Source organism: Canis lupus, chromosome X (genome assembly GCF_003254725.2).
Source record: "Canis lupus dingo isolate Sandy chromosome X, ASM325472v2, whole genome shotgun sequence".
Lineage (NCBI taxonomy): Eukaryota > Metazoa > Chordata > Mammalia > Carnivora > Canidae > Canis > Canis lupus.
This window is the reverse complement of record NC_064281.1, coordinates 3,650,621-4,157,500: the sequence shown is the minus strand read 5'-3', so window position 1 is coordinate 4,157,500 and position 506,880 is coordinate 3,650,621. Positions and strand designations below refer to the sequence as shown.

Sequence of the window (506,880 nt, the reverse complement as noted above, 5' to 3'; positions counted from 1 at the left end):
TGTGCCCTCACAGATTTGGCTTCCCCTAAAGGTTACACTCTAATGGTCTTCAGATGGCTGTGGCAGTAGCAAAGCACACTGTTTATTTGTTCCCTCCAGGAGGAGAAAAGGGGAACATTGAGTCATTTCGTCAGTCTGATGACTCAAGTTAAGACACAAAGCCCTCTGAGCCTGGATTATGGCTGTGGGCCCAGGGATATATACAGGTTGGCTTTTCAGATGAATCCAGTCACCGTTGAGTCTGATGGGCTACTTGCGGGAGTGAGGAAGCTCTGAACAACTGGGGTTCTGATCAGAAGCAGGAAGGGGAGAGCGGATATGGACCAGGCAATTTCCATCTCCTGCTCTCCCCCACGAAGGATACATAGCAGTCATGGTCACTCTAGTCCTTGTCCTCAGTAGGCAGCCCAGTGCCATATTGCTTGTTTGCAGCAGAGTTTGGAACTTCATTTATACCTGATTGCATTGGATTGACCACCATACCTCTCATGAACAGTGACAGATGCGGCTGGTGAGGTAGCAACGGCAGTGGAGGCCCTGCCAGTATGTCAGATCAAAACCCAAAGATGGCCAGATGCCATCCTGCCCTGGTGCAGCCAACTGCAGCTGGTCCGTGCTTCCCTGTAGGGGATTTAAGAGGCAGTTCACTGTAGGTACTCGCCATGCTGCAACCCCAGGAAGCAAGAGGGAAACTGAGAACAAAGAAGAGGGTGGAGAAGTCACAGGATAAATGAGAGATGTGAATTCCAGCATTTTTCAGTGCTCATCTGCAGCTTCTAACTCCACAAGTCAGATCACTTTACAGATGCTTAAGCAGCCCCTATTGTCTACCCAAGACGCTGCATTGAAAAGGATCAATGTGGTTTCTACCCTGTTTACAACTCACAGCCCATGGCTCTTCCATTCACTATTCCTTTAACCTAGTCCTCCACCTATTGCTCACATAATGCCAACTTTTCAGCACCCCCAAAAGAGGTATAAAGATTACATGTAAGTACATAGCTGTTCCAGTCCAGTTATGCCAAAGCCACTGCGACACATCATCCGGAACGTATGCAGACTTTGATCCTATCAAACAAATTTTAGAAGAAGACCAATACTTGCTTTAACTTTGTGGAACATACATTTTGTTACTTACCAGTCTGGAGACTGTTAACTCCCCACCTGAAAACATAGTCAACTGAGAATAACAACCATATAAAAAGCTATTGTTCTCTAACATTGATAAGAAGAAAAGCAAATTTTCTTTCTTTTTTTTTTTAATTTTTATTTATTTATGATAGTCACAGAGAGAGAAGGAGAGAGAGGCAGAGACATAGGCAGAGGGAGAAGCAGGCTCCATGCACCGGGAGCCTGATGTGGGATTCGATCCCGGGTCTCCAGGATCACACCCTGGGCCAAAGGCAGGCGCCAAACCGCTGCGCCACCCAGGGATCCCGAAAAGCAAATTTTCAGGAGAAACACCAACATGGTTTTTCTAAATCCACACTGCAAATAGGAAAGAACTGGAAAGATTTTCTGTGCTGTGTAAAAACCGCATGTGTAAAAATTGAATGCCCCCATGTTTCTCCCTACCACCCTTATAGTCCACGCTCCCATCCAATTTCCCTCTTCTAGTCCCACCCCCACCAATGACACATAGCCAGCTGACTGCTGGTTACTTCCACCCTGACTCACAAGTCCTGTGTGGGCAGTACCATGTTTCTTGCTTGGAGTAGAGTAGGAACTCAGTGGGGTCACACCACTAATTTTGTAAGAGCAAGGAAAAAACAGATGGAAGGGTGGTTGACAGCTTCATGTATTTTGGGTAACACTGTCTTAGTAATAGGCAGAAGAGGAGTTGAGATCTGAGCTTTAGGTGCCATACACCACCACACACATTCATAGGCACTGATAGATCCAGTTCCCCACCCTACTATTTTGTACCTGGAAGGCACCTGCTATCCTGGAGTTTCCCACTACTTTTTAGTGTGTCTTTTTCATTCATCGTTATTCAGATGTCCCCTCAACCTCACAACAGTATGGAACTGTCCCAAAAAATATGTTGAAACGGGCCAAATGTTGTCTCCCTTTCCCCAAAGTTTATATGTTGAAGTTCTATACCCCCAAGAACTCAGAATGGGTCTGTATTTCGAGGCAGGATCTTTAAACTGGTGATCAAGGTACCATGAAGCCATTAGGGAGGGGTCTAATGCAATTGTAAGAAGAGAAGATTAGGACACAGACCCATGCACAGAGGGGATGACCATGTGAGGACGCAAGGAGAAGACAGCATCTACACTCCAAGGAAAGAGGCCTCAGGAGAAACCAACCCTGCCCACACCTGGATCTTGGACTTCCAGCCTCCAGGACTATGACAAATAACTGTCTGCTATTGAAGCCGCCCAGTCTGTGGTACTTTGTTATGGCAGCCTGAAGAGACTAATACAGATACTTAAGAATTGTTTCAATCATGGCAAGTCTTTAAGTGTAAATGTCACTTCTTGCTTATTCCATTTGGTGGCTGGCAGCCGCTGAGTGCCACTTGTGTCCTGTGACCATAGAACTAAGCCCTGTTAACTACCTTGTTGCCACTTTTGTCCAGCAAAGTGTATTTCTCTAGTGCCCTTCTTCCTTTCTTCTTGGCCTGACCCATAATTTTCCTCTTGCATCTCTGCATAGACGACCTGTTCTAGCATCCCTTGTCCTGACTTAAAATTGGTAAATGGAAACCTCTCATTGTTGTGACTGGTCCAAGCAATTCGACAAGAGGATAAAACGGCCAGATTTTTTTTTTTTTTTAACAATTATGTATGGTACCTTGCCAAAAATTTGAATCTTCTTGTCTCTGTTGAGGTATCTTTGCTGAGTAACACACATTTATGGATTTCACCTTAGATAAAAAGTGAGCTATCTACCTTTCTCCTTCAAAAATATATATAGAATCCTGCCACTCTGCAAATGAAGCGTAAAAAAGTTCTCTTAGGATAGGCTTGGAGAAATCAGCAAAAATATTAGGTGACACTCACATATATATATATGGTTCTTCTTGCAACAAAGGTTTATTCACTTGAAGGCAGGCAGCATTTGAGAGGACTTTTGAGGTTGTCATTGTTAGATGTTGGCTCATGGCTACAGTTGCATCCAGGGAAGCAAGGCCAGGTGGGAGACCTTCTAGGAACCAAGGATGTGAGTGCAGGGCTGGAATGGGAGGATGAGCTGAAGCAAGTATGCTGGGGATGGGTCTCACATGAGGGTCTGTGCACGCTAAACACAGCATCCCACACTGATGTATGGTTGGGGCAACATGGATATCTCCATGGTTTCCATGTCAGGCACACTCGGGTTTCCCAACCTGCTATTAGTGATGTTTGACAGGATCATTCTTTGTTGCAGAGTGGGGCTAGGGGACTATCTTAGCATGTTAGAATGCTGGACAGTATCCGTAGACTCTCCCGACCAGATGCCAGTTGCACACGTGCCCAGTTGTAGAGACCAGAAATGTCCCTTGACATTTCCAAATGTCCCCCAAATGGGAGAGGGAGATTACATCATCCACAGTGAAAAAAATCACTGAGGTTTATGGAAGGAATGGGTGCCATACAGGATCTCAGCCCCGTGGGCAAGACAGAGGAAAGTGAATCTGTGCTGTGTCCAATTCCCAAAACGTCATGGTGGAGCTGGATTTCTGACACACTATTTTAGAAGGATTCGAGGCCAAGCTTTGAGGAAGGGACTAAATGATCAATCAACGATGTGCAAGTGAAACGAAGGATGTGGAGATGATCCTTCTGCCGCCTGTTTGTTACTCCAGGACCCTGGCAGGTCAGAGAAGGGATGCTGTGGCCTCAGATCATGGGGCCACTTTCCAGCAAGACTTACCACCTTTTCGTGTAAACAGGAGACACCAAGCCTACTGATTTTTCCCTTTTATTATGCTGTCATGATGGATGCTGGGGCCAAGATGGCCTGGGCAGCCCGGGGGCCCTTGTAAGGTGTAGCTGGACATAAAAAATAACTCACTTATAGTCCAGAGAGGTCATATAATGTAGATCCCCAATTTAGTATAAGAATAAGCAGTCTGTCCTCTAAGACCCTAAAGACTTATGGTGGAGACCGGCAGACACTAATGTAGAAATCCAGCAGAAACACCTGCTCAATGAGTTGTACCGTGGTCTACCCTCCCTTTCACATTTGACTAAATGATGGGCCCCCATCATGCCAACCGATGTCTGATCATGTAAAACAATTAAGCAAAAGCATCTACTTGCTTACCTAGGAAAATCTGAAGTTTTTATAGTGCAAAGTGTTAAACGAATTTTCATGGTTGACATAGTATATTTATCACTTTATGCCTAGTGGTCTTTCAATGATGAATTGACGTAAGTGCCGTGCCCTGGAGGATTAGCACAGATTACCTTTTTAAATAAGGGGAAGGCTGAAGTGACAACCTTGTCTCTCTTGGGGTTTAAAGATGCAGTTGTCTCTCTGCATAGGGCATTTTGAAATTCGAAGACCTCTGAACATTTAGGGTGAATCCCAACTGCAAGCCATCCATTCACCAAGGGGTTAAGGATCAGGAAAGTCAGGCCCAGATGCATGAAGTGATGTGTCCCTGGTTTCGAGCAGGGAGTTTTCAGTCCATCCTCATGACAGTAACCCTTTGCTGCCTTCCACCATCACCTGTCTTCCCTCTGAATTTTATACATCAAACTCAGAGTCTGGAAGAACCCTGGTGTACCTCTACGATCACTGAACAGTGTGTGAAAAATGTGGAGAGAAGCCTTGCTTAGAAAAGACTTCAGGTGTAAAGGGAATTTGGGGAAATGCAAGTTCCGGTGAATGGCATTAGCGTACAGAGCAGACCAAGAGAAGGCTAGTCGCTACCTGGCCGCATGCATAGACCTGTGAGCCCTGAATACACCCGCAAAGAAGAGGACAAGCTCCCCCAGCCTAATTGTGGTTGATAAGAAAGAAAACAAGGGGGGCAGTTATAGTAGCTGAGCAGCAAGCAGTGCCTTCCTCCTTTGAGTAGACTCTGAAGGGACCATCCCAGCCAATACCACCGTAGCACACGAACTGGAATCATACGGCCATGCAAGGGAGCCCTTTATACCTGGGCAAATTTGCTCTGTTCTGTTCAGTTGCTTCTGAAGGCATTGCTCAGATTCCAGTGCTACCCAGTAGTGAAGGACCACGATACCGTCCTGTGAGTCACAGTAGAGTAGAACAGAACATTGTCATTATTTAATCATTCTCACACAGCTGGAGCAGATAGTGTGTGTCACAGAAGTAGGCTACCATTCAATACTGTTTTGAAACATTGGAAGAGCAGTCAGTGTAATCTACAATATTATCAAACTACAAAAAAAAAAAAAAAAAAGACCTCAGTAAATGTAAGGAAAAAAAAAACAACCCTTTTAAACCCTACATCCAGTACTGATTAAAACCCTGCAGGAAAGTGGGAGTAGAGAGGAAGTTCCTTCGCCTGATAAAGGGCATCTTCTAAAAAGCTAAAGTCAACATCATGGTAAATGGTCGAGCTGAATACTTCTCCCTTAAGTTCAGGAACAAAATACGAGTGCCTGGTTTCACCTCTTCTCGTCAACATCATACTACAGTGCATTAAAAAATTGAAATAAATAAAAGAAACCTAGCCAGAAAGGAAGACGTAAAACTGTGTGCATAGAGACAGGAGCAAAAATCCGATGGAATATACAAATAGTTACTAGAACTATTGAGGTCTTTAGACAGAAAATCAACCACGTGTATTCATTATGAACAATTAAAAACTAAATAAAAATCGATACGGTGTACAGTGCATCAAAACGTGAAGTACTCAGGGAATGTAGCAGGAACTGGGGAGTTAATCCAGTCCTTGTTATTGTTTTTTGGCTGGAAGTGGAAGTTCTTGTATTGCTCCTATTGAATCCCCTGGAAACAATAGCAATGAATAACCTCACGTAAAAGAGAAGTAAATGAAGTAGCAGACATCTCAGGTGTCTCACAAACATTAGGGAGAGCTCCAGAATAATCGTGCCCTGTATCACCTTTGCACTCAGGACTTCCCGAGGTAAGGATACAGCATCTGTCGACTTTGAGGCATGCCGTCCAAGTCTAATTCAGCCCAGATCCGTAAAATGGTAGAGGGGATTTTTCCTTTATCGCACGACCAACAAGTTAGATAGAAGACCGTACCAGAGTTGAAGAGACTGTGCCCACAATCTAGTTTGTTGATGACGTGGGTGACGTGGATTTCGAATGATGATAAACCAAAGGATGCAAAGACCGAGAAGAACATGATTTTGCAGGTGCCTGAGAAGACCCGTTAGGCGGAGGATCCTGCAACCCTTAATGCTGCAATTAATTTTACATAACATCAGCCATATAACACTGCCCTGAATATTAGGGAGCAGCCTGTTTCCAGGACTCTGCAGGTATGGAAAAGGGAAGCATTACAGTGCGTGCGACGTTCCAGTGAACGTGTCTGAAATGATACCCAGCAGTTGCCGGTTCTGCCCTCAGTGCCAGTCTGCACACCTGCTTCTACAGCTGTATTCCTGACAATCTGAACATAGAATGCATGTCCATGACAATAAATCAAAGAGGCATTGTTGAACGGGTGGCGGGGAGCCCCACCCTTAAGAGGTGAGATGCGTACCTTTTCAAGCAAATCTGCAACCAAAACATGTGTACGTCAGGCATTGCCAGCACAACGCGTTCACCAGTGGTCCGGGACGGTTATACTGAACCCACCTTCCCCGGCGCTGTCGAGTAAGCGGGATGGTAGGCAGTAAGGAGGTACATAGGGCTTAAGGACATTGGCGGGGTGGCGGTGCGGGGATGCTCTATTTGTTTCCTGTCCTTGCAACTTTCAAGTCTATAAAAGAAACCCTTCTACCTAATTCTATGTCTAGTCTGCTAAACGATTAGATCCCGGTCCAGGTGGCCCATTGGCTTGACTCCTCTTCCTAACGACGTCATAACCAATAACAGCAAAAGTAACATTTCATGCAGCTGCCATTGAAATAAGAGGCAGTGCATTAGTTTGTTGATAAAGGGGCACTTGCCTGAGCACAGTACCATTTGTAGAGAGAAATGATGAACGAGTGGCAGTGGCGGAAGTCGTAGGCTCTCGGAGCCTCATCAAGCACCGCTGTGCGCTCGTGAACTTTGTAGAGACGTGGAAGGTCAGGAGGGGAGCCAGGAAGGCCCAGCCTGGGCAACCTCAGCGGACACATCATGTGGGATGGTTGTGTGGCTTCTCAAAACCCATCAGGCTTCTGCTCTAGGTGGCTGTAGGCCCCTTTTCCCCTGGCCAGTCCAGGCTGGTGGTTCTGACTGCACATCCCATTGCTAACACACAGGGATGTGTGAGCTCTCCAGCCGTGGGCTGGGTTGTAGGCACCTGGCTTTGCCCAGTCCCCTTGCTACCTTGGCTGGCACCTGGGGAGGGATGAAGGTGAAATCACGTGTCCTGGTCAGCAGAAGGGCCCAGAGGAGCAGCAGCATGTCTCTGTTTACCTTTCATCAGAGCATGTCCCTAATACCATTGAGGTTAAGGAACTATTCCCAGGTGAGAACGAGCATTTTCACCTGGAAGGTGGCAGGCAGCATGAAGGTGGCACCTTAGGCCGTCAGAGCGGTCCTGCTGCCCGTCCGTGCATTTACACTGGCCTTGCAGATTGCTCCCGTGAGCCTGACACCACACACGGCAGGCACTCTTCCCCTTCCAGTTTCCATGACAATGGGGGGCTTCTAGGCAGAGGGACACGGGGGAGACCGGGAGGTGCTGAGTGCGGCAATGACGTAGGTGCGCTTCTGCGGGGACTCCCTGAAGGCTTTAGCTGAATGCAAACAATGCGTGCGTCACTGTGTTCGCACTTTGCAAACCACGCTGATGAGCCATCAGGCTCCTTTCATGTCGAGCTGGGCAAGCTTGTGCCCCACCTCAGCTAGGCATCCCAAGGCACTGGATCCCAGCTCTGACGTCCAGCCAAGTCTGAGAAGTTGTTGACCCATCTTCCAGCTTCCCACACGTACTCTCTGTCCCTCTGCCCATCCCTCTCTCTCTGGCTTTCCACTCACTTTTGGATATTCTTTGTTTTGTTTCTTGTACCTAAGGATGATTCCTGTATTACTAAATACTTAAATCCGCCCCAGCATCATTCAAGACTTTTTCATATTATATTGGAATCCATTATCCTAATAAGCATAACAGCACCCTTTCCCCAGAAAGTGACCAGCTGGACCCATCATCTTTCCTGTAAACAGAGGGAAAAGAGATGTGGTCTCTTGTAAATCAGCATTAATCTTCTCTTGTGTGTTTTTTTTTTTTAAGATTTATTTATTTATTTGAGAGAGAGAGAGAGCACAACCAATGGAGGAGGGGGGTGAGCAGTCGAAGAGAGACAAGCGGACCCTGTGCTGAGCGTGGAGCCCTATGGAGGGCTCGATCTTGTGACCCTGAGACCATGACCTGAGCCGAAACTGAGACAACCAATGGAGCCCCAGGGCACCCCGTCATTTTTGCCTTTTTAAAATAAATACCATTTCTCAAGGTAGGAAACGACCACACTCCTGTTAGAGTCTGTGGTTAGAAGCCCCATCACTGGGGCAGAAACAAATGCACGTGGCTTACTTTGTAAAAGGTGGCTTTTTGTTTTCTTTGGTCATTCAGTGGCGCTTGGTTTACCCCAAAGTCCTCAGATACTGAACATGGGTCTGTTCGGTCTCTCGGCATTATCTTCAATTTGTATCGCCTAAAAAGATTTTTAGCCTCGATGCCTCGAAAGTGTGGTCTTGCTGGGACATTTGGGATTATGACTCTAATACAATAATGTAATTTTTCTTATTTATGCTTATAGACATTTAAAAAGTGATGATCAGGAGGTAGAAACGAATGTTCCACTGCTTTTCCTTTGGGGGAAAAGAAATGGGTGGGTTTGCACCCTGACAGCTAATCAGGTCTCGGTGTGCATGAGGCAGGCCGTGTATCAAACAGATCATCCATGACATCCAGTTTTAGGAAGAACGCCAAGAAATCTCAGCTGCCAGGAGAAAATAAAGACTTGCTTTTCGTGCCTTTGCACCACAGGCAAGGCCAAGTCTGTTCTTACTTCCTGCGGTCCCATCAGCAAAGGCTGTTTTAACGGCGGGCCACCTGAAAGGAGCGCTGCAATTAGGAATGTGGAACTGCTGCCGCGCTCTCTCTCTGTGACTATCATAAATAAATAAATAAAAAAAAAAAAAAAAAAAAGGAATGTGGAACTGACGTGCTGTCTGCCCAGCCGCGCTGGCCCCACTGCACCCGGGTGTGCAGGCCTTGGAGGAACGGGGTTTCCAGATCTCCCAGGGAGCCTCAGCTGCAGGCTATATGATAGGCCCGTGTTACTCTCGTCACAGCCTTCGAAGCAAGCGCCTTGGGTTACTAATTGTCGCTTGACCCTTCCTGAAACAGAGTGAACAGGGCTCTTTACGTGCGCCGCCTGTGCTGGGTGCGTTCTGTTACTTTATACCCCAGCTACAATGCTCTCCTGGATCGTCACAGAATAACAGTGCATTCCAAATAATATCAAACGAAATCGTCTGATATTGGACTTTTTTTTTTTTTTTTAAGATTTTGTTTGTGAGAGACTGAGCACACAAGCCAGAGGAAGGGCACAGGGAAAGGGAGAAGGAGCTCTCCACTGAGCAGCGAGCCCGACAACATGGGGCTCCATCCCAGGACCCCGGCATCATGACCTGAGCCGAAGGCAGACGCTCAACCGACTGAGCTGCCCTGGTGCCCTGCAATGAATTGGGGAATAATGGATAATCGACACTTAGTATGATGTGAATTCAGGGTGTACAAGGGGATGAGGTGATATATATTGCAAAATGATGACCAGTTCATGCACTCACATAATTCCCATTGTGTGTGTGTGCGTGCGTGTGTGATGAAAATATTTAAGATAAAAAAAAATAGAGAATATTTAAGATCTACTCTCAGGCAGCCCGGGTGGCTCAGCGGTTGAGCGTCTGCCTTCAGCTCGGGGCGTGATCCTGGAGACCCAGGATCGAGTCCCAGGTTGGGCTCCCTGCATGGAGCCTGCTTCTCCCTCTGCCTGGGTCTCTGCCTCTCTCTCTCTCTCTCTCTGTGTGTGTCTCTCACGAATACATAAATAAAACCTGTTAAAAAAAGTAAGCTCTACTGTCTTAGCAACGTTCACGTACACAGCAGTACCAAAGTCGCCATACTGTGTATTACATCCCTTGGACCATCCATCTTAATGTTTGACAGTGTGTTCCCTTCGGCCAACATCTCCCCATTTCGGCCTACCCCCCAGCCCCTGGCAACCACCCTGCTATTCTATGTTTCTGCGAGTTGAGCTTTTTTAAGATTCCACATATGAGCGAGTTCTTCCAGGATTTGTCTTTTTCTGGCTGACTTACTTCGCTTAGCATAATGCCCTCGAGGTCCATGCATGTTGTCACAAAAGGCAGTATTTCCTTCCTTCTAGTGGCTGAGTAATATCATGCGTGTGCTAGTGCGTATCACATCTTTATCCGCTCATTTGTAGACACGCGGGTTGTTTCCATATCTCGACTGCAGTGAACATCAGATGGCAGCCATGTCTTGTCTTCAATATCCTGTTTTCATTTCCTGTAGAAATACACCCAGAAGTGCGATTGCTGGATCGTATGCTGGTGCTGTTTTTAACTGTTTGAGGACCCTCCACGCGGTTCTCCAGAGCAGCTGCTCCGGTTTGCATCCCCACCAACGGTGCACACGAGGGTTCCTTTTCATCCACATCCTGTCCAGCACTTGTTATCTCTTGCTTTTTTGACGATGGCAGTTGTTAGAGGCATGAAGCGGTATCTCATGACGGTTTTGATTCGTGTTTCCCTGATGAGCAGTGATGTTGAGCATCTTCTCGTGTGTCCGTTGGCCACCTGCATGTCTTTGCAATCCCGTCTCTTTTCCTGTCCACACCCACCAAAGGTCTCTGCTAGTGGCGGGCTTGCGAGGTACGTGAGCATCCTCAAGGCGGGAAGCTCTAGATTCTGGTATGTTCTTCCCTTGAGATTCAATACCGTAGAGCCGTGAGCTTCACATGGATGTCAGTTCCCAATATGGAACACTATTTAACTTTTCCCTCCTGAGTACAAGGAGGGAAGAGGTGAGTTAGATACATCTCGTGAGAACAGTAGATGAAGGTTATACGGAGGTAGATTTTAATTTAATATTAGAAGACACATTAAAAATTGATATCAATTATCTGTGGAATGTTACAATTTGTTGAATCTTGGCTTTGCTTCCCGGGACATACTCTAACCTTCCTGGTCCTGCAGATTGGGTTAAATGCCTTTCTTTTGTGTTCCATACTATGTCTAGAATGTTCTAGATAAGATATCTGTATTTTGGCTGTCTTCCACGCTAGGTTGTCAGACTTTTAAGGGCAGGTGTCTTACTCATCTTTGTATTTCTAGCATCGAACAAGTTTCCGATACGGCAGAGTTACTGGAGAAAAGAAGCCCTTGACTTTAAATAGGAAATGTGCCTTTCAGAAGCAGTTTTACTGGTTGAGAGGTGGTATTTGATGAATATAAAAATCCTCCTAAATTTTAAGATTGTCTGAGTGCGCTCCCCACCAAAGATTCTTATGCTAACCTGTCATTACTAAATGGGATGCTTTGAACTAACACCCAGTAGATTTGAAAAGATTCACTCTTGCTTTCCAATTTCCAAATTCCTGGTTCCTGTTGTAGCCAGAAATTCATGAAATGGCTAGTTGTGGGTATGGATTAGAGCTTAAATATCCTGGAAGAGACCACAGCCAGCACGACGTTTTAAGCAGCTTAGCCTGCTGGCAACGCACCATAAAACTGAGGAAATAAGTTATTCCCATGGAAAAAAATTCTCCAAATCACTGTTACCAAATTATCACCTTTTCTGTAAAACCAACACATGCTTGCTACCCTAATTATTTTCCTCTTATTTCATTTCTGGTTGTTGGCCTATTCCCTTGAAATTCATATCAGATGGACTGGATCCCACATCCCAGGAGTAGAATTTTTATTTTTTATATTCTTTTAAAAAATATTTTATTTTTTTATTTATTTTAGAGAGAGCACGAGTGAGAGAAAGAGGGAGAGTGAGAGGCATACCCACCCCCCCCCACACACACACACATGCACACAGGACCCCAGGATCATGACCCAAATGGAAGGCAGGTGCTCAACAGTCTGAGCCACCCACGCGCCTCTCCTGGAGTAGAATTTTTTAAAAAATCACTCCATTTTGTAGTTTGGAAATCACCCCTAATCTCAGCCGTCATTTTACAAGACCACTGAGTGAATACCTGTGTGATCCGCTAAGTCAGTGCTCATGAACCAAAGGAAGCTTTTGACATCATCAGCTCAGATAATTTACTGTCATAGTTTTCCTTTCCTGTGCCTGCATACATCCTGAAAACTAATCAAGAATACGTCTTATGAATTCTACTTTTATTTTAATCTTTAAGGACTTAATGGCACTAATCATCTAATTTATGCCCTCTTGGTATTTCAGTCTTGATTTACAAAAACGGAGAAATTAGGAGTGAACGCTATTCACACAGCAAGGATCTCTCTCTCTCCTTCCCCTCCTCCTCCTCCTCATCTCTCTTTCTCTCTCTTCCTCTCTCTCGGAGGCATTTCTGATGCACAAATGACCTTTCCCTGTGTTGCTGGATGGAGAACACTTCCAACATAAAATGATTTCTTCTAGATCAACAGAGGACATTATGTTGAAGACACTTCAGGAGCAGGTCTCCTTCTGTGGGAGAACCTCTATGTCCAGGGGCAACCCACTGGCAGGGGACGAGTCCACAAGAAAGCTTCATCGTGTGACGGAGCATTTGCTGCAACAATTTTGCACGCTTTCTCTGTACTCACCCCTGCAGTGTGCCCCTCCAGGTCAACAGTCCCCTCCACAGAAGGAACTCCTCCTTTCTTTGTAACTCCTTCCCACCACCCAGGTCCTCTTGCTGGGATCGGCAGCTTGTCTACCTGAGACTCCGCAAGACGGCATGCCTGTCTTCTGATGTTCAGAAGCAAGTCTGCGCCAAGAGCCCTGGCGATTCTCATGGAGCGAAGTGGATCTCTGTAAAGACAGAGCTATCAGGAACATGTGTCCAGGGGCTAAAGATATGAGGTTTTAGAAGAGAAATACTTGTCAGTTTCCAAAGATAAAATCTCCAGAGCTTGCTAATAATATTTATGGAGCAGCTAACTGCCAGAAGCTCAAAGCTTTTTTCTCATATAATCACATAACGGCTGGCATCAAAACATTACTCTGAAATGGCTAAGGGGTGTCTATTATCCCGTTTTCCCACAAAGGAAACCAAGATAAAAGGTTTAAGTGGTTTTGCCCAGAGGGACAGAGAAGAATTAGAGGTAGTATCGGAAATAGAGGAGAATTGCTCGATTTATACTCTAGCCTGGGTTATATCATACAATTTTGTGAAATAAATAAATGCTTTAATTTGTATATTTTATTGCATAAATCACACATACACTTCTATTCCCCAGCTGGTAGAGTATGCTTGATATTTCAACCTTCCTTGCCAAAACCTGAACGAAAATACCTGTATTCTAGTCCTAGCGTTAACCTTCCTATAGGCCACAGATTCACGTGTCAAACCACAGCAATCACGTCTTTCCTATGGATATCCTTCCCAGAAGGTAGGTCCCTACGCCCTTTCTTTTGAAATCTTGAGTTTAGTTTCTGAGCCATTGGAGGAGTAGACAGGATTAGAGAGAGCTTGCTCTGAGGAGTGAAGCCACAGATAGACACTAAGGAGGGAAAGCCAGTGAGCAAATACAGCAGGACAGGTAGGGGCTGTGGCCTGCTCACTGCCCCGTACCCCCTGGACTTCTCCTCCCTCATGCATTCCCGGTCTTGACATGATAGAAAGTGCCCTGCTGACAGGGAGGGTGATGATGTCCGTGAGTGAAAGCATTCATTACTGGAGAAAAGAATGGCTGAGAGACTGTGCTTTCACTTGTAATAGTTAAATAAAGGAAGGAAGGAGGGAGGGATAGAAGGAACGATGGAAAGAAGGAAGGGTGGCAGATGGAAGGGAGGAAGGAAGAGGGAGGGAGCCACGCAAAAAAACAAGTTGCTAGGCACTTTTTGTCCTAGCAAAAATTAAAATTTGTTAAAATTTGACCTTGGAACATGCAAGGCTCAAAATTCCTTAAGCTTCAATTCTACGCATCTAGAACGTCTTCTTTTCTTTAAAAAATAAATAAAAACCAACCAAACAAAAAAAGACACAACCACCTTGAATATTGTTCTTACCCACCCCAAATAAATGTAAAGGCAATATAGTATTGTCACCGTACAACACCTATTGCACATTTCCCGTGCCAGACACGACGGCCAAAAAGCTCTTTCTCATTGACCATCCTCCATCAATATTTTGGATCCCTGAAACAAAATCTAGAAACCAAGCAGGTTACTCCCTAATTGATGCTCATGATTTCATCAAGAGAAAATTCTGTGGTTTCACACACCGTGAAATCAGAGGGAAGTAAAGACTTTGGAAGAAAACCAGGCAGTATGTCTCACTCTTGTGACGATGTCCTCAGTGTCTTACCTACATTTGGTGTGGTCTCCAGTGGCCTTCTTATAAACAAGAGCGAGAAATGCATCCAATGCCTGTGCAATCATGTTAATTAAATACCATGTTAACAACCAAACCCAAAGGGCTTTTTGACTAGGCCATGATCAACATAATAAGAAATTGCTAATGATGAGTCTTCAAAACCAGGCTTGAAAGAACTGATCATGGTTCGGTTGCTAAGGTTTGGCACTGGCTTTTTTGACATCGGTCAAATCTGACTCTCGATCCTGTATAATGATAGTACCCACTCTCTTGGATTGGAGTTTGCTTTATTGAATGAAACAAAGGGTTGGTTAGCAGTCCGTCATCCTACTGCTATGAGAGGGTGCCAGGGAAGAGAGGGTGGTCACACTGCTGCACGGCAGTAGGCTTCATATTTGATTGCACATCACTCAATCATGGAGAGATTTAGAAAACCCCTCATGGCCAAGTCCCACCACACAGCATCAGGTCAGGGTCTTGATTTGTGGGATCCAGCCTGAGTATCATTAAGGAAGGTGATTCTCCGCATAGGGCGTCTGGGTTTGCAATATTGATGCGAAGTCTCCGCTTTTAGTTTCTATCAGCACCTTATGGATGAAGACTTGAGGCCGTGCACATCGAAGTACATGAGCTAGCAGCTATCTTTTTCTCAGATGGTATGGGACTCTATACATTGTTGACAGAGCAGCGGGTCCCATTTAAGAAGTGCAATGTGACTGGACATAAGGATTTGCCCTTTCATTCAAACCTCATGGTGGAGAATCCACAATGGGAGTCTGTGGCTTGGCAGCAACAACCACAGCATAGCACACAAGCAAGATGGTGGAGTCTTGGCGATCAAACCCTAGGAAGAGTAGAGGAAGAAATGGAGAAGGTTGGTGATTAGAGATGGGAGACTTGTGTGGGATGACTGTCCTGGACATGAAAAGGCTGCCACATGAACCAGAGTTGAATTCATCGCCTCCCATTCTGCAGTACAAGCATCTTGAATAGTTTTCTGCTTGCTCTAAAAATGCCAATGTGTCCTCACCAGATTGTCTTCAGTGATTGTTCCAGGGGACAGATTGCTGGAAACGATTCATATTTGCCTTTTCCCTTGCTTGTGTGTGTGGACCCAAGGGAGGGCGTTTGGGAAGGACAAAATTGAATATTATCTTTTTCATTATCCCTGGTACTGGACCCTCCATACGAAGACATGTTAAAATTTGACCTTGGAACATGCAGGGGTCAAAATTCCTTAAGCTTCAATTCTACGCATCTAGAACGTCTTCTTTTCTTTAAAAAATAAATAAAAACCAACCAAACAAAACACACAACCACCTTGGATATTGTTCTTACCCACCCCAAATAAATGTTAAAAAAAAAAAGATTAAATCTGGTCATGTGTCATTCCCCTCCAAAGTCAGTAATGTCACCATACCAGTGACATTCCTAACAGCAAGGTTAATTCTGTGCTCACTTTGGTTCTTCATCACACAGTAACTTGCTAGGATCATTCACCTTTTTTTTTTCTTTTAGAGTCATTGCATACAGTCTTTCCATCTGTCTGTAACTCTGGTTTGGTTTTCTACAGGGAGAATAAAAATGTTCCTTCAACATCTTAAGTATCTACCCATCCTGGATTGCATTCCCTCCCTTGCTTTTCTCAGATTCTCAAACTCATCTCATGTCCTTCATGACTTATGATCATGACACTGTATTCTTTTGAGTCACCGCAAGAATGTTCCAGATCCCCTTTCACTAACAGAAGTCCGCCCACTGCCAGCTCAATCCCAGAGACACTTGATACCCAACATTTACATAATATTTGTATTTCTGCCTGTGTCAGGTATTGGTTGAATAGTCTACGTATTATCCTTGGCTTTGAATTTTCCTGAAGGTTTTTCACGGGTGATACAGGTTCTTATTTTTCTTTATTAGAGCAGATGTAATTGTATAAAAGCCTCTATCCCTATTTTCAAAAACTCCTATTTCTACTTCTACCTCTCAACAACTTCATGAACCCATACATTAAAAAAAAATGTGAACAGTTAAATAATGATTTTTTTTCTTGACCTGATTGGTGTTAGGCTACATTGCAAACCCCCCAACAAATTTCAAGTAGTATTATTCTTTTTTAATTATTCATGCTCTCTGCCCCCATGTGTTATCCTTGGTATTTGGTGACTGCAATGCCACATTATTTGGTCAAAAACCTTTGAATATGGGACTTTTCCTTACGCATAATTTTTTGAACCATTTTAAGACATGGGTTTATTTTATTTCATTTCGAAGAGTGGATTATGATGAAGACAGAACCACATTTCAATGATGCTTTTATTTATGTCCCTTTTAGTTACTTTGAGCATAGGATTTGCAAGGACGGCATTACAAATAAAGCAGTTAGGTAAGCATTTTTCCACTTCCAGTGAAAAATCAGAGATTGAAAATTGCTTTTAATGCAGCAGCCTGAGATGTAGAGAAAGAATACGCTGTGCCATTAGAGTTGCCACCTGGTATTGATCACAGGCGAGGGGCCACCTATTCCTGAGGGTTTCCCGCCTTGCACGGATCGTATAGGTGTGTGAGTGTTATCTGCAGGAAACGTAACTTATTTCAGCATCAGATAAGACAGGATACACTTGGTTTGGACATGACTCACTACCTCCACATTGTATTCAAAAGAGAGTGCTTTTATTCTTTCTCATTTCTTCAGTTAGCATAAAAACTTCATCATACATAATACAGCCCTTGTGTACCTATTAGACTTTGGCATTTAGATGGTCTTCTTGGGGCTTCAAAGAATGAGATAATCATTAATTAATGCTAAAAATCCCCCCAAATCCTTTTATGTTGGGTATTTCCATAATGACCTTCATTTAATCCAGGAGGGAGATTAACGAACTAATCCTGAAGTCTGTGTCAAAGTCAGTCACAAAGCTGGCATCAGGCGTTGGACCTCCGTGTCTGCTTCCATGCCAAATGACTCGCCTGCGAGGGAAGCATGAGGCACAATGTAAGCTAAGCCACCACTTGCCATGCTCCTGCGACTGCATCTGCTGAAAGTCCTGGGCGATGGGCGGCAAAGGCAGTATCTTCAGGGACGCCTCGTTGTGAAGATAACTAAGTAAGAAGGAGGTGGCCAAGTAGTGACCTTCACAGCCCTGGGTATTGGCCCCAGCAGTGGCTTGAGTGGCAAAAGCTGAGCCAGCTTAGTAGCGTGTGTCTGCACTGTTGCATTTTCCATGCAATAGCTCATTTAACCCTCACAGTGATACTGTGGGGAAACTGAGCCATGCCGTTATATAACACAGCTGAGATGTGAACCTCAAGTTCTAGAGTCTTCAGTCTTGATGCTGTCTCCACTTTTCTGCTGGACTCTTCCTCGAGGTGACCCCTGCCAAGGTTAGCATTATCTTTCTCCAGTTGAAGGCATTACCTCTCCTTGCAGCCTGCTCTGATGTTTCACACCTGTATCACCATCTCGCGGGCATTAGACAGGAATTCCTGAGTGAGAGAGCACTCAGGATGTACTCTTGCCCTCCTCAGACCCTCCCTAGCTTCAGATGAAACCCACACTCCATCTTGAACAAGGCATTCAAACCCATCTGAGCCATGATTGAAATTTGACTCAGCATTCTCAGATTTAATGCCTGGTGTCGCTCCTCGTGAGATCAGTGACCCAGCCTTCCAGGAACATCACTAGTTTCAAGGTTGCCTAACTCAACAACAACAAAAAAAGTGAACAATTCAATTTAAAAAAAAAACAGGCAAAGGCCTTGAATAGACATTTATCCAAAGAAAATATACAAATGGCTAACAAGCACATGAAAAGATGCTCAACGTCTTTCAGTGAAATGCAAATCAAAACCACCAGTTCTCATTGGTGGGGGGTGGCTGTTAAAAAAAAAAACAAATGAGACAACAAACAAACACACTGAACCAGAAAGTAACGAGTGCTGGTGAGGATGCCGAGAAATTGGATCCCTTGTACACTGCTGGTGGGAATGTCTAATGGAATTAGAAAATAATTGGACAGCTCCTCAAAACATGAAAATATAACTGCCATATGATCCAGCAATTCCGCTTCTGGGTTTGTCCCCAAAAGAACTGAAAGCAAAGTCTCAAAGAGATAGTTACATGCTCATGTTCACAGCAGAGTTATTCATGACAACCCAAAGGTGGAAGCAACCCAAGTGTCCCATTAATGGATGGATGAATAAGCAAAAGGTGATGCATACACACAATAGAATACTATTCAGCCTTCAAAAGGAAGGACATTCTGACACTTGCGACAACGTCGATGAACATTGAAGACATTACGCTAAGTGAAATAAGCTAGTCCAAAAAAAAAAAAAAAATCACTGTCATTAAATGAGATAGTCAAATTTCTACAGCTAGAAAGCAGAAGGGTTGTTTCAGGGACTAGGGGAGGGGGAATGGGGAGTTGTTGTTTGATGGGTATAGAGCTTAGTTTTGTGGGATATGAAAAGTTCTGGAGATGGGTGGTGGTGATGGTTGCAGAGTGTGAACATACTTAATACTTCTGCTATTTTACCACGATTAAAAAGTAAGATTACCTCACTTCTCTGCCTCTGCCCATTCTGACCTAGTTTCTTCCCTCGTTGGTCTTCCTTTTAAAATCCAACCAACTCCTAAAGGTCTAGTTCAAATGTTACCGCCTCTGTGAAATACTCGTTTTTGCAAACAGTTGAATTGAACGCTGCTTTCTCTCGGTGGCCACCACAGTTTACTTACCTTTTGATCACAGCACTTGATGCAAAAGCTTGTGTATTATTACTTAGCGCTGGTCCACGCAGGTCACCCTGATTTCCCCCTGCCGCCCCAGGAAGACTGTAAAGTTCCCGGGGATTAGAGTCTTGATGTTTTCCACTTTGTAGCTTGCACAGTGACATACATAGTAAGTACTCAAATTGAATAATTTGACAGCTCCTCTCCTTTTTTTTCCCCCTCTTTTTGCCAGAACTTCAGGGAAGATACTGGAATTGTCTGCAGTGCTTACTCGATTTTGCATTCTCTCAGTGCTTGGCCACAGATGGTCTTTTGTTGAGCAATTTAAATTTTGCAGAAGGACCTCAAAGTGGCACGAAGCTCTTTGAATGAGTCGAGATAAGTTCCTTTCTGCAGAAGGAACTTAATGACCTCTTAATACGACTTCCGTGCCCTAATCTTTAAATAACATTTCTAGCAATAATTCCATTTTCCACATACATAGCAGGAGATCTGCATATCATCCAAATATAAAATCACTGTTTTTCAAATATTATTAAGTTTCTCTTCACTGCACAGTAATGGTTCTGTCAGGAGAACGGATATAAATGTATGGTCTATTAAAGAAAATAAAAGGCAAACTGTTATTTATGATCTTTCTGTGATGATAAGTTGTAGATGTTTTATAGGCAATTGTGAAAAATGAGTAAAGTGTTAGGGATGGACAAATAATTTCATATCAGTCTTTGTTTATTAATTACTGTGATGTCAAAAAGCAGTCTTCTCATTCTGCCTGGCTCCTACTTGATAGATCCGGCTCACAGTAAATATTTATCGTGCTATTGTCCTGGTATTTGAACAAGTGATTTTCAGAATTATTGAACAGTCTCCTTTTCTCTTACTTTTTTCACCACTTGTGTTATTATTTTTTTTTAAAGAAATTGGTTCAGTTCTTCAAATCATGAATCTTCAGATCATGAATCTCTTGCGTTTCCCTCCTGCTGTTTCCTGATATTTTAAGCTGCATTTACTCATTTTCAAATGGATCCAAGCAAGATCCTTGTGCGCACACCTGCCATACCCAGGCTCATCTTCAAATACCGTCTTTCAATTCACGATCTCTTTATTCCCCTAGCGTTGTGTAGGCCTGGCTTCAAGGCAAGACGCGAGTTGTTGGTTTAGATGGCTCTCAGACATGTTCTGTTTGTGAACTCCTCAACTGTCTGTCCTCCGCTCTTTCCTCTTCCTTGGAGCACATGGCGAGTTTGCTTGCAGCTCAGCCCATCTGCACCTTGCTTGCTGGTGCAATTGGACTCTGTCCAAGGCTAACATTCTCTTTACTTCTCAGGACATCAATGAGTCCTGCCACCATTTCTCAGTGAAACTGAGTTCCCTTCACATCACTCTTTAGCCAAGATGGGGTTGGGGGGAGGCGAGGGTAGCATAAGAAAGAAACTCTTGTCTTTCAACACAAAATATGTAATTGGAAATACTGGCATTTGAGGCTGACTGGAACACCTGTCGAACACCTGTCACTTTTTAAAACCGTAATTTTCTTCTTGTGCTTAACTTTCTCAGGAATCACGGTGATTGTTCTAAGCTTTGAAGAAGTAACGTGTGTGAAGTCAGGGTCATTACAGATATTCCATTTGTTTATATTCTTTTTCTTTGCTCCCCTCCAAAAATTGATAATATTTGATGTTGAAAATATTAATCTTTGTAGAGTGACTATAATCTAATATCAAAATCAGGGCAAGTAGAGAGTGAAAGTCATCTTTCATAATTAGCAGGACAGCAGGGGTCAACCAGTATGCTTCCTGGCAAACCAGTGCAGAGAGTGTGAATACCCTAACTCAGCTCCCTGGAGACCAATTTCTAGCGAGTCTGACTGAAGGAGTGGAAAAAGCCATAACACGTTATGGAGAGAAGAAGCCATAAATCCTGACTGTAATGACTTTATCTCTGTGGGCATGCCCACAGGCTCCTCGCAAATAAAACTTTTGCTTAGCTCTCCCCATCCTACAAAGCTAATTGAGTCCAATTTCAACCAGGAGGAACAATGCAAGAATCAACACAAGAATAAATATAGCATTCATTCATTCATTCATTCTTACCCAAAATGCCATTCCATCCTTATCTTCTACGAGTTCCCATGAAGACAACCAGAAAGACCAGCCAGCAAATACAGTATGCAGTGACAAGGCCCATGGTGGAGGTATGCCCAGCGGGCCTCGCCTTGCTTTATGCCCGTGTTTGTGGGAATTTGTCAGAGCAGGGCCAGGATGCTGATCCCGGGTTGGTGAAAGCTTCCCCAGGAGATCTGTGCTCTGGTGAACACCGAGATGGGCCAGATGCAAACAGGCAGAAACTTCAGGGGGACCCAGCAGGGATGTCTGCCCAAACGGAGTGAAGAACACGGAGATGGAGACACAGGGCAAGCAGGAGGCCGTCGTACTACCAAAGTCAGAAACCTACAGTCTTCCACAAAGCCTTTTCTAAGTGACGGGGATACAGAGCACAGGATTAAAAAAACTATTTACAGCAACACGACTCCTTCCATGTGGGAGAACCCCTCCAGTGTGCACAAATCATTGTGACTAGTTATGCTTTCAAGGAGCCTTCAGGAATCTAATATATATACACACAGACGTGTACATATATACGTAATATTTGGATAGACTTAAAGCAGCTGCCAATCTAGTAGCACATCTCATCATCCCATATTTCATTATGGCAGATTGTCTAATCTTTATGTTTTCCTCATCAGAACAGGGAGACAGTCCCACCCGTAATGCCTGCATCCTAGGGCTCGTTGAGAATTAATGGAGTTTGGGACATACACGCTCAGCAAACAAAACAAGGAATAGCTCCCTATTACTTGCAGTTAACAAAGAGAATAGCCATGAATGCAGGGGAAATACGAGAAATGACTGCTCAGTCATCTTTGGTCTTAGGATTGTTGTTAAATGGCAATGCTCAAAAGCCACAGAGAGGGAGTATCATGTATCATTATTATAGTTTTCCACTACTGAATGGGTGGAAGGGTAGATGGAACGTCGGCAACTACTGTTTTTAGGGTGTCTTCAGCACACTGCACACTGCTTTGAGACACAAATGGGTCCCTGAGTTCCTGCGGTCTGCATAGCGTCGACCTATGTGAGAAGAGACACATGCAAAGAAAATAATGTTATTTTTCATTACTCCAGTCATTCACTCTCATTATAAAAAGCTAGGACATCATGCAGAACAGTAAACCACCAAAAACTCGACCATCTGGACATAATCACTATTAGCAGTGTGGATATTTTTGAAGTCTTCCTGAAGTCGCCTGCCTCCCTGTAAATCCTCTCATCCTTGCCTACACCCCATCCCACTTTTAAAAAATCCTACAGACATGTGCCCATTGCCTGGGGCAGAGAAGTATAAAAGAATGGCATGGAGAGAGAGAAAGAAAAAAAAAAACCCTCTTCCTTTGCTCTGCAGATCCCTGAAAGCACTAGGGACCTGGACCCCTAAGGGCATAAAAACTGTATTTCAGATCATGGCATGTGAAAATTGAAAAAAAAATAAGAGAATTTCTTGGTCAAATAAAGAGTCTGTTATGTTGTCTTCTAGTTTTTTTTTTAATCATTTTCCTGTAAATGTTCTTTTTTTATGTTAAATATTGAATCCTTGCAAAAGCACATATAACCAATGATTAAGCACCAGGGAATAAGAACACATGAGCCAACTGCATCCACCACTGCAGAGCACAGAAGGTTTCTGGCAGATCCATCGCCCTGATGTACCCCGTCCTGGATTCCACCCTGCTCCCTCTGCTACCCACTAGGAACGGGCTCCCCAGATTTTGGTTTTTAATCGTTCCCTGGCCTTTCTGTATAGTTTTACCAACTGTGGAAATAATATCGTGCCAGAATGTTGAACAAGTGTGGTACATACAGTTTGGTCTCCAAATATCCTTTTTAATTTTTATTTTTTATTAAAGTTTTTATTTACTCATGAGAGACACAGAGAGAGAGGTAGAGACACAGGCAGAGGGAGAAGCAGGCTCCCTGCAGGGAGCCCGATGCAGGACTTGATCCCGGGACCCCGGGGTCATGCCCTGAGCCTAAGGCAGATGCTCAACCACTGAGCCACCCAGATGCCCCCAGATACCCTTTTTAAATGCTTGCAGATGCTCATCATATGCACAACATGGAATAACTTCCTGTGACTTTTGTTGAATGGGATTAAAAGGTGAGAATCGATGTAAAGTAAATTCTGATCTTCACCCACACGTGTTGCTCAAATATCGGCGGATAAAATGAAAGGATATCTGGGAATTGCCTCAATATCACCAGGTGTAAGGGTTGGGAGGATGCACAGAGATGTGGTCATATTAGCGGAGGCCAGCAGTTGAGAATTGTTGAAGCTGAGTGATCCATTACTACATGGCATTCATTGCTATTATTGCTCTACACTTTATATGTTTCAACTTTTTTCATTTAAAGAGGCTAAAATAAAAACCCACGTTTCTTAAAATTGGCATATGAGATGCTTAAGTGTCTGACTCTTGATTTCAGCTCAGGTCATGATCTCAGGGTTGTGAGATCGAGCCCTGTTGGGGCTCAGCGCTGGGCGTGGAGCCTGCTTAAGATTCTCTCTCTCTCTCTCTCTCTCTCTCTCTCTCTCAAAATAAATAAATAAAATAATGAAATAAATTCAGCATGTGTGTAATAAACTTTCTCTATACACTCATTATCATTGCTTACCCACTAATAACTGCTTATTAATGTGGTTATTCCCATATTCCTACATGACCAGCATAAATAGCATTTTGAGTGCAAGTGGGTTTTTTATTGTTGTTTTAAATTTTATTTATTTATTTGACAGAGAAACAGAACACAAGCAGGGGAAGTAGAGAGGGAGAGGGAGAAGCAGGATAATAAATAATTATTAGCCTGTCCCACTAACTCACGAATGCCAGACTCTACCACCTACAGAGTTCATTCTTCCCCATGTTCTAAGGACCCCATCCCTTCATATATTTTATTTCCTTGAGCTACCTTAGAAAGCATCTATCCCAGTCCAGTGTTTTATAGATGTGAAAACTGTAGTCAAGAAACACTAAACACTTTTGCCTTTTCTCAAATCAGAGTCAATAAAAGACAAGAAAAAAAAAAAAAAAAGAAGCCAAGGGTAACACCCAAGTCTTCACACTACATTTTTCCATTCATTTATTCATCACCAAAGGATTTGTGAAGTACTGTCTACGTGTGAGGCAAAATAAACAATGCAGACCAGAGTCCAGGCCCTCACGCAAACACACAAGTGGCAGCATGGTGCCCGACCACGGGAGTCAGCAGTTCCACTCCTAGTTGCATGTTCAAGAGAAAGGAACCATGTACACAAAAGAAAATTGTGCGTGGACGTTCATGGCAGCATGATTCGCAACAGCCAAAGGGCGGAAGGCAACTCAGATGTCTTTCAGTCCGTGAATGGATAAATAAACTGTGGTCTGACCATATAATGGAATGTTATTCAGCCCTGCAAAGAAAGGACGTACTGACACATGCTACAACATGGATGAACATTGAAAGCATCCTACTGAGCAAAAGAAGCCAGTCTCAGAAGAGCACAAACTGTATGACTGTATTTCTTTGAAATGTCCAGAGTAGGTAGGTGCACAAAGAGAGAAAGTACATTCCCGGCTGTCTAGGGCTGCAGGTGTATATGCATTGGGGATAGGAGATGATCGCTTCAGGGTGCAGGGTTTCTTTGTAGGGTGATGGAAACATTCTAAAATCGACTGTGGTGATGGTTGCACAACTCTGTGAACACACGAAAAGCCATTAAATTGTACAGTATGTGAAAGGTATCTCCACAAAGTTCTTAATTCCAAAAAAAAAAAAAATACACAGGCCATGAGTGTGCCACACAGAAAAAAATTAAAAGGGAAAGGTATTTAAGAAGTGCCAGTGGGGTTAAGTTTTAGTAGAGTGCCTTACACAACATTCTCTGAATTCCTATAAATAAGTAAATCTTAAAGGATTTTTTTGACTCACAGCCAACTAATGACATGCCCAGAGGTACCCACTGCCCTCCTGCCACATTAATTAAATTGTATCACCACGGGCTTAAAAAACATCCAAATGATTTCTGGCCCCAGGAAACTCAGGGTTTGACCAAGAGAATGCTGCCTATAAACCCACGGGAGGATCCTGCCTCAGGGATAAGAATTCTATCTGAAGACTAATTGGGTTTCACACAATGTGCTCACCCAGGGGCTTTGCTTTGCAGGCATAATCTTGGATGAAAATTGGGTGGTTTAATAGCCACAGGCCCACTGAATCCACCGAGTCAAGAAATCAGTGCCTTTCTGGCCATTGTATCCTCTCTACCTACGTGTCATCACTTCTGGCCCTTGTAGGGCAAGAGTTTTTAAAAATAAGTACACTTGGTATCTTTCCAAGTTCTATTCCTGAAGAGTGCTGTGAGGTTTGTCAAGAGTTCAGCAAGTTTTCCCAAGAATGGCCAATTGGGAGGCATCCTCTTGCCCCGTAAATATTCTTAGAGTGCCCACCTTCCTGAAGCCACGATGCAGCCGCCATCTACAGGGTGGCCTTGGCGGGTGTGCCCACTGGCGCTTGGCTATTGTATCCAGACTGCACCTGCTGCCTCCAGCCCCAGACAGCCCAGGTGCCTACTCTCACCAGCGACAGATCCATGACAGCAACAATCCCGAGGGGATTACAACTACCTCTTGAGTCCCTAGGGGACACACAGACTTGACCCTGTACATTTATAAGATCTAATAAATTGTACCCTCCAGAAGGGATGCCCTTGAAAGCGTTATAAAGGCATAACTTGACCACGAAGTGGAAAAGTCAGGAAGTTGCCGAGGGCTCTGGTCTGACCTTTCCTTGCACTTTTTTGCTATTTCTGTGGTTACATTTGGCTCTGAATTTAGAGTCCTCTCTTGGGCTTCCGAGGAAACGTGCATCCTGGACGGCCGCCAGCCCTAGCGGGTGATAAAGACTAGCAAATGTGAAATATAGATTTAGAGGTGTCAGAAGAAAATAAATTGGGTTCACATCATATTTTCTTCTGAATCTGAATGTCCCGAAAGTAGGATTTCATTTCCAGTCTCAGACCTGAGGCAGAGATGGCCTGTTGAGCCCCTATGAATCAGAAAGTTTGGACACAGCCTTCTCCAGCTGCAAAGCCCCCCGTCTCATCTGTTCTCCAACCAAAATAAAATTAAGGTTTGGAAAGCCTGCTCTGGGCAGTAACTACTTATGCAGGAAAGTTAGAAAACTGGAAATCACCAACAAAGAGCATAAAATGTGTGACTGTCACGCAGGTAAGATGTGATGGATTCGGACAAAACAGAAAAGAGAAGGCCCAGGAGGCATGCATTAAAAGAGTCCGCAAAGAAAAATGCAAAATCCACTATACTTGGAAGCAGCAGATGAAGGAGAGTAGATGAGAAATATCACAGCCTGAAGAAGAATGGACACCTCTGTTTTCCTAAAGAACGTCAGCGTCATGAAGGAGCGTTATCAAGTTAGGAAGGAGATGCCATAAGGAAACCAGCTACGGGTGATGGAAATTAGAGATACAGCATTTCATGTTCTAACTAGTGTTGACCATGTGAATCTCTTACCATCCCTGGGCTCTCCTTCCAAGAGGAAAGAGCGTGGATACCTACTTGTCAGGGTTGCTGGATTGTTAAGTTTCATAGGTGACACGAACTAAGAGAAACCACTTAATAACATAAATTGGGTATCGCGACCCACGGAAAATGTTCTAGATGGGGCTCAGTGCACTATTCCTACAGGCCAGATGCAGCACGCCTCCGATGTCTGTAAAGAAAGTTTCACTGGAACACCACCATGCCCGTTCAATATGCATTGTCCACAGGTGTGTTCCTGCTACAGCTGCAGAATCGATTAGTTAAAATTGAAGCCATATGTCCGCCAAAGCTGAAGATATTTGCTATCTGACCCCTGACAGCAGAAGCTCGCTGACCCCTAGTCTAGAACATCAGTTGATCATCCACTTGGAAATAGAAATAAGCTTCCATTTATTGGTCATCTGTTACGTCTGCTCATAGATGATTTCATGGACTCTTACAAGCTAGGTGCTGTTATCTCCACTTTATTTTTGAGGAGAAGGAAGCGTGTCATTTCTGCAAAGTTACATAATGAAAACGAGCAGAGCCAGAATTCTGATTTCAAAGTCAAGTGTACGTCATTTCTCATCATCATCATTTTATTCTTTTTTTTTTTTTTTTTAGAAAGCACGTGCACAAGCACAGTGGGGAGAGGTAGAGGGAGAGAATCTTAAGCAGCTCCATGCCCAGCACATCATGGGTTTGATCCCATGATGGAGATCATAACCTGAGCTGAAATCCAGAGCTGGACGCTTAACCAACCAAACCACCCAAGCGCCCAACTGGCATTTTAAATTTTTTTTTAAATGAAGGATATAATGCCAGGAGAGAAAAATAAAAATAATGAATTGAATAGAGATCATAACCTGAGCTGAAATCCAGAGCTGGACACTTAACCAACCAAGCCACCCAAGCACCCAACTGGCATTTTAAATTTTTTTTTAAATGAAGGATACAATGCCAGGAGAGAAAAATAAAAATAATGAATTGAATAGAGATTGTTCAGCCAATTGATATAAGGTGAAGCACCAGCAAAGAGAAGGAGCCACCCTTTGCTGGTGGTTTTATTCAGAATTGCAGAAATCCCAGGCAAGGCTCCGCTTTCCTCAAGGACCCAAGACGGGCCCACAAGAGAGGATTTTGGTGCTTTAGTCTCTGCTCATCTTTTCAGTCGCACTTCCTATCCCACCCAACCCTGTACCTTAAAGTGAAGTAACTCACAATGAGAGGGAGCTCTGCTCTCAACTCACACCCTAACCTCACAGGTAGACACATATGCGCATGTGCTTGTGCTTGTGCTTTCTTCCTCCTGAGAATACAAGGCAGGGGTCTGCATTCTGAACCCTTCAGGAGTCCTTCTCCAGCCCCAGATGGAACGCCTCTGGGCTCTCGGTGCATTCCATTTGCCATCCTTGACCATCCCAAAAAGACCTGTCTGTTCGCCCATCTATCCCAATGCCCTGGGGGCATGTTGTGGTTCAGGGCCGTGTCTTTTCTTAGCACGAGGTGCCCAGCTCAGTCTCTAGTAGTGAAGCAAAAATCACTTATTTGAATCAACCTTTGCAAGTGTCCCATCAAAGAACAGATAATTCTAGAAAGAGGACTCAATAGAAAGTTCATTTGCAATTGCCAATCTGTCTCTCCCATCCAAAGTGTGCTCTGTTTGGTGCAACTCTTCCCCCAGTCGTCTGTTCACTGTCGCCAACGCTTCCGTCAGAACAAGAGGCAAGCTTTCCAAGTTCCAGAGGGGTGGGGGTGGGGGTCTCTTCTCAGGAGATGAGGGGATATAGCAAGGAGGAGGAAGAGGGAGAGCTCACCTTATTGTAAGTGAGTAGGACTTCAGGGAGAGCTTGTCCTACTGAAGTTATGGGCTTAGAAAATCGGGATTGGTCTCCCTCCAAAAAAGGGCGGGCTGTCACGTGGGCGTAATGGCATGTCTCAGGCCGTCTCAGGCTCTTGAGTGCTGAGTATGAAGAACGTGAGGGTAGAAATCTCCTTTGCTCGTTACTAAATCCTCCTTTACAGAGACCTCAGATAGAAAGCCTCTGTCGACAGGTTGGCAGTTATCGTGGCTGGGCTGATGCTTCCTTATTCATATCCGAGCAAGCCTTTACTTCCCTTGTTTGGCTTTTCTCTGTTCTGAGCTGCTGCCGTCGATGTCAGGCGTGGGCTTGTGGCATTACCTAAAATTTCACAAGTCCCACACCTTTTTGACAATATGCTTCTCCAGTACATACCTGGCCACTGTACTTCTCCCAAGGAAAAGCTTTTTCTCTCAGACTCCCATACATGGAGCTGGTTACATTTTGGCTCTAATTATCCAGTTGACCACACAAAACCACTTACGTTTCAGTCTGTCTAAGAATTCTTTCTTGCCTGTCCTGCAGGCAAGTATCTTCTTTGTGACTGTGAAAATCAGCTGCTTAGATAACCTGTCATGGACCATTATTCTCACCACGTATTTGATTTTTTAAAAAATCATTTAAGGGGCACCTGGGTGGCTCAGTCGGTTAAGCATCTGCCTTCAGCTTGGGTCATGATCTCAGGGTCCTGGGATCGAGCCCCGAATCGAGCTCCCCACTGAGCAAGGAGCCTCTGCCTCTGCCCCTCACTCCTCCCTCTCTCTCACAAATAAATAAAATCTTTTAAAAACCATTTAAAATAGAAAAGACAGTGACTGACAAAAATATTCTGTTGATACCATCTTCTGGGAAGAGAGTAATTTGAGACTGTGATCAACATAAAGGACAAAAATATGAAAATAGAAAGGTGTTCATCACTGAGGAACATATCTCTACATGCCCTGGATTTACCTAATTGTCACATTTATGCTAATGACATACATTATCTTTTATTTTTACTCGGAGGTAAAACAAGTTTGAGTAGCTGCCAAGTTGTTAAGCTTGAGGGTGATGCTGTATGTTTCTAAGGACATAGGTGCTGTTCCATTGTGTATACGTGTCTACTGACCTGACGCTCAAGTTCAAAACAAAGGCAGTGGAGAGAACATGAGACTTGATCTCAGGAAAATTAGCTCTACTGCTCACTAGCTGAGAACTTGTGCATCTCTCTTGGCATCCTGGCCTCAATTCCTCAATCTGGGACATAAGGGAGCTGGAGTTAGATCCTAAGAGTGCTTCCCATTCCAAAATTCCCTGGCGTTATTTATCCACAGGAAGACATAAAAGAATGCCAAAAATAGGAAGCAAGATACAACCAGGCTGAGTCTATTCATTGCCAAGCAGCTATCTCTGAGTTTGTGAAGATGTGGAAGAGGACAGTAAAGAAATTGTTCCAGGAGACTTGAAACAAAGAAAATCCAGAGTCCTTCCAAGAACCTGGGAAAGCTGCATTCATTAGGACACATGCACTTTTTTACATGCATAAAGAATCAATCTGAAGTACACTTGATACGTGGATTCATAAGTGAGTGAAAAAGCTTATTTGAAAATTGAGGGAAAAAACAGCCACATTGAATGATGTTATCATCTGAAAATTCTCAGGGTCGTATATACAAATAAATGTGATCAAATTTGTATTGCTCTCTCCGCCCCAAAGACTGTTATATCTTTTTATGAAATGAGTAGAGCATAACATCATTTCTCTAATTTGGCCAATTTGACTCAACAACCAACCAACATGTGCTAGATGAATCAACTGTCGTGGAATCAGCAGTCTTGAAGGAGATATGGACCAAAAAGTAAAATATTAAAAACATAAGGGGCCCATATGTGATTGTATGGCTATTTCAAGGGAGATAATTAGTGTATTTTATTTGTTTTATAGTTCACAATTTTAGAAATAAGCAGAAATAACCCAAGTTCTCATTCATAATGTTATAGATATCTCTGCTTTCCTGACCAAAGCAATGGGACACAACAAACAGAAGGGAAATGTTAAACTTCATCTCTGATGAAATGAAGGACCACATAAGTGTTGAACCACCACCATATAACGAAAACCTGCTAGTGTGAGTAAAATTTGGACAGTGTGAGGAGGAAGGAGATGCCGAAGAAGGAGGAACACCTCCAATATGTTCTTCAGGATGTGGCAAAGCCCAAAAGGCAAAACGTTGTTTGGAAAAATGCAAATTGGGGATGCTGTTGGATGATGCCGAGAAGAAGCAGGGTAAGCAGGATGAGTCAAGGAGATATGCAGTCATAGCACCTTTGCAAGTGTGGCTACAAGCATGGCATGATGGAACAGATTTTAAAGATGGTAGCAATTCTGCTGATCTGGCTGAACAAAATGGGTGAGAGTTTTCACTCCCCCCGCCCCCCAAAAAAAATATTGTGAATTTTGAGGTGGAGAGGCCCCCTAGTAACTGGGAGCAAGGGTGTATTATAATGCAAAGTAGTGATGGGCAAAAGTGCTTGGAGACAACAAAAGCAGGCATAGAGTGTCCAAGGTACATATAATCTATACTTTCATAAATAGAAGACGAAAGCACAACAGGAAAAAATTACAATTTGGAAAACATTTGACAAGAAATGGCAAGGAGGGTCACATAACCAGGGAGGAATCTAAAACCTTTCTGTGGATTTATAAGAGTTTATGGGGATTTCTCAGTTTCAGAAGGAGGTGTGGCTTTCTTTGAGAGACAGTACTTAAGATACTAATCAAAAAGAAGTGGTTCATTTACACGTGGAGCAAGAACAGAACAGACAGGCAATTTTCAAAAAGAACAACATGACAGCCGGCACCTGGGTGGCTCAGTTGGTTGGGCGTCTGCCTTCAGCTCAGGTCATGTCATGATCCTGGGGCCGTGAGTGGGGCTCCCTGGTCCATGGAATCCTGTTTGTCCCTCTCCCTCTGCCTGACACTCCCCCTGCCTGTGCTCTCTCTCAAATAAATAAATAAAATCTTAAAAAAGAGAGAGAAAAAAGAAAAACATGACAGTCCAATGGCAAATAATCCTAATGGGAACAAGAAGGCTGATGTTTTAACAGAAATTGTGATGACACGAAGAAGCCCTCTAAATGAACTCAGAACAAGAACATGGTCCAACTATGAGAGAATGGGCACAGAAGCAATCAAGGAATATAAAGTCTTTGCAGAAATCTTTAAGTATCAAGAAGTCTTAAGCCCAGGGGTTCCTGGCTGGCTCAGTCAGTAGAGTATGTGACTCTTGATCTTGGGACATGAGTTCCAGCCCTATGTTGGTTATAGAGTATTTATTTATTTTTTAAATTAAAAAAAGAAGTCTTAAGTTCAGAATGAGTCAAGGCATCTAAAACTATGAAAGATATCACAAGAGTTTTGAGTTCACACTGTTAACTAGAACATAGAAGATCTTACTCTGTGTTCTATAGGATCAGCTAGCTAGACAAAATATGTGAAGCCTTCACGGGTACTTCTCTAGATTGACTGAAAATTATCCTCTAAATCTTTCTCTCACAGGATCCAGGTAGTTAACATTCTCATTTTTTTTTAAGTAGGTTATATGCCCAGCATGGAGCCCAGTGCAGGGCTCAAACTCATGATCCTGAGATCAAGACCTGAGCTGAGATCAAGAGTCTGAGGCTTATTAGAAATGACAAATACCCACCATTTGCTTCAACGTGGATGGAACTGGAGGGTATTATGCTGAGTGAAATGAGTCAATCAGAGAAGGACAAACAGTGTATGTATGTTCTCATTCATTTGGGGAATATAAATAATAGTGAAAGGGAATAGAAGGGAAGGGAGAAGAAATGGGTAGGAAATATCAGAAAGGGAGACAGAACATAAAGACTCCTAACTCTGGGAAATGAACTAGGGGTGGTGGAAGGGGAGGAGGGCGGGGGGTGGGGGTGAATGGGTGACGGGCACTGAGGGGGCACTTGACGGGATGAGCACTGGGTGTTATTCTGTATGTTGGCAAATTGAACACCAATAAAAAATAAATTTATTATTTAAAAAAAAGGAGTCTGAGGCTTAACCAGCTGAGCCACCTAGAAGCCCCTCTCACTAATTCGTTATGACTATCGCTATCCCTTCCACCTACTGATGTTCCTCTCACTGTCATTCCCCCTACCGAAGCCAAGCTATAGTTTAAACAGTCATTCCTGATTGCCATTTTAATAGTCCTGGAGAGAAGGATATATATTATTTTGTCCTTTAAGGTCTTAGCTAATCATCAATAAGTGGTAATATATAGGCTATAATAAACTTGGGAAATTAAAAAAAAAAGTCTCCATCCTGTGGCATCTAACTACCTCTTCTTTACTTTGGAGCACTTCACATCTGTCCACCTTCTGCAGACATTTGTCTCTTTATGCAAAGTTCACATTGTCCTTAATCCTTTATGAACTGCAGATGGAAGGGCTTAAGAAACAAATAGCAATTTTTTTACCGACTTCTTCCCTTATAAAGACTACTAATTCCCAAGATAGGACAATAGGTGGGAACTAGCTCTGCTCAGGTAACTGCTTATACTCAAGTAATGGACATTTTGGAGGAACCCTCCCAGCTTCCTGACAAGCTTAGTAGTTGCTCTGTGCAACACCAAAGTTTCCTTGGATCCTTGCTTCTAAAATTATGTGATCGCTGTGGTCTTTCCACAACTACCTAGCATAACAAAATAGACTAAACTTTAAATATTTCCTCCCACAATTCTTTTTCATTTTTCTTTTTTTCTATTTTCCATAATTGGCTTTCATAACTGTTTCACATCCTCTCTGTTCTCTGATTTTTGACTACCACTCTCCCAAAACAAACAAAACCAAGCAAGCAGTTATTAGCAGAAAAGCCCAGAATGGGATGATTTTGTCTGGCCAAATTGGCCAAAAGATAAAGAGCATACCAGAAATTATAGTCTCTCACAATATCAAGGGGTTCCACGGAAAGAACTCTAAATTATGGATGTTCCATCATCCAAGTAATTATGCAAACCATTGACTACTTCTTTCATAGGAAGAATAGCTCTTAGACTTTAATTTTGCTTCTTCTGCTCTGTCGTTGAGAATAACCTGCAGACAGGTAATTGTGAAACTAACATTTAGAAGGACATTAAAATCCCAAGACCCGGAAGAGGTTAGAAGGGGAAACCAATTTTGGAAGAAAGATTTTCTAGCCTGGATAAGCTGCTTCTCAAATTCATGAAAGAGCTTACAAATTGTCTGGACTAATTATCATTGGCAATGTTGAAAAGTCATTTATAAGACAGCAGCAATTTCCATCCAGAAAACTGAAAGTGACCAAATGTTTTGATTTTTCAAAGAACAAGGAGATGAATTACACAAATGTGTGAGCAAACAAGGTGGGGTGTTTGACAATGTCAAATGCCGAGAAGAGGTCAAGCAGGAGGTAGCTGAGAAGAGGACGCTGGACTTGATGATTGGATCTCGCTTGAGATCACCAAGAAAGCAGTTTAGCTCTGAGAGAACATGAACTTAATGTCATCCCTGAGGATAATTTGGAAATGGATTATTTTAGAGGCTGGCTGGTGAACACTTAAATTAGAAAATGGAGGTCGCTATGAGTCAGGGTGGGCTCATTATGAACAAAACATGCCTGATTAGAATCATTTCACTGGACTGATAAATACAAGAAATGTAGTAGACCTGAAGGATCGTATCTTCATTTGAGCAAAAATTTGATGAAGTTTTTTAATCGTAGCTTTGAGGACTGGGTGATGATATAATCAAGATCAGGTTAAAATTATGGAAATTAATGATTAAGGGATATTCACGTGGGGGGTTGTTTCTCATAGTCTCTCCGTCGCTTGCTCATTGGTCGTCTCCCGTGGACCATTTTAATTAATAGCTTGGATGAAGAAAAAGATATCCTGCTGACCAGGGTTACAAAGTAGTAGAAGCTGGGATGATTAGCTAATGGATTGAGTGACACACTTGAGACCAAACTAAGCCAGGGCTATGGCTGGGCTGGATTGATTGAATGAATCTAACAAGATGGAGACTGATATCACCCAAGTACTTGGTCAAATACGCCAGCCTCTCAAGTACCAATGAGGAGAGAAATGCCTCAACAACTAAATAAAAAAAAAAAAATACGCATTTTAATTGACTCTCAGGCCAATGCGTGTGTTCAGTTAATCCATCTAACAACAACAGAAACTTACCCAACTGCACACACTTACAGAATAAATAAAATGTTGGGGGTGCCTGGGTGCCTTAGTCAGTTAAGCATCCAACTCTTGATTTTGGCTCAGGTCATGATCTCAGGGTTGTGAGATTGAGCCCCAGGTTGACTTCTGTGCTGGGCATGAATCCTGCTTCTGATTTTCTCTCTCTCTCTCTCTCTCTCTCCCTCCTTCTCACCCACCCTGTCCATACCCCCTGCTTTCTCTCTCCCTCAAAAAGAAAAGGAAAGAAAGAAATGTTGAACACAATGAAAGTAACTCCAGTTTGGACCTCACTGTAGATGATTGCATTTGTTAGAATAATACAGAGCCTGGTAACTACTTAAAAATAGCCTTTGGTATTTATATAGGCACATCCCCAATCAACAACAAATTTGATAAACCATGTAACTTTTGGCCTGGAAAATTTCATTTATGGGTTGTGAGTGTCACTGGAAACTTTACTGAACTGATCACCCACAGAGTTGTGAAGTTCTGTCCTGAGGGCCCAAATAATATATTTCCAGAGAAAGCCAGATATGGTGGTGAAGGACCAAAAGATAGGCACATGGATGGATGGAAGAAAGGAAAGAAAGAAAGGCATGAGGGCCTCGTGGAGATAGGGAATGGGATAAGAATGGAAGAGGAATAGGGTGGAGTGACAGACATGTACTTGAACCTTTATTGATGATTCATATACTTGGGTGATTTCCCTGTATACTTGTATCCAGACTTCTGAGTACAGCTGGTGATGACTAGCATACCATAGCTATGATACCGTGTCTCAAACAGAACCTTCCTCATTGCACATTCCCTTTGTGACATTTCATACAATGATAAGTAACCATGTGAGTACTCCTTTCTCTGCCCCACTAGACACTAAGGTAGGTCCATGGGAACATACACTGTGTTGGTCTCTGTCATCACTGTATTTTTAATGCTTAGTATATAGCCATATGTAAGCATGTGCTAAGCACTCTATAAACGTATTTGAATTAATTTTTGAACATTGCTTAGCAATTCAATAACTTTCCTCTAAGGTGGAAATCTTTTAAACAGAATGTGTATAATGAAAAGAAAAATGCCTTTCGTGTTAGCATGTGAATGTTGCCGGCGACAAAGGAAAAATGCATTCTCTCATAATACATGGAATGTCAATGAAATTTGAACAATTGGTTCATAAAGCAGATTATTAGTAAATCTCTTCAGGCTGGTATCATATAAGTCACATTTTCTCTTTATAATGCCTTAAGTTAGAAATCAAGAACAAAGAGATAAATAGAAATCAAGAACAAAGAGATAAATAGGTTAGTATAGATAAATAGAAACAAGGAAATATTTAAAATTTTAAAGTACACATTTTAAAAAACTCATGGGTCGAAAAAGAGATCATAATAGAATGGAAGATATAAAGAGTGATAATACTATATACTTTACAAAGGGGAGATACTATAGAGCAGTATCTTAAGGGAAAATTTAAATCTTGAGTGTTGCTTTAGAAGAGAAAGTAAGATGGACATAAATGAGTTGAACATCTACATTTGGGTGTTAGGAAAAGAACAACAGATTAACCTTCTCTGAAGTCAAAAGAATAAAATAGTAAGACTGAAAAACCTCTGGCAAGATTGATTAGCAGTCACAGAAAAAGATCTGAGAGAGAGATAAATATACTATCAGAATAAAAAATATAGAGAGATACTGCTGAGATCAAGAACATAATAACACGATAGCATTAACGACTTTACACCAATAAATTAAAAAATGTAAATTTTCAAAATCCTAGAAAGATAGAATTGACTCAAAAAGAAACATAAAATTTAAAAGCTGAAGGAAAGGCCTATACCCACATGGTTTTTATATATTGATTCTAGCAAACAATCAGCAAATAATTCCAAACCAATACAACTCTCCCAGAGACCAGAAAAATAAGAAACTGATCTCAACTTAATCTATTACACTACCTAACTTTAATAACCAAGTTATCCAAGGAGAATAAATGTTAAGTCTAAGAATGAACATCTTAAAATAATAATAAAATAATCTAGTAGTATGTGAAGAATAATAATCACATCATGGGAAAATTGGGGTGGTCTTAGAAATACAAAGCTGGATTAACATTAGAAAGATCATTCTATTGAGGCACTTGGGTGGCTCAATGGTTGAGCATCTGCCTTTGGCTCAGGGTGTGATCCTGGGGTCCTGGAATCGAGTCCCACATCAAGCTCCCTGCTTTTCCCTTAGCCTATGTCTCTGCCTGTCTCTCTCTGTGTCTCATGAATAAATAAAATCTTTTAAAAAATAAGAAAGAAAGATCATTCTATTAATCGCTAGAGAAAAACCTATATGATCATTTTAATAGGTTAAGAAAAAGCATTTGATAAAGTCCGAATTTATTACTCACTTTTTTTTTTTTTTTTAAGAGATCCTTACCAATTAGGGCTAGAGTGCAACTTTCCTACTCTGACAAATATCTATTTAGAACAAACTAAGGGGCACCTGGGTGGCTCAGTCAGTTGACCATACGACTCATGATTTTGGTTCAGGTCATGATCTTGGGGTCATGAGATTGAGCCCCATGTCTGGCTCCACCCTCAGTGGGGAGTCTCCTTCTCCCTCTCCCTCTGTTCCTCCCTCTGCTCGCTTGCTCTCTCTCCAGTAAATAAATAAATAAATAAATAAATAAATAAATAAATAAATAAATAAAATCTTCTTAAAAAATAAAACAATACTGAGTTGAAATATATTTAATGGTGAAAAGGTAAAAGTATTTTCGTTTAAGATCAGGAATAAGAATGCTCTTTATTACCACCTCCATTCAGCTTTCTATTGGAGGTACTAAAGAATAAGAAGAAAAGAAAATAAAATCTATGAAGGTTACAAAGGAAGGAGCTGTTTGTTATCCTTCAGAGCTTATTCATTGTCTACCTAGAAAACCTCGGGCCTCAAAGAATACTGAGATACAATTGTTCAAAACAATGAGGTTTTATCACAGTTGCTGGATACCAAATAAATATTCCCAAACACTTGTATACTGATATACTGGCCCTAATTAGAACATACCTTTTTAGAAAATATCTTTCACAAAGGCACACAAACATAAGGAACCAGGAATGAATAGACTACAATTGGTGAAAAGACTTTATGAGGATCTTCCACACATAATATTGAAAAATAATAAAGGAGATAAAAATTAATGAGGCATTAAACATAACAGTGATACCAATGTTAGAGAGTGCCTTTCACCTTGAAACCATTGATCAGGACCAGCCAAAACTGCTGGGATCTTTGCTTAGTCCTAGCATGTCTGTAACTCCTGATTTGCAGCAGAGAACAGGAAATGCCCTAATCTGTGTCTGAAAAGGGTTATCAAAGCATGAGATCCCATGCTGTGTTTCATCTTTCAATAAGATGGTTGTTAGAACAAATACATTTTATTTTATTTTATTTTATTTTTTTAAAGATTGTATTCATTTATTTGAGAGAAAGATAGCACGTAGAACCAGGGGGTAAGGAGGGGCAGGGGCAGAGGGAGAAGCAAAAGAGTATCTCACCCGTGATTACTTTGGTGACCTTTTGTTTTTTATTAATGAAAAACACGTATTGTATTCCACTCGTTACATATGCCTTTGGTGCCTATAAAGTGACCAGCATAGGCCTCTATTTGTCCAACCTGGTAGCAGCTTACTTTTCATTTTTACTTTTTATCTCCAGAGATTTTGGGGGAACAAATATACCAAGGATTTAGAACCCTATAATTTGCAATTTCACTCTATTCCCTTCAACAATATGTCTAGGAAAGGCTGGAGAGAGTGTCTTTTTGGCTAAGTGTTTTCTGGATGTATGCGTGGGAGGGGTGGTAACCAACTTTGATTCAAGAACTAAGCAAAATAAAAGAAGGTACTTCCTAAAGATCCTGCATTGTATCTATTTTGTAATATTTTAATCACACTATGTTGATTTGTCCTATCAAATGCCTGCTGGTTTAGCTGCAAGGAGATGTAATTTGGAAGATAACTTATATATAATGTATTGTCAGATAACATGACATAAATTATTACAGTACTATATTTTATACCTTACAACGTTAAATAACAGTGAATAGTCAATGATACAATGTTAATCCAGAAATAAATCACAGCCATGAGTCCTGAGGTGTTATTTTTTGTCTAATGATGCTTATCCTCCACCCGTTTCTTGATATGTGATAACAGAAGTGTCTGCTTTGAGCTTCTCCAGATCTTTAACAACCAATCCTATTTAGCAGTTGTTTTGAGGTCCAAGCTTGGACATCTAAAGTTCAGAGGTCGTGAGGTCAGTGAATGGACTTGGTCATGGAAAGTGGATGCAGTTTTATCAAGACACAGGAAACGTAGATTGTGGAGTATACTTAACATTTTCTGCTCTATCAGGAGTCCTACCTTTTTGCTTATGGTGAAAGTTAAGACTGGTCATCCCAATCTATGAAAAGATGCCTTAGCTAAGATGGCCCAGAATTCATTCTTGACAGGCTTTTTTTTTCTTTATTCATTTTGTTATATCTTCTTTGTTTTTTTCTTTTGTTGTTGTTGTTATTAGTTGTTTTTAGTCTGAGAGGATCACTGTCATTCATTTTTTTTTATGTAACCTTTTTTTAAACATTATTACCAACATCTGACCTAAATTGAGTCAATTATTGCTGCTTTTTCATCCCCTAGTGGTGATTTAAATCTCGACAATGGTACAAATCCATTAAAAATCAATTAAGACTTAAACTACTGGCTACTTTTAAAAATTCTCAAATGTTAATGACACAAGGAAAAAAAATCCATGTTTCTATTTTTGAATTCATGTTCTTCTCTCTCTTCTTTTAGAACTTTACATGGTATTACCCACTGAAGAGGGAATTCAACATAAAAACTATCTTGGCCTCCATCAAAGAGATCACTGAAGCACCGAAAGGCCTCCAGGATGTCGCATCTTATGATATACAGAGGGCTACAGTGTATTCTGCAGAGTTGGGTTCGAGAAAAGAAGATAAATGGAAGTTATAGGGAATTTCAGGAAACTGAAAGTTTCTTGAACCCATGGCCATCAACCCATTGAATGAATGCTGCATGTCCTTGAAGCACTGTTGACTTGCCACTTGCTGCATGAGGACTCACCAGGGAAGCACCACTTCATGACAGCCTGCAACTCTGGCCCCCAAACGTCAGTGTCCAGGGGTATGGGGCTGGACCACGTAAAGGATGCATTTTGTAGAAAGGGAGGTTACGAGGTCCTGGCATCCAAACAGGTTCCCAGAAGTACCTTGACATCTCCCTACCAAATGCATGGTCACCCTATTGCAATAGTAGGGTGCTCACATTCATATTCTCACTATGGATCCCATGCTTTTTTTTCATTGTGTTGACTTCCTTTGCCATGGTGGAGGTTTTCATGGTCTGAAAGGATAGGAGCCTCAGCATTTTAGCATCAGTTGGTAGAGACTCTTCCTCCTTGCCTTCTGTCTATCAAATCACTGGAGCAGCATCAATGGAAAGCCTCAAGCAAAGGTCTCAGGTAGCAATCCCTGGGATGTTCTGGCTCTGGTGTTCCTGAAAGTTTGCAACTAGGTTTATATCCCTTGGCTTAACGATGGAAGGGTCCAAAATCGTAAATTCAAAGTACAATAGAAGAAAATAATAATTTATCCAGTGACTGCAATAAACACAGTCTGATGTCTTAAATTTATTCCATTGACTATTCTTCAAACCAGAAGAGATGTGTGTCAACATAGAAATGGTCTTTATTATGGGGAGCAAATGCCATGGGGACTGTTGATTCTCCGTCACTGAAGCCAGTTTCTTATTTGTGGGACAAGGATGTCTTGCAAAAAGCTCTCTCCTGTAAGCTAATGGCAACTAATACCTTTGTATCTACATCTAGTAGTCTTGATATCATAGTTTTTCCTGTCTTAGATGAGGGGCCTCCTGTAGTCCCCACAATGGGATCCAGTTCTTTCTGCACATTCGTGGAGCGACTTGGAGAACAGAAAGCTGGTTTGCTGAAGGACCACTGGGTAGAGAGGTAAGAAACTCCTCATTTGTTTAAATGCAAGCTTAACTTCCCAATGCAAATATAGAAAAGCATGTGGGAAGATTTCTTTTACAGAACACATTTCTGTTGCCTAGGATATGAATCCTTAATGTCTTTCTAAGTAGTGATTGGAATTTACAAACAGAATCTTCCCTGTTTTGCATGACTCCATGTGAGCTAATGTTTGAAATGCCTTTGGAGTCACTAGTTATTTTGTTTGTATTCCATGCTCAGAAAATCAGAGGGGAGGGTTTTAACCTTGATATTTTGGCTCCTAGAATGGTAGGTACATGAGAAGCTCTAATTTTCATCCAAGGGATATAAGGTGGGTTGCAATCTCTAAATACAGTAGTAGGATGCCCTTTGTTGCTATATTGTTCTTTTAATGGGACCTGCATTCAGAATTCTCTAAGGAAGTAGCTGAGAGAATGATGTTTAACCTTACTTCAAAAGGGCTATTCTCAAGTCTCCTTGAGTATATTCATGCCCAGAATTATATCAGGAGCTGCTGTGCACCACTTCAGGGACACCATTGACCTATGAAAATGTATCCATCAGCCCATGTCATTAACTTGGACAACCATCTAGTCAGTGGTATGATCTTGACCCTTGTAGGGGCCAAATCTAGGAATTTCTCTGATATCTATTGATCCCATTCATCCTAAAAGTTTTTCTCTCTTTTCTATAGTCTAACTTTATGGGTGAAAGTTTGGCTTGTTAAGTTAGTGTCTGAATTAGATCCTGAAAACCTTGAGTTTGGAGCCACATGGGGAGCACTGGTTATTCCTTTATTTAAAAAGATGAATAGTGGATGCCTGAGTGGCTCAGTGGTGGAGCGTCTGCCTTTGGCTCAGGTCATGATCCTGGGGTCCTGGGATCGAGTCCCGCATCAGGCTCCCAACAGAGAGCCTGCCTCTCCCTCTGCCTGTGTCTCTGCCTCTCTCTGTGTCTCTCACAAATGAACAAATAAAATCTTTAAAAAAAAAAAAAAGATGAATAGTTATTCTCTTGGGAAATTTCATTTTAGAAGATGATTGCCAAGAGTTCCCACAGATATGTCCAAATAGAAGTCCAGCCTATTCTGCATGCCATCATATCCCACCCCAGGTACATTCTTTCTATCCTGAAGTTTGCTGGAACCCAGTGTCCATCCGTGTACTGGCCCTGTTCCCATCAATAAGAGTCCCTAAAGTTATTTTTTTTCTGCCAAAAGGAAATACATATTTCAAGAGTCCCTTTGCACATAGCTTCATGCATTCTACAATATTACATGACACAGAGTAATTAAAACTTCTAGTTTTAAATAATGGCATACCTTCCAAAATGGTGTGATTTTACAAAATCTGCTAAATGATTCATGAATGGCAGCTCTTTTGCTATATCGTGTGAAGTCAAAACTCTATTGCTAAGAACTACAGGTCTTTAGAAGAAAACTTGTATTTTTTTCATTCAGATTTGCTAAGACAGAGGAAAGTACTCTGTGTTTAGAAGCATGATTACACCTCCAATGGCCTCAGATACAGTAGATTGTGCCCCATAGTGAGTGGTAGTATGGTTTACAGACTAATTAGGTTCTGCAGAGAGATCAGTTTCAGAGAACAGGTGAGATCTGCCATTATTCCTAGCATGGTCCTCCCGTGGGGACATTTCTTCACACCCACTTGGTTGCTCACTAAAAGAGAATCTTGATACACCTGCCAAGGGACAATGACCCGTGTGGGCTCGGAATGGATCACCAGGCTGTCCTGCTGTCTGCAGACAGTAAGGTGCTGTGCCTATGCCCGTTTTAGGAGCAAAAGTCTTTAGGGGAAATTTATGTGAGCAGCAAGGTTTATGATCGTGTATCTCACCCTTTGCATACTTTTGGAGCCATTCACACCCGCCCTGCTCACAAGGACTACACAGCCTTCTCCTCACAGAGGTTTTCGGGACAAAGCTCTCTGTTGTTTAAGAAAGACAGTCAGTATATTTGGAGCGTTGCTGGTCAGTAAATCCTAGAAGTGAGTCAACTACACTGGCCAGTGCTGATGTGTGAGCAAGATTTTGGTGGTGATGAAGGATAGTCTATTGGACATACAAGACACAGAAGAAATGGAATCTGATCACTGTTTACCCTCCACACCTTAGAGAGAGCCCCATATTAAGCCAGGCAACCCCAGCCTCATGGGTGGATGGGTAAATCAAACCACTTTCCACAGAGGATGGGTTGGCATCACCATATAGGTCTAAAGCTCATAGACTCTAAGCTACGGTCACGAGATTCATACCTGCCTCCCTCCAAATGCCAAGCCATGTCCCAGATCTGGAGTTCTGTTGCTCAAGGCACAGAGTAGTCAGTTCCCCTCAAATGTGTGAGGGTCTTCATGGTAAGATTTCTTCACACACTGCCACCAGTCAGTCCAACCACATGAGACATCCAGGTAAAACTCATGCTTCCAGTATCAGTATCAGTATCATGCTTCTCTCTAGAGAAGCTTCTCTCTTTTTTGGTCTCCTAGAAAAACCACATTTCAGAAGGGATTATTGAATCAATGTCCATATCCTTGATTTTGGAGTTAAATAAGAACTCGGGTCTTGGCTTTTTGTGGGGACAGACTTGGATAGCCCCCGCTGATCCCTTTAGCAATACATAACTAATGTACTCTTCGACCTACTAGATGGATAACCCAGGGACGATTTGCTTTCCTCTCTATTCAACCCTCATCTTTAAAAACTGAGTGTATAATGGCTACCTCATGGACTATGAATGATCCCTTCCAGAAAGTCTGGAATACCCCAAATACCGGAGGCTGCAGCTTTTTCAAGTATAAAGTGAGAATTCTATAATCTGATTTTCCCGGGAGACTCAGAATAAGGACCCTATTTCTGAGAGTTTTCATGCCACTTATCCTGAAACTAGAGCTTTTTCTTGGCTCTGTGTAAAGCAACCCATATCTCAGAGGCCCCCGTCTAGAAAGCAGAGTTTATTCATGCACGGACGTTGGAACACACTCATAATTGCAATGATCTCAGGCCAAGGGAAACATCTTCCCAAGCACCTGGAGTCCCCTCAAGCCAGGGGAAGCAGGTGCTCTCTGTAAGTGTGAGAGTCCTGGGGAGTAAAGTTCTCCTGGCCTGCAATTGGACTGGGATGGTTCTTACCCTTGACTGTACCCTTGACTGCACATCAGCATGACATGGGCAGAGTTTTCGTGACATTCTCACCTTGAACCTGCATCCTACCTTAGCACTAGCATTTCTGGGGTGGCCCCCTGGCAGTGGTATTTGTAAAAGCTCCCTGGGTGATTCCACCGACACTGTGGACTAGGACTTCCCACGCCCCCGCCCAGGAGATGAAGTCTGCTTGTATGGTCATCACAACTACATCTCCTGAACTCTGGGTCCTCAGCCCCCAGGCTCTTGGCCCAGAGCCTCTCACTGCTCTTCTCCTTCTGGGACATCTGTTCTACAATGAACAAACACTTCCACTTTTTCAACCTTTCTCCCACTGCCTGGATCTTCCCTGGGGCCGCCACTGCCCTGCAGTGCTCTCCCACGGACAGCCATCCATCTGTACCCTGAGAGGTTCAGGGGAGTAGCACTTATCGAATACTTGGTCTTCTCCCTTCAGCATCTGCTCCTTCCTTCCTCTCCCACCACCTCCAGAGGCATGCCCTGCATTTATCTTCTTGCCGTACTAACACCCGCCTGAACTCCCCACTGTGCACATTCCTCTCTGTGATTTACACTATAGCATATAGCATTCCCATCAGATGAATCTTCCTCCCCTTGGGCAAGCTTTCCCGCTTGTCTTTCATGGCCTCAGACATCCCATGTCTCCTTTATCTTCTTAAACCTCTAGCTAATCCTCCCCTTGTATCTATCCATTTTCAGCCCACATTTTAGGCAGCTTCGTCCGGTCCTTCAAAGACATCATTAAGTGGCCCTCACGCAAAGCATTCTTATAGCACCTCATACTGTGGTGAGACCCATCACAGAGCATTCAGATTGCCTATTTACCGCAGTTCTCCCCACCTGAATTGATCGGGTTCTCTAGAGAAACAGAACAAATAGGATATCCATAGGTATAGATATAGCTATATAGATATAGGTATATAATACCTATCCATCCATAGATCTATCTAGCTAGAGAGAGAGCCAGGGATAGATCTGTCTTGATAGAAAGACAGGCAGATGCATAGGTGTATCCAATATATCTCTATCTCAATATAATTCCATTGGATCTACCTATTTAACTATCATCTATCTAGAGAGATGTGGCTCTGTCTCTATAGAGCTATATTTTTATTTCTATCTGTCTGTCTAGTTCTCTCTCTCAAATTATTTTAAGGAATTGGCTCATATGATTGTAGGGGCTGGCAAGCCCAAAATCTGCAGGGCAGACCAGAAGGCTGGAAATTCAGCAGGGATTCTGAGTTGCAGTCTTGAGACAGAATTGCTTCTTCTTTGGGAAACTTCAGTCTTTGCTCCTAAGCCCCTCAAATGATTAAATAAGACCCACCTCCAGGCCCCATCCACTCCCCATCCATCAGCATTATGGAGGAAATCTCCTTTTCTTCAAGTCTGTTGACTTAAATGTAATCACATCTAAAACATAACTTCAGAGCAACATCTAGGCTAACGTTTAGCTGAAAACTGGGCACTGTAGCCTAGTCAAAATATATTTACGTCGCACCACCTGTCTCAAATATGAAGCAGAGTGTGGTAGCTGGCCCTGTGGATGTAATTATTTTGTGTATAACTCCTGTATAACAATAATAGTAGCAATGATCAGGAAAGTTATTGAGTTCATACTGTGTAGGTAAACTATACACAGACTAGTCTATGTGCATACCCTATGTGTTTGTTCTTAGCTTTTGCTCACAGTATAGTATTTGAACTTCACCACTGTCTTTGAGGCGAGTAGTTCTGCTTTATCCGAGGTGACTGAACTCAAAAAACCTTGATTTGTAAACCAAATGGATATCATCAATGAGAGGCAAGCTTGGGATTTAAATCTAGGTCTCCCGGCTTCTAGCCTTACCCCCCAAATCCTAGCATCTTCCTCTCTTCCCCTTGCTTCTATTGTTATTAGGTTATAATCATGTGCTCAGATGTGAGAGAAATGTATCTTTTCTGTCTCTTGAACTGTTTCTGTAAATGAGTATTTATGAACAATCTTTCTCCTCTCAAGTGTGTAAAAAAAATTCCAAGGGTCGCATTAAGCCTGTTATAACCCGGAGCCTCTCTCTTGACCCCCAGCTGCCTCTTGTTTTAAAACAATACTTGGAAGAAAATAAATTGTTAGCTCTCATGGCAGAGCCTTTATGCCAGGCTTTAGGGGATCATTACCATAATATTATGCATCAGGAAGCAATTTTCCAAATGACACTTCAGTGACCCCAAAGAGCCTTAAATCAAAGAAGAGAGCCTTGGATTGTGACTATTTAGTGCAAAAATAGCCATCGACTTCTGTTTTTTAAAATAATCAAGCAGATATCACACAGAGGACAAAGTTATTTAGCTTTTGGTTCTGTGGACTATTGTCTGGGTTCAAGTGGACATCATCATTTTGTTGGTGAAGGCGCCAAATTTGGATGGTATTAGGAGGGGGGGAAAAACAAATAAACCCAAGCTTAGAAATGTGTCATCCTTTCGCATGACAATTGGAGATTCTTGACTGAAATATTCATAAGACTAGATTATAAATGTCTTGGGAGAAGGGACCATATGTTATTCAATGTTTTATCCCTGCCTGCCTGATCAGTGCCTCATTCCAAACACAAAGGAGCCCAAGACCCACTTCTTGGACTGAGTTATTGAACTTCCTCAAAGTAGAGAATCAGGCCTCAGTAACGACTTGGTTTTCCTCTTTATTCAATAGTTTTGTTCTCCCAAATGCACAGAGAATGGACCTTCCTCCTGCAGTTTCCAATATATTTTCCAGAAAATAAGATGTATGCTAATGTCATTTCAATTGAAAGAGCTTTTGACTAGGAGTATTATGGTCATTTGAGAATAATCACTTGCTGTTTGTATTATGCAAAAGACTTTGTCTAAAACACTCTGTAAATAAAGCCCAGAAAGTGCCTATAATCTAGATGTAGGTCCACCATTCACTTCCTAGAATACAGTTCTTGATAAAGTACCAGAAGAGGCACGCTAATATCAACCACTTATTTCTGTGCGGTTAGAACAGTTGTGTTTTTTTTTGTAGGAAAATGGGGCAGATGAAGAACCTAGCAAAGAGTCTCCAAACATTCAGTTCCTCCTTCTCATAGAGTCAAATTTTCAGGAGACTGAAGTGATGGTTGTCAAGCCTGTTTTTCCTTAGAACATAGGACAGGAAGGGATTAAAACCAAGAACCCAAATGACTACCCTGGAGGAACATTAGTGCACATAGTACAAAGAACTTATGGCCATCCTCCTTGTCCCTGTGCGGTGGGAATACCTGGCTAGAAATGTGTTAATAAACACTCAGGATTTCAAGAAAATGCCAATCAGAAACTAACTCCATAAAAAGGAAGAGTTCTGCGCACACATTAGCTGGGGAAAGAGAAGAAAGTACCAAGAGAAGATCCCTACCAGCCTCGATGGGCCATGGCCCCCTTTACACGTCGCTCAAGCATTGCCCAGCGGGCATGTGGGAACATAAGGTGTATCCTTTGTAACCCACTGTGTTGCAGTAAGTCACAGTTCTCATCAGAGTAGGCCGTCAGTTGCATCATCAAAAAAGTCCTTTTACCTTCTTCCAAGAGTTCCAAATCAAACATCTTCTGCATGGATTGCTATGTCTTGAGAATCTGATTATCAGCGGTAATTCAACTTGTTACAAGAAAACAGAGGATAGAGGAGCTCCACGGATGAAGCAAGGAGACGTATTGATGATTCCATTCCATCAGCACTGAGGAAAGTAGCCCAGGGTAGGAACTAATGATGGTGCTGGGAGGATCCACTTGTCAGTTTAATCCTGAGGGCCTCGTGTGGGTTTGGGTGTCAAAACACAAAACAAATACCAACAGAAACCAAATCCAGACTTAAGAGAGTTGTATTCCAAAAGATTTCTGCAAGGGGGGAAAGCTACTAGGGGCATGGGATCTCTGGAGTTTGGGAGGATGCTCTGTCTATAAGATCAGCAAGAACAGTTAGGCAAAAGAGGATTGTCTTTTTATGGAGAGAACCAATCCTGACAGTCATGACCTATAAGTCTAGAAGGAACCAGGCATGGAGAAGTGGGATGAAAGGTGGCATAACCCAATGGTAGTGGTTTACCAGCGCTTGTTTTCCCCTGAGCCAGCCTGTTCTATATGGAGGGGCTGTCCTTGCTCAGGCTGAGGCTGCCAAACAAAAACTAGCTCAGTAAAAAACTCCAGGGCCTTTGAGCGAAGGAGAACAGCTGAGGCAAAGTTTGGTCAACAGGCATTTTGTTCCGGTGGATCAGTGGGGATGAGCTGTCCATTGTATCGTTCACAAGGCCAAGAATGGGAATCTGGAGGGGGGGTGGTGTCTGACCTTCTCCTAGGTAAACCAGCGGGCCTCCATGAGCCTTATCTAACCCACGTGAGGAAGGGTGGTTCTTTGCAGTCTGCAGCTTTCCAGAACAGAGGCAGTGGGGTAACTGCTTAGCCTTCCCCCTTTTGCAGGATCCCAAGGTTCAGGTAGAGTTCACCATTGTCCTGGGTCGGTCCTTCAGATGAATCTTGATGGGAACACCAGTACTAATGGTCCGTGCCCTGGCTGCTCAGGCTCCATGCACTCAGCATAGAAAGAAGCAAGCTTGGCATGTGCAGAGGGAATGTCTTGAGGATTCCCATTTCATGAGATGTCCCCGATGCCGCTGTTATGTTACTACGACTGGTCTTGGCTGTGTTGCTGAGGAAATCCTCAGGCGCGCTGCAGTTTCCGGGAAGCAGTGCTGGAGGCCTCTTCCTTGACCCTTTGGAACAAAGCAATCGTTTTCTCAAGAGATTAAAAAAGCCCATTTCCTCCTGGAGGAAAATGTTGGAGGGTAGGGGGTTGGCCTGGATACACTGATGGCTGTATCCCCTGGCAAAAAATGTTTGCAACAAGGAAGCAGTCCATTTGATCCAATGATACTTTAAGTCCATGCATTCAGGAAGTGATGGATAGAGAGAGACACAGGATTTGGGTCAGAAGAACTTGGCTCAGTCCCATTTGGGCTCTTTGTTAGCTGTGGAGAGACCATTTGCTCACCCCTTCTTCCATATGCCCAGGCATGCCCATTTCCAGTCTTTCTCATCATTAGGTGCGCCCAGGTGCCCAGGTCCTCCCAAGCAGAAGTGAATGTGCTAGGCATAACTATGGAACTCTGTCACAGGATATCCCTCCTCCCACCCCCCCACCCTTGCACTTCTTTCCAGCTGACTGCAGCGCTGATGCCCAGAGGGATGCTGCGAGAGGAGGGCTGAAGATGGTAGAAGCGTGACAGCTTGGATCCCTGAATGACCGTGTGGACCAGAGGCTTCCACCGTACCGCAGCACAAGCTCTCCTCTGAAGCGCTACCTCTGGTAAGTGATATTTCTCCCCAGAATCTCATCTGACAGAGATGATAGCAGTGCCAATATCTTCTGTTCTTGTGAGAATAAATTAAACCACACATGTAAAAAGCTCTGGAGCTATAAATTGTAGCGCAGACATCTATTGTTAGAATTCCCATTGATGTGAGAAATCATGGTTTATTGGTCATAGCTGAAGCTCTAGATTTATTCACACAGAGTGGGATTAGGCTTGTAGTTTTTAGAAAATGTGGAAGGAGACCAATGATCACCATATAAAGCTGATTTTCAAAACTCTGAATATTGGCTTTGTATAAAACTGAGAAACATTAAATCTAAAACCAAAACAATCCTTTGCAACAGACATGGAACGATTGAAAGAAATTTTCCCACTAGTTGAATTTCATGGCATTAAAGTTTTCAGTTTTGAGGGACTGTAATTATTTAGACATTTGCTCAGGGACACATTTAACAAAATAAGAATTTTCCAAAGTGACTATGTTATGTCGAAGAAGAGATCATGTGTCAGAAATAATAGAATCTAATCTAAACACAGGACCTTCTGGAATTGTCTTCTATTTTATAGCAGAGATTTTATTGAAAACTAGACACACTTATGAGACATTAATACCATCCGTTGTGCATGCCTGGAATTTATTGTGTGTGAATGCTCTGGTTGAATCATACATAGGGGTATGGCATTGTCATCAAGCACATTATATGGAATTAGTGAGAACATGTGTGTTATTTTATTTGATTTAAAAAAAGATTTCTCAGAGTCACACCCTACCAAATCAAAACACTGGTCCAACAAAATGTAATCTAACATCTCTACCAGTGGTTAAAACTACACCTCATAGGATAGGGAATGGATTTTGTGAGCTCGACAGTGGGAGTGTTATGGGTTCTCAATACGTGTGAAATTATAATAATTGTTTCTACTTGCCCTCTCTTTCAGAATCATTAATTGATTTTCCTTATTGTATTCGAATTAGAGTACATTTAAAAATGTTTTATTAATTGCCAGCATACTCCAGGCTCCTTGGCAGTAGCTTTCCACTCTGTAGAAGCTTGTTGCTTGTTTTTGTATTATTTATGAAGGGTATGTTTATTCTTTCTTAGCATAAAGAATACTTCTTCCAAGTGCTGGATTGCTCTCAGGAATAATGATGATGTGTTGATACAGAGAAGTGGAGCAATGTTTAGGCTCCTGCATCTGTCCTTGCGTCTTCCACTCACTAACTGAATTGACTTGGAAACTTGATGTAAATCCCGTGTGTCACTTTTCTCGTTTATAAAATGAGAATGGGAACCACAGCGTCTCCTTCATAGGGTTGCTGTGAAGATTTAGGAGATTCACAGAATCACTCTTGGCCCCTTGTCAATGTTCAATACTTGTGAGTTATTTTGATGGTTAAGCCTTGGTTCTTAGCTGGTTTGTTTATTCATGAAACGATTACTTAGCACTTCCCATGTGCTAGAGACAGTGCTGGTTTCTTGCAAATATAGAGATAATGACAAGGGAGCTTCAGTGAGCTTCACACGTGAAGGGGAGACACCATAACCTCCGCTCGATATTGTGGTTATGGCTGAAGTAAATTCGAGAAGTGCTAGTATCAAAGTAAGGAGTTCACAGTTAAGGTTGAGAAAGATAAGGCTTCACAGAGGAGTTGCTTTTGTTTTTTTGAGGGGGGGGATTTTCTTTTCTAATTGTATGATTTCCCTGCCATGCAAGTTTAACACCATAGTTGCATTGTACATCTATTTATGTACTGCATGAATATTTGTGCTTTATACATAGGAACACTAAGATTTCTTGCTCCCCTAAGATTCGATCTTTGTCCCTTAGGGGTTCTGTTGTCTCCATTGGCAGTGCATGGTATAGCAAGAAATAGCACCATTGATTGGGCAGAGGAGATTTGCAAAAGACAAGTAAGAGTGTATTCCCATGATCATACTGGCTGAAGCATCTTACATATTCCTGAATGACACAATCCACACACTTCCCTATATCAACATCTACATACAGTTGTGTTTACATCTACATATCCCTTGTGTATGCCGATGCTGGTTAGGTGTGTGCTTAGGTTATTATACTTTAAAACATACCTACTTCTAATTAGCAAGGGGAATTTCCATTATTCTTAACGTATCCTTTTTAGTGATTTTTCACAAAATTCAGAGTAGAGAAAAGAGCGTATAATCCTCCAAATATTATTTTATATCAATGCTTACTGAGTGGACAAATCTTGTAGTTCATAGGTCACAAAGCTGGAGAGGCAACATGTAAAAAAAAAAAACTCATTAAAATCTGTTTTCCCATCATTTTTGTAGGATATATGGCCATAGTAGAAAAGTATTAATGAGAAACAAAAAAGTCAACTGTGATCCTACCACCATGGAAGCATCATTGTAAATGTCTGAATACACAAGTGTTCTGGCGGTAAGAAATATACACAGAGGGCAGCCCTGGTGGCTCAGCGGTTTAGCGCCTCCTTCAGGCCAGGGCGTGATCCTGGAGACCTGGGATCGAGTCCCACATCCGGCTCCCTGCATGGAGCCTGCTTCTCCTTCTGCCTGTGTCTCTGCCTCTCTCTCTCTGTGTGTCTCTCATGAATAAATAAATAAAATCTTTTTTTAAAAAAAGACATATACACAGAGCTAAGTGTCAAAAAAGAGGATGAAGATCTCCAAGACAGTAAGAGATACCCAGCTGTGTAGTCTAGAATTTAATCTTATTCAAAAAAAGGGATCTGGTCTTTGCCCATTAGCTTCTGGAAGTGACTCCTGAGCCCTTGGAATGTCCTGCCTGAGAAGGGTATCTTTTTTTTACCCCTGGGGCTCTGGGTCACTTGGTTGTGTAACACTGTGATTTAGGGTAGGGGTGCTGACCATGCTAGAAAACCTAATGGAATGACAGAGGGTAGAGGCTTTGGGGTATACAGTATCAGCTTGTCTTCCTGAGTGGCTGGAGACTAAGGTCAGCCACATGGTTAGCCTATTGTTTTTACATGATGGAGCCCCCATAAAAACTCTGGACACCAAGTCTCAGGCAAGCATTCCTACTTGGCAATACCCCTGTGTGTAGTCACACATCAGTGCTGGGAATGTAATACTGCCCATGTGTCTTCAGGGAGAGGATACTTGGAAGCTCTGCATTTGCAGTTTTCCCTTTGCATCTCTACCTGCCTTCTCCCTTTGCTGATTTCCATGTGTACCCTTTCCCTGTGGTAAACCATAACTGTGAGGAAAACAACTTTCTGTGCTATCTGTGAGTCCTTCTATAGAATTACTGAACCTGAAGGTGGTCTGGGGAAACCTCCCAGAGCTTGCTATTAGCATCAGAAGTGATAACCATCTTGAGGACTGCTCCCTCTGCCTTGGTGGTTGGCTAACTTCTGCATGGGCTTGTAGTCAAATGGAACAGGAGGCCACAGGATGGGGTCAAAGTCAGGAGGTGAGATGTGGTGAGCAGGATATAATGCATGGGTCCAGCCAAGAAGCCAGAGACCATTCCTGGGAGTTTCCTAGCATAAGTACTGTTATTCAGGGCTGGAACTTATTTCCTCTCCATGGCATGGTGCATGGATGGGTAACTCTTTAAAAGGCTGGATGAAGGGGAGTAAAGACCGCCATGTGGTGCTAGTGAATGCTAGGAACAGCACACTCAGTACAACAGAGAAGATGTCATTGTGGGCATCATAGTCAGTGGGAGCTTCCTGGAGGAGGTGGGCTTTAGCTTGGAGGATGAATGATATTTGGCAAAGTCATTTGGAGAGTCGGCTGCAGGAGTGAACGTCCCAGGCACTGATGTTTAGGAAATGCTTATAGTACAGGGCATAGACCTTTCTTTGTTGGGGGATGGGTGGGATTGGACCCATGTAGTAGAGTGACAAAGTCAAATTTGAAAAGTTTGTGGGTGATCTTGAACCTCTGGGTAAAGAATCTGGGTTCTCTTATACCTGTTTTATTACTTACTGCCTTTAACTATGGCCTTGGGAAAATTAGCTTCTTCATTTGAAAAAACAGTCTGTTAATATTTAATTTAGAGAACTCTTGTGAAATGTAAGTAGGAAATATATATAAAATATTTATTACTTTCCCTCACACTGTGGAGATGCTCAAAATATGGGTTTCCTTTTATCCCAACCAAGAATAGCCTGCAGGTTTAAGCAGGAGAGTTCTATGAGAGATATGGTATGTAAGATTTTTTTTTTTCTTCTGGAAGAAAACAACAAAGATGAAATTGAATTAGAAATAAATTGAAAACAGAGAAAAGGAATAAATAAATAAATAAATAAATAAATAAATAAATAAATAAATCTTTAGATATTCTGGAAATTGATACTTAAAAAAAAAAAAATCCCCTGGTCACACAACACAAGAAATGATGAACAGTAGAGAAACTCAACAGATGCTGTCTTTACCAAGTGACCCTGGTTAACATCATTAGTGATGAGTCATATGGAAATCATGGACTTCTGATAGGACATGATGAGAAGGGCATCTCACCTCTGAGGACTTCTTTCCCAGAACACGTATGTGCAGTTTAATCATTAGAAAGCATCAGACAAACCCAGGTTGAAGGATATTCTTAAAAAAATCTCTAATCATCAAGGTCATAAAAAGCACGGAAATTCTCAGAAATTGTCATGGTGCAGAGGAGACTAGGAGGCTAAATGCAGTGTAGTATCCTGGATGCGATCCTGGAACAGAGAAATCTCGTTTTTGGAAAAACTGGAGAAATCCTCATAAAGTCTATAAATATAGTTAATAGTAGTGTCCCAAGTTGGCTGCATAGTTTGGGCAAGCAGGCCATGGTCATGTAATATGTTAACATTAGGAGAAGCTAGGTAGAGTGTGTGAGAAATCTCCATGCTATCTTTATAACTTTTCTGTAAATCCAAAATATTTCCAAAATAAAAAACAAGATAAAAAGTGTTAAGTAAAGGAAAATTACTCCTGATTTGCTGTAGGCTGTACAAAGCAATTTACTGCCAAGTAAAGCACTCTAATCAAGAGCTCCAGTATCTGAAGGCAGGAGAAGATGGACATGGCAGGTCAAGAAGAAAGAGAATTTGCCCTTCCTCTGCCTTTTCATTCCATTCAAACCCCCAGTGATTGGATGAGGCCCACACACATTGCTGAATGTGGATCTTCTTTACTCAGGATACTGATTCAAATGCTCATTTCTTGCAGAAACATCCTCAAAGACACACCAAGAAGCAACATTTTATCAGCTATCTGAGCATCCCTTAGACTGGTTAATTTGACATAGAACTGTCACATCAGTGTCTAAGAGAAACTAAATGATTTCTAAATAGCCACTTAAAGGGGAGCAGCACTCTTTGGTTTTGTGGAGCATGGAGTTTGATAGGGCATATGGGTTTAATGCCGTGTGGCCTGGCTTCAATGAGGGGGATGAAGATCATTAAAGGAGGAAAGAGACAAGAGAGGAGAATAGGAGATGGAAATTTTTAACAGGCATACAAGGTGACAAAGATCTGGAGGATAAAAAGCTGTGAAATGTGTGAAGTCGGTCCTCCTTTGTCTCACTTATGATATCTTTAATAAAAGTCTACAAAGTAAATTCAAAAAAATTCTTTAGGTGGCTGGATTTCCCATGGAGATTGGTGAGGGAGACAAATTTCTAAATGCCATTTGTATTGTGGGTTGGTAAGGGGGGTACATTCTGGGTTGTTGATAAAGTGCAGTTATCTAGAATGAATGGTCCTTGGTTTATACCTTCCTGTTATATCATGGCATCATGGGTTGACTTCACGTGACACAGCTCTTGACTTCTATGCAGTGAAGAGGGTTGACCTAGGAAACACCAATTTTACCTGCCTCCATCACTACCACAAAATTGGCTAGTGTGCCTATGTTCTTAAATTGTGATTTTTGTCTTGCCTCCTAGCAGGGCATGATGCCACTTAGTTGGTTCAATTTTTGTACCGTCAGGTTCCAGACCTACTAGATTCTAGCACCCTGGAACATCTCTTTCTTTGCTGTTTGCTTCACTTCAGGGACATTTCATTCTGTTGTCATTACACAATCTACAATCTGGGATAAAAAAATGAGTATACCCAGAAACATTGCGCAAGTTGGCCATATGATGTGCAAAGTATGGAAAATTCTCATGGGTGTGAAAATATTATTCTTTCCCTCAGCACTGTAAGCCTTCAAATTCAGGCATGGTTCAGGCAGCATTGGTTCACCTGAGAGCTTGTAGGAAATGTAGAATCTCAGGTCCCTTCCCCACCAAGATCTGTGGAATCAGAATCTATAATTTTAACAAGACCCCTAGTGGATTTGTGTGCACATTAATGTTTGAGAAGCTCTGCTCCACCGTATGAAATGTGAAAGCTCAGCTGCCCCTACCAGTGAAGGGAGAAGGAAGCAAAGGAGACCAGAGTTGGTACTTGAGAGCCTGACCCTGGAGTTGAAAAAGCAGATTTCTAACCCCTACTTTCTTTATTTTCTAAGAGCCTCAGAAGAGTTTCATCCTAAGACCAAGATGTCAGTTTAACATAAGGACCTTTATTCAAACAGTGATTGAGAAAGGCGATCCTTTCCTCCCCTTTTCTAAAGCCTGCAAATATCTGTCAGAACCAAAGGATCATTTTTTTTTTTTTAGGTGAGTTCTCTCCTGAATATAAAAATAGTCCATTTGTGTGCTAGGAGAAAGGGCTTTGCTCTGTCGGGGGCCTCCTCATTTGTTTTATCTGCAGTCTCCAGTCATGGAGGTATGGGGGGCTACAAATCGTGTTTGACACTCAATTTTCCTCCTGTTCTTTTTCCTTTCAAAAGGCTGGATGTGAAAGTTAGTGGGTTTAAAAAAAAAAAAAAAAAACGTATTGTTGGAAAGCCCGGAGGTGAATGTTGTGGAAAGAGGCTCAATGTGTGTAAAGGACAAATAGAATTGTCTGCATCTCAGCATTGCTCTGTAACTTCAACCATGGTCAAATTAAGAATGATATGGCCCACAATATTCATTCCGTTTAAATGACCTAATATTTTTTAAAGCCCATTTTATGTGGTTACTGCTTGAATTGATAGCCTCAGTGATAAGATATGATAACAATACATGTTCATGTCACTCCCCATCTGTAGCCACTCTACTCTTAAATGTGCCATCTGTGTTTGTTGACTTTGGGCCAAGATTCTACATGCACCTCTTAATATATGTCCTCTTTGCCAAATATCAGATCAGTGCATGTTCATTCTAAACCTAGGAAGTGTCTATGAGCATAAAGAATGCGATGATGTTCTACAATGATCCTACCACTGGAATGACTGATGTTTACATTTTATAGCACAACCTTCCATATTGCCTTCATTATAGCAAGACCTGGAGAATATCCTTCCACAACACAGGATCCTTAAATAAAATGTCTTTATGAATTTAAAATATATATATATATATATTTGTTCACATCTTTCTGTACAAATTCATAGTGTTCTTTGATATCATTGTTACTGACCAGACATGACTTTGTCAATATTACAGCCTTTGTCTCATCTAACTGACATTATTGGGCACTTAACGTATTGTCAGTGTATCTTCATAGATTTTATTTTTTTAAATTTTCATCTTTGTTAATATAGTCTTCTCATGTTCTTTTGACCATTCAGATTTCCTCCTTACATTTTCCCCCCTGACTTTTTAATTAATGTTTCCTAGTTTTTATAGTTTGAAAACAGGTAAAATACAGATACATTCCATTTGAAAGCCCATAAAGAAAAAATGCTAAAATATTTGTTTATAAAGACCCCCCAAAATGAGAAAAGTACAGAAGTATAAATGTAAATTGGAAAACCTATCTCCTCATTTCCAGTTTTCTTGCAAGCTCTTCCTCTGAATTCCCTCTTGATGGGGTAATGACCTCTTGGCTCTATGTTGTACCAGACTTTTTAGTAAGCACATACAATGTAGTATCATCACCTCTAGTATGTTTTTCAAATGATGTGGAATCATCCCAAATATTCTGCTACACGTACATATTAGATATCCTCTCTTCAGTGCACGCAGATGGGGCTACACTATGGTAATCACATTTACATGCCCCTGGACATTGAAGCCCTTGGACACATATGCACACCTGTGTGCATCTCAGTGTTGGAAGCACCCAAACAGCTCTTGGGAAGTGCCGGGAGTCTTCCACAATCTATCACTTTGTGTGCTCAGAGGAGGTGACCAGCTGAATACAGGCAGGGAAGTTGTGTGTCTGGGACATATTTCTGCTGTGAAGAACAGAAGCCCCCTTTCTGACCTAGATCCAAAAGGCAGCATTGCCATCTGCTTTCCTCTTTTGATGGAGCATGTCCGGCTTTGAGTGGGCACTGTATGCACCATCTCTTCTGAATTCTAGAGGCAGTGACAATTCTGTGGATGGGAGCTACTTTGCCAAGACTCTTCAGATCACCTAATTTCACATTCCTAGAAAGGTGAGAAGGTAGCACCAGCAGAACTGGCATGGGGCCATAGTCAATGGTGGTAAAAAAACAATGGAGATGAGTTTCAGAAGACTCACTAAAGAATCACTGTGAAAGGATCACTCCAGTTAGAGAAGCAAAATCCAGAATTCTCTGTGGCCACCCTTTGCCCAAGACGTGGTAGGTTCCACATCTCCGTTAAAGCAACATAATCAACAGAGAGAAGTAAAACTTTCTGGAGAGTACCGTTAGCTTTGGACTCCTTTCTTCTTCTTCTTCTTTTCCTCACCTGTGTTCATTTTGAATTGTGCAGCCATAGCCTTAGGTCATAAAACCTTGAATGGCAGAGAATGGATGTGTTTAACTGTTTTATTGAGGGAGAATAAAATATTCATGTTTGCCTCAAGTGTCAGTGTGTTTGATGCTTTGTGAAGTGTTGAAAATGTGGTACCATTTAAGAGAGCTTAAGACTCCTGTGGAAAGGCAGTTTATCTTTACTAGTAAAGTGCCAACATCCTACGTTGGAGTCCTAGATCTTGTGAGTGGAGATAACAAGTACCCATTGAATATTTCTGGCACTAATAAAAACATGGTTTTCCAGAGTGCCGAGGTTTTATTCCCCACCCATCTCTCTGAATACCTAATATTCAGAGCATATTCAAAGCAGGTGGGAGCCTGACATGGGACATGGGAATATTGCCTGCTTTCTCAGCTCCTTACACTGGATAAAGTCTTGGCGTAAAATTTTCATTCGATCCCAAGTCTGCGAACAACAACAACGAAAACCCAAATAACAAAAATCTGGGATAATAAATGAAACAGTTTTGCCTAAGGCTGAAATATATCTTTGAGTCACAGCTCCCTGGGTAGAAAGACTTTCTGCTGAGATGAAAGAAACTTTTAAAATATTTTAGATATTAAAGTAATTGCTGAAATGATAATTGGCAAAGGAAGAAATGTTCTATTATTCTATTAAATATTTTAGAAGTGCTAGTGATTAAGACTCTGGAGATGTGTAGGTGGTAGCACAATTTTGAAATATATATATGAAAGCCTTGAAATGTATGTGCAGTAAAAAGCCACTCATAGCGCCCAGCATATGGTAAGAGTTAAATTATTCAATAAATAGTACATAAGAGTAGATAGTAAGCCACCTTGTAGGGACTTTTTGGTACACAGAGATAAATGTGAACACGTAATTACTGAAGGATGTGGATGAGGTGTTTATGTGTATTACAGTCAAGCCTTGAACAATGTGGGGGTTCAGGGGGCCAACCCCCCACACAGTTGAAAATCCACATATAACTTTCACTCCCCCCAAAACTTAACTACTTAGCCTACCATTGACCAGAGGCCTTACCGACCACATAAACAATTAACCCATAGTGTATATATGCATTATATACTATATTCCTACAATAACTAGAGAAAAGAAAATGTGATCAAGAAGAGCATAAGGAAGAAAAAAAAATCATAAGAAAGAGAAAATAGGTTTATAGGACTGTACCTTATTTTTTGGGGAAAAAACAACACACGTAACCCGTGCCATTTAAATGTGTGCTGGTCATGGGTCAGCTGTAGTTTTCTTTGGCTGCTAGGACACAGTGCTACAAACTGGTGGCTTACCATGACAGAAATGTATTCTCTCTTAGGTCAGGAAACCAAAGTCCAAAAGCCAACGTGTCAGCAGGGATATGTTCCCTCTGGAGAGCCTAACAAATAACTCTTACTTGCCTCTTCTAGCTTCCAGTGGCACCATTCTTGGCTCAGCATCACTTGTTTCTCTGCCTCCCTCTCCCCATGGCCTTTCCCCCTGTGCATCTCTATATCCTCTCTCCTTATAAGGATTTGGGGCCCACCTTAAATTCAGGATGATGAAACTAATTACATCTGCAAAGACCTTCCTTCCCAGTAAGGTCACATTCTGAGATTCTGAGTAGACATCAGTTTTTAGGGAACACTATTCATCCTTTGGGTATCTGGGGTGGGGGGGATAAGAATATGCCATCCCAAAATATGCCACTCTAGCCTAAGGTTATTTCGAGTTGAAGGCAATTAAGAAGCACGAAATGCAGAAAGAGCTCTGTGCCCTCCCACTATCTGCCCCAAAGCAGGGCATGCATTTGCCTTCATGAAGAAAGTATTTCCCTTCCTCTCCCCTATACCAGGAGGAAAACAGCCCTTATCATAGGAGATCACCATACAAATCTTAACTAAAATAATCCTTATCTTTCATTAGTTCCTCCCGAATATTTACCCTCCCACAATTTACTACCCCTTGAAGCCCAAACACCTTTGCCTTTTCTTGTCACTTATATACAGTTCATGGTGCTTTGTTAAAATGGCATGTAAGCTCCTTAGTCTAACTCCTTCTTTAGGTTCTTCTTTAAAAAACAAAACAAAACTTTAAAAAAAAAATTATTTGACAGAGAGTACATACAAGCAGGGGTATCAGCAGAGGCAGACAGAGAAGCCTGACATGGGACTGGATCCCAGGACCTGGGGATCATGACCTGAACTGAAGTCAGATGCTTAACTGACTGAGTCACCCAGGTGCCTGTCTTTAGGCTCTTTTGTATGAAGGACTTCATATGCACAAATAAAAACTTTATACTGTTAATCTGTCTTTTATCAATTTAATTCACAGGCCTCATTACTATAACCTAAGAGGGAGGAGGAAAATTTTTTTCTCCCCTGCATATCCAAGGAAGCTGAACTGTCTCATCAATTTCTCCCTAAAAATATAAACACAGAACACAGTGTCTGGAATGTGAATATTCTATATTACTTTTCACCCCAAACCCTAACAGATCACGCCAAAGACATGCATCCCACTCTTGTAGCTCAGCCCAGAGGAGATCTTGAGTAGGAACTAAAGCAACTTGCATAGTTTTTTGTTTTTTTCCCCTTCAATCCCACACTTAGACTTGGATAGTTCCCAATAATGGGAAAGAAAGACCTTCTTTTGTGGAGAGGAGAATTGACCTCAGAGTCTACAACAGTCAGGTCAACAGCTTCTTCACTGGAGGCTGGTACAGACAGCTTTGGGTGGATTGGGCATTGGTGACAGTGACAAATAGGCTTCCTTACCAGGGCAGCCAAGTGAGAGAGAGAGAATCCAAAAGAGTGGGACCTCTTGCCACCCCAACTTTGAGGAAGGGGGAATTGAGGGAGGAATGCTTTCTCTGGAAGAACGCCCCCCACAACCAAAAAGGAAATTATTCCTCTGTGGTATGACACTGAATGTCAGACTCTAGAGAAAAAAAGTTAACAAAATGATTGATCATTTCAGATAGACTTCTTCAAGTTTGCTCACTCAGGACTAGCAGACCACTTTGTCCAACCCCCACTACCCACAAGATAATTCTCTGATGGGTCCTAGATTGAGAATTTGCTATTTTAAGGTTTTAGTAAACTAGAGCCTGTGGTTATCCTCAGCTTTTGGCTGATAAATAACAATTTCTTCTATCTTGCCTGTAATTCAGTTATTGTAAATATGGCACTTTGGTCCGCTAATTCCCACCAACACCCATAATTGCCTTAATAACTCTGTCCTTGTAGCATGAAAACAGCCACAGACAATATGTAAGCCAATGGGTGAGGCTGAGTGCCAATAAAACTTTATTTACAAAACCAGCCAGAAGGCCAGATTTGACCCATGGGCCATAAGGGTGTCAATCACCACTATAAACCATGAATCAAGCTGAGCCCTGGAGAGGACTGAAAAGGCCTTTTATCATAGAGGGAAGGAGAGGCTAAAGGTTAGAGGCCTAAGATTCCAGCTCGGTGTTGTCACATTATTCCAGAATGGCTTTTATCTCTTGATTGCAGTGAACACAACCACGCAGAAGCAAGAGCTAATCCAACGTCAGTGATCCCAAATGTAGAGATAACAGTGTGCAAATCTTTGCGTTTTGAAAAGATCTTCATGTGGCTCCTCTAACAGCTATCTAGAATTCTTGAGTTCTTTTCATGAAATAGGATCTCCAACTTCTAACAATAAATGTATCTCCAAGTATCGGGAAATTGATATTACAATATAAGGTTATTTCCTCTAATGCTGTGGCTTCTGTGACACCTCTAAGGAAACCTTTCACAGTCACACATTTCCCCCCACGCTTTGGCAAGACTGTCAATAAGGATAAAAATGTATCTTGTCTCCGCAACAGAAGGAAGATGGCGGCCAAGTAGGAGGACCCTAGGCTCCTCTCATCCCATGAACACAACTAAGTAGCTATCAAATCATCCTAAATACCCCTAGGAGTCAACCTGAGGACTAACAGAACAAACTCCACAACTAAAGGGGGAGAAGAAGCGCCATCAAAGAAGCCATGAGCTTTGCGGGGGGGGGGGGGGGGGCGGGGGGGGAGTCTCCTTTGGGAAATCTTGCCACCTCAACATTTCATAAGGAGGAAAAGCTATAAAATCTTGTGCAGCTACATCCATGATAAATCGTGTTCAACCCAGAGAGAATAAATACAAATGAGGCACATTTTTTCTCACTTCCACACTTTAAATGGACTGACTTATAATAACACTGTAAGAAGATAATTTTTTTAATAGATTTGAGTCTATGGAGGGTAAAAAAAAAAGATTTCTCAAAATAAGTGCTCTATCTTGCTATTTGTAGTCGTATCCAACTGCTGAAGGATTTTTAAAAGCCTGCCCAACTTATAACTGCCAGGTGCAAAGTACAGAACAGGTTACTGAAAACCTTTTTCTTAAATTATATTTTGCCATGCACCCATTAGTGATATGAAATACCCATGATTTGTATATCGCTATCTGGACCTATATAAAAGCAAATAGAAGTTTTCTTAAAGTTCAACAGCATAATAAATTAATGATGAATTAGAAAAAAAATCTGTGTCATCTTGGGAGAAAAGAAATTGGATTCCCTCCATTTCCCTAAGTGTAAAAGATTTCACCAGATTTCTCAGAGTGAGAGATGGAACCTAGAGATAAAAAGTCACGGTCCACATAAATCAAAAGAACCAAAAAGCTGAGAGCAAGTTTGCAAAAAAAGATAATTTTAAGCATACATTATAATTGGTCTGCCACAGTACTTACCCATTATCTGCTTTTTTTTTTTTTTTTTTTTTTAAGTTATTACCAATTTTCTGGGACATAATGGATAATTGTGCTTAGGAATTTGAAAGTAAAATGTGACATTTACATAAAGGTTTCCTGCTCCCCTTTGCTCTTCTTAGTTTTGGCGAGGATTGGTCTTGCAAAAAAAGAAAGAAAGAAAGAAAAAATTGCTTTGTGAAGGTGCTTCTTAAATTGACATAATTCGTGTGACCTTTGACCTGAAACAGTAGCTTGCTCCGCTTTATAAGGTCTGATCTGTGCTTTAATCCCTCCCTGGGAACAAATGCTTGACTCTGCAAGGATGAAAGCACAGCGGTTACCAAGGACGGCGGAGGAGATATACACTTTCAGGAAGGTGGCAGAAAAGGGAAAAAAAAAAATCTGTGTATGTCCACCTGCACAGACCAGGAACTGCAGAAGCACATGCCTCCCCTGTGTAACCTTGGAGGAGAGGCCCTCCTGGCAAGTGCCGCCCATCATCCATCAGCCGCTGGATTGCAAGGGATGAGGGAGCCCAGGTAAGCATGCCTTGACCTGTCCGGTATGAAATCATCCGCCTGCCTGGAAGGCTCCAGTCTGTGACCACAAAACTGAGTTAATAAGCAGGAGCCACGCTGAGGCGCCAAGACAGGCCCGGTTCCAGAAGTTTTAGGTACTTGTGTGTGGCGTGCCCGTAAACACATGCACACACATACATTTATTTATAAACGTATATTTAATTAAAGAAGAGGCTGCTCGCATAAGGTGTTCACAGAGGTAAGTGATGAGCTAAGTTTTACTAATTTAAAAGCTTTGGGGGCATGAACCTGCAGAAGAGTTGAGTATGTGAAGCTAGCATTTTAAACATTAAACATGTTTTTTTATACAGCAAGAAATTTTGAGCCTACTCACCACAGCGGAGGCTCCAGGAAGGGTAGGAGAGGACTGTAGAGGAGAATGATTTATCCTGTTTATCTCGGGGTGAGTCCTCGGGGTACAGGCTGGGTCCTGTCCACTGCACCACAGGTCCTCGAAATCTTTTGCCTCCAGCAGAGCTTCTTTGCATTTCAAGGTCCCCACGCAGAAGAGCTGCCTCTCCTAAATTTTCTGATTTACAGTGACTTGCTCAGTAGCAATTAGGAACAGAAACAGAAATAGCAAAAGCCATTACTTTATCGGCTCTATACACTTCCATCCTGTGGCGTATAACAAATCTACCTAATTATGCCCTTTGCGTGAGACATTTTTGCTTTTAAATAGAACACGAGCTCAAGCATGCACGTCCTCAGTTTTTCTCTCTGCTCCTTTCAGGAGCAGGCTTCTCAAGATAGTGGTCCACACTTGCTGTCTGCATGTACTAACTCTCATTCCCTCCAGGGCCGATTTTGGCCTTGCTTCTGGCCCTTTCATCCCCACCCCCCGAACAGTTGTCACGAAGACTCCAAAAATTCCATATCATTGATTGCAATACACTCCCCCCCCTTTTTTTAAGCTTTGTTTTTATGGGATTTCTTACCAACATGGCCTCTTGGCCATTTCCCCCATGGCACATCACTGTCCTCTCTCATTCTTCCTTAACTTTCCCTGTAACCTTTCCTGGGCTCATCCTCCTCTGCCAGATGGTCATGTGTTAGAGGTGAGCAGGTCTTTTGTCCTGAGCCCTCTCTTGCTCTACCTCTGCCAAGTGTCCTCCCAAGCTATCTTACTCAATCCCACACCTTCCTGGAGAAACGCCTGTTAATGATTCATGTGGGAGAGTAACAAGATGGAACCGTTAACAAAGTGTTTACACCAGACGCTCAATGTACCCAGTCCTCATTACATCCCTAGGAGGTAGATCTTAATATTCTTATTCCCCTTCAACAGATAAGAAAACCAAGGCATATAAAGATTAAGGAACTTGCCCAAGGTCAACATCTCGGGTGTAGCAGAGATAGGATTTAATCCAATCCCTCTGTGCTCTTAAACTTTACACTCGTTACATAATCTCCTGAGTTCCGGATCTGTTTATGCACCTGCCTCTTTGTGTGTTTTCAAGCTCAACACACCTGAAACTAAATAAATAACGTTGGAAACTTGGTCCTTGTTAGGCAATCCATGTGCCTTTGGACGGCACCACCATCTGTCAGAAACCCCAGAGTCATTGCAGTCGTTCCACAGGCATTGGAATCAATACGCATTGACACCTAAGCTTGGCAGGAGGAGACACTGAACCAATCCACAGGTTGTGACTTGCTGCAATAGCACCACAGACCGTCTGAGGAGCTACTATTGAGTTTAGAGCGTGACTCCCATCCTTCAGGTCACAAGACGGCACTGGAGCTGAATGTTGCCGTGAAGTTTCGGGAGAAAAAAAAGACCGTGAAAAACAAGGCCAAGCAAAGTCTAGAGCTGAGACCTTGTCCCAATGGAAAGTTTGAAAGAATAGCCCCCCAATCTCCCACTTTCCACTTCTCCTGGTCAGGTGGACCCACTGTCCTTGCCTCTGTCTCGTTTAGAGTCACAGGTGTCCTGTGGTCGTCGTTGCTCTGTGGCAGACTTGACGTATCTTTTCATCTCTCCATGCCATTTGAACCACCTTTGCTAGCTCCTCTGTACACCCCCGGACAATGGCAAAATTCCCTTTTTAACATTGGGCTGGGGTAGAAGGAAATGGTCAGTAACCAAGCATTCTGGACCACGCAGCTCCATCATGAAAGGATACATAGTGACATCATAGAAAGGAAGGTTGGTGTAGGGCATAAGACAGGAAGATCTGAAGACCGGTGCGGTTTGGCCAAGTGTGATTTTTTTTTTTTTTATGTACACCAGTACAAAATACAGTTGCTAGATAAAATATAAGGCACCCATTTAAATGTGAATTTCACATAAATATGGAACATACACCGAAAAAAATTATGTGTTGTTTATCTGACATTCAAATTTAACTGAGTATCCCGTGGTGGTTTTATTTGCCAAGTATGGCAACCTTAGTACAAAGTAATCTGTGTCATATGTGGGCTTCCAGTACCTGATTGTCTGTGCAGTACATGATTGATCCCAGTGGTCAGGAATAAATATGTAATGATAATGTTTCTCTAGGACCATGCTTTTCAAACTGGGGTGCACATATCCCTAGGGTACGAAGGAGTGATGTAGAATTTACAAAGTTCTAGGACAACTATTGTTCAGTTCTTTGAGATGTCCAATATGGGAAGTGGCAAGTAATTTATAGCGCATTTCTGGGGGAGGTATCAATTTTATTGACTGGGAAGTTATTTTTAACACATCTTTTTTGGATGTGCCCGTTTTTGGTAATTTGTAGTTTTAATTTTATGACGCACCCAATATTGGGATATTTGTATCGGATGGAGTGACAAATTTAGTTGAATTAAACAATAATAATAAATGTGAGATACCAAAGAGAATTTTCAAGTCATTATTACACATCCTAAGAATCTCTGCATGTTACAGTCCGGGCACTTAAGTTGGAAAGAGTGAAGAGGATGGTTCCAGCCCAGAGATATCCACAAAGTGAGATGAACAGAGTTGATTTCATATAGATCAGGGGCCCTCTAGGGTTCTAAGCCCTTGGTCCCAGCTACAAGTGTCAGCCCTCACAATTGGTGCTTTATCTGAGTAGGAACATGGGACCATTTTTTTTCCTTCAAGGAGAGGAAGTTGCTTCCCAGTGTCCTCAATGTCATTTACTAAAACACCCTATAAAAAGACAAGGGAGATCTCACTAATTGTTATCATCCCACTGACCACAGTAATTTTTAGTGACTTTCAGAGTTAGAAGCACTACAAAGAATCATTTTCCTAATATCCATTAGTGATTGTTGCTAAGACCATTGGGTGGTGGTGGGAAGGTGGTGGCGGGGAAACAAACCCAGTATGGTACCAAGTTACTAAAAGAAATAGAATGATTTTAGTGATGTTGGTGAGATTTTGTTCAACCTGCCCTAGACAAGACAAACCAACGAGCAGACTTTCCTATCTCCTCAATCAATGGTAAAATGAAGTTATTCTATACGAAGCACAGAAATGCTGTTGGAATAATTCAGAGTTCATTCTTGGTAGCAACAAATGGATGATAAAATGGGTTTTGTTAAAGTATAGAGAGCACTTAAGGAAGGGCAGATATAGATATCTTGCATTTGCAATAATTGTTTGTGGACTAAAGAACAGGATGGCATTAATTAAACTGAATTAGTGCTGAGCTGCCTCCTTGTTCCCTTTCAAAGCCTTTGTGTTACATTCCGTTTTCTTGGAATTAGAATCATTTTTTTTTTTTAAAGGAGAACAGTGTCTTCCAAGAAAAGATCTCGCTTTTCAGACCTGTAATTTAAGTTTTGCTTTTCCCATTTGACTGTGCCCATAATTCTTGCTTCCTTTGTGTTTTCTATTGTGTGTTTATTCAGTGATATCTTTAGACACTAATTCCATAGCACACTACTGTCTGTTAGCAGAAGGCTGAGAGGCAGACACAGACACAGGTGCAGAGTTTCTTTGAAGGATTCGTCTGGCCAGGCTCTTCAAAGAGCATTTCCTTTGTCATAAAACATAACATGATCTTGGTAAAGAGCGTGGTGTACCAGGACAGATCCAACCAGAAACTTCTGTATGTGGGAATCCACTGATCTGGCTCCCGCGTCCTTGCTCCCTGACGCCGATATCTTTGGCTCACAGATCAAACCCTGTCACCCGACCTGTTCACAGACACACGACTGAATGGGGTGCCACAATTACCTGTTGCTTAAACAGGATTTGAAGAGGAGAGACACAAATGAAGAACTTTAATACTTGGCTTGTGGCAGATCAACATGGGAGAGAAAGAGAAAAAAATCCAGAGTTCAGAAAGATAAGAAAAGTGAATCAGCCGGTTACCAGCATATTTTCAACTAAGCGTTTGAGTCACATTATTTAGATATTGGATCTCAAAGACTGAGTTGATTTCTTTTTATGAAAAAAATAATTTTTAATTGAAATCATAAGCAGAAATGTGTCCCTTTAAAGCAGAATATAAAGGAAATTAAAGTAGAAGGTACAAGAGGCTTTTTCCTTTGTTTGTTTACTCATTTTGTTTTATCAAGACAAGTTGTGCATCATGTTTGTACTTGGGCATCATAATATTTACCAGTTGGTCTCAAGTGCCAATGTATCACACAGCTCCTCCTTCCTGGAACATTCCGGTACCTGAGAAGTACATAACCAAATCTGTCCCCAGGGCAAATGCTTATAATGCCCAAATGCTTACAGAGAAGAACAGATCTGTTAGAACATATTTAATAGCTATAGTTTATATTGACATGATACTTTTGTGTTGTTTTTTTTTTTTTTTTGAAGAAAAATGCAAGTAGCTCCAAAAGGCCAATAATTCAGACAGTGGTCTCTGGGAACTCCAGAGACTATTGCTATTCCTCTTATGCAGCTGCCCTCAACTATTTCAACTCTTTGTACTTGTATTCAGCATTCACTCAACAAACGATTGTCACACAATTCCCTGGCTTGGGGATTGCAGTCATCAACAAAAGATAGAAATCTATGCCACTGTGAGACTAATGTGAGAGATGGTCATAGGGACGATGATAAATACATAAATAAAAGCAGTGTGTGGGATGGAGATGACATTTCAAAGAGCACAAATAAACGGGGAGCACAAATAAACTATTAAGCATCAGGGCTCTGGTTGAAATGTTAGAAGGGATTCCTGAGATGGGGAATTTGCAGGTGCCCAAAGGAAGTGAAAGAATAAATCACAAGGCTGCTGGGGTGAGAGCAGCTCTGGAAGAAACAGAAGCAGGTGGAAAGGCTCTATGGAGGTAGAGCGAGTTTGGAGGCCAAAGAAAGAGAAAGGAAGTTGAAACACAAAAAAGAGTGTGTCTGTGGCAGAGTACACATCCAGGAAGTCATGAGGGATGAGATGGTGCATGGCATGGAGAGGCGCCATAATAAGGCCAGTGACTTTGAGCTTGAGTAGATACGGAGCCGGATGATGTGGAAGGTGTTTGCCGAGATGGCTGGTGTTGTGTCCTAACACTTTAGTCGACCAAAGTGATGGTGGGGGCGGTTGACACAGAGGAAGCAGCAGGGAGACCATACAAGAGATGCTTGCAGCAACCCAAGGGCGAGATAACAATGTCAGAACATTGGTGAGAAGTCATGCGATTCTGGATGTCTCTTGGTGGATTTCTCAGCAGACCAGATGAGGGCTGAAGGAGAAAGTGGGGGCCTGAGGGTAGCAGGCACATTTGTGGCTGGGCAGTTATAAGACCCGAACAGTGTGGACCTTAGCAGAAGGCTGTAGGAGTGGCTGGTTTGAGGGTGACAACAAGATCTTGGTTTTGGATGTGCATTGACTTAGCTATCAGAGCTCTAAGTGAAGATGTCATACAGCGATGATCGTATATTTCTGGAATTGAGGGGAAAGGTTTTCAAATTTGGGAGTCATCATTGTACAAGTGGTATTTAAAACCATGAGCCTCAATGAGTTGCGTAGGAGTAAATGTAGAGAGAGGGAGACAGGAGGCACAAGGATTGAGTGCTGGGCACTCTTCCCAAGAGAGATAGGAGGTAAGAGAGACAGGAAGAACCAAGAAAGCAGACACAGAAGGACCATCCAGAAATCCAGGAGGGAAAAGAGAGAGAGGACAAAAAAAAAAAGTCCTTCTAGGGGTGTGAGAAATAACCAAGGCCTCACAGCATGGCGGTTTTGAGTAGTGATGCTGATGGAGTGACTGGGGAGCATCCAGGACAAAATGGTAGAAAAGAAGCTGGAAACATGATTGTAGACCATTCTTTCAAGGAATTGTGTGATTAGGAATGCAGAACCATGTGGTCTTAGCACCAGGTTGGGAGAAAGCTCAAGCGGGGGTTTGCTCCTGTTGTTGAAGATGAGACAAATGATAAGCCCATTTGTTTGCTGATGAGAATGGGGAATGGGTTGTGTAGGGAGAATGGGCTACTGCAGGAGGCAGAGGGGACTTTGTTGGAGCAGAGGCAGGGAGAACTGCTGGGAACCCATGCCCAGCCTCTTCCTAAATGTTCCACTTCCCTCAGCTGACTAGTAAGCCATATTGTGATCTCAGAGTGTGGGTGGGGATGGAGATGGAGATTTAAGGAGCCAGTAAGAAAGACTCACTGAGGAGATCAGGAAATGACAGAGGTATAGAGAAATGTAGCATGCTTACCTGCCTGCATGGAAGACTTCTTGGGATTTCCAGTCTCCATTTAGATGAAGCATCCAGCATGATCTGGATTCGTTTTTGCTAGCCACATCCAGCTGGGTATGTTCAAAGATGGAGTAGGTGAATAGTGGGCTCCTCTGACAGGAGCTCAAGAAAGTGAGGAGGAGGAGGAGGAGGTGAGAGAATTAAGGGAACGTACAAAGGATGTTATTATGTTTGACCACAAAATTAGGGTATAAAACAGGGAAAATGAGGTTCAAGAAAGCCGTGAGGAATCATTAAAAATAGTAGGATCAATGGATGGAAGGTTCTGTGTGGATGCATAATTGTAAGCTTTGGGGAAGAGGGAGGCTGTAGGAAAAATAGGACAAAGCAGTCTAGGGTGGGATAACTGACATTTGTAAAGAGGCACTTTTGATATGTGCAAGATAAAGGGTATGGCCAGAGGAGGGAACGGCCGAGATTTGTATAGGACAGGACCACTGGGGGATCCACCGAGAATCCCAGAGTTGATATGAAGTTGCATTTAAGCTGAAAATATTTCAGATGCAGATAGATGCAGAAAGAAGGTCCATTTTTATGAGCCTTTTCTTCTAAATTTTCTTTTGGATTTGAAGGTTCTTCCCTTGTAATTCTATGCAGCAGAATTAATGAAGGCACCAAGTGAAAACCAAACGGGTAGCAATGCAAGAGAATTCAAGAGAAGCATCAATTGGCTTCTGAATTTCAATGAGAAATGTATCCTCGCATTACAATTTTCTACTTCCATTGGCAGGAGAGGGTGCAGGGGAAGAAGGAGACTTTCTGAAGGTCAGGATGGCATCGGTCATGTACGTTTCAGCATTTCAAAGAAAAGCTCAAGATAAAAGATTTGCACTTCCAGCTGCAATGAATTTCATCTTCCATACTCTAGGACTCTGCATGTCCATTGACTTGGAGGGAATCAGAATTGGTTTCTGTGACACTGGCTTACAAATGCCAATGTCACTGGAGGCTCGTTGCTTTTACTGCAGATGAAGGGATCACAATATTCCTAGTACTGTTTTATCTTAGCTATTGAGATTTCCTGATTCAGGATGAGTTTATGGACTGCCTCTCTGCAAAGAGCTGTGTGAGGGACCGTGGTTAATCAAAGACAAGTCAAGAGCGGAGTGATAAGGGCTGGTATCTCTGGCATCATCCACAGTTAATGGCTTTTTTTTTTTTTTTTGGTTCATTAAAAAGCAAGAAAAGGTTATGGGGGGAAGGTTTAGATCTGATGCTGCTTAGAGGTGAATGACTCAAATGTTATCCAGAGGGCTGTGGTTTTATCTTTAGTGACAATTCCTTGTGAATGCATGTGATGACCATCCAGCAGGATTTCCACTTGGCTTCTGTCTCTTTTCCACCATGGCAGCCAAACTACCCATTGCCTCCCTGTTCTGGGCCTTCCCTTGCTTGCTGTGATTTCAGCCATACATACACTGGTCACAAAGCCAAGGGTTTCCTAGATTTCTTAACACCATCTTTTAGGAGCCAGATCAAGTTCTATTTTGTAATAATCCACATCGAACCACTCATGTAAGTGATAGTTACAGAGGTGATACACACCCAAGTCTGAACCAACAACATGTTAGTTTCGAAGGAATACAGATAAGTTGGAAATCCACAGGCTTGTTTCACTGATACCATCCCTACTTTATTTTTAGAGAATTTCTTCTCAATGATTTCTGTTGTTTTTTAAATTGTTTTGTTTTGGTGGCTATTTGTTTACTAGAGTTTTCAAATCTGCTAATTTGTCTGCAAGATGAAGGAAGTGTTTAATTCAAAATCAAAGTCACAGGGCACCTGCGCAGCTCTGTTGGTTAAACATCTTATTCTTGATCTCAGCTCAGGTCTTGAGTTCAAGCCCCATGTTGGACTCCATGCTGGACATGGAGTCTACTTACAAAACATTTTTAAAAAGGTAAAAATGAAATCAAAGTGCTATAAATAGAAGAAGAAAAAACAAACTGGCATTTTTGTTGGCACCCCACCTTACATGTTTTCAAGATATTTTAATGCATGTTTTCCATAAACATAAAAAGAACAAAATGTTTTAAAAAATGCTTTGTGGGTCCCGAATACCTTTTCTTTCATTTTTCTGGCAAAACTCTATACAGACATAGAAATAATACTTTTGTTAATTCCAACCTTGTTTTACAATTTTTTTCACTGAGCATCAAATGAAGGCAATGAATATTATGAATGCTTGCCGTTGAGGCAAAAATCAAACATTACGGTTTCTTCAAAGTAGGCAAGCTTTTGAATAAAAGATGTCAAAATCAAATAATAATGGCAGTTGCATTATGAACAAAGTAATGTATTTGCAGGGTTGATTCAGCAGCCCCCAAGAGGTATCAGTAGACAAAGCTTTGTCCGTTTTTCTGCTGTGCCGTCTGTATTATGTAACTGTTGGTCTTATGGTCACATGATGGCTGCTGCACTTCCAGGCATCACATCTGCATTCCAAGTAGTAAAAAGGGGGCAAAAGAGCAAAGGGTGAAGAACTAAGGGAAACCTACTGAGTCTGAACCTCTTAGTAAGCTTAATAAGCTGAAGAATCAAACCAGTATTTCTTAAATGCTTGTTTTTGATTATATTTTACACCTTGTTTTATAGATTGGTTATTTTGACTAGACTTGTAAAGAAATATGGGAATATGAGAAGAGGAGAAAAGGAAAGAGGAGGAGTGAAACCAAGAAGGTGCATGGCCATATTGGTGACGGAGTGGAAATGTGTATGCATGCGTGTTGTCAACTTAACTGGATCATAGAGTCCCCAGATATTTGGCTGAACATTATTTCTGGGTGCATCTGTGAGGGTGTTGCCGGATGAGATTAGCCTTTGACGCAGGACACTGAGTAAAGCAAATGACCCTTCCCAATGTGGGTAGGCTTCACTCAATCTGTTGATGGTCTGAATCGAACAAGAGTGGAGGACAGGAGAATTTGCCCTTTTTTGTTGGCCTGGTTGAGCTGGGACATGGGTCTTCACCTGCTCTCAGATTGCAAATGATACCTTTGGCTCTCCTGGTTCTCAGGTCTCTAGACTTGTGCTGAATTATACCACCAGATGTCCTGGGTGCCCAGCCTGCAGGAGGCAGATCATGGGTTTCCTCAGCCTGAATAATCATGAATGCATTCTTGCTAGTAAATTTTTCTTATATGTATGTATCCAGGAGGTCTGGAAACCTAGAGGGTCGATAATGTATCAGGAGATCTGGAAACCTAGAGGGTCGACATGTACCCAGGAGATCTGGAAACCTAGAGGGTCGACATGTACCCAGGAGATCTGGAAACCTAAAGGGTCGACATGTATCCAGGAGATCTGGAAACCTAGAGGGTCGACATGTACCCAGGAGATCTGGAAACCTAGAGGGTCGATAATGTATCCAGGATATCGGGAAACCTAGAGGGTTGACATGTATCCAGGAGACACAAAAGCAAAGTAGACAATGGAGGATATATATAAAGGATGCATATAAATATGAAGAACAGTATATGTAGGAAGGATACATATGTAGCTATAAAGGATACATATGAATATACATGTATATACAGGAGATGTATGTATAGATACATACTTCTATGTCCTATTGGTCCTGTTTCTCGGGCAGATATCCCGGCAGGATCTAGCAGTGTTTGTGGTTGTACAGGAAGCCTGGGAGAAGCGTCCGTTTGGTGATTTGGAGGCACGAGTATAGAGGCGGACACAGCAGAGCTTTGGTTTCACGTTACCGTGGGCTGGAATTCTCGCACTGTCGGCCTCTTGCTGGAGACCTAAGCTAGAAAAGTCTTTAAGGCAAATCCAGTGTCTCCTTTTTGGGTAAAATGACAGTAATGATCACCACCCCCGAAATGAGGAATGTCACATAAAATCACACATTAAAAGCTAAGGCCGTCATCATTTCACAAAGGGATGAGATTGTGGACAAAGTATCAGAGTCAGAGTTATCCAGGGGAGGAGATCTTGAATGTTTTCCATTGGAAGAGGCCCATTTAGTTAAACCCTTGATTGACGGTCTCTTTGGCTGTGAGGTAGGACTAGCAAAATGTACAGGAGACGGTCGGTCTGTGCCCTCAGGGGTCTTGAAAGGTGTTCAGTGGGGAAGACTGGAAGGCACGTGGACAAGAGGATGGGAGACAGGATCTCATCAGGGGTCAGATGTGTGGTCCAGATCATTATAATTTCTTATACTTACGTATGAGACCATCCGTCTGGTCCCATGCCTTCTGATCCCATGTCTCCACTCCATTTCTATTTCTGTCCGTTCTCTAAAGCTCACACATGTGTGACCCAGGTCACAGAAGCATCTGATCGGGGTACACCAAGGTGGAAGAAGGACACATGTTCATTAAGCGATTCAAAAGAACTTACGCCTGAGTTTTTCTGCAACCGTGAAACAGACTATATCTCACTGAGGAGACCTCCATGCTCATGACTTTAAATTGCCAAAAAATGGCAGCAAAAGTGTGTAATTATTCTGGGTTTTTTTCCCTACCCTCTAATGACTGAAGACAAAGCATGTATTTATGAGTTGGACACGTGTAGGCAGATTTTTAGAAAAACGTCTATGGGAAAATGAGGAGCCATTGAAACAAGCCCTTCAGAGCAGACCATTAGGAACGGCACTCGAGAAACATAAAGGCTGATTCTTGGTGGTGCCCGAAAGTAGTCGAAGGACGTTCATGTCCACGAAACGTCTGTGAACAAAGCCCTGCTGGGAGCTTACTCACGGAAGAGGTCGGCGTTACACAGTAATGGGACTCAGGAAATGAGCTTCTGCGTGTGGAGTTGTACGTTTGCAGTCTTTGAGTGTATGATTACATTTTATTACAACGAGGGGAAAAAATCAGAGGTAAAGTGTGAACAAGTTGAGGGAGGCTGTTTGCCTCTTCGCATCCAGGTGAGATCCCAGCGGAGAACCAAGGCCTGCTCCCTGTAGGCATTCAACTGTGTGGACCTGTGAGCATCCTTATAACGTGGGCGTGACATGGACACACCTGCGTGGTGTCTCCGAAAACCAGTCTTGTTCCAGGGCGGGAAGAGGGCACGCATTCCCAGGGGTTCCTGCCCCCCTTTTGTCAGGACTTGGTAGGCCTTGTGGATGTGAAAGGTAGTACGCGCGTTAAATCTACATCGTCTGTAATTAGGAGACTTGTGCTTATTGAAATGGTGACCAGTGTTCCTTCTGGATCATGGCAGGTGACTTCAACAGATTCCAAGATGCACCAAAACACACGGGAGTGTGCTCAAAATAAAACCTGCACGACGCTCACGGGGCTGCAGGGACACAATTGAGCGTCTCTGTCAAAACACGGCATTCTCCGCCTACCATGTCCCAAAAAGGAAATGAGGCATTTCCCTGTGCGAACCCATTTTATCACCATCTGGGGTTTTAGGGCCGCAGCTCTGTATGCGGGTGAGAGGTTAATCAGTAAAGCAGGTAGACGGAAGGCACTTGTCCCTCTTTCTTTTCAGCCTGCTTTGGTGTACTTACCCTACACTGTCCTGTGCTCTGGGTGTATTGTTATTTTTGTCCTTATTTACAGCTACACTTGACCCTTGAACAAAGTGGGCATTAGGGGCATGGATCCCCCCAACAATCAGAGCTCCGCATGTAACTTTAGACACCCCCCAAAAAAACTTGACACTAATAGCCTACTGTTAACGAGAAACCTTACTGAAACTATGTATTAGACGCCGTATGTATTCTTACAGTAAAGTGAGCCAGACAACGCACAGTGTGATTAAATTATATGAAAAATGCCTTTACAGGACCAGACTGTATTGTTGAAACAAATCTGCATGTAAGCGGACCCACCCAGTTCAAGCCCGTGTTGGTCAAGGGTCAATTATCCACACACGACGCCGGAGGGAAAATGTCGGAAAATATTTTAAACCCCTTCAGCTGTATAACCTCTCTGTATTATTTGGATATCAGTGTCAGGATATAAAACTAATGCCGTGAGGAATATAGTGAGGCTGCCAGGTGACAGAATTTGCAATGAGGCTCAACCATTGCTTTTTGAAATATTTTTTCTTTAGGGACGCCTGGTGGCTCAGTGATTGAGCGTCTGCCATCTGCTCAGGGTGTGATCCGGGGTCCTGGGATCGAGTCCCGCATCAGGATCCCCGCAGAGAGGCTGCTTCTCCCTCTGCCTGTGTCTCTGCCTCTCTCTCTCTCTGTCTCATGAATAAATAAGTAAAATCTTAAAAAAAAAAAGAATTTTTTTAAACATTACAGTGCCGTGCTGCACATATGGAATCTGTTCATTTGCGAAAGGATCCCAAACTTGGGATAATTTAGTGGTATGCAGGTACACAGGGAAACCCAATTATTTTGTAGACCAGCTATTTTCAAAAAAATTTTCTGATAGAGGATTGGACTGTCTCAGATGGAAAAGAATGCTCTTTGGAAATCAGAAAATAAATGTTTTGTGCAAGGGAATTGTTAACCTAATTGTCTCAATAAGCTATTGATCCATCTGTAGAAAGATGACTATTAACTAGCCTAGTCATGGAAAAATTTGGACTGTGAAGTTCTTTTCTTTCTTTCTTTTTTTTTTTTTTTTTGAAGTTCCTTTCCTAAAAACAAAACAAAACGAAAAAAAAAAGACTCTTGGAAATTTTAAATGCTTTAAACTGTTTCCTTTATGAAAATTTCTATGATTTTTGACAGTGCTTTTTTTTTTAATGACTTGGTAAGCTTTGTAGATCTAAAATGTAATACATATTAAACGTGTGGTATCTGAATCCCATAAATGCTATGTCCTCAATTCGAATAATGTACGTAACAGCATACAGTTATTCTGGGGTAAAAGGAGTGACTCTAATAATGTAAGCAATACATAAATCTATTGATCACTTTGGTGCAGTAATTCCATTTCTAGAGATTCACCTTGAAGAGATTATTTGGCCTGTGAAGCATACAAGCCTCAAGATACTGCCCGAAGTCCCTTACAAGAAAACAAATGTAGGAAACAATTTATATGCCCAACCATACTTGATGGGCAAAATGAATTTTATAAATCCGTGCTGTCAATTATGATATAGAAATGATTTATTGACATGGAAAGATGTTATGATATTAAGAGGAAAAGGGAGTGTTTGAAATAGAATTTGAAAACTCTATTTGCAAATGTATGCAGAAGAAAATGATTTGGAATGATTTATATAAAACTATAGATGGTTATTTCATGGTGGTTTTGATTTCATTTCCATATGATCAGTGATGTCGAGCACCTTTTCATGTGTCTGTTGGCCATCTGTTGTCATCTTTGGAAAAATGTCTATTCAGGCCCATTTTTAAATCAGGGTGTTTTTTGTTCTCCTCGGTTGTATGAGTTCTGTGCAGATTTTGGATGTTAACTCCCTTATGAGATATAGGATCTGCAAATATTTTCTCCCATGCCGAGTGTTGCCTTTCTATTTTGTTGACTGCTTCTTTTGCTTTGCAGAAGCCTTTTAGTTGGATGCAGTCCCTTGTTAATTTTTGCTTTTGTTGCCTGTACTTTTGCTGTCATACCCAGGAAATCGCTGGGAAGACCAAGGTCAAGGGCACATCGCTCTGTGTTTTCTTCAAGGAGTTTATAGTTTCAGGTCTTCAGGTTCTAATCCACCTTGACTTCATTTTTGTGAGTGTTGGGTGGAGTCCAGTTTCATCCGTGCTCATTGTGTTGCAGCAAACAGATCTCCCTCAACTTACAGTGGGGTTACACCCCAATGAAACCCCTCATAAATTGATAATATTGTTTCGTTGAAAATGCATTTAATACACCTACCCTGCGGGACATCACAGACCTGCCTTAAACGTGCTCAGAACAGTTGTATTAGCCTACAGTCGGGCAAAATCATCTCACATGCAGGCTGTTTTATACTAGAGAGTTGAGTATCTTGTGTAATTTATTGACTGCAGAAAGTGACTAACAGATCGTTCCGGGGGAACAGACTGGTTGTGATCGTATTGGCCGTTGACCCTCATGATCGCATGGCTCACCACTGCTGCCCAGCATCATGGGAGGATTGTACCGCATATCCATAGCCCGGAAGAAAGATCACAAGTCAAAATCTGGGCTATGGTTTCTCCTGGGTGCGTACCGCTTTTGCACCATGGTAAACGGGGAACATCGTTAAGTCAAAGGACCATCTCTTCGTAAGCCAGGGACCATCTCGTAAGCCAGGGACCATCTCTATAAAGGTCTCAAATCAACACGTTGTGGTGTTAAACTTATGCAATGTCTTATGTCAGTCGTATGTCAATTACATCTCAATAAGCCTGGAAAAACATAAATTCTGTGCCAAATACCAAAAAATTCTGGTGTGTCAGGGAAGCGGAGACACAGGAAGGGTTTGGACCACCTGCAGCCTTGCCTAGAGCTTTGCATCTTCCCTGTGGCCGGCGCCCCTGGGAGCATTGGTTTGAGCTCTCATCTGAACTTCACCCACTTCCTGCACGTGACGATCTAAGTCTTTGGGAACAGGCTGTCTGGTGTGTTCCCCATCTGGAATGGACTGGTGTTGTCGTACCCCACTCTTCCCTCGATTTACACTGTCAGAGCCTCTTCCCCAGCAATTTCCAGTCCTTTCTCAGCCTTCAAGGCGAGCCTCGGTTTCCCATTTCAGCCAGGTCCAACGGGTCAACTTCCCAGGTGCTTCGGACAGTGTGTCTGAACTCTGCCGGGAGCTAGCACTGAGGACAGCCGTCCTCCCTCGGGGTCTCTGCCTGGAAGACATTTAGAATTCACTGTGTCTCTAAACCCAAAGCAATTTTCCATGCAGCCCTGGGTCGGGGGGTGGTTCCTAATCACGTCTTTATCTCGTTTCCTTGTCTTCATATAGTGTCTGACTTCCACGCCTCACCGTCCTTAGAAGCTGTGCTTGAAATTTTTCACGAAGTTACGGGCCAGTTGTGCATGCTGATACCAGCCAGTGTTACGGTAGCAAGCTGAGAGGGCCACCCAGCAGCAGAGTGAGCATCCTTGCACTTTCTGGATTTGCCTTTGCAGTGGTAAACAGCAGGCGTTTGCAAACTGGCTGATCTTTACGGAAGGCGCCTCTCACCCCCAGAGCCATTGCGTGGTGGAAATGTCTCGTGAGGAGCTCTTTGAACAGCGTCCTGGGGAATGGTGCCAGCAAGAGATATGGAAAGGTTATGATTAGCAGCTGTCAGCGATAGAATGCATTAAGGTGGAGAGCACAAAGACTGCTTCGTAAGGATGCTTGGGAAGAAAAGGGCCAATATCATCAGAGGAAACCATTGCCGGTTCAGTCCAATCAGAGGGAAAAACTATCAGTTCAATGCAATCAGATGGAGAATCGCCAATACAATCGATGAAAACGGTTTCAAATTACCCACTGAATCTGAGACTTTGAGTCTAAGTCAATCAAAAATAACTAACATTACTGTGCGTTGGTCTTGAAGGAAATTCATGGACCTCATTCCCTCATCCTAACCCCAAAAATCGTCATGGCCGTGTGCTGGTTTGTGTTACGGTCTCTGAGCGGATTGCGGCACCAGGGCCTTGGATAATCTTTGCCATTGCTGTTCATCCTCCCGAGTTGACCATCGGGCAGACCACAAGTTACACAAGGCGTCAGAGATTCTGGTGGCAGCAGACACCAGGGCTGGGACTCCCACACACGTTTTCTCACTTTGAACCCATTAGTCTTTGCAGGAGAGTCTGTTATAGCGTCCAGGTTATCACGGTGAGGACCGATAGACTTGGCCCCCGCCTGAGCGTCGACTACAACTTTGAGGAGAACGTGGGCAGCTCCTGGAAGGATGCTGTAATGGACACCACAGAGGATGTGGGGTGAGGACAGGGGTGGGAGGGGTCATCTAGGGAGTGTGGGACGTGTGCTGGCCACGTGAATCCCAGAGTAGGGAGTGGAGCGGGCGGGCATCAGGACTCAGAAGGGCAACAGACCCACGCAGTAAGGAGGTGACTGAACCTTCCGCAGTTTTGGCTGAAGCGCCCCTGGCTTCCTGGCGGGTTTCCCAGTAGGAAGCTGCAGCTGGACAGGGAGTCAGGAAGAAGAGGACAGCCACGGGCCGCCTTCCTTCCAGGCACCTTGTGCTCTCTGAGCCCTTCACCAAAGGCTACTGCTTCTGGCCTACAGCCTGTCTACACCGCCTCTACCAGTGTGGTGTCAGCCGTGACGCCTTCCCTTCGCCCACCTGTGCCTCGGGGCTCAGGCAGCACAAGTCCTACTGGGCCTCGGTTCCTGCAGGCTGCGCACAGCTCCCCGTGCCAGGGTTCTCAACCTCAGCACCGTTGAGCATTTGAGGATGGATCATTCCTCCACATCTGTTCAAAGTTGTTCTGAGCATTGTAGGATGTTTAGCCTGGCCTCTACACACCCCCGCCACCCACATACCCTCAGATTTGGCAACCAGATATGTCTCCATGCATCATCTCCAACCTCCCCCTGGGGGCCACACTAGCTCCCTGCTGAGCACCACTGCTCTACACCCACACTGTTATAAATAGGCCCCTTGCAAGGAGATCCTTCTCTAATGACTCTGTGTGTATTGAGATCCTGACGGATTCAATGAGGAAACAGTCAAGAACGTGAGATCGTTTATTCTTTGAGGAAGCAAAAGGATGAGAATAAAAGCTTTATATCTGTATGGCTGAAAAAGAAAGAAGGAATGTTTTTCAAAAGAATCTAAAATGACATTACTTAGCTCTAGGAAGATGAGGCTCATTTGCTAAAGCCTTTCGTTTTTTAGAGACTTAACAGCACTAAAGGATGTGTCATCTCATGTAGAAACACTTTTAACAATTAAAATCAAGGAAAGATAAGTATAGGGCAGTGACTCTGAACCACCGGCAATTTGGCATCGTAGGGGCCCCTTGGTGATGTCTCGGGGTGCTTTTGGTTGTCACAAGTGGAAGGAGAGCAGGGTGCCACTGGCATCTGGGGAGGAGACCAGGGATGCTGTTCAACATCCTGCACTGCACAGGACGCCCAACCCCAGAGAGTCATCGGGCCCCAGATGTCGGCCATGCCCCGGTTGAAAAGCCCTGGTCTAAGGAAGGAGAATGGACCTGGAGATGTAAAGACTGATACCCAGTATTACCTGCCTCACTAAAGATGTGTAATTTAAGGCATCTAATTTAACTCTAGACACTTCAGTTGACCAACTAGGAAAGCCAAATGGTCAGAAGAGAGTATCTCCCAGCACGTGTCCAGCTCTTGCTTTCCAAGATACCAGCTATCTTTTCCTACCCATGTTTAAGATTCTATAACCTAATATTGGTTATATTAGGTGTGCAATACACACATTGCACACCCACCCTCCCTGCCAAGGGCAGCATCTCTGTGGTGATATGGTTACTCTTTATAGTCAGGATAAGCTCATTTGTGGAGAGTGACACCTCAGATCTAGCGGTGTTGAAGTTGTAATCCTGGCATCTGGAAGATGAAGTTGCATCCTGTAATCTGGAAGATTGAGTGGAGGGTCATTGTTACTGAGCGTGTTGCTCAACAGGTTCATCAATTCAATGGTGAAGGGCCCACGTGAAAGGGAATCTACTTTTGGTCTTGGGCTTCTAGACATTTCGTTGCTCATGCTAAGGTCAACATGGATTTTAATATCTTCATTTTCTCACATAAGCCCTCAACAACAGTTTGAGGCGGAACCACGCGTTGGGACTTACAACACTTAATCTGGAAGGGGTACGTGCATTTGACATGACCACAGTGAGTGTTAGCATGGGAGGGTAGGGGTGGTTGGCATCCCCAAGGCTCGCCAACCAACCTAGGCCATTGCGTGTAATACTGCTTGACATCGTTATCATCTTCCTCTCTATCATCGCCCTACTTTGAGTTTCTACTCCATCCTAAGACCATGCCGAGTGTTCTAAATCTATTGTCTGATTTTCATGCTCAACAGCAGTCTTACTGGGTATGTGCGTGTTACGATGACTTTACAAAGGTCAGCGGGGCTGGCAGTCCAACCAGAACTGGCCCATCTCCTCTTGTCCTTGCAAAGGGAGTGGCCCATATCTCACTGGAGGGCCAACAGATGTTTTTACATATGTTTGTGGGCTGGACAGGCGTCACACAAGAGGTGGGTCCTCAGGCAGCCCTTGAACGGGCAGGATTTGACCAAGTGAAGATGAAGGGGTTAGAAGGCACTCTCTCTTGGGCAGATGTGGGCAGATTCCAGAGGCCCTGGAATCTCAAGTTAAGGGGCTTTGATTCTTTGATTCTTAGATCATTTAGAAAGCCCAGGGGCTAAAACCAGCCTGTCCCGTTTCCAGCATTCTTGTCCATGAGCTAAGAATGGTTCTTATACACATTTAAATGCTGGTGGGAAAAAAAATCAAAAGAATATTTCATGACACATAAAAATATGAAATTACAATGTTGGTGTCCATAAATAAAGTTTTATTGGCACTCCGCCACCCCCAGTCTTCTAGGTATGCTCCATGGCTTGCTTTCATGCTACGAAGGCAGAGCTAGATTGCAGTGACATAGACCATATGGCCCCCAAAGCCAAAAATAATCCTTATCTGGCCCTTTACAGGAAACATTTGCCGACTCCTGCTTTAGCTATTTAAAAAACAGCCAGCTTTTCGTTTCATAAGCAGGAAGATGACCCCTTTATCACATTTGTTAATTAAATGTAGCCATTCAGGCAATAATGGTGGTTGTTTGAGGCAAGGCCAGAAAACCAATAAGTGGGTTTGGCTCTTCCATGTGTCTGGAACCTTACATTGTGGAAAAAGCAAACGAACTTGTTCAATCTTGACATGTATTTTGGTAGGGTGAGTCGGACGACGGTTGTTACTTCTGGATTCATGTAGCTGCTTCCCAGAGGGCACGCTTCCCTAATGTGTAGCCAAAGATACTCAGAATGCATGGGATCCCTCAACAGTTGTGGGCTCCTGTGACCCACAGGTCGCCTTATGCTCTTCCCTTTTGGGCTCTTGGGTTCTTCCCTCTTGGGCTCATTTGTCTTCTGGATCCAGGCCCCCCTACAGGTGGACATAATAGGAGAAGGTTTCCCAAAATCACCTACCAAATATGCTTAATAATGATATTAACTAACAAAGAGCAAGCACCTGCTGTTCATAGAGTGCTTTTCCACATGTACAGTTTACATATCTCATCTTCTGTATAAACTTACTTCGATAAAACTTGCAATCCCCCAAGTTGATATGTGATCCCACTTTACAGTGGAGGAAACTGAGGCATGGGTGGTTAAATGATGATCATGATCATCATGGGTTAAATGAGCCCATGATCATGGGCTCCAGTGCACTCCATGGTACAGTTGAGAGTCTGTTACACCTAGACCCTCTAGAGGACAGTGAATGTTGAATCCTGCACATCCCATGTCATGGTTGCTACTGGCTGTGCAGGGTGGTAGATCTTCTGATTCATGTTAAATAATAGAGGGATGCTGCAGCCTGCCCCAGTATAGATCAGACCATACACCACCCAGATGCACATCTATATTTTAAGAATCATCTGTGCATTCAAGAAATCAAATCATGCTAAATTGTGTGATGCAGGAACCAAAAGTCTCCATGGCGACCTGTGGTGGTTTTCCAATTCAAAAGATGTTCGTCTTACTTGGCAGCTAAATGATATCCTCTCTCTGAGATGCATGGTTTCCCCTCCTCCCGCCTTGTCTACTCTACTGCAGAAGGTCCAAGAGTGGAATGAGGATGAGGGCAAGGGCTGGGCCCGTGTTCTGGATGTTCGCTGCCTTCCGTGTGTGGACCAGCAACCACAATAGATCTATAACATCCACACACACTTTGTGTGAACCTGGTGAAATTCGGGATTTAAACCTGGCTTTAGAAACCAGCTCATAAAATGTTGAGCAGCAGTTTCCAAATCCAATGGACTTTAATTGTAGTTTTCAGAAATCCACAAAGAACAGCATCTGTTGGCCGTCCTCTGTCCTGCCAAGCCTACCATCCCTAGGACTCTGTCAAAACACAGGCCAGAGTAGCTTGGAGCTAGAAAAGTCTACATGTCTAAGTACCAGGGTCACATAAAAATTTAACGCCAAGTCCTAGACCCTCAAGGCATCTCCATGAAGCAGAAAATAAAGTACCAACTGCATTGGACCACAGGAGGAAAGAAGTGGCATAGAGTGAAGGGAGCCCTCAGCTACATCACACTTTGGGGACAACGCCAACTGACCACATTCAAGGGTGTGAAATCATACATCCCACCTCACACGGTGGCTCTGATAACGTGATCCCTGAATCAGAGCTCGGGCATCAGCAAGCGCTCGGGCTTGGTGTGTAGACACGTTCACAGCGTTTGATCTGCCCTGTGTCAGCATGAAGATGCACAGGTGAAAACGTCTAGTGTTCAGACAAAGGAAACACTTGTTTTTCCGATGAAACATGGTTAATTACGGAACTTATCACAGCACTGTCTTACTGCATCACATGTTCGCATCAACCAGTTCTGCTTCAAGATAAAAGACCCACCTGAGACTCTGAAAAAATGCAGGAGTGTCCTCTTTGCTTGATTACTGACCGCTGGAGAGCCGGAAATAAGAGTGTAAGTCAGCGGTAACAACTCAGTGCGTGAAAACCTGTCCAGTAATCTGCCTCTAAAGAAAAACAAACAACAACAACAACAACAAAAACAAGCCTCAATTTACAATACAATCAGGCATAGAGTTCTAAACTTGTGTGTTTTTGTGGTGGGTAGAGGCAGTTTCACACATCCAGTCCTGAGTGTTCCTATATATGTCCTATAACAAGGGCCCCGTGCCTAGCATTATCCTGGCAAGGCAGTTACATGAGTTTAGTAATTGGGCGATTTTATTCACTCCGTGGGGACCCTTGGTGGGTATTGTTTCATGTTAGATTTCTGTGTCAAGGCAGCAGGGAATTCTGGAATTTAAAAATGAGTTTTAAATTGGCCAGTCCCTGGCTTTACTTCTCTAGAGAAATCCCATATACCTAATATATAAAATCTGCAGTGAGATACAATATTTGGTCCTTGTGAGGAATTAACCGCTTTACATTTTCATTTTGTCTTCTCTGCAAATATGGAACACTTTTTTTTTTTTCACCACGAGCAGGGCCCAAATCCTTAAGACCGACAAAATTCCTACTCTGGAATTCCTCCACTGTTCCAACCCATGCATCCATCCATTGTCAGAACTCGCTTTTCTGGTGGCCAGCACCGAAACAAGAAACTACCTGGCAAATGCCCTAGCGGTGTCAGCGATGTCCTGGAAGCCACACACATGTCCTTTTCCAGGACAATCTTTGGAAAATGAGCTTCTGAAAGCTTCTGAAAGTCCTTTGTTGTTGTTGTTTTTTGTTTTTGTTTTGTTTTGTTTTAATGCTAGGTCAAGTGTTCTTGCGTGAGTAGATTTAGAAACAAACAAACCAAGCACAGTCATGCTTTGTAGGATGGAATGGCCCATGATTTGGTTTGGGGAAGGCTTGGCTCTGCCAAGAGAGCAAAAACCCCACACGGTCCTTGGCTTCACGGTCCTATTCGCGTAACTTTATCAGCCTGGGAACCAGCTGGGAGATCTACTTTACACGAATGGTCACAAGCCGTTCTGGTGATGAAATGGTTTTTTTCGTCCGCTTGTTTTCAGGAAATGAAACTCCTCTTCAAATTGTATACATAAAACCCTGTTCTACAAATCCTGCTCCGAGGACAACTGAGGCTGGTAAACTTTGCAAGTCTTAACTACAGAAATGTTCCCAAAGTAATAGCTGCAAGTTTCGGAAGTTCTTGTTATAAGATACTGGATTAGAACAGTGCCTATGCCCTACCTGTTGTAAGATACTGCGTTAGAGCGGTGTCTATGGCCTACTTATTGTTATTATAAATGAAGTTAGCCAAAATCCCCCCAATATTCCAAGTATATGACAAAGGGACTGAGGTTAGTTCCAAAGCATTTACATCTGTGTTCTAAGTTTAGTGTCTGCATAGAATCGTGTTAATAGGAATGATCATCAGAACCTATGTGGACACTGCCTTGTGGTGATTAAGTAACTATTCTGATGCTTATCTCCCTGAGTGCCTTCTTTTTACTTCTCCTGCACTTGGAGAAGGGATTGTCGTAGTTCTTTGTGACTAACGAGGTCAGGCTTTGTCATTGACGATCCAGGAACAAGATTCTTGGTATTTCGAAAAAAAAAACTGCTAAAAACAAATACTCAGTATCACACTGGCGACCCTGGACTCAGAAAACGAAAGATGGATGAACTTGATGGTCATTTCTACAACGCCCCCTTTTCCAAGGACATTTACCTTGGTGTTACGGGCTGGGTTGTGTCCGCCTCCCCCAAATTCACACATTGAAGCCCTAACCCCCCATGGAGCTGTATTTGGAGATGGAGCCTGATAGAGGCGATTAAAGTAAAATGAAGTCATTAAGGTGACCCTACTCCCAACACGACTGGTATCCTTATGAGAAAAGAGCACGAGGACACAGACACACACAGCGAGATGACCATGCAAGGACATGGGGAGACCATGGCGTCTGTACGCCAAGGAAAGAGGCCTCAGGAGGAGCCAGCCTCAGCCCTGCCTGGATCTCAGACTCCCAGCCTCCAGACTACGAGAGAACAAATGTCTGTTGTTGAAGCTTCTCAGTATGGTACACCACTATGGCAGTCCTACTTGACTAATCCAGTTGGTTTCCCCCATCTGAAAATCCCTATCTTTTCTTACTCAAAAGTCAGCTTTAAAGACTTGTTTTGGAAACCTGAACCAGTTAATCAAACCTGACTTGAATTATATTTTGTGCCTCCTCAGCCAGTATCTGAATTGAGTACAACTTCCTCCCTATGGCTTAAATCTTTTTATTCTCTACCCCCTCTCTTTACAGCTAGAAGGCAAGACATCTGCTGCTTTTGTATTTCCTTAGAAAGCAGTTCATTCCAATAACGTATTGGGAATACTAAAGCTGCTCTTGGTTGGGCTACCGGATTTGGCAAATAGAAATACAGAATGCCCAGTTTAGTTGGAGATTTAAATAAACAGCCTATCTTTTGTAGTTCAAGTATATCTCTGCAATATCTGGGGCAGACTTCTAGTTAAAGAGCATCCATGGTTCATCTGAAATTCAAATTTAGCCGAACGCACTATATTTCATCTGGCAACCCTACTTGTTGGGAGTTTTGATTTGATGGAAACAGTAGAAAAGTTTAATCAGCGACTGTACAAAATGCTACAGACAATCTTGAGAAGCTCAGAGAGGTCACCCATTCTGCTCTTAAGAAGCATTTGTCTGTGTGATCTGCGCACGTTTACAAGGAAGTGGACTCTGTCAGTTCATCAGCTGAGTGCCTCGGGCTACGGGTGCTCTGGGGAGTATGGGAAAGAGGTCACTGCAAAATGTACACAAACACAGAGGGCTTCGTGGAGGAGGTGGTCCTTCAGCTGGACCTTGCAGAGAGGGTTGCAGCTCTCCGGGAAGAGAAAGGTGACGACATATAGGCCGTCCAGATCTTTTCCAGGCTACAGAGCAGAGAATGGCAGTTAGGAATTGGGGAGAACAGCTACCAAGTGATAGTGATAAGTCAGCTACGAAGTAAGCACCTGGCATAGAGTTTGGGAAGAGAAGGGAAGGGAGAAACGCATGAAGGAGGCTTTGGGTGCTTACGATGAAGTGTGGGTTTTGCCTGAATGATGAAAGTTGAGAGACAAAGGAAATTAGCCAAGGAAGTGTGGTTGATGCTCATTATCCATTGAAGACATGTTCTATGAAGTCACGGTGAACATCATATCAGCAAATAATGAACACGGTTTCAAGCGGAAGCCCAGGGGTAGGTTCCTGGGAGGTTCTGCTCACCACATTTTCATTGCCCGAGCAATACGTTACCTTGTTTTATGTGAATTGCTGATTAAAGAAAGACACCTTATGGAATCTGTACTCGACTCATTCACTTGAACTCAGGGCCAACAGCAATGTAACTCATGCCTGAAAAGGAAAGTTTATCTAACTCATGTATTTTTCTTTGTAAGGCGCATTGAACAAACCTCTTGAGCTTAGGCACGCCAAACAATGCTGTAGCACGACACTCGGGGGCCATTTTAAACAGTGAAATCGCCAAAAAGAAAAAAAAAATCACAAAAGTGCATAAAACGTGGCTCTGAGCATACTGCGGAAAGAACCCTTTTCTCGTGACTTGAGAACCGAAAGAAGACAGTGTTGCCTTGTTGGGTTCTGTTAGGAAGGTGCGTGTCCGCTGACTCAAGTTTTTTGCTGCTCCGCACATCTCTCTACATGAGTGTGAAAGCCCCACAGGTATTGATGACAAAGTTATAAATAAATATTAGCAAGTAGGAGAGTTTGAAAATGCAGACCTACAAACAATGGGGTCAACTGTGTGTGGTTTTAGACATGAGTTATGGGAGGTAAGGAAGGAGGTGGAAGTCTCCTGAAGCATGGTGATCATGGCACATATGAACCTAGTCAAGGTCGTGTATGAACGTAGTCAGTAGGCGCATTTCTGCTTTGTGTGTTTCTTCATACATTATGCATCGCTGGTCTACCCCAGTTGGGTACTAGGTCAACAACCAGGCGGAAGAAGCCTGTAGAATCTAGCACAAGGTGACCATACCACTGATTCAGACACCATGCTTTCTCTTCTCTTCCGTCTCCTGCCTCAGTTACCCCGACCTCAATGTTGGCTACACTTCCTGATGACAGTCACCTGTGGTTCATAGCCAGCCTTCCTATGCTGCTGAGAAATGACCTCTCAACTCAGTAAATCATGTCTCAGAGCTCCCTGTCCACATGTCTCCAGGGTCACCTGTTTGTTCACACCGTCATGCAGATGGTTCCTTCCTTCCTTCTTTCTGTCCTTCCTCTAGTAGGTTTTTGCACCCATACGTTAGGCCGGTCCTCACTTTATCTCTCAGGACTAAGGAGGTCTCTGCAGATGGGGAAAGAGCTGAGCAATGAGTCTTGAGGAAAGTCCAGAAGTGATGTCAAGTACTCTATTAAGTCAATAAAGGTAAAACAAATCAGAAAGGTGAAAGGAGAGGGGGGGGGGAGGTATGATTAATTTCTTTATTCATCCATCCACCCAACAAATATTTATTGAGCATGTCAGGAAACAAACACATCACGTGCCTGCCAGAAGAGAGTTTCGGACATAACGATCAATTAAATCCAACTCAATAGAAAAGTAAAGGAAAACGTTAATCCAGAAAGTCAGAGAAAGAGAGCCTGAGAACAACACAAATATACAAGAACTAAGAACATGCTTATATCATGAAGCGAGGGGTAAAACTCAGCGTGCAGGATCTTGGCCTCCAAAGATATAGCATAATGAGTAGGACTCACATTTATATTTGGCAGCATCTTGGTCTTTTCATTATATGGAGACTACATCTTGTGTAATGATTCACAGTGTGTGTCCTGGGTAATCAGCTCAGTGAGTCATACCTAATTTCTTCTTGTATTTCCAAAACTCCTTTCTGAGACGGTGGCCAAGCCAGCCCTTTCCCTCGCCAGAGTAAGATATGAGCTCCCAAACCCATCTTTTGTCTGGGGTATGTTACACGGCATTCCTCTGCTGGAGGTTCGGGCTCTCGTTGGCGGTACTCTGGCTGGGAGATGGCCGGGCATCTTGAAATGGTGTTTGGAAGCCTCCTTTTTGGAAGGTCCTTTCTGCTGCACTTTCAGCCAAAACATGAGATTTCAGTGTCCTTGTCACGTTCAGGCACTGGCAGCTCTCCCAAAGTCATTAATGAGGACGCCAGATATTGTCAACCATGATACGTCTTGTTGTGGGTTCTGTGCCTGTGAAATGAATTTCCTCTTGATAATAAAATGTTCACCCACATGTGGTAAATTGCCTTTTCTGGGGCCATTTAAATCAGATTTAATGCAGTCTTCCTTCCCACATGGAACTGAAGAAAGACGGTCAGTGGTTGTCACACAGCAGTCCACATTAGCAGCATGGTTGCTTCGAGAAATTATTCCTTCAGAAACGAATTCTAACATTTCATACTAGCTGACTACATGCTCTTCACTTCCAAACTTTTGTCAAATAACGATGATCAGTATTTTGGAATGACTGTGCTGTCTCTCCAAAGGAGCATATTTGGGGATTAAGTGTCACCATAGGTGTTGTGTGCCACAGAACAGACTATAAGAAACATCTTCAATCCCGAATGTTCTTACAGTTTGAGCAAAAAGACCAAGTTCGGGCGCCGACCTCCATCTTTTTTGACCCTTGAGAACCTGTGGCCATAAAATCCTACGGCCTCTTCCCCAAAAGACAAGCCTGTTCCTTTTCTACCATACTGCAATGCCCAAATCTGACAGGAAGTTGCAAAATGACAAACTCTGGCTCGTTGTCAAGCCATCAGAAGTCTTCATCAGGGCAGACGCTGAGTGAAGGTGAGGACGTGGATTTCAAATAGATGATTCTGGAGATGTGTCTTAATACACCATTATTGTCAGATGTCTACAGCTCAGACACTGGCGTCCTTTCTAACATGTCTGTTCATTATTACCTTCCCTATTCATTGTTTGAGATTGGTTTTATTTGTACTTCTGCGTTTTAAAAATCGTTATTATTGAAGTATAGTTGACGTACAATGCTACAGTAGTTTCAGGGGCATGACGTAATGATGGGACACATGTCTATAGATCACTCAACGCTCACCCTTAAGTGCGGTCACCATCTGTTACCGTACAATATTACAGTATTATTGACCATATTCCCTGTGCTTGTACTTTTCACTCCCGTGTCTTACTTATTCTACACCTGTAAGTTTGTACCTCTTACTTCTTTACTTATTTTACGCATCCTCCCACCCACCTTCCCTCCGGCAACCACCGGTTTGCTCTTTATATTTAACAGCCTGTTTCTGTTTTTTTGATTGTTTGTTCATTTGATTTTTAGATTTTACATGCAAGTGAGATCATGTGGTATTTGTCTTTCTCTGTCTGACTTTTACTGGGCATAATATCTTCTAGGTCCATCTATGTTGCCACACATGGCAAGACCTTGTTCTTTTTATGGATGAGTCATATTCCATTGTGTGTGTGTGTGTGTGTATCACATCTTCCTTACCTTTTTGTCTATCTTGCATACTTGGACTGCTTCCGTATCTTGGCTGTTGTAAATAATGCTGCGATAAACGTACGGGTGCACGTGTATTTTCAAATTAGAGTTTCTGTTTGCTTTCAGTAAATACTCCAGTAGCATGATTGCTGGATTATGCAGTAATTTTATTGTTAAGGTTTTAAGGAAACCCCATACTGTTTTCCACAGGGGCTGCACCACTTTGTACTCCTAACGATGCACTCCCAACAATGCACCACTTTGCACTGCCAAAAAGGAAAGTTCCTTTTCCCCCACATCTTGTCTAATACTGGTCCATGACCATTAAGTTTGATGGTGTGATCTACTCTTCCCTGGGGTCCTTGAACTTGACTGCACATTGGAATCACCTGGGCAACTGAAAAAGTATCAATGCCTGGATCCTACTCACAGAGATTTGAGGTTGTGACTGGGGCCATGGGATTTTACAAACTTCCCAGGACATTATTATGTGTGCTCAGGGCCATGGACTCCCAACTTTCTTAAGACCATCTTTTATATTTCTTGCTTCGCCATGAAGGCACCAAGACTTTTCTGCCGTTAAAATAACAACCAGGAATGTTTCTTTCAAGAAAACAATCCAAACTGTCTTTAAGACGTCCACTTGGCAATACGTTTTATATTTGGAGGTGCTTTCGTTTTTGTCTCTTGTCACTTTAAAGCAGGTAAGATCCTCCTCAGAGGAGGATCAGCCTTGATGCAGAAAATGTCCACTTCTCGTGTCAACAGTTTCATTTTCTACAAAGTAAGGTTGTGTCCTTGGATAAGACACTTGGATATTGTCAGGCAGTACTTTACCTAAATGATATGGTTCTAGATGCAGTCTTTTGGTGACTTTCAAAGAGATCTAGGGATTTCCTATTCCTTCTTCAACTCTTTGTGTCTTGGATTTATTAATTCCCATGCCCTTGCATTACAGTTGCTGACACCCTAGAAAAAAGACTTTTCAAAGAGCTAAGAAACTAGAATCTCACCCAACCAAAAATAAAAGTAAGAGATAAACCATACTCACAAGATATCTGTTGATGACAAGAGTTCCTTGGATCATGAGTACCTATTATAGCCCAGAGGAAAATGGTTTATATCTGTACTTTCATCATGCCTTTGAAAGTCCCTTTGAAAGAAAATTAGCATTTTCTTGTAACCATTACTTTCAAAATAAACAGTTCGTGTGTTATCAAGGCAGGGGAACTTCAGTTATTAGCCTCGTGAAAAATTTTGTATCGATTAATAAAGGACCTGCCTCTTTTATGTATAGACTTAGTTCTAGAACAACTGAACAGTGGGGGTTTAAAATGAAATACCCTTTAAATTTATTCTGAGAAATGATTTAGCTGAATGCAGATTATATCAGAAGAATGAGCTCCTATTTGCATAGATATTTTACAGTTAGATGTTGGTGGCCAGGGACCTGCGATAGCAATATCGCATGGACCATATTTCTGTCTCTCTGCTTCCTGGGAAGCCAAGATACACTAGACTTTGTTTTTTCCTTTGTTTTTGTTTGAAGGTTTTTTTTTTTTTTTTTTTTTTTTTTTAGTAATCTCTATACCCAGCGTGGGGCTTGAACTCAAAATCCTAAGATCAAGAGTCACATGCTCTTCCAAACAAGCCAGCTAGGTCCCCCTGTTTTTGTTTTTGTTGTTTTTCCACAACAGAAAACCATTTGGAACTTTAAATCCTGGAAAGATTTAAATGACCATTTATACATCATCAAAACTCATTCCATACGATTCTAGAAAGAACCGTGATAGCAAGCATCAAGACAAGTGTAAACATATATTTTTATTGAATTCCATTTGTTCTGTTTCTGAATATTACCTTATCCATAGTATATCTGGTACACAGTTGTGTGTCTTTTGTGTTTTTCCACAACGTACGATGCTCTTATTAAGCTGGAACTGGCAACCTGTGGCCGTAAAGGACCAGGTCGTAGATATTTTTGGTTTTACAGCAGTTGAGACCATTCTATCTGTCTTAACTACTTGCTACTGACGTAACATGAAAATACGGACAGTTTGTAAACTGAAGGGGATCAGAATATGCCACTCCAAAACATGACACTTTGGCAGATGCATTATCTTGAGCTAAAATGCAATCGAGAAACAGCAGACACAAAAAGTTCGCTGCCCCCACCCGCCCACAATCTGCCCCAAATCAGAGTATCAGTTTCTTGTGAGACAAGGAACCACCCTCCTTTCTTTTCCTTTTACCAGGACAGAGGGAGTGACTGTCAGCATTGCAGAGGGGGGATTAATGCCTAGATGAGGTTACACAAACAGCCCTTACTAAAATAACCCCGTTCTTCAGTTAGTGTCCTTCATGCATTTCCTACTCATTGTGTGCAACCTGTTCCCCTTTGTTAAAATGATATAAAGCCCCCAAGTCTAACAGCTTGTTTTCAGTTTTCATTCTTTTTCTGTGAACCTCTGTTATATCAATAGCTTTTGCTATTGATCTGTCTTTTATCAGTGAAATTGCAGACCACAGGCACTGAACCTAAGAGGATAGAGGAAAGATTACTCCTCTCCTAGAAAACAAACAGGCAGGGACATATTCCAATAACATTTAGGTAGTGGGCTGGATTTGGCCTCTGGGCTGATACAAACATTGACCTCCTGGGTAATCTCTTTTCAAGTTTATATTGAGTAGGAGGAGAGGAAGCCTGCTGAGTGACTTAATTTATCATGATGACACCCCTCTAAAGATACCCTTGATGGTAGTTCTGCTCTAGAAGGCACTTAGCACATCAAGGTTTTTGCACCTGCCTCAAACTGTTCCTCAGAAAATCTAAAACTTTGTGCTGCTAGAGTAGACATTTTTGACCTACTTCCTTCTTATGCATTGTCCCCAAAATCTTCATTGTGCATCTTCCCAAGAAGATGTGGGTTCCATGATGAGAGGGGCAGTGGGTGTTTTGTTTGCCATTGTATTCCTGTCGCTGAGATAGGAACTAGTATAAAGGGATGGCTCAGCTGGTTAAATGTCTGCCTTGGGCTCAGGTCAACCTCAGGGTCCTGGGATCGGCTCCCTGCTCAGTGGGGGTCTGCTTCTCTCTCTGCCCTTCCCCACTACGTGTGATCTGTCTCTGTCAAATAAATAAATAAAACCTTAAAAAGGAAGAGCTTCAAATATTCTTACAGAAGACCTTCAAATATTCATTGACTCTGGGTTTTGTATTTACTAAGTTCAACCACATGAAATTGCCATGTGTGTTGGCTGAAAATGGTGGCATAGCATCAATTTCTTGGGGTTCAACCTAAAATCAAAGACCAGTATGAAATTCAAAGGTGACCACAGACCATTGCAGTTCCTAATAAAGATAATGAGGAGTGGTTAGAACGATGCTCTCCAAAGTCTTATGACCACACACCCCCATGGCTCAAGCAATAAAGTCCAAATGTGTGCATCTATCTTTTGTAAGTGATAGCCACATCAGACCATTATGTAATGTCTCGTGGCACAATATACATTCCCAAGAAGATTCCGCTTTCCCAATAGCGGATGCAGATTGCTCTTCAGTAGCCTTCTTGAAAACTCAGAATTTCATTTAAGTGGGAACGAGCATTTTGCCAGCTTTGTTAGAGAGCCGTTGCTTTTAATTGGAGACTGTGCTGACGAGAGTCAGGTGCTGCTGGGTCAGCTTCACCACTTTCCATAGTTTGCTTGATTGAGGTCAGTCGCGGTGTCCTGGTAGGAGCCTTTCAATTGCTCATCCACTTCCTGGGGGCTACTTTAGCGAGAACTAGATGCATCATCCCTTGTACGTGGCAAATGGCTGCAATTTGCTGAAAATAAAAATGAGTGGAAATGAGCAAGCCATCCCTGCCTCTGCCGTAGAAACCCACCTGTAACATCTTGCAGAAGGACCGCATGTGGCAGGAAGCATCAATCAAGATTTGAACTTTTACTAAACCCCACCTTGAGTTGATTCACTAAACATAAAATAGAAATCTGAGCCTTTTCTTCCCATTCGCCAAGGGATATCTTTGCAATCACCCGGAGCTGGGTACATCCAGTATAAGAGCCACTAGATCACAGAGTATTTATAATGCAGGTGATGGCGGAAGCATTCCAAACACAGTCTTGAGGAAGCAAGGTGTGAGGACAGAACGAAACACACTCCGATCTACTTAGGAGATGCCTCTCCAAGTTTCTTGATGAGCAGAATTGAGGTTCTTATCATACTTTAACCACTTCAACATGCAAGCCATCCATTATAGAGAATTGCATCTTAAGTTAGGGGGTGTTTGTGATAGGAAGTTGGGCCTGCTTCCATAAGCTCGAAGGGAGCGCACGGGCTTTGGATTGTTGACCACATAGGTTTGCATGTTGGGTGGACTCAGTTGTCAAGAAAAAGTTTGCAGCTGGCAGGCTAGCCAACTGCGAGCAGACGGTGTCTGTGGCACTTTCAAACCCAGACACGATGCAAAGTCTCAGTCTCCGATCATAGGTTCTGGTTGGTTAGTTCATTAACTTTTTCTCTTGCTAAGATGTAAGATTCTGGAGAGGACAGATCACAGCTGTATGTAAGACAACTTAGCCCTGCCCAGGGCCTGGTGGTTAATTTATATCTGTTCAACGAACAGACACATGAATGAAAGCCTATAGTAATTTTGGCAGAACCGACATTGCAGTTCCAGTCCTCTGACAGTAGGTGAAGTCCCATGCAATTTTCCCATTTTCTCTGGATGCTCCTTATTTAGAAGAGACTTCTGTTTTAAAATTACTTCTTAAGGGTTCATGTTCACATAAAAATCTCTCTTTTTTAGGATTTTATTCATTTGGGAGAGATTGAGCACACAAGCAGGGGGAGCAGCAGAGGGAGAGGGAGAAGCAGGCCCCTCTCAGAGCAGGGAGCCCAATGCAGGGCTGGATCCCAGGACCCCGAGATCATGACCTGAGCCGAAGGCAGATGCTTAACCGACTGAGCCACCAAGGTGTCCCTAAAAATGTCTTATTTAAGTTATATAGACTAGCCGCATGCTCTATACTGGACTTGGGATAAGACATATAACAAGCTGGCTGGTCAGTGGAAAGCAAACAAGAAATAATCATAAGGTTTAAAGGGAAGCCATTTGGACGATCTGAAATTTGGGCCTGGACAATATGTTAATCGATGGAGATATTAATACAAAACCACCTTGAGGATTCTCTTCCTATTTACATTGAGTTCTAATCTATCTACTTCTGACGGGACAACAGAGACCCAGAGACATGAAATGTCTTGCCCCAGATGACACAATGTGAAGTAGAGTTAACCAGGACCCAGACAGTTGCTCTTGCACTGAACTGTGACATACGTGTGTGCGTGTACTGCTTGCATCTTCTGTCCCATATTCAGCTGCAGAATACAGGCTGAATGCCCGAGAGACAAACCTCAATGACACAATTCAGTGCCATCCTGTCAAACCACGACCATGCTTTCTTGCTAGCAGCATCTAGAGTTGGCACAGTGAAGTGGCTCATAGGGGTCTCTCCCCAAACACTGCAAATGCAGCGTTCCCTTTGAGCTGCATCCTCTCCTCACACCACTTTCTTCAGTACACACACAACGGTGACCTTGAGACTTGCATGGTCCTGCACCATGAGGAACGGATTAGACCATCTCCGACCCTGAGGGTGTGACAATGCCCTCAAGTTTTCATTTAGAAAAGTCCTTTTCCATTGAGTTGGATATTCCAGAGACAGTTTGCACCGTGAAAGGGACTGTAGAAAATCATTTTCAGGATCCTCGTACCATTCATTATCATCGATCTAGCCTCACAAGACGCCCTGACAAGAGAAAAAGATGTGATTGAACAAATCTGAACTCCGAATGGTAACTATGGACATTTGTACATAGTCACGAGTGATGATAGGCAAGAAATCTCTCGATCTTCAATGGGAGACCGGAGGATTTTATGAAGCTGCCCTGCACGGGATGGAAAACACCTTTTGTCTGTACCCAACCAGCTGTTGCCACTGTTGGAAGTGGATCTGCATTGCTATGTGTGATAGCCGATGCAAATTATATCTGATGGGATCTTAATTAAAAGCTGGGAAGTTCATCCTGCTAAAGGGTTTGCAACATACAGCGTCAACACAACTCATGAAGAGTGAGTGAATGTTCTCTCTCAGATGCCTTCGATGGTACTGCAGTGGCAGGAATTTCTTGTTCTTCGTGATAGTTGAAGATGGGTGGAATCACAGAGAAAGGTAATTTATTCTATCATTTGATTTTTTTTTATTTTTTTTTTTATGACAGTCACACACACAGAGAGAGAGAGAGAGAGAGGCAGAGACACAGGCAGAGGGAGAAGCAGGATCCATGCACCAGGAGCCCGACGTGGGACTCTATCCCGGGTCTCCAGGATCATGCCCTGGGCCAAAGGTAGGCACCAAACCGCTGCGCCACCCAGGGATCCCTATTCTATCATTTAAACAACACTAGTTGACACGACTTTTTTATTTAAACTTGAACTATGCATAGCAGATACCTGGGCAAGGACAGTGCCGCCATTGATCAGAATAATAATTAAAAATCACCTGTGCTTACACTTTGTGAGGGTGGGGAAGACATTGTAGGTTGTCAAACAGACCATGCCAGTAGCTGGAAGACTGACACTCTAAGCCAGTTGCTGAAAATACCCTTTTCACAGTGGTCAGCTAACCTCCAAAATTAGAGGGAAATAGAGTTAAAATTAAATTAGAGAAAAATGACAAACTGGAGACGGTTGTGTTATCTCCTTTGCATTAACCTGAATTATTCACCCCCACCACGCACTCCCGGTGCCCTCAGCCAATTTCTCTGCCATCGATAGTCAAGCCGCTTCATCAGCATCACTTGGGAAATGGGGGATGTGTCTCTGAGCCCAAGCTTAGGAATATGGCAGGTCGAGCTTGAGAACCCTTAGTTTAACAAGCTTCTAACATCCAAGAGATTCGGATGCACCCTGAAGACTCAGCTGAGTAATTACCTAACAAGCTCAGTCACTGCTTTGCAGCCACTGGGAAGTGTTGTCTATTAAAGACTTTGTGAGCTCCCTGATAAATGCCTGTGGATATTGCTTATTGAACTGGCCAAATCAATGACACTCATCTGCTTGCTGCTGTGTTCTTATTCCCATTCCACTTCAAACCCTACTGTGGGGTGCTTGTAGGGAAATTTAATCCTTCCTCAGTGACACCACAGGAAAGCTTTTTATGCTGTGGTCCCTCCTCCACCCTCACGCTGTTTAATCTCCTGCCATATTGAAATCCCCCAAGTGTAGGAGATGTGGTCCAGAGACAAGGTTTGGTGCTGTAGGCTTTCCAAATTTTTAAGATTGCTTCATATTCTTTCTTATGTCAGAGCTAATAATTTAGACTGTTGTCCTGTGAAAAGAGTACCCAGATAGACAAGAGTTCAAATAAGTATACGGTTTTGTTAGGACTTAACTTTAGGGCTCTGCCTCCTTAATAGTAATACAGTTTGAAAGGTGGACTGATTAGAATGATCCCAGATTCCAGAACAAACTAGAAACTTAGATACGATGGCCTTTGAGAAGATAGCAAACCTATCTGTAGCTAATAAGCCTGCTTATAGAGTGGTTAGGTGAGAAACGAAGGTTTGTTGACCGACTCAGTGCTTAGTCCATATCCTACAAGTGAGGCATCCTATTCTACAGAGGCTGGAAGGTGGAAAACGACACTTCCCAGATGCCCTTGCAGCTAGGTTTCAGGATGTGATTTAGGTTCACCCGTGTCACATGCATTCTCTTAATACTTGCTTCAGGAACCGAGGCAGATGCGGAGAAAAGGCCACATCTGGCAGGTGTAGTGGGTTTCTGAGGTAGGCCCCCAACTGTGGTGTAACCAGCATTTCCCCAGAGGGCTATTTTAGTCCTGTGAGTCTAGGGGTCCTTCCTGGAGGCCCATCCAGTGATTTGTAAACACGCGTTCCGTTGTTTTCTGGACAAAATAGCAAGAACAGTGCTTGTCATCTGCAACTGAACCCCAACAATTATTCAAAATCAAAAGCTTATGAATGCGTGCTCAAGGGTAAGGGGATGGAGGGTGCTAGGCCACGACTGAAGAAAATCATTTCTTGCCACATTTCAGCATGGAAACAACCATTGAAATTGGCGGTGCTCGCACACTAGTTAAATTGAAGCTAATTCCTGGGAAGTTTGAGAAAAACTTAACCATACTTCAATGAAAATTAAAGAGAAAAACATCTCTCCCAAGTCTTTGAGTTAAAATAAGCCTGAAAAGAGGGTATTCTTGGATTTTGACACATAAAAATTTAGTGTTGAAATCAAATTTCAGTATCCAAATAACTGTCATTGCTCAGAGGAAGGAATACTATAGACTCTTCTGGAGAGAAATATGATAATTGCTTTAGTCTCCCAAAGGGACTTTAGTTAATGCTCCCAGCATACTTATTTAATCCAGATGAGGTGGGATAGTTGGGAATTTAGCCATGTGCAAGGCAATATAGCTGCTCAGAAGAAAGGATGCACTTCTTTTTTCATACGGAATATTTGATTGACATCTAGATGGATCAAATTCACCAGAATGGTGCAACTTCACGCCTCATTTGGTACATGTAAACACAGCCTATAGTTTCCCACTTAGAGCTCACTCCTGGGCAACTGGATTCTACGCCGTGTAGTAATTTGACTGACATCTCTACCGATAACACAATTGTCTCCAGACAGCCGCTCATCTTCTCAAAATATTTACATCTCTATTGGTGGTCTGCTTTCTCCATTGTTGCTCTGAAACAATTTATGGGGAATTTAACAAACAATAATCAGTGAACCCTATTAATAAAATCAGACGGGGTTCTTGATTTCTGTTTGTTGAATGACGTTTATTGCCAGATACACATGAATTAGTTAATACAAAGGCTTTCACATAAAACGGATAAGATGTTTGTAAAACCTGTAATAGAATGAGACCAAAGAAGGGGGGGCGGGCGCAAGATCTGATGCACAGTGAGCACTCACGATTCAATAAATGCTCAGCTTGGGGAGAAGGGTGGAAATCTGAACCATAGCATTGAGTTGAATCCTGCTAGAGGTGTTTAAACTTTAATCTTTCTGATTAGTGTTTTGCTTAATGGAAGAACGGCTGCATATTCTTAGGTTATGTCAAGATATAATGCAATTTGATGTAATGGCACTGTACAAGAATAAATTGGTTGCTCCATCAATCTGAATGACAACTAGTTTTTGTAGTGCCAGTTAAAAGCAGGTAATTACCTATTGCCCATGGGTGTTGACAGATACCTAATACAGAGTGAATGTAATATATGGTTGAGTTTTCTGCTCCTAGCACACTTTTAACATACATAGGATATGACATTATGTAATTGCAAATTCATTATTTGATCTTAGTACTGATTCATTTAATAGGTTTACCTTGTAAAAAAAAAAGTCTATGAGCTATTTGAACATTGAATCAAAATGGAATCCTATTCTTGAATTGGGGGTGAACTCCTCATTGTTTGAGGATGAATGCATAGTTTTAGGCCTCCAGAGTGTCAACATTTAATGAAACAAATGTTTATCAATGGCAATCTAGTAAGCCAGAAGATTACTTTCTTAAAAAATATCAGAGATCCCTGGGTGGCTCAGCAGTTTAGAGCCTGCCTTCGGCCCAGGGTGTGATCCTGGAGTCCCGGCATCGAGCCCCACATCGGGCTTCCTGCATGGAGCCTGCTTCTCTCTCTGCCTGTGTCTCTGCCTCTCTCTCTCTCTCTCTCTCTGTCTCTTGTGAATAAAAAAAAAAAAAACTTAAAAATATTTTAAAAAATCTATATCTATGAATCTATGTATGTATGTATCTATTATTGACAGTTGTCTTTATTTCACAGTATCCTGTATCCAAAGAGGAACATAGCTTCCTTACTACATACATACTTCTTTACATAGTTTCTTTATTTGAAAAATTAGGAAACCTCAAAATGGGCTGTTAGGACTACCTCAAATAAAAAGCTTCTGCACAGTGAAGGAAACAGTCAGTGGAACTAAAAGGCAACCTACGGAATGGGAGAAGATATTTGCAAATGACACATCATATAAACAGTAGTATCCAAAGTATATAAAGAACTGATACAACTTAACTCCCCAAAACCAAATAATACGCTTAAAAATGGGCAGAAGACATGAACTGATACTTCTCCCAAGAAGACATCCAGGTGGCTGAAAGACACCTGAAAAGATGCTCATCATCACTTTGCCATCAGGGAAATGCAAATCAAAACCATATCTGTATCTTTGGGGTAAATACCTAGTAGTGCAGTTGCTAGGCCTTAGGCTAGCTCTATTTTTAACTTCTTGAGGCATCTCCATACTGTTCTCCAGAGTGGCACTGGGTGTTATATGCAAATGATGAATTATTGAAAATTATATCTGAAACTAATGATGGACTATATGTTGGTAGATTTAATTTAAAAGAAAAAAATAAAAATATCAAGATAAAAATCATAAAAGTAAAAAGAAAAAAAACCCCACAATGTGGCATCACCTCACACCTGTCAGAATGGCTAAAATCAAGAACACAAGAAACAACAGGTGTTGGTGAAGATGCAGAGAAAGCAGAACCCTCTTGTGCTGTTGGTAGGAATGCCACCTGTTGCAGTCACTCTGAAAAACATTAGGGACGTTCCTCAAATAGTTTTTTTTATTTATTTTTATTTATTTTTAATTTTTTTATTTATTTATGATAGTCACCCAGAGAGAGAGAGAGAGAGAGGCAGAGACATAGGCAGAGGGAGAAGCAGGCTCCATGCACTGGGAGCCCGATGTGGGATTCGATCGCGGGTCTCCAGGATCGCGCCCTGGGCCAAAGGCAGGCGCCAAACTGCTGCACCACCCAGGGATCCCCCTCAAATAGTTAAAATTAGAACTATCCTATGATCCAGCAATTGCACTGTTAGGTATTAATCAAAAAGATAGAAAAATACAGATTTGAAGGGGCACATGTGCTCCAATAGCATGTCAATAGCAGCATTATCAATGATAGCCAAACTATGGAAAGGACCCAAATATCCATCGACTGGCGAATGGATAAAGAAGATGTGGCATAGATATACAAGAGAATATTACTCAGTCATCAAAAGAATGAAATCTTACCATCTGCAATAGTGTGGATGGAGCTGGAGTGTATTATGCTAAGTGAAATAAGTTAGAGAAAGACAAATACCATATGATTTCACCCATATATGGAATTTAAGAAACAAAACAAATAAGAAGGGGGAGAAAGTAGAGAGGCAAACCAAGAAACAGACTCTTTTTTATTTTATTTTATTTTATTTTATTTTATTTATTCATGAGAGACACACAGAGAGAGGCAGAGACACAGACAGAGGGAGAAGCGGGCTCCCCACTCCAGACTCGATCCCAGGACCCTGGGATCATGACTTGAGCCAAAGGTAGACGCTCAACCACTGAGCCCCCCAGGTGCCCCTAGAAACAGACTGTTAATCTGAAAGAACACACTGATGGTCACCTGAGGGGAGCTGGGTGGGAGGATGGCTGAAATAGGTGACGGGGATTAAGGAGTGCACTTGTTGTGATGAGCACTGGGTGATTAAAATAAAGACTTTTTTTAAAATGGTGAAAGCTCAGGTAAGAGGAAGAAGATAACATGGCTAAAGCTGTTTAAAAATCAAAGTCTGGAATGGATCCAAGGTCTCCTAGAGTATCATTCAGAGTACCTCTACACGAAAAGGTTGATGACCAAAGTCGGACAGCATTGGGCGTCCTCCTCAAGCCCCATGTGTGGGTTCCTTTGTACTTCAGGGATCTTAAATATTGGCTTTCGCGCAAACTTGGGAGCTCTATTCCCAGCAGATGCAATCAAGCCTGCTTTGATGAACAAACCTCAGGAAGTCGTTCAATTCATTGATTGAGTTGAGTTGACTTTTAATCTAGGCATATGTCCCAGGGCCTGGGGACTTCTGCAGGGTACTTAGGACTGCCGGGTCTTGCTCTGAATTCATATAACCTGATTTAGCTGGCATGCCAAGTAGACTGCTCTCTGTGATGTTTGGCAGGTGGTTCCAAATGGAATTCGCTCCAAGCCCTGGTGTAAACGGTGCAGTAGGACTTAGCCTTTGTCTTCCTGTTTGTCAGAAACATCACCGAAGCTTGTGTGAGGGGGGAATGTGAGCATATTGATTTTGTGCATGCTGATCCTCAGCTGTCTGCATTTTTACGGGTTGAATTGTATCCCCGCTGCCTCCCCCCACCAGTTCTATGTTGAAGTCCTAATCCCTAGAACTTCAGAGTGTCACCTTATTGGGACACAGAGGTAATCAGCCTAAAAGAAGACCACTAGCGTAGACTCTAACCCAATGGGACTGGCGTCCTTATAAAAAGGAGAAATTTGGGCACATTCATGGAGAAAGGGAAGACTATGTGAAGGCAGAGGAAGACGATGGCCCTCTCTAAGCCAAGGGGAGGGGCATGGAACAGATCCCTCCCTGACAGCCCTCCGATACCTTGATGCTGACACCTTGATTTCAGACTTCTAGCCCCCAGAACAGTGACACAATAGACTTATGTTGCTTTGAGCCAGCACATTTGTAGTTCTTTGTTACGGCAGCTGTAGGTTCCTAATCCACGCCTGCGTGGTCATGTTAGCAAGAGGGTTACAAAATCGTTGACATTCATGAATGACAAGGGCAGAGCTGGCTGCAGGGGCCCACACCCATGCTGGTGTGTGGGACTTTCCTGGTGGTGGACACTGCAAGTCCCGCATGAGGGAAGCCTCTTATTCCAGAGCAAACAAGGACCATTGGTCACTCTCAGTGGACACCTGACATCCAGTAGATCGTCCCTCCGGTGTTCACCAGGCCGTCTCTCTGAGTTAGTTTCTTAGCTCTCAAGAATATCCTGTCAAAATGAAGAGTGGCAGACGCGGCCTTGGGAGGAATATGGCTCAGTGATTAGGACAGGTCTTGTGAGTGCCCGACATCCTTCAGGGCTCACTCAAAAAGTGCTGATGAAAAGACTTCCTGTTGCAAAATACATTCCCAATAGCCCTGCAATAATCTAAAATTCCACAGCCCTTTTGACTTGCAATAGATTTTTCAGTCTCGGAGACTGTTTTAGGTCAGATTTCCTGGAAACGGAGCCTGAGCTGAGGAGTCACGGGCAAGTGATTTATTGATGGAGGGCTCTGAGGGGGAACGTCCCAGGAGGTGAGGGAAGCGGAAGAGGCAGGGAAAGAACACAGAGCGGGGTCTCACTGCAGCTGAGGTTGTCTGCACTTGCTCCCGTGGGTGGCTCTGGAGCACAAGTGGTGCTGTGGATCTGCCCCACCTTGTCCCAAGGGGTGGGGCCCCTCGCACATCGCGGTGGCTCTGCAACACAGCAGCAGTATTGAGACACCCCCCGTATCGATACGCAGGGCTGCATCCCCTCCCCTTGAATATTGGCAACGCTGTGATCGCTTCGACCAACAGCGTATGGTGAGGTTGACATTAGGTGACTTTTTAAACATTTTGATTGGTGGTCAAATACACATAACCTGAAATTTAACCATTTTTAAGTGTGCAGTGGCATCACGTACCTTCACAGTTTTGTGCAACCGTCACCACCATGCACGGCCGAAGCACTCTTCATCTTGCAGACCTGAAACTTTGTCCCCATCAAACAGCAACTCCTTGTGCCCCCTTTCCCCTTTGTCCCTGGCAACCACCGTTCTGCTTTTTGTGTCTGTGACTTTGACAATTCGAGCTACCTCATATAAGTTGAATAATCATGCAGTATTGGTCTCTTTTTCATACCTGGCTGACCTTGAGTGTCATCCGCGTTGTAGCAGACAACAGAATGTCCTTCCTTTTCAAGGCTGAGTAACATTCCGTCGTAGCATATGTGGCATTTTAGTGGATGCTTGGCTTGCTTCCAGCTTTTGTCCATTGCGGGTAATGCTGCTCTGAACATGGATGTACAGATGTCCCTGAAGATCCTTCCCGTATTTGAGCCCATACTCAGAAGTGGAATTGCTGGATCACATGGTAGTTTCAGTCTTCATTTTTGGTGGAACAGCCATATTGTTTTCCGTAACAGCTGCAACATTTTACATTCCCCCCCGCTAAGAGTGCCCAGGGGTTCCTTTTTCTCTATATCCTCACCAATATTTGCTATTTTCTGTTTGTTTGTTTTGAAGATTTATTTATTTATTTGAGAGAGAGAGAGAGAGAGACAGGGAGTGCCTGCAGAGGGAGAGCGAAAGTGAGAGGAGCAGACTCCTCGCTGAGCATGGACGGGGGGTCTGCTTCATGGAGCTCAAGGTGGGTTATTTATTGATTTTTTTTTTTTTTTTTTTTTTTTTTAGAGAAAGGGACTGTGCATGAGTGGGGAGAGGAATAGAGGGAGTGAAACTCAAGCAGACTCCATGCTGAGCTTGATCTCATGACCCTGAGATCATGACCTGAGCCAAAATTAATAGATGCCCAAAAGACAGAGCCACTCAGGTACTCCACTTTATTCTTTATAATTGCCTTCTTGATGTGTGAGGTGGTATCTCATTGCAAGTTTGATGTACATCTGCCTGATGTCAGTGACATTGAGCTTCCGTTTACATTTTTGTGGGATCCTATGTCAGATCATAAAAGGTCAACCTCCCTCTGGTTTGCTGATACACTCATTCTTAGAGCCCTGATTCACCACATATGAGTCCAGCTACCCTGAGGCCGTATGCTGGGAGGAAGCCCAAGTTTCATGCAGAGGCCACAGGTAGGTGCTCCCGTCAAGAGTCCCATCTGATGGGATGTCTGTGTGGCTCAGCAATTAAACGCCTCCATTCCACCCAGGGTGTGATCCTGGAGTCCCGGGATCGAGTCCTACATTGGGCTCCCTGCATGGAGCCTCCTTCTCCCACTGCCTGTGTCTCTGCCTCTTTCTCTGTGTCTCTCACGAATAAATAAATAGAATCTTAAAAAAAAAAAAAAAAAAAAAAAAGAGTCCCATCTGAGCCCAGCCTGGGAATTTTCCTACTCCAGGCTCCAGTCCAGTGAATGAAGAAGGCTCCAGGGAATTCCAATTACCAGTTATTCAGTTCATTTGAAGTCACTTGGGTCTTGCAGCTGAGACTCCAATCATCATGGAACAGGGCAAGCCATGCCACTCTGCTGAGTCCAAATTCCTGACCTACACAGATCATGACCTTAATGATCATTGGTGGAGGGTTCTTTTTGTCCCTAAATCTGGTGTTGGCTCCTCTATGCAGCAATACATAATTGAAACATGCTCATATCAGTCATTGGAACCATTTCTGAGGAGAACTGTTACCTCCCATTTATTTCCCATTTGGCTGAGACCAGTTGGTATAGCTCCAAACTCATAGCAGCCAATATTCTTCTCAGTTGGGGAGTAGGTACCCCAAAGGGTCAAGTGGCAAAGAGTAAACCCGGATGAGCCACCAACAGTATCTGCTATCCACCTACTAGTATGTACTAACACCATTAGTGATTCATCTTCCCTGGGTTAGACATTAATATTTTGCCAGGCAATTAGCAGTACCACGTTGAAAATAGATTGGAAAAGTGAGTAAGGACTAAGGCAAAAGCAAAACAGGGAATGGTAAGAGATGGGCCAAGCCCATCATGGCCCTATTTCACAGTTCTTCCCAGGACTAGGCTGCTCATTGAAAAACATACAAGGACAGCTAAATCAGTAGTTAGAAAATCACTAGAGAAGACAATTTTTTTGCAGCTGACATAGGCTTTTGCAGAGATGTTCTTAAGAAATAAAGATGCCAGAAGAAATGAAGCAGGCTTCCTATTTAGAGCAAGGTGATAGGAACAGAAACACTTTCTAGCTGCCTAGGAAGACACTTGAGTAGAGAAACACAAAGCAAACTCTAAAACAAATGCTAAATGCTAATCTGAATCTTTGCACCAAGGTTTAGGCGATGTGATGGAAAAATTGTCATGAGAAGTCCTTACCTGTTTGTAGAACCTCAGAATGTGATAGGACAGTCAGCCCGTTCATATTCTGACCATAAACTTTCCACTGAAAGCCTATGCTGTATTGCTAATCTTCTTGAACCATTAGACCTGGTCAATAAAATCTTAATCATGAATATGGAACACAGAGTGCTCTTCATCAGGCCACTCAGCTTTGAGATCTTGATAAATGCCACTGCTTCTGAGAGCTCTTTCCTGACCATCCATCCAAACTCTCCTCCCAGGGCCATTGCATGACGTTATCGATGTCCCGCTTAATGTTTAGCACTTAATGCTGTCTGTTGCTTCTCTTACACATTAATTTGTTTGTTACCTACCTCTACCTTCTCCACAAACACCACCTCCACCTAACCAACACCGCTTCTCCTTTAGTTTAAAAACAAAACAAAGGATGGGACGCCTGGGTGGTTCAGTGGTTGAGCCTCTGCCTTTAGTTCAGGTCGTGACCGCAGGGTCCTGGGATCGAGTCCCACATTGGGCTCCCTGCATGGGGCCTGCTTCTCCCTCTGCCTGTGTCTGTGCCTCTCTCTCTCTCTCTCTCTCATGAATAAATAAATAAAATCTTTAAAAAATAAATTTAAAAAACAGCAAAGGATGACAAGGGCATTGTTTTCCTTGATCACTGCTAAATCTACAATGCTGGAGCTCAAAGAAGGCAGTGGGTAAATAAGTGTTTGTTATTGAACCAGGAAACGGTGGGCATCCTGCAGTGTTGACAATGCCTTTGAAGGGTAGGGGTGGTGTGTTTTCTGGGGAAACTTTGGTCCATTGACTTTGATCTCATTTGCAGAGGATTTTTAAGGCTCTCAGCAATCAGAAAAGGTAGACCCTGGTGGGAACGTTGGGTACAGGAGAGATTCTCAGAATATTGCCAGTGCCTTCTCCAGAGCAACGAAAAGTATCTGGAAACACTGTGACTGTGGCTACTACACTCCTTCCCGTGCCTGGAATCCACGGCTATCTTCTAACGTGACCTCAGACCCACCCACTGGGGCCCAGTGCGCTTCTTTTAATTATGCAGTTTAAGTTTCATTGATGGAACAAGTTATGTGACGTTTCTCTTCCTGTTCCTTTCACTCCACCATAATGTGACTTCCGTGTAGCTGAGCCTCTCATCCATCTAGTCAACTTCTCTGCCCCCTTCCCAAGTCCCAGAATGGCGACTACTGCAGAGAAGGCTGTCACATATATTTATAAAAAGAATTGAATGGATCTGTGATATGCCTTTCTCCGACTGAGACTTCCTGGTCTTCATCTTCTTTGTAATGGTCCGGGTGAGATGCCAAGAGAGGCAAGAGTAGTGCAAGCAGCACTTTGTGAGAGTCACGAGAAGGCACCAACCTCCAAAGATAAATCACAAAATGACACCCCTTTCGTGCAACACTGCAGGTCAACATGGGCTCTATTTCCTCCTGCCCGCCACCCTTGTCAGCCAGCGCTCTTTGAGCTCTTACAGGGCAAACCGCTTCCCCAACTCTATAAGAAGCCCTGGAGCTAAATAAATATCTGTAGGTTGAATGAATTTTCTTTCTTTGGTATTTAAAATACACTTTTCCAAGGGCACCATCCTTATAGCGCACATTGGATTAAAAACAACAACTCTTAGGAATATTTGAATTTAGTTTCTATTTCTTAATCTTAAAAATGTTGTTAACCATGGGCTATTTCACATTCTGTGGTGCAGTGCAGCTAGCACAAAAAAGCAAGAACATAAATGATAATGAAAACAAACTTTTCTTCCCATTACTTTTGGTAGTTGTTTTGAAAGCAGATTTCATATGTGACTTCTATTATACTTCTAAACCTCCCTAATAAGAGAAATATATGTGTTTAGGGATCTAAGTCAACTTAGTGTGCTTGGATGTGTATCTGTGTACTTGTGGGGTTTGTGTAAATTTCTTCCATTCTCTGCATGTCTGCCATGATAGACATAGATGAGGGAATGCCCAATCAAATGGCAATTAATCCCTTTGCCTAGAAAAAAAGTTACCCTCTTATTTAAAATTCAGTGACCCATTCACATATTTTTAAAAGGAAACGTGCCTTTCCGAAAGTGGAAACTCTGGGAAAAGTTGCGAATGATGAGAGCATTTAGTGGTGAATACTCATTCTGTTCCCCAAATGGACCCGTTTACCAAGAGACTGAAAGTGTGGTAGTGTTTCTTGGCTTCTCTTCTTCCATGTGTCTTATGGGAAAAATCGTCCTGTGCTCTGTGCAACATTTGCAAGTCTCTGAATGAGACTGCATTTCTACACATAGGGTGGAAAGTATTTCTAATGCAGAAGTTGAAGATTTAGCTTGTAGATGCTTGTTTGGGCAGAGCTGTGCTTGGGGGAAAAAAAAAAACATTTAACTGCTTTAGTCGGGCATTTTTCCCTTAGAACTTACTGTTTCATCAAACACAATGATATTAACAACAAAAGAGAATTATAATAAAAGGAGGCTGAGGTAGGCAAAATAATGCCCCCTCCCCAAACATCTGTGTCTTCATCTGCAGCACCTGTAAATATATTGTCTTCTTTAGATGGCAGAATTAAAGTTGCACATAGAATTAAAGTTGCTACTCATCCAATCTTAAGATAGGGAAATTGTCTTGGATGATCCATTGGGGCTCAATGAAATTACGAGAAGCCTTACAGATGAGGAGAAAAAATAAAGCAGAAGAATCAGAGGGATGTGATTTGAGAAAGACTTGACCAATTATTGCTGGCTTTGAAGATGGATGGGGACCATGAGCCACAGAATGTAGGAGGTTCTAGGTGCTGGAAAAGATTAGGAAATAGATTCCCTCAACAGTCTACAGAATAAATGAATTCTTGCTGACCCTTAGATTTTAGCCCAGAGAAACCTATTTCAAACTTCTGTTCTCCAGAACTATAGGATAGTAAATTAGTTTTGTTTTAAGCCCCTAACTCTGGTAATTTGTTACAGCAGGCATAGGAAGCCAATACAGGCTCCTCCTTCAGTCAGGGGAATGAAGGACAAAGACATCGTGAGTGGGAAATGGGCGCATTTTTTGGAAAATACTGTATTTTGTTGGGGATAGGTGGTTCCAGAAGGGCAAAGCTGGACATAGACCAACTTGTCATTCTCCCAAAAATTGCAGTATCATCTACTTCCAAAGTACATCTTCTCTTCATCTCTTATCTTTATCTAAGCTCAATTTTCCAGAATGTTCCTCTGCCACATGAGTCACAAACAGGGACACCAGTAGAGAAGACCTGCATTGCTTTGAGGATGGGGAAGCACATAACAAAAAGGAATTTACAATCTCAGAACCATCTATGGAAGATAGTCCCTTCTCTGTCCTGAAACCCATTTACTAATTTCAATAGCGCCATACACCATGGTCCACCCCAAGATAAGCTAGATTTGCGTGACCCAATATGGCAGCCACTCACCACACATGACTTTTGGCCCTTATAATGTGTCGAACCTCAACTGCGATGTGCTCCACGTACAAAATACACACCAAATTTCAATGACTTAGTACCAGAAAAAAAAGAATACTAAATATCTCAATGATGTCTAAAATATTGTTTACACATTGTAATGCTTTGGGTATATTGGTTTATATACAATATGCCATTAAATTTAGCTGTTTCCTTTTACTTTTTTTTTAGATGGAGCTATTGGAAAATTTAAAATCACATACATGGCGTATATTTTTGTTTTTTCTTGTATTTCTACTGGACAGCTGATAGTCTTGAATAAATATTTTAAGTGACCATAACACAGCCTAATACCTCCACAAATTAATTGTCAGTACACTCTGGCAATGTTGATCATAAATATTTGAAATTTCACACTGTAAATCTGATCACAGGAAGAACCCTCTGAAAATCATGTCATTGAAGTCTAAAATATATACTGGCTGAGTCATGCCTATATACCCTCTACCTTGACCCCCCTGGGGAAATTTAGATCCGCGGCTCTCTTCCTTTAAACAATGTGCAGCAAATTATTCAAAATGAATTAAGAAGACATAAAGGGATCCTAGGAAATATAGAGTACCTTTCAGCAGTTCTTTTTGTAATTTTTAACTTATCGACTCATTTTGTGCGCTGTCTCATCTTGAGAAGATGTGAAAAAAAATGGTTAGGAAACTTCATTTCTCCTTTCAGACTTTTTGAACAAAAAGTGAGCATCTTTTGGGATTTAGGCACATGTGAGCTAAACGTTGAGGGGACTGTTTTTCCATCTTTATTCACATTCATCCACATTGTTAAATACATTAATTTGACAAAATAGTGATTGAGTACTATCTGTGGATGAGGCAAGTTGCCAGTAAAGGAAACCTAGTGCCTACCTCTCTAGCTTTCCAATTGTAGTGGCAGAGGCGGTCATGGAGAATTCTGGACTGCCCAGGAGCACGGACCTGGGGTGCTTTCACCTCTGGATGGTACTGCAGGGACACAAGGAGAATTGACAGAATTTTCCATAGCTTTCTGAGTGTTAGAGAATAGGGACTCAAAATAAATATGTCGGGGAACACTTTCAGTATGGTGCCTGAAGCGTGTCTTGAGGGTCCTGTAGGTGCCTCACCCTCATCCCATTGGCCTACTACCCAGGTTCACCAGCAGATGTAGTGGACAAGGGCTCTCAGCAGGCTGCCAGGTTCTTGAGAAGGTCAAGTTATTTCATCTCCTTTCTTCCCAGTGGTGGGCTAGCTGGATGGGTCAAATGCTTTAGCCACCCTACCCCTGGCAGAGGTGATGTTTTCAAGACCACACCTTCCCTCTGAAGGACTTCTCCCAAAATAACTGGAGCCCTCATCCCTGGCCAAGCTAGCCCCTTACTATCATATCCTCTTTTGGTTTATCTCCTTCTTTCACTTTCTCAACCTCCTCATTTGTGCTTCCTGGGATCATCTTGTGAATAAAATCTCTACACTCAACTCCTTGTGTCAGGATCTGCTTGGGGGAACTCAAATGAAGATATCTATAAGAACAAGATGCCGCATCAAGACATTCAAGATAGTATTAGCAGAATTTTGAAACATGAGATTGTGATACCTGCACATTCCAAATATAATTTTTTATTAATAGTGGGTAACATTAATGGCATATGGAATCACATCATGTTAAGGCCCGCTATGTAACATTATAGAATTTTTTAGGAAGACACTGGGGAGAAGGTACTGGTGACAGACCAAGAGACTGTTACACAGTTAAGTACCCCACTTCAATAAATTATTTAGAAACTCTCCCCAGGTCACTTGGGTGGCTCAGTTGGTTAAATGGCCAACTCTTGGTTTTGGCTCAGGTCATGATCTCAAGGGTCATGAGACTGAGCCCCACGTCAGGCTCCATGTTTGGCAGGGAGTCTGGTTGAGACTATGTCTCTCCCACTCACCCTTCCCCTCCCCTCATGCTCACTTGCTCTCCCTCCCCCTCTCTCTCAAATACATTTTTAAAAATTACATCTAGAAACTCTCTCTATTCTTACAGCATTTCAAATTTGGGAGCGCGTATCTTGCTTTTTATGGCGTGAACATATATAAGGGACTAGTAAAGTCTTCAAAGCCATGGGCAGTCTTGGAGACTTCAACCTCAAAATCCCCTGGGGGCAGATCGGAAACTTGGCTCCTCCATGGAAACATAAATCATGTACCAACTGCAAACAAAGTAGAAGGTATTACCCGGTGAAACTTTCATCAGATCTCTCTATACTAAAGTCAATACAGATGGGATTCTCGAGGCTTTTATCACATTGGAAAATGTCTGCATATGCAAATATGGCCACAGGGTTCAAATCAGCTATATTTCTCTCTCTACAAAATCCCAGGAAAATTACTTAGATTTATAGCAATAAAGCTATCCGCATAGTGGTGCGTATTCCTTTTATTATAGTGTCACTGTACACTTGTTTATTTGTCTCTCTCTCTCTCTCTCTAGGGTTCAATATCCTGTGACAAGAGACTGCCCACCATTGAAATATTAATGTTTTGAAAAGTGTGGTGATAACGTAACTAACATATATTCCCAAAAAGAAGCATTTTTTAGGAGTCAGAATAGGAGAGTTGTAACACCATAGGCTTGAAAGCAAAGTGCTGGGTCCCAATTCTGGCTCGACCCAGAGCAGAGGGTCACTCACTCTGTGTCCTGGTTTGTTCAGCTGGAAAATGGGGTTCATGAGACTGTCTGCCTCCAAATGTGCTAATATGTGTTGTTCTGTTTCAGTCCCAACCGTATGTACTACAATTTGACTCTGGCACTGACCACCTGGACTTAGCACAGAGCCCACAAATTAAGACCCCAAGAAGACTGTCCTGTATTTGGTCTTTCTGGTCACCAGCTCCCCTTCCTGGAACCATCCAATGGCCCCACCATGAGTCATCTCATCTGAATAACAAAGACACTCCTGTCACTCAGGATACTCTAAGGATTTTAGACAGCTGTGCCCAGAACCTAGGCACCAACACCTCAGGGATGACTTTTTGTCCCATATGTGCCAAGGATGTATGCTTAAGGCTGGTATATCGTGAGTAGGCAGTACACAGCAGCCAAGGCTGGAGTAGAAAGGGGACAGAGTATCAAGGGACATATTTCATCTCATCTTAAAATCTTGTTAATTGAGAACATGTTCAGCTGCATTTAAGTTTCTGTATTTCCACTTTTTTGTCCACTCAGAAGAAATTCTGTGAGAACAAATTTATCAACTCTTTCCTTGCTCCTCCAAATATTTGCTCCTGTTTGATCCCCCTAGTTTATCACATTATTTTCTGTTTGTTCTATTCCTCATTTCTTTGGGGAGCATTTTTATTCTTCATTCTGTCTGGTCAAGAATATTTTCTGTGCCTCTCAGTAAATGCTCGGTGATTTTTTTTGAACAAATGAATCAATATTTGCTGAACTTGCTCAGATTTTAACCTTTTCTTTTATTCTTAGCAGATATGTATGGAATGAACATTTGCATTCTTTCATTTAATATGTCTTTATCCATCATAGCAGCCAGATGAAAACCATCCCAATTTCCTAGTGACTGGCCATGGTTTCCTAATTAAAACTATTTCATACGAGGTATAAACAAATTTTAATTTAATTTGAATATATGTGTCTGTGCTGGAACATCTGACTTCTTAATTGGCTTGTTTAAATCAAAGTGTCAGGAATCAGGTAGAAAATCAAAACTAAAACAAGAAAATGGGGCCCATGGTGGATATAAATCAGCTATAATCTGTTTCATTAAACCGCTGACCCATCCTGGCTGAGTTATTGCATTTTTCATAACCTATAGATTCCAGAGAATTGCTATGTTCTACATTTAAACATACTGTGATTTATTCAGAGGGTCCTTCCCATAATCAGATTTGAGGTGTGGAATTTCAAATTTTCTTGGGATACACTGCCAACATCTACTGATAATTAATTTATAAAGGCAAATAAGGAGGAGGATGGTCCATTGCAATATCACTTCAAGGCCAGCATCATATAATAGGCCAACAAAACAGTCTGGTGTGAAGGGCATGTACACTGAGCATAACTTTGTTTGCATGTGTGTTTGCTTAGCATATGGATTCCAGAGCTGGAAATGATCAGTAATCATCAATGATGTTTAGAGAGCTTTCAGAGTAGCCTTATGGGGAAGATAGAGAAGGAGGTATTGTAAGAGAAAGGGTCATATATTTGTCAGGGGTCTCCCGGGACACTGAACCAATAGGAGATATATACAAAGAGATTTATTATAAAGAATTGGCTGTCATGATCATGGAGGCTGAGAAGTCCCATGATCTGTCATTTGCAAGGTGGAACCCTTGGAAAACCGGTGGTATAGTTCTAGTCCGAGTCTTAAGGACTGAGACCCAGGAGAACCAATGATGTAAGTTCTAGGCTTGTTGTTGTTATTCAGGTCTTCAACTGACTGTATGAGATCCACCTGCACAGGAGAGGGAAGTCTGCTTTACCTAGTCTCCTAATTCAAATACTAATCTTATCCAGACACACCCAGGATAATGTTTGACCAAATATCTAGGTGCCCCTGGCACCTGGTTCAGTCAAATGGTCACATAAAATTAGCCCTCACAGGTGGAGAAGTGTCCAGGTACCCCCATCCCCTCTTTAAACAGAGTGGCTTTCTTTTTCCTATTGTACCTCTCCAGTTCCTACAGAGTCTCAATGCACATAAGAGACATCATCCTACAGTATTAGGAAGTAGGTCAAATGTGTGCTCTGTTATTCTGACCTCAAAACCACAGGGCTTCCCAGGAGCTCTTGTTAATGTCTCTTCTCCCTCTCTTCCCTTAGTCCATCCCCTCCCTTATTGCAAGCCACACTTGTTCCTAAATTTATTTTTCATTCTAAGGTATAAATACTTGAAAAAGGTCAAGAGCAACATTTTCCATTACTTGTACTGAAGGAACATTAGCCCTGATTGATAGAGACTTCTTGAAGGAATGGTTGTGAGACTAAATAAAACTGAGAAATGTTCTCATGTCTTCTCTTGTGATGCAGTGTTAGCAAACTGAAGATATACAAATCAAGAAATCAGAGATAAGAAACTGATGGAAGCCTTAAATTAAAAATTTGTTCCGACTTACCAGATTACAGTGCCTTTCTTTCCCTCTTTCCTAGCATCTATTAGTGTCTTTTGAAACCGCTGTTCTCTTTATCCTAATTTGGGAGATACTGGTCAAAAGTAATCTGGCAATGTCGAGTGATATTTGTATGGGATATGGAGCAAGACTTTAAACTCAAGACTCAGTATCTCCTCTGGTAGTGTGTAGGACATAGCATGGCTAGGCATCTTGGAAAGTGGCACCCACCATTTCTCCAAGTGCATTGGATGAAATCCAGCTAAGAGTAAGGTTAAAGAGGATGAGCAAAGATGCAACATTGATTCAAATTCAACTCTACCTTAGAATCATACAAGTGGTGCCTTGGTATTATTTCGTGAGAAGTAGTCATTGACACGAATTGTTTAGAAATGGCTCAGCACTGGATCGAAAACATGCATTTCAGTTTTCGAGACCTAAAAGAAAAAGAAAAATGCATAGAACCATTTTTACAATCTGAGATGGTTTATGATGCGTAGTTCTACATTTCTAGCAGATTTTATTCTTTTTTTTTCTCTGATTTGGAATGTTTTTTGAGATTTGAGAGCCTGCTTCCTTTAAATTATATGTATATTACAGTTGCTCTGGGCTGAAGTCATCAATGAGTCAGAGTGTTAAAAACAGCTATATGTGAAAGTAGGATGGTCTTTACTATACACATGATGGAAGATTAAAAACTGAAGGAAGAATATTATTTGGTCATAAAAACGGTTGAGGTACTGACAAATAGTATGACATGAATGAGCCTTAAGAGCATTATGCTGAATGAAAGGAGCCAGTCACAAAAGGCCACATAGCACATGATTCTATTTATATGAAATGTCCAAAATGGACAAATGTGTAGAGACAGACTAGAGATTAGTGGTTTCCAGGGGCTGCAGGCAGCAGGAGAAATAAGCATTGATTACTCACGGGGTCAGCATTTTCTTTTGTGAGGGTGAGCTGGTCTGCAACTCCGTGGCCATGATTGCACGACATTGTGAATGCACTCTATGCCATGGAGTTGTATCTGTATTTTCAAATGGTTAATTTTATGTTGTGTAAATTTAACCTTACTTTGCAAAAGAAAAAAAATGAAAGGGCAAAACATATCGAGGTTTGACAAGACCACTTATTTTTCACTAATACCAGTGACTCTGGACATGGGATCTAAGAGAGAAATTTTTACCGTGAACGAGAGAATCCCCTTCAGTTGCCATAATGCATATGTCACACACACAGTGAATTTAAATTATTTATCTCTTTATTTTTTAAAAAAGGAACTATACTTTTGTTTTCTCTCTCTGAATAAGATGGCATGAGTTTAACCAATGGTCTTTGTAATGTGGCTTTGAGAAGGACTTTATGATAGTTTAGTGTCTTACAGAATTCCTGCACTTCTTTGGCTACAAATAGACCCTGCGGAGAACAGTAGTCATTGAGCTGGTTGGTCTGTCCCATTCCTGGTGGGTCCTATGCCCCCCATGTGCTGTGGCTTGTCTGCTGGGGGAGCAACATCTCCTGCAGCCTGGAAATCACGCCCTAAGCTCCGGCTGCTACCGCCCAGCAAAGGGATGCAGAGTGCCATCAGGCAGATGGGGCTGTGCTACATTCCTTTCCCTCATACAGGAACGTGTTACCTTCTAGTTTGTGGGGTGGTCCCAGTGAGCTGTGTTCCTCTGCCACGTGGCAGGATGTTCATTGGGCTGCCTCGCAGGAGAGCTGCACCTGGGTGTAGACCATGCTCTATCTCTTACCTCTCCTGCTGCCACACAGAGAAGGTCCTCCTAGAATTATCCAAGCCTGCTGTTCACCGGCAACATGTTTGCCCATGTGGCTATCCTCTTGTACGTGGTGTCCTTAGCAGTCCCTAGGAAAATACCAGAAGCTTAATTTGACAGACAGAAATGGAGAAATCTGCATGTCCCTTAGCAGATGCCTCAACTTTGTTCTTCCACACAGCATGGCCCACAAACACCCACTTCGGCATTGAGAATAGTCAAGATTGCTTAGAATTAGGGCATTCTAGATAGAGAGGATCCCTGCGGGGAGGTTTGCTCTTTCTCTGTCGTTTCATGGAGCAAGGGGCTGGTGGCTTAGAAAAGGAGTTTTGCTGTTTTGGAGTAGGGCAAGAATAGAAATGATGTTCCTTGACTCCAAGTTTGGGCTTGCTGATGCCTGGGTTGCGGTGATGCCGAGGTTACCTTGTGATCCCCAGTACGAACGGAAGAGCTGGTGTTCTTGTGGTAGTATGACCTGTGGCCACAGTGTAGAAGGTCTATACAATAGAGTGTGTCATTGAGTATTACCTGTAGCAGGCTTAAAAATGCTGTGTAATTATAGGGAGTGTGAAATAACATTTCAAATAATGTAATTCATGGGGTTTCTTTTACGGACTTAGCATCCTCTCCACCCCCCAGCTCCCCTCTTGCTCTCCCTCCCCCTCCTCCATCCTTCTCCGCTCCGAGGAAACTCATAGTAAAATTCTGTCCACGCTTTATTTTCGCAATGACAAAGTGCCACCTGCAATACGTACATCATCACCGGCACGTCTGCAATCTTTGGTAATGAGATTCAGAACAGAAGAAATGAAGGATAGCGCCTAATTGCTTTCGCTTCTCTGGAGATCCTCAGAGAAATGTTAACATCTGGCATTGTATCACTGCTTGAAAGGTGATTGGGTTTTCTGAGATTAGCTCTTTCCTGATTTTGCAAATTCTTCTCCCTCTTCAGAGATGCTTCAGAATTCAAGAAAGGAAATGATCTTCCTTTCATGTGAATGTGATTTTGGGGTGAGAAGGAGGGGAGCATAAGGTTCTAGGAGGTATCTTTCCTTAATGAATGACAATTTTCCAGGAATAGTGATTTTTTAAAAAAAAATACATATATTTCTGTATGATTATAATGCCTACATGTAAGTTAGATTGCCTGGAAGATTTGATTAAAAATTAATTTTTCAAAATAGTCTATTGATTTTCACTTTATCTTTGTCCCTAAAGAGACTGCACTATTGTCCGATGAATAATTATATGGCTGTTTATCTTTTTTTTTTCTGTGTAATACATCATGTATGCATTGGGTTGTTGGATTAGCCTCAGATTATTTTTCTTAGATATACATCTCCCGAGGGTGAGTGTGGTGTCAGCAACTTTTGTTTTAATGGGTGTATTTGGTAATAGTAAATATACATGGCAATACATCTTTGGAGAGGCCCTAAAGAATATTCCTAATTTTTCTCTTCTTCAGGGATCATGAGCACATACATTATGAGGTTCCAGAGTATTAGGCCGTAAAACTTAGAATAATGTTGTTTATAAGGTGAATTCCTAGACCAGTCTTCCCCTTTATTATTCTTTCTCATGTGGGTGTTCTGCTCATAGATACTGCCTGCCTGGTTTGAGATTCACAGGTAATTTATCATTTAGATTAATTAAATACTCCAATTCTGTGGTTTTCTTTACGATCTGTGACAAATTGGTGTTGGCTAGAATCTCAGGTTTCAGTTTAAAGACAGTAATCCTTTACCCCGCCACAGTGTCTGTAACAACCACCACCACGATCTCCAGCCTCGCTCTATCAGTTTCGTTTTTAAAAATGAATGTAGCAGTAGCAAGGTCCTTTGCCAACTGGATATTAAGTTCCTAAATAGCTGACACGTGCTTCATTTCCCAGTCCAAAGACACTGAGCAGACCCTGATGACCAGAGTGTGTTGAAAATGCTCATCGTAATGTGTGCACTCATGTAAGTTTAAATGGCATGTGGCTCAATGATAGAATTGCCATCTTTGCCTATTCTTACCTGCATTTCCCCTCTTGAGAAACACACAGAGTGTGCCCACAGAAAGGAATGTTCTGTCTCGATCCGAAGCAGGAGCTAGAGAAAATCACGTACATCGTAAGAAAGGCAAATCAAAAGCCACTCTAAATCTTCAAGATCTTCTACTTTGATTCGTGATGTTAGTAATATGATATCTTCCATGTTCTGAATAGAGGTGGTCCAGGAATATATATAATCCTGTGTGGTAGTTTGGCCAGAGCTCTATTGTTTGGGTTACACAAGAGGAGACAAAGAGGTTGACTTGCCCGGGATCACACAGCTCAAGAGTAGAGTCCAGTGTGCTTCTGTAGAGATCTTCTTGTGCTCCTTGTGCGAATCCAGATGTTTATGACTTGAAGTTCTCCTACGATGGCCCACACTGGATCTAAAAACCAGCCTATAGAAAGATAGTATTTAAGTCGTACCCATTTACTAGAGGACCTTCAAGCCGAGACACAGTTGCCAATTGTGGGTGGTGAATGTTGGGGAACCCCGAGAAACTTAGCATTTCCCCAAGGGACATCAAGGAGCCTAATGTAGTTTGCAAAGACGCCCAAGACCATCTGTGCAATTTTCTGATAAAATACCTAAGAAATCATATAGGGTCATGGATGACACCCTAGACATAGGATGCTCATCTGAGGCCAGAGTTTAACAATCTGTGGTGATTCATGCTCCAATAAATAAATGTGTAAGTGAATCCTAGGGAGAGTGGGGAAAACTCGGAACATGGAAAACCTGAGAGGTATTTTAATGGCCTTTAAGCAGATCTATGGGCTATTGATTTATACAGATGTTTCCTCTTGAGCTGATGTTGAACGGGGAACTATTGCTACCATGTACCGTGCCTTGTGCAAACTCCTAAGTATCATGTAATTGCTACAGGCAATTAATGTGAAAAAATGCAGTTTCAAATTATATATGAGGACATCCAGTCCATTTCACCTTCACCAAAAACAAAGACATCCTCTCTGCCTCCCCGGCTAAGGACTGTGGTTAATAGGCCGCCGCCGGTCTTTGAGGAAGAGGTAGTGGTAGACTTTGCTCCTTCCCTAGTTCCTTGCTGGATGTTTCAGAACCTGCCAGGGTCTGTTGTGGAGGCTGGAAATATGAAGAAGTTTGAGTAGTTCGGACTTGTTGAAATGGCCACGGGGCCACTGAAATGTGGGTATTGGTTTCCTTTGTGGGTATTAGTTTCTTTTTGCTGCTGTAACAAATTATCAAAAGTTTAAGGCAACACAAATTTATTATCTTACAGTGACAGAGGTTATTAGTGTGAAGTCAGTCTCATGGGGCTAAAGCGAAGCCTTCTGCAGGGCTGCACTCCTTCCAGAGGATCTCGGGAAGAATCCTGCGTTCCTGGATATTAGCCTCCCTGTTCCAATTTTCCCCCAGTCTTCACATCACCTCCTACCCACTCTGATTTCCTGACTCTCTCTCTCTTTTTCTTAAGATTGTATTTATTTATTTGAGAGATAAAAACAGCAGGAGCGAGCAAGAGAGAGAACATAGAGCACAGGAGCAGGGACAGAGGGAGAAGCAGACTCCCCGCTGAGCAGGGGGCTCCATGCGGGGCTCCGTCGCAGGACCTGGATCATGACCTGAGCCAAAGGCAGACACTTCACTGACTGAGCACCCAAGCGCCCCTCCTGACTCTCTCTTATAATGACTCTGTGGCTGCACTAGATCATCTCCCGTCTCATAATTCTTGACTTCATCCCAATTGCAAAGTCCCTTTTGCCACACAGAGTAACTGGGAATTAGGACATGCTCATCTTTGGTGGGGGAGGGAGGGCATGCTTCAGCCTGCCACACTGCACTTAGTTTCATCAGGTCACTGGGCTACTAGGAGACCCTCATGTATTGAGTCTCCCATGCAGCAGCTTGTATGCACAGACTCACAGGAGTGCAGGGCAACCCTGACATAGTCACCTGATCCCACACCCGTGGTCCACTTTCTCTTCGCTGGTATGAGTCAGGCACCTGAGACAGTTCTCAGGACATCTCACCTCCAGGGAACAGCATCAAGCTCTCTTAGAGCTTCTAATAAACTCATGCCCTTGACTCTCTTTGAAGCATCCCCCAAAGAAATGTTGCCCTACATTATGATCCACTTTTATTTTTTTTTAATATTTTACTTATTTATTCATGAGAGACACACAGAGAGAAAGAGGCAGAGACACAGGCAGAGCAAGAAGTGGGCTCCATGCAGGGAGCCCGATGTGGGACTCAATCCCAGGACCCCGGGATCACACCCTGGGCTGAAGGTGGTGCTAAACCACTGAGCCACCCAGGCTGCCCATGATCCACTTTTATATGCTTGATGTGGAGAAGGGATCTCAGACCTGGGGAATAGATCTCTTTCTGAATTCTACATTTTTGTCTCTTACCTCCTTTTGGTATGTTGTATCAATTACATCCCGGTGCCCCAATATCCTTCACGTGTATAAATGTATACGAAATTTTTGTCAGGTAAACAAGATGAAGTCCATCCTGTTAGGGCCATGTAACAGAGGCAAGGTGGCTTTATGGAAACAAACATAGATATTGGAAGTTCGACAGACCTGGTTTCAAATTACTATTTCCCCACCATCAACAACTTCTTAAATGTCCTGAGGCTCGGTGTAGTGGATTGATTGCGTAAATTGCCCTGTTTAACATCTCCACATCCATGTCCTTTGCGATTAGCTTACAACTCAGAGCACTTTGCAAAAAGCCGTGCTTTGTTTCCAGAGGTGTGTTTTTATAAAGCAGGTCAGCATTGTTATGACTGTGAACTAGGTAAGGATTAATTATAATGATTTGGTGAAAATGCACATAATTCCATGGTATAAATTGTGGCAAAATAAAAGAACATGCTCTGCGTTCAGACCTGATCCACAAACCCACTCAGAGCTCACCTTGTAGTCCTCTCTTTCTCCTGACTATAGACCTGGACCAGGTCTTGTGACTTGCTTCGGCCAATGTGACATAAGCCAACGTTTGAGAAGGCACTTCTGCTTCCTCTCTTTGACCCCAATCACTGCCATAAGAACGAGCACAGGCTAGCCCGTTGGAAGATCCCAGCTGAAGTCGTTCTATGCTAGCTGGCCCATGACCTAGACTGCCGTCTGACCACAAATTCAGGATGGACCCCAGTCGGGAACGGACAGTTCATTCTAGATCAGAAGTACTTCCTAGCTGATGCAGACATGTGACAAATAATAAGTGGCTGTTGTTTCAAGCCACCAAATTATGGCAGTGCTTTGTTATACAGCAGTAGCTAACTGATACACTCCATTCCCTCATTTGTGAAATGAACATTAAAATACCTTCTGCTTATGGGTATTGTGAGAAGTGAATGTACACGAAGAGCCTTGTAATTATCTGGGACACTCAAGGTATGCAAGTGGTAACTGAATTTAAGGATGATAATGCAGAAAGACTGGGATCTTTTTGTGTCATGTAGAAGTGAGATTCTGATTAAAGCAGAACATATTTTTTAATGTAAGAATTCTTGTTTTCTCCTTGGTCATACTCTATTTGAATTTTAGATATTATGATAATTCTTTTAAGAGTTTGAATTCAGGCAAAAATATTTTTTGCCTCTTTCTTTTTTTGTGTGGGGGGAGGGTAGAGGGAGCAGCTTTAAAATCATCTCTGTTTCATATCTTTCCACTATAATTCCTTGGTCTTAAAAAATAGATTTGCATCATCAAATGTCAACACCCGACTATCTGCCTTTGAGAAAGTAAAGGCATATAAGTGACATTGTCATGATTTCTGCGAGAGACATTGAGCTTTTATCAAAATTTATATCCTATTTAAATGATGCCTCTGAAATCATTAATTTTACTGTTTAGCAAAGAACCTTTGCAATTAGCTATTTAGAATTCAGATCTTTTAAAGCCTTCATGAAATGTGGCCACTGAGCTTCCTGTACAGCATTTTTATAGTTTTAGGTCAGCATGACTGGACTTTAGATTGTTTATGACCCTGAACTAGGAAAAGATTAAATTAAAATTATTTGGTGAAACCAGACATGATCCCTTGGTATAAATTAAGTGTGGCAGAGCGGAAAAAATGTACACTGGTCTCCAAACCAGCTCAGGCGGTTCTTCTCTTTGAACTCCCATTTCCTCATCCATAAGGTGACTCACTCCCCTGATGGTTATTAAAAGGGTAAGAAATAATGTATGTAAGATGCTCAGTAATGCCTGGGACGTGGCAGGCATTCAGTAGGTGGTAACATTTTGTTAATACAAACCAGAATTTTGTGGACATGCTTTTGCTTGTAACTGAAGAGATCGTTTAAGATGCCAAAGCCAAAGTCAAAGCATGAAGACAGTAACAATAGAAGGGAGGGTGGTGTTTGGTGGAGGATTTAACTGAAAGGGAAGGGAGAGTGAGCACAGGTAGTTGAGGGATCTACGGGCACCTAGGTGGCTCAGTCGGTTAAGTGTCTGACTCTTGATTTCGGCTCAGGTCAAGAGCTCAGGGTTGTGAGGTGGAGCTCCACGTTCAACGTGGAGTCTGCTTGAAGTTCTCTCTATCCTTCTCTCTTTCCCTCCTCCCCCTACTTACTCCATCTCAAAAATAAATAAAATAAAATAAAATAAAATGAAATGAAATGAAATGAAATGAAATGAAATGAAATGAAATAAAATAAATAAAATAAAATAAAATAAAATAAAATAATTTAAAAAATGATAGTAGAGGGATCCCACAGCCATTGATCTGAGTTTACCTGCATCACAGCCTTAGGAAATTTGAAAAAGACCTCAGAGCAATGCTTTTAAAAAAAAAGAATCTCTGATGTTTCATGGACCTAGACTTTTGTAAGCCAAAATGAAGTATGAGGAAAGATGAAGTAAAAAGACCTACAAAATACCAGCTCACTGTCTCATTATTAGAGTCCACAGAGAGACATTGACTGTATCAAGTTACTATATACATTTCAACATGCTGACTCTCCATCTCTACTTAGCCTGCTGGGAATGGCAGCCATCCATGGACCACATGTCGGGGCTCACTGTCCTAAAGACATCTGACTGAACCTCCTTCACAATCAGTGCTTCCTTGTATTGTATTCTTCGTGGCTTTTTGCACCACCATTATTTCTAGGGAAAGATGGCTTGTGGTTTCATGAGTTGGTTTCTTCTATTTTGGGAAAGCTTCAGTTTATCTTTCCAAGACCTCCATGGGTGCCTGGAAAGGACAGGAGCCAGTGGCTGGGTTGAAAAAATACAATCCTTCCTTCCTGCTGGGATGCTCCAAAGCAGAACTTAGGCAAATCCAAGTGGGTGGATCACGATGGTTTTACCAGCTACCAGGAGACTGGAACATTGGTTTGCAAACTAGAGCATGCAGTTAGGGAGTGAAAGGGCCCAAGTAGTGGACTGTAAATGCGAGAGGTTGTCACCAGAAAACAAAATTAGAGCTTTTTGTGCTAGTCAAGGTATGGGTAGCTGGTGTTCTTGCCTCCAGCCCCATCCTCCTGTGGTCCATTCTCCATGTTGTAGTTATAGTGATTTCCCAATGTTCAAGCCCGATCATATCAATCCTCAGCTTCACACTTCTCGATATCGCTGTTCATTTACATATGAGCGTTCTGTTGACCATTCCTTGTATGTGTCATGTTCCATATACTTTCTGCTTGTTAGGGAGTAGGGATGCCTGATGGAGTGAAGATCTGCCCTTCTATCACTCTTCCATTTCTCCTCCTAGCCACAGACTTTATTATATTTGGTCTTTAAGAATATTTGTTCTTTTAGACTTAGGTCAAAAGTTACCCACTTGAGGAGTCTTTTCTGGCCCCCAGCACTAACATATCTCCTCTTGTGTGTTCTTATAGGATCATGTGTTTAAACTATTTTGTCACATAGCTTCTTTCCCCTTTAGACTGGGAAACCCTAGATGGCAGAGTCTTTGTTGTATCTCTGGGAAAAGTAAGTTCTCTAGAGTAAGCAGTGTGATAGCTAGCCAAAAATATCTGCACCCAGAGTTCCAAAAACCTGTGACTATATCCTATTACATCTAAACAGGGACTAGGGTAGACAATGGAATTGAGGTTCCTAACATGCTGACATTAAAATAGGGAGGTTATTTTAGACTCTCCAGTGGGACCCTATAAGTTGAAAAAATGGAGGCAGAACCAAGACACGGCGCTATGAAAAAGGCAACCGCCATTTTTGGCATTGAGGATGGAAAGCTGGCCATGAGCATAGGAAGGCAGATTCCCTGTAAAATCTGGAAGTGGCCATCAGTGGGTTCACCCCTGGGCTCCTAGAAAGGAACAGTCTGTGACACCTCCACGAGATCCCTTGTGAATGGCTGACCTCTAGAACTAGCAGATTAAAGATGTGTGCTGTTGTGTGCTCATTGGGTAATCTGCAATGGGAAACTAATACAGCCACTTATGAACATGTGGTACTTCTTGAATATTTGTTTGGACAAATGAATGCTGAGTTCACCCAGAGACGAGATTACTTTGATATGAAGCAAGTGAAACTCTCATCCAGAATCCCTTTCATGAGCAATATTGAGCTTAGGACTGCGTTGAGTTTGCATGGGAGACATTCCCATCAAGTGGAGATTTACAGGGTCGGGGCAAACCAATCTTCCTTTGACAGTGTTCTCCCACAGATCTTCAACTTTTCAGTACTGAAACTCTGTCTTCCTCAACATGGTCATGACTTTTTTAGATACAGACAAAACACTGTAGCTTCTGGATGCTACAGGTACAAAAAGATGATTGTATTTGTGATTTTTTGCAAATAACCATGAAACTTAGTGGTCAAGAACGACTAAACAGACCTTTTTGTTTGTTTTTGCCTTATGATTTTTGTAGAGTCTGAAATTCTGGAGCAGCTTAACTGAGTGATCCTAATTTGGGGTCTCTTGGGAGGTTTTTTAAAAAAGATTTTAATTATTTATTCATGAGAGAGAGAGAGAGAGTGGCAGAGACACAGGCAGAGGGGCAATCAGGTTCCCCACAAGGAGCCCGATGCGGGACTCGATCCTGGTTCCCAGAATCATGACCTGAGTCAAAGGCAGATGCTCAACCGCTGAGCCACCCAGGCGTCCCTCTCAGTTTTTAAACCATTTACACACAGATGAGTATGGAAGACATTGTGAAGTGCTTAGACCCAGTGTCACACTCCTCAGATAAGTAGGCAAAAATGACGTGACCTTTACTTAACGGTCCAAAGCCAACAATGGTAAAAGCTATGGAAAAGGGGTTCTTATAAAAGTTGCCACCCACACGTAGTGAAGTCATTTCACGTTGTTTAGATGAGCACTAGCTATTAAGAGATGCCAGTGTTTGGTAATCTTACTCCATGTTCAATTCCATTTATGCACATACCTTACTGGATGTATTTTCACAATAAATATAACCATATATAACTTCTGAATGTACCTTTTCCGACCTGAGTTCATGGTGTGGAGCCAATGCCAGTGATGGGACTATTTCGATGGTCAGTACACAACAGTTGTTCTTGTTTTAGTAACTTTGTGGCTATAGAAATTCTATTAGTTCAGTGCTACTCAGACACAGACCCGCCTTATGTGTCCTGAGTCATGTTTGTACTGATCCGAGTACATACAATTCGATACCATAAAGTGGCAACGTTACGCTTACAACTGCAGGTCAAGAGCCAGCAGGAGAGTCATAATAGATATTTGCTTCTGATGGAGAAAAAAAAGACATTTTTGAGGATTTTAAAAGAGATTGGACAAATAGACAGTAAAATGGTTTATATTTAAATATACATACAAATATACAGACGTACCTATCTGTATGAAATGTTTCCTAGTATTACTCTGTACATTTGGAAAGTGTTTCTTCCCCCAAAATAAAATTAAACTGACAGAGAAACTCATTTATCCTTCCATATTCATTTTAGCAATAGAAGAATAGGAGCATTTGAGAGATCTTATGAGCTATTTGTGTCGAAACAAATGGTCTATCATGTCTGTTTCAAGATTCTTCCATTGAAGAAATTTGCAAAGTGCACACTTGCACACACAGCTCATACACACGCACTTGGTGTATTCTGGCCTTTTTTTTTTCTTTGAAGAAATATAGTTGTGTAGTACTTTTTGGTTATCTCTAATAGCTTCCTTAACATGCAACGCACACATATATTCACAGTGTCGGATTTGATTTTAATTTGCTCTTGAAATGGTCCAGGATTTAATGCTGCTTTTTTTTTTGTTTTTGTTATTTTTTTTAATGCTGCTTATTTCTACAAAATGTCTTTGTGGGTACATGCACTTCTACATTACACGAGGCATGAAGCCATTATTTATTGGAAAACTCGTACGGGTCAGGCGCATGACAAGTCATCGTCAGCTGCTGTCTACAGGAACTAGACTGAATATACATTAGTGTCTCTGCTTTATGGGTAGGGAAACTAAGGCTCTGAGAGTCAGATGGTTTACATAATTTTCTTAGTTCCTGAGCCTCAGGTTGGTGAAGAATTCCAGAGTCCAGATAGAGGTAGACGAGTACCTGGATGTCTGTCAGATTGTCTTTTTGTCCATTATTTCTGTGCACCTTATCTCACTCTGTCTCTATCATCTATCTATCTATCTATCTATCTATCTATCTATCTATCTCCCTATATATTCTTTTTTTTTAAAGATTTTATTGATTTATTCATGAGAGAAAGAGAGAGAGAGAGAGGCAGAGACACAGGCAGAGGGAGAAGCAGGCTCCATGCAGGGAGCCCGACGCAGGACTCGATCCTGGGTCTCCAGAATCACGCCCTGAGCCAAAGGCAGGTGCCAAACTGCTGAGCCACTCAGGGATCCCTCTCCCTATCTATTCTATCTATCTACCAATCTATCTATCCACCCATCCATCATCTATCTCCCTATCTATCTATCCATCTATTTATCATCCATCTATCTCTATATATATATCTATCATCTATCTCCCTGCCTATCTATCTATCTATCTATCTATCTATCTATCTATCCATCGTCTACTTTACAATTTTTAAAAGGTTTTATTTATTTGAGAGAGAGGGAGCTAGAGACCGAGCACGAGCAGGGGTAGGGGCAGAGGGAGAGGCACAAGCAGACTGCCCACTGAACAAGGAGCCTGACACAGGGCTCAGTCCCAGGACCCCAGTATCATGACCTGAGCCAAAAGCAGATGCTTCACTGACTGAGCCACCCAGGTGCCCCTACAATTTTTATATATACGCATGTTATAGACATGCCTCTTACAAGAAATTGGCGTTGTAAAAACATACTTTTGTGGTTCTCTTCACCCTAACTTCCTACTCATATTGGTTTTACATGGTTATAAATGGCCACATTTAATAGTTATCTCAAGACACCTGTGATTGTGTGTGTGAGAGTGTGTGTGTCTAGCACGATGTCCAGGGCACCCACAGCCTAGTCTAAGGCAGGTCCTGCTCCAGCGGGGGTTGGTACTCACATGAGTCAACAGTAGGAAACGCATAACAGGGGCCTGGGGGTGTGGAGGGCTGACACCCCCCCCCCAAGCAGGTTCAGGACGTGGGCAGCACCTGAGGGACCCAATTCTGGCCCCACCGCGGGGTTCGCTTCTTCTCCGGGTGGTCTTCACCACTGCCGTTCTGCAGCTCTGCAAATGCTCTCAATACCCTGGTCCGCGTCTCTTGCATGGTTAGGTCTTGCCTCCAGATGCAGGATTCGCAGCCCCGTATCCTCTTCCTTTACCCTAACCCTGGGAGCGGGAGACTGCTGGCCGCAGCCCTGCCCCGTGGAGAACTGGTGTCAGTGGTGCTCTTGGACTTGTCTGGACGATCCTCTGTGTATTTCCTACAAAATTCCACCTGGGTGTCAGGAGTTGGGGTGTGAGCTGCTCTGGGGGCTTCTTGAATTTAGGCCGATTTGCTCTACAGGATTTCCATGGGGGGGGGGGAGCGCCCTCGTGGTGTCCGCAACTGTTTCTCCTTCCCCTTTTGTGTTTCCTTCTGTGATTTTGGTCAGGTTCTCTAGGTTTGCTTATCGAGAAGCACAGGGGCAAGGGAGCTGTACTTAGGCTGTTATTTCCCCCCAAAATGTTTGGATTTGGGTTTATTTAGCCCAATCTGGGAGACTCTGTGTGTTTACATGAGAGTTTAACCTTTTCTCTGTTCCAGCCACGGGTGACAATACATGTGTGATTGGCTCCAGTCATCTCCTTGCTGGTGAGGGGTTTTAAGGCTTTCTGGCCATTTCCTTTGTTTTACGTTCTTTTGTGCTATGATTGTGTCTCATTTGTTCACATCTTTTCCAAAGATTAGAAGGGCACATTCTGCTTTTGGAAATACTCTCTTGTGCCTCCCTCTCAGCTTTTCAAGAACCTGATTGCTACAGCCTGAATATTTCCCCGATTTCGTATGGAAGCCTAACCCCAACGGGTTGGTGTTTGGGGACGTTTCTTTGGGAGGTGCCCCGGTCATGAGAGTGAAACCCCATGAGTGGGATCAGTGCCCTTCTATGAGAGACCCCAGACAGACGTGAGGACACAGGCAGGAGATGCCGTCTATGAACCGGGAAGCGGGTTCTCCCTAGACACCACGTCTGCTGGCTCCTTGGTCTTGGGCTTCCAGCCCAGAGAAATATGAGAAATAACAGTCTGCTGCTTGGAACCTGCAAAATCTATGGTGTTTTATTACAATTGCCCAAACACACTAAGACAATTACTGACCCCATACTATGAATCTACATGAGGGACGCCTGGGTGGCTCAGTGCTTGAGCACCTGCCTTTGGCTCAGGGTGTGATCCTGGAGTCCTAGGATCGAGTCCCACGTCGGGCTCCCTGCATGGAGCCTGTTTCTCCCTCTCCCTGTGTCTCTGCCATTCTCTCTCTCTGTCTTTCATGAATAAATGAAATATTAAAAACAAATGCCGAGAACAACAGCTGGTCTCTAATAAGTGTCTCAGAAATATGAGTTACTTTCATTATTATTGATACTTACATTGTTCAGCATCATGAATGAAGTCATTATCTTTAAACTCCCACCATGTCCAATGAGGACGACTTATATTTTATTGACTCATATTTTCATATCCTTTCCTAACAGAATCTCGGATTTTAAAGCCAAATTATTTTTGTTAGACATGTTACAACTAATACACCCTTTTCAACAGCTTTTGACATTTAGTTTCTTTGGATAGCCATATTTGCCACTTTGTTTTTGTAGGAAACACTATGCATCTCTGGTGTTAGTTTGTAAGAAACACTATGCATGTCTGGTGATTTTGTTTCCAAACCTGCTTAGAATTAAATTAAAATGAGACCCATAATTTCTCCATTCTCGAGTTCTCATTTCTGCTTCATCTCTTTGTGAATTAAAGTGGATTTTAATTTTGAGAATATTTGGATTATAAACAAATGGAATCCTTTAATATTTGCTCTTACATGAGACAGACCTCTTGGGCAGATATAAACCTCTTTGGATAACAATTTTTCTACTTTCAGAAGAAAAAGACGTCTCTAATTCAGGCTTCCATAGATGTCTGAGCACCCCATGATTTTGACTTCTTGTGGGGAGCTTGTTTTTATTTCAGATTTTTATTGCATTTATTGTCCCTGACTGAATGCTTTTGAAAAACTCTTTCCCTTTAACTTAAAATCTCAGGAAAATAAAAATTCCAGGTAACATTTTTTGTGTGAGTGGCTCCGCCTTAGTCTTTAGGTTGATATTATGTTTTATTTATTTATTTATTTATTTATTTATTTATTTATTGCCATTGATCCATGTCCATTTTCACTCCTCTTTAGGTCTTTTTTTTTCCCTTTCTTTCTTTTTAGGTCTTTGAATGCTGCAAACTGATTTGTGCAAATGGGCTGGGTCTGTGGCTTCTCTTTTGCTCTTCTGTTTGCCACCTTATTTCGGGAGGAGGGTTTATTTTGTTTGTTTAAGATTTTATTTATTTATTTATTTTAAAGATTTTATTTAATTAAATGTTAAAGTTGTAACCTGAACAACTATACAATAATCCATTTGTTCTTGTAAGTCACTCTGTGGTACTCTGTTACAGCAGCAGCATCAGGAAACGTACGTATACGTGTGTATAGGTATATTGATAGAAAATCCTGTTAATAGATAGTTTTAAAGCACAGACCTGGGGCACCCGGGTGGCTCAGCAGTTGAGCGTCTGCCTTCAGCTGAGGCATGACCCCGGGGTCCTGGGATGGAGGCCCTCATCAGGCTTCCCTGCACGGAGCCTGCCTCTCCCTCTGCCTGTGTCTCTGCCTCTCTCTCTGTGTCTTTCATGAATAAATAAAATATTAAAAAAAATAAGGCACAGGGCTCAGAGCAGAAACACTACCCTCCGTGGCTTCCAACACTGCCTGCACCCCCACACTGCCCCTACTAAGCATGCGTGTGTCGCTCTCGGTGACAGTGAGACCAATGTGTTGGGCCTGCAGGACCCCAGCAGTACTATTGCACAAGCACCTCGTGGACCTTCCTGGGAGCCGTGAATCAGGGGACAGACTGTACCGCACGTGACGATGCTCTGGCCGCCCCAAGTATTCAATTCATTTAGCAAGGATGTGGAACGTGGTCGACTGGGGGCAGCTTCATGAGCTGAGGGCAGGTGCTTCTTGGAGAGGCTTTCAGCTGCCCCATCTCCCTTCTGGAGCACACGTGCGTGCGGGACGTTTCTGCGCAGCGAGCCGTTTCCCGCAGTTAAGAGGTGGCATCCTTGCCGTGCTCTTGTGCTTCATGCCCGTGGGCACCGTTGCATAAGAATGTACCGATAGACCCTGAGGACCATGCCAGGGATTGGAATACATGCGGGATGCCTCGATGACTGAGCCACACGCATCCTCTTATTCTTGCTTCAGAGCAGAAGACGAAGCCAGTGCTCAGGAGTCCCCAGAAACGTTTTGTGCTTCCACGTTCTTGCTGTTTCCGAGAGGGCGTCCCATCCTGCCTGACCACGGCCCAGGCAGAGCCAGACACACACCCAGCCCCACCCACAAGGCTCCCAATGACAACAGGACCCTGCGGGAGCTTCCTCTCCCATCCACTACATCTAGTACACTCCCTTCCTCCCCTGCAACCCGTCTTTATTGCAAATGTATGGTAAGGACCTGGAGCTGAATGCTCAGTGTGCTCAGAGCGGGCAGGCGGGCTGCAAACGGCTCCCCTCAGCTGTGTCTCTCTGTCCTAATTCTCTCCTTGCACTAAGAAGCTGCTCTCCTGCAAGCTGATGTATGGCTCTTCTTTTTCTGTGATCGGCAAACCTGGTTAGTGTTTCCTTGAGTGCTTTGAAGAGCAGTGTGGAAGCATCTCATGGAGGAAGTTGAACGCACATATATAAATTTTTTTTTTTTCACTGTATGTGGTCCTAAGACATTGCATGCAGGAGCAACAGTGCCGCCTGCACCTTCTCACGGGGCCCTGCTCCTACGCCCCAGGGCCCACACCCCAAACCTGTCTCCCACCACTTCCTTCTCCTTTGGGAGTCACCTCACCATCTTTCACTCAGATGCTCCTCAAAGCAGCAGACGTGTTGGCTTCCAAACCTTGGGATTTTCTTTTTTAGAGAGATTTTAACATCTAATATCTTAAATTTTGATTTTTTACTGTGACTGTCCACTACGTAGACAATTTTTTATAGAAAAGTATAAATGTAATTAATTGTACGCTTGCTTTCCATGTATGGGGAGAAGGTGACCTCAACCGTTAGATCCCCAGTCCAGCTCCATAGAAGACCACCCAGCTCTGTCTAGAACCCCACCTTCACCCTTGTGGATGTCTCTCCAGTGCTCACATAATCCCAGGCTCTGTGGCCATGCAGACCCACACCTCGTAACAATACAACCATGAGCCCCGCGTCACGATGTCCTGCTGGTGGACAGTGTGAATCTTTCACGCTGGAGGCCCTTCTCGTCATCTAAGATGATCTCCTATATTGTGTCTCCCCTTTCAAAATATTGTGCAGGACACAAAGGTGCCAAGTACGGCGCGCTGCTCGTTGTCGATGGCAAAACATAAATATCCGCTGAGAAAAGAAATAAGAAAAGTGAGGAGACTCCAGAATCACCTGTCAGAACCTTGCAGTTGGGAATGGAGACAAATTACTGCACCTGAGGGCCCGGTTAAAAAAAATAGCATGAATCCATGAAGGCTTTTTTCAAATCTGATTTTGAGTGAATCACTCAAAAATCACTGCTTCATGCGTCCTGTGGAATAAAGAGGGAGAGACTGCAAGTATCATTTACTAATGCAAATCTTCACGCTACCGGTGCTGTGCCTGCATGTACGCAGTCTCTCCGCGGACCACCCTTGCATGCAAGAACAGCAAATGCATGTTGCGTGCGTACCTTAGTACGCGTGAAATAGTACCATATCTTCGTGGGGGAAATACTTTTAAAATTCTGGCGAGAGAGACAGAGTCAGTCTGTGTGTTGTATGACATTTAAGTAAGATCCAGGGTGAAAACACCAATGATGGTGGGATGGGACCTTCATGGAAAGCTATGAGCAGCCTTCAGAATCCTATTCTCCTCTTGGACAGAAAAGCCCATCTTCACGTTGTTGACTTATGTCACAATTTCACCAAAATACTTCATTTTCCACTCGTACCTAAGTATTGACCTTGTAGGGGATCTAAGTACATCTTATGAAATATTACCAGCAACAGGTGCATCTTTCCAGAAGGAATTTCTTAGCGAGCTCTAGGAATAACGAGGACAAGGAATGAACAACTCTTACGTACATTGTGTTAACCATTTCATTAAACCTTTTGAATTATCACCACTACCATCATCACGAATGGGATTATTCACATTTCTTCAATAATAAAAACAATAGGCTCAGAGAGAATCACTTATTTGTACACAATTTCTCAAGTGGTTTAATTAAACTCAGCTGTATACCCAAATCTGTATGCCTGAAAATCACATGAATTCTTTTTTTTTTTTCACCACACTATATGGATATTCTGTTTCACGTGTGGTAGGTGATACAAGCCAAAGGAAGAAAGCAAGTAGGCGCTTCCCCGATCCTATGTGCTTGCTCTGTTCTGAGCTTGTTCCCAAGGTAGATTCGCTGTACTGACACACCCAACGTAAATCCTGTTTGGACTCAGCAATACAAATGCCAGTGACTATTCTGAAGGTGGGGTGCAGCTTGGCTGCTCACATGGTGTTGTGCATTTTGAAGACACAAAATCTAGTATGTGCAGAAAACAGAGACGCCAAGGGTTTGTTCTGTGTTGCTAGGAGTGCAGCACATTCAAGACTCCACTCCCTTTGAGCCAGGATGCTATGGCTGGCAGACGGACCGAGTTATGCCATCTTGCAGAAGGCGTTTGGCCGTGCTCTTACGATGGTAGTCACACACCAAAGGAGAGTGTGGTCTTTCTCAGTCCCATTGAGAGTCGCTCGGCATGTGCGTTTCAAACTGCTGAGACTTGAAACAAACAGTTCAAAATACCCCAAAGGAGACCACTTGTTGCAGGAAGGGGTGGGGTGCGGTGTGTGCCATGACAGTTTCCACGTGCAGCTCAGCCTTCCCTGCTATTGGCTAACAAAGATTTCCCAGCTTGAGTGATGACACTTCGTCTATAGCACAGGTTTGGAGACACCAAGCAGAAACTAGAAGAGAACTATAGTGGGACAGTGGGTGTCACAACACATGTTCGCACATCCGGACTTCTAAGTCGTTGGGTTATGGATGTGTCCAAAAAATATCCGGGGTGCTACAGCCAGATTGAAATGAAATGTCGTAAAAGAAGATGATGACGGATGACTGGAACTTGGGAAGAAGGAGAGACCTACAGAGAGCCTTCTTGTCTTCATTTTGGAATGAGATGGTTGGAGAACGATGGCCAAAAGGTCCAAGAGGTGCAGAGAATGAAGAAATGCAAACATGGGTTTTATGAGAGATTATCAAGTGCGACAGGGATCTGGAGAAAAGGGAACTCAGCACCACATGTGTGGGTGGCAGCCTGCTGAAATGGCTCCCAAAATTCCAACCTCCTGACACTCACACCCCTGTGTCTGTCTGCATCTCCATCTCTTCTGTACAGGATGCCTGTTGACTCCTTGATGATGAATAGAGATGAAGTGATCTGAGATTACGATACAGTCTCCATCGGCTCCGGCTGCCATAGCAAAACAGCGTAGACTGAGTGGCTCAAAAACCACACATCTATTTCTCACGGTCCTGGAGGCTAGAAGTCTGGGATCACGGGGCCACTGCATCGGGTTCTGTGACGATCCTCTCTACCTGACTTGCACATGTCGGCTTTCTCCCTGGGTCCTCAAGCTGTGATGTCTCTTCCTCCTTATCCCACCACAGGGACTCACACTCATCAACTCCTCTAATCCCACCACGGGGTCTCACCCTGACCTCCTCAGACAGCAGCATGCGACCAAAGCACCTTCCATCCATCCTGAGGAGCTGAATCCTCTCAGCAACCACATCCATGAGCTTGGGACAGGTCTTTTCCAGTGCATTCTGGAGATGTGGCCCATAGCTCTGTCCGACAGTTAGGTTTTTAGATTGTGAGAGATCTTCCTGTCTAGAGAACCCAGCTAAGCCCAGAGCCTTGATCTGCAGAAATTGCAATAAATGTTGCTGTTTCATGTCACTAAATTTGAGATAATTTGATGATCGCATAGACAGCCATCATCAATACAATATGGTAGCCTGTTTCAAATATGGAAAGGGCTTTAAAAGCTGGAAAGGTTTAGATTTCTTCTGTTGATTCTGTAAGTGCCAATGAACCAAACTGAAAGTGGAGGGGGGGATGGTTTGCTGTAGTTAATTTAAAATGAAGACTTTCTAACCATTTGAGATTTCTAAAAATGGAACCAGCTTCTATAAAAAGCAGTTAAGTCGAATCATTTTCAATTGGAGACCAAATGGCCGTATCTCCAAAATGCCACGGGGCTAGTAAGCTGTTGTATCAAGGATGGACAGGATCCCTGGTTCTCGAACCTGGCTACCTATCAGAATTCCATGGGGGCATTTTAAAAAATGCCAAGTTCTGAGCCTCAGCACCCAGGATTCTGATCTAACCAGTTGGCAGTGATTCTACAAGTTTCATATTCTTTGACAAATTCCTCACTTCTCTTTGATGCAGGAAGTCCAAGGACTAATGTTGGGAATTCACTTGCCTAGAAGACATCTGGATACCCAATCTTTGGATTTTAGCTTTTCAATTTAAAATAACTAATATAGTTAATGCTCTCTGTTTCCAGATTCTTTCGAGGCTCCGTGTACATCTTCTCTGCCGTTTAGAACAAAGGAGGCAAGGGTAGATGTTGGAACGATCATCTCTTCCCTGAGAGGAATGTGGTGATACACGGGGCATATGTGGGGGCAGGTTATTCTCATCACCTCAGCAAATACAACAACTGAGCGCTTTCTGTTATCAGTAAACCTTCATGGACGTGACTTTTCTGACAACCTGAACATTTTACCAAAGATTGGCCAGGGACATGAGACAAGAGCCTGTGTCCGTTCACCTCGTGAATATATACCAATGGTGTTGGTACTGAAACAGTGCCATGAACAAAAGGGAAGGTCTCCGTCTTCAAGGCAGCCGGGGCCCAGAGGAGGCACACACCCGTTCTGATGTGAATGGAGTCCCAAGAGCCGTGAAGCGGGGCAAGAGGCAGCTAACTCAGATCTGACAGGAGAAGAGGGAGAGGAGATGTGGAATCCAGCCTCAGGCCGTGTGAGAGCATTACGACTGTGTTCTAAGGGCGCCTTCAGCTGTGCCAGAGGATGTCAAGCAGGGGAGTAACGAGCTTGTTTCAGACGATCGCTGTTAGCTTTGGTACAAAGCTGACCGGGGAGTGGGATGTTGCATTTAATTGTATTGCAAGAACTACTTGCAAATACAATAGACCCTTAACCGACATGGCTTTCAACTGTGTAGGCCCCTTAGACTCCAGTATTTTTCATAAATACAGTGCAGCCCTGTTGGTGTATTTTCTTTTCCTTATGATTTTTTTTCCTTATGATGTTATTAATCACATTTTATTTTCTCTGGTTTACTTACAAAATATGAATATGTATATACTGAGATCTTTCAAGTATGTGCTAGGGGACTGTTTATGCTATTGGTAAGCCTTCCGGTCAACGGTGGGCTGTTATTAGTTATGTTTTGGGGAAGTGAAAAGGTATATGCAGGTTTTCGACAGTCTGCGTTGGGGGATGGTTGGTGTCCACTTCCCCTCCCCATGTTGTGCAAGGGTCAACCGTAATTTTAAAAGTCGGTAATATTTAAAGAAGTCTGGCATCCAAAAAGCTCTTCGTCGCCCCACATCGTTGCCTCTCCCATTCAAGCAACTGCCCTAGAGGCCATCAACTCTTTCACCTTTTCTTCTGGAGTTTAGACGAAACTATCTGTTCACTTGTCTGTCTAGAGGTTGCTCTTCTCTATCAGCATGAAAATTATTTTTACACAATCAGCAAAAGAAGCAAAAGCACCAACCTCCGTCAACCTACTTCCTTCACCTCACGACCTGAGGATGTTTGGTATTGGTGGAAGCAGGGAGAGTAGTTGATGGAACAGTTTCTGAAAACTCTAGAACCTACTCATCTTGCGTGCCTGAACCTTTATACCCACTGAACAGTCTCCCCATTGCCCCTCCCTCCAGTCCCTGCCAACCACCCTTGTTTTCTGCCCGTTTCCACGCAAGTCTCATTTTCCCGTTTGCTGTGGACCACACCCTCTTTCTTAAAGCAAGAGAAGAGCTCTTTCCAAAGAGAGTATGCTCCATGCATGTGGAGTCAGCAGTCTTTAAAAATCTGAAGTTGCTCAGTGTTCCGCTGGGAAAAGTGTGGGTTATTGTTCTATTGACGTTGTTCAGACCTTGAGGTGCTCCCATACTTTCATGGCGCCCACACAGAAGAGGAAGCAAAATTGCGTCATACATAAAATACTACAGGAAAATCCTGTCTTTGGTTTCTCTCATTCCACACATTCCCGTTGCAAGAATCCCTCCATGCCTGTGCACCTGTCCTGGTCCCCAGCCTCACCACAGGCTCTGAGCAGCTACCCAGAACCCTAGTAAGTGCAAGCAGACCTCTTGGGGATGACAGTCTGCATGACAATGAAACCCAACAATCCCACAGGTTTTAAAGAAGGGATTACTGGAACTGCCTTTAAGACCTGAAGGGTTTGACAGCATTGTCAAAACTCCCACTCACCACCCTTGCAAGATCGGTGTTTCAAAGTTCCCCGTGTGACATGCCCCCCCCCCACCACTTGGCCTGGCGCTGCTGAGATGTCTCACCTTGAGCCTCAGATGGTAGATGAAAGGCGTCTGTGCACGCCTTTCTCACCATAATTCACAGCTGCGATTCTCCCCCGGAGATGCAAATCCTTCTCCTCAGAGGATGCACGGCAAGTCACAGGGCCACTGTGCTGCTTTGCCCCTGGCGTGATTCCAACCCTGGGAACATCTCAATGTCACCTGCACATGCTTTGTTTAGTCACTGTTCTCACTCCCCCTCGCATGTTCTATTTTCTCCTGTTTCTCTCTCGGGGTGACCTCTTTTCCTGGAGGCCTCTCCCTCCTTCTCTTTCACATCTGAATGATCCATAGGGACAGTCAGCGATGCCCGGCCTTTTCACCCTCCACGTTTACCCATCGAATGTACATGAACCCTCTGATACCATCCGTCTCGCATGGATGAGCCGAAAGCGTGAACAGGTGAAGATGACATGCGCGGGAGATGGAGGATGGCTCCCATGGAAAACTTACCTGTGTTCAGATCTCTGCATCCCTGCTCCCAGGGGTCACTCACTCCTCCCCAAATACTGATGATGTTGAGAGAAAGACGGACTTCACTTGCACAAAGGTTATCTTTAACGATACCCAGGCCGAACCTTTATTTGTAAGAATAACTTGATTGTTGGTGAGGAAGAGAGAAGGGTGCTTGGATTTGCCGGGTTCTGGTTCAGGACAAAGCAGTGCCTTCCGCAGCACTCTCCTTGGGGTTAGGCCTTCCCAAGAAGGCGTGAATTACATGCAGGGTCTGCCAGAAGACAATTGTGTGATGAACCAAGAGGATGCACATTGCCCAGTAATCCATTCTCAGAGTGGAGCACCGCAAGGGCCGAGGGCCTGTGGACAGACCGGGGGACAGTAGATTTGGTAGCTCAGTCACTGTTCGGATTTAGGCCCAAGACCTAAATCCTGAGCGTCAGCTGGTATTCATGATTTACCACTCCCTTTTCCCTACCGTATCCCTACATACTCTCCCCCATCCTTCATCCTCTCAGAGGCCAACGGTTGCCCACTTAATAATTAGCTAACCCCAAGGACTTCTGGGAGTTCTCATAATTCTGAATGCCCCCTTATGGAGCATTTGGGAACCATGGGTGGGGGGCGGCGCATTTTTAGCAGCTGCAACAAATGGCAGCCCTTACGCATTGGAGGTTGCGTCCGTTCTGCATGACATGCTGGAACCCATAGGCAGCCCCACAGCAAGGAATGACCCCCAAATCCTTCATGGTTTTCAGAAGCTCTCCTAGCTACCCTGGTACGTAAAAAAAACACCTTTTTATAATCATACACCCCTACGATGGAACTCTATTTCCTCTGTAAATTCAAGTACTTTTTCCCCTCACAATGTTAAAACAATGATTTTCTTGATGCATGTATCATTAAATTATGCAGCTGACCCTTGAAACGACACAAGTTTGCACCGCGCCAGTCCATTACATGTGCATTGTTTTTGATAAATACAGTACAATGCCATCAATGCCTTTTCTCTTCCTTAGGATTTTCCCAATCACATCGTTTTTTTTACCCCCCTCTGGCTCAGTCTATTTTAAGAATACAGTACACCATACATAGAGCACCCCAAATATGTGTGACTCTGCTGCTGATGTTACCGGGAGGACTTCTGTAGGTCTTACTTCAACAGTAAGCTATTAGTACTTAGGTTTTGGGGGAGTCAGAAGTCACACATGGATTTTTGACTGTGCAAACAAAAGTCGGGGTTTATCCCCCTATCCCCCATGTTGTGCAAAGGTCAACTGTAACTCAGTTTTGTCTAGGATTTTGCCAAAGCTTGAGCACCATCATGGAAAACCATCTCACTAGTATGACGTCCACTCACCATGTTGGAATTCTCTTAACATACAGGGGGGTTTCCACATAGGACTACGTGTTCTGTGATAGTTTACCACGGCTGGTTTCATTCCATATCCTGAGAAGGACATTCGATACTGTGCTTCTAGACAGGGCCAGCCCAAGCTCGTGTGAGGCAAGACCAGCCTGTCTTGATTTCTCCCCTTGGGCAGCCTATGATTTGTCTCAGCACATTAGCCTAAATTTATTTGCCATTATTTCCATGTTTTTTCCCCTCTTACCACCACCTGGCGGTCCTTATCTTAATGCTAGTTGTTACGAGTGCCTTCTGCGTTGTACTCCTCCCACCACACGTTCTCCCTTAGTAATATCTTCTGATCTCCTCCTAATCTCAGGCCTGTGCATCTAAGGAGGCACCATGTATGTCCTCAAGGACATGTATGTCCTCATGTATGCTTGTGTTTTCACGCCTACTTCTCAATACGGTGGGATACATACTCTTCTACGGGGACAATTTTCCTTGCCTTTCTCCATGATAGCCCGGCGAAGGCATCATATTGCTTTATTTTCAAAATCTGGTTGTGGTAGCTTATGGTATACAGACTTATGTCAAGATAAAGAAGGAATTCCATTTGTTGTAAAGAAGGCACCTTGGTGCAGGTATTGTTGAGGAAGTCTGGGGTATAGGTAGGAAAGTAGTGTGAGAGGGACCCCCCAGCACAGCCCACCTTGTCTGCTAAGAAACATTTCACGATGGCGCTTGTAGTCATGCCAGCGCCCTGGATGGACGGATGGCTGACAAAAGAGATGAGCTCATGGGCAGGGCAAAGAGCATTTGGTGGGGCTTGGCCACAAGTTACGAGACCACGTACAGACCTTATAGGCTCCGTTCTCTTCGCGTCCAAAACGCCAAACACGTGTCCAGCAACTGGGTGGATGTGCAGTCAGCCAACACGGATGTGCCCTTCTCTTATGTCTCCGCCTCTGGGAAGATTAGCTCTGCTCACACTGCTTTGCAATGCTTTGCCTCAAGCTATGGCTCTGCGACCCAACCATTCTCTCTCTGAGGCTGGGGGATATTTCTTGTTCATCTTTGTGTCCTTGGATTTGAGTGTCGAAAACTATAAGGTGCTTCAAACATGCTGGAAGACTCAATGCACTCCTTCAATCATACGTTTATTCAAGGTGAGGTTGACATCCGTCGTTTTAATGCCACTGACTTGACTAATTTTGAGTAGCCCGGAGAACCACTGTTGTGCCTAACGACAATAACGGACATAAACCTGCTTGAGAGCCTCTGTCGTTATTTTTTATTATTTTTTTCTTTTTTTCTTTTTTTTTTTTTCCGCTGTCGTTATGATAACCCTCCCTTATCTCAGCAATTTTAGAAGAAAGAGAGAGGGGGTAGCTTTATTTCCACTATCTGCTATCCAGGCATGAAAATCAGAGCATAAGTGTGATACAGCTTTATGCATATCAAGGGTCATTTCCTGGAGGCACACATCATAACCGCAGAATAAAATTTACATTCCTGCAGGCTTTAATTTCGTATTTATGAAATTTTTATAGGTTTTCTAATAGAGAGTGTGCCTAGAGTTTGGCCAAGGTGTGAAAAATATTATATGGTAAATGGCCGTATCCACCAGTATTCTCAAGACGTGAGAATAAAAAATAAAAATAGTTGAAACATTTGCAGATGAGCGACTAAAATATCCTGGGCATTAAGCACATGCCGTGGCATGCTATTAAGTACTTTGATAAATATTATCCTATTTGATGCTTATAAAACTTGCTAAAGTAGAACTTGCCAGTTTCCTTTTCTACCTGAGGGGCCTGGGGATCCAGATAGATGCTCACGCCGCCCGCAAACGATGGATTTGTTGGAGCCACATTCCCCTAACTCTAAAAACATTGCTCTGCTAGACGCTGTTCCTCATTTAGGCCGTGGCTTTCTTTTGTCTTCATGATTTTAAAAATTTTTTCCGACTTCCTTTCCCTAAATGGAGCGCGTCCCATCGTTTTGGCTCTTCCGTTCGTGAACATATTTTCCCGTAGTCAAATTTAGCCACTTTCCCTTGACTCTGCTCATTAACAAATGCTTCCCAGCATCTTGGGATAGAGACGCAGACGTTTTCACGTGTGTGTGGGGGGGCACTTGGGCCTTTCAGCCACGTGCTCCCCCGTGAGCAGGAGGGCAGGTGCAGCACGGCCGCTGCAGGTGCGGGCAGGCGCCGCTGATGTCCGGGCAGGCAGGCTGGCCTCGACGGACGAGGCTGTGACTCGGTTCTGTCCCCGGAGAGGACGCGCCGTCTGTGGTCGTCTGCTGCAGCCGGTGGCTCTGGTCCTCACGCAGCCGCCTCCTCTGCCCGCAGCCTGTTCCCATGTGAGGCGGGATATTTCTCTCGCACACACGCATGGCCAGGCCCCCACGCGCGGCCTGAGCACTGGGCTGCCGAGACCCCGGCCCGCCGGGCCCCCCGCAGCTGTGCCCCTCCTCCCCGCCACCCCAGGAGGGAGCGCAGGGGGCCCGCGTGCGGTGACCCTGCCTGGCCTGCCCGTGCACGGGGCACCCTAGCTGCACCAGCCCGTTGGGGACCAGCCCGTGACCAGGGCGGCAAGAGGGGCCAGCAGCCAAACCAGGTGCTTCCTTGAGCGTCCCGTAAGTGGAAGCAGCGCTTTCCGTGCCCACATAAGCTGAGCTGGTTGGTAAAAGACGGAAAAATGTGCGGACCTGCGATGGGCACCCTTCCCCACAGCTCCCGGTCGGCGTCCCTTCCTCCCCTTTGTCACCGCCCGGCCAGTCCCGAGTGGCGTCCTCGGCCTGCCACCGTCTCCGTGTCCCTGGGACGCTGTGCAAACAGAACCCCTAGGTCGTATTGCCAGTCCAGGCTTCTCGAGAAATCCGCCGCCGCGCGTCCCCCGACGGACACGAGGTGCAGGGGCATTTCCGCCTCACAGGTTAGGGGCCTCACTGTTGGCTTGTCCCTCTGGCCGAGCTGGCTCCAGCCTCCCCCGCTCCTTCTGCCTGCTGACCGCGCACCTGCGGCTCCAGCGCGCACCTGCTGCCTGCAGGCGGCCCTCGCCCCCCCCACCCCCCGCCCGACTCACATCTGTCCCCAGGTGTTGCCTCGCTTACTCCCGCCATGCCCCCGCTTTGAGGCTGGGGTGAGGCTGCGAGGGCTTCAGGAAGGGAGACACACAGGAAGGAAAGTCAGCCCGGGGTCCGTTGCACGTCGGCCGTGCTCAGTGCCGAGAGGAGCAAGCACAGGCCGGCACCGGGGCCGGGGAAGCGGGCCGCGCCTTGCGAGCTGGTGGCTGCATTTAGCACACGGCGGGCAGGTGCACCGACCTCTCGGCTGCTTGCACCGCAGGACCCGTGCGCCCGCCTCGCCGGCTTTGCTGCACCACCCTCCCATCGGGGCTGCTGCGAGGGTCCATGCCCCTCCCCCCGCCGCCTCCCAGTGCTCCCCCCGAGGCACCAGTGCACCGTGGAAGTCTTTGACTCACGTGTCACCTCTGGCTGACCCCCGACCTTAGGATGAAATACAGAACTCATGCCGCGGTCTCTGGCTGTGCACACCTGGGCTCCTTGGCTCTCGTGCCCCCTGACCCTGTTTCATCCCGTTACCTGTGCTTGTCTCTTCCTGCCCTTAGGACCCTCAAGCAGACCGTCCCCCAGGCTGGATGCCCTTCTCTTCGTCTCCAGAAACTTCCATCTATCCTCCAACAACCAACTGTCCTTCACCCTTCACTTGGAAAGCTCTTCCCGGGTTTCTCCTTCGCCCACTCGATCCTTCTCAAATTCTCAGATTCTTGTATTTCATTCACAGACCTTATGATAATTTGTGATGTGTGAATACTTCTGCAATCGCTTGGTCCCCCCTTCCACCTCCTCCCTGGACGGTGAGGACCAGAAGATCGCTTTGGTTTACACCCTGCCTGCTTGGCTCCTAACACAGCAGTGCATGGGAAACACATATGAAATGTGGGTTCAATCAAACTATTGTTGGTTGAATCAAATGTTGATTCTCCACCAGGGCTCACTGTTGCCCCCAGAGAACACTCGGCAACATCAGGAGATGTTCATTATCACAACCGAGGGAGACGCTCCTGCTCTTTGTGGGTAGAGGAATGTCGTAAAGGTCCTACAGGACTTGATGGGGCTCCCCGTGAAGTGAGCTGTCTTTTCCAAGAACTCAAGGAAACACAGACACTTCATCCATGTCCGCTGGTTCCTACAGGATCCCATGATCCTTCCAGCTCCGAGGGAGCTTTGGTCGGAGCTACAAACTCAAAGCAAAGTGAGAAGCATCCCATTGCCTGAATTCTTCACTAACTACTGATGGCCATGTGCGTACATGTCTGCTGTCACGCCTCCTGTCTGCACGTGTCCAGCTCGCAGTTAGCTTGGTCCTCTTTCCTCCTTTTTTTTTTTTTTTTCAAGATTTTATGGATTTAAGAGAGAGTGAGCGAGCAAGAGAGCAGAAGCAGAGGGAGAGAGAGAAGCAGGCTCCCTAGCAGGAGCGTCACGTGGGGCCAGATCCCAGGACCCTGAGATCACGACCTGAGTGGAAGGCGGGCGCTTCACCCACTGAGCCCCTCCGCCCCCGCCAGGCGCCCCATACTCTCTCTGCTTCTATGCCATTAATCTGGAGCCTTTCCAATCACGCCATCTCAAACAATCTTCTAAATTTCCATGCTACATCGACCGCCTCTAACACCAAAATTCATCAACGGAAAAAATACTGATCTTAATATTGAGATAACAAAAGCATTCCTCCCCTGCCCGGATTAAATTACCGTATGTTGGCCCGCGAGCATCATTCTCACGAATATAATTAAAATATCACTAAAGAAGAGGCATCAATATTATGTACCTTGAAGCCGTTGCTGCACAGAGTGACACCAACGGTTGTGCGAACTGATCTGGCGAACTGATCGATGCAGACTGTTAATCTGTGTGTCTCAGACACTCCGGCCTATTTCTCTTATCTTCTACCATTATAAATTTCTCAGCGGTGTAAAATAGGATTGTCCCGTTTCCTCCACCAGTGAAGAAATGCATCAAGCTCGGAGATATGTAAATCTCTTATCACAGTTTCAGGAATTATCATGTTCATAAGAGAGAAAGGGGGATAAGCCTAAATTCCCATAAGGCAGTGTTTCCGAAGGGGCCACGCTTTCCCTCCCGCAGTCCCTGACCCGCCTTTCTTTTCTGGTTCACGGGGCTTACTCGCAAAGCACGTGTTCCTTAGAAGCGATGAGGTTGGTGGGTGTGGTGTATTTTACCGCCTGAAACCTGAAAACTCCATTTCATCTTGGCTTTGCCTTAGTCCGGATTTCCCACTTCTCTTCTGTACAGATTCCCACTGAAGGAAGATATAAATGTCCCACTGACCCGTTCCCTCTTACAACTACGTCCCTTAATTGAGTGCTTGTTGGTGCACCAAAGTTTCGGTTAAAAGGTAGATTCTGACCCAGATCAAGAACATCGCGTGGGTTTCATTTGATTGACGGTTGACAGGCCGAGGTCTCATCCCTGTCTTGATGCTGCTCCATGGCTCCCAGGTCAGCTTGGAGCTCTTTCCTCTTGTCTCACCATTTCCCACGGGCTGTACCCTCCTGACGTCGTCCCTCGTCTGTGAGCTGCTGTCACTGAGTCCGGCGTGGAGACTAAGGGCATAGACTCTGGAGCACCCAGACTGCCCACATTGCACCCCTATGTGGTCTTCACTCATTTACTCAAGCGCTCCATGATTCAGTTTCTCCATCTGTGAAATGGAATAAGTCTTTCCACCATTGACCAGCATTTCGATGTTCCTTTTACATAAGAGGATGGTGAAGCCCAATAGGGTTCAGAGGGTGTGATCTCAGCCTGGACCTCGTGGTGGTTGGAGGAGGCTGGGGGCCCCCCACTCACACTCCGTGAGCTTCAGTTTCCGATGTCTTAAGCAGGTTCCATAGTTTGTCTTCTTCATAGGATCCCTGTGGGGACTTGAGTGAGAATACGGAAGCCAAGGTGCTCTTTAGGCTGAAACACATCAAGCGCAGGCTCTTTTCCATGATTATCCAGGACACTATTATTATTGATGGCAATGCACACAAACACATGAACAGACTGTCTGCTTCAAGAACCCATTTTTGGTCTTCTGCTCATCATGAGATTCTGTGGAAAACCCAATACTGTATCCGTCAATCCCCATGTTACCTCCACTCACCTCACATCTTTCCATCACTCCTACATTTCTCCTTCTCCTGTCATGTCCTCTTGTAGAAGACCACCACATTTTTGCAAATCTCTCACTTTAGAACCGAATTCTCCACCGGGAAGCACCTATGGCCACCTCCTAACACGGTTTAATTAATCGTGGCCACACGAAAAAGGATTTCTGCATGCCTGAGATTAAGTCTGAAGAGACGCATATTAACCTACCATGGGTGGTTATTCAGACCACAGTCTCCTCCTTTTTAGAAAAGACTTTGAGTGGAGACATTGAGGGTGTTGGTGTCCACAAAACAAGTTAGACCTGACAGAGAAAATCGCCTGTCACGAAGCACCAGAGCCCGTGATGGGCGGCCACGGCTCTTTCTCCCATTGGCAAAGGCGATGTAAATACATGATCCTTTCAGCCTGTTAGCATTGGCCTCTTCTCGCCCCTTCCCAGCCTACTTTTCCTAAATGTGCTCCTTCTCCCATCCAGTGGTAATTTGCCCTGTGTCGCGGAAACATATTTCCTCCTCGTCGTTGCATTGTTTCCCTACAGAAATGTCAGTCTTCTGAGAGACCCGGGTCAGCCACCTAATAGCGATGTGACCATTTACACCCTCGGCCTGGGTGGTGTCCCGCCCCGAAGACACATGCGGAGGGCTCTTGGCGGAGAAAGGCCCACGAGGAAGGAGATGCTATCGTGTGGGCTCTTAATACCCTGTTCTTTGGAAGTCACTGCAGAGCGGGATTACATTAAATCAGGCTGCGTGTACTTATTCTCCCGCGACCTCATCAAACAAGGCTTGCGTCCCTAGGATCAAACACCCGATCTTCACAGGCTGTGTCAGCAGGTTGGCTTCCCCATCCATCAGGCTCAAGGCTGGAAGGCATGAGCCCTGTCGGAGGTGCTGGCAAGGAGCGTGCTTTCCCCTGGCCGTTCTTCCTGCCGGCAGAGAAGGAGAGGAAGACACAGAGATGCTATTTGGATGCAACCGGTGGCCTCGGGGGCAAGGCGCCAGCGAATTGTGATTGTAGGCGCGGATGGGTCGCTCCCAAGAATAGGACCCTCTTTCTTACTCAGAAGCTCGAGTAATTGACCACCGGAGCTGCTTGAGTTGTGAGTATCGATCAGTGACAGTCCGGGGCTCTCATGCCATCACTCGTCCGGGGAGGCCTAATTAACAGAGGCTTGCTTGCTGAATTAGATAAAATTTAGTGTCCACCAAAATTAATGTGATGTTGTCTGAGCATCCTTCACGTAATAGTGGAAAATCAAGTTTAAGTGGTGGGAAGGGGGGTCCTAGTGAAGGCTGAGGCCTTTCACCGTAGCCAAGAAGTAGCTTTTCCAGAGTTTGCAGGGACCAGCCAGAAGAAATACTGTCAATTTGTCCCGACACCTGACAGTCAGTGTTTCAATATGATCACTAACGGTTATGCCTAGTAACTAACACGGAGAATTGTCTGCCGCGCTGGCCATTTTCGTTTACTTTTGCTCTACTGAGAATTGGGGTGTTTCTTCCATTAAAGATAAGAAGGAATGCAGACTTACCATGATTTGGTCGCATTTGGAAATCATGTGACTTTGAAGGTCAGCATGTAATACTTTGAAAGGCAGAGTGGGGAGGACTATTTCAGATGGACCCTGAAATCTGAAAGAAGAAAATTCAATCAACTCACTGTTTCAGAGGCCAGAGCTTTTTTTTTTGCGTATGCGATTTTGTAAAATGTGGTTCTTCCTATCATACCCCAATTAATCGGTGGTGCGACTTTTTAAGTAGCCCTATCAGGATTCCACAGATGTCCGTCAAGATAACCCTAGTCTTTTGTATAGCACTCTCTAAATGGGTAAACATTTTGTCTTTTCTTTTTTTTTTTTTTTGAGAAATTATAAGAAAAAAGAGTTAGGATTAAAACCATATCAATAGATGCTCTATGAACAATTAGGGAATCATAGCTTTAGAGCCGAATACTTTACAGTCTTGAACTTTAAGGAGTAGGGATGCATTTTTAAAAAATCAATACACATTTCTACTCTCTTCCCTAGGTACTTAAAAAGAGAGAGAGAGAGAGTCTTACCCTGTTTATCGCAAGACTGGTTTGATAGCCAAATATGCTATTGATCTTGGAGTTGTAGTATTGCATTTGAATACGTAGAAAGGAAGGCCTCATGAAAATCTTCAAACCATGCTTCAAAGCTAGACGTCGTTATGTCTGAAGATCCTGTGTTTATTTTGCATGTTTAGCCATGTTCGTTTTGAATTCTTCTGAAAAGAGTCTGGTTTAATTCAGCCACTGAAATAATCGCCTCACAAGCCCACACTTCCACTACCTCCTTCAGGCCACTTCAGAATCAAATGCCCTAGGAAAGAGTCGTCCCTGTGAAGCTCACGGCTGTTTTCGTAGGAGCAAGGGTAAAGTGTATCAGCTAATCACATGCAACATCTCTAGGTCACCTGTTTTAAATCTTAATTTATCCACATAAAGGATCCCTGGAAGATGGATCCATAATTATACTGAGATGATTCATCCTTTTAAATGCTTACACGCACTCTATTGAGAACGTATACCGTAATTCACGGAACCATTATTCCACCCATAGACATTTAAATTATATCCAAATTTCATTGCTATAAACTATCATTTCCTAAGTAGTCTTGTCATAGCCTGTGAGCCAGAAGCAAACTACAGTTGACCCTCGAACAACATGGGGGGTTCAGGGTGCCAGTCCCCCATACCGTCAAAAATCCACCTATGACTTTTGACTCGAAAAGTCGAAAATGTAACTACTAATAGCCCATTGTTGACAGGAAGCCTTACCGGTAATATATAATCAGTCGATCAACACAGAGTTTGTATGTTGTATTACTGTACACTATATTCTTACAATAAAATAAGCCAGAGAAAAGAAAATGTGATTAAGAAAATCGTAAGGAAGAGAAAATCATTTATAGTACTGTAAACATTTGTTTATTGTATATTTATTGATATAGTCAACATATATTGTAATATTCAATATATATTATATACAAATGCCATGTACAAATATACCTGTACATTACATACTGTACACAAATAATTATTGAGTATATTCATTGAAAAATGCCATAAGGGGGTATTATATATATTATAATATATAAGGGGGACCCATGTAATTCAAACCCATGTTGTTCATGAGTCAACTGTATATTTATTACTATTGCTTAAAATATGATTTAATACCTGTGAGGCATCATTTCCCCCTTTAATTACCTGAATTTCTTTCCCTGAACTTCACTGACTTTTTTTTTTTTTTTTTTTTTTTTTGCAGTTTTCTCTGCTTGTAAACCTTAGAATAAGCTTGTCTGGTGCAAGCATAAATCTGATTAATTACATCTTTTTCTCAAATATGAACATGGACGTGTAGGAATGAAAAAAACGAACTCTTTTATGCTTTAATACGATCATCTAGGAAGATTCTGTATTTTAACATATTGACTATAATCTCTGCAAGAATGAGATTATGGTACCTGACGAGTTGCCAGGGAATGAGATATATCATAGCAGTGTACTATCAATGTCCTTGACACTGATCCCATTCAACGCCGGCGTCAAACCATGTCGACATTTTTGGACTGGATGCTTCTCATCTCAGCCATAGTCTCCATATTTTCCTTTTGTTCCCACAGTGGAAGATGGCGTTGGTATGTATATTACTCAGGCATCCAATGCCGTGTAACAAATGCACACAAAATGTAGCATCTCGCAGTAACGCACATTCACGCTCTCACAGCTTCCATGGCTCAGAAATCCGTCAGGGGCTGAGCTGAGCATTTGTGGCTCAGGGTACCTCATGTTGTCAGCTGGGGCTGCGGTGCTTTGAAGGCTTGAGTGGGGCTGGAGGACGTGCATGTTGGATGGCTCACTCGCATGGCTGTTAGCTGCACATCTTCAGTCCTTATGATGTGTCAGAAGAAGCCTCAGCTCTAAACCATGCATCCTGCTCCACTGGGCTCACAAGACAGCCACTGGCTTTCTGCAGAATGAGTGAACCAAGACAAGTGAACCAAAGAGAAAACCGTAGTTAATTTTACGACCTAACTTTGGGATGCATACACCAGCCCTGCACACACAGTAGAGTCCTACTGGCTGTACAAACCCGTCCTGGTACTGTAGATCAGGATTATGTGAGGGTGTGAATAGCACAGGGCAGGGGTCATCTCAGCCCGCTTGAGCATAGCTACAGCAGTGAGAGCGGATACTTTCAGTTCTCTGTCTGGAGCCAGAGACACATCATTTTTATTCAAATTTTCCATTGCATATGGTCCAGTGATTTCCTTTGATAATTTGGCACCATCACCAATGTGTAGTGTAGTGTGTGGGCTACCATGACCACGCTTAGGAGCATGGCCACTAATATTACCTTTAGGGGGAAAAAAAATAAAATGAGAGACAGTTACCTTTAGGGGAAGTCTCTTAAAGTTGTAGAGTTCTTTGTTTTGGCATAATTCTTCTTAGAGTTTAATAATGGTTTCCTTCTCCATAGTTAACTCTTGATTTAGGTTGGACATCATTTCCCCAATCCAATAGAGTGCAAATGGTTTCTGTCAGAGGCACCAGAGATTATACCGTCTGTGATGTACCCAACAGGGCCACATGGTGAACACTTCCAACAATCTGGATAAATGCTTCCTTTTTACTGGCCACATCTCACCCATTGTCAGATCTGTAGCTTGTTCCTGAAAGCTCAGATGAGGTGACTGTCAAGAATGATATATGGCTTCCTGCCCTTCCTTAGAGTCTCTTCCCCTACCCCCATCTCTCCATCTCTCCGTCTTGTTCTGTTTTAGATTACACAGACACACACACACACACAAGTCTACAATCCAGAAACAGTCATATGCTCCACTGATTCATAAACTATAAAATATAACTTGTTTTACACTGAATTCTTTACTCCATTCTGTGGCCATCAGGTAAGGACGTTGAGATAATTTGTGGAAACTCACCGAATAGAAAAATGAAAGGCACACAATACAATGTTTTACCGTATTGACCAGGAAACTTTCCATCTTTCCTCTTCTTTATTCTTTCTGGTCCACAGTTTGACTGCCCTTAAGTAATCATGAAGTCCATAATATCACTCATAAGGTAGGAACTTGCTGATAAACACTTGCTCATAAACACACATGCACACAAACACACACCCATTTTGAACCTAATTAAAACAAAACTATTTTCAATTTCTACCCTTCAGGCATCTCTAATGTTATAAAAAGTGTCACATTTGGTACCATAATGGTCTTCCATTCAGGGCCTTCTTATGGTCCAGAAGGCAGGCACTCTCGCAAGGAATATGACCTTGGTTTGGGATTGCTAATGGTGTTGAATCACGGTACTTCACTTCTTTTCAGGGAGGTTATGGTAGCAATTAACTTCACAATTCACATGGTCAAGATGACTCACAGTTGAAAGCACCTGAGTTGTCTGAAGATCAATTTTCTTTTAGGATTGTGCTGGAAAGGTTGAAAGCAGGACTGAAACATAATGGTGTGAATAGCAAAGGTCTAATTTCCAGGAAGGAGACTCACCCTTGGGGAGTTTCTCACCTCATTTCCCCCAGGGGACTGAGATTCATTGTGTCTCACTTTTTGACATATTATAGGCTCTCTTATACCTCTCAATAATTGGATTGTTTATTCAAGACATCATATTAAAAAGATGTGGGGAGAGCATTCTTCTGGAGTCTCTTGCATTTTTGCATGTATTACAAGCAGAGGTACTGACAGCTTTCCATCTGGAATGTCTTTCAGGGATGTTTGTGTAGCTAATAGCCTTGGAAGACAGAGATTGTGTCCTCCTCTCAGGTAAGGAGCCAGTTTACTTACTCGCTATTACTTCATTAATAATGTCTTCCATGAGAGGGTAGATCAGAGAGGCTGACCACCCATTCTAAGTATTCAGGTTAGGTTCCCTAACTGCACGTTCCTCTCCTACAACACAACCTACTGTGCGTGCACCTGCCCTGAGGGACCCCAGCCGCCATGCTGTGAGGAAACCCTATGCAGAGAGAGGCTCAGGAAAGAAGAGACCAAGACTCACCTACAACATGAGTGGGCCACAGATAGGACGGCAGCCCTGACCAACAGAGGGGCTGCAAGCCTATCAGATACCTTGAGCCAGAGGAACCCAGCCAAGCCACATCTGGCCTGTCCACCCACAGAAGCTGTGAGATAATCAGTGTTTGATGTTTTCAGTGGCTGTGTTCAGGGATGATTTGTCACACAGCAATAACTAAATAATATAAGCCAGGAAGAGTGCCTAGAATGTGAGAGGGGCTCATTAATGAACGTGTAAGAGAAGATACATGCCTCTAGATTCATGGACGTGGTCCTCCTGACTACCAGTCGGGCTCTCTGATTCCCAGAGATGGCATTATGGTTCTCGGATGTCCTGGACAGTGGAGCTGTGGCTCTTCTCAAGAGCAAAAGAAGGGACAAGCCACACAAATCCTATCTACACGACCCTACAGCCAATCCTAGAAATGTAGCTGAGATGGAAGAAATGGGATTTGCTGGAAATCCTCTTGAACAGGATTGAATATTTGGGAGTTACCGTTTTGTGAGCCTACTGCGGATGGCCAATTCCACTGACTCAGGAATAAATAAACAAGTTCTCAGGAATAAATAAATAATCCTTACTCTGGAAGGAGATGATGATTAGCTTTCAGGTTTCATATTTCTCAGTAGGGTATGCAAAACTGGGTAAGCTGAGACCTTCTTCTAAATACATGTTTCAGAGAAAGTCCAGGTAGCCTGCCTGCAGTCCCCACTTGTCTGACCCCTCTGCACTTTGCATAATCTGATTATGATTCTAGGGGCGGGTACTCTCTTCCCACAGAAGGGAATTCAGAGTAGCTACTATGGTGATCCACCCTGTTCTTCTTATTTGTTTTAATATTTCATTTATTTGACAGAGAACATAAGCAGAAGGGAGCAGCAGAGAGGGAGAAGCAGGCTCTCCATTCTGAAGGTCAGATGTCTGATGCACAGTGCTGGCAAGGCTGTGTATTTTCTGGAGACATGAGGAAGGATCTATGTCCTTGTCTTTCCAGCTTTTAGAAGCATCCTATATTCCGTGCTCTTAACCTCGCCCTGTCTGCAATCTTGCTTGTGTCCCTTTCTTTTCACACATGTAGATCCTGATGAACCTTGTGCTTGTTAATCACCCTCTTAGTCGGCTTCCTGCAGGACTCAACCCCAGACACCACACTCTGTCAGATTGTGCTAGGAGCACAGTGTCTTGCACCCAACTTGTGAAAAATCTAAAGTTAGGTTCTGGAGGAATTCAAAGATATTTATAGTAAAATAAAAAAGAGAGAAAATAAGAGAAGAACAAGAGGGAAAGAAAGGAAAGGAAAGGAAAGGAAAGGAAAGGAAAGGAAAGGAAAGGAAAGGAAAGGAAAGGAAAGGAAAGGAAAGGAAAGGAAGAAAAAGAGCGAGCTACCCTTCAAAGCAGGGTACCCTTCAAAAGATCCTAGAAAAGTCTGTCTTTTCTAGATTTTTCTAGATAAGCAAGTCAGTGTGGCTGAAAGTCTTCTTCAGGGCTGACTAGCTTTTCTAAGGCCATGAGGTTCAGTCCACATTCACACATTCAGGCTTTAGCTGGCACTTTGCCATTTGTCAGTGGAAAGGGGGATCCCATTGGGGTACACTCTCAATTTAAGTAAGTTATTCTTTTTCATTCTTTCTTTGAGCAATGAGTGACTTTCTCACAGAGTAGTTTGCCATTTAGCTGAAACTAGCTTCACTTAGACCAAGTCAAAATGCCAATAATTTTCTTCAGTCACTTTCTTGTTAAATGGAGAGAACCATTGAAATTTTTTATCCACATACCATAAAGAAAGGAAAAAACAAATTACTTACTGAGAGCTCGCCCTATCATCTATCTATCCACCTATAATACATCCATCCATCTTATCTATGTACATATTTATCTATCCATCCATTACACCATCCGTTCATCCTGTCTATCTATCCCTGTATCCATTCCACCATCCATCCTTCATCAATCTATGCATCAACTATTTATTATCTATCATCAATCTACCTACCTACCAAATTATTAATCACTTATTTATCATCTACCTACCATTTGTGTATCATCTATCTACTCATCTTTGTTAAATATACAAAAAGCCTATCAGACCTCCTGATTCTTTCCCTCCCCTCACATCCCATATACAATCTGTTATTCAGTCCTGCTGGCCCCATCTATGTTCTGTCTGGGTACCACTGTCACTCTAGCCAGAAGGCCTTGAGCTCTCATTCCTACACCAGTGCATTAGTCTGTCTCTTGCTGCTTCCTCTCACACTTCCCTCACTCTATGTTCACAACTGCAGATGGAATGATTTTTGGCAAAAATACATCTCGCCTTAACACCCTCGAAGCCTTCCCATTAAGCCCAGGCTAACATGCAGACTTGTTCCCAAGACCCCAAGGCTCCCAGTGACCCTGCCCCCTGCTCACTTCTTGAGCTTCATATCTTCCTGCTCCCCTCTTTGCTTGTTAGCCTCCAACTGACAGTCCTTTCTTCTGTCCTATTATCGACAAGCCCATTTCCCCAGACTCTGCATCTGCCGGGCCCCTGTCATCATCCAGAGAGTCTGAGTGTCATCTCTGCTGGGGAACCTTGGGGAACCTTCCCCCACCACTTGTCGACACTATCACCCCTACCGGCCAACTCAGAATCACTCTGAATCTCTGGGGCATTGTGACCATCCCATCTCTTTGTTTTGCATTCTCCAATACACAAAACAGCATGGTGGCATAAATTATTTTTGCTCACCTATCTGTTTATTGTATGAATAGGCTGCATGAATGTGACATTACCTGTCCTTATCACTGCCCTGTACCTTCACTTAGAATGTGTATCAACACACAGTTGGTGCTCACCAAATATTCACTGAATGAAGGTTTAATGCTTTTGTTATGAACTAAGATAATATTTTTTAAAAACCCTGAGGTTATATGCAAACTAGGTTTTACTTTCTGTGATAAGCACAGGCTTTAAGAACAAAAGTGTAGTAGCCAAAGTGTTAGTAAAACATTGGTCTGCTTCAAGATTCATAAATGTAACTTTTCACAAGCTTTTGGTGGTAACTATAAAGATAATCCTTGAGTCTAATGATTTTTAAAGTGTAAACAATTTAAGCATAAGTGTACATCGCATTCAAGTACCAAAGGCAAGGTGTGTCAAGTATCAAAGACATTTAAAAGAAAGTCATCGATGGCCACACCGTTCCATCCTCAACAAACAAGAAATTATGTTTTCATTTGTAGTCTGAGGTTATTATCCTATAAACACTAGGAAATTGTGTAAAAGAGTTTCAGGGAAAAGTAATTACCTACAGTTACATAAAGGATTGTGTAGTGGAAGAAAAATAATTTTCCTTCTACCGTTCCGAGTTTTCTTCTGAGACCCGTATAATTAAAATGCAGGTTAACAAGGGAAAAACTCACACAAGTTTATTAACACGTCTACCTCCTGTATACATGGGGGATACCCCGGGAAAAATGGAAAACCCAAAGAAGTGGCTTTAGAGTTTGGAATCTGAATAGGCGAAGGGAAGGAGGATGTAGGCGGGGAGAGTAAATGAGTTCAGGAAAGACGACTGGGCCCTTGGAAGAACAGGTGGAGGCATGACAGTTTGTGGCAAAATTTGCCAGGGCCTGGGGTCGAATCTCCTTTCCTGTGACAGGAGACCGTCTTTGTGGTTGATGATAGTCCTGGAGAGGGCATTGACGACAGTTGAATTCCTTTGGGGTGAAGTGTCTTTAGGTAGATGAGGTAAGTTCATGGAAAACCCCTCCGTCCATCTGCTGGTTTTCAAGTGGCCACAACTCAAAATAATCTGTATAGTAAAGTGGCGCATTTTGGGGTGATGTGTTCTGCTACTCTTCGGTCCTGTCCATTGGATTGGCTTCACCAGTAATGTCACAGAATTAAAACAAAAGTAATAGTATTCCATAGCACAAAAAAGCAAAACACAACAGGGTAATAAGAGACCAAGCAATGGGGAGATTCTAACAATGACACAAACTTTCTATTTCCTCCCTGGACGTCTACCTCAATAAAGAGGTCTGAATGTGATGTATTTTGCTGGGGGATCTGTTATCGGTGCTCACAGCTACAAATGCAGACACACAGACCTTTCAGCTTATATTCAGCAAGCAGCCCGAGGTCCAAAGGATACAGGTTTGCGGCCAGAGCAAGCAGTTTTATGTTCTCTTGTCATGATTTACGTTGTGTTTTATTTTAGGTAATTCACGGTTCTGATTCCATGTTGGTTGATTCTCCAGTGGATTTTTCTCCACCAAATCGCTTCTGAGGCCCGTCTACCGAGGTGACGTCACACAAAGCAGGTAATCCGCGTGAAATTTGACCAGTGCCCTGCCGACGGGCTGATGCTATAATCTGGTGTAAATCAACCTTGGAGGGGGATGGGTTAGGGAGAGAACGTTCAAGACGTAAATGGGGCATCTGCTGGAAATGTTCATCATGGTACAGAGGAGAAAGTTGAGAAAAACCATGGGTTTTGAGAGGAATATAACGAGTATCTTTCTACCTAACAAGATCTAGGAGATGGTGGGGATATTTGACAAGATCCTGAGGAACAAGTCCCACAGATTAGAGGGATGTATTGAATGTGGGCTGGAGATAAGGGCCAGTCAATGTGGCACAGTTGGGCCAGTGAGCAATGCTCGGCTTTTAGAATACATTAGATGCTTTAATCCGGTGTCCAGAAGAGAGCAGTGCACATTCCTGCCCCATATGGAAGTTGGTAGAGACTCGAAGAAGCAAAGAATGTTTGGAATACCTAAAATCTGCACTGTGTGACTTTTGTCAACAGAGAAGGATGGGTGATGTTGCAAAGAATCTATACATGGTCATTGGAATTATTCACTCAGTGTCTTACTCTTGTCGTTTTCTTTATTTTTTCCTTTCTCTCTCTCTTTAAGACACTGCTGGGAATTCCACGTAGAGAAGCTGTGACCTATGTAAGATAGTAGATGTCACTCGCCTTGAAGGGGGACTCATGATCTTAATAAAAAGACCTGTGTGTCTCTCTGCTTCGAGATTTTAGACTCTAAGAGCCAGGCATTGAGTATCTCGGTCTCCCTGTTGGTATGGGGTCGAGCCTGGGGTCGAGCCTTTGGTTGGACACATACTCGATGATTGATAAACGGGTATTGAAGAAGTGAATGAAAAGTGGAATGGCATTGCGTTGACACCTTAAGTGGTGTGGGGTCTTAGAAAGGACGAGAACAGTGAGCTGAGTGTTTGTGAACATGGTTCCATCTTGGCTCAGGCTTTAAATGGTGGATGAGCTTTAGGGGAAAAGACCCTGAACGTCGCCCGATGGACGTGAGCAAGACGTGTTGTGCTTACATCACGCAGAATCTGCGTCGAAAGAGAGATGCGTGTAGTGGGTAGGACACCAGAGCCCAACTAGTGCCTTGGCATCAAACCCACATCCGTTTATAAGAGATGCTGGCCAATTTGTCCTATGTACGAATGGTCTTCCTTATAAAGTTTTTAGGGTTTTTTTCTTTGGTTGAGGGGAGTGCCGGGGAAGCTGTGATGGAAGCATATTACAATTCAGGCGTCTGCCATGTTGCTCCTTCTTGCCTCAAGGCAAGACAGCGATGGGAAAACAAACGTTTATAACATTAAGGAGTGGAAGGCAAAATTTTTTTTTAAAGCAAATTTTTTGACAGGGGAGTTACCTAGTGATCATTGGTTGACAGACTCCTTCCCATGCAACCAATGATCACTAGGTAACTCCCCTGTCTGTGTGTGAGCTCAGAACACCCTCCCGGGACACAACACAGTGAAGGTTCCGGAAGGGTCCATTTCTCTGACAACGGGAAGCATCAACGAGGGAAATAAAACTTGCAGAGGAATGCTCAGATACGGAAATGACGGATCTCTTGCAAACGCGCCCCAGGTAATTGGTACTTGGCGAATGAGTTTTGTAGGTGAGGCATTTGCCGAGTGGAGGAATTTTGAAAGAAAGGCAAAATAAAACTGCAGGTGATGCAGTGTCACGGTTTAGTAAGTTTAGGGAGTGTAGCAGGGAGCCCCCGGCTTGTGGCTGGTGTATGTGGAAGACAGTGAGGCCACCACCTTCACTTTTGCGTCCGATTCTTTGCCATAACTGGCCCCACGTCTCCCGCCCATCCTGGCGCCTGTCTCAGGGCCTGGGCGATCGCTCCCTCACGGACCCATTCTCAGATTATTCCAGAGATTGTGGGAAAAGAGAAGCATGTCTACACAGATGGCACATTCGTTTTCACGCCGTGGTCTGTGGGCACGAGGCGCCGACCTGACCGAGACCGTGCTCCAGGAAGTCAGGGTCACTGGGGTGGCAGGGAGCTCTGTGCCTACCTGCCTGCAGGTGAGGGTCGATCACGGCTCCTTAGCAAATGACCTGGTGAAGCCAGGGTCAGGCTCCAGGGGGCTCCCACCCTCTGAGCTGCCTGACGCAGACCGAGTGGGCCCCCCAACGAGCAGAGGCCCGCAGCCCCTTTGAGCAGGGACTGCTCGTGGCACTTGTGTCCCTCGTCTTACAGTCGGTGTCCCCACAGGGCCAGTCCCTTGGTCTCCTGCTGTGCCCCAGGCATGGCATCCGATTCCAGGAGGACGAGGCGGCCAGCCCTGAGCTCGGGCATCGGGTCTGCTGCTATGATCCAGCACTCGCACCCCTGGGGATGTGCGGCATTGGACGCGGATGACGTGGGCACCCCCGGTCCCCGTGCAAGCCATGAAGAGGAGCCACCGCAGCGTGGAACGAGGCCGAGACCACCCGTTGCCGGGTGACGGTTCCAGGGATGCAGCCGAGAAGCCTGTGCTCGCGGCCCCATGGTGCTTGCATCCTTCATGGAAAAGCGCAGCTGCATCCGGCATCCCGTGCGTGAGGAGCCCACTCATGGCTTCACCGCTGAGCCCGTGGCCCGTAATGGCCAGAGGAGTAAGAGGCCTGTGCTCCGTGCGGCGCTCGCAGGATCCCTCTTGCCCCCAGTTTCCCGAGCGACAGAGCGGGGCTGCCTTTCGACGAGGGGCCTCGGGGCTCACTTTTCAGAGGCAATGCTCACGTGCTTGATCGCGGGAGAGGCGTCCTGGAGGAACCCCCAACTCTGACTCGGTGCATGCACCCAGATCTCACGCTCTGCAAATGCCTTGCCCAGTCCCACGGCACACGGAACGCTCGGGGCCTTTCTCCGTGTTTCTCTCCCACAGACACATTCGTGCCGAGTGGCTGCTGACCGTAGGCTGCCTGGAGGACGTGCCTCGGAAAGGCCGGGCCCGGGGTGGCCGTCGTTAGCGCATCTTCTCCCGTTGTCAGCAGTCCCAGGCAGGTTTGCGAGTGGCCCAAGCTCAGAGACAGCGTGGGCGCCTGTGGGAGCCGGGAAGCCTGCGGGGAGCACTGGGAAGAAGTCAGCCCCTTGCAGAACGGCTTCCGGATGGTCAGTACGGCTCGGTTGGGCAGTGGCAGGCCCTGAGCCCGGCGGGGACTCAACAGCAGCCACTTCGCGAGCCGCGGTCTCACCTGGAGACGACCCACCTGCTCGGAAGGCAGCCATCCGCACCTCGGAAGACGAGGCCTCAACCGCCCAGATGCCAGCAACGCCCTGACCTCCGGCGATTTTGCAAACCAGAGCTAACCTCAGCCGGGACGCACTGTCCCCGACCTGAGATCCCCTTCCGAGGTCTCCGTTCCCCTGCGCCTTTCTGAAGGAGGCCAAGCCCTACTGAGATGACAACTACTGACCTCACGGCCCCGGAGCAAGCCTGTGACCCGTAGGGTCTGTTCCTACAGCAGAACCAAGCCTTGAGCCTCCAATGGGGATTCGGAGACGCAGAAGCCTTTCCTTGCCATCATGTCCCAAAATGGGAGAGAAATCGCATTTGGGGGAAATGCTGTAGGTGGAGTCGACCCACGGAGAGCACGCGGGACACCAAGTCCTCGGGGCTTTACAGATGACACGATGGGCCTCCGGGATGGGTGGGCCCACAGCCTGTTGGAGGGATTCGCATCCCTCGAGAAGAAGAGCCGTCTGTGTTACCCGGACATGAGGCAGTGCCAGGCCCGCGAAGGCTTGATGAATGAGTGCCGGCTTCCTCCCCAGGGGTCACCCGTGGAACGGAACAAGAGGAAGCGCGGACGACGCTGGAAGCTGCCTGGCTGCCCGGCTCGGTGGGGGAACCTGCCCCCCTCGGCCCCTCTGGGCACCATCCACGTGCCCTCCGCGGCCACTTGGAGCTCCCCGCTTGCCGCACGCCGCGTTCTCAGCAACGGGCGCTGGCCTGTGTCACCGGGTCCTCCGGGCCGACGCCAAGGGCGCGGAGGCACTGTCCCCGGAGCCCTGTGCCTTGCTTTCTTGGGCGCACTGAAGCCTTGCTTTCATTCCCTCTGCAGGGCACATGCTCAGAATAGCTGAAATTCCCAACATTCACCAGGAGGGCCCATAATAAATTATTGACTAACACATAAAGGCCGTTCCAGAGCATGGGAAATGGGCTCGGAAAGCGGCCTGCAACCCCCGCCCGCAGCCACCGCATCATAAATGAGTCCTGTTGTTGGCCACCCGGCTGTCCCCGTCCCCATCTTTCCTTTCTCAATGCCCGCTCCTAAAAATAGCGCACAGTCAGCGGCGGTCACAAAGCACGGCCTTATGGCTGCCGGGGGTATTTGAACCCTGGTGGGGTGTGTGCCACGCCCCGGTTCCAGTGGCTTCCCAGTTGGGTATTCAGAGGGCCGATTCATTGTGTGGCGGGCACCACCGCGTCCCCATCAGCCCCCGACAATGAACGCTGTCCGCATAACAAATGCGGCTTTCTCGGGCTGCAGCTAATGCGACGTATTCAACAGGGAAGGGAGGCGGCCCCGGGCTTTCCAGCCATACCCCTGGTTTTATTTAACCCTGCATGTGTCAGCCCCGTCGGAAAGCCTCTGGAATTTTCTTCTGCTGCTGCTTCTTCTTTCCGCCCCTGCGGGGTCTGAGAGCGAGGCGCTCGGAAACCCCCGCTGCTGACGGGCTGCTCAGGCTTGGAGAGCTGCCTTCGGCCCTGCACATGCACAGGATGCTCAGCTCCCTGCTCCTGACGTTCACGGAAGCAGTTGCATCGAAAGAGGCTCAATCTCACCTCGTGTCAGTCTCCGTGTCTCGTGCAGCCTGCGGGAGCTGCTCGGGTGCACCGAGGGAGCATTAAGGCTGTAAATCAAGCCTGGCGGCGGCGGCAACACACCAAGAATGGTGGGCCTGGAGACCTGGCACAGTCACAGCTCCCCCTGCCATCCCCAGGTGCCCCAGGAGGAAGCATGCAGACGGTCCCGTGGGCCCTGGTGCTGATGGAGGCCCGCCCCCTTGGAAGCCCTCCCTTTGAGACGCTGCGGACGCTGCCTGTTGCACCCGAGAAAGGGACCCAAAAGCCTGAAGCCCCTCTCTGTTCTTCCCAGGCCGCATGCCTCCTCGTATTGGCGCCTGAACACACACCAGGAGGTCCGGAATAGCCTTTTCCAAATGCATCTCTATTGCGAGAAATATCACGCGCGGTGCAGGGCCCGGGTGGCCAAGTATCTCTGCAAGCGACCGGAGCAGCTCCAGAGCCCGCTGATGCTCGCGGCAGCTCTCATAGTCCACAAATTTTCCGAAATTAGAGAGGAAGGCCGGGCTTGTTTACGGGCAGCTAGTGGACGCGGAGACTGTCACCTCTTTTCACGTCGGTGTTGTCGTTTCCAGGTAAGGAGCGACCATGGGGAGCTTCGGAGAAGACAAAGCAGGATCGACTACGGAGCCTGGCACTTCGCCGTATCCGTTGGCTGGCTCTGTTGGCCTTTCTGGGTCTTTATCGCGTCGCCTCTAGAAAAGGACTTGGGGTGACCTCCGTAAAGAAGCAGCACAGCATAGACACGGGAAGGTCTTGGAAGCAAGTGCGCTAACCAGCGACATCAAACTTTCCCCTTAACTCTGCATCAGGGGCCAAAAACAACACAAAGGAGCGGGAGGGGACCAACAAAGGAGTGGGAGGGAGAAGCTATTCATGTTTTTCATGGTCAGAGAAACGACGCAGCAGACCTGAGTTCCTCCTCATGCCTGGGATGTCCTCCGAACATCAGCTTTATGCTAAGTGCGCTGGGAACTTGATCTGGGTTCTTGATTCTTAACATCTCAACCGCGCAGGTGGTTCTATGCTACGGTCTCTCTATGCCCGATGTCACGCCGTCAAGGAAAGAAGAGCTTTCCGCCTTGACTAGACGTCATCGAGGTCAAGTACTCTGTTATTAGAGTCTCTAGATTTGCAGGGCTGACTCCTTAGCGGGTTTTCCCCCCTGTGTTTTCCCTTGTTTGGGCTTTTTGACCATAGAAACCACTGACAGAGCAAAATTGCTGCGTGTAGCAAGCAGCCTATGAGGGGCGCCGGGGTGGCTCTGTCCGTTAGGCATCCAAGTCTTGATTTTTGGCTCAGGTCACGATCTCGGGGTCATGGGATCGAGCCCGGTGCTCACTGGGGAGTCTGCTTGACATCGTCTGCCTCTGCCTCTCGCCCACATCATGTGCACACACTTTCTCTTTCAAATACATAAATAAATCTTAAAAAAAAAAAAAACACGATCATAGAAGCAACGTAAATATTGCCTTTGGACTCAGACCCAAACCGGGTCGTATATGGTGATGCATTCCCTCCCCAATGGCTTTCGCTTTCAACTAGTGGACAACAATCTAGGAACATGCTCCCTGCAAATCCCACCTGAGCTGAAGTGACCCCCGGAGATTTGAGTCGTGTGTGTGCACATGTGAAGAATAAGGCTGCCGTGGCCCCGTGAGAGTTCAGAGCCAAGAAAACAGCTTAGGGCAGGCTGGTTACAGCGTCTGCTCCAGTCACAGGAGGATATTTCCACGGCCGGGAGTCCTCTGGGAGTGAAGCTTCTCGAAGCCGTGCACACGGTCAGGAAACGCCGTCGGACGTTGCACTGTGCTCGTGTTCGGTGCCTCACCTGGTGCTTCCCAACAGCCCTGCGAGCGCCCTTCAGTTGTAAACAGAGAAACCACGCGCGGAGAAGTTAAACGGCTGGACAGAGCGTCGTCCTCAGTATCGAAGACACAGAGGGACACCAGGTCCAGAGCATGGATGCGACTCCCTAGCTCTTTCCCCCGGATGTGGGAAACGGATCAACCCGTCACCAGTGACCCAGCAACATTTGCAAGGTGCCACACGTCTTCGGTGTTCCTTGGAGCCTTCCCCCTCTGGGGCATAAGGAAGTACCGCTTTCCCGGCCACTCAGAGAACCCACACCCACTGAGCCCACCGAGCCGCGGAAAGGGGAAGATGGCCCGGAGTCTGTCTCTGTAATCTGCTAATGATGACTCCAAACGTAAGCGCTGGAAATATCCACACGTGTTGGCAGATTCATTGTGTACTATTTATACCAGGGGGAAAATGGGCAGAACCATGCGCCATCCTTTCACCCCAAAAGGAGCAGTTAGATGCAGAATGGGCTTGTTTTGTTTTAGAAGAGCATCTGCAGGTGTTCAGCTGTAGTTTCAAATAATGATTCATGACAGGGGCAGGTGCATGTGATGTAGAATTAGCTGGACACATTGCAAGTTAGGAAATTGTGTGTAGGGGGCACCCGGGTGGCTTGGGTTGAGCGTCTGCCTTCAGCTCAGGGCATGATTCCTTCAGCTCAGGAATCAAGTTCTGCATCGGGCTCCCTGCACGGAGCCTGCTTCTCCCTCTGCCTGTGTCTCTGCCTCTCTCTCTCTGTGTCTCTCATGAATAAATAAATAAAATCTTTCAAAAAATTGTGCATAGAGCATCCATTTCGAAGCTTTAAAGTCCTACGGACGACTTGCTCAAAATGCCCCTCACCACCTTCGTGGTTTCCCACTAACAGGGTCTCCAGGGGGAAACAACAATTTACACTTGTAACCAGTTTCTAGCTAATGCTGATGCTACCGGCGCAGGGACCCCACTGAATTAATCAAATATGCATGAGGCGCGTTGTGAGAGCCAACCCTCCTGGTAGGGCGGTCATTGTCCCCGGGGTGCTGGAACTTTTAGGAAGTAGCAGCATCCAGTGGCAACGTGAGGCGGCACAGCCACTGTCAGAAACACATTGGCATTTCTTCAAATAAATTGCAAAATGCAGTTAGCACATGATGCTCCAGTTTCCCGCCGAGGCACCGACCTAGGAGGAGTGCGCACAGGCCTTCAAGCAGAGGTATGCACACGTGTGTTCACAGCCGCACTACTCGCAGGCAGCAAGGGGTGCACACGGCCCACGTCTCCATCAGCAGGTTAACAGATGCACAAAACGTGGCCCAGCTCCACCGTGGAAGAGGTCTCGGCCACTGAGGCCACGTGGTGATGTTGTCACACCTGCGACGATGTCGGGGCGACTGCAAAGATCCAGACACGCAAGAGCACATTGTATATGCTTCTGTGCATATGAAACGTCCAGAATAGGGGAATGCATCGGGTCGGAAAGCAGATGAGTTGGTTGCCTGGAGCTGAGGTCAGGGGCCACGGCGGAGCGACTGCTTCATGGGTACAGACTTGCTTTGGGAGCCGCGGAAGGTGCAGAAATTAGGTATCGGTCATAGTTGCGCTGCATTGAGAACGTGCTAGAAGCTTCTAGATTGTACGTTTGTAAATGGCCAATTCTATGTTATATAAATGTCACCCCCTATTTTTTAAAATGTCCATACAGCACACTAGCGATTCTGATTTCAGCGTTCTAGGACCTGGCTGTTTTTATTTTATTTTATTTTATTTTATTTTATTTATTTTATTTTATTTTATTTTATTTTATTTTATTTTATTTATTTATTTATTTTATTTTATTTTATTTTATTTATTTATTTCATTTCATTTCATTTCATTCCATCGTATTTCCTCATATTTCATTGTATTTCATTTTATTTTTATTTTTTATTTTATTTTACTTATTTTATTTCATTGTATTTCATTTCATTTTATTATTTATTTTATTTCATTTTATTTTATTTTATTATTTATTTTATTTTATTTCATTGTATTTCATTTTTTTTTCATTTATTTATGATACTCACACAGAGAGAGAGAGAGAGGCAGATACATAGGCAGAGGGAGAAGCAGGCTCCATGCACCGGGAGCCTGATGTGGGATTCGATCCCTGGTCTCCAGGATCGCGCCCTGGGCCAAAGGCAGGCGCTAAACCGCTGTGCCACCCAGGGATCCCTCATTTTATTTTTTATTTTATTTATTTTATTTTTATTTTATTTCATTGTATTTCATTTTATTTTATTTTATTATTTATTTTATTTTATTTTATTTCATTTCATTGTATTTCATTTCATCTTATTTTTAATTTTATTTAATTTTATTTATTTAATTTATTTAATTTTATTTTATTTATTTTATTTCATTGTATTTCATTTCATTATTTTATTTTATTTCATTGTATTTCATTTCATTTTATTATTTTATTTTATTTCATTGTATTTCATTTCATTTTATTTTATTATTTATTTTATTTTATTTCATTTCATTTCATTTCATGTATTTCATTTTATTTCATTTTATTTTTTATTTTATTTATTTTATTTTTATTTCATTTCATTGTATTTCATTTTATTTCATTTAATTTTTAATTTAATTTAATTTATCTTATCTTATTTTATTTTATTTATTTTATTTATTTTATTTTATTTCTAAAAGGCCCCTGAGTGGCTCTGCATCTGCCTTGGGCTCAGGTCATGACCTCAGGGTCCTGGGATCGAGCCCCGCATTGGGCTCAGTGTGCAGCAAGGAGTCTGCTTCTCCCTCTCCCTCTGTGCTCTCTCTCTCTCTCTCAAATTTCATTTATTTATCTTAAGAAGAAAAAAGAGAGAGAGAGAGAGAGACAGGAGGGGAAGAGAGAGAATCTCAAGCAGACTCCCGATCCGGAACTCGGTACCATGACTCTGCAACCATGACCAGAGCTGACACCAAGGGTCAGATGCTTGAGCCCCTGAGCCACCCAGGCGCTCCCGAGGTATTTTAAATTGCTTTTCAGATGATTCTAATGGGCAGCCCGGCTTCACTGACCTGGTGGGGATTCAAACAATAGCAACAATGACGGGCAATAACTGGGTCTTTGGACGTGGTTCAAGTGAAGGAGCATGAGAATGGGAAGACTGAAGCTACAACTTTAGCAGGTGGTCCCCATGCCTGTGCTGCTCGGCGTCCAGGGACCAGCAGCATCAGCCTCACCTGGAGGCTTGTCACAAAGGTGGACTGTCCAGCCCCATCCCCACGCCGCCAGAAATACAATCTGCCTTTTAATAAAATCATGCAGGCCTTGTGATATCGTATTTCATGGAACGCCGGTGTGTGGACGGTTATTACTACTTCCCCCGACACAAAGGGTCTGTACGGCCCAGATGTTGCCTGGAAGCACGTTAACCGAATTCGTATCCTCCTGTATCTATGAACCTTTGAGGAGCTCGTGCATCTGACACCCTTGCAGGAGCATTGCAGGGACGACGTGCAATCGTATTGCAAACCGTTCAGAGAATGCAGCTCCTTCTAGAGGAACGCTTTACGATCCTGAGGGGGACTAGGCTTCCGCAAGGAGAACTCTGACAGCTGCTGCTCCAGGACGGTTTTCAATCTTCTGCACCGGCTCCATCCAAAGTGAAGCTTGAATCTGCTAAAAGTCCAGGAGCGACCCTGCATGTCCGTACCCAGAGACACTGGGTGAGAAGTGTTAGATAGACACGAATCACGGGCTACACTTCAATGTGAGTCACAAAACAAGGGAAAGAGGGGCAGGATCCCTTCACGACTCGGCTCTTTGTCATCCTCACTCTTGGAAGATTTGGAGGTTTCAGGCCTGCAGTGAAGATAAGCTAGAGAGACCATGTAGCATGCCCGTACCCAACACGTTCCTGAGAAATTCTCAAGCACCCCAGACTTTTCTTCCAAGCCTTTGTAGGCGAGCTGGGCTCAGCTAATGCCCAAGGGAAAGTCTAATACATCTCTTTGAAATCCATCTTGAGATGACTCAATTTCTATAAATAACAAAAGTACCCAAACAGGAAAGAAAGTTCATGAACTTGTGCAGGGAACGTCAACAGCCTTCTTTATCCCATCAATGAACTTTTTTTTTTTTTTTTTGTCCCTCTGTATTTCCCTGAAAGTCTGACAAGCCATACTCAAATTTGTTTTTCTGGAAATAGCAATGTAATTTTTAACCCGGCGTGAAATATTCAAGAAGTGGGATGGATGCGAACCTCAGAGGTCACCCATGAAATTGGTCCCAATATTGAAGTGATGAAAAATGATTCCGCCCATTCTGTGTGTCAATCTGTTAATATCACATCGTAGATGGGATGCTGATGGTCTCTAACCCCTCAGACCGAAGGTGCCCTCAGCTATCACATCTCGGCAAGATTCACGAATTGATTAAAATAACCATTTTTAGAGAAATGAAGACAGGTTCTTTTTTTTTTTTTTCTTGCCTATTTAATGGAGTCAAAAGAAGAATTCCCAGCCAAGCCCACATTTCTCAACTCAGTTAAACTGATTTCCATAGACGACGTGAGGGGTAGAGAACACAAGTGATTCACAAACGGTACACATGAAGGGGCCAGCAAAAGGGAAATGATGCTCATTGCTGTTTGCCTGCAAGCCCCTGAGAAGAGTGTTTTTTAAGAAACCCCTTGGGGCGCCTGGTGGCTCAGTCGGTTAAGGGTCCACCTTCAGCTCAGGTCATGATCTTGGGGTCCCAGGATCGAGCCCCATGTCAGGCTCCCTGCTCAGCAGCGTCTCTGCTTCTCCCTCTCCCTCTGCCTTTCCCCCTGCTTATTCTCTCGCCAATAAATAAATAAAATCCTTTAAAAAAAAGTTTCTTTGTGAGAAATTGAACATCTGCTTCTTTCTTTCCCGGACAGAAAACAAATGGCAAGGTATCTTTAGCTCAATGTGCAGTTGTTTCTATGTGACAGGGATTGTGCAGGATTTCCTTGTGGGGGCATTTCCAGGGATCCACAGACCACAACCTGGGGACCAAGTGCAGCCCAAGACCTGGTTTCATAACGTGCCTCTGGATCGCAGCCGTGCCCGTATATTCACAGATCGTCTGTGGCTGCTTTCACTTGGCAAGGAAATAGCAGTCAGGTGGTGGTAAGAGGGACCAGCAAACCTAACACATCTACTGTCTGGCGTTTTGCAGAAAAGTCGGGGGCACCTGGATGGCTCAGTCAGTTAAGCGTCTGCCTTTGGCTCATGCCATGACCCCAGGGTCCTGGGGTCCAGCCCTGTGTAGGGCTCCCTGTGCAGCGGGGGTGAGGGGTCTCCTTATCCCTCCCCCTTCTCTCATGCTCGTGTGCTCTTGCTTACTCTTGCTCTCTCCCCCTCTCAAATAAATAAAATCCTTAAAAAAAATAAAAAAAGAGAGAGAGAAAGAGAAGTCTGCCAACCCCTGCCCTAAGAACGCCTCTGTTCACGAGGCCGTCTCTGTGTGCATCTCGTGATGGGACAATTTAAACGCCGTATATACCGTTTCTATCTACGTGTGATGGATACGGTAGGGTGCCCAGATATTTGGCTAGAGGACATGAAATGAGCATTGGATCAGTAAGACTGAGTGAAGCAGGTAGCCCTCTCTGGGGTGGGTGGGCTCCATCCAATCAGGTGACGTCAGGAGTAGATCAAAGAGGTGGAAGAAAGGTTGAGTTCTGTGTGCCTCTCGGACTGATGGTTTGAGCTGGGCATTGGGCCCCTGCCCTTGAACTGGCGCTTGTAGCCTCGGCTCCCTGGGTTCTCAATCCTTCACACTCACACTGAATTACCCACCACGGGCTCTCCTGGGCCTCCAGCTTGCAGATGGCAGACTGTGGGACTCCTCAGCCTCCATAATTGTGTCAGCCAATTCCTTATAATCAATCAATCCACTCCTCCTTCTCTTTTTCTCCCTCCCTCCTTCCCTTCTCCCCTCCCTCTATGCCTACCCCATATATTTCCCGTTGGTTTAGTTTCTCTAGAGAACCCTGACTGATGCCAACAAACATTATCTATCAAGTTTTCTTAACTCTTCTACGAAACTTCTTTGAACACCAAGTATGCGTAAGGTTAGGTGAAGATTAGGAAGACGAAGAAAACAGTTCTTACCCTGAAGACGGCCTCTCAACAGGCCAATGACAATCAATTGACGTAGAGCATCAGACGTGGCTTGAGCAACATCTTCACAAAGTCCTACTTTATTTATTCGCAAGAGGAATCAAACCCCAGCAGTCCAGGGGGTGCTCAAGGTCTCAGAAGAAAGACGGTTATGTCAAGAAGTCTTCACAAGTGCCACGTGTGACACGGGGGCCATCGCAGGGTACAAAGAATGGGCAGTGCCCAACGCAGGTGGGGTTGAAGGAGCTCAAAGTGATGGTTTTCTGGAGTAGAGCAAGACCTGTGGGTGGCACGTTTCCAAGGCGACCCCTGCTCCTGTGTTCCCTGTGATGACACAATGCCTGAGGGCTCTGAGCCTGGCACCCAGCTGAGACAGGCGTGCGAAATAAAGCCAATAGGCCTCCGCTTGAATGCGGGCAGGTTCTGTGTCTACGCGAGTCTGCATGTAGCTCACAGGAAGACTTTTCCACGGTGAAGCCACAAACCACTTGGAACGACTTCACTTTTGAATGTGTTAGTGGAGTGGGTTGGATCGGAAGAGGAGAAAGCCTGACTCTCGTGTCAGAGAAATCTCCCATCTCTTGACGATTTTTCTGCTGGGACTTGATAGGGTGTCATCTGCTTTTCCTTATCATTTAGCATCTAATGAGAGATACTTGCTTCCAGACGGGTCTTCTGTTCAAATTCACCAGGCAGCCTGGCGTGGCATATCCACTGGTCAGGTTCTGAACGATTTACAAGTCGACGTTCTCTCCTTAATGCGGGTGGGCTCGGGGCGAGTGAAGGGTGGCCCGCGATGTCATTTGGGAGGAAACAGCCCCGACTTAAAAGCTGGCAATCCATCCATCCATCTGCTCTCTTTCTTCTCCCTTGCCTGTCATCAGCCAAAGACGTCCCTGACGGGTTAAGTTAATCTGTGATAGAGAATGTGCCACCGTGGGCAGCGTGTTAGCCTTTGGTAGATGCCAGAGACAAACGCGCGCCTCCACGGGGAAGCCCTGAAAACAAACCTGCGCCTGCCTCCATCCTTACCCTGGGTCTGTGGTCTTGAAAACCTGTGTCAGCGCTCTGGCTCTCCAAACAAGGGGTCCGCAGACCTCTTCTGTAACGTGATCGGCTTTTGGGGCTGTGGAGTCACATGGACTCAGTTGTGCCATCGTAGAGCAAAACCCACCACGAAACATAATGACAACACATACCCGAGTGTGTATGGCCAGTTTCGGCCAGCACGCCGTAGTTTGCCCGTCTTTGGACTCGATCACTCTCCCACATCTTGGTAATATCCTGTGGGGGAAGGTAAGGGTAGAGGGAAAGTCACAATTTGCTTGAGCTGCTTCATCTCCCTTCATATGAGGGAGCTCCCTTTGTCAAGGAAGAGACCCAGGACGGAGGAAAGATACACCCTGCACGTGAATCCCATATAGTGGGAAAGGATGTATCTACGTCACTCAGGCACACGTCCTTTAAACTTGTCGCGCTCAAGGGAGACCGAATGGGTCTGGAAACCACCTGTAGAATGGAACATGCCTCCAACATACCTTCCTTTTAGATCGCTTGGGCTCTATCAATGAAAAGCACCCCCAGCCAATTCTGGGAGACAGTTTCCTCGTCCTGGTACCCTCTGGCCATCACAATTGCCATTTATTTAACTGTGACGGAGAACCCAGCTGCCAGGCTCACCCGCAGTCCTGTCCGCCAGGCTTGGCCCAGCGAGCCGGTGATGGGTCTCTAACGCAGCACTGCAAGCACCAAGACGATGCTGCCATGATCGCAAACCCTGGCAACTCCCTCAATACAGTGAAACTCAGACGCTGAAAAAGACTCAAAATGCAAGCGCTCAGATGAAAGCCCCCCTGGCAGCATCAACAGGCAGTGAGCGAGAGAGGAGAAAAATCACCCTGGTGTTTGTTTCTGAATCGTGGAATTGGAGTGGAGGCCCCTGACAGCCTGCCTGGCTTCCGTCGTCGGAGACTCGGTGATGGAGTCACCAGTGGGGTTTCCTCCCGCCTGCCCCTCTGCTTTAATGAAGGGCAAGACAGGCATCGCCCAGCCGCCGTGCAGGGTGACCCTACCACGTAACAGTGTCCTCCCGTCTCCGCCCAAGGTGAGCAGGGCATCCAGGATGCAGCCGCACCTTAATGAGAAAAACTGACCTGCTTATTTACCCTGTCTCCTCTGTTTCTAATCCAAATAATCTCTGCAAAATCTTTGTCCTTTTGCCTGTAGAAATCAAGCTGAAGCCCCTCCAGGTTGGCTCGTCTTTGACAAACTAGAGGGGTTCAGGTTGGAGGAGGAGCCCAGGCTTGCTGGGTGCTCACGAAATGGGAACACTCGTTGACACGCTCTTCACGACCCCTTCATCGGAGTATGGGCCTAGGAACGTGACAGCTCAAGCTCGACGCTGGGCTAAGTGGCTCTCTTTCTCCACGTACGAAAATGTGGTGCTGTCCTGTAGTATATCACATTTCATGCAGTGCAGCCTGCCCTGATTTCAACAGGGTGGCCACTTTTCTGGGGCAAAAACAGATAATACACAAAAAAAAAAACCCACCAAAAGTCATTGCTTCCTTGTGACAAGCTAGATTTCTATCCATAGAATGAGTACGGTGAGGTTCTGCTATGAACGTTCTGTTCAAAATGATCGCATTAAGCCAACATGCGTATATGTTGGTTAATAAATAAACAAATAAATAAATACCTACTCGAGGTCAACAACACAGAATCCAAAAAAAAAAAAAAAAAACCAACAACAACAACAAAAAAAACCCCAAACAAACAAAAAGCAAAATCTCAAAGTAATTCCAGCAATGTCAATACTTTTGATGAATTCTCCATCAATGACTGGACCTTGCAATTTTTATCTCAAAGAGAATTCTAAAAGGCAAAAATAGCCAACCTCGATGTACCCAGCACCATTCAAAGGAAATCACCTACAATTACTTTCTCAGTCCTTCCTCCAACACGGAGGCAGAAATCCTCATCGCTACCATTTTTACCTAATATACTCAGGCGGACACAACAAGCAAGTGGTTGAAGCCACTGGAACCAGGCAGCGTGGCTTTGGGGAAATGTTCTTAAATCCTGGATCACAGCGGGTAGAAACACAGGTTCTCCCCCCTGGCACTCCTGACATTTGCAGTAGGTGATGTTTTGTCGTGCTTGTAGGTCCTGGAGCAACATCCCTGGCCTCTGCACGTTAGATCCCAATAGCATCCCCGCTCTCCACGGACGTCTCCAGTCGTCATGACCAACGAGGTCTTCACACATTGCCAAGGGCCTCAGGAGGGACAAGGGGAAACGGGAATGCAGAATTGCTACTGTTTGTACTGTTTAGGATATGGTTCTTCAACACGTGAGGGCTGCAAACGCAGATGTGGCCCTGGGCCAGGCAGGCAGTTAGTGCAGATGCGCAGGTTCACGGCAGCAGCAGACGGTCAGCTGGTGGTGGTATTAATGCAACCGCCATGCAGTTTAGGACAATGAAGAGAACGCACAAAACGATTTATGAGGATTATCTTTTGCCAGTGGATTTCCATTTGGCCCATGAGTGATTCCATGGAATGAAGCATGGTCTGTCCACCCTGGCCCTTTGAGATTTGGAGCTGAGGGACTCTTTGTGTGTGTGTGTGTGTGTGTGTGTGTGTGTGTGTGTGTTTGTGTGTGTGTGGCTGGGCTGTAATCTGCGTTCTAGGATATTTAGCAGCATCCTTGGCCTCAACCTTATAAATTCCAGTACCTCCGCCCCCTAACGCCAACCCCATGGGGGTCCAAGCACTGCCATACGTCCCCAGGGAGGGCAACATCACCCCAGGTGGAGAACCACTGGTCTTGAGCCCCATGAATTTGCCAACATTTAGTTATTCTTGACCTGTACACATGGAAATTTCAAGTGACCCCATCCAACAGCCTCTCAGGGGTTCACCCTCCAGCGAGTGGATAGGTGAGTTTTCCAGATCGAGGACAGGAGCGGTAGGTAGATAGTGTAAATGGGAAGTGGAGTCCGGTGAGGCCCATTCACGCCGGGACAACTTCAATGTGTCCACAGTCTTCCAGGCAGTGATGGAGAGAGACGTGAAGCAAAGTTGCTTAAAAACTTAAACCAGAAGAGTGTACATCGCCTTTCTCATTGCTCAAGAAGTCTGCCTCATTTTTTAAAAAATTTTATTTATTTATTCACAAGAGACACACAGAGACAGAGGCGGAGACATAGGCAGAGGGAGAAGCAGCCCGATGCGGGACTCAATCCCGGGATCCCGGGATCACGTCCTGAGCCCAAGGCAGACGCTCAACCACCGCTGCCCCAGTCCACCCCATTAAGCTTCCCAGACCTTTGGGTGATTTCTAACGCACTCCCGAGTGGTGCCGTGGAGGCTGGCTCTGAGCGCATCTGTGCTGTGTGGCTAAACAGGAAATGACAGTGACCCTATATTCCAAGGTGGATCGAGGGCAGCTGCTATTAAGGCTGAAGTGGCTTCATCCTGTCCTCATTAGGAGCAAGGTGAGCCCATTAAAATGGGCTATTATCTCCGTCCGGCTGTGTATTCCACATTGACCACCAACTAATGAGGAAAATAAAATAGAAAGTTGCTCCCCTCCCGTGACGTCTTCATTCAGGACGTTAATGAACCATAATAAAACAAGAATTTAGACACATGGCAGGACTAATGCCCATCAGCCCTTTGTCTGGCAGCTGCATGGTAAGTCGCAATAGCATTTGGTTTTGGGTTTGTTCACAATGGACCCAACACATGTCGTTGTGACCAGATGTAGCAACACTCACTAACAATCCTACAACCAACCTTACCGTGCTGGGCCATTGGAGTATATTATTTTCTAGTTCGAAATGTGACATTGGTGTGGAAAATGCAAAGTTAAGAAAATCTCACAAAATCTTGACAAATTTTTTTTTATTGAAATTTTAAATGGCGTATGTCATCTTACTCAGTTTTTGAAGATATGTTTATTTTTATTTGAGAGACAGAGGGAGTGTGAGCCGGGGTTGAGGGACCAGCGGAGGAGGGATAGACGGGGAGGGAGACAGACAATCTCAAGCACGCTCCCCACTGACCACGGAGCCACACACGGGGCTCGATCTCACAACCCTGAGATCATGACGTGAGCCGAAATCAAGAGTCAGATCCCATCCAACAGAGTCGCCCCAGGGCGTATAAATATCATTTTAATGAACATATCATGCATGTGCCTCCATCCAGTTCAAGGCTCTTCTTCATGGCTGTTTTTGACAATAGCTTTATTCCTGTTTATTCTCATTAAACATGTTATTTTGAGATCATTATAAACCTAGAGTTTTGAGAAACAGTGGCGATGTCACACGTACCACGTATCCAGTTTCCTACAAGAGTAGTATTTTGCAGTGTAAAAAGCAGAGACTAGTACAACATCCCAACCGGGCTATGGACGTTGATCCAGGCAAGATGTATTTCCATCACCACCAAGAAATCCCACTCTAGCCGCATCCACTTCCCGCCTGCCCCCCGCCCCTTGGCTTAACCTTTCGCAACCACTAACTTGTTCTCCATTTCTTCAGTACTTTAATTTCCAGAAAGTCATCTAAGTAGAATCGTAACCTGTGGGGTTGGCGCCTTTCATTCAGCATCATTCTCTGGAGATGCATCAGGTGGTTGCGTGCATCCATAGGTCCGTGCCTTTTGAATTCTGAGCGGTATTCCATGGTTTAGACATCACCCACTAAAGGAAATCGGGGTCGTTTCCAGTTTCTATTTTTTTAAACATTTTTCAAGTTTTTATTTTTTTGTTTATTTTTTAAAGTTTTTATTTATTTGTTCGTGAGAGACACACAGAGAGAGAGAGAGAGAGAGGCAGAGACCCAGGCAGAGGGAGAAACAGGCTCCCTGCGGGGCGCCCGACATGGGACTCGATCCTGGGTCTCCAGGATCACGCCCTGAGCCACCCAGGCTGCCCAACATTTTTCAAGTTTTTAAAGTGATCTCAATATCCAAACTGGGTCTCAAACTCACAACCCTGAGATCAAGGGTCATGTGCTCTGCTGACTGAGCCTGCCAGTTGTCCTAGTTTTTAACGATTACAAATAAAGCTGCTAAAAACATTTACATGCAGTTTTTTTTTTTTTTTAATAAATCTTTACATTTCCCTGGGATAAATGCCCAGGAGTGCGGTTTCTGGGTTGTACGTCTGTTGTATGTTCAAGTATTTGAGAAACTGCCAAACTGTTTTTCCAGAGTGGCTGTAAAGTTGTAAATCCCCCCACCAGCCATGCATGAATGATTCCATTTCTCTGCATCCTCACCAGCATTTGACATTGTCGGTGTCTTTTATTTTAGTCATTTCGACAGCTGGGTAGTGATATTTCCTTGTGGCTTTTGGCCTTCTTATCAAACTAGTTTCATTAATATCCTTTTACCTACTTACTTTTTTTTTTTTTTTTAAATAAGCTCTACGTCCAGTGTGGGGGTTTGAACTCATAACCATATGACCAAGAGTTTCATGCTCCACCAACGGGGCCAGACAGGCACCTCTCATTGTGGTTTAATTTGCATTTATGCAGGATCCCTGGGTGGCTCAGCGGTTTAGCACCACCTTCAGTCCAGGGTGTGACCCTGGGGACCCGGGATCGAGTCCCACATCGGGCTCCCTGCATGGAGCCTGCTTCTCCCTCTGCCTGTGTCTCTGCCTCTCTCTCTCTCTCTCTCTCTCTGTCTCTCATGAATAAATTAGTAAAATCTTGAAAAAAGAAAAAGAAAAGAATTTGCATTTCTGGAATAGCTCTTAAAGGCAAACATCTTTTCATGTTCTTATTTGCCATAGGTATCTCTTCTGCAGTGAAATGTCTGTGTGTCTCCTGAACCTAATCTCATTGGGCTGTTTGCTTTTCGCTGTTGTGTTTTGAGGGTTTTTTTTTTTAATATCTCCTAGATATAAATGTTTTGTCAGATATATGGTTTACAAATATTTTCTCCCACTCTATAGCTTGTCTTTTTACCCTTGAGCAGGATCTTTCACAAAGCCAAACTTTTATATTTTGACCAAGACTAATTTATCCATGATTTCGTTTATGGTTTGTGCTTTTGGTGTCAGGCCTCAGAATAAGTTTATTTCTTCATTTTTGATTGGTCTGCCTCTTACTTTCTTATTGCACTGACTAGAACTTCCAGCACTAAGTTGAGTAAGATGATGAGAGTGGACATCCTCGCTCTGTTCTCTATCTTAGGGGAAAATATTCAGTTTTGCACCATGAAGTATACTGTTAGCTGCAAGCATATGGCTTTCCTTTATACGGCTGAGAAAGGTTCCCTTTATTTCTACTTTTTTGATATATTTACCATGGATAGACGCCAGTCTGTCTTTTAATTGGTGTATTCAGACCTTTATAAATGATACAATTTTTTATATATTAGGCCTTAATTATGCCCCTTTTTTTCATTTCTCTCTTTTCTGTTCCCTACCTTCCTGTGGGTTACTTAAACGTTATTTAGAATCTCATTTTGGTTTATTTATGGTAATTTTAGTGGGTCTCTTTGTATAACTTTTTGGTGGTTTCTCCAGATGTTATATTATATACTCATAACTATCACAGTCTACTGATGTCACCATTTTGTCAGTTTTAGTAAAATATACAAACTTTGTCTCCCTTCACCTTCTCCCTTTTATATTATAGTCATCTTATGTCTTTTTTCAGCAGACACTAAGAATGACATCAGGCAATATTCTGTTTTTTGCTTCTACCCTCAAATATGATTAATAAAACTCATTTTGAAATATGTGACATATGTGTAAATATATGAAAAAAAGACATATTTACCTATATTTTTACATATTGTATTTTTTACTCCCTTATGTTGTAAGATTTCTTCTTTTACCAGTTCCCTTCAATTTAGAGAATTTCTTTTAGCAATTATTTAGTGTAGGTCTGCTATTGACAAATTCCCTTACATTTCATTCATCTGAGAACGTCTTCATTTCCTTTTTATTCCTAAAGGATGTTTTGCACTGAATATAGGATTCTGCATTGACAGGTTTTTTTTGTTTTTGTTTTTTTTTTCTTTCATCATCTGAAAAATTTTATGCCACTTCCAAGGGCCTCCATGGTTTCTGGTGAGAAACCTGCTGTCCTTTGATATTTTTTCACCCCACGGGTAAGTTACTTTTTTGTTGTTGTTTTTTTGGATGTTTTTAAATTTTTTATTGTGTGTGTGGCTGCTTTCAAGATTTTTCTTCATGTTTAGCTTACTTCCAGAAGTTTAATGAAGATATGTCTTGGCATGGATTTAATAGGGTTCATCCTCTTTGGTATTCATTCAGCTTCGTGAATCAGCAGGTTTATGCCTCTTTTCAAACTGGAGAAATTTTTAGCCATGATTTCTTTTAGGATTTTTTTCAGCCCCTTGTCTCTTATCCTACTGAGAATTGCCACTTGTAATATCTCTAATTGGGAAATGCAGCTCACATAGTATGGACAAAGAGGGAGTCTAGTTGTCTGTTCTTGGCTATATGTCCTAAAAGTATCCATTGAGGGTTTTTACTGTCATATAAATCTATAATATATTTGCATTTTTTTCCAAATGGAAATAATTAAAATGTTCATGTTTAGAATCCTGTTTTTCTTTTTGTTTGTACAAGTCTAATTTTATATTGCTGAGTGAAATATTTTTTTATTATTCTAGATAGGTTTTATATATTTCTTATTAAGGTTATTATATCTAGTTTTTTTATTTTAATTTCTACTGGGATAGGCCCTTTTTTAGATAACATTTTAAAACTAGTTTCTCGTACTTAGGAAAACTGTGGTTTTATTACATTTATTTTGTATTCAGACATTTTATTAATATTTCTAATTACTACTGTTTGTTTTTCAGTGGGATTCAATACTTTTTCTGAATGTTCTGTATATTTCCCGTTTCTTACCTCAGATTCCCCAAATTTAGCTACAAAACAGATTAATGCATATTCTGAAAGATGCCCCTGAACATCATTACCCATTGTCGATAATTTTAGCAAATACTATATTTTGCTTTCACACCTGTTGATTGAAAATTTACCTTTTCATATTAAACGCTTTGAGAAATCTTCCATTCAGCTTTTTAAAATATAAAGAGAGCTTAGGAAGTAGTACAAAGATGAACTCCCCAGTAGTACAAGGGGCAACTAACAGCAGTAACGCAAATGACCACCACACCATTTTCACCTGTCAAATGAACAAATCAAACCATGGTGGTATCTGGTTATCTTTGTTTCTGACATTCCATCAGATGAAGAGCAAAAAGCTGACTTGCACTGAAACTTGAAATCTTGATAATTGCTTATAATTCTGGTTGCCCAGACTAGGATGAGGAACCATCTGCCTTGCATTCTGCTCTATGAGCAGTTAGCCTCATCAATCTGTCTGCTCCATTGCCTTAGCAGGGATCTCTCTGTTGTTAACAATTCTATTTTCTCATGCCTGCCTGGATTGATTGCTTTCCAGAGGTCAAACAAACATATGGGTTATTTTACTGATTAAAATGCCCACTGGGTGTTAAGATGAAAGTTTTGCGGCACTCTAGGTGCATGGAACAGGTGGATGTAGATCATTTTCTAGCTGTCAATACCGTGAAAAGGTGTTTTAAGTATTATAGAGCGATAAAGACAGCTGATAATTTCCTATTTGGGTGTTGGTTGGAAATGATAGACCTCTGTGGAGGAAACACCATGGCGCCGATGCAGAGCCCCCATTTTTTTCTAAGCACCATTGGCAATGAACAAGATACACCCTTTCTGCTTTCCTGGAAGACAGTACATCAAGAGGTATAAAAATATCCATGACCCTTGGCCCATAATTAATTACCCAGAAAAATATTCAGAGATGTCAACCATAATTTAGGTCAAGAAAATTCATAACCAAATTACCTAAAATAGCAAGGAAAAGCTCCATCGTGCTCAGTAATAGGGAAATAATTACAAAATGTGTAAATATGACAAAACATATAAATTATGATATATGCAGAGGTTATATAATTATATCGATCAGGGATCAGCAAACTCTGTAAGAAGTCAAATAGTGAATATTTCAGGCTTTGAGGATCATAAAGTCTCCATCACAATTACCTAACTGCCCTTGTGGGGCAAAAAAAAAAAAAAAAAACCCAGTACATAACGAATGGACATGGCTATGTTCCAATAAGACTTTATTTATGGACACAGAAAGGGGAGTTTCATATCATTTTCATGTGTTGTGAACAGTTATTCTTATTTTGATTTTTTTTTCAGCCATTCGATTTCAGTGTGGGCTTAACATGTGGGCTATGTGAAAACAGATGGTGGTCAGTATTTGGCCCATGAATTCTACTTTACTGACTCCCAATATAACTAATAAAATCATATTTTCAAATACTATTTTACATGGAAAAGTGCTCACAACATAATATTAAATGAAAAAAATGTAAAAAAAGAAAAAAGAAAAAATGTAGAGTCTAAAACCATTTTAGTGTATGCTGGCATTTTGTAAAAATAAAGGAATATAAAAAGGACTTGAAAGAAATACTCGTATTAAAATATTTTTCTCTGTAGGGTGGCCTTTGAATGATTTTTATTCCCTTTGTATGCTTTTCTTTGTTTGCTGAGTGTTGTGCAATGAGTGAGCATTATTTTTATAATAAGAAACGTTACTTTGAAAAATGGTTTTCTAAAAAAATCATTCTCAAGCTGGTTCTTTCTTCTGCTGTTTTAAGGATGCATTTTCCATACTTTGATATTTATTTCCTTTCTCTGTCATTTGTTTCCTTCTTTCAAGGATGTTTGTCTTCTATTTTGAGAACATCCTTCATTCTTTCCCTTTCCCCCTCTCCCTCCCCGTGATCTTTCTCACTTATGACATTTTTCAAAGTTCTATTTTGAGCCAAAAGGGAGAAGATATTAAACATATTCATTATATTGGAAATGAAGGTAGAAAAGTATAGTGTGTTTCCAAGCCCCATTGACTTTATTTTAATGTTTTGTGAATCAAGAGATTCCTCAATGGTGTGACCATGACATTTTCAGTGGAAAATTTAACCATACCAAAAATGATCAAAAATAGATTTTTTTCCCATAATATATACTGAGCCCTACTTAGACCATTGAGCCAAGGTTCTCTTAACCTAGAGGCAGGAAGAACAGTTTTATTCAGATTTCTAAACTTTATGGCCATTTCTCATTTGGCTCCTAAGGAGCACACCAGGATTACCTCTCTCTCCTAAGTATTTATATATTTATATATAATTTTCTTTTTAATTTAGCTTTATTTTGTCCTTTATATACTAAGTATTCTTTTTAATGTGATCATCACTGTCCTTTTGCAGACATCCTTCCATCACCATGACCAGGAAAAGGTGGCAGTGTGGTCACCATACATGTGCTTCTCTTTATACCAAAACCATCTGCATCTTTGGGAGGTGATTAGGTCTTGAGGATGGAGCTCTCATGAGTAGGATTAGTGTCCTTATCAAGGAGACCTTACAGAGCCCCCTTACCCCTCTGCCACATGAGAATACAGCAAGAAGCCTCAGCCCATGAATTAGGGTTCTCACCAGAACTCAACCATGGTAACTTATACCATGTTACTTATACCTGTTTGCACTATTTTGCACTATTAGCCCAGAATACCTAAGACCCCAGGAAAGCCAGTGTTGTACTTCAGTCCGAGGCCTGAGGCCTGAGAACCCCGAGCATTGGTATTCAAGGCCAGGAGCACACGGATGCCTCAGCTCAACAGAGAGTGAATTTGGTCTTCTCTGCCCTTTTCTTCTACCCAGGTCCTCAATGCATTGGGTGATGCCCACCCACAGGGGTGTGGGGCTCATGTTGCACTCAGTCTATGAATTCAAATACTAATCTCTTCTGGAAAGACCCTCACAGACCCACCCAGATGTAACGTCTCACCAGCTCCCTGGGCATCCCTTAGCTCAGTCATGTTGCCACATAAGATGAACTGTCACACTATCCTGGACAGGAAGGACCCAAGTCCTGGAAAGAAAAACAAATTTGCCTTTGTTCCCCCAGCTGCTTAGCACTAGAGCCAGAACCTTGGTCTACTATTCTCTGGCTATTCTAACCTGTGCAAAATAAGAATGAGATAACCCACGACTTTGCAATGTGAATCAAATGCTGCCTCAGTCCCGTTTCTCCCTTAAAATAAATTTAAGTCCAATCTGTTGATCTTAAATTGTTACCGCATGACAAGTGTGAACTGTCCTTATCCTCTTTATTTAATGCTGAAATGTCTGATTAAAAAGGAATGTTCCCATGGCATAAGGACCTCTATGTTAAAAATAAGGGAGAACAAATATAAGAAGAAAAGCAGATAAGAATATTGTTTTGCCACGAACCTTGCCTACCTTCAGGGAGAAGCTTACTGGACTTTTAAAATGAGCACTGATTTCCAACATGGAGCTTTGCTGAAAGGGTCTTTCCTGACCTTGGCAATTTTGCCTTGATAGAGGTTGAAATTGATACAGGAATTGACACGAACCGTGGTCGTGAATGCAGAGCTTCCACCAGCCCGCAGTTGGGATGAATTCCGTATCCGCCAGAGTAGCTTCTCAGGACTCCCGTCCTGGGGATTGTCTTCAGGGTCTCTCATTTCACAGGAGGGATGCATTCCTCTGGAGTCTTAGCAAACCGATCGTGTCTGAATCTACCGTGGTCAAGGGCTGAGGCTTGCTCTTGAAGTCATCATCAAACCCACGGGGGTCAGCTTTCTTCCCTTCAGTCTCAGTGCTTCTGAGTATTCAGGGCTGGCTGACAGCTGGGCGTGGAGTCATTCCCTCCCACTGGGTGACGAGAAGGACAGCTGCACAGGCGTGCGTGTTCTCTCCCCTTATATAATACGTTGCTTGATGTGGAACCCGTCTTGACTGTGCTCCCAAAAACACTTGCAGAGCTGTCACATTACCTTGCAGTGGGATCCGCCAACCTCCAGTAATTCACCTAAGAAACCTAGATGAATCCCAGATCAATAAAGAAAATGCAGCAACACAAAAGGGACAAGGAGAGGAAACCTTTTGTCAACCTCGCATTGCGCTTTTGGCCACTTCCTTCTGAACGCATGCCCAGGCTGCTTTGTGGACATTAAGGGCATGCGGATTGTTCAACAAGAAGTGCCCTGCGTTGCCATGGCAAAACGGGAAGCGTCCACAATGTCACAGAGCTTGTTGGCAGCACTGTTGTAAACAAAGCGGTTAAGGCCAGCGTTTTTGCCAACAGAAGACGCGTGTGTGTTACGGAGTCAGACCTCTTACAGCTGAGGATGGTGTGCTGAAGCATATGAAAGACACTGACAAAAAAAAAAAAAGAAAGAAACAAAGAACGAAAGAAAGAAAGAGAAAAGAAAAGAAAGAAAAGATAAAAAGCCAAAGAGAAAAATCACCTGTGGATTTAGGAGTCAACATATTCCGTGTCACTGGTTCTCAACTGGGAGGCAGTCTCACCCTCCGTGGATATTTGGCCATGTCGGGAGTCAATTTTTGGTCGTCACAGCTGGGGAGACGGTGATAGTGGTACCAGCATCTGGTACTGGAGGGTAACCGTATCATGCATGGGAACACTCCCTACAAAAATAAAATAATATTAAAAAAAAAAAAAAAAAACAAACAACTCTCCATCCCCAAATGCCAATAGTGCCGAGGTTGGAAAACCTGCTCTCTGCAAACAGGAGCTTTTCATGAGACCCTCCATGAGAAGTCTGATCCATGAAATTCTGTTCCCCATGAATCCATGCCACAATGGCCAAAACAAGACTTCTGGATGAAAAAAAAAAAAGTCAAGAAAACAAATTAAAGAAAAAAAAAGAAAATGTCGCAGTGATGTCAACTCCCAGGTCCCGTACCTGAAGCTCCTGAAAGACGTCCATAGGCTGGAAGACACGCAAACTGCAGTCAACTGAATGACCCAGCTCACGAGGACACAGGCAAATCTCTGGGCTCCAATCAATCGGTAACTACGTGAATCTCCGAAGCTCCCTGCAGAGTCTGGGAAGGAAGGAGTAGGCGTCGGGCTTCTGTCCACGTGGGGAAGCTCCCGGACAAGACGCTGCGGGTCAGCTCCACTCTGGTTAGCGGCTGCGAACCTGCAGGCCTCTGCAGGCCTGCCCCTGTGTGACGCTTCCGTGGGAGCCCAGTCTGGGATCAGGACCCTGCAGCGTGACTCGTCTGCAGCTATTCCGTGACGCCCTTGCCATGCTTCCCGTGCTCACGTCGGTGGGGCAGCTTCCCTTCGACCTCGCAGACCCACGGTCATCGTCTCGGTGCCTCCTCCACCATCCTGGGACTCAGGGCCTGTTGGTTCCTGAGGGCTCGGCTTGCATAAAGGTAGATGGACTCGACTCCAGAACTTCGCGCACAAGCCTCCATCTCTCCGTGACAACGGAGTAGACACGTGCTTGAAAATCACCACGGCGGGTTTTGTGTCCCTCCCTTATGGCACGTCATTTCATATCACCCGGGTGGGATGAAGGATGCTGTGCTCAATCTCTGCTTTGGCCACTAGCCAAGCAAAGCACGAGCTTCCTTTGGGTGTTTACGCTCCTCTTACTACCGTTCAACCGAGGTAGCTTGACACTGTGATTTTTCTTTTTTTTTTTTTTAAGACAGGTATTTCTCTGAGAAGTCAGTGTATGGCCTCGGCCATCTTTAAGGCGACACAACTATTTACCAAACCAGTTCATGTGACAATGTGCCTCTCAGTTAATCCCTCTCGGGCACGGGGGAAATAGCTCTTGATTATCCACAACACGACTGCCCCGGAACATAACAGCGGTGTCCGTCCTGGGAATTGACCGCGTCGTATCGGAGGGACACAAGTCTCCGGGGGGGAGCATCGGTTGTCATTGGAGAGCAATTATGTTCTCAGAAAGCTGGCTGTACGGCCTTCCTGGCTCACAAACAGGCCCTGCCTGGCATCATTTCAGAAGTTGCTGCTTACGGCTACCTAAAAATCTATAACTTGGGGACTAATCGGCATATTTGAATCAACTGCCATCGGTTGCCTGACGAGCGACACGGGTGCCTGCCGCCCATATTCTAATGTATGCGTGTGACTTTGAGGAGCTACCAACTCCTGCATAGCCTTGTTCAGATTTTGGAATTTGTGAGTCAAAGCAGAAGCCATAACCCCTTGCATCTCTTGCAAGGACGCTTATCATTTCTCCTTGAGTTTCGTTCCAGTAGAAGTGGTTCATCTCTGCAGTTGACCAGCGTTGGCTTCCTCAGTCTATCTCCTCTCTGACTGGTCCCTTCCTCCAGGCTGGCCTCTCTGCACATCCCCAGCTCCCATTCCTCACCAGAAGTCTCTTCTTGTCCACTCAGGCCTGATCCTAAGATTGTCATTTCAGCAGCTTTCTCCTTAATCTGTGAACTCCTGTAACTCTTACTTTTCCATTTCCTCTGCTCTGTCGTTCCTTGAACCTTGGCTTTAAAAGACCAACTTGCTTCTCCAACACTAACTGCTGAGTTTCTTGAGGGATTGGTGTCATGCCACTTTATCGACCTCTAACTTTCACGTACCCCAGTGCCGTCAGCAATGCGGGCAGGTCTGTGGCCTCTCTGTGCTCCTCCAAGGAGTACAGCCAAATCCTCATCCCCTTGTCCAGGGCACTTCACTCCTTGTCTCCCAGCCTTTATCCCAGTAGAGTGTACCTCCTACCTCAGACAGAATGGGGAGTCTATTGGGATGAGCTGCTGAGTGCTCGTCCACTATACCTACCACTATACCCATCCTAGACTCTCCTGGGATGCGCAGCTGACTGCCCTGCCACCATATCTGTGCTTAGGGCATCTATGAGGATGAGCTCACCTAGTGCTCTGCTGCTATACTTGTCCTTCTAGACTCTATTGGAATGAGCTACTTAGTGCTTTACCCCTATACGTGTCTTTGTAGACTCTACGGCAATGAGCCGCTGAGTGCTTTGCCATTATACCTGGTTCTTAGAGCCTATTGGGATGAACCTCTTTTTTTTGGGGGGGGGATGAACCTCTTAATGCGTTGCCACTATGCCTTTCCTTACAGACTCTATTAGGATGAGCCAGTTAGTACTTTGCCACTATACCTGTCCTTCTAGACTCTATTGGGATGAGCTTCTCAGTGCTCGTCCACTATTCCTACCACTATTCCCGTCCTAGACTCTCCTGGGATGCGCAGCTGACTGCCCTGCCAGCATATCTGTGCTTAGGGCATCTATGAGGATGAGCTCACCTAGTGCTCTGCTGCTATACTTGTCCTTCTAGACTCTGTTGGGATGAGCCAGTTAGTACTTTGTCACCACACCTGTCCTTCTAGACTATTGAGCTGAGCCACTTAGTGGTCTACCACCAAACCTATTGTCATAGACTCTGTCGGGATGAGCTGCTGAGTGCTTTGCTACCATGCATTGTCCTTATTCCATGACCTATTTCCACCTGCAGTTCTTCCCTCTGATCCCATGCATGGATTATCTGTCCTTTGGTGAAATAACTTGAGTAGAGACAGAAGAAAACCTGCATGCCAGGTCTGAAGAAGGGGAGGGTAGGAAACAGGAAGGCAAAGCATTGATTATTGATCAATTTATATTGATCCTGGGAACATTAGGAATATTGTTGGGAGAGGAAGACTGAACCACCTAGAGAGGCTGTGGGGCGGGGAGCGGGTGTAAGATGCACGGTTGGTACTCAGCCATGATTCTTATTTTCCACACCTCTATGGAGGCTGCAAAAGCACCAGTCACTCTCCTGCTTAAGTGCTCAGCTGAATTCCTCGTGCTGTAAAAATATCCTGCATAATTTATAGGTTTTCACACTTAAAATATCATTCATACAAACATGGAGATTTCTGAGGTAAGACGCAAAAAGAAATACTCACCTAGGCACGGCTGATAATGAGTTTTATATTTCTGACATCTCTCAAAGTGTGATGAAAGGTTGTATTTATATCTCGCAAAATGATCGCAAGGCCCTCAAAGAAATTCTCCTTCACTAATTTGGGCCACATGCTATTTTATTTCTTTTCCTTCCCCCCCCCCTTTTTTAAAGAAACCATTCAATGTTTTCATTGCTAAGGTATTGATGAGCAGGCTGTTTACTAAATAAACTCATAGAATGTGGGGCTGGAGGAGGTAATTATGAAAACATGACTGGGGACCAAAATACTCCTCTCTCGCTAGCTGCTGTGATTTCTTTATTGGAAACCAGAGAGTTTGCACAGGGATTTGCCAAGTGAGTTACGTAAGGGACTCCACATACAGAAATGATGAAGGAAGCCAGAAGTGGCTTCTGATTTTTCCCTTTTCTCTCGGTGTGTGAAGGACACGGTATTCTTTCCTGATGGTTTTCGGCAGCCATGGCACCGTGACGGTTTTGTCACTAAACCAAGATATTCCCAGGGCGTTGTTCACTCTTGCAAGTGTTCAGACACTAACTCCCCTTTAGGTCTCTCAGCTGAAGCAGTTACTGAGTTAATTACCAAACCACAATCGATTTAAGCAAGAGCCCCTGTGACGCCTACAGTGCATCTTATTGTTGGGTTGGAAGCCTCCAATGATTTCCTTGACGTTTTTAATTTAATTGTTTCTTTGAGGGAAACACAAAACCTCACCATAATCAGCGAAGGAACCAGTTGTCAAAGATTCCAGCAGATAAATCCATCTGCCCAAAGGCAGCCAGGCAGCCACACTCACGGGGCACTTAGCCTGTGCAAAATAGCGTGTCTGCGTGTTGGGCGGCAGTGAGTGGGGACCTCAGATGTTGGCTGTCTTTGGGAGCAGCGCACACACACACACACACACACACACACACACACACACACCTTTCGGCCAAAGGACTGTTTCCAAAGGGTACGACTCTTGTACGACACAAACCTTGTGGTAAGATAGAAGATGCCTACGTGCTAAGAGGCATAGCAGGGAGTGGCCCAAGTCCCCTTTGAGATTTGGTCACTGAGACAGTCTTCAATCTGATGAAAGCATTCTCTACAAATGGCTCCTTTACGCCCTTAACATCTGAGAAGCACAGATCGAGGCTTTCTTTCCTTTTTCTTTTTTTTTTTTAAGATTTTATTTATTTATTTGAGAGAGAGACAGAGAGAGCACAAGCACGGGGAGAGGCAGAAGGAGAGGGAGAGGGACAAGCAGATTCCCCGCTGAGTTCAGACCCTGACTGGGGGCTCAATCCCGGCACCCCGAGATCATGACCTGAGCTGAAGTCAGATACATCACTGACTGAGCCCCCCCAGGTGCCCCCAGGCGGACCCTTTTTGCACACGAGAGGCTCTGCATTTCCCACACCACACCCGAACCAATTTCCTGCATGAGGCCTTGAGCTTGTCAAGCCCCTGGACTCAGGAATCCAAGCTGCACATATCCTACGAGGACCCTGGCCATTGCCTCTGCATAGGGTCACTGTGTTGAACATCCCATTTAACTTATTTTATCCTGGATTCAGATTGCTATCGCCTGCTGGCACGGTGAATCAACAGTCATTTCATAATCGAATCTCATGCCTTGGGGCAAAAATCATCTCTGGAAGGGAAGACATAAAAATTAATGCACTGCGTCCCTGTGGGCCACGACCAGGTTTTAAGGGGAGGGTACCATTGTAAGATGATCCTAGCAGCTCAACTTCTCCATTTCCTCCCAGGACGCAGGACACAGGAAACTGATTTTTCAGACAAATGACATGTGTGGCTGCAGAAATATCGTATAAAAAGGACCACTTCCCATACGATGAGCAAAGGCATCATGGAAACAAAATATTTAACATCCATCCAGCGTAAAACTCTTTTGTGAAACTCGTCGAGATCCATTGGCTGTTTCAGGAACCTCCACTGTCAAATATTTATTGTGTCCACCACTAGGTTCTTTCCTTCTGGAGAATTGCTCCCACCAGCCCACTTTGCACGTGCCCTGCAAGGCAACTTCACGTGCTGTGCTCTCCTAGCAGAGCATCCCTGTTCCCACCCCGACCCCCATCTCTCTGCCCCCTGGTCCTTCCCTCAGATCAGCTCTGCCCCACCAGTCCTTCTTCCCAGGCCAACCTCCCTTTCTAATGCAGAGAGAAAGTAGTCACTTTCAGGAATAACCCCCCCCCCTTGCTTTCTCACATCTCCTGGACGACGATCTGTACCTGCATGCTTTCTTCCCTCCCGTCTCTGGAGAGCACAGGACCAGAGATGAGAATCTCCCCGTCTGCTCTGCAGTCTCCATCACGTCTCAGGATGCTCTCCATCCTTCACCTGCTTCTCTCCCTTATCACCAACCTTTCCAAGAATAGAGCATCTCTAAACGAATGAGTTCTCTATGCTTTTCAACATACTTGCCAAATATCATCAATCAGTATCGTTCCAATTTTAGCACCTCCACTGCTGGGCAAACGTTCACAGGATTGTCTTTGCTCACATTCACGATTTCACCTCCCACTTATTCCTTAAAGCCACGGGCACCTGTTTTCAGAATTCACTGCTCTTCAGTTCCGGATACACTCAAGGTCAGTCATCAGTGACCTTTACACACGCCTTAATAACAGCTATGGGGTCACATTTCTTTTCTTTTTCTTTCTTTCTTTCTTTTTTTTTTTTTTTTGAGGTCACATCTCTATCTGATCTCGTTGCATGTATTATCACAGAGTAGACACTTAAACAAAAATTTGTCTCCTCTTTTTTAAAGGAGTTAATAGTTCCAGACTAAACCTTGGTAGTTCAAACTACGTGTTCCTCTAAGACTTTAGCATTTTTTTGCAGCTCTGGCTTGCAGAAGCAAACTGGGGCCTCTGACAGAGGTTGAACAATGACTCTATTCAGCGGTGTTTACCACAATCTCACCTTGCACTGTGCTTAAGGAGTGGATGCATGCGATAGGACTGATTTTGGTCAGAGAAATTATTTTGTCAGCTATGATATAGTCGCATAATAAGGCTCTGTGTCAGACCTTTATGGCTGAACACAAAAGAAGCTTGCAGGAAACCCAAGACTTATTGAGATCCAGGGCCTGAGGGTTTTCATGGAGACCTTCGAAAATGAATGTGATAAAGTGAGAGTGATTCGCACATTCACGGAGTGCCGACTGGGTCATGACCCTTGAACTAGGGACACCATAAATCATGGAGCTCATGTAACCCGAAGCCTGTTATTGATGAGGCCCCCAACGTGTCAAATAGATAAATACTAATATCTACAGGTAACCTTTCACAAACAGAAGAGAGCGTTATTTTTCCCTACAAGGTTTTTTCCATCTTTCTCAGTATGGTGAACTGAAGGTCACATAATAACTTAAAATGATTTTCATAGACCATCTTCACACACATTTTTCTCTTATGTTCTCTGCCACACGTTCTGCAGACTTCAAGACGTGAGTCTAAAAATAAAGACTCACAAAGATTCAATCACTACTATTCTTTTATTTAAAGCTCTGGACAATTACTGAGAAAAAAAAAACCCCAGGGGATGAAAAATAGAGATTAGAAAAATCGAATAAGAAAGTCATTATGTACAATACATCATTTGGTATGTGGCGCTTCGTGATTTTGAATTTTAATAATGAGTCAGAGAATAGTTAGGATTTTTACCGAGTATTATGATCCCGTAAAATTTTCCCATCAGGGCATTTTCATAAGTACCTCAAAGATTAAATTGATATTTAAATATACCTTTCTAAAGCAGATATTATTTCCTATATTTTCAAAAACGATTACGGTTGTCTAATTAACATTCGCTGATGATCAATATGGTCATCATTAATTGGAGAATTTTCTAAAATAATGCATGTAGATAATTGGGCAACAACCGAGTTATGTCTATTCATACCTAAAGAGTATTTAAATATTGACAAGGGCCTCATGCATATGTATGTACCTGAAAAGGTCAAGATGAGTCATAGTGTGGTACTGTACTTCTTGAGAATAAGGTTGAAAAAATGTGTGTGATGCCCTTCTCCGGCTCATGGGTCTAGCAGATCAACTCAAGCGAGATACTTCCTACGTACTGAACCCTGGGGAAAACGCACTACCCTACGTTGGGCATCACTAATTCATTTATTTATTCATGCGCGCATTACAGAAAAGTATATGTCGACGACGGTACTGTGCTAAAGAACGATCCATGAAATACACAGTCCCCTGTCTCAAGCTGCATATCGTCTCAAAGAGGAAAGAGGGAAATAAGCATGAAGCAACATCAGATAAATTATTTAAAAGAGGCAGAAACAGAGAGCTCCCCGGGTTCCCTAATGCAGCAATGGATTGTGATTGGGGAAGGCCGGGGGAGGTCAGTTTGGGGGATGCCTTGAGACAACGCCTTTTGGGTTGGATTGAGTTGGGCACTGCCTGGTCCAACAGGAAGTAGTGCAGCTGAGTGGCCACTAGCTTCTGAAGTCACAGTTCTGGGGGTTTGTCATGAGTGAGTGTCTCTGCGGAAACGTGCAGAGAAGTCAAAGTTGGCTCAGCAGAGAGGGTACGAGTGACCTACCCGCCCGTCTTCTTTGAAGCGTTCCAGTGCAGGATGGAATCTGTTATCTACGGGTGGTGCACTTCATTTATGGTAGAGTTTAATCCATAACCTTGTTTCTTGGAGATACTTGAGAGCTCTTTAGATCCAATGTGGTGAATGTCCAAGTAGACTCTTAAACAACATGTAATAAGCCACCTGATGATCAAGGCTCGGGAAGGTTGTGCCTGGTAGAGGGGCCAGCAATGCCAAAGCATGGGATCCTGAGGGTGCAACGTAATATCTGTTTGGCTACATACGAGTCATCAAATTAAGGGCCACTGAGCTAAGAACGTTCCCATGTTTTTAAATTATTGAAAAATATTAAAAGGGGGGTAATATTTTGTACACATGAAAATTACATAAAATTCAAATTTCACTGCCCGTAAATGACATTTTATTAGAACACAGCCCTGCCCAGCACTTAGGCACTATTTCTTATGTCTATAGCTACATTCACGCTATAGTGGCAGAGTTGTAGTGATAGCGACTATAAGGCCTGCAAAGTCTAAAATGTTTTACAGACAACGTTTGCTGACCCCTGGGCTACATCTGAGAAAGGTGGCGGGAAGGGGGCAGGGCGGGACATGCTGAGGTAGAAAGGCAGGATCTGGAGGACAGAGAGTCTTGCGTGGCATACGAAGAATGTGTATTTCATTCTGTGCCAATTGGAAGTCATTGGAAAATTCTCAGCAGGGAAATGAGTGCATTTGAGAGAAAGTGTGCATGTTGGGAGGCTCACTTGGGTGGCCATGCACATCAAGAACTGAAGAGCAAAAGCAGATGGAATCAGTGAGCTATTGCAGTAATCCCGGTGAGAGAAAAGGAGAGTTGGAACGTGGGCCGTGACAGCATGGAAGGAAGCAACAAGTGAGAGAAGAAAAAAAAAAAAAAAAAAAGAATCTAGAATAGTCCCAGAATAATTTCATGTATTGGCAGATGGCATCCTCATCTTCCAATTACCTGGACCGTCTTGAATAATGTCTGATTGTTGCAGCTTCAAGTGTTTGTCTTTGAATCCCTTCTAAGACTGTGGTGGATGCAGTCAGCGAACCATTCACGTTGCTTTCGCACCCACTTCTACATGCCGAACGTGCTCGCTGCTAACACCCCCGATGCCCTGCTTGGGATGGTTTTCTTGCTATGGCAACACATGTGGACCAAGTACAGGATAAGCTGAAAGTGCTAAGGAGTTGTTGGCCTTACAAGAACCCCTCAAACAATGACAGATGGGCGGTAGGTGGATCAATACTCTAGCTCCCTCACCCATCAGGTGGGATTATTCTCAAGTGTGGCTCTCAAAATCCCCAAATAGTGCTTGGCCTTTTTGCCCACGGGGATAATTCACCATTTACTGGTTTTCTTTCCTGCTCTGTCTCGCTTCCCACTCTTCCTCTGGTCCTCTAGAGCACAGTAAAACTATCCTCACTCAAATTCCTGTCTCGGAAACTGTTTCTCATGGAACCCAACCTCAGACATATTGTAAATGTGTCTCCTGATTCGTGATGCAAATAACATTGGAAATGATTTTAATATGGTCAGCTTGACCTGCCTGCTAAAGTCTTTTCATGCCTGTGAATAATTTTACCTACTTCAGCAAGATAGCATGATGAAGTTAATGACGAATTAAGATTCTCTTCTTTCCTTACACTCCCCACCACTTATTCCCAGCCTCCAAATCCAACTTCCTCTCTGACCTGGCCTTGGGAGGAAATAGTCACGTTCGAAATTGACCCTCACTTCCAAAACAATAGCCTTAAAGGTGACGGGTCAGTGGAGTGTGTGCATTGGTCTCACACGCAGGGTCAGTGAAGATACGTGGGGGTAGGGGTCAGGGTGGTATCAAACAAACAACTGGGTTCTGTAGGGGTAAGAGGTGCATTGGCTGTGGTTGACGAGCATTTGTGTTCAGATGGTGGCCTAGTCTCCACACTCCCAACACCAAAGTTCGGGCAGGGATCTAGCTCATCTCATTGGCCAGGGCAGTTCACCCATCATGAAGCGTGATCATTGCAAGGATGCCCAAGCCATGGACGTGTGGTTCCTGGGGCCAGATATGACACAATGATGGGACAGACCATTTGCCTCACATTATTTAGCGAGTCTATAATGCTAAATAAGACACCAAGTTTTATTTATTTACTTATTTTTTTTAGCTGCTTCATATCCTTGGCTTAATTTGTTGGACTCACATGAGTGGATACTCTGTTTTCAAATGACCATCCCTAGGACATTCCGGGATGTCCAGAAAGGGCAGAGTAATGCTGAGTAAAAGGCAGGTGGCCCATTCCATTCTAGCACGTAGAGTCTGATATGCCAGCAAGACACTTGTCCACTAGGTAGCCCATGAGATAACATGTCCACTAGACAGTTGACAGTATGTACCTGGGACATAAAGACTGCAGTTTCAGATGTGGATGGGAAGTCCTCGTGTTTCCTAGTCTGAAGGACCCAGCAGTAAAGAGGCCCAGTCATTGTGAAAGGATGGAGATATCTGAGTCCCTGGTAATGAAGACCCAGGGGTCACTCTACTGCTTGTAGGACCAGCCCCACCCACCAGAGCTGGTATCCTGCACTGCCCATCAAATGTCAGGGTAACTCTGTTCTTCCTGCCTACACCTTTCTAAGGAAAGCTATTCCTGGTGGGTTGTTTTTATTTTTATTTGTTTAATTATTTTTTAATTTTTTGGTAAAAAGTTGCTTAAGAAGTTTAGTTCAAGTAAGTGTAACCCTGCTTTCCAGGCTTGCGACAGTTGCATCCGCCAGGTACAGAGTTGTGGAAGAGCATAGCAGCCGTCAACAGAGCACTAGGAGTTGGCCCAGCACACACAGCTGACTGTGCTAGTCTCCTGCTAGACGTGATGACCTCACACAACATCAGCATCGAGTCTGTCCTTGGTGGACTGAGACCAGAACAAAAGCCCTCTGTGATCATATCTGTGCACCCATGGAACAGGAACCTTGTCCAAACCAGAAAATATGAAATGCTCTTAGGATCCAGGAGTGACTGCTATATCTTTGCCAATTGACAGTTTCCACTTAACTTCTCTACAGATGGGACGGATTGAGATAATCACAAAGTCGCTCCTGCTTTCTGAGAGCACTCCATGCAGAATGAACCCCTGACTGATTGTCCCCAAACCATCCAACCAAAGTCCAAATCCTGCCATAATTTTTGTTTTCTTATTGAAGGTTGCCCATGAGATACAGCTTTTTGTTTGCGACAAATAATGAGCCCAACTTGCCCAACTGCTGGTCTGTCCCTGGTGGTCTTTGGCCAAAGGCAGTTGACAGGCATGAGGAATTCCACGAGTTGATGCAAGGAGGTGGCTTGGTGTGTTCAGATCTGCTCCACTAAGGTATTTCATATTGATTAGTAATAAAGTGACTCAACTGAAATCTTCTCTTAGGATGTTTTTCCCTTCATCTTAAGAAAAGGGTGCCCCTATCTATAGGGTGTCTACAATTGTGCATTCCAGGCTCATAAGCAAAGGAGCCTAGAGCAGCAAGCAGCCATACAGCCTAGAGCAGTATGCAACGGAGCCTAGAGGCATAAGTCGTAGAATCCAGGCCCATAAGCAGTAGAACCTAGAGAACTCTGTGCAGCAAAGGTAACCAGCCTTAGACCCCACTGTTCTTTATATTCTCTCCCGGTGAACTTAGAGGTGGACTAATTAACATTGAGTGACAATTTGTCACCAAGAATCAATACATCCCTAAGGTGTAGAGAGTCTAAACAATAAGAATCGTATTTCTATATTAGGTAAAGGAAGTGTTTGTACACTTCCCGAAGAGTAAAATAGAATACGCACACACACACACACACACACACACACACACACACACCCCACATGGGAAATGGTCACATGAAGATTAAACCATCATAGCAACCACTCACTGATTTTTTTTTTTCTCATCGGAGGTAATGGGTAAAATGTCATTATTCAACCTTAGTTTGAGGGGCCCATTAAAGAAGCAGCATGTGGCACCCAGGACACCATATACAACATATCTAGAAAAAAAACCATGGGCCATTTTTAGAAAGAGGACCCTCCAACTGGCTTCCATTGAGGTGCAATACTAGTCCTAAAAATTGCCCAATAATGAGTTTCCATGGCGAGACTTTCGTCAGTGTCCCCCCCCCACCGGCCCCCGAGCCTTCTTTTTGCACCGTGGTTCATTGCCATTGAGAGGGATGGCGAAGTGACTGAGACTCCTGTCCAGTTTACCTCAGAGAAGAAGGTGCTGGAGAGGCGCCATCATCAAACGGATTTAGGGTTTCCTGCATGCATCCAGCAGACAGAAGACCTTGAATGTGAAGAAAGAGACTTTGCTCATTCATGGAAATCTCTGGAACCAGTGGCGAGCGGAAGGGAAAGCAGCAACACCAGAGAAAACTCAGTGCTCAGCTGCATGGCGGAGCCTTAATTTCACCCAAGTACAATCACACTTTCCCTACTGCTTCATTCAGCTCATCCTCTCTACTAGACGTGAAAGCGGTCTGCAATGGCAATCACACTTTTTGTTTTTCAGCACAACTCTGCAAACGGGAAAAGGAAAGGGAGAGTGTCTTGGTCTATTGGGGCTGCCATAACAAAACCCCCCCCCCCCGCACTGGGCGGCCCAAACAACAGACGTTTGTTTCTCACAGTTCTGGAGGCTGGAAGTCCTAGATCAAGGTGCTGGCCAATTTGGTGTCTGGAGAGCCCTCTTCTGGGATCACAGACCAATGTCGTCTCGCTGTATCCTCAAATGACAGAAGGGGCAGGGGGTTCTCTGAGGAAACCTTTTATAAGGATGCTAATCCCATCATTAGGGCTCCACTTTCAGTACCTAATCCCCTCCCAAAGGTGTCACTTCCAAATACCATCACGGGTGTGTGTGTGTGGGGAGATTTCAACATAGGAATTTTGGGAGTGAGGGGGATGCAAACATTCAGCGCATAGCAGAGGGCTGTGCATGAAGCAGAAATAGGTAGGCCGAGGGATGACGCCGTAGCTGTTTGCTCTGTGTTAGCGAAACGTGTTTTCTTTTCTTTTTTTTACCCCGCCCTGGAGTGTTTTGGCAAATCAGCTCAGCCAACTGAGCTGTCTTTTTACTGTTGGTGTGTTAATACTGTTATTTAGTTGAGTAATTTTTTCGCTCTTCAGATTGTTGTCGTTGTCATCTGTGTTTCAATCTATCTAGGCTTTAAAATAGCACAGCAGGGATATGGTATTCTTTTAAAACTATTAAGAACTTGGTTCTCTTTAGTCTCGCTTCAGGATAGGCAAAAGCTTTCTGTGAAGAGCCAAGGAGTGACTATTTTGGCTTTATGGGCCGCACGGTCTCTGTCACAGACACAGAACTCTTCTTCTGTACGACAAAACGCATCCCTATACGGTACCTAAATAATGGACATGACTGTGTACCAATAAGACTTTATAAAAAGAAGCATCGTGCCAGAGTTGGCCTGGGCCTCTGGTCTGCTGACCCTGTCCTAAATCAAACCAAATATCTGGAACCCAGAAGAGAATGTTGAGTTAATTCAGTAACTCCAGTTATATCAAGCCTGCAATCCTGAGATCATGACCTGAGCCGGAATCAGGAGTCAGATATTTGGGCAGACCCAGTGGCTCAGCAGTTTAGCGCCTGCCTTCAGCCCAGGGCCTGATCCTGGAGACCCGGGATCGAGTCCCACGTCGGGCTGTATGGAGCCTGCTTCCCCCTCTGCCTGTGCCTCTGCCTCTCTCTCTGTGTCTCGCATGAATAAATAAATAAAATCCTTAAAAAAAAGAGAGAGAGATTTAACTGACTGAGCTACTCAGGCATGCCCAACATTAATTTTTTTTAATGATATGAGACAAGTTAATATTAAGAATTTACTTGTATATAAAAATTCCAAGATGGATCATGGAATCTATGTATCTCTATATTGACATCTATCTTATGTATTCATTGATCGTCTATTTTCATATATACGTATTCCTAATCTATTCATGCTATGCGTGTCTGGGTGCGCATGTACACATGTATATACATGTACATCTACACACACGTATGGAATTCTTATTGAATTCATATATACAAACTCATTTATATATGTAACCACTTCCCTAGATATGCACATTTGAGGACATGTGGGCTGTATAGTATCACACATTTGACATCACAAAAATTAATTCTCAAAAGGTATGTTGGGATTGATCTGGTTTCTCATTGTCTCGGAGCTGCAGAGGCAAACTGACACTAGGAGGTACAAATGATTGAGGTTTTTGAACAGGAGCACTGCTGAGTTTTTTAAATTAAAACCACAACCCTTCTACCAAGTGCATAAGCACATTGTATTAGAATGCTTTGACATGTTTTTTAAGTGTGAGATAATGGGTCCTCCAGCCTGATCGTTATAGGCCCCCTTAGTATCTCCGAGGTGACATTTCACTGGATGAACTCATGTGGGGCCGACGAGGGGGCTGGGACCTCTCAGGGATCTCCATGGTGGGTTCTTGTTATTAACAGGGCTATTATTTAAATGTGGTGCACGACCTTACATTTGCAGAGGGAAGAGTGAATTACAATAGTAATAGGCACGCACAAGAGATTCTTCACATTGTTAAAAGTCCTACCCTTAGGGACATCGTTGGTGGTCCTTGAGCTTTATCAAATTGGATACAAATAAAATTTAGTCTTGGAATGAGAAAGCTGGAATAGTTCACAAACAATTCTCTGAAACAGTGTCTTTAACTGTTGGGGATATGATCCCTTCTCTCCCTAGTAAACAACAAAAACAAAAACAAAACAAACTGTGTAGATAAGAAGGGTTCATCCCATGACAAGAAAGATTTAATCATTTCTTTTCCAGATGGGAGAAGGCTAATTCCCGAGTTATGCTTTGGGGGGATGTGCCAATGCAGCATTTTGCCAAAAAGAGTTTACTTGAAAAACCAGTTCCATGGAATGTAGGTGACCAACCATCCCCCGGTTTGGGAAATTCCCAGGACTTGGGACTTTTAGTTCTAAAGCTGGGGCAGGACTTGCCAAACTGGGATGAGTTGACCACAACAATGGAATTGGGAATACTGGAACGGCCCAGCCACGGTTTCAGTGGTTACACGTGTCAGAGAAATTCTGGGACACACACGGTCCAACCTTTGTTTTCCATGTAAGCAAAGTCACAGTAGCCTAATTAAGAAACAAGATATGTGTTTTTGGGTGCTCCATACTACCAAGTACTAGAAGCTAAAATCCTTCTAAGACGGTGGCTAGGAAATCAATTATAGCCCAAGTTCTATCCATCTTGGACAACTGAGACGGACTCGGCATTTTATTCCAAAACTCCCTCGATGAGCAGGACTTTAAAGACAACACATGAAGGAAAAGTATTTGGAGAAAAAAAGAAGGTATATCAATACGTCTAACGAAACCACATGGTAAGATGATTTGTAAAGGCGTGCATCTTTTTCTTTATTCTACTCTTCTCTTTCCAAGGCTCGACATTTGTGTTGAGTGATTCTTGATCCTGGGGGAGAGGGGCTGTCTTATGCATTGGGGGTATCTTGAGCAGCCTTCCTGGCCACGCCTCACGAGATGTCGGTTGTACTCCCCAGCCTGTGACAACCAAAATGTCCCTGAAGGAGCACACTCGTTATCAATTATAACTGATCATCTATTTGGGCCCATCGAAAAAAAATAGGCTCTCCACAAATAGAAAAGCAAAGTCAGGAAATGTACCCTCAGAAAAGCAAACCCACATGAGGATGTCATCCTGGGTCCCCACCCGGTCATTGGCAGCTTCCTGAGTCGTGCAGTGCAATCTCTGAAAAAGTGGAAGTCGTCCCGTCATCCGTGTGCACTACTTCAATGAAAAGCAGGCCCTTTGGCTGGTGCATTGTTCAAAACCTGGAAGGAGCAGACACTGATGCTCGACCCAGCACCTGCTGTGTTGATGTGACTCTATCAGAGCATTAACTCGGCTCTCACAGACACAATTCAGGAAGGAAAAGGACATGCAAACACTTGTTCTGTTTGCTCTCAAAAACTGCTAATTGTCACCCTAACTAGGTCCTAGAGGCACTTAGGTGTGTGAGAGATGATGTTCAACCCAGATGTTTGCTCTCTTTAGCCTTCTCTTTCCTCGCTTCCATTTTGCCCTCCTACAACTTCCAATTCGCTAATTAAAACGAAAAGCCGCACACACGTGCGCACACACACACACATGCAGACGTTTAAAAATCTGGCGGTTGATCCTGGACTCATTAGTACAATAGTAAGATTCCCTGGGTTCTGGACAGGGCTTGTCAGCCTCAGCAGTATTGATATTTGCGGTTGGATAATTCTCTGTTGCAGGGACTGCCCTGTGCATTGTAGGATACTTAGACCATCCCTAGCCTCTACCCAGAAGATGCTAATCGGGTTGTTGTAACACCGAACGTCTCCTGAAATTACCAAGTGTCCCTGGGAAGTCGGGTTGCTCCAGTAGAGTACCACTGGTTTAGGGGACGAAGATGAGCAGAAAATGAAGGACAGTGAGGTGAGACGTTTTAGGGAAGACTCTAAAGGGAACATTAAAAATACTTATGCCCGGCCCCACCCTGGGAGGTTTGGAGCTAACTGGCATGGGGTTCAGCTTGGGCACAGGGTTTTCATAAAAATGACCCAGGCGATTATAATGTGCAGACAGGGTTGAGTGCTGCCGATCCACAAAGACAATCCTGACCAGAGTTCAAATGAAGCTTTGCAAAATTTCTCAGGAATCAATACACAGGCCGCCAGCACGTCCCATTAGGCAGATACCAGTTCTAGAAACTGTGCACGTTTCTGAGTGTCTAAGAGCTATGTTGCGTATGGCTAACGGGGAGGATGTGTGCTGGGCAATCAGAAAGCAACACTCATCAGCCGTTCTCTGCCCCTTCAGTTTCTAGAGTTTCCCAAGACTTTGTAGGGTCATGTTGCAATCCTCCCCTGCTCTCCCACCTCATGTCCAATCTATTGAACCTTCAAAATATGTCCAGAATATGACCCCTTCTCGTGACCTCCACCACTGCCCTTTTAGAAACTTCCACCCTTGTGTTGTCTCTTTCAGGATAATAATAATAATAGTGACTATGATATAATAATATAAGATAATAAATTAATAAATTAATAAATTAATATCAATAAATTATCAATCAATTAATACAAGATAATAATAAATTACAATAAAATTTCATTTTAAAAATTAAATTAATAACAATAAAAATATTATTGATCAATAATAAATTAATAATTTATTAATGTTATTACTGTGTGACTCAGTGCTAGGCTGTCCTAAAGCTAGCTACCAGAATCATCTTTTTAAAATACAGGATAAATTGTGTCAACACCCCCACACACGACAAATCTTCTCTCAGCATAAAATCTGAGAACTTCACAGTGATGGACAAGGTCCCCACCACCACCCCCTTGCTCCCATCTCCTACTACACTTGCTTGCTCACTCTGGGCTTCTAGATGTTTCTAGAGCGTTCCAAGCAAGCTCCTCCATCACCGGCTGCTTGCTGTCCCTTGAAGGCTCTTTCAGATATTTGTAATGCTCACCCCTCCTCCCAGAGGTCTTTGCTTAAAATGTTACCTTCCCAGAGAGGTCTTCCCTCAACATTTTAAGTAAAATTGCAACCCCCAAGCACTCATTATGACCCCTCTAATTTTCTTCATTGTATTTCTTGCCACCTGTATTTGGGGAAGTTTGGGGCAGTGGTGGGGGTATGTTAAAACCAACAGAAATGTATTCTCTCATGCTTTGGAAGGCTAGAAGTCTAAGATCCAGGGAGGGCAGGGCCTGCTCTCTCCGTGGGCTCCAGGGGAGGGTCCTTCCTGGCTATTCCAGCTTCTGGAGCTCCAGGCGTCCCTCCAGTTTTCAAGATCAGTGTCTTCAAATCTCTCTCTCCTCTTTATTCGCATTGTCTTCTTTCCTACATTTGTAAATCTCCCTCTGCCTCCCTCTTCTAAGGATACATGGAAATATATTTAGGGCACACGTGGATAATCCAGGACAGTCTCTCCATTGCAATTTAACCCTTGATTTAATCACAACTTTAAAAACCCTGTTTCCATATGCAGCAATGTTTACAGGTCCCAGGGATTTGGCCTTGGTTTCTTGAGGGGATGGGTGTTATTAAGAGCACCCTACTATCTATTTATTTTTCATGGTTTTTTATTATATCTTTCCCCCACTGTAATATAAAATCCATTATATATTTTTTTTTATTTTTTACTCCATAGCCATACTCTCCATCTAGAATACCATAAACAACAAATAATGCCAGCTATAGGACTCACTGGATTTGCAGAAGGAGAAGTCAGAATACAGGACGGAAGAAATAACAGCTGAGAATTTTATAGAATTTAGAAAATACCACAGCTACAACTCTCTCTTCGAGGAATACAAAGAAATCTTCTCCACACCCATGCCTTCAAGCTGCAACACGCCAAAGACAAAGACGAGGAAGAGGCCAAAAAGAAGGGAAGTCCCTTCTGGTAGAATTCCCAACCAGTGGACGGAAACATTCAAAGGGAGGAGTTCCAGTGCGTGCAGAGCGCAACAAAGAAAGTGGGGAAAACAGTCATTTGTTATTAAGAGAAGGTCAAGGGTTGGAGAGAGTATGAAGCAAGAGGGCTCAGGGTGTGCTGGTCGGAGCTTTAATTGCCGTTGAAGAACAACTGGGGATATGCAGGAGGGGTCGCTCAGCATTTTACTGCTCACCTATTTGCACAGGGGTATGTGCACAAGGATGTTTATTGCAAATGAAGTTAAATACTCAACCTGGAGCGTGGAAATCAACTGGGGTGGAGTCATGCATGAATTAGAGCAGTGAAAAGTGCATTAAGATGGAACCAACCTATGCAGGTGACGACCTTGACAGACACCGTGCCGATGGAAGCGTTCTGGAATCCGTGCGATGGAATTCAAGCAGCGCAGCGTGCAAGAGCAAACCACAGACTTCCATCTCGATGTGCACAGGCAGGCGGCGTGCATCGGATTTGTGAGCGCAGCATGAGTCATCCTGTATCATAAACGGAGACGGCAATGGGTCAGATGAAAAAACGAAATCAAGAGGAGGTTAAGGACACATGGAAGAACATCGAGAAAGACCACAAAGGCATCCCCAGGGCCTTCCCTTGTATCTGTTGCCTTGTATCTCTTTGTGCCGTGGCCAGCTCACTCTCTTAAACAGTGGGGTCTTCATGCTTGAATTTATTTATATGTCCCACATCTGTGCCAGGTAAGTACATAGACAAAGAACAGGACAAAGCATGCAAAAATACAAATATTTTCATTTTTATGGACATGTTACCTTTTCTACTTTCAACATTTCTAAATGGCCCCATTAGCATTTTTTGTTTTTTTTTTTTAAATCTAACACAAACATGTTCCCTTCACTTTGCAACGTCTGGGGCGGTTGGTGACGGATGCTGTCTGGACGGCGCAGCAAGGATAGAATTGTGTCCGAGTGTGGATGGTCTCGGCGAAGTCTGCCCAAACCAGAAAAATACCTTTTTTTTTTTTTTTTTTTTTTTTTTTCCGATTGCAACGTTAACTTAGTTGAAAAGAAGCCAGCCAGCTCTGGGTATAATTGGCACTCTGAGAACCATCAAATGCTGTCAAGGGCGCAGGAAGAGTTCATAAAATGCGAGCCATCCCTGGACATTGCTGGCTCCCAGAGCAAAGAGAATCACGACTGAGAGCTTAAGTAAATGTTTTGATGTCGAACAGGTGGAGTTTGTAGCCCTTCAACGTTACGCGGCCAATCTGCTCCACCGGGCATCCTGTATTAATACGATTAATTCCTTTGTATGAGCTTGCGATGCACATTTCTGCTTCGTACTTACAAACCCCAAGCACCGCGTGTCCGATTTCTATCTCCTCTCCGTGCACCTGATTGTCGTCAATATAGGGGCAGGAACGGGGCGGGGGGAACGTCAGGTAGCTCTGGAGTGGGCCCAGACACACGGCGTGGGCTAGCACCTGGCCGCGGCAACATCCCAAGCAACATTCTTGAGGCGAGATGGTTAACCTCAGCTTTACAAGGATGGGAGCAGATGCAGTTGCAGTAACGGAAGAGATGCCGGGTGCCGGGGGTTCGGGGGGGCGGGGGAAGTTACCTGAATTATGAAAGCGGCGTGCAAATGCTCCCAGTGTTGGAGACGTGCCCCAGGACTTTGCTGGAGGTCACATCCAATCTTAAACTGTGGTTTCCCCCAGTTTCCTGCAGACCCAGAATCCAACCTTCTCCATAGAACCTGTGGTCTGCAGCACGGAGGACCGTCTTCCCCCAGATGACTCGCAGCCTCCTGACTCACTCTCCAGCCTCAGTGCCCTCCACACACCAGCCACAGGACCCTTTGACCATCGTCTGCTCAAAGCCCTGCAATGGCCACCATTTCTCTGGAGCCAGAGCCAGTCCCCGTGTTGTCCAAAGGCTGTGCCCCCTCGCCCTCTCTGGTCTCATTTCGTACTGTCCTCCTCCAACACCCCCACTCAATCCCCCTCCTGGTGCATGTTCCCCAGACCCAGCATTTCCAGCCGTCATGAACACGCATTCGTGATTGGACCAGCTCCGTTCAAGCTTGGGGACCGGGGATAGACGCTTCAATCACAGCTGTCACGCTCAGCGGTTGGTTCCATCCCTATTACCTCTCATTATCCTGCAACCTCTCCCTGGTTTCTGCTCTTGACGCCACCCTCAGGGATGCAGTGTGACCGATCCTGATGTCATCACTGTGTCGTCAAATGACTATTTATGGTCTGTGCCGGCTGCTGAGAGGAGCATCCCTTCCTGGCGCGGGACCACTCATGCGTGTTTAGAAGCAACCCGCACCACGGGGAAGAAAGATGGTCCTCAACTGCTAGACTAGCTTTGTAAAAACAAAACAAAACACATATATGTGATTAATAAAACTAACACAGGACTGTCACAGTCCTCACATTACGACTTTATTAATTTATTGATTCAGTTCTGTTCTCAGACATTTAATTTGTGAAGTTTTGTCCCTCGTTCCGTCCTTCTTTCCTTCCCTCCTTCCATCTTCTCTCTCTCTCTCTCTCTCTCTCTCTCCTCTTCTTGACCTTCTCTTAGGGGGAAATCAGAGATTCATGTTTTGAATTTATTTATCAGTTCAACAAGTTTTTCATTTTGTAAGCCATCGACTTGATGTATGAGCATTATTTCTTCTGCTTTACGAAGGATTATTTAACCATCTTTGAAAAAAAAAATGTCCTCATCATCTATCACGTGAATATACAACCTTCCAAAAGTTATAACATTTACGTTCCGTCTTGCGATGATATTTATCTCCATTACTTAGACTTCATTCTGTAGTTAAACAGATCCCCCGTTTGCTGCCTCTTTTTCACACCTTACTGCCTCCGATGGTATTTTTTTTAAACTATTTTGATTAATCCAACATTTCATTTGAGTACATCTCCAAATGCCTATTTATTTCCAGGAAGACTTATGAGTGATATGTTTTCAGCATCCTTGCACATCACCGAGAATGTCCCTCAGCAGGTTGTGCATGGAGGTGACATTTCCTGGAGTGTGTGTTTTATGACCATCTCCACGTGAGTAGAAGGAAATGTAAATCATGCTCAGATTTACTTTAGAGTGTATTTGTTGACATATGTCCCGGGGATAATGTTGTGACACATGGCCGTAAATATCTAAATTCTTAAGTGCTGTTGAAATCTGTCATCTTAAGCATGATGTTTAAGGATCCTACTTCCCTGAAGAAGGAGGGGGAAACTGAGCCAGTGACAGGCAAACCCTCATCTACAATGGGCACAAGGGGAAGAGGAGGAAGGCCTCTGCTTGTTTTGTTCAGATGCTAGAAGCAGGACTTGGGAATGCCTGGGCTTCATCACCCCATGGGGCAAATCCCATCCGTCCTCTAGGGATCATATCCCCGTTCTCTCAACCATCACTGGATGGCATCCTTGGTGGGAGAGCCCACGTGTGCTGCGGTCCGTACCAATCCATGGCGGCGTCACTGGGGGCCCACCACAGTGCACCCAACGGGCAACATCTGCAGACCACGGGCGTGCAATGAAAATTAGGGGCAAGGCCTCTTGTCCCATGTTCTTTCCTTGTCCATTTGTTCATTCAAAAATAAAACTTTCCCCTTTTTCAAGCGCCTGGTGGTGAAAATGCTCCATTTTGTCACATCGCAGAATAAAGTCAGTTAAAATAGACTTTTTGAAGTCTCTTGCACAGCTGCGATCCATGTAGATGAGCTGTTTGCGGTGGTGCATGGTAGGGGATCTCTGATATTATAGACCTACCCCCAAGATTTCACTGAGTGAGATCTGGAAATCCCCCAGTTGAGCAATTCTACATAAAAGCATGATTCTTACTTTAATTTAGAACAGTGTTTAATGAATGAATCATGAAAGCACAGCAACTGCAAATTCAGTTTATGAAACGTTAAGTCATGAAATCACATATTTACTTCAGCCTGGCAGGACTTCCTTCTCTAAAACTTTAGTTATTTTACTACTTAACTTTCTCTTTCGTTCTTTCTTTCTTTTCTTTCTTTTTTTTTTTTTTTTGCAAACAGATGATTTCTTATGCATGTTTTTGCGCTTCCCCCCCCCCAAATATCATGAAAATGTCATGAAAAATACAAAGGGGAGATGGAAACGACGGAGTATACATTTGCAAACAGCAAATATTCTGAAGTTTTGCTCAGTGTAAGTTTCTTCATTTTCGTAAATGCATAATGAGATGGTTTCATTATTCCTTGACCTTTCAAGGTCTGAATGTATTCACTTTGTTGTCTGAGACATTGTAACTCAGGAAATGTCTTTCTGGAGAGAATGCTAAAATGGTGCCTTTTAAAATCTTCGCCATGGGGAGTGACTTCTGACATTTTTGCACATTAAATTACATTACATGTGAACTCGCTTTTATTTGAGGTTATGTTTAGATAGGGTGGCTTAATGGAGGTAAAAATGTAAGGAAAACGATTAAAATACAAGGAGCGAGAAAAGGCTATCCTGGGGGTGGGGGAAAAGCAACAGATTTCTTCCAGTTTTCAATTAAACCTTCCATCAACATGTTCTGTTAAACCCAATCAACCTAGCTTCTTAAATTCAGAAAACACACACACACACACACACACACAAATTATTGCAGACTTAACAGGAACATATGAAACATTCCATTTTCCACAGCCTTGATACTTGGCGTATCTTGACGTTTTTAAAACCGTCTAATTGGTATCAAACAGTAGCTCCCTGTTGTTTAAAAGTGCACTTTCTTAATTTTTAGGGTCTGAGCACATTTTCCTAATGTTTTTAGTTATTCCATCTCCTTTATGATAAATTACCTTTTCGTACTATTTGCTCATTGTCTTCTTAAGTGCCCCATTTCTTTGTTGATGTGTGGGGCTCCTGCACGCACGCGGGAACTAATCCACTTGGGGTTTTATCCCTTGTAAGTCCCTTCCCGGTCTACGGCTTATATCTCCAAGCCGTGTACGCGGCCTGTCTGTCGTGTCAAAACTTTGGGCATTACTGTGATTTGAGACGCCGATCCTTTTCGTAAAGAGGGTTTGTGTGTTTGGGGGCCCTCGGTCACGTTTCATAACCCCAAGCTCTTTGACGCATTTTAGTACAGTTTCTTCTAGTGGTTTGGACATTTGGAAGAGTTTTTTCATTCACCAGAGTTTTAAAAATAGCGTGATGGAGGGATGTGTCATCCCTGTTCACCCCACGTGTGCACCCCGTGTCTGGAATGGCCTGTCCATCTCCCATCCCCGCCCCATCATTCCTCAGTGACCTTTTGTCCTATTGCATATTCCGGGATATGCTTAACCTATCCCCGCTCCTTGGGTTCTTCGGTGTGTTTGACTGTCGGGCGTCCCACTGTTTTGATCACTTAACGTGACATATGCTAACAAACGACGTGATTCTCCATCTTTAGTACGAGAATTCCTTCATCTTTGTTCTTCTTCTTCCCAATGGTATTGGCCATTCGTGGACACTTACCTTCCTTGCCAAACAAGAACCAACTTCTCCGGTTTGAAGAGATCCTCTATTATGATTCGACAGACGATTTGCATTGAATCGAATTTGCATTGCATCGCAGTGAAGCATCTTTAAAGATACTGAATCTTCCCTTGAGTGAACAAAGGAAATCTATTCATTTGTCACATCTTCTTTCGTGTTGTCCATGAAGTTCGTTTCTCTCCGTCACGGGCTTTCATCTACCACGATAGGTATGTTTTACATACTTTGCAGTTGAATATTTGTGTATTTTTAGAATGATGCTTGTTAAATGGTGTTTTTAAGTTATTTGTTGCTGGTATAAAAGGATGCAAATTCCTTTTTGTATATTGCTCTTGTGTTCAGCAGCTTTGAGGGACTCTGCTTAATAGATTCCCTCAAGATCCTCTTGGATTTTCTTTGTAGATAATCATACTGTTTGTGCCTAATGATGATTTTCTTTCATCCCCTACTCTCTTCACACCTTTTGAACATTTTTTCAAATTGCCGGGCTAGGCCTGCCCATGTGAGTTTCAGTGGAAAGTGTGTCTTGACTTTGACCCAATGATATTTATGTTATTGAATATAGCTTACAGTTGGATTCATTAATTTACCAAGCATTCTACATTAAATAATTCTGTGGTTAATCAGGTCAGGGAGGAAAAACATTTCTTCCAGCTGCTTAGGTTCTGTACCCGAGAGAGTGCAAACGTAACCGACCAAAGACAGATTCACAGGAGAAAAGACAGGAGCTCCCAAAGACAGTGGCCCAAGGAAGCAGCTAGAATTTAGAGCATATATACTATCTTCACAGTGGAGGCAGGGGGACAAAGCAGTTATGGAATTCCAAGTAACACTTAGGAAATATAAATAAATGAGTCTTTGGGAGGAATATATCGTAGGTTATATAGATTTGTGACAATGTTTGTCTCTGGGATTTCTCATCCTGGTACCTTGGTGTTAGGAGTCAATTTCCCCTGCTACAGGAAGCCTCTCTGGAAGGCGAATTTACGGCAATTGAAATCACTTGGAAGGTCCTGTTTTTAGTCTGCAATGCAGATTTCCAAAAATGCCTTTTCCCAAATCTATGGATTCTCGAGTGTCCTCAGCTCAAAATCACTATTATGCCGCAGTGCTATATACCCCGGATCCCCTCAGCCACATTAATACATCGAACTACAAGCTACTATTTTATGTAAAGAACACACACGCCCCTGAGCCTCCATCTGGAGGCTCCCAGAAATGGTGCAAAGCGACCCAAGGACACATCACCGACATTTTCTCCTATAGAAGGTGAGGGTAGACCAGTCCTTTTCATGCTGGAAATGACCTGTGTCTTCTCTGACTATTCAAGCACATATATTGAGGGGAAAAGCTAATTCCGAGACCTGCAGGCCCATCACAGGGGAACGAGTGTCACACTTCTTCCTAGGCATGTGCATCCTTTTCCTAGCACCTAATTAGAGTCCCTTACCCTTGCATTTCCTGGCAGGGTGCACAGGCCATTCTCCGTATGGTCAGTTGTGGCCTCGGCTTGCTGCTCTCTTCTGTGTATATTCTCTCAAACAGCCCAGTTCACTTTTTATCAGCATTAAATTAAATAACAGGAGCAGATATAAATGCTGCTGACACATTGTCTTTATTAAGCGGGCTGATTTCCCGTTCTGAAAGAATGTACCAGTGAGCCGTGCCACTGACGTGCCTGACTATGTGACTCTGCCCCCTAAGCTAATGCACATGGGTTCAGACATGGCGGGGACGGGCCCTGAGGGACGCTAGGAGCTCATATGTGACTAGCAGAGACATCCAGAAATTTAATCATTTTTGGTATGCGCACCTTTCTTCATTCCCTGAGTTTCATAAGGACACGTGTGTGGACACTGGTGCCTCTGGCCCCTCCAGGGGCCTCTGTCACAGGCAACTCTCAACCTGCCCCTGTCCCACATTCTACTTTGGAATCTGCTCTTCCCCGTGAGAAGAGGAGGGCCAGGGGCTCTGGGCATCCCACAGCTGCACGGGCAAGCCTGCCTACCTGTGGGGTCCAGTCCTGGAAACCCTGGTTATCTGCAGTGACATGATTTCACTCATCCAGCAGCCATTTATTGAAGGCATTCCATGGGCAAGCAATGGTCAGCCATGACTCACGCATGGATGGGCAAAGCCTACCTGTGCGATATTACAAATCATCCATTGACCTATTTCTCTATCACGGAGAAAACCTTGACATGTTCGTTGAAATCACTTTGGGGGTAAAGCCAATGTCAGAATTTTCCCGAATTAGCACCGCTTAGCACAACTGAGAATTATGTGGACTATAATGTCTAAGTAAATGGAAGCATAGCGAAGGGCTCAGAGTAGGGCCACCCCAAGTACGCCGCTTGGACAGATTTTGAGCGGAAGGTGCTTGAGAAACAGCATATGCACCAGGATTTCCCTGTTTCCTTGGAAACTTGGGGCACAGGCTTCCCATGAAAAAGCTGTGCCCTCTGCACCAGGAAGCGAAGAATATTCTTATCACCAGACCCTGGGAGTCAGTGCCAAGGTGGACACATACAAGGAAACCTCTGAAAACCCTACCTTATCTCTCTGTAGCGACCCCTGTTTCCTAGTCATCTCTCCCCAGTTTGCTGCCCTCAGAAGCTTGAACCCTTTACCTTGTCTTGACAGCTCCTCACAAATTTATCATCCTTTGTCAAGAAAGATGTATATACGCTTTCGGTACTAACCTCTTCTTTGGGTCTTCCTTTTGCTTTGGAAATCTCCTGTATGCATGCAAAGATATTAGATAAAATCTGTACGCTCTTGTCCCGGTCACGTATCTTATGTCAGCTTCACGCGTGGGACCTGTTGCAGAACCTAAGAGGACAGGGGAAAGATTTTTGCCTCCCTTGCAACCGCCAGACAGGTGAATGCTCTGTGGTCCGTAGAAACGATGCACAAGCATTTATTGAGATGGGAAAATGAGGGACGCCTGGGTGGCTCCGCGGTTGAGTGCCTGTCTTTGACTCAGGACATGATCCCGGGGTCCTAGGATCGAGTCCCACATCGGGCTCCCTGCAGGGAGCCTGCTTCTCCCTCTGCCTATGTCTCTGCCTCTCTGTGTTTCTTATGAATGAATAAATAAAATCTTTTAAAAAAAGAGATGGGAAAATGATTATGATCTATTGTGAAATTAAAAAAAAATATCAGCGTGAACTCCTTTCCGGTAAATGAATATATATGTGTATATAATGCAATGGGTAAATAAATCTGCATATATAATGTGATATGCCTATAATGCAATATGCATATTATAATGTGCATATAATACACCTATAAATATGATAAGCATATTCCTATGAGGATATATATATGCGCACTCAGACATATATACCACTGTTGGATATATATATATATATATTTGTAACTGGAACAGGCAGGCAGCCAATTTAGAACATCTAACATCTGAGTAGTAACAGTGATGTGTTGAAAGAGAAATGAATTAAGCTCGCTTTGGAGTCTCATATTTTCTTCTTAGACGCCCCCTGTGTAGCTTTACTTTTATAGGGTTTGCAATGCAAGGTGAGCAACATGCCCGCCACGTAGGTTCTACTTACATTTCTATGCACAGCTGCTTACCTCCCTACCTACCTGCCTCTCTGAGTGTGTCTCTGTGTATTTATCTCCTGTCTGTCCGTCTATCTGCCTATGTATGTACATTTTTTTTCCATGGTTGGTGCTGAATGGTTGAACTGCTGACAGTCTAGCTTCTTGCATTCTGGGTAATACCCATAGAATATGGTTCCCGTTCAAGGATAAGGCCTTGGAGACGGTGCGGTCAGCATCATTAGTTTGACATGTTGACATGTTTCCTGTTGCACCTTCTTCCTCTCTTTCTCACCTGGAAGACTCATCGGCGGCACTTGTCCCCGGACCCAGAATGTGCGGCGGACAGTCCGTGCACACCCGCCCCGCCCCCATCCTCCCAACAGGCACAGAGAGAAGGGATGGGGGACGGAGTCACCTTGATCTCTCCTGGGAGATAACATTCAACGTAAGCTTTTCGAAATGCTGTCTTGAGTCCAGACACGGTGCCTCGAGTGGAACCGACAAAGCTAAACGAGTAATAATCCTTCCACGAAGCTGTGAATCGCCAAGCGCCAGCCGCTGTGCTGATCGCAGGGACGCAGAGATGGAGAGACACAATTCCTGGCTTAGAGGAGCTCGCACTCTTGCACAGACCAGCCTTCCCTTGGTGCTTCTCTCACAGGATTGCAAAGACCCAATGAAGACTCTCCAGTTTGGGGCATCTGCCTCTGTAAAGGCTTCCCCAAGCCTTCCTGACCCTCTGGGCCTGCTCCAGTTTCTCACGGCTCTTGAGACCCTCTCAATGGCCTGGTGGGGATGCGGGTCCTGCCCCTCTAGCAAAAACCATTCACCTTATCCCCCCCACGGCCTGTTGCAGAGAGAGGTGAACTCCACATCCTTGCTCAGATTTCAACACTAATGACGTATATATTGCAAACAACGGTTCCCGATATTAGCACTAAAACATGGTTCACTAACTCCCTGGCGTCCCGAGGCTGGCTGCCCACCCCTGCGCCAGCAACAGGCAGTGCTCGGTTACTTCATGAGTCTGGAGGGCACTTTAGACAGGAGCCACGGCCAGCCAGGGAGGCGGAGGGCTGACTCAGGGAACGCATTCAGTGCCGCTAACACTGTAGGTTAATAGTCGGGGTTACGTGACAAAGGGGGACCAGATGGGAAAGCAGGATATTTGCTCAGTGTGAGTCACCCAGGCCTCCACAGCAGGGCATGCATCGGACACATGATATTTCTGGCCGCAGGAGCACAGTGGGAAGCGCTGATAAGCTGTAGTGAATGGGCCAGACAATGGCTTTGTCCACCCCACATGGACCTGGCACTTACCATGGAGACCAACCTCTGTCCCATCCTTAAACCTCTAGGTGACCTGTCCTCCCTACTGTCCTCCCCTACACAAAAAAGGTGACATGTTCACTTGATCAGTGCAAGCCCACACATGGCATCCTTTTCTTTCTCTTACAGGGACTCAGTCCATGATGGACAAGCTGTGTGCTTGGAAGAGGTTGACAGCACACAGTTAGGGGGTGGGGGGCATGCACGGCGCAGTGATGACCCTTGGCTCACGGGGACAAACCAACTGGAATGGGCTCCAGAGGAGATCAGATCACTAAAAATAACTGCAAAAAAGGAAATACAGAAAGCAAGACTGCTTGTGCGGTGACACGAGCGCCCACTCTGGGATGAGCTAAGCAGACGGGCGTGTTTCGCTGCCCCACGCAGGGGTAGCCAAGCCCCGCGTCACGCGGAACTGCGCATCTCACATCCACTCCAACGACCAGATGGGGCTCACACTCCACTATGTCACAATAATAATGATGATGCCCATTGAACACTTGACACCAGCGTTCCTACCGGGTGTGGACAAAGGCGGGACAGGCCCACGTGAGGGCGTGTAGCACCCAAGAGGGAACTCCAGTGCATTAAATGAAGAAGGGATGAGCCTCGCTGTAAAGTCTCACTTACTTCATCCTGGGGGCTTGGAGCGTCCTCAACTCCGATGTCTCAACCCTCACATCATTTATAGCACACGTGTGGAGCTGTGGCGTCCTGTGTGGCTCAAAGTCGGTGGCTCTGCTTCCCAGATTTTATGTGCCTCCAGCTGGAGCCGAGTTGCATCTGGTGGTGTTGACCATTCTATCATTAGTATGGACAAAGGATAGAGTTGCTTGATTACCATGTGCTGGAACTTCAAATTCCTTTTTTTTTTTTAAATAAAAAAATCCAGTTTCTCTGCTTGTGCCTTGGGTTTGAGAAAATCGGGGAACTTACAAGTGAAATGCATCGAAGAGCCCTCCTTAAAAGCAGTTGTCCAACAGATGATAGAAACGTGTTGGCTCCTGGTCTGAGCCTACAGTCCCATCACTTAAAGGACCACTCAGGGATGCCCAGCTCCACTCAGGGAACACTTGGTGAGTTGTGCCTAGGGGGCCTAACGCCTCATGGTAATGCCATTTAGGGTTGGAAGGCTGTGAGGAGCCTCTACTGAGCCAGAGATAAAAGCTGCCCACCATGCTTTGGATGACTCAGGCGTAGTTGACCAAAGGATTCCTTTTGTCTGGGGAATCAGGAAAGACTTTCCAAAGTGGGATGGATACGTAGGCTTGGAGACACAGAGAGAAGAGGAAGGAAGGGACATTTGGAATTGGAGCCTGGGCAGGAGGGCCTGCCAGTATGAGTTGTCTCCAGGGCACCACGAATGGATGAGGTGTGGGGTCAGGGCACAGGGTGCAATCAAGCAACGTGCTGGCAGGTGAGCTGGGGACGCGAGTAGGGCAGACCCTGGAAGATGCTCTGTGCCGTGTCAAGCAACGTGGGTTTTATTTTGTAGGCCGTGCGGTGTCACTTGGGGATTTGAGTAGGGAAGTGACACTCCCTAAGCCTGACCTTTTAAGGGGATGATTCTGGTGAGGTTGGCAAAAGGTTTTGGAGTGAGTGAGGTGCTTCTTTTCAGAGCTTCAGGTCCCTTGAGCTACACTCATCTTGAGAATGACTCTTATGTCCAGGGTCATGGCTACAAGAGTGTAGACACCTACATGAAGATCCTAAGAGTACAGACCCTTAGGCATAGGCCAGAGGGCATAGACTTGGCTGCACTGTGCACAGTGTTTGCCTCTGAATTTCTGATGGGTTTTAAACTGAGTTAATTGGCCCTGATCACTCATGCCTGCACAGTTTTGAGGATGTGGCAGGAGGATAGCTTCAACAAGTAATGAATACCTTTACACCGATGAGGGACCCCTGAGACCCTGGCCCCAGCTTGCTCCTCGCTGCTGCTGCTCATCCTGCCAGGCTCTGATGGGAATCCATGGAGACACAGGCTCCAAGCTGATCATGACTGCCGAAGACCTGATAAAGTCTTCATTTGCAAAAATCATTTGATGTGATGGTGAAGAATCATGAGAATGACTCACTGCTTCCTGCCACGGTTAAGAATCTAGTGATATGTGGTGGTGATATGGGCACTAATGAATGCTACACAGGTGAACACCCAAGTGCAGCTCGTCTGCATGTGCATTCCCTTAAGACCCCAGTCTGTGGTGACATCTGACAACACAGATGTCATCGCATGACCTTCCCTAGCACTTGGAGGAGCTCCTAGCACTTTTAGGCAGCCCTGCGGCCGTAGGTTACACGCTAGAAAAGAAGACGGAGACAGGCAGTGTCATCAACCCTGGCAGAGAGATGAGTGTTATTCTGGAACGTCCTCCCCATAGAATCCTCGCTGTCACACTGTGTGTGGGATAGAGGTTTCCGGAATGCTACCATAGGCAGTTGGCATGTCACAAGAATTCTTCCCAAGGGAGTGACCGAAAACGATGACTCTCCATTCAGGAATGTGGAGACAGGCCGACCATTCTTTCCATAGGGCATCAGGCCACGGTTGGCCACGGTTCGAATTCCTAAACGATTTTAGGAATTCGACTTCTTTTGGAGGACGGAAAGTGCATTTTGGGGAGTAAGTAAGTAAGTAAATCCTACTGGAGTTTGGTTTTGTTTTTGTTTTGGAGGAGACTGTCTCAAATGAGCAGTGAGGTGTTGAAGTTCCACTCAAATGGAGACGCTACCATGATTTGTGTGATTTGTGAGGGTGGTGGTGGGTGTTTCTGCAGAGTCAGGACAAGGTTGTAAAGTGTCAGCTTCGTAGGCGGGTACTAGATGGGGTTTGTAGCCGTGTTTCTTGTGACTTGCAAGGCATCCTGTGGTTGAGAAAGACTCACCCAGTCAGGTCCTAGAGCATTGCATGGAACCCCCTGACACTACTCATAGCATGTACTGTTTCCTTTCATAGTGATTTCCAGACCTTTTGAAAGAATCCATTGCATGCTGTCAATGATGTTTCTTATCTCATCCTGTAAAAATTGGGGCACAGGGCAGCCCCAGTGGCTTAGTGGTTTAGTGTCACCTTCGGCCTGGGGTGTGATCCTGGAGACCCGGGATCAGGTCCCACGCCGGGCTCCCTGCATGGACCCTGCTTCTCCCTCTGCCTGTCTCTGCCTCTCTCTCTCTCTCTCTCTCTGTATGTCTGTCATGAATAAATAAATAAAATCTTTTTTAAAAAATGGGACACAGGCTATGTGGCATAAATGTTACCTTTTAACCCTCATTAAAGTGTCTACATCAGTGACATTAAATACATTCCCATTGTTGCTCCATCATCACCATCATCCATAGCTAGAACTTTTCTGCTCTTCCCAAGCAGAAACCTGGTACTTATGGAACATCAGGTCCCCATACCTGCTTCCCCACCCCACCACCACACAGCTCCAGAAACCACATGTCTACTTTGTCCCTCTGGCTTTGGCTGTACTGGGTACCCCATATAAGTGGTATCAAGCAGTATTTGTCCTTTTGTGTCTGTCTCATTGCACTGAGCATAATGTTGAAGGAAAGCATAATATGCCACCCCAGAATGTGCCACTTTGGTACAGACATTATTCTGAGCTGAGGGCAATTGAGAAGAAGCAGATATAAGGAAAGCTCCTTGAGTTCCCCTCTACGTATCTAAAAGCAAGACATCAATGTGCAAAGGTGTCCCTCCTCCCCCTCTACCTGGAAGGACAAATGTTAACCACCAGAGACAACTTTAGACCCGACTATCCTGGAGGACACACCAGAGGGATCCATGTAACAGACCTTACTAACTTCCCCTCATCTACCATTAGCCTATCTTCCCACAGATTGTGGTTGGGAAGCCCCAAACCGCATTCCTTTTTCCTATTATTTCTCCGTGAGTTTATTGTTTTTGCTGAATTTGCCATAAAAGCCAGAGTTCTGAGCCCCTACGTTTAGTCACTCATTTTGCCTGGGTTTCTCCCATATATATGAAAGGTAAACGAGTTAATAAGCTTCTGTTGCCTTTTCTCTGGTTGATCTTTTATTACACGGATCTCCAGGAAGAACTCAAAAGGGTAGAGTGGATTTTATTTTTCCTCCGTGTAAGTCCCCACGATACTTCCATGTTGTGTCACATGTCAGGATTTCATTTCTTCTTAAGGCTGAGTAACATTCCATTGTGCACATAAGCCACGTTTTGTTATTTAAGTCACCTTGAATCGTTTCTTTCTGTTAGTTTTCCTTTTTTTTTTTTTTTTTTTTTGGTTTTACACATTCTTCTGTGCCAATATCCTAGGCCTCCAGCAATAAAAGAGATGGGATTACAAAGGCATATGTCCTTTTTTTTTTTTTACTGATATTTTATGTATGGAGATGTGGCTAGCCTGGAAATAGTGCACAATTGGTGATTTCTAATATAAATTGCAGAATTTATATTAGATTTCTAATATAAATTCTTCTGCAGAGGCATTTATTTGACTGAATTTAAGGAAATTACAGAAAAAGACAGTCCATCCATTTTTACCTTGAGAATCTTATAACTTACAATTTTATAACTATAATTTCATAGTGTTATAACCATAATCTTACAACTGTGTTGTTGCACTCACACGTGGTGTGAAGGAGCCTCAAGCCTGCAGGTGGTAATGTGGGTACAGCGTGGTATCTGGTGAGCCCCTCTCCTTGTGCTCACATCATTTCCCCTTGCAAAGATCCAGTGAGAGTTTCTGCTCATCCCCGTGTTGTCTCTGTCAATAACTTCCCAATAGTTCAGTGCACATTGCTTAATGAAGTATCCTTCAGAAAAATGAAGCAGAAAACAAAATTACCGGATGGCTACAAGAGCCGTCTCCTCGCGATGAGGGATAAGAATGCTGACAAACCTGAGAAGACGGTCCATGCTGAACGAGCAAGCAGACGCAGCCCACTGAGCACAGTTTTGGGGTGAGCGTCTAGGTGATTGAGGGGGGAGGATTTATACTTGAAAACAAACACACAGTACGGTAGCATCATTGACTAGCATAAAATGGTGGGTATGACCCCAGCCTCTGTTTTATAAGTTCCCAGGTGATTCTGTTCTGCTCTGGGTTGAGAGTCCGTGGTTAAACAAAGGATCTAAACACAGGTGTTCTCAAGTCTCCATGTAGAAAAAACGAAAAACCATTCATTAGCCTCAGTATCCACCAAGAGGTAGACTAATGCTAGGGAAAACAAAGGAAAATCTGTAAATCCAAATGAAATAAAGAGCCTGTTTGCATATGTGACCAATTGTGAAGCAATTGTAGAAATGTCTTCAGTGATTTATAAAGGATCAGCTTTATAAAGTATTTCTCAAGGAGAAAATCATGGTGGGAAAAAGAGCTCCCACCTCTTGACCTCAATCAATCAATTATGGAATGGGCTTCATTTGAGCACACTTGCTTCAGAAATGTTCTCAAGCAAAATTAGGGATAAAATTGTATTAATCTCTAAAAGTGACCTACCTCTCCTGTCTAATCTGTAATATTGGGTAAATCTGTAGATTCGGAAGTATGGTAATCAGACCTACACAATCAATACCTTTCTAATGAGGTCTTACTTCTCTATTCTTGACTTTAGAGGATATCCCAGAGACTGGAGAGTGGAAAAATAAATACACAGTGCAGGAGCGAATTATGTAACTGTAGTTTATTTTCAGTTATGATGGAGAGGCAGAGAAGCAATCATTCTCTAAAGCAGTGGAGAATATAAAAAAAATCTTTAGAACCCATTACTTTGGCATCACATTTACCTGGTGAATGTTTTGTTTGTCCAATAAAAAGTGATTATATGGTTCGAAAGCATTTTAAATGTTTTTTTGTTTTTTTGTTTTTTTGTGTGCAAGCAAAGAATTTGGGGGAAGCAATTTAAAATGTCAAATCTGCTTCTGTGAAACACAGAATGAAATGATACAGGTTCAGGGATCCCTGGGTGGTGCAGTGGTTTGGTGCCTGCCTTTGGCCCAGGGCGTGATCCTGGAGACCCGAGATCGAATCCCACATTGGGCTCCTGGTGCATGGAGCCTGCTTCTCCCTCTGCCTGTGTCTCTGCCTCTCTATCTCTCTCTGTGTGTGACTATCATAAATAAATAAAAATAAAAAAAGAGATTAAAAAAAAGGAATGATACAGGTTTGCTTAAAGCCCTTAATTTAATTGCCAGGTGATTCTGCAATCTATGTGTCTCTGTCTAGGTTACAACAAATGGAAACATGTATATTTATACACATACAGGTAACAAATTTATCTTTCTATATGTGATACATGTATTAAAAAGATACATTCGTTCTATGCTTATTACAATTTGTTTCATTAGGAATATAGCATAGATATTTATACGGGTTGACACTTAGGTCGTATCCTTTCTGGGTTCATCTTGAGACGGAAGAAAATATAAGCTTCAAAATGCCAAGAGAAGTTTTTTAGAAAGATACTTGGAAAAACTACCATGGAAAATTAGCTCCTTCGGACAGAAAGTGACATGTACGTTTTTATTTTAATTAAACAGAAACATTCTGCCTCTTTGGGAAGACGTGTAAATCGTAAAGGGTCAACTTTTCTAACGAGCTAAGTGCAGTTCCCACAGACAAGCTTTGGATGAAGAGTATTGAGAGGTCGTAGAAATGAGACACTGTGTCATATACCTCCTGACCCTCGGTTCCAGCCAGAGAGTAGATGGTCAGTAGATGCGAGTCCGAGAAATGAGGATGCGCTCATAACAGACATGCGCGGGGAGAATACAGGCTGCAAAGTGCAGGCCGACCTAACGCGCACGGGTTTAAACACCGAGGGCCATGATTTCATCTGATGCCAGTGCAGAGGTAGAGCGAGCCTCAGAGGAGATTGCTGGCTTCATCAGCTGCACTGTGCCATCAAGGTCCTTCCGCCCCACTTCTCCTGTTAAAGCAGCAGCTTCATCATGGCTGTAGGTGGTTGCCAGTAGAAACCAGAGCATCTTCATCCACATCCTGGTGGAGGGACGGTGACGGGCCTCTGTTTCCCAGCAACCCCATCCAGCAGATCTCTTTTTGTGACTCATCAGCCCAGTGTGGCACGGGTGAGCAGGCCCATCCTTGGAGCAAGGGTTTCGGAATGACCAGTATTGGTCCGTGATCAAAATCTGGAAAGGGGTAGAGGTGCTGCTGCACAATCCCAGGCTGACTCTTCTCTTTTCCTCTTACGATAGAACACGCTGTAATCGAGTCTCCTCGCAGTCATACTGTCTCAGTGTGGGGTGGGCTAATATAGCAAGATGTGCTGTAGAAAAGATTGAGATACAAAGAACGGGTAGAGATATTCCCAAAGGGATTATTGTCCGTGATGGACATGACAAAGACCTAGAGCCGGCTAGGGTTGTGTATTTTTTTTTTTAATTTCAAGTATAATTAAAATACATTGTTACATTAGTTTCAGGTGTACAATATGATTCATCCATTCTAAACATTGCTCAGTGCTCATCACGTAAGTGTGCTCTTAATCCCCTTTATCCGTTTCACCATCGCTCACCCACGTCCCCTCTGGTAAACCACCAGTTTGTTCTGTATCTATGAATCTGTGTTTTTATGTGTTTCTTTTTTGCTTTGTTCATCTGTCTTATTTCTTATATTCCACATTTAAGTGAAATCATACAGTATTTGTCTTTCTCTGGCTGACTTCTTTCACTTAGCATTATACCCTCTAGTTCACCAATGTTGTTGCAAATGGCACTAGGAATTCCTATATTCATTCATTTGAGCTGGGTTATTTCTATTGTTGTTATTCTCTGTTTTTCTCTGCATTTCTATGTCTTCAAAGCACAAAGGAGGACTTTTTATCTTGTTTCACTTTGCCATTTTGATCAGAACTACTACTGTATGCGTTCATTTATCATAGGACACCAGCGGCTTCCATAATTTGTCTATTGTAAATAATGCTGCAATAAACAACAGGTGCATATGCACCTTTTTGAATTAAGGTTTTCCTATTCTTTGGTTAAAAACTCAGCAGTGGAATGACTGGATCATATCATATTTCTATTTTTTAACTTCTTGAGGACCCTCCATACTGTTTTCCACAGTGGCTGTACCAGTTTGCACTCCCACTAACAGTGCAGGAGGGTTCCTTTTTCTCTGCGTCCTCACCAACGCCTGTTGTTTCTTACGTTTCTGGTACTACATTCTGAGCAGTGTGAGGTGATATAGCTCATTGTAGTTTTGATTTGCATTTCCTGATGAGCATCTTCACATGTATCTGTTGGCCATCTGGATGTCATCTTTGAAAAAATGTCTATCCATGTCTTCTGCCCATTTTTATTTTTTTAAAGATTTTATTTATTTATTCATGAGAGACACACACAGAGAGAGGCAGAGACACAGAGGGAGAGGGAGGCTCCATGCAGGGAGCCTGATGTGGGACTCGATCCTGCACCGGGATCACGCCCCGAGCCAAAGGCAGATGCTCAACCTTTGAGCCACCCAGGCGTCCCATTCTGCCCATTTTTAATCATTATTTGTGTGTGTGTGTGTGTGGGGGGGGTTGGTGTCACGTTGTAAGCTCTTTATATATTCTGGATACTAACCCCTTATCCGATATATCATTTGCAAATATCTTCTCCCATTCAGTATGTTGTCATTTAGTTTTGTTGATCATTTCCTTTGCTGTGCAGAAGCTTCTTATTCTGGTGTAGTCTCAATACTTTATTTTTGCTTTTGTGTCGCTTCCCTTGGGAGAATTGGCTAGAAAAATGTTGGTATGGCTGATATCAGAGAAATTACTGCCTGTAGTTTCTTCTAGGAGTTTTATGGTTTAGGTCGCACATTTATGTCTTTCATCCACTTTAAGTTTATTTTTGTGTGTGGTGTGAGAAAGTGGTCCAGTTTCATTGTTCTGCATGTGGCTGTCCAGTTTACCCAATACCATCTGTCTTTCCCCCTTGCATAGTCTTTCCTGCTTTGTTAAAGATTAATTGACCACATAACTGTGGTTTTATTTCGGGGTCTTCTGCTTTATTAACCTAGGTGTCTATTTTTGTGTCATTTCCATATCCTTTTGATGACTACAGCTTTGGAATATAACTTGAAATCTGAGAATGGGATATCTCTGGTTTTACTCTTCTTTTTCAGGATTGCTCTGGCTATTTAGGTTTTTTTTTTTTTTTGTGATTCCATATAAATCTTGGTATTATGTGTTCTAGTTCTGTGAACAGTCCTGTTGGTATTTTGATAGGGATTGCATTGAATCTGTAGACTGTTTTGGGTAGTATAGACATTTTAATGCTATTGATTCTCCCAATCCATGAGCATTGATAGAGCCATATAGTTGTAATATCTGGTCCAGTGATTCACCTTTGTTGGATTTTATTCTGACATCAGTCACTGCAGATAAGCTTTGTGCCTGGTGTTACCCTGCAGTGCTTGAATTGAGGGTTCTTGGAGATGCTGAATTGGTTGAACTGAGAGTGTTCTTAAAAGTGACAGGTATTAACATCTAAACTGTATAGGAAGCAGAATTTTAGATTGAAGCTCCAAACAGGAAGCTTCTTTTATAACAGTTAGCAGGAATTGAAAGTTACTCCTCTATAGTTACATTTCTTGCTGAGTATTAAAAATAATAGAAAAACACCTTCAATTCTCAGTGCCCTTTCATTGTATTCACAGCACAAAATATTTTACCTAAAAAGGATGAAGTTTCATCAAGTGAAGATTGTCATTCGGAAATGATCATATATACAACATTAAAAATGGTAACAAATGTATATGATACACAATACTGGATGTTGATATAGATTATCTTACTTAGTCATTAGAATATCCCTTTGCAAAAGACGCAATTTGGAATCTTTCTATTTATCACTTCTCTGTGTATATCTGTGTGCGTATTTAATGAGCCATCCATCCATCCATCCATCCATCCATCCATCCATCCATGTTTCTTTCTGTCTCTGAATTGTATAGGAGGAAAAAAAACCCCTTTATTCCCTCTACCCTCTTAGGATCTGTATCTGGGGTGTCTGAATTAAAGTGGCAGAAAACAGACCAACAGAATAAAAACCATAGATTTATTTATTGGTGTAATATTTTTGTATGCATGGAGGCTTCACAGAAAATGAAAACCCAGAAAGGCGGTTTGACTCAGGTGCTTTATATACAATTTTAACAAAAGGCAGTAAATTATGGAGAAGTGACCAGACAAAGGAAAAGGGGATCAGCTCCTAGGAGCACCTTCCCAAAAGGAAATTTATGTCCTTCTTTTCGCCAGAAAAAGGGAGGGCAGAGAGTCTTTTGTGTCTGCTGCTTCTCGGATGCTTAATTTTCAAGTCAAAATAATCCTTATGTCAAAGTGGCCTATTTTGAGGTGTCATACGTTGATTGATCATCTATCTATCATTCTATCTATGTATCTATCCATCTATCCATCCATCCATCCGTCCGTCCATCCATCCATCCATCCATCCATCCATCCATCCATCATGTCTATGTATCTATGTGTCTATGTACCTATCTATCCACCTACCCCATCCATCCATCCATCCATCCATCCATCCATCCATCCATCCATCATTTCTTTGTATCTATGTATCTACATACCTATCGATCGTTCTATCTATCTATCTATCTATCTATCTATCTATCTATCTATCATTCCAGAACTCAGGCTCCCCACAATATAGTTGCATGTATAAACATGTAAAATTATTATGAGAATGCTCTAGACATGCCCATCAATGCATGTAGTCAAACTTAGCCCTATCACGAGTGTCTACAAAGTTAAGAACGTACCCAGAGTGAATAGGTAAAACAACCAGACAGATAACTTTTATTCCTTAACTCCCAAGGCAGTGTGTTTTCACTATATCTCTTCTCTTTACTATTTTGAATTTTCAGAGCTTTTAAAAAATGAGTTGCTTGCTCAGGCTCCCATGAACATTAAAGAAATCCATTTAGATTTCTCATCTTTAATTTGTTCTCAGGCCAGAATCTCCCATCTCCCAAAGAGGGGAACAGAGAGATACGGAGAAAGAGAAAGATTTCATATAAAATAGAGAGAAAATTATATATATATCACATAATACTTTCTACGACTTTGTAGACCAAGAAATCACAGAACTTGTAAGCCATACACGAAGTCGCACACCGCTCAAGGAAGACCTGTGAGAGCCAAAACGTTTGAAAGTCCTGATTCTTGGAAACCTACTTTTACCAACTTTGCTTGCTCTCGCTTTCTCGGCCTCCCACTGAGTTCCCTTTTGGCAGATTATGTAAGTCAGGAGGGCACGGTGGCTCATTATTCCAGCTTTTTCTTCTTAGCTTCGCTCCTCTTGACCCATTCCTTCCCTGAAGTCGAAAATAGCTATGGCTCTTTGATGCACAAGACAGAAGTTGTGGGTAGTCCTGAAGAGGAACATGCTTTGCAATCAGGGGAATTTTCGACTTCTTTCTCTGCCAGTCTTGCAGTGCCGTCCCGGGTAATGCAAGCAAAGTAACGACTTCATATAAAATAGAGATATTTTATATCTGTAGTATATAACTGCTCTGGGACGGGATTCTGAGGTTTCCTCTATGGTGTGTATGACTTGCTGATGTCCTCAAACAAAAATAATAATCACTCTTCATTGGAAAAACTGCTTTCTCCCCCACCCCACACCCCGAGGGAAATATTTACAGAAACCCGTATTCTCTGGTTTTGCATTAACCAAGTAAGTGTGCTTCATCAGTGTCAATTATGTTTCTTTTGAAGATAATAGATTGTAGACGGAGTAGAATTTTGACTGTATTTACGGGAACAGGAAACCATTTAAGGCATCTAGATGTTATTTTTTAAAATCCCACAATTAAAGACTATAATGCAGGGAACACTACTCTATCATTATTTTTCTCTATTTACTTAAACTGTCTTTAGATTTTTATTTTCTTTTTTTTATTTATTTTATTTTATTTTTTATTTTAAGAGAGACAGAGAGAATCTTAAGCAGGCTCCATGCTCAGCGCAGAGTCCTACACTGGGCTCAATCTCACAACCCTGAGATTATGACCTGAGTTGGAATCAAGGGTAGGATGCTTAACTGACTGAGCCACCCAGGCGCCCCTTGTTTTAGATATTTTTAAAAATAAGTATAAGAGGAAATAGTGGGGTTTTTTTAAATTTTATTTATGTATTAGAGAGCATGAGCAGGTGGAGGGGCAGAAGGAGAGGATGAAGCAGGCTCCCTGCTGAGCAGGGATCTTTAAATGGGACTTGATCCCAGGACCCTGAGATCATGACCTGAGCCGAAAGCAGACACTTAACCGTCTGAGCCATCCAGGCGCCCCTAATATCTGTCTTCTTAATTTCACAAAGACATTTTGAGCTTGAAGTAAGCCTTGACTATGAAAGCATTTTGCAATAAATCACAGCCATAGTCACTCATATCATTAACAGTTGGTATCAGACACTTTGAAAGCCCTCGGGCGTCTTGGCACTTGCATTTCATTCTATTTGCACATCCCTCTAGTCTCCAGGATTTTGGACGATTTAGGCTATAGAAACCGGTACAAACGTCAACAGTAGTGGCATCAGCAAAGAGCTACTTAGACATGCGGAACCTCCAGCTCCAACCACCCAAGACCTGAATCTGAGGCTGAAGCAAGGTCTTCAAGAGAGTCAATGCACCTGAGAGTTCGGGAAGCACCAGTTTTCACATCTCCACTTAATGAATTCATCATCTTCTTGTGTGTGGTGATGAACTTGAGAATATTCCTCCAAAGAGGTTGACCCTGGGCATTTGGAGGAGTCAATGCATGTGTCTCAGCCGAAAATCAGCACAGGGTGATGTGAGGAGGGAGCAGAGAAAGGTACTCAGTGGGCAGTGAGGTCGGGTCATCATCATGCTTTACAGCTGTGCAGAGGCGTGGTGTGTAGCAGAGCGAGGGTGGGGCGTGGGGTCAGAGGAAAGGGCACTGCATCCCACACGCGACTCCTCGGCTGTGTCCCAAGGTGCAGGGTTCCTTCACTTTGGTACTTGTCTGTTTCCCCAGCAGTAAAATCAGGATGAACCAAGCGGCCATATACACGACGTGAGGAATATGGAAATGGGGGATGGGAACAGAAGTTGTACACGGCAATAGTCACGAACTTAGGCCGGAACTCCTGACTCGGTGGCGTCGAAGGCTACAGGCTCCGTGCACTTGCAGACCGCATGGGGTGATGGCAAGCAGGGCCCCTCTGCACGAACAACCCTGGGGCGTGCTGCTGGCGGCCCTGCCCGGATGCCGCTCGGCTGGCCGTTGCGGCTGGCCACCCATGCATCCTTCAGAAGGGGGCACCCCCACTTTTGATCAGCATCTTTCTAAGCAGCATGACCAATAATTGAGTTCCCCTTTTGCAATGCCAGACGCCGTGAACTCAAATATGGACAGAATGTTCCATGTCAGGAGCAACCTTGTGTGAGTTGTGCTCATGAAGGCAACATGTGCAGAGCAGCGTCAATCTCAGGGGTAGGGACCAACCCTTGGGTTTCAGGGTGCTTCTTTTGCAGCGCATGCTTGTTACATGGTTAGGGTCAGGGGATGATCATAGCACTGTGTCCTTTCCACACGCTTCTATGAGGAGCAAATACGTCGATATTTATAAAGGTGCTTAAAACAGTGTTTGCGAAACAAAATTATGATGGATATCCACTTACTAGTGGACGTGAGGCTAGCAAGTTCCTTGTCACTGTATGTAACATTGCAACCCCTTTGCATCTCGTTCAGTATTTTCCTCTACATCTCTGTGTGATGTACATTATACTTTTATTAGTTACTTTTGAAAATTGTCTTTTTTTTTTTTTTTTTGGTTTTGTCTCTAACTAAAATGCAAGCTCATTTAGGGCAAGGAATTTTGCATTTTTTCCTCAGCTGTATCCCTTACATCTAACAGAGCGATTGACACAAAATGATGCTCTTTTCGTATAAAGACCTCAGTCCTATGGGATCAGGACCCACCCTAGTGATCTCATTTTACCTTATTTACATCTTTAAAAAACTTATCTCCTAACACAGTCATACTGTGACCTCCTTTGGATTTCAACACATGAATCCGGGGATTGGAGGGACACACTTGATCCCATAGCAGTGCCTACTGCCTTAAAAAAAATTTCCAAGTTTCCTTCTCATGTCATTTCTCTCCACCTTGATGAATATCCAGTGGAATGTCTTTTTACTACAGAAACACTGGTGGAAATAGACTCAGCTCTCTTTTATCTATTTCATTTTTGAAGGATATTTTCACTAGACAGAACTGGGGAGACCGCTTCTTTTCTTTCAGCACCTCTAAAGCTACATCATTGTTTGCTGGCATGCTGTAAATTCAGGAGACATTCTTGTCAGTATGATCCAAGATATAAGGCCTTTCTAATTTGCCTGCTTTCCAGCTTTTCTTTTTTTTTCCTTTTTTGTTTTGTTTTGCTTTCAGCATCTTGATTCTTTGTGAATATTTCACTTAGGCTAAGTTTGTTAACCTTAAACAGGATAAATACAAAGAAAACTATATTCGAACATCTATGGTACATGTGACGTTCTTAAATAATTATATGGTGTTTTTTGGCCATTGTCCTTCAAATAACTGCCTTTTCCTGCACCAGTCTTTTCATCTCTCTTCCTGAGATTCCAAGTCTACATACATGGACTTCCTCTAAGGTCTGTGAGACTCTATTGACTACATTCATTCTTTATCCTTCTCGGTTCTTCAGATTAGGTAATTTCTGATTATTTCTGTTAAGGTGTTTAGCCATCACCACTGTCTCCTTAAACCAGCAAGGGAAATTGACTTTCACAGATGGTGCATTACATTCCTTAAATTTCTACTAGGCTCTTTTTTATAATTGCCGTGTCTGTGACGGGAATTCACAACCGCTCACTCTTTTTCCTTTAAATCCTTAAACATAATCATATAAGCCGTTTTACAGTCCTTGCCTGACACTTTCAGCATGTGGGTTCACTCATTGTCTGTTTCTATTGACTGTTTTTTCTTGTGGTGATGAGACCTATCTTCCTGCTTCTCCTGAGCCATCAAGTTTTTGTTTCTGCTTTGTCGTTTGTTTGTTTGATTTTATACCAGACATTGTGCAACACCGATGATGGAGTTCGGATTCTGAAATTTTCCTTCAAAGCATGGTAATTGGTATGCTAGCAGGCAAAGTATATTTATACGTGGACAACATATGTATTACATTTATATTGCATGATATATATCTTCAATTTTATAATGTCCTGTGTTCTAATAAAACAAGTCATAGTTTGCACTTGGCTTCATTGAAGCATGGGAAGAGACCTACTTGTGATTATTTTGGAATAGTTAACCAATTATTCCAGCATATTTAACTGAAGGATCTGTTCTGTGAATTTAAATTGCTAACGTGCTGCATAAGAAATGTTATGTACTGGGATCCCTGGGTGGCACAGTGGTTTAGCGCCTGCCTTTGGCCCAGGGCGCGATCCTGGAGACCCGGGATTGAATCCCACGTCGGGCTCCCTGCATGGAGCCTGCTTCTCCCTCTGCCTATGTCTCTGCCTCTCTCTCTCTCTCTCTGTGACTATCATAAATAAATAAAAATTTTTAAAAAACTTAAAAAAAAAAGAAATGTTATGTACTAAACTCCTGGGTCTGTTTCTATGGCCTCACCCATCACTGTTGACATATCTATTCCTGAGCTGGTAAGATTTCATCCTAACGTGGCTGTAGCTTCATAAAAAGTTTCAAATTATGCTATGGTGATTTTATCAAAATTACCTCTAAAAAAGAAAATTTTGGTCAAGTTGTTCTTCCCTATAAACTCAAAATAATTTTGTCAAATTTCTATAAAATGAGATATTCTATTAGAATTGAATTAAATTAATAAATTTATTTGAGAGATGATACACGATATGTTTGTCATTATTCTGCTTTCTTTCTTTTATATTAAGTAAGATTTCTGGGGTGCCTGGGTGGCTCAGTCAGTTGAGCACCTGATTCTTGATTTCAGCTCAGGTGATGATCTCAGGGTCATGGGATTGATCCCCAGGTTGGGCTCCCTGCTCAGCAGTGAGTCTGCTTATCCTCCTTCCTCTGCTCCTTTCTCCACTTGGAATCTATCTCTCTCTCAAAGAACAAATAAATAAAATCTTTAAAAAACATTAAGATTTTATATTTTTTACTTTTACATATGTATAGTCTGGTGAGTTTATTTTAAACTATTTTCTGGCCTTGTTACTATAGACAAAATACTGTTTTCATCATATTTTAAAACTACTTATTTATAGGAAGCTTTTAAAAAATTGTTTTTCTTCTAATTGACCATTTATTGAACTCTTCTCTACCACTGACCTTTCTTGTCTTGGTTCTCCTGAGCGGAAAATCATTTTATTTATATGTAACATCAATTCATGGCATCTGATAATAAATATGTATTACTTCCTTTTCTTGTTTCATTGTTTTATGATAAAATGTACAAAATGATGTCTAATAATAATGGTGATGATGATCTTGTCTTGTTTTTATCTTTCCAGCTTTTAAATTACCTAATAGATTTTTTTTCTAATAGATTTTGAAAAGGAATACAATTAGATCTTGCTCTTTATTCTTATAATAGATTTCCAACAACTTGAATGAGGTGATTAGCTTTCATGCATTTGAGAAATCAGTTTACTTTCAGCAAATTATTTTTTATATGCTACTCCTACATTTTACATATTTTTAAATGGTTAGATATATTTAGATTTACATACTGTGAAATGCATGGATCTTAATTGTATAACGAGTCTCGATCATTATATATACTCATCTCCTAATTAAGATGTAGGAGATTTCCAGTATCCTAAACAAACTCTCTTTCTGCCAATCAGCCTTCACCATCTGCTACAGAAGCCAATTTTCTCATTTCAGTCATTGATTTGCTTTTTCTTCTTTTCTTGAACTTTGTATACGTCCAATGATATGGTATCAAGTCTCCCATAGTATTCCACATGTCCATCACTTGTTCTTTTTCTTTTTTTTTAATTTTTTTATTTATTTATGATAGTCACACAGAGAGAGAGAGAGGCGCAGAGACACAGGCAGAGGGAGAAGCAGGCTCCATGCAAGGAGCCCGATGTGCGATTCGATCCCGGGTCTCCAGGATCGCGCCCTGGGCCAAAGGCAGGTGCCAAACCGCTGCGCCACCCAGGGATCCCACTTGTTCTTTTTCAATGCTGAGTAATATTCCATTGTATGAATATACCATAGTTCACTCTCTCTAGTGATGGACATGTGGATTATTTATAGACTTTGGTTATTATAAATAAAGTTTCTATGAATATTCTTTCCCAAGTCCTCTTATGGACCAAAAGAAAGATTATTTCTCTTTAGCAGCTACTAAGTATATAAGTATGTTTGATTTTTATAAGAAATTGCCAGTTTCCCAAAGTAGTTGAACCAGTTCATACTTTCACCAGCAATATATGAAGTACCAATATGCTACTGTCATTCTTTTTAATTTCAGGGCTTCCATTTGGTAGAATTTGTTATCTTTGGGGGGGGTTAATTTGCCTATCATTTTGACTAATGTCGTTCAGTAACTTTTCATGTAAGTATTGGCCATTTGTGTACTTTCTGTACTGAAGCATCTAAGAGTTTTGCCTCTTTTTAATGGGTTGCTTTTCATTATTCTCTTTTTAAACGTTGTGTGTGTGTGTGTGTGTGTGTGTATTCTTGATCCAAGTCTTTCCTTCTGCATATGTATCACAAAGATATCATTGCAGCCTTTGGCTTTCTTCAGCTTATAAACTATCTCCTTTGATGAGCAAGAGATTTTTACTTTGACAGAGTCCAGTTTGTCTTTTTTTGTTATTGTTTACTTTGTGTTTAATTCTCTTTACATCCTTTCTAAGAAATATCTGCTCTGCAATAGTAATTTTACTGCCCGGCTATATAGAATTTAGACTGCATAATTTATAATAAGGAGACAAAGAAAGATGCTATATTTTAGGTAAAAAAAAAAAAAAGTAAAAACAGAATAACAAGGTTTGTCCATTATAAAAACATAAGCAACTCAATGTAATGTCAAAGTGTACCAAAGGACTGACAGACTCAAGGGAAAAATTCAGATGTCAGCAATTTTAGCTAGAAATTGAAGTCAAAGTGTTTAATAGTTAGAAGAAAAGGAAGTAGACCCTAAATTTTGAACAATACAATGAATAAAGATACATCTTGAGATGTAGACTGGATTTTCTAGCCACAAAGAATCTGTTTGTTGTAGGAAGAAAGGATACATTTACAAACATTCACCCTACCCTAGGCTATAAAAAAAAAAAAGTGTCAATATTTTCCAAAGTTTCAGTGTCATACGCTGGTCTGCTTCTCTGGCCTCTGTTCCTGGCAAAAAAAAAAATTAAAAGTTAAGACAATATAATGAGTTTAAATGTAATAAATTCCGCCGAGCAACTGGCTTTGTTCCTGCTGTCTTGGGGTCAAGTAACCGAGGTGATGATTTGCATGCTGAATTGGACATCTTGCTTACTTTCATGAAACGCTCTTCCAAGCTGGCAACGTTAAATCAGCTGGCGGGACTCCCGACGGTAGATGTTGAAGTAGAGTGAAGACCGTCAAGCGTGCTGAAATGCACAAAAGGGAAAAAGCACCACAGCCAGTGAGGGCCTTGGGCTTGTGATATGCGGAGATACCTGGCCTCTGCTCACTGAGGTTTGCAGGGAAGCAAACGTGGTCATTTTCAGGATTAACGAGTCCAAAGCCAAAGTTTTAAGTCTCCTTTTCAAGGCAGCGCTTTTGTCCTCAAAACACGTGGCGTTGTTCCGTGTTACTTAGTGCAAATTGGAGTGTGATTTTCTCCACCTCAGCCTATTTGAATCCTTTTTGTTTCCACCACTTCTGAACCATCAGTAGAATCGTACGTCACCTACAGAGAATGCATTTGCAGTCTTTTGCGGCCGCACTCTACTAATACCTACTGCCCTGAAAACTAAAGGGAGATTGTGTACGCTCCACGCATAGACAAACAGGAATCCCTCCAAAGACGAGATAAACGAGCAATTACATAGAATCAGGGAAACACTGTGGACAGCATTCCCAACTGAACAAGCGGAGATAAAGTAATCGAGTCATCATCTCTATCCTTCGCTGTCTGCATCCCATCTCCTATTTTATTTCATTTTATTTTATTTTATTTAATATTTTTAAAATCTTATTTTATTTATCATATTCTCATGCCCTGTGTTTTAAATGTTAACCCTGTCAGTGCCATTTACCTTCTTTTGCATCTTGTCAAAACAGTTTCCTGCTCTTTTTGAAGGAACAGCTCTGGAGTGCGTTGACAGACATGATGCGTTCCAGGGTTCCTGGAAAAATATTCCTATGTCTTTTGATCTGTCAGCTCCATAAACCAATTGATCTCCAAGAATGTGGTCTAGATAGGCGCTCTCCTTGAAGGGGGGAAAAGGTGCTAAAACACAAACGTCTGGGACAAATGAAAATGTTCATATTAAATAGACATATATTCACACTGGAAAATTTATGGTGTTTAGATTCACATCCTCAGTTTTCTTCCAGAGGATGACGTTCACTTTAAAGAGTCAAGGTATTTATATAGATGATTTTTTTTTTTCCTTTTGTTTCTGATCAAAGTGACAGATTGTCAGGATTAAGAGGCTTTGTTGAAAGTTTTGGTTTGTTTGTGGCATATTGTGGCCGCGTGACCGGTGTTCATCCACTGAGGGTTGGAGGAGCTCAGGGCCTCAGGACTCTGGGGATGAACACCGGTCATGCGTAACTGGGGGAGACAGGTGAGCATCCCACTGCCGCTCAGCGAGACCAGCGCTCACGGTCACGGAGGAAGAGCGCACCCATGCTTGCACACGTGCACAGTGGGATCATGGAGGAGAAATACAACTCTCTATAGCCTGTGAATATGGAATAGCATCTAGGGATTACGTTTTAAAGATCTATATAAATGCTGATAGGCATGTCTGATATACATGTGCGTGCAATGTGTGTACGTGTATATATATATAGAAATATTCAAATAAATATATATAGAAATATCACCATGATTAACCATTCTTTTAACTCATATGATGTCATAAAAGTGCACCTAACACATATCACATATCAGTTGTAATATATCAGAATACTATAAATTAGTGCACATTTTGACTACATATATATGCACCTATGTATATATTCATACGTAACAGCTATGTATGTGTTATGTATTTATATATATAATAGAGACTATATTACATATATACATAGTTTTAATTTTTTTGTTTCTGTGTAAGCTCCACGCCCAACGCGGGGCTTGAACTACTGAGCCTGAGATCCAGACTCACATGCTCCAGTGACTGAGCCGGTTGGGCACCCCACACAAAAGTTTATTTCAGATTCATTTTTATAACATTACATGGATTAAAACAATTAATATTTATATACAAGATGCTAATGTACATATGACATATACTACATATATAAAATATATCACTTTGTTTTAATCTCAGTATTCATGTCAATGCATCTAAAATATACTCTATCTCTGTGTGTGTCTCATGAATAAATAAAATCTCTAAAATAATAGAATGTACTCTTTGTAACCTATCAACATACATATAGAACAAAGAATAAAACGATAGTATGTGAGTGATCTAGATGTACATGAATAAGAATGTGTATTGTATAATATGTAATGTGCAGTCTTAGTAATACATAAAATAGTCAATAGGCTGTAGCTGTGCTATACAGAAATACACATGACAAGGAGAATAATTTAGTGTTACTTTTATGTGGATTAACATAATTGTGATATATATTATATTATATATCTTGTGTAATATATACATTGATATATATAGTTACTTGATATGTTGATTGATACAATTATAAATTGTATCAATTGATTGATTGTTACATTGATATATATCAGTTACTTTAACCCACATGTTTATAAAAGTGAATCTACAATGTGTCTTTGTCATTTATACACATACATAACCCAGTAGAAGTGTTACCTATGAATATATATGTGAATGTATATATAGGGATATACGTCTGTCTACACATACACAAACACAGCTCCCCTAACACATCTGGCTTTGTAATCTCTCTATAATACAGAACACCATACCTTAGGAGCACTTTTATAACATCATATAGATTAAAATAATTGTTCATCATGCTGATTTTCTAGACACTGGTAGAACCATTTTCGACACCTTATTTCTGCAACTTCTATTCTTCCTAGCAGTGCTAAAGCCAATGAGCCTCTGGAATGACTCCGACATCTAACATTTGAACCTGTCTCCAGTGGCGATCCAAAATAGCATGGCTGATCTTCATCAAAAACAGCGATTTTGATTCTCCTATTCAATAGCTTGTTCTTTGAAGAACCAAATCAGAGATATTTTAAACAAATATTGCCTGTTGAAGAACAGAGAATCAAAATTGATTGGTATGCAATTATGTGTCGGGGAATAAAACATATTATGGTAGATTTGCAAAGGAAAGCATTTTTCAGCAAAGCTATTGCTGCCTCTTTTTAAAAGAAAAAAAACACGAGACTATCAGTGACGCAACATTTATAAAATTTGATCTTTCTTTCTGGAAAATAATCTGCTGCTGTGTATTTCATTGAGCGCGCACAAGATGAGGGAGGGGAACTTTTCATAGCGTATCTAGCAGTTGCAGCTGAAAATACTTGTTTTGCCTTGTGCTTGAGAGGAGAGAGGTTTAATACAGAGACAAGAGACCATATAATTTAGGGTGACACGGGTCTAGTATTCAAGCGTCTTTGTTATTCGTTGGCTGTGTAAGCTTACGTGATTGATGGGACTTTGGCAATTCTCTCTGTAGGTAGAAAACAGGCGGTAATGCGCACATCAGTGGTCTGTGTATAAATTAAGGGACTTCTATATAAGTTTGTATATATATTGATCATAGGTACGTGCACGTGTTCATATAGAGGTGGTTTATCCTGCATATATATATATGGTATATCCTGCATATATATATATATATATATATATATATATATATATCCTGCAAATTTATATATATATATATGGCATATAGCTCAGTGCACCACACGACTTAGGTGTTTGTAAAATATAAGTTCTCAGGGCACCTGGATGGCTCAGTGGTGGAGCTTCTGCCTTTGGCTCAGGGCATGATCCTGGGGTCCTGGGATCAAGTCCCACGTCAGGCTCCCTACATGGAGCCTCTGCCTGCGTCTCTGGCTCTCTCTCTTTCTCTCTCTCTGTGTCTCTCATGAATAAATACATAAAATCTTAAAAAAAAAAAAAAGGCCTCAGACCCAAGGTAGAGGATTCCCTATCAGTGTAGCTGTGTCGTGAATGCTGAAGCTCAGTGAAATGTTTTGATGTCTTGTTTCTGCAAATAATGCAGATTTTCAAATGTTGGAAATTGATTCATGAAGGACGAGCACCTGGGGGAAAAGCACCACAGAGACAACAGCCCTCCTCTGAGCCAGGCTTGGAGTACCAGCTACTCACTTGTGACTTCATGTCCAAGCACCACGTACAGGAGTGTTCCTGCAAGTGTGGAAGGAACCTCCACAACAGAACCCGTTACAGAAGCAATGTTCAGGTCGCCCCTGCGTCCTACAGGAAGGGAAACGGTGGTGGACACCGCCATGTGCCTCTTCACACACCGGCCGTGTCTGGATCTGCAAAGGAAGCCCAGCGTGCCAGATGTGACCCGCCGTCCGCATTCTCACAGCCACCAACTAAGAGCGCTCTTGACATTTTTAAATGGTTGGGAATCCAAGAAAGACCCAGAAGAATCCTATGTGCAACACCTGGGAGCTTTAGGAAATTCAGTGTCCGTGAATATGGCTTCACTGGGGACCCAGCCGTGCCTTTTTTTTTTTTTTTTTTTACAAAGTAAACTATGATTTTATTGTGAAATTCTCATAGATGGAAAATTAAATTGAATATTTATTCTGTCCATTTCATTTTACAATAATCTTACCACTTATTTTTGTGCCATGTATTTCAATTGCTTGTTTAGTGAAAATAAAGAAACCTATCATTTTCGGCTTGTTTTTAATTTAAATTTTATCACTGGATTAAAGATCCCACCATAAAATGTGTTGCCAACAGCCACATTTGTGTGTTCAAGTTTGACAATTCAGGTTTCAGACGGCGTTCTCTCCGCCACGGTCACTGAAACCTAATCCTGTGTTTGTGTCAACACAAGAAAGATGGGAAGAGGAAGATGCGCCAGTTATTCTGTGTGCTCGTTGACCATCTCTTGGTGAATCCACTGAACTTTGGCTTTGGAATAAGATGGACGCGGTTGGGGGACACCCGGGTGGTTCAGTCAGTGAAGCACCTGCCTTGGCTCCGGTCATGATCTCGGGGTCTGAGATCGAGTCCTGCCTCGGGCTCCATACTCAGCGGGGAGTCTGCTTCTCTCTCTGCCTGTGTCTCTTCCCCTCCATTCCTTCTCTGTCTCTCTCAAATAAACTCTTTTTTTCAAATAAACAAATTCTTAAAAAAAAAAAAAAAAAAAAGGACAAGACTTGCGATTCTCAACACCGTTCCTGGAGGTTTAGAAATGTTAAATCATTCGGATTCCTCCCCTGTGAACACAAACAGATAATCCATACCAGGCAGGATCATTTTGAAGGTGAAATAAATACAATAAGCACATGAGGTTACACATAAAGTGCATAACAAACGTCCGCACACGTAGCTCATGTTTCAGAAACGGAATTGTCATTGGTGTGATAAGACCCGTTTTCACTCTGAAGAGGTTCCAGGAGAGTGTGAGATACCAGGAACTGACCCACCCGAACTCTGTCTAGGTTTGGGGAAAAACATTACTATCCCCGTGATGTGACATATTTTACAAAAATGCCGGGATCTGGAGTAAAACGCTGCATTCCCTTTTCATTTTTTTAAATAAATTTATTTTTTATTGGTGTTCAGTTTGTCAACATACAGAATAACACCCAATGCTCATCCTGTTAAGTGCCCCCCCTCAGTGCCCGCCACCCAGTCACCCCCACCCCCCGCCCACCTCCCCTTCCAACACCCCTAGTTCGTTCCCTTTTCAGAGGCCAACGTGACTTTTCTTCAAAACTCCTACACATAGGACTCGAGGAGAGTGGAGTGTTAGACAGCTGGGTTGTGACCGACCCTGTGAGAGCCCTCATCAGCATTCCTATCAGACAAGGCACATGGTTCCCCTAAGTATTCATTGACGACATATTGAATAAACAGACTGCCATTATCTGCCATAACTATCACTAACCATTGCTTCCATGTGGCAAGATTCATCGTTCTCTTAATCTGGTCTTCCATCTTCTTGCCCGACATCTTCTTATTTGATAACGAGGAATAGTCGTCTCTCAATTTCCAATAATGCACCTTAATATCTCCATGGGGTTGGAAATTCCCAAAGTGAGTGGAAATAAATGAGAAGAACTAGAATTTCCAGGGAGAGGTCTTTGATCGCCCACTTGAGCATGACATAATGGATTCCAAGTATTTTATCCTCTTCTTCAGATGGAAGTGCTAAATGCCAACTGATCGCATGGAAAATTGCCTCTGTCTGCCAGTTTCCTTGAAAGACATTTCGAACTGGTGGATGCACACCCCCCCCAATAATAATAATAATAATAATAATAATAATAATAATAATATTCCCTGGTGAGCTCCATTTCAGCAAAGTCCATTTTAAGCATAATTTGAAGAAAAAAGTCTACAGGTGGAAATGCAAGTATTGAGTGGGAAATTCTTCTTGGGCGTGTATAATGCCTATAAGGCCTGGCATCTGTAAGCATAACTCTAATGGACCTTGCCTAACTCCCACTGCAAGGGTATGCGTGAATACAGAGCAATGAGGAAAAATCTTATCCCATCTCTACGTTTGTTTTGTCTGATAATCACAAGTCAAATTCTTTTAGCCTTGCTACAGATTTTATTATTTGCCAGCACAGTGATTACTTTTTTCCTGACCTAAAAACTATTTCAAAAACCTTAGTGTTTTTGCAGCGCAATAAAAAAAGGGGGGGGGGGGATGGGGCACCTGAGTGGCTCAGCTGTTGAGCATCTGCCTTTGGCTCAGGGTGTGATCCCCTGGTCCTGGGATCGAGTCCCACATCGGGCTCCCTGCATGGAGCCTGCTTCTCCCTCTGCCTGTGTCTCTGCCTCTCTCTGTGTGTCTCTCATGAATAAATAAATAAATAATCTTTAAAAAAATAAAGAGACATGCTTTCATGAATCGAGCCCAAGTCCGGTGTTAAAAAGTGAGTGTGACCTGGAATTAATCATTAATGCCTTTTTCATTTTGCTTAAATGAAGAAGATAAAACTTGTCATAGTTCAGTAAAAAAAAAAAAATCACATTTTATTAGAATAAAAATCTATGGAAATGACGGGACTGAGAAAAAAAATGTTAATCGTGGGAATCTGTGCCCAAACTGAATATAACCAGTTGACTTAACACAGAATCGTGATGCCTTTCCCGTAAGGGTGGTATAAACCAGGAGGGACATATTTACAGTCCAAAATAAATCCAATCAATGACCTTTCTGTACATCACTTTATGAAGTCACTCTGATTTTACGTAAGAACCGTGTATTGGGGTCTCAAACTCCTTAGAAGGCTTTGTTCATCTGTGGAAACGAAGTTACTAAGCTAGAGTCAGTCCGGTTCTGAAGGCCAGCAGTCAACCCGCCTGCCACTCTGTAAGAACGAATAGGATCTATTCAGTTGTTCCTATATTGGCCGCTCCCGTAATTCTCATTCATATTCCTCGGACTGCTGTCGAATGAATGATTCCATCCTTTTCACCTGCCGGGACCTTGCAAGGCTTGGCCCCTTGCCCATTATTGAAGTAGGCTAAAATTATCTTTCATTTCCCCCCATTTCTCCTTTTGTCCCCACCCTATAGCTACATAGCAAACTTCGATTGCATTGCGTGTATATTCCTAATAGGCTGAAAATTGAGATGAATTTCCTACTGCGATTGTGCCAAATTATAAATGGTTGGCATTGGTTCCATTTGTAAAGCACACTTACTGTTTATTGAGGGGCAAAGGCTTCAGAGGAAGAAACTCAGTTTAGCTCGTTCACCTAAACACAAAAGGGAAACAAGATTCGCTTAATAAAAAGAGAAAGAGCCCTTGCAGTTTAATCAAAGTACCATTGAAGGAACTTCGGCCTGCCACATCTGTCTAGATGTCTCAGACCATCTATCCTGCTCAGACAGAGAGAAATAAACAAACATTGGAGACACCAGAGAGCCATCCAGAAGGTCAGAACGTTCAAAGATATACTTGACTGGACACACAGAAAAATCACTAATTGTAAAAGACAATACTGGTTAAACAAAATTTAAAAACAAAAGACAACACTGGTAATTTTTGGGAAGGCGTTCTGATTGCAAAAGGCACAGGTAACACAGTAAAATGGGACCGCACCAGTTAGGCACCAGTTGTTTACAGCATTTTGAGACAACTAAAGTTTCATATGTTGAATATAGAAGTAAAAAAAAATCACATTTTATTAGAATAAAAATCTAAAAGAAGATACTCCTACAAATCAATAAGTAAAATATTAGCAACGCACATGAAACGTGGGCAAAAGATTTGAACCAGCATTTCAGACTTTGGACATCCAAATGCCTGGGGCACACATGAAAATGATACTCAACCTCAATTAACACCAGAAAGATTCACACTGAAACCATGATGGGGGCCCTCCACCCAACCACCAGAATGGCTACATCCAAAGGGTTGGCAAAGGTATACAGCAGGTGCAACTTCCTTGCATTGCTGGTCTGGGTACAAATTGGCACAACCGTTTGGAAAGTTGTTCGCCAATGCTCTATTCTGTTTCTATGTAGGAAAGCTGAACGCTGTCCATAGATTCACAGAGTTCCATTCCTTTTTTTTTTTTTTTTTGTAAGATTTTGCTTATTTATTTGAGAGAGAGCACAAGCAGAGTAGGGGTGGAGCCGAGGGAGAGGGATAAGCAGACTCCCCACGGAGCAGGGAGCCCAACGTGGGGTTGGTCCCAGGACCCTGAGGTCATGACCTGAGCCCCAGGCAAATGCTGTGACTCCTGAGCCACCCGGGCGCACCCATACTTCCATTCTTGACAGCCGTGCGTACACAGGCTTGGCCAATCGTGTTTGCTTGGGAACGTTCAGAGCACCAGTATTCATCCAGGCCAACTGCACAAAAGAACCCGAATGTTCATCAATAGTACAATGACTACAGTGAGCGATATCTCTACAGCGGGCTATTATCCAGAAACAAAAAATATTTCAGGCACCACCCCCTGCAACAACGTGGATAAATCATACGCATAATATTAAGTGAAATAAACTGGACAAGATAATACTGAATAAAGGATCCCACTCATGTGGAGTTTAGAAACGGGCACACCTAATCTGTGGTGTCAGAACTTAGGAAAGCAGCTATTTTTGTCATCTGGAGTGGAAATTATCAGGAGGGCTCTGGAAGACGCTCCATTGATGCAGGTAATGCTTGATTTTTGTTGGTCGTGGTTACGTGTGTTTACTTGTGCACCATTCATTTCACCAGGCACCTGTTTTTCAGTATGCCATACATACGTAACGATTGTTAACTTTTTTCAAGATTTATTATTATTATTTATTCATGAGAGACACCCAGGCATCCCCAGTTGTTAACTTTTTAATGTTCCTCCATTGAGCCAATGACCTGTGAAGTCACTTTTACGTCAAACCAAAGGGCAACGAAAATGTTTAGGTTTCTGTCAACTTCAGCTTCACCGTCTTTTCCGTCCCTGCCAAACTGGGGGTTCCTCTTCCCTTTAGCTTTAGCTAAAGTGACAAAAATACTGGTTACGGCTTCCCAGGGACTCTGTTACACCTGCCCTCATCTTCTACTCACTCCTACCTGCATTAACATGTGTGCAACTTGGCTCGCCAGGTGATTTCTGACCAGTGGGGGTGAGACTCAAGGGGCCTGCAGGGGCCACCTGGTCTCCCCAGGTCTCAGGAATGCACACATTTGTTCATAGCTCAATACATTTTTTGGACCCTTAATTGAATAGAATCACTGAAACTCACCAACCTTGTCTCAGTATGAACGCCAAAGGGAAAAAAAGAAATCCAAGAAAGGCTAGTACTTAATGTCTACTCACAGTGAGTCACTCAATAATCTCCTTCTGGAGCATCAATATACGTACTGATGTTGACATTTATGGCTAAATGGCCTGGTGCGGGACTCCGTGAGGCCGCCGTCCAAACTTTCTCTCCCCCGCCTCGCTGGGTTATTTGTTGTTGAATGGTTGTTCATGTGAAAGCCCAGGCTCTCATTTTCTCCTTCTTCCTGGACACACCTTAGATTTAACCCTTAGTTTCACGATGGATGAGAAACCACATAAACCAAAGACTTAAAATACAGTATGAATCAGTTAAAAAAAAAAAACTCTAAAAACAATCAATCATCTGCCTTCAGTTTTCTAAAATTTAAATTCTGTCCTTGCTGCTCTCTTGATTCATCCGAGCATCTAAAGTGACATGTTTAATGCCATCTTTCAATAAGAAGATCAATAATGAGCATTTATAGTTTCCAATTGTGGGGGAAAATGAGAAACAATTTTGTAAAAGACCGGAAGAGAGTCTCTCTGAAAGAGCCATTTGAGTACAAATTGCCAGCGAGGATTTAGGAGATGAAGCGTTTTCTTAAACTCCCTTAGACTACCATGTGCAGGGATGTTACGGATGCTTCCGCCTCACGAGGCGTGGCAGCTCAGTAACCGCTGTGTGATTAGATTTTCAAAACCCTTTGGATTGTGTTTCACTGGCGAAGCTACTTGTAAAATGCAGGTGCTGGGGATCCCTGGGTGGCTCAGTGGTTTAGCGCCTGCCTTCGACCCAGGGTGTGATCCTGGAGTCCCGGGATCGAGTCCTGCATCGGGCTCCCTGCATGGAGCCTGCTTCTCCCTCTGTTGTGTCTCTACCTCTCTGTCTGTTTCTCATGAATAAATAAATAAAATCTTTTTAAAAATGCAGTTGCTCAGAATTATTCAATAAGGAAAAAAAATGGGTCAACATTTTTAAGCGGCAAAACTCACTTGTCTGTAGCAAAGAACAACTCCGTTCCGATTTCAGTGACAAATAGAAGCATAGGCAGCTGTGTGTCCTGGGTGGGGGGTCACACATCCTTCGAGACTCCATGTGCTTCCCTGTAAAAGGATGTACCGGACTTACAGCCATGACTTCTTCACTCCAATGGCTCGTCTTTCTGCAGTTGCTGGGGGTGGACGGGGTTTCTGTTGTGTCTACCCCTGTCTTGGCCGTCCTACCATCGCCCCCTGAACATGGGGCTTGTCCTGCTGCGTCTGCTTGAGCGTGTGTCATTGATTTGCTCTCCTTCTTGCCAGTCCTCCCTGAAGCTCCTGGTTCCAAGGACCAGTGGAGAGACGTTCTCCTTGTACACGGTCACCAGAAATGGGCGGGCTTTGAAAGGTCTCTGCCAACCCTACCTGCCAGCATTTCCTACCCTGTGCTGCAGAGGCTGACCCAGTGCGTGCAAAGAATTGTAATTGTGTGTAGCGCCACTGTGCTCTGTAACCCATTCATTCACCATCACTATGTAACAACCAACAGGCCATAGGAGCCTATTCTCTATGTATTATTGTGTTTGTTCTTGTCAATAATTAATAGGCATCTGCACACGTTGGGAACCACGTAGCTTCAGAGAAATAGCACAGGAGGAGAAAGCTTTAAAAAACCATAAGCTTCCTACGTCTGCCCTTAAATTCCAAGGAAAACACCAGTCCTTCATGTTCATCCTATCTTTCAATGCTGGTATCTTGGAAGAGCGTTGCTTCATTCCATCTTTTACACGAAAATCCCTTTCTCTTTTTAGAGAAAACAAAAAAAAATTCCAAGTGGTGGGTCTGGTTGTAGGATCATCCCAGGGTCTTCTCCTCTTCCCTCGCCCAGCGTCCAGAGGTCACAGAAGAAGAGTGGACTTGGCGAGACCCTCTGAGCTGGCTTTTTAAACCTCTGTTACAATTCCCCGCGAGTCTCTCTGGTTTATGCAGCAGTGCAAGGTTCAGCTTTGCTTTCACCTCTGTCTGGACCATTCAGTGGGTGGGTGTAGACCCTCAGAACTGGTTCCTTCTAAATCCATTGAGAGAGACAGAGAGAGACATAGAGAGAGAAGCAACTTTCTCACCACCCCCTTGCAGCCCATGACTCGGAGGTAATGGCTCTTTGCCACCTGCCAGGACCGTTTTGCTTTGACAGCAAACCCGCCTTTCGCCACGCACTCAGGACAGGTGGGCTGCCAACAATGCTGGGTGTGTGTCACCGGGTGCGGTGTGAGTCCTTTACCCAACGTAACAAGGCAGCTTCGGCATCGCCGGCAGCAGACGCTCCCTGACGCCGCGTGACAGCAGAGGAAGCGCCCAGGGCACAGGCATGAGCAGTGCTAGCAGGCCTGCCAGGCTGAGCAGAGGATGGGACTCGTATCAAGGGATTTGTAAGAGGAGTAGGCGGCTGTCGCTGGCGTCGGCGTCACAGGGGTAAAGCAAGGAAGTTCAGTGCCAAAAGGGAGCATTTCAGAAGGAAAACAAATGAAGTGCAGAGCTAAGGGCGTTGCAATAGGGGAGAGGCATGTTGCTCTAGGAAACAACGCTTCCAGACCACAAAAAAGGCAAATGCAAGAATGAGAGCGTGTGTGGTGCCACCGCTTAAAACCATGGGGCTACCTCTGTCACCAACAGCTTTTTAATTTGTTTTCCCCTGTAATAAATGCACACTCAGCCCGCTTGCCAGATTCAGATCCTCATGTAAATATTACAGGGTCTAGCTCAAAATTATTTTCTTTTTTTTTTTTTTTTTTTTTTTAAATTTATTTATGATAGTCATACAGAGAGAGAGAGAGAGAGAGGGGGGCAGAGACACAACAGGCAGAGGGAGAAGCAGGCTCCATGCACCGGGAGCCTGATGTGGGATTCGATCCCGGGTCTCCAGGATCGCGCCCTGGGCCAAAGGCAGGCGCCAAACCACTGCGCCACCCAGGGATCCCCTCAAAATTATTTTCAATCTCTTGGTGTGGTTGCCTGTGACCTATTTCTCTTCTTTTCTTCTTCTTCTTCTTCTTCTTCTTCTTCTTCTTCTTCTTCTTCTTCTTCTTCTTCTTCTTCTTCTTCTTCTTCTTCTTCTTTCTTAATTTCTTTGTGCAGGCCCGCCTGCTTGCTCTTCGTACACATTCACTTTGTTGGTGGATGGATTTGCAGTTGCGTCTCCGTGCGGATAAGCTGTTGACGTTAGGCAGATGTCTTCATAAGATTCTGTTGACTCTGTTAGCAAGTGGAAGCTCCTATTCAAGGCAGAGAAGATCTGGGGTGGGATGGTGTGCTCAGCAGCCCGGCTGGGGATTTCTGCAGAAGGCAAGTTTGCAAGACTGCAGAAGCCGTGCCCAGTCCTCGGCAAGGCAGGAAGGCACCATTTATTGTCTGCGGTGCCTCTCCCTCTCCTTCCTTGGGTCTCCCCCGTGCTCTGTGCAGCGTCCCCTGCTTTTAAGACTGCGTGCCGTCCTCTCCTACCTTCTTCTGCTACTCCGCCCCGATGCCCAACCTCATCAAGCCAACCTCACACCTTTTCCTCCTGGTCACCATGCCTGGTGGACGGAGGTACGGTCAAGGTACGGTGCAGCATTAAAGCAGGTCGAGAGGTTCATGTGTGTGCGGACGGAGTGGGAGATCTGTGGAATGCCCCTGTCTCACAAGGGTCACCCCAGATTTGTGCTCCTGGGAAGATTCCCTTGACGCATATTCACCTAGGATGCCCTGGGGTCCCGTCGCTGATGCTCATCACTGCATATACAGCACCCCGTCAGGGTAAGGACTCCATCTGGCCCATTGGCTGTGATTTCTTTAGTGTCTATCACGTGTGGTAGAAACCACGGAGATACACTTGGTTTCAGAGGAGAAACCAGTGCTAAGGGAGGTACAGGGTTTAATTCTATCAGTGACCCCCGTGTGGGGCCATATTCCCAAATTGTGACCAAGCAAGCAACAAGACACTCTGCTAATGCAGACAGGCGATTCTGTTCCCCCGAAGCATGGGAGCCCCCTGGGCCAGCTGGGCCGTGCATGGGGCTTCCACGCATGCTGCTGCCTTTGCTCACAACACCGCCTCACGTGCTTGCTCCATAACCCCTGCAGACAGTCTGCAAGCTGAGAGACCCCTGTCATACATAGGCTATCTTAGTGACTCCCGGGGAGGCCTAAACTCCTGGCGGGTTTGGGGTAAAGGCAGTTAACCAAAAATAAATAAATAAAAATGCTGTGACAGCTCAGGAACAGAGAGCAGGAGGACCTTTTCCTCTCCGGTGGGGAATGGCTTGCACGTTCCTCACTCCCTATCTTGAGAGATCGAGGCAGGAAGCCAGTCGGGGGTGGGGGGCCCACGATCCAGTTGCCTGTTGGAGGCGACGTCCATTTCTTGCCAAAGCCCATCCAGACTCACTGTTCTGCCTGAAGATGATTGACTCTGCTTTACACCTGTGACCTCGGAGAACAGATGGTTGATCTTCTAGAGCCAAAGGCGAGAGAGGAAGCTGTTCATGCATTTTATAGATTAAAAGAGACAGTGTTCTCTGCAGTATGAGGGAACTCCCTTGACTAAGAGTCTTTCCTTCCTCTTTCTGATGGGGATCATGAGACAGAAAGGTCTCAACAACGCCGTGCAGATCCTCCCAGGACGTGCAAGAGGGAGCAGGGGAGTGGTTTCCCCCCGCATATATCTGTTTGCTGGAAATGTAAAGAGGAGCAAGAGAGGAATTTGTGAAAGTTCTGCTCTAGGGCTCAGTACTCAAACATATGTCTCCACAAATGGTCCATATGTTATGGTCTTTACACAGGCAAAATTCCCAGGGAATCATGGGGTTTCCCTAAGTAAAGATTAAAGTTCAGCAAATGCTTTCAAAGCTGCTCCACACACTTTTGCAGCTGGCCAGCCCTCGAGTAAATCAAGCAATTAGCTTCAAATAAACGTATTAAGCTCCTTTTCTCCTTTCTGTTGTCTGTTGGGATTTCCTGAGAGTTTGTGTTCCTGGGACAACTTTCTTCTTTGGTGCAAGCAGTTGTTGATACACATTCCGCGTCCCAGAGAGCAAGAAGGGGTGAGGCCATGGTCAGCTGATTCACCAACACAGCAGCCCTGAGTCCTTTATGGCTCCCAAGAATTTGTGCTTCTTTCCGTACTTCTGTACTCATGGGACTCTCCAGGATCCTGGACATCACAAAATAGCAACAGTCGGATAAAATATATCACGAAAACCTGGTTGGCTCACCAAGTCTTAGATGACTTTGTTCAACACAGGAAGTGCAGAGTCCTCCAAAACAGGAGTATGGTACACGGGCGCCGTCCTTTCTGTGGTGCAAGGAGAGGCAACAGTTTGGAAATGTTATGTAGACCAAAGTACACAGAAATATCACAAGTAACACCCCCGGTTTCTGCTGCTTTTACCTCCCTCCACGGTATGCTTCCCACGGAAAGCCGGTAGGTAACTATATCTAGGTAACAAGAGAAATGTCTGAGCTACTTCTGGCCAGACACTGGACATCTGGAAAGCCACCTCAAAGCGTGCTACGCCTATCCTCAGGCCTTCCCGCCCTCATGTACATTCGGGAAATAATAGTGACTCTCACGAGCTATTGTTTGGTGGTATTGAGGACACTCAAAGGCAAGGGCACGTATTTTCTTTGTTAAGTGTCTTTGGTACATAACGGAAGACGTAAGTCACTTGCGCAGATGCTCTGTGTTCTCAGAACTGCATGCAGCGCCTCCTCATACAAGTCCTCTAAAGGAGTAATGGTCATTTTCAACCAACGTTGGCACGCATATCCTGCATGCTCGGTGAAGTATCCCACTTTGTCCTGTGCAGACAGATCAGTCACACTCACAGAAGGGCGGGCCCATCTGGCAATGGAGAGCCCGCCTGGTAAGAACGCCCACCGCCTGGGATCCCGTCTCCATTATTCGAATTTCAAGTTGCATGGCCTGCCCTTCTGCAACTCATCCTCCTTGCCTCTCACTTGGGTATGACAATACCTGTTCTACCTCACAGACCATTTTTTTTCTGCATGAATGGACCAAAGTGCTCTGTGAGCTCTGCACAACCCTGAGCCCTTTTTGTGTGAAGGCCCCTGAGATCTTCACGCCCAAGTGAATTCTCATGAATGAAGCAGCTCTTCGTGCTTGGCACTTAAACCACTCCCTGATGTCAAGGACAACAAACGTGGGGCTGCTTGGCTTTAGGGTAATTCCCAAAATGGTGGGAAGAACCCCTCTACTTCCCCATATTTACGGGGTTTCTGTGAATGTGGACCTGGGGAGAAGAGGCATACAGTCTGTCAGCCCAAACAGAAGACACTTAGGGCAGCGAGAGGAAGCACGGTTAGTAATTCCACGGGGGGAACAGGTGTCTATCAAGACTTCCCTAGACAGACCGCAGTGGGTGGCCATCTTATCTATAAGGACAGAACTTGGAAACTCCACATATGAAGACCATGACATCCAGACCCTCACACTGCCCCTACTTCTAGGCTTGAGCTTCTCATCTCACCAGGGACCCCGTGAGTGCTTGTGGGGGTGAAGCCCTCCTTCTTCTATCGAGTCTACATCAACACTCCATCATGTCCGTCCTTCCCAGTCATTCGTGCCACCTGGCATCTGTTTCACGCACTTACAATTTTAATGTATCCCGTCACTAGGAGGCCGCTGTCGTCAAGGGTCTGAATCTTTTCCTTTTTAAAGAAATACAAGGTAAATACTTTTAGGACGATCGCAGGCCTGGAAGGAAGGGAATGACTCCCATCAGTTCAGTTTCCACTTGGGTGCCTCAGAGAAGGGGCCTTCAAGGGTGAGTAAGAGTTTTCTAGGATGAGATATCTGACTCCATTAAATTTTTTTTTTAAAAATTGACTATGGTCAAATTTGACTATGGGTGGCTCAGTGGTTGGATGTCTGCCTCCAGCTTAGGTTGTGACCCCAGGGTCCTGGGATTGAGTCCCACATCAGGCTCCTTACAGAGAGCCTGCTTCTCCCTCAGCCTGTGTCTCTGCCTCTGTCTGTGTCTCTCATGAATAAATAAGTAAAATCTTTAAAAAAAAAAAAAAAGTACAATAAATTCAAGCATAGTGGCACACAATGTCACATTAATTTCAGGTGTACAACGTAGTGATTTGACTTCTATATACATCACGCTATGCTCACCACACCTGTAGTTATCATCTGTCACCAACAGGACACTATTATAATCTCATTGATATATTCCCTGTGCTGTGCCCGTCATCCCTATACTTAGTCACTCCACAAATGGAAGCCTGTATCTCCCACTCCCCTTTCCCATTTTACTCACTCTCCCACCTGCCCCTCCCCTGACAACCATCAGTTTGTCGTCTGCATTTAAAGGTTTGGATCTACTTTTTGTTTGTTCATTTTTTTATATTCCACATATGAATGAAATCATATGGTCTTTGTCTTCCTCAGTCTGACTTACTTCACTTAGCTTTATACCCTCTAGGTCCATCCGTGTTGTCATCGATGGGAAACCTCCTCCTTTCTTATGGCTGAGTGATATTCTATTATCTGTCTATATCTACCTATCATTCCATGTATCTATCTATAGACCTATGTCCATAGATACCGATCTCTGTATCTCTTTATCTACCGATCTCTATATCTATCTCATAGATCAATAGATATAGATAGATCTATATCAATAGATAGATATAGATCTACAGATAGATAAACACACATACCCTACCATTTCCTTATCTGTTTCTCAAGCCATGGACACTTGGGTTACTTCCACATCTTGGCCGTTATAAATAATGCTGCAATAAACATAAGGGTGCATGTGCCTTTTCAATGTAATATTTCTATTTTCTCTGGGTAAATTCCCAGTGGTGAAATTACTGGATCTTATGGTAATTGTATTTTTAACTTTTCAGAGAACCTCCATACTGTCTTCCACAGTGGCCGCACCAGTTTTCATTCCCACTAACAGTGCACAAGGATTCCTTTTTCTCACCAACACGTTCATTCTTTCTTATGTTTGTTTGCCATCTGTCTCCCTTCTTTGGAAAAAATGTCTATTCAGGTCCTCTGCCCATTTTTCAATTGAATCGTTTATTTTTCTGGAGTTGAGTTGTAGAAGTTCTTTATGTACTTTGGCTATTAACCCCTTATTGGAGATATCATTTGCAAATATCTTCTCTCACTGAATAGGTTATCTTTTAGTCTTGTTGATTGTTTCCTTTGCCGTGCAAAACCTTTTTATTTTTTTGCAGTCCCCATAGTTTTTTGTTTTTTTCTTATTGTTGTTATTGTTTTTCCTTTTGCTTCCCTTGCCTCAGGAGACAAAAAGTTGCTACAGCCAATATCAGAGACATTATTGCGTGTGCTCTCTCCTAGGACTTTTATGGTTTCAGGTCTCACATTTAGATCTTTCATCCATTTTGAGTTTATTTTTGTGTGTGGTGTAAGAAAGTCGTCCAGTTTCATTCTTTTGCACATAGCTGACCAGTTTTGCCAACACCATTTGTTAAAGACATTGTCTTCTTCCCATTGTGTATTCTTGCCTCCTTTGTCATAGATTAACTGGCCCATATAACCATGGTTGATTTCTGGCTTTTCTATTCTGTCCCATTGATCTGTTGTTTGTTTTGTGCCAGTGCCTTACTGTTTTGATTACTACAGCTCTGTAGTATAGCTTGAAATCTGGGATTGTGATACCTTCAGCTTTGTTCTCCTTTCTCGGGATTTCTTTGGCTATTTGGAAACCCAGTGCCATTTTTAATAGTTGACCACTGACAGCTTTTAACCTACTTCCCTCCTCCCTTTTCTTTTTGTCCCACAGATGGACAAGTTGATTAAAAAAAAAAAAAAGACTATGAGCTACTTCCCTTGAAAGTGGTGAGTGAAGTTCAAGCCACAAAAATCCTAACTTGTACATATAGAAACCCTCACTCTGGTTCTGTTCCCTAGCCACAGTAAAATCCAATCTCGTCCTCCACCTCCACCCTCCAGCTTCATCTCTCATTTTACACCAGACTGAACCTGAGCTGTTCTCCTTGGAAAATTCTTTTGTTGTTTCCTATGTGGTTACAAAACATTTTATACCCATGGTGGCTATGTATCGTATGTCCTTATGTTGACTAATTCCTAAGCAGAGAGATAAAACCAGCATCCAACCAAGGATAGTGGTCACCCAGATAATGCACCATTTTAGGTAGCAGACTAACCATCATTAAATAAATAAATCTATCATGGAGTTGTAAATATATCTGTGTACACACCAAGCAACTCAACCCTCATTCTGGAGGATGATTCTAAAATGCTCTGCTCCAGGTTTGCAACAAGGAAACTTTGTGCTCACCATACACTTGTAAGTCAAATCATCTGCAAATGTAATTTTCAAATCTGACTCAAATCCATGGAGCTGTTGTCGTGCGATATGACCAACAGAATCTGCTTTCAGTTTACGTAGGTGTCTTGCGTCTAACTTTTTCATGGTTCCAAGTCAAATATTTTATTTATTTTTTAAGTTTTTATGCAAATCCCAGTTAATATACAGTGTAATATTAGTTTCAGATGCACCATATAGTGAGTGATTCAACACTTCCATGCTTCACTCACTGCTCATCACAACAAATGTCCTCCTGAATCCTATCACCTATTTAACCCATCCCCCACGCACCTCCCCTCTGATAACCATCAGTTTATTTTCTAGAGTCTGTTTCTTGGTTTGCTTCTCTGTCTCCTTCCTCCCCACCCCCAAGCCAAGGATTTTAAACTTGTGCTAGTTATCTATTGCTGTGTAACATTACCACAAGATAGTCAGCTGCAACAACAGACATTGATCATCGCATGGGTCCTCTAGGTCAGGACTCTAGGTGTGGCTCAGCTGGGTTTTCTGCTTCAGGGTCTCAGAAGGTTACAATCAGCACATCAGCCAGGATGTAGTTTTCATCCCAAGGCTTGAATGGAGAACAATTTGCTTCCAAACTGATGTGATCGTTAGCAGAATTCAGTTCCTTGCAGATTATTGGAGAGAAAGTTTCAGTCCCTTGCTGATCATTGCCTGGATCCACCCCTCTGTTTCTTGTCTTGCAGACCTCTCCATATGGCAGCTTATTTCATCCAAAGCCAACAAGAGAGAGTCTGCTTAGAAAGATAGAAGTCAAGAGTGTTAGGTAACCTAATCATGGAAGTGACTTCCCATCATCTTTGCTTTATTGCATTGGTTAGAATCAAGTCACGAGAGCAGTCCATACTCAACGGAAGGGATGAAATAGGAGCATAGACCAGGAGGTGGGGGTCGTTTGGGACCATCTGAGTTTGCTTCCTAAGAAGGGGAACAGACTCCTAAAGTTGTGTTCCCTTGTGCAGCCATTTACCCATTTGCTCATACTCTAATAAGAGGCCATAAGCTATAGCTGTTGGAAGTTGCCTGGTGTTTCTCAATTTTGTCCATTATTGCTCACTAAGCCACTTTTTCACACATTGTTTTTCAATCCATCCCCCTATGGAAAGTTTAACAAATATACAGCTTGTCTGTACTGTATTTCTGGTCTCTATTCATAAAATGAGTAAGATTTTATTTCATCTCCCAGGAACCAATTTTCACCCAACATGGAACGGTTTTGACCCCAGGAAGAAAGTAGAGTTAGAAAATCAGAATCTATATCTATCCGACTACTTAATAGCTTTGTGATCGTAGGCAAGTCATCAAATCCCTCTGAACCTTAGCTCTCTTAACTGTAAAATTAGAACCACAGTAAGACCTCCCACTTATAATTCTTTTGGAGATTAAATGACACAATACACATGAAATATCTATGAAACACTTAGAAGACAGTGGGAACTCAGTAAATGCTCATATTCTATTATTGCATTGTGCAGAACACCATGTCCAGCCCTGGACATGCCAAAATAAGACAAAAGCAAGAGCCTCGAAGAATATGCTGTTTGTTAAAGGAGACAGATCACCAAGGGTATGGTATGTGCTATAAGACAGTTATATTCATTGATGATTTAGGCATAGAAAAAAGGGGGTGTCTAAATTCTGGAAGGAGAGAGAAGGGCATGAGAAAGAAAAGTTTCTCAGAGAAAGGACAGTTGAAGAATGAGAGTTGATTTAAGAGCTGAGGAATAAAGACCCAAAGTAATGTAACGTTAATGGTGAGGGAGAGGAAAAAAAGGACTGGACAAATGATCACGCAGTAGAACACAGCATTTAATCAAAAGGTTTGCTGACATAAGTATGTGTTCTTTCAGGTATTTTTGTCCATTCATTCCTCCGTACCTTTATCCACGCACGTATCCATTCATTCATACATATCTCCATACATTCATCTATCTCTTTGCATTCGTACATTCATCCACTCATCCATCCCATCTATCCGTCCATCCATCCATCCTTCTATCCTTCTTTCCATCCTCTGTCTTTTTCCACAGAGTTTTTAGGATGGCTTAGGAAGACACATAAAATATATGGAGACAAGATATCAGTAAACCAACAGAACAATGAACAAACCAAACACAGAAACTAGGTGAGAATGTAATGGAGAGAACTCCATTACGGACATAGATTAGAGCCAGGGATTTGGTTTATACAAGTATGCCTTCAATATGGCCCCATATACCAGCCAAATGAGGGCCACCCATTTAGTGTGTTAAGGTTTTGGGTTGCCCGTTTGCTTCCAATGTGGCTTTTATTTGTGCAGAAATTTCTACAGCATAAAATGTCAATGGGTAATCCGCTAAGATATTTACTCTACTCCACATCAAATATTTGACGGCATTTGAATAGATATAACAAATACAGTCCATCTCTCAATTTATCCTTCATCAGCATCGAAAGTGAGTCAGGCAGTGGAGATGAGATGACACTGGCTAAAATAAAGTCAGGTTTCAAATAGTTCCTCCAGAAAATCCATTTTACTCCTTTGCTGCTAGCAGCATTTACTACAGGAAAATGTATACTTAACATTTAGCCAAAAATAAAGAACCTCTGCAAAATACCTAAATATAGATTGCTTCATTACCTTCAAATCAGCCCGAAAAGAATGCAGAGGCTGGCACTCAGGAGGAATCAAGTGGCTGTGTAACCGCAGTGCCGTCTGCAATCAGAAGGAATTACAATTATGGCACTGAGCGCTAATCCTGGAAAATCAAAACACAGTTAGGCAGCCACTAAATCCCATTATAAAATATAATAATCATTATTAAGCCTTTTTTCCCAGAAAATGAAGAGTTGGAGACATTATGCCATCCCTTAACCATTTTCCATAGCAGGGTCATTATTCTTTATGGCGCTACTAAATATACTCATCATTTTACAAATCCCAAGTTCACCTTCCAAATACATGATCTCGTCCTTCTGTGTAAAGTTAATCAAAGTTGTAAAAGTGCTTTATTCCATATCTTTATTTTCCCCCACGGGGATGGGGGAGCGAAAATGTGATGCATTGGAGGAGAATCTCGGAACTCCACAAAAAAACCTTGAGACGTTATTGTCTCTGTCTTTGCTGGGAAAGCATCCATGCAGAGATTAACCCTCTCCTGGAGCATAGACATCTTAAGTGTTTTCAGAGAAGAGCATGCTTTTCTTGTTAGGACATGAAGTTCTTTATGTCCTACCCTGACTTCTTACATGCTGTACTAACCTTTGCCTCCCTAGTGAAAATTAAAAAAAAAAAAAAAAAAAAAAAAACAACCAGGTAATATCTCCTGTGAGCTCTTCAAATACTGAGATCATAACCAAAACTTTGACAATACAACAACAACATCCACCAAAGAGGCTGCGAATGGTGCTAATTTTCCTGAGATAACCACCTCTTCTAGAACATGCCAGAACCAGACCACGCCGTTTGATTTTTGTTCTGTGCGCACACAATAGAGCGCATTTATGGACACGTAATGAATATTCATAAATCTTCTTTGGAAGAATGAGTAAATCAATGAATCAGTACTTCCCGAATTCAATACAAACCACTTCAGACAATGAAACCAAAATACCCATCACTCATCTCCCTCAGTTCAGAACCTGGCATTCTCACATAAACAGCAAGTTCTCCGTAAATGAATTATTTCTAGGTTGAACTATATGAAATTGCTATTATTTCTTTTTAGGTCAGAAAATGGTTGACTATCAGCAGCATGCTAATATTTGCATTCTTCTGCTGATATCAGAGACTTTTTCCATGTCTTTAGCGACATCAGGAAAAGTAGTTTAAGATGAGTCGGGGATATATAAATAGCATCTCACCTTGGGAAAATAGCTAAGTGTACATCAGAAGAAAAGCTAAAACTTTCAGTTTGGGAATGTAGTCTTTCAATTAGAGGAAAAACTTTGGTCAGTGGTAGATACTCTTTTTAGCAAGATGAGGCATTTTAGCCCAATAAAGCAATGAGTTCCATCTTCTGTTGAGTTAGCTGGAAGAGCTAATGAGTCAATTAAGAATGAGTGTCAGAGGATCTGAATAGACAGTATTTTTTTTTTTTTACAGAACACATGCAGATGGCCAACAGACACATGAAAAGGTGCTCAGCATCACTCATCATCAGGGAAATGCAAATCAAAACCACAACGAGCTATATCACCCCAGGCCTGTCAGAATGGTTAAAATCAACACACAAAAACAACAGGTGTTGGAGAGGATGTGGAGAAAGGGGAACCCTCTAACACTGCTGGTGGGAATGCAAACTGGTGCAGCCACTCTGGAAAACAGGATGGAAGGTCCTCAGAAAAATTAAAAATAGAATCACCATATAATCCAGCAATTCCACTTCTGAGCATTTATTCAAAGAAAAGGAAACACTGTCTTGGAGAGATATGTGCACACCCCTGTTCACTGCAGGACTATTTGTAGGAGCTAGGCCATGAACGGGTAAAGAAATGGATGCAGAAAATATATACATATATACATAAATATTATTCAGCCACAAAAAAGAAGGAAATCCTGCCATTTTTTTAAAAAAGATCTTATTTATTTATTCATGAGAGACACAGAGAGAGAGAGAGAGAGAGAGGCAGAGGGAAAAGCAGGCTCCATGCCAGGAGCCCGACTCGGGGCTCGATCCTTGATCTCCAGGATCATGCCCCGGGCTGAAGGCGGCGCTAAACCACTCAGCCCCCCGGGCTGCCCAATCCTGCCATTTTTTGATGACACAGGTGGACCTTGAGCTCAGTAGGTAGGAGAAATAAGCCAGATAGAGAAAGACAAATACCATATGATTTCACTTATACGTGGAATCCAAAAAAAAAAAAAAAAAATTAAAATTAAAAAAAAAAAAAAGCCAAACTCAAGTTATCAGAGAAAAGATTGGTGGTTGCCAGAGGTACAGGCAGGGAGTGATAAAATGGATGAGGGTCGTCAAAGGGTCGAGAGTTCCAGTTAGAAGATAAATAAGTCCTGGAGGCGACTGTTCAGCACGGTGACCACAGTTAGCAAAGCTGTGCTGTGTATCTGAAAGTCACTAGGAGAGCGGAGCTTCAAAGTTCTCATCCACGAGAAAAACAAATCATAACTACGTGTGCTGAGGGATGTTAGCTAGATTTATTATAGTAATCAGTTTGCAGTCAAAACGTGCATCAAGTCGTCCTGTGGTTCACCTGAAACCAATACAATGTAATATGTCAATTTTTTAAAAATAATGAGTGTCAGTTTTTGCACAGAGCAGAGGAAAGGAGTCTGTGACAGGATTAGCTCTGTTGTGCTGGTTCACAGGATGCATTCGGACCTGACAGGATCTTGGCTTCCCTGGTGTGAAAACCGCTGACCGAAGGCCAAGGCGATCTACATCATCGCCCCACCCCACCCCAAAGATTTCCATGTCCTCATCCCCGAACCTATAAACTGTGTTACCTAATAAGGCAAAGGGGACTTTACAGAGATGATTAAGCTGCAGATCCTGAGATGGGGACATCCTGGCCTACCTGGGTGTCACTGATGCACTCACAGCAGCCCTTGTAACTGGAAGCATGAGGCTCAGAGAAGGAGGCATGACAAGGGTGAGGTGAAGGTGCCCGCTGCTGGCTTTGAAGGGGCCGTGCACCACAGAGCGCAGGAAGCTCCTAGAAGCCGGAAAAGACAAAGGAACACATGCCACCCTACAGCCTCCAGCAGAGAGGGCACCCCAGGGAGACCTGTTTCTGACCTCTGACTTGTAGGACGGTGTCATAACCAATGTGCCTTATCTTTACCCACTGGGTCCGGGGCACTGTGTTCTAGCAGCATTAGGAAACTCATGCAGGATGTCCCTCCGGACTCCCGTCTCTCACCACCGATGTCTTTGGGGGATGATGTTGGACACTTAGGAAGATGGGGACCCCTACTTCACTGGTCAACAGCAAATCCAATAAACGGGCGTCTGTTGGATACTTTTTATCTGCGACTTACGACTGAAACTGTATTCTCTGTCTGTCCCTCTAACGGACACCCTTTCCTCTAGAGGACGTCACAACCTAGGTCGACGCCTAGACCACGGGTGGGGGTTCTGGTTCAACGTGACTAAACACAGGGCTCATTTCTGCAGCTCGGACAAATTGTATGCACGCAAACATGAACGGAGAGGGTCACGTAAGGGGTTAGCAAGCCCACGAGAATTTAGGAAAAAGAATGTGAAACAGGGGAAAGTATGATCTTTCCAAACAGTGTGGGCAACCGTCTAGGTCTCCCGAAAAAGTTCCCTTGATGTGGCGCTTTACAGGCTAAACCTCAAAAGTCCTTGGCAAACCGGAATACGTCGTCGGTCACCCCATTTCCACATAAAATACATAGGTCCATGGAAGAGGCCAAAGAGATGGATATTAACAACCCAATAGGGCGATCAAATCATTCATTGGCTCAGCAATTTATGTTAAATATTTGCGATGATTTAATCGTGTTTAGGATAAAGAAAAATTTGACATAGACTACCCTCAAGAAATATATTATCCCTTGGAAAGATATAGATTGTATCATATCTATTTAGAGAGAGGGCACCTATGATAAACCTCAAAAAATGGAACTCTGGAATTCATTTTTTTTTTTTAATGCAAGATCGTCGGGTACCGTTTTCTGTTTGTCTCGGATACCTCAGTGCTCTCTTCTGACACAATGAGGGTACTACTAAAATAGATCAAAAGTGGGAAATTGAAACAGATGTGCTCCCATACTTAAATAGGACAGTTTGCTCTGGCAACTTATTGGGTTCATTCAGGGGGGAAAAAAAACCCACAGCGGGGCATCGGGAAACGGCAAAGTGCTCCATTTTGCTGAATGGGGGACACAGTTTGCGTGGCCTTTAACTGCTGGGTCCAACTTCTGGAGGGATAAAATTAGGTTAAAAAGGAGTGTTCTCGATCTCAGTCCTGTTGTAATTTGTGGAGAGCTGGCCAGTGTGAATATCTGTCTTTTTTGGGGGGAAAGGAGTGGACAGGGGTTGGATACCAGCGGCCACCCCGCACCACGCATTCCCTCATTGGCAGAGCCACAGAGTGCCTTTCCCATGAGGGACGCATGGTTCCTTCCTCCCGTATCCTCGTCTGAAGTCAGCGTGGCTTCGCGCGCCCGGGGACAGCGCTGCTGTGAATCCAAAGTCCTGAACGGTCAATGACCTGATTAACCTCCGATTGGTCACCTGTTGCATTTCTGCAACTAAATATATTTATCAGAGTCTACGGTAAGGGCACAGGGTCCAGTTTCATGGATGACGATAATGAGTTTCGGGGTAACCCAGAAAATGTCAATTATGGCTTCAGCAGAGGACAACGGGAGCGCCTGCCCGAGACGCCCCGCACATGGCTAATGTCAATACCGAAGCCAACTGGAGATTGTAGGAGAGCTGATTAACCTCTGGGTAACTCCATGTGCCAATCCAAGAAAACTGTGAAATTGGATTCTTCTCCGAACCGGCTTCCCTAGCTCCCAAGGGCAGGCCCTGGTGCAGCAGGAGAGCCAGCCTGCTGGCCTCGCCGGCCGTCAGTGAGGCCCACCTGGCCAGAAGACCTTGCCGTGTGTGCGCCGCACAAGGAGCATGTGAACCCTGTGCTGTCCAGGTCACTGCTCCTCGCGCCTGGAGGACTGCCTGCGAGCCGGTGCTCTTCACGGCCTCAGGGACAGATGGAAGGCGGGACAGGAGCTCACATTCGTCAGCGGCCAGGTTCTGGGAGAAGAGCTAACCTTTGGCGTGGCAGCAGCAGGCAGGGGGATGTGCAGAAGAGACAGGCAGGAGGGGCGGAGGTGCCGTCCAAACGGGCTGTTTGGCCTCTGCTGAGCTCCGTGCAAACAACATGAGCTCCCTCAGATCCAAGCCCAGTTTCCTCTTCGAAGGGCACCTGGTTGGGCCCAGTCAGCGAAGCGTCGAGCTCTTGGTTTCGGCTCAGGTGGTGATCTCGGGGTCATCAAATCAAGCCCCACGTCAGGCTCCACACTCAGCCTGGAGTCTGCTTTAGATTCTCTCTCCCTCTCCCTCTGCTCCTCCCACTTGTGCTCGCTCTCTCTCTCTCTGTCTAAAATAAGTAAATAAATCTTTAGTTAAAAAATAAGGGGGAAAAAAAGGGAAATCCTCAGCCCCAAGCAAGTCCTCCTCAGTCAGGTACTGTGGGGCTGGAGCAGGTGGGGCAGAGTCAGTGCACTCAGCAACGTGGGTTGTAATAAGCACTCCAGGGGATTCCGAGGCACGGGCTGGTTTGATCACCATCACTGCAGAAGGAGGACTTTGGTGGTAAAAAGAAATAGAATAGAGTAGAATAGATTTTTTTTTTTAATTCCAGCAAGAAGAAAAATCAAAGCCCCATTCTTAGAGAAACCTGTGGGACTTCACAAGGTTGCAAGAAAAGATTTGAGGTGTGAGGAACAGGACGGGGCTCCTGCTGTGCACCTGTGTGAGACAGCGTGCAGCGGAGCCAGGGATTGGGTTCACAAGCAGAATTCCCATCTCTGGCCCTGAAACGGCAGTGTGGCAGACTCAGGTGGAAGACTGACGTGAAGCTGGGTCCAGGTGCAGGACTAGAGGAACCTAGAACCAGAGCCAGAGTCATAGTGACTTTATTGCTGTGGGTCTAGGTGCTGGGCAGGCCATTGCATCATCCTCTTCCTTTGCCCTCGTCCTAACACAGACACCTCACCTTCGTTAGTCTGTCCTCACGTAATACCTCCCGTGCACCTTCCTTCTGCTTTGACACACCTGGTGTTGACTGCTCTACCTGCATCTTCTCATGGAGCTATTCTTGTCCATGTGGTTGAGCAGGGGCCCGTTTTCACTTACTTTCCTGTCTTTCTTGAGGTTCGAATGGCTACAGTTCTGCTCAGGGAATCCCAAGGTCAGGCGTGTCCTTGATCCATGGAACAACTGGATTGTATTTCCTCTTGAGCGGATTTCCTCTTGAGTTCCTCTAGCACTTCCTGGCGGTCTAGACCTCGCACTGTATTGGCTCATCATCCATAAGCAACAGTAGATGGAAGTAAAATGGAGTAAGCAGTGGGCTGGGTCTCCAAGACTTGGAGTCTTATTCTCTCCCTGAACCCAGTACCTCTGTGGCCTGTGGGAAGCCCCATGATGTCTGGGCTTCATGTGCATCATCGTAAAGTTATTTAAGTAGAAATAGTAGCAGTCCTTTTGAAATCTCAAGTTCCACAATCTATGCTATTGGTTCCCATTGTTGAGCCCTACTTGGTAAGTGAGAGCTTCGCCCAGCATCCTAAATGCATGGCTAAGACTCAGCGAGCAATGCGTCTAAACAGTTCATGATGTTCCCTTTTGCCATTTTGGACAAATATAATATCCCAACTCCCAAGACTTAGGAGGTAGCAGTCTCCTGAATCTGAATGTCTTAGTTTAGATTGCTAAAAAACCATAGCCTGGGTGGCTTACATATGACAGAAATTTACTCCTCACAGTTTGGAGGCTGGACGTCCAAGATGAAGACGCCAGGAGATTCACCTGCTTGCTGGTTCCTACATGGCCCCTTCCTTACTGTGTCCTCACATGGGGAACAGGACAGGTTGCTCTCTGGGGTTTCTTTTATCAGGGCGCTAACCCACTCATCAGCCTCATGACCTAAGCACGTCCCAAAGACCCTAGACCCTACCACCTAATATCCATCAGCTGGCGGGAGTGTGGGGGGGGCGGTGTGGTGTCAGGATTCAACATATGAATTTGGAGAGGACACAAACAGCCTATTTCACCAAATGCAATAACTCTGCTGAGAATAAGGGGAATCAGCTGCCAGCAAACGTTTTTAAAAAATGTACAGAGTAAAACAGTTCTTCCATCCACCTCATTTCTCAATCACCAGCAAACTCTCTCATTAGAGGTCTCTGCAGCTTAATTAAGTCTTTTGGGTGAAGGTAAAAAAGAAAGATGACCTTTACAATCAAACTGGCATTGCTCGAGTCAGACAAAAGTGGTTTTCTCAGTCGTATTACAACACGGCACTGAATCTGTAAGAGAATATCTCATTTTATTGTAAGTCTGTGAGGCTGAATGTTAAGAAAGGCCCCAAGGCTCCCACTCCCTGGTCCGTACGTCCTGTGTAACCACTGCCTTTGGGTGTTAGCTCCGTCTTTGCATGGGATGGATGTCATCCAGGGATGAGGTGGTGTCACCTTGCGGGGGGAAAGGGTTTTTTGTAGATGCAGTGAAGATCCCTCACCCACAGACTTTGAGCTAATCCAAGAGGGGTCATCCTGGACGGACCTAAACAAATTTAGTTGGGTGGTACACTCAAAACAGCAGAGTGTCTCTGGCCAACCCAGCGGAAGCAAGCCGTCATGAGACCTGCCAACCATCCGGGAGCTCGAAGAGAATCCAGAGCTCCAGATAAGAACAGAGCCCCTACTGTCGCCTTCACTGCAGACGCTTGAAATCAGCAGAAGACTCCCCTAAGCCAACCCCTGGACCTCTGACCTGTGGAAACCCTGACATGATGAACATAAGTTCTTCTAAGCTCTTAAATGTATAGTGACCTGATAGAAAGAATGAGCACTCTCAGACCGGTGGCTTGTGGTTGCAGCCTGGGAGAAAGGACGACTCCAGATCTGTACAAGACGTGTGGAGAAGACCCCACTTTCTCAGTCTTAGGAAATTTGCTGTCGGGGCAAAATGATGAGGAAAAAAATGTGTTTAGTATTTTGCTAATGATCGTAATGCTGCTCATTGTTAACAGACTGATATTCAAAGGTAGCATATAAGGTCCAGTAAAAATACAAGAGTCATCTGGAGTAATGCTCACATGGAATAGAAATGAAGGAAAGAGAAAAAGAGAGTCATCAGTTACTAGCTCTTCCTCCAGTGGATTTTAGGAATCCAAGCCGGTCGCTCCCGGATGCCGGGAAACAAGCTGGTGGCAGCTGCTGAGGTGTTCTCTCGAGGGTTTGACACCTCCTGAGGATCAGTTTCCAACTGGACCCCGTTAAGTGATGTAGGTCTGTATGTGGAGACTCTTCCCTGTTGCCCTGGGCCGGACATTGCCAAATTTCTTTATTGAGTCCTTGATGGGAAAGACAAGAGAAGGACCACACAATGACCAGAGATCTGGTGTCTCAAAATATTCTTATTATGGCTTAAGGGAGGAAATATCGCCCTCTCTCCTCTTTGGGTCTGTGGCTGAGTCTGAGAAGCAAACCGACAGAGGACACCGTGACAGGGGGAAAATATACACGTTATCATTGAGTTTTCACGTGAGCACGGAAGCCTTCACAAGGGAGCAAAGACCCACATGCAGTTTTCATGCCTTTGCGACAAGGAAGCGATACATTTGTGAAGACTTGACAAGACAAAGGGATTGGGGCTCAGAGTACAAGATGGTCAAGAAGTAACTAGGGGGCCATGGGTTGGTTTAACAAGATCTGTTGTATATATTTCTTGGCCCCCTATTCCCCCTCTCTGCTGATAAGAGAGCCTTCCCTTCTCCTGATAGAGGGAGGGTACCTTTCACAGGAGGATTTATGACCTATTTCTGGGAACAAGGACGAGGCAGGGGAGGACATAAAAGCAACCTTCCTGCCTCTACCATTTTCCTCAAACTCCTTGAGCTCAGAATACTTAAGGTGCCATGATGCCGTATTCTGGGCTAGCGTGTCTTGAAACCCATCAACAGTGAGGCAAGGACGAAGAGCCTGAGTCAAAAAAAAAATGGGTTTGTTGGCGCGCATTATCAATTAAAAAAAAAAAAAGATTTAGAACACGCTTGACATTCAAGCTCCATTTTGAGTTCGCATTGGAAGGAGATAGAAAAGGTCAGGAAACAAACTTCTCCCAAACCAAGAGTGTAACATCATAAAATAGAGTTTTATCTTGTAATTGTCGTCTTGCTGAAAATTTGAAATACATCTCTAAAGGGAACTAGATAGGCATAAGTTTGTCAATAAATCTTCCTTGGGAAGGTCTCTTTTTTTCCCCCTAAAAATAAGTCCATACTTTTAAAAGAAGTGGTAAAATCATGACTCTCAGACTGACAAAAAATGAATGAGTGTTTGAGAATAGCACTTAACTGAGTATTGGTGAGTGAACTACTAGTGAGGTGATATGCCACCATGAAAGGACAAACCCCCACCCCCCAAAAAAATCTTCTTTCTAGGTTAAACATGGAAATATGTAAGCACATGGAGGTGAAACACACTTCTATTTTTGTGGGGGACCAAAGTCAGCTGAATTTTCAAGAGACAAAAATCTGCGTGCCTATAGGCAAGAATGATTTTGCATCATTTTTGGTCATTTGCTGCTTACAAAGTCATAAAATCACTCAAAGGCAATGTGAGACACGCAGAATCCTGTAGAATCAACCAAATATGCAAGAAGGCGATGATCAAAGCAACGCGTAGCTTGCTGGGGAAGCTCAAATATTCCCCACACATATTTTATTTTATGAATTATACTCATCATACCTCATGGTATTCAATTTTTTAAAATCTTACTGGCAACTCTGCACGAGCCTCCCATTTTTGAAGGAATGTTGCTGCTGGATGTGGTACAAAAGCAGACAACCCAGTCTAGCCTACGACAATGGTTCTCTTTGATTTTAAATTCAGAACGTTATTCCTCAGCTTGGGCTCCCATATATTCTATTCTTGCCCACTAATGGCTTTTGGTTGCTCCAAGAAATGAGCTAGAACACGAAGGAGAAAAGAATTTGCCACTGATGAGGCTCTTCTAAGTCACTTTTGGCAGTCTTTGAGGGTAATCCCGAGTGAAGACTTCAAAACATATCTTGAGCATTTACAATAAGAGCTTCAAAGGATGAATCTCTTTTGAAGGGGATGATGCAAATCTGTGTGTTTATGTTCGGTGTCGTTCACGAAAAATAAAGCAAGTTTAACTGTAGAGACAACATGTCATTCGGAACGAAGGCAGCACTGGGTTGAACACAAATCCAATGTGAAACGACCCCCCTCCAAGCCAGGCTTAAGCGTACAGAATGGTGGAAAAAATAGGTTTCAGAGAAAAAGTACGCATCGTCCACATAGAGCACATTTCCCTGAACTATCCCAACTGTCTCACGACCCTGTAAATTGTTCGTAACAGATAGTGATGCAAAGTAATTCTTAGAGGTCCGCAAAGCCTTTCCTGTCCCACTTAATTAGGTTTAATTACTCCCTTTCCTGTTGCCCCTTAGAAAAACCAGTTGACCTTCCATTAGCACATCCATTTAAACATTCTCAGTTTATAATTTTATGATTAAAAAAAAGAAACTTTCTCCCACAATTGATGAATAAGATTATTAAAACGTGTTCATTTTTATATCTTGTTATGAGTGTAATGATTTTACCCTTTTGTGAGCTTTGCGGTTTCAAGTGCAATTGCATGATTAGTCATAGATAAAGACGCAGCGTAAATGCTTATTACGATCACAGTTGTTATTGGCCACGAGATGGATCGGGAGCTGTTGGCTGCACATCATCTCGGGTGAATTTTTCTAGCATCATCTCTGCCTCCCCAAGCAAGCCGAGCACTCACACACGAATCCAACCCCCGCCCCTCCTCCCCATCAAGGAATTCTGAAATCCATTGAGGTCAGAACTGGAGGCACGCCTTTCTTGGGCTGAAAGTGCATCTTTCAGAGGAATCTTCCTTTCTGTTTTGTTGTGAACCTTCAGCTCCTCTTTGAACGGCTTCTCTCTCCAATGGCATTTCTCTTTAATTTCCCTGCTTCGAACGTATGTCTCCTGTGGTTGACGTTCTGAGATAAGCTCAGTGTCCCCTCTTGGGAAAAAGTGCACACCCGCCCTGTTATTTTATGGGGGAGACATGATCCAAGCTTATGAACTGGCAAGAAGTTCCGCCTAAGATTCGTCAGGGTGGTGGGACTCACTGGCCATGCACCGGGGTTTCCGCACACCGACCAGCAATTCTCAGACACCAGCCGTGTGTCAAACACCTCAACCCAGTTCTGACACGTCGACCTGAGGATAGCGTCAGATCCCACTGATTAAGGGCTCATTCCCAGGCGTCTGCCCCTTGCCCTTCAGACACCACTCGCAGGTCCACATTGGCACCTGTGCCTCTGACCTACCTGCCGTGGGTCAGAGGTTCCCATGACCCCTGCTTGGGTTCAACTACTCCACCAGAGTGGCTCATAGAACTCAAAGGAACATGTTACCTGCTGGATCAGCAGTTTATTAGAAAAGGCTGTAAGTCAGGAGGAAGCAGATGGAGAGACGGCAAGGGCCAGGTACAGGAGAAGGGACGTAGGGTCTCCATGCCTTCTCCAGAGGCACTACTCTTCCTACACCTTCATGTGTTCCCCGACCCAGAAGCTCTCCATACCCTGTCCTTTTGGGGCTTAATGGAGGCTTTACCATGTAGGCACGATTGACTAAATCATTGACCATTGGCATTGGAGCTCAACTTCCCCTCCCTGGAGATGGGATTGAAAGCTTCAACCCTCCAATCACAAGATCTGCTCCACTGGCAACCAGTTCCCATCCTGAGGGGCTGCCCCAAAGTCACCTCATTCACATAACAAAAGATTGGCTCCCATTGGAGGAAAGTCCAAGGGTTTTAGGAGCTCTGTGCCCAAAACGGGAGCCAAAGACCAAATTCATATTTCTTATCATAAATCACAGTATCATTTACCTTAGTGACAGACTTCATCCGCGTTGGGTGAGACATCTGTCTCTGTCCACTCCGACTTTCTCTCCTTCCTGCTGGACCATGTGCCAGGTGACATTGGGGTGGAGAGACCCAGATGAGGGAAGGGAGTTGGGAATACGTTTAGTTTGGATGTAGTGTCCACTGTCGCTTCCACGTCATGTCAGATTCAGCCCCCTCTCCTGGTGGGTAATGGTTTGGCTTCCAGAAATACTCCTGTTTTGGTGCCATGGGTCCTAATTCACCTGACATTGTGACATAAAGGGGCCGGACCCCGGGTCCTGTCTGGGTAGGAAAATATCCTCAGTGCCCAGCCCTGGAAGTAGACGAGTAAGGGAGAAAGAAACCAGCCTTCAAATGAACAGAGATAGAAGCTATTTTACGGATTTTCACCCTCCCCGTGAGGCATGCCATATTAGAGGAACGCGTTCGGTTGTCATCAATGGGAAAAAAATGGAAGTCCCATCCTGTCCGAAATCGACAACGTCATGCGGTAGATTTAAAAAGCAACACACACACACACAAAAAAAAAGCAACACATAATCCTCATTGTGTTCTTTTTGTTCTTAAAAAGATGGAATTGAGTGAACTCCTGTGTTTGTAAATCAAAAGCAACACCGTGGTAAAGGCAGCGCACGGCACATGCATCCGTCACGGCTCATATATACGAGGAACTTGACGGCAGCTTCCACGTTCAGTCCTGTCTTTAAAATCTTGATGGGATTTCAAGAATATCAGTTGTGAGCTGTGAGGTTGGGGAGAAAAATTTTCCAGTGACATTGGTGTTACATGCAACTGATGAATTACTGAGCTCTGCATCTGAAACTAATGATGCACTCTATGTTTGGCCAATTCAAATTTTAAAAAAAGAATAAATAAATAAATAAATAAATAAATAAATAAATAAATAAATAAATATTTTTAAAAAAGAATTCATAAAAATTCAATCAACCCCCACCCCCAAAATAAAGAGTTGGTGTAGCTGTGTCGACAGCACAGGCTTCTCCCACAATAACTGGTGATTTTTCTCTGCAGAGCTCCTGTGCTTCTCTGTCTAGGAACGTGATGAACAAGGTGCCCTTCACCACGGCAGGGAGCTAGCCAGGTAGCAACGTTCAGCTTTACCTGAGCCCCGAGCTCTCAAAGTAGCAACGGTTTAAACCTCTCCCAACCCTCTCCTGTTCCAGGAAATGACCAACTGCAGGGCATCACCATTCTCTCATCCTCTCGAATGTTCTCAGAGAAGACCCGCCTCGCTCCTTCCTTACCCCTGGTGGAGGACCAGGGAGGATTCCCTTGTCTGTTTGCATCTGTGAAACCCCAGCCTCCAGTCTTCTAGCTCTTCCTCATGAAGGAACGTTCCCCTATTGCAACAGCCTGAATCAAATCACCTCATTCATCTCCAGGCACATGTCTGTTTCTTTGTTTCCTAATCAGGGAACCAGACACCCTAACACTGGCCACAGGCCGACAGGACTCACAGGAACCAAAAGAGGAGGGTCCGTGATGGGGGAAATCTTGAAGGGGGTGGAAGGGATGGGAAACACATTTACAAAATTTGGAGACATCAGCAGAGAAATGAGGCTGTGGGAGACGGCACAGCAGCAAGACGGTTGTAACATTCAAGCAGACGCGCATCACCCTGCCGATACTCAGATGCCTTCTGGGCTTCTTGCGGCTCTGAGTTGGAAATCCAAATTCCATAAATCACTGCAGATTCAGCATCAACCCGACACATATCCAGGGACTCGGCCGAATGCCAACAGCTTGTAGGAACAGCCCTGCCTTTGCATGCACGCTTCTCACTGCTTAAAACCCTTCCCTTTAGACCCTGTCTGCATGCTGTTCACTATCCCTGATCTCATCTCTTTCTGTCCAAATCATGACCATGGCCTTCCTCGTCCATCCCCCCCACCACGCCCCAAGTGCCTTTCCATACAAGAGGCACAGTATTTGCACATCGCGGCAAGAACTTCAGAGGGTATATGAAAAGTTTTCCCTTTTTGTGCCAGCCACATGACAGATAAAGGACACCTTTTTTTTTTTTTTTTCTAGATGAACACAGCAATTCAATATATTCCTATTAATTTCTTCTTTTCAATTGTGGTAAAACACAGAATATAAAATTTACCGTCAAAACCATTTTAGGTGTACAGTTGAGTCGTGTTAAGTATATTCACATTGCTGTGCAAACAGATCTATGGAACGTCCTTTTTTCTTTTTTAATTTTTTAAAATATTTATTTATTCATGAGAGATAGAGAGAGGCAGAGACATAGGCAGAGGGAGAAGCAAACTCTGTGAGGAGAGCCTGATGCAGGACTCGATCCCAGGACCCCAGGATGACGCCCTGAGTGGAAGACAGATGCTCAACTGCTGAGCCACCCAGGCGTCCCTGGAACATTCTTTTATTTATTTTTTATTTTTTTTCATTCTTTTTTTTTCTTTTTTAAAATAATGAATCTACTAAATATGCATCTACTTTTAAGACTTGACTTTTAAGAGCAGTTTTAGGTTTCCAGTGAAATTAAGAGGAAAAGTACAGAGGCTTCCCATGTACCTCCCTGCCCCCACACAAGCAGAGTGTCCCCTTCATATTCAGCATCCCCACCAGAGTGGTTCATATTTTTGTCGAGAATGAACCTTCCTCCACTCATCATATCCCTCCAAAGCCCACACTTTCCATTTGGGTTCCCTCTCGGTGGTGTGTGTCCTATGGGTTTGGACAAATGTGTAATGACACATTCCCACCGTTATAATATCACACAGAATCGCTTCATTGCCCTACAAACCCTCTGTGCTCTGCTTGCTCATCCCACCCTCCTCCCCCACCCCTGGCAACCAGTGATCTCTTTACTGTCCTCACGGGTTTGCCTTTTCCGGAATGTCCCAGAGTTGGAATCGCACCTAATCTTTCCAGCTTAGCCTTTCTCACTTGGTAATGTGCCTTGACATTTCCTCCGTGGCTTTTAGCTCAATTCTCCTTCCCGCTGGATAGTAGTTCATTGTCTGGTTGGACCGCGGTTTATCCATTCACCTGCTGAAGGGTATCTTGGCTGCTTCCCAGTTTGGTCAGTTAGGAGTCAACCTGCTGCCAACGTCCGTGTGCAGGTTTTTGTGTAGACATACATTTCCTTTTGGCAAATACCAAGGAGCATGACCACCGGGTTGTGTGGTTAGAGGGTGTTTAGTTTAGTCAGAAACCACCAAACTGTCTTCCAAAGTGGCTGCACCATGTTGCATGCCCACCAGCAGTGAATGGAATATTTTCATCTTGCAGAACTGAAAATCTGTACCCGTCGAACACCCTGTCCCCCCGTCACCACCATTCTACATTCTGTTTTAACGAGCTTGGCTGCTGTAGACTGTAGATGGCTCAACCGAAGGGAGTCATCCCATATTTGTCCTTCTGTGACTCGCTTACGTCACTTAGCATGATGTCCTCAAGGTTCATCCGTGATTTTCTTCCTTTTGAGGATGAATAATGTTCTGTTTTATGTATATACAGCATTTTGTTTATCCATTCATCATCAGTAGACATTTGGGTTGATCCCCTCTCTCAGTGACTATGAATAACACTGCAGTGAACACGGGTGGGACCACTAATATCTCCTTGAGATCCTGTTATGAGCTCTTCTGAATCTATACCCAGAAGAGGGATTGTTGGGTTATTTTCTTTCTTTGAGGAAAATGGGCATCACATAGTTAAAATCAGCTTTAGGAAATAAAATTGCTGACACTTAGATACATTTGGATAAAGATAAGATAATGATCCCTGGGAAAAAAAAAAAAAAGTGCTTCTCTTACATTTATTTCCCCAGAGCTTTCTAAATGGAAAGAAACCTGAGGATTGATTACAGTTATTTGAGTAGACAAGAGCCTCTGGAAGCCATGCAAATTCAGGATATGCAGTGCGGGCATGTCTCACAGATATTGCTGGTGTGGTTCCAGACCACTGAAGTAAGTATCGCAATAAACCAAGTCGAATGAAGTGTTTGGCTTCCCAGCACATGTAAGAGTTACATTTACACTAAACTGTACTCCATTAAGTGTGCAATAGCATTATGTCTAAGAAAACGGACAAACCTTAATTGAAAAATACTTTATTGCCAAAAAAAAAAAAATGGTAGCCATCAACGGGGCTTTTAGTGAGTTATAATCACTGCTCACAGATCATCATCACAAAGAGGATAAAGAAGAAGCTTGAAATATTGTCACAGTTCTCAAAATGCGATCCCGAGGCACCAAGTGAGCAAATGCTGTTTGCAAAAAAATGATGCAGGGTTTGCCATGAACCATCATTTTGTGGAAAACCCAATATCTGCAAAGTGTGGTAAAACAAGATATGCCTGTATCGTCGATAACTTCACTTCCACACATTTTTTTATTTTCCTTTGAACAGTGTTTCCACAGAATAGAGGGGTCTTTTAGGTTGGTTTGTTTGTAGTTCTGTGATTTTTCCATGAAAAAGGCATCTCGGCTGTGTGTTCTGTTGTTATAATACTGCGCCCAAGGAGGAGTCTTATAATAATCGTTTCAAAGCAGCCACGATGATAAGGGAGGGTCGGAGAAGGCAGAGCTAAGTGACTCAGTGTGTCCTTTCATTAAAGCCAGCGAGCCTGGATATAATTGCCCAAAGAAGTCTACTCCTCCTCCAGAGGCTAGGATTCGTTGTGACTCGAAAGGAACCTGATGGTGAATTTACGTGATGATGCCCGTGGAAGGGGGAGAAGCAATGGTTGCAGGTGTGGCTGCCTCTAGCTCAGCACAATGAACAGGCATTAGCAGATGGAGATGCTCTTGCCCCTTTGGTGGCTTTTTCAGCAGGTGTCCACAAGCCATGACTGCCTGGGGCTCTTGTTCCTGTCACCGTGGTCTAATAAAGAATGTATTTGCTCTTTGCCTGCTGGCACAGAGCCCCTAAAACTCCTAGATTTCCTAAATAATATGATTGTCTTTTGTCATTTATAGTGAGACCACTTGGACCACACCAAGGCTTTATGTTCATGAGGTGACCCCAGGTGGGACCCCCTCTGTGGCTTCAGGGTGGGGGCTGATCACCAGAAAGACCACGTGAGGAGAAGGTTGGCACTTTCAGCCCCACCCTGAGCTCTGGAGGGCAGAGGGAGGGAGGAGGCTGAGATCCATAAAAACCCTTCAACAAGACTCCCAAGAGCTTCCATGTTGGTGACCACATTGCAGGACTGGACTCAAGGGACCTAGACAGGGCATGGACATGGACATGTCTTCCCCCACGTCCATAACTATGCCCTCTGTACCTGTTCCATGTGGCTGTTCCTGACATGTGGCTTGTCCTTGATGGCACACCAGTTAACACCAACTCAATGGTTCTCCTCAGTTCTGTGACCTGTCCTACCAAGTGATGGAGCCTGAGAGGGAGGATGTGGGAACCCCCATATTTGTAGTTGGCCGGGCAAGAGTATCACCCCACCTGTGGCTGACAACTGAAGTGACGGACAGTCTTATAGGACTCAGCCCTTAACCCATGAGGTCCACATGGACTGTTGATAAATAATGTCTCAATTGAATTGGATCACCAAGCACCCAGATGCTCTGAGAAAACCAGAAACGTGATGTAGGAAGCAACACATATTGGGTGTCACAAGTAGAATTGAGAAACACCACACCATCACAAATCTTGTTAAATTACAATCTTGTTAAATCCACTCCCAATGTAATACTGGAGAGAAAGAAACAAACAAAAACAGCAAAGAGATTCCAGAATCTTCAACATGGCGGCACGCTGAGCAGTAGGTCTATTAATTCTTGGCTAGATCTTTGTAAAACATATCCAGCCAGTTTTCCATGAGAGATGGAGAATCAAAGTTTTTGTAATTAAGAAGGTGAATCGAACATTCCTTTCCAGGTACCACCTGCATGTCTCAAAATTGTGACATCAACAGGATACACCTTTTGAAGTCAAACGTTCGCCAAGTGCAAATCAGAAGAACTTTCATTAAAGCATTACAGTCGGAAAACTTTTATATCAGAAGGGAGAATCTTGATACAGCCACGCACATAATAATAACAGTCATTACATATTCTCTGTGTCTATCTATTTTATGCATCATCATAAGCTTCTCAACAAATCTCGATTTTGCCCTCCATAGGGCAAAGAGCCATATCTGAAGACATTTCTTATCGTCAGTAATGCATAATATATACTACTGGCATCAACTGGGTAGACACTAGGGCTGATGCTGAACACTCTACAACCCACAGGACAGCCCCATAACTGTTTTCTGGCCCCAAACCTCACTAGTTCCCAGGTAGAAAATCTCAGCAAGTGCGATTCTTAAAAAGTAGCCACTGTTTCTTTTGTTTTGTTTTGTTTTTTTGTTATTTATTTATTTATTTATTTATTTATTTATTTATGACAGAAAGCAGGAGCAGGCAGGGAAAAGGGGCAGAGGAAGAGGAAGAAACAGACTCCCCACTGAGCAGGGAGCCTGATGTGGGCCTTGATCCCAAGACCTGAGCTGAAGGCAGATGTTTAACCAACTGAGCCACCTAGGTGCCCCGAAAAGAAGTAGCCACTTTAAGATTCTAGTTTCTGGGACACCTGGGTGGCTCAGTTGGCTAAGCATCTGACTCTTGACCTTGCGTCAGGTTTTGATCTCATGATCATGAGTTTAAGCTCTGAACTGATTTCATATAGCATGATAAGTAGAACAGATAGAAATATTCAGTTCTTCTATCTCATGCTACTTTTGTCTTGACTTTTACTTGTCAGTTAAAGCATGGAATCTGGGCTTGGGATCTGGAGCATGGAGTCCACAGCTGTAAAGTATCTGTGTGTCCAAAACTATGTATTTCATGTTACTATTTAACTGGCAATGGGCCAGGTGCTGGGGTTACATTTTTCATACAAGACACACGTGGTTCCTGCTTTGGAAGTCTACGAATAAACGACGAAGCTGGATCTTTGTTGTGTACCATCCACACACATTACTCAAAATGGATCATCAGCCTAAATATGAGTTACCTTAAACACTCTTAGAAACTCTTAGAAGGAAGCATGAATCTTTCTTCGTGACTTTGGGTTAGGCAATGATTTCTTAGCTATGATGCGGAAAGTACAGGGACAAATGAAAACAGAGAAAGCTGGACTCCATAAAAATTAAAAATATTTGCCTTCAAGAGAGACCATCAATAAAATGAAAGAAAAAGAAAATGAAATGACAACTTGCAAACTGAGAGAAAAGAATGCAAAGCCATGTATCCAATAAGGGACTTTATTCAGAATATGGGAATAGTTCAACAAAAAAATAAATCCACAAATTAAAATGAAAATGGAAATTTCTCCCAAAAAAGATGGATGGATAGCTAAGACTTATATAAATAGATACTCAATATTATAAGCCATCAGAGAGATGCAAATCAAAACCCCAATGAGATAACATGTTGCATCCACCAAGGTGGGGGAAATAAAAACCATAAGCAATAATAAGTGTGGGTCAGGATGGGGAGATAGAACCTCATATGTTGCTTGGGAACCTAAAACGGCATAGCTTCTTTGATGAAACACGCTGGCAGTTATTCAAAATGTTAAACTTTGAATTAGCTAGGTATCTACTCAGGAGAAACAGAAACATTCATCCACACAGAAACTTTTCCTGAATAATGGCCATTATCCACCACAGCCAACAGGTAGAAACAATCCAAATGCCCATCAACTTATGGATGCAGACCAAAGGGGTCCATCTGTACAAAGAAGTACTATTCAGCCATCCAAAGGAATGAAGAGTAGATATATACAAAAAAATGGGTGAATTTTGAGAAAAAAAAATGCTGATTGTCAGAAAGCATATATTGTAGGGAGAATGAGGAGTTATTGTTTGGTAGGTACAGAGTGTCAGTTTTATAAGATGACAATAGTCCTGTGGCTGGATGGTGGGGATGGCTGTCCAATAGCATGAGTGTACTTAACGCCACTGAACTGTTCACTTAAAGTGGTTAAGTTGGTACATTTTACATTATCAAAATGTTATCACTATTAAAAGTAAAATATAGGGGCACCTGGGTGGCTCAGTAGTTGAGTGTCTGCCTTTGGGTCAGGTCATGATCCCAGTATCCTGGGATCAAGTCCTGCATTGGGCTCGCCACAGGGAGCCTGCTTCTCCCTCTGCCTGTGTCTCTGCCTCTCTCTCCTGTCTCTCACGAATAAATAAATAAAATCTTTTTTTAAAAACCCACTAAAATATAAACACATTTATATAAAATGCCAAAAAAAGGCAAACCTATAAAGACACAAAAGAGTTAGGTGGTTGTCTAGCACTGGGGACAAGATGAGGGAGAAGGAGTGGGGAATGATGGCTTATGAGCATGAGTTTTCTCTCTGCAGTGATGCAGACATTCCAAAATGACATGGAGGGGAGGGACGGTTGTGCAATTCTATAATATATTAAAAGTCATAGGAATGTACACATAAAATAGGTGAATTATAGGATATCAGTAAGGCTGTTAAGAAAGCACCATAGTATTTCTATTTATTAAACCATAACACTCATCATCACAGTGTCTTTTGTAGTAAACAGTTGGCTGCCTTTTCGTGGACAAGAGCCTTCAGCACCAAATATGAGGGAAAAGGATGGAGAAAACACTCAAAGATGGGACTGGACCAGTATGGGGGAAATCCAATGAGATTGGGCCAGATTGGATAATGTTTAAGGAGCTGAGAGTCAAAATGAGTTTACTGAGGACCAGGGGCAAGAGGCTCTCAAAGACCAAACAATGATAAGTCCTTGGAAGCCAAGGTCATAATAACTTGTTCCTTTTGGCTTCATTTAATTGTGTTTTAATAAAGATGTTGAGCCTTGAGGTGCCGTGGCTTGAGCTGGGCCGTGCAGTTGTCGAGTGTGGTTTACAGACGGCCTCCAAAATTCGTTAACCACGGACACATGCCATCCTTAATCTTTCTAAACCTCACGAGCAAATACTAGTGGGGATAACAAGATGGTGTGTGTGTGTTGCGTCCTTGTGGTAAGAACTCCGTTTACTTACTTAACAGCAACCAGCACCCTGTCTGCTCGGGAGTATCCCTTTTCTCTTTATTATTAGGATGGACTCACATGGCACATTTAGGTGCCGCTCTACATTCACGAGAATGGTATTTCCGGTCAGAGAAGCTTTTCATGGTGTCCTAGAAACCATTCTATCTTTCTATCTTTGTTCAAGGTCAGCGTTGAGGTACCGTGTGTGGGTGGCGACTTTTGCGATCTCAGACACCGGTTAGGTGACCGCAATATCGAATGCAAGTTCTTTATTTTTGTATCTGTAATTTGGCGGTTATCCAGCATGTGTGCAAGCCAGTCTTCTGCTTTCGAAAAGCTTCTCTGGTTAAATTTGGGCAGATCGTTGCATTTCCGAAGATTGTCTCAGCATCATGTCAATAATGATTTTCGTGTGTGTTGCGTGCACACCAGGGCATTTCAGTCTAAAATCCATTTTTGAGTTCTGTGACATTTGCATTTTAGAATTGCATTTAGTGGACAGTGATGCATTTTTCTACACCAAAGGGGGAGGGGGGAAATCCCCACAAAAGAAAATTAGGCATTTTGGGTTACACTCAATTATTTGAAGGTTATTTGCATAATAACAGGATTTTGTTAAGAGTTCAGGGTGCCTGCTGTTTATTCCCTACTTGAAGTCATAATCCTGTTTGTGACATCCCTATCATCTCCATGACAACCGATTGTGATTCAACAAATTGAGGATTATGAGGGAGACCAGAGTGAAAACAAACAGGTGGTACAGGTGGAGGACATAAACTTAAAAAAAAAAAAAAAAAGAAAGAAAGAAAGAAAGAAAGAAGAAGAAGAAGAAGATAGAAATTTCAATACTTTTTCTTTTCCTGAGCAGGAAGCCCTGCGCAAGGCTCGATCCCAGGACCCCAGGATCATGACCCTGAGCCAAAGGCAGATGCTTCAGCAACTGAGCCCCCCAGGAGCCCCTCAATACTTACTTTTAAAATATAAAGATATCCTGCTGGAAATATCCGTGTAATCATGATTCTCAGCAACCATAAACTTAGTCCTCACCAGACTCATGGATAGGGGTTAACCTGAATTACACTAACTAACCTACAAAGGAGGCCACAGAACTGCCATTGCGATTTGTTCAAATGTTCCCTATAAAAATGCGTACGTGGTGGTCGTGTGGTTTTATGTTTCCTGAAACTAGATTTTCCTTGTCAAGCTGTTATAAAAGGGACGGTCTCCAGACTCCTCTAAGGGCTAGAGGACATTTAGATCTATATTTAGCTCATTTTCTAATCACAGTGCACAGGTAAGCACTTTCCCCAAAGTAATACCGTTGGAAATAACATGTCCCTGATTTTAATTTTGATTTTCTGACTCTACGTACTAATTGTCTCTGCAGTGCTCCATGGCGGCTACTAAGTTGGTCACAGAAAGTGCAGATACCAAAAGGGGAGCATATTTTTTCCTGGCCCTTCCTCCAAAGGTTGCTTCTGAAACATGGTTAGATTCCCCACCTCCCGCCACTGCCGCGCCCCCCCACCTCCCCACCAGGCTTATCATAATGTCTGGAAAATGAATTTTTCCCATTTTCTCCAAAGTTCTGAGGCCTGTCCCCGCTCAATGTTCTACAAAAGTGAATCTCAGAGATAAAATGGTGAGCCAGTCTCACTGATGGTCATTGACATTCTACACGATACTCACAACCACATGCATCCAGCCCGATGGAATATTTTCAGAATACTCGGAGGCCGCCGTTAGTCGTTACCACACATTCATAGGAATTCAAGTCAATCAGTTATTTCTCCAAGCCTGCCATATGAATCAAAAAGATCAATACATGGCCAAAGTCACTTATCAAAACACTCTAACAACACTAAGTGACAGGCTGTAGAAGAAGGGATCTAGAGTTAACCTCTAGTTAAAAGTATTGTCAGGGCTTGAATGGTCCCCATATTTTTATGTGGACGTTCTAGCCTCCAGGATCTTGGAATGGGACTGTATTTGGAGATGGGGTCTTTAAAGAGGGGATTAAGATAAAATGAGGTTGTTAGTGTGGACTCTGATCCAACAGGGCTCGTGTCCTTATAAGAAGACAAGAGGACACAGACACACACAGAGGGACGGCCACGTGAAGACATGGGGAGAACACCGGGTCTACATGCCTAGGAGAGGGGCCTCAGGAGGAACCAGCCTCGGCCTCACCTGGATCTCAGACTCCCAGCCTCCAAGACGAGGAGAAATAAATTATTGTTCAGGGCCCGTCATGGGTCGTATTTCCTTAGAGCAGCTTTAGGAAACTAATACAGTGGCCAACGTTATCCTTTTAATGACCTTTATAAACTCTTCTGTTCTTTTCTTCACCCCTTCTACGGATATTTTAAATGATGAAAAGCAATCCCGTCCCCTGTGGTATCAACAGGGATTTTGGAAGGATGTGACTAGAAGGGCAAAGAGGTAGGTGAGAGGATGCCTCCAATTCCTTGATGACTCTTGGAGTCTCTAGAATTCAGGCTAACGTGCTCACATTGCCTTCTGCAAACGCCTTCTAACCTGAACTCGTGATCAAACTGTCTTGTGTTGAGAAATTGGCAGCTGGCCATCCCACACTTGTTTCAGCAAAGACCACCTGGATGTTACTTTTAGGTATGAAAAGAACACCAGACACTCTGCTTAAATCCTGAAGAACATTTAAAGTTGACCCCATTTCAAGGCTTTGTTGTCTCTCCAGGAATATTTTATCATCATGGTGCGATGTTTCGGGGGAGAGGGATGAGGGAGGATTGATCAAATGGGATCTATGTAGGTCATTTGGAACATTTTAGACTCCATCTTCATGTTAAAAATAAAAGCCATTCTCGGAGGATTTTAATCAGAGTCGCCGCACACTCAGACTTCCTCAAGGAGAATTGAATGGGAGGCTGACAGGAGAAGATTTGAAGACACCCATCAAGGGGTCTACTGCAACGGCCCAAGCAGGAGACAGTGGTTTGAAGCTGGGTGGCTGCAGTAGAAATTAAGAAAATTATTAATGGAATATATATTAGAATGCACACACACAGACACATATGCACATCGGTTTGGATATTAGATTTGATAGTGACTATGTGTCATAAGTGACGAAGAGGGAGAGGTGATGGGGAGAGGGGAGTGAATATACGGAGGGTGTGGTGCCCCAGAGACACCCACGCACACACGCCAGATGCTACGATGTCAGGGCTGGTGCTCTGACAAGAAGTGTGAGTTGCAGGCAGATGTCTGGAACCTGCTTAGTCTATAGACTGAAATGAAGAAAGGGACCAGGAGTCCCATTAAAAAGCCAAGTAGTGGAAAGAACAACGTGGACATCTCACGTGTGAGGTCCCAAAGTCAGCCCAGGCATCCTCCAGGCTCACGTGAGGTCAGATCAGCTGGGATGTTGACACTTGTGAACAGATTTCCATGTCATCGTGATTCTTGGACACGGGTACCATACAATTGTAACCGAATTACAAAACGTGTGACAGAGAAAATTATAATCCGAACCCACTGTGGGTGCTATCCCTCTTTGCCTCTGCAACTACATAACTTGACAGCATTTTGACCTGAAAGGGTTATAGTACTTTTGGGAAGAGAACATGAGTCCATGCATCTTCCTCGAAACGTGACCGACCATCCCAAGTTAACGGCAGAAGGAAAGTCCTTGTGGGTGGGTGTTCGGACCTTCGGGTAGCCTTGAGGGAATCCACAACGGGAGTGTGCCTTCATCCAGAGTTCACGAGGATGGATCGGGACACCCCGCATGGTTCCTTCGAAACCCATAACTTCAGGAAATTAGGTCATTACAGCTCTACACTAAGTAGGTCAGATACGAGCAATCAGAGCTCTATTTTGGAGGAAGGGAAGGTGGGGGGTTTGGAGAGTTGTGGTTTTTTTTTTTTTCTTTTTTTCTGTAACAGCTATTGTCCCGGGTAACTGAGAGTATAATAGATTTTCCAGCATGTCGCTGGCAGATGGAAGCCTTTAGTGAAATATCAGGTAAATCCATTTTCATCAATGTGCTTTGCAGAGGTGCTGTGTCACGTCGCATCGGTTCAATCTACCAAATAATTGGGAGGTGATACAGTAAGACACAATATTGAGGCATGTTAAGAATTTTCACAACCTATTTGCTCCAGCACATATCCAAATTAGAATTAAGGTTTATAGGAATCGAAGGAAATTTTTTAATTTCGCTCTGAATTGCTTTCGAGGATAATTCTAGCAGTCGTGAAAAAGAGCATTTCGTGGGAAATACGTCACATATGCAAGCTGGCGAAGGATCTCAGCGATGGGAAGTGCGCGAACAAAAAGCTCTTCAACAAGACAATGGACGTATTGGAAACTATTTTTCAAATGTTTACATCTCGGGGCGCCTGGGTGGCTCAGTGGGTTAAGCATCTGCCTTCGGCTCAGGTCATGATCTCAGGGTCCTGGAATCGAGCCCCATGTTGGGGTCCCTGCTCAGTGGGGAGTCTGCTTCTCCCTTTCCCTCTTCCCCTTGCCCTGCTCTTTCTCTCACTCAAACAAATAAATTTTTAGAAAAGTCTACATCTCTTGTAAAAAATCCAGAAACTACAGACGAAGGAAAAAGGAAACAAAACTGCCCCACTTTCCAAGTATACAAGGGGGACTCCTGGGCGGCTCTTCACAATGTAGCTCTTCACTGGCCTTCCGACCAGACAGGTGCATCCAATTTACGGAAATTTACCGTAAGATGGACACTTTTTGCTCCGCCACGTTTTACCGCCGGGTGGTAGCCATTGTGCGGCAATACGACCATTTGTTTCTTCGTCCTCTTCGCAGACATATGAGTTTTCTCATGTTTCCCTTTGTTATGAATAAACCTGCTATGAACATTCTTGAGCAGGTCTTTTTGGGGACATGCGTTTTCCCATCTTCTGTGTAGGTATCCAGCAGAGGCCCCTAGTACGTCTGACCTTCTAAAGAAGACTCCAGGCTGAGTGAAATAAGTCAGTCGGAGAAGGACAGACATTATATGGTCTCATTCATTTGGGGAATATAAAAAATAGTGAAAGGTATTAAAGGGGAAAGGAGAAAAAATGAGTGGGAAATATCAGAAAGGGAGACAGAACATGAGAGACTCCCAACTCTGGGAAACGAACTAGGGGTGGTGGAAGGGGAGGTGGCTGGGGGGTAGGGGTGACTGGGTGATGGGCACTGAGGGGGGCACTTGACAGGATGAGCACTGGGTGTTATTCTCTATGTTGGCAAATTGAACACCAATAAAAAATAAATTTATAAAAAAAAAAAAAAAAGAAGACTCCAGGGAGTTTGCAAAGTAGCTTTGCTGTTTGCTCTCCCACTAGGAACGTGTTCCATTTTGTATTACCTATTACTCTCCTTGTGCCTTTTGGGGAGATTGATTGGATTATTTATGTATTTATTTATTTTAGTATTCTGTTCTATCTTCACTATCGATTAGATACATAGGTATTTTGTGATTGCTGCTCTACGGTAGGGATCTAGCTCACTAGCTGCTTTTGTAGGGTCTACTGGCTCAGAATGCTTATTACACTTTTAAGGATTCCACGTGAAAGAGTTATATATGTGCCATCAGAACATCTTCCATTTCGCCTGCTGGTCGACAAAACCTGAACTACATCCTACTTGATCTTTGGAAGAAAATGGTTGCTCATCTGTATCCGAGATGCCCTAGAGCTGCACGGTCCAATACGGTCATCATTTGTCATCTATAGCTATTGCAATAACTTAAAATTAAATAACATTTACAGTTCCGTTCCTCGGTCGTACTAGCCCCATGTCAAGTGCCGTGTATCCATGTGTGGCTCAGGGCTACCATGCTGGATATAACAGAAGAACAGTTCCATCCCCTCAGGAAGTTCTGCATGAAAGCACTGCTCCACAGGGCACAATATTGATCTTTAACGGATCATAATCTACCTTCAAAATAATTATCCTACCTCCAAACCTTACCACAGACCACTTGCATGTATTTGCTTTCTGCCAATTACATTTTCATTGCTCTGTGATTCGTCTCTACACAGACTATCAATCTAACCAAATATTCTTAAAATTTTTGTTTGAAATAGTGACTACATACTAAAAGAAACCTCAACGTACCAATAGTAAAAATACACATATTTTAGTGGCACCTGGGTGGTTCAGTCAGTGAGAGCTCCAACTTGATCTTGGCTCAGGTCTTGATCTCATGGTCATGGATCAAGATTCTAGATTGTTGGGCATGGAGCCAGCATGGAGTGTTTTTACTTTAACAAAATACATATTTTTAATGTATCCAGGTATTTATACTTTTACTTGCTATGCTCTTCTTTTTGCATACTTGGGTTTTATCTGGCACTGTTTTCCTTTGTCCCAAAGATCTTCTATTTTTATATTTTGTAGCATGTCTCGAGGAGTAGGCCCCCCCTGCCCCCCCGGAATGGAACACCTCTGCCTTCCATTTACAGAGAATGTCTTTGTCTCCCTTTGGGTTTCCAAGGAGGTTTTCACTGGATATATAATTCTAAGTTGACACTGTTCATTCGTCACCTTAAAGATGTCTTTCCATTGCCTTCGGGCCTCTCTTCCCTTCTGGTGAAAAGTCGGCTGTAACGCATAATGTCATCTGCGTGTGTGTCATACATCTTGTTCTCCAGCTGACTTCATGGCTGACTGTTGATCCTGCATGGTCAGCCTTTGTCTGTGAAATCGTGAGGTGCCGTTTCCTCTGTGTGGATCCTGTGTGCGGTTCGCCCAACGCCATCAATCTGTGCCCAGCTATCTTTTGTTGACTTTAGTCCCCGGATACTATCTCTTTGAATACTTCCGTTGGTCGCCAATGGGAAGTATCCAAATCGCATACAAAGATAAAAAGGCTGAGAAACAAGGAGAAACACGCTGTCCGAGATCCACGAGATGACGCTTGAGCTTTCGTTGGATTAACTTCACTGTTGACCTCAAGTTTTTGAAGACAGGATGACACCTTCACATTCAGGAGGGCTTGGGATGAGTGTTCTCTGTATGCTCCAGGACGGACTCGGTTTTCTTCACCACAAGCTTGCTGTCTCCCCTGACCGCCAACATGCCATGTTTTTTGGGTATCGCTGGGGTGTCTGTTTGCTTTCTCTCTCACACACATTCTGGCTTTCTGCACCTCAGGAGCATTTGCTCCACACCGTGACATGGCCCTCGTCTCAGAAGGGTTGCTGTCTTAAACTCTATGACGTCTGGGATGCCAGGGACACAGTCACTCAGGTCTCCTGCCCTGACCCCAGCCTCCTGCATGAGGCTGTCTTGGCCTTCGGGGAGAAACCACATGCCTCCTGGACTGTTTGTCTTAATGCTCTTCACCTCCGTCCCACGCTGCACCTACTGGGGAGATTCTTGGGAAACCATGGGCAGGTGCCCCAGTCTTTCCTCCACTCCTGGAATGCCAATATTTCTAATCTGAAATACCAACCCATCTGTGGCCACTAAACTGTTTCACACGTTGAGCTAGTTTCTCTTTCCCCTCATCTACGATAGATTCCTTCTGCCCCAATCACTTCAGCAAAGATGGAACTCAACCTGGGTCTTTTCTTTCCCACAAAGGGGCTCTCTCTCCCTTTTTACTGTGTAGTTTATTGTCTCTGTTTGTGTCCTGTGCTCTTAATGAATCTTTGAAACAAAAACTATGATTTTTGATTTTTAGCATAGCTCTGAAACATGTTTCTCTTGCTTTGATTATCGGGGTGAGAGTGATATACTTTTCCTGAAGCAGAAGTGGTGACTCCAATAATTATATTTAATTCCAGGGTTTCGTTAGGTGGGAACTGAATTTTACTCTTCCCTAAATAGTTCACCCAAATATTCATCATCTTGCATTACATTATTTAATACACATACGCCTTTTTGCATACATCTTCATGTATCTCTTTCATCTAATTCATCGGTGTCTATATTGTAGTTCTGATATCATGCTGCTTGAATAATGCGAATTTGTGGTTGGGATTAATACATTCCCTCTCTCCGTCCTTTCATTGCTTCTCATCACCAAATTGCTATGACTGTTCTTGTACATTCACTCTTTCAGATGATCACAAGAACATTTCTGTGAACAACAAAACAAAGTACGTTGTGATTTTCATTAACTCCATGTCAAACCTAGATTTGTTTCTAAAAAAATATGTCAACAATATTGAATAGTGTCATCCAGAAACATGTTGCATTTCTTCATTTATTTTAGGTTTTTTTTCTTACATCTTTCAGTAAATTCTACATTTTTAAAACAAACAAAAAACCAAAAACACAGCAAGTTAGAACAGAGAAGATTTTTCCATCAGGACCCAGTTAGACAGGTCTATATGCCTAAGGCAGCCTTGCCTCGTTGAGAAGGACTTCTGGTTTCTGGTCGAAGTTAACTGTAGCGTGCTTATTGTAACCTCCTCTTGCGGTTGACCCTCTGGTTGGCTTTACACCTCCTCTCAGGCCCCACGCCTGTTTGTCTACCACCTCTCTCTTCTTTGTCTACACTAAGTGGCATTTCTTTCTTATATTAGCACTGAATAACTAATCCCACTTGTACATTTTCCAGAAATAGAGAAAAGGGTTTTTTTTTGCTCCATTATACTTTGAATATTAAATATTCTAATATGCATTTTAATAGGAAAATTTTGATGGTCTGGTAATATACAACAGTCAGAATGTTCATGACAAATGAAGAAAAATGGATGTTAGGAGTAACTCCGTGACCTTGTAAAATGTTGAAAGGGTAATTCTCCCTGAATCCGGTACTAAAGATGATGGTTGTTAAGGTCTGCCAGAATCACTGCTGAAGAATAGCTATTGTGCTGTTTTGCATTATTGAAGGGTATTACCATGCATTACAGAGCATGAGCTGAAAGAATGCAAAATAATAATAAAAAAAAGATATCTATGAAATTCCGCTGAGCTGTTCTCCACCCACCAGGGTTCACATAACCTACACTCGAACGTAGATATCAATCAGGAACCACTGTGCAAATGTGTTCACTAGATCTTAACTAATTAGAGGCACACAGAATCACCAACATTTGCAGGTCTGACCTAACATAACTTCTCATGCTGTGTATGTCCCAGAAATACGAGTTTGGAGGACAGCATGCCGTTTGCATAGAAAGGCTGGACTGGCTTGTGCTATAACACGGAATCAAATTTTAAAGGAACTGAAATCATTTTTCAATTGCTGCTCCATAGACAGACGATTAACACCTCCATCGTAGCCGAATATATATCAATGTTTTCAGACTAGAATATATTTTTCTTCAGTGCTAAAAGGCCATAAGGTGTTATTAGATATGGTTAAAACAATAATCTTTCCCACGAACTGCAAAGACATTAGACTTAATTAGTTTCACATCACAGAGAAAAATGTTGGAGAACAAAATTGGAGTCAGAATACTGGCATAAATTCTGAATCCATCGGGAATATCTGAATATAAGGAGACGCTCCTATCTCGCTGTCCAGGCAGGTAACCTCTGGGTGGGAAAGAGATTTATCTTGTGGAAGTGCCTATTTTTCTCTTGCATATCTTACTGTCCTTCCTCATGGTAGACCTCCAACCATCTGCATGTTGTCATTACTCTTGGCATGGCCTTTTTTCTTTCTACTCCTGAGCACCCACCAATGGCTTGAAACTTGCTATCATCCATGTATTTAACCAACACCCCATTGGTTCATGAAAACATCAAATGGCCGCATCTAAAGCACATCACAGATGAAGAGACCGTTTCACTACTCATTTTGCACGATGAAAACGAGAGAAACGTATCCTCTCCCGATTCTGGAGACCCAAAGTGCAAAATCAAGGTGTCAGCAGGGCCATGCTCCACCTGAAGGCTCTAAGGGAGAAGGACTTCTCTCCACTTTCTAGCTCCTGGTGGTTGCTCCAATGTGTGCTGCTCCTTGCTCGTGGCCACATCCCTCCCATCTCTGCAAAAGACATTAGACTTAGTTTCATACCACAGAGAAAATGTGAGCCCCTAGAGCATGACGAGATGTGATCCCCTAGAGCAAGTGCAGCACACAGCTTCTGCAAAGGGTCTTTGAGCGAATATTTTAGCTTTCACAGTCTAAAGACTCTCAGAACTTGAAATGTACTGTTGCAGGGTGAACGCAGCCATAGGCCACACACACACACACACACACACAGACACATGCACATGCACGCACACACACATGGGCATGGCTCTATATCAGTAGAACTCTACAAAAATGGCAGCACGCTGGATTTGGCTGGCACCACCATTTGGGAACCCCTGCCCCGGAGACGAGGAAAGCCCTCCCTGCTCAGAAGCAAGGCACTGACGGACTCGTTACGTTCCAGTAAATTCCTAAAAATCTCTCGAGGGACGACATTCTGAAGAAGGAGGCCAGAGCAATGAAAAATAAAAGAATGCCTTCCCTCTAAGCTCAGGGGACAAGAGGTTTCAGAACTCCTATTATTTTTGATCCTATATAAAGAAAATCACTACATACGCACAGCGCTTTCCCAGAATCACTGTGATTATCATGTTTTCTCTGGTATCCATTTCCAGGGAGGCAGGCACATGCCACGTGTTGGTCACGCCTTCATCCATCTCTGTGACACCTGCAGGCAGGCATGGGTGTCATTTTGGTTGCCCGGAATCGATACCTGTTGCAGATGAAGCAGGCACGTCTGTCGCTTCTCTGTTCGTGACAGTCCAGCCCAGTTCCCTGTCACCAACCGGAGCATCACTGCCAGCACCACCAGCTTGGCACTACCAGCCAGGAGATCTCACCAGGTCCTAGTAACATGTCTTTGGCAGAAAACAGTGTCCCCGCCGAGCCGGGGCCCAGCTCCCAGGAAGAGGCACGGCGGGGAAGGGAGGCTGCTGAGCCTTCTTGCAACTTGGAGGTGAAGCACATAAATGCATAGAGGAGGACATCGGGGAAACCTGGAAGCAGAGCTCATCAAGCTTGCGAGGGAGAACAATACCCAGTTACAGCCACAGAAGCCCTGATATTTTGCAGTCATCCTAATCAATCCGGTGCAGCCGAGCCTGAGGGTAGCGGCGCACAGGCCTCGTAGTTCCTGATTTTCGTTCTGAGTTCTGCGGCGGGCGTGCACTCCCCCGGGTTGCTGATCCCAGGGTTCTCTGGGCAGGTGATCCGTGGGCAGTGCCACCCTATAAGTGACAGGCTGGGCTCAGAATAGCAGGCTTTCTCCCTCGTCCCAGAGGAGACTACTTGTCAGCTCCAGCGGGCAGGTGGGGGGGGGGGGTCGGTGCAAGGGGAAAGCCACAGGGAGTTGACCGAGAGAGGGAAAGGGATATCCTGCCGTGGGTTCAGGAGGGGACCCGCAACAAATTTATGTCCCTAGGCATCTCAGAAAGGGACCTGATTTGGAAATCGGGTCCTTGCAGGTGTAATTAATTAGGGATCTTGATTGGAAATCATGGTCCATGTAGGGTGGGGCCCCATCCAATGACTGGTGTGCTTCTACGAGAAAAGAGGCAGGGGGTTGGGGGCTGGACATAAAGACCCACAGGAAATGCCCAGGTGAGGCCAGAGCAGAGATGGGGGGGATGTGGCCCCGAGCAAGGAGCACCACGTGTTGGAAACAGCCACCAGGAGGTAGAAAGAGGAGAGAGGTTCTCCTCCCTCTAGAGCCTTCAGATGGACCATGGCCGTGCTGACACCTCGGTGTTGCCTTTTGGCCTCCAGAGCCGGGAAGGAATGCATCTTCTCCTCTGGAGACACCCGGGCTGTGGTGATCCGTTGGGCGGCCCACAGGAAACTCATGTGCGCGTTCACGCTGGCACCGTGCACAATGCCAATACCTCCTCCCCTGGTCCTGGTGACAGGCTGCATTCCAATCTCAAGAATCACAAAAGGACACAAAAGAAACAAACCCAAAAGAAGCTCTCATTTCAACCGAACTTGGCTTCCCCTGAAAGCACCAGCACGGCCTGAATCCCACCAGCGGGGCGCTGCAGGAGACGCTCGAATCTTTCACCCACCGCCCCGAAGAATGGAAATGGAACCAGGGGTGGCAAACCATGAGGGGTTGACCTGCGTCTTGCTCGGTTTCTTTCCCTGGGAAGGAAGGATGACGATCCCCTGCAGGACCCCAGGGTGAGAGCAGATGATTAACGGCCCAACGCCGAAAATAAGCTTGCGTTTCACACAACCTTTTTTTTTTTTATTTTTATTTTCTGGCTTGGCACCATGTTGTCACAAAAACAGGTCTCATTGTTTAAGACCTTGCACCTTGAGGAATCTTATTACTTTAAAAAAAAAAATCTTGCCATGCCCCCCCCCCACCACCACCATGGGAGCTGCCACCCACGTTCCAACCTGAAGGCAACGTGGGTCTTTATATAAGCGTGGCCAAGGCGAGTGTGACCGGATGGAGGGGAAATTGTGGAATCATCAAAGGGAGTCGGTTTAGGGATTGCGTGTTTTCCTCTTCCTCGTCACGGGCCACACTTGTGCATGCCGGTGGCCGGCTGAAGCTGAGTGGGCCTGTGCAGTGCTTGGGGACACGGGTTCCATAAGGGGCTATTTGGCCATCATAGGAGCCTCCCTTAGGACATGTTAGTAAGCGTGGCAGGAGGGCAGGGAGTGCGGAGGGTGACGATGGCCTCTCCTGGGAGACATGCAGACGCGCACGGTCCACAGCAGCACGGAAATCGAGACATATGGGAGTCGGAGATGTTACCTAGCATCCAGGGGCACAACTTTCTTGAAATGGTGAATGTTAATTGCACCAGCAGGGGTGAAATTTTTTTTAAGAGTTTCAGACTTTAAAAATATATGCATATTTCTATTACGTGCATATTAGAAAGTTATCTAAGTACGTATAGAATCAGACAAGCCCAGAGGCCGAAGTAGCTGAAAGAGTTTTCTATACGATTCTTTACTTAGCCTTCTGGGATGAGTTGTGTCATACCAATTGAAGCCTCAACCGCAGGACCTCAGAATGTTATTGTATTTGGAGACGGGGTCTTTTAAGATGCAATTAAGGTAAAATGAGGTCTTGAGGATGGGCCCCGATCCCATAGGACTGAGGTCCTCTAAGAAGAGGGGATGAGGACACAGACACGCACGGAGGGATGACCACGTGAGGACGCGGGGAGAACACGGGCCCTACATGCCCTGGAGAGGAGCTTCGGGAGGAACCAGCCTCAGCCCTGCCTGGATCTTGGACTCCCAGCCTTCAGGACCAGGGGGGATCAATGTCCGTGGTTGAAGCCACACCCCATCTGTGGCACATTCCTACGGCAGCCCTAAACTAATGAAACTAATAACTGCGTGAGAAAAAACAGAAAGCCTTCCTATAACGTCTTACTAAGGATGGGTTTAGCTTCTGTTGGATTCCTTCAGCAATCCACGACTTGGGTTAAATGTGAACAGAACTATAAACATATTGATGGAGATTCTCCCCAAGGGATAAAATCATACGCAGCCTCCTCCTTTCCACAAAATGCTCTTCCATCTAGAATTACCATTGTGGCAACTGCGATTGTATAATTCCTGCATGTTTTCTTTAAAATACCCATGGAAAGAACCTTAAACCCTTCCCCATCAACATCCTGCAGATCAATTTACACACATAACATTATTTCTAACATTTCCCAAATCCCTTCATAGAGCCATTTAAATTAATACTTGTTGTTTCTTTCCTTGGTGAAGAAATCTATTCCCCGTTGAAATGAGAAGAAATCCCAGTTCCTGGTATTGTGAACATTATAGTTTATGGAAAAAAATTAAAAAGAAAAAAAGACCATGTTCAATTTCGTCTTCCTTTTGAGAAATGTCAGGTGACTGTTATCATGTACGTGACCTCAATCACTTGCTGTTCACCCAACTAGATTTCATACTTTCTGAGAAATCTAGCAGTCTAAGCTTAGGTCCCCCAAACTTGGCATCGGAGACAAGAATTTTGGCAATTTGTTGAGGACGTGATCTTAGGAAACATGGTGGAGAAAGTGACAGGGAAATGAGGAAAGCCAGGTGTATCGGTTTCCTGTTGCTGCGTAACAAATGCCCACAGCGGATGTAGCTTCCAACATCACACTTGTACTATCTCACAGTGTCTGGGGGCCAGGGGGCCAGGGCCAGGTTAGCTGGCTCCCCTCTTCGGGGTCTTCCAGGCTGCAATCCAGGTATTCTGGCTCAAGGGTTTGTGATGAGATTCGGTGCCTTTGACTTGTAGGATGAAAACCCCAATTTTCCTACTCAAGGTTGGCCAGGCTCCATGACACCGCCCGCAGTGTCTTGCCATGTGGCCCGATAAGCAGTTGGCACGATGGCTGTCTGCTTTCTTCCAAGCCAGCAGCTGCCTATCTCTCTGCCTTTACACCTTCTGATTAAGTCAGGCCCACCCGGGATACCTGATGGACCCAAAAGGCAACTGGTGAATCCCCTAAGCAAGGGAGTGGGACCAATCTTGTTCACGGGTCCTGCGCTCTCTCCAGAAAAAGGGACAGCACATTTTGGGCTACACCAGCGCATAGGCGTCTCGGGTTACTTCAGCGTCTCACACCCATAAGAAGTGTTCATGAGGGTGTCGTGGTGTGGGCAACGGGGTTTCAGCCAGGCTGGAGGCTCCCAGAGAGGCACAAGGGATTGCACGAGCCGTGTGTTTATCCCCGGGTATGTGGGGGACACTCGCACGGTGCTTCCTGGCTCCTGAGCCTGATGAGGCTGGGGAGGGGGCGTGTATGCACGGCGTGGAGTCTGTCCGGGCCCGGGCGTCCCCACGGTTGGGTACTTGACCGACGGTTTGTGCTGCACCTGTTGGTGCGACAGGTGTGCCGGCTTCGCAAGGCGCCCAGGGGGGCGCACACGTGCTGCAAGCCTGGCTGTGCATCTCTGGCGCCCTGGGGTGCGTCTGCATTCCCCGCACCCATGTGGGTGCATCAGTCCGGGGCAACCTGAGGTCTGAGCGCCCACAAGGAGCGCAGGGCCTTGTGCCTGCCGCCTGCAGGGTCGGTCAGACCCCGGCGCTGCGGATGCACCTGCCGCCCCCAGTGCCTCTGTGTGTCCCTCTGCTTCTCCACATCTGTCTGCTGATGCACCACGACCTGCAACCTCAAATGGAAGCTGCGCATGAGGCTGCTCCCTGGAGTCGGGCCGTCCCCACCTGGGGTCTGGGACCTGCGGAGCCCCCAGCTGGGCCCGGGGCTAATGGGGCTGCACATGGAGCGCATCCGCTGCAGTGTCTGGCGCCCGGCCTCAGCCCAACCCACGCACAGTGTCCCCCATGTGTCTGCGACAGCAGGGCAGCAGGGGCCCCTCGCACGGAGCCACAGTGCTGGGGGATACCCCGGCTTGCCTGAGCTTGCGTATCCCCATCCCTTTAAAGAGGACTGACAAAACCTCTGGAAATCCAGGAGGACAGGTCTCCATCCATCCCGAGATCCAAGGAGGCGTTGCTGGCAATGACTTAGGGGCGCGCTAGGAGCAAGGATTGTAGTTTCAGGGACGAGGGGGGCTCAGGCCAAGGTGAGAGAGCTGAGGGGGGAGAGGGCCCCGGGCAGAAGGCGGCCTGGCTTGGGGCCTTGAGGTGAGCCTCACGGCACCGGCTCCCGGCAGATTTGCACAGCTCGGGGTGCAGAGGGTGTTTTCACACAAGCTCACCCGGTGGCGGGCCTGCGGATCCCAGGACAGCACGGCCCCCAGGCTGTGACCACACGCAGCGCACAGTGTGAGTGGATCTAACACGCACAGAAAGGCCTGTGGGGCTCTAACATCCCACCAACCGCCCCCCCCCCCGCACCGTCTTAGGATGTGCTGTGGCTCCCGCTGGCAGAGCCCTTGCATATGTTGAGGCGAGGATGCAGCAGGGCGTGTGCCCCACCATCCCGTCCTCCTCCACGTCCTGGTCACCTGGTGCTTCCAGAACAAACCCCGCAGCCCGGTGACCCAACAGCGAGCCTTTGCTCATGCACTTCTGGAGCTGGCGGCTGGAGACCAGGGTGCGGGTCCGGGGCGCTCACGAGCACCTCTTGCTGGCTCCCCGGGGCCACGTCTTGCTGCCTGGTCACCTGCTACAGGGGACGAAGCTCTCCGGTGTCGCTTCTGATCAGGACGCCAGTCCCGCCCTCGTGAGCTCCTCTGCACCTCATTACCCCCATCACCGACCTCCGAATACCCTCCCACCGCGGGGCGGTGCTTCTACAGCAGTTGGGACGGGCACGTCGTTCATCAGCCCCGTGGATGCTGTATCTCCTTCGGAAGCGGAGCTTTTACAAGTCAAGGGATTTACACAGAGAAATGTGTCTTGGGGGTGCTGGCAGGGCGGGGGGAGGCTCCATCAGTGAAGCATCTCCCTTCAGCTCCAGTCTTGGTCTTGGGGTCTTGCCATCGAGCCCCACATCGGGCTTCTTGCTCAGCGGAGAGTCTGCTTCTCCCTTTGCGCCCGCCACTCGTGCTGTCTTTCTCAAATAAACAAAATCTTTTTTTTTTTTTTAAAAAAAAGAAAGGAAATGCTTATTTGTCCTAGTATCACTGCCATGATTTTAAGCCAGTTTCTCTCGTGACGCGCATCGTTTACGAGGCCGGCGGAGCCCCTGACGCAGCCCTGACCCTCGGCTGCTCCCTGAAGGCTGTGTCTGCACACAGGACAACAAACGGTCTGTGTTCCGTAAAACTAGACAGCATGTCCGCTTTTTCGTGGCTTTTATGAACTCGAACCAATGGCATTTGCATCCTGGAGTCCTGGCAAAATAATTGTGGCGTTTTTTGGGTATTATTCATAGCAATGACACATTATCATAATATCATAATACTATATGTTAAATGTGCAAATAGTATTCTGGGAATTGTCTTGGGAAGCTCGTTTCCAGTGAGCTCCAGAAATACAGCCTGGGAATGTGCATGAGGACGCCTGACCCAAGTTCGGCTGGGACCTGGGCCAGTTTCTTTCCTTTTGGTCCATGGCCATAAATTGCATTTACATCAGGGGCTGCCGATGGGCCCAAACCGGGAACCCTCCACATCCCTCAGGAGAACACAACAGGACAGGACACGGAACCACGCGCCGTGTGACATCGGTTCACGATTGCCGTTTTTATATTTACAGAATTGCATATTACCAGCCGTGTAATAAGAAGCCTAAGAAGACTAGTGACATATTTCGTGTGCTTTACAGTGGATAAGTGGGCGCATTAATAATAACTAGTTATCAGAACACATGGTTCTCTTTCTGGAAGAGATATAATGGAAAATGTCTGTGAGAATGAGAGATGCAGAAATCTCTTCTTTTTTTTTTTTTTTAAATTTTTATTTATTTATGATAGTCACACACACAGAGAGAGAGAGAGAGAGAGAGAGAGGCAGAGACATAGGCAGAGGGAGAAGCAGGCTCCATGCACCAGGAGCCTGATGTGGGATTCGATCCCGGGTCTCCAGGATCACGCCCTGGGCCAAAGGCAGGCGCTAAACCGCTGCACCACCCAGGGATCCCAGAAATCTCTTCTTTTTTAGCAACAGAACCACTGAGCATCACCAATCTCCATACCTTGTCCCATGGCCCTTCTTTGGGAATTAAAAAAAAGGAGTCATTTCTGCCTTAAAAGTGCAGAAATCTCTTCTTTTTTAGCAGCAGAACCACTGAGCATCACCAATCTCCATACCTTGTCTCATGGCCCTTCTTTGGGAATTAAAAAAAAGGAGTCATTTCTGCCTTAAAAATGCAGAAATCTCTTCTTTTTTAGCAGCAGAACAGCTCAGCATCACCAATCTCCATACCTTGTCCCATGGCCCTTCTTTGGAGATTAAAAAAAGGAGCCATTTCTGCTTTAAAAACCACTGGGAAGAGATTAAAAGAAATCTTCAGAGCTTGAAATTTCACAGGACAACATGAAACCGAAAAACCCCGCGACTCATTCGCTTAAAAAAATTTTTTTTTTTACTTAAATAGGATACGGAGAAACGCATTAGAGTATGGGAACTTGCATGCTACATACGTAAGATCTGAAAAGGGAAAACAGCATAATGATGTTTTTATGTAATCTGACATATGCTTTATGGGGAGAGAATCACACTATTTGGTAATTACCGAAATTACTACTTCTCGAATTCGTGTAATTATTTCACGTAAAATATGTCAGTCTGGCCCCATTTTTAAGCAGAGATTTTAAATGTTGTTGTTGCGAAATCGTGCAGAGACGATCGTGCTTTGCAGAAGATAATTATGTCGCATTTTGATTAACAGCATCAGTCCAGGACGCTCATCCACCTCCCCGGTACGGAAAGAGGTCCTCCTGTGTGCCCGCCTGCGTCGCTGTGTCGTATGGCAGCCATGCTATGTGCGTGGCGTCCTCAGGAGCCCGTGCTCACCTGACTCATGGTCGTGTAGCATTTTCGTTTTCAGACTTTTGCGGTGGGAACTTTCCCATCCCAGGTGCTGAGGGGTCCTCGATCGATGCCCTTCAACGTAGGCTTATTATCACTTTTCTACTGCGGTTGCAGAGAGCCTGTCTTGCCCGAGTGACTATCCCTGTGTCTGGCAAACGCACAGACTTCCTTCCACGTGTGGCTTGGGTGCTGTTCTCAGACTCGGTTGGGCGCTGGGGCATATGGCAGGTAGAGACACGGCTGGTTCCATTGGAATGTGATATTCAGTCACAATCCGTTCACCACAAACGCTTACGAGGCTCCTACTAGGAGTCGGACACGACCTGGGTCGCACGGAAGAGCATGACAAAGGGGACACTGCAACAATCTGGCCAAGCAGGCCGTAGGCTTCAGAGGGGAACCCAGCACAGTGAACGAGTAGGGTGTTTAGTGACCAGAAAGGACGTGGAACACGTAGGACAGAACACAGGGAATGTCTGGTACGCGAAGAACCCATAGAAATTCTGCAGAACGAGGGTGTTGCAGTTGGGCGGGACGGTCGGAGAAGGGAGGATAAAGTTGAAGGTATTCCAGGCGGCAGGGGCCACACCACCAGGGGAGGAAGCACAACGACGGGAGACGCCGTGGGGCATTTACGAAGGAACCAGAAATCAAAGCAGCGTGTCTGGCTGGGGTGAAGGGCGGAGACCCCGCGGGAGGGCCCCGTGGGCACACACACGCAGGGACCAGATCCTCAGGGTCACGGCCCGGGCTTTGGCATTCATGCTCAAAGATGAGGAAAGCTGTCCACCTTATGGTCATTTTCAAAGAGTGTGATGGCCGCGTTCCTGTTTCTCAAGATTTCTCCGACGGCACTTTGGAGAACATAAGGAAACAGGGTAAGACTGGGAGCGCGGAGAACAAAGTAAGAGGCCATCAGGCCATCAGAATAATTCCAAGGACAGACGATGGAGACCTGGCTTGGGAGGTGATACGGGAGACCGGAGATCTATGAAACTACTGCATAAAGACTCAGTGGAGAGCTCTGGGGTTGTTGGACACCTACTCATCCTCGCCGGACACAGAGAACTGTGAGATTCGAAGTATTTTCCTCCTGTTCCTTTCTGCCCATGGGTTAGTCCTTTCTTCCCATCAAAACAAAACATCCAGTGAATGGTAAAAACAGCATTCGTGTTTGGAAGCCAGCTCCACCATTTCAGATTTTGATGCAAATGGTCCAACACTCCTCTTCACGTTGGAATTTTATCTGAGTCAAGATTAGGGGCGCCCGGGTGGCTCCGTCGGTGAAGCATCTGCCTTCGCCTCAGGTCGTGATCTCAGGGTCCTGGGATCGAGCCCTGGGTCAGGCTCCCAGCTCGGCGAGGAGTCTACTGCCGCCCCTCCCCTCACTCATGATCTCTCTCAAATAAATCAATAAAATCTTTAATTGGCATCTCTCTCTCCCTCAAATGAACTAATAAAATATTTAATCGGCGTCGAGATTAAAGCATAGCTTTGACATTATACGGGTTAGCGGTTAGTCCAGTCTTTTTCTGAACTTGGCCGTTCTTACAAATGACAGAATGAGAATGGCGTACTTCATTCCTCATCAAGTTCACAGTCTCTCTGGACGAATGAAACTTATACCCGTGACGTGAATGATAACGCGAGTATCTGGGGCTTTAGATCCTTTCCGGCTGAGAAGGTCTGTGTCAGTATGGGTTTGGGGTGAAAACAAGTGATGCTCATTATGGAGTTTGGTAGAACGGTCATCGGGAAGGTTCGTGAGATCCCCTTGGGCTTGAAAGTCCGCTTCTGGAATTGGGGTGGGGTTTGCGGTGGAAGGACCAAGACACAGCCGGAGGCCCCCAGAAACCATGTAGCTAGCAGGCTGGTTGCCAGCAGTGATTATGCTTCAACCCTCCATCCCATCCTGCTCACTTGCTCAAGAGACGGTGCCCTGCGTGGAGGGGCTCAGATCAAATGCCCACGTTTCAAAAGAGGGCACGTGTGTCCCACTCGGCTTCCTAAAAGCGGAGACAGTGACCTTGATCTACGTTTTCACCAAATTTATGCACAATGGGAGCAAGCAACAAAGACAGTCCCCCCAAAAGGAAATATAGAGGCTGCCATGGACCAAATGTCTGTGTCCCCACCCCAAAATTCATACGTTGAAACTCTAATCCCCAGAGTGATGGAACATGGAGATGGGCCCCTTGGCACATAATTAGGTCATGAGGGTAGAGCCCTCACGATGATGTGATTAGGGCCCTTATTATAAGAAGAGACCCCCAACAAGAGAGCTTGCTCCCAATCTCTCCGTCCCTCTCTCTGCCATGTGAGCTGTCTCTAAACGGGGAGGACGGGCTCACCGGAACCCAGAGCCTGACCATGCTGCCACCCAGCATGCTCTCAGACTTCCTAGCCCCCGGAATTACTGGATGCCAAGAAGCCAAAACACAGCATGTTGCGTTCTCATAAAAAAGCATCAAGAACCACCGCTTAACCAAACATTTAGACTCATCGATCTAGATATTCTCCTAGTTACCGAAAAGCGTCTTTGACTCAGGCCCACGCGGACATCAGTAGATAGTTACACCCGAATACACGGCCATACAAGGCTCCGCATGTCAGGCAAATGCCCTAAGCCGAGCTCTTTTGACTATGATTTGTGGTAGCAGATTGTGACACTGCCCCCACCTGATGCCACTTGAGATACAACCACCTAATTCTTTGCATTGATCCAGGGGGCCCTAATAAGATTTAAAAGATAAAACACAGCTTGCCGATGGGTTAAGTTCGTTATTTTATGCCCACCGCTGAAAATCTAAGTAAATTTCACCTAATCCCTTACATGCAATGAATCAGATTACATGTGACACCTTTTCTGCGTGACAAATGGGTTTATAAAGTATTACTCACACAGCATAATGGTAATCTGTCTGCCCGATGGCTGGAACCCACACACTCCATTTTTCTGTAACAGTCCTAATTCATCATTTCAAAGCATCATAATACATGTAAATACTTCTTTCTCAACGGGAGATAAATAGTGTATCAACATGAAAGTCACAGTGTTTTCCCTCCAAGTTGTGATGGCATACAAGAATCACTCAACCTCCCCAAAGCCCGTGGTGGAACTCACGAATGTGAAAGTGTTCCTAAAAAAAAAAGAAAAAAAAAATAAAGAAAAAAGAAAGTGTTCCTTAGGGAGTAAGAAATTGGGCATATGCAGATCTCGTAGAGGGAATGATCTCATTTTGGCTAGGTCTACTCACTTGAGACCTATTCAGTGGCTTTAGACTCAAACAAATGCTCCACAGAAAGCTGGAGATGTTTGATCTCCTCATTTTTCCAGTATCTTCCACCTAAACTGCAATAACGATATGCTTTTAATGACACATCTTGTGGAAAAATACTTTTGTCCAGGTGATATTTTAACGCTGATACAAGGGGCGAAACCATTTTCCATCTCAACGTTCTTCTATTCACTCCACTCCCCAAAGTTGCATGCTCTATAATTCTGGTTTTTTTTTTTTTTTTTTTTTTTTTTTTTTATAATTCTGTTTTTTTAATTTTCTTTTATAATTCTTTGCATTGATCCAGGGGGCCCTAATAAGATTTAAAAGATATGTTGGTTTTTAGACCAACATTTTCAACCATGTTTCTGTACTTTATGGGCGACTCATAGATAAGGAGATTTTAGCTCTCTATAGACTCTTGGAAGATTATAATACTCTCCCAAACATTGCCTTTCCCTTTAAATTGATGAAATATTGACCTTTTGGGTATGGATTTAAGAATGCCCTGTGCTAAAAGGCTATCTTAATTGGAAAGTCTCAGCACAGGTCAACGAGATCACTATAGTCATTTGAGCATTAAGGGTGCTTCCGAGGGATGCCTGGGTGGCTCAGCAGTTAAGCGTCTGTCTTTGGTTCAGGGCGTGACCCCGGGTCCCTGGATGGAGTCCCACATCGGGTTCCCTGCTTCTCCCTCTGCCTGTGTCTCTGCCTCTCTCTCTGTGACTCTCAGGAATAAATAAATAAAATAAAATCTTAAAAAAAAAAAAAAAAAGGAATGCTCGTGAAAATATAAAGGACCTGTTTGCTACATAAGGGGAATGGAAGAAAGATTTTATTTTTCATGTTGAGGTTGTTTGTCCTTATTATTTACATAATTAAAATGTGTGTGGCAAAGGAGCAGAAGAGTTCCACCTCTGCCTGGCAATTTCTTTATGGGTCTAGTATCAACACCCAAAAATAATGCAAGCTCACCTGGAAAGTAAATTCTTCCTTACGCCGTACCTTGTTATGAATACACTGAATTTTTTTCCTCTACATTTCTGGAGAAGCCAGTGTTAGGAAGACACGCATGACACAGGTATTTTTTTTCAAGAGCATGTTGTTGTGTGTTTGGCGATGCTGAGTCTACTTTTGCTAGCCTAAGTCTCTGTGTCCACCATCCCTGATTGTGGGAACATAGTGCAAGGCAAGATCACGTACGGGAACGGGAAGGTGCGTTGCAGCGTAGCGTCTCTTCCCGGCCCTGGAAACTGTTTGGAAAATGGTTTCTCTTGGCAAAATTTGTCAAGACCAACCATAGACACGTTGGTCGGTGACCAACAACTCTAGTAAATACCGGACTTGGAGAATTTCAGACCTGGCCCAATGTTCTGCCTACAGTTAATTTCTCCGGGAAATTCTCAAAAGAATGGATGGTCGCGAGGAGAAATGACAGGTGGAACTTCTGGGAATGTGCCTTTGTCTTGATGTATTTGCCTTGAGGTTCCAAGAACAGAAAACTAGCGGTAGATCTGGCGAAAGCCTCATAAGATTTCTAGTTTAGTTAATGGTAATTTCCTGGTTTCACAATTGTGCTATGATGACACACATACGAACGTTAGAAAAAAACGGTATAAAGTGTACGCAGAACTTTCTCCACTGTCTCGGCAACTTCTGGAAAGACTATGATTATCTTAATAAAAGGTCAAAAAGTAAATAAAAAAGGAAATTAATGGGAGAAAAAAAAATCCTGCACCTCTCCAGCATTTTTTAAAGTGAGGCGTGTATTCTTTCTCCTTTGCTTGGCTTACAGTCTTAAAAAAGTGCTCCACAAGCGTTTGTCTATGATCCTTATACACAACTCCGATTGCTGGGTTTCAGTTTTGGTTATTTCTTTCTTTCGAGGTCCCTAGAGATGGCACATTCTGGTCCTCACCCCTTCTGATTAGGAATGCCCCAGGGACGCGTGGGTGGCTCAGTCGGTTAAGCATCCGACTCTTGATTTCCGCTCAGGTCACGATCTTAGGGTCGTAAGATTGAGCCCAGTGTCCGGCTCCCTGTGGACGTGGAGCCTGCTTAAGATTCTCTCCTTCCTTCTCCTTCTGCCCTTCCTTTTTAACTTGTGCTCTCTCTCTTAAAAAAAAAAAAAAGAATGTTCTAGAATAAGAATAATTGGAATAGACACGTCCTTTCCCTCCTAAAATATAATATACAATCCAATTTTAAGAGAGAACATACTGCTTTTCTCCTGCCCATTTCTTGTAGTCTGATCAAACCTTCAACTAAATCTATAATTGGACATTGCCCTTCTTATCAGCTAAAGCTTTTCCTTGACACCTAATGGAAACAACTCACCACGGGACAATTTTCTGTTCCTTCTTGTCACTGTTTCATTTCACGCCGTCTTCTCCACTCACAGACACTTCTGTGTAGACCCTGAAAGAGCCTCAATATCTTTCAGCCAAGGCAGGATGGCTTCTCTTTCTTAAGCTTTTTTTTTTAATTATTATTATAAAGAAGACACAAATTGGCTGAGCCCAGCCGAGTAAAAGTGCCAAAATTAAATAGAAGTTTCACCTCCATTATATACTAATATAACTCCAAATTAAATTCTTCGCCCAGTAATGTGACACACACAGCCACCTCCGGGGATTCATATGACTAGAGCTATTCCCCTTGGGTTCATCTTCACTGATTATCAGAGTGCTTGCCACCTCATCTCTAGCTGGGCACCTGCTCTTTGTTTGTTAGAGATTTATTTATTTAGAGAGAGAGAGAGAGCATAGGGGCAGAGGGAGATAGAATCCCAAACAGACTCCATGCTGAATGCAGAGCCCAATGTGGGCTCCATCTCAGAACCCCGAGGTCACAAGCCGAGCCAAAACCAAGAGATGGATGCTAAACCACCTGAGCCACCCAGGTGCCCAAGGCACCTACTCTTTTTACTTGGGTGTTAGATCTACAGAACAGGCTACCTCCTCTTGATGGTTTCCTTCCATAGTCCCTCTACTCTCAGAAGGTTCTCTAGGTCTAGGTCTAGGATGGGGAGAGTCTGACGGGAATGAAATAAAGCAAAGTAAAATGACTCTCAGGTGTAACTGCCCACTCTGGAATACAAATGTCATATGGTCCCACCATGTTCCCATTGCACTTGGATCTGCATGCCTGGGATCCTCCAACCCCTGCCTAAATGTCACCTAGGACATACTGAATAGGTAATAAATGTTGCACTTGGATCTGCACATCTGGTATCCTCCAACCCCTGTTAATATGTCATCTAATACATATTGAGTAGGTAATAATATTGCACTTGGATCTGCACACCTGGGATCCTCCAACCCCTGCTAATATGTCACCTAGGACATATTGAGTAGGTAATAAATGTTGCACTTGGATCTGCGCACCTGGGATCCTCCAACCCCTGCCTAAATGTCACCTAGGACATAGTGAGTAGGCTTTAAACGTAGCACTGGGTCTCCACTTCTGGGATCCTCCAACCCCTGCCTAAATGTCACCTAGGACATAGTGAGTAGGTAATAATGTTGCACTTGGATCTCCACATCTGCGATTCTCCAACTTATGCTTTAATTTTGCCAGGTACATACCGAGTAGTCATTAAATATTGAATGGAAATCTTGGTGCACATACATTCTTCTTCGTTTGTTGTCATTCCTTTTCACCCTCTCTCCTCCCCAGATATCAACTTTCTTGCATTTCCCAGAACACAGTGGCCCCTTCCATATTGCCATACCTTTACACCTGTTTTCTTTCCTGCCACGTACATGTCTACACATCTCTGGAGACTCTAAATAGCAGCTCCTCATCTCTGCTGAAAAAGTTCACTGAACACCCAAAGCTGAAGTAGGCCTTATTGTCATATATTCTCATATTTTCTTGGGGGCGTGTTTATGTGCATTCAGTATTATTTCAAATATGCTTGTGTATTCATATACAAACGTACTTATGGATAAATATATTATTCCGTTATTCGTGTTTTTGATATCTATATAAATACAATCACGCTGGACAAATTCTTTGACTTGCTTTCATTTTTAAATTCAGCATATGTTTGGTAAATTTATTCAGGTTGAGGTGTATAGCTATAACTTGTTCATTTTTCCTAATCCCTTGTATAAGTCCATTCTATTGATAGACCATCTAAGGAAAAACTGATGTGCTTTCCTCCTGGGACCACATGTCGGTCATTATTGACTTGTTCTTAAATATCTTGGCATATACACTATAGGAAGAGAGTTTTACCAGGGTTAAATTTTTTGCAATATATAGATTATTTACTTGAATTGCTGGATTCTAACGTGAACTTCTCACCCTCAACCTAATACTTGCTGGCATGAAGTGTGAGTGAATTAAAACCTGTCTGGATGTTGGTTATGAGGTGTTTATTATAGTTTTCAAATTGCATCCTACACTCAGATTTCCAAATGCACCCATTTGTGCTTCCATGGGCAATTTTCATTTAAGGGTATACTCATAATATTAATGCAATGTCAGCCGCCATATTTAGCTTTTTCTGTTATTCTACAGAGTTTAACTGAAAAGCACGAGTTATTTGAGTCATTTTGGCAATAGAGTAAAAATTATTCCCACTAGGATCCATCGTATGGCATTCATATAAATCAACTGACAATTGTGATTTGATTCCCAGAATTCTGAAGTTAATCATTACCTACTCTATTCTCAGGTTAGAAAAATAATAATAGTCAATAGTGCAACGGAACTGACAAAACAAATCTAAATGTAGGGACTTAATAGAATGTACTAAGGCAAAAAAAAAAAAAAGGCAAAATATGGCATATTTCCAACATGGTCATTGTTCATGGGATCCTGGCTTTGAATTCCAGATTTTGATCTAATTAAAGATTGAGCTTTAGTTTACCACCAAGAGGGTGATTTGCATGAGAGCCTTATATATTCTTTTTATTTCCTACATACATTCTGGTTTTCTTCAAAATATATTTCATAGGTGCAACATTGCCTTTGAATATTTAGAGCTACTCAAGGTATCCCTGATGACTAATTATGATAGAAAACTGTAAGGCAATAACATATTTTATCAAGGAATGTTAGAGGAGCTTAATGAGCCAGTTAAGAGGAATGAGGGGTTTGACTCTGAGAATTCAAGGCTTGGAAACTGCAGAAGGAAAATTTAAGATTCTTCACAGAAATTCTTAATAGAACCAAGCAGATGAAAATGTTCATACATCATGTAACTGGCATAGGTAGATTGAAGGTTTTTCATTTTTTTCTCTATGAATCTCTTATTAATCACAAAGTTTCAGAATAATTAAGTGTGTGCAGCTGAGTGCTTCAGAAGCTCTATCACTTAGAAGCCCACTTGGATTTCTGCATCCCCACCGTCTCTTTCTAATACAAGGCTAACAAAAGTCACATCCCAAGTTCTCTGTTGAGCCAAACTCCCATTATCTGAATGGGATGCCATCTTGTACTGCATGATCAGTGTCTACATATTGACCCTAGGGAAGCGACGGTGGTGTTTTGGGATCGTCCTAAGATGTTTAATTATCTCTCCCCAAAGAATTGTTGCTTTTCAGAGCATCATTGACACAATCAATATGTGGATCCCTCTGAATGTTCACATGAATGATGTGTTCATAACAGAGTGCAAAACAAGGCAGTGGGTTTAAAAATCTGTGGGGCCGCCTGGGTGGCTCCGTCAGTTGAGCTCCTGCCTTGGGCTCAGGTCATGATCCCAGGGTCGTGGGATCCAGCCCCCCATTGGCTCTCTGCTCAGTGGGGAGTCTGCTTCTCCCTCTCCCTCTGTGCTCTCCCTCTCTCTGTGTCTCTCAAATAAATAAATAAAATCTTTTTCTAAAAAATGGTGGCAACACCAGAAAAAAAGTCTTTCCCTGTGCTGACAAGACTGAACACAGAGAGTGAACAATCTGCATGTCAGAGAGATCCAAGAATGTATATTCTAATTCTTCGCTCATTCCTCACCCCTGGCTAGAGTTATGGTGTCAGCTCTGATAGGTAAGAATGTGCCTCGGGCAAACGACAAAACCCAGCCTGGTATACTATGACATTTCGGTATATACTGGGTTCTTGCAGAGGGACTGTCTTCTTTTATCCTTACTAAAAACAATGTTAGGCAGATGGAGAAAATATTATTACTATCACCATTTGTAGCTGAGAAACCTGGAAATCAGGCAAATTGGCAATTTGCCCTGAGTTTTCATGGCAGGTCAACGCCAGGACTTCATTTCCGTGGACTAAAGTTTTCTCCATTCAGATTTTCTCTCCATTGTATAGAGCAGGGAAGTTTACTAAAAGTTATATGTGTAATTAAAACTGTACCTTAATGTATTCAATCTCAGGCATTCAGGTCTTTCTGATATGCAAAACAGAATGACTTTATTGAATCTGGAGTCTGAACAAAAATGAAGCTAAACCAATAGCCATAAAAAAAAAAAGAAAGAAAAGAAAAGAAATCAGAACATAAACCAAAAGCATCAACAATTCTAAGTAAAGATAATAAACCATGTTTTATGTGGGAGTTCTAAAGAAAATCTCCAAAGACATCTCTTGATAAAAACATCTTTTCCTTGAATAGTCAGTACTTTGGACTCAAAATTATTTGACCCAAACCCACTTGTTAAAACAAAGAGCAATGTACCAGTGATGAAGTAGATGAAAGTAACTGCCTTTAATCAGCTTCATACTTAAACGAAAGGTCAGTTGTGAATCACATCTAGATTTCTTGGCATTGTCCTAAGAACACTTAATCGCACTTGAAGAATGCTAACTTCTGAGTTAATGAGAGTATTTATAACATTATATTAATGTTTGTAGAGACTTGTCAGGAACAAATGTGTGTTTTAGTGGCCTCTTGGTGGAGGGCGGTGGGGGGATGGATGAGATATTAGGGTTCCTAACTGCCTCAGATTCAGTGCTCTTCATGACGTTTCCATACTCGGAAGGTGTATATACATATTCTGGAGAAGAAATAAAAACAAAACCCTCCCCCCAAATGTATAAGGCATTCATAAGAACTCGGTAGGGTGGTCTGCAAATAGACCTATTTTGAGACAAGTTCTTATAAACGAAGGCAACCCACAATTAGGGAATTGATTAAAATGAAAGTGATTTCCAGGTCACATCCTTAAACAGAATGGAGGCAGCATGACATTTGGTGATAAACAGGAAACGCTGGGAAGAAAGGTATCTGTGCAGAGGAGCATTCCCTGCCGTCCTTGTGAGCATTTTGTGAAGCTCCTCTGCAAAGGTAACCTCGCAAGTCTGAATGCTGAAAGGTTATTCGATCACAGAGACTTCTATAAAAGCACAGTAGAATATTCCTTCCATGAGAGAAAATGTCAACATTGTAAAAGCAATAATTAAGCCTGCAAGGGGTCTTTGAGGTGGTAATAATGAAGAATGCATCGGCCGCTGAAGCACGAGATAGTACCGACGCATTGTTCTGCGTGTCTGTGGGAGGTTTCCGCCCGGGCCTCATCAGGACATGATGACTTCAGAGAGGAAAGGTATTTAACAAAGCTGCAGAAGACCTTCTCTTTCCAAGGAGCCTTAAGACTGAGCCTCGCCGAAGGCGCAAGTGGGGCGCTCGATTAGTTAAGCAATCGATTCTTGATCTCAGCTCAGGTCTTGATCTCCGGGTGGTGAGATCCATACTTAGCATGGAGCCCACTTAAGAATAATAAAAAATAAAAACCCAGTGATCCTTGTTGAGTGGATGTGGAATTGTGGCCCTGGAATCAGCAGCATCAAGGTCAAGGGGGAGCTTGTTAGAAATGCACATTCTTGGGTCCTGTCCTCCACCTACTGAGTCAGAACCTCTAGAGATGGGGGCCTTCCAAGTAATGCTGGTAAAAGCAGGCCGCTCTGGTCTGGTGGAGCTTTGCATCCATATTGAGTTGAGCCATGCCAGAGAGTTGTGGTTGCCCCAAAGCAGAAGCTACTACAACCTCATCTAAAGGAACTACCTCGTTGGCATTTCTGAGGAGATGGACTCTCCGTGGTAGGGTGTGATGAGTTTGTTGTGAACACTTGGCTCTGCCCGTACGGGTCTGTCTAGTGGTTTGGGTTCATCAGCAACCGCTCTCTAGGCACACCTGCTGACACTTGTCACTAGAATTATATGCCTAATGGGATTGAGGCTATGATAAGATCATTTCCCTAATGATGCCCTGGAAATGAAATTGCTAGAAAATTGCCTTAAGGTTAAAAAATAAGATAACTAATGAATAACACCTGTACGAGTTAAAGTCTGCCAATTTATTTTTCCTGTTCAACTTAAAAAAAAAAAAAAAGGCATTGAAAGCAATCATGGATGGTGTTCAATTGTTAATTTTCCAGTGCAAAGAAATGGAGTCTTTGCGGAAGGAAAAAAGTTACCTCTGTCATTAACCTCATTGGCTTCCATCAGGAACTGGAGGGTTATTTACAAAATCACCCCTTGTTCAGATACCTAAGTGATAGAACAGATATGAAATCACAAAAGGAAATATTAATAAACTTTATAACCATAAATTACTTACCTGGAATAAACTGCTTACTTTCTTGCAAAAAATTACCAAGAAATATGAACTAAATGAGAAAGATAAAATGGGACACTTGGGTGGCTCAGTGGTTGAGCGTCTCCCTTTGGCTCAGGTCGTGATCCCAGGGTCCTGGGATTGAGTTCCGCATTGTGCTCCCCATGGGGAGCCTGTTTCTCTCTCTGCCTGTCTCTGCCTCTCTCTCTGTGTCTCTCATGAATGAATAAATAAGATCTTTAAAAAAAAAATAAAGAGAAAACCTAAATAATCAATTTCACAGCACAAATATCAGGCAGTGACTATACCCCAAATTACATGAAATTTGATTTATTTGACGAGACAGGTATTTTTTCCTAAGATTATTTATTTATTTATTTGAATTAATTAATTAATTGATTTGAGGGAGAGCACGAGTAGAGGGAGGGAAAGAGAGAGAATCAGAGTCCCCGCCGAGCAGGGAGCCCGATGCAGGACTCGATCCCAGGACCCCAGGATCACGACCTGAGCCAACGCAGACGCTCAAACACTAAGCCACCCAGGTGCCCCTAACGAACTAGATCTATGAAAATTTCATATCCTCTCCCATTTTGTAATCTCTGTATCTTCTAAAGGATCAGTTTTCCTCCCGCATCCTGCCAGCCTACTATAACACTGACTCTTTAAAAATGCAAAGAAAATAAAATATAGAATAAACTCCAGCTTCCATCAAGCATATCTTGACCGTAAATAAAAATAAAGTGTTAGCAATTTTCATGTACTCTTTGGAAAATACACACCATTTCCAAATGGACTTCATTCCAGCAGTGTCAGGATGTTCAGCATTAAGTGATTTATTAAAATGTTATCATATTAACATTGGAAGATAAAAATGATGCCATCACAGCAGGGTGTGTGGGAGGGAAAAAAACAAACACAAAAGCACATCAAAGAAGGAAAAATACCTTTTGTACGAGATGGTTCCAGCAAACACCACATAATGATACAATATTTTGCTGCAGGAGGGATTTGGGTTAATGAGATCCTATATGGGGAAGAAAATACCAGTGTCTCCTTCTCTATCTTTATGGGCTTCCTTCCCAGAAGTTTCCCAAATTCTCCCACAGCAGTGGGATACAGGCTGGACTGACCCAGACCCTAAAAAGCCTATATACCCCTAAAAGGCCCTTTATTTCCTCATAGTGCTGGTTCTTAGGAAAGACAACCAAAGAGTTCCATGAAAAATCACATTCTTTGCCAGCATTTTGTATGTTGAGAAGGACCTAGACAAGCCAGCACGGTCTGGGGGAACAGCATGCATTAAAAAAAAAAAATGATCTGAGCCATATGGTGATACAAAGCAGTATGATGGGAACCGAGTGAAATCTGTGTTTTTGACATGGCAACAGAAATCTATTGCAATATATATTTTTAATATGACTCGTCTTGGGGAGATGTAATTCAGTAAAATAGGAGGAACATTTTGAACACATTGAGTGACTACGATGTGGAGAAGCATTTGTCAACGTTCCCATGAGCGTTGGTGACGCCTCACGATATTAGTAGTAGGCGTTTTACACTCACACGTGCTCCCATACACACGTTTTACACACATGTACTCTCTCATACACACATCACACGCAAGCAAGCAAGGGCTTTGTGAACAAATAAGCTTGGGTTAAAAAGCAAAAACTGCCTTCTTCACTAAGAGATGCCAGGGACCTGGAAATGCCGATGGTCAGTGGGAACTTCTGAGTGGGGCGACTTCCAAGGTGGATGTTTTGCACATAAGGTAGAAAAAAGGACCTAATTTGAGTCAATATAAGCCAAATATGTTGAACACTTAAAGAAAAAAATACCAAAGCAGATAGCTCTTGCTGATCGTAAAGAGACAAAAGTCAGAGTCATGGTTGACCTACAGACTCACCCCGTTGTACAGTCTGTAGCTCAAAAAAAAAAAGTAATAAAGTCATTTCTTCAGTCAACCTGTTTTTCTGCTCTTCCTTTTATTCTTCTTTTTAAGATTTTATTTTATCTTTTTTACTAATCTCTACACTCAATGTGGGGCTCAATCCTAGAACCCCAAGGTCAAGAGTTGCATGCCTTACCCACCGAGCTAGCTGGTGCCCCCTCTTCTATTCTTTTTTATACTAAACAAATAGATTCCATAAACAATCCAAGTCTAAATATAGAAGAATTTTCAATGCCAAAAATAGGGCTGTCACACTTAGGAGAAAACAATCCTATCCACACCTGTACAGTTATTTCCCCAACAACAAAGCGTCAGAAGACAGGGACCCATCTGATCATCACAGGTCAAGATGGTTCAAGCATAACTGATTTGACTAATCCCACATGACGAGACTTTTTAAACCAAATTTATTAGGAAAACCATGGCACAAAATGAAATACAATTTCATTGACAGATATAGGGACGCCTGGCGGCTCAGCAGTTGAGTGAGCCTCTGACTCAGGTCGTGATCCTGGGGCCTGGGGATCGAGTCCCACATTGGGCTCCCCACAGGAAGCCTGACTCTCCCTCTGCCTGTGTCTCTCATGAATAAATATATCAAATCTTTTTTAAAAATTGTAACAGATATAAAAACAGATGTTGTAATAATTTATCATCTTATAAGAGCACTTAGAAAACATGTAATACCAACACAGAACAGCGGTCAAACAACACAAATTATAAAAGGAAAAAAAAAGAAAAAGAAGAAAAAAGAAAAAGCAAATGGCTGTTAATCAAGAGGAAATGCTTCCTGCATTATTTGTTTTTTGTTTTTTGTTTGTTTTTTAATGATAGTCACAGAGAGAGAGAGAGAGGCAGAGACATAGGCAGAGGGAGAAGCAGGCTCCATGCACCGGGAGCCCGACGTGGGACTCGATCCCGGGTATCCAGGATCGCGCCCTAGGCCAAAGGCAGGCGCCAAACCGCTGCGCCACCCAGGGATCCCTGCTTCCTGCATTATAGCAGGAAAATAATATATATTTTAGCTAGCAAATTTTAGCACATCTCCTATGCTCTTAGAAGGATGGGAAACAGGTTGGGATGTTCCTGCAAAGCAGCTTGGTTATTGGTTTCCACTCTTTGCAGTGTTCACGTCTTGTAACCACGTAATATCCATTTCAGGAATATTCTATAAAGGAGGTGTCAGATCATGCCCTGAGAGATTGGTGTCCATGGACAAAATCATATTGCTTCCAATCCTGAAGCATCAGAAGCAATCCGAGTAGGTGAGCTCATGTACGTGGGCTCAGTAATCACCAGGAATATAATGTGGCCACAGAAAGGAACAATGCTTGTGACACAATGTCATGTAAAGAAAGGAGAATAGAGGGGCGCCTGGCCGGCTCACTGGATGGAACGTGTGGAGCGTGTGACTCCTGATCCCTGCTGGATTGTGAGTTCAAGCCCCACGCTGGGTGTCGACATTACTTAAAAATAAAGTCTTAAAAAGAAAAAAGAAAGAAAGCAGCATATAAAAGCATGTATATGATGAGATCTCCATCATGTTAAAAATACATTTGGAGATTTCAGCTTGGGATAGCTGTATGAGCTGAGACATCTAAGCCCATGAGCCTGCTCACATTCTGCCTACATCACCAACTAAGTGACATTGTTTAAAAAAGATTTTATTTATGTATTCATGAGAGAGACACACAGAGAGGGGCAGAGACACAGGCGGAGGGAGAAGCAGGCTCCATGCAGGAAGCCCGACGTGGGACTCGATCCCGAGACCCTGGGGATCATGACCTGAGCTGAAGGCAGATGCTCAACCACTGAGCCACCCAGGCGTCCCTGATAATTTAAATTGCATAACTCGTCTCACTCAAAGGAGGGTCTCTATACACCAAAGCTTAGTGAAAGAAGCAGGAGTAACTATTTGAAGATTCCTGATCTACACAGACACGCACATGATTTAAGAGGAAGAAACATCTATAAAGCAGAAAAAGGAAGCCAGGGAGAAGCATATTGAGATCAGAAGTGAAAGAATAGAGACCAAAAAAAAAAAAAAAAAAAAAACCAATATGCAAACAGCAATGGAGACAACGAACAGCAGAGTGTGTTCTAAAGAAAACTGAATTGTTGAATTAAAAAAGCAATTGTGAGGAAGTGACTCCAACCAAAGACAGTGGTGCATTCCCACGGAGGACGTGATGCAGGACATGATGGAGCCTCGTGATGGACATGGTGGACGCTCCTCCAAAACTTGAAAATAGAAATACTGTATAATCCACCAGTTCTACTACTGCGTATTTACCCAAAGAAAAGGAAAACCCTAATCTGCAGAGATATATGCACCCCTATGTTTATGGCAGCATCACGTACAATAGCCAAGGTAGGGAAGCAGCGCAAGTGTCCATCGACGGATGGATAAAGAAGACGCCGTGAATCCATATACACACATGTGCACACTCACACACAGCGGAATACTATGCAGCCATACAAAGGATGACGTGGTGCCATTTGCAACCGCATAGATGGACCCTGAGTGCAAAATGCTAAGTGAAATAGGTCAGACGGAGGAAGACACATTCCACAGGATTCCCTCGTATGTGGAACCTGAAAAAAACAAAAACAGAAACGAAGAAACAAATGAATCAATAAACAGAAGCAAAATAAATAAATAAATAAATAAATAAATAAATAAATAAATAAATAAATAAAATAAACAGAAGCATAATAATGAGACCTGTAATCACAGAGAACCAAGTGATGGATGCCAGAGGAGACGGTGTGGGGCACGGGGAGGAAGGGTGAAGGGGCGTGGGAGGTACGGGCTTCCAGTTATGGAATGTGTAAACCATGGAAATCAAGGGCACAGCTCAGGGAATATAGCCAGTGGTGTTGTAATAGCCCTGTAGGGGGTCGGATGGCAGCTGGCTACGCTTGTGGGGCGTAGAGCAGAATGCGTAAACTCGTACAGTCACCCGAAACTACTGTACATGTGTCAGCTCCCCTCAAATAAAAATTTAAACATTTTTAATGGAGTCCTGGACCAAAAAATAATAATAATAATAAGAAGAAGAAGAACAACAACTCCAAACCAGAAGCCACAGAAGCACCCAAAGGAGAAGCAAGGGGTACTAATGACAGACATCAGGCTCCAGATGCAGAGGCCTTGCCCGGGGCCGGCCGCCAGCACGGAACACTGGGCCCCATGTGGAGAAGGCATACCTTGCCGGGCCTCCTGCGGAGCAGGGCAAAGGAGAAGCGTCTCCGAAACTCAGAGGGGAGCCGCTAGCTCGTGCCCGACAGGTCCACACGGCAGGTGCGTGTTCTCGGAAGGACCTGCTCTCTGCACTCCCCGAAGGCAGTGCAGCCAAGGACCGAGGCCTTCCCCTCGGAACGAACTCCGGGAAGGAAATTGGCTGTAAACACACTCGAAGGCAACTTTGTGCATCGGAGTTTGGTTAAACGCCGGCCAGGAACGCGTTTACAAGTTGAGGCAAATGTCAGAAGAATGACACAAAACACGGTGAGCCACGTTAGCAGGAACATAATACAGCATCGGCCAATATAATAACACGTCCGGGGGCGCCTGGGTGGCTCAGTCGGTTGGGATCTGCCTTGGGCTCAGGTCATGATCTGAGTCCTGGGATCGAGTCCCGCTGCGGGCTCCCTGCTCGGCAGAGAGTCTGCTTCTCCCTCTCCCTCTGCCACTCGCCCTGCTTGTGCGCTGTCTCTCAGTGTCAAATAAACAGAATAAAAAATCTTTAAAAAAATAAAAATAAATAAAATAACATGCCCCAGAAGCCAACCGCAGGGGACAGAGGCTGTGTCCGTGTCTGCGGCCACTGCAGTGGCTTCACTTAGCATCCGGGACGCGCCTCATCGGGAGGGCCTCATCCTGGGAAGGCTGAACGCGGAGCACCAGTGGACGTGGCAGCCAGGGCCTGGCCCGGGCTTAGGCTGCAGCCACATGGTCCCCGTGGTCACAGAGCCACCGCCCGGTTCGCCGAGACAGCCTCAGGGTGGTTCTGTCAAGAGGCGGTGCTCGGGATGCTTTCCTGGCCCTCTCAGCTCCCGGGGCACACAGGGAACACTCCCTCCCTTTGCAGCATTTCTGTTTTAAAACCTGCTCGGAGAGGGGGGACCCCTGGGTGGCTCAGAGGTTTAGCGCCTCCCTTCGGCCCAGGGCGTGATCCTGGAGACCCGGGATCGAGTCCCACGTTGGGCTCCCTGCATGGAGCCTGCTTCTCCCTCTGCCTGTGTCTCTGCCTCTCTCTCTGCGTGTGTCTCATGAATAAATAAATAAAATCTTTAAAAAATAAAAAAATAAAATAAAACCTGCTTGGGGGTCAGCAAATGTCGGTGGATTTCCGGTTGCTTGACGTTTCATCCGCATTTGATATGGCCAGACTCTTCCAAGGGTGTGTAATCTACTTGTTCGGGTATGACATTGTTTGAATTGTCCTGAGATTAACCGCATCGAGCACGTTGATATACTTATATATGCATATATATAAAATATGTATATAATGTATGTCAAAATAACATCCAAGAATTAACGTAAAGGGATCCCTGGGTGGCGCAGCGGTTTGGCGCCTGCCTTTGGCCCAGGGCGCGATCCTGGAGACCCGGGATTGAATCCCACGTCAGGCTCCCGGTGCATGGAGCCTGCTTCTCCCTCTGCCTATGTCTCTGCCTCTCTCTCTCTCTCTCTCTCTCTCTGACTATCATAAATAAAAAAAAATTAAAAAAAAAAGAATTAACGTGAAGCGCCATAGTTGAACAGAGATACAGAAATATTATATTATGTTAATATATTATTTATATAATTTATATTCATAGTATAAATATAAAATATAAGTTTTACATATGAATAATATAAATCTAAATTGTAAATTTATATTATAAAGTATATTTATAATATATTATTATTTATTCATAGATGTATTAATATAATAGATATGTAATATGTACGCATATATTTATAATATATTATTTATTCATAGATGTATTAATATAATAGATATATGTACGCATAAAACATATAGGTCAACATATTTGTGATACGTAAATATATATTTTATTTATTTTTCGTAAATATATATTTTAAAATATGACAACTATTACATATGTGTATATGTGTATGTGTGTCTGTGTCTGTCTTTGGCTATTTGAATATCCTTTCTGTTTTTGTAGTATCTTAGATTTTTCTCAAGGCTTTATTTTTAAGTAATCTCTAGACCCAACATGATGCTTGAACTTAAGACCTCCAGATCAAGACTCCCATGCTCTACTGCCTGAGCCAGGCCCCCCTCTTAGATATTTAATCTGTAAAGATTCCAAAGTATCATACATATGCCTTCTTGTTGCTTCTGGCCTTATTCCATATGTTCTTTTAACCGTCTTTTCATTCTTAATTTTTTTAAACATTTATTTATTTCAGAGACATAGAGTGCAAGCACAAGCACGGGGAGGGACAGGGAGTAGGAGAAGCAGACAAGCCTAATGCTGGGGCTCGATCCCAAGACCCTGAGATCATGACCTGAGCCAAAGGCAGACGCTTCACCAACTGAGCCACCCAGGCACCCCCCTGCCCCCGCCAAGTGTTTTTAAATAAAAGTCTTTAAAATAAGACTGAAAAACATGCTTAACAGGGAAAATTCTTTCCTTTTGGAGTTCATTTTCCTTGCCAGGAACCCACACTGACCTTCGTCAAGCCTGTGACTTTTGAACTGGGGAAGAACCTCCTGTGAGCAGTAGGGCATGGCATACAGCAAAGTTTGGGGAGTGAAAAGCCTACCCTGGCTCTACCATGTGTGATTCAGTGCTTCCTTGGGCAGGTTTTTCAAATTTCCTACACCTGTTTTTCTTATCCATGGAGCAATCCGATGGGTTGCTGGAGGGTTGAATGACGCAGAGTCTGTATTTGTCATCATGTATGTTTATCTACTGGGAACAGAATCGGACACAGTGCATGTTCTATTATGTCTTACCGCCTGGTACCGTATCCTGGACTCATATATAAATTTCTTTCATTAAACTCCGTGTTAATAGGGCAGAGAATGCAATTGGAAACCTCCATCAATGCATATTTAAGTCATTACTTGTACGTCACCGGCTTTGAGGATAAAAGTTTCCTATAGCAGATAAATAAATAATACTAGTCATGATGCCTGGAACTTACCCCGGTGGACATGAAGAAAACCCGCAGAAAGAATGGGAAGCTGATGCTTTTCCTTGAATTGTTTGAAGCACAGAACGCCTCAAAAAGTAGACGGAACTCTTCCTGCATGCATTGCAAATGATGATTGGAAGCATAATGCGATCTGATTTCCCGAAGCCTTACCAAGGATGCCAGCAGCAGTACTGCTAATTAGCAGAACGTTATTTCCCTTCATTTGATTTGTTACTTAATCCAAGTCAAACGAGGTTGGATACGTTTCAGGAGGAAGTGTCTTCCTAGTACTCGCCTGGGTTTCAAAGGCAAGTCAACTTAATACAATTCGCTATTTGAGGAAGACATCAACAAAACAGACACATTTGAGAGGATGCTCTTAATTTCTGCATGTGGTGTTTCTTCACGGGCCCCTGGAGGAACCAGCAGGTAGCAGCATTCAGGGTCAGACCCAGAAAGAACAGGAACAGCCTCGTAGGGTGAGTGGAAGGGACTTTTGCAAAGACCCACCCATCTTGCCTCTGTGTCTGCAACATTAGCTTCCTTTATTTTTTTTAATTTTTTTTTCATTAGCTTCCTTTAGACCCTCGCTCCATAGGGTGGCAAATAAGAATCATAACAATCCAAGAGAGAAGCTTGGAGGAATTCATCAAAATATATATGTTTATAGCTGGTCTCAAACATATTTTTCAAATAACAGAATAAAAACAAAGCATGTAGAAATGCTGGTATAAAGTGTGGGCACCGTTCATTTCCCATTTTCTTCTGAATCTTCTTTTCAGCTATTTTCAAATGAGATTTTTATGCCAGAAATCAGTTCCCTCTTACAGAAGCGAACTCTTCAGAGGTAAAAATACACCGCGATTCCTCTGCAAAAATGACCTTTAAATGTGAAGGCCGACGACATATAATGCAAACAATTACCTGGTAAACGTCAACAAGGCATTGTGGGCCATTGAGGGATGTATCCCAATTTTTTTTTTCTGCTGCTTCCATGTGAATGTGAAGAGCATTTTAATGGATAAGACTTTCTGTGGTCTTTCAAGGGTTAAACTAGACCTAAACACTGGGAACTATTCCATACGGAGCACAGGGTACCTGTTCTAGTGCACGTTTTCCATGATCCTCCCATGTGCTCATTCACGTGCATCATACTTTGGTCATTAAAGACACCCAAGGAATTACCAATGTTGATGAAGGCAGACTAAGCTAGACTTGTGGGTTTTCCGTGACATGATGCCATATGCCAACCAGGCAAAGCCTCCATGAAATAGCAATGCACCTCACCCATTAAATATTGGACCAAGGGAGGCCCAGTGGCGACCTCCATGATGTAATAGATAAAGGACAAAAATGCACTCATGGCATAAACTATGGCTTGCCCACTGACGGTGTTCACCAGTCTGATATAATGTGATTCAAGGAGGCTGGGCCTTGATAGCAGAGGACAGGCGACTTGTCAGAGGTTTGTGTGTCTACTTCTCCAGACACCAGTGCCATGTTTGTGCAACGGTGATAAGTCCTCAGGAGGACTCTACGAGTGAATAAGGCAAGGGTGTGTGAAAGTGCTGTGTGCACAGTCACGCACTCTGCAAACCTTCTTTGTCGCACAATTTATCTGAACCCCTCGCTCTCAAAGAACATTTGACGCACCTGTTATGTTGCATTCGTCACATGGAATAAGACTATTTTAATCCGGTGTTTGGAATAGACACTTAGAGAAAATGCTTGTCTCGTCACCGTATTCCTGGTATTGGACACGTTGCCTTGCACTCGCTAAAGCTGTTCCCTGTTCAGTGAGCAAATTGAAGGATTGAGTGACAAACTGTTACACGATCGCATGAGCGAAAGGATGCATAAGCCGTGTGTGTTTCATAAGAATATGCAGCAGAAAGAAGACAGTTTGGGGGAGAAGAATAAACATTTCAATTGCTTGTTATCTGGACCATTGAACTAGGGCTATATACTAAAAGTATAATTGAAATTTTACTCTGTCCGATTATTTCATATCATTGCTAAGGAAGGCCGATCTCTACATATTTTTTCTGAATCACATTTGCCCACATGATGATCAATTATTGATTTGCGTGGCTCTCTTCCTAATGACGGGTCTCTCTCCGCTGGATTATCAGTTCAGTGGGAATATCCGACGTGTTCCTACTCTGTCCCCAGGATGTAATAGAGTATGTGGAACATGGCAGCACTAATGATCCACTTATAGTTCATATTAGAAACGTCCATAAAGCGCTTTTTTTTAATTCCCAAAATTAAACGGCTTAAATGTAATATTTCAGAGTCTGCTCCCCCTGACACATTAAAGAGAAATATGATCAAACAGGAGACGTGTGGCAGGAATATGCATATAAAATTCCTATTCTCATCACGCCAGTGATTCAGTTTTGTCGTGTTTAGATGAACCCAAAGTTATGCTTTTCTCCCTAAACACACATAAAAGAAATTTCTGGAGTTCTCAAATACATTTGGTTAAACTGTGCTTGGAAATGCCTAATTATTGACTCTCAGAGCCTCGGCCCAGCTCTGATGCCCATTGCTGGACAATAAATGCCGTGTAATGTTATTGAATCTCATAATTATTACTGAGACTCAAAACTGGCGCATCCCATAAAATACAAGAATGGCTCAGTATCTATTAATGCCTCGCACCATTATAATAAATCACAGAGGACATAAGCCTTGTGATCCATACGTGCCAAAATGGATCTGATAAAATTCAACGTCAGCTCTGACTAAAATGGCTAATAAAAAGGGACTGATAATTTTATAATGAAAAAATAAGCATTTTCGGCCATGAACCAGCTTTAATTCATATGGAAACATTAAGAAAATTCCTATTATAGTCAGTGTGAGATAAGGATGTTCACTGTCATTGTGAGGATTTGACATTGCTCTGAAATTACCAGTCCATTCACTTAGAGACCTAAGAAAGATGTCTGGAGCAAAAATGCAGAAGGAATGCAAGAATTTGCAGATGGGAGTGTGTATCTGGGAAACATCAAGACCGTGTTCTGAAAAAGTGTTAGCACAAGAAAAAGATGGAGTAATTATATAGATGTACATGTAATTTAAATTATGTAATAGCGAATAAATATATAAATATATATATTTATTTATAATATAATTGTAATATATATTTATATATAATATATATTATAATTATATATGTTATATATTTATATATAATATATATTTAGCTATAAATATATAGCTAAAAATGGAGTAATTATATAGATGTACATGTAATTTAAATTATGTATTAGCTAATAAATAACAATATACGTTCTTGCTGTTTTGGAAATGTTTTGATAGTGCGTTATAGGAACTATATACGCGTGAATCTGTTGGTGTGCCTACACACACGCATGCACATATATTTATATATAACATATATTACACACATCCATTTATAAAACATACAGAAACACACAAGAACATTGCAAAGGATATGAAAAATGTTGTTGGTCTGGATTATGACAGCGTTTTATTCTTTACTACATATCCTCTTTTTTCTTTGAGAGCCCCCTCCAAAATATATGTGCGTTAGTTTTAAATTAAAAAGTAAAAGTCGCAACAAGCGAAAGCAGAAAAATGAAATAAAAGGCATCTAATTCAACTTACTTCATTTCTTCCTCTTTTTTTTTTTTCATATTTTTTACCTAATACCACTCTCTTGTTAGAGCCAGACAAAAGCTAACAGTCCCTGGAACTTTTTTTTTCCCCAAATAAATACCGATTCATTACGGGGCTATAAACAAAAATTAATCTTACTTTTGTCCTGAATGAATTAATAATTTAATATTTCTTGGACAGCTCAGGAGCTATTATTAGGAATTGACAGTGTCTTCTACTTGTTCTTGTGACTATTATTTGTTATGCATTAGATGCTCTGATGCCTAGATTAAAAATTTAACAAAAGTGTCTTTAAAAGAATGCTAATGAGAGTGGCACATCCTAGTATCATTCTATAGTTTCTTATATTTCCATTGTTATGACATTTTTGCTTTACCTTCCCTATCACATAACCATCCTACTGAGGTTAGGGCTCTATCTATCCATTATCTATCTTTCCATCCATCCATCCACCCATCCATCCATCCATCTGTCCATCTATATCTGTTATCTATCTATCTATCTATCTATCTATCTATCTATCTATCTATCTATCTATCTATATCATCATCATCTATCAATCATCTATCATGTCTAGTATCTCTCATCTATCTATCTACCTGCCTATCTACCCATCTGTCTACCCACATCTATCTGTACGTAACTATATCCAATCCTCACCATGAATATTCGGTCGTGTAATATATAATAAACATATGTCTCATGATTTTAGAACCACATTGTTGGTAATAAAGATTAGCAAAGTAAAGGATAACATTCAGTGCTCATTTGCAGCAATTTTCCAAGCTATAAAGAGACCACTTCGGACTACTCCGAGTTCCGCGAGGAGTGATACCGGAGAAATACAAAATACCATTACAATTGCTAGAGCATCAAGTTGTCAATCAGGTGCCTCAACTACGCGCACCTTCACAAGCCAGTCATTCGCGAGCATCCGCTTCCCGTCTGCTCCGTGAAAACAGAGCTTTACGATACAGCATCAAATATCCATGTAGCTCCATAACAGGACTGGTGAGTGAAAAATTAGAGAATTAAACCGCCCCGCATTTCCTTGGCATGAACATCAATTGCGATAAACGCGCATGTGGCCTTTCTGGCGGCAATTGTACCTGTTCTTCGGGCCCCACGGCATGTGTCGGCTCTGCTGAGTAAGTGACAAATGGGACGGCTGAGAAGGCAGTTGAGTAGGGATAGCCTTGGACTAGGCTAGGTGACAGCTCCATTAGATCTAGGTCACTTGTCACAAGCCTAAATCAGGTCACGTATTTCCCTACGTTTAGATGATGGACAACAGACCATCAGCTCCCCCAGGTGTGGCTGGACGCGGCGGTTGGGGAACCAGATGCAGGTGAACCCTCGATGGGGAGCAGAGTAGCTGGCTGGCGGTTGGAGATGCGGAGCTAACGGTGGGTGAGGGCGTGGTGACCCCACGGAGCAGGGCGGTAGGCACCAGACTGCGGAGGGAGGGCCCTGCCTTGCCCGGGAGTTCAGACTTTTCTTTCTTTCTTCCCTTTGCTTCCTTTCTTCCTTCTCATTCATTCATTTTGCCCGCACTTCTCAGAGTAACCTAGAGATGGTTTTTCAGAATCGACACCGGGAACAGCATGCGGTAGCCTGGAGAGAGCGAGAGAGCGCTGTCTCACTTGCACAACTCGGAAACAGGTGAAGGAGGGCTGCTCAGTCAAAGCAGTGGCGGTGGTGGGGTGCAAAATTTCAGAAGCCCGAGAAAGGAGCCAAGCATTGTCCCGGGAAACCCAGAGATCTTTAACCCACACACAGAGCTGAGCTGGGAATCTTAAGCAGAGAGCCTCAGTATGCAGATGAGAGCCAACCAACTTCCCCGCCTTGCTCTCCGCGGACATCTGCTTCCTGACTAAACCTCTTTCCACCATGCACCGCCCCCTTCAAACCATCAGGGGGTCCCAAAGGCAACACGCGTGTCCGAAAACCATTACTATGCTTGTGGGACACTGCCGGAAGACTGTTTGAAGTAAAAAAAAAAAAAAAAAGCTAAAGAAAATCAGATGTGAATTAACGACATATTTGCAAGGTATCCAAAGATGCACAAAAGCCAACTCTATTATTGCAAAATAACAAGAGACGAGAAACCATGTTTGCTTTGACACTTGTCATTCTGTCACTGACACCCTTTTTGAAAGTGGTGTCTTCAGGCGCGGTGTGAACTTCCCAAAGTGCCAATCACACTGAAGACCGTGACGGTAGACCCTGTGTTTAGTTTCCCCATCCTGCTGGGAATGACCTCCAGTTCATTTCAGCCACACTCGTTTTTTCTTGTCTCAAGACACACTGGCTGTTTTGTGGCCCACAGGGGTTCCATCTGCTATCCTGCTCCCCTCTCTTCTGCTTTTCTGTCCAATAGTTCAGCACGCATCCCTCCCTCGAGGCTACAACCAACGCACCAACTTCATGAAGACCTTCGAGCTTCCCCAGGCGGGTTAGTTCCTTGTCCTGGCTTCACGGAGCCTGGGACCACCCGTTATCCAATGTGCGTGTGGCCTCATGTTTACTTCCTCTCCCGGACTTCAAGCATTTTGGGAGCATCTCATTTTTACTCTTGAGCCCTCAGCTCCTGGCAGATGATGGAGGCTTCTGAAAGGTTCATTAACACAACACAAAACAAACAAACAAAAAACCCAAGATGAAATCATGTACAGAGAAATGCTTTCAACATTGTAGGAATTGCGAGAACCCCACATTCATATTAGATTTATGGCAAGTACTATGTTATGTGGGTCTGTGGTTACATGAATTCTCTTGCGATGCTTCCTCCATTGGGGGTCACCGTGATGGAAACAGAAGACCAACAGTGTCTCAACCTTGGCTCTTACTGCGTTCAGGTTGGATCATTCTTGGTTGCAGGGGAGCTTCCCGGTGCATTGCAGGACATCGAGCAGCATCCTTGGTCTCTACCCACCAGGTGCCAGTAATAACACCGTCCCTGGGCTCTGACAATTGAAAACATCTCCAGATATTACCAACTGTCCCCTGGGCAAACTTACCTTATGGTTGAGAATCACCAGACTACCTTATAGGGTCATTTTTAAAAATCCTTTTTGTTTCTTAAGACTATCTGAAGGGGATCATTAATAAAAAGAGAAACAGCATTTATCGTAGAAACATGAAAGAATCTCCAGTTTCTTTGTTGGACAGTGTTGACGCCAGATAAAACTCCTCTTTCCTCTCGAAGCGGGAGGAAGGCATTCCATGAAGTATAGGCAGAAACGGTGGAGCCATGTCCAACCCGAGGAGCCTTGCGTCGGGGTGCAGATTCAGAACAGAGACAGCCGTCACTGAAAGGCATGATTTGGGGTGAACAGCTGTCAAGGGCACTGCTTCAGTTGTGCCTCTGCTTCACGACATGGGCCACTGCCTGCGTGTCTGCTTCTGGATTACCCCATATGCATGGTCTAGGGCTTGCGTCCTGTCTTCTTCATATTTGCTCCCGAACGTCAACCATACAACAGCACTGAAACATGAACTGAGCTGGGGGCCTGGTCAGTCTCAAAAGCCCAATTTCATCTCACTTGAATTGAAGGTGTTCCTAAAAGACAACCACAAAATCTTTTTTTTTTTTCTTTTGGAAATCACCACATGCATGCTTCTCCTTCTCCTGACCAAGTGTTTTATGGTTAATTACTTGCTCCTGGCTGCTTAGGTTATGGCAATGTTTGTAGTGAGCCAACAACAGGGAAAAGGAAAGAAATGCTAGACGTTTGTCTCCGTCTCTACCACCTTACTATATGTAAATGTTTCAAATTATTTTATGGGTAAAGAGCAATGATCATTGTCTGAATCTGGGTTCTATAGAGAAACAGAGAATAGAATACAGATACGTGGCATATATATTTAGATACATAGAGAGAAAAGCATATATAGATATCTGGCACATATGTATATAGTATGTGGAGGAGTATAGGATGTCATATGTGTGCATATTACATAAATATTCATGTGTACAGGGTGTGTAGATGTGGGAGTGTGTGATTTCTTCTTTGGCAGTTGCATTTGGTTTATGCGCCTATACTCTGTCCTTTGCTTACCTTCTACTTAACGAAGCCGTCAAAAGTGCTCAAGGTCACACCCCTGAAAAGTGAAATAATCGAAACCAAAAGGCTATTATATAAATTCCTTGAAGATAAATGCAATGTCCTAATTCGACATGTATTTTTTTTTTCTTCTGAAAAATGTCTGTTGAGTAGAAATGCCCTACGCATTAAATATCAAGAGGTAGTCATTACTGATTACTAGTCAGGCTAGCCTACCTTGGAGGAACAATAGAATCAAAACATCCACTCATGATACAGTAGTGATCATTCCATTCCAATTAATTGACATGTATTCTTATTTGTTTTTATTTTTAAAAATATTTTATTTATTTGAGAGAAAGAAAGAGAGCATGAACAGGGGGAGGAGCAGAGGGAGAGGGAAAAGCCAACCCGCACCCTGAGATTATGACCTGAGCTGAAGGCAGATGCTTAACCCACTGAGCCACCCAGGTGCCCTGACATATATTTTTAATACAAAAAGTGGAATTAATGTAAATCTGCCTAACAAAATTCCAAAAATCCCAATTATTTCCCGTTTATAGGATGATAAAAATTTGTCTCCATTTATTAGTGTCCCTTTCTTTATACTCACTGAGTGTGTTTTGAATTAATGGAGATTTATATGCCAGTGTCGTTAAATATTACAAATTTATCTGAAGAAATGACAGACTCGTGAGGATATTCTACTCAAACTTTACAAAATATTCAGTTCAACTTATTTGAAAACTATGCGGGGGTGGGGGAGACCAAAAACCCTCAACATTTGAAATATTTCTGTGAACCATCAGTTTCCCCAGAAGACAAAATTTGTTGTAATTCAATATTCCTATGAATAATTACTTTTATTCTTGGATTAGAAACTGTTCTATTTTCAGTGGAGTCTTCAATTTATTTTTCTCTTCTTTAGGGAAATCATCGCTATCGGTGACGAATAGGCTGCTGTTATGTGTTACTTCCACTTGCATACATCCATCGCGTTTCAAGTCCTGGCGTCCAAAGGACAATTTCAGGCCATGGGATAACAAAGCATCTTCCAGGAAGCGGCGGGCTTGTAAGGAGAAGGTAAGTGGGACCAATTTGCAGAACGTATCTGGGGTCAAGCAGGGCTTTTCATCGCTGGCCTCCTAATTGGGGTGCGTCATCCCCTTGCGCTCTCTCCAGAAAAAGATCCCTTTGGCCACTCAGGGTCTTTGTAGTTTCATATGAATTTTAGGATTTTTTTTTTCAATTTCTGTCAAGAACGCCATTGGACTTTGCATTGAACCTGTAGATCACTATGGATTGCATGCAGTGTAACCATATTAATTCTTCCAGTTGATGAGCATGAATGTCTTTCCACGTATCTGTCATCTTTAATTTCCTTTGCCAATATCTTATAATTTCCAGTGTACACATTTTCACCTCTTTGGTTCATTCATTCCTAAGTATGTTAGTGTTTTTTGTTGCTTTTTGTAAAAAGATGGTCTTCTTAATTTCCTTTTTGGAGAGTTTCTAACTTGTATGCAGAAATATCACCATTTTTTTTTTTTGGATGCCTTTATTTCTTTTTCTTCTATGATTGCTGGCGCTGGGACTTCCATCCACCGCTGTGTTGAATAGACGTGGCTAGATGCTCATCCTTACCTTCTACTGGATCTTCCGGGAAAAGCGTTCTGTGTTTCATTGTTGAGGATGCTGTTCGCTGTGGGTTTTTCACAGATCACAGTTACTGTGGCCACTGATTCCAGGAGTAGATAAAACATTGTCTTTTTGCTTAAAAAAACATCCAAGAGGTACAAAGAGCCCCAGGTAGAACCAGCCACACCGAATCTATGGAGAAAATCCAAGATCCCGTTGGGTGCACTCTGCTACTCCTCCACCCGTTGACATAGGACAGCCTGATACTGATGAGCTCTTCTGACCCAGGGGCAGGTCTAGTCACCCCAGAGATGCCCCACAGACCAACAACACCCCGTCTCATGTTTGCTGCAGATCCTATTACACTTCCTCACCCTGAAAGACTCCTCCTGGGGATTGCTTGACTTTGTATGTGCCTTCTTCTCTTTCTCCAACGCATCTTCTGTCCCTCTGCCTAGAAATTATATTCTAGGGCACCTGAGTGACTCAGTTGGTGAAGCATCTGCCTTAGGCTCAGGTCATGATCTCAGGGTCCTGAGGTTGAGCCCCACCTCGGACTCTCTACTCACTGAGTAGCCTGCTTCTCCCTATACTTCTGTTCCCAACTCATGTTCACGCTCTCTCTCAAATAAATAAATATAATCTTAAAAAAAGAAAGAAAGAAACCACGTCTTGGGTGGAGAATGCAGTGACTGGGATAGAATCTGTGCTTATTTTTATTGTGTTTCAACATACATTTTAAAATGCTTCTCCACCTCTCACGTTACAGAGTTTTATTTTACTTAGTCTCACTGGAAATATTCTCATTTTGATTGCATATTTGAAGAGTGTATATAGTTGCGTAAATGTAATTTATTTCCAATTTATATCCCCTTTCAGAATAAGAATGTCAAGAATGGTCAAGATCACATGTATTACATTATAAATACCTTGCTGTTATCTATATGTGTGTGTGTGAGAGACAGAGAGGGAGAACTGTACATTTATATGCGATCTAGAGATTGCCGAAAAATATCATGTCATTATTTCTCGAACTAAATGACATACTCAAACTTTCCGAGGTTCCCCTCATTTTGTCTGATACCATAATACAGTCAAAGAAAAGAATTCACTTTTGAGTTCCAATTACCTGGCATTGCCCTAGCAATTTCAGCGACCTCTTTAACTCCCTCTTGCCCTCCGAAAAGCACATCTGACTTCCACTTGCGTGCTGCCCTACGATCATCCCGCTTCAAAGCCCTCCCTAAACACACCCATGCAAATATTCCGTATAATTTCCACGTGAGCAGGAGGGAACGCCGGCTCAGCCGAATGCAGCCTTTTTGGCTCAACTGTCTGAGGAAACAGATTTCATCCTCCGATTGCAACCTGTCCTCATCAAAGAGAGAACCTAATTTCACGTGTGTGCATTTGTCCACAGCTACGCCTGTCCTCGGTGATGAACCCGACGGGCTTTATGGAATACACGCAGCTGGGTCTGCGAAGCATTTCTGAAACCTAAGTCAGATTGTGACCTGGGGCCATGGAGCCTACGGGTATCACTCTTCACCACGGACCAAGAATATTGTCTAGATGTTCAGTCTTGGCTCTGTGGCTCCCAGGATGGGGCTCTGGAAGCAACCAGGTGTCATCGTCTGAGACGGCGATGACTTTTTCTGGATGGCAGAGGATGAGTAATCCATTTGGGGCATGGCTGCTCCTGTTTGCTTCTGGATGGGGAACTCTTCCAAACTGGTTCCAGGGTCTCCACTGGGCAGCATCAACAACATCTTCCTGCAGCTACTGCCATCGGCAGAGGTGGTGGCCAAATTAAATCTACCTGCTGCCAAAGTGCACCGCGAGCCTTTCCTCTTTCCACGTCGGTCCGTCATCTCTATGTTTCATCAGAAAATGCAGATTTCCAAATTGCCAGGCTCTTTTTTCTTTTCTTTTTTTTTTTTTTTTTGCCAGGCTCTTGAATAAACATTTTGAAGGTTATGTGTTTGATTCTTTGAAGGATCAAAATCCTGTTCTTTCTGTACCATGGTCCCGTTTTCTGTGGAATCGCTTGCCGAGATGGAAGAGGACCACGTTTTCACTTTAGCACCTCCTAGCAGAGGTGTGCAGGGCGTTCCCCAGGAGGGTTTGTTAAACGTGCATGGCTATGCCCCTCTCCAAAGTCTGGGATTAAGGAGATCTGGGATGGAACCCTCAAATCTTCATTTCTCACTAATTCCCAGGTGGGGGTGCCGATGCTGAAGGTCCTGGCACCACACTGAGGAGAACCATCCTTCCACAGTTCCTCACAAATTTAGCCAGATAATTACATTCAGCAAATCGAATAATTCTATATTTTGGGCTCCAGATCCATCATCATTCCATTAAGACATCCTGCTTTAAAAAAAAAAAAAAAAAAAAAAAGCTCACTGCTTAATTATCCCTATCCTGGCATTTTAAGATATTCCAACTCTGGCTTTGATAACTGCAAATTTAAGAAGACAATAAAATCAATGTAGGCATGGCTCCTGATGTTCCCATCACACCCATTACTTACTCGTAGAATTCAACATTACAGCTTATTCCTCCCTTTATTAAAATTAACTTTACAATCCCTCTCACCTTGTTTGAAAATGAACTCGTAATTTCGATCAACACATCCGTCGCAGAGGCACCTGTGAGGTTTCGTGACTCTCGGGAGGCTCTTCTTAGCTAACGCTTACCTGTAGCTCACCTTTAACCTGTGCTTCTTGACCGAGCAGTTGGGCGGACGAGCCAGGAGGGCTCCCCACCGCTCTTCAGTGGTGGCATTCCAGGTGGGCTCACACTTCCAAACAAAATCTCCCCCACACACGTGGCGGCGTCTTGACTTGCATCCCCCGTTTGATTGCGGGGTCTTTTACTAAATGATTGGGATGAAAAGGTAAAATAGAAGTACCCCTGAGACAGGTGAGGTGTTGAGTGAAAGACATTGGGTCTACTAGAGGAGGGCATTAATTGCCCTCCTGGGGGCTCCGGGCATCCCTTGGCCCGAGGCTGTGTCCCTCCCGACTCTGCCTCCGTCTTCACAGCGCTTCTCCTGTGTCTGTGTTGCTCTTCTTCTGTCTTTTGTAAGGACATTTACTGGATGTAGGGCCCATCCCAATCCAGAATGATCTCCCTGGTTCCTGGCAGTGGGCTCCCAAAACCTTTGGAATTTCTGGGTAGGAGTGAGAACATCTTTTGTTATTCAGGAGAAAGCCAACCCCCTCCCCGTGGATCACACCCGAGTTTATGCTAATGAGGTGATTCTTGGAGGGGGTGGTGGTTGCCAAGGTCACCAACCACAGGATTAGGGGGTTGGGCCTGGGGCCCCACTGCATACCTCCAAGGAGAGGAGAGTGGTTGGGAATTGAGTCCGTCACCGGCGCCCCAGGATTTGATCAATTCTGCCCACTAAAACCTCCCTAAAGATCCACAAAGGAAGGGACGGAGACAGCATCCTGGTTGTTGCCGGTGCGCATGCCCCTGGAGGCGGCTGCACCCCAGACTCCCTGGGGACAGACACTTATGCTCCGGACCCTCTGTCTCGGGTGTCGGGCTGTGTTACGTCCTCCTCTGGCCTTACTCTTCATGACAGATTGATAATAGTAAGTAGAGTTCCCTTGACCTTCCTGAGTCCTCATGGTGAATCATCGACCGTGATGATGATTTATGATCCATGAGGAGCTGGTTTCGGGAACCCCAATGTCTGGCCACGTCGGACAGAACTCTGGGGACCCGCGACTTGTCAACTGGGGGCCTCCTTGTGCGTCTGAGCCCTTACGCTGTGGGGTCAGCACTCACCCCGAGTCCTGCGAGAATGGGATTATATGGAAGGACGCCCCACTGGGGTCGGCAGGGAATTGCAGAATTGCTTGACGTGGGGGACACGCACATTTGGTGTCAGAGGTGTTGAGGACCGAGACGGCTTTCCCTTCAACAATCCAACTTTTTTTGTTTTTCTCCTTCAGAGCCCGCACCTCCTGGCTGACCTGTGTGGCTCTGGGTCTCTTCCCCCGTCCACCGTACTCCTCTTTGCAGTCACCGAGGATGCTCTAAAACACCAATCAAGTCACGCCCGTGGCCTGCTTACGTGGACAGGTGGAGACACCTGCACTCTCGCCTAGTGGCCTCAGAAACTGTCGAGGGCCGCAAGCAGGCCCCGGGCGTGACCTGATTGGTGTTTTAGAGCATGCTCGCTGACTGCAAAGAGGAGGACGGACTGGGTGCTCTGGTGCTGGTGCTTCGGTAGCTCTGAAACCACTTGTCCTCGCTTGGAGCCGACCCCCAAGGAAGGGCCCAGCATAGCCTGTGACTCACGCATGTGCTCCGCCGGCGGGCGGGCTCCTTTCGTTCCCACAGGGGACACTGTCCCCACCTCCTGAACCAAACTCAGCCTTGCATTCCTCTTCCCCATACTCGTACCCTTCGACGCCTGCTCCCGGTTTTCATGTCTTCTGCAGAATTTCCGATAATCCTATCCATTACAGGCGTGCTCGTTTTGTTCCTGGCCTAATAAGCCTACTCCGCGTTGGCTCATTCTTTATGGGCCCGGAGGGAGAGATCAGTAATCCGCACCACCTCAAAGACTGCGCAAGACCAAACGGAGCTCATGCTCTGCAGAAAATACCATCTTGATAGAATTTAAGGTGTGGGTGGCAACCAAGTGGGACGTGGACATTTGTGGTCCTGCTTTGCTGGTTACCTGCTGAGACACATCCCTGCCTTCAAATACGATTGCACAAACTCTCACTTTAACGGGGGAGTGCGAGCAATATCATTAGACCAGCTACATCTAAGGAGGCTAGGAACTATTTTAATTTTGGTTTTTTACCTTATTTCTACTTTGCTCACGTCTACCTGTGCAAAGACTTTTGAATTGTCACCGAGTTGGAATAAGAAAACCAGAGAACCCCTTTGCTCCTCATTTCGTGACTCCAGGTTCTCACGATGTCCGCTCTCCCGGGATATCCCTTTCCTGCCCCAAAACATTCGTCATAGTTGCAAGATCTTTTCCAAGACCGTTCTTTGTGACTCCTTACGTGATTGGAAAAACCTGCAATCCTATCTGCAGGCCTTCTCAGAACTTTGAGTGAACAGGTGTTCCTTGGGCTATTCAAAGACTGGTATGTCGTACTGAGCGGCCTGCCAGCTTATGTTGAACGTGGAAGGTCTACATGAGGCCAAAGTACTTCTGGAAGGACCAGGCCCCCCTTTGCTTTTCCTTCCCCCTATGGGTAAGAATCCCAGCTCACGGTTGTCTCCCATTACACGCCCCGATGTCCCCAACTGGAAGTGATCTCTCCATCTTCTGAAAGCCTGGAGCAGATGTTTGCCCACTTGGTGATTTGGTGACTGTGTCTGATTTATCTTTTGAACTGAAGTCCGGGTGGCACAGCATCACATCAGTGTCCCCATTGATCCCCATTAGTCGCCCTTGGTTTGAACCCCCTTCACCGAGAGGGCGTGAGCGCTTCACCGTGCCAGGTGTCGGGGGGCACAGGTGTGCAGTCCCTAGCCACCCCCTAGGGTGTGAATACAGGGCTTAGCCCATGGAGGCAAGGCGGGGCAGCTCTGGCCTCAGCCCACCGCCCATCGCCTCTCGCCTCTCCTCGGGTTTTCGCAGGGAACGACTAGCTTGCTGCTCTCCTGTGGTCGAAGTCCTCGTGCCCAAACAGATTTCGACCTTTGCATGAGCTCTTCTCACTGCATGGCAACCCCGGGGTTTGCACGGAGCCTATGACCTAAGTCCTCTGTGGTGTCCTAGGGCCTCATACAGTACCTGTTCCGGGACGACTGTCCCCTAATTATGTGACATGAATCGAATACATCCTCCTCTAGAAACCATCACAACTCTTCATTTCCTTGACTTCCATGTACGAGGCGGGGCGGGGGGGAAGGGGTCTTTCCCTGGTCAAACTGCTTTGTTTAAAGGGTTTGCCCGAGATCCAGGTACATCTTAGAGAAACATTTGCCCCTTTAAACGTACTTCTGCACTGTTTTCCAAGTGTCCAGATCTTCCGTTGTGGCCAGTCTGGGGTTGGCTTCTCATCGGGACGGTGGGAGGTCTCCTAGCATGTCCTCAAAGCCGGATTCTCATCGAAGGGCGCGGGTGGCTCTTGTGGGCATCTACGCACGTGCCATACAGTATTCTGCTGTTAGTTATTTAAATTTCCTGCAAACCAGCTTCAGCATGGGGAGGGAGAGGTGTTTGCTTGGCTGTGACACGATCTACTTTAGTCCCCGTTGGTGGTCTGCTAATGCCTAGCGCTGACCAGCTTGCCAACCAGCTCCAGGTGTTAGTTTGCAGGAAGCCCGGGGTATGGTGGGCTTCAGCGGCAGAAATTGGGTGAGTCTGTGAGGCCGCTGAGAACCTACGTGTTCTCCATCTTCCTCTGATGCACTCATGGCAATTAGTTGTCTTTGGCTTGGTAGCAAGATTTCCGTGTGGTTCCAACTGTGCCCTGAGGCTGGAGAGGGGTGATGGGGATGCTGAGAGCCCATCTTTTCTCATGCATCCCTACCGGATAGGAAGGCTCTTCTCCCAAGGGCCTCGCAGAAGACATCCCCCATCCTAGTAGCAAGGACCGCAGTAGCGGCCTAATTCCTGAGCTGCACACCAGAGCGATCACACACATTGTCTCTAGTTCCATCACACGCTCCAAGCTGCTGAGGATGGCATGAGCTTTCCCATGACCATTGGGTTCCACGGTGATGCGGTGGGTGCAACGGGTGGGAGTGGCAGGTATTAAACCAGGGACAAAACCACATACCTAATGGTTTTGGGGGGTTGCTTTTTTTAATATTTTTTAAAAAATTCCATCTGCCAACATATAGTACAACACCCAGTGCTCACCCCATCAAATACACCTACTTGGAAGTATACACGAGGGGGAAATTCACCTTGAGGGGCAAATCACTGCCGGTGTTCTGAGGCAAACGTCTGCAAGGGTTTATTTGCTTTTGATTTTGCTTTTATTGTTGATAGGATGAAATTTCTGATGGTAAAAGATGATGAATGCCTTTGTTTACATCAAACTTGAGCCAAAGTTAGAAGGGGTCAGGAAGGAAAAAGCGCAGACAAATCCTCCGCGTTCGTTCTTTGAATTTTGTTGTCGTTGCCCAATGTGTTGCAACTCAAAAACGAAGCCGCTTTTCATAGGCAAAGCCCCCCTCAGAGGAAGAAGGGAAATACCCAAGCAGAGGTAGCACCCGGTGACTTCCCATCCCGAAATTGCACCGGGTGCCTTATAATTATCTCCTAAAAAGACACAGACTCCAGAGTTGAGAAGTGTTCACACAGAACCCTCCGTGATGCACAACTTGTCAACGACGGTCCATTTGGTTTGAGGATAAGTAGAAGAAAGCATCACGATTTCAAGCAGAAAGAGTCTCAGGGCATTCGCGTGGCTTCCCCCATCCAAACCTACCGGCATTTGTCATATAAACTTGGGAGCCTGAGCTCCACCAGCTTTGTAGGGCTGCGGAGAATAGCAAGCTGGCCTTTCCCTGCAACCAGACAAAATACCGTAGGGGTGAGCTCTTCCCACAGATCTCCGTGACGGTTGTCCACCTTCCCTAACGCAATTACAGGGCGATTCTGAACTGAGCACCGAGACGCCTGTATGTACTTTTGGTTTTCAAGAACTTTTTTTCTTTTCACCAGTAAAATCTCTTTGGCTTTACCCACCCACAGACAAAAGACCCTCCTTCTGGCAAATTAGTGAATTACGTTACCGCGATTTATTAGGAGGGACAGAACTCGGAAGACACGCTGCCCTGCAAGTCTGGATGGAATGAGCCAGAGCTTGATTTTGATTCCTATTTCAGGTATATGTCAGATTCTCTCCAGAAAGCCTTGCTCGCACAATACCTCCTCAAGTCAGTTTTTCTTCCAGTTTCTTCAAATCCCATCTGCCCGCCTGCAGATACAGCCTCTGATTTCCAATGGATTTCTGACCCATCCTGTAATGACGGTGCCCCCTCTGCGGAGCTGTCTCGTGCTGCTTTCGGAAGCCTCCATCCTAAACTACATCTTACATTTCCTTGAATCTAAGGGCGGTTTGCTTGTGTGACACACCACTAGGGCGTGGCTCTCTGAGGGAAAATCTTGCCAATTAAGCCACTCACTTGTTTTCCGATCACTTATAATTTTTATACTCGTTCCAACAGCTCTATAAAAAGCGCACGCTACAACCCTTATACACACATACAACCGGAGATAGATACGAAGCAAAAGAACTTTTTACGACCTAAACTTTTTACAACCTTTACATGTTGGTGTTCACACCCTCTGACACTGATGGAACCGTCCATGTCTCGGCACGATGGCTCACGTCCCATCCTTTGCTTTCTGCTCACTATTTATATGGGAATATACATCCTGAAATGTGCACAGACCCGAGAGCTGCAGCTTCGGGTGCCACAAGTGGGCAAGCTTGCGTATACGTCTCCTTGAGCAAAACGTTCACCATTGCAAGCAGGTTCTCCCAACCGTGACTTTCTACCTCACAGATCACTTCAGATCCCTTTTAAGCTGTATAAAAAGAGCATCCCAGAACGCGTATTCTTTTGCATCTGGCGTCTTCTGCTTAACGTTACGTTGGTGAGATTCAATCGTGTCGTCATGCGTAGTGGTGGTCCGTTCATTTTCATGGGTATGTGGTATTCTAATGCATGACAATTGTGTCATTTATTGATTGATTCTTACATTGCTGGGCCTTTGATGTGTTTCCCATTTTTGGCAATTATAAGTGACGCTGGTGAGTACGATTTTGCGTAGATGTCAAAGATCAAAATGGATGGATCTTAGGGCATAACTGTAGCACACGGTGACGTACACTTTTCAGAGAGCTGGTATTAATTGAATATGGTAGCCACGGGTCCCTTGTGGTCACTTAAATTTACGGACCATGAAATGAAGACAAACATTAATCCCTCCATTCTCGTGGCCAAGTTTCAGTGGCCACATGGCAGCTAGTGGCTACCATATTGGACAGCACAGCATACAACCCTTTCGTGAGCACACAAAGTTCCATTGCATAGCAGCATTGCACATCCTTCTAACTGTATTGTGAGTCTCTCTAAATTTAGAAATCCAGGTGAGTGTGAGCGGTACCACTTCCTGGTCTTCACTTGCCGTTACTTGGTTGCTAGTATCTTTGGATAACTTGTCGTGTTCCCTAACCATTTAGAAATTCTTTTCCAAAGTGCCTATTAAAGTCCCTTGCTTGTAGTTTTAGGTGGTTGTCCGTCTTTGTATATATATATTATATTTTTCTGAAGGATTTGAAACACTCCATTATATTTTCTGCTCTAAAAACCTTTTGTGTGCATGTTGCAAATATCTCCTCCCACACATGGCTTTTCCTTTCACTCGCTTAATGGTGACCGCTGTTGAACAGAGGTGGTTTGTTTTAAGACAGCAAATTTTATAATCTTTCAGGTTCATGCTTCTTGTGCACTGTTGATAAAAGTGAGGTGTTTGCTTTTCCAGATGGATACATTAATGGTTATTGTTCAAAACGGAATGCTGTTAGCTATTCTGTGGGAATGAGAAAGGTAGATAAAGGTGCAGCCCTGTCAAAAGGGACTTCTAATTACAGGTCACTTTAGTAGGAGCCGTATCCTTCCAAAAGATTCTAGAAAGAGTATAATCATACAGATTTTTTTATTTCAATTCTAATCGATGTTTAACATGAATACCCATGAATACTCTATTAAAGTCTAGATAGCATGCTAAGCTATCCTTTCTTTTTTTTTTTTCTTTTTTTACAGTTAGTTTGCTTATTTACTTATTTATTTAAGTCATCTCTACACCCAACCTGGGCCTCAAACTCACAACACTGAGATCAAGATTCGCATGCTCCTCCAACTGAGCCAGCCAGGTGCCCCTATACCTCTGCATTGTTACGATCAAAATGTCAGACATTTGTTTATACATCAATTCTAGTTTCTTTGAAATTATTTAAGGGCACTTGAGATCTAAATATTTATCAAAAGGTATTATTGCATGGTCTTTTAATATCTACAGGGCAAGTTAAACATGTGTTGGGAAAATATCAACATCACCACAAATGGCTCCTGGACAACTAGCTCCCAACCTCATACCAAATAAATACACCATCAAATACATTGTGGATTGATGAAACACATCATTTAAAAGGGGAAAAAAAAGCACGTTATGTAAAATACAAATATTGAGAGAACTTTGGATTGTAGAAAGACTTTGTAAGCTTAACTCTAAATATAGAAGTCAGGAGGGGCACCCCAGGTGGCTCAGTCAGTGGAGCATGTGACTCTTGATCTCATTGTGTGTTCAAGCCCCATGTTGGGGGTAGAGATTACTTAAAAATAAAACCTTTTAAGAAACAACAAGAAAATAAACATAGAAATGCAAAAGGAAGGCACCTATTGGTGCTGCCTGGACTCATCCACTTCTATTACCCACCTCTGCTTCTTCCCACTGATGGACACAAATCATCGTTCACATAGTAGCTTGAACATCATTTTTTGCCTACCTATATCTACTTCATAGATCAGATTGCCCTGGGAAACACTTGACAGATAACCTCAAATATCCTTTCAAAACACTAGCCAAAATTGACAACTGCATATTTACCTGTTTGGTCTTTTGAATTAAAACCTTTCTTTCCTCCAATATATTAAGGCCCCCAGGAGAGACCAGGTATATTTTACTCATCATTAATACCCTCAGCATTATTGTCTCTTTCCCATAGATGGAGCTCAAAAATATTTTTAAATGATAAAAATACTTTTAGGTTTTACTTTACAAATGATGTTTTGTTATAATAAAAAAGGCACATGAAAAACATGTAGAAAGTAGTTTTGACACGTATCGACATATAAGGTATCCCATAATGAGCTGTTAAAATTGTTAGGAAAAATATTAGTAAAATAAAATGATGCAAAAGCTTTTATTTATTTATTTATTTATTTATTTTTTTGGCAAAAGCTTTCAGAGCTCATAAACATGAAAAAAGTTTAAAGTCACTAAAACAAAAATGCTTATGTTTAAACTCTTCATAAATATTTCTATGATATTGATGACTATAATAATAACAGAAAACGTGAACAAGGACATCCATCAAAGAGTACTCTGGGACACTTTGAATAAACTTGTATAATGTTTTTTTGTATAACTTTGCTGGTAGGCTGTTTGGAAATATGAAATGCTTCTAAAATGTGTTCAGTGACTCTGGAAACATAATTTTAGGAATTTAACCCAAAGAAAAATAGCACAAAGGAGGAAGTACTGAATTCTGATGAAATCTACAGTACCAGAATAGCAGCACGAATGCACTTTCCTAGGGCAGATAACGGTTAATTATGACAATCTGTGGAAGAGAATACTATATCTGACGTCAGATATAATCAAACATATTCTTGAATGGCTTGAAAAGAACAGAGCCCTCAATAATGTTTACAGTTCTTATCTGTAGTGCTTAGAATAATGGCTGAATATATTTTGAAAATTAGTTATTCAGAATTTTTCTAATTTTTCTCCAATAACATGCACCATCACAGTTAAGTCCCTCCCTTTTATTGTTCAGATTTGCTTCAAATATTTTGCCCGGTATTTTAAAATGAAATTAGAATATATAATAATATATTTATACATAATATAAAATATTTAATATATATAATAATATATAGTGTATGCTATATACCATATATCATATAATATATGCTGTGCTATATATGTTATGTATGCTATATATTATATAATGTATGCTGTATATTACGTATGTATATATAATATGTGCTATGTATGTTATATATGCTCCGTATGACATATATAGCATGCATAATACATAATATATTTATAATATATATAATTTATACATAATTATATATCTCTATATATGTATCTGTATCTGGGGTATGGTATATAGAGAGATACATTTTATGTATATCTTGAAAGCCAAAAGTAAAATATAATACGAAAATTTTCCTTTGAAAGACAGGGTTATCAAGAATCAGTCTTAAAATCATTTTATTTTATTTTTTTTTTTGGTAAACGGTAGAGATTGAAAAATATTCGTCAATTCTTCTATTTCTACCCTTTTGTGTTTACTGATACGGAGGAATGAACAGAAATAAGAGTTGTTCATAAAAAAAAAAAAAAAAAGAAATAAGAGTTGTTCAAATCATACAAATAACTGTATTTCCAGTTAATTTTCTCAGTGGATTGAATGAATCTCATAATGAGATAATATATGTGAAATGGTTTTGAGAATTGTAAACAATAGGAAAAATGTGAGTGCTTATTTAGAGTGATCTTGCCCTGGCAAATACATTCGTACTACTTTCCATACATCTACACAGTCTACTTCACTAGAAATCATTCCGAAGAACTTTTGGAAATTGAATTTATAAATTTCTACTGCATTAGGAGAAAATAGAAATGGGGAAATTATTTCCCTAAGCTCACATGCTGAGTTCCAGAACTGATTAATAGTGGCATCCAGAACCAGCAAAATGAGCGGCATTGTGGGATGAGAGAATCGGAGAGCTTACCCGTATTAAACATTTGATTAAATGAAATACTTTGAGACCACTGAGCAAACCTCAACTTTCTTTTCATTTTCAATACCTGGTGGTTTTTTTTTTTTAATGTGTTCTAAAATACTTTTACTTTTTATGGATGCCAGTGAAATCTTGTATACATTATGGATTATAACCTCACAGAGTGAATTTCTTTAAATTCAGAATTGATTTTTTTAAAGATTTCATTTATTTACTCATGAGAGACAGAGAGAGGCAGAGACACAGGCAGAGGGAGAAGCAGGCTCCATGCAAGGAGCCCAATGTGGGACTCGATCCCGGGTCTCCAGGATCACACCCTGGGCCGAAAGCAGGCACTAAACCACTGAGCCACCCAGGGATCCCCTGATTTTTTTTTTTTTTTTGTAACCTGAATCTACTTGTAAGTAAAATGAAACCATTGAAAGCACGATGAATTATGTCTTGGGCATCTTTAGGTACAAATAACTTATCAACAGTAATAACTAGTGTAAGCTCCCCCTTGCAGTCCCTTTTTTATTTTCCTACAGACCTCTAAAAAGTCCTAAACATCTCTTGGGTCTGCAGCAAACTCATTCATGAGAACCTAGGGGTATGGAAACAAATATAAACTCCCCTGCATTCCCCATGAAATGGTATCTTAAACAACTGAAATACTATTAATTATGAACACCTTAAAAATAACTTACTACTTTTAATTCAGCTGTGTTGTGCAGTGTTTTCTTAATGGGGGACAAATCCATCTGTTCACTGAGACCCTTCCAGAATACCTCGTCGTCTTGTTGGAGCATCCCTTCATTGACGGGTCAGCTGGCCCCCGTGATCCATGCATTGAAGTCTATGCAGAAGGATTGCATGGGGAGCATGCCTGATATTCCTTTATGTTACGTTTTCTGATTCTTCAATACCCTCAACTGTCGTGTTAAAAATGCTGCTCTGTAAGAGAGACCCCCAGCCCAGTGTACCATCCTTGCTCCTCCCGTGGGCCAAATGGCAGCCTCCACTTCTCCTAAGCCAAACTGACCTACACAGAAGACAACTTCCCCATTTAAGAGCCTTGACCAAGGAAATCGGGCCGTCTTTCTGTCCTCTGGGCTATATCCTCAGCTTGCTAGCTCTCTACTGAGATAAGGTTGCTCTCCAAGGACGAGGCATGAAACAATCCAAGTAAAAGGGACAATAGCGATGACTCTCCAGTTGAGAGAACATATATCTTAAAAAAATCAAAAGCCCCTCAAAGTCCTGCAGAATTGACCCTGTGCAAACTTCTCTGACAAACCCGGTAGTCATAGGTTTTTACACAGTCCTGTTTGCCACCAAATTTTCCATCTCTAAGCCTAAGGATCCGGGCAATTTGGGCCAGACAGATGTGGGATAGTATGAGGACAGAATAACATGGGGGGGAAAGAAACATCTGTTCTGCTTGTGGGGTATGAAGGAAGGTCTTCACTCTATAATCTCTGCCTTTTTTTTTTTTTTTTGGTTTCTTTTTCTCATGACTTCCCCTGTTTCCCATTGGGCACTCTGTTTGCCATTTTCATAGTGGTTTGGGGCATTCCTCTCCATATCTTCTTCCCTCTAATTCATTGGTGACCATGAGAAGACTTCTTCCCCTTGGGGTGCTCAGTCTTTGGGGCCAGGGGCAGACAAGAACACGCCAAAATAGAACCCAGTTAGGACACGACCTAGAGTGCAGCAACACTGCAGCCGTGCCTTAAACACACCATGGTAGACTGCAGGGAATGGGAATAATTTGGAAAAGCCTAGAGCGTATATTGAATATTGGGCAGCTGGGAAGGGTATGTGCGGCAGGTGTGCACAATGGGAAGTATGAATTTTGGGAGACTTCGGTGGCTCCCGTCATGATCTCATGGCTCATGAGATTGAGCCCCACGTTGTTGGGGAGTCTGCTTGAGATTCGCTCCATCTTTGCCTCTGCCTGCATTCTCTTTCTCTCTCTCCAAAATAAATGAATCATTTTTTTAAGTGTAAACTTTATCCTGAAGGCATTACGGAGTCACTGCAAGACGTTAAGAGTGATCCCAGGAAGATGCACTTCAGAAAATCTTACTCGTCTGCTCAAAATGGCAGAAGGCTTCCCATCCTTCCTGGCCGCCATATGTTTCTTGGTCACTAGATGACTCCTATCTTTTAGTGTGCTCTTCCTCTCTTCTGTCATTTGCAATTTTATTTTGGATCCTTCTTCTAAAGTCACATTTTTGGTGAAACTTCCAAGGTTCTCCGTCCTCACATACCCCACCCCCACACCAAACACGTCATACCCATTTTCTGGTCTCTATTTTGATTTGTCCCTAAGATTTTTTTTTTTCTTCCTAACATACTCTAATACTCTGTTGTCCATCTTTTTCTTTTGTCCTTTCGGGTCTATCTCCCCCAAAAAGATATGTAAGATGGGATCTATGTCCAGTGGACGTGCTGACCTGCCATGCAAGGTCAGACCTGGTCAACAGTGCTTGACGTCTGCCCTTTTAGACTTGACCAAAGGGTACCGTGTATGCTTTCTAATATAGATCATTCTTGCTTTCCATGTTTAAAAAGTAATAGTTTTACTGCAAAAAATTTTTTGAAAAATGTAGAAAAGTAAAAAGGATAAATTTAGACTCTGATATCCCTGCTTCCCAAGGATGAACAATGTCCATTTTTTGGCAGATGTTTAAGTTATTTGATATAATGCACATTTTACATATAGTATGTGATATACACATTTTATGAAATGTTTACGAATCTAGGATCGTACTCTATACATAATTGTGCATTCTGCTTTAAAAAGGCTATTCTTTCAAAAATTTCAAATGTGGTATATACTTTAATCTGAATTTTAATGGCTGAATAGTATCATGAAATGTATTCCACTAACTTAATTTTGTTGAGCATTTGCACTTCTTTTGATTTTTTTTTTTTTGCTACTATCAATAAGATTGTAGTGAACATCCTTATTACATCTTTCTGTAAGTATCATCATTTCTTTAGGATAAATTCCAAATAATGGAGATGTGGTAGTTTTTAAATTGTACTGTTTTTTTTTTTCTCCCTGAATCTATGTGAGACTCAACTCAGCCCTAATAATAACATGCTATTTCATTTTCTTAGTATTTTTAGATCTGCCTGAGGAATTGAGAGAAAAGCTAGTCATTTTCCTTAGTTTGAATATTTTCTTTCTTTTTAAAACCTCAAACTCAACATTTATTCAGTTTTCTAAACAATGCAGTGTGTTTATATCTGCATTATTTAAGCATCATTTATGAGTAGACAAGATTCCAGTTTAAATAATTAGGCACAAGGATGAAATATTTAGAACTCTTCTTGGAAATATGCATTTATATTTTCATAATGATTAATAGTCACCTTAATTGCCTAATTTTCCAACAAAAATCATTGGTGCTTACATGACTGGTAGGTAATTCAAATCAATCTTAATTACTTTATTCTAGACTAATAGTGTCAGTCGTTAGGATCTTAAATAGAAAAACTTGGTCTGGAAGGTGACTCTCTCCTTCTTCCAAATTGGACATCAAGACCCCGCCCCTCAAACTATATAATGTCCAGCCCCATTTATTGAATATCTGATGCCCTTTGAGCTCCGTGCTACATGCCAAGGATGCTTAATGCTAACATACATTCTAAATATTCATAAAAAACATGTGAGCAATATAAATGAACTCCATTCAACAAAATAAACTATGTAAGGAAATGATTTGGAAATCATATACATCAGATGTAAAATGAGAAAGGACAGTTACTTTGAAATGAGTCTGAATTGGACCAAAGGAGAGATGAGGACATTGAATGTAGCTGGCATTCCTCAAATACAGATTTGCTTATTTAACTTCAAGGAGGAATCAATTCTGTTTCAAATGAAGAAAGAGATGTCTGTGCCCAGAATGGCAAATGAGCTTATAAAGCTAATTCTTCTGGAAACAAGGGATACTGGAATTTGTGGAGGAGATGCCATTCAAATGAACATTGTAAGCCCCGAGAAGGTAGTGTGGCCAGGCTCTTTTATTTCATCGATACCTACAAGGGACAACCACGCCTTGGGTTCAGCAGTTGTGAATATTTCTAGTATAAATATTTGAATCGCTTAAAAAATGATCCCCAGAGGCAAAAAGTCAGGGCTTCACAGAATGTCTTCAGAGGTGCATAATTTAAGTAAATATCCAGTGTTCCTGTTAAATCTGATCAAGACATTTTTTTATTTCAATCCCTTAAAGAGTCAGCGGAAGGAAATGTCATGTTCAGTGAGAGCAAGAAATGACGACCACTCCCCGCGACTAAGTGCGCTGCTTTCCTAATACCTGAAGTCTGCCCAGGGTCAGGGAGTCACTGACAGCCCTGTCCTCCATCACAATAAACAGTGTCAGATCTGAAAAGGCATCTCCATAATTACAAAGAAATGCAAACGGGCCTGTATAAATCCTTTCTTTTAACAAAGCCTCTCAAGACTCTGTTGCTTGCTCCCAAATACTATTTTCAAGGTTGAAATCTGGCTGCAAATGTCGCTCCACCAAAAGCATTTGAAGTTTTGTGGAAGCAGTCCCCTCACGTTGTTTTTCCTGTGACTTGGATTCCTGACTCTGTGAAGCTGCCTGAGATAAAGCAAGTTCAACAACATTAAGGATGCAGTCCTATCAAGATTCTGACCACAGGCATGGGGAAACTATGGGATAAGGGGTTTTGCTAGAATCTCTACTAAGCCCCTGAACTCTTAAATCTGAGAAGCAACCTGTTCTCCAGAGCAAAGCGTAACTGATTGGACAAGATGGAGTTTGTTTGTTTTTTTATTTATTTTTGAAAAAGAGAGAGAGCAAGTGAGCCCCTGTGAACAGGGAGGGGGGAGGGAAAGAGAATTCTAGGCAGGCTCCACACTCAGCATGGATGTGGGGCTTGATGTCCCAACCCTGAGTCATGATGTGAGCCGAAATCAAGAGTCAGAAGCTCAACCAACTGAGCTACCTACCTGCTCACCCCCGCCCAAGACAGACTTTAAAGTAACTAAGTGAATCAAAGCTACAGAGAGATCCCCTGCGTTTCAGTCATTGCCCATTGCCAATGGTCTATTCTGAGATAAGCAAAAATCAGAAAAGAGCCAAGAGAATATTGTTGCCTTATTTGCAAGGAAAGCAGGTGAGGAGGAATGAGAAACATCAGCAAAAAGAAAATATGACACATTTCACAAAGGAAACAGCAATCTCAGCTAATTCTTCACAGGCTACAAATAACTTTTAATACATGATTTCTCAAAAGGAGTTAAAAGAAGTAAAATGTCTCAAGATATTACAAAACAACAGAGAAATATGTAAATTAAGTTGGAAAAGCTAGTGGAAAGAAATGAAAGATAAAAATAAGAATTTAAAAGGTTGAAAAAGCCATTTGGAGTGCCATAAAATAGCCTTAAAAAGAGTAAAATATTGCCAGCAACACAGGGGATAGGTTCAGGGAAATCGCTCAAAATAAAGCAAAAAAAAAAAAAAAAAAGGCTTAAACATGTTTAGAATGAGAAAAATGATAGCAACGAGAGAGCGAGGATAAATGTTTACACCGTTGGTGTTCCTGGAGAGCAGAACAGAAGGAAAACTCGTTTCAAAGATGTGATGGGAGAGACGTTTCTTGAGCTTAAGCAACACTGGGATGTGCTGCTCAAAACTTGGTTCTGGGAAAAGCCAGTGCACCATGAACCTCTCATCAAAACCAAGCCTACTCGTGCTGCCAAGTGGGCAAAATAAAGAGATCATGGGGGGGGGGGTGTTCAGGGAGAAAAACAGGCCTGATAGAACACGGAGGAAACACATTTTCAACACTCTCAATATTTTCATAGAGATGCTCGGAATGGGTCAACGACTAAAGTCACTGTGTAAATCCTTTCTTTTAACAAAGCCTCTCAAGACTGTTGCTTGCTCCCAAATACTATTTTCAAGGTTGAAATCTGGCTGCAAATGTCGCTCCCCAGAATAATTTCTCCAATAATACAAGAATAAGTTTAACTATTTGGAGAAAATATTTAATTGCAGAAATTTTGCTAATTTTAACTATTGGAGAAATTTTACTGATTTTAGTAGTTCTAACCATTGGAGAGATAAAAAACTGAAGATGGATTCGTGAGAGGAAAAATGTAGTAAACTACTGAAGACCAAATTGATCCACACCTTCAGAGTTTGGGTCACCTTTGCCTAAATATCTCCTTAAGGAGAACCTAGACGATGAATATAGATTTGCCCAAGCTCCTTGTCCACCGTGCAGTCCTTCCCACACCCACCATGTGCTTCACTTTGATGGAAATAAGGTATTTGATTCCCCTTCTCAGCCCGCCCCCCCTGTGGGAAATCACGTTCAGTCCAGAACATTAAGCTGAATCCTTCCCTTTTGCCCCCTTCCTTCATCTTAAAAGATGCACTGATATAAATTAAACACGAATACATGCATGTGCTCTGAGCTTCTCCTGGTTTCAAAGCTCCAAATACCACGTTGTTCGTCCAACAGAGGTCACGTTGGTTTTAAAAATCCCCGAGTCTTGACCTATTTATACTGCCTTGAACCGACATCTTTCGTTCAATCACACTGAGGTTTACCCACTCTTACGTCTCTCCCGTGGGGTCCCTGACATCATTTTAACAATGTTTGTCTTTAGCAAGTGAAAAACCGAAGCAGCCCATCTTAATGGTGTCGGTTGCATATGGAGAACTATGGCCTAACTCCCAGAAAACAAGAGCCCGTTGGAGATCATCTGGTGAATGAGAGTGAATTTTAACCTGTGGGACCATTCTGATCAAAGATGTCACTGCTAGGTAAAGTGAACGAGGTGCTAATCATTGCTACAAAGGCCATCGTACTGCAGGCTATGAATGCGTCAGATTAACTACCTTACATTTACATTTACATGTCAAATACACTTCCATTCAATAGGGCAGGGGGAGGAGGCCAAAGATCTAAGCAAATAGGACAAAGCTCTAGGACCCTCAAGTTTGGATTCTTGACCAGAACCACTCCACCACCACACCTGGGGCCAGAACCCAGCTCTTTCTACCAGCCTACCCTTTGGGAATTTAGTCCCTAAATACCCCTTGGGAATTTAGTTTCCATTAGCCAGCTCTGGAAGGTGGCATAATGGCCAGAAAAGGGAATCCATTCAAAACCAAGCAGACCTAAGTAGGAATCCCCTTCTTTTTCCAAGTACGAATGTAACTTCTGAGGAACACAGACTCATATTTTCCTTACCTTTCTTTGTCTCCCATCCTTTCCAATCCCCACCCCATAATAGGAAGAGAACATCACCTATTTTAATGGGTGGATCTTTTTCTTTGATTCATTTGGCTTGCTCTGTCTCTGATAGGGAAAATTAACCTGGCATTTATGTATATTTATAAGTATTCAATCCACCTATATGGGTATTCATCAAGGTAGAATGAATGCTGTGTAAGTTAATTAAATCCAAGGCAAAGCCGTGTGTTTTCCTTTGACACGGGCATTTTAAGGGGCCGTGATTGATACATCATTAAAAGAATTAGGTGTGAGGTTAAATTAGTTATTGAACCACCTCCACGCTGTTGCTCTCCATTGTGTGTGAGATTGGACAGGCTGACCTACCACTCTGCATAAAGCAGGCTATCACACCAGGGTTGTTCAACTTCCAGCACCCAGAGAATGGTAGCCCTGGAAAGAGATTACACAACATGGTAGATAAAACGTACATTTTTATAAAACAGCCAGTAATTAATTTTCACCACAAAAGACATTGCTCGAGCGGCTTTCGTTAAGGTATGGCCCCAATAACTGCACATCCAAGAAGTAAAATCGTGAGTTTCACTCTTTGCATGCTCAGATCTCCGTGTAATGAAGCCATCTTGGGTCGACATCAATGGTGGGGGTTCAAAGAACACCCTAGTACTAGGAAGTCTTAATTTTAATGAGTGCTCTGCACCATTTTTAAGAAGTTGATCTTGCAATGCAATTTAATTCAGGGACACTACTGCAACCTAGATGAAAGTACTTATTAATAAATGTAGCTACACTATGAGAATGGTTCAAATGGAAAGCCGGAGGATCAAATACCATTTTCCCTACTTTGTGAATCAGTGGTGTCTCCATAAACATCCGATTCATTTATCAGTCTTATGTCATATATTTGTTTAGGTAAATGCATTGTAGGCATGCACAGTCTGTTAAACATGGTCAGTGGCAAAGCAAATATTCCAATGCATGCCTCCTAGATTGCAGGCATCACTCTACATGATGATGAGCAAATAATTGGGGTCTCTGCATCCATGGATTTTATATTTGTGTGTGTGTGTGGTTGCAGAAAGTTCTAGCAATAGATGAGCAAACAAATCAATGAACCTGGCCATTTTAGGTATGCCAAGTGTGGATAAAGAAAATTAAACTGGATGAGGAAAGGTAAATTGGGTGTAGGGCCTAATTTAAATCAACAGCTCACTGGAGCTTGTATCTGACACCCTGTGCTCAGCAAGAGGCGTGGTGGGACAACGGGAGAGCCGTGACCTCAAGCCAGTGGACAGAGCCATCAAGGGACCCAGCTGTCTTGCACTTCCAACCAGTGGGGTTAAAAATTAGCCCTTACACCTGTCCCAGACACAGACCCTCGTTTGGTTAGACTGGGAAGTACCATCTTCATGCTCAAAACTGATTGTATCAGGACTGGAATATAGTCAGGTCACAGCAATAGGACCATAGGTATTATTTTATGGGACTTTTCTCCTTCTTGTCCTTGATAACATGCTGTGAGTATGTAAGGCTGGAAATGGTGAGCAGATTTTTCTACCACGTTAGTGTACGGACAGCAGCAGTAAAGAGAAAAAGAGATATGAGATGTTTGATAACTTCATCTGGTGCATTCTCAGAAGGTAGTCCCATATCCAGATGTTTAATAAATTACCTTTATTTTTGTTTTTGAAGGTGGTTTTCTGCCGCTTGAATATATTCCTGATTAATATGGTACCCGTTCTTTGATGTCTCATCATCTTCCTTCCTAGATTTTCATCATCATCTCCTCACTGACCTAATGCTTGTCCTCCTGAATCCATTTTCCTAACCAAGCCAAAGTATATCTTTAAGTCCGAAATACAATCACGGCGCCTCTTTGCTTAAACCTTCTTAATAGCTCACCCTTGCCTTCAACAAAATTCCAAATATATTTTTTTCAAAGATTTATTATTATTATTATTATTATTATTATTATTATTATTATTATTTAGAGAGTGAGAGCAGGGGAGGAGGGACAGATAGGGAGAAAGAAACTTAAGCAGACTCCTGATGTGGAGCATGGAGCCCGACGTTGGCCTTGATATTATGACCCTGAGATCATGACCTGAGCTGACATCAAGAGTCAGTCGCTTAACCACCTGTGCCACCCAGGCATCCCCAAACTTCCAAATATCTTAACATGGATGTGTTAACCACACTCTGCCCTTTAATTGTCCTATTACCTTAGATCAGTCCCTCAATTTCTCTCTGTCATCCTGCATTAAATAAGAAAATTAATAGGAACTATCTCATAAGCCCTGACACAAGTTGAAATGTGTTGAAAGCATTGAGCAGGGTAGCAAGGGCAGCTAGTGCCCACTAACCATGGGTTTCCCACATTTTCTCAGCTTCCCTTCTCGTTGGGAGTGGTTATGGAGCTAGTTTAGTCTAATGAGTTGTGGGAGGAAGTGACCTGTGCTAGGATCAGAGCAAGACATCTAAGAGCAGAAGTGAATTTCTGCAATCTCTCTCTTTCTGCTATGTTGCCTCAGGCAGCCGTGAAGGTTTCCCCCATAAGATGGCAACACTGAGTCACTCTTCTAGAGCTACTTGATCTTCAGTGCACTTCCAGAGCAAAAAAGAATATCCCCTTATGTATCCCCATATACATATATGTGTATATTATATATTTATATATAATAATATATATAAATATATATTATATATAATATAATGATATAATATATAAATATAAATATATTTATATATTTATATATATAAACCCCTAAGGGGATGTTTGTTACCACATTATTACCTATCTTAGCCCAACTCCAACAAAAAATTTCCTGGCACCACAACATCAAGCCCTTATCTAATTGTTAGCAATTATAGCTGATCCTTCCTGGCTTTCCTCTTGCAGGAAGAAGCCTCAGGAAAGCCTGAAGCCTGGATCCCCCAAGAGATACTGGCTTGGACAATGACTTTGGGTGCACAGTCTTAGAGGACGTGTCAGGAATGTTCACTGCTGTTCCGCACCGGTTGCTTCCACCTCAAGTTCAACGTGATCAATAGGGAAGCCACCAGAGTGCACACTCACTCAGCCTGAGTGAGTGCTATAATCTCAGTAGGAACTCTGAGCCCGCGTAATCTCAGTAGGAACTCTGAGCCCGCGATATTATTTGGTCCCTTGAAAAGATCCCATGGGGTGATGACTTTAGCTTTGCATGGCTGCCTCTGAATAGATGTATTTCCATATGCTTTGTCACACGTCCAAGTTGATGCTCTCTCCGACCTGCCTGTTTGGTGTTTGTTGGAAGGGAGGAAACACTTACCATATCCTTCTAGGATCCATAGCCGAGTCTTCAAGAAAGGTATGCATGTGTGTTAACGTGGAGTGTTGTGTGTGCTGAAACACCTTGGGGGGGATAGGTGACTGCCCCAAAAAGCAGTGAGATCTGAGAGCTTCTCCACCATCTTAATAAGTAAAGGGGAAATCACGTGGGTCTGCGTGGAGAGTAAATGTTTTTGTGAAAGGCAACTGGGTCCTTAGAAGAACAGATGGACATGTGACAGTTGTGGCAGAGTCTGGGTGTGGGGTCGATGTCTGCTCTCCTCTCCTGTGAAAACAGGCAGTCCTTCCCAGCGATGCCAACAGGGAGGGCGCTGATGCCCGTTGAGGTCCTTTTGGAGATTCTGTCTCCAGGCAGATGACGGAAGTTCAGAGGAAACCTCTCTGCGCGTCTGCCAGAGTTTTGAGGCCGTCGTTCATAATCAACGTCCTGACACAGTTCATTTTGGGGGGCCTTGTCCTGAACCCCTTCATCGCCCATCCATCCATCTGTCCGTCCCACCCATCCATCCCTGTGCTTCTGTGGTAATCATATCCCCGTCCTGCCTCACCATCTTCCTTTCCCGAACACCATGTCTTCAGGCAGAGTGGACTCTGGTTATTCATATGCTATATCGTCTTACATCTCACAGTCTCGCATCCTTCACACAGGTGTGCATTTGCCAACACCAGACCGCCTGTTCTGCTTCTTTCTGATGGTCCTGTCCCCCCGGCAGTCATGCCTTACACGTCCCTTTCTTGCCTGTAATTCGTGCAGATGCTCCTTCACATTGACAGCAAACTTCGTGCGCTTACCCGTTGTACCAGCATCCATTTCATTGGAGCTTCTGCATCACTTCTCTCTGCATCCTACTTGCCTGTACACCCTTGAGGACCCCTTCAAGGACCCAGTCATGATCATTATCTTGCTGCCTGACATTCCATAAATGTTTGAGTACATGAAGATCTACTAAGCATCGACTTGAAGAGCCACAAATATCTACTTCCCCAAGTGAACTCATGTCCTAGTGGTTTTTGTTTTTTCTTACACTCTGTTGACTTGAAAACAAAAAGCCTAAGAAAACAGGGAAAGGTAAAAGAAATATGGGAACTTAGCTGTTCTTTGTTTCTCCTTAATTACAGTATCTTTAGCAACTAAAGACCATATGAAGGAACAAGGCATAGAAAAACAATTAGCAAATTCATTAACTGTTTGCTTATGCTTTTGGTCTTAAGGATAATTAGTTGTCTTATACTTCTGCTTGGATTAATGCCTTGTGCATGGAAGCAGCCTATATTTCACGAGTATTTCTGCAAAATACAGCAGGGTGGCAAGCCTTGCCTGTGGATTGATGCAATGACATTGTGCATCAAGCAGAGTCTCTATTGATACAGTTAAATTTGAGTGTGGGGGTAGAAATAGAAATGCATGAATTTGCTAGTGTTTGAATTTCTGCAGAGTTCATCTAAAGTGTCAAATTTCATCATGGGAGGGAGAAGATCTTGCATAATGATATAGCAGAAACTCTTTGTCATGTAGACATTTTCAATTATTTATGTGGCCTGATAATGTTTGAGAAAGCTAGTGATAATTACTGGCTGTTCCAAATTTATATTTGAGGATCCATTGAGGCAAATTATTAATTCATTAACCAGCTATTTGTCTTTGCATGTGTTCCATGCAGGACCCTATCCTAGGAGCGTTGGCATGAACACTGGAATAGGACGGTATAATTCACGTGCAAAAGCAAACACACAAATAAACGTCATTCAAGGTAAAGGAAGAAGCACTGATTTAGGAGAAAGAGTAAAATACTGGAGTAAAACAAGCTTCTTCCAGATGGGAAAAATCAGGGGCAGCTTTGTAAATAAAGGGACATTTGACTTGATGTCTGCAAAATAGAGGGGTATTTGGATACAGAAACGTTCGTGTTTTGGGGGGAGCAGGAATCAGACAGGTCGATTCCCAAGCTGAAGCTATTTCTAAAGGAGCCCTTGCAAAAGAGAGGGGGGCAGACTCTCCATCATTGACTAATTACTTTAAAACCCACATCATCTGGGACACCTGGGTGGCTCGGTGGTTGAGCATCTGCTTTTGGTTCAAGGCATGATCCCGGGCATGATCCCCGGGTCTGGGGATCTAGTGCCATGTTGGGCTCCCCATAGGGAGCCTGCTTGTGTCTCTCCCTCTCTCTGTGTCTCTCATGAACAAATAAATAAAATCTGAAAAAAAAAATACCAGTGGGGTTCAGGAGGCACCAGTATCACCACTAGCCAAGCCTAGTTAATCTGCATGTGACTACAAACAAGGCAAGTTGCATATTAGTCTCCACCTGAATTATATGTAACTGCAGTGCTTTGTGGGAAACGGGTATCTTTGCCTTCGTCCTATAGGGACCCTTTTAAAAATGACATGAATGGCATCTAAGAGTGTAGAAAATAAGTGACCTCACTGGAAGACGCCATGTCATAGTAACAGCTGGTTACATAATGAATTCCTGTTCTTTGAACTTTCCAGAAAACGACAGAACGGGTCAGAATAATCCACATTCTGAGTCTCGTGGAACACGCTGTCTTGATATACCCAGTATCCCGTGCAGTCCAGTGCAGGGGGTCTCATAGGACGGCAGGTCTACTCTACACGACTCGCGGCCGCGTGCCAGTAGCATTTGAGGCAGGGGACAACAGAGAGACTGCAAGTTTTCATTAGAGCAAAGAGAAGCATCTCCAGCATAGGTTGACAAGGTACCAAATTCTACGGTTAGCATCGATTCCTCTTTGCTCCTTTACGGACTTGAGTCTTCCCAGTTGGGCTTGGGGAATAGGGTCCCTGTGACTGTTTATAGTATTACGGAATGCTTCCTCTTTGGCGATGACCAACACAATATATCACAGCAACGAAGTATCACCGTGTGGCAGACCATCCTGACTCTCAAACGCAAATTAATCTTTTCTTTCCTTCTTACCTGTGACTTCCTGACCCCCGGATGGCCAACACTGACGTCCAAGAGCAACAGATGCCTATTTTAATGATCTGTTCGTTAAATGACTTGTTTTTCTCCAGCTTCACTAAAGAAAGGCCGAGGAATGAGAGAGAATGCAAGGCAGTAAAGAATTAGGTAGAAAAGCTTGTGTAGCTCTATGACTGTTTCTCTCAAATTCACAAAGAGCAGAAGACATTCTTTTACTGGGTTTCAGGAAAATATTCAAAAGCGGTAATTCGTTTGGTACTGTATTCTTCCCAATTAAGGAAATGCAACATGTTTTTCCAAAGACAGAGATTTTCCTCGTGGTCTGTTTGATTCAGGAGCCAGTCAAGTGTTTTTAGGATCAGGAGGAAATTATCACTCCTTTGTTGTCCAATGCCAGACACTCTGATATTTTGTACCTTTCATCTCTCAAATGGTGCACGACGAAGAAGTGTCCTATTTACTTAATGAGATTTTTGTGTGTGTGCAAAGATTAAATTGCAAAATCGTAAAATCACTTCTCAGCTAGTTAATTTAGAGATTTTATACACAAGATTTCAATCGCTTTGCAACCCACTGCCTGGAACTTTTTGGACGGGAAACCAATGATTTGCAGAATGTGACATTTCTGATTGCAAACTTCAAGTGAGTCAGAAGGAAGTGTGCTTTCTCGTATGGGGTTTATGAAAAGACCCCAAAAGGACTCCAGGTCTAAGGTACCCATAGAGCAGATCAGACAAAGAAGGATGCTCTCAAGAACGTAAAAATGCTATTTAAAATAGTGTGTGTGTTGGACAACAGGTGTAGACCGACAAGTGTGGTTTTATTCATATATCCATTTTTTCCCCTGAGAAAACTCTCACCTAGATTACTGACTTCACTAGGACGGACAGGTGCTATTCAAAAGCTATCCCCAAGGTTAAATAAAGTGTTAAGACCAAGTTTGGAACTCCAGTACACGTGCCCCACAGTTAACTGCCGCATGTCACACACTATCTTGAAAATGTGGTATTGTTCAAGGGGGTGTAGCCTAGGACTTCTTTCAGCCCCAAAGAATCTCTTTCTCTCTTTACTCCTTGTGGTGTTCTAAAAATAGAAGTGCCTGGTCACCTTGGTAATGTGACCAGGAGCGCATTGTGTTGAATCAGCAGTCAGAAAGGTTCTCTATCCTTTCTAAAAAGCACCATGCCCAGAGAGTTTTACAGATTGAATCTCAGTGAAGTTTCAGGAAAAAAAAAAAAAAAAAAGAATACCCTTAGCTTTTGTGAATGCTTTCAAAAATATAACAGGGATGAAAACTTCCCAACTCACTTTGTAACGCTAGTGGGGCTTTGATACAGAACTGTGTATATTTTGTGTGCCTGAAATATTGCTTCGTATTTCAGATGAGCATATTGTAAAATGCTCTGGAGCAACAGATTAATACTGTCTGTTCCCGTCTTTAGTAGACACCTTTGTAGCTTTTGACCATAGCTTGACCCCATAATTATAAATATTTATGGATGCCACTATAAGGAATTTACTGATGCGTATCCCAAATAACCCTCCAAACACACCTGGGAAGGCACAGTTTACTAGGCAGGTCCCACGGGGGAGTCATGCAGATATCTGGGAAAAGGCACGTGAGATACAAGGACCCCAAGCTCAGATGCACATGGTGGGCTAAGCATTTAGTCAATATGTTTACAGAATAGCATGGGGGATATTATTGCTGGAATAGAATGAATAAAATAAGCAGCTACAGATTAGACCAGAAATGTGTCAGGATCTCATGAGAAGTAGGGCTTCCTAGGCCGTTGTAAGACACGTAACTGTTACTTCGAGTGAGATGGGAAACAATTCGAGAAATTCAAAAAGAGAATCTGGATGTAAATTTTAAAAGAACTAACCTGAATTAATTCTGTTGAGTTAACAATAGACCATAGGGTGACAGGTCAATATAGGGACCTATATTGTAAATTTTAAAAGATGTAAATGGATGTAAATTTTAAAAGAACTAACCTGAATTAATTCTGTTGAGTTAACAATAGACCGTAGGGTGACAGGTCAATATAGGGACACCTGTTAGGGAGGTGACTGCGGTAACCTAGGTAAGATATGCTGGAGGCTAGGACCAGGCTTGGGTGGAGAAGGTGATGATTGCTGCTCAGATTCTAGATATGTTTGACCTTGGCTGCAGAGCATATGCAGAAGAGAAGAGATAAGGATGATTCTTGCATAAACTATAGCTTAGGGGTAGATAGAAAATTTGGCTTTTTTTTTTTTTCAGGATATTTTGAATTCTATTTCAAAGGCATAATGGATAACCTTATCTCTTGCTCGTAGCCTTTATGGGAACTTCAGGGAGTAGCTAATTCACTCCAACATCCTGGATGTTTCCTTCCAGCTGTCCTAAGCCTTGATGGGCACAGAGTCTGAGTCCCAAGAAGTAATTGGTGGCGATTGAACTCGTATTCCAAACTGCATATTAATGCTAACCAGACTTTCCAGACCAAGGTAGAGTTCTCATGTTCTCCCGCCTTTATAATTGGCTGTAGCACACCCCACGTTTTAGATGTGTGAATTGTGACACACCACTTCTTTGGACGTTATTCTTTGAATAGACAATTTTGGATGGCAAGATAAATTTAGAAATTATTCACTCCGGCTTTCAAAAGAATGATGTATAGTGGTGTTTCTGACTTGCATTCACGTGCAGGACTATTTTCAGGATTGGCTTAGCCAGAAGCTCCTGTTCCATTTTTGCAGAGGTGTCTTTGGCTTTGGCTTTCTCTAGGGGTTGGCCATGAGGGTTCAGCTACTCCCCCGTATAGTGCCAAAATGGCTGTAGCATTCCAGCCGTCACACCAAATACCGCTCTCTCCATAAGTGAGAGGATGTTCAGTCTGAGCATGATAAGCTGGGGTCCCAAGATTAGCTCTTATTGGATCATTTGTATCACATGCCCACCATGTGCTGATTAGTTCAAGCTAAGACACACCTTAGCAGCAGCAGAAGCGAGTTCATGGTCCATCCAGATATGTGAGCTATGTGGATACTGAAATAAAAATATGAGTGACATTAACAGGAGATATTAAATGGATAGGCAACCTATATGCCCTCTACAGTCATTTTGTCAATACTCATCAATTATACACAGATGCTATCTGGCTGCTTTGATTTTTAAACAATCACATGTACACGTAACTATTTATTTACCCATATGCTTTAGCCGTTGTGGTAGGCAGCACCTGAGTTGGCTCCCCAGTGATCCCTTCCTCATGATATTCATACCCTCATGTCCCTCCCTTCAGTGTGGGCTGAATCAAGTGACAGTTTCTCATAAATGGAATATAGCTAAATAATGAGATGTCATTTCTGATATTAAGATTCCATATCTCCTCTTGCTCCGAGGAAGCCAGCTGCAATCTTTGAAGCTCTCCTACAGAGAAAATCACATGTAAATGAAATGCCATCTCTGGCCAACAGCCAGCGAGGACCTAATGCTTGCTTAGAAGTGGGTCCTTCCACAGTCAAATCTTCAGATGAGACCCCACCCCCAGCTGACATTTAATGGTAACCTTGTAAGAATTCTTTTTTTTTTTTAATTTTATTGATGTATTCATAAGAAACACAGAGAGAGAGGCAGACACACAGGCAAGAGAGAGAAGCAGGCTCCCTGCATGGAGCCTGATGTGGGACTGGATCCCAAGACCCCAGGATCATGACCTGAGCCAAAGGCAGATGCTCAACCACTGAGCTACCCAGGTGCTCCTAATTGTCACTCCTTGCAAGAATTCTTAAGCCAAGGGACCCAGTTAAGCTGTTTCTAGATTCCTGACCCACGGAATTTATGAGATACATTATTGCTTATTTTAAGTTGCTAAATTTTGGATCTGTTTTAATGCACCATCAGACAACTAACACAGTTATAATATCGCCAAATTGGAAACTAATTAAATTTTCAACACCAGGGACTTGGCCAACCAAATGATAGTATCCCATGCTGAGGAACTGGAGTTAGAACACTTAACTGAGAATACCACTCACCTTGTTACTGCATCGACAACTATGGCCAAGAGCCATAACCCTCTCTGTGATCCTCAGTCCTCTGTAAATAATGGTATTTCATAAGGTTCCCAGGGATGTTAAAGGACATAATCCATCACTCAACAAAGTGCCTGGCAAAAAGCAAGCCATCCAAAAGCATCAAGGGAAGAAAATTTTTTTGTTTTCTGTTTTGTTTGTTCCTTAAATGACCCCACACCTCTTATAAAGCATGAACCTGGGGAGTATTTATGGATATGTGAAATGTTCACGACATAGTAAGTGCAAATTTGGGCTATAAAAACATGCTGATACATGGACACAAAGTCTAGAGGTTGTAGGTTAAAATGACTAAAATTGATCATGGTGATTATGGCTAACTCTGTGAATACTCTAAAAACTAGCAAAGGTACACTTTATGCTGGTGAATTGTGTGGTATGTGAATTCCAGCTCAGTAAAGCAGTTAAAAATATAAACAGTGTTTTTCTTTATGTTGTAGACTTTTGTTTGCCTCATTAAACATTTCGATGTTCTCTACTGTGACCATTTTTAAGAAATAATCAGGAAGCCTTATTAAAAATCTAGTAATGACTCCAGTTTAAAAATACTTGGAGTAAGCCACTTTATGGTAGGTATGCTTGTCAAAATTCCATTATTGGCATTTATCTCTAAGCATACACAGTTTAATGGGGATTTATCATTCTTGTGAGCTAAAGAGACAAAAATTTTTTTTTTTTTGCTTTACTTCATTTGTATTATCCTATTATGACCAAAAATGTATAGATAGGTGTAAGCAAATCTGATCGTCATGGTGAATATTCTATCATTTGAGAGGACAAACCAGGCATTGGAAATAATTCCCCCAAGATATTTTCTTATAACTTCGCTTACAACCCAGCCTGTAACACTGAGAAAAACTAATAAAAAATAAAATAGAGGGGCACCTGGATGGCTCAGTAGGTTGGGCATCTACCTTTGGCTCATGTCATGATCTCAGGGTTGTGGGATTGAGCCCCACATTGGGCTCCCTGCTCAGTGGGGAGTCTGATTCTCCCTCTTCCTCTGCCTCTCCCCCTGCTTATGCTCTCTCTGTCAAATAAATAAATTAAATCTTAAAAAAAAAAAAAGAAAGGATACAGGTCCAGCATATAGTATTACTTGATTGACTGTTGTCTCTCCAGCATTGTGCTAAGCTGCATTCTGCATTGAATATCTCTTGGGATGCCCTGTCTCTCCTGTGAGGCAGGTCTAGGAGATGCTCCTGTTTGTAAATGGCTCCCAATGATCCTCACCTCCCGACACTTCATGCCTTTGTGTGACTGCCTCCCTTTCAGTGTGTAGGGGACCTAATGACTTGTTTCTAATGCATAGAATACTGCAAAGTCATGAGCCATCACTTCTGTGTTTAGGTCATAAACACATGTGACATCATCTTGGTAATATGCTACTTCTATTGCCTTCTTGACTTGAAAACTTTGACCATGCAGGTTGACGTGTTTGGGCAGCTCATGAAGGAGGGAATTGAGGGAAACCTCTGGCCACCACTCACCAAGGAACCAAGGCCCTCGGTCCGACAAAGTGTGAAGAATTGAATCCTGCCAGTGATCATGTACACTGGGAAGCGGGTCCTTCCCCTATTGACCCTTCAGATGATTATGATTGGAAGACCCAGCCAGGCTGTGCCAAGATTCCGGACCACAGAAACTGCAAGACGACATATGTGAGTTCTTTTAAGCATCTACATTTTGGGATAACTTTTTCATAAAAAATAGATAAATCACAGCATTCTATTACTATGTTTTCAAAGTGGGAAATGTATCATGTTGGGACAACAGCAACAACAAAAGATATCTATTTTCAGATAAGTAGGTAAAACTATGGAATTTCTCACATTAGAAGGTATTCTAGCCAGGCAGAAAAATAGAATTCAACAGATTTTAATACTTTGGTAAATTTGTCATTGATAGTTTTTTCATAAACGTGTGGTTGATAGGAACGGAATTTTGGGTTTTCTCTTAAGCTCTTGAGAGCAAACTTACTTTCTCATGGAACATGTCAAGGCACGTTTGTGTGACAGAAATCTAGCCCTAGCATGCCATCCCCTCACAACCACCCCCAGGTTATATTAAGGAGAACAGCCTACAATTCTTGGTTTCTACAAGGCAGGATTTTATGGTGTAATGCTTACCTCCTCTTTCTGACTTCTCAGAAATCCTGGAGGTAATTGGAAGTATGGATATAGATTCTTTCATATACACACTGTACGACAAGACTATTTTGGTCTCTGAGTAGATCCCTCATATGGTGTCAGTAATGATGACTCCTTTTGGGTACTGGCAGGTTTACAGGTGAGCATTTCCCGTAATGCTGTGAGGTTCACTGCCAGTTACCACAGCTGCACACGGCATGAGCTGCGTGATTAGGTGCTCTCATGCCGTATCACTGATGGCAGCCCAGTGTAGACATATGGAATGCTTTCTGGGAAAATTTTGTGACTCGTACTTAATTCCTGAAAGAGTAAAGTTGGACCTGAACTTTGCTCTGAGTCCAGGAAACACAGTCTTCTCAGCCATAAGCTTACCCTCCTTCTCTACATTTTTATTCTCAAAGAGTCTGTGTTTCTTTGCTCACTCTGCCATTTATGCAGGTTCTGGGGTGTGTAAAATAAAGAGTACAGTTCACAAATACAGTTCACAAATTAATTTCCACATATACTTTGTCCTGTTATCCTCACAGCAAATGCGTGAGATGGGTGGTAGAGGAATTATCATGTACATTTTACAAAAGAAGAAATAATATTTCCGAGTTTTTAGGGAGCTGGTCAGCATGAAGCAGTTCTTCCCATGATACTAAATTCATTTACTCCACCTGGATCGGATGGTATGTAATAAAGCAATGGTCCTCAGCACAAGGAGCAGATGTGGTGTAACTCAGGGGAGCAGGGTGCTTTAGTTCCTTAGTAACACTCCTCCTGGCGATGCCTATCTCAGAGTTTGAGCCACAAAAATCTCTGTAAGCCTTTTTTGTGTTGTTGCTTGTTTGATTGCACCTTACTTTTAATGCTGTTTAAAAAGAACTTTGTGTCATTGGTATATAAAGGGATGCATGTTTGAATTATATATCATCTCAAGACTCTTGCTAGGAAGATTGAAAATGTTTACTCTCTTAGTTCTGGTAAAAACATCAGGTGATATTTTGAAAAATTCTTGTTTAAGATATTTTCACTGTTTTTCTCACAGTTCTTTACTCCCTCAAAAACTCCACACCAAAATTTGAGATATTTTTGAACCTCTAAATTTGAAGAAATATCTTCATTTCAAAAGTGCAAGCTTAGCTGATATTCATTTTTAAGGCAATTTGAATCCCAGATCCCATTCAGGATGCTACCTCCGTATCTTTCAGGCTTCAAGGAGACAAATTTGTAGATAAATGCTTTCTTTAGATAGATTTAAATAAAGTTAAATAAAAAATATTATGTTTGTCTCACATAACTTTTAAGGAATAGTTAAAAATATGAACTCTGTGCATTTCTACAGAATAGTTCAATGGAGTGTCTACATTGACCTAATTCAATAAAAATTTTTATCAGAATGCAAACTAGAAAATATAAAACTGGAAAATATAAAAATTATTATAGGGTATTATACATTTTTTAGTAGTCACATTTATATGCCTATGAAAGGAAAGTGAAGTTGTCTCGTAAAACCATACAGTAAATCATGACTAGTTAAGAGATGAATTAAAAGTTAAATTAAAAACAGAACATAATATGATTTTCTCTTACACATAAATCCACATTCAAGATCTAGTCTAAGACGTGGTGCTGAGTTGCCATGGACACATAGCAATCTTTATAATAAAGATAAAACCAACACCACTGCTTCATAATGTTTGGAGAATATTTTGAATATTACTGAACTATGCACTCTTCTAAAACAGTGAAGTTATTAACTAAAGATGGTAAATTAAGGAAGGATTAGTAGAGTTCAAAAGGGGGCTTTATTTGGATTAATGGAGATGGGGAGAATCTCATTTTCTAAAAATTACACCCTAGCTGAAGCCTGAGTGAGTTGATCTATAATATTTCATTAAAATACATAACCCAAGCCTTGCAAGTATAAATTAAAAAAAAAAAAAAACCAACAGAACTAGAATATTTGGAATAGAAATGAAGAGAGAGAACTCAAAATTCTCACAATCCATTTGGGATCTTTCCTAAATTATTTAGATATGTACACTGGATGGTACAAAGCCGTGCCCCTAAGGGGTGTACAATTTTCCCCTAAAATAATCTAAATATTCTTGTTGGTAAAAATAGCTTAATTTGTTAATAAGGATACTGGAGGCTCATGGCATGAAGTACAGTACTGGGAAAGGTGGGTGGAGAAGTATTCTATAATACAGTTGTCAAATACCAAATCTAGGGCCACCTGTCTGGCTCAGTTGGAGGAGCATGTGACTCTTGATCTTTGGAGTTGAAAGTTCAAGCCCCACATTGGGTGTAGAAGGTACTTAAAATCATAAAAAAATAAATTACCACCTCTATTCTTTGGGAAGGCCGTTCATGTTGAAGTCAATGTAGTGAACTGTAAAATGAGAGGAAACATGACATGGAGATGCCCGCAATATGATGTTTGAATAAATAAGATATAAGGCATGCAAAACATTTAGTGTACGACTGGCATGTGAGTCCTCGGTAATTAAAAAGTGTTATTTGTATCAGGGGCTTGTGGTACGAGTTGGCCAGTGGGGGCAGCCTGGGTGACTCAGTTGGTGAAGCGTCTGCCTATGGCTCAGGTCTTGGTCTCGGGGTCTTGGGATCGAGCCCCCGTCGGGCTCAGCCTGCTTCTCTTTCTCCCTCTGCCCGCTGCTCCCCCTGCTTGTGCTCTCTCAAATGAATAAATAAACAAGGGGGTGTACTGTTGCTATTTCCTAGATGCTGTGTGCATGTGTGTATGTAAGATTAGGAAGCAATGCGGTCAAGGTCAATCCCCTGCAATCAGCAAATCAGAGTCATTAGGGAATATATAAACCCAGATGAGCAAACTGGTGTTGATGCCCCAAATCCATTCTTGCTGAGACGGAAGGAGGACCTTCAGAGCTTACGGGCAGGACTTGGTGTCTGGTGGTATCCAGGTATGGAGGAGTATTGGAAGGGGTGTCAGACTTAGTCTGTTCGGGATGCGCTATCAGAACACCACAGATTGGACGGCTTATGAAAGTACACACAGTTATGTGTCTCAGTTCTGGGGCTGGAAGTGCAAGATCAAGGCGCCGGCAGATTCGATATCTGGTGAGGACCCACTTCCCGGCTCATAGGAGGTTGTCTTGTCTCTTAATGGACAGGTGAGGGAGCTCTCCAAGGTCCCTAATCAGGCCCCTAATCCCATTCATGGGGACTCCGCCCTCCTGACCTGATCATATTCTGAAGACCCCACCTCCCAATACCATTCCATTGGGGGTTAAGCTTCCGTATATGAATTTGTGGGGACACACACACATTTAGTCCGTAGCAGACCTAGAGACCGGAGTCCATGTGTCACTGTGTGGAGAAAGCAGACAGGACCCCCTGCACACATGCAATACAGTTGCCATTTACACATCAGCTGAGTCAAACCCTGGCTCTTCTGTGGAAAGACAAGGGTCTGCCGGTGAGCATATCCTCTACAGCAAGGCAAAGCTGCTCGCTCATGGTGCAGATAATCAGAGTCCGAGAAAGTCAGTGAACTTGAAGATGGAGTGTCCATCCCTAAAATAAAGGGATAGTATAAATAAGCATTCCCTTCCAAAACTCATCACAGCCATGCAAAAGCCATTTAAAAAAAATGTAAAGGGTAGTTCAGAAAATATCACTTTTATAGAAAGGCACTTTTTTGTTGTTCTTAATTATAAGCAGTGGATTTTTTTCTTTATTCTTCTACAAGTCGTGGACTTACTGAAATGTCCCTAAGATATGATCAATAGTATGGACAGTCTTCCAGTAATAATGCAAATAATGTCTAACAGAAAATCATTATTTGATACCTGACAAAGAAATATTGCAATGACAAAAGGTTGATGTTTCAACTACACCAATCGTTTGGGAGATAGTTCGCCAAAATGTGAAATGGCAAAAGCAAAACAAAACAAGAAAAACACACCTTGTGTCTTTTGAAAGATCAGGCCTCATGAATATAATTCACAACGAAAAGTAACATAATGTGAAGAAGCATGAAGCCAAACTTAGGACTCCTTACAGAGAATTGTAAATATCCTCCTGGCCTTTGTGTTTGTCAACAAAATGATAAATCATGATTCTTTTTTTTTTTTTTTTTTTTTTGCCTGGGACAATATGCATAGAACTCCCTCCTTCTGTGGGGTCATTTGGTTTTATGTGAGCACAGAGAACCGTTCAGTTGGCAACGATCTCAGGGAGTCAGGAAAAGCTTGTCATCCAAACATACAACTTGGTTCTCAGATTACAGGAAAAGCAGAAAGCATCTGAATTTAAGTGAGAGCACTAGACTTACTTGTAACTCAGAGAAGCTCCCAGTTGTACTATCTCTATTCCCAAAATTTCAGGGGCCACACAGAGTTCAAAGAAAGCTGGCTTGGAAATGCATCACGGTTCCCCATGCAACAATATTTGGTTTGGGTCTCAAATACTGGGTTTGTTAACTAAAAAAAAAAAAAAAAGTATGGCTTTAACAAATGTTTTCACTTGCCTCCAACCCTCAAAGTCTGGTAGAAATTGCTATGGCATTTTCAAATGGATTGTGTATTCGCCACTGAAATTATAAATCGGTGGTAGTAGTGATTGCCCGGTTCTAGAGTAGGGTAAAGCCCTGTGTTGGTATCACTGCACATTTATAGGGAGCCGAGGGGATGCAGGAGGCTTTGTGCTGGAAAAAGACAGTGAAGCAAGATACCTTTTTCTGTTTAAATTGATTTACCACCTCTTAAAGAGAGCAGAGACTGCCTTAGAAAGATCCATAACAACAGATCAGCAAAGTGCTATATGCCGGGCTTGGGGTTTGGACCGAGGGCACATAACAGCATTTGAGGGGAGCAAGTAGGATTTTGAAGAAATGCTTCCAACAGAAATTACAATTTGAACTTATTCCCCACCCCCCACTTCAGCATTTTATTCTATTGCTTCTGGCCAGAACAACTGTGTGTGTGTGTGTGTGTGTGTGTGTGTGTGTTTTAAGATTTTATTTATTCATTCATGAGAGACACACACAGAGAGAGAGGCAGAGACCCAGGCAGAGGGAGAAGCAGGCTCCATGCAGGGAGCCCGATGTGGGACAAAATCCTGGGTCTCCAGGATCAGGCCCTGGGCCGAAGGCGGCGCTAAACCGCTGGAGCCACTCAGGCTGTCCCAGTTCAGTAGGATCTTAACTGGCCACACAGAAGGGAAATTCTCCATGTTTTAAGGGATTTGAGTCTTCGATAAAAGAAAAGCAGAAGGTGATGTATTATGTGCAAGAGAAATATGTCTGCCAGAGATTCCAGGGCAGAGTGTGCTCCACATGCCACAAAACCAATATGGTGGTCTACTTTGGTTTAATGGAAGTGGGAATAAGGTATGAATATTGGAAGTAAAGCATGCTCTTAAGAAGCCTGATGGGAGTGGCTGGGTTGGGTCTGGTCCTATGGCTGTAAGTGAGAGCTGGGCAGTCACCTGCCATGGTGTTGGACAAACCCCAGAACCGTACCAGAGTGAGGGACCCATGGGAACTCAGACACAGATGTATGATTGAACAGATTTTTTTTTTTTGACAACCATGAGATTGTATATTGAAGTGCCCTGATAACACAGAAAGACCATCAATGGGTGAATGGATAAACATGATGCTAAGTGAAAAAGCAGTCACCAGGCGCCATATGTTGTGTGAGCTTCATTACATGAAATGGGCAGCATAGGCAAATTAGCTCCATCCCCATCTTTTCCCCCACACAGGCATCTTGCCTATACAAATCTTCTTGTATTTACTTTTGTCTTGGTTTGCTTCTCAGAGGACATGGGGTCACACAAACTTCCACGCAAGCCTCCTGACTTTGCATCCAGCCACATCATAGCAGAGTGCCCCTCATGCTGTTGTACCACGCCATCATCCTCTGGTAGATTGCAAGCTCCTTGAAACCAGGGTCTTTACCCCAAAGCCTAGGACTCTCTATGGCACAATACTGATTCTCAGTAATTGATGAATGAATAAGTAAATAATTTAAAGTGACCGTGTCTGTCAAGCATAGATGAGAGTAAATTCCAACAATGGCTAATTAATTTCAAAGCAACACGTGCTCCCTACACACGGCGATCGTTGTGATCACCCCATCAACTGAGTTTTGAGATGATTTCCAATCTTCTTGTCTGTCATTTGTGAAATTTAGTGGCTGGGGTCTATAGATACTACATTGATTCTCAGCATCATGCCCTTTTGGTATGTGCGGATATTCAAACCACTAATGGCCTTTTCATGTGTATGTGTGTGTGGCTTGGGAGTGAACAATGATGGAGTGTACTACATCAGATTCGCTACTCTACTTTTCTCATGTAGGGAATAGTTTAATAAAATAAGCCATCCGTTCCGAGTGGGTGATATCTTTAGGATTGCCACAAATGTAGTAAAAAAAGAAATTCAGGAACTTAACTGCTATTGTAATTCTAGTCAGGATTTTCCAAATTTTAATGGGCATACAGTCTCCTTGGAAATCTGCGTTAGAAGAAACAATAGCTCAAATACGAGCCATAGACCTAATAATCGGTTATGCAAGCACTGATGCTTTTTTTTTTTTTCGTGATGAAGACTCTATCATAATGCAACCTAGATACTCCAAGAGTACTATGAAGGAAATGTTCTTATCTGTTCACAATATTAGTTCACTTCCCTTCAGCTCTTGTATTGCTACCGCCTGGATTCAGGAGAACCTGGGCATCAGATTATTAACCCAGACAAGGATAGCAACATGTTTCTTACGCCTTTATGAGATAAACTACATCGTATCAATGCATATAATGATGCTGATGTTTGGCTGGAAGTTTGCAGTGATTATCATCGGGTGAAGCATGGCGCATTTCAAGTAGCATTAAGCTCTCCGGTAAATGTGCATGCGCAGGATACGCTAAGGAATGAATTTTGCTTCTGGTTATCTCCATCTGACTGGCAAGGTCATAGTATTTTCAAAAATCATGAGAGAAATCTCAATCCAGAACTGTATTTGCAGAGTGTCAGATTATAGAGAACGGTGCCCACAGTGAGACAATTTATCTTGTTTTAAAGACCAGCATTATTTGCTCTGTGAATACAGGTGTTACAAACAGGCAATTTTTTTCTGAGTTAAATTTATCAATATCTTTAATCTTGGATGGTCCCTTAGCTGAAAGATTCCAAAATTAACTTTTGTACTATCGAGTCATTTTTCTCCTATGGAACTAGAAGTTTAATGGCAACAAAGAGACAATTTTTTTTTTGAAAGTGCACTAAGGGGATCCCTGGGTGGCACAGAGGTTTGGTGTCTGCCTTTGACCCAGGGCGCGATCCTGGAGACCCTGGATCGAATCCCACGTCAGGCTCCCGGTACATGGAGCCTGCTTCTCCCTCTGCCTGTGTCTCTGCCTCTCTCTCTCTCTCTCTCTCTGTGTGTGACTATCATAAATAAATAAAAATTTAAAAAAAAAGAAAGTTTGCACTTAGAACAATTCATATGATAACATTCTTTCATCAAAGAGCTGAGGAACAAAGCTATCAGGTCAACTGTGTGTTTGCTATCAGACAGCATCCTTTTCCCCTCAACCACATTGCTATCACGTGACCTCTCAGTGTCTCTTGAGAAACATTACTGTTACTTTATCAGATCAACATAGAGACTAGATAGCAATCAATATTTTGCAAAAATAAGCTCAAATATCACATATTTTAAAGGCTTATAAATTCAGCTTTTAAGATGACTCAGGTGTTCTGAATATCAACAGCTGGCCCAGTGAAACTGTGTACTGGAGTGCCTTGACCAGTACAGAACTGGTCTGCTGTGAAATGTAGAACGTGCTGTTATTTCTCAGTGAATCCCACAGCATGTTGCAAATGCATAGATTGGATAGTTTCTAAAATGTCCTCTTTTAGTTTTTTTGTCAAAAAAAAGGCATTGCCTTATCCATGAGGTTTCCTAGAAAACTACTCTCTTCCTTTAGAAAATGGAATGAGAGTTTAGTTTTCCAGTAGAGAAATCCTGGGTACAACTATGGGGGCGTATCTCTGTGTCTTAGGAGCTGCAGCAGTTCCTATATGATGGACATGCCCACCTTACAATGCTTCAACCCCGTAGTCATGTCTCAGATGCAAGGAGGCAGGAAGGGAAGCAGAAGAAAAGCAACAAGGTAGTGTAGGAGGAAATGGGCCCTGGGGGTAAATCAAACAAGGCTTCAATGACAGAGAAATAATAACCATCATATAGCCAAAGTAGGAATGAAAGTACTAACAAAAGAACACAAGTAATATATTGTATTTGCAGAGGGTATTTTTGCAGAAGAGCTAATAATTACACTGTTCCCATAACTCATACCTAACCTTGAGATTTTTTTTATTTAATTGTTAATTTTTTTTACCTTGTGATTTTTTAAAAATAAATCTCCTATAAATCTGTAATAGCGCCGCCTATATTCATCGTCTATCACCCTACATGCCCCCTCATATCTTCAAGTTAATGTCACAGGGAGAAAATAACACTGCAGATTTTTCTATACAATTATTCAATCGAGGATTTTTAAAAAATATTTTATTTATTTATTTGTGAGAGACACAGAGCAAGAGGCAAAGACATAGGCAGAGGGAGAAGCAGGCTCCTCTAGGGGACCCCGGTGGGGAACTTGATCCCCGGACCATGGCGTCATGAGCTGAACCAAAGGCAGGTGCTCAACCACTGAGACACCCAGGTGCCCCAAGATGTCCATTTAAATGACAATATCCAGACTTTAGTACAATCATGGCAAGAATACCCAAGTGTACCTAACTGAGTTCATGACTAATGAACTGGGCGGGATTAATGAAAGTATTATTTCCAAGTATTTAACACCAGGGACTCCATGGAAACAAGACCTTTTTGAGCTACAGTACTGGAATCTTATATACTAGTTTGAGATGTATATGGAAATTCCTCAGTTTCCCTTTCTGTGTCACACGTAAGCCCCAACCAGGATAGCATCTGATAGTGATTGAAGGACACAGTCATTGTTGTTCTGGAAATTCAGGAAATTGGAATTGACCAAGGGGACTTCCCTCTACCATGCATAGAAGCGGGCTTTGATATCCCCCTAACTTCTGACACAGAATGAACTGTGGAAGTCAACGTGTGAGCTCAGCTTTTATTCTGAAGGCAGGATGGCTGCTTGGTTATCCCAATATGATCGCCGTCGTCGTCATCATCAATAGTAGCCTTCTGCTATTTTCAAACCACCTTCCTGTATCTTCTTAGTTGACGTGAACGTCAAGGTACTCATTTCTGTCTTCAAGACGTTGTCAGGAAAACTGATGCACAACTTGAGACTGACAAGCCATGAACAGAAGGTAGGTGATTAACTACAATATATTAAGATTCAGGGTGGTGTAGACACAGTGTTTGAGCGCTGCAGAAAATCCCGAGAAATCAGAAGTGGACTTCTCGGAGAAGTAGGACATGGAAACGTATTCCGTGATTCAGAGAACATTTATGGGCCACTTGTTTTAATCCAGGTCGTATGTTAGGTGTGAGGGGATTATGAATTAAAAGCTATATCCTCAGCGTGACGGTGAATTTTGTGCGTCAACTTGTCCATAATTAGCAAATTACTTTCACAAACCCCACCTGTGATTGCATGCGACCGATCGACAAAGAGGGAAGCTGTTATAATTTCCTTGTGAAGGCTGATAAAACTGGGGTCAAGTAATACTTTTAGTGTTTTAAATATTTCTCCCTGTCTCCTGACTCTTGGTCCAGTGTTCTTTTACACAGTAAAATATCCACTAGTGGACTTGATTGGCAGCTATGATAGATTCCAGAGAAATTCCCAAGAGAGATGCTCGCCAACTCTAGACACTCTTATATAATAGCTTTAATCCCTTTGATCCGTAAAGAAGAAGAAGAAAAATTCAGATCTTAATACAAGAGCCAGGAATTGTAAGTTGGGATAAGAAGGATTTGTCAACTATAAACTCAATGAGCCCTTTAAATTTCAACTTTATATTCGATGAAACAGAACTATACAAATTTAATTGATATTGTAGTGACGGGATTATTATGTTCTCATTTAAAACACACAAACAAAATAATTAAAGGTAATCCCCAGAGAATGCAGTACCCTGGTTAAATGATATATTTTCTTTCTATTAACTAAGATCTTGTTCTATAATTGCTCTCTCCCAAGTTTCATAAGCTTTTCAAAGGGGCCCTGTTTTGCGCATCTCTGTACAACTTCTCGTAATACTTGTTTTTGTACACAGTCGGTGGTTACGAAGGTTTGCTATCATTATTTTTACCAAGTTCCTGATATTAGTGTATAGATTTGTGAGTAGTCTCCCTCCCTGAAGAAGGGAGAGTCCTCTCAACTTGGGTGTGTGGGTATGAGCTCACCTGCAGTAGAGGCACCTGGGTTCATAATCCATCTCCTTCCCTGACACATGTTTGGATTTTAACTTCTGTGGGTCTCCATTTGTTTATTTGCAGAACAGGGATAATTTACATTTACAGGGTGGTTGCAAGAAGGGGCTAGTTATCACAGTCATTATACTAAATTCATATTATCCTTTACATATTTAGGGGGAGGGCTCTATGCAATCTTTTTTTTTTCCCTACCTTATTATTTTTTTATTTTTTTCTATATTCTTTTTAATACCCTATTATAAATGACCAGAATTAGGCTACTTATCCCCAATCTATTTATTTTAATAACTGGGTGTTTCAACCCCTTTCAAGAGAACGGGGTTTATAGCTTTGCAGCGCTACAGAGAAAGTCAAGTGGAATATTTTTCTGTTGTTCATCCCATAAGGAAAAATGTTCTTTTGGTTGGAACCATCACTTTAAATATTCATGCAACCCCAATTTAAATATAGTTAAAGAGGCATTTCCTCTCTGGCAAATAGAACATAAATTCCAAAGAAAGCTATCGGAATGTTCACTGTAGGAATGAAGTATTACCTCCTACCCACGTGTGCCTTCAGAAGTGGATATTTTCATAGTATCATAATTCCCTCTCTGTGGCACTCAGACTAAAATATTCCAAGGTGCTATTAATGCAGACCTTTTATCTTTGAATATTGTATTGAAAATATAACAAGTGCCTCTCAGCACTGATTAACAGATAACTAGGTCCGCAGTCTGCAGAGAGGAGACCTAGCAGTGTTTATTTTTCGGGTATAAAAATCTGCACTGTTACATCCCAGCACAGTAGAATTTGCTTCAGTTTAATGGCAAACTGATTAAGTGCCGGGGTCCTGTTTAGAATAACTCACCTCTAATGAACATAACCCACAAATCTTCCGCTGCAGGGGAGGCAAAATCTCAATACCTTCTTAGAGAAGAGGATTCAGATGCATCATTATTTCATTGCAGAAGTCGTGTTGTAAAATATTTGGTATTTGGACGGGGAAGTTAGTCCAAGTTATATAAAAGGATGGAACATTGATTTCAGTGCTGGAAGTGAATGAGGCTAAAATCGACGGAATGAATAGCTTATATTTCCAAGTCTCTTTCCAAGAAAATTAAGGATACACTTGCACTTTGAAACCGAACACTCCCACAGATTCCAAGGAATACGCTTGACACAGTTGTTTGGATGATTCAAGAGTCTTTTTTTTTTAATCCCCCCAATAAATTGAATTATTTGGAGAAGCATTACCTGTCACTTTTGGAAAAGAGCTAAATGAGTTAGACCCATTCAGAGATCCGTTTGGCATACAAAATTGGAGACGTGTTATGGTCTTTTTCAAAGGGGTGCTTGATCTTAACGAGAAATTATCTAGGCTGTTTCCTGAGTCCATCTTTATCTGATTAGGAATCTAATTGCTTTACCCGCTAACTCGGGGCAAACCGTTTGTGTGCCTGCTGAATAAATAAATGAGTGGGTGCACCGAGGAGAGCTGCAGACACGTAGCAGGGACAGGGGCACAGAAGGCATCTGGGAAAGGGGCAGATGGAGAAGTAGAAAGAGTCTGAAGAGTTTGTAGAGGGGGGAAGAAAAGATGCGCGGTGTGAGCATCCCACCTCTCCACGTCTTCTGCCCCCTTCCCTGTCGCGGAATGTCCTGAATGGGCTGCTATGGTATTGAGGTGCTCATGATCGCCGTGTTGCCTTTGTCACTGAAAAGAAATCCATTAACCAAAATCAAATATTGGCCTTTGCTTGGCCTGTTCCGGAAGAGAGATAAGAGACAGAGCATTTGTCATGTTTAGATGACAGCATTCCACTTGGGGAAGCCATCACGTAACTAAAATATAAAATCTACCAGGTGTTTATAATGGAATAGGGAGATTTGGGAGGAACCCGTTTCTTTCGCACGAAGCATTTGCTTCTGCGATGTCCCTTGCTTTTCCTTCCCTGCCTATGGCGCTAACGACCTGCTAATGTTGTGCTCTAAAAGATGCCTCTGCTTGAGACAGACCTCCATCCTGGAAGTAAGGACACTTGGGTTCTGGGGAACCGGCATGATCACTACCTCTGTAAAACACATCCATGTTGCTGTGGCCCATTTTGTTGATCTCCAAGTCGACTTCCATTTTTAAGTCATTGTTCTCAGTCGCTACTTGCTGTGGTTTATGAATTTCAGAGTACAGTCCATTTTTTTTTGCCAAAATCCCAGAAAAAAAATAATTAAAAAGCCTCAGCTTTCTTCACACCTGCCAGCCCCTTACCACAGACCCATGTGGGCATCCCGCACAAAGACAAGGACACGTGGAGAGCTCAGCCTTACTCCTCACGGCTCTCCTCTGAAGGAGCCAGGATGGCATGGCGCATTTCAAGCCTGTACGTTTTATGCTCCTTGGCATGGCCCATCCGTCATCCAGAAAGGAATTTGGCCACCTCTGTGCACGCGTGAGGAAAAGGCAGCAAGGGCCTGATCCTCCGGCCCTGATTAGCTGGCACCCATGAGTAACTCCCACTGCCTACTCAGGCTCCTCGTGCAGAGCACCATGGAGAATCCATTAATCCATTACTTGTGGTTCAATATATCCTCTCTACATTAGACCAAGTAGTAGCCCAGTGTTTCTCCGAAATGTGGTTGTAACTTCTGGTGGTGCTTCGTGGTTGAGTAGATTTTGCCCTATTTGACATCGTGGCCGGATGCCCTTTAACTACCCATACTACTGAGAAAGAGGGGAACGTGCCTGTGCCTTTTATCTGCCTTTAAATGCGTTCATTACCATTTGGCAGGAGGAACTTGCTCCTTTTTGTTTATTTGTTTGAAGTCTCCTGAGATAAACTTCCCTAACGTGCACGTATAGCACGAGGACGATTACTTGTACTGACGCACAGGAGCTGCCACAGAGACATCTGCAGGTCCAGCATAGGGTGTTTGAAGGAGAATGCCAGAGAAGATGGCAGGGGACAACAAAACTCGTGAAATTTTGACTCTCGTGGGCGTTTGTCGTACCGCGGTGACCGTGGCATTCCCTTTGTTTCTTGGATTTTACATTTATTTCTTACTCCAGCCCCAGAAACCAAAGCTCTGCCTTTGGGTAAGAAAACATGGCGGTGGGTGGTATGTTTCTGTTGGTGTTAGAAGGGGGGAAAGTCCATTTTATCTATCTAGATTTCTGTCCTTTTCTCATCACTTTTTATTGCTTACACATCCACTGAACCACAATATCGCAAAAAGCAAGAACCATCTTTTTTTTTTTTTTAATTGACGCGCACTTGATACACAATGTTATAATTTTAGGTGTAGAACATAGTGATTCAATCATTCTATGTGTCCCACTATGCTCACCACAAGGGTAGCAGCCATCTGTCCCCGTACAGCGCTATTACAACACCATGGACTATATTCCCTACATCAGACCTTTCATCCATGACTTATTTCATACCTAGAAGCCTGTACCTTCCACTCCCCTTCACCTCTTTTGCCCATCACCCAACCTCCCTCCCCTTTGGCAACCACCACCTTCTTTTTTGTCTTTTCCTGTCTGTTTCTGTTTTTGTGTGTATGTGTGTGTGCATTTATGTTTTGTTTCTAAGTTCCACATATGAGCAAAATCAACAGCATTTATCTTTCCTTTCCCTGTCTTATTTCGCTTAGCATTATATCCTCTAGGTCCATCTGTGTCATTGCAAAATTCAAGATCTCATTGCTTTTTATGGTTGAGTTACACACACGCACACATCAACGTCTTCTTTTTATTTTCTTTTTAAATATTTTATTTATTTATTCATCAGAAACATGCAGAGAGAGGCAGAGATATAGGCAGAAGGAGAAGCAGGCTCCCCGCAGGGAGCCTGACACGGGACTTGATCCCAGGACCCCAGGATCACGACCTGAGTCAAAGGCAGATGCCACTGAGCCACCCAGGTGTCCCATACACACCACGTCTTTTATCCATTCTTCTATGGATGAATATTTACGTTGCCTCCATGTCTTGGCTATTGTAAATCATGCTGCAGTAAACATAAGGGTGCAAGTATCTTTTTGAATTAGCGTTTTGAAGGTTTCCTTTGGTAAACACATAGTAGTGTTTACTACAGTATAGTAATTCTAAAAATAGAATTCTGTTTTTAGCTTTAATAATTCTATTTTTAGCTTTTTGAGGAACCTCCATACTGTTTTCCACACTGGCCACCCCGGTTTGCATTCCCACCAACAGTGCATGAGAGTTTCCTTTTTCCCCACATTTTATTTGCCAACACTTCTTTCTTATCTCTTTGATACTAGCCATTCTGACAGGTGTAAGATGATAGATCTCCTTGATTTGTATTTCCCTGATGATCGGTGACATTGAGCATCTTTTCCTGCATCTGTTGGCCATCTGTACTTCTTCTTTGAAGAAATGTTTATTCAAGATCTCAGCCCATTTTTAACTGGATTATTTGTGGGGTTTTGGTATTGGGTTGTAGAAGTTGTCTATATTTTTCTTTGGATATTAGCCCCTTCTGGGATATATCACTTGCAAATATCTTCTTCCATTCAGTAAGTTGCCTTTTTGTTTTGTTGGTGCTTCTTTTGTTGTGCAGAAGCTTTTTATCTTGCTGAAGCCCCAATAGCTTATATTTTTGCTTTTGTTTCCCTTGCCTCAGGAATCCTATCTAGAAAAACACTTCGAAGGTTGATGTCAGAGGCCTTACTTCCTATGCTCTCTTCTATGGTTTTTATGGTTTCAGGTCTCACATTTAGGTCTTTAATCCATTTTTAGTTTATTTTTGTGTGTATGGTATAAGTGGTCCAGTTCATTCTCCTGTCCCCGTTACTTTAGCACCATTTGGTGAAGAGATGGTCTCTTTCCCACTGTGTATGCTTGCCTGCTTTGCCATATGTTAATTGACCATATAATCATGGGCTTATTTCTGGACTTTCTGTTCTGTTCCATTGATCTATTTCTTTTTTTTTTTTTGATCTATTTCTTATTTTTGTGCCAGTACCATACTGTTTCGATTACTGCACTTTAGTAATATATCTTGAAATCTAGAATTTCAAGCTATGTTCTCCTTTGTCAAGATTGCTTTCACTATCCAGGGTCTTTCGTGATTCTGTACATAATTTAACATTGTTTGTTCTAGTTCAATAAAAAGTACTGTTGGTGTTTAGATAGAGATTGCATTAAATCTGTAGATTGCTTTGGGTAGTATGGACTCTTTAGCAGTATTAATTCTTCGAATCCATGAACATGGAATATCTTTCCATTTGTTTGTTTCAACGGTGTTTTATACTTTTCATAGTACAAGTCTTTAATCTCCTTGGCTGAGTTTATTCCTAGGTATTCTTTTTGATGCAATTATAAATAATTTTATTTTTTTAAAGATTTATTTACTTAAAGAATGAGAGAGAGTGCACATGCATGAGGAAGCTTTTGAGGGAGAGGGGGCAGAGGGAGAGACAATCCCAAGTGTGCACTCTGCTGAGGGTAGAGCCCAACACGTCTCTGTCTCACCACCCTGAGATCACGACCTGAAGCAAAACCAAGAGTTGGTTGCTTAACCAACCAACCCCATTAGATTTATTTCTTAATTTCTCTTAATAATGGCACTTCATTATTAGTATAGAAATGCATCCTATTTCTGTGTATTAATTTTGTATCTTGCAACTTCACTGAATTCGCTTATTATTTCTAATAGTTTTTTTTGTTGGAGCCATGAGGGTTTTCTTTATATGTATCCTGTCATCTGCAAATAGTGACAGAGTCAACTTCTTCTTTGCCAATTTGAAGGCCTTTTCTTCCTTCCTTCCTTCCTTCCTTCCTTCCTTCCTTCCTTCCTTCCTTCCTTCCTTTCTTTCTTTTCTTTCTTTTCTTTCTTTTCTTTCCTTCTTTATTTACTTTTTTTGTTGGTTGCTGTGGCCAGGACTTCTCATACTATGTTGAATAAAAGTGGCAAGAGTGGACAACCTTTTATGAGTAATTTGATGTTTGACAATGTCTTCAAACTCTGTCTCTTTCTTTGAAAAAATTAACTTCACATATATATGCCACTATGTAGCACAATGAAAGTCCTAAACTGTACTTGTTAACTAAAGCAATTAAGCAATAACAATTAAAAATGTCAAAAACTTACCCATGCAGGTGAGGTTCTCTTTTCAATATCAATGTGAGAAATTATTGTCTTCTGTTAATTTTCTGTGAATGCAGCTTCTCACACCCCCAAGGATGCCTGCTACTTTCAGTAAATGCCACAGAATGCATGGAAATTTGGAAAGACAAGAGAAATGTCCTCAAAGCCTTACTCCCATCTCATTCTTCAAGATCCAACCCAGACATCTCCCTCAATATCTCAGGGAAGCAGAGCTGACTCCTTCTGCCTTTCACCATGATGGCACTTAATTCATGACTATAGATTAACCTAGAACAGAGGTCACCATAATTTTTCCAGAAAGGCCCAGTTGGTAGAAATTTTCAACTTTGCAAGCCATGTGGCCTCAGTCTCAAACACTTGACTCTGCCACTATAGCACAAAAAGCCACAGACCATATACAGATGAATCGGTATTATTGGTATCCAATGAAACTTGATTCACAGACACTGACATTTGCATTTCCTATAGTTTTTAATAGACTACATTTTGAGCATTTTAGGTTAACAGAAAAATTGAACAGAAAGTATAGAAATTTCCCTTATACCTACTGCCCCTACACATGTGCAGCCTCCCTTATTATCAATACCCTCCCCTCAAAAGTAGCTCTCTCCCCACCCCACCCAGAGGGTACATTTGTTAAAAGCAATGAACTGGGCAGCCCCGGGGGCTCATCGGTTTAGCGCCGCCTTCAGCTCAGGGTGTGATCCTGAAGACGCAGCATCGAGTCCCGCGTCGGGCTCCCTGCATGGAGCCTGCTTCTCCCTCTGCCTGTGTCTCTGCCTCTCTCTCTCTCTCTGTGTCTCTCATGAATAAATAAATAAAATACTTTAAAAAATAAAATAAAAGCAATGGAACTATATTGACACATCAGATGACCCAAAGTCCATAGTTTATTTTTTATCTTATTTTTTTTTAAAAAAAGATTTTATTTATTTATTTATTTGAGAGAGAGAGTGAGTGTGGGGAGGAGAAAAGAGGGCGGGAGAGGTAGACTCCCTAGAACCAGACTCAGGGCTCGATGTCATGACTCTGGGATCATGACCTGAGCCAAAGGCAGACGCTTAAACAACCGAGCCACCCAGGTGCCCCTAAAGTCCATAGTTTACATGAGAATTCACTGTTGGTGTTGGACATTCACTGTTAGTTTGTACAAATGTATAATGACATGGAACTCCTGTTATAGTAGGACACAGAGTATTTTCACTGCCTTAAAAAAGTCCTGTGTTTTCTGCTGAATCATCTCTCTCCTCTTCAACCCTTGGCAACCACGGATCTTTTTACTGTCTCCACAGTTTTGCCTCTTCCAGAATGACACAGAATTGGAATCATACAAGATGTACCTTTCTCTCTGATTGGCTTCTTTCACTTAATAATAGGCATTTAAGGATACCCCATATCTTTCTATGGCTTGAAATCTAATATTTTTTTTTAGTGCTGAATGATATTTCATTGTCTGGATGTACTAGTTTATCCATTCACCTGCCAAAGGGCATCTTGGTTTCTTCCAAGTTTTGTCGGTCATGAATGAAGCTGCGGTATGCATCCATGTGTAGATTTTTCTGTGGACATAAGTTTTTGACTGATACAGGTGAATGCCAATGATTATACTGTAAGACTGTATAATAAAAGTAGAGTTTCATGTCGTTTTCATATGTCACAAAATACTATGGTACTTATTTTTTCCAACTATTAAACATATTTTTAAAATTATTCACAGGCCATTCCCAATCGAGATAGCAGGCTGAATATGGCCTGTGGGCTATAGTTTGTAGATCCCTGTTCTGGTTCATACTACTGTGTAAATACTTAAGAGTGGGGTTTTTGTTTTTTTCTTCCTCATAATCTTTAAACGCCTTGAGGGTAGTAAGGGTTGACTCATACTCATGTTCAAATCCTGAGTATTTATTATAGTGCCAGGCATAATTCTTAGTAGAAAGAATAAAATTTGGAATAAAAATCTGCATTCCCATGGATGTTAACTACCCACCCCCAATGACCTTGACTATCCACACGTCTCCTACAACGGTTGAGATTTCTGCACCACCCTGAACCAAATGCACCGACAATGCAATGTAAATAGTTTAAAGGGATATTCAATATTGAATTTTAGACTACTCACAGTGATAAATAAATTTCCCTAAACGTGTCTCAATGGTGCATTAAAAATAGTGGTGCATCAAAAGATTCGGTAGTGATTGCCAAACGGACGCCGTCTAACCGATTCAAAGCAAGGTGGGGCTTGCTGCTTGCTGTCCTACTTTGCCTCTGTGCCACAGACTTGTTTGTGGAAATGCATATTAGTTTAGAAAGAAGCACTTTGGGTTCAGAGGCCTGATGCAAATTAATTAATTAATTCAGCCTCCAGCAAAACATCTATATCAAAGGACCGCAGCAGAGAAGGAGCCACCGATGTTTAAAACATGAGTTTCCATTTCATTTTATTTTTAGAGCATTGCTTTCAAGAATGTGTTCAATGCCCTTATGCTCCATGCTGATCTGCAGGTTGACATCAGGATCTTGGAATTTAAGGGCCTAAGCCAAGTGAGGGGTCATGATCTTCTGACTCATTCACAGGATGTCAGGGAAGCCCCAGAGAAGCCTTTTCCAGGGACTCGTGATCAAATGAAGACTTATTGAGCCCCGTGTGTCCCCGATCTTTCCAACACCCCAGCCCTGCCATTGGCTGCCCTTAGCTTTGCACATTCAGATGAGCTTACCTAACTCCCCACCCCCCGTCCGTCCGTTGTCTCCTTCCTCATTTTCCACTCTGCCCAGAAGAGTTTAAGACACTCATCAACAGTCTGACTCAGTCTTGTGACCCTTTCTGTGTCCTTTCCTGTTCTAAAGACCCCACCTATGCTGCAAGCATGCAGACCAAGCCCTGCCTACTTCTTCACCTGATAACCCAGCCCTATAAAGACAGGGGTCTTGCCTTGATCTTCCCATTTCATGACAACTGAGCTTGGTTCTTGGATGTGGCCCATTGCATATGAAACTGCTAATTCCCAGCACATTTTGCAACCGTCGGCTGTCCTCTTGGGTTTGTGAAGGGGAGCCACCATAGGATCTCCCAAGCCCACACTCCTCTTGTCTTCCAGTAACTGGGATCTTTGCAGCCTGTGGATTCTCATGAACCCTGCTTTGCTCCACACCTGTTATCTCCTCTCTGCCATTCAACTGGGGCTGCACTCGCCCAGCTGTCCACTGTTGGGGAAGGAGGTCTAACTCCATGTCTTAACTCTCACTATATTCCTCGGTCAACAGCCAAGACCTAGACCTTCCAGTCCCAAGGTGTGATGATGTTTACCTGTGATAAAGTGGGGTCTGAGCTTTTGGATATAGGGTACATGTTTACACCATCCATGTTTTCTGAAAACATTATCTCACTTAGTGAAGACAAAGGTAGAGTGGGTTGTGTCCTCCAGACACTCAAGTCGTCACCTCCAGCACCAGAGAATATGTCCTTTTTTTGGAAGTAGGATCTTTGCAGTTGTAATTAAGGTGAAATCATACTGGGTCAGGTTGGGTTCTTAGTCCAATGAGTGGTGTCTCCACAAGAGAAATTAGAGGGAGATTTGGATACTGAACCATCATGTGAAGGCAGAAACAGGCTGGAGTGATGCATCCACAGACAAAGAGCTTCAAAGACTGGCAGCAACCACCAGGAGCTGGGTGGGAGGCATAGAACAGATTCTTCCTCATAGAACTCAGAAGGAACCAACTCTGTGCACATGTTGATTTTGTGGTAATTTGTGACAGCTTCCAGGAATGAATACACTTGTGCAAAGGACCCACCTATAATTCCTTCCTTCCTTCCTTCCTTCCTTCCTTCCTTCCTTCCTTCCTTCCTTCCTTCTTTCCTTCCTTCCTTCTTTTCTTCTTCTTCTTCTTCTTCTTCTTCTTCTTCTTCTTCTTCTTCTTCTTCTTCTTTCTTTTTCTTCTTCTTCTTCTTCTTCTTCTTCTTCTTCTTCTTCTTCTTCTTCTTCTTCTTTCTTCTTCTTCTTCTTCTTCTTCTTCTTCTTCTTCTTCTTTCTTCTTCTTCTTCTTCTTCTTCTTCTTCTTCTTCTTCTTCTTCTTCTTCTTCTTCTTCTTTCTTCTTCTTCCTTCCTTTTTTTTAACAAATGGAGAAACTACTTGCACCTTTGCCCAAGGAGTTATCACCCAGGTTAATGGCTTTAAATATATTCTTTCTAGGCTGACATCTCGATCTTTATCTCTAGCACATGCCTCTCACCAAGCTGCTCACACCTAACCCAGGGGCCTTCTGATAGCTAATATTTATAAGCACCGACCACGTGTGATGATTTTTATAATGTAAGTGTCTCACTTCCGCCTGGGGGAGGTACATACTATTTCACTTCCACTTGTTGGGTTAAGAAATCAGGACATGGAACAGTTAGGTTCTTCCCCAAGCTCACACAGCAGTAAGAGAAGGATCGAGAAATACATTTGATGAGAATACGACAACACACAAGGTTCTTATTTCTGTACCATAAATAGGCAGTGTGGTATTAGCCAGTGTTGACTAACCAGCAGGATTGTGTCTTGGCTTCAGCACTGGGTCATGTGACTCAACAGCACAACAATGCCGCAGGCCTCCTCTCTCAACATCCCAAGTTCACTCTTGTAAAACGGAGACACCTTATCTACTTCATATTGTCTTAGGGAAGATTAAACATCTGGCAAGTATCAACTCTACAATGAGCATTATCACCGGTTGTTAATATTACTACCATCATTTGGAGGAGAATAATGAAAATCATAATTACACTTACCACGGAGTGGCTTCTTCCGGGCGGTGTGTACGATGAATGTGCGTCGTATGCGCAGACAAAAACACTCCAGGAGGTCGTCTTGATCCAAAATGATAATCACAGAACTTCAATTTGGACTACGAGGAAGGCAAACACAGCCGTGCCTGCCTGTTGGCTCATTGTCTACAGCTGCTTTCCCACTGCAGCCACAGACCAGAGCAGTCACAACACAATCGGATGGCCCGTAAAGACTCAAATATCTATAATCTGATGCTTTACAGGGAGTGTCTGTCAACCCCTCCTATAGGTTTTCATACGTCCCAAGCACGATGTCTGCTGAGCCCCTACTGCAGATTATCCTATGCTCTGACCATGCAACCTTGGTGCTTTAGATACATTGTCCTTAGACGCCCAACTACCTGCTTGACGGGAGTTTGTGTTCGTCGTTTTTGCCAGGTGCTCAGAACAGTTACGTGGTTTGCAGAACACCAAATAACAGACAAGTGCTGTGTTACGATATGAAGTTCTGGAATTCTAATTTTGAAGTGCTATTCCACACCCCTGAAAACAGAGGAGTAATTTTCCTACAATTAGGCATCCTCCGGCGTTGGATACATTTTGGGGCTTGGGAGAACTTGTGATTGGCAAGATGCTTCAGAGCTAGAGTTCCCTAACAGGTGGAGGCATGGCACAAAAGCAATGAAATGGGACTTCTCGCCCAAATGGAGCAGAAGGTCCTTATACACCACGTGGTTCCGTGCCTGTACGGTAAGTGCACCCCAAGAAATAGCTACAGGCCTATCTGCATATTGACTGCTCGCCTGAAATAGGCCCGTACACTTGAAAAATAGTATAAATACCCACAATGCATTAACCAAACCTCCAGATATGTAGATATTTATTAGGCCATGAGCTGCCACCATGACACAGACCAATACGAACAGGCTCTCCTCCTGAGGGCTAATCCTCTGTTTCTGTTCAAGTAATGCTAATTTCTCAATGTTCACGGCACAGCCTTATCATGGTAAATTATCACTGGGACTTACACGAAAACGTCATTTGTTTCAAAGAGCTGTCCAACTTTAAATATTGTTCTAAAAGCTCTGTTGGGCATGTGAATTCACACAAAATGTATTGAAGCCTTTATCGGTGTCCATCAATGAATGAAAATAAAAGACTTCTGTGGTGGTTTGCATCTCTTTGCCACCTGGTCAATACATAAAACCCGAAGCTTACTAATAATGAACTCTCAATGAAAGTTTTTCTCTTTATCGAAAGTGGAGGCCTTATCTCTATCAGCAGGTAATTTTCAGCTTCCGACACGGACTTAACTTTGTTTTAAAGGAAGATCGGTTCTGAAAACAATCAGCTGGAAACGAAGAGTTTTGGCGTCTACTGGACGTAATCCATCACCAACAATGAGAGCCGGTGTGGTGTCTCTGGAAATCCATCAGGACATTGAACCACATGCACAAAGCAGACAGATACATCTTCTGGCAATTACATTTCCTTCTTGGTTGACATCCTGGGTATAAACGGTGGTCTTCATTTCTTTCGTCCTGTATGTAGCTAGATAATGACTCCTTTACAGGAATGAATCATCATGCATATTGCCAAAATAAAAAATCAACATCCACATTGTAATACCCTTAATCAGTTTACATAGTCTTGAGGGAATCACATCACGAAAAAAAAAAAAAATCATACTGTTACTGTCTAGACCGGTGCTGTCGAACACAATTTGGTATGCTGATGGAAAGCTTCCGTATCTGTGCTGCCCGGTATCAAACCTGCTAACCATAAGTGTCTATGCAGCTCTTGAAAGGTGGCCACTATGTTGGAAGAACTGAATTTTAAGTGGTTTTTTTTTTATTTGAAGTATAGTTGAAACACAATATGTCATCAGTTTCAGGTGGACGGTGTAGTGACTCGACAAGTCTATATACGTTACTCTACGCTCACCAGGCCTGTAGCTACCAACTGTCACCACACAATGCTGTTCCATACCATAGACTGTGTTCCCTGATGTACCTTTCATCCCTAGGACTTGCCCGTGCCGTAACTGCAACTCTGTACCTCCCACTCCCCTTCTCTCGTTTTCTCCACCTCCGCATCTCCCACTCCTCTGCCCCGCAACCATCAGTTTGTCCTCCCTGTTTAAGGACCTGTGTCTGCATCTTTGGGTTCATTTCTTTGACTTTCTTAGATTCCACTATAAGCAAAATCATATAGTATGTGTCTTTCTCTGACTGACTTATTTCACTTACCATAATACCCTCTTGATCCATTCATGTTGTCACAAATAGCAAGATTTCATTCTTTTTTATGATTAATATTCCATTGTATATATGCACACACCAATTTTCTTTATCCATTCATTATCTTTGGACATTTAAGTTACTCTATATCCTGGCTTTTGTAGATAATGCTGCAATAAACACATAGGTGCATCCATCTTTTTAAATTAGTGCTTTGGTCTTCTTTGGGTAAATATTCAGGAGTGGAATTGCTAGATCATATGGTAATTTTATTATTAAGTTTTTGAGGAACCTCCATACTGTATTCCAGAATGGCTGCCCCAGTTTGCATTCCTACCAGTAGTGCACAAGGATTCCTTTTTCTCCCTATTCTTGCCAATACTTGTTATTTCTTATGCTTTTGATACTCATCATTTGGACAGGGCTAAGGTGATATATTTCCTTGTAGCTTCACATTTCCCTGCTGACAAGTGATGTTGAGCATCTTTTCATGTGTCTGACCATCTGTATGTCTTTGGACATAGGTCTGTTCACATCCTCTGATTGTTATTAATGGTATAATTTGTGGGGTTTCAGGTATTGACTTGCTCTTTATATATTTTTGATACTAACCTCTTATCAGATCTATTATTGCAGATGTCTTCTCCTATTCTGTACGTTGCCTTTTCATTTTGTTGATTATTTTCGTTGCTGCAGTAGTTCATTTTTGCTTTTGTTTCCCTTGCCTCAGAAGACATACCTGGAAAAATGTTGCTAAGGCCAGTGTCAAAGAGATTACTACCTATGCTTTTTCTAGGATTTTTATGGTTTCAAGTCTCACGTTTAGATCTTTATACTCTGTTTCAAGTTTATTTTCTGTGTGTGATGTAAGAAAGTGGTCCCGTTTCATTCTTCTGCATGTAGCTGTCCAGTTTTCCCCAAAACCATTTGTTGAAGAGACTGTCTTTTGCCTATTGTGTACTCTCGCCTCATTTGTCAGACACTAATTTACCATATAATCATGAGTTTATTTCTGGGCTGTCTACTATGTTGTTTTATGTGTCTATTTTTGCACCATTACTATACTGTTTTGATGACTACAGCTTTGTAGTATATCTTGAAATCTGGGATTGTGATAGCTCTCATTTAGCTCTTCTTTTTCAAGGTTGCTTTGCCTTGAAAGCAAGGGGGGGCTCTGTTGGGGTCTTTCAGAGCCATATAAATATTAGGATTATTTGTTTGTTCTAGTTCTGTGAAAAGCGCTATTGATATTTTGATAGGGATTGCATTGACTCTGTCAATTGCTTTGGGTAGCATGGGCATTTTGATGATATTGATTCTTCTAATCCATGAGCATGGAATATTTTTCCATTTCTGTGATCTTTGGTTTCTTTCACCAATGTTTCATAATTGTAGTTAATCTCAATTTTAACTTAAATTGTCACACATAGCTAGTGATGCTGTAATGGAAATATGGACCTCTTTGCCAGGTGGTGTTAATCTGAATAATTCAGTGAAAACTTAGATTATTTAAAACTAATAATAATACTAAAAATCCAGAGTGATTTTTATGTATGCCAAGATATATGAGGTCACTGACGGTTGCATGTTGAGCCATAGCTGAATTTGCACATTAGTCCATATGAATATGGGCATGCTCCTCCATTGGGAGATTCTAGACACAATACTATCTCATATATCATGAAGGTATCCATGAAAACTTTTATCATTGCTTTATAACAATGTGAGGGAGGAATTCTTGGATTTTACCTCTTGCTATAAACCTAATCATTTGCTGGTCTTAAAGAATTCAACTCTAGTAGGCTGAATAATGCCTCCCACCCCTGCCAGTGTCCATGTCTTAATCTATGGAACCTCTGTATATGTTATTTTACATGATCCTTATAGGCTACATTGGTCCTCCTCTATTCACATGTTAAAGTTCTAACCCCTGTTATCTCAGAACATGACTGTATTTGGAGATAGGGTCTTTAAGGAGGGGATTAAGGTAAAATGAGGTCAGTAGAGTGGGCCCTGACCCCATAGGACTGGGATCCTTTTACAAAGAGTAGATGAGGACACAGACACGCAGAGAGGGATGACCATGTGAGGACACGGGAAGAAGACAGAGTCTACATGCCCAGGAGAGGGGCCTCTGGAGAAACAAGTCCTGCCCACACCTGGATCTCAGGCTTCAGTGTCCAAAACAGGTAGTGAATAAATTTCTCTTGTTTAAGCAGCGCCCACTGCCCCACCCAGTTTGTCATACTTCATTATGGCAACTCTCTCTAATGCAATGGGGAAAGGACTTTCTGGGTGTGATTTAGCCTATGGACCTTGAGATGGAGAGGTTTTCCTGGATCATGTGACTGGGCTCAATCTAATAAGAACCATTCCTGGCTGTGTTCAGAAAAAGAGATCAGTAGATATTCAAAGCGTGAGAAGGACTGGGCCAGCCAGGACTGGCTTAGAGATGGAGGAAGATGAGCCAAGGCACGTGGGGGACCTCCAGAGTCAGAGCAACTTGTCGCCAACAGCCAGCAAGAAAGGAGGAGCTCAGTTCTACACAAGGACATGTATTTTGCCAAGAGCCTGGCTGACCTTGGAAATGAATTTCCCTGCAGAACCTCCAGATGGGAGGTCATGTGAGCTAACACCTTGATTTCAGCCTTATCTGTGAGATGCAAACTGGGATTTGCATTAAGCCACTAGGTGTGGTGGGTGGAGTTTGTGATAGGATCCTTGGAAAATAAACACACACCTATACAATCATTATCATTCAATATTAATAATACCTGCTATTCACAGTTTATGGAGTCCTTAAACTAACCACTTAGCAATCTCAGGAGGGAAGCAAGATTATCCTCTGGTGCTGAAATCATTGATGTTTCCTTCAGGAAACCCATCCATAAACAGAAAGGTGACCAAAGGCCAACATACAAAGTAGATGTAAAGATACTTAAAATGGTTTTGTGTGGCTGTAAGCACCTCTTCTGGGTAAAATACTACTTCTGTCAAGGACCCGATTTAAAACCACCCAGGGTAACTACAGAAAGAGTTTCCCGTTTTAAGGAGGAAACCCATCTATAACAGAAAGGTGACCAAAGGCCAACACACAGAGTAGATGCAAAGGCACTTAAAGTGGTTTTGTGTGGCTGTAAGCACCTCTTCTGAGTAAAATACTACTTTTGTCAAGGACCCAGCTTAAAACCACGTAGGGTAACTACAGAGTTTCCAAAACCTGATTTACCCACACAGCCTTCGTAGTGGAGTGCGTTATAAATCCCTCCAAGGTGTAAGACTCCAGTGGCAACATTCCTGTACTCAGCATTGTCAATATAAGTCATTGTGTTACTTATAGCAAATTAGCTGCAACTCTGTAGACCCAAGGGTTGATTTTTATTCCCTCCTGGGGTTGACTTGTGGCTTTCTTTGGCATTCTTCTTCCACTTGCTTGGGCTTAGCACACTAACATACCATAAATATTTAAATGTAATTGTATTTTCCTGCTACTGTTACCAACCAAATCATTTTTCCCTAAAGAAATGCGTTAAGCTTTTGGTTCCCTATGAAACTACTAAAGGTACAACATAATGATTATACGCGCTCTTCACGACCAACATTCAACAGCACGATTTATTACCCACCTGCTACTTAATTTATAGTAATAACACTTCATTCTACCAGTATTGATTTAGTGCCTACCACATCTCAGGAACCTTTCAAAAGGCTCTGCGGAAATAATGGGAATAGACTTCCAGTGTAGTAGGGGACATAGGCATATTCAAAGGAGTGATGCTTGCTTCATGGAAAACAAGTGGACAGCCCCCAATAGGGTGACATTGCAGAGGACGAGGAAAATTGGCCCAGGGAAGAGCAGCAAAGGTATCCTGTCTTTGAAAAAAATGGATGCATATTTGGTCTTAACAAGTATGTTGGAGATCCTCAAGGGCATCTCAGGAAGAAGGACAGCCTAGGTGCAGGAAAGAGCCAAAGAAAATACTGGGAGGTATACAAGAACCTATAGCAGTGCTTAAGGTTGGATACAGCTAGAGTGGAGTTGGACAATGGGGAAACATAGCCACTTTCTGTATTTTTCTTTCTGTCTCGCAAGAGGACTGTGGATCTGCATGTCTTCCTCTTAATCTGAGGATCACACAGCCTAGCTCTTATCATTGACTTACATCATCTCATCGTTTCTGGCTTCGGTACCATACTGCTGATCATTTGATTCTGGCTTTAGTGAGTCCCTGGACATGGTTTCATGTTACCTATCTATGGAACTTCAAAAAATGTCTCTTCAAGAGTCTTGTTTCCTGTATATTCAGCCAAACATGAATCTAGGTTCTGCTGCAAAGGGACTGTCCAGATGGAGTTAAGGCCTTATCAACTGACCTTAAAATAGAATGTCTTGGACTATGCAGGTGAGCACAATGCAATCATATGAGCCCTTAAGGTAGAAGCAGCACCCAGGGAGACGTGTGGGAGAGGGAGACAGAGGAAGGGTGAGATAGATTCAAAGCAGGAGGAGGTCTTGACCCTTCATGGGTGGCATCAGAGGGCCCAAAGGCCAAAGAATAAGAGTGTTGGACCCAAGTAGCTGACAACCTTGCCAGGAAACAGGGACCTCAGTCCTATATGACCCTATTCTTCCATCCACAGGACTGGGTCTGCAAATGAATTCTTTTCATGAACTTCCAGATGAGAACACAGCCCTCTCCACACATTTATTTTAATTCTCGTGAGACTCTAATGGGAGAAACAGCTGAGCCACACGGTGCCAGGAAGCCTCATCTACAGAAACCATGAGCTAATAAATGGGTGTCACATTATGGCGCTAATTTTGTATGAATTTGTTATGGAGGCATAGAAAAGGAATTCCCCGTCTTGGAGATCCCTGGTGACATTGAATGGAAGTAGTTTCGCATCTCAGCACAAGCACAGCATTGGGGGAAAATGTGCTCTGAAGATCCAGCATTTTGACACTTGACCTCCTTTTGTAACATGAGGAATTTCAGAGGAGTTATAGCTTCCCAAACATGATACTAGACTCATGTCTAAATTTGCCTTGTTCTTCCATTGCAGCAACACCAAGAGGACATGAGCATTTCTACTTTCTCAGTTTGGGGATAGCTCTGTGATTACCACCATCACATTGATGGATGCAGACCGAGTGCATACTCTACAGGATTAAAAGGGGGTGCAAATACTGTAAGCAGCACGTCCCTGGATCTTTATATGAATCTTTCACATATAGAAAGATATAAATTTGCTTTTCCAGAAGATCACTTGAAAAGACAACTCAGTATAAAACAATTCATAGCAAATGTGTCTCATGGGTGTGCTGCCCATACAGGGTTGGAGTTCTCTATCACGGGAGACTGTGGAATGACGGGAAAGTCTTCCTGAAGCAGAAGAAAGTCAAGTCATGCATTTAAGTGGAGCTTTTAATTTCCATCAGGCCTGGAAACAATACCACCAGCAGGAAAAATAGCACAGAACGGGAGCAAAAGTTCAAGAAAAATTAAGATATTGTGAGCAGGCCAATGGGGCTCAGGGGGTTAGAAATATAACTAGGATAAGACTAGGGAAGTCCATGGAGATGAAGAATGAGGAACCGAAGAAGGGCTTTCAGCTAACAAGTGATTCTATGAAATGCATACTTCCCAAGAATTCCTTTGTGTGGCTGTGGAACATAGGATGGACTGTACCAGGCGTGATTGAGAGCACAGGACAATTAAGGAGTCATGCAGCACCTTCAGATTTGTTTCTGGGGTGGCATGCTTTATTTCCAGGTATCCATGCAGAACAGGCAAGATTCAGAGATTTTGCAAAACTCTGACCAACGAGAAAAATTACATATAAATGTGTGCGTATGGAGAGATTGAGGTGGGTGGGTAATTTCACGGTGGTCAAATTAATCATGGCTGGCTGGTTCCTTTTAATTTTGTGTGACTAAATCCAATTTTGTAAAGCAAATTCCTACAGCTAAAATGAAGAAGGGTGCAATTACTGATAGCAAAAAATTGTGTTTTATGAGATTGTCTGTTGTCGCATGTTTCACGGTCAAGGAGTACATTCATGAGAGATGAAATTAAATATATGTACAAATATGTATAATATATACACATATGTCCCCATAAGTAGATATAATACATCTGTATAGATATATTTCATCTCTCAGCAATGCACCCTTTGGCCATATAATATATAGAGAAGTGGAATTTTGGTATATGTGCTGCCGAAGCGAGCACAAGAAGTGGCATTTTAAAATCAGGTCAGCACACAAGAAGCAGACTCAGGAATTGAGTTGCTCAAAACTTAAATGGTAAATGAGCCCATTAGAACAGTGTCCTTCCAACTCATTTCCAGGGACTCTTGTCTTATTAAGATACTTCATGTGTCTTGAAAGCATTTGATTCAAACTTGTGAAAACTAATGTTGAAATTAGATCGCACCTGTCACCCGTTATTCAAACTTCTTCTAATTTCCACATTTGTCAAAAAAAAAATCACTTCCCACTGACTGATCTTATGAAGCCACCATTATACATTTAAGCTAAAAAAAAAAAGTGCACTCACAAAATACCCCATTTGCTCTTATATTTTGAGCATATGCAAATGGATTCATTTGGCAGCAGGCGAAGAATCCAGGAAGACACACACCATCCGAGGTACATGGCTTTCCCAGGGCAGTAATGCTCCCGGTTCTTGTGTAGAGTCATTCAAGACAATAAACTGAAATGTTCAGCTCTGCTTGGGATAGTAGTTACAGCGTGGATTGCCCCGGGTCCCTGCAGAGCACTGGGCATTTGTGTCATCCCATAAACATCCTGGATAAGCCTTGCAGGTGTACGCCTGGCAGGTGTGAGCACACCAAGTCTCTGGCTGCAGAAAACAAATAAATAAATAAAGCCCAGCCACCAATTTCTACTTACATTGCTCCACTGACAGCGTCTCAAAGCCTGCTTTCGCTAGTGTTGTTTTTTGGTATCCGCTTTACCGCAATAAAATTCACAAAACATACATTCCACCCATTCGAAGTGTACAATCAAGTGGTTTTTAGAATATATGCAGTCTTGTGTAACCACCGTCACAACATTTTCAAACATACTCTGTCTCCCTCCATCTCTGTCATGTGCCCCCCAACCCTAGGCAACTGCTCATCTACTTTCTGTGTCTGTATGGATTTGTCCGTTCTCGATATTTATTATAAGTGGACTCCTCAACTAGTGTCATTATATAGCTGACTTCTTACGCTTAGAATAATGTTTTCAACAAGTGTCGGTGAGGATGTGGAGAAAAAAGGAACCCTCAAGCACTGGTAATGGGAATGCAGACTGGTGCAGCCACTGTGGAGAGCAGTATGGAGCTTCCTCAAAAAGTTAAAAATAGAATGACCATATAATCCAATAACTCCACTACTGGGTATTTACCCAAGGAATTCAAAAAAACATAAATTCAATAGCTACATGCACCCCATATTTTTTACAGCGTTCATGTTTAGGACATATTATCAGTACTTCATTCCTTTTTATGGCCAAACACTATTGCATTGTATGGATACACCATAGTTTGTATTCCTCCATCCACTGATGGACATCCACTTTTAACAATGTGTTTTGCACTGAGTAGAAATTCGTCCCTGCTGACCCGGATCGGCCATGTCGGGTTTTCGTGCCATGGTTCCCCATCCGTCTTCAGAGATTCCCAGAGGGATTTGGCGCTGAGTGATATGAAAGCTACAGTGAATTCTAGGTCAGCTTCCCATTTATGAGCTCTTCACCCAGGTCCACGTGCTTTCACTAAATGAAGGCAACATCACAGCCATGGGAAGAAGGGAGTTCTCTGGACGTCCGTGGTTAAAACAGAACCAGACCCCGAGCTCAGAACTTGGACAGTGTTGCCGGCAGGAGTCAGAGATTAGAGGATATAAAATAGGACAGAAGGGGAATAGCTAATACATAGCTAATACAGTAGGCAATGATTTTGAAAACCATGTCAACTGGAAGTTGGAAATAATGTGGCTCAGTTTCTCACTTTTATTCCTACCAAGGAAAGAATTACTTCATAAGATTACCGTGACTCATGACTAGAGGAATTCTTGGTGGTTATGGGGAGAAAAATGCCCTTAGAAAAGCCACTCGTAAATAAATATGAAAATGGTATTATCACCCTATCCCTCTGAGTTCTTAGCTGTAGAGCCTGCCAACTCCCCAAATAGTTGCCATGGACAAATGTTCTGTTGAAAATCCCATCCTCGGCCCAAATCCATCCACTGGAAATTGCATTTTTATTCCACACATAGTAAATCAGTACTTGCTCTTATGTAATTTCACCCCACTCCACTTCATGAATATCCCACTTCTTAGCAACTTCTAGAAAATCACTTGAAGCTTTTATCACTTGTGAACATAAGTGCGTTTGCACATACAAATGGAGCTCTACCCAAATGCATGATGGATCACTTAGTGCAATTCTTTTAAAGTAATGGACCAAACCTGTGGGTCCAAGTGCTATTTGTCAATGTTGCTCTCTACCATTTTTGAAATTCCTTTGGTACAAATTGTTTTAAAAAGACATCATGGCCCATACCAAAAAAAAAAAAAAGAAAAATCAGTTTTAGTGCTTTAAAAACCTCTCCATTTTTACAAAGGCCATACGTTCCAATTTGCTAAAATCGGTTATACTTATCATTTGCAATTATGTACATAATATGAGCCCTGTACCAGCTTAATGCAGTTTTATGTGCATTGTGTTAACTCGCTAACAGGCATAGAGGGAAACTGAGGCACAAAGCTACTTGCCTGATGTCACATGATGAGTCTCATAGGTTAGGCCCAGAACTCACAGGCTTTATCTTCCAAAGCCCTTCCCATTCTGTCCCTGCTCCATCATGCTGCCATTTTGATTACCTGCCATATTCCCGGTAGTCAGCTCTGGGTGAATGTCGCTATTTCCCAGAGACTTAAAAAAAAAAGACAAAAATCATCATCACTGATGACAGAAAAACCCTGAGTTGCTACCTCTGAAAACAATAGGACTTATATAAAACTATACAGGCGACATGTTGTCAGCAAACTACAGCTTAGCTGGGTGGAGAAGGGCGGCCACAGGAAATGCTTATCAACTACTGTATGCATCTCTCTGTGGGCATCAGAGCTGCATTCCATCCCCCTCCCATGCTTTTATCTTGCAAATGTCAAAACTACAACAACTTGTAATAATAGGATGATCACTTATATACCCTTCCTTGAGAGTCACTATTAATATTTACCATTTTCCTACATTTGTTCTCTCTCTACTCTTTCGGCTCATGCATGCTCCCAAACACACACACACACACACACACACACGCATAAATACATAGGTATGTGCATGATATATATGTAACATATATGATAAATGCATAGCTACATATATAAACACATAGGTACATATATGAATACATATAAAATACATTATATATACATATCCTTCTGAATCCATTGAAAGTAACTGCATTTTATTGATAAACACTTCGGGGATCCCTGGGTGGTGCAGCGGTTTGGCTCCTGCCTTTGGCCCAGGGCGCGATCCTGGAGACCCGGGATCGAATCCCACGTCGGGCTCCCGGTGCATGGAGCCTGCTTCTGCCTGTGTCTCTGTCTCTGTCTCTCTCTCTCTCTCTCTGTGACTATCATAAATAAATAAAAATTAAAAAAAAAAAACAACACTTCAGTGTGCACCTCTTAACAACAAAGACATCTCCCACGTATCCCTCATGCAATGATCACATCTCACATATTTAAGATAGATAAAAATAACAGCTAATGTGCCATCCCACATTAAGATCATCCCATTATCACCAGATTTCATATATGTATTATCGATGAAGAGATCATATCTATAATGCAGTTACAGATCTGAAGACTGTGCATCTATTTAACAGACTCTCCTTAATAATCATGCTTGGCGTTTGCTTGTAATGCCTTTTCACCCTCTGTAAATCTAGAATTGCCCCTCTGCCTTTTTGGTTCGTTTCCCCAAAATTGACTTTTTTGAAGAGTCCGTGCTGCTGGTTTTGTAGATTGCTCTTCAAATTGGATTCGTCTAATTGCTTCCTTCTCGTGATTAGACTCAGGTTAAGCTTTTTGGGAAGAATATTACTTATGTAATTTTGAGCAAATCCTATCAGGAGTCCGATAATGTCATTTCCTGCGTTTGTTCCAGGATCAAACCTTTGATCTAAGATATGTATCAACTCAAATAGGGAAAGAGGGGCTGAGGAGACCCTAGTGTCATCACAATGGCTTGTTCTTACCATTCCATCTTTCAAAGAAAAGAGACATACTGGAATATTTTAAGTAAGAAAAACATCGGCATAGTTTAGGCTAATAACTGACTCTGAAACAAGTTCCAACATTTTCTAATCGAAATCTACACAGTATTAGAGCATTAACTTAGCCCTGACATGAAGATCCATGCGACGTGTGTGTGCTTAGTCTTAGAAAACCCAAGTTCTCTATGTGACTCTAATTGCCCCAAATTGCTCTAATTTTCTATAACACCTAAACGGTGCTTAATCTAACCTCTAACCCTTCATACTTGGCAAAATGGGAACTTTCTTATGGCCCAACCCGAAATCAGACAGGCTTTTTTTTTTTAAGATTACTGACCTCACTTACTTTACAGGGTAGCCAGAAGGACTTAATCAGGAATAAATGAGCATCAAGTGCCTGGCCTAGTCCATTGCTGAAAATTGCATTCAGCACATGCCTATCCTTTTCAACATCCTCGACCATTGATTCAGGGGCATTTTTGAATCTGCAGCAATCACAGAATATGCATGTTATGTGAAAAAGTGTCCAGGTGAGAAAGAAAGGGAACACTGTTGGTTTTCATAATCAAGCGTTAAAAGTTCAGAATCTATCATTCTCACGTGAACAATGATATATTAGTGCATTAAGCAGTGTGGCCCTGTGTCTGCCAAAACTTTGAATATTGGGCAAGCAAAATCCGGGGATTCACTCATTACCCACATCACAAAGAAAGACATCATAAAATGTAACTATTAAGCAGGTAAATACAGTGTCTTTTCTGTGTGTGTGTGTGTGTGTGTATGTGAGCAAAATATCTATATTGCAGCTTTATTATTAAAGTATGTATGAAAGATATAAATAATAGCCAGCATGCCTCTGCAACTGTTTCCATTTTTTGGAAAAAAAGGAAACAAAGAGGCGTCTAGACTTGCACATAATTTCATTGTGTCTAGACTTGCCCATAAACACACACTAAAAATGCAGAGATTCCTGCAAGTTGAAACTTACAAAAACTTGCGTGATATGATATATTCCCCCTAAATACTTATCATCATGCGTTTATTTTCACAACCAATTTTGACTCAGAGATCAGTGGGCATTCATTTAAGTGACACATTAAAATATCCTCCAGACTGCAGATAGCATGGGTTGAATTATGAGAGACGGCGGTAAAGAGAAAATGCATTCTTTCCGAAGCTCATTTCCAGCATCACTGCCTTCAGCGTGTCATAATTTTAAGTCTTCTCTTCCTTTACTATTTCCTCCCGGTAAAATGCAGAATGCTGGCCACAGTGAGCCCCCAAATCCTTGTTAAATCATATCTCTTCTTCAGGCCGTAGGTATGTGGATTCACGTTTCTGTAGTTTTGGATTTTCCAGGGGCGTTGGGGTTAGGAGGGCTCTTGCATTCTTCGTAGGAGGTTACCTTCTTTCCAGGATTAAATAGCCTAAGCCTATTTTGGTATCTTCATATTTTCATGAAAAGCACCATTTTTTTTGTCTTTAAAAAATTTTTAATTCTCGTATAATGAACATAAAATGTTATATTAGTTTCAGGTGTACAATACAGTGATTCAACAATTCTGTAGATGACTCAGTGCTCATCATGATAAGCGTGCTCTTCATCCCCATCACCTGTTTCACCCACCACCTCCCCTCTGGTGACCATCACTGTGTTCTCTAGAGTGAAGAATGTGTTTCTTGATTTGATTCTTTTTTGGTTGTTTCTTAAATCCCTCATATGAATGAAATCACATGGTATTTGTATTTCTCTGGCTGACTGATTTCACTTAGCGTTATATCCTCTAGATCCATCCATGTTGTGGCAAATGGCAAGAGTTCATCCCCTTTTATGGCTGAATAATATCGCTCTGTTTGTCTATACCACATCTTTATCCATCCATCTGTAGATGCTCCATATCTTGGCTATGCATAATAAATAATATAATATAATATATTATAATATAATAAATATAAATAATGCTGCTATAAATATAGGGGCACATTTATCTATTCAATTTCGTGTGTTTTGTGTTCTTGGGGTCTATATCTCCATACCCAGTAGATCCTATGGTTGTTCTATTCTTAATTCTTTGAGGACCCTCCATACTGTCTTCCACATTCCCACCAACAATGCATGAAGATCCCTTCTCCACATCCTCACCAACACTTGCTGTTTCTTCTGTTTTTTTTTTTTGTTTTGTTTTGTTTTTTTTTTTAACCATTGAAAAACATGATATTTTAAATCACTAGGTTGGAATAAGGTTTTGATCTCAAAGCCACACGTCTTCATTCCATATCAGCTATAGCAGGTTGATGGTGAAGGATGGAGTTACCTTTCCAGGATGGAATCTTTTCCTAAGGCAAGAGCTCTCTCCTCCTCCCCTTCTTCTTCTTCTTCTTCTTCTTCTTCTTCTTCTTCTTCTTTTTTTTTGTTTGGGAAATAAATTCTCTTAATTTTTTAGAAATTTTTTAGAAGTCTTTTGATTCCCACAATAACTTTCCACCTGGGAAATGTTTTAATATATTTAGACCAGAGTTTTTCTTCATTTTAAGCTCTATATGGGTCTCCTAGAGACTTTTCCATCCAATAATACAAAGCCCCCTCTGCTCTCTGATATAAGCCTTTTTCATTTGTAAATTATAAGATTTAGACTCTATGGAGTGGGCCTTTCTATCTCAATGCCTTCATTCAGGAATAGTTTTGCAGAAAGGTAGAATTTTTGGTGAACTGAAATACAGCCTTTGAAGATCTCAAGGAAACCTTACAGGGTGTGATGTTGATAACTCTTCCCAGTACTATCTTTATCTAAACCCCAATCTCCTTTTAAGATTCAAGTGACTCTTCTTGTGACGAGCACCGGGTGTTGTATGGAAGTGTTGAATCACTAACTTCTACACCTGAAACTAATATTACACCGTATGTTAACTAACTGGAATTTAAATAAAAACTTGGGGGGAAAAAGAAAGGCTCAAGTGACTCTTCCTTTCCCAGACTGACTCCTGGTTATATCTCAAGACAGATCTTGGCTCCAGTCAAACTGGTCAGTTTTTGAAAGCTTCAGGGCAGCTTGTGGTTTCCTTCCCCAGGGCGTTAAGGTCACCAAATCCTAATGTTCCACTTGACATAACCTAGGGTGACTGGTTGCTCTACTGCTCCTTCCCCATGCACTGATGGAGAGCCACGTAAAATAGGAATATCAACAGAGCCCACCCAACTGAGACTCCTGTTTTCTTTTTAAGATTTTATTTATTTATTTGAAAGACAGAGAGCAAGACCGAGAGAGAGAGAGAGAGAGAGACAGAGAGAGAGAGAGTGAGCATGGGGGGGGTGGGCAGTAGGAGAGGGAAAAGCAGACTGCCCGCTGAGCAAGGAGCCCAATGTGGGGCTCGATCCCAGGACCCCAGGATCACGACCTGAGCAAGCTACCTCTGGCATCACAACTGAACCATGTGATGATGTGGCCTCCTCTGCCTGTTTTCTCAGCTCTAAAAAGTGGATCAGTGCCCCAACTTTTATGCGGTTTTATGGCCAGAAATCAAATGACATTTCTATGTATATAAAGAAACATTTTTTTCCCATTCCTCCTCCTTACGGGATTAAATGGCTCTCACCTTTGTATTGTGTTCAACACCCTAACAATAGAAGAATCTTGATAATTATATGTTGTTGCATTAATTGATTTCTTCAAATTGATTAAACATCAACCCAGTTAATTACGCCTCATCAATTTTCAAATTTCTTAAAATGAAATGTCAACCTGTCATCTCCTTTACCAATTTTAAGACCCCAGCTCCTGCAGCAGAACAGATTTCAGCGTTTACAACCCTGTCTTCCGATGATTTCTCTTAAAAAGTTCTTAAATCATCCAAAGCGGGTAAATGTATGCTTCTCCTCTTCCATCGCCAGGCCTCAGATGACCCACTGCCTCCGACCGTGTTTCAGACAGTGCTGGTTGCATTCTCTTCTGTTAGGTGAACCCCCCCCATTTGCCCTCAAGCTACATGGGTTCCTCTACATAAAAAACAGTCAAGACAAGAGAGAGAAGGAAACCGAGCGCTGGTAGGAAGACTGTCAGATTCTCCAAGGTGTGTGCAAATAAATTAATTCACTTTACCATTGGGAAAATGGTCTGGGAGGCTTGTTTTCTGCCCCCCAGCTGGGGAGAGGCAGTTCAGTTCAGCTCACTGAATGGACTAGTGGGTCTTGCTGATTAGTGAAACACAGCTCGACCTACCAGCTTTTCTGAACACACAATTCTTGAACAGAAACGGCAGGTAATTCAGTTGGCGTCGATGGGGCATCCAATCAGCGCTGCCAGAGTTCACCTATCTACCTAATTTTCCCCCAAAGTGGAAACCAAATGGGTGATGAATTTCCCATGTCTGCGTCCTGGCATTTCGGGTGCCGCCATCCATCGTAAGGACACCTGTAAACATCACGTTTTTAAGGACACGTGTAAACGTCACTCTTGCAAACAGAATCACATTCTGTTTCCACCTGTTCTTTTGTTATTTTCATGAATCAAGTGAGGGGCTCTTAAATCTTTTTTTTTTTTTTTTAAATAAAGAATAAACACTGTCAACACTACAAAAACAAAGCAAGAGTTCCATGGTGAAGGTCTTAGGCTGCACATCCTGGGGGAACGTCAGGGTCCCGTGCCATCTGATTACCCCATCAGCCTTAAATTCCTTTACTTTTCCTCACACAGTCTATACTTCAGACAAATGATGACTTAGGATTCTGAGACAAAGCTGTAGAGTGTCCGAGATCTTTGACCTTGAACATGACCTTCCCCGTGACATTGCAGATCAAGGAATTGTCTTCCCCCAAAGCACCTAGTGAGTTCACCCTTGTTTTTGGAGACTAGACCAAATGCCTAATCCCAACAGCCTTTCCCATGCTCTGTACTGACAATACACTAAGGTCCTATAAAACACTAGCCAATATATAGGTCTTCCCCTTTTAAGCCACCAGGCTCCTTTTCTTTCTGTTGTTGAAATATTTTTGTTTCAACTTGAGGGTCACTGGACTAAGAGAAGGAACACAACAGCAGTCCGTAATTCTCAGAGCATCTCGGTGGTCAATCAAGACACCCTAGGGTTTCTTCTCGGGAACATGACCGGATGCGTAGGAATAACCTTTCCTCCAAACCAGGTTCCAGGGCCTGGGGACTCAGGCTCCTCTAGTCTGGCGTGATTTGGTTCCGCCTAGGTTATATACCATTTTGCTCACCTTGACCACTGTCATCTATTTTAACTCTGAGCGCTGATGCAGAACTTAGTGGAAGATTTCCCTCCAAGTAGTATGTCCTGCTCACACACCATTCTGTCTGAATGACATTGACACAATTAAATTCAGGGCCACCGGCAAAACTGTTATAGGAGCCGAATGGAAAATGTGAAGGGGGGACTGCCCACTGTCCTGGCATAGCTACGGGCATCACCCACATTCACAGGATCATCCACATTTCTCCCGCCTGTAACTATGGCAGGTGCATATGCTTTTCACCATTCATCTGGCTCCCTGGGCCCATGGTTCACGCAGGAGAAGGCTGAAATGTGCAATAGAATCTTCCAAGATATTTGAAATCTGTGGACACTAACCTGCCCTGGAGCATTTGCCCCGGTCACCGGTGTGGTTCTTCATGGTCTTGTTTCCTCCCTACCTCCACCTTCAGAGGCCGGAGGATGAAGCAACAACATCCAATGTGATACTAGCATCTGGTGATTGATCCGAAGCCCAGCTCCTCCCCTGCACCACCGCGGAGAGAAATTCTGCTATTTTTGATTTGTTAATTTTGTACTTTGTGAACTCTTCCGAGGCAGACAATTTATAATACATAATGCCAAGCGGAGGAGGGTGAAGGGGTTCTCTGCTGTTCTTTGTGAAGGACCTGCCAAATGGGAAATGCCCAGTTATATTCAGGGAACACACAGAAGGTATTGCCTGTCCCGTGTGTTATAGGTATTGGCCTAAAACATTGATTTCTTTTACAAAAATATGAAAATCATTTTGAACTGGGACTGTCTTATTTATACATTTCTCAGAAGATGCCTTCTGTATAGGAGGTACTCATTAGCTGTTTATAAACGGGCAGGCTGTTTCTAAATATCACATGCCATCCGTGTCAGAATGAATCATAATTCTGATCTGTCCTTCTTCTGGTACAGCCCGAGCCATTAATTTACCCTTCCTGAGATGCTCACTTATTTGAAAAAACATAATAACAGGTGTTTGGAGGAACAGAAATGCAGGCAACACTGAAAAGGCAGCTTTCCATATAGTTTTAGAACTACCTGCATTTCAATCTTAAGGATTCCCCAGATGAAGTTTTTACGTGAGAAATAAAGACATAGAAAATATGCTTCATTCAGCTACATTGATTTTTTTTTTCTAGCCTGCTTCTATAGGACCACAGTGTTTATAGCAAGAACAGCTGAAATAAAATGTCTGTTACAGATTGCCTTTGCTCCTCGGTACAGCATTATGGAACAGAATCCAGAAGCATGATGCTGTACATCCTCAACAACGCAAGTGATGTATGCCGGTGTGTTTTATATTCTGACCACAAAAAAGTTATTTCCCCACAAATATGCTACACATAAAGCCGTATCTGTTTACAATAATACAGGAGAAATACATGCAAAAAAGTTAAGTTAGCGTCATTACTTGGTGGGATTTATCGTAAAAGCTGCATTGTCCACAGAGTATACAGATGGCTTGCACGAATCAATCCTGCATGAAAGATATTTTGATACTAAAATTTGATGAACTTATATAAGCAGTCCTTCTTGCTTTGTGCTTTCACTCTGAAAACCTGGGATATGCCTGCTAATACATAATGCATTTCACGCATGGGAGCCATGAATCAATGGGAAAGGCACCGTACCAAGAATGAGATAGGTTCCTGGTTCCGTAAGCCTCCAGATACTTTTGGGGACTTCAGAAATTCCCATTGGTTCTGTCTTCTTTGCATTTTTGTCATAAGAGGCTGGTCCGATTAGTTGTGTTTCTGACGGTAAATCAAGGCAGATTTACGTCACCACCACATGGTGAAAGTTGACTTAGCTCTTTCTTTTTTTTTTTAAGTTCTGCTTTTCTGTAGTTGGCACACAACGTTATATTAGTTTCAGGTGTAGCCCATAGTGATTTGACAATCCTATACCTTACTCAGTGCTCCCCACAATAAGTATAGTCACCGTTTGCCACTGTGCAACGCGATGACCATACCATGGACTATCTTTCCTATGCTGGGCAGACTTACTTCTTTTACCTTTGGAGGTTTCTACTTCTTAATCGCCATCATCTACTTTGCCCATTACCCCACCCCAAGCCCCAGCAACCACAAGTTCTCTCTCTGTATTTATGGGTCTATTCCTGCTTTTTCTCTTTGTTCATTTGTTTTGCGTTTTAGATCCCACATGCGAGTGAAATTATATGGTATTTCTCTTTCTCTGTCTCGTTTTACTTTGCATAACACCCTCTAGGTCCATCCATCTTGTTGCAAATGGCAAGATCTCATTTTTTTTAATGGCTGAGTAATATTCCATTGTGGAATATTATATATTTATATAACTTACATTTTTATTTTTAATATATAAAATATATTTTAATATATTTAAAATCTAAAATGGTCATTTTATACACATATATGTGTGTGTGTAGAGAGACCAACAGACAGATCTATTTGGATCTTGGTCATCGAAACCTAATTTTAAGAGATCCCAGGTCTAAAAAATCTACTTTACAATTCCCATCAATTTTATATATTTTGGAAATGAGCAGGAATAAAGATTCGCTGCGATTTTTCTAACAAAAGTCCAACAAGGTGTTATAAAATCTTACCTAGCTAATCACTTATCTTAGGTATGAGAAAATCCATTTAATGTATATTAAAATATATTTTTATTTATAATTTATTTATTTATATATTCACATATCTATATATGTCCATATATACACACACCACCTCTTCTTTATGCCTTCATCTATCAATGAACGCTGGAGCTGCTTCTATATTTTAGCTTTTGCAAATAATGCTGCTATAAACACAGGCGTGAATATATTTTTTTTAAATTCGTGTTTTGATTTTCTTTGGGTGAATACCCAGTATTGGAATTACTGGATAATGTGGTGATTCTACTTTTAATTTCTTTGAAGAACCTCCACCCTATTTCCCACAGTGGCTACACCAGTCTGCATTTCCACCAATGGTGCACAAAGGTTCCTCTTTCTTCACATCCTCTTGTCTTTTTGATTCTAGCCATTTTGACAGCTGTGAAATGATATCTCTTTGTGGTTTTGATTTGTGTTTCCCTGATGATGAGTGATGTTGAGCACCTTTTCATGTGTCTGTTGGCCATGTGTTACATCTTCTTTGGAAAAAGGTCTATTCAGGCCCTGTGCCTGTTTTTTAAAAGTCTGATTATTAGATTTGTAGTTTGGGTGTTGAGTTGTATAAGTTCTTCGAATATTTAGGTTATTAACCCCTTATAGAGCATGGCATTTGCAAATATCTTCTTCCATTCCATAGGTTGCCTTTTCATTCTCTTGATGGTTACCTTTGTTAAGCAAAGTGTTGTGTTTTTTGTTTTTTGTTTTGTTTTTTAGAAAGTCCCAGTAGTTTATTTTCACTTTTGTCTCCCCATAGACATATCTAGAAAAATGTTGCTACAGCCAGTGTGACAGACATTCTTGTCTGTTTTCTTTTAGGAGTTTATGGGTTTTGGTCTCACATTCAAGTGCCAGTTGATGTTAGCTAATAGTCAAGTTATCTCTTGACTTACGTTTTTCTCTTTTAACCACTCAGAGAGTGTATGAGGTAAGAACTGTGAGCCCATTTTACAGATGAGGCATAGAGCCGTGAAGCAGATGTCAGAGAGAAATCAGTGTCTGCTATTTGTAGATACCCCCCTCCCCACCCCAGGCTATAATTTCTGTTGGAGCAGCCTGAATGGACTAACAGAGTGCTACTGAGTGATGTGCGGGTCATAGTCCTGAACTCCCCATGGAGTCAGGTGGAAGTCCACGTTCCTTGAGATCACGTCCACCTTGCTTTCCCCACCTCAACCCCATCCTCCTCTCCTGAGAGCTCCACTTCAAAAATTCACATGCACATGTAAGAGTAATCCTTCTCACATGCTCTTCTTCTGGAAAACCTGACGTAAGATGATGGTTTTATAGAAACAGACAGACAGACCTCTATTTGGATCTTGGTCTTCAAAATGTAATTTTAAGAGATCCCAGGTGTAAAATTCTACCTTGCAATTCCCACCAATATTACATATTTTGAGAATGAACAGGAAAAAAGATTCCCTGTAATTTTTCTAAGAAAAGTCCAACAAGGTGTTATAAAAGCTTACAGAGTTAATCATTTGTCTTAGGTATGAGAAAATCCATTTGCTGAGTAAGATAATGGGTCTGTCTTCTGAGTAGTCCACATCAGCTCAAAGTACACTGGTAAGCTGGAGACTTTACAGTTGGGAGAAATAAACCCAAGGGATTAAAAATAAATATAATGGCTGGAGACCAACTTAATTTAAAAGTTCCCCATGGGAAGGACATAAAACTAAAATGTTTAGTTCTTGATCTTCAGTATAGAATTCAAAGAGATGTTACAGATGTGAAAAGGAAAGAACCCATTTCTAGTGTTTTAAAAAAATCATGTGCCTATTCAAGTCACTATGTAATCGTGCCTCAGAATCCATTGCCCCAACTCCAAAGGATAACTTCTTAAAATCACATTTTCTCTGCTCTTCCCTCAAGCCATCCACATTGTGTTTTTGTCATTGATGTGTGTTTGTTTGTTTAAATGTCCCCAAATAGAAATCTGTTTAACTAAGCAGCTATTTTCAGCAACATTCTAAGCAAAAAGGAGGAATAATCTAACTCCTTGACATCTTTCTTAAGGTTGTTTTATTTTTTTAAGTCACCTGAAAACACGTTGAAAGTAATAGAAACATCGCTTTTTTTCTTTTTCACAACAAACACAAACGCTTGTCTTGACGCAGAATTTTTCCCTAAGGAATAAAAAGCTGGAAGCATTTCAATCCTGTTTGTTTTTCACGAATGCCCTGATCTATTCAGTGAAACCTTAGTAGCATTTACTTGAATGCATGAATTATCAGTTCTTTGCCTCTCTGTTTGCTGTAATTCTAGGAGACGGCTATAAGACTGTCAGTACTTCATTCATTTCTATGATTCCAAGTGCCAACTACTTCTTGGCATCAAAAAAGCTGTGGATCTCACACAGATCCTCGCTGGTGGGTGTACACCACCAGATCTAAAACTGATCCTTAGGATTCTGTGCTGTGTCAGCTGCATTTTTTTTTTTTTTTTTTTTTTTTTTTGTGTGTGTGTCCAAATCCTAGGCCAACACACCCAGTATAGAACCTCCTGGTCATAACTTTATTAGAGTCCTTAATATAAATTGTCCAAGCTTCTCAGATTTCTGTGTGTTTCAGAGTTAACCTTATAGCCAGGTGCTATGTTATTTGACTGCAGTCAGCATTGCTTCACATTCAGTGGAGCCCTGGAGCTGGGTCCCAAAAACTCAATGGGATCCATCTCTTCCCATTTCCCGATTGAGTGACCATCACATGGGTAGCTTGAAATCAGCCACAGTAAGAGTACTTAGGCCACAGAAACTGGTAAACACTACAAATAGGAGTTCTCTCCCAGCTTCTTTGGAGAGCCTGTTACTAAGCATTTGCTAGTCTTCTACTGTCTATATCTTGGACACAGCAAAAATGATTAAGAAAAAAAAGCTGAAAGTAAATATACCCTTTCATCTGAGTACAGAAGGAATGGGATGCTCAGTGAGACACAAACAGCCAAAATCCTCACTGCTGATTTATAAAATGGAAATGGGGCCTTCGGGGAGGATTAGTTTTAAATGAGGTTGTTAGGGTAGGGACCCATGATGGGATTAGTGTCCTTATGCTAGAAGAAGAGACACCAGAGCCCACTATCTCTCCATCATGGAAGGACAGTGAGAAGGTGGCCATCTTCAAACCAGGAAGATCGACCTCACTTGGCGCTCTGATAATGGATGTCCAGCCTCCAGAACATTTAAGACCCAAATGTCTGTGATTGAAGACGCCTGGGGTATGGTACTTTGTTTGGATAATCTGAGAAGATCAACACACCTGGCAAGGAGGAAACCAGTTGTGGTTGATGATCCTCACTGTGAGTTTCTAAGCTCTAGATGGACGGTTCTGATACTATTGTAGAGTACTCCCATGTATGCAACCTAATTGTGAGTTAAACATGGGCATTTAGAGACCACAGTGTCTCAGTAATTTCCCACGTCAGACAGGGACCTTCTAGATCCAAAAATCCACATTTCAACAGGAGATTAAAACACTTTCATTGGCAAGACTGGCCAGGGAGAGTCTCCAATGGATGGAGTGAGATGTGGAAATATCAAAGTTTACCAGATGTACAACATATTTTTTTAAGATTTATTTATTTATTTAGGGGAAAGAGTCTCCAGTAGACTCTTCACTGAGCTCAGAGCCCCAAGTAGGGCTCAATGCAACCACCCTGAGATCATGACGTAAGTGAAATCAAGAGTTTGCCCACTGACTGAGTCAACCAGGTGGCCCTACAATGTATTTTTTTAGTCCCCTTAAGATAGTCCCATGAAAGGGGTACCTGGGTGGCTCAGTCAGTTAGGCATCAGACTCTTGATTTTGGCTCAGGTCGTGATCCCAGGGTTGTGAGATCGAGCCTCCAGTCAGCCTCAAGCTTAGCACCAAATCTGCTTGTCTCCCCTTGCCTCTGCCCCTCCCCCTGTGTGTGCACACACACTCTCCCTCTCTCCCTGAATTAGGTAAATAAATGTATATTTTTTAAGTCCCACGACAATTATATCCAAGTGTCAAATAGCTAGCTTCTGTGTTTCAGATGTAATTTTATTTATGGTACAAAGATGTGGCTGAATGGTCACTAGCTGTGATAAAGGGGTAAACTAGCAACATGTCACACAGCAAAGACCGACCAATTCTAAGGATAGACGTCTTCCAAAGGAATGGAGGCCGGACCATTTTGTCTTGAGAGAGACCAGAGACCTGAGAAAAAAAAAGAAGGAGGGATGTTAAAACACGTTTTTTCCCTACCACTCCATGATGGGATAATTCTGTAGCAGGTGGAAGTATGTTGCAGATAGAATGCTGAAGAGCAGAAGGGACTTTATGTGCAAAGCGGGAACATAGCACATGATTCGCAAAGACATACAAAATTAGTGAATGTAGGAACATGTTTACCTTATGAGGAGAACAAAGAGAGGGAGTGGAGGACACAAAGGATGAATAGGAAGCCCATCAGAGAGGGGACGCTCACGGGGTAAAAATAGGGATGGGTTGCTGGCCGCCCAACTGGACCCATGCCATGTTCCTCCATTAGACGAGATACATGGTGCCTGCCTGGCAAGGTCCAGAGGGAGCTGAAGAGAGAACTAAATTTATTGATGTGGGTCATGTAGAATGGTTCTGTCGGTAGAAATGTAATAAACGTTACTTGTATCATCTTGAGTTTTCTAATAACGACATTTGGGGAAAAAAATGTAGACAAGATAGTGACATTGATTTAACGTAACATTTTATGTAACCCAATATATCTAAAAATATTATTTCCACGTGGGTAATTTGTATTAAAAATGTTCCGAGGACGTAGCTTACATATTTTGAAATCTAGTGTGTGTTTTGTACTTACAGCCTATCTCAGTTCAGACTCCCTACATTGAAGGAGCTTCATTGCCTTACGTGATAAATGGCCACCATATTGGATAGCACAGATCTATTCTGAATTTGTGTCCGTGACTTGGGTCTGTGCCTTTTAAATGTGATTTCTCTATCAAATGAAAGCCACAGCCAGCCCCTGTGAGATCTTGAGGGCTTCATGACCATGCTTCCCCTGCCACTCTATCTATCTTACTATCATTTCTTATTACTACTTATTTTTTGCCAAAACTCATGATGAGCAAAAGCAGGCTCTTCTTTTGTCGATCCACCGATTCTCAGCTTCCCTGCTTGATGGGGACTCATTTCCAGATTGTCTTCTTTCTTGCAGTCTGGTCTGCTCTCTTTCTTCTCCCCACTTCAGCTGCTCCTGTGAGCTCCACGCCCCGGCAGAAAATGAGACAAACTAGGAAACTCTGTTGACAAGAGGGTGATAAATTCCTAAGAGACGTCTAGTTTTTTTCCACAGGCAGTAGGCCTGGTTCTCTTTCTCCATCAAAACAAGAGAAACAGCACCAACAAGTGATTAGGAAAATGCTGGTGCCTCTTCACCAGAAATTGCTTCCTAACAGGGCTGAGGTGTCCACAGCAGACAAGCCAGCGTCTAAGCACTTGTAACTGCACACAGAATATGCTTCTTGAGATCTGTGTGTAGATGCTTATTTATTTTGCATTTGGAAGAATAATAAAGGCAGCCCTCCCCGGGATGAACACAAGAAGGAGCTGATGGCCCCATAGTGATGGCTTTGCTGTACCCAATATTGGCTTATTTTCCTCTACATCTAACAGATTAAAACTAGGATCTCTGTGTACTTGTAATTGCTTATTTAATAATTTCATTATTTTGGCGACCATCTCTTCCCTTGTCCAAAAACTGTTTGTGTTGCTTATTTTCTAGGAACGGACAATTCTTGTCCTTCACCCATGTGTAGGCACCCATGTGTCCTTCACCAGTTGTAGGTCTGGTAATCATCACTTCCTAGGAGGTTCTCAGGGAGTAAGGAGCCTTTGCTTGTGATACAACGGACAATGTCATTTTCCTAGCTTGTCACCTGGGAATTCAGTGTAGGAGACAAAATAATATGGAAATGTCGTTCCCACGGATAAGCCACAACCAATCAGAATAACACTTAGAAAGACAAAGAAAAACTAGAAAAACTTTGGAAAATAAGAACAACCAGGAGGATGGCTGAAATCCTTTTAAGTATTATTATAGTAATTTCAAGAGTCCAGCAACAAGGATGAAAACAGAGTATTTTATATTTTTATAGTGTAAACCATTAGCCCTGTATTGTCCCTTATGGTAGCCACTGGCTGCATGAGGCCATTTAAATTTAAATTTTCTTTAAGAAAAAAACAACTGTTGCTCACTTGTGTGGCTCCTTTGAAAGGGATGAGTAGCCAACCCTGTGTCTGGCCAGTGGCTACCATATTGGATGACACCGATAGGGAACATTTTTACAATTGCTAAAAGTTCTGTTGGATGGCTCTGCTCATTTGTCCATTGAGTACATTTTTCTTGAACTATATTCTAAGCACTGCTGTAGTTATTGTAGACACCAGCAGAAAATTAAACAGAAATGCCTGCCCTGAGAAGGTTATATTCTAGCAAGAGGTGCACAACATCAGAAGATAGTCCAGTCATGGGGCACCCGGGTGGTTCAGTTGGTTAAAAAGTCTGCTTTCAGCTCAGATCATGTTCCCAGGGTCCTGGAATCAAGTCCCACATCCAGCTCCTTGCTCCATGGGAAGGCTGCTTTTCCTTCTCCCTCTTCCTGCTACTTCCGCTGCTTGTGTTCTCTCTCTCTCTATATATATATATATCAAATAAGTAAATAAAATCTTTAATTAAAAAGGTAATTAAGTCTTAATTTGTAATGCCTGTGCCTCATTCTCAAATTTAATACAGACTATTCACATATTTAGTTTTCTTTTTAACCGTGAGCCTGTTGTGAACAGCCAAAGGAGCCCTACTTATCTTTATAATCCCTGAGCATGATACAGTACCTGGTACATACTAGTAAGTGCATGAAAGGTGTTTGATTAGTAAATAAAATCATCTGCTGTTCATAGGGAAACAGAAACAGAACTCGAGAGACTAAATGTCCCTCATTAAGTGGAAGAACCAAATTTAACATCAACTCTGTCAGTGTTACATCACCTCTAGAGAATATTAGAATTCGTGGTGATGGATTTTGAAGCAAAGCATCGTACAAAGAAACATATCTAGATCTTAAATATTTGAAGAAAAGATATTTATCATTGGAAGTTCATTGGTTTTCAGGAGACCATAGGAGACACAAGAATTTATTTCCTTTTATGTCGGTCCTATTGGCCTGTGTGATGTGTGCTCATGCATGTCAGATCCTCACCTAATCGATGGTACGTTCTCTGAGAAAGAATGGGATGAGCTGGGGAACAGTTGGGCATGGATTGTTATAATGCACCTTGGTATTCATATTGAATATCACTTTATGATACCTTGTTTTAACCCAAATTAGTACATAAAGATTTAAATACACACAATTATATGTTTTTTATTCAAAGTGCTCATTTCCTTTCTAAATTGAATTCACTTAATCCAAGCACTGGCAGAGTGTTTGTTTTCAATATGTGTCATTATCCAAATTCCACTTTCTCTTACAACTATTTTTTTGTGTGTGTGAACATAAAATAAGTCCTACACAATTTCCTGGGAAACCAAATTAGTTGTCAGTGGGCGAAGTTGTAAACCATAGATATTTGGAAAGAAAAAAATGTATTTGTCAAATTAAATCCAGATATTCAAGGCAATATCAAAATTTGTTATGTGTGCTGGAAAGATGTGGAAAATTTATGAAAGCTGCGTAAATGATGTAGGTTACGAAATCCTTCATAAAATGACACGGATTGTTCACACTGCGTGCTCACAATATTGAAATAATTTTTTAAAAATTTCATTAGTTTTTTTGACAAACAATAAAGGTTCCATCTAGAAAAGCATTGAAAAGAGAACATGAAGACCAGAAGACACAATCCCCATGACTTCTGAATTTCTTGAAATAATGCCAAATATCTTTTGGCTTATTTCAAGTATCTTCTTTTCTATGCTAATTTTCATCATTTCATTTCATTTTTTTAGACATTTCATTGTTAAATACTCATTCTCACTAGATGGACTATAATCTAGTGATCGTGATTTCAACCTGGTGTGTTTTTTAAATCTACAGTTGCTTACCTATTTCTTCTTAGAATCAAAACCATTACCATGGAATACATGAAAATTTAGTGATTTTGAAGGGGATTTAACATTGAGTATGGATCAGATTTGGAAGCAAAAGAGTTACTCACCTGAGCACTGAGTGTCCAAGGATTTGTGCTTGTCAGGTTTTCAGATCAAACAAACACCTCTTAGGGACACCTGCCCCCTGCCCCCGCCGCTACCCCCCAAGCTACAGCCTTCTTCCTGAGCAAACATGTGTCTTTCCTCATCATGACAGTTGGAAGGATCAAGTACATCAAGAACACATTGTGATTGTTATTCAGTCTTGGTCTCTAGCATATATTCCCAAACTCCCCTCTCTGCCTCTGCCCCCTTCCATCAGAAACCACCTATTTTTGTCAGGTTTTCCCACCCTCTTCCTGCTCTGAAAGGGCCCCTACATGCATTCGAGTATTTTGATTCAAAAACTTCCATGGTCAACCAAGGCACTGAGTAGGCATTTTGAAACACACCAAGGCAAGCAGAAAACTCCCGCAATCAAGGGGTCTAAATCAAGAAGGAGATGAAATAGAAGATTGCTTTATAAATAAATGATGGGAGTACACCCCCCCTTTTCTTCTCAGTATAGCTTATCCTAATTAATGTGAACATTGTCACTATTCATCATTCAGTAAAGATGAGGATTTGATTCCCAATAATGAGTAGAGTGTCCATGTGATGTCCATGATGTTTATAATTGACCCTAGGCTGATTAGTATTGTAGCAAATTAGTAACAATATATTATTAATGACTTAGCGCTAACTGATGGAGAAGGTCAGTGTAAATTAGCGAAAATCAGTTTATTTCTAGAGTGCTCATTTACAAATTAAGTGCTTGCAGATTTTGTCCACAGTGCTGATGGATAATGAACAAAATATGTTCATTTGTCATTATGAAATTAATTATGGCCAAATGTATAGTCTTTTTTCCCTCCCTCATCCATCCTAGGTTGATTTAGCCACTTAGCAATGCACTCAAACTAAGGATGGATATCAGGACTTTCTGGTTGTCCAAGCAGTCCAACAACTTGGCTGTCAGGTGACAGAGTTGCAGTGAAGGCCAACTCTGCCCATAGTATGATTATTTCTTTATAGAGACATTTTGATGAACTCAAGAAACCCTCTACTCTCTGTTTTCAAACACAAGCCTTTTTCATGAAAGATGTACATTGAGACAGAATGATATTCTGAGGGCAAGAATAGGCAAGCAAGTCTCCCTTTGACATCTGAGGGATGGAGATGCGTGACACAAGACAAATGGGATTGTAGATCAAGCACGTTGTCCTGAAGGCATCGGTTCTTTGTGGTGGCTGGAGCACATTGCCACACTCCTGGTGGCTTAAGACAGCACAGATTGATTATCTTAGAGTTCTGTAGGTCAGCTGTCCAGCGTGGGTCTCAGTGGGCTGATAGCACTACATCTGCAGGGCTGAGCTCCTTCTGGAGGCTCTGGGGTGGGGGTGGGGGGTGTTTCCTTGCCCCGCCAGCTTCCAGAAGCTGCCTGCATTCCTTGTGTGTGGCCCCTTCCTTCACTTCCAAAGTGAGGAATAACAGTTGGAGTCCTCACACCTCACCAGCCAGTCTGACATCTTCTATGTCCGTCCTTAAAAGTGGGCGATTCCATTTTTTTATTCCATTGAGCCCACTGGCATAAACCAGGATAACCTCTCTATCTTAAGGTCAGCAGGTATACTTTAATTCCATGGACAGCCTCAATAATGCTTCGTCATACAACGGAATAGTTGCAGAGGTGCTGGGAAGTTATGTGAACATTTTGGAGCAGGGCATTATTCTGACTACTGCTTATATAGATAGCACAGGTCTTGTCTCCACCCATCTCCAGAGAAAAATGATTTCTTACATACCTTGTGAGTAAGGAATCTCTGTTGTAGATTTCAAAAAGGATGTTTGGAATATATCCTTTATGGGTACTTGTGGATTTCTGATTAGTGACTTAATGTGCTAACTTCCTACACGAGGTAGAAAGTAAAGTTAATTTTCATACACAAATACATCATTCAGGATACAATGAGAAGGCAATTTAAAGTGAATTGTCAAAAAACGATAAAACACCATGCGTGAAATGTAGTTATACCAGGGAGTAAGCTGAATGTTATCTCTTCAATTTATTGAGCAAATGCTTTCTGAGTCAAAAGTGCCCAAAATATGGAATTAAGAAAAAAAAATCTTAGCATAGGAATAGCTCACAGAAGCTTTCATCCAATTTCCTCATTTTAAATTGAGACATGTAAACTGGAGAGAATTTATGGAACCTGATGAAAATCACAGATGTGGTTAGTGACAGTGACCTAGATCATCTTAATCCAAGTCCGGTTCTAGTAGCAAAAATAAAAGTCTAGCTCTCATCTCTGATAGTAACCCTCAAGGAATTTTTATTTCAAATCGTTAAAAATTTCCAAATTAGAACTATTAAAATTATTTGAATTTCCAGTAACAAGTCTCTATTTAAAACTGTTTAGGGGGCACCTGGCTGGCTCAGTCAGAACATGCAACTCTTGATCTCCATGGAAACCATGTTGTGCTATATTATGATCAATGTGAATGTCATACACTAGAAAACCGAGGGAGGGGTGAGTGATTTTAAATGCCTGTTGTTGTTGGGACGCCTGGGTGGCTCAGTAGGTTGGGCATCCGCCTCTTGATCTCAGCTCAGGGTTGTGAGCTCAAGCCCTGCGTTGGGTTCCATGCTGGGCGTGAGCCTAGAAATGAATGAATGAATGCATACGTGCCAGTTGCTATTCTAAAGCACCATGAGAAGCACGGAGAGACACGGTGAAGACTCATGGTGTGTTACATAAACTCCAACGTACAATGTTGGCCAACAGTTTCAGCTGCTCCCAGCAGATGCCCATGTCCCTCGAGGTGTCCGTTCAAACCCAACACCTTGACCACACGTCCCCACATTAAATAGTTTAGGTGTAGAACCATCACAGCTTATGAAACACGACAGTTGCTTTCTCCTTTCACTGTCCCCAAACTCTAGACAGTTATTCTCATTTTACCAGGTGGCACTGAGGGTTGGGAAGGTGACACACTTTATCCCAGCTCACACAGCTAGCTGGTAGATGCCAGTCTAATGACTCATTAGCTTTGTGTGCTACAACAACCATTGCCTTCTGGCTGGGGTGCATTTGCTTGTATTCTTCATATGTCCAAATGTGTCCTGCGCAGAGCACTCACAGGAAGCATATGACCTCCAGGGCTCGGAGAAGAGTGTCTTATCCTTTGCTTAAAGACGTGTGCACTAGGAAGATCTCCTTGAGGAGCAGGAATGGCCCCCAGTTTCCCATTACGTTCTGCCTCCTTGAGCTTCTGAAGGGACGTGAAATCTATCCTTTACTTGCGCCAAGTGATGTCAAGACCACAGTCTAAATTCAGCCACATGGAAAGGATGTTGTGGTATCTGCTGCCATAGAAAATCTGCTTGTAAACTTAGACTCTCAGAAACTCACCTGTCCATCCAGCTAACAGGTGTTTATTCAATAACCCCTGTGCTCAAAACACACAGGTGAGTCAATACAGAAGTTCTGTACTTATGCTCATGGATCTGCCAGTCTAATGAGGAAAGCAGTCATAAATAGGACTCTCAGCAAATGGTATTATTTCGGACCTGGAAAGCATAGCCAAGGATACAGAGGAGTGAAAAATTAATCAATTAATTAATTTAAGAAAGAGAGAGAGAACAAAATGCCTTCACCACCAAACTACTGAATTCAAAAATCCCAAGTACAACTCGGTAGTTTCTAAATTATTAAAGTCTGTATCATTAATTTTAGGAGCCATTACATGATGGGCACAATGGCAATGGAGGGATATAGATATTAAATAAATCCTTTGCAGGGAGTTTATCCATCTCTTAGATTCAGAAATCTATTTTCCCCTCTTTTGAGCTATAACATGAACGCATCAACTCTCCGTGCAAATAGAATGAGTCTACCAAGTTCAATCCTAAATACTCAAATGGCTTTTAAAAGGACTCACCACGGGATTTATTAAGTTGAGACCTGTGAACGAAAGCTGGATAACTTAACCCTTGTTAAAAATGTAAAATCCCAACAAAAATTCCTAAGACAACTTTTAATAATGCACAGAACAAGAAGAGTTTGCTCATGCAAATTGTAAATGACCGAGGGGTAAAAGTATAAAAGTACGTGATGTTTTCCCCACGTTGTGAAATATTTTAAGATAGGTGCCTGTGATCGCATTCCTAATCAAGGCAAAATTTTCACTGCCACATCTTCTGAGTGAAAACACACCCAAATATTTATTTGGACTCGCAGCCTCTTTTCCACGATGTGAAAATTATACAGTTACGTAGAAACGGAGATCGCAATTTAGATCATACGTTATTAGAAACTTTATCTTGGTATATCTAGGAAATTCCTGATAGATGTCACCCCTCAAAAGGGCTACTAGAGATCAAGAATATTTTTGAGATCCTATTATGACAACATATTTTTTTAGTATTTTTTATTTTATTTATTTATTTATTTATTTATTTATTTATTTATTTATTTATTAGTATTTTTTAAAAGAGCTTTACTGGGGCATAATGACATAGAGATGTTCCACCTCTGATTCGAACAATGAGCACGTGATGCAATGGGTCTGTCCCCAGTGCTATTACACTTATGGAAATGCGTATTTCCCACATATTCTGCAGTGCCTGAGATATTTGATGTGCGTGAAAATATTCCGTCAAGTATGAACAAGAAACTGCTTTAATCATATTTTCCCACATATAAATTGTACACATCACCTCAAATACACTACACGAACGATGTGCATATTCAGTGGGTTGAAATGCATGGTGAAGAAGTGGAGAGGCATGGGGGGATTTGAGAATCTCTACAGTCAACAATTTCAGCAATATGCAATCCAAATGATGTGCTCCAGAAAATCGAATGCTAAGTTCCAGGCGTTTTCCATGATAGGTGATCATCTTGTGCAAAATAAGTTAGCTTTCCTCATTTTGGAAGCCTCTGAGGCTTGCCCGCTTGGTTTAAACTTATAGAAAAATCATGAATAAATTGTGGATTTCAGCTTCTCTTATCCATGTGTCAGTAAAAGGCATTAAAAAAAAAAAAAGCAGAAGAGCATTCTTAATTCACCACTTAACCACTGATAGCGTGAGCCCGTTCTTTGGGAAACCAAGGAAAAATGGTTTAAAATCCACAGAAGCGATGCTCATTGTCCATCGCTCGCCGCACCTCACAGGGTCATTCCAGACTTTCTGTGCGGGTTCTTACGGACACAGGAACCAACTGACATTCCTTAACGAGCTTTCAGAGCCCTTGGGAATAGAAAAGCGTTCTAGAAAAATGTCCTCCAGGTTGCTGAAAGGGTATCATGGTCCCTCCACCTCACCCCAGCACCCAGCCCCCCCGCTGCCGTGCACACAGCCCGCCAGCCTGCCAGTAAGTGCCCTCCCTCGGCAGGTCCCACGGGTGACTTTTCTTTCCACCCATAATTTCTGAATGACACACTGCTATTTCACACGGAGGGACTCCGTTGAGAATCAGCCTTGTGGGTTTTTCAGAATGAGATGTTTCCATTCCATAATTTCAAGCTTGGCCAGCTCCGAGCATCATTGTGGCAGGTCAATATGAGCTGGAGCAAGGAACACATGTGGACTCATTATAGGCTGAGGGACGTGGGAAGGATTTCCTCTTTCAGAGTTTATCCAGCTGGATTTATAGTTGATCCAATAATTGCTTTAATAGCGGTGCACGATTCAGAGCACATCTTCCGACATCTCTGTACCTTTGATCGTTCCCTGGGACTCAGCGCTTAAAAAATCACCTGATCCGCAATCACAAGGACGCGACTACACTGAGCACCGGGCACACCGGAGATATGCTGTGATCCCGCACTAAGAAGCAAAGTGGTGGCGATGCTGTGCGTACTGGGATGGTACATTCTAACTTTAAATGAAATTTGAGGTCACTTTGAAGGGCCCTTTTTTAAGGAGCACATTTTCAGGAACAGGTACCCGACTGCGCAGGGGAATGCTATTGCAGCCTAGTAAACTTCTTGGCGACTGCCTCCAAGAGGAACGGCTCTGGGTGGCAGAGGAAGCCACTGCACTTCCTTCCAATCCTTGCAGATAATTTTCAGAGCACCCGTGAGAATTCTTGGACTGCCCCCCACCAGCATTCTTGATGTGTCCTCCAGATTACTCTTTCTAGAATATTAGTGGGTATTTGTTAGGGATGCACTGGATTGTGACCCACCCCCTCCAAACCCATATGTTAAAGTTGTAGCCCCAACCACCTTGTTTGGAAGTAGGAGCTTTAAAGAGGGGATTAAGGTAAAATGAGGTCAGTGGGATGGACCCTCATCCAATATAACTCAAGCCAAGGAGAGGGGCCTCTGGAGGAACCAGCCTCTACCCATGTGTGGACCTCAGACTCCCAGTCTCCAGCATTAAGTTGTGAGAAATAAATGTTGTTCAAGTGTCCCCCATCTTTGCCCTTTGTTACAGCAGCCCTTTAGCAAACAAATATTACATTAAAAAAGCAATTGTCATTGCCATGAACGGTTGGGAAGACTAAGGGAAATGCCATCAAACATGACTTTTTCATATTACCGTTTTGAACAGCATTGTGTCTTGCGACTCCACCAGAAACAATGATTACATGCAATGTCTCTGAACTTCTCTGGCCATCGATCCTTTTAACTCAGGTAACTCTGAGAAACCTTTGTTCTAGCAAACATTCTTTTGGAGACATCTCCTGACACCAAGGTGCTCTAATTAATAGAAATATCCATTCATCCCCGAATACCCTCCGTTTGCACATCACATTTCTTCCAGCATCCCGTTTAGCGTGGCTCGGTGCAATTATCAACCAGGAAGAGTCCTCTGAAAAGAGGCCCAGTCCTGATTTCTCTTCCAAGGCACGTCTTCCGACAGAAATGAAAAAAAAAAAATTGCCTGTAAAGTATAATATAAAAAAGCCAACACCTCATATTGGCCTAGTCGTGTGGAGATTATCATGCTTTAATATGTAATCCTCCATCCCAGAAACTTTGTGAAAGTGGGCAAAACTTTCTTTCCCTTTTCTTTCTTTCCTTCCTTCTTTCGACAGAGAATGAGATAAGGAGTAAGTGATGCAATTTTCAGCAGCTTTATTGGCATCTTTAAGACCTTGACTTTGGACTCCATTGCCTCTGCCTACAATACTCCGCCTGGGAAAACCCATCCGGATCTCAAATTCTTCATCTAGTTAGTGAGAGAGAATACAGGACAAAGGTCAGTGTCAAATTGAGAATTAAAAGAGCTGAAAAAAATTAGCAAGTGACAAAGAGCCTGGTGTAGCCAATACTCAGGAACCAGTGGGTGTTGTCTTTACCGAGTTTATCTGAGCCCACAAAGGAATGATACAGATGGCTCCCAAATGCTGTCCTCTTACATCCCGTCTCCTGTGCTTTTCCACTGCATATAAATCACTTTTTTTTTTTTTGAGACTGGCAGATAGAGACTGATTGCCCAGAGCTTAATCAGTGCTAAGTAATCTGATAAAACTACTATTTTTATCCTACAAAGAAAGATATGCTCATCAGAATTCAAATCAGCGAAAGTGTGGGATCCCCCACACATGTATGAAGCAGCGTAGAACTTCAGAAACACAGCCCCCCGCCCCGCCAAAATACTGACACGCGCCAGTTTGTCGGGGACACCAACGCAAAGTATTAAAGGGATCTCAGTGAAAATTACCGACGCACCACAGAAAGCACCATTTACACGTGGCATACTGAAGTCGAGGACCCAATTCTGCTTTATGGCCCTCAAATTCTATCATCCAAATCAAGTGCAACTCTTATTTTTTATTTTTATTTTATTTTATTTTTATAATAGTCACACACACACAGAGAGAGAGGCAGAGACATAGGCAGAGGGAGAAGCAGGCTCCATGCACCGGGAGCCCGACGTGGGATTCGATCCCGGGTCTCCAGGATCGCGCCCTGGGCCAAAGGCAGGCTCTAAACCGCTGCGCCACCCAGGGATCCCAAGTGCAACTCTTAAATTTGTTTTGTCGTATAGTTAGTTTTGGGCATGCATGTTTGGGTCTCTCTGTCTTACATCTCTAGGGTTCGTTTTCACGGTTCAATGTTACTTTTTATTAGAGACCATAACAGCGTGCCGGTTAGCCACCAGCTACCACTTCCAACATTCACAGTATTATTCAGGGATGCACAGGTATGCTTTACAAACATGCTCCTCTTTGCCAGATTTAAGCGTTAAGGCCTTTCATGAAGTCAAGTCATTTCCCAGAACAAATATCTATCAACAGCAGCCGTAAACAAACAAAAATATCACAACCACATTCCAGCAATTCAAGCCACGGTCGGCATTTCATACATCAGTGTGAGGCAGAGGTTGCAGACTGTCCAGTGCACGGCGTGGAGCTATTTCTTCTATTTCTTTCTCATTGAAACTTTTTATTTAGAAATGATCATAAATTCACACTCGGTTGCAAGAAAGAGAGAGAGTTTGTGTGCCTTGCATCCATTTTTTTCCCAATGTAAAAGCTGATTTTTTTTTTAATATTTATTTATTTATTTATTTATTTATTTATTTTTTAATATTTTATTTATTTATTCATAGAGACAGAGAGAGAGAGGCAGAGACACAGGCAGAGGGAGAAGCAGGCATCATACAGAGAGAGAGCCTGATGTGGGACTCGATCCAGGGTCTCCAGGATCACGCCCTGGGCTGCAGGCGGCGCTAAACTGCTGCGCCACCGGGGCTGCCCTGAATTTTAATTTAATTAACATATTGGGTATTATTAGTTTCAGACATAGAGTTTAGTGATTCATCAGTTGCATATCACACCCAGTGCTCATCACATCATGTGCCCTCCTTAATGCCCGTCACCCAGTTACCCCATTCCCCCAGAGTTCATAGCAGCAATGTCCACAATAGCCAAACTGTGGAAAGAGCCCAGATGTCTATTGACGGATGGATAAAGAAGATGTGGTAAATCTATGATGATTGATAGATAGATGATAGATAGATAGATAGATAGATAGATAGATAGATAGATAGCAATGGAATACTATTCAGCCATCAAAAAGAAATCTGCATGGAACTAGAGGGTATTATGCTGAGTGAAATAAATCAAGTAGAGAAACACAATCATCACATGGTTGCACTCAAATGTGGAATTTAGGACAAAACAGACGAACATAGGAGAAAGGAAGGAAAAATAAAATAAGATGAAAACAGAGAGGGAGACAAACCATAAGAGACTTTTAACTCTAGGAAACAAACTGAGGGTTGTTGGAGGGGAGAGGGGTGGCTTTTTATTTTTGTTTTTTTACGCACTTATTCATTCATTTAAAGATAGCAATGACGAACACATTATACGTTGATGATAACATCTTCGTATTATAATGAAATTAGTACCTGCCCTTTAGAGACCCTAAACTCTGGCTTATAGTGTCGATTTGTGCCACAGTATGAAGGAGCTGATGAAAGACGAGATTTGGGAAGTGAATTTTATTTGACCTGATTTATGACACCTACGTTTGACAAAAACTTCTAAAAATTTTTAAAAATTTTAGCAAAGTGTTTTTGATTTTGATGATTCTATTTCCTTGCTTTATTGCTTATTGCCTTTGCCTACAATATAAAAGGATTATCTCTTCGTTTCTGTATAGCAGAGATTCTGTATCTATCCAGAATAATTTCCTGTACTTTATGTTGATTTTATTACATTCTTAACTATTTAAGAAAGAAAAAAAATGAAGTTTTCTCTTTCCTTAGTTCTAAAAAAAAATCTATGATTCTTTGTGATTGTATTACTTTCTTTTTTGTATTATTTTAAAACACTTTATTGATGCTACCTGTGGTCTTTTTCAATGTGATTTATTGAGCATCTAAAGTTGGTTAGATTTTTTTTTAAAGATTTTATTTATTTGAGAGAGAGAAATAGTGAAAGAGAGCACAAGCAAGTGGGAGAAGGAGAATCAGACTCCCCACTGAGCAGGGATCTTGACTCAGGGCTCAACCCCAGAACCCTGGGATCATGACCCGAGCTGAAGGCAGGCACTTAACCTACTGAACCACATAGGCATCCCTAAAATTGGTTATATTTGGATTTTTGAACTTGGTGTCTTGTTTCCCTGAAAAATGGAAAGATTCAGCAACAGAAGACCTGTATTTTCACAGGCAAACAGGGTGTAGTGCTATGTGATTCCAAATCAAACAGGCTCAGAGATTTGTCAGATTTTCACCAGGAAGTATTTGCGTTTCTTCTCTGTGATGCCTAATCTCACACAGATTGCGTAGTAGAGGGGTCACTAGACCCGTGGCTGGATGCCCTCGCTCCCCACTCCTGTTCTTTCCCTGCCAAAATTCTGGGGCTGTGTCTCTCCATGCTTGTCCCATGGACCTTCTCACACCCAGCTTACTCTTCACACCAGTCTTACCCTCTGACCTCAGCAGCATGTGAGTATGAGACTCCTGGCTCCAGGTTACTCTGGCACAATTCAGAACGAAACGAACTTGGTTCTATGAGAAGAAGAGAGGCCTATCAAGACCGTTGCAAGATGCCTCCCGTCCTGGTGGAAGTAAAAGCCAACAATGAGGTCAAACGTCTGAGGAAAAGATAAAGGCGTCCCAGTTTATACGATCCGTGAAAAGATGGTGCGAATAACCCTCAGGGATGAAGAGGGTGTTGCACAGCCAAGAAGACATGCTGGCCTCGTGCAACTGACAGAAATCAGAGTGAAGGGAAATCATTGACGAGTGGCAAGCAAATATCGATGAAATTGGCACGGTTTGGTTTGGGTCTGGGTCAAGATAGAACACTCGTCATCCTGCAGGGTGTGGGTGCCTGGTTTTCACGTTCCAGCATGGGCATGGGCTCTTCTTCTTTTGTGATGGAGATGACCTTGCAAATGGCAGCCTTAAATCTCCGCTGGTCACTGTGGCTTCATCAACCACAGGTGTACAACCTACCAACTCATTAAGAGCCTTCCCGAGGGTAGCCTATTTGAAACGGCTCCAGACCCCTCATTTTCATCCCTAATGCTGGAGGACCTCATGCCCATCACTGGGAATCAGCAAAACTCTAGTGCCCGACATTTACAGGGACACTCCGTTATGACATTTCCTTCCTTTTGCTATGTGGGTACCCAACCTCATGGAACTATGCACCTGACCTAAGACCGACCTCTATGCTATTTAGCAGGGAGGCATTTGGGGGCATGGAGTTTTATGGTGCCACGGAGGGGTTCTTTCTGTAATGTACATTTACAGATTAAATGTGAATGCGTATATCATACATACAATATACAACATACACAGATTGCTCTTCAAACTTTGCTCTTATCCATAGCCCTCGTCTTGTGAACACTGGTGTTGGAGGGTATAAACTATCCCTTAGATGGTCATGTCAGACTCCATGCGTTCATCTCCCTCTTACCATATTGAACCTCTTTTGAGGCTTAGCTCGGTATTTTTAATGACCTATAATGTTCCTTTCGGTACTCACTTTGGCAATACGCCGAGGCTCTTTGAACTTTAATGTGAAGACATTATGTCTTATTTCTGTTGACAGATAATCTCAGGACATGTCAGATTTAATTCAGTTGGGCATGTTAAAAAAAAAAGTGTTAATAGTCTCAAAATAGAAATAGACTAATACCAGCTGTAAATAAAGAAGGCGTGTTTTTTCAGACACAGATGTTTATATTTGGAATTAAAACATTAATCTTTCTTTAGATTACCTGAGAGAATTAGAAGAAGCTTTAGCTACTTTAAATGATAATAATTTTATAAAATGTTTTGAAGTAATTATAAATATACAGTAGGAGTAATCAATCTTCTTTTTTTTATTTTATTTTATTTTATTTTATTTTATTTTTATTTATTTTTTTTTTGTAATCAATCTTCTAAACTTTTGTGAAGTTACTTGGATTTTAGATCTTTAATTAATTGACGAATATTATACAGTGATAATGCTATCTCACTTGCTCTTCAAAGACTGAAAATATGAAAGAGATGAAACCCTAAATTCATAATTACTTCCACTTACGTTTTTCTAATTTACTTTTAGAACTCAACATTTTGTATTATGTAAGAAGTCCATTCATCATTTTCTTTTTTTTTTTTTTTTTTTTTTTTTGGTGCTGGCAGAAAACTGGACTTCAGTCTTTTCATTTACCTCGTTTTATGAATCTGCGTTGGGGGCACATAATGTGTTTAATAGTTATTTCTAGCAAGAACATGTATGACTTCACTGGGTTCTTTTTCTCAACACTAAGTAAATATCAATAACAGCAAATCTGGTAATCATCCGTAAATCCCATTACTGGAATTCAATTACTTTGTGAATTTTTGAGAAAAGTGAACGGTCATATTTTCTAAGATAATCCACTTTATTATATCTGTGGATTAATTTTTAAGTCAATGCACACTTATTAATCACCATGTTCCTCTTACAAAGTATCTTAAATTGACTTAGAGTGAAAATATGTGGAGAAAATTCCGAAAAGCAATTAATCTCGGTATAACATATCATATGTACTTACTTATGCACTTTTGTTCCCCATCTATTTTCAGAAGGACTTTGCTACTTTAGGGCTTTCACTAATTGTGGTGGTTACTTTCATCCCTGGGTAGCTATATTTTTGTAGGAGCCTACTTATCCAGAACTGTGTTCCACATCATAGTTTAAAATCAAGTTTGGGCATGTTTAATTCCATAACAGTGGTGTTGTACGCACATTTCTTAAAGTCTAGTTGTGTGTTTTTGTTTTTTTTTTTTTTGAAATAGTGTGTGTTGGCCTGTGTCACTAGAACCTTTGCGCTTGCATGACCTGCATGATAACACAGAGCTAGGTCACCGCCCCAGCTGGCCTGGGTCTTTTTGTGTTTTTATTTTTGGACAAGGAACAGATAAGAACACAGTTAATTCACTGTCCCCTAGACTAGCACAACTTCTGTCTATCTTCAAATGTGGTTCTGTGCAATTGCAAACTATTGCATTTCTGCATGGCTCGCAGTAACTATTGAGCTTCCTGAATCCAATCCATGCGTGGAATCCCTGGAAGGATCATTCTGGCAAGCAGTATAGTTTCTCTTGTATTGACCACAAGTGAAGAAGAAGCTCCCTGGTGATAGACAATCAAACCCGACTCTGCACCTAATGCAGGAAGACAGAGCCCAGGCTAAAGCCATGAATGAAGCTGGGTCACGGAAGGACATTTCAAATCATTATGGGTGGCAGCACTTTAAGTTTGAGGCCAAGTTAGCAAGATTGACGGCAATCGATGCCATACCTTCTTTCTTCAACATTTCACATAATCTCCCTGATATTTTAGCTGGAAATTATTCTATTTTCTTGGATGCAAGAAGAGAAAAGCCACATACCCAATGAAACGATAGAAAGCTTTGCAATAGATGGTTGAGGAGGGTGTGTTATGTGAGGTGAGCATTCATAGACAGAAGGGTAAAATCTATAGAAAGATGCCATCTTCTGTAAAGTATGGCACAAGAGGGACACATAGATTTGGGGCAGATTGCATATTAATTCTATTTATTGGTATTTTTATGAATGACCCACCCAGGCATGTCTAGTTTTACCAGCTCAAAGGGAACATTCACAGCAGCATGTTCCTGGGATGGAAGTATTTACACAGAGGTTACGCATCGTGCCTTTTGGCATTTTATGTGAGAGGCTTGGAGGACCAGTCAGAGCAGAACTTAGGGGCTGGGATTTTTGCATCTTCGTGGATGACTCCCTCACAGCTCTTGTTTTGCCACAAATAATGGTTTCCCTTCTGCTGAAGGACATGTTATGCTGCACATTATCAAGGTAGATTTCTAGGATAGCAAGTGTGCAGAAGGGAAGTCTATCTTCCATGGAGGGTGACTTTTGAAAGCATGATTCTGCCTAGAGGTATTTTGGGGAAAATACCACTGAGATTGAGAAATAAGAATGAGAGGAGAGAATACTAGCATACCTCCTTTCTGTGGTGCTCCAGAGCACGTCTGTAGTGTGTGAGGTAGGAGTTCAATGGGGCTGGGCTGGGTGGGAGCTGAGAAGAAATGGAGACCACAGCCCCTAAATCAGGTAAAGAATATATTTTAATTTCTGGGCAGATTAACCTTCCTACCCACACACCAGTTCTCAGATGTGCTTATAGCGGCACCGAGTATCTGAGCGACATAAGATCCAGAACATGACATACTGATTTTATTATAGCAGAATGATCATATCTGAGTCATGAACACTATATTCTTTTTGAGAAAAACAAAATAAATGAGTCAAAACTCACGTGGGTATTTAAGAGAATGACTCCTAGGCAGGCAGGTGTCAGCTCTGTAGAAATAAGGACATGATTGATCGCTGACTATGTTTATGGAAGTAAGCAATCGATGAGCATCCGAGAATGGAAAAAAAGTTTCAAATAGCTGGGTTTAAAAGAAAGGGAATCATTTCAGGGGGCTGTACGATAGATAACTGCTTTTAGGCAAGTATATCTCAGGGTGACAGCGGCCTCCAACTGGTTGCCTATGGAAAGTAACTAAGAATCCATGCAAATAAAGACCGTTTCCACAGCAGGAGAAATGAATCTGCCCACCAGGATAAAGACACAATAGTTTGAAAGAGAATTCTTTTGCATCCTCAGCTTGAGCTGGGTATTTGATGGCTAAATTTGCTGCCTATTTCCAAATCCCTCGAAACAGTCACCAGACATGAGGTTTGTAAGATAAATCCCATATTGTAGAAGCATGCATAGAAGAATAAAACGGGGACCCCTGGGTGGCGCAGCGGTTTAGTGCCTACCTTTGGCCCAGGGCGCGATCCTGGAGACCCGGGATCGAATCCCACATCGGGCTCCCGGTGCATGGAGCCTGCTTCTCCCTCTGCCTGTGTCTCTGCCTCTCTCTCTCTCTCTGTGACTATGATAAATAAATAAAAATTAAAAAAATTAAAAAAAAAAAAAGAATAAAACGTATATACAAAACGATTCGCCTCATCTGACTGATCAGCACCCATATCATATGCTCAGCACAGTGAGATGTTGCCTCAAATGCAGGCAGATATGAAGCCAGGCCTACCATCTAGTAAAGCAGAAAAAATTAATGTCTGACAAAAGTTTCTAATAGCAAAACCTTATGTTTGTCAATGTGATAAAGCTTTCTTGATTCAATATGTTTCACCCATAAAATGAAGGAATGAGGGACACCTGAGTGGCTCAGCTGATGAAGCATCCAACTCTTGCTTTCAGCTCAGGTCATGATCTTGGGGTGCTGGGATCGAGCCCCACAGCGGGCTCCATGCACAGCACAGAGTCTGCTTGAGGTTCTCTCTCCCTCTCCCGCTGTCCCTCCCACTCATGCGCACTGTCTCTAAAATAAATAAATCAATCTTTAAACAAAAGGAAGAGAAAGGCAGAAAGAAAGATGGAGGCAGACCACTTGTAAGATCCTTTCCAACTCTGCAATTCTGAGATAATGAAGGGCCATATGAGTGCTATGGTTACACTAAGATCTCAGAAGGGGAGGAAGTAAGGTCCAGTTAAAGACGATTCCCATAGTCAGTGGGTTTGGAGCTGAACCTCAAAGCTGTGTGGTGCCTAGGTAGCAAAATGGAATCGGGGAGGTGATTCTGTAGGTGAGAACATCAGGTTGAGGGGAGAATTGTTTCATGAGACCATAAGACAGTCTCAGTTCAACACAGAGTGTTCACGGAGAGGCGGAAGCTAGAGATGCAGACTGGAATGTGTGAGCAAGAAGTGACAGGGCCTCGGGGGACATAACAACAGGTTACTTTTTGATATGTAGCAACAGCAAGGAAGTAATGCAGTATCGAGAGCAACTGGGAAAGATTCCACTCAGGTAGCATTGCAGAAAAGGGGAAAATACGGAAATGATACTTTATATGGGGTTATAAAATTGCCTGTTAGTTTTAAGGCAGCCATATTACCTAGTCCTAATTACAGGACAAGTATGGGAAACAGGACGAGGTGGGATTCCTTTTAGTCACAGAACAAGAAATTTAGAGATGTATGTACAAGGTAGAGGGGAACTTTGGGAAGAGGCGGAGGGTTTGAGCAGTTAGTAGGACCACGACGCTCAATGCCGGAGTGTGTCAGCCATGCCTGTGTGGGTTCAGAAAGACATTACAGGAGAAGCAACCGAGAAAACCAACGGGGAAATAGTTCTGCCCCAGAAACCACAACAATGATACAAAGTCAGAAGAAGTTTGGCCAAGTGGGACAAAGAGAAGAAAAAGGACAAGCCCCTCACGGAAATGCTGTTATAATGAGAAAATGTAAAACATGAATATGTGGTCAAAAGGGACAAGGTGAACCCCATGTGGTCCAGCCAGCTCTGCCCTGGGTGGGGGGGGGTGGCCCCGAGAGGATTCTCGGGTGGAAAGTGGGGTTTCCCTAAGCATACATAATTAGGCACCTGTTAGCTTCTGCAAACCTACCTGCTGCATCTCCAGCTGCTGAATCTAGAGGATATTGAGATAATGCACCTACTGGGGGCCCATACAGCTCTCAACAGACCTCACAGGCTGAGTTTACATAGTGCAGCGTCGTCTGCTAACATGATGCCCCGATGCCGGGCTAGCTGCTTCCTGCTTGGTCTGCCTTCTGGGTTTCCCAGTCTGATGACATTTGGGGTCCGATTCTTCTTTGCTGCGAGGCTGTCCTGGACACTGTGGGATATGTAGCAGCATCCCTGGTCTGTACACACCAGAATCCAATAGCAAGCTTGCCGGTCAGGACAGTGAAAATGTCTCCAAACATCGTCAAAATCCTGAGGGACCCCCTTGCTGCTCGTTTCCCCTTCAGCAGTTAAGCGCAGTGAGACACCTCCCTTCTGTGTTAATGAGTTCAAGACGGAAGGCTCTGATTTTCCGTGCGAGGCTCTGCATCCCTTATGCCTTTACGAGCCCACAGATAATCTGGAAAAAAAAAAGACTAGGCGTTAAAACTTCCTACTAGGTAGCTTCGGTTATGCACAAAAAGTCCTACTCGCTCCTTCAGTATTTTGGGAGCTAGAGCTGCCGGAGAGAAAGGCTGTCTACGAGCTGCTACTCGTTTCCCTGGTAAAGGACGTTTTGGAAAAAAAAAAAAAAAAAAACAGTGTTACCTCTCGGAAATGATTGCTTTCATCACCCTGTGAGACTTTTGAAGATGCCTGTCCACGGCGGGCTCCGGAGCTCTTTGGGGAGCTCGAGGGAGATGCGTCGACCCCAACACCCGGCCCCGGGGAAGGCCGGCCCTAGCCAGGGAGGCACACGAACCCAGAGCAGGCCTCCGCTGTGCTGTGCACAGAGAGCTGTGGGAAAGCCTGGCTGAATGAGCTCATTGAAGAGCAGTGATCACAATGAGGGTGCTCTGAAGCTGGCAGCGCCTTCAAAGGTTTCCAGGGGGGACATTCCTCTGCCAGGAAAAGCCAGGAGGTAAGAGACCTAAAGCCTGAGGAGACCCTCCTGCTTAATAGCGAGCCCTGCAAAGCTGCGCTGTCTCCTCCCCCATAAAATGAAGCTATTCAGGATCCTTCAAACTCCAGACAGCACAACAAATCACTTTGCCAAACGTGAGCTTTGAAGTCGAGGCCGCCCTTCTGGGTCTGCTCATCAGACGAAGACGCTCCACAATCAGGGTGTTTACCCAAGCGCTCCGCAAACCACGGGGTCGCCTCAGGGGGGATACAGCAAGCAAGGATTATGCACTGACTGTCTGCTCGGGCGCTGAACTGAACCGGGTATGGAAGCTCTCCTGGAGCTTGGATCATTTGCATCACACAGTCCGTGAATGCGGTTCAAAGGGTTTTGATTTACGTCTTTGGTGTGGAATTCCTTTCACTTTTGGAGATAATGAGCTCCGCGGTCATCAATCCTTCCCTTGGAAAGAACACAGGGGATGACGCCAAAGCCTTCCCTCCTCTGGGCGCCATGGAGATGTTGTGGAAGACAATTGAGTTGGGTGCCCTCCCCTGCGTGTCCCTACTCTGAGCTGGATGGAAACGTCTGGCACCCCATATACTGCTGCCTAACCTTGTTTCTGTAACCCCTCCCATCCCCGAACCCGCAGGTTGGCAACACTCACATCTCTGGCTGGGGCTCAACGTTTCCACACATTCAAGTGCCCCGTCCACCCCCCCCCTTCCTTCTGAAGTTCCTTTATTGCATCAGGTGTCCTGCCCTTCAGCCTGGGTGAATGCATTCCGATCAACACGTGCACAGCAGCATTTTGGGGTTGCAGTGGAGAGAACTGCAAACCTCACATCCGCACCAGACAATTGTCCTGCCTGCTGGACAGCATCCCTCAGGCCAGGAGAGCACTCCACTGTCGTATCTGGACGCCAACAGGCTTCCAGGGACAACAGGCAGCCTCAGTTCTAAGGAAGGCGACCACAGGAAGCCATTGGCCATTGGGGAGGCCCTTGGCCTTTGGGAAAGCCATTGGTCGTTGCAACAGATATGCTGGGAGACTTGAGATCAGTGGCTCTACCCAATGCAGCTACAGACTTGAAATCCTACCCCACTATGAAAACTCCAAATTGCTACTTCCTTCTCCCCAAAAAGGGCCTCCTCTGCTCCCGTGAGACTGGTATCTGTGGGAACCGCACACATGCATTCTGTGGACTTCGGAGAACTGGAGGTCAAGGAGGCCCCGCGGAGGAGCCGTGGATGGATGGTTGACAGCTCCCGGTTCTGTTTTCCTGCATTCTCTGTGAGCGCTCAACTAAACCTGCAGAAGAGGGCAGCTGCCCTCAATACGGGGCCTTCCCCCTAGGTAAATCACCTGGCCTTCAGGAACAGCAAGCCAAGGGACAGGAGAACAAAAGTGAAGGATTTGAATCCCGGGAAGCAGTTTGCTTTGGCAGCCTTTGACAACTGTGTTCTTAGCCTAGGGCGTAGAGTTATTTGCAAGACTTCCTGTATTTTTTTTTTTTTAAGAGCAGGGCAGATAAGTATAAAGTCAACAAACACCTGCTAGGTCAATACTTGCTTCTCCACCAGACCAGCTGACAGGTCAATATCTCCGCAAGATCATTTCCTAAATGTCTCATGATCTGTTAATTTTCCTGAACTATTTATTTATTTATTTATTTATTTATTTATTTATTTATTTATTATTTTTACAGTAAAATTGACGGAAGCATTGTTTTTGGTTTGCTTTGAGAAAAACCCGAACTTAACATTTAAGGAAACCCCCTCGGGGGACCCCTGGGTGGCTCAGTCCATTAAGGTCTGCCTTCGTCTCAGGTCATGATCTCAGGGTCCCGGGATGGAGCTCCGCATCCAGCCTCATGTTGGGCTCTGTGCTCAGCGGGAGCCTGCTTCTCCTTCTACCTCTGCCCCTTCCCCGTTCATGCAGTCCGTCCAATACAATCTTAAAAAAAACAAAAACAAAAACCAAAAGCCCTTTGGCGTGTCTGTACACGCCCGCACATCGCAAGAGCTGTGAACACGGCGCCTGAAGACCACACTACCCTGTGCTTCCTTAGCAGCCTGTGAGCTCATCAGGCTTGGTCCTGGCCAGCTGGTTTTTTCCAGAAAGCCCAGAGTAATTAAGTGCAGAAAGCCTGTTTTGTTAACGGTGCCAAGAAAAAAGATCAGATAAGGAAAGGTCGCTGTGAGGAGCAGGGGTGAGCCGTTGCTTCCTTTTTAACAAACACTGTGCCTTCCATAACGTCGCTGTCTTCCGACACTGCATCATTTGGGCAACGTTCATCCAATCGGGAGTGATTTAAACAAAGCACAACGTGGCCCGGAAAAGAATGTTCCTCTTGTTATTGGTGAAAGTAGCTCCAGGATCACGGAATGATGGGGTCTCCAAAGGACAGAAGGAAATACAACAGAGTTTATTTTAGATCAAACCCAGTCTCTGGGTATTTGGGGAAATGCCAATATATATATTATTAAAAAAATTTTTTTTTAAAGAAAGAACACACGAGCGGGTGGTGATGGGTGCAAACAGAAGGAGAGGGAAAGAGAGAATCTTAAGTAGGCACCCACTCTGGGCTCGATCTCGCAACCCTGAGAACATGACCTGAGCCAAAACCAAGACTCAGACTGAGCCACCCAGGCGTGCCCCCTAATATTTTAAACAATATTTCTGCTCTGTCATCATTTCTGCTTCCAATAGGTGTTTCTTTGGAAGATGGAACGAAGGGAAACGTGAAGGAGTAACTGCCTAGACCCCAAATATGCCTGGTGGGGGTATGAAGAAAGGACATCTCGTAACCTCTGTGTTCGGTGACAAGCCGTTAGTTATCTCTGTCACAACTTCCGTTTTCTGGAAAGGCTAATGGGCCATCACTAAAAATTGGAATTGTTAAAAATAAAATAGGCAAATAAAGACAGGGCATAGAGTCGTCCACATTGCAGACTGTTCAGTGACTGGGCCGGTTGCTGAAGGTCAACCAGACTCAGGAACCGACCGGTGGGTGTACAGAACCCACCGTGTTGCCATGTGTAGTGCCCAACATGCTGACGGGGTCTCTCCGAAACAACACAGTTTGTGTCACTAAAGAGAAAGGAAAGGAGCCACAAAAATGGAAGAATGTAGTAGCATGAAGAGGTCTCCAGAGAGATGACAAGATGCAATTTGTGAATCCTAACTGGATCCTGCGGAGGAAAAAGAGGAGGAGGAGGAGGAGGAGAAAGAGGAGGAGGAGGGCTATGGAAGACATTATTTTCAGAACAAATGGGTACGTTTGGACAAGCACTCAATAGCTCACGATGCCATCAAACTATTCTGATTTTTCCTAAGTGTGAAAATGCTGAAGAGGAAGAAAGTCATTCTTCAGAGAAGCACATGGCCAGCAGGTGAGGCTCGCAGCAGAAACGTCCCACTGCTAAACCAACGTCGTCACATTTCAGGCGCTTCCAAGGTGCATGGTTCTCACGTAATTCCAGGTTGAGCAGGCGACAGGGACGGGTGACGAGCTCTACGGGCAGCCCCTGCTCAGTGTCTGTGGGATCCACGCCGTAAGTGGGTCTGAGTTCAAGCCTGGTGGACAAGGATGCAAAGCTGAGAGGAGCCAAGTGGATGATGCTGCAAACAGATGGACATGCAGGTTCAAGGGCAGGACAGAGAGAGGATTTGACCCATTTGCTGGGCACTAGGTAGGCTGGTATTGCTCCAGCCAGCACCCAGGGGAGGGTGGTGCTGAGTAGCCATCAGTCCGTAATTCTTACAAGAGCATGAATTCAGGAAATCACCTTGTCCTTGCCTCAGCTTCCCACCCTAAACTGGAAATCACGGTCCCACCCAAGGTAGGTCCCTCCCGGGTCCTGCGGGAGCGGTGGCAACAGCACGGAGTACAGGCTCTGCTGAAAAGTGTGGATCTTGTCCCTTATCCCTCGACTCAGATGCCACCAGCAAACATGCATCCTGCCCCACTGGGCCACGGAAAATGCTGTAGGAAGCAGAGAATCCCAGGAAAAAGCGCAGGCCCGCCCTGCCCTGCTGTCTTCACGCGTGCAGGTGGGAGTGCTCCCAGCACACACACAAAGGCCCAAGAAAAATGCCTGTGAACGCTCAACCCCAGTATTGGATGCTGCCCATAAAACGCCCCGAGCCATTATTTACAAGCGCATATGACGACTGTGATGGATGACAGCCCTGTCGGGCTCTGGAGGCAGGCGGCTCTCACTGCAGGAGGGAGGGGGGAGGCGTGTGCCCTCCTGAGATGGGGATAAATAGAGGGGAGGTGACTCGGGCATCACAGAGTAGGACTTGGCCGCATGAGCGAGTCCCGAGAAGGCAGAGATGTAGGAGTCTGCACGGCCCTGGGGACAGCAGCACTGCGGGGACAGCTCGCGGTGGGAGGGCAGGAGAGCATCCGTCAGGCACAGGGCAAAGTCAACCTTCCTGTGCCCTTTGGTGTAGGCAGACCCTCGACAGGTCAGATGAGCCCCAACCACGTCGGGGAGGGCCGTGTGTCTACCGGGGGCACCGAGTGGAAGGCTAACGTCACCCACAAGTACCCTACACGCACACACCCAGAAGTAACGCTTGACCAGCTCGCTGGGCTGAGCTCGGGACCCTTCAGGTGGACACACAGCCTGAGCCACCCACCTGCCGCCGGGGTCCGCACCCACTGGGCCGTGTGAGTGATGCCAGCACCTACTTCCTAACACCCGCTTGGGCTGTATAGTCTCAGAACCCCCGCATGCCCCGGATCCGCTCACCTTGTACACTTTGTACTTAGTCCAGCGTCGACCCGTCATATACAACCCTGCAGCGTCTTCTTAAAAGACGCAACTGAAGTCTAAACTCGGTGCCCGGGGGTCACTGCTCTCCTGTTCTCTCCTCCACAAACGGGAAAAGGCAACTCATAGAGGCACACCCAGGAGGGCACAAAACCAGAAGGCGAGCTCCCCATTCTGACCCCTTCTCCCGATGATGCCACACTTGCACCGGAGAGCTCCGGAGAGCCCTCTCTTTCTCCTCTTCGATCACGGATGTCCATTTACAGCGCGGCGCCCGGACAGCGGCCGCCCTGCATAACCAGTTGTTATGGTAACAATTAGCAGTTCCGATCCAACCGCTGCCGCCGTGGAGTAAGAGAGCCGTTCTTTGGAAACGAATAGAAGAAGAATTTCTGAATTTCCTGGAGGCCGCCTTCATGCAGACCTCATTGCAGGCTGGACGCGCATTCGCGGTCATGGTCTAGAAGGTCTCCTCGACAATTGCCAGGCCTGTGTGCTTTCTCCAGAAGTCCGTTTCTTGCTTAACTCCTTTCGTGATTGTGTGTGTGTGCACATGCACGTGCACCCATATGGGGCAGCGGGGGGTAGACTGCAGAGTGACCCAACAGGCCCATCAACAGATAGATAGGAGTCTTTGACAATCCGATCTCCCGAAATGAAGGGACATGTCTGCACAGCCACCTGCTACGATGCATCCGTGCGCGCTGAAAAGTGCTCCCGAGTAATTAGAAATCGTCCTGCCGTGACCCAGCACCCTCTTTAGAAACTTACTAGGTGATTCCTTAGCAAGAACGGTGTAAATAGCATTTAGGAGAAGGACTTAAATCGTTTTCTTCCAAAGACTAACCCCTGTGTAACTAGACCACTTTACTAGTAATTATTTAAGAGGAAAATTTTCACCGGAGCAGAACAAAAGTGAAATTCTTTAAGTTACAAGATGTTTTTTTTTTATAGACTCTAGGGGGGGACAAAAAAAAGCACATTCGCATTCGTGCGGGTTTCTTTAGTAAGTCATCCGGTGGCATTGGCTCATGAATGCTCAAATGCATTTTGAAATGATTTTTGACCTGGGGGCAACATCCACCCCACCGTCTGGGCCTTTTTATGAAATCCACTGAGACCTCTTTTTTGAATTAAATATATAGGTATCCTAAACCAAAATTGTGAGGCAGGGTTCTTCGAATTCCTTCTTAAAGGGCCAGTTAGAAAATACTTTAGAATTTCAACTTTTACAAACCAAGATGCAACACTAAAGAGGTTATGTAGGTACATATACTATACGACCATTTAAAATTGAACGGTTTCAGCACCCGACTCTCAATTTCGGCTCAGGGCATGATCTCAGGGTCGTGAGTTCAAGCCGCAAACCGGGCTCCACGCTGGCTGTGGAACCTGCTTGTGATTCTTTCTCTCCCTCTGCCCCTCCATTGCTTCTATTGTTTCAAAAATAAAATTTAAAAAAAATAAAAATAAATAAAATTGAACCATTGAGAAATCGTAAAGGCCACTCTTAACTCACCAACTATGAAAACGAACATAGACGGCTGGTCCGATTTGGCCCACAGGGTCATCATGTGCCAAGCCTTGATCTAAAGCATCAAAAATGGTCAAAATTATAAGTACAGAGATGTTAGTAGTAATAAAAGTATGAATATGGTCAATGAAATCTACAGGTAAGAGCTTCTGGATTGTTTCACAGATTTTACCTTGTTTGGCTGTCATGGTTGCTACTCCCCTACCATCGCTTCAAGTGATATTCCCATTGGGAGTTTTGAGGGAACCAGTTTGATTTAATGCAATGAGGACAGAACTGTCTTTTGGGAAATGTTCATAAAAGGGACATGAGGTGTGGCATCAGCTGGCATGTGAATGATGGCTCAGCGGCTCTGCATGCTGTTTTATTGACATTGCCCTCAACGGGACAGGATTTCAAGGAAAACAATAGGAAATGCACAATACCACTGAATCCTCAGAAGGACTTTACAAGGATAACAGACGAGTGGTTCCGTTTCCAGGAGGAGAACTTCGGACTTTTACCTACTTGCACGTATGGTCCTCTGCTGACTAGCCTGTTCCAACCATTGCTGAAGAAATAAAATTTCCCCTGTTGACATTTCCATATATATTTTGGAAGCCCCGGTGCAAGTTATCCCAGCTCAGTCTTGCAGACGTCATCCTACATGTGAGACAGTAGACATTGCCATATTAGGTAGGGGTGTCAGAAAAATAAACTGGAAAATGCTTGTCCTGCTCACCCTCATTTGAAGGAAAAATTGTGGGCAAGATGTCCAACGTCATCTCAACACCGTGCCAGGAGACGGGAAATAAGTAAAAATCGTGGCAGAAGACGCCTGACTTGCTTCTTGACAATGAAGTAAACTATAACCCCAGGGTCAGGGCATCCAGCTTTCCAGCTCTATCAGTGACCACCCATCATCTTGTGCTTATTAACCTGTTCCCCATCCCCAACCACAGGAATTTGACATTCGGCTGAGGAATTCTCACATTCCCGCCAACCACAGACATTTCTAGAATGCCTACCCGTTTTTTCCAACCCATGCTTTTGGCTCAAATGCTCCTTGATTCTTAATCACCTGTCCTTTGTTTCTTGGAATACCGTCACGATAACTACGGCACAAAAAAGTATCTTGGAAATGAATGATAGAGGACATACAGGACATACTAGAGCTGCCAACCAAAGCTACGACGGCAATCGTATTATAGTATATAAAGGTATCCAAGCAGCATCACACACCCTCAGTGTACACGAAGCATGTTCTATGTCAAATACATTTAAATTTTTTAAAAACCTCAGAAAATATATTGGCAATGACCATATTTTTTCAGTGATTCACATAAACCCAGAGCAGTATCAGCCACAAGGATGACAGACCCGCCAATGGAAATCGCTACTTCAAGCTGTATCATTTCTTCCTTTGCTCACATACATGATATTTGTAGAATGAAGATGCATTTATTAGTATTAAAATAGGGGCGACTGGGTGGCTCAGTTGGTTAAGATGCTGCCTTCGGTTTAGGTCATGAGCTGGGGTTCTGGGATGGAGACCCAGGTCAGGCTCCCTGCTCAGCGGGGAGTCTGCTTCTCCCTCTCTCTCTACCCCTCCCTGCCCCTTGTGCACTCTCTCTCTCAAATAAATCAATAAAATCTTTCTTAGTATTAAAATAAAAAGACTTTTAAAAATTACTTGTGGAATACACAGAAAATTGGTCATCTTAAGTATTTTTAAGTGAACAGGTCAGGGGCATTGAGTACACTCATATGGTTGGGCAATCACCGCCACCGTCCAGAACACTTTGTTGTTGAACTGAACCTCTATGCCTGTTAAACACTCCCCTCCCATTCGCCCCTCCTCCCAGCTCCCCGGCACCCACTGTGAATTTGTCTCTATTAATTTAATGATGTTAAAGTACTTCCTATAAGTGGAATCATACAAATGTGTCCTTTTGTGACTGTCTTATTACACTCCAGTGTAATGTCCTCAAGCTTAGCAAAGGGAGTTTTTAAAAGCTTGTTTCACAAGGCACAAAATTGTGGGACACAATAACCCCAATTTAGGATCCTTTACAACAAGCTTGGGTAGAATTAATGTTTCCAGAATACACCGATTGGTTTCTACGTGTGCAAAGATGAACAACATCATGAAAATGCATGTATTCCTCCTTCCCATGGTGTCCACTTCCTATAAAAACATGGGGGCAGGTTCATACTTTAGTCTAGGATTTAATTAGAAACTTTGTACTGAGAGGGAATATCTTCCACCTAAAAAACCAGGACACGGGGTAATAATGAGTAAAAATGATTTAAAAGTCAGTTGGAAAGAGACCCTGATGTATCCGTGCAAAGTGATAATGATGATTTCGGTGTTTATGGGCAATCGTTTCCAATAATAGCCAAATGTGCTCAATTCTGAGAAACAACGTAACCTGCTTCTAATATTGCGATTGTCTTAAATGGTCATCTCATTTTGCGGTTATGTAATAAGAAAAGCGTTATTTGGCACTCTGCTTAAGAAAGATGAAACGGCTATGGTTTAGCGGCATCGTGCGGGAATATTCTTTCTCACGTGTTTTTACATCTTCTTGCTTCCTGGCTTCTTATCTGATTATTGATTTTAAAAAGCAATAATGCATCCCACACATAGGGTATTAGGAAGAGTCATGTGTTGGTTTTGCCTTTATGCAGTAGGGTAAACTTGCACATAAGTGTAAAGGCCGCTGATGTGTGACACACCATATGACACCTGAATTTCACTTAGAGTTTCTTCAACGATTCTGTTATCTCAGGCGACATGTGTGGCTTTCACCCGTAACGTGAAATGAAGCACTTGGGTAGATCGTGAGTCTTCAAAGGGAATGGTAGCTGAGACTGCAACCCTTTAAAAAACAAACAAAAAAATGAGACAACAGAAGCCAGAAAGTGAGCAATCCATAAAACAACCAGAAAGTCTGTCTGCCCCTCCTCATAACTTCCCCTCCTCACTCCTGGGGGTGGGGGAGGCTCAGTACTACCCTCTGGACGTCCAAACATACCTTGAAAATTACTGGGCCAGTTAGACTGTAAAGGGCCACCCTGCTCAGCTGTAAAACACACACACAAAATAAAAGACCATTATATGAAAACAATGTAAATTAATTTGAACACAGATGATGACTATTTCTAAAAATGAAAGATACCATCAACAAAGAGAAAAGTCAAGAATGTATAAAGACTTTTTTGGAACACATTTTATCCCAACTGTTTATAATGAATATCAAGAATATGATGACGTGATGTATTATGCATAAAAATATATGTATATTATTGTATCACCAAGAAAGAGAAAAGCCACGAATGCATAAAGACTATTTAAAACATATTTTACCCCAAATGTTTATTTTTTATTTTTTTACCCCAAATGTTTATGATTAATATCAAGAATATAAGAATATCAAGAATATAAGAATATCAAGAATATAAGGTATCATAATACTTTAATATATACATAAGAATAAATGAATATCTGTGTATATAAGAATATATAAAGTGCACACATACACAGATTCTGATAAATCAGTAAGAAAAGTGGGGAAAAAGGCACCTGGCTGGCTCAGTCAGTGGAGTGTGTGTCTCTTGATCTTGGGGTTGTGAGTTCAAGCTCCATGTTGGAGTTGAGATTACTTAAATCTTTTTATTTTTTTTTTTTTTAAGGATTTTATTTGACAGAAAGAAAGCACAAGCAGGGGGAGCTGCAGGCGAGGGGAAAGGGAGAAGCCGACTCTCCTCAGAGCAGGGAGCCCAATGTGAGGCTTGATCCCAGGACCCTGGAATCACGATCTGAGCCGAAGGCAGATGGTAAATGGCCAATAACACATGAGTAGCCATCTTTTACTCATGGACAGAGAAATTCAAGTTAAAACATGAATAAAACTCCCTTAAGTTAGGGAAAGAATTGAGTCAAACTGTATAAAGTGCTAAGGAAAACATGAAGCTAAAAAGGATCCTCTTACTATTAGAAGGAGCATGGATTGGTACACCACTTTGGGAAGCCTTCTGGAAGCTTCTAGAGAGCTGAACATGCACTCAGCCTTCCAGCCAGCTGTCTACTCCCAAGAAGCTTATGTGCACAGAATTATGGACAAGAATGTTCCTGGTAACTGCTTGCAATAATGAAAAATTAGAAATCAGTCACACTATAATAATCAAATTTATGTAAACTGTGGTTACAGGTATCAGTCCAATCCATGAGTGAAAATTAATTATGAAAGAAATAATATATACATGTTAATATATATACAGATATAGATAGATTAGATAGATAGATCTAGATGATTATAGATGGATGGATGGATGGATGGATGGTTGGATGAATAGATATGACGGATGGATGGATAGATAGATAGATAGATAGATAGATAGATAGATAGATAGATAGATCTAGATGATGATGGATGGATGGATGGATGGATGGATGGATGGATGGATGGATAGATGGATAGATAGGTCGATAGATGATAGATAGATAGATAGATAGATAGATAGATAGATAGATAGATAGATCTAGATGATTATGGATGGATGGATAGATGGATAGATAGGCCGATAGATAGATAGATAGATAGATAGATAGATAGATAGATAGATAGATGATAGATAGATGATAGATAAATAGATGATAGATAGATGATAGATAGATAGATAGATAGATAGATAGATAGATGATAGATAGATGATAGATAGATGGTTGTAGATACAGGTAGATACATATGGTGGATAGATATAGATAGATGGACAGATGCATATGTATTAGAATGATAAGAAAACCCAGAGACCCGAGAGACTGTTCAAACCAAACTGATTAAGGTCTGCTGGGAAGACAGCGAGGAAAATGAAATTGAGGACAGGTGCATAGGGGATTTAAAACTATTTCTCTCACATGTTTTAAAACTCATCATAGAGAAGGCATAAAGGAAAAATGGCAAACCTCTTACCACCACTCTGTCCTCTACTTCGTCCCTCACCCCAGCCTCTTTTCAATGCCCTCCCTCCAGCTGCATGTTTGCATCCCATAATATCAAGCCCACTAGCATTATCTCTTCAAAAACATATTTCTAGGATAAGAGGAAAATTACATTATTTTCTTAGAGAGAAATGCTGGCTCATAAGTCTCAAGTGTCATAAGTAATTTTCAAATGAAATAAGCAATTAATAATTGATATGTTTATTTTCCTCACTCATTCATTTCGTATTTTTCCCCTGTTTAAATGTGATTGTTTTTATATATCAGTGAACATTATCAAGCAACAAATAGTTGAGATCTTCCAGTTTAAAAATATGATTTTTTTTTTTTTTTTAAGGAATAAGGCCTCTGGGAGTCTTGGGCATATGTTAAAACTCATGGGCATATGCTCGCCTCATAAAGAGAGTCAGTCATGGCAATTAGCTCGCATGTGTTTTATCGCTAGCCTCAGTGGCAGGAGTGCAAGTACCAATCTCCCCCAAATGAAGCAAACCTAAGCCCTGTCCCTGGTGTCTTCCTGTCCTTGTTGTCTCTTTCGTTTCCATGATCGGACTTTCTGGTCTGGACTTTGTATTCCTTTCCGTGAGTGGGGCAATCCTGACCGTGCTGTCCCTGAAATCTACAATGTGTCATACAGCATCCAGTAGTACGCAAGTCGACGTTGAGGGAAGCAAGTCTGAGAGGACAGCACCATACCTCTGGCGAGGAGGAACCGAGTACTGCTGCCAACTGGTATGGACCCCGGTCAGGTCACCATTGCTTGAAAGGGAAGAATGTTAGACTTGTGGCCAATGTTCTTAACCAAATACATCATTTCCATAAAATGATATGTGACACACTCACATGAACAAATAAGTCTCTATATACGCCCTACCTATATCTCCCGCCGTGTCCCTTTGTATACACACAATTAGTTGTTACATTAAGTAATTATACCTTATGTTATGCTATATGCTACTATATTAGTGTAAATATTAATGAATGTATGTATTAACACTAATACATTAATATTTGTAACCATGCAAATGAGTTTTATGTTAATTAACAGCATGTGCATTATGTAATAATATGTTACATTATATATCATCATATATTAATATAACCATTTATAATAGATAGTATAATGTATAAACTATGATATTCACATTATCCATTATCACTTATGATATTAATACTTTATTGATATCATATTTATATTAATATAGTATTTATAGAATCCATTATCACTTATGATATTAATACTTTACTGATATTATATTTATATTAATATAGTATTTATAGAATCCATTATCACTTATGATATTAATACTTTATTAATATCATATTTATATTAATATAGTATTTATATAATATAGTATTTATAACATATACATACTATGTGCACAATAATTTAGAGTGTTTTATGTCAGGTTCAGTTCTAAATATGCCCCCTTTGCTTTTACAATCTAATCTTTACAACAGCCATGAGCTAGAAGGTATTATCATACCCATTTTACACAGAATACCGATACCCCAAGAGGCAAGTTACATGGAATCCCATGACAAGAAGCACTGAATATGAGCAGTGATTTGATTCCACTGCTGTGGGGTCCAGAGAGACCCCTTTCCAACTAGAATTTCCCAATTGTTGGAAGTCGCCATTGGTTTACGCTTTTGCCCAAGTGCATGAAGGCGCCTCCGAGGATATGAATGAGCAATAACCAGAAATCTACCATACTGAATTTAACATTAACAGCCTCAGGATTAACCCTCACTGTATGAATTCACCATCATTGTCCCTATTAGAAGTACTGGACCGCATCTCCATGTAACAAGTGCATTTCCACCTCCACACCAAAAGAGGGAGATGAAAGATCCTTTGTGAATCACGTTTCTCTTGCTGGGGATACAGATGTTGCAAAGGGAAAGTTGTAGACGCATCTACGTTAATCACCAAAGAGAATCACGAATAGCCTTGGATCTAAGTAGCTCGTGCATGGAACGTTCTCTATGTACTGAATATTTTAAACCCCATTATCATCATTATCATCTACAGCTACTTCATCATCATCCGCGAGTAATGGAAAATGTTTTGCTAACTCCCAAAGCGCTGTGTGCTCATTTCAGAACGTCCTTTGCTCTTAATGCATTTCTTAATGATGGTTCCAAATTGTGATGGGGAGCAGGGGTTTTGGAAGTCAAAAAGCCAGTATCTCGTTGCAGCCTCTTCTTCAGGTGGAGACAACCCTGCCCATCTCACAACAGACACCAGTACACAGAGCTCAGATTGCCAAGACTTCACTTACTGAAACCAAATGAAATATCAATATCCTTTTTAAGGTAATCATTGCACATATAAAGTCACCTCTGGTTTTTGTACAAACAAGCACAAAATGGAAAGATGAGAAGATACTCCTAATGCATTCAGGCGTTGAGACTATGACCAAGGAGCTTCACCATAAAATAATCCGCTGCAGCTTTAGAGCAGATCTTACTTTACGCTTACCATAAATTAGAGTTGGTAATCCAGATGAATTGGAATGGCAAGCTCTGTGTGAAGCCATGTTAGAAATGGGTTGGGTTCTCTAGAAACAGAATCCGAGACAAGAATATGGGTGCATTTGATTCATGGAAGGAAAAACCAACAAAGAAGGTGACAGGGGGATATGCCGGGAAGAGGAAAGACATGACAAAGGGGCAGCCACTGCACGAGGCAGCCTCGGTCTGACATCATGGCGGGCTCGATGTCATGGTCCCCCAGGGTGGAGAGGTAGGGGGTCACTTGGCAGGCAGGGGACCTCGTTGTCAACCAAAGGCCATGCTCTAGAGGGAGGGAGACCACCTGTGAGCCATTAGGGCCTAAATCGGACAGCTGAAGGACAAGTGCGTTGGCCCTGTGAGGGGGGCTTGGGCAAGGTGCCAAAACAGCATCTATCACACCCACCATTTCCACTACCTGCAAGTGCAAATCTCCGTAAGCATTCATTTACCATAATATGTCTCTTCCTGCCCTCAGAAATTCCAATGCCCTGAATTCAGATTAGATCATGATTCTTACGCTGGCCAAAACTGTACATAATTTAAGGCCGTGGTTTCTAAATCTTTACTTACATCTCAGTATAAGGTAAGGATTTGTAAATAACAGGATGTTGTTTTGTTGTTTTATAAGATGTATTGGCATGATTTCAAAATCTGTGGTTCGTTTTGCACACGGGTTTTCTTGGCTTATAAATCCATATACTTAGCTAGAGCTGATGCTTACAATAATGGTTTCTCAATGAGAAGCTGAACTGGATTTATTAGCAGGTTTTATAAATCAAGTGCAAAATATATAGTTTAAACTTCTAGAAGCACAGATTTATGTTTCCTTGCAATAAATCATGAGACTAAGTATCCACAGAGTCCCACTGTTTTTGTGTTAATCCGGTCAATTGCTGGGTAAATACCTCATGCCTTTTAATCCAATTCATATTCATAATTAGAACTCATTATTTCAGTAAATATCTGTCGATTTATGGTGATCCTAAATGCATGCATTTGGAGGAGTTTGGAAGCCTGCCTGCATATTAACAGTTACCGGGGATAAGAAATGCCATCACCGAGAGAATGAGTGAAAAATGTACAACAATAATATTGAGTCCCATAAGTAAAGGATAAAGCAGAATTTGAAATATCTCCATTTCCATTCTCAAAACGGCACCATTCAGTGATGATTATGTGCTATTAATGCAACTTTGTAAGTGGAGGATGCTTTATGATTGACTTAACACTTTTATGCCTCCGTCTTTGTTTTCTTCTGACACGAGGAAATAGGAAATGTCTGCTGGCACCAGTGGATGAAACCGAGCCTCAGACATTCCGTGCATTTCTGAACATCAGTGACATAGTCTGGACATCATGGCTCCTCACTCTGGGTCTTGGCGTCCAGCTGCCCTCAGACTCACCCCCATGTGCTTTATCATGGACACAAATGCTAATCCCAAGAGGGAAGCACTCTCTATTGGGACTCTCCTCTCTTTTCCTCAAAGTCTCTATACTCCAAGGATCTTGCAAAAGGTTGGAACTTGGAAAGCTCATTGCTTTACACCTTCCTCCACCATCATGGGAGAGGACAACATGGGGGCAACTCACCGTCCACACAAATCGCCTTTATAATTGTTATTACAAATTACCCCTCAGCCTTACATGCATTGCCAGTTGCCAGAGGACACTGGCCAGGGCTCATCCACTATGGTTGACGCAGACTAACTGTTATGCCCATAGAGAAATTCCATTAGCCTTGCAGCTGGGGAGCTGCTCCGGTAGCTGTCCTACTGTCACAAAAGAAAGAAATATGGATTTAATTTTCAATAAGGGATTAAATACTTTGTTAATATTATTAAACATGAAGGTAATGTTTTAAAATTTTAATCAATGATTAATGTCATTACGGGAAAGCTGTTTGCAAGGGGACTGTCACAGAAAATGTGTTCAGGATTCTAGATAAATGACTGACCAATTTAAAAAGATGAAATATGGGAGGAATTGGAATTTGGGAGTGACTAGCTCAGGAGGATGTGGAACAAGGTGAATATATAATTTTTTAATTCACGCAGGACTAGAGAGAAATAGGGACAGGGAAATTTTACAGTTTTATAACTTTTATAATTAATTGTAAAAATATTAACTGAAAAAAAAAGTTTTATCAAATTGTTGGAGCTATGGAGCAGTCCTATTTAAAAGTATTTCTTTAGGGGCACCTCGGTGACTCAGTTGGTAAGCATTTGATTCTTGATCTCAGCTCAGGTCTTGATCTGAGGGTCATGAGTTCAAGCCCTGCTTTGGGATGAATAAATTTTTAAAAATTAAAATAAAATTTTTTTGTTTGTTTGTTTACATATATACACAATTATCTCTTGGGGCATATAAGTGGCTCAGTCAGTTAAGTATCTGACTCTTGGTTTCAGCTCAGGTCATGATCTCGCAATTGGGGGATCGAGCCCCCCACGGGGCTCTGTGCTCCTTGCAAAGTCTGCTTTGGATTCTCTGTCTCCCTCTCTCAAATAAATAAATAAAGTGTTTAAAAAATACATATTTCTTGCATCCTTGTTCTGGATAAGATGGTATATTAGTCTGCTTGGGCTACCTTAACATGATACCACTGAATGGTTGGCTTAAATAACAAAGATTTATTTTCTAATGGCTCTGGAGGCTGGAAGTGCAAGATCAAGGTATTAGTGGGATTGGTACCTTCTGAGGCTTCTCTCCTCACCTTGTTGGTGGCTGCCTTCCCATGTCCTCGCGTGGCCCTTTCTCTGCACGTGCTCATCCCTGGTATTGCTTCCTCTTATGTGGATACCAGTCCCATTAGGGCCCCACCTTTATGACCTCATTGGACCTGAATTACCTCTTTATACAGTACCCCCAAGTATAGATATACTGGGGGTTGGGTTTCAACACATGAAGTTTGAGGAGCTACAACTCCCTGTGTAAAATGGGGACAGTGCATTGTATGCGGACTCTCCTTGAACAGGATGCACAGAATAGCTATTTGGAGACTAAAAACTACATGGCCACTACATGCCCATTAGAATGGCCCAAATCCAACATCGAATGCTGGCAAGGGTGTGGAGAAAAAAGACTCTCATGCATTCCTGTATGAGCGGCAGCCACACTGGAAGACAGTTGGTTAGTTTCTTACAAAACGAAACATCCTCTCACCATGCAATCCAGTAATCCTGCTCCTTGGTATTCATCCAAAGATACTGAAAACTGATGTCCGCATGGATGCTGACAGCAGATTGATTCGTAATTGTCAAAACCACATTTGCTAATATCATCAATCCAATCTGAAATGATGTTAGGTATAGGAAGCTCTCCGTAGCAGATAAAAATTAGATTTTTTTCCTTTGAAGCCAAAAGCTCACTTTGTTCACTTATTGTTTCCTAAGGGTGACTCTTAAATGAAGCTGTCTTTCCCCCACTGCCAAGAATATGTCTGCTCCATTGCTTCCTCAATTTACTAAGAACGTCAGTTTATAAAGATGTGCACGTACTTCGCTAAAAATGGTCTTCGTTTTATGGCTGCAAAACAGTAAGTTCACCTTCGACATTGAACAAGTGTTCATAATACACCAGGTGTTTCAACGAAGACACAATGAACTTGGAAAATCTCTACTTTTAGTCCTTGGTTGAAAAGTGGAACCACCGTTAGAATTAGTTGCATGGATATTTCAATATTCTCAAGTTGTGAATATACAACTGATGTCGTTCATCTGCTCAGGAAGATGAAGCTCTGCCACTAGAGCCAACCTGCTTATGATCTTTATATTACTTTTAGTACATGTACAGGAAAAGTTGTAGAAGAGACGGATAATTTTGAATAGTCAGTCGCTTGATCTAAATGAAAGGTCATGCTTCCCAAAATGGCATGTAGATTCACTTTCTGCAGCTCCGTGTGTTGTGTCATATCACAATATAACAAATACAAAAGAACTCACAAAATACTACTAGATATTTTTTTAAATGCTGTTACTTCTGCAGATTTGTGTCCTCTGCTTTCTTGTAAATTGTGCGATCCCAACAGCATTTGTGAATTAAAAATGTTTACAGATTCTTCGTGCAGTTTGCTTCAGCATCAAGTTTCTTGAGAAATGGAAAATGAACTCTTAATTTGTCCTTAATCGTGGTCTGTTTTAGAGTTCATTCTTGTCAAGAGGGTTTATCACAAAATGTTTTCATGTTTGATCCAAAACATAAATAACTGTAGCTTTATACCGTGATGTTAACAATGCAGCTACTATGACAAAATATTCAGATGACTATATATACACCCTAAGGCAGGACTACTGAGCCTTCTTCTCCAGCACATATTTGCTATATGCCTAACCAATGATGTCCTGTTGCCACACTGAACCTTGCCCTGATGGCTTCACATACATTTTGGGTGGAAACAGCTATGACTCAGCAGACTGGTACACCAATAGCAATGGCCACTGTCATCAGAGTACTCAGCTTCTTCTGTTCCAACACCATGTGCACTACCTGTGAGCACCTGCATATTTAGTGTTAATGACTTAGCACCTAGAAAGGGTGCTTGAGCTTCAGATAGAACCACATGTTTCAGTGGTGACTCTCAAAACCATCTGTTCATTGCACATACCCCCCGGAGAATGATACCCTACCTATCATAGCTTATTTTAATGCAATGATGAGCAATGACACAAGTCACCACAAATTGAAAACCCACCACGAATACTGGATTTAAAAGGATGCTGAGGATGCAGATAAAATCATGCACATTTTTGACTTGCAAGAAATGCCCCAGGCAAACCAGAAAGTGTGGTTACCAGATGTAGAAAGAATTGGGGAAAAAAAAAAATCTTGAAGGTCATGGAATACCCAGCATCAGTGGTCTTTAACTTCTGGAGGAAGAGATGATCCTCATGATTTGAGAATTTGCTGTGACTTATCAACTGCCTCCCCAGGAGAATCCATCTATACTTAACATTTTGCCTAGAATTTCATCAGAGTCCAAGGAGATCCTGATTGTATCCATAGATTCCCGAAACCAACCCTTCAATGGTGGTTATGGATTTAGTTATAGTGACCATTATTATAATAATTTACCATCACTATTGTCATTTAGTGGACAGGAGCCAGGAATGATAAAAACGTCAGTAGTGTATGTTGGAAAGAAACAAAAAAAGAACAACAAAAATCATACTGTTTCCCGCACAACTTTGAAATACCCCACCACATATTCATTTACAATTCTTTTTTTTTTTAAATCTCTCAATACCTATCTAAATCTAGAAACTAACTCCATTTTATATCTAAACTCAAGGAGTCCTTTTTTTTTTACATAGTTTTAATAGGCACCGAATTTTCCAGGAACACAGCTGCCAAGTAATTAGAGGGAAAATTGTCATTTATTTGTTTGGAAACTGTACCAAGAGTTGTTAACAATTTCAGAAAAATTCCAACACTGCTCATGGTGTTTGAGTCACTGACACGAGCAGCTCACCCACCAGAGCTTTGGGCTACTTCATTATGTCATTAGGGAAGATACACATTATATTATTGCGTTTTCTTTCCCATTTATTTCTTACGTGAATGGCAGTTACAGGATTCATCCTTATAGTCATTAATATCATTAAATTATTAGTGTAGGTAAGTTATAGCATAATGGGTAAGACCTCACCCTTTATCAGCTTTGCAGACTCCATCAAATTGTCCACTTCTCTCTACCTAGATTGGTGATAAAAAGGACTCACTTCGCAAAGCTTGAGAATTAAGTGAGTTACCACCTTGTCCGAAAAGGGCTTGTGCCTGACAGTATACAGCATATAAAGTTAGCTATCATTAACATTGTCATTTTTAGTTATTAATATACATGTGTGAGCACCAGGGGTATATTTTAAAATATATAAAACATATGACCATTTAAATATATAAAAATATATAATATATAATATATTTTAAATTTTAAATAAAATTTTAAATAAATTATATAAATCTATAAAATATGACCATATAAGTGAGAGATTTACGTCTGCAGGAATTTAGGTAACCCAGGTGAGAGAGAGCATGAAAGTTGCCTTCAGAGACAAGATTTTAAGTTCTACCTTTTAAAAAATAGGCATGCTTTACTCTTTGCTGAAATTTATCCCGTCGTTGGCATCATTGAAAGGTTCCTCCGACCCAGAGAAGAAAGCCTAATTATGCTTGGAACTGTAAATACATTAGTCTGTCACTCAGTACTAGAGTGCATTCGCTGCACATTTTCCAAGTATTGATTGAAAGGTTTGCAATTTACAGAGATGCCTTCCATCTCTAGAACCGAGTTACATTTTTGCTCCAGCAAAAGCACCATCATGGAGTCCCAGTGCAGACCATGGCCATGCCACCTTCCTGCGTCTGGCTATTTAGGAAGTCTTTGGTTGCCATGGCTGCTCAACGTCCATCCCACTGAGACTGCAACCTCACCCGTCAAAACTTCTCACAATTAACCAATTTCTCGCTCTGTGCCCTCCTCGTGGCCCCAGGGGGGCATTCAACACCACCAGTGCTGATACTTGTGCGTCTTGGTGCTGCTGAGGCTGTCGTGCTGAGGTGCAAATATATTTGATTTCTGCTGGTAAACATTGGCAGCCATAAGACCAAAGAGATTCTGAGAAATGGCATGGGTTTCATGACTTCTTGTAATACAAGTCAAATCATGCATGATTTTCTTGGCTCTGTTTTAGGGAGCAGAACCAGGGACTATTGCTAGTTGTACATATTCATCTTCCTGAAAAAATATGATTGCTTACATTTTTTTCCCCTCATTCTCTGCATCTCTCCAGCTTAACTAATACCCATTTGTCCTCCACCCACCCCCAAAATTACTCTTAAAGTCTTACAACGTAGGATGTGGATACTGCTTTTTGGTTCATGATCCATAAAGCGAATAGATCCACTGTCTTTCCGTATCAGGGGAGAACAAGCTGCTATGACTTATTAGAAAAAAAAATTCTGCAGTACCTCCTATCTAAGTTATCAAAAAACCTTATCTGAAGGATTCAATTAATGAGGATTGGTTGAAGGAGAAGTAGCCCACTTGCAGTCTAACTCTCTAAAACAGCGTTTAGATGCTCTAGCATCTGCTTGGGTTGAGACGCGGCACAAAAATGTCCTTACAGCTTACCATCTCAGTGGTAGTGAAGATGCTGTGGTCAGTGTTGACCACTTCATCATCTTTTAACCTCACCATATTAAAGCCCATCTAAAAAGAAAAATTACAGCTTCATGTTGCTGAACAATGTTTGCTTCTCCTGATGAATCCATTGACTCCATTGTTTTTAATGCAACGTCAAATGTTGAGTTCACTTCTATTAACTTTACGGCCTAGATTATTTTTTTTTCTCTTCTACATTTTATTAGAATTGCAGACATGTGTTTTTACATTTTATTGTATGTATTATAACATGTGTAGGAAATATCTCTTTTCCCATGTCGCCCATCCCCAACCCACTCCCCTCTGGCAACCATCAGTTGATTCTCTGTATTTATGAGTCTGTTTCAGCTCATTTGTTTTGTTTTTGAGATTCCATGTTTAAGTGAAATCATATGGTATTTGTCTTTCTCTGTCTGGTTTATTTCCTTTTTGCATAATACCCTCTAGGTCCACCCGAGTTACTGCAAATGGCAAGATCTCATTTTGTAAGGCCGCAAAATATTCCATCACACACGCACACATATGCCACATCTCTGTATCCACTCACCTCTCCATGGACAGTTGGGCTACTTCCATATGTTAGCTCCTGGCACTAATGCTGCAATAAACATAGGGCTACATATATCTTTTTGAATTGGTGTTTTCATTTTTTTTGGGTAAATACCCAAAAGCGGAACTACTGGATCACATGACAATCTTATTTTTAATTTTTCAAGGACCCTCCATACTGTTTCCCACAGTGCCTGTACCAGTTTTCATCCCCACCAACAATGCATGAGGGTACTTGTTCTCCACATGCTTGTCAACACTTGTAATTGTTTTTGATATTAGGCATTCAGATTGGGGTAGAGTGATACTTCATTGTGATTTTTGATTTGCATTTCCCTCATGATTAGTGACAGTGAACATCTTTTCCTATGCTTATTGACCCTTTGGATGTCTTCTTTGGAAATGTCCATTCAGGTCCTCTGCCCATTTTTCTTTTTTTTTTTTTTATTTGGGTTATTTGGCTTTTTATGGTGTTGAGTTTTGTAAGTTCTTGTATATTCTGGATATTCAACCCTTATTGGATATATCATTTACAAATATCTTCTCCCACACAGTAGGTCGTCTTTTTGTTTTGTTGATGGTTCCCTTCATTGTGAAAAAGCTTTCTTTTTGGTGTAGTCCAAATCATTTATTTTTGCTTTTGTTTCCTTGGCCTCAGAAGACAAAAAAAAAAAAAATGTCTAAAATGTCTAAAAAAAAAAAAATGTTTCTATGACTGATGTCAAAGAGAGAACTACCTATGTTTTCTTCTTGGAATTTCATGGTTTCAGGTCTCATATTTAGGTTTTAGTCCATTAAATTTAGTTTTGTGTATGGTGTAAGAAAGTGGTCCAATGTCATTCGTGTGCGTGTACCTTCTAACTTTCCCAACATCATTTGTTGTTAAGACTGTCTTCTCCCCATTGTATACACTTGCCTCCTTTGTTAGAGATTAATGGCTCATATAGTGTGCATTTATTTCTGGGCTCCCTATTCCAGTCTACTTTTGTGCCATTGTCATACTGTTTTGGTGATTAGAGCTTTGTAACATATCTTGAAATCTGAGATTATGATAGTTCCAATTTTGTTCTTCTTTCTCAAGATTACTTTGGCTATTTGTGGTCTTTTGTGGCTCCATACTAATTTTAGGACTATTTATTCTAGTTCTATGACAAATGCTATTAGTGTTAAAATAGGGGATTGCACCGAATCCATAAATTGCTTTGGGTGTGTCTGTGTGTCTCCTCTGTAGCATTTTCCTTGATTCTATGCACATGACCCTGAAGTTGGAATGTCTTAATCCTCTCCAGAGGCGGTTGAAATGCTCTGTGGTGCACGAAAAGGGCCATGTCTGGAAATTTATCTTCCTTCCACCATCAGAGCAAAGCCATGCTGATACCCATGTGAGGACCAGTGAGAGCCTCACACCCCCCATGTTGGCTTGGGATCATTTTAAAGCAATTGCTACCTGAGACAGAAGCCTGCAGGGCCAGCCTCCCTCCCCCTTACCTCCAGGAGCAGGAGCTAAGGAGATTTCCATTTCCATTCTAAAGAGAGACACACACTTGACTTTGTCATGAGAGAAGGGAACTAGCAAAGAAACCACAAATTCATCCATGAGACAGGACATTAGCTTTGAAATCAGCTAATTACAGAGGGCAAGAAAACAGAGTATGATTAGTGGCTGCCAAGAACAATGTCCTGGGATGCTTACCAACTTCCCTTTCCCTATGGACCGTAGTGTAAAACAAAAACAGAAGCAAAAAAAGTCAGCCCCTGTGTAGGGGAGAAGGTGAGGCAGAAAAACAGAAGTACCATCACCCCTGTATACTCTAATTGGCCAGTCTACAGCAGACTCCAGCTGGGGAAAAAGAAAGGTTCTAATTTAAAGTTAGGATTTAAACTTTTTTTTCTTTTTTTTGTCTATAATTAGATAATTTAAACTACTGAATTGACAGTGGATTGGGTGATTAAAACCAGTTGAAAACGAGATCCCACTCTCATCGAAGATGTTCACAGGGGCAGAAAAGCAACATGAGGATGGATTCTGATTGTATGTTAGGGGTCCATGCTGTAAGGATCCCAACATATCATATGCTCAATGAATATTTATCAAGTTCTGACTAAAGCTTCAGACAATGCCAAATAGCAAGGAACGCAAGAGAAATGGGACATGGTGTATATCTGCTGGATGAGCTCATGGTCTCGGAGAGAATTACAGACAGAGAGACCTGGGCCCATGAAGAATGCCCTACCCTCGCTGTGCTGCATGTTGAGCAATAGATCTACTATGAACCCAATGACCACCAAATCTCAGCAGAAACAATATCCTAATTAATTGAAAGAATGATGCCATGCTCTCCATTCTCAGAAAATAATTAAATGATCACTAGTTGACATTTGCTTTAAATAGGCCATTCTTGAAGCATTTCTTATGTGGCCACTCTGTCTAGGATTAATGGATCATCTTTTAAAATCTTTGTTACAATTAGAGCTGGAAAGACAAAGCAAATGCGTAAAATAATGAACAATAAAAGTCTGAGTGTATTTACCTGTTACTTTGAAGCAATTATAGTAACTACTGCAGGGTTTTACTAGGGTCAGAGGTAACTTGATTAGTAAAAAGCCTCATAAACCAGATGGGACTTGCAGAATGATTAGGACTTCCCCCAAAAGAAGGAGGGCGAGAAGTGATTCTAGGAGAAAAGGATAAAATGAGCAAAGGCACTGAGGGGCTAGAAGGGAGTGTTTTGAGAGACTTTGTGTAAATCAAACTGATGTAAGTAGACTTTGCTCATCGGAGGATGCTCAACATGAGTTTGTATAGGTAAAGAGGGAAAAACCAGAGAGTCCTAGGAATCCAAACACTTACCTCTATGAACAAAGGAAGAACATAGCAAGGTTTGGAGCAGGGAAATGGGCTACAAATAATACTTAAACGAGACGAAGCTCATAGAAGCCATTACCAGTAGACAGAAATAGGAGAGTCTCAGTAATGAAGTTCACTGGGAGGGTGCCGGCATCCTCAGTCAAGAAGGTGAGTGGGAGAGGATTGGATGGATTCAAACAGAGGTGTGTAGGATTTTCTCGCCGGCACAAGTATGACAGACTAGTGACATAAAACCAACATTGCCCCCAGAAAACACATAGCAATCCCAGATAAAGTGTAGCGAGCATCCTTTTAAATACAGAGTTCATTATAAGAAAGTAGTAATAGTTATGTTTTAGGGGTAGAAATCGAACAGCAGAAGAAATAAGAGTGTCCAGAAGGATCAAAATTTCTCTGAGGGGAGTAGCCATTTCCAGGACAGAGAGTACACAAGACCTTGGTCTGATACCAAGGATGGAGTTGAAATTGAGACCTCTTCCTGCAGCCAAGAACTCAAATGTCTCTTGCGCCAGCAAAATTTGCACTAGAAGAAATACCTACCTGTTAATACAAGGAAATAACAAAAATATGTACTCTTTAGACCTGAAATCCAGATTGGAAAAAATGTCTCCTTTGAGAGTTTGTACAGCACTACTGTTGTGAAGGTTTGGGAATTCGACCTTATATTTGGTGCATGATTTAAGCCCACACGATACATGATCACCTTAAAATGCACCAGGGCTACTAGCACGTAAATGTGCCTGGCACCTCGAAGGGTGTTCTTCCTTGGAGCAATGCACCCTCAAAAATATCAGGATTCTCACAGAAAAAGCACATGGTAAGGTCCATACATGAACCCAAGTGACAAAATACACAAGGCAACAAATGACAAACCACTGAGAACTAGAGTGACTTATGGGAACAAACAGCAGGTTAGAACTTTAAGGAATAAATCTTTACCCCATGTCCGTCATCCTCTCCCCAGTAAACTGTATCAACTGCCTTCATCCTATTCCCAATAGACTATTTACACCAACTTCCTTTATCCTTTCACACATGGAGTATTGACACCAACTTTCATCATCCCGTTGCCCATAAATTGTTTATATCAAACATCTTCCATTATCAGGGCCCCTAGGTGACTCACTGGATTAAGTGTCTGTCTTCAGCTCAGGTCATGATATCCGGGTCCTGGGGTTGGCTCAACAGGGAATCCGCTTCTCCCTCCGCCTCTGCCTTTCCCCCCACTTGTGCTCTTTCTGTCAAATAAATAAAATCTCTAAAAACATCTTCCATTATCTTTTTCCAATAAACTATTTATACCAAATTCCATCATCCAATCCCCAGTAAACTATTTCTCCTAGAGATGACTGCATGACTGGGGCATCTCCTGCAACCCCATTGCATTACCTTGGTCTAGCCATTCTTAACTTGGAACACCAAGTTTGGCCAATACAGTGATGACCTATTTATCAGGCAATCCTCAAGAATCCGAACAAAACCACAGCCCTGGATGATTCAGGGATTGGAACAGAGGGGCATCCAGAGCCTTGGAGGGAGGTCATACCTTGGATGAGAACCTGGCCCATATGGTCCTGGTGCAGACCAACTCCACAGGACATCTGATGCTCCATCTTTGACAATTGTGTCAAGACTTCTCTAAGTGAAGTAATTGCCCTGTGTAGTGTCACATCCACATCTTCCTCAAAGGAGAAATAGAAATCAGATGTCACTATTTTTTTCTATTTCCTATGTGGATTCATCATCTCAGACTTTATCGAGGTCCTTTTGTACCTACTTTCACTCTGCATCTCTTCTAGTCCCTTCCAGAAACGAGTGCTACATCCTTCTTACCTGGCAGGTAAAGAATACTTCTATGTATCATAAAATGATCGTGTTCTGACTTCCAGGAAAGTATCCTGATTCTGGTGTTCTGGAATTATGTGAAAGAAAATATAGGTGTCTACATATGCCATGATTTTATGGCACATATGCCATGACACATAAGTGTCAGTTGTGACTACTTGCTTCCTTATATTTTCTAGAACAATTAATACTTGACCTATAGCTCCCTAATGACCTTTACTTTTTAAATTTTATACTGAATCGGTACAAGAAAATCAGTCTTCAGTATCCTATCACTGTTCCCAGGCAGAAATTCATACAAAGGCACTTGGACGTTCTTGAAGTCATTGGTTTCACATCCCGAAAGCTGCAGATATTAATTTTGGTTTGTCATTCTTTCATATACAAAGAGACTTACTATTATTGTTTCGGTTGTTTGCCATATATTTTATCTTTGAGACTACTATCAGGTGATGTTGAAGGTTGCTGGGCTTATGGAGATTTTTGGACGTTTATCTCTTGCAAAACTTGCTGAAGGTAGTAAGAGGCAACGTTAAGGGTAATGGAATCTGTTTTAGGTGAGAGAAATGCAGAGTAAATTCCCAAGAGAGGAAATCCTATAGAAGTTGGAGTGGGAGGCAGATGATTTTTAGCAGAGAAGAACTCGAATGGTAAAAGAGTTTGAGAGCTATCAAATAGAATTCTGCTAAATACATGAAGATTCTTTTTGTTACATGAAAAAAAAATACCTCGCAAAATAATGTATATAGAAAGGTAAATCTTATATTGGAACATGTTTAAAAAGATTACCTACTCATTTTATTTTCATAAAAGAGACACTGGAAGGATACATAAAAATCTAATAAACAATTTGGAAAAAAAGATGAAAGGGGAGCAGAGGTATTACAATGCATACATTTTATATTATCTTGAGTTTTTGAATTATCAGAGAGTCTTACTCATTTTAACATTAAGTGAAATCTAAGTGGTTTGTAAAGGTAGGAAAGATGTAGATTAAATTATTAATCCTTGATTTTCTAGTAGAAATCCACTACTCAGGACATAACTCTTACCGAGATGGAATTAGTTGAGACAGTAACATTTTGAAGGTGAGTACAAATCAAACAGTCTTTGAAGAGCCCTTCAGAGTCATTGAAGGAGGCACTTTGGATGTGCCCACTGCTTTCAGGCCGATGATGTATTGGTCTTCTGCTTCCCTTCCATGGGACTGATGGCTAGGCTGGAAAGGATACAGGCATGGTTGGGTAGGAATGGGCAACTGGGAGGTCTAGGACATTGCCTGCCCAGTGTTCATCATACTTTCTTTCATACTTGAGTGGTCCTCATGCTTTGCTCTGAGTGGCGATGTATCCCACCAGGAGAAGACTCCATGGTCCGTCCTGTCTTGAAGCTGGGTCATGTCCTGTGACATGGGTCTAGGCCGTAGAATTTAAATGGAAATCATTGCTTTGGCTTCCACAATTCTGGCATAAACTAGAATTGGCTGGCTGATCTCTTTTACTCTCTCCTCTTTCCTTCTTGCCTGGAAGGGACACATGTTGGCTGGAGCTACAGCTCTCATCTTGTTACCATCAAGGAAAGCAAGTGCAAGAGAATGGAACCAATTGTAGCCTTGACCTGTCTGAACCACTGAGCCAAAGTAAGCACCTCTCCTTTTACAAATGAGACCAAAAACAGTTCATTTATTAATCACATTAATAAGAGCTAACATTTCTTCAGCATCCACCATGTGTTAGGTTCTTCTCTAGAACCTTCCCCTGTACAAACATATGTAATCCTTACAACATGCCTATGAAATTAATACTACTTTTATGTCCATTTGACAAAGGAGGAAATGCAGGGCTAGCCCACATTAACACAGGTCCTAAGAGGCAAGAGGGGATTCCACACAGGGATTCACATGTTTCTCCACTGGGCCCCGCTGCGTTCCCAAGCCCCCACTGAGGCAGGTGCTCTGAAAGTCACAGCTGGCTGAAATCTGAATAGACCCACCCGGTCCCCAGGGGATAACATGCTAGAAAAAGAGTCCCCCAAGCTGTTACCCCAAATCCTGTGTTCATCATTTTCTGGTTTCCTCTTTGTACCTAGTGTTGCTGCATAGATTTATCTTCCTAATATGCACACACCCCTAGAATGACAGAGATGGAAAAGGAGGAGGGTGTGCAGTGACAAAATGAGTTGGCTTACTCAGAAAACAAGATTTATTTTTTCCTGAATGAGACACAGAAGTAGGACTAGAAGGGTCACGTGTATACTGACACGAGCCTCTCATCCTCATGACATCTGCTTTCTTCCACTTACACCTTACACAAGGTTCTAGTCACCCTCCTCATTCTTGTCGTGAGCAAAGAGAATCACTGAGTTAAATGTCTTTTTCCCCATCTGCAGGCGTGATTGGACCAATGACTACTTGGAGAAAAATACCTTCTTCTGTCCCTCAGGAACACTAGACTTGATATTATTTCAAGACACTGGTTGGAGACAACTCCATTCCCCCACCCCTTCCAAACTCCTTTTCAACCCCCATTTCTAAAACATAGCTGGCCATGACCACATAACCCCAAAGACCTTACAAATTATTTAAATCATCTTAAAATATAATGAGCATTAGTTCACGTAAGCTGAGAGAATATTTTATGTGCCCTGTACAGATTATTTTGTTGAGGTGCTGAATGCGCAGGGAGAAAGGTATCACGGAAGAGTGAGTTCTCCAACGTCTGTTTCAGACAGTTGTCAGCAAACAATAATTTCTGGGTACACTGAAAAATTACAAAGGCTCTTTCACATAAGCTACGTCTTGCAACATGAGAGCAGTTGCAACTCAAGGTAACTCTTGGTCATTTCTCCCACGTCTCAATCTGCCATATTTATTTTCCTAAAAACTCTGAATAGTCCATCAACAGGTACAGCCACGGGGAGATGCCTCTGAATTTGGTCCTCCTGCTGCAAACAAAATAGAAATAGAAATTTTTTTCTAATAGGTTAGAGATGCATCCATTCGATCATATTTTATAGTCAAAAGGTTTTATATAAAGAAAGAGATGTGATGATAGAACTTACCTTTCCCCCTTGAATACTAAGCTGGTACTTGTTATTTATCAAGGGGCTACAGATTGGCTGGGCTGGGTATGATATTTAATACGGATGGATGTGCATTTCAGGAGTTATCGATTTTATTATAGAACACCCTGGACATGGGAACTAAGATTACGTTTTGGAATTCAAATATCCCAGATTCCAGTTTGAGGGGGGAGGGTAGATGAAGGCAGGAAGAATCAGTATGGAAAGCTTATGAGGTGGACATGATAACGCAGAAGCATTGATTTGCGCATTATTCATTTGATGAGCCAGAGACTTGAAGGCAAAGAGCTGCGTTGGTTACACTTTCTATTTCCAAGATCGATACTCATTGTAGCATCGCTGTAATTTGGTTCCTTAACATAACATGTGGTCAACTATAGGGTTGGTGAACGTTGGGCTGTCCGTCCAGAAAATACCAAGACGTATTTCTCATCCGTGGAAAAATACATGTAAAATTTGAGCAATGTATCATGACAACACTTGCTCTATTTTTATTAAGTTTCTGTCTTCTACACTTTTCCCAAAGAGTCGGTGATAACAAATCATTGATTTGACTCCTTTCTTGCCATTCCTCACGGAGCCATTGCATAGCATACTAATTCTTTCGTGCCAATCGAATTCACTGATCTTTTATTTCAATTTTGAATCAAAAATGAATTTCATTGATCCAAATGTTGCGATCTACCATGTTCATTAAAAGCTGAGACCTTCTTGTTGACACTTGAAAAAAAGAAAAGTCTTACAACTTTGCGATGAAAGAATTTGGTATTTTAAAGTGTTTACTCAGTTGGTTGAGCATCCAACTCTTGATTTCAGCTTGGGTCAAGATCTTGGGGTTGTTAGATTGGGCCTCCATTGGGTTCCACATTGGATATGGAGCCTGCTTAGGATTCCCCCCATCTCTTAAAAAAAAAACCTTCAAATGATTGGAATGTCTGGGTGGCTCAGTGGTTGGGCGTCTGCCTTTGGCTTAGGGTGTGACCCTGGGGTCCTGGGATAGAGTCCTGCATGGGGCTCCCTGCAGGAAGCTTGCTTTTCCCTCTGTTTGTGTCGCTGCCTCTCTCTCTGTGTCTCTCATGAATAAATAAATTTTAAAAATCTTAAAAAAAAATAAAAAAACAAGTGAAAAAAACAAAAAGTGCTTTGCTTCTACTTCTTCACCATATAATAGGGATTCTTCACCATACAACCCCACTGTGTACTTATCAACATTTAAATATCAATTATGAAAAATACATTTCATATGCACAGTATGTAATTTATAAAGATTGCACATAGACATTTAAAAATCTGCATGAATCTTGGTGGCTCACAAAAGCTGATGGAGGGAATAGATCTCAAAGCAGAAAATAATAAATGCAGCTGATGACAATTCTCAGTCCAAGCAGAAAAACAAAAGTAGCAGCACTCTTTGGCTCATCCTAGTCTCCTGAAACACGGAGACAATACTTGTACAGAACCCAAATGTGATGCCTGACCTACAGCAGCCTCTGGCAAACACTGCCCCAGAGTCCCAGTTTTCTGGTTTTCTTGTAACAACATCTAGCAGCGGGGATGCACCTGCAGGCAACCAGAATTCCAGGTGCTCACAGTTTCATTGGTTGACCTCTTAACCTCTTCAATTTTTTAAAAAAAGTTTTGAAAGATGGCGCTTCTCCAAACATAAATCACGTCCAGCATTTGGGGCAAAAATCCAAATATGTAAAACTCACAGTGTCTCCTGTGGTTTTGGCTAGAAAGTGTAAAACTGGATAACCAGCAATCTTGCTCCTTCCCCTGATACTTAGCACAGAAGGCAATGAGCAGCTGTAGGAGTCATGGGCAGGAGATGCCAGGCATTTTCAAAATCATGTTTGATAAGAGAGTTTAAGGACTTACCTTGTTTCCGTCCCCATATATCTCTAAATGGACACTGGGTGATATCTGACAGTTGCGGAAATTTTCCAGGTGGCTCATTCTAGTCTGTCTCTTCCCTCCTTCTCCCCCTTTCATTTTAGAAAGGCTGGCATCACCCCCTGACACTCCTATGCTTGGACCGTTCATCTCCAGCTCCACCAACCATTTAGAAGCTACTTGCTGGGTCATGTTTAATCATGGTGTCTCCACGCTGTATTTTACCACGTGATGGTGGCTACAGGGAAAGCGAACCCAGACCAAGGCTGGCTGCACGATATGCAAAGCCTCCAATGATCACCAGCAAACATTCCCATTTCGTGACGATGGTCGTCTGGAGTAGTCTGTGTGTGATGCTCATGTGCTCCTGATTGTACCCCAAATGGCAGGTCTGACACAAAACTCAGGAGCATAGCATGGGGTAAAAGGAACTCCAACCATGGCTGGACCCATTCCCTGGAGGGAATTCAGAACTCAGTGTACCCACTTGTCACAATTCATGGAATTCCAAAGGCGCTTACCTGAAGTTAACTAGAGGACACGCCGGGTATTCATGGCTTTGATTCTTAAGGGTATGATAATATGCAAATAGAGGCTCCCCTAGAAACACATGGTTTAAAAAAGGGAAACGGTAACTTACTATTGGAGACAAGTTTATTTTAAGATATGCATATTTCAAATGAATTTAAATGTAAGTTGAAATTCCCTATAAATTTTATTAGTTGTAAAATATTAAATTACTGGAGAAACACTTATTGAGCATCTACTCTGTGCTGAGAACAAGCTATCCCTAGGGAAATATCCCATGATATTTCTTTTAATCTTTTTTTTAAAGGCTTCCTTTTTTGTAGCATAAGGTTTTTTAAAACTAACTTTTTGTATGAAAGTGCAAACTTACCAAAATGTTGCAAGACTACTCCAGACAGCATAAATTTCATCCAGATTTATCTAATGTTGTTTACTCCATTTGTTTTATTTTTGCTTTATTGATAGATAGAAGCAGATATAAATAAACAGATATAGATGATAGATAGATAGATAGATAGATAGATAGATAGATAGATAGATAGATGATAGATAGATGATAGATAGATGAGAGATGATAGATGTAGATAGATAGATATGATGGGTAGATATGATGGATGGATAGAGAGACAGGTAGATGGATGTAGGGACAGATGGATGGATAGATATGATAGATATAGATATATAGATACAGATATAGATAAATACGTAGATGATAGATGTAGGAATAGATGGATATGATAGAGGGGTAGATAGATGGATGGATAAAGATATGATGGGTGGATAACTAGATGGATCGATATGATAGAGACAGATGCAGATATAGATAAATCGATAGATGATAGATATAGGAATACATGGATAGATATGATAGAGGGATGGATAGATGGATGGATAGATGTAGGGATAGATATGGCGGATGGATAGGTAGCTAGATGGATGTCAAGACAGATGAAAAGATAGATAGATAGATACATAGATAGAAGATAGATATGGTGGAGAGATAGATAGCAAGTAGAAATAGATAAATTCACAGATAGATGATTGATAGATATAAATAGATGATAGACAATTTTTATGGCCTGTTTAAAAGTAAGTATGCTGGCCTTTTACCCCTTTGTGTTTCACTATTTCCTAAAAAAAAAGACCATCCCTGTCTAACTACAGAACACTTCTCAACCTCAGTATATTTCACAATTAATATTATCTATCAAACCGTCTGAATTCCAGGTTTTTAATTCAGTCATATAATGTCTTTTCCACATTTTTTCCCCTCCAGTGGAGGGTCCAGCCTAGGATCTCGGGTCACATTGTCACATCAGCTTCACCCCTTTCATCTGGAAGAGTATCTCAACTCTGCTTGGGCTCTGGTAACACTGACATTTCAGTGACTACAGGACCCTTTGTAATAAACTGTCATTGTGAGTCTGCTGCTCCTCTGCCCTCTCTCAGCCCTCATTGTACGCGCCGAGCTGGAATATTTCCTAAGCGATGTGTCTTTTTCAGGGTATGTCCAAAGCCCCCCAGTGTATGATGTATGTCCATCTGTGGCTGGCGATGCTAATGGCAATGACCTGGCCAGGTAGTGTTCAATTTCTCCACAATAATCTCTGTATTTTTACCTTTACCACAAATAATTAATACATGTGGAAACACTCTCAGACCATCCAATTATCATACTACTCATGGAATCCCCTCCACCACAGATGGGACATTCATCGGGGATTCCTGCTCAAATTAATCTTGGCATTGATGACAGCAAAACGTTGGTTTTCCTAAGTCATCCTGCCTTCAGCACTGTCTCACATTTCACTGGAAACAACATCCCTCCTTTCTTCCACATTCACTTATCTTTTTATTATTGGTAGGGGACTCATGGATTCTTGATGATTTTTCATTCTCTAGTGTCCCAAGATATCTTTGTTTCCTAGTGATAAGCAATGATATGTGTATTTGGGATGTTTATTTTGCTGTTATGCCACGTACCATATATGGGAATGTGCATGTTGATCCTTTAAGACAATAATATATCCAGAAAATAATTTCATATTATTTTCATAATATTTTCATAGTATTTTCATATTATTTTATGGATAATTTTCATATTATCCATAAAGATTATCCTCATTTTCACAGCTGCATAGTACTCCACTTGTGCGCACCATGGTTAGTTCAACCACTTGCCCCTATCTGGGCATTTAAAGACCTTCTGGTATTTACCATGACCGACAGTGCCTGCCCAATAGGTCATATTATCAAGGTGTTAACATTTGCCAGTGAAACAGGAAAGGTATCCCCATGCTGTGTTAGCCTGTGTTTCTCACTGAAAGTGAAATTCAGCATCTTTTCACAGAAGGGTCATTCAAAGAAAAAAAATATTTTCCATGTGAGTCGTCAATTTGCGTCTTTGCCTAATTTTTAAAAATCTGTGCCTTTTCCCATTTTTTAAGCCTTTGGGTATTAGAGATAGTAGCCTGTAATATATTCCAAATATTTTCTCCTCATTTGTCTTTGTTTTTTAGTTTTATTTATGAAATTAGAGATAGTAGCCTGTAATATATTCCAAATATTTTCTCTTCATTTGTCTTTGTTTTTTAGTTTTATTTATGAAATTTTATACCACTTTTTTTTTTAATGTAGCCAAATGTTTCCATCTTTTCTTTTACAAATTTTGGTTTTATTACATCTAGATGTGACTCTTAGAAAGCTATTTCCTGGGCACCTGGGTGGCTCAGTGCATTAAGCATCTGCCTTCAGGTTGGATCATGATCTCAGGACCTTGGAATCAAGTCCTGCATTGGGCTCCCTGCTCAGCTCTGAGCTCTCTCAAGAAAAAAACCTATTATCTCCAACTGATTTGAGATCTAACTTTATCCTACACTAGATTTCTATGGCTCCTTGGGTCTGTTTCTCTTCTTTCCTGTCTCTATTTCATTACTTTTTCTTTCTTGGGCCAGTTCAACATAGTCTTTGTTATAAAGACTTTGCTGTATATTTTGTATATATTTGCTCTATATTTAAAACACACAGTGTGATTAAATTCTTCTAATAGACCTTACTTTTCAGTATAAAACATGCTTTTTTGAGGGGACAGCCCAGGTGGCTCAGTGGTTTAGTGCCACCTTCAGCCCAGGGTGTGATCCTGGAGACCTGGGATCGAGTCCCACATCAGGCTCCCTGCATGGAGCCTGCTTCTCTCCTCTGCCTGTGTCTCTGCCTCTCTCTCCCTCTGTATCTCTCATGAATAAATAAATAAAATCTTTAAAAAACAAACAAACAAAAACATGCTTTTTTTTACGAAAACAGTCAGAAGTTGGTGGGACCTCTCCAATCCCATACTACTGTTGATTTTGAATGCTTTTTAAAAAAATCTGTCAGAGATGCCAGGCTATCCAAAGAGTCCACTGATAATCTCTTGAGTCCATTTTTGCGTGTGTGTGCACCAATAGGAACACTACAGACACACATGTCCTGTATTTGCAATGCAAAAATGAACAGGGCTATCTTGATTTTTCATTACTGGTGACACAAGCTGTTAAATTATCTCCTCTGTAATTGAACATAATGAACATTAGGGCTTTAGATTGAAATGCTCCAGTATCATCTTTTATAAACAAATGCAGACCCAATGGACAATTATAAGGCTTCCAGATATTGTATCTCCGTCTCAAACAAAGGTAATTTAATGTTCAGTTAATCTCAGGAGGAGGGACAAGCTGCCTCACATAATATCCTCTTACCAATTTATATGTATTGTTGTATCAAGTAATAACTTGATCTGAACTGTAAAAATGAAGTGCATTTTTAGCCAGACAGCATCTCCAAGTAGCCCATATGTCTAGGCCAGATACTTCATAAGAATTTTTAAATGTGTAAGGGATTTTTAGAGCATGTTTCTCACTATAAAATATGGTCTCTTAAAAGCCCTCATCAGTTATTACCATAGCTATAATTGACAACGAATTGTCAGTAAATCATTTTGAAAATTCCCTTGCAGTTAGGAAGTTTTAGTTTTTACTGTTAATTGTACTAACCAATGCCTCAAAAAAGCTTTCTGATAAATTTTATGTGGACCATGATTAGGAATGGATAAATGCAGTAAAATCCTGACTCATGGACTGTCATGATTCAATCATCCCCCCAAGATATTTTCTTTATGATTTGTGGTTCAAAAAAAAATCACACTGTAAGAAAGCAAACACATTTTGTCCTATTTCCTAGGCTTCTCAGATTGAAACTGAATTTTATTCTGAAAATATCACGAAAATCAAGTGAATATAAATAATTAATAATTGTCAGTGCATATGAAATTGCCACAACATATCTTTATTTTATAAATATACCTTAATTTTTTAAAATGGTAGTGTATTTGATCTAGACATATCATTTTAAAATGTAGTTGTGACATGTAGTCTAATCAGGAAAAATACATTTATAAAAACAAGTTAATCTTCTTAAGCCTATGTCTCATAAAATTGGAAAATCATTTATATGGTATCATAAGTCAATAAGACTATAAAAGAGACCACATTTTCAATTATGTATCTTTTTAGATAAAATCTGGCTAATGAAGCTATTAGATCATAAATTATCATAAGTCAACAGATTTAAAGATAGATCAAAACCAAGTATCTTATGGTACGAGTCTAATATAGACAATTTGGCTTCTTATTTTCATTTTTTTTTTAATTTTTATTTATTTATGATAGTCACAGAGAGAGAGAGAGAGGCAGAGACACAGGCAGAGGGAGAAGCAGGCTCCATGCACCGGGAGCCCGATGTGGGATTCGATCCCAGGTCTCCAGGATCGCGCCCTGGGCCAAAGGTAGGTGCCAAACTGCTGCGCCACCCAGGGATCCCCTTATTTTCATTGTTTTTATATTTTTTTATTTTTTTAGCTTCTTATTTTTAGTTGTATTGTATCCTATACCCATTTCATATCTTTTTCAACTCCCTTATTCTGTCCTTTGGACTGCCATACAGAAAGTTCTGGATTGGAATTGAGCAATGGGCTTCTGGTTCTGAATCAGTCTCTAATTACCCTGGAATTGCCAATGCTTGGTTTTCTCACCTATAAAGAAAGATGTGGGTTGGTCAACATCCAAAAGAGCAGACTGGAGTTTTCATTAGCTAGAAAAGAGCTACATGATAGTCTTTGATAAGAAGGAATGAAGGCATATCTAGAAACAATATTGATCATGTAGTCTGCACAGAAGCTGCAAAATAATCTAGAGGCATGTGTCCCAAATACCTGCTCCGGATGTCCCTCAAATGTCAAGCTCTTTGCATAGAAATGGTCTTTTTTTTTTTTTTTTTTTTTTAATTTTTTTATTTATTTATGATAGTCACAGAGAGAGAGAGAGAGGCAGAGACAAAGGCAGAGGGAGAAGCAGGCTCCATGCACTGGGAGCCCGACGTGGGATTCGATCCCGGGTCTCCAGGATCGCGCCCTGGGCCAAAGGCAGGCGCCAAACCGCTGCGCCACCCAGGGATCCCTCTTTGCATAGAAATGAAGTTTACCTTGTACGTGTGGTCTATGCCTCGGGTTCCTACTCTGTTCCACCGATCTATTTGTCTTGATGCCAATATTACACTGTCTTGGTTACTACAGCATGAAAATATCTCTAATATAGATAGTATGAGACCTCCAAATTTGTTTCTCTTTTTTCCAAACTTTTTTCCCCCTTTGTCTATTCTACATGTGAATTTTAGAGTAGATTTACCAATTTTAACAAAAGAAGCCTGCTGAGATTTTGACTGGGATTGAATTGGGTAGAACTGAGATGTTGAAACCTACATAGTTTTCCAACCCTTTCCACTTATTTTGATCTTCAAATTCTCTCCGCAGTGGTTTCCAGTTTTCAGTGTATTGGTCTTGCACATTCTATGTCAGAGTTATCCCCAAATATTTCATACTTTAATGTTCTTGTTATTGATGTTGCTTTGGCAATTTTAGGTTTTGAATGTTCATTGCTGGTATATAGAAATATTATTTCTTTTTGTATATTGATCTTTTATTTTGCAACCCTGCTAAATACACTTAATAGTTCTGGTAGTTGTTTTGTATATTCCATTGGGTTTCCTACATGGATGATCATGCCATATTCAAATGCAGTTCTAATTCTCCTTTTCTAAATCTGGAATTTTGGTTTTTTTTCTCTTCATTGCATTGGCCAGAATCTATGGTACAATGTTGAAAAAAGTTGTGCAAATAGACATGTTTGTTTTGTTCTTATTTTAGGTGGAAGAGTTTGTTATTAAGAATGCTATTAGTTGTAGGGTTTGTGTAGATGCATTTTATCAAATGGATAATTTCTTATTTTGGAGAATATTGTTTTTTTATTTATTTTTTTTTTTTGAGAATATGGTTTTGAAACCAGGAATACACATTGAATTTCAACAAATTGTTTTCTGCAAATATGGAGATAATTAGGGTTTTTTCTTTTTTTAATTGGTTCATAGGACATTGAGTTTGGGTGTTAAGACAACCTTATGTATTTGGAATGATCCCCCTTTGGCCATGACACAGTACCCTTTTAATGAATTTTTTTAATGAATTTTTTATATACTTTGATAAACATGCATTTAGAATGTTTGACTGTTAATGAAAAACAATCTTCCATAGTTTTTGGGTTTTGTGCTCTTTCTCCATTTTTATGCAACAGTATATCCACCATCCCTCCCCACCAGCATATACTGTTGATGGCATGCATTTTAGTTTTATGGATATAATAAATCCCACAGAAATTCATGTCATTTTTATTTATGCCATCATTTTAAAGATAGTTAATTAAAAAATCATACAGGTTTCTGAAGGAACTTCTCTACACTCTTGTGTTAATCCAGATATCCATCCAATATTCTTTTCCTTCTGGCTAAAGGAATTTTTTGGACGTTTTCTTGTAAGTGGGTTCTCCAGTGTGGGGCCTGAACTCATGACTCTGAGAACAAGACCTGAAATGAAATCAAGAGTTAGATGCTTAAATGACTGAGCCACTCAAGCACCCCTGGACATTTATTATGGTGCAGGTGTGCTGGTCATGAATTCTTCAGGGTTTTATATGTCTGAAAATATATTTTCTTCACCTATATCTACTTTAAATATATTTTTGCTGGGTATAGAAGTCTAAGTGACTTTTTTTAGTACCTTAAATGTGTTTCTTCCCCATCTTTCTTAAATTGGTACTGACAAAAAAAAATTCTAAACTTACTGTTTGCTGATCTATACAAAACATTTTTTTCATCTAGATATTTCTTTAGATTTTGTCTTTATCACTGGTTTTGAGCAATTAGATTCCAATTATATGGGCCTTGGTAAATTTTTTTCTTGTACTTCTTGCACTTGGAGTTTGTTGAAATTCTTGGATCTATAGTCTTACAGTTCTTTTTAAGTTTTGGGAATTTCTAGCCAATAATCAAATTTTTTTCTGACTTCTTTTTTTCCTCCTTTGAGTGTTCTAACCACCCACTTATTAGGATACTTGGTGTTGTATTACAGTTCACTTATTTTCATTTTGTATTCCCTTTTTATCTATATATTTCATTTTTGGGTAGTTTCTGTTGCTATGCTCCAAAAACTCTGATATTTCAATGTAGAAAGTTGTGAATTTTACCACTTTGGAGTTGGGTATTTTTATTCCTATAAAAATTCATAGGCTTTCCTGAGGTGCCTGGCTGGCTCAGTCAATTGGGCCTTTTGCCTTTGGCTCAGGTTGTGACCTTGGGGTCCTGGTATCAAGACCCACATTGGGTCTGCTTTTTGCTCTCCTCCTGCCACTCCTCCTCTCCCTTTTGCTCTCTCTCAATTAAATAAATAAAACCTTTTTTAAAAAATTCAAAGGGTTTCTTTTTTGGGATTTAGTTATTTGGAAGGAGATTTATCTCTTCTAGTCTTGTTTATCAGGTTTGGTAGCAAGACCTGAACAGTGCTCAGGCTGCAGAGAATGATTTCCCCCTTACTAAGGTAGAAACTTCCTCAGTACTTTATGTAATGTTTTAAATACATGAGATTTTTTTTTTCCTTCTGGGTGGCAGAATCAGGCACTGTTTACACTCCTCTGTAAACACTGAGCAGTGTTCTAATTCTTTGGATGGTTGGGTCCCATCCTTAGGTAATATGTATGCACTGTATTTGTTACATAAATGCATTGATTAGTAATTTGCTAATTACTCAAGGAAGGCACTCTGCCGTTCTTTTGGGTTCTCTATGCAGCTGTTTTTTCTGCAAACTCTGTCCTGAAAATTCTAACAGCCTTGTTCCTTCCACTCTGAGATCCATCACCTCAAACCAGGAGTCTTCTGGTTCTTCTTAGGTTCCCCTTCTTGCACCACTACCTAGAATCTCTCTCGGTGCAGCAGATGTTCATTTCTTACCTATCTTTCTGGAATAAATGTCATCCACTGATATCCAATGTCTTGAAAACCCTTGTTTTACATATTGTTTTGTTTTGGTTTGTTTTCTTCTGTCAAGAGGGTGATTTCCTATTTGTTACTCCTTCTTAATCAGATGTACAAGTCTTAGGTCAACTTCCTACATCCAAAGTCAGGTGATTTCTTCTTATGAGAAAATCTGTAATACGTGCTTATGAGCGACATTGAGAGCATTTTTTTTTTTATACCAGTAATTTAGTTGCCTGGCTACTTTCCCAAATGCAAAGGTATATATCTGCTATCGTCTTCAGCCCAAGTGAAACAAGTTCACACTGACTTTTCGGTAATGGAGAAGCAATGCAGCTCGGTGGTTAAAAGGCTACATTTTAGAGCCAGAATCGATCAGTTTGTATCATGGCTGCAAAATTCACCTGCTCTGTTCCACTGGGGAAGTTACCAAAACTTTCCATGCCTCCATTTTCTTATGCATAATGTAAGGATGACAATAATGCTGCCTTTATGGGACTGTGGTAAGAACCAAATGAGCTAATATTTGTAAGACACTTGGAATGGTGGTTGGCACAGAAGCACCATATGTGGTTGTTAAAACAAAACAACAACAACAAAAAGTAAATGGTAACTCCAAAAAGGAATTATAAATGTTGCAGTGAAATAATGGGAAAGTACTATCTGTGATTTCAGGAACCATTATGTAGACAAATAGCTCTCTCATTCCAGTTGTAATGGTTTTATCAATAAATTATGCTTAAATCTTTTATAGCACTATATCACATCAGTATTTTTTTAAATGGGTCATCCTGACAAGATTGAAATTAAATCATTAATCTTATTTTTAATTCAGAATTCTAATGATACTTGCTACTAAATACATAAAGTAATTATCAGCCCTGCAGCTACTAACAAAAAAAAAAAAAGGTTTTTTTCTTTTCTTTTTTAGAGGAAATGGATAAACATGTGTTTAAAAGGGAAATGTTAAATGATGTGATGGAAGAATTAGGTTAGCGCCCAGAAACTCAAATTTGAGTGGATTCAAGAGAGCATCTTAGGAGTCTCTCTTTGAAATTGGATCTACGTCACATGTTTTTTTTTTTTTTCCCCCCAGGAAGGTAAGACAGAGTGACTAGTTTCCCCAACTGTGATGGCACAATCCAAATGTGGGAAGAGGTAGGGGTTGCCTTTTGATTACCCAATCATTTTTCGTCTTGAACCCTTTCTCATATGAAGCTTCACCACATCCTTTGCTTCTTTATAATCCTCGCTCAATGTTTATAATACAACATCATCCTAATTCAGAAGGCATATGGATTTAGGGGAAACATTAGTTTTTTTGCCTTAGATCAGATGATCAGAACTGGGCACATGAGTTAGGAAAGCATAGTCCTATGATAGGACACGTATTTGCACATTTCATGTTGTTTGCTTTCTGCAAGGCCGCTTGACTTGGAGCCAGGAACCCAATTCTGGGCTGAATTAAGTTCTGATTCGCCTGTCTCAAGACCCTGGTCATTAAATGCGACATGAGTTAAGTCAGGGAGGGAGGAAGGCAGGTATGCCTTTGGAAGTGTTTCCCTTGGCTTTGTGGATGTACATATTCCAGAAATCCCTTTCCTATGTGTTTCCCTCATCCCGTATGAGTCTGCAGAGGGATTAGGAGGGTAGGAGCCATCATTTTGCAGACCATGCGTGTCACCTCTGACTTACTGACTCACCTCATTGGTGTGAAGCCACGCTGTGTGTCTCACTGTCCCAGGCTCCTCCTCGAGCCTCTGCAATGCACAGGCTTGTGATGCATGTGCAGCTCCACGATGAGGAGCCCTGGGTTCTGCAGGATGCTTTGCCACAAGGTTAGAGGCAACAGTAATGCACACAAGTGTCTGTGCGTCTTCCCTCATGCTTGTGACCTGCAGCCTGCCGGGATCTCTTCCCCTTCACATCGCTTGTCCCTCCATGACCACCTGCTCTGTGGTCTTCAAGCTCTGGCTTCAGGCACGAGGATGGCAGCCTGAGCAAGTGTGCCTGGACCACTTCCACAGCTGTGTAAGGTCAAATATCTGTAACAAATACAAACACGTCCCCCAGGGATTGTGCTTCCATGATAGCACCCAGGGTGATTTGCAGGATCTGGGGGAAAAGGTAGGCAGGCGGCGCAGCAAACGCATAAATACCATGAATACGTGTGAGGCCCGAGCACTGACGATAAACACCTTCCTTGCAATGTGTGGGAACTGGGCCTTCTGTGAACCACAGAAATCAAATAAAGGTGTTTTATCAGCGTGGATCTTTTTCCTTCCAGGATTTGTGGAGACAAATGATCACCAGTGACGTATCAGCTGGGATGCTCTAGCTCAATGATGAACATAAGGAAAAATGCTTTTCAGTATCTGCGGAATGTTGTTTTGTTTTTACATCCTAGGTCATTTTTTTTAGGTACGAGATAGTGAAGAATAGGACTTTTCTTCCCACTTCTTTTGAAAGTAGGCATAACACGAATGCAACCATGGCGTTTGCATGTTTTTTAAGAGATAGAGATTAGTGAGAACGAATCCCTTTAAAGATTTCTCTCTTTCTGAACCCCTGAAAAGAGATAAAAAATAAATAGCAGTGCCAGTTTTTCGATCAAGTGGCCGAGAGTAGAAGGCACCACATTGCCCTCACGGGAGTCCACATTGCCCACAGGGAGCCGCACCCGGCTGGGATTCAGAAAGGCAGATCCCTTGCTTTCTGGTTGTTCCAAAGTTGCTCACCCCTCCCTGACTCGCTAGCCATGCCTCTTACCTCCAAACACAGGTGGAGGGTTTGATATGCACCACACTCGCCTGACGAGCGGCACAGCTACTAGGATGTGTACAAATGGGATTCCCAAACTGTCCAGGTTTCAGGAAATAGTTTCCCTTGAAGCGGTGGTTCTCGAATCCTAATGGACGCACGAGTCACCCCGGACACGTGTCCAGGTGTAGATTCTGTGCCCGGCATGCATTTGGTCCTGAAATGCCTCATCTCCTGCAAGCTCCCGGGATATGAGAACTCGACTGGTCCAAGAATGACACCTCCCAGAGCAAGGCCTTGATGACCACACATTAAAGGCCATAAAGAATGAAAGATCCATAAATTCCTCAGCTACGTGTCTTTTGAAGCGAGGGGCACATGGTGACTAAATTATAAAGACCTTAGCATCTACACGATGTATTTATCTGCTCATGTGAGGTGTCACCGCCTTTATGAATGTTTTTTAATTTTTCTCACCGACTTTGCAATAAAGGATACATGATGAATCGCCTGGATGGTTGCTTTTCTTTCTTTCTTTTTTTTTTTACTTCTTCCAATTACTGACTTAGATGTGCATTGCACGGCTTTATTTGTAATTGATGGTAAAATGTGTACCTGTATTCTCCAATGAAGGAGCCAATTTATCTACCTATCACATAGGAATATTCAAGACGAGGTGATAAAAGGAATGGTCACAAAACGTGCTTGATTTCAAGACACTCTTTGGTTATGCCCTGACACCCCGAAGTGAAATGGAAATTTAGCAATAATCTTATGAATTCAAAGCCCAGACCACGTGGCGTCCTGAATTACATAGTAAGGCTATTTTGACACGGAACAAATTAACAGCTGAAGCCTAAAAAGCTCCCAACAGATTGGCCGTAGAAAAGCAAAGGGGAAGAAAAGTAATGTGTTTACAAAAGACAGGAGACAAAACAAATTCAAAACCAAGGCTGACATTTAGAAATAAGATAACAGATTAAGAATAAAAAAAATGTATCAAGTCCAGGCTGCTTCCATAATATGTTGGTTTACATTTAAAAATAAAACCCTCATGAATTCCCCAAATTGTTTTATGTAGATGGATGTTCACCTTTTTTTTTTTCCTTTGAAAATATAATAATGCTGATGGGAGGCCTGTGTTCTCTCTAATACTTTGGAAGCAGCTTGTAGTAGCCACGAGACTGACAAAAATGATGTTTTTTTTTTTTTTTTAAAGGGAGACAGTATTCAAATCTATGGTCATTGAATTGAGAATGTTATTAATTGATTCTCCTTTATTCTTCATTAACAGAAAGAGTAAATCATCTGGGATGTGTAAATATAAGTATATATATATATTTTTTTTTTTTCTTTTTTAAGGACAAACAGAGAAAAGACTCCAGGATGACATCCATTTTTAGGATGTGGGTGTGAGGGTAAGACTTGAGGATTGTAGACGTGGTGGGAATTGTCGCTTTCCTGGGATGACCTCACCCAAACCACGGGTGAGTTTGAGGCTGTATCCTTCAATTGTAATGTCCTGCTTAATACCCCAGGTCCCTTCTATAATGGTTTCTACTCAAGAAGTCTGGGATGGGACCTGAGACTTCACGTTTTTGTTTTGTTTTTTTTTTTAAGCAAGTTTCCGGGACATGTCACGTTGCCGGTCTAGAGACCACAGTCTGAGAACCGCTGCTTTAGATCCTAACCTCTCCCGACTCATTGCTTCCAATTTCCTATCCTCTGTGCAGGAATTAATTCCCAGTTGGAAGGTCTCAGTTTTTCTCGTCTTGTGCCATTGCTCTTGTGCGCATTGCTTTACAAATGTGTGTTCCTGAATTTAGAAAATTCATTCAGAAAATCGTATTTGCTTTAGAAATACATGGAGTTGAGCCTACCTGTCAAAGAAAGAGCATGTGGAAAAATTCCCAGAGGTTCTTGTCACCATTTAAGAAAGACAATAGTGAAGATTTGGTTACGTGTTAAAGGGACTCGATGTTGCCTCTTCTCACATTCCCACTTTTGGTATGAAAGTGTTTCATGTTTAATAAAGCCGTCTGGTGTGACTCCAGGCCTCGGCAAGAACAATTTCTACACCTGTTGGCCCCAGAGAATCCTAATCAGGGCTTATATCCAAGAAATTGCCCACCGGAGCATCATTGTTCAGGAAAAGCCCGATGCCATTCATCTGGGGCTGTGGAAATGGCTTGTCCTTATCAAGACAGATTTGCTAGAGTTTTGCTCTTTTACAGCAATGGGACGTTTCCCAGATGGGGACAGGAATAGTTCATCAGGGAAGGAAACTCTCCTAGTCTCCTATTGCTCCCGTATCCAGTCGCCGTGAAACTACTTGGATGGAAACAACACGAATTTTGTCATCTTTCTGGAGGTCTGTTGTCATTTCTGGAGGTCAAGATTCCACCGTGGGGTCTCCCTGGGCTAAAACCAAGATATTGGTAGGATCAGATATTCTGGGGTATTCAAGCCCCTATGTTTCCCAGCAGATTCTAGGCGGTTTTGACAGACTTGAAAATAGCCCGTGGATTTGTTTGTGCCACTTTATCTCATCCGCTCACGTTTTGCCTGCTTTTCCACCTCGTAAATGGTGCTCCATAAATCCATTAAGGAGCAAATTGGCAAAATTAGAGGCCGCTTCTCACTTTTCACTTTATTGGATTTCTTTCTGGTTGGGATGCTGCTGAGAAACAACAGCACAGAATTCTCTTCACTCCTATTTTCAATCTTTCTCTAAAAGTTCTCACCATGATAATCCGAGAAAACGGGAAAATGCGACACAGATGCACAAATAGTGAGCCTTTGAGATTTAGCTTATTTGACGTTCCTCAGATATAATCATGGTTAGTTAACACGTTCCCGTAGAACCTTCCAATTACTCCTGGGGAAACATGCTTTCGGGTGTATATGCATTATTAATCACCAACTGTGCTTTTTAACTGTCTTCTTCACTTAATACCTTCCAAGTTTCCTTCTTGTCAATTTAGATCTCTGTCGCTATTAGAATGGGTTCAGGATATCCTGTTATATGTCTGTGCACCTGTATATACTGAGTACGTAGGCCCTCTTCCATGACTCTCAAGGAGTTCTCGACATACTATTTTAACTCCATAAAATATCTTCATATTTTTAGGAAAAAAAAAAGTTGTCTCCTTTATGTCTCAAAACTCACTTGCAAAACCTACCGGGTTTGTCCGAAAGAACTTTCAAGCATTTCTTCAAGTTAATACTTGGATATTCTGAATGAATTTGCATTAACGTGTTTGCAGTGGAATTTATCTTTACGATTTAAGTCTTTCTGGACCAGCATGCTCTGTGTCTATTTAGTCAGTGCTTTCTATTAAATCACATCTATTTTGTTTTTAATGTCCTTCCACTGAGTTTAAGAAATCTATCTTTCTTGGGGCGCCTGGGTGGCTCAGCTGTTGAGCGTCTGCCTTTGGCTCAGGTCGTGACCCTGGGGTCCCGGGATCAAGTCTCACATCAGGATCCCCACAGGGAGCCTGCTTCTCCCTCTGCCTGTGTCTCTGCCTCTCTCTCTGTGTCTCTCATGAATAAATAAATAAAATCTTAAAAAAAAAGATATCTTTCTTCCTATAGGTATAGACTTTCTCATTGATATTATTCCTCTCTTTCTTGATGTTTGTCACTATTGTGCAAACAACACTGCAGCATTATGCTTCCTACCTGGTTATGGTTTAAACCTGAAAGCCATATTGACTTTCTGTTTCAATCCGGTCAACAGTAACCATTTTTTAAAACGCTTACTGTTGCCTCCCTGGGTTTCATAATGAAGTTGCATAATTTTGGATATTATTTGGATTTTAAGCTGGCCCTTGTGGTCTGCTATCAGGCCATCTTCAGATATCAACGATTTGCTTCCTCCTATCAAATGTGTCCCATTATCTTTTTTGATGGAAAACTATAAAGAAAACTGGGGTGAGAATTCTTATCATCGCCTGGATTGAGGTTAAGGGAAAATGTCTAGGGCTTCACCGTTAGCATGACTCGACTTTTGCAGTAATGATTTTTTTAATCGTGGGAGGAAATGTCTTTCTCTTGCTGTTTTAGTAACAATGTTTAGTAGGTGTGGATATTGAATTTTATCAAATTCACTAATGTTTTCTAATTTATGGAGAAAACTGCTTACTCTTTCTTTGGTGTCCACTGACACAATGAGTTATATCCTTGGATGTCATGTTGACCTGCCTTGCGTTCCTGAAAGGAACCTTATTTGTTAATGACATACTGCTCTGCTATTGTCCTAATTTCTTTGTTCTTGGAAAATAATAAATGCACAGGAATCTTGTGCTTCGTCAGAACTTAAAACAACTCATTGCACTTATGGCATCATCCTCTGGCAACTTTCTCAAAAATTTTTGGAACCGTTGGTCTAAGATTTTTACCTCTTTTTGAGCCTGTTTTGACAATTTATGTTTTTTCAAGAATAGTGCATCCTCATTTCTAAGTTATAGATATGATAATATATATTATATATATGTCAAGGTATATTCACATTACATCCATATCATCTATTTTACATATGCATAAAACATGGATATGAAACAATAAAGAATAGGATTTTCTTCATATTCTATATACAAATATATATCTTTCAAAGGTATTAATTTCTCTATATTTGATTATGTATAATTTTTCACTCATTTTGGATCTCTGTAAGATTTTTAAATGCTGTTCATGGCTATACACTTGACATTACATTTTGTTTTGTGGAAAATCCTATCTAGCGTGATTTTATAAAAATACACTTTCCTCTAATCCATTCAATTCCACTATTATTTAGATTACTTCATTTGCATTTGTTCCGGTCTGTCTTTAAAGTTCTTAAATGAAGGCTAAGTTGCCTGTCTTCATTTATTTTTAGCAATGCATTAGTTTAAGGCTATGCTATTTCCCTGGAGCCCAACATGGCCAGCATGCTCTAAGCTGAAGATAAACTTCTCACACTGTTGACTTTTGATCTGGTGATGCAATTTTAATATTAATATTTAATGTTTAATGTTCCCTTCAGCCTCACCTCCTCCTTATCCTCCACATTTCTGCCAGAAACCTTAACCACGTTCTAATCATCATGGCTCATACACTAAAATTCTCCATGACGTGCAAAACATCCTTTCAATTTTGTAGGATCGTGTCCTCTGTCCTTTCCGATCTGACGTGTCCTACTGGTTGACCTTGGAGCCCTCCACCTTCTGCATGAATCCTACCATCAAGACTATAGGAAACAAATTTGATTCTTTGGAAATCACAAAACCACAAAATTTCCGGCCCACCTTTCCACACTGTGCTTTCATTCCTTCTCTTCCTTTCTGATCATTTCCATTCCCTTCCCTTCCCTCCCGTCAATGTCACCCCGATGCCTAACACAGAGAAGATGACGATCCATTTTCGCTGAGTGATCAAAAGCGTATGATTGCCTACCTCACGCCATCACGTTTCATGGTTTTCTTCCTCTTTTGACACAATTTCAGACCCACTCATGTCTCACATATTCGTCCCTCAAGGTACAGATAATGAGTAGATAATCCAAATCTCATGATCACACCATTCCACAGCCTTTTTACCTCAGTAATAATTTAACTCCCCCCCCCCCCCAGGGCAGGGCTAATCTTTGCGAATTTTGTCAGAGCGGTAGGCATAAAATATCAGAACCAAACTCGTGTTTGAGGCTTCCAAGTCCCCACATCACAAGGAGGCAAAGCTCAGCCCTGCAGGTACTAGTGTGAAGACGTCATGAAGGTGCACACAGAGGCCTGAAGTCCATGCCCCTGAAACAAACCCAGTATTTTCTCCATTTCCCAATATCTGATTGCCTCACACTTCCCATTACACACCTTTGCTCTGTCATTGATTCCTGCTCCCCTGAACATGAGCTGCCAGCAGTCCACGGCTGCTGGGTTGGCTACACCATGGCCCCACTGTATGAGGCAAACCAGAAAAACCCTGTCAGGGGGAAAAACAAGGCAGCACTCACACCTTCCAACCAAGAAAGAAATGATCAATATATGCTAACAGGCAGTTTTAAGAAACACAGTTTAAGGCAAAACCAACACCCTTACCTCTCACCAGTTGGGGTAGAAATTGGAACCATTTTGGAGGAAAGCCTTCCAGCTAATTGCTTTAGAAACTCTCTCTAGGTGTTCATAGCATGGACTGGTCATCATGTTTGTGAGCAGCATGGCCCGTCTCCTGGAAACCAGTGATGTCACAAACATGCCTCTTGTGATGTCATCGAGAGCTGGGACTTAGCTTAGTTGACTGGTGAGAGGTGGGTGTGAGCCACAGTGCTGTCTAACCCAGAGGGAGGTCAGGAAGGTGCCAGCTTCCCTGCTCTAGGGTATGTTCTAAAGAAATGATCATTATGGGATCCCACAAGCATACTCCACTCCTCCACCCATTGCCAGTGGAAGAGATTTGTGGAGGCACAGAAAACTCCGTGTATGGATGGAGGAGGGGTCTAAGATTTGATGGTCTAGCCTGGATGCTCATCAAAAATGCCCATATTGAGCTCCAAGAAATATCTTCACGTCGAATGAGACCACCCTTCATGCATCCTTCTCAGTGCAGAAATGGACAGATGTGGATGAAGAAACAGGAAAACATTCTTCACCTCCAGGAAACAGACTCCTCCTCTCCTTCACGAAGCCCATCTCCACACGGAAATGTATGGTACGTTATTAACTCAGAGGCATACTTCACTCATGTCCTCATTCCATATTACACAGCTCCTAACATCCCTTTTCTGTTGTAGGCAGGACCCCACGTGGGGTCCCACGTTACGGCCACTCCTCATGTTTTCCTAGGTCCCTCTCGCCTGTGATGGTCTTCCCAGACTTCCCTTGTTTTCAATGAGCTGGACGGGTTTGGAAGAAGAGTGCTCAGGTCTTCTGTAGAATGTCCCTCGGTCGGGGTTTGTGTGATGCTTTTCTCACGCGTAGACTGGGTTATAGGGTTTTAGAAGAAAGAGGCAAAGGGTCATTTTGGTCACATCCTAGCAAGGGTACATTCTGTTAACGTGATGGCATAGCTGGTGTGGACCTTGATTGCCCAACAGGGGTGGTATTTGTTGGGATTTTCCTTTTTTTTTTTTTTTTTGTTGGGATTTTCCACTGGAAAGTTACCTTTTTGTTGTTTACTGGTATATTTTATACGTACAGAAACGTGCAAAGCAGGAAATGCAAATTACCTATAATTATACCATCATTTCCTATGAGGTATATATCCTTTTAATTTTTTCTGTAACTATACACCTGTGCCTATATATAGCTATATTTATATCTACCCAATCATTTTAACTTGTTTGTTAATTTATATATTGCACTCTTGGCCCTTGTCGTTACCTATCCTGGAACACCATCTTTAAATAACTGCATTGAACTTCAGCTCCTTCTTATTTGATCCACTCTCCACTTGGGGCCTTAAGCTCCTGCCATCTCTTCACTGTTAATAAACAGAACTTGGAAGAACCTACAATTAAATTTTTGCATACGCCGATGATTCTTCACTGACACTGTTTTTCTAGGAATGGAATTGATCGTCAAAGGATGTTCATTTGTTTTCTTTGCTATATATTGACGTATTTCCTCCCGGAAAGTTTGTAACGCATCAGAAACCCTTGGGAGCCAACCAATACCGAATGTTAATATATATGCTATGCACATACTCACATGCTCTTGGTTCTATTTTGTTGGCACACATGTGATGACAAATGTTTACAATGCACATTGTGTGAACAGTTTCAGGTAAGCGTGAGCCCATTGGCTACCACTGATGCTTCTTACGATTACAGTACAGGTTTCCCAGAGGGCTGCTACATTCTGTGCCCGATGTAAGAATTGGCTCTGGGCACATGGCTGAGTGGCAGGAAGATGTTCTGTTGTTATTCCAGAGGCATAAGCAAGTGCATTTAGGCGCATGGTATTGCAACTCATATTTAAAGGACCGTCAGGGTGTTTGCAGGGCCGTGATTTACCTTTCCATTAATAAACACATGTCCTTATGTTCAGCCAACATGCCAAGTAGCTTTGAAAAATGCTTCCTTGACCAAAGTCCGGAAGTTCTTCCATCATACATGAATAGCAATTCATTTTCAAGCCCTTTTTTATTGACCTGGCAGATAGTTTTTGCTTCGTAGCTCACTGTAACTCATGAAATCCCCACCACCACCACCCCCGCAGTACAAAGAAAATTCTCAAAAACTCTTCTCTCTCTCTTTAGTACCTTAGAATTCGTTCCTTTAATCTACATATCTTGAAAATGAGCGCACGGGGCAATATGCTGAAATCCGGCTAACCCAGACTAGAGATGATTGCCATCTCTTTAAATATTTTTAAATTGCTTTAATTGCGGAATGCTGATTTCCAAGTGTTGAGAAAATAGAATGCCATCCTGGAAATTGGAGCGTTTTTACCTGAAATATGTATTTAGAAAAGTTTTGAATTTGCTTCACACATCAATTAACTCACCTCAGTTAAGCACCTGAATAGCAAAAATAAATTAACATTAATTAGTGCCAACAGCCCATAATCATATTCTTAAATATAGCTTTTATTTTCCATCTCAATGTCATGGGACATTTGAATGCTCTTCAGTTCCTGAGCTTTAATTATTATTTTTTTTTAACCAAATCAAGCTTTCCTGGTTTTTGCCCTCTGCCGGAAACTACAGGTGGTGATAAAAATGACAATCAGTTCTGCAAACTTCTTGCCAACTGGAGGTAAAAGCTCTGGAACGTGGATGAGGAAACAATGTTTAGTACAAGCATCACCCTTGACCTCTGTATGCATCTACATAAGCTGATAGATGTCTTTGAAACACAGATTTCTCGTCCCTCAAAAGAATATGCATTTTTACCAAGTCTCAAAATTGAGAGATTGTAGAAGTTCTTGCAAACTTAAAAAGCGCTTTACAGTTGCCAGAGAACATTATTGTTTGTAAACTGAAGCTGATGATTCCTTAAGCTTCTCAGCACAATTTAAAAACACATTTCTCTTAATATATTTTCGATCATTTCTAAGATACTTTAGTACGTATCACTGCGTCATACTTAAAATTTGTATTTGAATGTCATGGGACCAGTCTTATGTCTGGTTTTTGTGTATGTATATGTGTGTGTGTATTTTGGAGGAAGCATTAAAATTGAATTGGAATTTTGGTGAATATTACATTCTACCAAAAGTATTTGGGAATCCATCCTTTACTATTAACACAAGTGTAAGACCACTCATTATGTAGCACATGTCACATGGCTATATATTTTTTAGAGTGAGTGGAAGTATGTGGGTCAGACTTTGAACACAGATCATTAAATCAGTTGTGGTACTTTTCCTGCATAGACAGAAAACTGAGAAAAATGCCCGGAGGACATCTGCAAAACACCAAGAGTTAGCATCTTACTTAATGGTTAAGGTTGGATGCCTTCCCCGAAGATCAGGAGCATGACAAGGACAAAGATTACTGCTCTTACCACTTCTATTCCATATTGTGGTAGAAATTCTAGGCAAGATAGGGAAGAAAATACAAAGTCATGCAGATAGAAAAAAAATTTGGTAGTCAGTTCATTTTATTTTATTTTAAGATTTTATTTATTAATGAGAGACACAGAGAGAGAGAGAGAGAGGCAGAGATCCAGGGAGAGGGAGAAGCAGGCTCCATGCAGGGAGCCTGACATGGGACTCGATCCTGGGTCTCCAGGATCACGCCCTGGGCCAAAGGCAGGCGCCAAACCGCTGAGCCACCCAGGGATCCCCAGTAGTCAGTTCATTTTATAAATTCAACAATTTTTTAAAAGGTATGCAGATAGGAAAAGAAGGCAATTTTTATTTGCAGATGTCATGATCTCACATATGGAAAATTCTAAGGATACAAGCTCAGTATATTAAAAAAAATCAATTGGGCAGCCAGGGTGGCTCAGCGGTTTACCGCCGCCTTCAGCCTAGGGCGTGATCCTGGAGACCCAGGATGGAGTCCCATGTCAGGCTCCCTGCATGGAGCCTGCTTTCTCCCTCTGCCTGTGTCCGTGCCTCTCTCTCTCTCTCTGTCTCTCATGAATAAATAAATAAAATCTTTAAAGAAAAAATCAATTGAATTTCTATATGCTTGCAGCAAATAATCCAAAAATAAAAATAAGAAAACAATTCCATTTATAAAAGCCTTGAAAACAACAAAATGCTTAGGAATAAATCCTATGAAAGAAGTACAACCTATACTCTGAAAACTAGAACATGTTGTGCAAAGTGCAAAGACATCCTATGTCCATGATTTGGAACACTTCATCTTTGCTCGGGTTAATATTCACCAAAGCGGTCTACAGATTCACTGCAAATTCGTCAAAACCCTCATGGCTGATTCCGGAAATGGAAAAGACTCTAAAATTCACACGCTATTGCAAAGGATGGTGATATACGAAGCATTCCTGAAAAACAAATTGGAGGACTCACATTTCCATGCATGGGTGGATATATAAACACAGGCGGTCCATCCCTAGAATGGACTGTCAGAAAAAAAAGAAAGACGTGCTGACATGTGCTACAACATTGATGGCCTTTGACAATGGTATGCCATGAGAAGAAGCCAGTCATAAAGGACCACGTTTTTGGGGGGACTCCATTTATATGAAACGTCTAGAGTAGGCGAGTCTTTAGAGACAGTAAGTACGTTAGTGGTTCCAAAGGCTGGAGAGAAGGAGTGGGTGCACATGTATGTATGCAAAGGTATGCAAAATGCATGGGCTGTCTTTCTGAGCTGATGAAAATATTCTAAAATTCATGGTGATGGTTGCACAATTCTGTGAACAGAAGAGAGACCATTGAATTGTACGCTTTTAAATGGGTGAATTGCATCGCATGTGAATTATATCTCAATAAAGCTGTTACAAGAAACCAAAAAAACTTGTGGAAATCAAAGAGTTCTATAGTTTGGACCACCTCTTATCACTGGAGTGAGTTCTCACGTTGTTGATCTATGGTTCCTCTTATATCCCAAAGATCATGCTTAGCTGGATTCTGGGAACTTGGATTTCTTTTACTTCCTGAGGATAAGTGAATTAATTCCTGCCTGGATGTAGAGGAAAATTTCCTATTTCAAAGTATGGAGTTCTAATAAACACAATAAACTGATCATCAATCCAATGTATCTGGAGCAACTGTTAATGCCACGTGCTATGCCAAGGACTTTTGATGATACCAAATATTTAAATGCACAAACCAAAGCATCCCTGTCTTCAAGCCCAAGATGGCCTAGGCCAAGAAATACACTTTTTAAATTTGTGTTTTAATTTCATTTCTGGTATATAGTTGATTGCAGAAATTACAAATTCGTGTGTGGCCAAATCATTACATCTGTGCAGTGCCTGGGGTTTTTCATCTTGCTTCAAAAGTTATCTCCAGTTCAACACCATATTTCCTCTTCCCTTCTAGAGTCTCTACCCTCATATTTAAAAATATATAAAGAATACAATAAGCCATAGCTACATAAATAGGAATATCTATCCATCCTAGGAATATCTATCCATCCATCTATCCATCCTGTCAGTCTGTCTATCCATACATCCTATCATCTATTTATCCATCTGGTCAATCTACTATCTATCCATCTTATCTATCTATCTATCATCTATCTATCTATCTATCTATCTATCCATCCATCTGATCAATCTATTATCTAATCATCCTGTCTACCTATCTCTCTATCCATCCTATCAATCTATCTATCCATCCATCTGGTCAGTCTATCCATCCATCCTATCTATCCATCCATTTGTCCATCTGTACTATCTGATCTATCATCTATCATCTCTATAAACAAGTAGATACTATTTAGAATTATAGTGACTACACACCTATCTGTGAGTGTACATGTGTAGCTGTTTTTCCCTCCCATGGCCACATCACCATCTCATGGTTACTTGTGAAACATGCTCTCTCTTCCTCACTGATTCAGGATATTCTCTTTGTCATACACTAGATTCCCCTTTTCATGTCAATCTATTTATGGACTCCTTGTCCTGTTGATTGCTCTCTGATTATTGCTCTACCAATACCAAGTGGCTGTAATACATGTAGCTTTATAACACATCTGTGCATCTGAGGGGGCTGGTGCTTCCTCACTGCTCTGAGAACCAGCTTTTCTCATACTCAGAGAAATCCTGCTGGCATTTATATTGAGATTGCTTTCAATTTTCCAATTAATTTAGGGAGATTGACATCTTTACAATACTAAGTCTCCGTCGCCAAGAAAAAAAAATAACATGTTTTTCCACTTATTTAATTCTTACTTAATATATGTCAATGATGTTTCAACATTTTCTCTAAATATGTTTGTACTTGGCTTTTTAAGTTAATTTTGAGGCACTTTATTTCTTGCTTATTTGGTAATGTGAGTTATCTTTATGTCATCTTATTCTCTAACATATTATTACTCATATGTGAGGCAATTATTGAATTTGTGAGTCAATTCCATAAATAGACATTTTACTTTAACATCTTAATGTCTCCATTTTTATTCTTCTGGAATCATAATTGTAGGGTTTAGTTATAAAACTAAACTTTCTGAAGATAATAGATATATACTAAGTATATTTTTTACTTATTTTTCCTATGTGTTGCATTAGATAGTAATTCTAGAATAACATCAAGCATTGATATTCTGGGTCGCCATGAAGGCAAAAAAAGAAAATCTTGAAAGTTCAAGGCAGAAAAGGTAACAGAGATGGAAACATCAGGTAATCGGTGAAGATCCAGAAAGAAATGGAAGAAGGAGGGCCAGGGGTTCTACACAAAAGAGAATTTTGACCCTTCACTGCTCTCTGGGGATCTCATGGGAGTGAATCAACCTGATTTGAACAAACCCTTGATGACTCCCCAGGGAGCTGTGCCTGCATCTGATGACTCACAGCACAGTAGCACATTGACCCAGTCATCTGGAGGGCCTCTCTGGTGGCATGAACTCACCCTGGATCAGAATTGCAGAGAGGCAGCTTTGGGAGGGCACAGCCCCCTCATTCCTCAGTGGAAGACATCAGCCTCCCCTCTGCAGGAAAGGAGATGCTGGTTCACAGTTAACTTCTATGACTAAGAATTTTTTTTCTGTTCCTCCCTCAACTACCCCACCTGCATGGGATCCCCACTCCTCATAAAGGCTATCGACTTGCGGCGGGAAAAACAGGTCTTCCTCCTTATCTGAAGTCTTGAAAGAATAAGCTCATAGTCCATCTCCTTAATACTTAGGAAAAACCCCTCAAATATGTAGAATGTTCTAAATGTAGTGTAAAGAACTATTTTTTATTTTCCGGAAACATTTCTGAGTAAATGTGGTGACTTTGATGCATCATTAATCCCAAAAATGCATTACATGTGTCCTACAAATGGGGAAAGTCATGCATCAAAATAAAGAAATTATCCTGGATCCATTACATCAGACAACCTAATCATCAGACCTCATTTAAGTTTGCCAATTATCACGTCCTTTAGAGTCAAAAACTACATTCCAGAATCACATGAGGCATTTGATCATATCTTTCAATCTGGAGCAGTTCCTCAGATTTCTCCTTGACTTTTATAACCTTGATGATTTTGAAGTTCACAGGCCAGTTATTTTGCAGAATGCTCCTCATGTTGTGTTTCTCTGATTCTCTGACTCCATTCAAGCTATGTGTCTTTGGCAGGAATATCCCAGAAATAACGTTCCTTTTGATACTATCTTGTGGTGAACAACATTTTCTTAGTGCCGTTAATCAATGATGACCTAATGATGGTCACTTGATCATTCCATTAAAGTGTAAAGTCATTTTAAAGTCTGTAAAGTCAGTGTAAAGTCACTCACTTGCCCTTTGTAATTATGTATCACTGGATATTCTATTCCTCATCAAACTTGCTATTCATTTATTTAGGTCAATATGGCCTCATGATTTGTCATTTCATTCAATGGCTTCTAATCCTTTCAAACTATCCCAAGTGTGACCAGTCCTAGCTCCTCCAAATTAGCTTCAGTGTTTTTGATGTGATCTCATGATTTGGGCACTTTCTGACACAAGATATTCCTAACTCAGCTTGTACATTTCCTGATCCAGTCCCAGATGTGAGGGAGCCCTCATATTTCTTAATAGAGAATGGTAGCTAGAAGCCAAAATCTAGGTCTTTGGTGTACTCATTGCCATTGGACTGTCCCTGTTCCCAGATCCCTTACTAAACAGAACCAGGGAATAAATGCACACATTTATATCTGTATTCATTCTTTATGTCTCTCATGGTATCAAAAACCATTCATTCACACAGATAGCCTCCGATCCTATTCCCACAACAGTCTTCACTGAAGCTTTTTCCATTCCTAATTTTAACTCCCTTATCTGACCATGGGAACCTTGGCTCCCATTGTGACTAATGTACATGCTTATTTGTTCATTTCCCTTTTTTGGATGCAATCTCCCATAGCTGATCCTACTTCCACCCCCAACACCAGTGCCACCTCTCCTCCTTTGGATTTCCAACATCCCACACCAGGAAGCTTTCCTATGTGGCCACTTCTCACGTCGGCTCTGACATCCTGGTCTGGACCGCTGAGGCTCTCTCCCTGCCCTGGCATAAACATCTATTGTTCTCAGCCATAGTCTGTGGATTTAGGATGAATCAATTAAGAAAGGAGAGAGAAGAGCCTGTGGTCAAATTCCATGCTTGTCTAAGGCTGGGCTTGCCTGTGAAGAAAATAGTTAATTCTATTTTCCACAGCAAAGGAACAATCACGCATTGCATTAGATAAAGGAACCCTGACTGATGAAATAAACCCAAAACTGTGTAATGGTCCAAACACTAGAGCAACCTTTCTTGCCTGATGTCCAAAACAGGGTATCTTGAGTCACAAATGACTCTTGTCGAAGGAATGGTTCAGGCATCAGTTCCTGTCCTCGGTTTGGTGCCATAATTTTCCATAGCCAAATTCTCAGGCTTGTCTTCATCCTGAGGAATGAAAGACAAGGAACCATATCATAGGATTTTTATGCAGCAGGATTGAAAGCCTCCACGAATTATGTTCACCTCCTAGAAGTCAGGATCTCACTGCAAGGCAAGCTCTGGACGCGTGCTCACAACATGTCCAAGGAAAGAAAAAAGAGACGTGGCAGTTAACCAGTTTCTGCCAGACAGGACGTAGCACGGTTCAAATGGAGATTAACATATGGGCACTACATTTGGAACACGCATGATACTATCAAGGGAACAACCTTATTCTATTCATGTGCGTGTGAATGCAATTACCTTCACTACTACTTCAGCTTTGCCATGTTTCCTCCTTCAAGAAAAGGGAGATTATCTTTTTTTAAGCCATGTTCAACAAGCAGATATGACTCTATGTGATCAGGCCTGTGGAAATTTTCTTATATTATTAAAGATAGTGGTTGTTTTTTTCCCCCTCTAATTTTGATTATGTCACGATTTATGGTGGTGGCCAGTAAGAAAGAGCAGTGTAATAAACATGTCTTCACGCAACCATCTTTGGCCAGGAACTTCAATAAATGTCCATTGGCAAAAATGCATAAACAAATTCATTTTGCACAAACCCAAGGACTCATTAAAAACAAAACTATCAGAATCAGAGATTCCTGGCACAAGCCACATTTCTGGTAGCTTCCGCCCACTTGTTTATTGGAAAGAATCTCAGGGTTGAGTGATAAGGATGATAACTCATATGACCTTGTCCATTTTCTTGCCGATGCAGCTTCCAACGCGTGGGCTGCTAAACCAGCATCATCTAGATGGTGTCAAATGCGTAAATTTTAAAAAGCAAAAAAATGTAAATCATGACAGTGACCATATTTACCGACTACTCTACAGTATCTTGAGAGCTTCACTATCCTGGAGAAAAGGATTAATGGACATTGTGCTCAAATTTGCTTTATTCTAAGTCCTTTGGTGTCTCTTGGTAAATATTTCCTTTTCCTAACGTTAAAGGGATGATACCTGGCACACCAATTTCTATCTGTAGCTCTTTCTAGCTGATCAAGTTAAAAAAAAAAAAAAAACAAAGCAAAAAAAACAAAAACAAAAAACAACAACAACAAAAAACTAGAGTGGCAAAACCTCCCATACATTTTAAGCTGAATTTGACACTCTGGCATAACCAGACTTTGCCATTTGCTATGTCAACATGGAAAAAGTAAGGGTCTGGCCAGAGGTCAAGAGAAAATGAAGAAAGATGAACAACAGGGAGAAGAAAGACAGTTCACTGAGGTCACGCCTAAGCTGATATGAGTGGGACAGCATCTCTCCCATGAGCGATAGAGGGTCCCGGATGTCACCCCCACAAATGCATTACTCCTGCGGGGCCAGCTCGGGTTCACCTGGTTGACCATGGCTCCAGCCTCCTTGCCCACATGGCTGCTGATCCCTCACCTACGTCATCACAAGCTTTGTTTCCAGACCTGCATATGAGCAATGGGTTCAACAAGAAAACAATCTTAACATTTTCACAATACGTGTTCTCCCTGTGTCTATTTAGTAATTATAAACATGGGACTGTAGTGTAAAAATCTAAGGAATGTTAAAAAAAAATCTATAGTGTTCTTGCTGTTTGTGGCATAATAACCACTTACTGGAAAGATTGTAATTTACTCCATGCGAATTTAAAATGTTCATGGCAAAGTAGACGACTTCTCAGTTTGCACAGCATGATTCGTAGAGGGGGTGGTGTTGGAAGTGAGACGGGCAGCAATCCATGTGGAAGAGCAAGCTTGGGAAGGAGCATGATTCTCAGTAGTGAGGGAAGAGAGAATCAGATTTCCTCTGCTCTGCATGGGCCTTGCCGTGCATGCTGTGCCACTAGAGCCGACACTTGGCCCGTGTCCTCAGACCTGTAACATGTGGTGGGACACAGAGCTGGGAGGGGCAATGTGAGGTGGGTGTGAGAGGGATGGAGCACAGCTCTCAAAATCAAGGAAAGCTTTCAGATGCCCTCAAGGCTGCAGCCCAAGCTTCACATGGCAGCGTAATGAAGTCTGCCTATCAAACCTATATCATGAAACCAGATCCAGAGCACCTTGGAGTAGAATCCCGGTGCCGATCACTGGTAGTGGTGCAAGCCCTCCCACCTGTCACTCTCTTCACTTTCAAAGCAGGACCACTCATGTCTAGTTTTCAAAGCACTCGTGGCAACCCTTGAAAAGCTTCCGCTGCACACCAACAGCTCCAGAAGTAGGGGTGCCTCCCTCTGCTGATATCTTGGTTCAAAAAGATGCTGATTTTCTTCAGAGCTATTCTTAGAGGTGATATCACATAATTTTGGAACACTAATTGGATTTTGAAACCAACCCTTCCAATGACGAGGCTCTGACTCTATACACTCTCTGCCAACATCAGGCTTTTATAGATCTTACCTCACTCAAGCTCTTCCCCCACTCAAAGGGGAAGTTCTTAAATAATTAATTGTGGAAGAGATTTGCTGAATGGTTATTGTTTAGAATGCTCTGAGATAATGTCTTGTGCAATGAAAACAGACTGGTGAGCAAGACACATTTGCCCTGCCTTTTTTATAGCTTAAAATAGAGTGGAGGCACTTTGGCAGGTGATCTAGAGAGTCCTCAGAAATACATTGGAGGAATAGCTAACCCCGGGGGGCTAGAAACATTCCTTAGGACAAAAAAATAATAATAATAGTGTGGAATGAGGGACAAAGGACTACAGGGGAGACAAGCAGGTGAATAAGTCAACGGTTGGGATCAGAGAATAACACTGACATTATGATAACATTGTGCAATATTAAGGGCTGCAGTTCTCAGAGGGATGCTGAGAAGCACGATGCAGCCGAGTGGCAGAAAGAGACACCATTAGAAGAGCTCCAAGCTATTAAATCTAGTTTAGATTGCTTATGCGGAAAAAAAAAAAAGAAAGTGGCAGGCAAGGAAGGAGTAGGCTGAGTGAACAACAGGCAGAGCTGGGAAAGATTGTGTGGCGTTCCGAAATGCTACCCCAAGAAGAAGATCTGCTTTGTAGTCCGAAGAAACAAAGAGCGAAGCGTGGAGAAATCAACCCAGTAGCATGGAAGCCAATTTGAAATGGTGGAATGAATGCAAAGGAAGGGGACACACAAATTGTTTTTTCACAAGTGATTTTTTTTTTTTTTTTTGATGATGGGAGAATGTATTAGATTTCTCAAGCTTAAGGGACCTCCAGAACTTACTTTGAACTCCAAATACAAGTTGGAACTTGGGGAAATAAAGACCACTGGAGGGGAGGCCAGTACAGAAACCATCGTACAAAAAAAATTTTCCCAAGCCGAGGAAGTAATTTTGAGTTTGGTGACCCCAAGGGCCTGCCAAGAACTTTGTGGAAAAGATAAGAATCGCATCCAGGCATTCGAGCAGCAAATGTAAGTGACCTGAAAAATGGAAGGAAAGAATAGTTTATCCTCAGGGTTTTTTTTCCGCAACGAATGCCGTAAGATGATTTAAAAATAATGCAGCGCCTTTAACAAAAACAGTCCAGGGACCACATTTGTAGTCTTAGCTCATTTGTGAAAATAAGACAAAGCCAGTTATAGTGGAAAAGGATCAACAGTGTAAATACCTCCCGTTGGCAAATGTTTAAATAAATCACATTACATCAAGTCAATGGATTATTATGGATCAAAAAGAAGTGTTGTGAAAACCGTATATTAGAAAATGTCGTATACTATATTAAGTATCAAATAAATTGGATATAAACATCACAAAATGAAAAATATACTTGGAAAAAAGGTGGGATGAAATGTAGACAAGTGATAGCAGTTATGTTTCGGGGGCTTCGCTATGATTCTATTTTGTCTCCTGATTATCTGAAACATAAAGCTTCCTATATTCGTCCTGGGTTTCATATAATGCAGAAACACCAAATTTTAATATTTTGTTTTGTTTTGTTTTTTGTTTTGTTTTGTTTTGTTTTTACGTTTGATTCATCTGCAGTTAACAGATATTGACTCAAATTATCTTAGGAGTAAAGATGATTTCCTTTCAAGGTGCTCAGAGACCAGAAGGGAAACTAGACCTGGAGGTCAGGCTGTCAGCAGGCTAAGTGCACGCAGGTCAGGCTGTCAGCAGGCTAAGTGCACGCAGGTCAGGCTGCTCCTGCCTCACTTTTACTGCGCTGTGCTCTCTTCTACGCAGAGTCTGTGCCTTGCTTCTCAGGGTACCAGCTCCTTTATTCCACCTCCCTCCTCCCCCCGCCTTCCCTCTCCTGCCTGTCTTCTGCTGCCCACTCCAAGGCTTCCTCCTGCTGTCGCGTGCTGCGATGGCTCTGCTCTCACCTCCCCTCCTCACCGTCCTTCTGCATTCCTGCAGAGTCCGCGTGCTCGCTTTGAGACTTCACCATCTAAGACTCCTCTAGCTGAGATTTCTGGAAGGAGCATCTTACTAGCCTGTTTGATCCCTGTGTGCCCCAGCCCACACCGGACGTGTCCACTCTCTCCTCCTGGGTCACATGCTCTGCACCGGTCCAGTCCACAGTATTCAGGGCATGAAAATAAGACTCTCCACAAACACTCCTTCAGCAGGGGACATAACCAGGGCAGCGGAACAAGGCAGTCACTGTAATTGAAAATCAATAGATAAAACCATTGACCATTTCAATCATAGACATTTAGTTAATTGCTAGTACTCGGCATGAATCACCCTGCCACTGTCTAAGAGACGGTGCTGAGGGGGATGAAAGCAAATCCTTGCTTCGAAGCACACCCAGTTCTTTTCAGCCACCTTGTTTTATTCCTTGTAGCCCTGGCCCCCCCCTTTTTTTAAAGCACATGTTTATTAAATTCATGAATTGCTGAAAATAACTATAATCATACTCTTTCCTGAGTCATGTGCCATGTGCTTAGCACTCATTTAATAACTAACAATCTTTGGAGACTCATATTATTATTAATTCATGACCAAGTCAGGGCTGGAAGTCAGGTTTGGTTAACTTCCAAAGCATGGCCCCGCCGTGCCTTCCCCATTATAATGCATCGTGGCACATACCACACACACATCAGTATCAGACACAGGCACAAACTCAACTCTCCTCAACTTTCTGTGCACTCCTGATAACAGGCAATGAATTTGCTGGTGCCCTTCCTAGATCTGAATGACTTGTGTCTACTGCAGAGACAGAGACTCACCGTAGAGCCTAATTGTGAATTATAGCTGTGGGCGGAGCATTAATTAACGAGGCCCATTGACGTGGGCAGAAATTCCTCTCCATCTCGCCGTCCACTCCCTTTTGTGTTCTCAAAAGGGTCATGTGTACTGTAAGCACACGTGGCTGGCCTACCACCATATTATCTTGACCTTTCCAATAAGTAAGGCCATGCCCGATAAGGTCATGATAAAACTAAAACAAAGAATAAATCCAAGCAACACAAAGTACTACTTTAGGTGTGTATCATCCACTGGAGAAAATGTCAGTGAACAACCTGACCAAAAATTGGTGAAAATAGGTAAATGGAATGGGATTGAGTTTTCCAAGTACGAGAACAAGGCTAATCACTTGAAAATTAAACCCAGTGCTCACATATGCTGTAGGAAACCGGAGAAAATTATGCCAGTAATTCAGATGAAACCAGAACGCTTCCTAGTAATAGCAACTTCACATTCTGACTGTGACATGTTTTATCTCGCATTAAGGAAAATAAAGCACACAGTGGTGGAGTTGTCTTCTACGTGTGACTTGGATCCATTGTTAAATGTTTTCTTTCATGCAAAGTCAAGGTTCTGCAATGATAAAGAGCAGGAAGTTGAGAAAACATCTCTGTTCTAATACCTTGTCTATCGCTTACAAAAGTGCAAGCTTGAGAGAGCTTAATAAGCACTCTGACTCCAATCGTCTCTGTAACAGCATCTGAAAAACAACATTGGCTTTGGTACTGCTAACCTGCCCGCTTGCAATAAAACAGAAAAAGAATTTAAAGAAAAAGTGTCAGAGAGATGCAAATTAACACAACAGTGAGGTATCACTACACATGCACCAGAATGGCCAAAGGCCCCAAACGCTGGCAACACCAAATGCTGGGGAGGACGTCGAGCAACACACACTCTCCTTCCCTGCTGGTGGGAACACAAGATAGTGCAGCCACTTTGGCGGTTTCTTCAAAAGTCAAACCTAGTCTTCCGCTAGGATCCAGGAATGATAGTCCTCGGTATTTATCACTAAGAGCTGAAAACTTCGATCCACAGAAAACTCTGCACATGGATGTGCATAGCAGCCTTTGCAGAAGTGCACAAACTTGGACGCAATGAAGGTCTCCTTCAATAAGTGAATGGACACATGAACCGTGGCCCCTCCAGATAATACAATATTATTCACACTACAAAAAAAAAAAAAATAAAATAAAAATAAAAATAAAAAAAAAAGAAATGAGCTCTCAAGTCATGAAGAGACCTGAAGAGAACTTAAATGCATATTACTAAGCAAAAGAAGTCCATCTGTAAAGGCTACGTGCATGGTCTCTGATTCCCACTCTATGACATTCTGGAAAAAGCAGAACTATGGAGACCAGAAAAAGATCAGTGGTTGCCATGAGATAGGAGGAGGGATGAGCAGGCAGAGCACAGAGGGTTTTGGGGGGCAGTGAGATGCTCTGTATGATTTTACGATGCTGGATACACGTCGCTACACATTTGTCCAAAACCAAACAACGTGCACCACCAAGAGTGAACCCTAATGCAAACCGTGGACCCTGAGCCATAACGGTGTGCCAGCGTAGGTTCGTCAATTATAACAAATGTCCCACTCTGGTGGGTGGATAACAGGGAAAGCTGTGTGGGGGCGGGTGTGGGGGGGGGAGTATATCGAAAATCTCTGCACTTCCTTCTCAATCTCACTAGCAACCTAATACCGTTCCAAAAAATAAAATCTTTCATTATTTCCCTTTTATTTCTTTAAGATTTTATGTATTTATTCATGAGACAGAGAGAGAGAGGCAGAGACACAGGCAGAGGGAGAAGCAGGATCCCCGTGGGGAGCCCAATGGGGGACTCGATCCCGGAACCCTGGGATCACGCCCTGAGCCGAAGGCAGACGCTCAACCACTGACCACCCAGGTGCCCCTAAAATATTTAAATAATAGATTTAAGGTGACTTCAATTAATAAGTGCCATATAAAAGCTAGCTATAAGTAATAAATCAAAGTACAACCATTTCATGGTAGAAGAAGAAAAGGTGTGTGTCTGTGTTGCATATCCGATGCCTGCACTATTATTGTGGTTCCTATCTGAGATATTTAGTGTGTAAAATGATCTTCTTGGGGCACCTGGCTGGTTCAGCTAGTTGAGTGTCTGCCTTTGGCTCGGGTCATGATCTCAGAGTCCTGCGATGGAGCCCCGTGTCGGGCTCCCTGCTTCCCCCCCTCCCTCTGCAGCTCCCCTGGCTTGTGTTCTCTCACACTCTCTCTCTCTGTCAGATGAATTAAAAAAATCTTTTAAGAAGAAAAAAATATAACAATAATAATCTTTTCGGTGCAAGTCTTTGGTAGTATAGAGCACCATGCAATGATAGGTCTTATTCCACTTTATGCAGGTTATTTTAATTGACCCTATTCCTCTTTTTTTAAGATTTTATTTATTTATTCATGAGAGACAGAGATAGAGAGGCAGAGGGAGAAGCAGGTTCCATGTAGGAAGCCCGATGTGGGACTTGATCCCAGGACCCCAGTATCACGCCCTGGGCTGAAAGCAGGTGCGAAACCAGTGAGCCACCCAGGGATCCCCTTAATTGACCTTATTCCTTAAAGAACAACAGATTTTATTATTTTTGTGCTGAAGGTACTCACTGAGACTCCTCAAGCACAGTGAAGGCCTGTTCCAAGCCATTGGTAATCACTTAAAAACAAACAAAAACCTGGGAAGGCTCTGTCTAAGGAGGTTAATAACAATATAAAATTCACCAAGCAGAGGGAGATGCATTTAATTAGGAAGTTGCAAACTGACCATAGGGATTGCAGGCGCTTCTCACCCTCCAGTACTAGCTTCCGTCTCCCTGCCTATGGCTGTGTCCTCCAGGGAAATCTCATCCCCCATCTTCTTTACTCACTGCTTGAAATGTTGAGGGAACAAAGCCCACTCTCCTTTGCTCCCCACACCTCCCAACAAAGCTGGCACCTGTAGCATCCCATCAAAATACCGAACAACGTTTTTTTTTTTGCATCACATCTACTGAGGTTGTTGAAAGCTGTGAAGAATGTCGCTTCCACCCTTAGAAGGAGAAAAATGATGGATAACCTACAGAAAACTGAAGTTGCCTAGAGCCCTCCAGCATGGGCAAGACCCTCCAACGAGCGAAGTGATAACTCCAGCTCTGTCAGCTGTCTCAGCATGAGGAGAGCCATCCTTCAACCCTTGCAAGTGTAGGCGGAGAAAAATCATTTTCCCTCTACCTTTGAAGGTTCTTGTCTGAGAACTCTCTGCGTGAAAGGCAGAAGGAACAGGGCAAAGGTAGGGTTGTTATGCAGATTTGAGTCGGTGTCTTCACCAGTGTTAAGAGTTTCCATAATTTCAGCCATCCTCCCCTCTCTGGTACAGAGAAAGAGACACCCTTACAACGGGAAATCTCCCTTAGACGTGTAAAAAGGTAAATTCTACTAGGTTTTCAGACTTTTTCCTATGCCTGCAGCTTCTCAAAAAATAATCGACTCAAAATCATCTTTATGCCAAAGAGGCATGTTTTGCAGTGTCGTATTCTGCTCCCCTTCATAATGTTGGGGAGGAACAATTTCCTCTGCCCCTTAAGGTCCTTACAGCAGAACTAAAAATCAAATTGACGTGAGACACGTCAACAGGAGAAAATCAAATTTACTTTTGTATGTACAAGGAATCCACACAGATTTGGAAATTCCAAAGACAGGCAACTGGAGGCCTATATGAGCTGAGCAGAGGGATGGGGGCCTGGGGATACAAAGGAGAGCAAGACGTTAGCAGGAAGGTGATAGGAGGTGTTTGGAAAACAAAGCTTGCCCTAAGTTTCTTAGGTAAAGAAGCATCTCTCAGTAAGACCTCTCTCCTTGGTACAGGCTCTCCTTTCCAATGTAAATTTACGCAGTCAAGGGAGAGGTAAAGGGCTTTTCCTGAGTCTGCTCAGTTTTGATGGCTTTTAACTCTAAATAATGTTCATGCCAAAGTGGCCCATTTTGAGGCAGCCTGCCATTGGCCCCTACAATAAGCAAGACAAAAATCTGCTAAAATATTAGCCAACTTTTATAGCTCCACTGAGGGCTACTGTGCCAATCTGGAATAACTCCAAGGCCTCTAAGGAAAGTTCTTGAAAGACTTTGAAATTTAATGGATGTCCGAGCTAGCTCATCCATTCGGGTAATCTCTTCCTTCGTTGACCTTCACCAGACTATCTACAACTCCCTCAACTACAATAGCCTGATAGCAGGTGCAAATGATTCCCGTCCCAAGCAATGCAAAGTCAGTCCAGTGGAATGTGACCAGTTTTCACCTTGTCATGTTTTGCCAGTGTGATGTCCTTTTGATGTGTCAACTGTGCTAGGCAGCAAAATGGGAAACCAGTACAAGCGTTGGACAATTTTATGTCCGTTTGTAAATTGATTTCAGCAGTTCGTATTGGATAGCAGATGTGCAAACCAAATATATATCTTACCGATTCCCTCATTATTTAATAAGTTAGATAAAATATTTGGCACTTGCTTATTTTATAGCTTTGAGCATCATGGATTTACTGTTTTATTTTCCATCTATGCTTAGGACCCCAGACACAGGGGAGTCCACACTTATTCGTAAACTCTCAGGTGGTCTTGTTGTTTCTCATGAGAGAGGTTGGAAGCAGAATGGGACGTGAGACAGAGCCCACCTCAGAGATGCAGGCACTTCATTGGTGAGATGACCATTGCCTGCCTGGGGAAAAGCATGGGGACTCACAGGCTTCCCCGAAATTCTCCTTTCATAAGAAACAAAATCCGGGATCCCTGGGTGGCGCAGCGGTTTGGCGCCTGCCTTTGGCCCAGGGCACGATCCTGGAGACCCGGGATCGAATCCTACGTCGGGCTCCCGGTGCATGGAGCCTGCTTCTCCCTCTGCCTGTGTCTCTGCGCCTCTCTCTCTCTGTGACTATCATAAATAAATAAAAATTAAAAAAAAAAAAACTAAGAAACAAAATCCTAAACCTCTGACCAAAGGTACAGCAGATGACATCACCCCCAGGGTCCGGGCACAGATGCCTTGCAACTGGGTCAAAGGTAGCAGACAAACCTAATCCAAGGGGAGGAGCAGAAAATCCTTTTGGCCTCAAGATCCTATGCTGATGACCAGCAGAACTCTGCTATCTCCAGGAAAAGAGCATACCCTCCCTTCCACCCAAGACCAACCATCGATGCCAAGCCACATTTGGCTGACATGGAAGGGAGGCCAAGGATGCTGAGAGAGTCTCACCTCCAAACCCTGGGAATACAAGAGGAGCCTCAATTCTGGGACTAGATTAGGAAGACAGAACAACCCACCCCTTCCCCTCTACACACCCACCCACCCCCGCCCACCCATCATTGCCATCAGGTTAGCATGGATTAACAAGCAACATCAATGCGGTGCTAGAGAAATGAGGGAGCCCACTGAGGCGGGGAGAAGTGAGTAGGGGAAGCCAAAAGCAGAGACCATGAGAAAATGCTCTAGCCTCTGAGATCCAGCCCTAAGCACATACTATTAGTTCCCAACATACACCCACACGCACGCACAAGACAAATGGGAAGCCTGTACTGTCCTGAAGAGCGCTCAAACCCAGCCCCGTTCATTGCCAACATTACTGAGGGGGGAAATGAAACTTATTTCAGATTTTACCAGTTCCTGCCTCTTTTGCAAGCAACCCACATGTTACAAGATGGTGCCCACCCCAACCAAGTTAGTTTTATGCTCTGCTCTCCCCATCTTGAAATTCATGGTGATTTTTAATCAAAGGGCCCCACATTTTCACGTTGTACTGATCCCTGGTTATGATGGAGGTGATGCTGTCCTATATTATTCGGTCTGTGAGAGTCAGCTTTCAACAAGTTAGAGCGTGGCTTCCATACTGCCGTTCGGGAAAACGTGCACGGTCGGCAGGACCCTTTCAAAGAGGTCCTTGGGCCAAAACCCTGTTCATAATAATTCTCAGACACTGTTGCCTTATTTCTCCCTCTCATTCCCTCACTGGTTTGCAGTAAAGTTTTCCAGAGACTATGTGACATGTGGAATTATAACAGATTGAACACAGAAGCCAATATGAGAATCCAGCTGTCTTTTATCAAGCTCACCAGGGAGATTTGCACAGATACAAAACAATGGGACCCTAATCACTATCTTTTTTCTAAATATCGTCATTTTTAATGAAAGATGTTATTTATATTAGCATGCAAAGGGCTTATTGCATTATATGTAAATTTAATATAATAATAAGTTAATATTTCAAATGTTTCTCGGTTTTCATTTCTACTTTGCTAAAGAATGATAAATGTAACCCAGATTAAAAATGTTCTTTGAGGTCCTGAATCATTTTTTAAAAGGCACAGTGGTCCCCAGATTTTTTTTAAAAATTGAAAACTGTTGAGTTAGAGCATGTTGCCTCCTCCCTGCTCCCTAAAATAAAAATTTCAGAAAGGTTAAACGTGCTCAGTGAGCTGATTTGTGTTGACTTGACCATCTAATGATGAACCCTAACCTGACCTTGGGGAAGACCCACCGCCCTTCTTTGCTTCGAATGCTCCATCATTTTTAAATCTCAGAGACACAAATGCCATGTTGTAGAGCTTTTGGGATGTTTAACCCTTTCTCTTCTGTGTTTTTAGAAAGGGCGGGTAAGGATGATGACATATCAAGAGAAAAGACCAGGCAAACTGAAATGTGTGCATACTGAGAGGAATGGGACAGGATTTTGCATATGTGTGTCTACAGGTGTGGATATAGGTGCACCTACAGGTATGGGATTGGTAAGGCATATGACAATACGACTGTCACTGAGTATTAGTGTGAGCAATGAATACTCTTCTCCTTTATGCAAAGATATTCCTGGTCAAGTGGCTCTAGGTGACTTTTCTCTGCAAGGACTTCTTATACTTTATTTATTTATTTAAATTATACTTTAAATCTGCACATGAACCATGATGGTGGTGGCGATGGGTAGATGTTGGAGTTGTCACAATGACATCTGTCATTGAGCAAGTTTAGGATCGTGTTGCGCTTCTGCATTTTTCAGCAAGCTCCCAGACAGTGCAAATATATCAGCCCATGGACCAGGCTTTGAATAGCAAGGAGATGAACACAACCGAGTGGGTCTCTGGCGCGTGTGATCTCGCTGTGCTCCCAGGAAGAGAACGTGAGGTGGATGAGCACCTAGTCACTTTATAACCCAAATGGATACTTGCATAGTACTATTTATTTGGGGCTTAGGTATGTTGAGTATATTTATTTTGGAAAGGACATTTTGCCCAAGTCGTAAAACCTTCTGCATTTTCATGTTGGTACTTAAGGAAAATAGAGTACAATCTCGTTATACTCACTATTACAAGGCCTGCCTCGTAGGAATTCACTCAAAGTCCATAAAATTTTCCATTTTGTCCAGAAAATTTCCTCTAGAAAAGTCCGTGTTTCATCTCAGTGCCAACAACTAGGGGTTTAGGAGTCTGCAATGCAAAATAAACAAGGCAAATGAATTTGAATGGCCATGTGAGAAAATTGTTTTAATCCGTGTTTGTATGACTGATTAAAACATGGCTCTATTTTATAAAACATAAAAATTAAATATGGATGGTCTCCGAAGAGAGCAGTTTACATCCAATTTTTTAAAATAAACCTTTAAGTGATTTACATTTTATTTTTCCTATCTAAGCACCAAAAAGATTTGATTAAAATTTTATCTACTTTGCTATCTGCCGTTTCATGCAATTACTACCCCCTTGGATAGTTTTCTCTTTATTATTCTTTAAAGAAAACCCGCAAAGATAATACATGGATAAAGTTGAAGGATTTTTACAACCAGGCACTTTTCTTGGTTTTATAACACTTACACATTGACAAAATTTTGAGTCAGAAAATCCAAAGTTGAGTTCTGGAGGAGGAATATTGAGCGGTAGGGCAGGCTACCCATTTCTGACATTTCCACACGTGCACTGTACATACACACTTGGGGTGAATGAATGGCTTTGGAGATGGTGAGGCCGTGAGGGACGTCCGCGGCTTCCTGACATATGTATTGTAAGGTGGAAACCTCATGGACAATGATGGCAAGACAGAGTGTACTATTTCCGCATCGATATGAGGTTATTATGGAACCTGTTTTAAATCAAATGGGATGAGCAATTGTATGACATGAGATCCTTCAGTAGCCACTAAACTTGGCCCGGATGTAGGTATCCCATGAAGATAGTGCTCTGATGGAGATACTGAATATAGCAAAGCCTTTTGGTATCCCTCAACTCATCGCAGAACATCTACTGGCCTTGAAAGATACAATGTGGGTTTCCAAATCTGGAGCTGGAGAAATGTCATTGTAAACTCCGTAGGACTGGAGCAGACGGCTTTTCTCCTTCACTTGGAGGGTTTTCTTTACCTAAGGGTTTCAGGATGGCAATACTGGGAAAACAGAAGGTAATTTAGGGAACTTTTATAGAAAAGCAGATGACTGAACCATTTAACAGGAATGTACTTAAGGAGGTGCAGAGCAGATTCAACTTCCTTTAAATGGAAGACAATTCGGGAATGAAATGTATCCAACCAAAACTGGGTTTCATAATGTGGCCAGCGTTAGAAAGAAAACACTACTTCTCTGCTACAATCCATAGCCTTAAGAGTTTTTTTTTTTTTTTTGTCTCTTGATAATACTTCACCCTGACAGTGTAAAAAGGTAGCAACCAATGTTGTGACAAAGAGTTACAGACAGCTCAGATGATTCAGTCTCCTGTGAAGAACATAACCAGGAACAAGATGTAAATAAGAAAAAAATGTCGGAGATGGGGGTGGGGCACCTGGTTGCTCAGGAGGTGGAGCCCATGCAACTCTTGATCTCGGGGTTATGAGTTTGAGCCCCATATTTTGTGCAGTGATTACTTAATCAATCAATAAATTTGAGGAAGATACTGATGTAATTTAAAAACACATCAGTGTGCCCCAACATACACGAACTTTAGGTGCCATTCTTTACTAGGACTTTTGTTTTTCCTTTGGTAGTGCAAGAACATCATAAAATCTATTCTCTTCAATCCCAGGAATGTCCTAGTAGATGAGTAGATTGTGTATATTCTTGAGTGTACTTGTAACTAACCGAGGAGGCCATTCCTTTCCTACACAAAATGTTCCTAAAAATTAATACGGCTTTGGAAGATGAGAAAATCAAGTAACAACCTCTATGCTCAAAAGAGAACATTAGGTCCATAAAACAAAAAACGAACCCCGAAACATTTCTTTTAGACAAAATTGTCCATGACACTAGTCCGGCATTTCCTACTTGTTCTGTTTGTCGTTCTTTGCCTTCAGAATGTCACATGCGGTGGCAAACTGAAGCCCAACAGGGACCTCAAGAAAATGCAATCTCATAACCTGCCTGAGCTTGAATGTGGATTCTTGCCCGGTCAATCCTCTGGTTGACAACTCAGTGCAGACGATAACCTTTATGGAGGCTCACATAGACTCTGAACAGGGGACTCCAATGTGCCTGAACTCCTGACCCATACAAACTGTGAGATCATGAATGTGTGTTATTTTAAGTTTGAGGTAGGGCACTATCTCTGTCAGAGCACGGATTCTGGAAGGTGTCATCCCATTGAACCTTCCTTGGTCTCAATTTTCTTATTTGGATGGTGCAGATAACAATAGCTCATGGGGAGCTGATTAACTAAAATGTACAAGGGAAAGACCTTCCTGAAAGCACCTCAGGCTGTCCTTCTTACTTTAGGTCCTAGATCTAAAGATCTTTAGGTCCTAGATCTATGTGATTTGACGTCCTTTCTTTCTTCTGCAGCCAACACTCAGCTCTGGTTCTCCTGAAGACAAAAGGCGCCCAGTGTCTTCTACTTCATGCATACTATGGTTTTTATTCTCATCATTTTTATTACTCATGGACAAAAGTAACAAATACCTCCCTGATCTGAGGCAGGTTTCAGTAGAAGAGCTCTTTCTCCTTCCTGTGTCTAGCGCTCTTCCAAATTGCAAGGCACAGCATTTTGCACATAGGTTAGACTTATTCATTTAATCATCTATCAAATAAATACACATCGAGGACATCATTTACCCCCAAGCATGGGGATAGACCATGAGGAATTAAAAAGCATGGAAACGTTAGTATAGTTCTTCCAAGAGTTTTCTTTGGTTCCAAGAGTTAAGGTTTTGCTTGGATTTCCTCTCGCTGTATCAGCAACAAAACTCTGCAGCAGAAGGGATGAAGGTCAGACCAGAGTTGGCCAGGATGCTACCTTAATCAAAGCATCATTCCTATTTATAAGATGAGCGGAGCTTTAATAGATAAAACCCTTTCTCCCTACACCTGTCGGAAGTTTTGAAAGCAAATGGTTTGCATTTTTTTTCCTTTGCCAAATTGTTCATTGATATTCAATGACTTTTTACATTAGCATCACTTTGGAATATACACTTTTAAAGATGATACCTCGAAGAGATTCTGTGCCCACATGATGAGTATAACATGCCCACCTCCATCTAGCTCCTTACACTGAACTCTAGATGAATTATGTGTAAATGGACTGACTTAATTCAATTGGGAACATGGTTTGCTCAAGAATGAAAATGAGAATGATTCATTTTCATTAGATGTAAGAAGGCAGAGCTAATTTACGTTAAAAACAAACATTAGGGCAGCCTGGGTGGCTCAGCAGGGCGTGATCCTGGAGACCCGGGATTGAGTCCCACAACGGGCTCCCTGCATGGAGCCTACTTCTCCCTCTGCCTGTGTCTGCGCCCCTCTCTCTGTGTCTCTCATGAATAAATAAATAAAATCTAAAAAAAAAAAAAAACCCAAACAAACATTAAATTTAAATGGGAGTCTAAAAAGAACACTTGAAATATTTAGGGACCCTATAACTCTAAACCATTAGAAAAGACAAATGTCAAACACTTGAACATATCCTTTTCCTATCTATTTTTGATTCTTATCAAACTGAATAGATTTCTTGACTTACTTAATTCTAACGAGAATAAAGCAGAGCAAACACAAAAATCATAAATCACCTCTCTACTAACTGAAATCATATATTCACTACGGTATTTCATGTAGAGTTTAAAAGAAATTCACAATTTGTTCACAAAAAAAAAAAAAAAAAAAAAGGTAAATCATCTTGTTTGGAGCGCTCTGGGCACCCCTGGGGGCTTCTAACAGTTGTTTCACCAGCACATTCTGATTCTATTAATGACTTAAGTCCACAGTACAATGTACTTTTGAATACATTTGAATGGCAATTTGAGATTTCATTGTTGTAATAAGATGCCTCTGCGTACTTTCCTTTCATTAAAATGGAAAGAAAGGAAGCCTTTTTGAAACAAACTGAACAATGGCGCGAGAAGGCGGATGTTAATCTTGACTTCCAAGCTGTGCCCTGTCCCCGAGTTCCGGAATCAACACCAACGGGTCTCACAGAGTCGGCTTGAAGAATGCTGGTTCCTGCAGTGTTCCCCAAGTCCTTAGCTTGGGGCTCTTGAGCAACAATCTGTCATATTCTGTGAACCTAGCTCCGTTTGTCACACCCCCAAAACCATGAGCTCACTGTCTCTCTTTTTTTTTTTTTTTTTTCACTTTCTTGGAGAATCTGGGCTGTAGAAAAAAGCAGTAAAAACATTTACATCGCACTGTTGGAGAATGAGATGTTGAAACACTCACTTTACAACTTAACCCACTGCTTAAATTGCACTGGGAAGATTGCAGAGATTAAATCATAACTCCCGGGAGCATCGATGGTCTAGAACTTCATGAAGGAGAAGGGTCCGTTGAGATATATATCTTTTATATTGCCGCTAGCTGAAACGGTCGGCTCATGGTCGATCCGTCTAGAAGTTCTTAGAAAAAAAAAAAAAAAAAAAGCAAGAGTGTAATGGCAGAGGGAGTTACATAATTCTGCAGGTTATTTTTAGAAGCATTTCCATGCTGTGAAAAATAACTCAGGAGAGACTCACATTAATAATGTGTGTCTAGCTACCTAGGAACACACTGAACATTCTGAGCAGTGGGGTGGGTGTGCTTCCCCTCCATCTCTGAGAAAAGTCTTGCCAACGACTATCCTTGCGTTAGTATTTGGGGACTGACAATGCATGGTGAACGTCATATGGTTTTCATCTCATATTTTTAAGCCTGGGAGTCACTGCAGAAACGAAGGGGCTGATTCAGCCTTCCAGTGATCCCCCAAAACCTTTCTTTTCACCAGTTACCTATTCGCAGGTCTGTCTTTTCTTGCATCCATACTAAACCAATACCTGTACCTGCGTTGCATGCACTCTTCCCAAGATAACATGGAGAATCTACAAATGTCAGCAGAGTTCCACATTTCACTTTGTCCTTAAGGTGGTTTTTTTCCCCCCAAAGTCTGATTTCTTTTGAGAAGAGCCCCATGTTCACTGCAGCTTTATTCAGAGTAGTCAACATGTAGAAATAACCCAAAGGTCCACTGACCGATGAACAGATAAAGAAAATGTGTCCTATATCCATACAAGGGGCTATAAACCCACCTTAAAAAGAAGGACATCCTGCCGTTTGGGAAGTGACACATGGATGAACGTGGAGGACATCATGCTAAGTTGTAATGAGCCAGACACAGGAAGACAAATACTCTGTGATGTCGCTTACATGTGAAATCGACAACTCATCGGAGGAGTGGGTTGAATGGTGGTTGCCAGGGGCTGGATGGAGAGGTGTTGGTCATGGGTACAAAATTCTGGTTATGCCTAATGCATTAAGTTCTAGAAACATCATAGAGTCTGCAATTAGTGATGCTGTATGGTATATTTTTAAATGTGCTAAGAGGATAGATCTGAAATGTTATCATACACACAAAGGAGGGCAGCCCCGGTGGCTCAGCGGTTTAGCGCCGCCTTCAGCCCAGGGTGTGATCCTGGAGACCCAGGATCGAGTCCCACGTCAGGCTCCCTGCATGGAGCCTGCTTCTCCCTCTGCCTGTGTCTCTGCCTCTCTCTCTCCTCTCTGTGTATTCTCATGAATAAATAAATAAAATCTTTAAAAAAAAACATACACACAAAGGATTTATAATACATAAACAAGGTGAGAAGAAACCCTTGGAGGCATGGGTACATTTATGGCATGGATGTTGGTAATGGTTTCACGGGTATATGCTCACCTCCAAACTCATGACATTGTATACATGAAATATGCGTACCTTTGGTGTGCCAATCATAGCTCAATAAGGCGACTTTTTAAAGGCTGTGCTGCTACAAATCACAAAAGAGAAGTTGTCCATTTACCATGGATATGAGTTGGACAACATTTCTAGGAAGGGAATTTTGAGTAGCATATTAAAATTCTTGTCTCCAATGCCAGCACCCTCAGTTGTATAAAGAGTCAAGGCACGTCTGGGAGAAAGTTCAGAAAGCCTTCTCCAAATCCCCGCAATGGGCAAGGTGCATCACCTTGCATTGCCTGCAAGGTGATGAGGATTCGGTGTACCAAATCCAGCTACGTGTCTGAGCTTCTCACTCTTTTCCCATTTCCTAAGTCAGGTGTGGTGTGCTGGGTCCTGGGTCAAGGTGTCCCCTCGATGTTAATATCTCTTCCCAAAATAGGTCTCTAAGCTTTGGCCTGAAATATCTCCCATCTCACAGCCAGCTCATAATTCTCCTTCCATCTCTCCACATAATTTTAATGGTGCATGCTCTGCTTTCTGGTCCTCAGAGAAGGACTTTGGAATTTTAAAACTCCTTGCAGGTTATTTAAAAGATGTCATCATTTCTAGGCATTGGGAACAGCTAAGAAGTTTTTATAAAAGGCATCTCTCTCAGCCATGGTTGGCTTTTTCAGGTGTTAGATGTCTAAAAAATGGCACATGACACAATCTTTAGTGTCATGGGTATTTGGATGAACTTCTTCCCCTGGGCTGTGAGTATCTTCCAGTTGGCATTTGTAAGAATGAGCATCTTGCTGTAAACCAAACTCCCCCTCATAGGAGGTGACAAAATGTTGAAATTCTCACCCAGTTTGGTTGAGTGCCTCGTGACAACCTGCTGATAGTTGGTGGGACAAGATCTCACACATTGTGTGAAAGAGCTTGTGTTTTCTTGCTACTCTTTTTGCTTATGATGGAAACAGACTCTCTCTACTGGGATGGGTTGAATTGCGTTCCTTCCAAAATGTGTGTGTTGAAATCCTAACTGTCACCCCCACGGAATAGGACCTTCTTTGAAGACATAACTGAGTTAAGATGAGGACATTAGTGTGGTCTCTAATCTAGTATGCCTGATTTCCTTCCAAAAAATGGGAGATTTTGATACAGAGACACATACAAGGGGAGACCGTCATCTACAAGTCAAGGGAAAGACCTAGAACAGATCTTATCTTCTTGGGCCTCTGAAGGAACCAAGCCTGCCAACACCTTGATCTCAGACTTCCAGCCTCCAGAACTGGGCGCCAAGCCACTTCTTGTTGTTACAGCAACCCAATCCACGGTGCTTTGTTACAGTGGCTCTAGCAAACCAATGCAATACGTAAGATAAATTTTCTTATTCTTAATATGTGGCAGGCCGTGGTCTACGGTACCTAAAACACACCCCAAACAATAACCACGAGCAGAAATACATGTGTAAGTTTAAATTAGTACGAAATTCTTTCTCCACTCGTAAGTAAAGAAATGCAAATCAACAGTGGTGGGAACCTATATTTTAAACCTTCGAACTGACAGCGATCTAAAACACCGATAACACATAGCAAGTGTTTCGATGGTGAGACTACGAATCAGGTAGCCCTTTGAAAGGGAGCCTTGACCAAGCAGATCCACACTTAAAATGCACGTGGCGGCCGACCCAGCCTTCACTTCCACCTCTAGGAAGGCACACTGAAATACACACTCCCCTGAGGCAGAGACGGTTACGTTTTGGGGTGAGTACGTTACAGAACTGTTGTGTAGCAGCACAGAAATAGGGCAAAAATGGTACTATGACCCTTGGCAGAAATGAAATGACAGTGAATGGAATTTCGGGCAGCCGTGAGCGTGTATGTGTGCACACGTGTGCACTCCTGAGCTCAGCTGGAGTCTTTCCAGAAAGTTACCAGAGAAGGAGACAGGAGCCTCCAGGGAACAGCAGCTCCAAACCTGCTCTCCAGCCATGGTGAAGTCATGCTTCCGTGTCTTTATGGCTCTTGGCCTTTTAGTTTCCCATATGCGCTCCAACTTCTGGTTAAAATCGTCAGTGGGGTATTCCTGAATTCCTTCATTTCCAGTAACACGAGGCTAGACTGGGCTCTGTTTTTGTAACATAATCACAGGCTCTCGATGAATAGTCACCACTCTACAGAGGAGGCTGTGAAAACAGAACCATGCAGCTGGCCCCGGCTTATTCACCTCCATCTACACTGAAGCCCTTGAGCGCTCGATGCTGTTGAAAATGCAACCTGCTCTAAGATAAAGACTAATAATCAGTTCATTCCCGGGCAAAGAAAAGGCCAATCTTGCCTGGAAGGTAGCCGATATCTCTGAAATAACCACATCTTGAGATCATTCATCACAACATCCTTCTCGTACATAAGAAACCTACATTTTCAGGCCCGGGTTAAAATTTGCCCTGTTCACGCATTTGTATCGTATAACTGATTTGATTACGAGCACATCTTACAAGTTGTGTTTTGTGCTTAAAAGTAAAGAAGCGATCATTGATAGTAACCAAAACATGGACCACAGAATTTGAATCCAAGAGCTACGAAGGGAAAAGTCTGACATCTTAGATATGCAGGTTTCTTTCCAGGTTCCAGAAATTATGCCAGGAAGTATGACAAATTTAAAATATTCTCAAGTGCCGACAATTTTCAATGCCGCCGCTGAGCAGACAGGCTGTAATTGTTAAGAACACTTCTGACGAACCCGCGGAAAAGAAAGTACTTGACATTTATTTAATTGTGCTGCATTAAAAGGTGAGCAGTTACCAAAGTGGATATTGTGATGATTAGCAGCTTGTGTGTAACAATAAGATACGGATTTGAACTCATCGCCTTTGGAAGTTGGCGAGGCCTCTTCGGTCAACCAGACTTTGAGTGATGTATACACATCACGTTAACAGAGGTGCTCCTGCAGAATTCAGGAAATCTGACAGCTTGACATGATAGACGCGGGAGGCTGCTTGCAGGTACTGAGCCAGCTTTTCTGTCCTAAAACTGAGTCACTCTTGCCAAGGTTTGAGCATCTCCGGGCAGGCCAGAGGGCCCTGAAGTTCAGTCCTGAGCTCCGGTACCATTTCTCGGATTCACTAGTATTGTGTTGAACCCTCAAAACCCACATGTTGAAGACCCAACCAGCAGCACCTTGGAATATGACCTTACTTGGAAGCGGGATCAATGAAGATGGGATTAAGTTGAGACGAGGTCATAAAGGTGGGCCCCAATCCAATACGACTGCTGCCCTTATAAAAAGGGCAAATTTGGAGACACAAACACACACACACACACACACACAGAAGGCTGTGTGACGATGAAGCCAGAGGTGGGCATGATTCATCCGCAAGCCAAGGAGCAGCAACGATGGCCGGGAAACCACCAGAAGCTGGAGATAGGCATGGATCAGACTCCCTCCCTGCCCTGGGAAGGAAGCAACCTCGCCCCCCTCCCCCCATGCCTCTATCTCAGACTTCCATCCTCTATACTGGTGAAAAGATAAACTTCAGCCAGGACTGCTGTCACTGCAGAAAGCCCATGGCCAACAATGAGGACGGGGCCATCGATCCGTTCCATCATGGGCAGGACATCCCTTCTGTAGGACCAGGCTAGACTCCAAAAATTTTGAGGAAAACATGCTGAACCCTCCTCGAGAAACTATGTTAGATTAAGACCTGTACTTGAAAGGTTTAAGTAGACCCTCTGGCCAAGCCCTCTGGAAGTTGGGAAAATCTTACAACAGTCCTTAAGGGAAAGTTATGCCCCCAGATTAGAATTTCCATTTGCATTCCTAACGAGATCCTGTGGCTTCTGGTAGATGCGATTTTAGAGCATGAGTGAGGCCAGCCTTCAAGTCGACGTGTGTGAGCGTCTCCTACTGGAGACAGCCCAGCAGATCCTAAGCTGGGACGCTACACGAAACATGAGTAAAAGGCAGTTGACCACACAGAAGACAAGAGAACATGAAACAAGTTCTTGGGTGTGGTGCTCATAGGTCCCGTGGGCAAAGGTCCCCCATGTCCAGTGTGGCACGGATGATATGGGACGTCAGTTCCTTGGAGACAGAAGACTTCCTGGATGATCAGCTTGGCTTGAAGTCTCCCAAACCGCCTTTCCCAATCTTCATATTCCTGTTGTCTCTATTTGCACTGACAGCCGGACTTTCATTGAGCTCTGGTGGTTCTCCCAGCCTCACCCAGATCCTACCCATTTCTGCCTCGGGCAGGTGTTTCTCCTAAAACCATCCCATCCGAATGAATCACGGTTTGTCAGTTCTCTAACTAAGGTCCATCATAGAGTCGCCTCATCAGGGATCCCTAACAAGCCCAGGCATCCTCCTGCATAACCTCTTCCGTCCAAGAAGGTACGTCTGTTTTCCTAAAATAGTAGCTGTTTTCGGTAAAAGGAGAAGGTAAATCTTCGCCAACTCACAAACAGGTGGAAAAAAATGCCCACAGCTTTCAGATGACTCTGACCATTCTGGGGGGCCACGATTGTTTCAAAAATGATTAGAGGTTACGGGGTGCCTGGGTGGCTCACTCTGTCAAGCGTCTGACTCTGGCTTTCAGCTCAGGTTGTTATCTCAAGGGTCGTGAATTCAAGCCCCACAGCGGGCCTCCTCTCCCTCTGCCCCTCCCCCCTCGTCTTCTACAAAAAGGTAAATATAGACATAAAAAATGATTAGGGTTTAGTTTTGGTGAAAGTATAAGATGCCCAAGCAGTTGTTACATGTTTACAGTCACAAAAGTCTGGCTGCGTCTGATGCATGTACATAATTTGGGGGGGGGGGGGATCTTCTTCAGGACCGAAACAAAGGTAAGTTAGAGGTCATGAATATCAATATTAAAAAAAAAATAGTCTGACATGTAGAATTAAGCAATGAGTAAGAGAAGAGCTAAAGACAGTTGAATCCCAAGATGTATTATACCATGATTTCTATTTTTCTATTTTTTCTGTCTTCTTCTTTTTTTTTTTTTTTTTTAGTTTACTCCTAAGCTGTCCCAAATATATATACTGTATTTAGGTCAAAAGCTAGGCTCTGTTACTCAGTGATACCAATCTGGGTTGACCTGGATAGCATTTTTTTTTTTAATGGCTTTTTTTTTCCCTAAATCCTAACACCCAGGTCCATCTCTAGTTCACAGAAATCTTGATTGAACTGGTGGGACCTGGGATTCCTACCAGGCATGAGTGGTTCTAAACCCCACCCCTTTCCTCCCTCCCCCAGTAATTACAACATACAGCTGAAGTGGAGAAGGCCCATCTCCCATGTTTGGCTGCCTTGTTAATTTTAAGCAATCTAAACGATCAAATCTGTAATGCAAGGTTGTCCACAGAAATGCATAAATGAGATAAAAAATATTTCCTAAGATCCTAGCTGCTTTAAACAGCTATATGATAGTTTTACAAATAATAAAATTGGCAGAGCTTTATGTGTAATAGGAGCTAAGTGATTTATATCTGTTCATATTCATAAGAAACTCAAGGAAACATGATAACATGATCTTCCTTTCGATCTAATGTAAGGATTAGTTATATTCTGGAATGTGAATAAGATGCTTTTGTATTTTTGTAGGATTTATTCTATGAAAATGAATAGTTGCTTTCATCGATGAGAAGTTTCAATGCACTGCACAAATAGATCAGTTGAAATACAAAAGCACATAGTTAGGAACTTTTGACTAATGGAGATATAATTTCAGATTCATTCAATCGCACTCCTTGCTTCCACCCCCTGAAGAGATCCAGCAAGCAAATGTAAACAGATAGGAAAGAATTTCTAGATCTTCGCTATGTGATAAAAATACAGGGCTAGCCAAATGTGTAGCTTCAAATTTTCAAGAAACCTCTTTAAAAATAAGCAAAGCAAAACAGGTGAAATCAATTTTGGCGATATGCGTGATGTGGCCAAATATAGACAAAATATCGTCAATCCCGACATGCAGTCAATATAAAGATATTCATAACATATCTGACATTCTTTGTGTCTGTTTGAGACCTGATGTGTATTTCCCACTTTGAGCACATCTGAGGTTGGACTGGCCACGTGTCACAGGGGGTTCCCACCTGTGCAGCAAAGGCCTGCATCATTGTTTTCTCCAGGCAATAACCTGTGAACATGTAATTGATATCCAAGTATCGTAGCATGTTAGAGATGGATGAGGTCGTAAATATGCTCTAGTCAAGAGGCATTTTACCCAGCATAAGTTTAGGACTCCAGAGAGTGTAACTGGCTTGTCTAAGTCACAAAATCAATAACAAAAGTAGGCCTAACCTCATTTTCAGCACTAGATTGATATCTTTTATACTCGTGTGTGTGCTTGAATTTAGTTACCACATACTTTTTTCCTACTACTAGTGTCCTAGAGTCACATACTTCCTTGGAAGTATAAGTGTATTCATACACCTACAAGGAAATGAACTCTGTTGACAAGTTGAATGTGTTTGCAAGAATTCTCCCATTTGGACCACCAGATGGGAACACGGCCCACCTACTACCTTGATTGTAGCCTTTTGGGATCCTGAGCGAGGATCCAGCTAAGCCATACTTGAGAGGCACAGAAACTGTAAGATAACAACTGTCTATTGTTTTCAGCCTCTGTGACCGAGACAATTTGTTTAACAACCATACAAAACAAATATCCTATCTGTTCCCTGAATTTCATCAAATGTACGCTACGGATTACTGATGACTTCTTAACGTGGAATCAATGATTAATTTCTTTAAGACGCTCCTTCAAAGCAAGTGGTTGTGGGAGAGTGAATAAATTGGATCACTTGAAAAGAAATTAACTCATACTTTTTATGCATTGGTAATAATACCTTTCAGGTTTATTTGTCAGCTTTCTTGTTTGATCCATTGAGATGAAACAATCTTAAGGGAAGTTGCAATTTCCTTTTTAGAAAATCAAGTAACTGGGGTTCCCATAAGACATTGTCATTAAAAAAAAAAAGGCTATGAATCTTTCTTAGGGACATGATGTACAAAGGATCAAGATTTTCAAAAATTATGGTGTGGAGTTACATAACAAGAGAGGGACAATCAATTTTAGATTTTGGTCAGGGGTCGCAGTGTGAGCTTCTACAGCATATGAGGACCAAGGGCTTCAATGCCAAGGCTTTATAAATGATCCTGCTTATACATCTGAATGATATCTTAATAGCTGCTCCATCAGGGCAACTTCTGTTAGTTCACAAAAAGGCCATTGCTCATTTATTAAAAGCCTTTGGCATTGTAATAGAAGAGAGAGAAAAAAATCAATGTGTTCACTTCAACAGTCAATAGATTGCTGATGTTTGGGGGTGAGTGCAGAAAGTATATAATTGCAGAGATCTTGAGAAAGGAGAAACCTCATATTTAAATCTTTCACACAACCAAGAGACCAAGAGAGGGTCAGATGTTCTGAAACCATGGGTTCTTCAAACAAGTACTTTCTAAGTAGAACTCACAGTTGGTCTAAGAAGTAGAAAAAAAAATAGCAGCTAAGCAATATTAATTTCTTAGTACGTTCAGATCCTCGAATGATGAAACAATAGGGATAATACTCATAGCTTGATTAAATATTTATTCTAAATCACTCGCTCTGTTAAGGACTCTAAAAAGTCCACACTTTATCTCCATAATGATTGTGGTGGAGGGAATATTTATCCCAATTAATAAATGAGCTAAATGTGTCAGAGAGAAGCAAAGTATGTTTGGATTCAGAACCAAGGTCTCCAACTCTCTGCTTCAGTGATGTTATAACAGAATTGTCTGTGCATTAGTTCTGTTTTACCATGTAATGAATTATCCTGCAACATAGCAGCTTAACACATTGATTAAATGAAACAATTTATTACCTTACAGTTTCTGCAGGTCAGGAATCAGGGCATGGGTTGGGTGGGTCTGCTGCTCAGGGCCCCACATGGGTACAATTAGGGTGCTAACTGGCTGAGAAGAGTCTGCTTCTAAAGTCACCCAGGTTGTGGGCAGCACTCAGTTCCTTGCAGCTATAGTACTGGGGACTCTGGCCATGTCTGGAGATTTGGCAGAGGCCACTGTCATGTCCCAAAAGCCATCTTCAGCAGCTCACCAGGTGCACCTTCCAACAGAACCAACTACTTCTCCAATATCACCAACCCAGAGTCTCTAGAGAGAATCTGGTGGCAGGATGGAGTCCTATGCAGCATAAGCAAACATACAAGTGACATCCTAAGATCCAGGACGCACCAAGGACAGGGGCATATCAGAGTGCTCTCCCACAAGATGGCGGCCAAATTCTGTCCAACACAGGTGCAGCCTGAATCAGCTTCTCCAGTCATGGTTGCTGACTTCAATGACCCACAGCAGAACTTTTTTTCTTGGGGAAGACTCCAAAGAACTTCCATCTGATTAATTCAGACCAACCCCTGATAACCTTCCTTTAGTTGCACTTGATAACAATGAATGTAGAGTCATAAATTACATCGGCAATCTCCCTTAAGGTTTTCCATAGCTTATGTCTAGAAACTAGTCATTTTTTTTTTAGATTTTACTTATTTTTTGAGAGAGAGAGCATGAGAGAGAGTGTGGGTGGTGGAAGAGGCAGAGGGAGAGGGAGAAGCAGATGAAGGACTAGATCCCAGGACCCTGAGATCATAACTTGAGCCAAAGGTAGGTAGACACTTAAATCACTGAGCCATCCAAGTGCCCTAGAAACAAGTCATTCTAAGGGAGGGGATTATGGAAAGGTGTGAGCACCAGGGAAGAGGCATCATCAGGATCATCTTAGAAATATGGCGTCCATCACACTATATTTGAAACGCTGATGCACAATATGTGAGAATCTACAATTCCAATCACAGCTATCTGTGATACAAGTTCATAAAAGAAATACAGATATTTTTCAGGTATAAAGGACTCCAAAAATATTTTATACTTTATAAAGACACTATGAAAAGATATACTTCAGCACAAGAGTAATAAACTCTATAGGAGGTACTAAGTTTCAATGTGCCACATAAGTAGAGGCCATATGAGCTATTTTGGTAAATCTATAAGTACAATTAATTGCAAAAATGATGTTAATGCAATATTAATATTTATACAGAAAAGTGAGCTGGAGTAGAAATGCTAAAACAATCTGAGTAAGGACTCAGGGGTGGGGAGACCTATGTGACCAGCGTGAGCACATACACAACATTGTCTCGTGCAGAAAGAGGATAAAGTGACTTAGGTGATTTCAAGTTCACTAAGAAATGGGAAAGCTGAACATTTAAAAGGCCAAGTGGGGAAAAGTAAAAAAATAAAAAATAAAAAAAAAACTGAGAGAGGAAAGAAGGAAGGCAGGGTGAGAAATGGCAATGCAATGTGAGAGATAGTAGGAATATGTCCAATTATATCAGAAATCACAGTCACTAACCCCTCATCCTCATTAAAAGGTACAGACAGGCTGGATTAAAACTAACTAAAGAAAATAATAATGCAGCTCCACACTATTTACTAGCAACCCATCTATAACAGAACAGCAAAAAGCATTTGAAAATGATGGGAATGAAAATGGCACCATAACCAGAATGAAGCAGACATACAATTGAATTGAAGGCGAAAGCAGGGGACAGAGGTCAGGATATTACATCACCAGAAAAACATCCCGCCCACAAAAAAATGCATGATAATCTGAAACTTGCCTTTTAAGGCTAACAACAGTCTTGACAGACCTAACATTCAAAATGAGAGAATTACTCAAAGATATTTTATTTTTTTAAGATTTTATTTTTTTAAAGTAATCTCTATACCCGAGGTGGGGCTTGAACTCACAACCCCGAGATCAAGAGTCACACACTCCACCGACTGAGCTGGCCCAGGTGCCTCTTCCAACAATGTAATTTTTTTTTAGGATTTTATTTCTTTGACAGAGAACAAGTGGGGGGAGGGGCAGAGTGAGAGTGAGAAGCAGACTCCCCACTGATCAGAGCTTGATCCTATGACCCTAAGATCATGTCCTGAGCCTACGAAGGCAGCCGCTCAACCAACTGAGCCACCCAAGCCCCTGA

The 506,880-nt window shown here is 42.8% G+C and overlaps 1 protein-coding gene and 4 long non-coding RNA genes across 6 annotated transcripts in view; 2 read left to right on the top strand and 3 right to left on the bottom strand.

Moving 5' to 3' along the window:
* Nucleotides 1–40,731, top strand: part of LOC112652425 (pseudouridine 5'-phosphatase) — a 133,599-nt gene extending 92,868 nt beyond the window's left edge. Inside the window, exon 4 of the mRNA XM_049107854.1 lies at nt 39,889–40,731. Coding sequence (XP_048963811.1) covers nt 39,889–40,068 — 180 coding nt within the window. The 3' untranslated portion in view covers nt 40,069–40,731. The remainder of the gene's footprint in view (nt 1–39,888) is intronic.
* Nucleotides 40,732–97,614: 56,883 nt separating this feature from the next.
* Nucleotides 97,615–431,275, top strand: LOC125754735 (uncharacterized). Its single transcript, XR_007409526.1, has 5 exons — nt 97,615–97,735; nt 157,206–157,308; nt 320,436–320,590; nt 352,715–352,947; nt 430,661–431,275. It is a non-coding gene; the product is annotated as an uncharacterized LOC125754735 (long non-coding RNA).
* On the bottom strand, nt 139,424–170,532 carry LOC112652423 (uncharacterized). Its single transcript, XR_004813099.2, has 6 exons — nt 170,087–170,532; nt 151,344–151,487; nt 150,414–150,919; nt 148,984–149,266; nt 148,457–148,556; nt 139,424–139,727 (listed from the first exon to the last, which is right to left on the bottom strand). It is a non-coding gene; the product is annotated as an uncharacterized LOC112652423 (long non-coding RNA).
* Nucleotides 417,547–434,566, bottom strand: LOC125754734 (uncharacterized). 2 transcript variants are annotated; one of them, XR_007409524.1, is made up of 7 exons: nt 434,455–434,566; nt 430,003–430,050; nt 429,704–429,846; nt 427,158–427,627; nt 426,971–427,040; nt 419,704–420,183; nt 417,547–418,166 (listed from the first exon to the last, which is right to left on the bottom strand). It is a non-coding gene; the product is annotated as an uncharacterized LOC125754734 (long non-coding RNA). The 2 variants fall into 2 exon arrangements; XR_007409525.1 differs by lacking the exon at nt 434,455–434,566 and adding an exon at nt 432,666–432,977.
* Nucleotides 434,567–449,525: 14,959 nt separating this feature from the next.
* Nucleotides 449,526–469,775, bottom strand: LOC112652409 (uncharacterized). Its single transcript, XR_003131422.3, has 3 exons — nt 469,642–469,775; nt 452,404–452,482; nt 449,526–449,851 (listed from the first exon to the last, which is right to left on the bottom strand). It is a non-coding gene; the product is annotated as an uncharacterized LOC112652409 (long non-coding RNA).
* Between the last annotated feature and the right edge of the window lie 37,105 nt (nt 469,776–506,880).